This window comes from Lissotriton helveticus, chromosome 9 (assembly GCF_964261635.1).
Source record: "Lissotriton helveticus chromosome 9, aLisHel1.1, whole genome shotgun sequence".
NCBI lineage: Eukaryota > Metazoa > Chordata > Amphibia > Caudata > Salamandridae > Lissotriton > Lissotriton helveticus.
Window position 1 is genome coordinate 1,270,368,890 of NC_136070.1, and position 463,456 is coordinate 1,270,832,345.

The 463,456-nt window shown below is 48.4% G+C and overlaps 1 protein-coding gene across 2 annotated transcripts; it reads right to left on the bottom strand.

Annotated features, from left to right (window-relative positions):
• Positions 1-7,528: 7,528 nt before the first annotated feature.
• Positions 7,529-352,591, bottom strand: LOC144782458 (NUAK family SNF1-like kinase 1). 2 transcript variants are annotated; one of them, XM_078661834.1, is made up of 7 exons: positions 174,534-175,605; positions 103,580-103,700; positions 101,939-102,090; positions 80,220-80,285; positions 28,070-28,189; positions 24,254-24,386; positions 7,529-9,257 (listed from the first exon to the last, which is right to left on the bottom strand). In XM_078661834.1, the coding sequence occupies exons 1-7, from the start codon at positions 174,822-174,824 to the stop codon at positions 8,173-8,175; spliced, it is 1,968 nt and encodes a 655-aa protein (XP_078517960.1). In that variant the 5' UTR covers positions 174,825-175,605; the 3' UTR covers positions 7,529-8,172. The 2 variants fall into 2 exon arrangements, with proteins under 2 accessions (XP_078517960.1, XP_078517961.1); XM_078661835.1 differs by lacking the exon at positions 174,534-175,605 and adding an exon at positions 352,304-352,591 and having other exon boundaries at positions 8,034-9,257.
• Positions 352,592-463,456: the final 110,865 nt, after the last annotated feature.

A 463,456-nucleotide genomic window follows, 5' to 3' on the forward strand; every position in this document is an offset into this window, starting at 1 on the left:
GCAGGATGTTGAAGCAAGACGAGGAGACGGCGTTTACTTGTCTGGTCATGGAGAGGGAGGAGTCCAGGATGAAGCCAAGGTTGCGTGCGTGGTCCGTCGGTTTGGGTGCGGTGCCCAGGGCGGGGGGCCACCAGGAGTCGTCCCAGGCGGAGGGCGCGGAGCCCAGGATGAGGACCTCCGTCTTGTCCGAGTTCAGTTTCAGGCGGCTGGTCGTCATCCATTCGGCTACCTCTCTCATCCCTTTGTGCAGGTTGGCTCTGGCGGTGGCGGGGTCGTTGGTCAGGGAGAGGATCAGCTGGGTGTCGTCGGCGTAGGAGATTATGTTGAGGTTGTGTTGGCGTGCGATGGCCGCGAGGGGGCTCATGTAGACGTTGAAGAGGGTGGGGCTCAGTGAGGATCCTTGAGGGACGCCGCAGATGACTTTGGTGGCCTCTGACTTGAACGGTGGTAGGCGGACTCTTTGTGTTCTTCCGGTGAGAAAGGAGACGATCCATTCCAGTGCCTTGTCCTGGATTCCGATGTTGCCGAGGCGCTGTATTAGAGTGCGGTGGCAGACAGTGTCGAAAGCCGCGGAGAGGTCCAGGAGGATGAGGGCCGCTGTCTCTCCGTTGTCCATCAGAGTTCGTATGTCATCGGTGGCAGCGATGAGGGCGGTCTCGGTGCTGTGGTTCGCTCGGAAGCCAGACTGTGAGGGGTCGAGGGATCCGTTCGTCTCGAGGAAGGCGGCCAGCTGTTTGTTGACGGTCTTCTCGATGACTTTGGCCGGGAACGGGAGGAGCGAGATGGGACGGTAGTTCTTGAGGTCGGTGGGGTCTGCTGTGGGTTTCTTGAGAAGAGCGCTGAGTTCGGCGTGCTTCCAGCTCTCAGGGAAGGTGGCGGTGTCGAAGGAGGTGTTGATGATGTCCCGCAGGTGGGGTGCGATGACAGCGTCGGCCTTGTTGAAGACGTGGTGAGGGCAGGGGTCAGTCGGAGATCCGGAATGGATGGAGTTCATTGTGCGGATGGTGTCTTCGGTGCTGATTGGAGTCCAGGTGCGGAGGGTGGTGGTGGGTGGCGTTGTTGCGGTTGTGGCTTGCGTTGGTTGGTTGCTGAAGCTGTTGTGTATGTCCGCGATCTTGTTGTGGAAGTAGGATGCGAGGGAGTTGCAGAGGTCCTGCGACGGGGTGATGTCATTGTTTCCGGCGTTGGGGTTGGAGAGCTCCTTCACGATGTTGAAGAGTTCCTTGCTGTCGTGTGCGTTGTTGTCCAGCCGGTCCTTGTATGTATTTTTCTTGGTGGCGCGGATCAGTTGGTGGTGTTTCCGGGTGGCGAGCTTGAGGGTGGTCATGTTGTCCGTCGTTGGTTCCCTTCTCCAGACTTTCTCGAGGGCTCGACAGTTCTTCTTGGAGCTCTTGAGTTCGTCGGTGAACCATGGTGTTTTTCTGCTGCAGGGTCTGCTGGGCGGGGTTCTCAGAGGGGCGAGTTCGTCCGCGCCGTTGTTGATCCACTTCGTGAGGTTGTCGGCGGCCTGGCTGGGGTTCGCTGAGCTGGCGGGGGGGTGCTGGCTCAAGGAAGCGGTGAGCTGGTCGGCTGTGATCTTGTTCCAGCTTCTTCGGGCAACCTGTTGCTGGTGGTGGTGGATCGTCGTTCTTTTGAAGCTGAAGTGGACGCAGCTGTGGTCCGTCCAGTGGAGTCCTGTTGCGTGGCTGAAGGTGACGTCTTTGCTGGATGAGAAGACACACATTACACACATTCTATTTCATACCCGGACAACGTCGAGACGGGCTGCTAGTTACCAATATTCTGGTAATGGTAGCTTTAAGATTGCTGAATTACCTCTTGTAGAAGATGGCTCTCTATACGGTGCACTAAAATAAATTAAACACAAGGAGATGATGGACGGAGCGCTGACACTTTTCAGACACTCACCCCCAGTCACAGATATGGGTTGAATCTATCATCTTTCTTTAGCTCACTCTGCCACCCCAGTTCAGACCCAGCAATATGCAAATCAGTCTTGACCCTGTGCCTCATGGGAACAGTCCAGCCTGAACTACCAAGCCAGGTCTTCCCTGAACCGGAAACAAGCATCCTGAGACCGGTTACTGGGTAACACACTTCATCAGCCAGGCTAGCTTGAATCCAGTGGCAAAGTGAGCAAGGGTCCCACGTCTGGGCATACCCTACCAAATTAGGGTGAATAAAGTAAACACAAAGAGATGATGGACGGAGCACTGAAACTTTTCAGGCACTCAACCCCAGTCACAGATCTGGGTTGAATCCATCATCATTCTTTAGCTCACATTGCCACCTCAGTTCAGACCCAGCTATATGCAAATCAGTCTTGACTCTGTGCCTCGTGGGAACAGTCCAGTAGGGAACTGCCAAGCCAGGTCTTGCCTGACCCGTAAACAAGCATCCTGGGACCAGTTTCTGGGTAACACCATTCCTCAGCCAAGCTGGATTGAATCCAGTGGCAAGTGTGCAAGAGACCCACGTCTGGCATACCCTGCCAACTTAGGACGAACAAAGCAAAAACAAGGAGGTAATGGACAGAGCGTTGAAACTTTTCAGACACTCACCCCAAGTCACAGATCTGGGTTGAATCCATCATCATTCTTTAGCTCACTTCCCCATCCCAGTTCAGACCCAGCCATATGCAAACAAGTCTTGACCCTCTGCCTCATGAGAACAGGCCAGCCCAAACTGCCAAGCCAGGTCTTCCCTGAACCAGAAACAAGCATTCTGGGACCGGTTTCTGGGTAACATCCTTCATCAGCCAGGCTAACTTGAATCCAGTGGCAGGGAAGACCTGGCTTGGTGGTTCGGGCTGGACTGTTCCCATGAGGCACAGGGTCAACCTCCCACGTCTCCTGCAACATGACAATGACGTAACTTTTGATAAATGATAGCCAATCAGGCAAACATAGTTTAGAGCGGAGCCAGCATTAAGGTTAGCAACCCTAGAAGGGCTGGACAAAGACTGCTCAGGGGCCGCGACAACTGGTAGCCATTCAACATCTTCTAGACTTTTGAGTACTTCAACCCCGTTTGCGTGGGTGCATTTTCCAGGAGGGAAAACCTGAAAAGAATTGTGGTACTACAGGCTTGTAAAAGTAGCCAAGGTGTAGCAACACAATCTGGGGGTTGGTGTGCTGTGGCAATTCTTTCTGTTTCAGAATGTTGCATACAAGCAATGCGTAACCTAAAGTTTACCACTATACAATTGCCTGGAATGTCCTCACGCCCCCAGCCCACCCGTCCTATCCTCCGCACCATAATAATTTCCTCTGCATTCCTGGTATCAAAGTACTTATGTCGATTTAGCCAGTGAATAGTTTTGTTCTTTAGTTGCGCCCTGGATTCGACTGAGACTATCTTCAAAGGAGGAACACCTGGAAGTACCAGCACAAATGGGCACGCTGCGGGTGGCAAATTCAATATGTCTTTACAGGAGACAGTGGACTCCAAAGCTCCTCTAGAAGAACCAATGTGACTACTCATCACGGTGTCCATGTCCTCAGTTGGGTGTTAATGCCTATAGCGGCACCCTCTGTGGCAGTGACCATGCTTGGCTGGGTCCTAACAACTTGTATAGAGCTTCCCTGAAACGTATCTGTTATGGCAGGGGTGCTGTCCACCCTTATTTGATGATGACTAAGTTGGGCCGGCAATGTGGAACAAGAGGTATTTCCAATATTAGGGTCCATGGCTGACTCCGAGAGAACAGTTCGTAGCCTTTCAATAAGATCCAAGCGTGCAATAATGGGGCTCAGGTTTTGATCCAGAATTGCACTGAATTGAGTAATCAGAGTATTAGTGTTTGACAATTAATGGGCCTGTTCTTCTTCAAATGAAAGCTTCGATGTCTGTGATGCTCAAGTCTCACAGTGAGGCTTAACCCAGGATAAAAGTGGGCTCTACCCGGAACTTCATGGAGGCTCATGTTTAGTTGTAGATGCTGCAGTGAGTGCTCTATGCACCCCTCCTGGTTTCCTCTTTTTAGGCTCAAGCTGGATCACGCATTTAGGTGAGCTCGACTGTATAGAAACATTGGTTGGCGCAACAGCTGACGCCCCGATGTCATCCAGGGAAATAGAGGAAAAACTGGTAACAGGAAGGGCTGAACTGGTTGTAACACCAACAGAGGGGTGTGACTGACCAACCTCATCTTCTTGTTACCTTAGGAGGTGACCCAAGTCCGGGGAGAGTCTACGCTCGGCCAACACAATTTCATTTGAAATTACCCCAGCAGCTCTTGCCAGCATGCTGTCGATTGTTACAGTGGAATGGGGGGATGTAGACATCCCCGCAACCATGAACATCCCCATAGTATAACAGAATAATAATACCTTTGGCTCACCTGGACAGGAGTATGGCAACAAAGCGAGTCCTACTGAGCCGCAAAAAAAGTGGGCTCAGCCCATCCTTTTCCAGGGGCCTTTTGGCCTGGTTTACGCCTGGACCATGCTCGGGAATGACCCACGCAGCATGCACCGGTGGCTGGACTTAAGCCCCTCCTGAAGCGAAGGAACGACAGCGGCCCTCCTCTTGCTGCTGGCCTGCTGGGGGATGTAGTCCTCAGGCCCCACAGCCTCCGAATAGTAAGTAAACTGGAAAATGGTAACTGGTGGCAAATAGGAAGTAAACTGGAGAATGGATGGTGATTGGCAAGTAAACTTGGGAAGGAAGGTGCATAGCAAGTAAACTGGAGAATGGATGGTGATTGGCAAGTAAACTGGTGAATGGAAGGTGCATAGCAAGTAAACTGGAGAATGGATGGTGATTGGCAAGTAAACTTGGGAAGGAAGGTGCATAGCAAGTAAACTGGAGAATGGATGGTGATTGGCAAATGGACTGGAGAATGGTAAATGGTGGCAAATAGGAAGTAAACTGGAGAATAGATGGTGATTGGCAAGTAAACTGGAGAATGGATGGTGATTGGCAAGTAAACTGGTGAATGGTAAATGGTGGCAAATAGGAAGTAAACTGGAGAATGGATGGTGATTGGCAAGTAAACTGGAGAATGGATGGTGACTGGCAAGTAAACTGGTGAATGGAAGGTGCATAGCAAATAAACTGGAGAATGGATGGTGATTGGCAAATAGACTGGAGAATGGTTGGTGATTGGCAAATATACTGGAGAATGGATGGTGATTGGCAAATGGACTGGAGAATGGATGGTGATTGGCTATTAGACTGGAGAATGAATGGTGACTGGCAAATAGACTGGAGAATGGTTGGTGATTGGCAAATATACTGGAGAATAGATGGTGATTGGCAAATGGACTGGAGAATGGATGGTGATTGGCAAATAGACTGGAGAGTGGTTGGTGATTGGCAAATATACTGTAAAATGGATGATGATTGGCAAATGGACTGGAGAATGGATGGTGATTGGCAAATAGACTGGAGAATGGTTGGTGACTGGCAAATAGACTGGAGAATGAATGGTGATTGGCAAATAGACTGGAGAATGGATGGTGATTGGCAAATAGACAAGAGAAGGGATGGTGATTGGCAAATGGACTGGAGAATGGATAGTGATTGGCAAATCGACTGGAGAAGGGATGGTGATTGGCAAATAGACTGGAGAATGGATATTGATTGGCAAATAAGCTGGAGAATGGATATTGATTGGTAAATAAGCTGGAGAATGGATGGTGCATAGCAAGTAAACTAGAGAATGTATGGCGAATTATGAACTGATAGTGATTGGACAGTGAATAAACGGAGAACATCTGATTAATGGAATGAGTGGTGAATGAATGTTGGTAGAGGATGAATGGTGAATAGAGGGAAAATGTTGAATGATGACCTTATTCTGAATGGATGGTGAACTGCAGGGTGGTGAATTGATAGTGTATTGTCACTTAATTGTGACTGCGTGGTGGCTGGCTGGTGATTGTGAATGATGAATGAATGGTCGATGTATGATAGATGAATCCTGGATGGTGAATTCATGATGCATGGTAGGGGTATCCAAAGGAGCGAATGTGTTTGCTTTTTTACCTTCAAGATGTATGGAAAACTTAGCAGCTTTGCAAAGTTTGTAAAGGCTTTTTTTGTCAAATCAGTGTCAGAATTGTGACCTTTGTAGCAATCTAGCTGCACACAAGTGCCACCAGCTACTAGGGCTTCAAAGAAAGCTGAGGCACGTGACACAATGGGGGGTGTACCCACCATACCTACTCCATCCGGTGACGCCATGCAAGGCAATGAAAGTGAACTGTGGTAGGACATTCACTTTCCTTCCCCCCTGCTCCTCTACTTCAAACATCACTGGAGGCACAGCGCCCTCTGCTGGCTGCACCACCTCATCCACTAGGCATGCATGGAGATGATACAAACTAATACTTTCTTGTGATTCCTGCAACGCCTTCTGTCTGATTCACGTAGATTTAAGTGTAAACTTTAAGAACACTGTTCACCTCTTTTACAAAGGTCCATTCACTGACTTTCCCTCCGGGCCACAAAATCTAGGCTCCATAATTGCTAAAACTCTTTGGGGCTTATTTATGACCCGCCGGTGCGTTACTTTTTGTGACGCACCAGGAGGGTAAAAAATGTGCCATGTTGCATCATATTTACAAAGTGACGCATCTAGGTAGATGCGTCACTTTGTAACCCCCTGTGCCACATTATACCTGCGCCAGGTATAATGTATGCAGGGTCGGCATTCTGACGCAAGTAAGCTTCATAGAAGTGACGCAGTGAAATCTATGAGATTTCACTGCCCGACTTCTAGGACACAAATGCATCAATATTTAACGCCTTCCTCACAGCAGGCGTAAGACTGACGCAGTCCCTTTCACATGGGGCTTGCCCCAAGTGAAAGAACACATTGCTGGAGTTGCATCACTTTCGTGAGACATTCCAGCATTGTGTCATTTCTGCGCCTACAGATACGTCAGAAATACTGACGTATCTGTAACTCCTTGCGCCATGATGCGTCATACTGTAAATATAACGCATCCAGCATGTCAAAAGGAGGGCACAATGAAAAGTGACGCATCTCTGTTTTCACGCAGCGTTGCGTCACTTTTCATAAATGAGGCCCTTTGTTTCAGTGTGACTTCTGTCTCTTTGAATCAGCATTGGGTTCTGAGGGCTAAAAGTTCCACGTTTTCTTCGTGGGAAACGATCTGTGATTTAACTACAGTAAATGCGCTTTCATGACCGCCCTCCCTGGGCATTGCTGGCCCTGACCCATGCTCAGGGTCAAAGGGACATGCTGGGATGTCCATAGTAATGAGAAAATGTTTTATTGTTTCTGTCGATTAAGCACACAACATGATCTCCGGATCTCACAAACAAAAATCGCAAACTGAAAATGCAAACCTGGCTGATCACTACAGTTTCGTTGTGCACTTTACCGCTTGTGTTGTGAGAAAATAATTGTGGAATTTGTGGAAACTCAAAGTACAAAAGGAATTGTTATTTCTGCTCTTATATCCAAATTATTTTATTTTGCTGACCAGCTTTCCTTGGCTCAGAAACAAATATACGCCACCCTGGTATCGAAATTTTCTTGCAAAATAACTCGTAATGACTGGAAAATATTTTATTTATTTTCTTAAATAATTAGCATTTTCAAGTACTGCACTTCACATTCTTTACTGCCTGTAAACCTTGTTTTCCCAGCAATGTACATTCCATGCATACAGTGGTATATGGCAGTTTTCTAGCTCAGCAGCCTGTCCTATCTACGTGTACCGATGCACAGTGTTTATATGTGTAACTATGTAACTTTTAGCAAAAACCCAATTCCATGCTAGAAGACGCAAATCCGTGTTGTGGAATGTTTGTGGCGCAGAGACAAGTATGTTTTGTCTCAATGACTATTGCATAGAACAAAATGGCATATTATCAAGAATGGAGTTAAAATCATCGCCGCTTTAGCGGCAGGAAACTGTTGCTAAAGCGGCGACAATAAGCTTGTTAAAATGCCCTTGTGAATTCCTATAGAAGCCCATGTTCTGGTGTGAACATGGACTTCTATGGGAATTCACAAGGGCATATTATCAAGCCCATTATCACCGCTTTAGCGGCAGTTTCTTGCTGCTAAAGCAGCGATAATTTTAACTCCGTTCTTGATAATTTGGCCCATAGTCTTGTATTTCAGTTCAATTCGAAGGCTGCCGCTGATAGGTCTTCTGAGGCTACGTGTTGACATTCGTGCTTTTTGTCCTCTCACTCATTCATACAGTCACAAATCTTTCTGGCCTGCCTATACACAGCAGTAGCAACACTGTGTTCATCCTGGAAGAAACCTGGGTCCTGGAACTCAGGATTTGACTGGGCAGGTTCTCTTTGGGCATGTTCCCTGGACAAGCCTGTTCCCGCCTCATCCTCAGAAGCCGAGCTGTACGTGGCAGCCTGGTCGTGGCGGTGGGAAAAGAGCTGGTGGTTGAATTCACCAGTCATATCCAGAAGGTCGAAGGAATCGCTGGACAGGAAGCTGTCATCGCTGATGACGCTGGAGGGTCGACCGCTAAAGAGGATGAGGTCCTTCAACGAGTCCGACAACTTGAGCGTGGAGCAGTCAACGGGGATCTCCAGACTGGTGGAGAACTTCCCGTTGCGCTTCAAGATGCCTCTTCTGTTCGCCTGCCCCTTCTCGGACCTCACTCTGCGCTCCGTGCTGTGGTCAACAGTCGATGGACACATGGAAGATAGACCTCTCTCTGGAGACGACGAGTACCCGGACTCCCTTTCGTAGTGTTTTTTAAGGATCCCTTTTCTTGGCATGGTCATTGTAGGTTCCCTGCTAGAAATGGTCGCTTTGCCAAGGGAGTCTGTTGGTTGGATGGCGGGCGCCTGCCCCCCCGGCCCATCTGCGTCACATGCCAAAGGCACATTTTCTGAGAAGCTTAAGGAGGAAAAAAAGGCACTGTCGAAGCTACTCCTCTTCTTGAGGATTCCCTTGGGCTTCTTGCTGGTTGCCTTGGAGACGGTGTCCTGCTGGGGATGCTTGATGTCGTTCTCCTTCTTGGATTTCCTGAGGCCGGCCTCACACTCCTTTGTCTCCTCGGCTCGTAGGCTGGTGTCCTGGTGGGACCTCGCCTCCTCGCCGAAGCCTCTCGCGTCAAAGCTCAGCAGGTTCTGGCAGTCAATGTATCGAGCCAGAAGCGGGGAATGGCACTCCTGCGCCAAGTCACAGTCGCACACCACAGCGTCGAAGCCCCAGTTCACCCACCAGTGGTTGGCTACGTCTTCGATGGTTGCCCGGTACCGCGGATCCACGGTCAGTAGCCAGTCAATCAGCCCGCAAGCCCCTGTCAACACAAAAACACAAGATGGACTTTGGTTAGGAATCTGTACTTCCATTTCTGAAGTTCGATTTGCATGCAAGGAAAGTCTTAGTGATCAGGCATTTGCTTACGAAAGAGTTTTGCACTTGATTACATATGCGGAGCAAATTGAGGCAAAGACAGTCCCTTGGAGAACGAGTTTCCCCATTAGTAGAGGTGGGTGAAGTTTATATTTTGCATGCAGTTCATAAAAGCGTGCAAACTTTTTTGTGAAAGTTCTCCAACATAAAGTGAGTATTTGCTGAAACTTTTTTCCTGCAAAACCTCCAGTTGTTGATTTTATTCGTACAATTAAAAGAATGTGCAAACAAAACATGAATTATGTGGATGAAAAACGTTTCAGCTTTTACTACCCATGCCAGTGAATGGTTATTTCTCTTGCAAAATGGAAAAGTAATTAAAATCTGCCCCCTTCCCCGACAGGCATTGTAGCACAGTTAATGCCCGGTGTACGTTTATTGTTTGTTGTCATTCCTGTGTAAAGTGTTAATTATAATGTAGCACACGTTGCTAAATAAAGCTACATGACAATAGGTGAGCAGGCACTCTGCAAATCAAATTTACAACTCTAACCCCCAGATTCATCATTTTCCTGTTTTGCGAGTCCTTAATAGCGATTATTAAGGAATCGCTATTAAAGACTCGCAAAACGGGATTCATGTAGAAATCACAATATTATTTGCGATTTCTACAGCTTCCTTATTTGCGATTAGCAAATTGCTAATCCCAAATAAGGAATGACTCCCCATTCATTCCTACGGGCCTAAAGGCAAATAAGGATGCGATTTCAAGGGTGCCAGGGGTGTCCAAAGGACACCCTGTAGCACCCCTGAAATGTAAATGTAGACTGATGTTGCACACACACATGTCCAAAGGACATGTGTGTGTGAACCATACAACTTAGAAAAATGCACTATCGTGCATTTTTCTAAGTTTTCGTTATTTACCACGAAGTCAGACTTTGCGGTAAATAGCGGCCAAAAATAGCGATTTCGCAATTCTAAATTGGTTCATGAATTGCATTTAAGGAATCTCAAATAGAGATTCCTTAAATGCAATTCCTCGCAATTTAGCGATTTCGCAATTTGCGATTTTTGCATTTGGGATGATGAATCTCAAATGCAAAAATTGCGCTTGCAAAGGGCCAGATTCTCAGAATCCGGTCCTTTGCGAGCCGTTTTATGCTTGATGAATCTGGCTGCAAGAGTTCTCCTGGTAGGAGCATTTCCATTCCAAAAATGACTGAAATAATAACCATCAGAAAAAGCTCGGAAATCAGATTATGGACAAACAATACACAGTTAAGCTTGAAGGTTTCCCTTTTAAATATTTACTTATTTAAATATTTCATAAATATGGATCGCCTCAATGTGCCTCAAAGTGCAATATCGTGCTCTCATGCTAAATGATGCATTTTTGGAAAGATAAGAGCTGGCCCAGTAAATATCGCTACTACAGGCTAATATGCTCTCACCGGCCCTCGTTTATGGGATTTTGGCGCAGGGCAGGTCACTTTGCTGAGCTTCCCTTCGCCAAATTGAAAGGGCAGGAATGCACCGTATTTATGCAATATCTGTCCTTTCTCCAACTGTTTCGGTAGCCTAGCGCCAACGCAGGCACCCTTGCACCATGATGCAAGGGTGCCACCATTGCAGGTAGGAATGTTTTTATCCAGGAAGGTGCACCTTCCTGCACAGAAACAATCCAGTGAGGCACTTTTCCTCTTTCTATGTGTGTTGCAAAATGCAGCACACATGGAAAGAAGACAAAATTAGGAGAAATACAGATATTTCTCCTCGTTACGCCTCACCTCGGGAGACGTAAAGAATTGGCGCTTCGCCAGGTTGACATGCTCTTGTGAAGCTGGGGCAGCGTCAAAGTCTATGGGTGCTGCATGGGAACACCCACCACATGCCCATGGCACGCCTCCCAAGCGCAGAGTAAGGCGACGCAGCGATTTGGGCTGCATTGCCTTGCTGAAGACGTATGAGGCCACTCCAAGCCACGCAGGGTGGCTTTGCGTGGCTTCTTAAATCTGACTTAGAGCCTTGTGTCACTCACCCACCACTTTACGTGGTACAAAAGTGGCGCAAGGCTCTCATAAATATAACCCCTGTTTTGAGTTCTTGCGCCTCTAACCCTGGAATAACAGGTAATAACAGACCTCTTTCCATCCGCCCAATTACAAAGCAGAGACTACTGTGGCTTTTCACCGCACCCATTTTGCCCGGCATTACCTGGGGAAATTTGTGTTGTGGGGAAAAAACGGCAGCTGGGGATAATTTTGAACAGAATGTAATCCTGATATGCTGTTAAAGTATACAAACAAGTGATGGATGAAATGCTTGAATGAATCTCGGCCACTGGTAGTTACTTGGACAGCATCCCAATCCATTTTTGCACACCACGCTACCTCAGTTTGGACTCAGCTAAATACAAATCAGTCTTGACCATGCACCAGTCGGAACAGTCAAGTCCGAACTACCAAGCCAGGTCCTCCCTGAACTGGGACACAAGGACCGGGTTCACTCTAGCTATGGGCTTATCAGCCAGGTACAGCTTGGTTCCAGTGACAGTGTGCACAGGTCCCACGTCTAGACATAGCTGTCCCACCCAGGGGGACGGACTCCTGGTGGGCCTTTCTGGGGATTTACTTTCCCATGGGAACAGAGGATTATGTGTGACTCTGGCACCATTTTAACAAAGTTGCTAGGGAGATTAGTGGCAAAGCTGCACCCATTTTTTGCAAAATGTTGGACATTGTGTTTTTAAGGATATTGTACCAAACACCTCTACTGGGTGCTTTTGTAGCACACTCTGTGCAGGTGTAAAAACAGCACCTAGCGAATGTTTCATGGACATTCCTTACTTTGAAATGGACATTAGTTCCATGCATATAAAGAAACGCCTTTGCCTGTGTGCATGCGTCATATTGCAGATGCACAAACTTGAGACATATGACAATCGGTTCTGTGGGGTCAAAGCAATTTCTTTGTGGTTTTTAAGTACACAAAACAATTAACGTAATTGAAATTCAACATGCACTTGAACACAATAGAAACAAGCATTTACAATGCAATAGGTCTCGCAGCATTAAAGTTTGAGTTATTGGCATTGTGTATGACAATGCCAATAGTTTTTAACTTTTGCAAATGGGACACCTATAGCATTTCTATTGCAATTTGTGTTGTATTTACGTGACTTGGATGTATTGATATTACAAATAACAATGGCTTTTAATTTTATTAAATAATTAGTACTTAAATAAAAGTTATTGTAATTTATAATGGCAATAGCTTAAAATTTTGTAAATATCTTTTGTAAATTAGGTGCCATGCTTACCAGTAAAAGGCTGGCTCTAAGGGAGTCTGTTTTCGGTAAGAATGTCAACAGGCACCAAAGGCACGCAGCTGCCGAAGATAAAGTGCGGCGGCAGTTGTGCCAATTTTAATTTAAAAAATAAAATCATGATTCTGGGCAAATTAGTTGACCTCACTGTGCATAAAATTGTAAATATGTGTGGAATGTAACGCGATTGTAAATATATAAAATGTAATATCACAAATGTGCAAATCTCCTGGTCATGCTCTGTTACCAACCATGTGGGTTTTCTTCAGATCCATACAAACATACGTACATTATCTGGGGGTGGATGTGTGTGGTTGTGTGTGTGGTTGTGTGTGTGGGTGTGTGTGTGGGTGTGTGTGTGGGGATGTGTGTGGGGATGTGTGTGGGGGTGTGTGGGGGGTGTGTGGGGGGTGTGGGGTTGTGGGGTTGTGGGGGTGTGTGGGGTTGTGGGGGGGAGGGTTGTGTGTGTGGGGGGGGGGGTTTGTGTGTGTGAGAGGTTGTGTGTGTGGGTTGTGTGTGGGGTTGTGGGTGGTTTGGACTAGCTCACTGCGCTCACTCGCGTTACCGTGTCCCTGAATTTTTTTTCACGAAAAGGTGTGTCACCAACATGAAAAGTTTGGAAAGCTGTGGCCTACATGCTGAGCAACTAAAAAAAATAGCAAGGAGCTCAGGAGCACATGAACAGAGGTAAGGCCCCTGCAATTAGTACATTAATCAGCCCTCAAGGCCTCGGGAAAATGTCCTGGCAGGGGAGCACAAAACACAGCTTTCTGGGTCATCCAAGGTAGCCAGGTAGCCAGGGGGTAGGCTGAAGTGAAGCTGGTGCATGGGAAGTGCCTTCCCAGTGTGTTCTGGCAGTTTGAGTGTTTATCATTTACTGTAGTATTACCCTTGTACCTGTGTATGGTACCCTTTTGTACCCCACATCGTGCTGTAATGGCGCAACTTCACAGCTTCTGGTAAAGTGCAGGGCAATCCCACAGCATCCAGGAACGTGCATAGGAACTCTACTTCATTCAAGAAACCGCAGAGCAACCACACAACGCCCGGGAAAGCACAGAGCAACCTCACAGCATCCGGGAAAGCACAACGGCTGGAGAAGCGCAGAGAAAACCCACAGTGCCTGGGAAAGTGCAGAGCAACCTCACAACGCCTGGGAATACGCAGAGCAACCCTGCAGCACTCGGGAACACGCAGGGCAACCTGCAGCACCGGAGAACAAGAGAGCAACCCCGCAGCGTCCAGGAATGCACAGAGCAACCCCACAGCATCTGGGAACACGCAGTACAACCCGGCGGCATCTGGGAACGCGCAGAGCAACCCCGCAACATCCGAGAATGCACAGAGCAATACCGCAGCATAGCGCAAGCTCACAGTGTCTTGGAAAGCATGGCACAACCCTACATCATCAAGTAAACACCTGCCTAGCCCTACACCGTATTGTGAAGCGTGGCACAGTCCAAGAATGGTAAGTGAGGCGTGGGGTAACCCAACAGTGATAGTTGAACAGCGTCCGATGAAGCAAGACACAATGACACAGCAACCAGTGAAGTGAGGAACAATCTCACAGTATCCAGTGAAGCAATTACCTAACCCAACAACCTACGTTGAAGCGAGGCACAATCCCACGTCTTCCAGTGAAGCACTGTGCAACCCCACAGCATCTAGTGAGACGAGGCACTACTCCCCACAACTTCCAGTCAGAGAGAGCACCAGTGACATTCAGTATCACACACTGCCACATGAACTGAAGCGTACTTCTACAGCTTTCAGTGATCAGCAGGAGCATATCTCACTCCATACAGTTATCAGAAGTACACCCCGATTGAGTCCAATGAGAGTTAACAGTGTCCACTCTGGCTGTTAAGATAGTGGAAGTCAATCTTGCTTCTGGTGTGCCACATCGGAGCCCTAACGGTGTCAGGTGTTCCACAAGATACCTTCTCCAACACCCCTTCCTAACCTCCCTACATTTCATACATGGTTGTACCCTTCACTCGCGTCACTCCAACTCCACCCTTCTCCACTGCTCCTCACCCCACTCTGCCCCAGTGACCCCTCTACTCAGTTCTCATCTTAGCCCTCCACACTGCTTCGCTGGCGCCTCTCAGCAGTACCCAAACGAGGGGTCCCCATAGCCAGTTCCATAGAAAGGGAGCGGATGCAAATCCCCTAGCACCGTGAGTGAGACCTCTAATAGTTGCTGAACTCTGGGTCTTTGGCACTCCAGCGACTCAGCCCTTGACTCTGGAGTGGTGAATTCGTCCTGCACCAGGTCGCCCGCCATCTCGGGATCCCAGCCTATAGTCAGCAGGTTCTGCCGAAGAGCACCATCGCCTCGTGACCACAACAACTTCAAACCCTGCTCCGCCCATTGACGTCATTACACGGGACCGAGGGCGTCACCCGGAAGAGAATTCTCTGGCGTCTGCTTGTTTTTTTTTTTTTGTAAAGTAAACAATTCTTTATTCATGTTCGAATTCGATTGACATTTAATCATATGATCCGACTCAAAATGGTATGATTTAGGGGGCATAGCGGATAGCACGCATCACAAATATAAACCTATATATGGCAACATTAAAAAACAAGAGAGAAAAGAAATGCAGAAGTTGCACACAAATGTTTTAGTAGAGGAAAGTAGGAGTTAAAATAAAATGTGTTTAAACACAGCTATACAAACTCCTTCCGCGATGTGTCCGGAAGTCAGGCAAAGTCGCCTGTGACGGGGGCGGGGCTGCATCTGCACCGGAAAAGAAGGCAGGCGGAGTGAAAGCGTCTCGGGACGCCAGAAGGAGAGCGGAGTCCCTCTACATTGAACTGGTAAGTTGGGGGGGGGGCTCGGTGCACTCGTGTGTGTGTGTATGATGTGTGCGACGGCGTGTGTGTCTGTGTGTGTATGTGCATGCGTGTGTGTGGTGTTTTGAGCTTCCTAGGAGACAGCGCCTGGCCGCAGCGCTCGTTCACGTGCGCGTGGCAGTTTGGAATCGCCTCCAAGGCGATGCGCGCGGCCAGGATTGTCTCCTGGGAAGCTCACATGGCAACAATAGGGGCTCGGCGGAGACGCGCTTCGCGCGGCTAGCCGAGACCTAAAAAGGAAGGAATTAATCTAATTAGAAAAGGTGTTTTACTTCATATTTGCAAATTTGAAACTAAGACAAGAATTATCAAGACATAAAGGCTGTCAGATAACGCAATTAAAAAAACAGCGATTGTGAACGTGGCTATAGTGACAAAGTGAGTGAAGTGATAAAGTGACAAAATTTGTGTATTATATAAGAAGTTGAACAATTACTGTACAAATAATTTCGCAGGGAGATACTAAGAAACAAAGTCCAATTTTAATAAAGCAGGTCACCCTAGCTTAGTAAGTGATTTACACGAATTAATCCTTTAGGGGACCTAATGTATGGACAAAGGAGCTGTCGACGTTTCGACCCTGACAAACTGCATTGATTGAAGATGTCAACATGGGTCTTCTACAGGACAAATAAAAGGACAGCCGATAATCTTGCGATTTCTACAGTGTCGTTGATTCTTAACCCCAAAGCTTTGGGGAGAGTGATTCAAGGGTAAATTTCAATCACAAGTCACTGTGCAGCCTTGAGCTCCCTTTACAATGTACTCATTGTTACCGTGACTGTTTACTACGGATTTGGCTGAGAACTATTAATCAGCTTGGAGCCCCTCGGTCACTTATCATTCATCGACAGTGTACCAAGCCCTTCCCATTGGTTGAACTTTACCCTTGAATCACTAAATGAAATTCATCCATTTCTACACCTATTCCAAGAGCCCTATCACAAATTGCCCCAAACCACACACTGCTTTTTGTCCATCTCTAAACCACTAACCCTCTAACCTGAGACTGGCATCCCCTGTTGTCTGTCTTGAAGGGCAGGTCTGTTTGTATGCTAAGGTACCTGGACTGGTCCATCGTATTTGTTAGTGATTGGCACACCACTGGTGGATGCTGGGTGATGGTGTACTTTATCAGCATGCCAGAGAACAGTGACCTCTTCTAGACTTGGAAACAGACCTTGGTACATGAATTTATCATGAACCATGCTACTCTTGCAGCGGTCACCTGCAGGGAAGCAGCAGGTGACTACACTGAGGTATGACCTCTTGCAGACCTTGGCACATGGATCTATCCTGGTGCATGCTATGCTTGGACTAGTCACAGCAGGGAGGCAGGAGGTGACTGCTCTGAGGTGTGACCTGTGCTAGACATTGATCCATGGATTTATCATGACCCATGCTACTCTTGGTCTGGTCCCTGCAGGGAAGCAGGAGGTGAGTACACTGAGGTATGACATTTGCCAGACCTTGGTACATGGATTTATCATGGTGCCCACCACACTTGGACCGGCCCCCTACAGGGAAGCAGGAGGTGAGTACACTGAGGTATGACCTCTTGTAGACCTTGGTACATGGATCTATCCTGGTGCCCACCACGCTTGGACCGGCCCCCTGCAGGGAAGCAGGAGGTGAGTACACTGAGGTATGACCTCTTGTAGACCTTGGCACATGGATCTATCCTGGTGCATGCTATGCTTGGACTAGTTACAGGCAGGGAGGCAGGAGGTGACTGCTCTGAGGTGTGGCCTGTGCTAGACATTGATCCATGGATTTATCATGACCCATGCTACTCTTTGTCTGGTCACCTGCAGAGAAGCAGGAGGTGTCTACACTGAGGTATGACCTCTTGTAGACCGGCACATGGATCTATCCTGGTGCATGCTATGCTTGGACTAGTTACAGGCAGGGAGGCAGGAGGTGACTGCTCTGAGGTGTGGCCTGTGCTAGACATTGATCCATGGATTTATCATGACCCATGCTACTCTTGGTCTGGTCACCTGCAGGGAAGCAGGAGGTGTCTACACTGAGGTATGACATGTGCCAGACCTTGGTACATGGATTTATCATGACCCATGCTACTCTTGGTCTGGTCCCTGCAGGGAAGCAGGAGGTGAGTACACTGAGGTATGACCTCTTGTAGACCTTGGCACATGGATCTATCATGGTGCATGCTATGCTTGGCCTAGTTACAGGCAGAGAGGCAGGAGGTGACTGCTCTGAGGTGTGACCTGTGCTAGACATTGATCCATGGATTTATCATGACCCATGCTACTCTTGGTCTGGTCCCTGCAGGGAAGCAGGAGGTGTCTACACTGAGGTATGACCTCTTGTAGACCTTGGTACATGGATTTATCATGACCCATGCTACTCTTGGTCTGGTCCCTGCAGGGAAGCAGGAGGTGAGTACACTGAGGTATGACCTCTTGTAGACCTTGGCACATGGATCTATCATGGTGCATGCTACGCTTGGACTAGTCACAGGCAGAGAGACAGGAGGCGACTGCTCTGAGGCGTGACCTGTGCTAGACCTTGATCCATGGATTTATCATGACCCATGCTACTCTTGGTCTGGTCCCTGCAGGGAAGCAGGAGGTGAGTACACTGAGGTATGACCTCTTGTAGACCTTGGTACATGGATTTATCATGACCCATGCTACTCTTGGTCTGGTCCCTGCAGGGAAGCAGGAGGTGAGTACACTGAGGTATGACCTCTTGTAGACCTTGGTACATGGATTTATCATGGTGCATGCTGCACTTTGACTGGTCACCAGCATGGAAGCAGCAGGTGACTGAACTGAGGTATGATGGAATCGAAAGGCTTTGTGGGGCTAGTTTGCTGGGTGACCTGCATGAACCACAGATACCACAATAACATTCTTCACACAAGCGTCTTCTGGCACCCATTATTACCATTTTGAGGAGGTATATTCCCCTTCCTTGAGGGGCAAGTGCAAAGTGACAGAAGAGGAATGACTTTAGACTCAATCACAGGTTACATAGGACGGACTCCCCGGACACCCTTCAGATCAGGCACTAGGTGCATCGCATGATGTGGGGTGTCGGGATGGTAGGGTCCTCCCAAAAAATCCCAAGATGCCCTCTTAGAAATATGAGGCAGTGGAAATATCTGGCAGAATAAAGTCACAGGGTGCCCCTCATACCTTTCCTGCTTTCTTGAGTCGTGCAGCTTTCAAGTCATGCGCTCTAGGGAAATGCTGGTTGATAAACCTACTCAAAATTCAACTTACCATTTTGGGCCAGCGAACCCCGGCCCACTATGAGCCTGGGCACAAGGTAGTCTGACAAGCCCCTACCACCTCCGGTGCGTCACTTTTAACATGGGAAAAAGTGACATCCCAGCTGCACAAAATACCGTAAATTAGCCTTTCAATTTTTCTGATCGGGGAGCTGTATGAGCACCCATTTCCTTTTCCTTCTCACACCATTTCCATGGGTTGACCATTCTCTTTTGCTACATAGACTGGCTTTTGTGACGGGGCTCAAGAGAGGTGAAGTGATCTGGTTTCCATTGTTCCCCAAAATATGGGTAAAACAAAGCAGGAGGATTATGGAGGGTTCTCGCCCTTTGCTTCCTTGTTTTAAACATTCTCCCACTTGTTTCTAACATTAAGAGCTGGGGCTAAAATTACAAAACTATATTGATGATGACTTATGGATTTTGTCAGAATAAGAGGGATCCACAACTTCTGCAGAAGGGACAAGCAGGTTTGGAGGTGATCAAATCCTTCAGTTGGATAGCAATAAAACTGAATAGGTTTTACTGGGTCCTGAAAGTTAACTGATGACTCCATAAATCTCCCTTTCCACCAAGCCTTCCCTGAGAATGTACTTTAAGACCTTCTTAGATCTCAGTCAGTGCCTCATGTCTCTCTTGCTCTGATTTTCTCCTCCCTTGCTCCCTCTTGGCTTCTGGAGTCCTCCTTGAAGGAGGACCTTTCTCCTTCTTCCATCCCTTCTGGTTCTGCACCAGTCGGGTGCCTTGACTCCACATCGATGCCGTCCCCGGTTAAGTCTCCGCCTTCCTTTGGTTGAGGATCCTTGAACTTCTCCTTGCCCGCCTTTCCTTCTCGAGTCTCCCCCAAGACCTCCTTCTCCTCAGCACTCTCAACTGGCTCTGTGGCATCTCCTACTTCATAAAACACCTTTCAATGAATAAATAAATCCCTCCTGCAGGGTGAGGAGTCTTGGGGTTATTATAGGTGGAGCTTGCTCTGCAGCCACAGGTTAGTAAGGTGGCCAGCACCACACCTTTCTTCTGTCATCCACAGAAAGATAATTGTATCTGTAGTTACTCTTCTGAATCACAACATGCACATTGCAATGCCTTGAGAAATTTGGAGGCAAATGGTCGTACTCCCACCCGGGAACCGACCTTGCAAAGGTGGGCACCAATGCTTTGTGAATAATGTTGTGGTTTCAAAGCATAGACTGGTGGGAGTGCAAGGTGTCCAGATTTGATAGCGTACATTCTGCTTGTGCAGGATGGGAACATCGTGAGGAGGGGAGAGAAGTCCCAAGGACCTATGCAATCTCTTGTCCATGTTTGAATCGCGGTGTACCACTTGTTGTGACCCTGCTCCTTTAAGGGACATCCTGATTCTAATTTCCTGGATGTAGGTCTGGTGTCCTGTGCAGGTTTCCATCTCAGCATTTGTAAGTTTTCAATTGGAGTCTCAAGCCATTTCATGCCTCATTGATAGTCATGACCAGGAGTTTTGCGACTCTTAGTGGAAAGCCCCTTTGCAGCCAGATGATTGACCATCCCTGATACCACAGATGGAAAGACTGAGCAGGCGCAGGGCAAAGCAAATTTGCAGCTGCAACCAGCCTCTTCTGGGACTATGGACCCTGATTCCTCCACTACTAAGAGGCACAGTGTTGGGGCAGCAGTTAATGCATGTGTAGAATATGCCAATTCTTTATATCTAGAAATTATGAGAAATTAATTACTGAGAGTGCAGGGTACACACTGCACACGAATGAGGATGGCCATGGGCCTAAGAAAATAAGACCATATCTGCAGAGGCCACGAGGAAATTGCCTGAGTATGAGTTGAAGACTTGATTCACCAATGAATTCAGGGATGAGCTCCCTCTTCTTTAGAAAAATATTTCCCCTAAACCAGAAGGTTGTTGAGAAGTTTGGGTCAGGCTTTCCTGTGCCCAGCACTGTTCTTCCTCTAGGTGATAGTAGTCATTTCAGTCAGGGGGCTTTGTGGTGGGACACCCATCGGGTAGATCTTAGGTTGGAACCATTCTTTGATAATTTCAGAACTCCTTTTAAGGATAATTGTTTTCCTTAATTTTTCTGGATCAGAACAGATGGTAGCAAGGAATGAGCTGAACAGCGTCAAAATGTGCTTCATGTAGTGCTCTTTATAAGTGCTTCTACTCAATTAATCTTCAAGGAGATCTTCCTCCCTTTCAGGTCAGTCAATCAAGCAGGTGCTCCTCTTGATTTGAAAGTTTAAGGCATTGGTCTCAAAACCTAGGGTTTTCTATGAAAAATATTCATTTGCATTAGCTGCCAAAGAGCCAACCCTGCCACTGCCCCATTCCTCTGAGCCACTTTTTGCCACTGCCCATCCTCCGTGGACTCACAGGTCACCCAGGCCGCTCGGGGAATCCTAGGAGGCCACTAATCACGGTCACTGCTTCCACAGGAGCTCCGCCTGAGCTCGGTTACAACTCTGCTTGTGGTCCAGACGCAGATGCACAGTGGGACTTCAGACAGTTTTTCTAACCTCTGGGCCAGAAGGCACCATTTTATCTGCATGTCCCGCTGTGCCCTATTGAAGTCATCACATCCCGGGCGGTAAGGGCAACAAAGCACCACAAAGACCTCCAGGAAATGTTTCTCCTTGGTTTCCCTTCACAAGGCTGGCTGGTTTTGGCAGACGGCAGACATCCATTCCCCAGGATTACCCCAGATTTGAGATGCAGGGACCACTGCTAACTGGAATCACACGTCCGGTTGGTCATGTCTCCAGATAAGCCCACCAAGGGCGAATCCAGTTCTAAAATGATCACCAGTTTTCATTAAAACTAGGAAATCCTTCTGCCTATGATTTTCTTGTCCATTATCTCCTGAAGAGCTTATTGATTCATCTCAATATTAAATAAGTGGATAAGACATTTATTCAGAACAGATATCAAATGAAGTGTTGCAGCTTGTTTGTGGACTCTAAGACATCTCAACAAGGATTAACGTCTGCTGTTGCACTCAGCAGAGATTTGCATCAACCCAAGCACAAAGTACTCACATTCCCAGTTGGCATTCCTCCAACACAAGGGAGTCCACCACAAGGATGTGGTGTGTTAGAGCAAAGTGAAAAGAGTTTCTAGGATGGGTGTTTGCAGGGGAGTGCCAGGGGCCCTCTTAGACTTTCTCCTTTAGGATCTGAATGGGTCAGAAAGTGTCTCTGCTATTCTGGCATCATTGTTCTTTATAGAATTAATATGGGTGATGCATGGAAGGTGTTGACTCAGTAATTGTGGGCATAAACCTCTTTACCACTTGAGAACTCGCACATGAATGTAAGGACTTAGAAAATATTCCAGGGTAAGGGGTAATGATTTGTTTACTTTGCATTACTCCTAATCTTACTCTTCCTCGCTAGACTTTTAACCCCTTCGCAGCGGGGGTAATTTTCCGCTGTGCTGGGGGGTGGGAGGGTGCGCACAGCGCCCCGTTCTCATGACGAGCTCAGCTCATCACGCTGTACGGTGGCGCTGTGCTCATGACGAGCTGAACTCGTCATGACCGCGCGCGTTTTTAGGAACGTTCAGCACAACGGGGGAATTAGCCCCGCGAGCGTTGTGCGGCTCAATATGAGCTCAGCTCGTCATGAGCACACGATGAACAAAAAGGTAAAGCCTACGGAATTGTAATATATCCAACTGATTATAAGAATAGATACCATTAATTATCCATTCTTGGGTTTGTCATTTTAAACACAACTTAATTGGGAACAATTTTAAATATAGAGTTTCTCCAACTAGATCGCCAAAACAAAACAAATACAAATAATTATCATGTATATGGTTTAACTATTTCATTTAATTAAACCATGTTTCACCTTAAATACTGGTATCTCACATTTAACACAAATATACACAATTTATACATACATACAACAAGATTTATACATTTACACATGTATACAATTTTCTCAGAACCAAACTAGAGGTTCTTTTGCCCAACTTATTTTACAAAAGGATGTTTATCCACAGTTAATCAACATAACATTCCTTCTTTCCGGATCACCAAAACAAGACCATCACAGAAAGAGTGTCCAAGGTTAACAATTGTTAACCTATCTCCATCTAGCACTCTTTTTTAATTCTTATTTCATCATCACAGTCACACAGATTTTTTTGTATTGGTGTCTTCAAAAAAACTGTGTCGACGCGTTTCAGCCTCTTATCAATCCAGGCCTCATCAGGACTATGAGGGCAAATATAATTCAAACCTATAAAAATCAAATAACTAAATATATATTCTATATACATTATAAGGGATAACATTCTACACTCCTATGCACGTAAAAGCTGTGACACTATTTACATCATCAAGTATCTTATCTCGAAGTGAGTGGCATCAATAGCGTTTATTTTATATATCGTGAACACCTTATTTAGTGCACAAAAACTCCGGATCCGGAAAGAAGGAATGTTATGTTGATTAACTGTAGATAAACATCCTTTTGTAAAATAAGTTGGACAAAAGAACCTCTAGTTTGGTTCTGAGAAAATTGTACACATGTGTAAATGTATAAATCTTGTTGTATATATGAATACATTGGGCCCGATTCACAGAACTAACTTAAGACAAAATCCTAAACTTACTACTTTTGGTATTCACAGAAGTTAGGATTTTGTCTTAAGTTTGTCTTAAGACAGACTTAAGACAGACTTAAGACAGACTTAAGTTAGGATTTTGTCCTAAATCTGTCTTAAGTCTGTCTTAAGACAAACTTAAGACAAAATCCTAACTTCTGTGAATACCAAAAGTAGTAAGTTTAGGATTTTGTCTTAAGTTAGTTCTGTGAATCGGGCCCACTGTGTATATTTGTGTTAAATGTGAGATACCAGTATTTAAGGTGAAACATGGTTTAATTAAAAGAAATAGTTAAACCATATACATGATAAATATTTGTATTTGTTTTGTTTTGGTGATCTAGTTGGAGAAACTCTATATTTAAAATTGTACCCAATTAAGTTGTGTTTAAAATGACCAACCCAAGAATGGATAATTAATGGTATCTATTCTTATAATCAGTTGGATATATTAAAATTCCGTAGGCTTTACCTTTTTGTTCATTGTGTTTCATACCCAAAGGCCTATGGGTTAATTGGGTTACCCCTGTAGTATACTCGTCATAAGCACATGAGCACCGTGCCTCATGACGAGCTGTGCACTTCATGAGCACGGAAGAGGTTTAAACCTCTGGTGGACTTCAACCTATCATTTTCTAATCTGTTTACGTATTACCCAGGAGGTTTCTGGATCCTGGAGCCTTTCTTAGGTGGACAGAAGCAGGGATGAAATGTGCTGGATTTTAGAAAGACCTGCCTGGGTGTATTAATGCACTTTATGAAAGAAGGATTGTGTGGGAGAGAAATGCTAGGAGACAGGAGATCTCACAATGAGACAACCAGAGCTTTGCCAGTCCCTTCCTATGGTGTGTGCACTGCCAGGGCTGCTTACAAGAGGCACCATGTTCATACCTGACAGGTGTGGCGGCTTCCTGTATTCACCGGTGCTGACCTGCTCGGCCAGTGTTCGGAAGTTGCTGTTGTCAAAAGGCATGCTCCCATACACCAGCGCGTACAAAAGAACTCCCAGAGCCCAGCAGTCCACCTGGAAACCAGAAAAGAAGACTGTGAGATCATGACAACATATTGTAATGAGGAGTGTACAGGTATACAGAAAATAAAGCTACTTATCCATTCAATCATGAAGGGCAGGCGGCCACCATTATCAATTATACTGAAGAAGTTTCTCTGCTATTTCCCTTAGTTATTCTTTTCAGTGTGCATCTATCCAGACCTTTGTGATCCTACCAGATATTTATGGGACAGCGTTAGTATCAGCATGGCCTGAGTTTTAGGAAAAAGGCCCTTACTAGAACCTCAAAATGCTCCGCATTGATTTCAATAAAGGGAGATTTACAAACGTCATAATAAAGAGGTTTGGTTGAGTGATTAAGATTCCGTTTTGTCCTGAACTGATGTGCCAGGGTCTTCTCCAACTTTTATGTGCAATGACGACAGGTGAATAATTCCTGCTTGGATACACTGCCAGGGTGATTTAGGGCCAAATTATGAGTTTGGCGGTCCCTGGACTGCCAGACTGGTGGTCCACCCGCCGTATTACGACTATGGCAGTGGGACCATCACAGAACCACTGCTATTGCCAGGATCCTTGATCTGCCTGGAAGTGGAGCAGTGGTCAGAGGGTATAATATGCTGTTGGTGCAGTTGCTGCTCTGCCAAGCATATTAAGAGTTTCCTCACTGCCCTCCTTTTCATGGTGGTGAGCCCGCCATGAAGAGGGTGGTGGAAAGGAAACTAAGGTGAGATTACAGGGCCCCCTGGTGCCTCTGTACACGCGGGTGCCTACAGGGAGACACATGGCGCGCCCCCCTGTCTGTATGGACCCCCATGTTCCTGCATGGAATGAAATCCACAACATTGTGCATTGCTTTACCCTCAGGAATGTGCTTCGGGGTTCCCATTGTGGTGCCTTTCTAAGGCTCACTGCCTGGACCGGCAAAGCACCACCCACCGGACCAGGAGAGAGCTCCTAATCTTGTGGGTGGTCGCCTAATGGCTTTCGCAATGTGGCAGCGGGGTGCTGGCATGGCAGCCCGCTGCCACATCGCCAATGTCTCAATCAGGACCGCAGTCTCTCGCTTTCCAAGGAGACGCACTGATAGAGAGATTCATTCTCCCGCGCTTCTGCAGGGCGACCGAATGCTCGAGTCCCTCCTGTAAAGCTACATCTTTGGCTAACAGACTGCCACGGTTCAGTTAGGAACTGGCGGCATTCCCATACTCAATTGAAGCCTCTTCAAGCTGCCTACTCCAAAACCCAATTTTTTGGTCTCCCACTAAACACGTACAGGCCAGTGCTGATTCTTCATTTCGGAGATTCTTCTTCCAGTGAATTGGGTACAACCCAAACTCGATACGAGCACAAAATCGCACCTGGAGGCATAGTATCAAGAAAGGGCGATACATTATTGCCGCTTTTATCGGCGGGAAACTGCCGATAAAGCGGCGATAATGGGCTTGATAATATGCTCCATGGAATTCCAATCGAAGCCCATGTTAGATGTCTTCACAGGAGTTTTCACAGTGAAAGTGCAACCAAAACTTTCTAAAACTTTAGAAGAAACAAAAGCTTGGCAAGTGAACTGATTGTTCATGTTGCTAAAAAAACTAGAATAAAAGGGCTTGTGGCTAAGGCATAATGAAAGGGCCTTATAAACGCAGGGTTTTTTGTAAAAGGGAGTGATTTGAGATAGATGGAAATCTTTGAGTGCCTGTTTAATCCATTCTGTGTGTGCTGCAGTCCAGCGGAAAATAGCTTCCCCCTTGGGAGTTACAGTACCACAAATGTATGCGCCAATCAATACACTGCCCAATCAGACCTAATCAGCAGTATGTTCTATCTATTTATATATATCTCTTTGCCCTTAGTCCCACTGTAGTATAGAAAATACACTATGTCACAAAGAGAACATGTCCAGTTAAGGCTCTTCCATAGTTTTATTAATAAACATGCACTAACAAATGCAAATCAATTCATGCAGTAAAACACCTTAGAAACACTTTGCAATGTATTTCCATTACATCAAAATAAATATATATTGTGGGATAGAGTTTACACTGGAAGCCATTTTTCCGGGCTACTCAATTGTAAGGGACTCTGCTGAGGACAAAGGTCCCAGATGCAGGTAAGAGTCAGAAAGGTCCCTCGCTTGAGCCACACCCAAACAGCAGACCCTTAGGCCTTCCCATGTAATTATCACAGCCCTGGGGTCACTTAGGGGCATATTAACAAGATGGCGATAAATAAGTTATCGCCGCTTTAGCGTCTGTTTTCGGACGCTAAGCAGCGATAATTTTATCGCCGTATCAACAAGGCCACTTAGCGTTGGTTTTCAACGCTTAGCGACCGGATTTATTATTGCCTAGCCTTGCATCGCTAATGAGATGCAAGGTAGGCGTGTGGTAGGCGTGTCTGGGAATACTTCAGGGAAATCTATCGCTAACGGGGCTTCGCGATATTAACAACGAGGCCCCGTCAGCATTAACGTTGCGATTTATAGCGCTAACAGGGGCTTAACTCAGGAATTTAACATCTCCTAAATTCCTGATTTAGGCATACCTGTAATGAGGGGTGGATTAAGTGGCTGAAACCACAGGCCCTATCAACAAGGTTATCGCCATTTTCAATGGAATATCGTTGGAAAACCAGCGATATTCCATTGAAAACGGCAATAATCCCCGCTATCGCTGGGATTTTGATCTCCATGGCGTTAAGCGTTGTTAATACAATGCTAACATGGAGATTATCGCCGGCAATAGATTTCCTCACGCTAACAGCGGTCAGCGATAATTATCGCTGCCGCTTGTTAATATGCCCCAAAGACCTGTGAGTTTGTAGTGAAACGTGCGGCTGTTGTTGCACTTGCCCTCATGTGGGGCTGAGCACAATATGCCCTTCTGGCAGTTTTTGCACAAGCGGTTACTGAGCATAATTGCAGATGTCAAACAGTCTGCAAGGGAAAAAACAAATCAAAACGAGTGCATAAACCCAACTCCGCACCATCTTTCAAGGTCATTTATTGCAGTCTGGCAGTGGTACCTTAAGGCAGCTGCCCATGGTAACATTAAGCTAGCACCAGTCCTGTCCTTGGCACCAGAATAAGTGGAAAAGCACACCTGATACCCGGTGCAGATACATTGGGGCCGATTCACAGAACTAACTTAAGACAAATTCCTAAACTTACTACTTTTGCTATTCACAGAAGTTAGGATTTTGTCCTAAGTTTGTCTTGAGACAAATTTAAGACAGACTTAAGACAGACTTAAGTTAGGATTTTGTCTTAAGTCTGTCTTAAGACAAACTTAAGACTGACTTAAGACAGATTTAAGTTAGGATTTTGTCTTAAGTCTGTCTTAAGTCGGTCTTAAAACAAACTTAAGACAAAATCCTAACTTCTGTGAATACCAAAAGTAGTAAGTTTAGGATTTTGTCTTAAGTTAGTTCTTTGAACCGGGCCCATAATATGTACCCTACGGTCATAAATGACGCTGTTCATCTAATAAGCCATTGTAAAATCTGTACATACACGTGATTCCGGCAATCACTGCTTTGTAGGATTTAGTGATGTGCCTGGCCTGCACAGGTGAGAGTTTCTTCTCAAAAGGGTCAGAATGTATGCGGCCTGTATCAGTTGTGGTGTGTGACTGTTGAGTGTCTGTGTCCTCTGCATGTTTGGAACACCCAGCCTATCACAATGCACCACTCACCTCTGGTCCTTGGTAAGGTAGACCGTTCACGATCTCCGGAGACGCGTAGAGCGGGCTTCCGCAGAACGTCTCGAGGACTTGGTCGCGCTTATAGATGGTGGACAGCCCAAAATCTGCAAGCTGGAAGTGAGCCAAGAAAAACACAACATGTAACAAACACCCTTACAAACCGCTCACAAATCACAGACGTGGTCCTTCAAATACTTCCTGCTTACAAATGATTGGCCGTCTCACGGAACAACAAGAGCTTGTTCATTTATAGTTATTTGTTGAGTGCGAACCTTACTCCAAGAGGCCGGGGTGGTCTAAGTCCAGTTGAGAAATCAAGACCCCCTATACTATGGTAAGGAGAATGGTTGCAAACAGTTGGATCTAAGGGGGTTGGACTGGTGGACTGGGTGAACCTTATTACAACTGGGAGGGTGCAGGGAAATGTGACTGAGTCTTGAACTCATGCCTCAAGGTGAAGACAGGAAGCTTTAGGAAAGGGTGGCGGAGTGAGTGTGAAAGTCATGGTGCAAAGTCAGGCAGGTGTAGTGTCCAAGGGGCATGTATATATAAAAAAAAGTGTTTTACGATTCCTTAATAGTGAATTTTAGCGAATCGCTATTAAGGATTCGCAAAATGCAATGTATGTAGGTTTTGCAATAATAATTGCGATTTCTACATATTACGTAATTGCGAATCGCAAATTGCGATTCGCAATTAAGGAATACCTTCCCATTCATTCCTGTGGGCCTACAGGCCCATAGGAATGAATGGGAAGATAGTCACAATTTGTGAGTACCCATAAGGGACTTGCAAATTGAGAATGCAATTTCAAGGGTGCATGAGTGTCAAAAGGACACCCTGTTGCACCCCTGAAATATGCATGTGTGCACACGTGGCGCACATTCATGCCTTAAGGGCATGTATGTGCGCCACATGGCACTTTGAAAAATGCAAAAAAGTGATATTTTTTTAGGAAATAGCAAATTACCACCAACTTGAAGTTGGTGGTAATTTGCGATTCTTTAAGGGCAAGTCACTAATTTCAGGTGCTTCCAGAATAGCATTTAAGGAATCGCAATTTGCAATTCCTTAAATGCATTCGCAAATTAGGGAATCGCAAATGTCGAGATTCCCTATTTTGTGATGGCCATTTGGGATGATACATCCCAAAAGGCTTTTTCCCGTTCGCAAACGGGCTAATTCTGAGAATCGACCCGGTTTGAGAACTGGAATAAGGCTTGATACATATGCCCCCAAGTCTTTCAAGCGATGGTTTCCGCTACTTTTAAGTGATGAGAGTCTGGCGTGAGGTCTTACATGGTGAGTTCCTCTGGAAGGTGCAGTGAGTTCTCAGCTAACTATGCCAGGGCTTGCCCTTGTTGGTGTGCGTAGACTCGATGCTGATGCAAGTCTGGAAAGCGAGCTGATGGAGGGAGCTAGGGGTGAAGTGCCTGCATGTCCTGTTGTCGCGACATGAACGAGACATTGTACGGAAGTGAGAAAAGGCTGGGAGAATGTTGGGCAAGCCCTCCCCTAGGTGCCCGAACACACCCCCTGGCATGCACACACAACGCAAAAGAGCAAATACGCAATTTATTCACGACCTCTCGTAAATTTACAGGCCCAGAAAAGACTAAGTTAAGTATGACTGTAGTAAAAACACATGAGTGATGTCTGCAGGCCATGCATAGAGTAGTGGGAAGCGAGTAAAGTCTAAAAAGATGTGAATTTCAAGGGTGAACCCATAAGAAAAGAAGAGCATTGGCGGGGGAGGGGAGGTGGGCAGGCTGTGTAAACTTTGTGACCACCTTAAAAAGAAGACTTCAAGGGCATTCACAAAAGATGTTAAATGTATTTGTAACGGTTTGTGGCATAGCTAGCTCACACCTAAATAGACCCGGTGCATGTATTGTGAAATATGGGGTAAAATGCACCAATCAATTTGAATCTCAGACTGTAGGTGTAGAAAGAAGGGTCCAGTATTTGGGAAATATGGGAAAAAGTATGTAGTGAAGAAAAGCAAAAGACGTTTCAAGTTCCTCGCCCCACTATTGTGTAAATCAGGCCATGGGCAGCGTAAGCCCTGGTTGGGTTACAGAGGTTGGCATACGTCACTCTGTTTATCACTGCTAGCATGGTCCTGTGGGTACTTATACAGGGCATACACTGCTGACAATTAGATGAGGGGTCAAATGAAAATATGTGTAAATAAATAAAATGTTGGAATTAAGCAAACACTAATTGAGGGTGACAATCAGAAAGGTTTCCAAAAGAAAGTGAGAAATGTGCTCTTCTATTCAAAGCAGATTTATTACATTTGGGGAATTTGCAACAAATGTCAGGAACAACCACAGGAATATGGGACTTTCATTATCCCAACAGTATTCACGAATATTTGACATTACAACGCATGCAATTACAACACATGCTTTTACAATGCAGTCTTTACATCGCAACTACCATTACATTGCATGATTTTACAAAGCATGCCATTACAATGCATGTTTATAAACTACCATTACAACGCATTCCATTACAATGCATACCATTACAACGCATACTATTACAACGCATAATACTTTTAGGGCAACAGTAAGGTAAGTTTTGGATAGTGTAGGGGTAAAAATTACTGTTCCCACTCCAGTGAGTGCAACAGTAGGGAAATGTTGGATACTGTAGGGGTAAAAATTACCATTCCCATGTACCCCAAAACCCCTACCCACCCTAATACTAAAAAAATCTCCATTACTTACCTTATACTGCGTTGTAATAACATGCTTTGTAATGGTGTGCGTTGTTATGACATGCGTTGTAGTGACATGCGTTGTAATAGCATGCATTAGTAATGGCATGTGATGTAAAGGCAGTTGCGTTGTAACAATTGCATTGTAAAGGTAGGTTGTTGTAATGACTGCGTTGTAATGGATGTTTCCCGTATTCACATGTACAAGTATTTAATGCATGAGTGTTACTGCATAGGTAAAATCATTTTTCCTGTGGAGAAACCTTTTCCTAAACCAATCTTTAATATGTCAACAGTAAAATTCCACCTACTTGTAATGAAAAAATGTAACCGTTCCTGAATCATCGAAATAGGATTCGGATTGTGCTCTCACAAATAAAGTTTTGGTGTACCTTGAATTTTAGTATGCAAAGTATCTAAGAACAAGGCCAGATGTGAGTTATGACTTTTTGTGAATCGGAGCAGAGGTGATAAACAAAAAAAAAAAGTTGCCAGTGCCTGGTCCGCACATTATAGATTACTAGATTAAAAAATAAGGGGCATAATTATGAGCCTCTTTGCGTGGCTCTTGCACCATGCCACGTGGTGCCAGAGCGATGCAAATGAAAAACGAGATTTGTGAGACCACGCAAGGCCCCTGTGCGTGGCCCTGCGTGGCTTCCTGAATCTTGAGAAATGTAATACAGCGCAAATTGCTGCGTTGCATTACTCTGCGCCAGCGAGGCGTTTCCATGGGTGTTCCCACACAACATCCATAGATTTTAAGGCATTCGCAGATTTACAAGAACAGGTAAACCTGGGAATGCGCCAAAAAGATACGCCTCCTCAGGAGAGGCCTAACGAGGAGAAATATCTTTATTTGGCCACGTTTTTTCCTCTTTCTATGTCTGTTGCATTTTGCAGCAGACATAGAAAGAGGAAAAATCATCTCAGGGTTGTTTTTGTGCAGGAAGGTGCCCCTCCCTGCACAAAAACAATCCTGCATGCAATGCAGGCCCCTTCGCAGCATAGTTCAACGGTGCCTGCATTTGCGCTAGGCAGCCAAAACAGCGCCAGCGCAGGGAAAAGGACAGTGATGCATCTTCTTGCCTTAAATATGGCGCGTTCCTGCACTTTCCCAGTGATGCAGCGCAGCAAAGACTTGCTGCGTCGCGCCACTTTTTCATAACTATGGCCCTAGATGAGCAAACCTTCACCCAGAGCTTTACAGCTTGGCATGGCTGTAGATTTATTATTTTTGAAATACATAAAGTTTTTCTAGGCTATGCTTCGAAAACCTGCAGCAGTTCTAGAGTTCCAAGTGATGTGACATACGTTTGTGAATTCCATATTTACATGAGCAGCAATGCACGTGCATATCTTCTCTTGCAAAACAATCTTAGCTAGAGCAAAGGCACTTGCTTCTTCTTTATCTTTCATATTGGTGCCAGTGTTTCTCCCCTAGGAGGACTCTTTGCCCTTCATCCCAACAATGTTGGGTGGTTCCTTCCACTTCTTTGGAAGGACTCCAACCTATTTCTCTGTGGTTATGATTCAGAGAGGTGTTTGTAAATAGTCCTCAGGGCCCTGCCCTCAGCCGGTAAAAAAGGTTAAAAACCTTGGAATTAACCCCTACCGCGCTACCGCGTTTTCCCGCTGTGCGGTGAAAAAAAAATGGCTTGTTTATGACAAAGCCAGCTCGTCATCCGCGCAGCGCAGGTAACGCTGATGACGAGCTGGCTTTGTCATTAGCATCGAAGGGGTTAAGATAGATGACCATCTTTCATCATCAGACCAGGTCAACAGCATTACTTCCTCGTGCTTTCACACTTTAAAGACCCTTCGAAAGATTCTACCTTTCATCCCTATACCCCTCAGAAAAACAGTTATCGTTGCCTTGATTCTACCCAAAATTGACTACTGCAACGCACTCTATCTGGGAGCAAAGAAGAGTGCAATACGGAAGCTGCAGACTTTACAGAAAGCTGCTGCTCGTCTACTAATGAGATTCCAAAATTCTGCCCAATAAGTCAAGCCATTCAGGATCTGCACTGGCTACCTGTACAGGCAAAGATCCAATTAAAATCCATGTGTCTTGTGCATAAGACTTTGTATGGGGTTGGACCTGCCCACCTTAGTCACCATTAGTAGTAAAGGGGTGACCCTGTGTCCCTCAGAACCTGAGTATGTGCGATATAGGAGAAGTGGTTCTGTCGGGAAAGAGGCAATTTCTTTTCTACAAAGTATAAAATACAGTATGACTGTTCACTTTAGTAATAACCAATAATACAGACAAGTGATATACAGATTCAACAATATTTCTAAAGCACCTAGGCCCAGATGTAGGTAATAGCAAATTACCGAATGGTAAATACCGAATTTTACTGATTCGGTATTTACTATTCTGTAATTGCTATGTAGGTAAAGAATTCGGTAAAAATACCGAATCGGTAAGATTCGGTAATTACCGATTTGGTAATTACCGAATCAGTATTTGCTATGGAATCCTATGGGCCTTGAAGCCCATAGGATTCCATAGCAAATACCGAATCGGTAATTACCGAATCTGTAAATTTACTGATTTTACAAAGGGGACAGGGTGTCACTTTGACACCCTGTTGCACCCCTGATTCTGGCTTGTGTGCCATGTGACACACATACATGCCCTTAGGGCATGTCTGTGTGCCACATGGCACAGCTGTACATGCACAGATGTGCATGTAAACAGGAATTCGTTATTTACCATGTAATAGTATTACATGGTAAATACCGAATCCTGAATGGCCTGTAGCACTGTTCACAGTGCTACCTACATAGCAAATTACAGATTCGGTATTTTTACCGATCGGTATTTTACCGATTCGGTAAAATTACCAATTCGGTAAAATTACCAATTCGGTAAAATTACCGAATCTGTAGGTTTTTCAAACCCCTACAAACCAATGTCCAAATACTGGTCAGAAACGGCCAAAAATCTGTATTTTCGGCCGTTTCCGACCGGTATTTGGACACCTACATCTGGCCCTAAGTCGTAATACTTAGAACACACCACAAAGACCAGCGATTTATAGTCAAAAACTGAAAATTGTATTGTATGAATACATATTATTGCAAAAGGTTGACAATAAAACAATACAATACACAACAATAAGGTGATTGAAGTGCAAGAAAAAGTGACTTGTGGTGGTAGGTGAAAAAAGTGCTGTACATATATTACATGAAATGGATTACATAAAGAGGGGGTTATGTTGAACTGTCCATTGTTTTGAGCATTAATATATGTCCCCTGTATAATTTTTATGATTAAGTCAGGGAAGCTGCATGGACTAGTCTGGTAACAACGTCGACGTTTCGACCCTAGGTCAGAGCGCAACTAATTCTGCGTCACAAGCGGGACTTCATCAGGACAAGGAGTGTGGACAGACAAACGTAGACAGCCACAGGGATGAACAGGCCGTGAGGTCCTGTTGGGTGAATGGGAAAATCCAGTTATGGATAGTGGATCTACACTTGGTGGTTGTGGTCTGGGCAACAATTTGTATCTCTGGTGGGCTCCACCAGACGAGCTGCAATTTATTCAAATGCTGCCCTCAAGCGATCGTTACACTGAGAACCGAATGCAATCGCGTAAAAGGCTCCACCAGCCGGTTGGAGACAAAATGGAAAATATTTATATTAACGCCGCTCTCTAGCGATCGTTACAAGGGAGGGTGACGTGACCTATTCCGTCTGCTGCCGCTCTTTACTGTCACCATATCAAGCGCTACAAACCTCAAAGAAACCTTAGATCGTCATTGGCTTCTCTCCGGGTACTTCCCAGGGTAAAGACTATGAAATGGGGCGGTAGAAATTTCTGCTACCTGGTCCCTAAATTGTGGAATTAGTTGCCCAGCTGTCTTAGAAATCAAACCAATCTCCTGTTCAGGAAAGAATTGAAAAACATGGCTATTTGCCCCTAAACCGTAGCCTCTGCATTGACCTATGGCAGTTAGCGGTAAGACGCCACAGCAAACACGCGCTCTACAAAAAATTAGCGCTAAGACACCACAGCAAACACGCGCTCTACAAAAAGTTAGCGCTAAGACGCCACAGCAAACACGCGCTCTACAAAAAGTTAGCGCTAAGACACCACAGCAAACACGCGCTCTACAAAAAGTTAGCGCTAAGACACCACAGCAAACACGCGCTCTACAAAAAGTTAGCGCTAAGACACCACAGCAAACACGCGCTTTACAAAAAGTTAGCGCTAAGACGCCACAGCAAACATGCGCTCTACAAAAACCCTTATTTCAACTCATTTCATGCGTGTGTAAGTTTGTTGGTGCGCACAAACTTCCAGGCCATTCCTGCTCTGGACACCCACCCTCCACCGTGTAGAATATATTTATACACATATAAATAATACTGTCAGAATATTATTTCACACAGGTGAAGCAGCCTTTTGTGAATGTAAGTCAGACATTTGAATGGGAATAGTTTTGGGGCTCAAGCCCTAGAGGGTTTTTTAGATAAAAAGAGAGTATATACTTTTGTTTCCAAAAATCAGCTCTAAAAACTAAATAAAACTAACACTGAAAGTTCAACAAATTGCAGTGGCAGTGTCCACGTCTACACTGCCTGCGAGCATCACCGGTCCATGGTGCGTGAACGGGTTCATACAAGGTGATGTATGTTTGTGTGGCATGGCGATGAGGAATGTGATGTGTTGATGTCCCACTGAGGTTGTATAATGCCCCAGAATGGGGGTTCTAGTGGTGGGCCGTGGGTTCTGGCTGGATTTGCAGTTCTGGCTCCGTCTGGCTGCACAAATTAGAATGAATCTGATGGGCCGAATCTAATGAGCCCTGACTGATCCTGGCCTGACCTGCCAGAGGCTGAGGGAGAGGGCAGCATTGCCAACAGGGGCTCAGGGCAGCTGAACAAGGCTCACAAGGCCCTCTCAGCTTTGGACTCCATATACTATTGCTGGGGCAAAATGCGTTTTTAAACAACTGGTAACATTAGCTGTGCAAAACCCCTATAATAAGGGAAGAGGATGTAGTCTAACGACTAGATTGCTGACTTTGGAGCTGGGAAACCAAGGTTCGAGCCTCAGGGTCGCGTCCACATCCTGTGATTTTGGGCAAATCACTGTGGGCCATATTATCAAGAAAGGGCGATACATTATAGCCGCTTTTATCGGCAGGAAACTGCCGCAAAAACGGCGATAATGGGCTTGATAATATGCCCTTGTGAATTCCCATAGAAGCCCATGTTAACACCAGAACCTGGGCTTCTATGGGAATTCACAAGGGCCTATTATCAAGCCCATTATCGCCGCTTTAGCGGCAGTTTCCTGCCGATAAAAGCGGCGATAATGTATCGCCCTTTCTTGATAATATGGCCCTTAATCTCCCTGTGCCAACGAAAAATTAAAAGAACGTGTCATTGTGTAACGTAACCAGTGCTCATGTGAAGCGCTCCAATACCTTTGGGTCGAGTTTGCGCTATATAAATCTACAAAAACTTTTTTTTTTAATTTGCAGTAGTATAATTACAAGAAAATTCTGAAAAATTATGTGAAATTATGCATAACTACTCAAAATGCATCTTGCACTCAAAACATTGCCACTACGATCCATTTGGGCCAAAATTCAACATGAAAATGTAATTTCAGGTTGATTTTCAATCGCTCATGTTCAAAACACTGAACCTCACTTTTGGATTTGTAGTGCCGCTCTCAGATATTACCCGAGTTGTCCACTCGAGTGAAAAATCTACCTGAAATGTTTGTTGACCACCCACTTTAAAGTAATTGCCACTTGTGTTCAAAACACTGCTACTCACGCTCAAAAATTACCCAAACTTTACATCTTGTTTTATAATTTCTCCCTCAATAGAAGTCTCATTACTACGCACCATGGCATAATCTCAGTAATTTTGCCTACATTTCGTTACGCAAAACTACCAAAATTATGTAAATTATTCTGTCAATTTCACCCAGGCCTACGGTTAAGTAGGTTTATTAGCATAGGTAAAGGCTTCTATTGCCTCCATAGGCAATAGAAGGTCACCTCTCTCTCTTATTATAGTGATCAGCATATTAATATCGCTTTACCCCCTTCGGTGCTGATGACGGCTCCCGGCCGTCATGAGTTACGGTGGGCGTGTGCTGATGACGGCCGGGAGCCGTCATGACCACGCCCGGAATCGGAATGTGCCGCACAGGCGCAGAATTCTGGCCGGAAGGGGGTTAGCAAGTACACACAGAACATGCACTTTACTCATTGAAAATGTCCCTATTAAATGTCCCTGACAAGGTTATTTACCCTTTGCTTAAAATGTTGTCAACTTTAGCGGAATAGCTTAGTCAATAATATTAGGAGAGGTGTGAGACTGAAGTTTCCCAACAAGTGACGTAGAGTACCTGGCTAAAGAAGACAATCGGTGGTCTGGGGCATTGTTTGAGTTGAGGTGAGTGAGTGGAATTAGTTTGGCATTTGGGAAAGTAAGTAACATTCTTGTCAACACTAACAAATACATAGAACCATAAGCTGTAGAACCAACTTTGCCACCTGAATATGCTACAAAGACCAGTTGAATATTAAACGAATGCCAGACAATTGTATGAGCCAAGCGGATGAAACAGTGGCACTTTTACAAAGTTTGCAGGGTATGCACTGCCATGTGTACACGTGACACATTGTTATGTCCCACTCCTGAGCTGTCTTGTGTGCTTGGCCTGGGTGATTGAATGTAGGGTTTTTTAACTGTGTTCTGGATTTAAAAATGGACTTTGAAAGGTCAAGGGTCAAAAAACTGCAGGGCATTCATGTAGTCCAGATGTGTACTTAGCCAAACCTATAAAATGCAGCAACTATAATGGCACCTTATCTCTCATCCCCATACCCTGCTAGCATCATTGCATGTAGACAAGCTAGGTCTGATGCTAGGCGTTCGATCCTAACATTCACTGCAGAGGTATCTGCTGGTTGGAGAGTGGCCTCTTCTCTTGCCGAGACTCAATAGCAGTCTACGTCCAAGGTGCCAGTCTGACGATACGCGGGCCAGACTGAAATAGTCTGGATGGTGGATGACCTTGTCTACTCCATTCCAGTTCCTAAGCACAGAAGGGGCAGATTTACTTCTTCTGGCGCATCTCTGCTAATCAGCAGGGATGCGCCAGAAGAGTTGCGACGCATCTGTCCACCCGTGCGCCACCACCTACGCACCACATTTACAATGCGGTACATGGATGGGCAGATGCGTGTCGCATCCCCTGTCGGAAAGGCGGCGCATTGCTGGAGTTGCGTCGCAAGCACGTCGCAGCTCCAGCAATGCTTGGGGGGGGGCCTATCCCCAACATGCTGCGTCAATCCTTACGCCTGCTTCAAGCAGGCGCAGGGTTTTCACGCAGCATGGCCTTAAAAGTGACTGAGTGAAATCTTGTAGATTTCACTCAGCCACTTTTACGAGGCGTTCTTGCGCCGGAACCCCCCCACCCTCCCCCCGCGACGGAACGCCTACATATGGCGCAGGGCTTTACAACGTGATGCATCTCCCAGATGCGTCACGTTGTAAAATACCCTGCAGCATGGCGCTGGTTTTGCGCCGCCGCTGCGTCACAAAAGTGAAGCAACGGTGGCGTAAAAAAGAGCCGCAAGGGACTTGTAAATCTGCCCCAAAAGTGCGGAGCAACAACGACAAGCAGAGCAGATGCACCACCAGACTAGCCTCGCAACAGAAGACCAGGCTGTGCATAGGGCAACAGGAGTCGTCTTTTAGATAGCCCATGCCCGACAGCAGGCTAGGCCTAGGGGAGTTGGGGCACAGAAAAAGAGGTGCACATTTGTTGGTTATGGAGGCACACCGGCAGGGCGGTGTCTGGGAGGAGGGACACTCACTTGGGGATGCCTTACGGCAGGCTGAGTAAGCCGGAAAAAGGGGTAGCAAACGGAGACGCCACTCGAAGGCCAGACCCGCCAGATGGCAGGGCACAAAAGGGACAAACTAGGTACCGAGTTGGGGCCTAACTCCGGGGAGAGGTAACCGCTCTACACACAATCGGCGTGAAAACCAACAGAACAATTTATGAACCCAAAATCAGGAAGAAATTATTTATGACTACAAAAGGAGCGAAGTATCGAACTGTCATAGGATGATTTATGAACCTGTAAGATGAGCAAAATGATTTATGATGGCAATATGTGACATTCCGTGAAAATGATTTATGGCCGGGGTCATAGAGTTATGACCAGGGCACTCTATTGCAAGAGCTATTTTATACACGTCATGCAAATAAAACTGCGGCCAACATCGACCACAAGAGAACAACGCGTGTTAGCGGCTTCATTGTGTGTACATAGGTAAGGGTTTTCATGCCAGTTAGAGTTGGCACAGTGTGGTGTTATCATTTAAGAGCAAAAAGAGTGTTTGAACAGTGGGTGTTAAAGAGTTCCTGGACCAGGGAAGCTTGTCTTCCCCCCTTGAACCATCCCAGAGCCACTACAATATTGACTAACATGTCAGATTGTTAGAGTGTCACCTCCTCTGAGACTCACAGGTGTTCCTGTCGCCTCCTCTGAGACTCACAGGGGTTCCTGTCACCTCCTCTGGGACTCACAGGTGTTCCTGTCACCTCCTCTGAGACTCACAGGGGTTCCTGCCACCTCCTCTGAGACTCACAGGTGTTCCTGTCACCTCTTCTGAGACTCACAGGTGTTCCTGTCACCTCCTCTGAGACTCACAGGTGCTCCTGTCACCTCCTCTGAGACTCACAGGTGTTCCTGTCACCTCCTCTGAGACTCCCAGGTGTTCCTGTCACCTCCTCTGAGACTCACAGGTGCTCCATTCACCTCCTCTGAGACTCACAGGTGTTCCTGTCACCTCCTCTGAGACTCACAGGGGTTCCTGTCACCTCCTCTGAGACTAACAGGGGTTCCTGTCACCTCCTCTGAGACTCACATGTGTTCCTGTCACCTCCTCTGGGACTCACAGGTGTTCCTGTCACCTCCTGTGAGACTCACAGGTGTTCCTGTCACCTCCTCTGAGACTCACAGGTGTTACTGTCACCTCCTCTGAGACTCACAGGTGTTCCTGTCACCTCCTCTGAGACTCACAGGGGTTCCTGTCACCTCCTCTGAGACTCAAAGGTGTTCCTGTCACCTCCTCAGAGACTCACAGGTGTTCCTGTCCCCTCCTCAGAGACTCACAGGTGTTCCTGTCACCTCCTCTGAGTCTCACAGGGGTTCCTGTCACCTCCTCTGAGACTCACAGGGGTTCCTGTCACCTCCTCTGAGACTCACAGGTGTTCCTGTCACCTCTTCTGAGACTCACAGGGGTTCCTGTCACCTCCTCTGAGACTCACAGGGGTTCCTGTCACCTCCTCTGAGACTCACAGGGGTTCCTGTCACCTCCTCTGAGACTCACAGGTGTTCCTGTCACCTCCTCTGAGACTCACAGGTGTACCTCCTCTGAGACTCACAGGTGTTACTGTCACCTCCTCAGAGGCTCACAGGTGTTCCTGTCACCTCCTCTGAGACTCACAAGTGTTCCTGACACCTGCTCTGAGACTCACAGGTGTTCCTGTCACCTCCTCTGAGACTCACAGGTTTTCCTGTCACCTCCTCTGAGACTCACAGGTGTTCCTGTCACCTCCTCTGAGACTCACAGGTGTTCCTGTCACCTCCTCTGAGACTCCCAGGTGTTCCTGTCACCTCCTCTGAGACTCCCAGGTGTTCCTGTCACCTCCTCTGAGACTCACAGGTGTTCCTGTCACCTCTGGGACTCGCAGGGGTTCCTGTCACCTCCTCTGAGACACAGGTGTTCCTGTCACCTCCTCTGAGACTCACAGGTGTTCCTGTCACCTCCTCTGAGACTCCCAGGTGTTCCTGTCACCTCCTCTGAGACTCCCAGGTGTTCCTGTTACCTCCTCTGGGACTCACAGGTGTTCCTGTCACCTCCTCTGAGACTCACAGGTGTTCCTGTTACCTCCTCTGAGACTCACGGGTGTTCCTGTCACCTCCTCTGAGACGCACAGGGTTTCCTGTCACCTCCTCTGAGACTCCCAGGTGTTCCTGTCACCTCCTCTGAGACTCGCAGGTGTTCCTGTCACCTTTGGGCAGCCTTTGCAGGTAACCGAGCCCTTCAGCTGGAAGGCTGAGTGCAAGGTAGATCATGGGACTGAATTTCATGCGGCATCTTATACCAATTAGAAATGAAGGCAGTGCTTGAAAGCACCCACAGAAGTTTAGTCTGTGAGTCCGAGCACTGCTGGGTGAGAGGCGGTGCCGGGGGTCAGCGGCGTGTCCGTTCGTAGCGCCGAGATCTGATCACACCTGCACAGTGCACACCGGTGACAGCGTCATAGTCAGGTGCACAGGTAACTTGTACTTTACAGATCCGAGCTGTCTGTCACTGTGGGCGAGTTACCCGACTGACAATCAATTGGGGGGCTCCACCCCACCCCCGAAGATAAGCCCCTGGTCGTCAAGGCCTTTTAGAGTGTTTTATAAATAAGGTGGGGGCTTTGGTAAATAGGGTTGTTGTTGTTGCACAATTCCTTCCCTACATTCTACAGAATCGAGCTCATGCATCAACAAGCAAATCAGAAATAGATCCAGAAGCCAGTTGCAACTGGAGAATTGGAATTCACACCACAGGGGAGGTTCAAAGCTCCGCTGTTCTGAGTGGATCTGGATATAAAGCGCCCACCTTATAAAATGAAGGTCGTCTGTGTCACTGACATCAGTGGCACAGTCTGTGTACACTATGCACCGATGCTCAAAGGGCGGAAGTGCGTCATCCCACGAGGATCACACCGATGCTGCGGCCTCAGGCGCGCCAGGCATGCCAGCGCATCCGGTTCTTCACGGGGGTGCATGGGGGCTCGGATACGGGGGGCTCGGCTGGGAATGCAGACGCCCGGACACCGGGCAAGGACATTCCAGGCCTGCCTCGACCTGAGGGGCTCGCCTTACAAGGGCACGGAGCGGGGGCATCGTCCAATCCGCACCCAGGGTATTTTTAGAAGTTCTGTGAAATGCGGGCTATTTCTGTCCCGCTCGTCTCAGCTGGCGGGCGCCTGAGAAGCACCCCCCGGGGGCCTGTTTCTTCTCTGGTGGAGCTGTTCCCACAAGCTATCAACACAGCACGGCAAGTGCGTGCCCGGCTATCGGCTGGCACTGCCCGCTGCCAAGGCCTGCGCACTCCTGCCCCTCCGGGGGGCACAGCTGAGTGTGCATGGGTCAGGAGCAGCGTGCCATGGCCTGTGCACTGCTGCCCCTCCAGGGGGGCACCGCTGAGTGTGCATGTGGTCAGGACCAGCATGCCATGGCCTGTGCACTCCTGCCCCTCCAGGGGGCTCAGCTGAGTGTGCATGTGCTCAGGACCAGCGTGCCATGGCCTGTGCACTCCTGCCCCTCCAGGGGGCACAGCTGAGTGTGCATGTGGCCAGGACCAGCGTGCCATGGCCTGTGCACTCCTGCCCCTCCAGGGGGCACAGCTGAGTGTGCATGTGGCCAGGACCAGCGTGCCATGGCCTGTGCACTGCTGCCCCTCCGGGGGGTTGGAGGGGGGCACAGCTGAGTGTGCATGTGGTCAGGACCAGCGTGCCATTGCCTGGGCACTGCTGTCCCTCCAGGGGGCACAGCTAAGTGTGCATGAGTTCATGACCAGCGTGCCATGGCCTGTGCACCCCTGCCCCTCCAAGGGGGCACAGCTGAGTGTGCATGTGGGCTGGACCAGCGTGCCATGGCCTGTGCACTCCTGCCCCTCCAGGGGGGCACAGCTGAGTGTGCATGTGGTCAGGACCAGCGTGCCATGGCCTGTGCACTGCTGCCCCTCCAGGGGGCACAGCTGAGTGTGCATGTGCTCAGGACCAGCGTGCCATGGCCTGTGCACCCCTGCCCCTCCAGGAGGGGGCACAGCTGAGTGTGCATGGGTCAGGAGCAGCGTGCCATGGCCTGTGCACTCCTGCCCCTCCAGGGGGGCACAGCTGAGTGTGCATGTGACCAGGACCAGCGTGCCATGGCCTGTGCACCCCTGTCCCTCCAGGGGGGCACAGCTGAGTGTGCATGTGCTCAGGACCAGCGTGCCAAGGCCTGCGCACTCCTGCCCCTCCGGGGGGCACAGCTGAGTGTGCATGGGTCAGGAGCAGCGTGCCATGGCCTGTGCACTGCTGCCCCTCCAGGGGGGGCACAGCTGAGAGTGCATGGGTCAGAAGCAGCGTGCCATGGCCTGTGCACTCCTGCCCCTCCAGGGGGGCACAGCTGAGTGTGCATGTGGCCAGGACCAGCGTGCCATGGCCTGTGCACTGCTGCCCCTCCAGGGGGCACAGCTGAGTGTGCATGAGTTCACGACCAGCGTGCCATGGCCTGTGCACCCCTGCCCCTCCAGGGGGGCACAGCTGAGCGTGCATGTGATCAGGACCAGCGTGCCATGGCCTGTGCACTCCTGCCCCTCCAGGGTGGCACAGCTGAGCGTGCATGTGATCAGGACCAGCGTGCCATGACCTGTGTACTGCTGCCCCTCCAGGGGGCACAGCTGAGTGTGCATGTGGGCAGGACCAGTGTGCCATGGCCTGTGCACTGCTGCCCCTCCAGGGGGGCACAGCTGAGTGTGCACGAGTTCAGGACCAGCGTGCCATGGCCTGTGCACTCCTGCCCCTCCAGGGGGCACAGCTGAGTGTGCATGTGGCCAGGACCAGCGTTCCATGGCCTGTGCACTCCTGCCCCTCCAGGGGGGCACAGCTGAGTGTGCATGTGGCCAGGACCAGCGTGCCAAGGCCTGTGCACTCCGGCCCCCCACCCGAGTGTGCATGTGGCCAGGACCAGCGTGCCATGGCCTGTGCACTGCTGCCCCTCCAGCGGGGGAACAGCTGAGTGTGCATGAGTTCAGGACCAGCGTGCCATGACCTGTGCACTCCTGCCCCTCCAGGGGGGGCACAGCTGAGTGTGCATGTGCTCAGGACCAGCGTGCCATGGCCTGTGCACTGCTGCCCCTCCAGGGGGCACAGCTGAGTGTGCATGAGTTCACGACCAGCGTGCCATGGCCTGTGCACCCCTGCCCCTCCAGGGGGGCACAGCTGAGCGTGCATGTGATCAGGACCAGCGTGCCATGGCCTGTGCACTCCTGCCCCTCCAGGGGGGCACAGCTGAGCGTGCATGTGATCAGGACCAGCGTGCCATGACCTGTGTACTGCTGCCCCTCCAGGGGGCACAGCTGAGTGTGCATGTGGGCAGGACCAGCGTGCCATGGCCTGTGCACTGCTGCCCCTCCAGGGGGGCACAGCTGAGTGTGCACGAGTTCAGGACCAGCGTGCCATGGCCTGTGCACTCCTGCCCCTCCAGGGGGCACAGCTGAGTGTGCATGTGGCCAGGACCAGCGTGCCATGGCCTGTGCACTCCTGCCCCTCCAGGGGGGCACAGCTGAGTGTGCATGTGGCCAGGACCAGCGTGCCAAGGCCTGTGCACTCCGGCCCCCAACCCGAGTGTGCATGTGGCCAGGACCAGCGTGCCATGGCCTGTGGACTGCTGCCCCTCCAGCGGGGGAACAGCTGAGTGTGCACGAGTTCAGGACCAGCGTGCCATGACCTGTGCACTCCTGCCCTCCAGGGGGGGGCACAGCTGAGTGTGCATGTGCTCAGGACCAGCGTGCCATGGCCTGTGCACTCCTGCCCCTCCAGGGGGGCACAGCTGAGTGTGCATGTGGCCAGGACCAGCGTTCCATGGCCTGTGCACCCCTGCCCCTCCAGGAGGGGGCACAGCTGAGTGTGCATGTGCTCAGGACCAGCGTGCCATGGCCTGTGCACTCCTGCCCCTCCAGGGGGGAACAGCTGAGTGTGCATGTGGCCAGGACCAGCGTGCCATGACCTGTGCACTGCTGCCCCTCCAAGGGGGCACAGCTGAGCGTGCATGTGGCCAGGACCAGCGTGCCATGGCCTGTGCACTCCTGCCCCTCCAGGGGGGCACAGCTGAGTGTGCATGTGGCCAGGACCAGCGTGCCATGGCCTGTGCACTCCTGCCCCTCCAGGGGGGCACAGCTGAGTGTGCATGGGGTCAGTACCAGCGTGCCATGGCCTGTGCACTGCTGCCACTCCAGGGGGGGCACAGCTGAGCGTGCATGTGGTCAGGACCAGCGTGCCATGGCCTGTGCACTCCTGCCCCTCCAGGGGAGCACAGCTGAGTGTGCATATGGCCAGGACCAGCTTGCCATTGCCGGTGCACTCCTGCCCCTCCAGGGGGGCACAGCTGAGTGTGCATGTGGCCAGGACCAGCGTGCCATTTCCCTCCAATGGGGCACAGCTGAGTGTGTATGTGGCCATGACCAGCGTGCCATGGCCTGTGCACTGCTGCCCCTCCAGGGGGGGCACAGCTGAGCGTGCATGTGGCCAGGACCAGCGTGCCATGGCCTGTGCACTCCTGCCCCTCCAGGGGGGCACAGCTGAGTGTGCATGTGGCCATGACCAGCGTGCCATGGCCTGTGCACTGCTGCCCCTCCAGGGGGGGCACAGCTGAGTGTGCATGTGGCCATGACCAGCGTGCCATGGCCTGTGCACTGCTGCCCCTCCAGGGGGGGCACAGCTGAGTGGGCATGTGCTCAGGACCAGCGTGCCATGGCCTGTGCACTCCTGCCCCTCCAGGGGGGCACAGCTGAGTGTGCATGTGCTCAGGACCAGTGTGCCACGGCCTGTGCACTCCTGCCCCTCCAGGGGGGCACAGCTGAGTGTGCATGTGGCCAGGACCAGCGTGCCATGGCCTGTGCACTCCTGCCGCTCCAGGGGGGCACAGCTGAGTGTGCATGTGGCCAGGACCAGCGTGCCACGGCCTGTGCACTCCTGCCCCTCCAGGGGGGCACAGCTGAGTGTGCATATGGCCAGGACCAGTGTGCCACGGCCTGTGCACTCCTGCCCCTCCAGGGGGGCACAGCTGAGTGTGCATGTGCTCAGGACCAGCGTGCCATGGCCTGTGCACCCCTGTCCCTCCAGGGGGGCACAGCTGAGCGTGCATGTGCTCAGGACGAGCGTGCCAAGGCCTGTGCCCTGCTGCCCCTCCAGGGGGGCACAGCTGAGGGTGCATGAGTTCACGACCAGCGTGCCATGGCCTGTGCACTGCTGCCCCTCCAGGGTGCACAGCTGAGTGTGCATGTGGTCAGGACCAGCGTGCCATGGCCTGTGCACCCCTGCCCCTCCAGGGGGGCACAGCTGAGTGTGCATGTGCTCAGGACCAGCGTGCCATGGCCGGTGCACCCCTGCCCCTCCAGGGGGGCACAGCTGAGTGTGCATGTGCTCAGGACCAGCGTGCCAAGGCCTGTGCACTGCTGCCCCTCCAGGGGGGCACAGCTGAGGGTGCATGAGTTCACGACCAGCGTGCCATGGCCTGTGCACTCCTGCCCCTCCAGGGGGCACAGCTGAGTGTGCATGTGGGCAGGACCAGCGTGCCATGGCCTGTGCACTGGTGCCCCTCCAGGGGGGCACAGCTGAGTGTGCATGTGGCCAGGACCAGCGTGCCATGGCCTGTGCACTGCTGCCCCTCCAGGGGGGCACAGCTGAGTGTGCATGTGGGCAGGACCAGCGTGCCATGGCCCTAGTGCAAGGAAGGACATGGAACCACCCCGGCTGCTGTTCGAATTATAAAATACAGCCATAACCAGGGTTCAGTGGGCATGGGCGTGGCTTCTGGGGGGTGTTTGGGGTGTTATACCCCCCTAATAAATTGTATGGTACAGGTGCTTTCAGACTGCTATGGCGAGGTGCCCGTTGGATTTCACCTTGGACTTTTACACACTCAGGCAAAAGTACACACAGAAAAAAGTACTCACACACACAGGCAAAAGTACTCACAGACAAATGTACTTACATACAGACAAATGTACTCACACACAGACAAAAGTACTCACACACCAACAAAAGTACACCCCCTCCCCCCAGACACACGCACACACACAGTGTCCTCTATTTTGAAGATTTTAAAACATGTTGCTAATTTTACAAGATCACAAGTTTTAAGTACCCCTGACAATCCCCACTCTTCTCCCGTTCCAGAGCCCCTTAGGCCCCCCCATGCCCTGCTTCTCATAAACTTCGGGCCTCATTTATGAAAAGTGACGCATGGCTGCGTGAAAACAGCCATGCGTCACTTTTCACTGCGCCCTCCTTGCGAGACCAATGATCCGTCATATTTACTGTATGACGCATCATGTCGCAAGGAGTTACAGATGCGTCAGTATTTCTGACATATCTGTAGGTGCAAAAATGATGCATTGCTGGAGTGTGTCACAAAAGTGACGCAACTCCAGCAATGGGTCATTACACATGGGCAAGCCCCATGTGAAAGGGCCTGCGTCAGTCTTACGTCTGCTGTGAGGCAGGCGTAAGATATTGACGCATTTGCGTCCTAGAAGTGACGCAGTGAAATTTCATAGATTTAACTGAATCACTTCTAAGAGGCTTTCTTGCGTTAGAACGCCCCCCCCTGCATACATTATACCTGACGCAGGTATAATGTGGCGCAGGGGTTTACAAAGTGACAAATCTACCTAGATAAATCACTTTATAAATATTTTTACACCGCTGGTGTGTCACAAAAAGTGACGCACCGGCGGCGCAAAAGTGTTTCACAACCTCATAAATAAGACCCTTAGTTTTAACATGATATGCCAGCGTGATAGTTGTAAAATATAAAGCTCTATCTCCTCCAATGTTACCCTCCAAGGTCCGCCCCTGTCAGTGGCCCCTTCTGTGCCCTGGTGCCACTGCACCTGCTGCACAACTGAAAGACACCTCCTTGCATGCCAGGAAGCACGTGCTGTACAGTGTGGGATCAGCTAATGCACAATACATCTGCTGATTGCTGTGTTCCTGGCTCCTTATACCACAAGATAAAAAAATCCTCTAAATGTCTCGTTTAAAAGACATTTCTTCAAGTACTTTTCAGTGTAGCCAGTGTGTTAGATTTGGGGGTCTCTAGTTGGCACAGATAGGTACTTGTGACAAGCAGGGACCCTCTCCTCTAGTCAGGGAAAGGGGATTACACTTCTAAAATAACCCCTGCTCACCCTCAAGACTGCGTGGCGCAAGCAGTCAAGGCTTATTTCAGAGGGGTTGTAAGTTAAGCAGTTGTGACCACATCCAGTAACCCAGTGACAACACTACAAATGGACACCACACAGGTTTTATATAAAAAATAAGTAGACTTTATATAGAGTTACCACAAGAACATAAACGACAAAAATACACACTATGATTACTTTTAGATGGTAGATTTAAGGTTAGTTCAGTTCAGTTCTTAGATGCGACACTCTGCGTCAGCGTACATTAAATTGCGTTGCGCTTCCACGACAAGCAATGTCGCAGCGAGGGGAAATGCGGCAAAGTTCAGATACAAAGAAATAAAGATGTGAAGATCTTCCAGATGCGGCACGCTTCTCGGGGATGCGAGAAACTCTCAGTTCGATGCGTGGACTGCATCGGCGACACCCTTAATATGCGACGGCAACAGCTCCAGTGACGATGATCTTCTCCACGATGCGTGAAGCTTCCGCTCGATGCGACAACTACAGCGGTAACATTCAAGATGCGACGGCAGCAGCTCCGACGGCGGCGCGCTTCTCGGGGATGCGAGGTGCTCTTGGTCGATGCGGTGCAATGCGACAGTTCCAGCGGCGACACCCTCCTTCTTCGGAGTTGCGACGGCAGGCACATCGACGGCAACACGCTCTGACCTCGTAGCGAGATTCTTCTCCTGATGCGGTGCAGTGCGACAACCACAGCGGCAACACCCTCCTTCGGAGTTGCGACGGCAGCAGCAGCGACAAGCTTCCTCTTCGTTGCGGCACGCTTCTCTCCGATGCGGTGCAGTGCGACAGTTCCAGCGGCGACACCCTCCTTTCTCCAGAGTTGCGACGGCAGGCTCAGCGACGGCGACACGCTTCTTCTCGTTGAGTCGCGGTTCCAGCTTCTTGCAACACGCAGTTCCTCAGAAGGCCCAAAACAGCAGCAGGCACTTCCACAAGAACTCTGGGGAGCTGGGGGGGTGAAGTCTGTTGTCCCTGAGACTTCAGCAGGAGGCAAGCTCTTTTCCAAGCCCTTGGAGATCCTTCACAAGTTAAAAGCAAAGATACAAAGTTCCTTTCTCCTTCCTTTGGCAGTAAGGCAACCACTGCAGGCCAATCCCCCAAGCAGCACTTCAGCTTGGGAATAGTCTCTCCTCAGTTTCTTCAGGTTCCTCTCCTCAGTAAAGGTTTCTTCTTGTTGTTCAGAGTGATCTAATTTCATGGGATCAGGGTCCCAATGTTTATTTAAAACAAAAGGGAGGAGTATCACCACAGGACCGGGAGGTGGCCCTACTGGAGATGGGGAAATTTATGAAGACTCAAGGAAAATTGTTCCTTGTTTTTAGAAACCCCTCACTCAACAACCTCGTTGGTGACATGCTTCATCATCGGGGCCCACCCGGATTGCCGAGTGCCGTCCGGGTGTGCTGCGACACAGTGGAGCTGTTTTTTTGTGTGTGGGGGGAGTTTAAAGAAACATAAAAAAAGTGATTAAAAAATTGGTATACCTTCAATAAAACTTTAATCTGAAGGTACTGGACAATAATAAAAACAAAGTGTAAGATATTAAAGAGGGTTACAACGGCCGACTATATCTATGTGAAAAAAAGGGGGTCTACATGTTTCAACCTCTGAGCGGGATTGCCAGGTTTTCGTCAGGACCATAAACAGCCTGGGCGGTCTGCGCACGCTAAGGCACATCCAACCCTAGGCTAAGTGAAAAGAAAAATTATTTGAATGTAAAATAGCAATCAAATATGGGCTGACTCACAAAAAAAATGTTGGGTCAGAAAAAACACTCGAAGTCGAGTGAGCAATGAATCATAGGAGATCGGGGACAGGTTTCGTTCCAGAGTCTGTTGCGACCTGGTTAGAAAAAGGGAGTTGTGCTTAGACCCGCCCGCCGGCTCCTCGGCAGGTGGGACCCTTTCCTGCGTCAGAACGCCCCCTGCATATTTTATACCTGGTGCAGGTATAATGTGGCCCAGGGGTTTACAAAGTGACGCATCTACCTAGATGCGTCACTTTGTAAATATGGTGCAACAAGGCACATTTCTACGCCACTGGTGCGTCACAAAAAGTGACGCACCAGCGGCGTAAAAGTGATGCACGGCCTCATAAATAAGGCCCTTAGTTCTAATATGATAAGCCAGCGTGATAGTTGTAAAATATGAAGCTCAATCTCCTCCAATGTTACCCTCCAAGGTCCGCCCCGGTCAGTGGCCCCATCTGGGCCCTGGTGCCACTGCACCTGCTGCACAACTGAAAGACACCCCCTTGCGTGCTGTACAGTGTGGGGTCAGCTAATGCACAATACATCTGCTGATTGCTGTGTTCCCGGCTCCTTATATCACGAGATAAAAACAATCCTCAAAATGCCTCGTTTAAAAGACATTTATTCAAGTACTTTCCAGTGTAGCCAGTGCTTAATTTGAGCTGGTGGTTGCCGGTGGTGGCCACCAACACTTATTTTCTTACCAAGAGCAATAGAGGGAAATACACACAAATCAGAAAGACGGAGGAAGAGAAAGATGAAAAAAACGTCACAAATGGAGAAAGCAGGAACCTCAGCGTGAGATAAATGGCCAGGGGGTGCCTGGTCGCGATTTAAAGAGGCATGAGGTGGATTCAAGACTATGCAGCCTTGGTGTTAGGTGCGCCTATGAGTAAATGCACTGGACGCAGGGCTCTGAGCAGAGCTTCGGTCCCCAGCACTCTTTCTTTTAGAAACCAAGCTCTGGTGGACCTGCCCTCAAAACAATGGCAATTTCGGGCTATCAAGGCTGGACTAACCGAACACAGACTTCCTCAACTGCTCGATCAGTTCTCTGCAGGCACATACATGCAGTCAGACAATGATGGACAGCCAAACACTTGCCTATGGTCACCCAGTTAGGTCAAGTGGAGTAGCCAGGATCCTGTGTTTCCCATTCACACGGCCTGCTGTTTCTGGAATATCTCCTCTCCTCTACAGTTTTACACAAAAGAACAAAGTGTTGTTGTTAGTTTTCTCGCAAGAGCTAAACCAGTGCACCGTTTGATGAAGACGGCCTCTAAGATGCAAGTATGGCCATCTATTTCCATTTCACGTCTTTTAAGAAATCATTTCTGGATGCAAGTTCTGCAAACAAACAGCGATCTAGGGCTTCATTATGATGGTGGGCGGAAAGCCATCCGACAGCTGCAGGTGAAATATCCTTATTACAAAGTTCCAACTATGGAGAAAGGCACTTAATTTTGAACAAAATCACAAGCAATTAAAGGTGGTGAGACATGGTAGAGGCTGACTCAGCTTGTCAGAAGGTTCTTGTAAGAGCCGTCTGTGATCCTTCCTGCCCTCACAGCCTCACCGAGCCTTAGCAAGGCGTGGCTGTTGACCTGCCAGATTCTACTCTTAGAAATAGGGCACCCAGTTTTCAGTTTTTCCTGATTTTTACAGATAAATACAGACAGAAAATTATTTATTTTCCTGTCCCTATTTATTTTTAAATACAGAAAAATACGGAAAATAGGTCTTCTTTGAATTTTTTTTTGTCAGCCATTTTTTTTTTCAAAATCTTTATATTAACTTTGCCAAAAAGACATAGTTTACATGAATCACTTGTGTTTGTACATGGTGAGGTTTCAACATTACAGCAATAACATGCGAAAGAGGTAAGAGGCTGTAAATCGCCAGTGGCTCCCAGGGCGTACATTTACAACAGGACATATTCCCCAACAATATGCAGAAGTTCGGTTTATCCATCCCATTCACCGCTCCACCCTGGCGCAGTCTACTGTCAGTCATGAGTGTCAGGTCAGCAGGTGCACAGATTGAGAAGTAGGAGAGATGAAAAAAGACATCAGATTTCCTAATTAAGCTTAAGTAAGTGCAGAACTGCAGTTATTTCTGCTATTCTACAATTCAAGTGTTTTCAGATAATGCTATTGCACTGTATACTGCTGAAACCTTTTGGACATTTAAATGTGAGTATACATTTATCAGTTAAATAAATGTGGAAAAATACCCATTGCAGCTTCATTTATGCAGAAAACACAAAATAAAAATGGATAAACACAGAAAACATGAGCAAAAAATAAATATGGATAAATACAGATGGAAATATTGAAAAAATAAATACCATAAAACAAGGAACCCTACTTATAAATGACATATGAGCTACTTAAGTGCTGCCTGGAGACTGAGGCTCAAGCACAATACGTGTCCCATGGCCAATTTCGGGTGTGCAGGAGGCAGCCTTCCTTTTCTTGAGATTCCCAAAAGTTGTGGGCCACTTGGCAGACATGACGGAGGGGTTTCGCTATCATCGGACTTCAGGTGGGTCAGGGTACGCCCACATCTCTCCCTGCATCGAGGCAGGTTCTGCATTCTGCAGCCCACTCTCATGGACCTCTCAGGAGAGGCTGTACTTGCATCAAAGCTGCCCAGGTGCACTCATCCTCCTAGGTGAATATACGTCATGTCCATGCCAGGCACCGGTGCAGCACCATTGCAATCTAGAGTAGAGGTCCCACATCCACAGGCACCATTTATCACTTACAATCAATCATCTCAGGTGGCCTGACCCTTGCTAGGACCGCCATCAGCCTACCAAGGTTTTCCAGTTTGGCATCAATGCACCTCACGATACAGAAGCGTACTACGTACTATATATACATTTTTAGATAAAGAAATGCACATTAGTTTACAAATATAAGAAAATGAGTCAAACTGAAATACTGTAGCCCAGGTGGTAGACATTACTATGCGGGTGGACCTTTTCCCTCTGCTGTCGGGACGGACGAGGACTGCACAAACCTGCAATGGACAGCGCAGAGGTCATGTTTCTCTAAATGAGAGCTTTTCAAGCCAACAATTCGTATAACTTGGGAATTTATTGTTGTGACCCACTCTAAGATCTAGGGGAAAATGTGCAACTTTCCAAATAATGCTTAGAGGCATATTTACAAGCCCCTTGCACCACCGGTGCGTCATTTTTTGTGACGCACCGGCAGGACATTTTGCTGCCTCATATTTACGAGGACACATAAAGCTACCATGCCTGGCTTTTCCTGTCTGTAAATAGGTTCCCTTTTCATGCAGCACTTTGCGTGAAAGGGGTGTGCCATGGGTGTTGCTGTCGGTGTTCCCCGCAACACCCATGAATTCTGACGCATTCCCAGATTTGCAAGTTTTTGTAAACCTAGGAATACGTCAAAATCCTACGCTTCCCCATGGGAGGCGTAAGGAGGCACAGCGAGAGGAAATAAGCGAGGAGAAATACTTTTGTTTCCCCTTGTTTTTTCCTCTTTCTGTGCATGCTGTATTATGCAGCACATACAGGGGCCGATTCACAGAACTAACTTAAAACAAAATCCTAAACTTACTACTTTTGGTATTCACAGAAGTTAGGATTTTGTCTTAAGTTTGTCTTAAGACAGACTTAAGACAGACTTGAGACAGACTTGAGACAGACTTAAGACAAAATCCTAACTTCTGTGAATACCAAAGTAGTAAGTTTAGGATTTTGTCTTAAGTTAGTTCTGTGAATCGGACCCATAGAAAGAGGAAAACACTTCTCGTGATTGTTTTTGTGTAGGAAGGTATACCTTCCTGCATAAAAAAAGGGGGCAAGGGTGCCTGAGTTGATGCATGGCAGCCAATTGTGCACCAGCGCAGAGGAGAGCAGAGGGATCTATCATATTGTTGTAAATATAATGCATCCCTTAATGGCAAATGGCTTGCGGCACCGAGCTGCGTTACTTTCTCGTAAATAAGGCCCTCCGTGTTTTGCTTTTCCACTTCCACATGAATTTATGACTTTTTAAATAATTTATGAAGCAGATGTCCATATTTAACACTAACACAATGGTTCTGCACATAGCACACTGCACAGAACACAGGTGTGGCTCTGGAACTGATCTAAGACATAAACCTGACTTGTCTGCTGAAAAGACTCAAAATGCATCTGTTCAGAAGCCACATTTGTGCCTCACCAGGTCCCACACCTGTTGAAAATTAGAACGTTTTGGTGAACATTATCTGCGCCATCTTGCCTCTTCCCCTGATGCCACACTTTTGTCGTGCGCGCCCGCCATTTTTTTAAGATGCCCCGATCAGAACGAACCCCTTTTGCATGCCGCTGGCCCCTGACATAGCCCTTCGCCTTCACTAAGCCTGCACGCTGACCACCCCCTGCTTGCACCTGCCTTGAGTCATAAACCCCTCTTCGGCGCTGCTCTGCCCCAAGCCCTCATCCTGTTCCCAGCGCGACACCCCCCTGCCTCCCTTTCATGATCTCCGGCCCTTAGATGCAAACCCCCTTCTTCCCCGTGTGCCCGTTTTGTCTTCCCCGTTCCCAGGCCGACACCCAGCTCTGCCGATACCATTCCTTGCCCCTCCCCGTACAATAGAAAGCTCCCCCCATCAAAGGATCCCCGGGTTGATCAAAGATCCGATCAAACCCCCCACATTCCGTGAATCGGCGGAATATCCAGCTGCGTGACACTCATCACCTGTTATGACTAGGGTGGGGACCTCAACTGTAAATGTGTGTGGGAACGGGCTCAAAGGGGAGTTCCGGGAATGTCTTTCCGTATATCAAAGCTTTGTCATATGTATGTAAACTGTAATAAAAACCACAGACACTGTATATAAGGGGCCAGGCCTCAAACGTAAGTTAGAGCACCTCAGAACGATACCTTCTGTCCGTTTCGTTGTGTTCTCCTCCGGAGAGAATAAAAACCTTGTTTCCTGCTTTCCAGTCTCCAGCGCCTGCCTCTTCATTGATTAAATAACTAGAGGGTCACAGAGGCAATACCGCCGGGCAAATATCGATTGTCCCCGACCCGCCTCAGGTTTTAACAATTGGCGTCCCAAGCGTGGGGCCCATCAGCGACTCGTGGATCCAGTGGGAGAGGTCCCGACGACAGAGTGAACGACTGCAACGATCGGGAGAGCTCTTGCCCAATAGACCCTCGTCTGGCAGCCGATCATCCGAACTTCACTAGTTCCGAACAGACCTCTCTCGAGTGATCTACGGTCCTGACTGGGGACCATCAGGAGTGCCGTGAGAAATACGAGAAAAAGAGGACGATCGGGCACTGGATTCGGAAGACAAGAAACTGTCCATATGGTCCGGGTAAGGTCGTGTAATCACGACAAGTTGCGAAATAATTGCTTGATTGTTTGATTGCTTAAAAAATACTAGTATTGCTCTTTATTTATTTGGAGATTCACTGTCTACAAACGGAGAAACAACGGGCTCTCTCTTTGCAAGCAGTGGAGGATAGGTAGGGCAGCAGCCGTGCTTATTTTTTCTCCCCCACTCAATAATTACTTGAAACTGAACTGTTGTTCGCAAAACTATTGTTTCCTGGAGATTCCCTGTCTGCAAACAGGGAAGAGACCACCCTTTTTGCAGATAGTGAAAAGGGTAGGTAACGCAGATCTTTGCGGACCTACTCATTCTCCCCATTGTTATTTATTGGTCTTTTTGTTATTTTTGATCCATGAGGTATTCACTGCCTGCAAACAACGGTGAATAGAAATATTCTGTCCAGTCTTTGCACCTAGTGATAAGATAGGCAGTGCTGACTTTTTAGTCCCTCGTTACGAGCCGTCATGTCTGTCTTCTCCCCACTGATTAATAGCCTGTTTAGCCCGGACCGTGTATTAGAGGTGGACCATATAGCTCCACTAGAAGGCACCCCTAATAAGGACATGTTCATAAACTATGGATTAGTCACCATAGCCTATAATAAATTGTGGCACAGGTATACCGAAGAGAGTCAAGACAAACAGTGGCCACTGGCAGGATCCTTTGACCTTGATAAAATAGAAACGTTAGAAATAGCCCTTCGAAATAATAAGACAACGCCAATTATGCTCGACAGTCTCGGTATGTGGCGTAGAGAGGCTATGCAACGACAGAGAAAAGACGAGGACAAACCAAGTAGAGAAATATACCGACAGGACAACCCCAGGACATCGCTACCCACAACTTATCCCCCGACACTATGCAAAAGACGACCAGACTTAGGGCCAGACCAATGCGCTTTTTGTAGGTATGTCGGACACTGGAAAGCCCAATGCCCGACTCTACTGAGCGTGAGTAAAGGCAAAGGGCCGACAGGAACGACAGACCGGCAGTACGAGAAAAAGCGCGAGACAAAGAAGAACCCGACTTACATAGACAGACCAGACAGAACCACCACGTTTGATTATGCCCGATGGCACAGATTTCGCCAGGACAATTTCAGCGGCATGCTCAAGTTCTCCTAGGTCGGGCAACGTCAAGACGGGAACCCAGCCTCGTTTCAAATTCGCAGACGGAAAGAGATAATTATGACCAATAACTGTTTTATATTCGTCTTGGGTCTTTGTATGTCGTACTTGTACTGTCCCCCGTCTGAGTTTGTGTGTATGTAATGTACAAATCTGCGTCATCCCTCTACACGTGTTTCCGTGTTACTCAACCTCTGTTAGCAGAAACTTAGCATAGAAGCAAACCTGGAAAGAAAGAAATGGTAAAACAAAATCCGTAGACCATTAATGAACTTGAACTTTTAATTTAGCACAACAAACAAGGAATAATAACGGTAAACTGTAGAAAATGAAAATCAAACAGAACATTCGCCCCCCCCCCATTCTGGAACCTTCCAAAGTAGGGCAGGGTTACGGCTACGCCCAACCAACGGCAACCCATATAAGGCGGGCCCGGCCGCCAACTCTTGGTCAGGAAATCTTAACGTATGGGGGAGCCGGAGGAGAGGCAGGAGCCAGCAGCCGGGGCAGTTGTAGGTAGTCCCGCCACATGTCTCTTCAGCCAGCCGCAACGGGCCTGGATAGACTTAAGTAGTCCCGCCACATGTCCAGAGAAGAACGAGGCACCTCTTCCTTTTCTCTTCCGTAACAGCCGCAGCAGCTCTGGACGGCGGGATGTCCTGCACGTACCTCCACAACAATTTGTCCAAATTGGGCTGGGAGGGAGAGGCGACGCGGACGAGCCTCTCCCACCTCCACCGATAGGAGGTCTCCCAGCCCCCGGCCCGACGCCGAACACCCCCCAGTCAGGCGATGGTGCCAATACTTCCACAGCACCGAACACACCATGGTGGCGCCCCAGTACTTGCGCAGCACCGAACGTGCAATGGTTGCCATATTTTCGGAACGCCGAACCTGCAATGACTGCACTGATACTCGTGCCGCGCCGAATGCGCGCCACAGGTGGCCATACTCCCACAGCACTGAGCACAGGACTTGGGGAACACCGGATGTGGAGAGACCTTCATGCGGGGCGATGAAAAAGAACAGCATGGAGTGCACCGGGAGAAGGAGACGGCGCGAACGAGTCTCCCTCGCCCCCCCAGGTGGGGGCATCACAGCTGCACCCCAGCTGAACGTCCCGCTTTCACACAACAGGGACCTCTTCCTTTCACTCCGAAGGATCTCTCCCACTCTTGCAAACTCGACGAGAGTGGCCCCTGTAGGGCCTCAAAATGGCGTCTGGGTCCGCTGGAAGGCGGGCCCCGGCCACTAGAGTAACTTTGACCAGCAATATAACTCGAACATTTGCCCCCTGGAGCACGAGCCCTCCATCTCCGACAGCATCTCCGCAGCCTTGAAGATCCTACAAAAGTCCCCGGCGGAACCTTCGGCCTCTGCAGGTTTCCGGTAAGGGACGGCTGCCTTGATCGCCAACGAAACAAACATGACATTGCCACTCCTTCTGTTAGCATGAATTCTAGAACTGCCGAAAAGGACTCTGGTCCAAACTGCCAGTAATAGGAAACATTTCCCCCTGATGCTGCTTCCGGACTGAGCCGGCCCCGCCCAAAATGGCGCTGGTATCAATCGGAACTTACGAACACCTCGTGGTGTTCCTTCGCACTAATATAAACTTGATGTTCTGAGATTTTATATGATCCTTTGTACACTTGGCTAGAAAAGACAAGGAGAACTCACTCGACGAACAGTATGAAAGGATCCCCGTTACAAATGTTGATTACAAATGTACAATGTATTATATTTTTATAACTGATGTAAACCTCATTTACGACGCCCACGTACGGTATGCATATAGGAAATCTGATTCCCCCGAACCCCCAGCCAATTAATAGACGTTTTAGTTTCTTACAAATGAATGAGTAGAACTTTCCGATGTTTTTTATTGCTGCGAACGATACCCCCCACTGTACGCACTTTAGCCATTGCCACGACTGGCCAAATACGACCGCACCCTCATAATCCACATGCTGAAATGATTTTGCAAAATAAAGTTTTTGAAACTATGAACGGGTATTGCATGCTTTATTTTTTAAAATGTGGGATCGGTGGGAAAGTTCTTTTCTGTGCACCCTACTCTGCTCTCTCTTTAAGGTTAAAAGAAGATGGTTGCCCAGCCCTGGAGGACGGATCGGATCGACAACACGACACTCCGCCTTCAAAGTACGCGACTGACCCATGAACTCTCGCGCAGAGGAAGACCTTGACTTCCAAGGATGGGTAAAACGAACGGTGTAAATGAGGGAATGTAAAAGGAGGGTGAAAGGAAATAATGTAAATGTTATAAAGTACAACGCTCCAAAGTATCAGGGAACGGAGCTGACCCAAGAACCGAAGAACCTTAGAACGCCACAGAGTTGAAAGAGGTTTGAGGATCCCGATAGTGAGATACATCCTTTGACTAGATACCTCGCACTAGACACCTCTGGTTTCCTTTTTACGTTTCCCCGCACACGACCTATATGGACACACTACCCCCCTCGACTCCAGAAACCACGTCCTCGGGGACCCTGCCCCGAGGAGGAAAGACGAGTAAGAGGTAAGTAAAGGACTTATGAATCCATGTATTTGAATATGCGCGAATGCTGTCTCCCCCACCCCCCCCCCTTTTTCCTCCCTCTGCAGGTTACATCAGAGATTACAGCCGAAGTGTGGCGAAGATCTGAAGCCTTGCCATGTCTAATACACGAAGCGGACTAGCGCCGCAAGGTGGTGTCTAAGCACGCCTGCAAACTACTCACGTATCGAACAAACCCGGAAAATTAGCACAACCTGATAAAAGTGATCACCCTTAAACCAGACCGGACGAATGAACCCATGTCACGTATGATGCGAAACTGTGAGGGAATGCGTGTGTGTGACTGAGGCGTTGACCCAACTGGTCGAAGGACCGAGAATGCGAGAAAGTGCGACAAAATGGTACCTCCTTTCTTCTTTCCTTTTTCTCAAGGCACGTCCCCTCTACCTTGTCTAATGCTCAAACTGCATGATTACAAGATTCTAACGCAGACCCGTGAATGCCCTTTACTGTGTAATGCACTAAATAGCCTTTCTTGAATACACTGCCACCCTCTCTGTTGCACGTGTACTATTTAGCCTGCCGTTGCGCTCTCTCTCTCTCTCTCTCTCTCTCTCTCTCTCTCTCTCTCTCTCTCTCTCTCTCTCTCTCTCTCTCTCTCTCTCTCTCTCTCTCTCTCTCTCCCTCTATTTTTGCACTCCCACTCTTCCGAGTGATTAACCCCGAAATTGGCAGACTGCCACCCCTAGCACTCCACCTAATTGGCTTCAAATACCGTCAGTATTTGCACAAAAACTTGTCTTTAATACAATCACCCTGAGGCCGCGTCATTACCTCTCCTTTTCCGCTAGAAGTCAATGAACCGAGGTTGGGCCGTAAGGGAAAGGACAGGTAAGACGACAGAGGTTCCCTAATCTGGCCCGAAATAAGGGAACTACATGTCAACGGCTCCTATGGTATAAAATAAAGACCTCAGAATACGCGACCCTCCCCGCCCCGAATTGTCACAATACCCAAACCGGAAAAATGATCACCCCTGTTACCTCCCCTGTATCAGCCGCCCAAAAACTGGAATTATGAAACTACCCCTCATTTCCGGTTGTGAGAGATGGGTCGATTTATGCCCTTACCACAAGTTTCCTATGTCCCTGGTTGTTTCCCATAAAACCCCTGTCCTTCCTAATTAAGTAATCGGGCTGTAAAAGGTTACGTAGGATCCAGAATGATGTTTTACAAGGTTAACAGACTAGTCCAAGGTAAAGAAATCATCGAAATAAACCCCGTAGTAGTTGAAAGGCAGGATGCATCGATAAAAAGGAAATGTTTAGCCATGATCGTCTCTCAGCAAAATACCTGTGTAGTACCATGTTGACGACTCACAGTACCCTTTTTAAATGTAAAACTCTAGAGAACAGCATATCTTTGCCAGGTTCGTCTCACGAAGGTGGGTCACCATCAGATGAACTATCGTGACTGTAAATAAATAATTGTAAAGGAAAGTCATAGTAAATCCAACAGGCCCGTCACCGGTCATTCATATGCCAGTTGTGAACACTAATATAACGGGCATTTTTTCATTCTTTGCCTGGAGCTGGGAGAGAAATAGACTTTTTGATTATCTTCATCTGCAAATTCTCTAAAGACTGTCTTTTCAAACTTGTTTAAGGGTACTGCTGTTGGAGGAGAGAAGGACCGGATGTGGGAGCACGAGGCCTGACTGCAGACTAAGGAACACCTGCGACATTAGCCAAGGCGAGACCACGACAGAAAAGAGCTGCAGGACGAGGCACTGTTTTCGACAACATGAGAAGAAAGGGTCGACCTGATGCCCCTGCTCGATGTCCAGTGTCTGTCGACAAGTCCCCGCTCTCTGAATTCGGTCACACGCCCGCCTATTTGAAGTCTCTCGTTCCCCTAGTTTGTTCCTAATTTGGCCTTGCTCCATCCCCCTTTTTCCTCTGACCTACCCTATGGACTGTTTTGTGCGCTCTTCTTCCATCTGAACTTTCTGACAATCACCTCAAAGGACACAGGGCGAAAAGGACCTTTCCGACCAGAAACGCGAGGAAAGGGTCGTGCCCTGCAACGCAGAACTTAGAACAGAGCTGGACTTGTAGCTCCACCGCCGGTGCTCAACAGCGCCAACGAAAGGCAACAAAGAATGATGAGAACTCGTTAAACTTCGAACATTTGACATCCCCAATCGCCGTTTCTGCTCGACCTCATTTCTCTCCCAGCCGCCATTGTATTGATCATGCTCCAATCCGAACCTGATATATATGTAATCACCTGCCAGTATGAAATCGCTACAGAATCGTTTTTGTATTACATTCCTATGACTTTCCTGCTAAACAAATTGATCAAAGTTTATCAAATAGGCCCACCTCCTTAAAACTAGAAATGTTAAAATGTATTGTTTACAACTCTTTTCATCTAGGGTTCCTACCGTTTTCTTTCTCATGCCCACCACAATAGAACCGAGTAGAAAATGAACCAGCAAGATGTCTTGAATATGTTAAAGGGAGGACTGTTGAAAATTAGTACGTTTTGGTGAACATTATCTGCGCCATCTTGCCTCTTCCCCTGATGCCACACTTTTGTCGTGCGCGCCCGCCATTTTTTTAAGATGCCCCGATCAGAACGAACCCCTTTTGCATGCCGCTGGCCCCTGACATAGCCCTTCGCCTTCACTAAGCCTGCACGCTGACCACCCCCTGCTTGCACCTGCCTTGAGTCATAAACCCCTCTTCGGCGCTGCTCTGCCCCAAGCCCTCATCCTGTTCCCAGCGCGACACCCCCCTGCCTCCCTTTCATGATCTCCGGCCCTTAGATGCAAACCCCCTTCTTCCCCGTGTGCCCGTTTTGTCTTCCCCGTTCCCAGGCCGACACCCAGCTCTGCCGATACCATTCCTTGCCCCTCCCCGTACAATAGAAAGCTCCCCCCATCAAAGGATCCCCGGGTTGATCAAAGATCCGATCAAACCCCCCACATTCCGTGAATCGGCGGAATATCCAGCTGCGTGACACTCATCACCTGTTATGACTAGGGTGGGGACCTCAACTGTAAATGTGTGTGGGAACGGGCTCAAAGGGGAGTTCCGGGAATGTCTTTCCGTATATCAAAGCTTTGTCATATGTATGTAAACTGTAATAAAAACCACAGACACTGTATATAAGGGGCCAGGCCTCAAACGTAAGTTAGAGCACCTCAGAACGATACCTTCTGTCCGTTTCGTTGTGTTCTCCTCCGGAGAGAATAAAAACCTTGTTTCCTGCTTTCCAGTCTCCAGCGCCTGCCTCTTCATTGATTAAATAACTAGAGGGTCACAGAGGCAATACCGCCGGGCAAATATCGATTGTCCCCGACCCGCCTCAGGTTTTAACACACCCTCTTCAAGCTGCTCCTCTGGGCGGATTGTTCCAGTTTCACGAGTCCCTGCTGCTAAATCCTTGCTAAATTAGAAAATTAAATCATTCAATGCATTAGGAGTTTTATTTGTTGAAGGGTATTACTAGGCTCTTGGGTGGGACTGGATTAAATGTTTCAAATTGAGTATCATAGGCAGTGCTAAATGTTCCTGTGGGTGTCACCCTTCTACCCACTCAAGTTTCAATAATCCAGGATTTGTGTGGAGAGATGAACATCGAATCTGGAGAATATGCGTGACACAGCCTCAGATGTATGATCCTTGCGTGTGTCTCACGCACAGCGAGTAAGGAGTGACAGCTATGGTGGACATTCAGCTCCTGCTCAGGAAGGAGCCACTCCACCTCCCTGCCACACCTCACTCAAACATTCATCAATGTAGGAGCCTTCCAGTCCTAAAGGGCAGAACCCACTCAACTTTCTGCACACGACGAGTGAAGGACTCATTTTATAAGTGTTTCCAAGTCCTAAGAACCAGATAGTATACAGAGTGTACTTTGTTAACATCCAAATCATTTCAGTCAGACCTGCAGTGGGGGTGATGAGGGTAGGGTGGATAAAGGTGGATTAAACGATTACAAAGAGACCGAACATTAATCAGAACAGATGAGGATACGGTTAACATTGAAGACGGCCATCAGATAACCAGACACACACCAACTAAATTACATATTTACTTGGAGATTGGGTTGTGTAAGGTGACCATCATTCTTTACTTTCTAGCTGCTGGGAGTGACTTCTGAGGGATGTTTGCTTCTAGGAGTGACTTGTGAGGGCTGTTTGCTGCTGGGAATGACTTGTGAGGGCTGTTTGCTGCTAGGAATGACCTGTGAAGGCTGTTTGGTTGCTGCTGAGAATAGATTCTGAGAGATGTTTGCTGCTGTGAATTATTTGTGAAGGCTGTTTGCTGCTGAGAATTACTTTTGAGGGCTGTTTTCTGCTACGAATGACTTGCAAGGGCTGTTTGCTGCTAGGAATGACTTGTGAGGGCTGTTTGCTGCTGTGAATGACTTGTGAGAGCTGGTTTAAGGTTCAGGAGTGAGTTGCACTCTCTGATGCCAAGTGGAAGTACAGGGAAACTAGGGAGTAAAGCGAGTGGAACTTAGATACAAGTGTGGGGGGGGTTGTTGACCTTGCCGAGGAGGTACCTTACCAGTCCTGTCCCGCTGCAGAGCCTCCACTCATGTGTGTTGGTGCCAGGTGAGGAAAGCAGGCGGTTTAATTGAAGAATCCTTTCTAAATCCTTGTGGTGGCGCTACATGGAGGCCAACTAAGGCGCCTTTTAAGGCCGATCTTATCTCTGGGAAGTTACCTGTTCTGTACTTCGGCTACGCGGGTCTCAAGGATTGTTGGGCACTTGGTGGCACCTCAAACTTCCGGAATACCTTCAGATCTAGGCCCAGCTATGCTCGTTCTCCCTGCTCTCCCACACATACCCCAGTGCCTTGAGACCCCCATGGGTGAGTAGCGTGCTCACAAATCCCTGATTGATTGATACATCTTCATGTTCCACTTGAGAAGTCGGCTCTGGACTTACGAGAGCTCTGGAGTTTAAGTGCCAGAACCTGGGGCATGCGCGTCACTCTTTTGGACACTCCATGGAAAGTCGACGCAGCCCAGGGGGACACTCATTGATCCTCTCCTACGCCCACCACCCAAAAGCCAATGCACCTTCTGCTGCCTACTCTAGCCGAGGCGCAGTCATCTTCAAACCACCACCCCTCGCTAAATGACATTTTGTCAATCAGATGCCCCCTTTCTCAAAGCAATAAGGTCTATTGATACTCCTTGTAATGTAATCTGTTCCCTTTGTGGTGACAGTATATGGCAGTTGCTCACCAGTTGTAGTGTAGTTCCTATTATCCCAATATGCTCTGCGCATTGGAATAATATCTTCAATAGTATAGACCTAGGGCAGAGGTTAACTAGGTCTTCTACTGACGATATTAGACTTAAAGTTTTTGGTTTTGCCAGCTAGCTCAGAGTTCACTAGAAACTTTCTCGAATAGGCAAGGAGGAGTTTAACCTCCCTGGATAGACAAGAAGGGATTTAGTTTATGACAACCATAGAACATGACAACTTTGCTCTCCCCTAATCAAGAGTGTATCTCTAGAGTCGTGTGAAAACAAAAGACAACTTATTTTACTCAGTCAGTACGTGCATTCTTAGTTTCACCAGATTGTAGAGAAAAGGAAGAGACGGGCGTGTTCAATAAAAGATGGTATTTATTGATCAGTCTCTTTTCTCGTACAAGAGAAATGAATCGATATTATTGCGATACTTATGGTTAAGTAAAGTGCATACAATAAAAGCAGGAGTATAAAATAATACTGCAGAAGCATTGATATGGTTTCTAAGCCATATGATATTTAAAACTGATAAAATAGATACATACATATATACATTGACTACTCGTACTCAACTGGTGCTTCTAACCACACCTACCCCAGTGTACCTGACCTAAGCCTTATACGTGGGCGGGAGTAGATAAGTAGCAGTTTAAGTTAAGTTTGTTTTGCCAAGGGACTGACTCAAGAATTCTCTGCAAGGGGTTATTCAGTTCTGTACCTGAGATCTAGAATGGTTGAGGGCTGGTATCTCTCGTCTCTGGTCTTGATATTCCAGCTGCCTGCGAGGGCTGCTTGGAAGCGCCGGAGCTGGATTTCTCGGCAGGAGAAAAGCAGCGTCTCGTTCTCAGCGTGTCAGGAAGGCGGGGCAGCGCGTGTGGGCTTCACTCTCTGCTGGGCTCCTCGGGCTCCTCAGCGCGTCTCGCTGCTCCGATCTCGTCACCACCGCGTGTGTTTGCTTAAAGCAATGTCGGTAATATTTATACCTGTAAGGTGCCGAGATTGACGTAAGGATGGACATGGATACGTCAATAAGGATGTCATACGAACGGGCTTGTTCGCACATTCTTTTGCTGAAGTTCTCGGTGAAATCAAAACAATGGTCGCAGGGATTTTCCCAGGTTGTCATAGGTTTGATTTGTTTTGAGAACTCCGTATGCCTTATCAGGGGCTGGAGGAATAGTGCTTGTCTAATTAGATGGCATGCGTTATGACCTAATCAGATAACACGTTTCTGTGCCGTGGTGTGGCTTAATCAGATAACGGTTTTTGCACCATGGGTTGGCTGCTAGTTAATTATTAACCAGAACAGGGTCAGGAATAGGGGGATCGATACAGAACCTATAGGAATACATCACACCCACTCCACGCAGACTATGTCCATATTTACAAGATCTAGGCATAGTAAATATACTAGTAGAGTATGTGTATACCGTACCACCCCAAAATACATCCATATGCATTTTGAAAACATGAAATATACGAAAAGATATATATATGCATTATATGCACTCAAGCAGTATAATAATGCTAAATAAATCACGCATATTCATACATCATTATTAATAAAATATGAAAATTACACATGAAATGGCTCTTAAGACAGAAGAAAAAAAATGCGAGACCATTTCATCACAAAATAAAATATATTTGAACATGCCAGAGGGCAGCTAATGTCTCTAAAGTTCCTAAAATAGAAATTTAGTTCCCTAAGAATAGTTTCTACTTTAAGCAGAAGATAAGTGTCCCGAAAAACTGCAAAATATTTTTGGGGCCGCTGAAAAAATTATGTTCCGCTGTCCGTAAACTGGAAAAAATTGTTCATGATACTTTATTATCAAAGTTGAAGGCCAAATTCAGGGTGTTGGGAACGCCGTGTGCTAGTCTGCTCAAAAGTTATTATTTCTGCTCTGGTGAGAACATCATATCATTTAGACTCTCGAAAAAACTGTCAACAGCTTCCTGCGAAAGTTCCATTAACTCGGAAAAAGATGTTACCATGCATTCATGAGCATGATTGCCTTCATTGATGTTTTGATCAGCATAGCTGACAGAAGGTTGTACCTGATCGATGCTGCTTTCATCTTGAACCTCACTACCCCTCAATCGTAGTGGTGAAGTCTCCACGAATGCCGTTATCAGGATTGGTAGCCGCAGGGGACAGCACAATGCATGAGCCGTGACCGGACCCAACAAAGTTTCTGCATCCATTGGCGCATCCGATTGTAGCGTCAGACAGGTGTCCAACACGCATTCTTCTCCGCATAGCAAGCACCTTAATACAGGTAAAACACAGCTTTGCCACATTGGTCTAAATGAAAGAAACCAAGTCATGTTTAGGTCTCTAAGCCGGGACATTCCTAGGATTTTAGATATCCGGTCCCGGTATCCAATGGCTAGGATTGTTTCTTCCCTTGTCGCAGGTGTTTTGTCTGTGACATGGTTTGCCATAGCGAAATAACAGAATCAAAAATAGGATTCCTGCCACTAGTCCCAAAAGGAGAGGAAGTCCACCAAAGATGGAATGGACAAAGTCCGGAAAAATACCCAGAATGGCTTTAAATAGTGTTAAAGCCCCCGAAAACACTGTCTTAAATACATTTGAGACTCCACTGGTATCAGAAATATTTAAGATTTCGTTCAGGATTTCTGCGAAATGTATGGGGGAATTAGTTGATAACAATGAATGAATCTCTGCCGTTGTCCTTGCAACTTGGAGATCATACGTTTCTTTTGATGACGTGAGCCTGGTCGGCGTCTGAAGGAGCACTGTTTTCATTCTGCTTAAAGTATCAACTCGAATGGAAGCAATTTTCAAATTCGGCCATAACCTTGCCTCCCTGTCTGGCATTGCGCTGGGGAACAATACTCGTTCACAGCACATAACCTTCGCAGTCGTAGTTATGAGATAAGCTATTCCGGGCCCCAAGCTACAACATCTGCGGTCTACGATTATAATGTAACTCCCGTTCGATAGTCTCCTAAAGAATGGTTCTATTTGTGTCGCAGGTGTGCCTAGCTGGTGACATGAAAGGTTATTTGAGGACCCTTCACAGGCTCCGTGTAAACTAATACCATTACACAGAAGTGTACCGCTTAGTGACATGGCACAATTATCGCCACTAAGAAACACTTTCCGGCCTTTATTACTGACACAAGCATGTGAATAGGGCAAGTTCCATGTTGACTTAATGTACCCTTTACCCAATTTTTCGTACATGCCAGCCTGTATATATTTTTGGCAATATTGAAACCTGAAAGTAGATATTGGAATATTAATTATTCCATGTATTATCCATTCACTGACAGGTCGTTCTGACATTGTCAATGGTAATCTCTCGAGTTTCTCAATGCTCAGGATTGTATAATCAGCACCCTTCTGTGCCATACTGATTTGTTTATCAGTAAGGTTAAAGATATTGAACAGTGACGTTGTGTTGATTAAACGCCAAGGCACATAGCCTGAACGCAGATTTTGTAACGTCCAGCCAAGTTGTACAATAGAACGCAATTGAGACTGACCGTGTTGTAACAACAGTAAGTCTTGCGATATTATGTCGATTGCTGAAGACACAATGCTGTCCAAAGAGTATATTCTGGAGGACAGAGTCATTAACCCATTGTCCACTACAGAAAGTGATTTTTCCAAATTAATACGGTCAATTTCCCGTATTCTCTCTGATGTTTCAATTTGAGTTATTTTCCAGGCTTCGTTATAAGCTGCATATACAGAGGCTGCTATGAAGCGTTTTTGATGCTGTTTGCGCGGTCCCATAATGAAGTCACGCAAGTCAGCACCATCAGTAAGTAAAGTCAGGTGTTGCTTAATTTCTGCCAGTGTGGATGTTTGTAGCCATTGAAGGCAGAGCTTGCCCACACTGTATGTGGTTATTATCCCTGGGTGTTGTCTTTGGGAATATCTAGGGTCTGGCCTGGTCAATGTGAACCCTTGGATTTTGTTCAGGAATCTGTCTTGACAGTTATTTGTATCTGTGGGCCAGATCAACCACTTTTTCCAATCAGGATGTGTTCTGTTTTGGCTTAATATATGGTTTACGTCTATCTCAACATCTATAGAGCTATTACTGTTCATTGATGGCTTTGGAATAGACGGTTTGTTTAAGTCTTTGATTTTGGCTAGGCCAAGACAGGTAGTTTGTTGAACAGTGTCATTCAAAAATATAATTTGTTCTGGGATCATGCAGGCTCTAAACAATGATTCTATACCTTGTACTTGCCATTCCTTTGTACCCCAAACACTTTTTACTTCAACATTTTTGTCCCAGTATTCAAAACCAAATGTACTCATTTGCTCAAAAAATGAGTCTGAATATATCAATTTAGTGTTTGTAAGCATGGTCTTTGTACCTGTCTTATTTGATAATTTGAAATAAAATGTTTCTGCATTGCTTGTGTTGAACCCTGAAAAATATGAATATTTGTCATAAAAAGTTCTTGAGCTACCTTTTGGAGGGGTTGCACAGTGTTCCCATTGATTATAATTCAAAACATTTCTAGGTTGTGCAGATTTATGCAGATAATGATTACTATAGTGATTATAGCAGAACATTTTATCATAATTAGATGAACCCTGCAAATAATCATGTTTTGTAAATTTAGCAGACATCACTAGGTCAGACATCATATTATTAATGCTTTCAACGTCCCAATCATCATCAACTGAGCTTGGTTTTACAAAGTCACTCAATGAGATCTTGATTTGATGTGGATACTTCAGGATTTCAACCGGACCATAGATTTCATAATCAGTATTGCCCCATGCTACCCCACCGGGTATAGGATTGGCTGTGAAGTTGACTGAGGAAAGTTCTCTTTTCTCGACGTGTGAAGACGTGTGTGGTTTGAGGACCAGGTTGATTTTCTGGCTTGCTGTGTCCATTTTAGCATATTTTCCCTCAATGAAGTGTCCCAAACATAGTACCATGATGAGCCAAAGTATGAGGATAAGTGCACCTAAGGCCATCCAGAATTCTATCCACGGAGAAATCAGATAGGTTTCTTTCAGATGTTGAAATAGTTCCTTAGCTTTATCTTTAAAGGTTTTTGTTAATGTTTGTTCCTTTGATTCACTCAGGTCTTCAGATGAATCACTGAAGTTGATGAAGTAACCGGATGCCGTTCTGTCTATTGTTCCTATTGTTTCAGGATTGCTGTTTGCTTTATTAGTGTGTTTTGTTGCAGCAGCATAGTCATTTGTTACTTCATTGTAGATTGGTGTGTCTCTGCTAAATGTTTTTATTTGGGCTTTTAGAGGTTTAAGTTCCATAGCATTGTTGCATAGTCCTTGTTGTTGTTCTGTTGGCATTTCAAATGTGAGTAGCCTCTTAGATTGAACCTCTGTGTTTGTAGCAAACCTTGGTGTTCTGCTACTTATCGGGAGTCCACTTGGCCTACTGTTTGTTATCGGCCACATGACTGTGGTTTTATCAGGTCGATTGATACAACCCTGTTCTCCTTTTTACCAGCAAGGGGCGGTAGTACTACTGATCTTGTCCCGTTGATAGACAAGACAGGAACTGCTTTTCTGTAAGAAGGCCCAAATTCCTTCTTTACCGCGATCTTTTCTCTGACTAGATCCCCGACTTTTGGAATCCAGACAGGTCTTGCTGGGACAGGTGGTTTTTCTTCAGTGGTCGTTGGCTGTTGTTTCAACTTTATGTTGCTCAGGTCTTTCCTTGTTTCGTTTAAGTCCTGTAAAATAGCCAAACGATCTTTGATATCAAAGCTTTTTTCTTTAACCACTGAAGTCTGACTGTCAAGATCTAAGATCATCATTCTAGTTCCAAACAATAATTCGTACGGACTGAATCCCCTCAGAGAATTTCTTGGCAGGTTATTTAGACTACGTTGGACACTTATTAGATGTTTGACCCACCCAGCTCCCGAACCTAATACCTTCGCTGTTATAGATTGCTTTATGCCTTTGGTTTTTTCTTTACACCATCCCGTTCCCTCAGGTAGGAAGTGAGAAGAGTCCCGCTATGCTATGCTCATTTGGCCATGTTTTTTCATACGCTTTAGGGCAAGAAGAAAAAACATTCAGCCAGACGTAGCATGCCTCTAGCGTATATGCCGTTATAGACTCGCAAATCTTTTTATAACAGTCCAGACGTCAGCCGAGTGCTGGAGTCTTACTTCATAAGTGGAAATTAGTCTTTTTATGTTAATATAACGCTTTTTTCGTGATAGGTATATAATTATTGTTGTTGTTTTTCTGGAGCGATGTGCCATGGTAATAGTCCTCCTCGCTCGCCACTGCGATCTCTATTGCAGTCTGGGCAGTTTTTTACAAAAATCTGATGATGCAGGCTCATGCCTGGCCACCAGTACACTGATTGTAATTCTTCCAGAGAATCTTTTTGTTTAAGGTGTCTGAGACCTTCACCCATATGTGCGTCTGCTATTAACAAGCCTCTGCTGTCCGTGTTTGGAATCACTCTATCCCCCACTCCAGGGATTCGAGCAAAAGGGACTGAGTTTGCATCGATTATGTATGTATAATTGAGTGGATAGTTGATCGGTAGTGCTGAGCAGTCGCTTTTTGATGACGTTTTCACCGCCAGCATAGTTTCACCGTCAATGTGTTTTACTGCACGCTTTTCCTTGACTACGGAAGCCGATTTAGTTGCTGCCGTTGTGGCTTTCTCAGCCAATGAATTCCCTGCAACGTGAACGCCATCACGTTGATGACTCAGTGTATGTATCACGTGAGTCTTTGGTAGTTCTTTTTGCAAATGAACTACTTGTTCCCAAAGCACTTTTTGCTTTATTGTTGCACCTGTGTCATCTTTGTAACCGTTTTGAATCCATTTCTGTAAATCGTTATTGTATGATTTGACGCAGTAATACGAATCGCACACAATAAGTGCCGGGAATTCGCGATCGGCATTATCTAGCGCCATTTTTAACGCTATTATTTCAGTTTGTTGTTCTGAATTATTTTCTACAGAGTGTGTTTTTGTAAGTAGAGGTCTTAATTTACCTCCGCGCCACACTTCTTTCACGATTTCGCATGTGGCCTTGTAAGCCAGCTCTCCCCAAACTGAGGGTTGAGCATGCCCGTCTGTATGTATTACACAGGCGTACTGTCGTAAAGGCAGAATGTCGATTGCCAGAGGGTATGTCATTTCATATTCTAGATATCTTAATTCCTTTAATTCTGGATCAAAGTAGTATTTTACCCTGTCCGTTGTAATTGAATTCACCCATTGTATCCATTCTGGATTCAACGCTGTTGTTGGTAAATTACATGGGGTTGTTAATGCCTCAAAGGCTGACTCCGCTGTTCTGACTGTGATAAGTCTACCGTCAGCGTTGTCTTTTTCTTTTGCTATAGCCGTTTGAACTGCATGAACAATGTTGTCTTTAATACTGAACTTCTTTTCAGCTTCTGTGTACAAGTGTGATTTGTATGCAATTGGTACCTTTTCTCCCTCATTAGAGGTCAGGTATGTGAATCCGCATCTTCCTGGGATGACTCGAATCACAAGATTGCGTGTGTTGTCACGTGTTTCTAATTTTGTTTTAATTAACATGTCTGTTTGTAAAGATCTCAAAATTTCTGTGTGTTTTTGAGTCCAATTGATTCTTTTAAAATCTGGTTTTATTAGATCATAAAGGGGTTTAACCCTTTCTGCGTAATTTGCAATGTATGTTCTTCCGAAGTTTAGGAAGCCTAGAATTGATTGTAAATTTTTTAGTGTTCTAGGAGCTTGGAGTACAGCACATTTCTCTAGGAAATTGTCAGCCAGGGTTTTGCCTTCACTTGATAATTCATATCCTAAAAACAGGACTGTTACATGGGCAATTCTTGATTTTTTAAAGTTGAATTTATAACCCTCTGCTGCGAACCCAAGTATTATGGTGTTCACTCTCTTCAAGTGAGTATCCAAGTCATCATCTGTTAGGTAAATGTCGTCGACATATGATAATGCCTCGTCATCGTATGTTTGTAGTAATTCTGTTACTCTTTTTGAGAATAATCCTGGGCTGTTCTTGTGCCCCTGGGGTAAACGGCAGAAACTTTTTTGCGAGCCATTTACCGAGAACGCAGTCAAATATCTGCTCTCTGGTGCTATATTTTGACAAAAGAATCCATTAGAGATGTCTAATGTTGTTTTGTATTTTTTGCGCACTATGTTATTCATTAGTGCAGCACTATGCGAGTTTTGTACTGCAAAGGTTTTGCAACATGAGTTAAGGTGTCTGTAATCCAAAACTAGACGATATGAGTTGTCTGGTTTGGAGACAGGAAACAAAGGATTTTTAATTTGTGAGGTGCAAGTTTCAATCACCCCCTGGTATTCAAGTTGATCTAGGATCTCTTTTACCTGTTTTTTAGCTTCTTGCTTAATTGGGTACTGCCTCTGTGCAGTAGGTTGTGATTTTAACTGGATTTTGTGAGGAGGAGAGTCCTCATCCCATCCCACATGATTTTTATATAAAGCAGGAGCTTGAGCTACTGCCCACTTTCTAGCAAGTGTATATTTTTTATGAATTGGAATATGATTTGAGAAGGCAGGCATAATTATTTCTTCGCCATGAGGACACTCCCTGACAAACTCTGGTGGCCAGTCTTTCTCAGCTAGAAGGATGTCATAGCCCTGGGAGAGATTATCCCAAAATAGTCCCCTTAGTTTTTCTAGTCTTATCCCCTTCTATACGTAATGTAATTTCATATATTTTATGAGGTTTGCTAACTCTGGTATCTGCAGTTTCCACCTGAATGTATTCATTCGTGTCCACTGTCTCCAGATGATTCATAAGGACTTTGCGAGCTATGCTCACTTCTGCTGCGCTGTCTAGCATTGTCTGAGCCCATTCTCCGTTTTTCAGCTGTGTTCTCAGTATTCTCGGCATCTTTGATTACTTTAATACTGGCTACCTTCTTTTTTGGAAATTGTAACTTTTTATTTGGATGAGCAGGTTCCTTGTCTTTGGACTTGACGTGCTCTTCCCTGTATTCTGATCGTCCTCTTCTTTCCGATTTCTGCGAGGAAGTCTGAAAAGATTGAGAGGGACGTGTATCATTATCTTGATATCTATCAGGTTTCTTCAGATTATCCCTATTTCTAAGGTTGTATTTTTCCCAGAGGGCTCACTTTGGGGAGACCTGCGTCCTTGGTTCGGAGATCTTTCTCTCCGCCGAGGAGACCTTCCTCTGGACTGGAATCTTTTTTCTTCAGGATTGGATTGTTTGTTTCCATTCCAGCTCTTTTTTTGAGTGTTTAAATTATTTTTAATAAATGCCTTTTCAGGACTTTCAATTAGTTGAGGTTTTACCGGTATTCCACCCAGACTATCCCTTCCTAGTTCTTCATAGGATTTCTCTATGATTCTGGCAATTTCAGTTGGTTGGTCTGCTATGTCTGTCTCTTTTAACCTTTGGCGGATCGCCACGTTTGCTGCTTCTCCCTTTATGTTGGCTAATAATATAGCCGAGACCTGCTTGAAGTCTTTCAGTAATTTCATACCAAGAGTGAAGCGGGTTCTGGACCATATTCATCTTGAATCTGTTTTAGCACATCTGGTATTACTGACATGGATGGTACACCATGTGTTTTTGTGTATATGGAAGCAAAGACTGTACCCCAAGTGTCACAGTCCTCCACGTGTGGTGCGATTCCCATTGGAAGACAGATAGTCAGAATCCTGTGTTTTTCTACCGGGGTGGTGTCTGGAAACACCGCCTCTATTTGAGTGATTTTTTGTGCTAGCCAGAAGGGTATTTGTTCCCGTTTTGCGGGTACTTTACCCAGACAGGACTGTATGTTCTGTGGTGTAATTTTATTTGTGTTACCCTGATGAGGGTTCAGCTGTGGAATTTTACTTGCTGGTTGGACTGTTGAAGTCCGCATTACATATTGGACTAATTGTCTATGTATTTTGATTAGTTGTTTTAGCTGTATTAAAAGCTCTGCTGCAGGCATTTCTTCAATGTCTGGATGTGGTGTATATCCAGCTAGGACCGGCCACGTTGCTCCTGGTCTACCTAGTGGACCGAGCCTGGTGATGTGATTATTATGTTTTAGGGCGCCATTAAACAAGAGCAGGTGCTCTTGGAATTTGAGTGGTACTTCCACCTCCTCGAAAGGAGTGTAGGTAATCCGGTGGTTCCTCTATTTTATAATAGTGGAACTCTTTTGTTACAGCGTTTGCTGCTGGAAAGTTTATCCATGAATAGAATACCTCTGTCTGCCGATATTCGTGTGCCTCAATTACGAATATGACTGTACCACCTCTCGATGTCAGTCCATTTTCTATAAGTTTTAAGGTTATAGATTTCCTTATGTTGACCGGGATGAGTATTGCATTTGGGTCATTTTCCAGCAGAGTATTGTCTGCTACTAGGAGTTCAGCTGCTATTCTAGCTGTCTCCCTTTCTTCATCACTGTCTATCATTTTACCGACAGGAATGTTATTCTGTTTGTTTGCAGATCAGGTTTCTATGGAAACAAAGATTAGATGCACAATATTTTGGAACAGTGTATCCTTCAACGTTGACTAAACCAAGAACCATACATAGGAGTCTCCTCCTGCGAGGTTTGGCGGATATGACCTTTCACCCACTCCAGACGTCTTTGGAGTATTATGGGAAAAAAGGGGTTCTGTGTGAAAAAGCACGACTGAGTTACTCTAATGTCTTGCGTTAGTTTTATCGCCTATCCAAACGTTTGGGCGCCATGTAGTGTAGTTCCTATTATCCCAATAGGCTCTGCGCATTGGAATAATATCTTCAATAGTATAGACCTAGGGCAGAGGTTAACTAGGTCTTCTACTGACGATATTAGACTTAAAGTTTTTGGTTTTGCCAGCTTGCTCAGAGTTCACTAGAAACTTTCTCGAATAGGCAAGGAGGAGTTTAACCTCCCTGGATAGACAAGAAGGGATTTAGTTTATGACAACCATAGAACATGACAACTTTGCTCTCCCCTAATCAAGAGTGTATCTCTAGAGTCGTGTGAAAACAAAAGACAACTTATTTTACTCAGTCAGTACGTGCATTCTTAGTTTCACCAGATTGTAGAGAAAAGGAAGAGACGGGCGTGTTCAATAAAAGATGGTATTTATTGATCAGTCTCTTTTCTCGTACAAGAGAAATGAATCGATATTATTGCGATACTTATGGTTAAGTAAAGTGCATACAATAAAAGCAGGAGTATAAAATAATACTGCAGAAGCATTGATATGGTTTCTAAGCCATATGATATTTAAAACTGATAAAATAGATACATACATATATACATTGACTAATCGTACTCAACTGGTGCTTCTAACCACGCCTACCCCAGTGTACCTGACCTAAGCCTAATACGTGGGCGGGAGTAGATAAGTAGCAGTTTAAGTTAAGTTTGTTTTGCCAAGGGACTGACTCAAGAATTCTCTGCAAGGGGTTATTCAGTTCTGTACCTGAGATCTAGAATGGTTGAGGGCTGGTATCTCTCGTCTCTGGTCTTGATATTCCAGCTGCCTGCGAGGGCTGCTTGGAAGCGCCGGAGCTGGATTTCTCGGCAGGAGAAAAGCAGCGTCTCGTTCTCAGCGCGTCAGGAAGGCGGGGCAGCGCGTGTGGGCTTCGCTCTCTGCTGGGCTCCTCAGCGCGTCTCGCTGCTCCGATCTCGTCACCACCGCGTGTGTTTGCTTAAAGCAATGTCGGTAATATTTATACCTGTAAGGTGCCGAGATTGACGTAAGGATGGACATGGATACGTCAATAAGGATGTCATACGAACGGGCTTGTTCGCACATTCTTTTGCTGAAGTTCTCGGTGAAATCAAAACAATGGCCGCAGGGATTTTCCCAGGTTGTCATAGGTTTGATTTGTTTTGAGAACTCCGTATGCCTTATCAGGGGCTGGAGGAATAGTGCTTGTCTAATTAGATGGCATGCGTTATGACCTAATCAGATAACACGTTTCTGTGCCGTGGTGTGGCTTAATCAGATAACGGTTTTTGCACCGTGGGTTGGCTGCTAGTTAATTATTAACCAGAACAGGGTCAGGAATAGGGGGATCGATACAGAACCTATAGGAATACATCACACAGTGTTTAATTTTAGCCGGTGGTCAGCCGTGGCAATTAATTGACAGAACTGGCACTAGTGTCAGTCCACCACATGGTGGTGCTGTCTGTTTAATTTTGAAAAGAGCACAACAACCATCTTTAAAAAGTCAATTTGCATTGATAGTGAATAATACCAGCCTCTTGCACTATTATTATAGCTTTTTGGGACCTGAAATAGTCTGACTTGTTGTACTAGTAGGAGTGCGATGGATAGGTGCTGTGTTGGTACTGTCACTAGCAGCATTGGCAGAGGCAATGGGTAGTGCAGGCCGCAGTGGCCTTCAGAGAAGGGTCCTGGGCTCAGATAAACGACCCGTTTTTGCATGCGCTAATGGGTTAGCGACACGTTTGCGCATGCAAAAATACCAATGGGCCATGTACAAACCCTATTAAGTGAGTCGCAAGGTATTTGCGACTTACTAAATAGGATTTGTGACTCGCAACTGTTTTATGATTGATGCATGGAATAATGATCAATGTTTCCCCTACACTGATAAGTTACCGGTCTGCAAATTACGAAATGAGGTTCGGAGGGTAAGAATTGGGGTAAACCCTTGTTATATGAACAATTCTGTAAAGAGGGCTAGGATCAATGGGGAGGGAAGCTGCTTTTGCTCTTTGGGGTCCAAATGTGATATGCTGCACATCTTATTTGATTGTCTGAAATTTTTGGACTAACGTATTACATTTTTAAAACCAATTTTTATGAAATATGAGATTAAAACTAGGACCCAGGCTGTGACACTGATGACAGAAATGGCCCACTTAGATATTGCTGTGGCTATGGGGAAATATATGCAAACAGTTTTATATCTTTTTAATGAGTTTTAACAAATAGCTATTTTTAGATCAGATAATTGTGGGTTTTTAGATTAAATATGTTTTAGGAGGTTTTATGTGTGTTAATGAAATGCTTTGTTTAACTTGTTGGATGAACTTTTTATCGACATGTATTGTTTGTGGACCAATGGTCCGAATAAACGTGAAATAAACTTGAACTTGACTCGCAATTAGGAAGGGGCGTTCCAAGGGCGTCACTTCCTAATTGCGACTCGCTATCCTAGGTAAGAATGTTTTGCGACTGCAATTTCGGTTGCAAAACACTCGCAATTTACAGCGCTTTTCAAGAGGGTGGTAATGCACTCACAAATGGTAACGGGTCCTCAGGGGACCCCTTTCCCTTTGCAAATGCAGGTGGAAATATTTTTTAGGGGCAGGCAGTGGTCCCAGGGACCACTACATACCCTTAAAAAATGAAACGAAAATGTTTCATTTTTAAAAAACAAATGCATCCCGTTTTCCTTTAAGGTAAAAGGGCTGCATTTTTTTTTTTAAACTCCTTAATTTACAAGCAGTCCCAGACATGGAGGTCTGCTGAGCCCAGCAGGCCACCATACTTGCGAGGGCCAGCCATTCTCAGTAGGGTCGCAAATTGTGAGAGGCTCAATAATATTCATGAGGCATACAATTTGCTAACCCATTGGAAATCGCAAACAGTGTCTCTTACACTGTTTTACATGGCATTGCGACTCGCAATTTAGTGCAATTTGCAAGTCTCTAAATGTCCCGGTCGTACAACTGGCTCTTAGTTTTCTATAAATTGAGCACTGCTGCTCGTAGTGGCCTTAATGTACCACCAGCCCTAACTGAATTGCTCTCTCTGGGGCCGATTCACAGAACTAACTTAAGACAAAATCCTAAACGTACTACTTTTGGTATTCACAGAAGTTAGGATTTTGTCCTAAGTTTGTCTTAAGACCAATTTAAGACAAAATCCTAACTTCTGTGAATACCAAAAGTAGTAAGTTCAGGATTTTGTCTTAAGTTAGTTCTGTGAATCGGGCCCTCCGATTTTCATTCAGGTTGCAAAAATGTAAGGGAGATACCCTAGTACTTAGAAAAGGGATGGGGTATGTAACATCAAACAAAGAGAGAAATCCCTTTCTGAAAGACTAAATAATGGACAAGGTGAGTATAACTGCAAACTACAATTCGAATCATATGCTATAGGTAGTTATAATCAGGGAATATAATCAAGGTGAGTTATCATAATTTCAAGAGCGCTTTTGCCTTTATCTATTGCTGCAATGTATTACAAGAAAACCACAAAACTAAATCACATAAGAAACTATAAATTGTTTTATTAATTTTTTTGTTGGTTATAGTTAAAATATTAAAAACAGTTGATGTTGACGGACAGAGAACCACAAACAATCTCTTTGTCACAAAACATCAATTTCATTACCACTTTTAAGCATACTTTTCTTTATCCAATATCAAGAAAACCAGTAGAAAATACAATTTTAAAAACACACAATTATTAAAATAACAAAGAAAAAGAAAAACTGTCAGTTTTTCTTTTTCTTTGTTATTTTAATAGTTTTGTGCTTTTGTGCCCATTATTTTATCTTTCAGAAAGGGAATTGTCTCTCTGTTTGATGTTTCAATCAGGTTGCAGACTGTCTATTTCGAACTGTCATCGATTTACGATCACCATACAGCAGATTTTCTTTTTAGTGCTCTCTGCTACCGAATCCCTGCTGAGGCCAAAATGTATCCCCAACGCCAGGTAGACTGATGCCCCTGCCCTGCCCTGTGACTGCAGTCAGGGCCAGTGCAGCCTTCATTCAGCAACACCAATCCTGGAACAGGAATGCATGCCTTACAAACGCGCTCTGCAGTGCAAGCAGGTAAAATATGTTGAGAGGGTGGCTTTGGGCGGTGCTGGCTGCAGGGACTGGTGATAGAAGTGAAGGTGCTGTACCCAGGGTATGCGGGGCACAGGTCTGGGGTGGCACTGCAGGGCTTAATTTGTGCCAGGGCCCTCGCCAGGAGGCCTCAGCAGCTTGCACCGCCCATTGCCCCTGCCAGCGCTGCCAACAACACAACCAACACAACTACTAACCAGCACACTGCCACATGTATGACAATTCAGACTAATCCAGGCACATAAAAGGTATAAAAATAGCTTGGATGGCCGATATTAGTTGTTTTTAATGTATACTGAATTAATAAAAAATTTCTGTTCTGCTCATCTCTAAATTATGCAAACAGTGCCACCATGTGGCAGCTGACCTAAGTGCCGGTGTTGCCAATAAAGTGCCAGTGACGAGTACTGGAAACCACCAGCTGAAATTAAGCACAGAGTTGGTCAACTGTGTTGGTCGAAAAAGGCATCCAGTGCCAGACCAGGCAGTAATGCAGGTTATGCCAGACAAGTTCTGAATAAATAAATCATGGTCCACCATTGGTCATAGAATTAAAATACATTTCATTTTTATTGTGGATGGTGTATAACTATCCATTAACACACAATAAAAATGTAAATTATTTTTTATGTATAACCAAAGGTGGCCCATATTTTACTTATTTTGAACTTATTTGGCAAAACCACCATTACTGGATTAAATCAGGCACACACCCGATACTCATATGAAGTACATAGTAAGGTTGCATCGCATCACCTCTAGGCACTTTACTGGTTTCAGTAGAGAAATCGATGATGCGGGTAATTCTAACATCATTGTTCCCTCCTGGTTCACTAAGCTTGAATGAGATTGGATGAGCTTGAATGTTGATGTTTGAAATGTTTTCAGCAGGATTCTCAGTGAAGGGAGGTTTGGGAAGGCCATACTTTGAGAGAGAGGGACTTCCACTGAATACCGCAGACCAGACTATTGAGGACTGAATGCTGTCTGACAAAAATATTGTGTAATCAATTTTGTTCATCAAGCCGTTGCTCCATTGGAATTAATAATAGGAAATCTCTGCCCAATAAAATGATTAATTGTAAACAATATTTTTGTCACAGTGTGTAAGTTCTGTATTTTTATCAATGATATTCTGATATATCCCCTTGTTTATTGGTGTACATTGGAAGTATGTATATGCAATAAATTGAATAAGGGGCCGATTCACAGAACTAACTTAAGACAAAATCCTAACTTAAGTCTGTCTTAAGTCTGTTTTAAGACAAACTTAAGACAAAATCCTAACTTCTGTGAATACCAAAAGTAGTACGTTTAGGATTTTGTCTTAAGTTAGTTCTGTGAATCGGGCCCCCAGTGTTCACGGAAGTTTCCCAGATCCTATTCCATCTCACAAGCAATGTATTTAGACAGTAAAAATAAATGCATTTAGAATGTTTTCACATCATATATTTTCACACTCCATGAAGGAGTAGAGCTCAGCCTGGCGCCGTACACCCCCTCCAAGTCCTTCCAAGCGCTGCCTGATTCGTAAACATTGACTTGAAGAGGACACTCACCTTCACCTGCAGGTTTTCATCCAACAGAATGTTTTCCAGCTTCAGGTCTCTGTGCACCACTCCCTTCTGTGAACAAGAAAAGGATTGTTATAGTTTAGTGAATCCCCTTGCTAAAAAAAACTCAAAAATTATATTTTACCTTTTTGAAGCTGGTGGCAGATATTGAGAAAAAGTGAGCCTGGGCAGAGTTACCTGAGCGCGGAACTCCACAAAATGACATAAAAACTAGGGGTGAGAGTAGTGGGTGTAGCGGGGCTACGTGGAGTGCCACAGAGACAGAACCAATTTCCGCACACTCCAAGTAGCTCCACTACGCGCCACCTGCCTCCCGCCCGCACAATTAAAACATTATAAATAAGAATTTAAAACATCTTACCTTATCGGCAGCGTCCCCGGGCTTCCCTCCTCCATTGCGGATTCTTCTGGAAAACTACACATGCGCAAGCGCCCACGCATCCGCATTCCTCGTGAGACTTGAGGTGGGCGGGAGGCCAACTCCACTCCACCCCGAGTGTGCGGAGATTTGCCTGTTCCGCCTACTTTGCGGAACACGGATCAGGCAAAATTCCGCTCATTCCGTAGGGTGGAACGGAGTTGTCCGCCCACCTCTAATAAAAACTGTGCTGTGTTACGCAGAGATCCGGGAGAGCGGAGTGCACTAGGGTCCTGTTGTTCGTGCTGATTTTGAGCACTGGGTTGTTTGTCCCGCACTGTCAAATCATCGCAAACAGCACCATGAGCAGCGCAAGAGCTTCCTTTCTGCTGCTCGAGTATATTTTCTCCTCGAGCAGCAGCTTTCTCAGCGCGAACGTAAGCTTTCTCAAGGTGAGTAGTCGTGACCTGCCGCGACCACTCGCATTGAGAAATCCAACAGTCCACGTTGAGAAATCTTGCCGGAAAATTGCAATTAGACCTTGCTGAGCACAAGCGAGGAAAAATCTTGCCGGGAGGTGGATTTTCCTCGCTTGCGTTTGCCAACTTGACATTGAAGAGCACGATCGAGAAAAAAAACTCAGCGGAGCAGAGTTTTTGGGAACTCCTCACGCCCCACAGAGTGCAAAAAACTCTGCTAAAGGAACGGAGTTCACTTCCCAGGGTTAAGAAAATAGGGATCTCTTGAGTTCTGTGTTACTGCATCCTGTACACAGTGTGATCCAAATGCGGGTTCCGCCACAGTGTGCGTTGAAAGAAACTATTTACCTGGCTCTGTTAGATGCCCACTGTAGCATAGTTTAGGGTGCTGAATTGTATGAATCAAACATGTTCTGTCTGCAGAGGCCAGCTGCTCTCTCCTCAAAGAGCCCACAGGCAGCAGGCAGTGGAAATGATGGTAAACAGCAGAAATGTGTATTATGTGAACAAGTGGGGGCCTCAGCCTTACTTTTACTTCCTAAATGTCCTAATGAGGCACACAGACCAAGGGGTATATTATCAAGAAACAGCGTTAAAATTATTGCCGCTTTAGCGGCAGAAAACTGCCGCTAAAGTGCCGATAATGGGTTTGCTAATATGCCCTTGAGATTTGCAATAGAAGTCCATGTTCTGGTGTCAACATGGGCTTCTATTGGAATTCCCAGTGTACCCCAAATTCATCGAGCTCAGAGACGGCATTGTTAAAGCAGGAAACCCCCAGGCTGCTCTATATTCTGCAACTAGACACAATGCTAGAAACGGGCAATTGAAGAATGAACTTTGACCTTAGAAGAGAATACGTAATTTAGGGCGCTGTATGTGACTCACAGTGTATTTGGGATGTCGTGTGCCTTGCTGCTTTTTTCTACCCAGCCCGCAGTCAAGGGGTGGGTGATGTCACTTACCTTATTGGTGAAATCTTCACACCAACAAATAGTGTCTGGCTCACCATTATTGTCTAACCGCATGTGATGTCACTTCTTGCACTGCTGTCATAGTTCAATTGGTGTACAACGTCATTTCCTCAATTTCTATTAAATTAGTGGAATTTTAAAGTTGATGAAGTACATATGGTTGGTTAAGGAAAAATACATTGGCTTTTTATCTCGGTCAGAGGTAATGTACACTACTTCATTGGATGCAGTGAATGTAAGGGCATGTGATGTAATTTCCTCTGCCCTCATAAATTTGCTTATACTTAGAAACTGACATATTGCATGGCGATTGTTTAAACAAAAGCTCAATGGCTTGTTATCACTGTCATGTGACATCACTTCCTGCACTGTACGTCACATCCTGTAAACATGCGAATTGGCGAAATGCGAACAATGATAAATCTAATGTCACACTTCTACTCGCATTTGTATGGCGAAATCTTGAACCTTCTTCAACTGCACAGACTGTGATGCAGTAAAGGGCGAGTGAGTGTGTGATGTACACTCCCTGCAGGCATTTAGTGAAATTAGAGACATAGGGCCATATGTATCAAGCTATTTAGCATTCGCAAAGGCCGAAATTCGCAATGCTAATTTGCTAAATGGTATGTATGTAACATTTTTGCTGCAAAATAAGGAATCGCAAAATTTGCTATTCCTTATTTTGCGATTGCACTTAAGGAATCGCAAATTTTGCGATTCCTTAAATGCAATGTATCAAAGAAAAAATACTACAAAAAATGCCCATAAGGTTTCGCAAATTACCACCAACTTCTAGTTGGTGGTAAGTTGCGAATTCTTTTAAAAAAGCAATTTTCAAAAAAACCAAAGGTGCCATATGACGCTCGTACATGCCCATAGGGCATGTATGTGCGCCATATGCCCCCACATGTCATTTTCAGGGGTGCAGCAGGGTGTTCTTGAGACACCCCTGCACCCTTGAAATTATTCCTAATTTGCGATTAGCAAATTGCTAATCGCAAATTTCCCCTTCATTCCTATGGGCCTCCTGGCCCATAGAAATGAATGGGTAATTTGCGATTAGCAATTTGCTAATCGCAAATTAGGAATGTTAAGGAATTGCTAAAAAGAAGCGATTTTTAACATACATACCGTTTTGGGAATTCTAAATAGCGATTCCTTAAAATTCGCTATTTAGAATTCGCAAAACGGAACTATGATACATATGGCCCATACATTTGACAAATTGTGATCCGGTCACAAGTCAGCGGGTATGCGATGTCATGAACCGTTGCATATGGCGAAATCTCAGACTCTCACAAGTCGCATAAATAAAAGAGTACCTGCTTGTTTCTGAGAAGTGCTGGCACTCTCCAATTAAAAGCATAACCTTTCTCTTGAAAAGTGCCGGTACTCTTCCTCTCAAAATTAAAAAGTGCTGGTACTCAGTACCGGGCAGTACCGGGCCATTTAAAGCACTGAATTGTTGATGCAATGACGGGTCATTGTGTGCATGAGGTCACATAAAGCAGTACAGATTTGTTGAGACCTCAGTACCACCAAATGGCATCATTTCTTTTGATAGGTTTCAGTCGGTGTATTTGCCGGGGGGGAGGGGGGAGAGTTGTGTGGTTTTATCTTAAGAAGGGTTCTTGGGCTTGTGCAAGCCCCACATGAACCATTTCCCACAATAATGAGGTTATGTGCCCACTTACCCTGGGAGTGCCCAGGAGATTAGGAGGAGATGACCCTCTTGGTGTGGGTATGGATGCGGTGCTTGTATCCCATGAACCTGCCTCGCAGCGCTGTACAGACTCAAGTCACCAAGTGGTTGGAGCGCTAGCGGGGCTGTGGGAGCAGAAATGTACCCTCAACTCCACTGTGAGGTCAGACATCAGCTGGAGCGGGGTTGGGGCGGGGCTGGTGGATTCAGGGACCTTGTTCTGCATCCTGGCTGCTTGAAAGTTTGTGTGATTGACTTACATCTCCTGTGCAGCGCTACAGTCTTCACCAGGGCTGCTATCACTACTGACCTCTGCGTAGCGCAAGCTGCTCCGAGTGATTGTGAGCCGCCAGGGATCTGGAAAGGTCCATTGTTTGCAGCTGTTTGTAGCCGGTCATGTGACAGACATTCATCAGGGCGTCAGGGCAGGCCCGGCTCTAGGCAGAGGCGTAATGAAACTTGAGGGGACCCCCCTGCAAAGTACATGGAGGGGGGCCCCCATTCACCGTGTCAGTCAAGAGCTCTCAGGCCTGCGACCCGCCATACTGCAGGGGCTCACCCCAGCCATAAAAAAGGATTTGTGTTCCTCCATTGGTCACATAGGCCCTTTCATCGGGCGATTTACATATATCAATAAATACTGCTGCTACGCCCTCCAGCAAAGTTACATAACACTGCCTCCTGCCGGCCCACCAAACACATCCTCCTGCTTGATGACCCACCTTTAGGCGAAGCCTGCTCAGTTGACCACCTCTAAACACAGACCACTGCCTTCGTGCCTGCTACTAACGCATCCATTAACTCTACTCTCACCCCTACGTAACCCGCAGTTATGCTTTTCCACCCGCCTTTAAAACCACCCCTCGGACGTCACTGCAAACCTGTGGCCACCGCCCACTGCTCCCCTGTCCACCACAGACAGAAAGACTGATGTCTGGTCCCCATCTAACCACTGCCTACCAGCAGAGACAGAGCCTTTCAGCTGCTGCCCTCCCCAATGTCACTGTGGTAGTTTAAAACATGTTAAACAATTTCTTCAACTGACCACCCCAAACAGTTCTTGCTGCTAGCCTCTACGGCATCAAAGCCGTTCCTGCTACTTTTCATCCTCTGCATGATGCACACAATAATATTAAATGTACAAAGGGTCCTATTTTTGTTTCCTCACACCAACATTAATTTATACTATGTACCCCACTAAACCATACCTCTCTAGGGTGTTGTGATCGGTCCAACTGCACCGGGTGCTGACTTTGGAGGGACGCAGTGTTTTCAAGTACGATATGGTTTTGAAAGCACTTGCTGCAGCGTTCCTTACCTCCAGCAATTTTCAAGCAGCAATAAAAATGTCAATCTATTATTATTATTATTAAGTGCCATTTGTAAAGCGCTCTGACGCCGAAGCTTCCTGGCGCTGCTAGACAGGTGAGAGAGAAACAGAGATACGCAAAACCTAACATAAGGATGGGAAAAGATGGGTCTTTAAGAGTTTCCTGAAGGAGAGAAGAGAGAGGGAGGATTTGATGGATAGGGGGAGGGAATTCCAGAGAGTGGGAGCTAAGTGAGAGAAACGGCGGCCGCCAAATTTCTTGGTTTTTAGGGCGAGGCCTCCGCCCACTGAAAGTGGGAGGAGTTTCGAGATCCTAATGTTAAAGGAAAAAAAAAGTATCTCCTAGGGCTTTGGAGAGACACATTCCACACATTCCTTAGTCTGGTATCTCATCTGGCCAGTGATTCGTCTTCGTTGTGGTGTCGTTTTAATAGGCTTGAAGTGATAGGGTAAATGTAGTTTTCGGACGCCATGTTGGGCATTTTTCGTGCGTGCTCGCGCAAAGAAGTACATTAATTATAATTAGGAGCTGTCAGGGTGCCTCCGTAAGTGAATCCAGATGGCCGGGCGCGTTCACCATTCAGCAGCGCTCAGCGCGCAGCTGCTCCATGCCAGGCCGGGAAAGGGCTTCATTAGTTCAAGAATTCTAAAAGCAAGCATCTATCGGAAGTGGGAGATAGGAACCTTTTGACTGGTTTCATATAGTTCAGAGATTCACTTTCATTCCTCTTTAAATATCACTCTTTAGGTGTTCAAGGTTTGTGTATATTTTTTTTACATATCTTAAGACAATCCAAAAGTATTTTTTCAAGATGAAATGCCAAAGCAGCACAATGCAGAGCAATGACATACTACAAGTGGCATACTATAATATTTTTTTAATAAGGGGCAAGACGTTGAAAGCCTAATAGCATTCTCAAAGTTTATGTGTAGTGTTCATAAAAGCAGCAAATGTGGGATAAGCTGGGGGGAACTGTCTTTCGCTCTAAAGGCTGTCTGTCAACAGGTTTCCCCTTTCAGAAGTCTAACTGGAATTCTTCAGGACTGTTTATATGGAGTAGTTGCACTATTCTAGCAGACAGTAAAGCATCTGATTACAGTGGTCTTGGGGGCAGAAAACATGACCGCCTTGCTCCTGTCACACTCACATACGTGTATATGACAATTGTGAGAGTGCAGTTTGAGAGTTGAGAGTGCAGATTGAGAGTTGAGAGTGCAGTTTGAGAGTGCAGTTTGAGAGTGCAGTTTGAGAGTGCAGTTTGAGAGTGCAGTTTGAGAGTGCAGTTTGAGAGTGCAGTATGAGAGTGCAGTATGAGAGTGCAGATTGAGAGTGGTGTTTGAGAGTGCAGAGTGGAGATTGAGAGTTGAGAGTGCAGTTTGAGAGTGCAGTTTGAGAGTGCAGAGTGGCGGTGCAGAGTGCAGAGTGGCGGTGCAGAGTGGCGGTGCAGAGTGCGGAGTGGCGGTGCGGAGTGGCGGTGCAGAGTGGCGGTGCAGAGTGGCGGTGCAGAGTGGCGGTGCAGAGTGGGGGTGCAGAGTGGGGGTGCAGAGTGGCGGTGCAGAGTGCAGAGTGGCGGTGCAGAGTGGTGGTGCAGAGTGGCGGTGCAGAGTGGCGGTGCAGAGTGGCGGTGCAGAGTGGGGGTGCAGAGTGGGGGTGCAGAGTGGCGGTGCAGAGTGGCGGTGCAGAGTGCAGAGTGGCGGTGCAGAGTGGCGGTGCAGAGTGGCGGTGCAGAGTGGCGGTGCAGAGTGGCGGTGCAGAGTGCAGAGTGGCGGTGCAGAGTGGCGGTGCAGAGTGCAGAGTGGCGGTGCAGAGTGGCGGTGCAGAGTGGGGGTGCAGAGTGGGGGTGCAGAGTGCAGAGTGGCGGTGCAGAGTGGCGGTGCAGAGTGGCGGTGCAGAGTGGCGGTGCAGAGTGGCGGTGCAGAGTGGAGGTGCAGAGTGGCATTGTGGCGGTGCAGAGTGGGGGTGCAGAGTGGCGGTGCAGAGTGCAGAGTGGCGGTGCAGAGTGGCGGTGCAGAGTGGCGGTGCAGAGTGGCGGTGCAGAGTGCAGAGTGGCGGTGCAGAGTGGCGGTGCAGAGTGCAGAGTGGCGGTGCAGAGTGGCGGTGCAGAGTGGCGGTGCAGAGTGCAGAGTGGCGGTGCAGAGTGGCGGTGCAGAGTGGCGGTGCGGCGGTGCGGCGGTGCAGAGTGGCGGTGCGGCGGTGCAGAGTGGCGGTGCAGAGTGCAGAGTGGCGGTGCAGAGTGGCGGTGCAGAGTGCAGAGTGGCGGTGCAGAGTGGCGGTGCAGAGTGGCGGTGCAGAGTGGCGGTGCAGAGTGCAGAGTGGCGGTGCAGAGTGGCGGTGCAGAGTGGCGGTGCAGAGTGGCGGTGCAGAGTGGCGGTGCAGAGTGGCGGTGCAGAGTGCAGAGTGGCGGTGCAGAGTGGGGCTGCAGAGTGGCGGTGCAGAGTGCAGAGTGGGGGTGCAGAGTGGGGGTGCAGAGTGGGGGTGCAGAGTGGGGGTGCAGAGTGGGGGTGCAGAGTGGGGGTGCAGAGTGCAGAGTGGCGGTGCAGAGTGGCGGTGCAGAGTGGCGGTGCAGAGTGGCGGTGCAGAGTGCAGAGTGGCGGTGCAGAGTGCAGAGTGGCGGTGCAGAGTGGCGGTGCAGAGTGCAGAGTGGCGGTGCAGAGTGGCGGTGCAGAGTGGCGGTGCAGAGTGGCGGTGCAGAGTGGCGGTGCAGAGTGGCGGTGCAGAGTGGCGGTGCAGAGTGCAGAGTGGCGGTGCAGAGTGGCGGTGCAGAGTGCAGAGTGGCGGTGCAGAGTGGCGGTGCAGAGTGGGGGTGCAGAGTGGGGGTGCAGAGTGCAGAGTGGCGGTGCAGAGTGGCGGTGCAGAGTGGCGGTGCAGAGTGGCATTGCGGCGGTGCAGAGTGGGGGTGCAGAGTGGCGGTGCAGAGTGCAGAGTGGCGGTGCAGAGTGGCGGTGCAGAGTGGCGGTGCAGAGTGGCGGTGCAGAGTGGCGGTGCAGAGTGCAGAGTGGCGGTGCAGAGTGGCGGTGCAGAGTGCAGAGTGGCGGTGCAGAGTGGCGGTGCAGAGTGCAGAGTGGCGGTGCAGAGTGGCGGTGCAGAGTGGCGGTGCAGAGTGGCGGTGCAGAGTGGCGGTGCGGCGGTGTGGCGGTGCAGAGTGGCGGTGCGGCGGTGCGGCGGTGCAGAGTGGCGGTGCAGAGTGCAGAGTGGCGGTGCAGAGTGGCGGTGCAGAGTGGCGGTGCAGAGTGGCGGTGCAGAGTGCAGAGTGGCGGTGCAGAGTGGCGGTGCAGAGTGGCGGTGCAGAGTGGCGGTGCAGAGTGGCGGTGCAGAGTGGCGGTGCAGAGTGGCGGTGCAGAGTGCAGAGTGGCGGTGCAGAGTGGGGCTGCAGAGTGGCGGTGCAGAGTGCAGAGTGGGGGTGCAGAGTGGGGGTGCAGAGTGGGGGTGCAGAGTGGGGGTGCAGAGTGGGGGTGCAGAGTGGGGGTGCAGAGTGCAGAGTGGCGGTGCAGAGTGGCGGTGCAGAGTGGCGGTGCAGAGTGGCGGTGCAGAGTGGCGGTGCAGAGTGCAGAGTGGCGGTGCAGAGTGCAGAGTGGCGGTGCAGAGTGGCGGTGCAGAGTGGCGGTGCAGAGTGGCGGTGCAGAGTGGCGGTGCAGAGTGGCGGTGCAGAGTGGCGGCGCAGAGTGGCGGTGCAGAGTGGCGGTGCAGAGTAGCGGTGCGGCGGCGCAGAGTGGCGGCGCAGAGTGGCGGCGCAGAGTGGCGGCGCAGAGTGGCGGTGCAGAGTGCAGAGTGGCGGCGCAGAGTGGCGGTGCAGAGTGCAGAGTGGCGGTGCAGAGTGGCGGTGCAGAGTGCAGAGTGGCGGTGCAGAGTGGCGGTGCAAAGTGGCGGTGCAGAGTGGCGGTGCAGAGTGCAGAGTGGCGGTGCAGAGTGGCGGTGCAAAGTGGCGGTGCAGAGTGGCGGTGCAGAGTGCAGAGTGGCGGTGCAGAGTGGCGGTGCAAAGTGGCGGTGCAGAGTGGCGGTGCAGAGTGGCGGTGCAGAGTGGCGGTGCAGAGTGCAGAGTGGCGGTGCAGAGTGGCGGTGCAGAGTGGCGGTGCAGAGTGGCGGTGCAGAGTGGCGGTGCAGAGTGCAGAGTGGCGGTGCAGAGTGGCGGTGCAGAGTGCAGAGTGGCGGTGCAGAGTGGCGGTGCAAAGTGGCGGTGCAGAGTGGCGGTGCAGAGTGCAGAGTGGCGGTGCAGAGTGCAGAGTGGCGGTGCAGAGTGGCGGTGCAGAGTGGCGGTGCAGAGTGGCGGTGCAGAGTGGCGGTGCAGAGTGCAGAGTGGCGGTGCAGAGTGCAGAGTGGGGCTGCAGAGTGGCGGTGCAGAGTGCAGAGTGGGGGTGCAGAGTGCAGAGTGGGGGTGCAGAGTGGGGGTGCAGAGTGGGGGTGCAGAGTGGGGGTGCAGAGTGGGGGTGCAGAGTGGGGGTGCCGAGTGGGGGTGCCGAGTGGGGGTGCAGAGTGGGGGTGCAGAGTGGGGGTGCAGAGTGGGGGTGCGGCGGTGCAGAGTGGCGGTGCAGAGTGGCGGTGCAGAGTGCAGAGTGGCGGTGCAGAGTGGCGGTGCAGTGGTGCAGAGTGGCGGTGCAGAGTGGCGGTGCAGAGTGGCGGTGCAGTGCAATGTTGGTGCAGTGGTGCAGAGTGGCGGTGCAGAGTGGCGGTGCAGTGCAATGTTGGTGCAGTGGTGCAGAGTGGCGGTGCAGAGTGGCGGTGCAGAGTGGCGGTGCAGAGTGGCGGTGCGGCGGTGCAGAGTGGCGGTGCAGAGTGGCAGTGCAGAGTGCAGAGTGGCGGTGCAGAGTGGCGGTGCCGTGGCGGTGCAGAGTGCAGAGTGGTGTTGCAGAGTTGCGGTGCAGAGTGGCGGTGCAGAGTGCAGAGTGGCGTTGCAGAGTGGCGGTGCAGAGTGGCGGTGCAGAGTGGCGGTGCAGAGTGCAGAGTGGCGTTGCAGAGTGGCGTTGCAGAGTGGCGTTGCAGAGTGGCGTTGCAGAGTGGCGTTGCAGAGTGGCGGTGCAGAGTGGCGGTGCAGAGTGGCGGTGCAGAGTGGCGGTGCAGAGTGGGTGTGCAGAGTGGGTGTGCAGAGTGGGTGTGCAGAGTGGGTGTGCAGAGTGGGTGTGCAGAGTGGGGGTGCAGAGTGACAGTGGGTGCAGAGTGACAGTGAGTGCAGAGTGACAGTGAGTGCAGAGTGACAGTGAGTGCAGAGTGACAGTGAGTGCAGAGTGACAGTGAGTGCAGAGTGAGTGCAGAGTGAGTGCAGAGTGACAGTGAGTGCAGAGTGACAGCAGAGTGCAGAGTGACAGCAGAGTGACAGTGAGTGCAGAGTGACAGCAGAGTGACAGTGAGTGCAGAGTGACAGTGAGTGCAGAGTGACAGCAGAGTGACAGTGAGTGCAGAGTGACAGCAGAGTGACAGTGAGTGCAGAGTGACAGCAGAGTGACAGTGAGTGCAGAGTGACAGCAGAGTGACAGTGAGTGCAGAGTGACAGCAGAGTGACAGTGAGTGCAGAGTGACAGTGAGTGCAGAGTGACAATGAGTGACAGTGAGTGCAGAGTGACAGTGAGTGCAGAGTGAGTGCAGAGTGACAGTGAGTGCAGAGTGACAGTGAGTGCAGAGTGACAGTGAGTGCAGAGTGACAGTGAGTGCAGAGTGAGTGCAGAGTGACAGTGAGTGCAGAGTGAGTGCAGAGTGACAGTGAGTGCAGAGTGACAGCAGAGTGCAGAGTGACAGTGAGTGCAGAGTGACAGTGAGTGCAGAGTGACAGCAGAGTGCAGAGTGACAGTGAGTGCAGAGTGACAGCAGAGTGACAGTGAGTGCAGAGTGACAGTGAGTGCAGAGTGACAGCAGAGTGACAGTGAGTGCAGAGTGACAGCAGAGTGACAGTGAGTGCAGAGTGACAATGAGTGACAGTGAGTGCAGAGTGACAGCAGAGTGACAGTGAGTGCAGAGTGACAGCAGAGTGACAGTGAGTGCAGAGTGACAGCAGAGTGACAGTGAGTGCAGAGTGACTGCAGAGTGACAGTGAGTGCAGAGTGACTGCAGAGTGACAGTGACTGCAGAGTGACAGTGAGTGCAGAGTGACAGTGAGTGCAGAGTGACAGTGAGTGCAGAGTGACAGTGAGTGCAGAGTGACAGTGAGTGCAGAGTGACGGTGAGTGCAGAGTGACTGCAGAGACAGTGTGTCAGGGTGCACATTGTGTGAGTGTGCAGAATGAGTGTGCAGGGTAAACAGTGTGTGACTATGCAGGGTGACATTGGGAGTGTGCGGGTGAGCAGTGTGTGAATGTTACGGGGCAGTGTGTGAGTGTGCAGAAAACACCACACACACATACACCACACACACATACACCACACACACATAACGCACACACAAACCACACACCTCAGTCTCTCAACACCACACACTTGTCACCACTCAACACAACACACTCACCACCACACTCACTCCCCAGGCTCACCCCCACAGACTCACCAGCACACACTCACCAGCACACAGAAAACAACACACACAACAACACACCCCCAGCCGTCAATGAATGCTTTCACCATGCACAAACACCAACAACCATCATCCATCTGTGCACGCTTTTACCAAGCACACACCCACCAGCCGTCAGTGCACCCTTCCACCAGGCACACACACCTCCAGCCGGCAGTGCACTTTTCCACCAAGCAATCGCAGTATGGTACACTTTACTTTTAAACATATTCATATAAAGCACAGCATGCCACCATTGGTAAAATTACAATTCAACCAACATACTTCCACTACACACCACATGCACACACTCCATAACACATGGCAAAAAGACATTGGCATTTACAATGCCATTAGCTCAAACTCAAATAAATCCGAGCCCGATTGCATTTCTAATGCTTGTATTTTTTGGGGTAATTAATAGGTCATTACAGGCAGAACGGAGATTACGTGTGGGGCGGTAGGGTCGGATGAGGGAGTTGAGGAACCCAGGACTAGGACAGTGGAGACATTTGAAAGTGAGGCAGGACACCTTGAAGGCGACCCTTTGGTTCATAGGGAGCCAGTGAAGGCTATGAAGCAAAGGTTTAGCGGATTGCCAACGAGGTAGTCCGTGGATCAGGCGAGCTGCCTGGTTTTGGACGACCTGGAGGCGATTTAGCAGATAAAGTGGGAGGCCGTGATAAATAGAGTTAGAGAAATCAAGACGTGAAAGTACCAGAGAAGTGACAGATTGGGTGAGTGCCGCAGGGGGGAGGAGGTGACGAACTTTGCGAATCCTCCGAAGCTGGAGCATGCATGATGAAATTACCGCTCCAACTTGGGCTTCGAGGGTAAGTTCGGCGTCAATAATTACGCCCAGACTTTTTATTGTTTTAGCTGGGGTGGGGGGGGAACCAAGCTCCGACAGCCAGAACTGAGGGCCCCAATGGATATGGCTGAGACCGGGAAGAAGAAGCTCAGTTTTTCCTGGGTTGAGTTTTAATTGGTTCTGGTCCATCCAGAGTTGTATGTGGGTCATTACAGCGTGGAACGTATTGATAGCCAGTGGGGAGTTGAGTGAAAAAACAAGCTGCAAATCATCAGCATAATTGAAGGTTGTGATGTCCCATTTGAGAAGGGATTGGATCAGTGGCCGGAGGTACAAATTAAATAGAAGCGGGGAGAGAGAGGAGCCCTGGGGGACTCCGCAGAGCGTGGGAGATTTTTTTGCCGTGAAAGGACCCAAGCGAACTGCCTGTGTTCTTCCCGTGAGGAAGGATCTAACCCAATCGAGGGCCAGGCCTCGGATGCCGGCCTGTTCGACACGGTGGAGAAGAATGTTATGATCCACCGTGTCGAACGCGGCGGACAGATCCAAAAGGACGAGGGCTTGGGGGTTCCCGATATCAGCGTTATCCCTGAGTATATCGAGAACTGCTAAAATGACCGCCTCGGTCGAGTGGGCGGGTCGGAAGCCCGCCTGGTTAGGCTCGAGGTACTGGGAGGATTCGACGAAGTTTGATAAACTGCGGGTGACATGAGCCTCCAGGATTTTAGAGAAGTAGGGAAGGAGGGAGATGGGACGGTAGTTTGATGGCTCAATAGGGTCTGCATCAGGCTTCTTAAGGAGGGGCACCAAGATGGCCTCCTTGAAAGAGGTGGGGACACTGCCACTGGTGAGTGAGCTATTGAGCAGGTGTAGAATGTTATCTGGTAGATTGAGGCAGATACTGCGCAGGACAGAGGGAGGGCAGCAGTCATTAGGGGAGCCTGATTTCACACGGGTGGCAAGTTCCACTAAAGAAGTCGTGTCAATAACAGGAAAAGTAGTGAAAGTCGACGTATTATCAAGGGAGGGATCAGGAGGGGGAAGCTGGACGGGGGAAGGGATGGAATTTTTAATTTTGATGACTTTTTCCAGGAAAAAGGAGTTCAAAGTATCACAAGTGGCCTGGGTAGGAGTCTGAGCTGGGAGTGATCTATCATCAGTGGTTAGCTCGTTTAAAACTCTAAACACTTCCTTGGATTTATTAGTGGCTAACGCGATCCTGCTGGAGAAGTGTTCCATTTTTGCTGACCTAATAGCGGATTTGTAATTATTACGGGTGGTCAGGTAGACCTGTCTGGCTGAGTCAGAGTAGTCGTGCCTCCAAGTACGTTCTGATTGACGTGTTTTTAGTTTCAAAGTCTTGAGATCGTCGGAGAACCACCTGTGGGCGTACCGGTGCCTAGTACGAGGGAAGGAAACCAGGGGGGCAAACTGGTCGCTGGCCGACTCCAGCCAGGAATCGATTTCTTGTTCCAGGTGATCGATATTGCTGGACGGAAGAGGGTCGGGGCAGGATTCGGCAAGGGCAGAAAGAAAGCCCTGGGCATCGTAGGTATTCCATTTCCGTGATTGTCCCCCGGCCATTAGAGGAGTGGAAGTTTGGCCGCTAACTGTAATGGTAGTATCCACCAAGTAGTGGTCAGACCAGGTGCAAGGGAGGGTGATTGGTGAAGACAGGGCCAGATTACAGGACCAAATCTGGTCTAAAATATGGCCCTTATTGTGGGTGGGGTGAGAGACATGCTGGGTGAGGTTCAGATTCTCAAGAGTCTCAAATAGCTCGGTGGCGTGAGGGCCGGCATTGGGGTTGTTAAACCAATAATTTAAGTCGCCGAAAATGGCGAAGTCAGAGTGTACTGTTAATAACGCGGAGAGTTGTTCACTCAGGATGGAAGAGAAGTGGGGCATGGAGTGAGGAGGCCGATATAGTAGGAGAAAGGTAAGGGCACCAGTGTTAGTTTGTACACTGAAGAGTAAATTCTCGACCCCCGGTAAGAGAAGGGGGTTAGAGGAAACAGAGGTAAGGCGTTTTGATACAATGGCTGCCACCCCTCCCCCGTGCCGATCGTCAGGGCGGTCGGTATGGAGAATGTAGTAGTCAGGGGGGAGGGCGGCCAGAATATCGGGGAGAGACTCGGATGTCAACCAGGTCTCCGTAAGCAGAAGCAGATCGGGGTTGGAATTTGAAAGGAGGACAAAGATGTCCTCTGAGTGTTTTAATAACGAGCGAGTGTTTAAATAAAGTACCCTGATCGAAGTAGAGCTTTTGCTAGGCGTGCTTGGTGGTAGAGATCTGTCTGAGCGAGATTGTATGTGGCGCGAGATGCCAAGGGCGGTGGTGCGGCGGATGGCGGCGGGGGAAGCAGAAAAAGCGGGATATTGAAGATCCCTGAGGGCATGGGCTGAGTAGGTAATAGGCAGAACGGAGTGCCATGTCCCATGGCCCGGTCTGGCGCGGACGGGCGCAGACGGGCTTGCCTTAGGCGCGCCATCGGCGCGCAAACGGCGCTCCCGCTGCGCTCGTCCGCTGCGCTTCCGGTGTGTGCACATATTTATGTTAGGTGGAAGAGTTCTGTGGGCGTGGCCTAAAAAGGGGCATGGCCTGTCTCGTGGCCGGGAATGGTGGTTCTGTGGGGCAGCGCGTCAGCGCTACAATCCGCTGAGCACGTTAGCAAGTTTGACCAATGCTTCACACAGAGTAAGAGGTAAGAACACAACACAAATTAAAGTGACACTCAAAGTTTTAAAAACAGGTGTGTGCAGAATGCGGCTCCCGGCTTTCCGCCTCAGGAGAGAAATTGTCTAGCAACCACGCTCGTGATCAGCGGGTGCTTTTAGGCGCGGCGGGTAGGCGTGGCCTAAAAAGGGGCGTGGCCTGTCTCGTGGCCGGGAATGGCGGTTCTGTGGGGCAGCGCGTCAGCGCTACAATCCGCTGAGCGCGTTAGCAAGTTTGACCAATGCTTCACACAGAGTAAGAGGTAAGAACACAACACAAATTAAAGTGACACTCAAAGTTTTAAAAACAGGTGTGTGCAGAATGCGGCTCCCGGCTTTCCGCCTCAGGAGAGAAATTGTCTAGCAACCACACTCGTGATCAGCGGGTGCTTTTAAGCGCGGCGGGTGGGCGTGGCCTAAAAAGGGGCGTGGCCTGTCTCGTGGCCGGGAATGGCGGTTCTGTGGGGCAGCGCGTCAGCGCTACAATCCGCTGAGCGCGTTAGCAAGTTTGACCAATGCTTCACACAGAGTAAGAGGTAAGAACACAACACAAATTAAAGTGACACTCAAAGTTTTAAAAACAGGTGTGTGCAGAATGCGGCTCCCGGCTTTCCGCCTCAGGAGAGAAATTGTCTAGCATCATCTAACAGGTGATTGATGGAACTGCTGCAGAGAGGTCCGAGTTTGGTCTAGTGAAAGTTTTGCCTCCTCATAAAGTAGCGCCAGAGGTTAAAATTCTTGCTGCCAGGCACTTGTACCATGCAAATCACAAAGTGCATACAATGAAAATAGTTCAGTGGGTTACCGATTCTGTCAGAGATGCCTTTTGTTACTTGCAGTTTATAAGTTTTAAATTCTAATATGGCACAGTGACCAATAAACTGTCAGTAAAGAGCTGCATGCAAACTGCAAGGTACAGATTAGAGTGGTATGATTTTTTCCTCCAAACTTTCAATATCCTAATGTTGCAAAAAGGGTTCACTTGGTTAGAAATCAATTCTTTTTAGTAAAGCCGACCCCCAGCCATGGTGTTACGTTTTAAATTCTGAGGGGCAGATTTACAAGTCCCCTGCAACTCCAGAACGTCACTTTTCGTGACGTACGGGTGGCACAGGGGGCTCCTCCATATTTACAAGGACAGGAAATGCCACCCCGCGTGACTTTTCCTCTCCTTGTAAATACGGCCCCTTCACACTCAGCAGTTTGCGTTGAAGGGGCGTTCCATGGGTGTTGCTGTGGGTGTTTCCACGCACCACCCATGGAACAAGACTCATCTCCAGATTTACGAGAAATTGTAAATCTGGAGATGCGTCTGAATCCTACGCCACCCTAGAGGTGGCGTAGCGAGGCGCAACGAGGAGAAATGTTTTCATTTCTCCTAGTTTTTTCCTCTTTCAAAGCGTGCTGCACTCTACAGCACGCATTGAAAGAGGAAAAAGCTTTTAGTGATTGTTTTTGTGCAGGAAGGGGCCACCCTCCTGCACAAAAACAATCTCCCCACGACGCAGGCATCCTTGCACCATGGTGCAAGGGTGCCTGCGCCGGCGCTTGGCAGCTGTTTGTGCTCCAGCGCAGGGGAGAGCACAGGAATGCGACATATTGTTGTAAGTATGTCGAATTCCTGTACTCTGAAAGTGCCGCAGCGTGGCACAGCGAAAGGGCTTGCGCTGCTACGCTGCGGCACTTTCTTGTAGATCTGCCCCTGAATTTGTGCTTCTCCAGACCAAGCACTCTTAAACTATACTGTCTACCAGTATGGATGACAGGCGACTCCTACACCTTGTAGTCAGTCCTCTGTCCGATGTAACATTTTCTATACTCTGATTAACACACTTATGCTTGATTATCTCTGTGTAATAATGTGAATGTGATGTAAAGTGCTGTGACACCCTTACACTGGTATGAGTGGCGCTATAAAACAGAGAGAGAGAGAGAGAGAGAGAGAGAGAGAGAGAGAGAGAGAGTGGATGGGGGCTTGAGGGGCACTGGTGGAGAGTGGTGGTGAGGGAATCCGTGGAGAAGGGGGTCATTGGGAGGGGCACCAACAAACATTGTTGCACCGGGCGCCAACAGTGCTAAAGCCGTCAGGGAGGATGTCCCGTGCATGATGTCTCTATGGCGACTGTGTCAACAATAAACACAGGCATACTGGGGCTTGTATTTATACACGGACACCCTGGCGATGCGTGTGGCGGATGCAGAGCAAGAAGGAACTAGGAACACAAGTCTATTTCAAGAGGGGGACAGTTCACTTACAAGGGCACATTGCACAACGCCATATATGTTGTAAGGTTCGGTGCTCGATGAGGAAACCTTGCACATTAAAATATGGGCCCTGAGCAGCTTGATTCATTATTAATGGACCTTTCAGGGCCTCATTTATGAAAAGTGACACATCGATGCGAGAAAACAACAAAGCGTCACTTTTCAATGCGCCCTCCTTGCGACACGAATGATGCGTCATATTTACAATATGATGCATCGTGTCACAAGGAATTACAGATATATCAGTATTTCTGATGTACCTGTAGGTGCAAAAGTGACGCATTGCTGGAGTGTGTCACGAAAGTGGCGCAACTCCAGCAATGGGTCATTACACATGGGTAAGCCCCAAGTTAAATGTGCCTGCATAGGTCTTACGCCTGCCATGAGGCATGCGTAAGATATTGACGCATTTGCATCCTAGAAGTGGCGCAGTGAAATGCTATAGATTTCACTGTGTCACTTCTACGACCCTTTCTTGTATCGGACTGCCCCCCTGCATACATTATCCCTGGCAGAGGTATAATGTGGTGCAGGGGTTTACAAAATGATGCATACCTAGATGTGTCACGTTGTAATTTTGGTGCAAAAAGGTGCATTTTTATGCCGCTGGTGCGTCACAAAAAGTGACGCACTTGCGGTTCACAAGTGACGCAAGGGGCTTGTAAATCTGTCCCAAAATATTTAGTGGCGCTTCGGGGGCAATTTTATTAAGCTGCCTAATGCAGTGTAATCATCGTGCTGCCTGCAAGGGTTACTTTTTTGGGTTTGGCAGGTGTCACAAAGCTGTGTGCTGCAAAAGTCTTCCTCACTTCAGTAAGCAGTAAGCATTCACCGTGTTACGGTCAAAAAGAGGTTTAGCAGCTTGGCATCAGACTGTTCTGGGACATCCAATATTTGAAGTGCAAATGCTTTTTCATTATTCACGTGCCCTTGATTGAATGGGGAGATGGGACGACGGTCCTAATGGGCACCCCATTTTAAGGTTGGAAAACCGAGTGGTATTAAATAGTACATTAGTAAGCCCATTGTTTATTGTGCATGGAGTGGCAGAAGGGTGGTACAAAGGCCTATAGAAAAGAGACAGGTTATTGTTATTCATAGTCAGCAAGACACAGAAACCTGCAAGACATGGGAAGACTTCTATATGAAGGAAGCGGGCGCAGAGCCAGGAGATTTATAGAGATTGAGAACAGTCCATGTATAATAATCATATCAGAGAGCCCCTGCTCTAAATTAACTTTATAAACACAACCCAAAGCCAGTGGGCTGCTTGAAAGGATTAATATTCACTTCCAGGCACCTGGATTCTGGACAGGAAGGGCTTCTACCACCCAAGCACAAAGAGCACAGAAATATTCATAACATCTTTGTTTTATTAAATCCACCTCTTTAACCTAGAAGTTAGAACACATGTTTCAAAGGTATTGATTACAAACAAAATAAACAGCCCGTCCATCGATAACATTCCTTCTGCGGTGAACTGTACAAACCTGAGGCTTGGGGCAGATTTAGAAAGCTACATGGAATTAGGGCCAAGAGGCGCTCTTTGAAGTGCATCTGATGGAAGCATGGGCTTTGACCAACCTCTGAACACCTGCTTTTCATAGCAGCATAATGTGAGAGTGGGCAACATGTGAAAGTAAAGTGTGTTTCCCAGAATGTGTTCAGTTCAGTAAAGTATGTTAAAACTTCGATAACATGAAACCCTAAAAGGTGCTCGGTGTCACAGTTCAGCCTGGCGCAACAAATAGTTCCAGAGAAAGATGTCCCATGTTCCACCAGTCAAGCATGTGCAGCAATCTAATAACTACAATTATCTTTGTGTTTATTACAGGGATGCGCAGAGTCTCTACGTCGAAATTGGGAAACTTCACCCTTCGCAAAGTTTCACGACTTCACTCAACTTCAATGAGACAAAGATTACGGGGCAGATTCACAGAACTAAACTGAGACAAAATCCTAAACTTACTACTTTTGGTATTCACAGAAGACATTTAGTAGTAGTAAAGTTAGGATTTTGTCTTAAGACCAAAACTTAAGACAAACTTAAGTTTAATTTAAGACAAAATCCTAATTTAAGACAAAGTCCTAATTTAAAACAAAATTCTAACTTAAAACAAAATCCTAACTTAAAACAAAATCCTAACTTAAAACAAAATCCTAACTTAAGACAAAATTCTAATTTAAGACAAAATCCTAATTTAAGACAAAATCCTAACTCGTAGTGAGATCTCCGCAATGAGAACTGTAGTGCAGAGCCTTCGCGATGACTGCGGAACCTCCACCACAGCTGCAGAGATTTCATCACAACTACAGAGCCTCTGCCACAAATGTGAAGCCTCCGCCATGACTATGGAGCCTCCGCCACAGATGTGAAGCCTCTGCCATGACTGCTGAGCCTCCACCACAGCTGCAGAGGCTTCGCCACGACTACCGAGCCTCCACCATGACTGCTGAGCCTCCACTACACCTACAGAGCCTCTGCCACAAATGTAAAGCCTCTACCATGACTGCGGAGCCTCTGCCACGAATATGAAGCCTCTGCCACGAATGCGGAGCCTCTGCTATGAGTATGGAGCCTCCGCCACGACTGCAGAGCCTCCACCCTGAGTGCGGATCCCCCGCCACGAATGTGGAGTCTCTGCTATGAGTATGGAGCCTCTGCCACGACTGCATAGCCTCCACCCTGAGTGCGGAGCCTCCGCCACGACTGCAGAGGCTCTTTGTGAACCAATTCCCTTGGATTTTTGTTGTGCAAAACTTGCTTCAGGGGAAGGGAGGACTGTGCTAAGGTCTCGGAGGAAGTGAGGAGTCGATGGAAGGTGAACCGAAAAGCTCACAAATGATGGTGCTTGAATGAACAAGGAGCGCTTTACCACAAGAGCCCTATACTGGACATTGTACGCAGACTAAGTACCTTTGAAAACTGAAACCAAAACCTCCTCGGATGGAACTGAGAGAACAGCTAGATTTCTAATGGCGGATCCTTGGCTCCTTCTTCTATGAGCATCTTATGACCTCAAGGTCCGTCTGCCACAGGAATGCCAGGGTCATGTGTCAGAAGGCCCGCCCTCTGTAGGTGGGTCCTTCCAAAGCATGTCATCCGTGGTACCCTATATTGGCGACGAGGATGGAGTCCTGGCTGTGAGGCAAACGAGAACCAGGCTAGAAAAAGGATGAATAACCCCAATACGCAGAGAGAAATCCCTTTGCCTGTCAGGGCCATCGATTGGTTTGTATTTCAGAAAGGACAAGCTGCTTCGGGGGTTTGCTTATGAAATACAAAAGTAAAATGTTGGCCAGCCTCCAGGACATGGTGGCCGCATTACAGTTTTGATGAAAGTGTTGCAGCTTTGTCAACGGAAGCACTTTCACCGAAGCAAATTTTGCTAGGCTGGTGGGGGTTTCTGGACTTGGCGGGTGGTCTTACCCTGGTGGGAGATGTTGGGGACTTCCTGGGAATGTGAAAGCTGGTGGCGTGCCTGACGAATGCACAATGCTCCCTGCATGCCATCTTCAGCATAGTAATGCTGTCAAAGTGCAGAACTGAAATATAAACCTACAGTGTATTTGCTTTGTATGCACTATAGGGCAGATTTACAAGCCCACTGGGCCACCAGTACGTCACTTTTCGTGACATCCTGGTGCGCAGGGGGCTCCTCCATATTTACAAGGAGAGGAAAAGCCACCCTGCATGACTTTTCCTCTCCTTGTAAATACGGCCCCTTCACACGCAGCACTTTGCGTTGAAGGGGCGTTCCATGGGGGTTGCTGTGGGTGTTCCCACGCAACACCCATGAAACGAGACACATTTCTAGATTTACGAGTAATCGTAAATCTGGAGATGCGTGTGAATGCTACGCCACCCTGGAGGTGGCGTGGCGAGGCGCAATGAGGAGAAATGTTTTCATTTCTCCTCTTTCAATGTGTGCTGCATTCTACAGCACGCATTGAAGATGGAAAATAAAATGCCTGTAGTGATTGTTTTTGTGCAGGAAGGTGCCCCTTCCTGCACAAAAACAATCTCCCTACGACGCAGGCGTCCTTGCACCATGGTGCAAGGGTGCCTGCGCCAGCGCATGGCTGCAGTTTGTGCGCCAGCGCAGGGGGAAGCACAGAGATGCAAAATATTCTTGTAAATATGTTGCATCCCTTTGCTTCGGAAGTGCCGTAGCGTGGCGCAGCCAATGGGCTTGTGGTGCCACACTGCAGCACTTACTCATAGATCTGCTCCAATGTTTATAAGTAAACCAGTGTGTTTATTTAAAATTTTAAGATGCAGTCTGCATCATTTACCCTCACCGTGGTTTCTGTGCTTGGCATTGAGGGCGCCATCTTGGAGAAGGTAATCAAGTGTGCCTGCTGTTCTCACCCTGTGTTGGCCCCACCTTTCTGAGACTAATGTGGTGTATTGCAACACCCTAATAACAACACAAACTAATTGATTACAAAGGTAGAAGTAACCGAAAGACCGACCATTATGATAGCTTTTCTGAAAATTGATGATCTATAATCAATATTTTTTCAAAAAACTACACAACCCCAGCCCAAACCAACAGTTGGGTTTCCCTAGTCTGTTCCATCTTCTTACCTTGTGGCAGTAGTGCACTGCGGAGACGATCTGTCGGAAGAAGCCCCGCGCCTCGTTCTCCGAGATCAGATGCCGGTTGTTGACGTAGTCGTAGAGCTCTCCGTTGCTGGCGTACTCCATGACGATTATGATTTTGTCTTTGCTCTCGAACACTGTGGAGGAGCAGAGAAGAAGGTGTGAGTGACCAGAGCGAAGGATGGTCAAGGCTGAGATACAACAAGCACCAGTACTGAAGATGCCATTTCTTTGAGGACCTTCACCATGGGTGATGACGAGACATCTTGAGATGCCACCTGGTGCAGAGACACATGCAACCTCTTCAGCAAGAGCACTCCATGGTGGAGCTTCAGGACTCCGCTGTTCACGATGGTCTGCTGCGTACAGAGCAAAGACCACCACCATGGTACATGGAATATGGGAAGGGTAAGGACAGCTTTCCAAGTGTTAACATAATCAAGATTGGTTTCACAACAAAGAGCACAAAGGACAGCAACAGGAAACAATATCGAGAACAAAATATCGACAAAAAACGTAATGAAGTCTAGATTTTCAATACCTAACTCCAGATATATGGACATACCCGGTACATATAACTTTAAGGTACAAAGGGCCATATGTATCACGCCCAAATGCGTTCGCGAACGCATTTTCGCAAAATGCTATGTATCACAGAAATCTGCATGCAAAATAAGGAATCGCAAAATTTGCGATTCTTTATTTTGCGATTGCATTTAAGGAATCGCAAATTTTGAGATTCCTTAAATGCAATGTAAGAAGCCAAAAAAAATTGCTAAATGGCATTAAGGGATCGCAAATTACCACCAACTTCTAGTTGGTGGTAAGTTGCGAATTCCTTAAAAATGCAAATTTTTGCATTTTTCAAAGTGGCATATGATGCACATACATGCCCTTAGGGCATGTATGTGCGCCACATGTGCACCCATGCATATTTCAGGGGTGCAACAGGGTGTCCTTTGGACCCCCCTGCACCCTTGAAATTATTCTCAATTTGCGATTAGCAAATTGCGAATCACAAATTGAGAATAACTTCTCATTCATTCCTATGGGCCTCCTGGCCCATAGAAATGAATGGAAAAGTATTCCTTAATTGCGGTTCGCAAATTGCTAATCACAAAGAAGGAATTTTAAGAAATCGCAAAAAAATGCGATTTTGCACATACATACCTATTTGCGATTCTCAAATAGCGACTTCTTAAAAATCGCTATTTGAGAATCGCAAAACTGGATGATGATACATATGGCCCAAAGATGCTTAGCTAGGAATAATAAATCTAAACTTCCCTATATGCACTTTCCTTTCAATGTTTTGTCTCTCAATATTCTGTCCTCCATATTCTTGTACTAGAAGCTCTGGGAATAGATACTTAGTAGTACAATCCCCACAAGCACTTTCTTATTATTTGATTAATACATTTGTAAATTCCACCATCATGTCTGACTATCAGTATTAGTATTAGGCATCCCAGTTGTGGGGGCAAAATTCTGCCATTCCTGTTCTTATGAATACACATTTGCACATTGCCCTCGCCTTAGGAAGGTGAGATTTCTTGTTATCGACAGCTCGTCATGTTTGTGAGTTTGATGTCTAGCAGTATTTGAACCTTCCTTCATCATCCTTACCTTCATAGACCTGGACAATATGTTCATGCTTGAGCAGCGCTGTTATTTCAATCTCACGCTGAAGGTGCACTTTATCCAGCTCGTCTGTGATCTTGTTTTTGCCGATGGATTTGACGGCCACCTGTGAGAGAAGGTGCAACAATGAGGATCCAAAACACACATAATTCATATGAGAAACATGCAACTCCTACGGAGAAGCTACAACACCACACATAATTCATATGGCAACCAACCAACTCTGAAGGAGAAGATACAACACCACACATAATTCATATGGCAATCACCCAACTCCTATGGAGAAGAAACAACACCACGCATAATTCATATGGAAAAGACCCAGCTCCTAAGAAGAAGATACAACACCACACATAATTCATATGGCAATCACCCAAATCCTATGGAGAAGATACAACACCACACATAATTCATATGGCAAACAACCAACTCTGAAGGAGAAGATACAGCACCACGCATAATTCATATGGCAAAGACCCAGCTCCTAAGAAGAAGATACAACACCAGACATAATTCATATGGCAATCACCCAACTCCTATGGAGAAGAAACAACACCACACATAATTCATAAGGCAAACAACCAACTCTGAAGGAGAAGATACAACACCACATATAATTCAGATGGCAAGCACCCAACTCCTATGGAGAAGAAACAACACCACACATAATTCATAAGACAAACAACCAACTCTGAATGAGAAGATAAAACACCACACATAATTCAGATGACAAAGACCCAACTCCTATGGAGAAGAAACAACAGCCCACATAATTCATAAGGCAAACAACCAACTCTGAAGGAGAAGATACAACACCACACATAATTCAGATGGCAAAGACCCAACTCCTAAGGAGAAGAAACAACACCCCACATAATTCATTTAGCAAACAACCAACCCCTAAGGAGAAGATACAACGCCACACATATTTCATATGGCAAGCACTCAAAGAAGATACAGCTGCACACATAATTCATATGGCAACTAATCAACTCTGAAGGAGAAGATACAACACCACGCATAATTCATATGGCAAAGACCCAGCTCCTAAGAAGAAGATACATCACCACACATAAATCATATGGCAATCACCCAACTCCTATGGAGAAGAAACAACACCACACATAATTCATAAGGCAAACAACCAACTCTGAATGAGAAGATACAACACCACACATAATTCATATGGCAATCACCCAACTCCTAAGGAGAAGATACAACACCACACATAATTCATACTGCAACCAACCAACTCCTATGGAGAAGAAACAACACCACACATAGGGGCACATTATGATGGCGGACGGACCTGAGTCCGTCCACCACCAGAGAGTAGGAGGGAACCTCCGCATGGCCTGCGGAGGTCCCTCCAGTGCAATTAGGATGTGACCGCCACCCTGGCGGTCACATCCTCTATTTTTAGCATTGCGGCGGGTGCGGCTTCAAGCTGCACCCGCAGCAATGTTAAAAATGCACGCATTGCATTTGTATGTAGGAAGTGGCAGGCACCGCGCGGTGCACCCCCCACCCCCCTTCACCTAGGGGGCCCGCAACGGGCCCCCGCAGTGAAGTTACACATGCTTTTCCACGGCGGAAAAGCCGCCGCGGAAAAGCATGTTTCAGAGCCCATCCTAATCTGGCTGACGGTGTCTGAGAGACACCGTCACCATATTAGTGCTTTTCCGCCGTGGTTGTGAGCCAACCGCGGCGGAAAAGCTGCGGACGGAAACCGGGACCCACCAGCCATCCTAATGTGGCGGTGGGTCTTTGGTGGGTCCGCAGAGGATTTTCCGCATCCCCTGGGCCGGCGGTGCCTTCCGCCGGCCCGGAGGATGCGGAAAATCCTCCATCCTAATGAGGCCCATAATTCATATGGCAAATAACCAACTCTGAAGGAGAACATACAACACCACACATAATTCATATGGCAAGCACCCAACTCCTATGGAGAAGAAACAACACCACACATAATTCATATGGCAAAGACCCAACTCCTGCGGAGAAAAAACAACACCCCACATAATTCATAAGGCAAACAACCAACTCTGAAGGAGAAGATACAACACCACACATAATTCAGATGACAAAGACCCAACTCCTCAGGAGAAGATACAACACCACACATAATTCATATTGCAACCAACCAACTCCTATGGAGAAGAAACAACACCACACATAATTCATATGACAAACAATCAACTCCTGCAGAGAAGAAACAACACCCCACATAGTTCATTTAGCAAACAACCAACCCCTAAGGAGAAGATACAGCACCACACATATTTCATATGGCAATCACTCAGCGAAGATACAGCTGCACACATAATTCATAAGGCAACCAACCAACACCGAAGGAGAAGATACAACACCACGCATAATTCATATGGCAAAGACCCAGTTCCTAAGAAGAAGATACAACACCACACATAATTCATATGGCAAGCACCCAACTCCTATGGAGAAGAAACAACACCACACATAATTCATATGGCAAACAACCAACTCTGAAGGAGAACATACAACACCACACATAATTCATATGGCAAGCACCCAACTCCTATGGAGAAGAAACAACACCACACATAATTCATATGGCAAAGACCCAACTCCTGCAGAGAAAAAACAACACCCCACATAATTCATAAGGCAAACAACCAACTCTGAAAGAGAAGATACAACATCACACATAATTCATATGGCAAACAACCAACTCCTGCGGAGAAGAAACAACACCCCACATAGTTCATTTAGCAAACAACCAACCCCTAAGGAGAAGATACCGCACCACACATATTTCATATGGCAAGCACTCAGAGAAGATACAGCTGCACACATAATTCATATGGCAACCAACCAACTCCGAAAGAGAAGATACAACACCACGCATAATTCATATGGCAAATACCCAGTTCCTAAGAAGAAGATACAACACCACACATAATTCATATTGCAACCAACCAAATCCTATGGAGAAGAAACAACACCACACATAATTCATAAGGCAAACAACCAACTCTGAATGAGAAGATACAACACCACACATAATTCAGATGGCAAAGACCCAACTCCTAAGGAGAAGATACAACACCACACATAATTCGTGTTGCAACCAACCAAATCCTATGGAGAAGAAACAACACCACACATAATTCATATGGCAAACAACCAGGTCCTGTGGAGAAGAAACAACACCCCACATAATTCATTTAGCAAACAACCAACCCCTAAGGAGAAGATACAACACCACACATATTTCATATGGCAAGCACTCAGAGAAGATACAGCTGCACACCTAATTCATATGACAAACAACCTACTCAGAAGTAGAAGATACAACACCACACATAATTCATATGGCAAACCCCAACTCCTAAGAAGACACACCACCACACATAATTCAAATGGTAAACAACCAACTCCTATAGAGAAGATACAACACCACAGATAATTCAAGTGGCAAACACCCAACTCCTAGGGAGAAGACACAACACCACACATAATTCATATGGCAAACACCCAACTCCTAAGAAGATACAACACCACATATAATTCAAATGGCAAACAACCAACTACTATGGAGACGATACAACACCACAAATAATTTGAGTGGCAAACACCCAACTCCTAGGGAGAATATACAACCCCACAAATAATTCATATGACAAACAACCAACTCCTAAGGAGAAGATACAACACCACACATAATTCAAATGGCAAACAACCAACTCCTAATAAGAAGATACAACACCACACGTAATTCATATGGCAACACCCAACTCCTACGGTGAAGATACAACAACATCTGTCTCTAGGGTGAAGAGTTAAGAGGTCTCAGGTCCCGACCCACAAGCACAAAATCACCCTCACAAATTGTTTGAAACTAATTGACAGAGTTAATTGTCATACTCTGTGCTATATACACGTATTATACTTCCACTTTTACCATATCTTGGAAAGGGGCACATCAGGATAGCATTGTTAGCAGAATATGTCCCATTCAATGCCCATTCTTATGCGATGTTGCAGATGTGCACATATGCTTTCTTCAATGCATCTGCATAAATATAGCAACTCCTTTTCACATCTGTTTACTCAACCTACGCATCTTCTCAGTTGCCTAACAATTCCCTAATTTTAACAAAGTAACATTTGGTAGACAAGTTATGGTTAGGTGCTAAGACTTAATATATGTTTAAATAAATTGCATACATTCACTGAAAAAAACAGAAGTCAAGTGTTGTAATAGCACAGGCTAAAGTTTTTTTAAAAAACAGTGAGATACGCCAGGAATAGTTAAGTCAACTACCTGCACCCCTTCGTGCACAGTTTAGGACGTCACATATCACATCACTCAGGATTGCATTAAACAAAGCTCTGTGTTACACTGTTAAGGAGCCTGAAGGAGCCACTCTATTATGCAAAACAGTGCATTACGACAAGCTCTCGGAAAGGTATACTGATGTGCAAGGAATACGTTTAGGACTAATGCAAGGACTTTCAGAACTCTGGCAAATTAGGTTTTTGATCTTGGAGGGATCCCTGTACTTTTTTCCCAAGCACTGGCAAAGCCAATAGGGCTGACTTTCATGTAATAAACAGCATTTGTGCATGCAAAACATGCAAACAGCAATTTGATTGCCTGTGCTCAACTGCTTTGCCACATTAAAACCAAACCTAAAGGCTTTGTCCATGATTGTTTCATTTTTTTCTTGCTCATAGGAGCAGAGTACACAAGAGTTTTTAAATTCGGATCCGTGGCAAGCTAACCTCATCCTGCTTGAAATGAATGGTGTGTGGGCTTTGGCTGCACCCGCTTTGAAGGCCCAGCATTGCGTGTGCAGCGCACACCTGTTTCATTTTACTTTTAATCATTGTGCGTTTCCCAGTTTTTTCACCATGTGGGTTTTATTTCTTTCTTCCTCCTTTATTCAACAATGTACAGCCCCTGTATTTTATCTCAAAGGCCTCAAAGCAGCATGGTAGATCTGTAGTCAGATTACTGAATACCACCAGGGAGATAAAACAAGTCCAAGAAAAATGGAATTAAACTGGAAGTGAAAAGGAAGGACAGATTACAGCCCCACCGCTGGCATCCTTTCTTATCACGACAGGTCAGTTTGTAGCAGCAAGCTGTGGGTGGGACTGCAGGCTCTGAAGTGTGCAGATTTAAAGGTGAAGTCTGAGCTGTAGGGTGAGACTGCATGCAATGAAGTGTGCAGATTCAAAAGTGCTGTCTGAGCTGTTGGCTGTGAAGTGTGCAGATTCAAAGGTGCTGTCTGAGCTGTGCGGTGGGACTGCAGGCTGTGAAGTGTGCAGATTCAAAAGTGCTGTCTGAGCTGTGGGATGTGAAGTGTGCAGATTCAAAGGTGCTGTCTGAGCTGTAGGGTGTGAAGTGTGGAGATTCAAAGGTGCTCTCTGAGCTGTGGAGTGTGAAGTGTGCAGATTCAGAGGTGCTGTCTGAGCTGTAGGATGTGAAGTGTGCAGATTCAGAGGTGCTGTCTGAGCTGTGGGTGTGAAGTGTGCAGATTCAAAGGTGCTGTCTGAGCTGTGGGGTGTGAAGTGTGCAGATTCAAAGGTGCAGTCTGAGCTGCGGGGTGTGAAGTGTGCAGATTTGAAGGCTCTGCCTAAGCTTTGGGTGGGACTGCAGGCTGTGAAGTGTGCAGATTCAAAGGTGCAGTCTGAGCTGCGGGGTGTGAAGTGTGCAGATTCAAAGGTGCTGTCTGAGCTGTGGGTGTGAAGTGTGCAGATTCAAAGGTGCTGTCTGAGCTGTGGGTGTGAAGTGTGCAGATTCAAAGGCGCTGTCTGAGATGTAGGGTGTGAAATGTGCAGATTAAAAGGTGCTGTCTGAGCTATGGGGTGTGAAGTGTGCAGATTTAAAGGTGCTGTCTGAGCTGTGGGGTGTGAAATGTGCAGATTCAAGGGTGCTGTCTGAGCTGTGGGGTGTGAAGTGTGCAGATTTAAAGGTGTTGTCTGAGCTGTGGGGTGTGAAGTGTGCAGATTCAAAGGTGCTGTCTGATCTGTGGGGTGTGAAGTGTGCAGATTCAAAGGTGCTGTATGAGCTGTGGGGTGTGAAGTGTGCAGATTTAAAGGTGGTGTCTGAGTTGTGGGGTGGGACTGCAGGCTATGAAGTGTACAGATTTAAAGGTGGTGTCTGAGCTGTGGGGTGGGACTGCAGGCTGTGAAGTGTGCAGATTCAAAGGTGCTGTCTGAGCTGTGGGTGTGAAGTGTGCAGATTCAAAGGCGCTGTCTGAGCTGTAGGGTGTGAAATGTGCAGATTCAAAGGTGCTGTCTGAGCTATGGTGTGTGAAGTGTGCAGATTTAAAGGTGCTGTCTGAGCTGTGGGGTGTGAAATGTGCAGATTCAAGGGTGCTGTCTGAGCTGTGGGCTGTGAAGTGTGCAGATTCAGAGGTGCTGTCTGAGCTGTGGGGTGGGAGGTGTGCAGATTCAAAAGTGCTGTCTGAGCTGTGGGGTGTGAAGTGTGCAGATTTAAAGGTGTTGTCTGAGCTGTGGGGTGTGAAGTGTGCAGATTCAAAGGTGCTGTCTGAGCTGTGGGGTGTGAAGTGTGCAGATTCAAAGGTGCTGTCTGAGCTATGGGGTGTGAAGTGTGCAGATTTAAAGGTGCTGTCTGAGCTGTGGGGTGTGAAATGTGCAGATTCAAGGGTGCTGTCTGAGCTGTGGGGTGTGAAGTGTGCAGATTTAAAGGTGTTGTCTGAGCTGTGGGGTGTGAAGTGTGCAGATTCAAAGGTGCTGTCTGAGCTGTGGGGTGTGAAGTGTGCAGATTCAAAGGTGCTGTATGAGCTGTGGGGTGTGAAGTGTGCAGATTTAAAGGTGGTGTCTGAGTTGTGGGGTGGGACTGCAGGCTGTGAAGTGTGCAGATTTAAAGGTGGTGTCTGAGCTGTGGGGTGGGACTGCAGGCTATGAAGTGTACAGATTTAAAGGTGGTGTCTGAGCTGTGGGGTGGGACTGCAGGCTGTGAAGTGTGCAGATTCAAAGGTGCTGTCTGAGCTGTGGGTGTGAAGTGTGCAGATTCAAAGGCGCTGTCTGAGCTGTAGGGTGTGAAATGTGCAGATTCAAAGGTGCTGTCTGAGCTATGGGGTGTGAAGTGTGCAGATTTAAAGGTGCTGTCTGAGCTGTGGGGTGTGAAATGTGCAGATTCAAGGGTGCTGTCTGAGCTGTGGGCTGTGAAGTGTGCAGATTCAGAGGTGCTGTCTGAGCTGTGGGGTGGGAGGTGTGCAGATTCAAAAGTGCTGTCTGAGCTGTGGGGTGTGAAGTGTGCAGATTTAAAGGTGGTGTCTGAGTTGTGGGGTGGGACTGCAGGCTGTGAAGTGTGCAGATTTAAAGGTGGTGTCTGAGCTGTGGGGTGGGACTGCAGGCTGTGAAGTGTGCAGATTTAAAGGTGGTGTCTGAGCTGTGGGGTGGGACTGCAGGCTGTGAAGTGTGCAGATTCAAAGGTGGTGTCTGAGCTGTGGGGTGGGACTGCAGGCTGTGAAGTGTGCAGATTTAAAGGTGGTGTCTGAGCTGTGGGGTGGGACTGCAGGCTGTGAAGTGTGCAGATTCAAAGGTGCTGTATGAGCTGTGGGGTGTGAAGTGTGCAGATTTAAAGGTGGTGTCTGAGTTGTGGGGTGGGACTGCAGGCTGTGAAGTGTGCAGATTTAAAGGTGGTGTCTGAGCTGTGGGGTGGGACTGCAGGCTGTGAAGTGTACAGATTTAAAGGTGGTGTCTGAGCTGTGGGGTGGGACTGCAGGCTGTGAAGTGTGCAGATTCAAAGGTGCTGTCTGAGCTGTGGGTGTGAAGTGTGCAGATTCAAAGGTGCTGTCTGAGCTGTGGGGTGTGAAGTGTGCAGATTCAAAGGTGCAGTCTGAGCTGCGGGGTGTGAAGTGTGCAGATTTGAAGGCTCTGCCTAAGCTTTGGGTGGGACTGCAGGCTGTGAAGTGTGCAGATTCAAAGGTGCTGTCTGAGCTGTGGGTGTGAAGTGTGCAGATTCAAAGGCGCTGTCTGAGATGTAGGGTGTGAAATGTGCAGATTAAAAGGTGCTGTCTGAGCTATGGGGTGTGAAGTGTGCAGATTTAAAGGTGCTGTCTGAGCTGTGGGGTGTGAAATGTGCAGATTCAAGGGTGCTGTCTGAGCTGTGGGGTGTGAAGTGTGCAGATTTAAAGGTGTTGTCTGAGCTGTGGGGTGTGAAGTGTGCAGATTCAAAGGTGCTGTCTGAGCTGTGGGGTGTGAAGTGTGCAGATTCAAAGGTGCTGTCTGAGCTGTGGGGTGTGAAGTGTGCAGATTTAAAGGTGTTGTCTGAGCTGTGGGGTGTGAAGTGTGGAGATTCAAAGGTGCTGTCTGAGCTGTGGGGTGTGAAGTGTGCAGATTCAAAGGTGCTGTATGAGCTGTGGGGTGTGAAGTGTGCAGATTTAAAGGTGGTGTCTGAGTTGTGGGGTGGGACTGCAGGCTGTGAAGTGTGCAGATTTAAAGGTGGTGTCTGAGCTGTGGGGTGGGACTGCAGGCTATGAAGTGTACAGATTTAAAGGTGGTGTCTGAGCTGTGGGGTGGGACTGCAGGCTGTGAAGTGTGCAGATTCAAAGGTGCTGTCTGAGCTGTGGGTGTGAAGTGTGCAGATTCAAAGGCGCTGTCTGAGCTGTAGGGTGTGAAATGTGCAGATTCAAAGGTGCTGTCTGAGCTATGGGGTGTGAAGTGTGCAGATTTAAAGGTGCTGTCTGAGCTGTGGGGTGGGAGGTGTGCAGATTCAAAAGTGCTGTCTGAGCTGTGGGGTGTGAAGTGTGCAGATATAAAGGTGGTGTCTGAGTTGTGGGGTGGGACTGCAGGCTGTGAAGTGTGCAGATTTAAAGGTGGTGTCTGAGCTGTGGGGTGGGACTGCAGGCTGTGAAGTGTGCAGATTTAAAGGTGCTGTCTGAGCTGTGGGGTGTGAAATGTGCAGATTCAAGGGTGCTGTCTGAGCTGTGGGGTGTGAAGTGTGCAGATTTAAAGGTGCTGTCTGAGCTGTGGGGTGGGAGGTGTGCAGATTCAAAAGTGCTGTCTGAGCTGTGGGGTGTGAAGTGTGCAGATTTAAAGGTGGTGTCTGAGTTGTGGGGTGGGACTGCAGGCTGTGAAGTGTGCAGATTTAAAGGTGGTGTCTGAGCTGTGGGGTGGGACTGCAGGCTGTGAAGTGTGCAGATTTAAAGGTGGTGTCTGAGCTGTGGGGTGGGACTGCAGGCTGTGAAGTGTGCAGATTCAAAGGTGCTGTATGAGCTGTGGGGTGTGAAGTGTGCAGATTTAAAGGTGGTGTCTGAGTTGTGGGGTGGGACTGCAGGCTGTGAAGTGTGCAGATTTAAAGGTGGTGTCTGAGCTGTGGGGTGGGACTGCAGGCTGTGAAGTGTGCAGATTCAAAGGCGCTGTCTGAGCTGTAGGGTGTGAAATGTGCAGATTCAAAGGTGCTGTCTGAGCTATGGGGTGTGAAGTGTGCAGATTTAAAGGTGCTGTCTGAGCTGTGGGGTGTGAAATGTGCAGATTCAAGGGTGCTGTCTGAGCTGTGGGGTGTGAAGTGTGCAGATTCAAAGGCGCTGTCTGAGCTGTAGGGTGTGAAATGTGCAGATTCAAAGGTGCTGTCTGAGCTGTGGGGTGTGAAATGTGCAGATTCAAGGGTGCTGTCTGAGCTGTGGGGTGTGAAGTGTGCAGATTCAAAGGTGCTGTCTGAGCTGTGGGTGTGAAGTGTGCAGATTCAAAGGCGCTGTCTGAGCTGTAGGTTGTGAAATGTGCAGATTCAAAGGTGCTGTCTGAGCTATGGGGTGTGAAGTGTGCAGATTTAAAGGTGCTGTCTGAGCTATGGGGTGTGAAGTGTGCAGATTTAAAGGTGCTGTCTGAGCTGTGGGGTGTGAAATGTGCAGATTCAAGGGTGCTGTCTGAGCTGTGGGGTGTGAAGTGTGCAGATTCAAAGGTGCTGTCTGAGCTGTGGGTGTGAAGTGTGCAGATTCAAAGGCGCTGTCTGAGCTGTAGGGTGTGAAATGTGCAGATTCAAAGGTGCTGTCTGAGCTATGGGGTGTGAAGTGTGCAGATTTAAAGGTGCTGTCTGAGCTGTGGGGTGGGAGGTGTGCAGATTCAAAGGTGCTGTCTGAGCTGTGGGGTGTGAAATGTGCAGATTCAAGGGTGCTGTCTGAGCTGTGGGGTGTGAAATGTGCAGATTCAAGGGTGCTGTCTGAGCTGTGGGGTGTGAAGTGTGCAGATTTAAAGGTGCTGTCTGAGCTGTGGGGTGGGAGGTGTGCAGATTCAAAGGTGCTGTCTGAGCTGTGGGGTGTGAAGTGTGCAGATTTAAAGGTGGTGTCTGAGTTGTGGGGTGGGACTGCAGGCTGTGAAGTGTGCAGATTTAAAGGTGGTGTCTGAGCTGTGGGGTGGGACTGCAGGCTGTGAAGTGTGCAGATTTAAAGGTGGTGTCTGAGCTGTGGGGTGGGACTGCAGGCTGTGAAGTGTGCAGATTCAAAGGTGCTGTATGAGCTGTGGGGTGTGAAGTGTGCAGATTTAAAGGTGGTGTCTGAGCTGTGGGGTGGGACTGCAGGCTGTGAAGTGTGCAGATTTAAAGGTGGTGTCTGAGCTGTGGGGTGGGACTGCAGGCTGTGAAGTGTGCATATTCAAAGGTGCTGTCTGAGCTGTGCAGTGTGAAGTGTGCAGATTCAAGGGTGCTGTCTGAGCTGTGGGATGTGAAGTGTGCAGATTCAAAGGTGCTGTCTGAGCTGTGGGGTGTGACTGCGGCAGTGAAGTGTGCAGATTTAAAGGTGCTGTCTGAGCTGTGGGGTGGGACTGCAGGCTGTGAAAGGTGCAGATTCAAAGGTGCTGTCTGAGCTGTTGGCTGTGAAGTGTGCAGATTCAAAGGTGCTGTCTGAGCTGAGATGTGTGAAGTGTGCAGATTCAAAGGTGCTGTCTGAGCTGTAGGGTGTGAAGTGTGCAGATTCAGAGATGTTCTCTGAGCTGTGGGATGTGAAGTGTGCCGATTCAAAGTTGCTCTCTGAGCTGTGATGTGTGAAGTGTGCAGATTTAAAGGTGCTGTCTGAGCTGTGGGGTGTGAAGTGTGCAGATTTAAAGGTGCTGTCTGAGCTGCAGGCTGTTAAGTGTGCAGATTCAAAGGTGCTGTCTGAGCTGCAGGCTGTTAAGTGTGCAGATTCAAAGGTGCTGTCTGAGCTGTGGGGTGTGAAGTGTGCAGATTCAAAGGTGCTCTCTGAGCTGTGGAGTGTGAAGTGTGCAGGATCAGAGGTGCTGTCTGAGCTGTGGGATGTGAAGTGTGCAGATTCAGAGGTGCTGTCTGAGCTGTGGGTGGGACTGCAGGCTGAGAATTGTGCAGACTCAAAGGTGCTGTCTGAGCTGTGGGTGTGAAGTGTGCAGATTCAAAGGTGCTGTCTGAGCTGTGAGGTGTGAAGTGTGCAGATTCAAAGGTGCAGTCTGAGCTGCGGGGTGTGAAGTGTGCAGATTTGAAGGCTCTGCCTGAGCTTTGGGTGGGACTGCAGGCTGTGAAGTGTGCAGATTTAAAGGTGCTGTCTGAGTTGCAGGCTGTTAAGTGTGCAGATTCAAAAGTGCTGTCTGAGCTGTGGAGTGTGAAGTGTGCAGATTCAAAGGTGCTGTCTGAGCTGTGGAAAGTGAAGTGTGCAGATTCAAGGGTGCTGTCTGAGCTGTGGGATGTGAAGTGTGCAGATTTAAAGGTGCTGTCTGAGCTGTGGGGTGTGAAGTGTGCAGATTTAAAGGTGCTGTCTGAGTTGCAGGCTCTTAAGTGTGCAGATTCAAAAGTGCTGTCTGAGCTGTGGCGTGCGAAGTGTGCAGATTCAAAGGTGCTGTCGGAGCTGGGCGGTGGTAATAGAAACTTTGGCAAAGGTTCTTTGGTAACTTCAGGATAGCACAAACCCCTCAACACATGAGCAGTTGGGCTGCATTATAATTTTAATATTACATGTTTGGAGACTATTATTGCACTAAAATCAGTTGTTTCAAAACCCATATTTCACGGTTGTGACGTCATAGCTGGGACTTGCACTGATAATGTGCTTAAATTGCATGTTCATGGGGATTGTAGATTTCGTGCAATGATGCTCCATCCTACTTCCATCTAACAGTTTTGAGCCATATTTCTTGGGAGATTTGGCAGACGGGATACTCCATCACAGACCTGGCGGGACGTCCACAGTATTGAACAAGTGCATACGTCGATCCTCCCTGACACCTAGTTCCCGTGCCACCTTATGCACCTCCTCTGGAGCTTCGACCCTTCTTAACACTCCTAGGTAGACACCCTGAAAGTCAATAGCCTCTTAAAGACAAATCAACTCACATCTCCTAAATTCTGGAGGTAGTCAATGCATGGATGGGGGATGTAGCCTCACAGTGATAATGCCATGAGGCTGATCCCCCCTCTTGGCTCTTAAGGCATACATCACTCCTGCTCTTAAGACTGCGTGCTTGGTCCTCCAGTTCTTCAGTCACCTTCATGATTTCAGTCAAAAACATTGTGTGTTCCTGGGCCCTGGTATCAACATATCATGCACATGAATGGCTTTATCAAATGCAGTGATAGAATGGGGAACAGGCCTCCTCAATGTCTACTCGTTGCAGGTTCCTGTAGGGGGTATTCTAGCTGGTTCCACTCGCGATAAGGTGTCTGCCCTTCAAACTGACCTGCTCGACTGCCAGCTCGTTCAACTACAGAGTGTTCAGGGTTTGTCTGCCCAGCTTGTTACTAGCCAACAGATGCATTTGTCCCTGTCCTACATTAACTTACCTGGCTCACTGCTTGTCTCACCATTAAAGGTAAAAACCTCTGCCTACCGTACAAGTTCCTGTTTACGAAAACACCAGTCCACCCTGACTCCATCCAATGAGAATCACCGAAGTGTATGGAAGAAAGCAGCCAGACTCGAAAAAGCCATGCAAGGCCATACAAATGAAAACAATGTGCTATGCAGATGCTGGTAACACAAAATAACACAACTACCCATTCTGTCCGGTTCCCTCTGATCTGCGGGTCACACACTCTATTCACACCAGGCACGCAACACCCATTGGACTCAGAGGGTTTCAGCCCGTCGACCCATCGTGTGTGTCAGCCCGGGATGAGACAGCTACCCGGGCACACACACAGCCGCACCGGAGCACTTCACAGGTCTTTAAAAGACCATTTACATGTCAAAGAGGCTTCGTTGTTGTTTCACCCCTTCTAAGAGCCCCTGCAGCTCCACTCAGCCTATTGCTCAAAGTTTCAGCCCCCCTCCGAATTTTTTTCTTAGCGCCCCCCCCTCACCCCCCGAAATTTGGCTCTAGTTGCACCTCTGACTCACACTCCCTCCAAACACAGAAAAAGAGAAGGCACACAGTACTCTTTATAAGCCCTCAAACTCTGGAAGGGCCTCCACCCTAATGTGTCACCTTTAAATGAGCCTGCAGGACAAATGTCTAGGTAAAGGAGGCAATGAGTCTGGCTAATTGAGCTCCAAGGACCAGGGATTTGCAAGAAAACATACATGCAGAGACTGGTGCTGGTGAATGCAGAGGTGTTAGACCTGTCAGCCCTGGGGTGGTCTTTCCCTATCTTTTTCGCCCTTGCCTCATTTTTCCCACCTTCTTTTTCGTTGGCCCTTAGGTCTCTGGGCACCTTTCCATGGCCAATCCATGTTAAGGTGCAGGTGCTCTCTATCCCAAACATGGCTGCCACTGACCCCTGCTACTGCAGTGTGGTCTTTTTAGGCGCACTCTAGTAGCCAGGAGCTGGCTGGAACCCTTAAACAATGTAGCAATGCCAGCCTGCCAGCCTGCCCATAGCTAGAATGAGGGAAGCTCCTGGAACCTTCTAGAATAGGGGAGGTGACACCAACTGCCACTGCCTTCTGCCAACTGTCGCTATATAAGGAAAGGGAGGGAAACTTCTAGTCAGTTGGGGCATCACTGGCCTGGGGGACCCACGCAGGAGATTTAGGCGGGAGGGCCTAGTCAGGCACTTATGCCACTGGGAGTGACAGGATTTAGGTACTGCCTCTTAAGCTGAGTGAGGTACCCTAGACTAGCCCCCCTGATCTGGCCCAGCGGTAGGGAAACCCAGGGACCATCTTCAGTGACCTGAGAGAACTGGACCAACCTCCAACTCAAGACCCCCCCCCCACTTACAGGAATCACCTCACAAGGGCGCAGAGCCATCCAAGCGCCAAGAGGACTACTTGTCCTACAACCAGAGACTGCTGGGGGATCAACCAGGTACTGGTGCTGACTCCCTTCGGTGCCCCCAGCGCTGTCCTGACTGAATTATTGGTATTCCTGACTGGAAACGCCTTGAAAGCGCTGTAATTTGCCCCCCTGTCAAGCGCTGGATCATAGACTGCCTGCCTTGTCAAGCGCTTCTACCCCGGGCCCTTCTGAGCCTCCTGAACGGCCTGAGGCGCTTTGCTAATTGCCCCACTGAAGCGCTGCCAATCGCGCCTACTGCCTGACCCCCAGCGCTGTGAAACCCCCGCCAGCGCTCACCTGCCTCATCTCCTGAGGAGCGCTGTGTGCCCCAGGCAGCCCCTGGTGCCAGGAGAGGGTGCCGCACTGTCCGCAGGAGTGGGCGGAGAAGACGCCGCGTCCAGCGTACTCAGGGGCCGAAATCACCGCCGCAGCCCGGCCCGAGTGTGGAGACCTCCCGTGGCAGCCCCGGAGCCTGAGGTAGGCCGCTGCGTTGAAGTAGTAGGCCGCGCAAGGCCCTGAGGCTGTAGACTCGCCTCACGTGACGAGGGAAGCCCGGCAGCGTCATTGGCCCCGCCCCCGCCACTAGCACCTGTGATAGGGAGGGGAGGCTGGCTCGCCCGGCGAGCCGCGCTGCCATTGGCGGCCGCGGGCGCGCCTCCCCTCTGCCTTTTGCCATTGGTTCTTGAGCTGAGGAAGGCCGCCAGCATCGCGCCCCCACCTGAGCCGAGCAACCATCGGCTGGAAGCACCTGGGGAGAGCCGAGACTCGTCGCGGAGGGGGCCGGGAAGCAGAGAAGCCCCCTCCGATTTGCCCCGCCAAGTAAATTAAGCTGAATTCACTCGACCCCGGCGCCGGTTCCCCGCATCTGCTCCATGCACCGCGCCGGGCCGAGTGAGGCCCCCGGGAGGGCCGAAGCCACACCGCCTGCCCCTGAACCATCGCAAGGGCCCCGGTGGGCCGAAGTCACAGGTAACCCCAGGGGAGGAGGGCGGAAGGCCGGGGAAGGCCCCGTGTTCGCCCCTCCCCCGGGGAAAGTGAGACTGGGCCCTGTTGGTTCCAAAGTGCCTCCAGTGACGACGAGGCCCCTAGTTAACTGTTTAGGCCTGAGGACAGGCTTGCCACTTATTAACTGCCTACGCCTGAGAGCAGGCTTTCTAGTTATTACCTGTTTAGGCCCTGAAATTCGCCTGAAGTGGCTCAGCCCTGCACAAGGGAGTTGTTTGCTTTATTGACATGCTTTATTGAAGTTATTTATTAAGATGCTTTCATGAAGCTATTTATTGAAATGGGTTATTGAGATGCTTTATTGAAGCTATTTATTGAAATGCTTTATTGACATGCTTTATTGAAGCTATTTATTGAAATGCTTTATTGACATGCTTTATTGAAGCTATTTATTGAAATGCTTTATTGACATGCTTTATTGAAGTTATTTATTGAAGTACTTTATTGAAATGCATAATGGAATGCTTTAAGTAATGCGGATGAATTAATTGCCCTGATCTCAATTCTATATAAAGTCTATCGATTTTAATCAAAAGTATTGGTGTGGTCTCCATTATTGCGCCCACTTCTTGACTCAGTGGATGAGTGTGTTGAGTAGCTACTTTACACGTAAGCCCCTGGTTGCCTACCTGCTCGAGCCAAGCTACCCCCCGGAGAACTGGTGGCCCCAGTTCGACAAGAGGGTGCAGAAAAGAGAGTCAAGATTCCACCTCATGTCTCTTTCCTCCAGAATCCTACTCTTCCTGTGTTTTTATCTCATGAATACCAAGGCTACCAGTCTTGATTCCATCCCATTCCTCTTTCTCTCTATTTATCTCATGAATCCCAAAGCTTCATAGTCTTAAGTGCACCTCATGGTTGTTTCTCCTTCACCCCACACATCCTGTCTCGTTAATTCACCCTTGTAGGTTGTGGTTCCTTTTCATCCCTGAGTTCACCCTTTGTCACTGTTTTCCTGTTATCTTCCTGCTTCTGTTACCCTTTCTCTCTCTTGCTCTGAGTCAAAATACAAAGTTAAAAGAATAAACCCCAAAAATAGGTGCCAGGGACCTATGCTGTTTTTGTTTAAGAGTCTGAAATTGTAATTTGATGGAAAGGTCGCTTATCACCGAGCATAACCACCTATATACGAGTGTAAATAACTATAAGGGTATGTTGTTGTTTCTCTGTATTTTAACATTCCCACATTCAAATTATAGACATTAATTGCTCACCTACACATTCTAAGCAATAACCAAACAATTATTTTACTCCCAAATTTGAAGAGATCTGTCATTTTGTGCAGATCTTTTGATAGAAGCATTTCCACTCCTTTTATAGAAAAGCAAAGGACTTGTGCGAACGATGTGGTGCTGACTGCTGCGGTAAACCACACCATTTACAATTCAAATATATTGCTTAAGAAACATTTATCAAGTGAAAATTAAATGACGTAAGTACAGGTTTGTGTAGTTGTGCATTTACGGTGGGAAGGTTCACTAAACATATCGGGCCGATTCACAAAAATAATCTGAGACAAAATCCTAACTTTACGACTTTCGGTATTCACAAAAGGCATTTAGGAGTACTAAAGTTAGGATTTTGTCTCAGTTAAACTTAAGTTTTGGTCTTAAGTTAAACTTAAGACAAACTTAAGTTTAACTGATACAAAATCCTAGTTGTAAAGTAAGGATTTTGTCTCCGTTAAACTTAAGTTTGTCTTAAATTTAACTTAAGACCAAAATTTAAGATTAACTGAGACAAAATCCTAACTTGAGTATTCCTAAATGCCTTCTGTGAATACAGAAAGTCGTAAAGTTAGGAGTTTGTCTCAGATTACTTTTGTGAATCGGGCCCATTCTTATTATCAGAGGGTGTAGGGTATGAGGGGGAATGTCCGCATGTGGGAACATGTGTTCCTCTGGGAACCAAACAGGAAAAAGCTGAATAAATACATATATTCTCTAATATAAAGACGGTGGATTGGTTCTCTGTGGATACAGAAGGGGAGGGGATACGGCCATCAATGGAGAACCTATGATTTTGATGATGTGAAGAGTAAAACATGTGAATATCTTGAAATCAAAGAAGTGTACCCCTTTAAGACTTTCTTGATAATTTGGCTTTAACAAACTCCTGACACATCTGCTCCGACAAAAAGACCGATTTGTATATTTCCTCATTTACTGAAATATTTATAGCTGCGCATTAGTTTTTCTTTTATGAGATAAAATCTCCTTATCTTTAAAAAGAAAGCAAACTACGCGCTATAATGTTCTTCGAAGAATTCTCTAACAAAATTAGAATGGTAATGAAAAGTATCAGATTATGTGTTCCTTGCAATTATGGGTGAGGGTCACCAGCAAGTATGAGGGGTCAACTTGGTGTGAGGGGTCTACTTTGGATGTGAGGGGTCTACTTTAGATGTGAGGGGTCTACTTTGGGTGTGAGTGATCTACTTTGAGTGTGAGGGGGTTACTTTGGATGTGAGGGGTCTAATTTGGGTGTGAGTGATCTACTTTGAGTGTGAGTGATCTAATTTGATGTATGTGAGGGGTCTACTTTGGATGTGAGGGGTCTACTTTGGGTGCGAGTGATCTACTTTGGGTGTGAGTGGTCTACTTTGAGTGTGAGGGGTCTACTTTGAGTGTGAGTGATCTACTTTGAGTGTGCGGGATCTACTTTGGGTGTGAGGGGTCTACTTTGAGTGTGAGGGGTCTTCTTTGAGTGTGAGTGGCTACTTTGGGTGAGAGTGATCTACTTTGGGTGTGAGCAATCTACTTTGAGTGTTCGTTACCAGCATTTGTGCAGCGCACTTCTGTGTGAACTATCATGTTTTGGGTGATGAGCGGATTTCGACTTTGAATTGTCCTTGCCAGTCTGTAGTTTAATGTACAATAAGTGCAAAGGCCCAAAGTTTTTCTTAAGAGCCTGCCGCCGGCGCTGCTGAACACCCAGGCTGCCTTGTCTTTATTCCAGCTCATGGATCTTCCCCACCCTACACTTCATGTCTCTTCATCTCACGAACACAGAGACTTGTCTGGAGTTGATTCCACCTCATGCCACTTTCTTCCACCGCCCTAAATGTTGTCTCTCTTTTTCTCATGAATACAAGGGTTACCTAGTCTTGGTTCTACTTCATGCCTCTTTCCTACAGTTCGGTCTCGTTAGGGGATGAATATCAGGGCTGTCTATCATTGGTTCCACCTCATGCCTCTTCCAGCACCCCACACTTCAGTTATCTTTATCTCATGACACAGAAGCTTATCTAGAGTTGATTCCATCTCATGCCCCTTTCTTCCACCACCCTACACTTCAGGTATCTTCTTTATGTCAAGAACATAGAGGTTTGTCTAGAGTTGATTCCATCTCATGTCGCTTTCTATCATCGCCCTACAATGCTTGTCTCTTTATCTCATGAATTGCTGCTTACTAGTGAGTCCACTTCATGGATCATCTTCTTCCACCTCTCTACACTTCAGGTATCTTTATCTCATGAATACGGAGGCTTTTCTAGGGTTGATTCCATCTCATGTCACTTTCTTCCATCGCCACATAATGCTTGTCTCTTTATCTCATGAATAGACGCGTATGTGTGATTCCACCTCATACCCCTTCTTCTTCCACCACCATACACTTGAGGTATCTTTATCTCATGAATACGGAGGCTTGTCTAGAGTTGATTTCATCTCATGCCTCTTTCTTCCACCACCCCACAACTCAGGTATCTTTATTTATTTTTTTTTTTATTTTTTTTTTTTTAAATATATTTTTTATTGCAGAATTATAAACAGCAGGTAAAGGAAACAGCCAGTGCACTTGCGGGCCCCCCCTTCCAATAACAGTTCACGGTTGTACACAGCCATTCAGCCCGCATCCCGGAGGCCGGGCGGCACATCAGTTCGCTCCGGAGGAGCACAGCATAGTGTACGTCCAATTGGGACCCCGGCGGAAGGCCGATTTACGTATCTGCATTTACCCCCCCACCCACAACAACATTTCCGTCAGCCATCCCCATGGTATCAACGTAGTTGCCCCCATCGGGGCCTGCCCAAGGCTATATGGGCCTTCATCAGGCCGTCCCACCCAGTCAGGCCTCCCGCCACTCAATACCCCCTGTCCCAGTAGTTCCAGGCCCCCACCAACAACCCTTCAATGGCTTCCGGCCCCCCCCAATCCCCTCTACAACTAATCCCCCCAACGCCCCCCCCCCCCTTGGCAACTGCAAAGGTGTGCGCTTCGCTCCACCGAATTGGATGGTTCCACTACAGTGCTGAATGACATACTGCTGTGTTCGCCCTGCGGTGTCCAGCGGCTTAGTTCTCGCCGTCCACGTCCACAACCAAAGCATCACGCAGTGCCTGCACCACTAACTCCCACGCACGGGCCGCATCCAGAGCCTTCTCATTCCCCAACTTCACCGCTTGCTTCATCCGGAGCACGCTCTCGCAGTCAGACCATCTCAGCAACTCATTCTTCCATCTACGCAGTGAGGGACCCCCCCTGGCCTTCCAGTGCCACGATATTTCCCTTTGAGCCAATATCAGACCCAGATCTATGAATTTACTGGTCACCTTGGTGTGCTTAGTATGCGGGAACCAGAGCAAGAGACACGTCGCCATGTCGAAGTCTACCTCCCTGTCAGTCACTTCATTCAGGAGTTCCCCTACCTCAGCCCAATAAGTTCCCAGTTGTGGACACCCCCAAAACAAGTGGTCCATGTCCGCCCCAAGGGACGAGCACCGGGGGCAACAGGCATCCGGCACCCGAAAGTGCCGCTGTAGTTTCTCCGGAGTTAGATAGGCCCTATGGAGCACATAAAAATGAACCTGCTGAAAGCGCGCGTTCCTGGTGCCCTTCCACGTGCGTCGCAGGATATGGCCCCATGCCGTATCCGGTATGGGCCGGCCAATGCTCCCCTCCCATTTAGCTTTGAGCCCATGGAGTGGTTCCAGCCCGTCGTGCAGCATCCTATTATGGAGGCACGTCACAGCTTTGAAGGTACCAGCCGCCATCACCACATATTGGCACGCCATAGTCGTCGTAGGTTCCAGGAGCCCCTCCTTCCAGTGCTTTTGCATGGCAGACACTACAGCCGCGTGTAGCAGGAAGCCCCCTTCAGGCAGTCCGAACTGGTCCCGGAGCACGTCGAACGGTGCCAATGCCCCATCTACATACAAGTCACCCACCACCTGTAGCCCCGCGGCCTCCCACTCCATCAACGGGGACCAGTCCCCTCCGTGCGGCAGAGCTGTCAACATCCCAATTGGGATCTCCGGGGCATAAGGCCGCGAGGCCCTCGCCCTCCGGAGGCTCCTCTGCCAGCACAGCCGAAGCGTCCGCTCCTCCATGGTGAGGGCCCGTAATTCGAGCCGTTGCTGCATAATAATGTACGACAGCACATGGCGCCGTATCCCCCGACCCCGGTCCTCCTCCGGCCCCCGGAACACCCTGGCCACGTTCTGCGTAAGGACCTGCAACTGCGCTGCTAAATAATACAGCTCAAGATCGGGTACGGCCATGCCCCCCTCCAGCTTGGGGCGAAGTAGCGTGCTCAAGGCTATCCTGCGTCGGCCATGCCCCCATAGAAAGCCAATAATCATTGACCGCAGTTCCCTAAACACCCCCTGGGGAATCCAGACAGGTAGCGTTCGGAAATAATAAAGGAAGCGGGGGAGCGCCACCATTTTCAACAATGCTATCCTGCCCAGGACTGTCAGCGGGAGGGTCGACCAGAAAGACAAGCTGCCCCGTAGTGACCGGACACAACGGCCAATGTTACCCTCCAACAGGTCAGCAGCCGAGTGGTAAATACGGACACCCAAGTAGGTGATGCAAGAGGGTTCCCACGCCACACCCAGGTCGCTACTAGGGGCCGGAGATCCCGCTCTCAGTGGAAACACGCAGGTCTTTGCCCAATTGACCTTAAGGCCTGACAATCGGCCGAACTCGGACAGCAGATCCATCGCTCCAACCAGTGCCCCCGAAGTGTCAGCTAGGTACAGGAGCAGGTCATCCGCATAGAGCGATATGTGATGCCACCGCCCGTCACTCACTATTCCCGCATATCGATCGCCTGACCTCGCATGGACCGCTAAGGGTTCCATCGCCAGGGCAAACAACAGAGGGGAGAGAGAGCACCCCTGTCGTGTTCCCCTGCCAACCGGATACGCGGCAGACACCAAACCGCCCAATCGAACTCTCGCCGTCGCCGAATTATACAAGACTCTCGTCCACCTCCGAAATCCATCGCCCATGCCAAACCGCTCCAGCACTCCATCCAAGAAAGGCCATTCCAGACTATCGAAGGCCTTCTCAATATCCACGGACAGAACCGCCGGCGATCCCTCCCCATCCAAGATGGCGTCCAGTATTCCCACCAGGCGGCGGATATTCATCGCCGTGCTCCTTGTGGGTATAAACCCGGCCTGATCCCTGTGCACCAGGCCCGTCATGTGCGGGGCCAGTCTAGTAGCTAGGATGCGACTCAGGATCTTATAGTCCACCGTCAGCATGGACAGCGGGCGATAAGACCTCACGTCCGTGGCATCCCGGCCAGGCTTAAGGAGTGGCACTATCAAGGCCTCCCGCATGGAGGCAGGCAATGCCCCCTTCTCGAAGGCCTCCGCATACACCACCAGCAGCCTGGGCGCCAGAGCGTCTACATATTGCTGGTAGAACTCGATTGGGAGTCCGTCCACCCCGGGCGTCTTGTTACGGGCCATGTGTTTGATAGCCACTCGAATTTCCGTTAGCGTGATCGGGCTACCCAGGTCCCCCGCGTCGTCGTCGTCCAAGACCGGGAGCGGCCTCTCCCCCAGGTATTCCACAATGTCCTGAACCCCCACTCCCAGCTGACTCCGGTACAATTCCTCATAGTAACCCCGAAAGCGGTCCAATACAGCTGCCTGGGAGTACACTATCCCTCCCTGCGCGTCAATAATGCTGAGGACCGGGCAACCCCTAAGTTCCGGGTTAGCTAATCTGGCCAAGAGGGTACCCACCTTGTCCCTTTCTGCGTGTGCCCTGACAATGTACTGCTTATAATCATAGCAGCGCAAACGTTCCGTCTCCGCGGCTACTGCTTCCTTCGCTTCCAATAACTGGGCCCGTATACCCGGCCTAGTTGGCCTGCGGCGCTCCAGGTCCCTCAAAGCGTCTTCCGCTTTCATTAAATCATTCAGCACAGACAGTCGAGCATTCGAGAACCTGCCCAAGCACACCCCTCTCACCACCACTTTCAGTGCATCCCATTCAACAGACCTGCTTGTCGCTGTTCCTTCATTCACACCGAAATAACTATCAATGCCCTGCCGAACCGCATCGGCGAACACAGAATCCTCTAGCGTCTCCGGCCGAAGCCGCCATGTTGGTATTACGGAGCGCTCCCTCTGCCATTGAAAATGTACCAATAGGGGGTTATGATCGGACATCGTCCTAGCAAGGTACTCAGCATGGGTAATCAATGGGGCAAGGGAGCTCCCGCAAAGCACCGAATCAATCCTGACATGTAAATCATGTAGAGCGGAATAAAAGGAGTAATCCCTGGTTCCCCTGTGCCTCTCCCTCCAGACATCCAGCAACCCCCACCGGTCTTGCCAGTCCTTCCTGTGCGCGGCCAGCCTGCGCACAGGAGAGTCTACTAAGGGGGGATGGGACCTATCCAGAGCCACATCCGTAATCGAATTAAAGTCCCCCCCTAGCACTATCGGACCCGCCAGGAAAGAGGCCAAGGACCCCGAGAGGTTATCAAAGTATCGGCCTTGGTCCGTATTCGGTGCATAAACACAACATAAAACCACATCCTGTCCGTATAATCTCCCCTCCACCGCTACAAACCTGCCATCCGGATCCATTACCTGATTCAACACCTGAAAGGGTATCCCCGCCCTCACCCAGATCAAGACCCCCCTGGCATACGCTGAATAAGTGGTGCCAAAAACCTGGCCCCGCCATCTTTTCTGCAAGGCAGCGCACTCTTTTTTGGTGAGGTGAGTCTCCTGGAGCATAGCTATCTGAACCCCCCTGCGTACCAGGTATGCATGTACTTTGTGACGCTTCACCATAGTCCGCAGCCCCCGGACATTCCACGTTAGGCATTTCAAATTAGGTAATGTCCCCATACCAAGTCCGTACAATCCGAATTAAACTCCAACGGTCCATGACCCCCCCAATGCAGTTGCCCCCCCCCAAACAACCCCAAAACTGAAACATACCCCAAACCCCACTCCCCAGGACAGAGCACACGAACCCAATGGCCGCCCCCATCCAAACCTTGATCCAACTTCTCGCACACTTATCCTGTGGTCTCCACCACAGTCGACCTTAAGGGCCTAGGGGGGGTGAGTCGCCGCCGACCCCAGCTAGCGGAGCCCGCGTCCCGCCCTTCATCCCCACCAATACACTCAGCTCCCCCACCCGGCGACCCTGCCTCCAGCAACAGGATATCACCCTACCATGAAGTCCCGATCTAGGCCAAAGTCTATCTTAGCCGCAGAAAATTTCATCCGAGGTCTGTGGGGTCACTGTCGGCCCCTTCTGGCTCTCTGCTTCCGAAAGATCCTCTCCTGTTCTGCCGCCTTCTCCTCCCGAGTCCGTTTCGGCCCTTTCACTGTTCTGTTGTGACCCTGTAATGGCCGCCGTCGCCGCGAGTGCATCCCTCTTCTCCGCCGCCATTTGAGCCTCCCGCTTCTCCCGCTGGCGCCTGTTACGGGACCTGATTCGTTGTGACTGCCGCACCCGGGTCTGCTTGGGTTGGTCTCGCCTACTTTGGTGCGGTCTGTCCGTCCCTGCTCTGTACGACTCAAGCCATTGCCAAGCTTCATCCGGAGTCTGGAAAAAGTGTGTGGTGCCATCCATGATAATCCGCAGCTTGGCCGGGTAAAGCAAGGAGTACTGAATGCCTTCCTCCCTGAGCTCCTTCTTCACAGCAAGGAACGATGCCCTGGCCTTCTGGACCGCCTGCGTATAGTCCGGAAAGATCGTCACTTTGCTGTTCTCCACCCCATAAGGGCCCGACAACCTGGCCCGCTGGATGAGGAGGTCCCGGTCTTTGTAGTGGAGGAGCCGCACCACCATTGGTCGGGGGGGGCGGCCAAGTCCCAGCGGGCGAGCGGGCACCCGGTGAGCTCGCTCCAGAGTGAAAAATGGAGTAAGCCCCTCCGGCGCCACCACAGTGCGGAACCAGTTCTCCATGTAGGCCACCGCATCTTCCCCCTCAATCCGTTCCGGCAGGCCCACGACCCGCACGTTGTTCCGCCTATTGCGGCCTTCGGCATCCTCCGCCCTCCGCTCTAGAGTGTCCAGTCGGGCCAAAATGTCTGTAATCCTGCGCTCCGCGGTCACCACCGAGGGCTTCAGGTCCAGCAACAGTTGGTCATGCTCCTTGACCCGATCCGCCAGCTTTGCGTGGTCCGCGCGTAGCAGCCCCAGGCCCGTGGCCACCTGGGCAATGTCGTTGTGCAACGCCTCCTTGGTGGAGGTGATCGCCTCAAGGATGGCATCCAAGCGCCGGTTCAGCCGCTGTTCCTGGTCAAGCTCCGGGGAGGGACTCTCACTCAGCCGGGCCGATGTCGCCGAGTCCCCCTCATGGCTCCCGGGCATCGGCCCTCCGGTCGCCGCCATTTTAGGGTGCTGCGTCACAAGTTCGGCCACCCGTACTGCGGGCGCTCTCGTGGGTCCGTGCTGATTACCGGGCACCGGGCAATGCAATGCCACCGCCAATGGTCTCAAAAAACAATGACCAGTCGGATGAGCCCCGGTCTGTCACCCCCACCGGTCCCGTGGGGGGAGGATGAGTCGTGGGACGGCGGCCGACGAGAACCCCCGATCTCCTGGGTAAGTCGGGCAGCGTCCCCCGGTCTCAAGACGTCGCGCCGCCAATCCCAGTGCTGCGAGCAGCCGGGTGCAGGGTCCTTCTCTGCTTGGCGACAGCCGGACTCAGGGCCGAAGCTCGGGACCGTCCGACCACCTCGCCGCCATTTTCTTCACACCCCGGGCTACACCTCGGCCGCCTCTTCCTCGATCTCCCCGGGGCCAGCAGTCCCCCAGCGAATCACCGATTACGGCCAGCAGTCCCCTCACCCTTCAGAGGGCAGGAACGTCGTCTCCGGGTCGCCTAGGGTCCCGAAAAACAGGAGAATTAGCGGGATTCCGCGCGGAGCAGCGAGCTCACGCCGCCATCCCGATCGGCGTCCAAGCCACGCCCCCAACTCAGGTATCTTTATCTCATGAATACAGAGGCTTGTCTAGAGTTGATTCCATCTCATGCCTCTTTCTTCCCCCACCCTACACTTCAGATATCTTCTTTATCTCATGAACACAGAGGTTTGTCTAGAGTTGATTCCATCTCATGTTGCTTTCTATCATCGCCCTACAATGCTTGTCTCTTTATCTCATGAATAGCTGCCTATTAGTGATTCCACTGCATGGATCATCTTCTTCCACCTCTCTACACTTCAGGTATCTTTATCTCATGAATACGGAGGCTTTTCTCGGGTTGATTCCATCTCATGTCACTTTCTTCCATCGCCACTTAATGCTTTTCTCTTTATCTCATGAATAGCTGCCTATTAGTGATTCCACTGCATGCATCTTCTTCTTGCACCACCCTACACTTCAAGTATCTTTATCTCATGAATACAGAGGCTTGTCTAGAGTTGATTCCATCTCATGCCTCTTTCTTCCACCGTTCCACATTTCCAGTCACTTTGTCGCATAAATACTGAAGTTGTCTATGATTGTTTCCAACTCATACCTTCCTTCCCCCAACACTTTCTGTCTCTTAACATCTCTCTTGCAGGTTCTTTGACACCTCTGTTTTCTCCAATGTCTGCCTCTCCCCTGTTCTGGATGAAAGTCTGGTGATGAAAAGGATGTGCTGGTCCCCAAAGATGATTGCTGGCGCCCATCATCTGCCCCCCTTGCACACATTGGGCACACCCCTTCATTGGAGTCAGGATGGCTTGCTGTCATTCTCTTTGGTTAGAAAAGATCTGTCCTGTATATTTTGTAGGCGTGGGTTGTCATGGATAAGGGTTCAAATAGAATGTGTCTGAGCCTGTGAGAGTCATATCAACAGAATCAATCAATCAATCACGAAATTTGTATAGCGCGCTACTCACCCGGAGGGTCTCAAGGTGCTTGGGGGAAGGGGGTCCGCTACTGCTCGAACAGCCAGGTCTTGAGTTGCTTCCTGAAGGAGAGGTGGTCCTGGGTCAGGCGGAGGTGGATGGGGAGGGAGTTCCAAGTCTTGGCTGCCAGGTAGGAGAACGATCTTCCTCCCATGGTGGCTCTTCGGATGCGTGGAACAGCGGCGAGGGCGTGGCTGGTCGATCGTAGCTGGCGGGTGGGAATGTAGAAGGTCAGGCGGTTGTTGAGGTATCTTGGGCCCAGGTCGTGGAGGGCCTTGTGTGCGTGGGTGAGGAGTCGGAACGTGATTCTCTTGCTGACGGGGAGCCAGTGCAGGTCTCTCAGGTGTCCGGAGATGTGGCTGTGTCGCGGGATGTCCAGGATGAGTCGTGCGGAGGCGTTCTGGATTCGTTGGAGTCTTTTCTGAAGTTTGGCTGTGGTTCCGGTGTAGAGGGTGTTCCCGTAGTCCAGTCGGCTGGTGACGAGTGCCTGGGTGACCGTCTTTCTGGTTTCGGTGGGGATCCATCGGAAGACCTTTCGGAGCATGCGTAGGATGTTAAAGCAGGATGATGAGACAGGGTTGACTTGTCTGGTCATCGAAAGGGAGGAGTCCAGGAGGAAGCCCAAGTTGCATGCGTGGTCCGTTGGTTTGGGTGCGCTGCCCAGGGCGGGGGGCCACCTGGAGTCGTCCCAGGCAGAGGGTGAAGATCCCAGGATGAGGACTTCCGTCTTGTCTGAGTTGAGTTTCAGGCGGCTGTTCATCATCCATTCGGCTACGTCTTTCATCCCTTCGTGAAGGTTGGTTCTGGTGGTGGTTGGGTCCTTGGTGAGGGAGAGGATCAGCTGGGTGTCGTCGGCATAGGAGATGATGTTGAGGTTGTGTTGGCATGCGATGGCTGCGAGGGGGCTCATGTAAACTTTGAAGAGGGTGGGGCTGAGTGATGATCCTTGTGGTACGCCGCAGATGACCTCGGTGGCTTCGGATCGGAACGGGGGGAGGCGGACTCTCTGGGTTCTTCCGGCGAGGAATGAGATGATCCACTCTAGTGCCTTCTCTTGGATTCCGATGTTCCTTAGGCGCTGTACTAGGGTGCGGTGGCAGACAGTGTCGAACGCTGCGGAGAGGTCCAGGTCCGCTGTTTCCCCGTTGTCGAGCAGGGGACGGATGTCGTCAGTGGCTGCGATGAGGGCGGTCTCGGTGCTGTGGTTGGCCCGGAAGCCGGACTGAGAGTGGTCGAGGGATCCGTTTGTCTCGAGGAAGGCGGCAAGCTGTCTGTTTATGCTCTTCTCGATGACTTTGGCAGGAAAAGGGAGGAGCGAGATGGGGCGGTAGTTTTTGAGGTCAGTGGGGTCTGCTGAAGGTTTCTTCAGGAAGGCGCTGAGTTCGGCGTGGTTCCAGCTCTCCGGGAAGGTGGCGATGTCGAAGGAGCAGTTGATGATGTCCCGGAGTTGGGGTGCAATGACGGAGTCGGCCTTGTTGAAGACGTGGTGGGGGCATAGGTCGGTTGGAGATCCGGAGTGGATGGTGTTCATCGTGTTGATGGTCTCTTCGGTGCTGATCGGGGTCAAGGCGCGGAGGGTGGTGGTGGGGGGCGTTGGTTCGGTGGTTGGGTGCGTGGTCTGTGCGCCGAAGCTGTTGTGTATGTCGGCGATCTTGCTGTGGAAGAACGAGGCGAGAGAGTCGCAGAGGTCTTGTGATGGGGTGATGTCGTTGTATCCGGCGCTGGGATTGGAGAGCTCTTTGACGATGCTGAAGAGTTCCTTGCTGTTGTGTGCGTTGTTGTCTAGTCGTTCCTTGAATGCTGTCTTCTTGGTGGTGCGGATCAGCTGGTGGTGTTTGCGGGAGGCGTGCTTGAGGGTGGTCATGTTGTCTGTAGTCGGGTCTTTGCGCCAGGCTTTCTCGAGGATGCAGCAGTTCTTCTTGGAGGTCTTGAGGTCGGCGTTGAACCCGGAGGCTTTCTTGCTGCCGGGCCTGCTGGGATGGTTTTTCAGAGGTGCGAGGTCGTCGGCGCAGTTGGTGATCCATTGTGTCAGGTTGTTGGCTGCTTGGTTGGGGTCCGTTGAGCTGGCCGGAGGATTCTGGCTCAGGGATGTGGTGAGCTGGTCGGTGGTGATCTTGTTCCAGCTCCTGCGGGGAGCCTAATGCGGGTGGCGGTGGGTCGTGTTTCTTCTGAAGCTGAAGTGGACGCAGCTGTGGTCTGTCCAGTGGAGTCCGGTGGAGTGGCTGAAAGAGATGTACTTGCTGGAGGAGAAGACTGGGTCCAGCGTGTGTCTGGCGCAGTGGGTGGCGGTGTTCACTAGTTGCTTGAGTCCTAGGTTGGCGAGGTTGTCCAGCAGGGCGGTGGTGTTGTTGTCGCTCTTGTTCTCCAGGTGGAAGTTGAGGTCCCCTAGGAGGATGTAGTCAGCGGAGGCGAGGGCGTGTGGGCTGTGTGGGCGGTACAGAAGTACCAAGACCACGTCACCAGGTCAGCCCTGAAATGTACATGTATTGGGGTCAAAGAGGATGGACTAAAGCAAAGAAGAGCACACAGTAGATCCTTGTATGTCAGTGCTGCGCTGGGCATCAGGGCGGGTGCCAGCCGGACGGACAGACGCAGCTGGAAAGCTCATCTGCTCTTTATCTCCACAGGGGTCATCTGCTGCACTCAGATGTCAGGAGAACGTCACCCATCAGCCGTATCCTGGCAGACACTGATAGCAGAGCTGCTGGCAGAATACCAGCTGCCTCTGAGGGTTAACACTCCGTGCCCTGCAACTGCCAGACCTGGTACTGAGTCCCAAGGGACTGCAGGGGGCGCTGCTGCAGAATACCAGCCTCCTCTGAGGGCAAGCAGGCAGTGCCCTGTCACTGTCAGAGCTGGCACTGAGTCACATGAGCTGCAGGGGGCGCTGCTGCAGAATACCAGCCTCCTCTGAGGGCAAGCAGGCAGTGCCCTGTCACTGTCAGAGCTGGCACTGAGTCACATGAGCTGCAGGGGGCGCTGCTGCAGAATACCAGCCTCCTCTGAGGGCAAGCAGGCAGTGCCCTGTCACTGTCAGAGCTGGCACTGAGTCACATGAGCTGCAGGGGGCGCTGCTGCAGAATACCAGCCTCCTCTGAGGGCGAGCAGGCAGTGCCCTGCCACTGTCAGAGCTAGCACTGAGTCACATGTCTCGGAAAGCTCCTCCTTCCTTCTTCTTCTGGACCTGGCGGCACCTTTTGATACAGTACATCACCGTCAGCTTCTAGACACACTAAAAGAACAGATGGGCATTGACAGTGTCGTCCTAAAATGGTTCAAATCCTTCCTCATGGGCAGGTCACAGAGGATCTTACCGAAGGCTGTCGATTAAGGAGTACCACAGGGTTCTATCCTTGCTCCTACCCTGTTCAACCTTTATCTTTAACCTCTGAGAGTCCTATAAGAAAAGCCGGGATCCCCCACCATCAGTATGCAGATGACACCCAGCTCTACCTAAAGGTCTCAAAACACAAATTACATCTCCCACCTTGAGCTCACCTTGAACTCAGTTCAAGACTGGATGACTTCTCACAACCTAAGACTGAACCCATCCAAAACCAGATTCCTCCTCATTTCCTCTTCGAATTCACCACCGCCAGCACAATCTTGGATGGATACAATCAACATCCTCAACAGCAAGCCCGTCATTGTTGACAGTGCCAAATCTCTGGGAGTCCCTCTGGATAAAAGACTCAGGGGCCAGATTTAGAACTCGGCTGACGGGTTCCTCTGTCACAACGGTGATGGACATCCCATCCGCCGAAATATAAATCCCATTAGATCCTATGGTATTTATATTTTGGCGGATGGGATGTCCGTCACCATTGTGATGGAGTAACCCGTCCGCCGAGATATCAATCAGGCCCTCAACCCTCAAACCCACACCAGCACCATTGCCAGGAATGCACAATATCATCTACGCTATCTTTGGGGAATTTGCCGCTACATTTCTGCACAAGAACTAAACTCTCTTGCTCAATCACTGGCTCTCTCCAGATTTGACCATGTAATTCTCTTTTGACAGGTCTCCCGAAGACCCACCTCTCCCCTCTCAAATCACTTCCACATTCAGCAGCACGTTTCATCTATGGGGCGAAAAGAAATAACCATATAGCACCAATGCTTGTCACTCTTCACCAGCTCCCCAAAGAAGCCAGGGCAATGTATAAGACTGCCTGTATCACTCTCAAGGCCTTGCACACATCCACTTCTTGCTACCTAGCAACACAAACTGGAGCTTTTGGGAGGCATTAGACCATCGGGAAATACAGAAGCTATGCTGTTAGAGCCTCAGTGGCTATGCTGTTAGAGCCTCAGTGGCGGCTCCTCCACTGAGGCGGAGGAGCCTTGCCCCACTGCTTTTGTATTTTGATACACCGTGGTAACAGTCAGAGGCTTACACTTTTTCATGTAATTGCGCCACAATCCTTACACCAAATTCCATTGTATTCACAGTTACGGCCCTATCCAGTCTGTGTCCTGAAGAGAACCCAAAATCCTTCTGTGGTTCGAAACGCGTTTACCCCGAGCCTGTGGCAAAGAAGAAGGGTGCAACTAGGGTTCAAAACAATACCATTCTTCCTACCCCTAGCAGCGCAATCCTAAAAGCAACTTATCACAGGCTCAGTAAGATGGGCAGGCAGTATTTTTAAAATCTGTTGTCCGCCCATTTTCTGATATTTAATTTGAAGGACTGGTGCCTTTCCTACATTGTTATGTATCGTATTGATTATGTTGTGTTAATGTCTCTTTGGTGTTTTTGAAATTCAAGTATTGATATTGTACATACTGAACACTTGTTCATATTGCGCACATTGTTTTCTGAATGTTTCTTTGATTGTCTGATAATTGTGTTTTTTATGACATACGAAGATTTAAATGGAAAAATCATATAAATTGAAAAAATTAAAACTTAAATAAAAAAAGTTGATCGTCCAGTACATTTAGGCTGGGTGTAATCCAAAAGAAAAAAGTCAAACCTGACTGGCTATCTGTTCTGTTTTGGTAGATGTAGTGGTCCAAGCCGGTCAGAGACAGGACCCAAACCTTTCTTGTTTCCTGCCCCACTGCTTTCAGCAGTGGAAATAAAGGAAAAATAAAATGATAATAACTTGTTGTTATCATTTTATTTGCTCCTGCTGCAGCAGCTTTGCATGGCGGTGGGGGGCTGCTCTGTTCTCAGAGCAGGGGGAGGAGTGACAAACACTCTGTAAGTGCCACGAGTTATGCCGACCGCCACTGACTGTTTGTAACTTTCTATCTCTTTGTAATGAAACCTGTTTTATTGTAAAGCTCTCTGACACCTTGGGGTAATTTCCGCACTATATAAAAATGTGTAAAAAACATATTAATTAATTAATTCAATGGATTGGAAGGCTTTTGTGTGCCTGTTGTGACCCGCTTTATGTCTCAGTTCCTATTACTCACTTGGTGCACACTGAAAGAGATTCTTTCCAGCTGTGGTTCTATTCTCTTTCAGCATCAAAGACTTGTCCTGGGGCTGCCCATCTGTACCCCAGGTGCCAGGCACCAGGTCTTTGTGATCTAAGACAGAGCCGTGCCCCCGTGTGCCCCTGGCGGACTCACTTCAATGTGGAATAAAACAACACAAGAACACTGCTCCTACCTGTGGACAAGATGGCGCTGACAACAGCTGATAATATTCTCTTTTATGTAATTGTTCCTTCTGTGGGTAGCTTCTTTTTCTGTTGGTAGCGCTTTGACGCCTTAGGGCATAGTGTGCTTTATAAATCTAATCTAATCTAAACTATCTGCTGGGCACAGTTTTATTCTTACTGTGGGACAGGAATTTTTTAAGGGTGGTCGTAGTTGGCGGAGTACTGGTACGCGAAGTTGATGTTAGACTCCCAATTAATAAAACATAGACCTCATATGCTTTTGATAAAAAAACAAGTATCTCATTCTTTACATGTGAAAATGCATATAGTCATTTCACAAAAGTAAAAGTGAAAATGAAAATTTAGCAAGCAGGGAGAGAGGTGATGATTTTGGGGTCCGCCCTAACCTAGGGAGAGAACCAAGCAGATGCCTTGAACACAAAGAGCATATCATGCTCAACGATTGTGGTGGTCCCATCCTCTTAGGACCACCCCAAGCACAGTTATGGGCAAAAATATGTTCCGGCCATATGGTGCATGCTTGTGAGAGGGCGGGGGAGTGTGGTCGTGGCGTGAAAAGGTGAAGTTAAAAAAGGTAGGTCAGTCCACAACCTATTTTATTCTTGTGGTAGACTTCCTTGTTTAAAAGGGGTGGGAGGGGAGCTAAATGCCCTGGAGCTATCCTAGCACGTTAGCTACTACCCTCTTGTTTGGTCGACATGTTTCTTGCCATGATGGCAATTCTTCAGGGCCTCAGTGTATTGTACCACACAGTGAAAAAATAGAAATAAGTAAAAAAAGTGATAAATAGAAACTTGCAATCTGGTATACAACCTTTTATGGTCGGTAATACCGAAGTGCAGGCCGATTGGTCCTGCTGAAGTTTTATGACCTGTAAAAAATGAAATAAACACAATTCACAGATGGCAGCTTCAGTGCAATGTTCCTATGTGAAGGATTTGCACAAGTTCAATCCATGCACACACACACATAAACAGACCAAAGTGAAGGATTAAAACCAAGCATATAGCATAGTGAGTTGGTGATTGTGCAATAACATATAACATTGATATATGAAGAAGTCAAAACTGCTGGTTAATGGAAGAAGACTGGGTTAATCATGCTCACCCCAAAGGATTCCCTGAGGTACTTCGCAGTCTGCTTCCGGCGGACCGGTTGGAAAAGGTATGGTACCTAATGGGGGAAACTATTGGCATGATAAGCTGTGATAACATTATCACAGCAGGGACAAGGGTGGGAGTGTGGAGGACCCCACCTAGGACGAACAACAGGAGGTAGACAGACACCTCGCATCTTGAGCTTCGGTGTGTCCCGGCAGAGCCACTGCTCCGTGGCTCAATACGGACTGATCACCGGTGGAAAGCCTGGGGCGCAGACAACGCTACAAGGCGCCTGCAACAACCGCGTCGCGTCTCCGCTGGAGGACAGCAGAGAACTGCACCGCGGCGGAGCAAGGAAGCCCGGCAACACGCGAACACCCCGGCAGTCCACCAGCCCCACAGACGGCATCGCGGGCAGGCAACAATTGGCTACCTGGAACCCAAAACTCAGGGGTAGTCGAGAGTTTCTACCGCCCCACTCGCTGGTGACGGTGTATCACACGCTGGTTGGAGCAGATCGAAGTTAAAAATAAAATTTAATTTAATTAAAAACCTCACCTACGGCGGCACACGGTCCAAGCCGATGCACCTACCCCCCGGACAGCGTCTCGATCGAGGCGCACAGCAGCTGGTAGCGGAGCATGGGGGCGCGCCATTATTTATGTAGCTAGCCTCAATCAGCCCGGTCAACTACGCTGCTAGAGTGACGCCCCCCTCCACAACCGCGCATGTGCGGTAGCTACGGTGGCCCGAAGCATAGGGCTGTGAGATGAAGGTGGCGGCCATCTTAGAAGGGAGTTTAGCGCATTGTTTGGGCGAAGCAAATAAGGAGAACCCACTTAGTGTAGAGTTTCATATCTAGACCTCCCCGGCAGGTAGAGAGCCACCCTATGTTTTGTAGTAGTAGAATGTACAGGGGGACAGTGGGGGGGTTTTGGGTACAGAACGAGTGTAATCCCACTAGTTGTAAAAATAGGAAACAAGTGATGCAAGGCACACAGTTTGCTAATTAATGAGACGGTGACTCTAACTACACAAGGATGCCCACGGGACAGAATCGTTTAACCCCAGTGAGTCCAATTGCAGCCGATGGACCCATCTCTGCTCAATCTTGAACAGTGCTTGTTTGGAAATGGCTGGGTGGGATTCCAGAACTAACCATTTGAGGCTGTCAGCTGGATGGTTATTTTGGGAATAATGCTCGTATAGTTTGGTGTGTGTTTTCAAGCACCTAATGTTGCTCTTGTGCTCCATAATCCTCACTTTGATTTGTCTCATCGTCATCCCTATGTAGTTTTTCCCACAGGGGCAAGTGGTCATGTCGATGCATTTGATGCTATTGCAATTTGTGTGCTTGTGAAGCTGCCACAGAAAGGTGTCTGTGATTCTCACCTCCTTAACTTGTAATGTCTGTGGACATACCGCACAACCGCCACAAGGAAAGTGGCCAACCACTGGGGGGAGTCTCCACAATGTGCTTTGGTTGTCAGTGGTGTTTTCTTTGGGCGTGTATGGATGAGGGCATCTTTAAGGTTAGAGGTTCTTTTAAAAGCGAACCTGGGGCGTGGGATTTCTAGGCCACCTGTATTCACTATGGACCAGTGTTTATTTATGGTTTTCTTCAGAAATGATGAGTTTGGAGTGAAACAGGTAACACATGCTATCTGATCCTCTCTGGTTTTGGGATACAACTCTAGTAAGCTCTCTCTAGGGTTGTTCAATGCTCTTTTGCGAGACTTGTTGAGTAGTCTGGTAGGGTATCCTCTTTCCTGTAGCTTGTGTTGCAAGAGCGTGGCTTCTTTTTGGAAATCTGTTTTAGCTGTACAGTTTCTCCGGACCATGAGGAATTGCCAAAAGGGGAGGTTAACCCTCAGGGCACGGGGTGGTAGCTTTGGTACAGAAGGAGACTGTTTCTGTCAGTGCTTTTATGGTGAAGAGTCGTGCTTAGGCCAGTGGGATTGAGGTTGATATATAGATCCAGAAAGGGGATGCTATCTGCTGAAATGTTACCAGTGAATTTTAGATAGGGGTTCTGAAGATTGATCCAAGAACAGAAAGCTTCGCAGGTTGCACGATCGCCCTTCCACAGAATAAGAATGTCGTCAATATACCTGCGCCACAAGGTAATGTTACCAAGGTAGGGGTTAAGTGCAGACCTGATAATGCTTTCTTCAAAGGTTGCCATGTAAATACATGCCAAGCTCGGAGCAAATGTAGAACCCATTGAGGTCCCCTGGATCTGATGGTACAGTTGTGTGCCATATTGAAAAAAGTTTTCTGTCAATGCCAGAGAAGCACACGCCATGATGAATGCCACTGGTGTGGGAGAGGACCATTCCTCTAGCAGAAGGGTCGACTCAACTGCTTCCAGTGTGGCTTGCTGGGGGATGTTGGTATACAACGCCTCGACATCCATAGTGAGGAGGAGGTCAACGTCATCCCTCCCCTCAATGGATTCGACGAGGCGGAGAACATCTCTTGTGTCTTGTAAGAAAGACGGAATTTTCCTGACCACTGGTTGAAGGAAAGAGTCACAAAATTTTGATAATGGCTCCAGTAGTGAGCCAATACCGGAAACAATCGGCCTCCCAGGTACTGGTGACACCCCTTTATGAATCTTTGGGAGGGTGTAAAAATATGGGATAACCGGGTCTGTAGTAATCAAGAAAGCTGCCTCATTCTTGAGAAAGGGTTAGGTTTTGTTCCTACTCCGACCCCTGATAGCTTCACTGAAATGTGTGAAGTAAAACAATTTTTTAGGAAGGTACGCCTACGTTCCTTTTTTGCTGATAAACAAGACCAAGACAAAACTGATACTGGGTTACGAAAACCTTCCACCTTTACCCCTACTGACTCAATGGTTCCTCCTGAGATACTAGCCTTCGAACGGGCGGTACTTAGAAGTCTGGACAACAGACCCAATACCTCCTCTCATAAAATTTGAGCACGAATGAAAAACAAGCTGTCTTAGCTCTGGGGAATGACACTAGCATAGTTATTAAACAGGCAGACAAGGGTGGGGCCACTGCTATCCAAAACAGTTGTGACTACGACATTGAATGTAAACGCCAACTTTCCAATGTCAAGCACTACAGACCACTCACGACAGACCCCACAAAGAGACTGGCTACTACGATCACTAGTCTAGTTTTGGAGGGTGAAACGAATGAGTGGATCTCTAAGAATGAGGCAGCTTTCTTGATTACTACAGACCCGGTTATCCCATATTTTTACACCCTCCCAAAGATTCATAAAGGGGTGTCACCAGTACCTGGGAGGCCGATTGTTTCCGGTATTGGCTCACTACTGGAGCCATTATCAAAATTTTGTGACTCTTTCCTTCAACCAGTGGTCAGGAAAATTCCGTCTTTCTTACAAGACACAAGAGATGTTCTCCGCCTCGTCGAATCCATTGAGGGGAGGGATGACGTTGACCTCCTCCTCACTATGGATGTCGAGGCGTTGTATACCAACATCCCCCAGCAAGCCACACTGGAAGCAGTTGAGTCGACCCTTCTGCTAGAGGAATGGTCCTCTCCCACACCAGTGGCATTCATCATGGCGTGTGCTTCTCTGGCATTGACAGAAAACTTTTTTCAATATGGCACACAACTGTACCATCAGATCCAGGGGACCTCAATGGGTTCTACATTTGCTCCGAGCTTGGCATGTATTTACATGGCAACCTTTGAAGAAAGCATTATCAGGTCTGCACTTAACCCCTACCTTGGTAACATTACCTTGTGGCGCAGGTATATTGACGACATTCTTATTCTGTGGAAGGGCGATCGTGCAACCTGCGAAGCTTTCTGTTCTTGGATCAATCTTCAGAACCCCTATCTAAAATTCACTGGTAACATTTCAGCAGATAGCATCCCCTTTCTGGATCTATATATCAACCTCAATCCCACTGGCCTAAGCACGACTCTTCACCATAAAAGCACTGACAGAAACAGTCTCCTTCTGTACCAAAGCTACCACCCCGTGCCCTGAGGGTTAACCTCCCCTTTTGGCAATTCCTCATGGTCCGGAGAAACTGTACAGCTAAAACAGATTTCCAAAAAGAAGCCACGCTCTTGCAACACAAGCTACAGGAAAGAGGATACCCTACCAGACTACTCAACAAGTCTCGCAAAAGAGCATTGAACAACCCTAGAGAGAGCTTACTAGAGTTGTATCCCAAAACGAGAGAGGATCAGATAGCATGTGTTACCTGTTTCACTCCAAACTCATCATTTCTGAAGAAAACCATAAATAAACACTGGTCCATAGTGAATACAGGTGGCCTAGAAATCCCACGCCCCCAGTGGCGTCACTGGGGTTGGTGTCACCCGGTGCGGGTAACTCATGGTGTCACCCCCTCATGACTTACCGCATGGACCACCTCTGTCGGAAATGTACGGTGCTAGGTACTGTCTTACTCCCTCTAGCTCCCTCTGTCTCCCTCTCTCTCTGTCTTACTCCCTCTAGCTCCCTCTCTCTCTGTCTTACTCCCTCTAGCTCCCTCTCTCCCTCGCTTACTCCTTCTAGCTCCCTCTCTCTCTGTCTTACTCCCTCTTGCTCCCTCTCTCTCTGTCTTACTCCCTCTAGCTCCCTCTCTCTGTCTTACTCTCTCTAGCTCCCACTCTCTCTCTTACTCCCTCTAGCTCCCGCTCTCTCTCTTACTCCCTCTAGCTCCCTCTCTCTCTCTTACTCCCTCTAGCTCCCTCTCTCTGTCTTACTCCCTGTAGCTTCCTCTCTCTCTGTCTTACTCCCTCTAGCCCCCTCTCTCTTACTCCCTCTAGCTCCCTCTCTCTCTCTTACTCCCTCTAGCCCCCTATCTCTCTGTCTTGCTCCCTCTAGCTCTCTCTGTCTTACTCCCTCTAGCTCCCTCTCACTCTGTCTTGCTCCCTCTAGCTCCCTCTCTCTCTTACTCCCTCTAGCTCCCTCTCTCTGTCAATAGCCCTCTAGCTCACTCTCTCTCTGTCTTACTCCCTCTCTCTGTCTAGCTCCCTCTCTCTCTGTCTTACTCCCTCTAGCTCCCTCTCTCTCTGTCTTACTCCCTCTAGCTCCCTCTCTCTGTCTAGCTCCCTCTAGCTCCCTCTCTCTCTCTTACTCCCTCTAGCTCCCTCTCCCTCTGTCTTGCTCCCTCTCTCTATCTTAATCCCTCTAGCTCCCTCTCTCTGTCTAGCTCCCTCTCTCTGTCTTGCTCCCTCTAGCGCCTTCTCTCTTTCTTACTCCCTCTAGCTCCCTCTCTCTCTGTCTTGCTCGCTCTAGCTCCCTGTAGCTCCCTCTCTCTCTATCTTACTCCCTCTAGCTCCCTCTCTCTGTCTAGCTCCCTCTCTCGCTGTCTTACTCTCTCTAGCTCCCTCTCTCTCTGTCTTGCTCCCTCTAGCTCCCTCTCTCTTGCTCCCTCTAGCTCCCTCTGTCTCCCTATCTCTCGGTCTTACTCCCTCTAGCTCCCTCTCTCTCTCTGTCTTACTCCCTCTAACTCCCTCTCTCTCTGTCGTACTCCCTCTAGCTCCTCTCTCTGTCTTCCTCCCTCTAGCTCCCTCTCTCTCTCTTACTCCGTCTAGCTCCCTCTCTCTCTGTCTTACTCCCTTTAGCTCCCTCTCTCTCTATCTTACTCCCTCTAGCTCCCTCTCTCTGCCTAGCTCCCTCTCTCTCTGTCTTGCTCCCTCTAGCTCCCTCTGACTCCCTTTCTCTCTGTCTTACTCCCTCTAGCTCCCTCTCTCTGTCTAGCTCCCTCTAGCTCCCTCTCTCACTGTCTTACTCCCTCTAGCTCCCTCTCTCTGTCTAGCTCCCTCGAGCTCCCTCTCTCTCTGTCTTACTCCCTCTAGCTCCCTCTGTCTCCCTCTCTCTCTGTCTTACTCCCTCTAGCTCCCTCTCTCTCTGTCTTACTCCCTCTAGCTCCCTCTCTCTGTCTAGCTCCCTCTCTCTGTCTTACTCTCTCTAGCTCCCACTCTCTCTCTTACTCCCTCTAGCTCCCGCTCTCTCTCTCTTACTCCCTCTAGCTCCCTCTCTCTCTCTTACTCCCTCGAGCTCCCTCTCTCTGTCTTACTCCCCCTAGCCCCCTCTCTCTCACTCCCTCTAGCTCCCTCTCTCTCTCTTACTCCCTCTAGCCCCCTATCTCTCTGTCTTGCTCCCTCTAGCACTCTCTGTCTTACTCCCTCTAGCTCCCTCTCACTCTGTCTTGCTCCCTCTAGCTCCCTCTCTCTCTTACTCCCTCTAGCTCCCTCTCTCTGTCAAGAGCCCTCTAGCTCACTCTCTCTCTGCCTTACTCCCTCTCTCTGTCTAGCTCCCTCTCTCTCTGTCTTGCTCCCTCTGGCTCCCTCTGTCTCCCTCTCTCTGTCTTACTCCCTCTAGCTCCCTCTCTCTGTCTAGCTCCCTCTAGCTCCCTCTCTCTCTCTTACTCCCTCTAGCTCCCTCTCCCTCTGTCTTGCTCCCTATCTCTCTATCTTAATCCCTCTAGCTCCCTCTCGCTGTCTAGCTCCCTCTCTCTGTCTTGCTCCCTCTAGCGCCTTCTCTCTCTCTTACTCCCTCTAGCTCCCTCTCTCTCTGTCTTGCTCGCTCTAGCTCCCTGTAGCTCCCTCTCTCTCTATCTTACTCCCTCTAGCTCCCTCTCTCTGTCTAGCTCCCTCTCTCGCTGTCTTACTCTCTCTAGCTCCCTCTCTCTCTGTCTTGCTCCCTCTAGCTCCCTCTCTCTTGCTCCCTCTAGCTCCCTCTGTCTCCCTATCTCTCGGTCTTACTCCCTCTAGCTCCCTCTCTCTCTCTGTCTTACTCCCTCTAACTCCCTCTCTCTCTGTCGTACTCCCTCTAGCTCCTCTCTCTGTCTTCCTCCCTCTAACTCCCTCTCTCTCTCTTACTCCCTCTAGATCCCTCTCTCTCTGTCTTGCTCCCTCTAGCTCCCTCTGACTCCCTCTCTCTCTGTCTTACTCCCTCTAGCTCCCTCTCTCTGTCTAGCTCCCTCTAGCTCCCTCTCTCACTGTCTTACTCCCTCTAGCTCCCTCTCTCTGTCTAGCTCCCTCGAGCTCCCTCTCTCTCTGTCTTACTCCCTCTAGATCCCTCTGTCTCTGTCTAGCTCCCTCTCTCTCTCTGTCTTACTCCCTCTAGCTCCCTCTGTCTCCCTCTCTCTCTGTCTTACTCCCTCTAGCTCCCTCTCTCTCTGTCTTACTCCCTCTAGCTCCCTCTCTCTGTCTAGCTCCCTCTCTCGCTGTCTTACTCTCTCTAGCTCCCTCTCTCTCTGTCTTACTCCCTCTAGCGCCCTCTCTCTCTGTCTTGCTCCCTCTAGCTCCCTCTCTCTTATTCCCTCTAGCTCCCTCTCTCTCTGTCTTGCTCCCTCTCTCTCTGTCTTGCTCCCTCTAGCTCCCTCTCTCTCTATCGTACTCCCTCTAGCTCCCTCTCTCTGTCTAGCTCCCTCGAGCTCCCTCTCTCTCTGTCTTACTCCCTCTAGCTCCCTCTGTCTCTGTCTAGCTCCCTCTCTCTCACTGTCTTACTCCCTCTAGCTCCCTCTGTCTCCCTCTCTCTCTGTCTTACCCCCTCTAGCTCCCCCTCTCTCTGTCTTACTCCCTCTAGCGCCCTCTCGCTCTGTCTTACTCCCTCTAGCGCCCTCTCTCTCTGTCTTGCTCCCTCTAGCTCCCTCTCTCTTATTCCCTCTAGCTCCCTCTCTCTCTGTCTTGCTCCCTCTCTCTCTGTCTTGCTCCCTCTAGCTCCCTCTCTCTCTATCGTACTCCCTCTAGCTCCCTCTCTCTGTCTTACTCCCTCTAGCTCCCTCTGTCTCTGTCTAGCTCCCTCTCTCTCTCTGTCTTACTCCCTCTAGCTCCCTCTGTCTCCCTATCTCTCGGTCTTACTCCCTCTAGCTCCCTCTCTCTCTCTGTCTTACTCCCTCTAACTCCCTCTCTCTCTGTCGTACTCCCTCTAGCTCCTCTCTCTGTCTTCCTCCCTCTAGCTCCCTCTCTCTCTCTTACTCCCTCTAGATCCCTCTCTCTCTGTCTTACTCCCTTTAGCTCCCTCTCTCTCTATCTTACTCCCTCTAGCTCCCTCTAGCTCCCTCTCTCTGCCTAGCTCCCTCTCTCTCTGTCTTGCTCCCTCTAGCTCCCTCTGACTCCCTCTCTCTCTGTCTTACTCCCTCTAGCTCCCTCTCTCTGTCTAGCTCCCTCTAGCTCCTTCTCTCACTGTCTTACTCCCTCTAGCTCCCTCTCTCTGTCTAGCTCCCTCGAGCTCCCTCTCTCTCTGTCTTACTCCCTCTAGATCCCTCTGTCTCTGTCTAGCTCCCTCTCTCTATCTGTCTTACTCCCTCTAGCTCCCTCTGTCTCCCTCTCTCTCTGTCTTACTCCCTCTAGCTCCCTCTCTCTCTGTCTTACTCCCTCTAGCTCCCTCTCTCTGTCTAGCTCCCTCTCTCGCTGTCTTACTCTCTCTAGCTCCCTCTCTCTCTGTCTTACACCCTCTAGCGCCCTCTCTCTCTGTCTTGCTCCCTCTAGCTCCCTCTCTCTTATTCCCTCTAGCTCCCTCTCTCTCTGTCTTGCTCCCTCTCTCTCTGTCTTGCTCCCTCTAGCTCCCTCTCTCTCTATCGTACTCCCTCTAGCTCCCTCTCTCTGTCTAGCTCCCTCGAGCTCCCTCTCTCTCTGTCTTACTCCCTCTAGCTCCCTCTGTCTCTGTCTAGCTCCCTCTCTCTCTCTGTCTTACTCCCTCTAGCTCCCTCTGTCTCCCTCTCTCTCTGTCTTACTCCCTCTAGCTCCCTCTCTCTCTGTCTTACTCCCTCTAGCGCCCTCTCTCTCTGTCTTACTCCCTCTAGCTCCCTCTCTCTCTGTCTTGCTCCCTCTAGCTCCCTCTCTCTCTATCGTACTCCCTCTAGCTCCCTCTCTCTGCCTAGCTCTCTCTCTCTCTCTCTCTGTCTTACTTTACACTCTCTGCCGCTTTCATGTGGTTTCTCTTTTAAAGCTTTTCAAGATGCAAAAAGAAATCTGTGTACAAGGCACCAGCGAGTTTGTAGACGTGAGAATTTTACAGCTAAAGTAAAAGCTAATTTCCAAGCGGCTAATACCCCCCCCCCTCTTTAGCACTGTGTCTTTTTCCATATAAATGGTGGGGGCCCCTCATTACTACACTTTTCAAACTTTAACTAATGAGAACATTTTAATTCGAATATGTGAGAAAATATCTCGGTTCGCTGTTGTTTTTAAAGCGGATCGAGTCTCTCCGAGGCCTTCGGGTGCGGTGCAGGGGGTGACATGTACAGAGGCCTGCTGGGGGGGCGCAACCAGATGGTGTCACCCCCATGTGAGGGTGTCACCCGGTGCGGTCCGCACCGCCCGCACCCCTCTAGTGACGCCACTGCACGCCCCAGGTTCGCTTTTAAAAGAACCTCTAACCTTAAAGATGCCCTCATCCATACACGCCCAAAGAAAACACCACTGACAACCAAAGCACATTGTGGAGACTCCCCCCAGTGGTTGGCCACTTTCCTTGTGGCGGTTGTGCGGTATGTCCACAGACATTACAAGTTAAGGAGGTGAGAATCACAGACACCTTTTTGTGGCAGCTTCACAAGCACACAAATTGCAATAGCATCAAATGCATCTACATGATCACTTGCCCCTGTGGGAAAAACTACATAGGGATGACGATGAGACAAATCAAAGTGAGGATTATGGAGCACAAGAGCAACATTAGGTGCTTGAAAACACACACCAAACTATACGAGCATTATTCCCAAAATAACCATCCAGCTGACAGCCTCAAATGGTTAGTTCTGGAATCCCACCCAGCCATTTCCAAACAAGCACTGTTCAAGATTGAGCAGAGATGGGTCCATCGGCTGCAATTGGACTCACTGGGGTTAAACAATTCTGTCCCGTGGGCATCCTTGTGTAGTTAGAGTCACCATCTCATTAATTAGCAAACTGTGTGCCTTGCATCACTTGCTTCCAATTTTTTTAACTAGTGCGATTACACTCGTACTGTTCCCCCAAAAAAAACACTGTCCCCCTGTACATTCTACTACTACAAAACATAGGGTGGCTCTCTACCTGCCGGGGAGGTCTAGATATGAAACTCTACACTAAGTGGGTTCTCCTCATTTGCTTCGCCCAAACAATGCGCTAAACTCCCTTCTAAGATGGCCGCCACCTTCATCTCACAGCCCTGTGCTTCGGGCCACCGTAGCTACCGCACATGCGCGGTTGTGGAGGGGGACGTCACTCTAGCAGCGTAGTTGACCGGGCTGATTGAGGCTAGCTACATAAATAATGGCGCGCCCCCATGCTCCGCTACCAGCTGCTGTGCGCCTCGATCGAGACGCTGTCCGGGGGTAGGTGCATCGGCTTGGACCGTGTGCCGCCGTAGGTGAGGTTTTTAATTAAATTTATTTTTATTTTTAACTTCGATCTGCTCCAACCAGCGTGTGATACACTGTCACCAGCGAGTGAGGCAGTAGAAACTCTCGACTACCCCTGAGTTTTGGGTTCCAGGTAGCCAATTGTTGCCTGGCCGCGATGCCGTCTGTGGGGCTGGTGGACTACCGGGGTGTTCGCGTGTTGCCGGGCTTCCTTGCTCCGCCGCGGTGCAGTTCTCTGCTGTCCTCCAGCGGAGACGCGACGCGGTTGTTGCAGGCGCCTTGTAGCGTTGTCTGCGCCCCAGGCTTTCCACCGGTGATCAGTCCGTATTGAGCCACGGAGCAGTGGCTCTGCCGGGACACACCGAAGCTCAAGATGCGAGGTGTCTGTCTACCTCCTGTTGTTCGTCCTAGGTGGGGTCCTCCACACTCCCACCCTTGTCCCTGCTGTGATAATGTTATCACAGCTTATCATGCCAATAATTTCCCCCATTAGGTACCATACCTTTTCCAACCGGTCCGCCGGAAGCAGACTGCGAAGTACCTCAGGGAATCCTTTGGAGTGAGCATGATTAACCCAGTCTTCTTCCATTAACCAGCAGTTTTGACTTCTTCATATATCACTGTTATATGTTATTGCACAAACCAACTGGTTGTGTGATACAATCACCAACTCACTATGCTATATGCTTGGTTTTATTCCTTCACTTTGGTTTGTTTATATGTGTGTGTGCATGGATTGAACTTGTGCAAATCCTTCATATAGGAACATTGCACTGAAGCTGCCATCTGTGAACTGTGTTTATTTCATTTTTTACAGGTCATAAAACTTCAGCAGGACCAATCGGCCTACACTTCGGTATTACCGACCATAAAAGGTTGTATACCAGATTGCAAGTTTCTATTTATCACTTTTTTACTTATTTCTATTTTTTCACTGTGTGGTACAATACAATGAGGTCCTGAAGAATTGCCGTCATGGCAAGAAACATGTCGACCAAACAAGAGGGTAGTAGCTAACGTGCTAGGATCGCTCCAGGGCATTTAGCTCCCCTCCCACCCCTTTTAAACAAGGAAGTCTACCACAAGAATAAAATAGGTTGTGGACTGACCTACCTTTTTTAACTTCACCTTCTCACGCCACGACCACACTCCCCCGCCCTCTCACACGCATGCACCATATGGCCGGAACAAAAGATCTCCAATAAAGAGCCCCGGTTTCGGGAGCCCGTCAGACATTGCAGCGCCAGTCTGACGAGGAGCAGAACCCATATGATGAAGCATGACACCTAGCTTGCTGGGTGTGTGAGGGTTTTAGTTCCAACAATGGGATTCCCCCCTCTTTCTAGCACACACACCTCTACTCCTTCACTCTTCTCGGGGAACTTTGTACCCTCTTTGTGTTACTATGCATTTTCCTTTCTCTATGTGTGCAGCAAACATGGAAAGAGGAAAAAACATGGAGAAATGTACGTATTTCCCTTAACGTATCTCTCCTCGTTACACCTCACCTCGGGAGGTGTATAGATTTGGGGCTTCCTCAGGTTTACTTTATTTATTTTTTACATGCCCATGGAGCGCCTCCTGGTGGCACAGTAAGGCGATGCAATGATTTGTGCTGCGTCGCCTTACTCAAGATTTGAGGCCACTCAAACCATGCAGGGTGACTTTATGTGGCTTCATCAATTCAAATGAGAGCCCGGCGTCATGCAGGGCTCTCATAAATAAGCCCCTCTGTGTTTATCCTCAGGATCCGGCCTCGGTCCAGTTCTTCAGGACTTGGTGGACAGCCTTGGATGACATCATGACACAACAAAAACTGCTTAAACAGCAGACTACAACTTTGAAAGGTCTGTTCTAGGATGTGCAGAGTTATAGGCATCTCTGCTTGTACATGTTGTGTAAATGTATCCTTCTAGAAAAGTGCACAGTGCAGTTGAGAGTGGCTACAATAATATATATACAACTTTCCCATCAATGATCCTATTCCCATTTGGTCTCCTAGTGATTCACTAAATTGTCACTTATTTACGGAATGTGATACAATAAGATGCATATTCAGTATCTCTGAGTAACACAGTGGAAGAGGCTTCCTTTGCTGTTACGAGCGCCAGACATTACACAATGGAGTAACCTGTCATCTGTATTCTTAGTGAATTACTGGGCGGTGACACATTGTGTTGTACGGTAAGTACGGAATGTCCAGCACAAAAGATTCTTCAATGCAGCCACACACTCCAAGAGTCACAACAGTCCCTGCAGAGGAGGAGGGTGACTCACATATAGTCTGGTCACCATCATTGTACAATGGCTGGTTCACCCGCCCGCCAGGACAAAGCCGGGGACAATGATACACTGGGGCCCTCGTTTATGTGATCTTGGCATAGGGCAGTTCCGCGAGGCACCTTGGTATGCTGCCCTACACCAAAGTGAAAGGGCAGGAAAGTACCAGAATTATGCAATACAGTGTATTGCAGTCCTTTTTGCCTGCACTGGCGCAGTTTCGGCAGCCCAGCACCAATGTAGACGCCCTTCTGCCATGGTGCAAGGGTGCCTCCGTTGCATGCTGGAATGTTCTTCCTGCATGAAACAGTTCTAAGAGGTGTTTTCCTCTTACATATAAACAGGGTTTTTCTCCTGGTTACGCATCACCACAGGAGGTGTACGGATTTGGTGCTTCTCTAGGTTTACATGATTTTGTAAATCTGTGGTAGCGTCTAAATCCATGGGCGTTGTGTTGGACAACCCACCACAACGCCCAAGGAATGCCTCAGGTGCAGAGTACGGTGACACAGCATTTTGCATTGAGCTTAAGATTTATGAGGCTACTCAAAGCTACTCAGGGTGGCTTTGTGTGGCTTCCTAAATCGAATTGAGAGACCTGAGTCACGCAGGCACCACTATACAATGGTGCAAAAGTGATGCATGAGACTCATAAACAAGCCCCCCAGGTGCCAGCTCATGCCCGGCGCTCTCAAAGGGCAAGAAGAGGCATTTGGCTGTAGTGTAGATACAGCTGCATGCCCAAAAACTAGGGCATGTCGCAGGAATAACATGGACTGCCGGCTGCCAAGCCAGGAAACCAGGGCGTAAACACGGACAACATTGATGACAGGGTCGCCCAGGATTAAGACGATCTTAAAATGATCCTTCCGGGTTTAAGACAGGTGTTAAGACTGCGAGCTATGATGGACCTGGGTCTTCTCCTCCCTTAAGGTGGTCTTAAAACCATCTTTCCTTGGCTTCAGTCTCCCGCGCTTGATTTGCAAAGCTTTTCCTCTGACTTAGTCAGTTTTTACTAAGGGAAAACATTTGTAAATCAGGCCTATTGTTCGTGGTTTAAGACAGTCTTAAAACAGGTTCAAGCTAGGGAACCCCCCTTTGTAAATAGTGTTCTATGAACAATTTGTTGGACGTTTGGATGAAATAACAGACTGGAAGGTGATTTGAGAACAGGCTCCATAGAACTTCAGATATCTATAGGGCAGGGGTGGGTTGACTGATAGTGTATTGATTCTGCATCTAAAGGGCCACCCTTGCTTTTACACTTTCCATGTGAATAGTGCACACAGTCTCCACTACTTTTACTAAATCTATTGATTTAATGAATCTTGTTGATCACAAATGGTACAGTGGTCACTCAGCCGGCCTCTCAGCCACCTCCATACGCTTGACAACTGGGCTCAAGGGGTGACCCTGGGGGTTGTCTTCAGAAAAGTAGAAACACAACAGCAGGGCTAATCAGATGGTAACAGGGACTTGTCCTGTTCTCCATCCATCTCCAAATATTGGCAACTCCAGGAAGCTCTCCCCTCAGCCTCTCTCTTTCCCTCCCCTCCCAGGAAAGGAAGCACAAGAAACCTTCTATTAGTACTCAGAAGTACTGACTTACTGCTAGAGCTCAGGAGTAAGCCAGGAGTACTCTTGAAATTCAGGGGACAGGCGGGGGTGCTACACAGGTAAGGCACACATATTCATAGTAAACTCTTCCCATAGAAACATCTAAAATTTTACTAGTGGCATAGACATAAAAAAATTAAAAAGTCTACCACCTGCCTTGAAATAGAAAATGAAAAATTGTATTACCAGCATTGACAAACATTTTTTTTTAAATCTACTACTGGCCTTGATATAGATATATCAAACATTTTAATACTAACCTTGACGTAGAAAAATAACAAAAATCTACTGCCTGCCTTGACATAGAAAAAAACAAAAAAAACTTGACACATCCTAAACATTATGTGGCCGGTTTTGTCACGGAAAACATAAAAGTGCTGTCACTAGGGGCCATATGTATCAAGAAGTCATTTTGCGATTCTCAAATAGCGATTTTATTGCGAATCGCTATTTGAGAATCGCAAAATGCTAAGTATGTAGGATTTGCAATAAATTTTGCGAATCCTACATATTCCTTAATTGCGAATCGCAAATTGCGATTCACAATTAAGTAATACCTCCATATTCATTCCTATGGGCCTAGAGGGCCATAGGAATGACTGGGAAGACATTCTCAATTTGCGATTAGCAATTAGCGAATCGCAAATTGAGAATGCAATTTCAAGGGTGCAGGGGTATCAAAAGGACACCCTGTTGCACCCCTGAAATAAGCATGGGTGCACATGTGGCACACATACATGCCGTAAGGGCATGTATGTGCTTCACATTGCTCCTTGAAAAATGCAAAAAAGTGCATTTTTCAAAGAAATCACAAATTACCATCAACTTGAAGTTGGTGGTAATTTGCGATTCCTTAAGGCCAAATTGCACTTTTTTGGTACTTTTTACATTGCAAAATTTGCGATTCCTTAAATGCAATCGCAAAATAAGGAATTGCAAATATTGTGATTCCTTATTTTGCCTTAATACATACCATTTGGCAAAATTGCATTCGCAAACGCCAAAATTCTGCGAATTTCGGCATTTGCGAATGCAATTTTGCTTGATACATATGGCCCTAGGCTTGGCACAAATGTGCATTTCAGGTTGACTTGAGCAAAACTACCTGAAGTGTAGAATGAATCCGACTCCCCCTTCTCCACGGGGATCCTCCCGCCCTGCTTATACTCAGTCACCCCACCAACGGAGAGACGTCACCAGTCCCTGGAATTACTTTTGGTATTGTGCTGAACTACAGAATGATGAAATACTTTTTTTTTAATTGACTCATATATAATGAATCCATGACCATTTACTTTCAAAGCACCTCTACGTGATAACTGAATACATAATTTACTAATAGTGAATTTTAAAAACACGAATATTATAAATAGAGGCGGGAAACTCTGCACCACCTTGTTTTCTATTATTCTGAACTCAAGTTACAGTAACAAGGTAACCCCGTGTGCCCCGTTTTCGTTTTTATTTTATTGCATATTTTCATATAAAGCAGGATATTTTAAAGTAAAATTATTGTAAGTATTTTTAGATTGATTTTAAGTATTTTTAGATTCTGATCAGCGACATTAAGAATTCTACATTTCTGATCTGCTGTCATGCGAAACAATGTAAAACTATATTTCCGCTACTTATATTTATGAAACTGAACTTTTTGGAATTCCAGTGTCCATGAAGCTTGCGTTTGCATCCCCAGTGGCTGCAGCAGTGTGTCGTAAATCTGCAAAATGGACCATCTCTGTGGTGTGAATTGTGCCGGTGGGAGATGAGAGAACTGAGACCTCGCCAGGAGGAGTTTGATGCCCCCGGAAAGGATCGGTTACATACACCTCATCAGACGGTGGTGAGATTGCAGCGACCATTGAGCGTGAAAGGCCCCCTCTCCGAGGCAGGGACCCTCTCTGCAAATGTACCATTATAGGGGCAGGCCTGCAGGTTCCAGGTTGCAGATTAGTGGCATTTATGGCCAGGGTTGGTAAAGACGATACACCTGACTTGTGGGGCTGGTTGGCAGCTAAGATGACGCACCCTGTAGAGAGTGAACTGGGTGTAATTAGACCTCATGCGCCTAGAGTATATTACATAGCCATCTAAGAGTGTGTAAGACTCAGCAGCTTTTTGAATGCCTGGGTTCCTGTGTGATGACGCAGCAGTCGTGTTATCTTTGGGAAGTTCAGTATATGGTCATGTGTTTAATCTTTTGCCACCCAAAGAACCATGGCTGTCGCCCCTGGCATTCACAGTTCAGCGCACCAGCCTCAGGCCAGCAGAAGGCATTCCCCTTCCCTGCCCCCCCCCCCCCCCGCCCCACCCCCAGGGAGCACCTGGTCAATTGAGACACCTGGCGGTTTAGCCAAAAGCACTTTGCAAGCAAGAATAATTCAGACCACCAATGCTAGCCATGAACCTACACGTCCCAGAATGCGACATGTTTTTTTTTTCCTCAAAAAATAAGTACTGGCTCAAAGTTAGGCTTTCCGTCCACGTCCATATCGGGACTTCATTTTTTCCAGTTCTGCGACATTGTGTTGCAAAAAGTTGTTTTAGATGTGACAATCCAATTAGTTTAATGGAAGCAAATCATAACTACATCTCCCAGAATACATTAGGCGGTCAAATGGAAGCAGTGTCTTGACGACCTGAGACTAGGTGGCCATCCTACTCAAGGTGTCTTACAGGGCACGTGGCCACCTGGCAGCTTCAAATGCAAACACGAGGAAAGCACAGTGGACGTCAGTGTCCATATAATGTGCACTGTTCCTGAATCTGTGTGATCAGTGTCCTTGCAACGTGCACTGTTACTTTATCTATGTGATCAGTGCCCTTGTAACTTTCACTCTCACATATACATACAGACAAGCGCACACACTAACACTCACAAGCACACACAAGCGCACATACTAACACTCACAAGCACACACAAGCGCACACACTAACACTCACAAGCACACACAAGCGCACATACTAACACTTACAAGCACACACAAGCGCACATACAAACACTCACAAGCACACACAAGCACACACACTAACACTCACAAGCACACACAAGCGCACATACTAACACTTACAAGCACACACAAGCGCACATACAAACACTCACAAGCACACACAAGCGCACATACTAACACTCACAAGCACACACAAGCGCACATACTAACACTCACAAGCGCACACACTAACACTCACAAGCACACACAAGCGCACACACTAACACTCACAAGCACACACAAACGCACATACAAACACTCACAAGCACACACAAGCGCACACACTAACACTCACAAGCACACACAAGCGCACATACTAACACTCACAAGCACACACAAACGCACACACTAACACTCACAAGCGCACACACTAACAGTCACAAGCACACACAAGCGCACACACTAACACTCACAAGCACACACAAGCACACGTACTAACACTCACAAGCACACACAAGCGCACACACTAACACTTACAAGCACACACAAGCGCACATACAAACACTCACAAGCACACACACTAACACTCACAAGCACACACAAGCGCACATACTAACACTTACAAGCACACACAAGCGCACATACAAACACTCACAAGCACACACAAGCGCACATACTAACACTCACAAGCACACACAAGCGCACATACTAACACTCACAAGCGCACACACTAACACTCACAAGCACACACAAGCGCACACACTAACACTCACAAGCACACACAAGCGCACATACAAACACTCACAAGCACACACAAGCGCACACACTAACACTCACAAGCACACACAAGCGCACATACTAACACTCACAAGCACACACAAACGCACACACTAACACTCACAAGCGCACACACTAACACTCACAAGCACACACAAGCGCACACACTAACACTCACAAGCACACACAAGCACACGTACTAACACTCACAAGCACACACAAGCGCACACACTAACACTCACAAGCACACACGCTAACACTCACAAGCACACACAGGCGCACACACTAACACTCACAAGCACACACAAGCGCACATACAAACACTCACAAGCACACACAAGCACACACACTAACACTCACAAGCACACACATGCACACACAGTAACACTCACAAGCACACACAAGCGCACACACTAACACTCACAAGTACACGCAAGCGCACATACTAACACTCACAAGCACACACAAGCACACACACTAACACTCACAAGCACACACAAGCGCACACACTAACACTCACAAGCACACACAAGCACACACAGTAACACTCACAAGCACACACAAGCGCACACACTAACACTCACAAGCACACACAAGCGCACACACTAACACTCACAAGCACACACACGTGCACATACAAACACTCACAAGCACACACAAGCACACACACTAACACTCACAAGCACACACATGCACACACAGTAACACTCACAAGCACACACAAGCGCACACACTAACACTCACAAGCACACACAAGCACACACAGTAACACTCACAAGCACACACAAGCGCACACACTAACACTCACAAGCACACACAAGCGCACACACTAACACTCACAAGCACACACAAGCGCACACACTAAAACTCACAAGCACACACAAGCGCACATACAAACACTCACAAGCACACACAAGCGCACACACTAACACTCACGAGCACACACAAGTGCACATACAAACACTCACAAGCACACACAAGCACACACACTAACACTCACAAGCACACACAAGCACACAGTAACACTCACAAGCACACACACTAACACTCACAAGCACACACAAGTGCACATACTAACGCTCACAAGCACACTCACAAACGCACAAAAGCACACACAAACACTTCCAAGCACACACACACACACACCGCTCACTGCATTCTTTTCACTGCATCGAATCAGCACAATGTGGTCGAATACTACTCATGCGCCACCTACCCCAGCGAACCTATCTTACATAACAGACAAATAACTACAACTTCCTGTTATGTAACCGAACCACCAACTCCTGCTTAAATGTGGGATGTCCAACATCCGGTTCTCCTACCGTGTTCAAGGCATCCAGAGCAGCAGTTTCCTTGTGGTCTCACACCCATGTCATGGGGCTCACACAGAGCCAGGCTCACCCTACATAATCTCCCAGCTGAAGCCATGAACTGTGGAGAGGAAGACATGTATTACCCATTCACTTCCTGTCTGAGGCCCCATGCTGCATGCAAGCGCACACAGCCTATTCACCAGCTACCCTTGACATCCAGCTGAGCAGCTCTGTAACACCCTGTAGCCAATCCCTAATGTGCTTCACGAGGATCTGTGCTTGACCCACTTGGCTCAAGCTCTACCTTGAACCGCGAGCTCTCTGATAGAACCCTGCCACTTCCTACCACCATATGCCGACTACATACAGCTTTTTTGTAAAGTTTCTTCCTCTTCTGAGTGGCATATCTAATTTGACTAGACCTCTCCTCAAAATTCAACCCCAGATGATCCCACACCATTGCAAGTTTTACGAGCCCCGCTTAGCACGCGGAGTACCCAAAAACTCTGCTCCGTGTCGAGTCAACCTCAAGTTGGCGAGCACGAATAAGGAAAATCCACCCCCGGCGAGACTTTTCATTGCTCGTTCTCGCCAATGTCTAATTGGTGAGTGTGAGCGAGGAAAATGAACCTCCTGGCAAGATTTCTGAATGCGGGTGTTTGGATTTCTCAATGCGAGTGGTCGCAGCAGGTCACGACCACTCGCGTTCAGAAACATTCCGTTCACGTTGAGGAAGCTGCTGCTCGAGTAGAAAATCTATTCTAGAAGCAGAAAGGAAGCTGTACCTTCTTGCGCTGCGCATGGTGCCGTTCGCAATGATTTTACAGTGTGGGACAAACACCCGGTGCTAAAAATCACTGCTAACAGCATTACTATAACACACTCTGCCACTCGCGGAACTCCGCGAAGCGTGGCAGAGTTTTTTGGTCACTTCACGGAGTTCCGCTAGCGGAACTCCGTGAACTCCGCCCAGGCTTACACACAATGAGAGACACACAGGCAGCTCCAGTCATCTCTAAAGAGAAGTGTCTATTAAATACACACCACCCACGCGTAGCACGAATACCCCTATGTCGTAGGACCCAACACTCCTTCCAGATGCATGATTCAAGCGGCACTCTTTCACCCCTGTCGAGCTCACTAACCATTGATATTGGCCCACCACCCCCACTAGTTATTTTGTTCATAAGGTATGGTTACGTTCATACCCTACATGTCCAATTTGTCAGGTGCATCCAGACAAATGCTCTCAGCAAATAGGATTCTCTGGAAGCACATGAGACCACTTTAGCGTCTCAGACACTCAGAGGCATATTATCAAGGCGGACGATGTGAAATTATCGCCAATTTTGCGGCCGTTTTCGGCCAAAAAGCGGCGATAATTTCATCGCCCTATTAGCAAGCTGTCGCTAACATCAGTTAGAGACAGCTATTAGGCGATAGCGAGTGGTTTGGGGCCTGCTTTGCATGTCAGCGATATTTATCGCTAATGACATGCAAAGTGGGCGTACCCAAACTGTTAACGACTGAAAGCAGTCGCTAACATCGCTATCGCCTATTAGCAAGGCAGGCGTAGCGATAAAAAAAATTGCGCTAAGAGTGAATATCGCTGAAAACTAACACCTGCTTAGACCACTTCGTAACCTGGATATCCAATGGGAGTTGGATATTCAGGTTAAGACCCTATTGGCGTTAATGCCTGAATATCGCCGGATATTTTATTGCATTTGTGATAAACTTTGCTAATAGCCCGTTATCTCTGCGATAAAATCCGGCGATGCACGGCGATAGAAAAAATTTCGCTAAGCTCATTTAGCGATAAATATCGCTAGTTGTTGATAATATGCCCCACAATTCGGCATTCAAAATTAAACGTAAATGAGGATTGGACCGGGAAATAGATTTTCTCCACTTGTAACATTCATCGTGAGGAGAAGACCCTTCCATGGTCTGCATTTTCGGTAGTGAATTCCCACAAACCCCCTCATGAGTAGCCAATGTGTCTTGTGTGAGCCGGGCCTCCTGCCAGTCAAGCCTTAGCCTTTCACTGCCAGTCTGCTGTGGGCTTCAGAGACAGGGGGCGCACCAGCAGCAGCTGAGCCTTCCTGCAATGACGTCAGATAAGTGGGCCCTGCTGCTGCCAGCTAATTGCTATGAGGGCAGCAGCATCTGTGTCTCACTCAGGCATGGGTGACAAGGGAGCTGAGGGGTCAGAGGGCACTAGGGTGGGCGGAAGGAATCAGGCGGATGGATGGATGATTGACATGGGGTTATACTTTGCCACCCTGCGATAACTCACTCTGTCTGTAACAAAAGCTTGAAACATTGCCTGCGATGTGCCCATCAACAAGCATGAGACAAAACCAGCGCTCACATGAGTCCCCAGTTCTGTCTTTGTTCTCTCTTGATGATAATGTATATGTAAATAAAACAAGAAGCAGATAATAAACACAAAGATATACATAATGGCGACCCAGGTCCCGTCAGTTAACCCCTTCGCCGTAGGACTAATTCCCCTGCGGCACTGGGGGGAGGGGGAGCGTGCGCAGCGCCACGGTGCTTGTGACGAGCTCGGCTCGTCACGCTGCACGGTGGCGCTGTGCTCATGACGAGCTGAATAGAACGCTCACCACAGCAGGGGAATTATCCCCGCGTGTGAGCGGCGCCCGGGTCATGACAACCTCAGATCGTCAGGAGCACAGTGCCATCGCACCTCATGATGAGTGAGCTCGTCATGAGCACAGAAGGAGTTAACAAAGTTGGTATTGTAAAGCATACAATCACCCGAGGCGGAACTCCCAGAACCCAGCATCATTGGGTCATGGGCCGAGTACAGATCGAAGCATCATGCGGTAATGAGCCAAGCACAGATCCCTGCATCATGGGGTCATAGGTCGAGCACAGATCCCTGCATCCTGGGGTCATGGGTCGAGCACAGATCCCTACATCATGAGGTCATGGGTCGAGAACAGATCCCTGCATCATGAGGTCATGGGTCGAGCACAGATTCCTGCATCATGGGGTCATGGGTCGAGCACAGATCCCAGCATCATGGGGTCATGTGTCGAGCACAGATCCCTGCTCCATGGGGTCATGTGTCGAGCTCAGATCCCTGCATCATGGGGTCATGGGTCGAGCATGGATCCATCCATCATGGGGTCATGGATCAAGCACAGATCCCAGCATCATGGGGTCATGTGTCGAGCATGGATCCCTGTATCATGGGGTCATGGGTCGAGCACAGATCCCAGCATCATGGGGTCATGGGACGAGACAGATCCCTGCACCATGGGGTCATGGGTCAAGCACAGATCCCTGCATCATGGGGTCATGGGTTGAGCACAGATCCCTGCATCATGGGGTCATGGGTCGAGCACAGATCCCTGCATCATGGGGTCATGGGTCGAGCACAGATCCCTGCATCATGGGGTCATGGGTCGAACACAGATCCCTGCTTAATGGGGTCATGGGTGGAGCACAGATCCCTGCATCATGGGGTCATGGGCGGAGCACAGATCCCTGCATCATGGGGTCATGGGTGGAGGACAGATCCCTGCATCATGGGGTCATGGGTGGAGGACAGATCCCTGCATCATGGGGTAATGAGCTGAGCACAGATCCCTGCATCATGTGTCGAGTACAGATTCCTGCATCATGGACCGAGCACAGATCCCTGCATCATGGGGTCATGGGTCGAGCACAGATCCCTGCATCATGGGGTCATGGGTCGCGCACAGATCCCTGCATCATGCGGTAATGAGCCGAGCACAGATCCCTGCATCATGGGGTCATGGGTCGAGTACAGATTCCTGCATCATGGGGTAATGAGCCAAGCACAGATCCCTGCATCATGGGGTAATGAGCCTAGCACAGATCCCTGCATCATGGGGTAATGAGCCTAGCACAGATCCCTGCATCCTGGGGTCATGGATTGAGACAAATCCCTATACCATGGGGTCATATGTTGAGCACAGATCCCTGCATCATGGGGTCATGTGTCGAGCACAGATCCCTGCATCATGGGTCGAGTACAGATTCCTGCATCAAGGACCAAGCACAGATCCCTGCATCAATGGGTAATAGGCCTAGCACAGACCCCTGCATCATGCAGTAATGAGCCGAGCACAGATCCCTGCATCATGGGGTCATGGGTCGAGCACAGATCCCTGCATCATGGACCGAGCACAGATCCCTGCATTATGGGGTAATGAGCCGAGCAGAGATCCCTACATCATGCGGTAATGAGCTGAGCACAGATCCCTGCATCATGGGGGTCATGGGTCGAGCACAGATCCCTGCATCATGGGTCGCGTACAGATTCCTGCATCATGGACCGAGCACAGATCCCTGCATTATGGGGTAATGAGCCGAGCAGAGATCCCTACATCATGCGGTAATGAGCTGAGCACAGATCCCTGCATCATGGGGGTCATGGGTCGAGCACAGATCCCTGCATCATGGGTCGAGTACAGATTCCTGCATCATGGACCGAGCACAGATCCCTGCATCATGGGGTAATGGGTCAAGCACAGATCCCTGTATCATGGGTCGAGTACAGATTCCTGCATCATGGGGTCATGGGTCGAGCACCGATCCCCGCATCATGGGGTAATGAGCCAAGCACAGATCCCTGCATCATGGGGTCATGGGTCGAGCACAGATCCATGCATCATGGGTCGAGTACAGATTCCTGCATCATGGACCGAGCACAGATCCCTGCATCATGGGGTAATGGGTCGAGCACAGATCCCTGCATCATGGGTCGAGTACAGATTCCTGCATCATGGGGTCATGGGTCCAGCACAGATCCCCGCATCATGGGGTAATGAGCCAAGCACAGATCCCTGCATCATGGGGTCATGGGTCGAGCACAGATCCCTGCATCATGGACCGAGCACAGATCCCTTCATCATGGGGTCATGGGTCGAGCACAGATCCGCGCATCATGGGGTAATGAGCTGAGCACAGATCCCTGCATCATGGGGTCATGTGTCGAGCACAGATCCCTGCATCATGGGTCGAGTACAGATTCCTGCATCATGGATCAAGCACAGATCCCTGAATCATGGTGTAATGAGCCTAGCACAGATCCCTGCATCATGCGGTAATGAGCCGAGCACAGATCCCTGCATCATGGGGTCATGGATTGAGACAAATCCCTATGCCATGGGGTCATATGTTGAGCACAGATCCCAGCATCATTTGGTCATGGGTAGAGCTTTGATCCGTGCATCATGGGGTCATGGGTTGAGCACAGATCTGCGCATTATGGAGTCATGGGTCCAGCACAGATCCCTGCATCATGGGCCAAGCCCAGATCTTTGCATCATGGGGTCATGGGTCGAGCACAGATCCAAGCATCATGGGGTCATGGGTCGAGCACAGATCCCTGCATCATGGGTCGAGTACAGATTCCTGCATCATGGGGTCATGGGTCGAGCACCGATCCCTGCATCATGGGGTAATGAGCTGAGCACAGATCCAGGCATCATGGGGCCATGGGTCGAGCACAGATCCCTGCATCATGGGTCGAGTACAGATTCCTGCATCATGGACCGAGCACAGATCCCTGCATCATGGGGTAATGAGCCGAGCACAGATCCCTGCGTCATGGGGTCATGGGTCGAGCACAGATCCCTGCATTATGGGGTCATGGGTCGAGCACAGATCCCTGCATTATGGTGTCATGGGTCGAGCACAGATCCCTGCATCATGGGTCGAGTACAGATTCCTGCATCATGGACTGAGGACAGACCCCTGCATCATGGGGTAATAAGCCTAGCAAACATCCCTGCATCATGCGGTAATGAGCCGAGCACAGATCCCTGCATCATGGGGTCATGGGTGGAGGACAGATCCCTGCATCATGGGGTCATGGGTGGAGGACAGATCCCTGCATCATGGGGTCATGGGTGGAGGACAGATCCCTGCATCATGGGGTAATGAGCTGAGCACAGATCCTTGCATCATGGGTCGAGTACAGATTCCTGCATCATGGACCGAGCACAGATCCCTGCATCATGGGGTCATGGGTCGAGCACAGATCCCTGCATCATGGGGTCATGGGTCGAGCACAGATCCCTGCATCATGCGGTAATGAGCCGAGCACAGATCCCTGCATCATGGGGTCATAGGTCGAGTACAGATTCCTGCATCATGGGGTAATGAGCCAAGCACAGATCCCTGCATCATGGGGTAATGAGCCTAGCACAGATCCCTGCATCATTGGGTAATGAGCCCAGCACAGATCCCTGCATCCTGGGGTCATGGATTGAGACAAATCCCTATACCATGGGGTCATATGTTGAGCACAGATCCCTGCATCATGGGGTCATGTGTCGAGCACAGATCCCTGCATCATGGGTCGAGTACAGATTCCTGCATCATGGACCAAGCACAGATCCCTGCATTATGGGGTAATGAGCCAAGCAGATATCCCTGCATCATGCGGTAATGAGCTGAGCACAGATCCCTGCATCATGGGGGTCATTGGTCGAGCACAGATCCCTGCATCATGGGTCGAGTACAGATTCCTGCATCATGGACCGAGCACAGATCCCTGAATCATGGGGTAATGGGTCGAGCACAGATCCCTGTATCATGGGTCGAGTACAGATACCTGCATCATGGGGTCATGGGTCGAGCACTGATCCCCGCCTCATGGGGTAATGAGCCAAGCACAGATCCCTGCATCATGGGGTCATGGGTCGAGTACTGATCCCTGCATCATGGGTCGAGTACAGATTCCTGCATCATGGACCGAGCACAGATCCCTGCATCATGGGGTAATGGGTTGAGCACAGATCCCTGCATCATGGGTCGAGTACAGATTCCTGCATCATGGGGTCATGGGTCGAGCACAGATCCCCGCATCATGGGGTAATGAGCCAAGCACAGATCCCTGCATCATGGGGTCATGGGTCGAGCACAGATCCCTGCATCATGGACCGAGCACAGATCCCTTCATCATGGGGTCATGGGTCGAGCACAGATCCGCGCATCATAGGTAATGAGCTGAGCACAGATCCCTGCATCATGGGGTCATGTGTCGAGCACAGATCCCTGCATCATGGGTCGAGTACAGATTCCTGCATCATGGATCAAGCACAGATCCCTGCATCATGGTGTAATGAGCCGAGCACAGATCCCTGCATCATGGGGTCATGGATTGAGACAAATCCCTATGCCATGGGGTCATATGTTGAGCACAGATCCCAGCATCATTTGGTCAAGGGTAGAGCTTTGATCCGTGCATCATGGGGTCATGGGTTGAGCACAGATCTGCGCATTATGGAGTCATGGGTCCAGCACAGATCCCTGCATCATGGGCCAAGCCCAGATCTTTGCATCATGGGGTCGAGCACAGATCCAAGCATCATCGGGTCATGGGTCGAGCACAGATCCCTGCATCATGGGTCGAGTACAGATTCCTGCATCATGGGTCATGGGTCGAGCACCGATCCCTGTATCATGGGGTAATGAGCTGAGCACAGATCCAGGCATCATGGGGCCATGGGTGGAGCACAGATCCCTGCATTATGGGGTAATGAGCCGAGCACAGATCCCTGCATCATGGGGTCATGGGTCGAGCAAAGATCCCTGCATTATGGGGTCATGGGTCGAGCACAGATCCCTGCATTATGGTGTCATGGGTCGAGCACAGATCCCTGCATCATGGGTCGAGTACAGATTCCTGCATCATGGACCGAGCACAGACCCCTGCATCATGGGGTAATAAGCCTAGCAAACATCCCTGCATCATGCGGTAATGAGCCGAGCACAGATCCCTGCATCATGGGGTCATGTGTGGAGGACAGATCCCTGCATCATGGGGTCATGGGTGGAGGACAGATCCCTGCATCATGGGGTAATGAGCTGAGCACTGATCCCTGCATCATGGGTCGAGTACAGATCCCTGCATCATGGGGTAATGAGCCTAGCACAGATCCCTGTATCATGCGGTAATGAGCCGAGCACAGATCCCTGCATCATGGGTCGAGCACAGATCCCTGTATCATGCAGTAATGAGCCGAGCACAGATCCCTGCATCATGGGGTGATGGATTGAGACAAATCCCTATGCCATGGCGTCATATGTTGAGCACAGATCCCAGCATCATTTGGTCATGGGTACAGCTTTGTTCCGTGCATCATGGGGTCATGGGTTGAGCACAGATCAACGCATTATAGAGTCATGGGTCCAGCACAGATACCTGCATGGTGGGGTCATGGGCCGAGCCCAGATCCCTGCATCATGGGCCGAGCAATGTACCCCAGTAAAGGCCTGGGTTGTCACCTAAGCTTTCACCTACATTAACCCTGCCATTGTACTACATAACGGGTTTTGTGTTGACCTTTTACCTAGTTGGATGCTGCATAAATGTCATGTGGTTTTCTCCGAAACCGAGCCTCATTTATTATGCATGAGGATTCTCAGAATCACAGCAGGACTACCATCTTCTGCAAATTCTGCATAGTAACTATGTATAAGGGTCATCCCTATCCTCATCCTCGGCCAACATGAAACAGCAAGGTAGAACCCCTGCGGGTACCTTTTGGGTATATAAGCATCATATCTTTGCTGGGGCAGGCAGAGGAGAAAGACTTCCATGCTGACACGCTGACACGAGACACTGAGGACCCTGCACGCAGTTACTCCAGCTCACCGTGGTCTGACATTCCTTGCTGGGGTGTCCAACTCGAGACCAAGATGGGGTCCTTCGTTCTCTCACATCAGGTAATGGGATTGGTTTTATCCTAGGGTGATTCTTGGCTATACACCTAAATACATGCTAGGTACGTTTAGGTACATCTAACAAGGGTTAGCACTGCAGGAGTACGTATTTCTACTGTCACGTATCTATATACCTGCGTATATCCATCGTTTTAGCAATATGGTACAATTCTACCATCTATTTACTCTGTTGGTGCTTATAACCATATATATCTGTTTCTGTCTTATAGTTGTTGCAGCACACATATTTTACACTAGAATGACGCTGGTTCAATAAATGCTTATTGAAAACTTCCTCATCCTTTATTTTGCGTATCTCCCTGGGACAAAGTGAGCACGAGTGACTGAGAGAAAAGTACTGTACTGTTTCCACGATCCCTGAGGGGACGGGGCTGTCATGTTTGATAGTTGCCAGAAACTATTTTCTCCTTGGTAAGAGGGGTTAGTAGTAGCACTGTGAGCTAGCTGGTCTACCGGCGAACATATCCGGTGGGGGTGTCTGGAATCAGTCGGGACACCAACCCAACAGTTTATTTTGTCTAAACGCGCAGATCCTGTATAGATTTATAGGAACTAAGGGGCAATTTATCAAGGGCATTATCGCCGCTTTAGCAGGACTTTTTCCCGCTAAAGCGGCGATAATTTTGTCGCCCTATTAGCAAGCTGCCACTAACAGCAGTTAGCGACAGCTTGTAGGCGATAGCGACCGCTGTGGGGCCCGTTTTGCATGTCAGCGATATTTATCGCTAATGACATGCAAGTGGGCGTACCCAACCTGTTAGCGACTGAAAGCAGTCGCTAACATCGCTATCGCCTATTATCAACGCAGGCGAAGCGATATAAAAATTTGCGCTAAGCGTGAATATCGCCAAAACCTAATGCCTGCTCAGACCACTTCTTAACCTGTATATCCAATGGGAGGTAGATACTCAGGTTAAGACCCTATTGGCGATGATGCCTGAATATCGCTGGATTTCCAGCGATATTCACGCATTGAGCTGCTATTGCCGGAGATTTTATCGCATTTGAGATAAACGTTTCTAATAGCACGTTATCTCTGTGATAAAATCCGGCGATGCGCGGCGATAAAAAAAAATGCTAAGCTCATTTAGTAATAGTTATCGCTATTTGTTGCTAATATGCCCCTAAATGACATGGGTGAACGTGCACTTTAAAATACACGTTATGTTACACAGCTTATCACTTGACAAGTACTTAAGAGAAACTATGACTTGGAAGTCGGTATTTGACGCTGTTCAACCTTCTATGTAAGAGATGAACTGTGAAGTAGCCAGACATGAGCAATTGCACAAATAATGATTTTAAAACACCTACTATTTTTGTATTTAATTCTTTCGTAACACTACTCATCACAGTGTAGGCTGAAACCGCGCTTTACATCACACAAAGGCGGCACATTAAACCGTACAAGTGTGTGAATCAATGTCCAGGAAATGTAATATATGACAATGAGGGTTATAAGATGCACGAATCACGTATCATCTATACCTGTAGACATTATAGAGTCAACCGTCAGAGGAAAAACACCAAAGGGCCGATTACGATGCGGCCTGTGCGGCTGGCAGAATGCAACAAATATAGAAAAAGGAAAAACAGGGAGAAACAAAGATATTTCTCCTTATTGTGCCTCCCTGGAGGCGTATATTTTGGCACTACCTCATATTTACAATTTCTCATAAATCTAGGGCAGTGCCAAAAATCCATGGATGTTGCTGGGAACGCCCCCAGCAACACCCATTGCACGCCCTTTTAATGCAGAAAACGGTGTTAAAGGGAATATTTACGAGACAGCTTTAAACCAAAAAAAGTGGCTTAATGCTCCCTCGTAAATATGGAGCAGGCGCCTGCGCCACCGATGCCACAAAAAGTGACGTTCCGGCAGCGCGAGGGGCCTCATAAATTAGGCCCTTTATTTCTTCCCAAACAAAGACTTCTTTCCAATCTTAGAATAACAACAGACTGAGAAAAGAAACAATAACCCTCTATAACCATGACTCACAGTTTGCTCGAAGCTCCTTGATGCCAGGAAATTGATCTCTGCGCTATATTAGAAGTGTTGCAACTTACATACTGGAAGTAACAAAATGACCTGAGGGCCAGAAGCAGCAGCCCTTTTAACTCTCTACATAAAATACCAATCTGTGATCTCCATGTTACACAAAGTGCTTTGAAGCAGGCATATTAACCCTCCAAGCTGCTTTATGAGTCAAAACTGTAATTAGACAAAACACTTAACTCTCCAAGAGCTGTGTTAATCCCTAAAGTTGTTTTACCACAATTATAATCGGTGCACAGAGTTCTCTGCAGCAGGTGTTTTAGCCCTGAGGGATATTTGAAAATGCAGCCTCTTTGCGCCCAATTAAATAATCAAGAACAGATTTACTGTCTCATATGTCCTTCTGCCAATGTCAATGCAGCAGGTTTTAAACAAAAAAAATCTAAGTATAGTTTATAATAATAACTTGTTTTTATGTAGTGTTTTATACCACGCATTGGCCCATTCTAAGAGCAGTAAAAACGGGTGTTACTAATATCTAATTTATTGAAAATATTTACTGACCTCGGAAGGATGGAACTCTGAGTTGGCCTTACCGGCATTTATAATTACGGCCTGCAGAGTGCGGCATGTTTCAGCAGGCAGCGCTTAGCTCACTGAGCCATCATACTGGCTATGATAGAAAAAAAACACTACTGCCAACTCTGACAGGTCATTGGCTGAGAGACACAACTGGTGGAGGGGGTGTCGGGCTCTGGGGTTACCAAAGGTCCTGGATAAACGAGCCCCCTTTACATCATTGGGCCTCTCTCAACCCCCAAGTGTAATGAGGCCTCTGTGCAACTGAAGAGACCTGTCACTCAACATTAGCATCACTGCATGGGTCACTGGTAACCATGGATACGCACCACGCACGCTTCCGGGGCATTGATTTGTGACCAGCAGGGTGACTGGGGCAAGGGATGGAGGAAACATCACTTTAGCTCGCTAGATTTTAAATGGTAAATCGTGTATTTATGAGAGAAATATGTGGGTTAGTTGTTGGAGCGCTGGAGCAGCGCCTATTCGCGACTGACAGCCGCTCAGGGCGCTTAGAGCTGGTTATAATAACACGAGAGTAAGTTTAGGAACAATTTATAAACTAAACATCCTGCATAAAAGCCTGCCACTGTCCAATAGCATATGATCTCTCACTGCTTACAGTGTGTGTGTGGGGGGGGGGGGGGAGGGGGGGGGCTCGGTGTTCAAGCACTGGTATCCCATGGGGGGGGGCGTATGGTGTTCAAGCACAGCAGGGGGTGCATGGTGTGCACGCATTGGTACCCCCGGGGGACATGTCGGCATCATCACACCTTGAGATCAAGGCTTGCTCGGGTGATGACGCTGTGCGGAGCCAGACGTGCACAGCTGGCCTGGTGCAGACACGGCCTCTGAAACGGCCTGGGTCGTACTCCGGGCTAAACCCGGGCACTCAAACATCTCGGAAGCTGAGAGTGACACATAGATGATGCAAAACAGAGAGAGGCCCTGGGAGCAAGGACCTATTTTAGGACAGAGAGCGCATCGGATGGAATGCTGAAACCCACAGCGAGTCTCTCGGGGGTGGTGCTGGGTGTGTATGTGTGTGTGTGTTAGGTGGGGGGGGGGGGAAATCCAGCACTCCGTGATGTGCCTCGAAGTAACAACATACTCCATTCGAAGGCTGTAGGCATGTACCCGGCACTGTACTACCTGTGTGCATTCAAGCGCACGTGGGCCAGAATGAAAAGAACTTCCTACATGCATTTTAATCCTAGCAGGCTATAATTAAGGCTACTGAAATATGCGATTTTGCAGCAGTGATGTCTTATGCTTAGTTATGAATCTGCTACATTTGCCACATAGTTCATCACCTGCTGCATAATCTACAGACCTTAAGAAAAAGTAAAAGGGCCCGATTCACAGAATAAATTTAAGACTCAATCCTAAAGTTACTACTATTTTGGTATTCACAGAATTAACTTACTACTTTTGGTATTCACAGAAACTAGGATTTCTCGCGGCGGGATGCCTGGCTTTCACCTTGCGGATACCCTGCCGGGGTTATCTCACAGGGGAATACCAGGACGGGTTCCCTAAGCAAGCGCTTAGAAACCGCTTGGTGATTTGCGCTATATAAATTCCTGTACATTTACATTTACATTTTGTCTTAAGTTTGACTTAAGACAAACTTAAGACAGACTTAAGACAGACTTAAGACAGAATTAAGACAGACTTAAGACAAAATCCTAGCTTAAGTCTGTCTTAAGTCTGTCTTAAGTTTGTCTTAAGTCTGTCTTAAGTTTGTCTTAAGTCAAATTTAAGACAAAATCCTAACTTCTGTGAATACCAAAAGTAGTAAGTGCATTCTGTGAATGCCAAAAGTAGTAAGTGCATTCTGTGAATACCAAAATAGTAGTAAGTTCAGGATTGAGTCTTACGTTCATTCTGTGAATCGGGCTCAAAATGTTCTAGCTCATATGGGTCAAAAGTTACTGAACACGTATTACCGAGCAGTAAACGGCCATTCACGAAGGCTGACTGGTCACCTTTCTGTTGCATTTTGCTGAACTGCTTTCAATGAGGTGAAACCTTTGCTCAGACAAGTGTTAACATGTAACAAGGAAAATACTATTACAAAACTTGCTACATTACGCCATATAATTTGCTTTTAGCTGCCTCATCATTTAGCTAAAAGCTCAGCATAATTTGGGCGTCCGTGCTGCATAATTCCAGTGGCCCTGAGTATAAATTTGCCCGGCTGTGAGAGAGGCACACAATGTCTGTGAATCCAAACCTCTTTGAAAGCTTAGAGAGGTCTCGCCTATATGCAACTGATTCTGCCCGGCCCTTTATGTCTTCAGGGCCACCCAGATCAGTTGACTGGGGGTGAGTGCTTGATTTGCTCAAACGCTCCGTCCATCATCCCCTTTGGTATAGCTTTGTTCGCCCTAAATTGGCAGGTTATGCCCAGACGTGGGTCCCTTGCTCACTTTGCCACTGGATTCAAGCTAGCCTGGCTGATGACGGCTGATTAGCCAGAAACTGGTCCCAGTATGCTTGTTTCCGGTCCAGGGAAGACATGGCTTGCCAGTTCGGGCTGGACTGTTCTCATGAGGCACAGGGTCAGACTGATTTGCATATGGCCATGTCTGAACTGGGGTGGCAGAGTGGGCTAAAGAACGGTGATGGATTAAACCCAGATCTCTTGACTGGGTGTGAGTGTTTGATTGGTTCAGATGCTCCGTCCATCACCACCCCCTTTTGTACCGCTTTTGGCCACCATAAGTGTGGCAGGGTATGCTCAGACGTGAGTCCCTTGCTCACTTTGCCAATGGATTCAAGCAAGCTGGGCTGAAGACGGCTGAAATGCCAGAAACCGGTCCTCGGAAGCTTGTTTCCGGTCCAGGGAAGGCATGACTTGGCAGTTCGGGCTGGACTGTTCTCATGAGGCACAGGGTCAGACTGATTTGCATATGGCCATGTCTGAACTGGGGTGGCGGAGTGAGCTAAAGAATGATGATGGATTAAACCCAGTACAGTTGACTCGGGTGAGTGTTTGATTTGCTCAAACGCTCAAAATGTCTGTGAAACCAAACCTCTTTGAAAGCTTAGAGAGGTCTCGCCTGCATGTGACTGATTCTGTCCGGCCCTTCATGTCTTCAGGGCCCCCTGGGTCAGACTCTCAATGGCCAGGTTCACCTGCATCCCTCTGGCATGGCGGGCAATGAGAGGGTGATGCTCAGCAAACATTTCTCTCTTCCTTTCGAAGTACTTGTTACCATACATGAAAATAATGCAGCTGATCTCACCGCCCACGTGCCTGAATTTACTGCGCGTGCCAAGTTATAATCCGATGATATACAATAGGTGCAACGTGCCCGCGTGTTATTATGCACCACATGTTCACTCCATTTTAGCCACCCTCGCATTGCATGCTGGGAATGAGAATGGGAAAAGTGAAACCACAAGTCCCAGATTAGAAAGTGCTTCATATCCCCAATCCCGACAGGCAAGACATTCTGTAACAGAGGTTGCTCACAGATTGGCCTCGACCCCATTCCTTGTCACTAGACACCGCAGACGCGGCTCACAGGTTACTGGCTTGCCGTCCCTGATATACAGTTTTAGAATTTAGAATTAAGAACATTTAGTTTATGAGTCAATTTAAACCATAAACAAAATCACTCGGTTAAAAGTACATAACGAATAAAAAGGTAAATAGATTTAAAAAAAAGGTGTCATACAACTAATACAGCCTCAACTCTTCACGCTACATACCCTTTGCTTTCTTAACTTTCCTTCCTAGAGATTTTAAACGGGATACCAAACACTAATCTATGTTAGATAAAAAGTGACTAAACAGGAATCGTTTGCTACCTTGATGTCTAAAAAAGCAAGCTTTCCGCACAGCTAACTAAAAAGTCCCTTAAGTAAATTAATATATATAGTTAAAAAGGCCTATAAGCGGGACTAAGAGAAGTATGAATATTGTGCCAGATGGACTGTGAGACCCACTATTAAAAGCACTTTTGCAAGGAATTCACATCATTAAAAATACAGAAACAGGTAAAGTAATGATCTGAGTCTAACGGGATAGGGAACTACTAGTTTCAGTCCCTAGCAGCTCGTCCTTCACAGTTACTGGGCTTGCTCGGTTAAGATTAAAAGTTTCCGAGTTATTACAATTTACAGGAGTCCACTGCAATAGGGCACTCTGATTTCGAGACCGCTTTGAAAGGCGCGAATATTTCAAATGCCTCCTTTAAGCTGTTACAGCCTTTCTTAGGTCGACTCTGACCCAGCATCCAACGGCACAGACCACAGCCGCGGCAGTCTGATCCTTTACTCTCCTTGTACTTGGCCTGGACTTCTACTCGGTCTTCGCCTGAAACAAACCTCCTCCAAGTCACTCTGACCTGGATCTAGGCAAAATGTATACAGGCATACCATTGATAATGTCCTGATGATGATCCTATATCTTTTGTAAGGATCGAAACGTCGTCGACTTGTTGTACACCATATACACCTCATTATTTAATACATATTATGTGTAATGGTGTCTCCACCATGATTATATAATAATATAAGCCACGGGGCAGGTATTCACTATTCTGCAAGGGGTGGGGCAGGTACTCACCACTCTACCAGCCTCGAGGCAGGTACTCACCATTTTTCCAGTCACGGGCAGGCACTCATCACTCTACCAGTCACAGGGCAGGCACTCGCCATTCTTCCAGTCATGGGGCAGGTAGGTACTTATCACTCTGCCAGGGGTGGGGCAGGTACTCACCACTCTACCAGTCACGGAGCAGGTACTCACCATTCTTCCAATCACGGGGCAGGAACTCGCCACATTACCAGTCACAAGACAGGTACTCCCCATTCTTCCAGTCACAAGACAGTTACTCACCATTCTTCCAGTCATGGGGCAGGTACTCACCAATCTGCCTGGGATGAGGCAGGTACTCATCACTCTGCCAGTCACGGGACAGGTACTCACCATTCTACCAGTCATGGGGCAGGCACTCACCATTCTACCAGTCACGGGGCAGGTAGGTACTCACCACTCTTCCAGGGATGGGGCAGGCACTCACCACTCTACCAGTCACGGCGCAGGCAGGTACTCACCACTCGGCCAGTCACGGGGCAGGTAGGTACCCACCACTCTGCCACCCTCGAGGTAGGTACTCACCACTCTGCCAGGGGTGGGGCAGGTACTCACAGCTCTACCAGTCATGGAGCAGGCACTCACCATTCTACCACTCACGGGGGCAGGTAGGTACTCACCACTCTGCCAGGGATGGGGCAGGCACTCACCACTCTACCAGTCAAGGGGCAAGTACTCACCATTCTACCAGTCACTGGGCAGGCTTTCACCATTCTTCCAGTCACGGGGCAGGTACTCACTATTCTACCAGTCACTGGGCAGGCACTCACCAGTCTACCAGTCAAGGGGCAGGTACTCACCATTCTACCAGTCACTGGGCAGGCATTCACCATTCTACCAGTCAAGGGGAAGGTACTCACCACTCTGACAGGGATGGCACAGGCACTCACCACTCTTCCAGTGACGGCGCAGGTAGGTACTCACCACTCTGACAGGGATGGGACAGGTACTCACCACTCTACCAGTCACGGCGCAGGTAGGTACTCACCACTCTGACAGGAATGGGACAGGCACTCACCACTCTTCCAGTGACGGCGCAGGTAGGTACTCACCACTCTGACAGGGATGGGACAGGCACTCACCACTCTTCCAGTGACGGCACAGGTAGGTACTCACCACTCTGACAGGGATGGGACAGACACTCACCACTCTTCCAGTGACGGCGCAGGTAGGTACTCACCACTCTGACAGGGATGGGACAGGTACTCACCACTCTACCAGTCATGAGGCAGGCACTCACCACTCTACCAGTCACGGCGCAGGTAGGTACTCACCACTCTGACAGGGATGGGACAGGTACTCACCACTCTACCAGTCACAGCGCAGGTAGGTACTCACCACTCTGACAGGGATGGGACAGGTACTCACCACTCTACCAGTCACGGCGCAGGTAGGTACTCGCCACTCTGACAGGGATGGAACAGGTACTCACCACTCTACCAGTCACGGCGCAGGTAGGTACTCACCACTCTGACAGGAATGGGACAGGCACTTACCACTCTTCCAGTGACGGCGCAGGTAGGTACTCACCACTCTGACAGGGATGGGACAGGCACTCACCACTCTTCCAGTGACGGCACAGGTAGGTACTCACCACTCTGACAGGGATGGGACAGACACTCACCACTCTTCCAGTGACGGCGCAGGTAGGTACTCACCACTCTGACAGGGATGGGACAGGTACTCACCACTCTACCAGTCATGAGGCAGGCACTCACCACTCTACCAGTCACGGCGCAGGTAGGTACTCACCACTCTGACAGGGATGGGACAGGTACTCACCACTCTACCAGTCACAGCGCAGGTAGGTACTCACCACTCTGACAGGGATGGGACAGGTACTCACCACTCTACCAGTCACGGCGCAGGTAGGTACTCGCCACTCTGACAGGGATGGGACAGGTACTCACCACTCTACCAGTCACGGCGCAGGTAGGTACTCACCACTCTGACAGGAATGGGACAGGCACTCACCACTCTTCCAGTGACGGCGCAGGTAGGTACTCACCACTCTGACAGGGATGGGACAGGTACTCACCACTCTACCAGTCATGAGGCAGGCACTCACCACTCTACCAGTCACGGCGCAGGTAGGTACACACCACTCTGACAGGGATGGGACAGGTACTCACCCCTCTACCAGTCACAGCGCAGGTAGGTACTCACCACTCTAACAGGGATGGGACAGGTACTCACCACTCTACCAGTCACGGCGCAGGTAGGTACTCGCCACTCTGACAGGGATGGGACAGGTACTCACCACTCTACCAGTCTCGGCGCAGGTAGGTACTCACCACTCTGACAGGGATGGAAAGGCACTCACCACTCTTCCAGTGACGGCGCAGGTAGGTACTCACCACTCTGACAGGGATGGGACAGACACTCACCACTCTTCCAGTGACGGCGCAGGTAGGTACTCACCACTCTGACAGGGATGGGACAGGTACTCACCACTCTACCAGTCACGGCGCAGGTAGGTACTCACCACTCTGACAGGGATGGAAAGGCACTCACCACTCTTCCAGTGACGGCGCAGGTAGGTACTCACCACTCTGACAGGGATGGGACAGACACTCACCACTCTTCCAGTGACGGCGCAGGTAGGTACTCACCACTCTGACAGAGATGGGACAGGTACTCACCACTCTACCAGTCACGAGGCAGGCACTCACCACTCTACCAGTCACGAGGCAGGTACTCACCACTCTGCCAGTCAGGGCGCAGGTAGGTACTCACCACTCTGCCCGTCGACCTCTCCACCGCCTTCTTGACCTTGCCGTAGGTGCCCCGCCCCAGGGTCTCCTGCACCGCGTACCTGCTCTTCACGCTGTGCTTGTGGTGGTGCTTCTTGACTCTTGCGGGGGCCGGACCCCCGCTGCTGGGGTCACGGGGCCCCCCTCCTGCACCCCTCTCCGGCCCCCGGTGCTTTCCGCTGAGGCTGGTCACCAGCTGACCCCCGGCCAGACCCCCCTCCATGGTGACCGCTCCCCGGTCTGTGTCCCGACTCAAGGGGGTGACCCCGGTCATGAGTGCGGCCTGTGGGGGGCGCACGGGGGTCCTCGGTTAGGGGGGGGCCGGGACTAGAGGGTTCTCCTCAGCAGCATCTCTCGCAGCAGCATCTCTCTCAGCAGGGAGTCTCCCTGTTCATCGCCTGGTGCACACCACACTGTGCTTCCGGGTGGATGGCTGCGCCGGGACTTCTAGAAAGACACTGACTCCTCTCCTCCTTTAGTTGGTGCCTAGCTCCCCTTTCGTCTTGGAAGTTCCTCGAGGGGGCTCGGTTTGCTGCGAGGAGTTATACAAGGATCTGCATTCATTCATTCATTAAGCCTTCTTCCTGTAAAAGCCCCCCAGCTCCCAGTCCCGGGAGTGTTTACGAGGGGCAGCGCCCCCTCTCCGTCTCAGGGGTGGGCAGCAGACTCCTCGCTGTGACTTGGCTCAGGGTGGCACGGGCTCCCCTGCACGTCTGCGCGGTCAGCCTCCGGGAGTGCCCCCTGCACCCGGACTGGCAGCACCGCTCATCCTGCTGAGGTCTGCCCTCTCCCTGCGGGGGCGGCTGTGCCACAGCTTCCCTGGGCTGTGCTGCGGGGTCTCTGCGGGGGTGTCCTTGTGGGCAGTGATGACCCTTGCCTCCTCTGCGGGGGGCGGGGGTGGCAGCAGCCCTCCCTATGGGCTCCACCCTGCACTCACCACCTGCGCCTGGGCACACTGCCAGCAGCTTCTGCCACCTTGACCTGCCAGCGCAGAGTGTCTTGAGTGCCAGTGGGGTCTCCGTGTGGGCACTGGTGCCCCCTCGTCTCCTCTGTGAGGGGTGAGGAGTGACAGCAGCCCCCCCTCTCCGTCAGCAGCGCGGGTCTGCCCCCTGCACACAGCGCCTGTGTGTAGACACAGTGCCTGCAGGCGCTGCCTCTTTCCGGGCACTGCTGGCAGAGTGTCTCAGCGCCTCTTCTGAGCCCCCCCCCCCCCCCCCCCCCCTCACGGCGATGTCAGAGCCCCCCCCCCTCCTCCCCCTTATCTCCAGCAGCAGCCCCGCTCTGGCTCAGCCTCCCCACACGCACCCTGTGAGTCTGTGCAGTCACTGCCTGCAGCCAGCCTGGGCTCTGCCTGCTCCCGGGCACAGCTGGCAGAGTGTCTCAGCCCCCCCCCCCTCTCACGGCGTGTCAGAAGCCCCCCTTATCTCCAGCAGCAGCCCCGCTCTGCCTGTCCACACACACCCTGTGCAGTCACTGCCTGCAGCCAGCCTGGGCTCTGCCTGCTCTGGGAGAGGGGAGGAGAGGCCGAGGGGGGTGGGGTCGGAGATGCCCCCTGAGAACATGTGGGTAGGGATCTTTCTACCTGCCACCCGTGCACCCTGCTAGGGGGCACATGGCACAAGCACCCCAGGCACCAGCTGCCGAAGAAGCGCCGATGGGAGCTGAATTAAAACAAGCATTGGCAAAGGTCCCTCCTATGCAAGAGCATCTGGCGTAAAGTGTTTTATTCACGTTGTACATCGGTGCAGCTGATGTACAGCACGGCTAAAAGTTAGTGGCATAGAGGAGAGTGGCATGGAGTGGAATGTCATAGAATGAAGTGGAGTAGATGGTCGTAGAGTCGAGCAGAGCGCTGTGGAGTGTTGTAGAGTGGAGTAAAGTAGAGTGGATTCGAGTGTCATGGAGTCTCATGGAATAGAGTGGAGTGGAGTAGAGTGTCGTAGAGTGAAGTGGCATAGAGGGGTGTAGAATGGGGTGGTGTACAGTGGAGTAGTGGAGTAGAGTGGAGTAGAGTGCCGTACAGTGGAATGGCATAGAGTGAAGTAGAGTGTTGGAGCATGGAGTGTCATAGAGTGGAGTATCACGGAATGCAGTAAAATGGAGTGGCGTAGAGTGGAGCAGGGTGCCAGAGTAGAGTATCGTAGAGTGCAGGGTCACAGAGGGGTGGATCATAAAATGGTGTAGATGGTGTAGAGTGGAGTGGCATAGAGCCGAGTAGAGAATCATAGAGTGAAGGATCATAGAGCGGAGGAAGGTGCCTCAGAGTAAAGTGACGTGGCATGGCGTAAACTGGAGTGGACTAGAGTGGAGTAAAGTGGAGTGGCGTGGAGTAAAGTGACGTGGCATGGTGTAAAGTGGAGTGGCGTGGAGTAAAGTGACGTGGCATGGTGTAAAGTGGAGTGGACTAGATTGGAGTGGCATGGAGTGACGTAGAGTGGCCTAGAGTGGAGTAAAGGGGAGTAAAGTGGAGTGAAGTGGAATGGAGTGGCGTAGAGTGACATAGAGTAAAGCATCCTAGAGCGGAGTGGCTTAGAGGGTCATAGAATGGCATAGAGTAGAGTAGGGTGTCAGAGTGGAGTTGATTAGAGTAGAGTGTCATAACGTGGAGTGGGGTAGAGAGGAGGGCGTAGAGTAGAGTGTTGCTGAGTGGCATAGCATTGAGTGGAGTAAAGTGCCCCAGAGTGGAGGAGAGTGGAGTTGCGTGAAGTGGAGTAGTGCAGAGTGGAGTAAAGTGTCTTATAGTGGAGTAGCATAGAGTGGAGTAAAGTGGCATTGAAAAGTCATAGGGTGGAGTGTCATGGATTGTCTTAGAGTGGAGTGGCGCAGAGTAGAGTAGTGATGTAAAGTGGAGTAGAGTGGAGTGGAGTGATGTAGAGTGGAGTATCCATGATGTGGTAGCGCACTGCCATTACAGACAGAATATTTTCTATTAAAATGATCATTACATTTGTGCATACAGTTTTCCTGATAAATCTATACAGCACAAAACAATGTGTGTAAATGGCATTACCCAGGGGTCGATTCCGATTTGGGAAACAAATCCGTACGACGATTCGTATTCGTAGCCGTTTCCGTACAAATCGTACAAATCCGTCTGAATCGCGTAGTACGATCCGTAGGTCAATAATACGTCCGAATCCGTGCGAACCGTACGAAAAACAAGGCTAAATCCGTACGACAAAGACTCTCACAGTGAACCGTACGATTCGTAAACATGCCGTACGACCAGCCAACTACGATCCGGACCGGGTAATGAGTACGCAATTCGTACGGAACACATAGCGTATAGGCAATTCGTACGGAGAGCCACACATTCACATACGCACTGAACCCCTAAACTCAAGGGGTGTATGCACGGGGTGTACCCACCGTACACCTACGGCCTTGGGGGGTACGAACTGTACCCCTACGCACCGTACGCCAACATTCATGGGGTGTACGCACGGGGACATACGCACCGCACCCCTGATATCCAGGGGTGTACAAACTGTACACCGACACACCGTACCCCTGCAATCATGGGGTGTACGCACCGTACCCGTGGGGTCCGTTCTGTACGCATTACGAGGCGAAATCTGCTTTTCCAGACGTTTTCAGCTCCCGTAACAAAAGAGTCATACGGAGTGTTGTCGATACGAATCGTACTTGCTGGGTCGTACAAAGCTGCTTCGATCCGTATGGACATCGCGTACTGCATGTTCCAAGTTCAAACCATACGGATTATTGAGTCGTACGGTCCTTGGTACGATTCGTACGGAGAACAGAATTGGGTGCACATCGTACTACATCGTACGTACGGGGACGATTCGGGATACGATTCGAATGGGAAAAATGATCCGTACGGCGATTTGGACTGGATTTACCCGAATCGGAATCGACCCCCTAGTGTATTGATTGGCTTTGATCATATTAAAATATTTGTTTCCACCACACTTCAGAATCACAAAACATATGCTTGATTTGTGCTTTCCTAATTGTGATACATTCTGAAATATTTGCACAGTTGGTTTACAGACATTTACATTTTGTTGTGTGCTAGAAAATAGCCTCTCCTTTCCTGTATTCAGCAAGAGTCTCTCACTTTGAAGTCAGAGATAGAAAAGTCAACACAAAGCTTCCTGGAAGACAGATCCTGACATTTGTCTTCTGTCTTTAACTGCACAGCAAATGTGACAAGATACAAACAAAATGTGTAAGCGTTTTTACAGAAAGCAAACACTCGTGGCAGAATACAGTAAACAGGCAATGCTCCACTGGACGGGCTAACTTAAGCTGGACCGCCTAGAACAAATGAAGTAACAAATAGAAAGCAAATGTGAGTTACAAACCCCCAAAACAATGGTAAATGGTGTATGGAATGCATTTCCAGGGAAACCTTCAGAATGTCCACAAGAAGCCTTTTCACAATGGTAGGCTTTAATCTAAAAGGAGAACTATGATTAACTCATGACGTGCTGTTATGATTTGTCCATGTCAGTTCTTCCAGTTCATTGTCCCTGCATTGTGCCCATGAAGCGCCATTTAAATTACACAAACAGAGTAGCTGTTTACTCAACAACAAGGGGAGAAGAGTTGGCCTAACGGCTAGGGCGCTCGACTTTGGACCTGGGGAACTGGGTTGGAGTCTCGGTAACGACGCCAAACATCCTGTGAATCTGGGCAAATCACTTCATCTCCCCCTGCCTAACAAAAATGAATGTGTGCCCTCATGTAACGTAACTTGGTTTTGATATTGAATGAGCCACACACTTTGAGAGGCCTAAATCACTTTCCTGTTTTTTTTTTATTAAGAGTTTTATATAGCGCAACCTTGAACCGATTCCTCATCAATAGTGGCTATGTCCCCCCCGCCACGCCGTCCCTAGAGCGTTCAGCGTGGTGGTGCTACGTGTGATCAGGGATTGATAGATTTGTGCTATCTTCTGTGTGCCCAAGTCACCCATTAAGAGTTTGCCCTCTAGCGTGTTGAACTCCGGGAGGTCGTGAAGGTCTCACAGATAGGGGGAGGTGGCATGACGCAACTGTAGGTATCGACAGAACTGGCAATGGTGTGGGTGGTAGTCATTCTGTAGCTCTTGACACCATTCCAATATCATGCCCCGCATAACGGGCATGATTCGCAAAGGTAAACTTAGACCTGAAGTCTAAGTTTAGACTGGAAGTCCAATTTTAACTTCAGGTCTAAAGTTAAATTTCAGGTCTAAAGTTAGACTTTAGGTCTAAAGTTAGATCTCAGGGATAAACTTAGACTTCAGTTCTAAAAGTCTAACTTTACAACTTTCGGTTTTCTCAAAGGGCATTTACTACTCGTAAATACCCTTTGTGTATACCGAAAGTCGTAAAGTTCAACTTTTGGTATTAACAAAGGGCATTTACGAGTAGTAAATGCCCTTTGTGTATACCGAAAGTCGTAAAGTTCAACTTTTGGTATTAACAAAGGGCATTTACGAGTAGTAAATGCCCTTTATGAATACCGAAAGTCGTAAAGTTCAACATTTGGTATTAACAAAGGGCATTTACGAGAAGTAAATGCCCTTTGTGTATACCGAAAGTCGTAAAGTTCAACTTTTGGTATTAACAAAGGGCATTTACGAGTAGTAAATGCCCTTTGTGAATACCGAAAGTCGTAAAGTTCAACTTTTGGTATTAACAAAGGGCATTTATGAGTAGTAAATGCCCTTTGTGAATACCAAAAGTCGTAAAGTTCAACATTTGGTATTAACAAAGGGCATTAACGAGTAGTAAATGCCCTTTGTGAATACCGAAAGTCGTAAAGTTCAACTTTTGGTATTAACAAAGGGCATTAACGAGTAGTAAATGCCCTTTGTGAATATCGAAAGTCGTAAAGTTAGACTTTCATCTCATTTTACCTTTGTGAATCGGGCCCTTAGTCTCCCAGCGTGGATATTCCTAGCATCCCATTTTTGAAACCCGCTCAACGAGGCCACCTGTCGAAGAAGCTACACTCCTAAAAAGGGTGTCTCTAAGTCATTCTTCCCCACCACCCCATCCGCCGGATGGGAAGGCTCCATGTAAATATAACGACGTGGCTCGCTGGGGGAAGGGAGCCGCACCCCCCCCCATGAAAGTTACTCCCCATGAAAATATGGAGGTGCTTTCCCCACCCTGACTACTCGCATCTAGGTAGATGCATCACTTTGTAAACCCCTGCGACCCTACTCTATGTCACTGTACTCTATGCCACTCCACTCTATGCTATTCTACTCTGCGCCTCTGTACTCTATACACTCCTCTCTATGCCACTCCACTCTGAGCCACTCGACACCACACCTTTGTATTCCACTGTATGCTAATCTACTCCACTCTACACCAGTCTGCACAACTCTACTCCACTCTGCCTCATTCTACACCACTGCACTCTACACCACTCCACTCTACTCTATGGCACTCTACTCCACTCCACTCCAGGTCACTCCAGTCCACTCTACACCACTCCACGCTACTTCACTCTACTCTATGCCCCTCTCTACTCCACACAATGTCACTCTATGCCACTCCACTCTACATCACTCTACTCTACTCCAATCCACGCCACTCACTTGGCCACTGGATTCAAGATAGCCTGGCTGATGAGGATTATGAATCCGAAACCGGTCCCAGGATGCTTGCTTCCGGTCCAGGGAAGACATGGCTTGGCAGTTCGGGATGGACTGTTCCCATGAGGCACAGGGTCAGACTGATTTGCATATGGCCATGTCTGAACTGGGGTGGCTGAGTGAACTAAAGAATGGTGATGGATTAAACCCAGATCAGTTGACTGGGGGTGAGTGTTTGATTTGCTCAAACGCTCCGTCCATCATCCCCTTTTGTATCACTCCACTTTACTAATCACAATGCCACTCTAAGTCACTCTATGCCACCATACTCTACAACACTCTACTCTACGCCACTTCACTGTACTCTATGCCACACCACTGTACTCTACTCCACTCTGTAGCACTCCACTCCAGTCCACACCACTCTGCTCCATGCCACTCAACTCCACTCCACCCCACCCCACTCTGTTACTCTACTCTAAGGTGCTCTGTGCCACTCTACTTTACTCCACTCTATGTCACTCCACTCTTTGACACTCTACTCCACTCTAGGCCACTCTACAACACTCCATTCTATGCCACCCCACTCTATACCACTATACTCCACTCCACTCTATGCCACTCTATTTTACACCGCTCCCCACCACTCCACTCTACACAATACCACTCTATGGCACTCAACGCCACTTCACTCTTTGCCACACCACTCTACACCACTCCCCTCCACTCCACTTTGCTCTACTCCACTCCATGCCTCTCTTCGCCACTCTGTGTCATGCCACTCTATGCCACAGTACTCTAGGCCTCTCTACTCGATGCCACTCTACTCTACAGCGCTCACCTCTACTCTATACCACTTTATGCCACTCTATTCTATAGTACTCTACTATATTTGACTCTACACCACTCTACTCTATGCCACTCTAATCTTCAACATTCTGAGCCACTCTACACCAGTCTACTCCATGCGACATATTTGCCACTGGATGGACTGTATTCACTTGAAACTGAACCCAGAAAAGACCGAATTGGTTCTGACGAGCGGTAGCAAGAATCCTTGGGGCCCACACTACTGGCCAAATGAACTGGGCCCCTCTCCTATCCACCCCTCTTCGCCAAGAGCCTTGGGGTCACTATATCCCATGATCAATCCTTGAAAACACAGGTAGGCTCTGTGATCTCCTCCTGCTTCTTCCAGCTACGCAGGATCAGAAAATTAAGTAGGCTACTCACCCGAGCAGCTCTAATACAAGTTGTTATAGCCATGGTCCTCTCCCGCATTGACTACTCCAATGCAATTTGCCTTGGACTCCCTCTCAGTCTTTCAAAGCGTCTGCAGATGGTTCGAAACCAGGCAGCTAGATTGATCCACCATCAACCTAGGTGGCACCAGGCCTCCCCTCTCCTAAAGAAGTTGCATTGGCTTCTCATCCCTCAATGCTGTGCCTTTAAAGTAGGTTGTCTACTGTTCAAATCTCTCCACGGCCATGGCTCACGTTTCATAAACAGCCTTATATCACGCTACTCCCCATCACACAACCTTCGCTCAGCCCATCTCCAACTCCTGACAATCCCCACCTTTAAGCTGCAGCGATAAGGGGGCAGTAGGTTTGCTACCTTGGCCCGAAGATTCTGGAATTCCATTCCCTTGGAAATCAGGTCTAGCACTAATTTACTGAAATTCAGAAAATCTCTTAAAACTTGGCTTTATACTAAGGCCCTCGAATAAACTGTGACCGACACAGCAACAACCCCTCCTAGAATCAGCGCCATGAAGCCAACTGGTGTATGAGCGCTTTAGAAAACTCTTTTAACATTAACATTAACATTAACATTACTCCACTTTACCCCACTCTACTCTATGACACTCCATACCGCACAGTGCCAATCTACTATAATCCACTTCACTCCACTCCACTCTATGACACTCTTCTACACATCACTCCACTCTGTGCCTCTCCACTCCACACAATGGCACTCTGCAGCACTCTAAGCCACTCCAATCTATGCCACTGTACTCTTTTCCACTTCACGCCACTATACATTATACACTACTCCAGTCTTTTCCACTCTACTCTATGCCACTCACTTCTACTCTATGCAACTCTACTCCACTCTGTTCTGTGCCACTCTCCCTTAAGCCACTCTACACCACTCCTCTTGATAACTCTTCATGCCATTCTACTTGGCACCACTCCATGCTTCTCTTTGCCAGTCTAGTCCACTTTACATCATTCTATGCCAGTCCACGCCACTCTACTCTACAACACTTCATATCACACAATGCCACTCTACTCTACACCACTCTATGCCATTCCCTTCCACTCTCCGCCACTGTTCGTCACACTCCTCCACTCTACAACACTCCACTTTACTCTATGCCACTCCACTCTACCTATGCCACTCTACTCCAAGACACTTTACGCCACTCTGTGACACTCCAATCTGCTCTACTCCACTGTAGGCCACTATATTCTGAGTCACTCCATTCTGCAATATGTCACTCTATGCTGCTCTACATCCCTCTACTCTACGCCTCTCCAGTTTATACTACTCTACTCTACTCCACTCTCATCTACTCTATGCCATTCTATTCTATGACACTCTACTCTATGCCTATGTTTTGTACACCACCCTACTGTATGCCATACCACAGTACACCACTCCCCTCCACTCTACTCCACAGTACATCACTCCACTCTACTCTAGGCCACTGTACCCTTTGCTACTCCACTCCACCCTATGCCACTTTACTCTTTGCCACTCCCTTTTGTGCCACTCTACTCCACTGTACTCAATTCCTCTCTACGCCACGTCCCTAAATGTAGCAATTCTGGGCTGCAGCTACTGTGCTGTGTAACATGGCTAAAAACCTCAGCAAAGCCAACATCTCTCAAATAGGCAAGACACATTTTCATCCTGCCCATGCTAAATAGATTCACAGTCATACACTGTGGCTGTGAATATATCTTTAAAGGCCAGGTTGAAAAAATACAAGTTAGACTGGTTTCACAATCTCATGTAATTGTGTGACTTACTTTAGGTGTGTGTTTTAGTTTTTATCGGTGTAAAGGGTAGGAAGTAATTTATTTTTAATTGATTAATTAATAAATGGTTGTTAATTAATTTAAATTAATTAATTGGTAATTAATTATGGTAATTGTTTAATTAATTTTAGGTGGGTGTTGTGGTTTTTATAGGAGTAAAGGGTGGGAAGTAATTTGTCTTTAATGAATATATAGTTGTTAATTAATGTTAATTATTTGTTATTTATTTTGGGTAGTTGTTTATTTTTGTGTGTTGTTTTACTTTCAAATGGGTAAAGGGTGAGTATCAAATACATTTTAATTATAGTTGTTAATAGTAATAGTGTGTAATTTTAAAATCATTCAATCAATCAAGGAGTTTTAAGGATGCTACTCACCTGTGGAGTTCTAAAGGCACTTGGCGGGGGGGAGGGGAGAGCGGCTCTGGTCAGATAAAGAGCTAGGTCTTGAGGGTCTTCCTGAAGGTGTGCAGCGATCGGGCCGCGTCTGATGTCGATTGGGAGCTCGTTCCAGGTCTTGGCTGCGGAGTAGGAGAAGATTTTTCCACCTGTATGTGCTCTGTCGATGTGCGGGGGTTCTGCAAGGGCGAGGTCGGCGTAAGTTTTAATTGTGTTTTATTATTTTATAGTTTAATTTAGGTGTGTTTTGTGGATATTATAGTGTTAAAGTGTGTGTAGTTAATTAATGTTTATTAGTTTTTTTAATAATAATATTTTTTAATGGATTATTAGGTATGTTAATTATGTAAGTCATTTGAATTGAACATGTTTAAGTGTTTTGTTATTGGTGTGGTGTTATAGGGTAGAAAATAAAATAAATACATTTGTTTTTTAATTAATATTTTTGTTTGTAAATATTTTGTTGTTTAAAAAAATTATTTTTATGTAAATGTATTTATTATTTTATTTGATATAAAATGTGTTGGTTTTTGTTATATGTAATTTAGCTTATAATATATGTTAATTGTATATGTTTAATAGTTGTTATTTTTATTTCTTAAATATTGTTTAAATATTTTTATTATTTTCTTTAATTTTTAATATTTTTTTGTAAGTGTTTGAGTATGAATAGTAATATTTTTTATACACTATCCAACACTTTCCTTACTGTTGCATTCACTGGAGTGGGAATACTAATTTTAACCCTCTGCTATCCAACACTTTCCCTACTATTGCACTCACTGCAGTGGAATAGTAATTTTTTACCAATCCGCTATCCAGCACTTTCCCTACTGTTGCACTCACTGGAGTGGGAATAGTAATTTTTACCTCTCTGCTATCCAACACTTATCCTACAGTTTCACTCAGTGGAGTGGTAATAGTAATTTTTACCCCTCCGCTATCCAAACCTTTTCCTACTGTTGTACTCACTGGAGTGGGAATAGTAATTTTTTACTCTCTGCTATCCAGTATTTTCCCTACTGTTTTTCTCAGTGGGGCGGTAATAGTAATTTTTACCACTCCGCTATCCAACACTTTCCCTACTGTTGCACTCTTTGGGGTGGGAATACCAATTTTTACCCCTCTGCTATCCAACACTTTCCCTACTGTTGCACTCTTTGAAGTGGGAATAGTAATTTTTAACCTTACGCTATCCAACACTTTCCCTACTGTTGCACTCACAGGAGTAAATTTAATTATTTTGTTATCCAACATTTTCCCGACTGTTACATGTATTACATTGGGCAATTTGAGTTTAAATATTTTTTATAGTGTAATGTTTTAATTTATTCTAGAATGTTTTTTTTAAATATTTTAATATATATATATATATATATATATATATATATATTTTTTTAATTTTATTAAAAATAATAGTTTATTAATTATTTCAAAAAAAATATATGTATACATTGTTATGTTTGTGTGTTTCCTTTTTTAATGTAGTTCATTTTGTAAAAATGTATATTACAGTTTATTTATTTTGTTAAAATTAATATTTAATGTATTATATATATTATTATATATATATATATATATATATATATATATATATATATATATATATATATATATATATATATATATATATATATAAATCGATATTTTTTACATCTATATTTTAATTCGATATTTTTGTTTTTACCTTTTTATAGGTATTGGAGTCAATATTTTTGTTGTCTATATTTTTTTGTCAATGTTTTTTACATCGATATTTTGTGCATTGATGTTTTGTCAGTGATCCCGTGTGGGACTTCATCAGGGCCTAAAATTTAAAACATACATATCACCAATCATGTTTTTTTACATACAAATGGTAGTATACTACCCACTCACCTGATAACCGCTTTCCCACTAAAAACATTGAAACCTACCTAAATACATACTAATATTAGTCCTGAATAACTTTTATTTGTCACATCGTGACTACTTGATCTATTGCTGGAGAATTGTTTAACCATCTGTTGATTTTGCAACAGATAATCCTGTATAGAATTGAACGCTCCTTTTCATTTGTTATTTCTTGACCTTGTGTTAGGGTGGCCTCTTGGTAATGGGGTCACAAAAGTAGAACGCTGGACCAAACAGAATTGGTATTAATTACACACCAGTACGCCGTTTCGAGCCCACATTGCCAGTGTGCTCTTTTCTAGAAGTTAAAATAATGGTATGTTTAGATTATAGTTCTTTACCTATCTACAAAGCTCATATAAATGAATTCCATGTGAAACATTGTTTTGAGTATATAGTGAATGCCCAAGCTCTACTGGAATAAGGGCTGCTCCTGTCATATACACTGAGCCACCATAATGCCAGTTATGATCACCTTAACCTCTTCCATGCTCATGAAGGCCCGTCATGAGTCACGGTGGGCACGTGCGCACGATGGCAGGGGGCCACACCCAAGATTGGAATGCCCCAGCACTGTGGCGGAATTCGTGCCGCAGTAAAGAGGTTAAGGGGTGGTTAAGGGGTGGAGTATGCCAAGGATCCCCACAGAGTGCCATCCAGTTGCCCATCGTATGCCCTAACATGACCCCTCAAAGACAGACATGCATACGTTCACAGGTGCAGCACACAGCGATAGATTTGTTTCCACATACAGACACTCTTTGTCTCTACCTCTCCCTACATCACAATACTCCCTATGTCACATTCCCTGTCTCTGCTTATGTATCAACCTCATGTCTCTTTTCCCACCCCACCCCTCTCTCTCTACTTCATCTTTCCCTCCACACCATATCTCTTGTTTTACCCTAACCCAATTCTCTCTCAACCTTTCTCTCACACTTCCTCTTGACCTGACCTCTCTTTCCAGGCCTCCTCCTATTTTCCCATTCTTTCCCCATTTTGCCACTTTCTTTGTAGCTCACTATTCTCTTTCTACCTTTGATCTTTCCATACTTCTGTCAGTCCCTCACCTCTCTACCAGTCTACCCTACTTCTTTCTACTGCTACCTCATTTCTACTTTTACCAAACTTATCTCTCTATCTCACCCTTCAGTGTACCCCACCCCTCTCCATCTCTCTATATCTATTTTTCCCTATCGGTTGCACGCTCTAACTCACTGTTACGTTATGTGGAATTATAGAGCAAGATATCACCCTGGAGAGTAACATGGAGCTGATTAGATGAGAGTCTAGCCTGCTGCTGTTCGAAGAGCCAGGGCTTCAGCTTCTTGAAGAACTCAAGGAGTGAGAAGGAGGCGCTGATGTGTAGTGGTAGGTCATTCAGTGCTTTAGGAGCGATGTAGGAGAAGGTCCGACCTCCGGATCTGGTTCTGCATATGCATGGGATATGTTCAAGAAGGAGTCCAGCCCAAGTGGATGTGTCTGAATGGATTGTGAAAGGAGATGTGACTACTGAGGTGGACTTGGTCAGTGTTGTGTAGTGCTTTGAAGGTGGTTTCAACTTCCACGTACCCAAAATAAACCTCCGATCTTCCAACCTCACACTGGCCGAAACCCCGCGCATCCACAGAGCTAGATCAGGCAGAAGATCCTTCTCTCACATTGCAGCCAAGACCTGGAACTTGCTACCGGCAGACATCATACGTGCCCCCTCCCTGAACACCTTCAGGAAGACCCTCAAGACATGGCTCTTCGGCTAAACATTTCTGCGGACCCCCCCTCCCCCCCAGCGCCTTTTGACCCTCACGGGTGAGTAGCACGCTTACAATTCTCTGATTGATTGATTGGTTGATTGAGTGAGGAGTTTGAACTGTGCACACTTCTGTATCAGGAGCCATCGGCTCTCCTTGTGGTACGATGTGTTATGAGAGCCGAGTGAGAGGTTGATTTTGATTATGGTTGCCAATTTCTGAATTGTTTGTCATCTTCTGGTGCATTTTGGCTGATTGCAGAGTCAAGGGAAGTGACGAGGAGATGTGTGATGGATTTTGTGGGTACTTCTCAGCAGCCATTTGAAGATTTTCCTCAACATCTCCGGGTGTGGAAGCTGGACATTTGGACGGCATTAGCTCGGGTGGTCATGTGAAGTTCACAGTTGATGGCTTTCCTGAGGTTCTTGGCATTGATGCTGGGGGTAGGTTGTAGTTCAAGTGGACTCTATGGTGTGTTGTTCTTTCTGAAGATCAGGACTTCTGTCTTGTCAGTGTTGAGTCCGAGAGGGAGAGCACGAGTTGGGTGTCTCTGCTTCACTCTAAACCTTAAGTATCACTACACTCCTGTTCCATTACAAACCCTTTTTTTAACCTCTCTGTATTTTTCTTTCTATCTTTCCTCTCATCCTCATATCTCTACCTTCCTCCCTATACCTATGTTGTCGTGTTCCCTGGACCCACAGAACACACGCCAGACGTCGTGGTGTTACCAGGTAATCTTTATTGCATTTCAATCATGGTCATCGTGCAGCGCCCCATGTCCTGCAACCTCTCGCCCTGAGGTCCGGTCCTCATGTTTCCCCTGATCCCTCCCCTGACCGGATGTGGCGTCCGGTGTCCCTTGTCCCTGACCCTCGCCTTGCAGGGTCCTAGTGCCACCTGGGCACGACATCTCCCCCTTTCTTGTAAACAACTTTGATTGTCCTTTGATCCGTGTCCCGTGACAGAGAGAGAGAGAGAGAGAGAGAGAGAGAGAGAGAGAGAGAGAGCTCTCGCACGTCCGTTCCTGCATCTCCGCCTCCTTACATCTCTTCAATCACTCTTTTTGTCTTTTTGCATTTTCTTTTTGGTTGCTGGTCTCTGGCGTGCGTTGGTCGCTCCGCCTGCGTCGCGTCCCCTGTCTGCTCTTGCTTTGGCCCGTCTTCTTCTTTGGTTCTCAATTCTTTGAAGTGAGAGCTGTTCTGTGTAACATGGTGCTGACCTGCTGATGCGGTGATCATGGGTCCTGTTATTTTTGTTACATGTAGCGGGTCTTTGGAGAAAGCGCTGTCTGGCATCCTTGTTTGCCGCTGCCTCACGAGCACCATGTCTCCTTCCTCTATTTTGCCAGCTGCCGCGTGCCTTCTTTGATCGGCATATCTCTTCATCTTCTCTTTCTGTTCCTGGTCTCTTCTGGCAATGTCTTTATGTTCTGCCTTCTCTCTTTCTTTGATTTGCGGCAGTCTTGTTCTACTTATTCGCCCTAGCACCAGCTCAGCGGGACACCTTCCCGTGGAGCTGTGCGGGGTATTTCGATAGTCTCTTAGTACTTGACATAGGGCCTGGCCAATCGATATATGTGTCAATTTTGCCCTTTGTACTGTCTTTGTGATGGTCCCCATGAACCGCTCTGCCATCCCGTTTGCTTGCGGCCACAGTGGTGTTATTCGCCGGTGGTTTATTCCCAGGTATGCCATACATTTCTTGAACTCTTCCCCTGAGAATGGTGGACCATTGTCTGTTTTAAGTGTTTGGGGTGAGCCCCATGCTGCAAGAACATCGTCTAGCACTGGTAGTGTCGCGCTCGCTGAGGTTGATGATACGGGTCTCACTATGGGGAACCTTGAATACTCATCTATGATCACCAGCAGGTAGCTTCCTGTCTCCAGGGGGCCGTAGAAATCTGCTGCTATCTCCGTCCACACCGCTGTCGGTAGCGGGGACATTTGCAGCGGTTCTGGTTTGGAAGTCGGCCCGTTATTTGGCAGACGTGACAGTGTGTCATTGTCTCCTCCACCATGCTGTCTAGTCCTGGGAACCATACTTTTTCCCGCAGCATCTTTTTTGTTGCTACCATGCCCCGGTGTGATTCGTGTGCTAGCTCCACCGTTCTTCATTTCAGGGTCCTGGGCATTACGATCCTTGTGCCCCTCATTATTATCCCTTTTTCACTTTCAGATAATTCTTCGTTGACTCTTTTGAAGGCCAGCAGCTCCTCTTTGTCTACTCCTCTTTCCACGCTGGTGTTGGCGTTTATGTGTCTCCAGCGTTGTGTTTGGGTGATCTTCATGATCTCCTGCATGGTGTCGTCTTTTTTTGTTTCGTGTTCTAGCTCCTCTAGTGTTATTGTTGCAGGCGTGCTTAGCTTCAGTGCGAAATGTAGGTATTCTTCCGCCATTGTTGTTGATTCCGATTTCTTTGGTAAGGGGTGCCGTGACACATAGTCAGCTGGATTTTGCTCCTTTCCGGGCTTGTGGATTATCTTGAAGTTGTAATCCATTAACCTGATCCCCCATCTTTCTATCCTTGGCGGTATTTTTGCATTCGGGTTACCGTATATCGTTATCAGCGCCTGGTGATCCGTTATTATTGTGAAGGGCTTCCCGTAGATGAACATGTGGTAGTGTTCGCAGGCCCATACCACTGCCAAACTCTCCTTCTCGGGCTGGGAATATCCCTTCTCAATGTCTGACAGGCTCTTGCTCCCATAGGCCACTATGTTTCTTGGGGAGTCTTTTCCTGGTTGATGCTGTGCCAAGATTGCCCCTAGTCCGACTGGACTTGCATCCACAGTTAGTTCTGTGCACAGTTTGGGGTCAAAGTATGCTAGGTGATCCACCGCCGTCACAGCTTTCCTTATTTCTTCGAACCCTTTGTCACACTCGTTTGTCCACACAAAGCTCTGTCCTTGCTTTGTCCGCTCTCGTAGTGGGGCGCTTACAGTGGCAAAGTCTTTGATGTAGCGCGCGCAGTAGCTTACTAGCCCTAGGAACGACCTTACTTCCGCCACATCGGTGGGCTTCCTCACCTTTTCTAAGGTCTCCACCTTGCTGTGATCCGGCCTCATTCCTCTTTTGGAAAAGATGTGGCCGAAAAATACGAGTTCGCTTCGCCCCAGTTCGCATTTTTCTTCGTTGAGTGTCAGACCCTCATTCTCTAGTTGCGAGCACACTTCTCTGAGTGCTTGGTCATGCTCCTCGTCTGACTTTCTGAACACCAGGATATCGTCGCTGTAATTTAGGCTGTTCTTGACCGGTCTTATTATTTGCCGTATTGTCTCTTGAAAGATTTCTGCTGCGCATGAGATCCCGAAGCTCAGACGCTTGTACCTGAACAGGCCTAGATGAGTGGAGAACGTCGTGATGTATCGCGACTGAGGGTCTATTTCCAGTTGGTGGTACCCTTTGCATAGATCTAGTTTCGAGAATCTTGTTGTGCCTGTGAGACAGCTAATCATGTCGTCCAAATGTGGTCCAGGATGACGCTCTCGCTCGATTGCTTTATTTGGGATTCTCATGTCCACACAGATTCTTATTTTTGATTTGTCTTTCTTTGGGACAGCTACTATTGGCGATACCCATGGTGTCGGACCATCTGCGGGCTCTATTATGTCCTGTTTTAGGAGCTCTTCCAGTTCTTCGGCCACTTGTGGCTGCAGGTGTATGGGCACTCTCCTGTGGTGTTGTGCAACTGGCCTGATCGTCTCATCAATGTGCAGTGTTATCTGCCGTCCCTTTAGTTTTCCTAGTCCTTTTAGCAGTTTTGGGTATTCTTTCAGAATGTTTCCCTGCTCGACATGTTGTATGTCATCTCCATCAGCCCCATTACTTGGGCCGTGACGTTGCTCAAGAGACATGGTGCAGGAATGTCCCCTTTGAGCACATATATTTCTTCTCTCAGCCTTTGATCCTTGTATTGTAGTTCTTCTTTGAACTTTCCCAAATTGATTACTGGTGTCTTCGCCCCCCACGTGAATACTTGTACTCTCGATGGCTTCAGGGTTGGTTGTACCTTCATTCTTTTGTACTCGGAGACGCACATGATGTTGCACGTCGCTCCGCTGTCCAAGACGAACTTCGTTTCGTGTGGCCCTACATTGATTGTTACCGATTCAGTCTTTTTTAATTTCTTTTTGTCCACCAGACATATTCTCTCTTCACTTTCTTCTTCTTCTTCTTCTGATTCTGTGGTGACATTTGTCATGAGGTACAGCCGTTCTGTTCTATCTTCCTCACTTTCTTCCCCTGACTCTGCAGACGAGCTTCTCACTCCCGCTTCCACATGCCTGATGTGTCTGCTAGTTGGCATCCGTGCTCTTCCAGGTCTTCCCCGGTCGTTTCTAAATTGTGTCCCTTGGCACACGCTGGCGTAACGATTTCGCCCGTTGCATTTGCGGCATGTCTGTCCGAATGCTGGGCACTGCCCTCTGTGTGGAAACTCCAGTCCACATCTGTAGCAGGTTCCCTCTGGTTGCTTCTTCACTGCCTGGTCTCCTCTGTCTTTCCTCCAGTTTCCTGGCCGATTGTTAGTGGTTATTCGTTGTATCTGTTCTCGTCCTCTTGTCTTGCCTCGTTCCATCTCTTTTGCGTGGGCAGTCGCTCTTGCTTCTGCCCTTCCTAGTGCAATGATGTTTTCTAGGGAGATTGGTTCTTTTAGTACCCTTGCTCTAAATTCTGTGTCGCGGCATCCCTCAATAATGCGCAGTCTTATTGCCTGCTCATTGTCGAACTTGTCGAATTCGCAGTGGGTGACCAGCTTCCGCAGCCTCATTGCGAATTCATCCAGGGACTCCTCCGCCTGTTGGAACGCGATCATGAAACTATACCTCTCAAAGTCCACGTTTCTTTGTGGGTCGAATTTGGCCGTTAGACACCTCTTTAGCTTGTCATATGTGTCAATGTCATCTTTTGGCAGGGTCACTAGCATATCCTCGATTTCGTCTCCAACTAAATTTATGAAAAGTCCTCGCTTCTTGGCCGCTGTCACATCAGTGGCATCGATGTAGTTTTCAAAACGTCTCACCCATTTCTCCCATCTGATCCCAGTCTGTGGTTCAGCTAAGCTAAAAGTAGTGGCCTCCTATATTGAGCACTTGGTTTTGGGTCTGCCATTTGCACTCCCTCTTTTGTTCTTTTGTCTTGTCTCTTTTCTTTGTAGGTGGTGCTCTCTATTGTTTCACCCTTCCTTCTCTCTTTATTGTTCTTTATTTCCTCTTTATTTCCTTATTTTCTTTTAAAACATTCTTTCCACCCACTTTCGTTGTGTTTGCCAGTGCTTTTCCACAATTTTATGGCAAATTTCTTCTTCTTCGCGCTTTGCCTGGCCTCAAAATGGCCGCCGCGCTCGTTCTTGGTTCCTATTGGCTTAGCCAGCCTGACTCTAAGATGGCCGCCGTCTTCTCGCGGGACTTCGCGGCCAATCGCAATGCAGCCTGACTTTAAAATGCCCGCCACGCTGATCCTTTGTTCCTATTGGCCCTCGCGCCTGGCCCCAATATGGCCGCCGAGACTCTCGCGAGAGCTCGCGCTAGCTTTTTTTAAATCTTCGAAGCTCGCGCTCTTTGGCTGGCGCTTACCAGATTCGTTGCTTCTTCGTCTCGGCGGTCGGGGTGGGCTACCACGTCGCTGCTGACTTTTCGATGGCGCTTCACTCTTCCCTCTTCCTCTTGACCACGACGCGATCCAGGGTGGGCTCCTGGTTTTCAAATCGCGATTTCTGCACACTGGAATCGGATCCCGCATTCGTCGCCAGATGTCGTGTTCCCTGGACCCACAGAACACACGCCAGACGTTGTGGTGTTACCAGGTAATCTTTATTGCATTTCAATCATGGTCATCGTGCAGCGCCCCATGCCCTGCGACCTCTCGCCCTGAGGTCCGGTCCTCGTGTGTCCCCTGATCCCTCCCTGACCGGATGTGGTGTCCGGTGTCCCTTGTCCCTGACCCTCGCCTTGCAGGGTCCTAGTGCCACCTGGGCACGACATATGTCTTTACCTCTTCTTTACTCCTAGTTCCTTTCTCCGTCTTCTTTACCTCACCTGTTATTCTGTTCTCTTTACTTTTTTTCCATCCTCTCACCCATTCCCATGTATCTTACTTGGCTTTGGAGGCTTCAGTTTAGCTGAAGAAGTGATCACATAGAGAGGAGGACTATGGTGGGGATGAGAACGAAGGAGAAAATGATCAGATTTCCTCTGATGAAATGCTGAAAATCCTTGGTGTAGTGCTTGTTTTGATTTTTATTGCTGCAGCAAGCCTCCACATTGTGAAGGTGATTTGTTTTTGATCACGAATATCCTACAACTAAATCTACAATTTCAAGTGCTGTCTCTGTCGTAGTATGCACTAGGCATCCACAAACACCCCTAAGTAACCCTTAAAGCCTTTTAACTACAGAAGGAGGAAAAGGCGTGTTTGGTACTGACTTCCACAAAAAATTCTAAATCGTAGGTCAAAAACAAATTACTTTATAAATGCCTGGAGACGCCGAGTCAGTCAAGTTTCAAGCTGCTTTTGCATGACCCTGTTTCTAAAAGTGTAATTAATGTATAATTCGATATCATTTGGCACCATACGGCTTGATCTACACACAAACAGGTAATCATTTCAAAGTTGTTCTGAGGGGTTATTCCCCCCAAATATGACTTATATGGGGGCTCCATACATCCTTAAGATGGTGCTGAATTTAGACTATATTAAGAAATGAAAAACAGGCAGTATTGCAACATTCTGTGTACTGTAAGTGAATAATTGTACAGATGAGGGCGATGTGTGCTCCGCCCTAAAATCTTCTGCTTGGGGCGTTGGCAGGGGGTTGGGGCAGCCACAGAACAGACCCCAGGAGCTGCACGGTGCTGCCTCGCGCTTGTTCTTGCTCCAGACAGTAATGAGGCAGAAGTGGCGAGGCTGGGCATGCATAATTGAAGTGTTACCAGTAAAGGGCGCGTGCAGAGTGGAGCAATGCACAGAGCAGGAGGCGCTCCAGCAAAAGGTCAAACCAGATCATATCCGTACATCAGAGAGCATGGCCCCTGCAGTGTGCCAAGTGTGCTTGTAGCTGAGTACACAGGATACTCTGTTCTCCACCCTGCTCGAAGTAACTCCCATTAAAGAGACTACTGCAGAGTTCTCTGGCTCAGGGCGCAGCAGGCACAGCCCCCCCCTGGTTATATAATAATAATATATTAATAGTGAGCCCAACCCCTTCAGCAGGGAGTGAGAGAAAGGTGCTCCCACAGAACTTTTTTGCAAAAATTGGACCCATGGTTGGATTACAGCACCATAGTCCTAGCGGTGTGGGTAAACTATACTATGACCAAACATGGTGATCACGTGTTAATAAAAATGGCACTTTTCCTAACTTAGAATGGCAAGAATTAAGGGGCATATTATCAAGAAACAGCGTTAACATTATCGCCGCTTTAGCGGAAGAAAACTGCCGCTAAAGCGGCCATAATGGGCTTGATAATATGCCCTTGTGAATTCCCATAGAAGCCCAGGTTCTGGTGTCAACATGGGCTTCTATGGGAATTCTCTACGGGTTATTATCAAGCACATTATCGCCGCTTTAGCAGCAGTATTCTGCCGCTAAAGCGGCGATAATGTTAACGCCGGGCTTGATAATATGCCCCATAAGACGGATCTGATGAGGTTGGCCTGAATCGTTTCTCTGCAGCTCTTAAACTTTAGTGTGCCTATCACGTACATTTTATGCAACATGGAAACCCTGGATCCATGTCAAGAAAAAGTATAGCAACTCCCAGGCAACACGAGAAAAACTGTCACTCGTGCCCTCTTCACCTGCAACTCACTAGAAGACTACAAACCATCCCAAACTAGGCAGCCAGACTCGTCCTCAACCTCCCACACAGAACTCACATCACACCACACCGCAGGGAACTTCACTGGCTCCCGATAGACAAATACACTCATTTCAAACTCCTTACAGCAGTCAAGACACTACACAACTCAGGCCCCATCTACCTGAACGGTAATATCTCCTTCCACAACCACCCAGACACCTCCGCTCTGCAGGACTCCTCCTAACACACATCCAACGCATACACAGAACAAGATCGCTCCTAAAGCATGTAATGGCCTCGCACTAAAATCACAACTAAGGTGCTGATTAAGCCCCGGGAAATGGGACCGCCCGCAATGCATGCGGCGGTCCTGCACATACAATTAGGATGCGCCCGCCCGCCGCAATGCCAAAAATGCAAGTTGTGCATTTGAAGGTACAACGTGACAGGCACCGTGCGGTGCCTGCCAAATTGTACATGCAAATGCCCCCCATGATCACCCCCACCCCCCAAAATACCTGGGGGCCTGCTACTTGCCCCCAATGTCTAGGACCGCATGCCTTTCCGTGGCGGAATTGACGCCACGGAAAGGCAAAATCCCGCATGTATCTTAATATGGATGGTAAAGTCTACCAGACACCGCCACCATATTAAAATCTTTTCCGCCCGATCGACTCATCGACCGGGCGGACAAGTGGCGGAAGGTCTTTCCGGCCGCTGGGGTCCCCCTACCATAGTAATATGGTGGGGGGAATTGGGTGGCGGGCGGTGGTTTTTATGGAGGGCAGATTGCCGCCGGCATGTGGGCGGTGGCGATCTGCCCTCCATTGTAATTACCCCCTAAGCCTGTGTGGAGTTCCGCTTGTGCAAAAGAAAATCTGCCTCGCTACGTGGAGCTCCGCAAGAGGCGGATTGCGTTAGATAAATGCCGTTTGCCGGGATTTTCAGTGGTTGGTGCTTGTACGCACTGTGCAATCATCGCGAATGGCACCATGCACAGTACAAGCAGGCACTGCTTCCTTTCTGCCGCTCGAGTAGATTTTTACTCGAGCGGCAGCTTTCTCAACGCAAACGGTCGGTTTCTCAACACGAGCGGTCATGAGCATACGCGACCACTCGCAATGAGAAATCTGTCCGCCCGCGAATGAGGAAAAATCTTGCCGGGAGGTGGATTTTCCTCACTCGGGCACACCAACTTGACGAACACGAGCGAGGGAAAAAACTGCACTGCGGAACTCCGAGAGCTCCGCGTAACGAGGAGTGCAGAAAACTCCGCAAATTCCACGAGCGGAGCGGAGTTTACCGCCCAGACTTAATCAGAATCTCCTCCTCTCTTTTTCAGCAGGAAGCTGAAAACCTGGCTTTTCAATTAACCAGCCTACACTAGGCGGGGCTAGGCATACACACCGGCTCAGCACCAGGATACACTTAAGGGTGATCGTGCGGTTTACAATAATATAACATAGCATAACAGAACATAACACCATGACTATAATATCTGGCTAAACATGGCTTTCATGGATAAGATGTTAGGGTTCAAAATACCACATGGAATACTATCCTGAGTGAAAGGGTTACATCAGAAACACTCTGCATTTACTAAAAATATTTCCCAATCTAACACTGTGCAATGCAATAATGTCCTTCAGAATATTATGCCATGAAACATGGTTCGGCAAGATATCTGGCGCAAACTGAGCTAAAAAATGAGTGGGGACCAGAATACAGCCATAGAATATTGCACAACAGAATGAAGTCCTCATGAAAGTTATCTGCTGACAGTTTCTCTTTAGTATGTGCAACATTTAACCCATTCCTATTACCTAAAAGCACTTACACTAGTAGTGAAGAGGGTCATCATCTGTGAGGATGTCCAACTACTGCAGCTCCTCTCGCACCCCCACTTAAAGGGCTAAGGCCGACCCCTAGCAATGATGCATGGAGTGCTCTCACTGCAATTTGAAAACAATAAGGAACACTAACACACGTTATGGAACCGTTTCCAAATACTTTGGGTGAAAAGCCATATATTTTATGGACAGTATAGAAGGGGCACTCATGAAAAATCCCAGCAATTTCATGGTGTACCTAGTAGGCCAGACTCTCTCCAAAAGTGTGGGGGGATTGGACAGCCCCAAGAATATATGAATAATTTCTGCACATACATATGTGGTTTGACCTGATCTCGCATGCTCCTTGACCAGGGCCACACTGTGGCCCTCATTCTGCTAGACCTCTCAGAAGCCATCTCGCATCGTACTCTCGCAGCCAGGCTCCACTCCGCCGGCATACGGGGAACCACCCTTGACTGGATCGGCGCCTTTCTCACTGGCAGAACCCAAAAGATAAGACTCCCACCCTTTCTCTCTGATCCCACAGAAATCAACTGCGGAGAACCCTAAGGATCATCGCTCAGCCCCACGCTCTTCAACATCTATAAGGCCCCCCTCGCCGCCATCGCCAGACAGCACGGACTCAGCATAGTATCCTACACTGACGACACCCGGCTCATCCTCTCTCTCACGAAGAACCCCCGAAGACACCAGACTCAGCTAACAGGAAGGAATGAAAGACATTGCAGCATGGATGAGCAGTAGCTGCCTAAAGCTGAACTCGGAGAAGACGGAGGTCCTCAACCTAGGACCCTCACCCACTGCATGGGACCACACCTGGTTGCCCCCTGCCCTTGGAAACCCACCCACCCCTCGGACCACGCCCAGAACCTAGGCATCATCCTCGACTCTTCTTTCACCATGACTTGTCAGATCAATGCCGTCACCTGCACCTGCTTCAACTCCCTCCGCATCCTCCACAAGACCTTCAAATGGATCCCACCCGAAGCAAGAAAGACCATCACCCACGCATACAGAACCAGCAGACTCGACTGCGGAAACACCCTCTATGCTGGAATCAAAAAATCTCTGCTACACATACTCCAGACCATCCAGAACAGCGCAGCCAGACTCGTCTTCGGCACCCCACAACATGAGCACATGACCTAACACCTGTGAGGCCTCCACTGGTTCCCCGTCGAGAAAAGAGTAACCTTCAAACTACTCATCCACTCCTACAAATTACTCCACAACATTGGACCCAAATATTTCAATAAAATAGTATTTTTCCACATACCCAAAAGAAACCTCCACCCAGCCTACTTCACCCTAGCAGAAACCCCACGCATCCGCAGAACTAGAGCAGGTGGAAGAGTTTCTCCTACATCGCTTCATTTCTACTTCCTTCATGTCCATATCTTACCTATAGCATAACTAAGAATCCACTTAGAAGGGGCAAATAAGAAGTTACACAGCTCTCACAATCTCAGGTCATAGACAGCAGAGCTATGCAGAGGAACTGACGATGTGCTCCCTCCTGCTTTGTTTTGTGGTGGCCATATTGGTTTCTTTCTCTGACCTTACTGGCTCAACCCTAGCCTGCATCCTTAATATGGCCATATCTATGTTGTTTTCTATTCTGACCTTACCGGCTCAACCCTAAACTTCATTCTTTACTTGGCCATATCTATATGGGTTTCTGTCTCCGACTCTACCGGCTCACCCCTAATTTACATTCTTAACATGGCCTCAACTGTAATGGTTTCTGTCTCCGAGCCTAACGACTCAAGCTTAACCTGCATTCGTAACATGACTATATCTATACAGGTTTCTGTCTCCAAACCTACCCAATCAACCCCAACCTGCATTTTTACCAACTCATTATATTTCTAATATTGGAAAAACCGACACCCCCCTCTTCTCCATTGTACTCCATCTCCTCCTCGCCGGGTCTTTCTTCACCCTTATGGTTGGAACAGTTTTTCTAATGGTCACAATGTTCTGTGTAAGCTGGGACAGTCCTAGAGTAATAACCATAACATAGTGCCTCAAACCAACCATGCAATCGGTGACTTCAATTTCATAAACGTTAATTTTTTTCCATTTTGTATGCCCCCCACTTTTAATGTCACCCTAGGAATTGTCTCGCTTTCTCATCTGTAAATGTCCCTGGGGCTTCAGTTTCATTTTATTTTATGGTCCATACAATTTCAAGGTTGAATTAAGGACCAAGTTGCCAGATATTAAATCCTCTGCTATTGGTAATCAATGAGGCTGAGGAGCTCAGAGTTTCCAGAAGTATCCGCCTGAATCCTGGTTAATTTACCAGATGAGAGCATTAACTCAACGTGACGTCATTTCTTATTGACCTCAAAGGGGATTTCCCACCCAACAGGCATCGGCCTTACAGTAGCCGTGACTCATTTACTGAGTGATAAAGAACATATTTTAATTCTACTTTATGCAGAGCTGATAAGAAAAACCCTCACAGTGACTCACTTGCTAAAGTATTTATGAAGCAGCAGCATATTACCCATCCATCTGTAGGTCTTTTAAGCACACAATGAATGTGAAAGCGTTTTTAGTTCTTATCTGTACATTGCTTTTATCTTTCTTACTCAATTTATGATAGAAAGAGGTCTTGGTTGCCTGGAGTTGAACGTTTTGGGGGGTTTTACCTGGTGACAGGTAACCTAGTAGGGACAGAGCCCTATGGGGTGCCCTGGTGTATGTGGAACTGTGGGTATTGCCCATCCCTCTGAGTGCTGGAGGGGAAGTTGCCACTAAGTTATGCCCGGGATGCCTATGGTTGAGGACGTGGGTGTTGGATATGGAAAAGGGGTCTGCTGGCACTTTTGCATTCCAAGTGATGTGCTGTAATAGGCGGAGACCACTATTTCATTGCTTGCACAATCTTTGAGCTGGTTTGCTGATCTTACGTCCTGTATTTTCATACCAATGTCTTCGGCTGATCTTCGGGTTGTGGACTCGTAACAATAATGTATGCTTAACTATGCTTATTATTCCTTACTGATGCAATGTGACTATCCCCCAGATGCATCAACAACCCATTTTGCGATTCCTTAATAGCGAAAAATACCGATTCGCTATTAAGGAATAGCAAAATGGAATGCATCAAGAAATCACTAAAAAAATAGCGATTTCTTAGAATTCTTTAATTGCGACTCGCAAATTGCGACTCGCAATTAAGGAATACCTCCCCATTCATTCCTATGGGCCTAGAGACCCATAGGAATGAATGGGAAGACAATCTCAATTTACGAATTGCAATTAGCGAATCGCAAATTGAGATTGCAATTTCAAGGGTGCAGGGGTGTCCAAAGGACACCCCTTAGGGCATGTGTGTGCGGAACATGAAACTTTGAAAAATGCACTTTAGTGCATTTTTCAAAGTTTTTGCAAATTACCATGAAGTTGGACTTCTTGGTAATTGGCGTGCCCTATAAGCGAATTCGCTATTTTTAAAACTTTCATGCATTGCATTTAAGGAATCTCAATTTGAGATTCCTTAAAAGCAAATAATCGCAATTTAGTGATTTCTCAATTTGCGATTTTTGCGTTTGGGATGATGCATCCCAAATGCAAAAATACCGGTCGCAAAGGGGCAGATTCTGAGAATCTGCCCCTTTGCGAGCGGATTTTTGTTTGATGCATCTAGCTGTATGTGAATAAAAGGCTATGCCCTTGGTTAAACCTCAGCATTTGTCTATCTCTTAAGGGTCTTTTCAGAGGGGTAGTGAGTACACGTGTGAGCACACTATACCAACCCCCTATCTGTCCACTGGCTCCCCAGTAACACCAGACCCACCCTTGTCCCTAATATAAATTAAATTAGAGGCCTCGGCCGTTCTCTGGAAATCACTGTTATTGGAGGTGTAGCAACTTACACTGCGTGATTAGAAGCAAAACGCCATAGTTTGATAAACTGCGGAGAAACACTCAAACCACTCATGTAAAATGGAAGTTTATGAGAACAGTGTCAAAAGTTCAACCTTTGTTAATGATGATATAAGTCCTGGCTGCCAGATGAGTTCCCTTTTACTATGAAGTAATTTGGGGTTTTCACTATTGCATAAACCTGAGTGTTGTGACAGCGCCTGCAGCCCAGATCGGCTGCTGTCCCTGGAGTGAGTCTGGGTGGATTTATTCATTCTCTTGGCTACAGCCAGGCGTGGCTCGTGGCTTGGAGCAGACCCAAAAGAAGAGGGAAAGGGAAGGGCCTGCTGTGCTTAGCTGTCATGGCGCCTTCTGCACAGTGCACAGATCAGCGGTAAGAAGCCCTGGGAGTGCTGCCTGCCACTTGCCCATGGGCGGGGGGGGCCTCCTCCCCAGAGAGGTCTCTCTACATACATTTGTAACTGGATCTCCCTGCCGATGCCTCAGGGGCAGAAAACACCATCTGCCTGAGAGGGGAAGCACGACCCGGAACCGGAAGCCTGCAGCAGTGTGGGCTGCTGGTGGACTGAGGTACCTGACTTTGCTCTGAATAAGATTTCATGGAGAGGGAGGTCTCACGGTGTCCTGACCGTGGGGTGAAGGCGCTTCCAAGGAGGGCAACGAAGTAAGGGTGCCCTGTGCACTACAGCGAGCAAGGAGAATAACCACTGTAGTGTCCTGCTGGACACGTTCTAGTCTTTAACAATCTGTAACCCACACTGATACACCCACCCACCACCAGCATCACGAGTCAGGTGACCTGGTTAATAAAGGGGGCCGAGCGCTCGTGCTCGGGGCCAGTTTACTAACCTACTACCCGGTGTCTGCATCTCCATGATCACCGTAATGTGGGCCTAGTGCCCAACACTACATTGGCGACGAGGGTGGCTGTACCCCGGCGTGCTACAGCCCAAGAAAAGGGGGATAGAATACTGCCCGCGCAGAAGGCACCTCCCGCACGGAGGCGCGACGCGCCGAGAAGCCTGCGGGCAGGACGGAGCCCCGTAGCGCGACCGGAGGTGACCGGGAGCCTACCCCGCACCTCCCATGCCCAGCGTGAGCTGCCCCCCTGCGTGGGGTGAAAAGCGGACCGACCGGAGCCCACCCGGGTCGGCCGCGACAGCCTGACCCCCACCGTGTGGAGGCCGAGCGGAGCCCACCCGCATCGGCCGCTACAAGGCCGCAAATGGTGACCCCCACCGCAAAGTGACCACGCAGAGCCCACCCGCGTGGCAACAGTGTCCCGGTGGCCGAAGGTGAGCCTCTGCGCAAAGCTGCGGACAGAAACCAAAAGCGGAGCCCACCCGCGCCGGTCACAGCAGAGAAAATGGCGGTCACCAGCTAGCCCCGCCAAATAAAGTACAAGCGGAGCCCACCCGCATAGTCATGGCGCCTTGCCGGGCCCGGTGCGGCTGAAAGTGAACGTATAGCGAAGCAAGGCAATCGGAGCCCACCCGTGGCCCGCCTGCAGCGTCCCCCGCCGCGCAGCGTATGTGAAGTGAGGCTGCGGTGGCGGGGTGAATAAACTTTAAAGGGAGTGATCCAGACCGCCGAAGGCCAGTGGGAGCCCAACCCACATCTGCTGCGACAGGCGAACGCTAGCCCGCGGTAAGGCTGCCGTGTGCCCGGACCGTAGCTCCCACCCCGCGCGGCGTGCAGACTGAGTGAGACCGCTGGGGTGAGGAGCGGGAGCCGAAGAAGGAAAGCGTGCCGCCCGTGAACAAGAGGAGCGGAGCCGCCACCCTCCCTGCGCAGCCCGGGGGGGGGTAAAGATGCCTGCAGCGAGAGACTTGACACTCACCGGAGCAGATCTGGAGCAGCATGAGGGCCGAGAGGCTGCGGCGGCCAAGCGGTGAAGGTAGGCCGGCGCCAGAGCGGAATCAAGGACAGAGTGCTTGCCATCCCGTGAGAGGCCAGCAGCAGCGTGCCCGAGAGAGAAGAGCCCCCCCCACATTAAATGTACATTGAGCCCCCGCACATCCTGGGGTAACGTGGCAACTTAAAAGACTCACCGCAGACTGGGGTGAATCCTGCAGAGGGGCGGCCATCGGGGGTTGCGCCAGCACAAAAGGAAGATCGCCTGCCTGCCGCATCAGGTTCAAAGCTAAGGGTGAGACCTGTACTACAGATCGCCACGGACGAAAGAAAATGGCAACAGCGAGCGCATGAAGAGTGCGCATGAACACTGCCAAGCCCGAATGGCGCCAAGTTGCCATCCAGCCCTTAAGGACAAAGAGGGACGGTGCACGAACCCGCCAGAAACACGAGGAACGCGCCAGGAGTGAAGCAACTGCCCACAGAACACTTAAGAGGACGCGCAGCAAGTGCGCCCAAGAAAAGCAAAAAGCACAGCCATCAGTACACGAAAAGAAAAGGTCAACGGAGCGGTGTCGCAACCCTCCTGAAGCACTACACCGACACTAAAGCCGGTACCCCACACGGGAACGCTAGCGAAAGTCACTGGAGCGGTGGCGCAACCCTCCGGACACAGTGAAGCACCCGAAGAGCGCAGATAAAAGCGCACCAAAGCAACAGCACCGCAAGCAGCAACGTGCAAGAACCACACACACACATCAGGACAGTGCAGCACTGCACAGAAATGCACCAGGAGTGAAAGAACTCCATGCACAAGGACGTGCAATGAAAGAGTGATGCAAGTTCACTACACAACCAAAGAAGGCGAAGCAACGACACACGTTTAACGCCCCAAGAAGCACAAAAGCCTCACCGTCAGCGCGCAAGAGAGCGTGCCCAGCGAGGAGAGGGTCCAAGGAGCGGTGACGTAACCCTCCGCACCCAATGAAGCACATGAAGAGCGCTGACAAAAGCGCGCCAATGCAAAAGCATTGCAACGGAAAAAGAACAGTGATCGCACAGATCACAGGACAGCATGAAGACTCATGAAGAGGAAAGAAAGCCGGCCACCCAGCCTGGTCGCAAAGAGAAGAAAGCCGGCCACCCAGCCTGGTCGCAAGGAGGAGAAAGCCTTCCACCCAGCCTGGTTGCAAGGAGAAGAAGGCCAGCCACCCAGCCTGGTCGCAAGGAGAAGAAAGCCGGCCACCCAGTCTGGTCGCAAGAAGGTAAAGCCGACCACCCAGTCTGGTCGCAAGGAAGGTAAAACATACCACCCAGTCTGGTTGCAAGGAGAACAAAGTCGCAAAGGAGAAGAGAAAGCCGACCCCTGACTGCTCGCCAACGAAGATGAAGTCGCAAGGGAAAAGGGTGACCACCCAGCCTGGTCACAAGGAAGACGAAGCCAGAGAATCGACTAGAAAGAAAAGTGGAACGACCAGTCAGATGGTCGCCAGCGCAGAGAGACCTGGCAGGAGGTCTGCTCCGAAGACAGAAGATGTCCGTGAATCAAATGCCCAAGAGAGTGTCCGGAAGAGGACCCGAAGAGACGGACGCAACACCTACAAGAACCAGAAGTAACAGGAAGCAAGAAAGATCGCAACGACCGGTCCAGTCACAGAAGAGAAGAAGACAGTGTCCGAAAGCCAGGACAAAACCAGAGGGAAACAGGCATAGTGCACACTGCCTGGAGAAGCCTAGTCAGGAAGACAAGGACAGTGAGATGACCAGACCGTTTTGCGAAAAGGAAAACGGAGAAGAAGGGCACGACGCCATGAAGGAAGGAGAAGAAGAAAGGAGTCATGTGGCATGTCGCAAACAAGAACTACAACATCCAGAAAGGTGAGGAGAGGTGTGACAAGTCTACACACCCACCAGAAGAAGAGGTGACATGCACCACAACACTGCGTACAGTGACTCACATGTCCAGGAGAACATTGATGGCACTGGGAACAGAACAGGCATCTACTTACAAGTTCCCCGATGACTGGTCAACTACAGGAGAGTACAGGCTGGACCATTGGTGACACCTACCTTTGGGATTGAGCGGAAGATTGGATGCGGAGAGCGCTCAGACGTCCGGCAGAAGGAGAACTGACCACTCCACACCAGCCCGTGGATATCCAAGGGGGAAAGGCCTCAGGGACACCGGTGGCAGAGGGTCCCGACAAGAGAGATGGATCCACCGCCGTCTATCCTGCACGTCCTGGGAAGAAGAGGAACTTGTTCGCAAAGGCAAGAGTCAACAGCCACCCTCCAGGTGGAGCCACGGACTGCGGGGTAGTAATCTCATCGCCTCCTCCATTCACACCCAGACTGTGGAGTTGGAGCAACGGTGCAGAGAACACCCAGCCCAGCGGAAACCTGAAGACGAGGGCCTCCGGGACATCTCGTGGCAGGAGAACACCCGCGAGAGGGGCGTCCCAGTGAGAGGGATGTCCTTCATCCACTCCCTCCTTTGCAATGTGAAGCCAAGCTGCCTACAGTGAAGAAACCCGACGGACTAGTAGAAGACAACCTCCATCAAGTCTACCATCTGTCATCCTGTTCGGCGTCACCCCAAAATCAAGATCTCAATGGACTGAAGAACACGCTGCCATGGCGCAAGTCCAGAGAGCACGCCCACCGAGAACCAGGACGCCGAGCCCAAGAGAACGAACGTTTCAGCTGAAAGTTTCCACCGTCGTCATCTAGCAAGCAGCTGAAGAGACTCCTTCTAAAGTTAGGAGATTGCATATTTTTATGTTTTTCCTCCCACAAGTTCGAACTTTTGTTTTATCTCAACTTTTATTAAAGTTTGGGAGGAATGTAATGTCCTGCTGGACACGTTCTAGTCTTTAACAATCTGTAACCCACGCTGATGCACCCACCCACCACCAGCGTCACGAGTCAGGTGACCTGGTTTATAAAGGGGGCCGAGCACTGGTGCTCGGGGCCAGTTTACTAACCCACTACCCGGTGTCTGCGTCTCCATGATCACCGTAATGCGGGCCTAGTGCTCAACACTACAACCACTACCCAAGTATGTTAGTAAAAAGACTTACAGAGCCCCCCCATGACCCTGGGGCACCGGTTTCACTGCATCTGCTGCATTATTGACACCTTATTTATGCCCCTGTAGAAGGGTGATGTTCTTCAAATGAGGGTGAGTTGACTGGTGTGCATCGCTGATGCTTCAGTGACTCGTTGTCATGTCATTCAGCAGCCAAACCCGCCTCCACAGTCGCTGCAAAGGAGGTGGACCTCTGCAGGGGATCCTGGACCGGCAGCCCCCCATACCACAAACCCCAGCAGCATGCCGAACCCCACTGTCATCGAAACCGACGTACACAAGGTTGATTGAAGTGAAGACACCACTGTGGCCCTGGATGGAAAGAACCCCAAGGGGAATGGGTGAAGTGGCATATGTAAGTACTAGGAAGTAATAAAAATTGTCCGGGGAAGGCTAGAAAAAGTACATTATTCTCCTGCAGGATAAGATTGGCAAGGTGGGCATCAGCCATTGCCTAACAGTTCAATGGGCACGGCCAACTCTGGTCCCTTTTTAGGTCAACACCTACCGCACAGTGCACCTACCTGTCTGGTTTGCTAACAACATCGTGCGGGTATTCTGAAAGCTGACCTAGGAATGCATTCTGCTCGTTGCTTACCATTGGCTTTGTGGTCTGTAGCTCATAGTTATTAGCTTTCTATTTTCTGGCTTTATTTGTTTTAAGCTGTCCAGCTTGAGGTTGTCCCTCCCTTGTAGCATTGCCTGTTTACTGTATTCTTCCAAATGCTCACTTTCTGTAAACAGGTCTTTAAATCTGGCATGTGACTTTGATTTTGATGGGATGCATTGTCCTACTCGATGACTTTGAGTGTGAACAACTGCCCTGATAAAGTAAGTCCCATGTATTTTGAGCCTTTATAGGTCGAGGCCCACCAGACAGTGATGCTCTCTGGATACTAAAGACTTCTTGGGGACATTCCGAAAGCTTCCATGGAAATACATTCAGCCCACTGCTTACAATTGGCTTTCTGGTTTGTAGCTGAGAGTTGTTTGCTCTCTATTTGCTGTTTTTCTTTTTTTGGGCTGTCCAGGTTGGGTTTGTCCCTCCTGTGTATCATCGCCAGTTTACTGTATTCTTCCAAGTGCTCGCTTTCTGTAAAAAGGCCTTTAAAGATTGTTCTTATCTTGTCACATTTACTGTTCATTTAAAGACAGAGGCCAAATGTCAGGCTCTGTTTTCCGAGGTAGCTTGGTGTTTACTTTTCTTTTTCTGAATTCAAAGTGAGAGAATTTATGTGACAATCTTGCTGTGAAAGAAAAGGCTTTCTTCTAACACAGGACAAAAATTAAATGTCCTTAAATGAAATGTGCTGATATTTAAAAATATGTGAGAATTAGGAAAGTACAAATGAAACACATTTCTTGTAATTCCAAAGTGAAGTGGAAACAAATATTTGAATACAATCAAAACACATCAATGCACTAGGCGATGACATTTCAACACTTTATTGTTGTGTGCAATAAAACTGTTTGTTTGTGAAAATGTAATGGTCATTTGAATTGAAAATGTGTTGTCTGTAATGGCAGTGCACTACCACACCATGCACACTCTACATCATGCCACCCTACTCTACACTACTTCACTCTACAATACTCGACTCCACTCTATGCCCATCCACTCTTTGCCACGCCATGCCACTCCTTCTACGATACTCCCCTCCACTGTACGACCCTCCATGTCACGCCATGCTACTCCACTCTACAACATACCACTGCATAATGTTCTACGACATGCCACTTCCCTCTACCACACACAACTTCACTCTTCGCCACTCCATGTGCGAGAGAAACGTGGAGCTGGGGGAGAAGCACATGGGCAAAAAAGCAACACCTATGATAGAAGCACACAAGAGCGAGTGCATCACTGAAGGGGTGAGGGAGAAGCACACGCGGTGAGAGAGAAACATGGAGCATGTCAGAGGGAGAAAGAGAAGTACATGAGGGGGACAGCTGGGAAACACATGCACTCTCAAGGAGTGTGTGAAAAGAAAGCAAGAAAAGGCAAGTAAAGAGGTGTTGATGCATGGGAGAGACAAGCACAAGGAAAGGAAAGAAGCTCACACAAGCTAAAAAAAAAGTGCAATCTAATGAGAGTGACAATAAAACCAACCAGTGGTGAGCAATGGGCGGGCTCAGAGTCCACTGCAAGCTGGCTATAGGTCTTTGTGAGAACAGACAGCTTGAGCTGAGCTCTTTGGTAGGCAGGATGTACAAATGTCCCATTGTTTATTCAGGTCTCTGGACTCTGGGGGGCCGATTCACAGAACTAACTTAAGACAAAATCCTAAACTTACTACTTTTGGTATTCACAGAAGTTAGGATTTTGTCTTAGGTTTGTCTTAAGTTTGTCTTAAGACAAACTTAAGACAAAATCCTAACTTCTGTGAATACCAAAAGTAGTAAGTTTAGGATTTTGTCTTAAGTTAGTTCTGTGAATCGGGCCCTGGGATTGTGGCTTTGGAGACTGCTGTACCATGTCTAGCACATTAAAGCCCATGCTCACAAACCCTGCACACAGCAGTGACGAGCACGAGGACGCGAGAGAAAGGTCAGGCATCTGTGAGAAAGCTGGCGGCGCACTGACCTCTCCCACGGAGGTTAAAGGTCAGAGGCTGGTACCATGTGGAGACCTCTTTGTGCACTGGCATTGCATTTCGTGTGTCAAGAATGGTCCATTTTTCAAACAGGGAACCCTCCGTGAGAGCCTCACTTGAAAGAGAGGCGCAGTCCACAGACCAGTGTTAATTATTGACCACAGGTGGCGGTAAGTTGTCGGTAATAGCGCCAGTTGTTTATTATTTTTTTTGTGACCTAAAAATGAATGCTAAATAATTCTAGTTAAGATTCCATTGGTATTTAGGGCGTGAGGGTCTTACGTGCACGTGCCTGGAAAGTAGCTGAATATCCTGTGTGACGCCTTTCACCTGCTTGCCATTTTTGAGCCAACAGCGCTTTGCATTCTGGGACTCGCAGTTCTGTTTTGGTTTCCCTTGGAAACACGAGTTTATACATCCAGCATGCCAAGTGCTCTGGCTTTAAACATCTAGGGCGGGCTAGGGGCTCACCTGTGTCACGAGGTCACCCCCCACCTTGATACAGATAACCTTTGTGCAGCTTGTTTGCCTCTTTTATAAGCTCAAGGCTAATATTGTTTGCAAATTGTATCTATGTCTATTTTCCCAAAGTGCACCAGGGCATGCAACGTGACGTAATCACTCAGACACGGGGCTGGACACAGTTACCCCTCATTTTGTAACAGGCACTGGTGAGTGAACGGGCATAAGTGTGGCGCGCTCCCATTTTAATACTAGTGAATGGGTCTAAATGACTCCACATACATTAGAATTAAAGGGCCCGCAACACATGGTTGTAGCAGCCCAGTGCATTATTGGAATTGTAGTGGCAGATGTACAAGCCCTGTACGCAACATTTGTGCCGCCGTTGCATCACTTTTGCGACACAGCAGCGGTGTAAAGCCAGCGCCATGCTGCGTGGTTTTTACAACGTGACGCATCTTAGGAGATGCGTCACGTTGTAAAGCCCTGCGCCACATGTGGGCGTTCCGGCACAGGGGGGGTAAAGGGGGGGGTGGGCGTTCCGGTGCAGGAACACCTCCTAAAAGTGGCTGAGTGAAATCTACAAGATTTCACTCAGTCACTTTTACGGCCATGCTGCGTCAAAACCCTGCGCCTGCTTGAAGATTGACGCAGCATGTTAGGCATAGGGTCACCCTGAGCCTTGCTGGAGCTGCGTCACGCTTGCGACGCAACTCCAGCAATGCGTCACCATTCCGGGATCAGATGCGTCACGCATCTGTCTATTCTTGCCCCATGGTGCGCCGCATTGTAAATGCGGCGCATCCATGGCGGCGCAAGAGGTGTCTGCCGTGACGCACAATAACTGGCGCATCCCTGCTGATATGCAGGGATGCGGCATTTATTGTAAATCTGCCCCGTAGTCTCCCTGAGCAGCGCAAACGACAGACGGCACCTACCGACAGAAGCTAAGAGGCGCCAAGCATCCTTTGCCTTGTCGCAAAGAAGGACGGGAATGAATGTATTAATAAGGGTTGGAATCCCAGCCAGATAGGTGGACGGCGTGGTTTACAAAAGAAAGGATGGGCGAGAAAGCACGGTTCATGAAATACTACGGCAGGTGAAAGAGACAAGCAGATGGGTACAAAGTTAAAAAGAAATGTGCCAAAAAGAACAAAAATGCACACATTATCAAATTTAGGTTGAAAGAGCTCTGAGAAAAAGAACTAAAAGAAAAAGCGAAAAGAAAAATACGTTGAACTGTTCTGTGTAGTGATAAGAAAAAATGGCAGCTCATGGCTTATGCTTATGATGTTACATCAAATTACCCCTTTGCTCACATTTTAATTCCACAGAGAGGGCAATTCTCCGAATTATGGGGCATATTACCAAGGGTGGCCATAGGCAATTATCGCCGATTTAGCGGCCGTTTGCGGCCGTTAAGCAGCGATAATTCTATGACCCTATTAGCAAGCTGTCGCTAACTGATGTTAGCGACAGCTTTTAGGCGATAGCGAGCGGTCTGGGGCCTGCTTTGCATGTCAGTGATATTTATCGCTAATGACATGCAAAGTGGGCGTACCCAACCTGTTAGCGACTGAAAGCAGTCGCTAACGTCGCTATCGCCTATTAGCAAGGCAGGCGTAGCGATGGAAATATTCCCGCTATTGCCAAAAACTAACGCCTGCTCAGACCAGTTCTTAGCCATGTTATCCAATGGGAGGTGGATAACATGGCTAAGAGCATTTCGTCGCTAATGCGTGAATATCGCTGTATTCTCAGCGATATTCACGCATTTTGCCGCTATCGCTGGACATTTTAGCACATTGGAGAAAAACGTTGCTAATAGCATGTTTTCTCCGCTAACATATCCAGCGATAGGCAGCGATAAAAAAAATGCGCTAAGCGCATTTTGAGATAATTATCGATATTCCTTGGTAATATGCCCCTATGTGTTGATTTTAATTTCTGTAAGTATTAACGCAAGTAAAAAACGGGCAAATAAAAAAGCGGAGCAGATGCAGAAAGAAGCCGGACAGCTGGTCAAGGCTTCCACACCCTTGCAGCCCTCAGAGAATCTCATCCATTAAGAGTCTTGTGGGGCCCTAATTGGCCAGGCACAGATGTGTCCAGCCCACTGGAAGAGCTCACTTCCTGGGCTCTGTTCTTGTATTTCATGTATGATTCTGGAAATATAGGTTCAGTTACAGCCGCTTTTGTCCAGGAATACAATGACCACAGGGAAGAGACACATCAAACCACAGCTCTCTGTGGCTCGTATGGGAGTGAGGGCGGGGGTGGGTGTAGCTCACCACTGCAAGCGCACTTTTCAAGGAGCTACCTCTTGAAACGAGCGGGGGAAGGAACTCGGGGTGTGGGAGGTGCCACTGCACCCCCAGTAAACTCCAAGGAGCTCGTTTAGCAATAAAAGAGGCCATCGCATGTTTGTCCTGCAGCATATAATGCTTTTTCAAAGACAGTCTGTGAAATTTCAGATGCTGTCAAAACTTTTGACAAAGTGTTTGCTTTTCCTTTTTTTTTTGCTCAAAAGTGAGGGCATTTTGTGACTGACCCCTAGTGACACACACAGATGGGCACACTGGAGACTGTGACATGAAAGGGAAGGCCACAGGGTATAAATGTGTTATTGGACATATGCAAACAAAAATATAGCTATAATACGTGCTTCCTCATTTCTAGCTGCAAAACTCTTTGGGGCAGATTTACAATAAGTGGCGCATCCCTGCATATCTGCAGGGACGCGCCACTTATTGTGCGCCATGCCTCCGCCCCCATGGATGCGCCGCATTTACAATGCGGCGCACCATGGGGCAAAAACGGCACAGATGCGTCACACATCTGTGCCGTAAAAGTGGCGTATTCCTGGAGTTGTGTCGCAAGCGCGACGCAGCTCCAGCAATGCTCTGGAGGGCCCTATTCTAACAATGCTGCGTCAATCCTTACGCCTGCTTCAAGCAGGCGCAGGGTTTTGACGCAGCATGGGCCCCAAAGTGACTGAGTGAAATCTTGTAGATTTCACTCAGCCACTTTTGGGAGGCGTTCCTGCACCGGGACGCCCCCACCCCCTGTGTAGGAACGCCTACGTTGTAAATACCCCACAAAATGGTGCATCTTTTGCGCTACCGCTGTCCCAGAATATTGTAGTTTTTCCTACTGCAAATTCTGTCTGTTTCTTCGGACATATTTTGCACTGACATGAAAAAGTGCAAAATTAGAATTTGTGATCCACGCACACATTTTCTCATAGATGTGGCGCGTTCCTGCCCCCTCCCTTTGATGCAGCGCAGTGCTGCAATGTGTCTTGCTGCGTTGCGTGAAATAATGATAAATATGGCTCCAGATTTGAGTCTCGGCATCAGCTCAACATCCTGTGATTCTTGGCAAATCACTCAGGGCCTAATTTAGATCTCGGCGGACGGGTTACTCCATCACAACGGTGACAGATATCCCGCCGACCAAAATATAACTCCTGTTATATTCTGTGGGATTTAAATTTCGGCAGACGGGCTATCCCTCACCTTTGAAGATGGAGGAACCCTACTGCCGAGATCTAATCAGGCCTTTAATCTAGGCGTGGCAATGGAACCAATTATGACGTTCCTGGTAAGTTAATGGTATTTCTAAATCTTCTTAGGGCCTATGAGCAGCTGGAACTTCTGTATGCTTCGTGGGCGTCAACCACAAAGGTAACTTCCCCACCATCACTGGCGAGCCCATGTTCGGTGGAACAGTTACAGCTTGTCTGCAATTAATGGATATAACTTCTGGTTGCAGCATATTTAACCCCTCCCATGCTCATGACGAGCTCAGCTCGTCATGAGCCACGGCGCTCCGGTGCGGGGAGAATTCCCCTGCTGTGCTGAGCGTTCCACGGGAGCCGGTGCACCTGTGACGAGCTGAGCTCGTCATGAGCACATGAGCGCCGTGCCTCATGACGAGCTGAGCTCGTCGTGAGCATGGGGGCGCTGTGCGCGCCCCCCATCACAGCGGGGGAATTACCCCCCGCAGCGAAGGGGTTAATGAATAGAAATCACTGAAAGGAAAACACCGTAGGGGAAGAAATCATTTGAAACCAATTAAGCTTGTTTAACCCCACCCGCGCTAAGCGTTTTCCCGCTGTGCGCTAAAGATTCGCAAATCCCGCGTATCATGACGAGCTCAGCTCGTCATGAGCGTAAGACAGGCGTACCTCATGACGAGCTAAGCTCGTCATGAGCGTGGAAGGGGATAACCTCCAGACATCTATAGGTATTTCCTGTTCATTCTACTCTTTCTTCCTATGAAGCCGGAGGACGTCTCCGTATAGAGGTATCATGGAGCCTTAGGCACACGCGAGTAAAGTACTCCGGAGACCCATTAAATAGGAACCAAACTGGACCGCTGTTGGTGCCATTTAACTGTTACTCAGGTAAAGCGCTCCAAAACCTTCAGGTCCAGTTCGTGCAGCATAAAACTGCAAAAAAAAAAAAAAAAAAAACCTTGAACAAAAAGTGAATGATTTGTGAGGTGTGTGTCACTAGGCTTGTCTTTCACTAGAGTGCACCACTTAGCCCATGCTTTAAAACGTCTCTGCAAATGTGCTGCATTTAAACATGTTCACTGTGGGGCAGATTTACAAGAAAGTGACGCATCTATAGAGGTGCGCCACTTTCCTTGCGCCACCCTAAAAAATGCTTGCGCCACCATGGATGCGCCGTATTTATAATATGGCGCACCATGGTGGAAGGTTTGACAGATGCGTCGGAAATTCTGACACATCTGTTGGGGCAAAACTCACGCATTGCTGGAGTCGCGTTGCAAGCACAACGCAACTCCAGCAATGCATTTTGTGACCTTTTCCCACTACACTGGGTCACCCCTTACGCCTGCTTCAAGCTGGCGTAAGGTTTTGACCCAGTGGCATCCTAAAAGTCACGCAGTGAAATCTTGTACATTTCACTGCATCACATTTACGAGGCTTTCCTCTGTAGGAACGCCTCTCTGCATACATTATACCTGACGCAGGTATAATGTGGCTTTACAAGGTGACTCATCTCCCTAGATGCGTCACGTTGTAAATAGGGCGCATTTTTTGCCCCGCCGTTGTGTCAAAAATAGTGATGCAATGGCGGCGCAAGGGGCTTGTAAATCTGCCCCTGAATGCGTATCAGTTGTTCTGTGTTGAAGGTGATGGCACTTTTTTTTAATACCATCTGCCATGCTAGAGCTAATGGAACATAATGATCCTCACACTATAGAATTGGGGTCTGAAAAAAAAATGGTTATAATAAGTTGTACAGTTTTTATAGCGCTTCAATGTAGTGCGACTATTTCTCTTTTCTCTCGTTTCCCCCGTAAAAAAAACACACACTATTCAAACTTGAATAAGATACTTGCTCTTTGTGCCTCACAGAGCTCCATCATAAAATTCTTAAAAATATAAAAATAGACGACAATATATTAATGGCCGAGAGATAAGGCAGAAGACGTCACAAGGCGCGATAGAAGACCGAGTTGGTCACATAACAAGTACCGTCCTTTCACTTTCCCTTGCATTTCCTCTTCAATTCATGAGGGATATTATAGTTTTAGAACCTAGCGAGTTTCAAAAACAGTTCAGCACTGCCATCTGCTGGTATTTTCATAGATGATTTTAGCATCATATTTCTGAACGTGACTGTCTCTGGAACAACATTGTGGGAGATGAAAACGTTTTTCAACTACCACCACTTCAGGAGAATGATGACATCGGTCCATACGTATCAAGTAAAATTGCGAACGCAAATGTCGGAATTCGCTGAATTTCGGCGTTTGCGATCGCAATTTGGCTTAGGGGTATGTATTAAGGCAAAACTGCGTGCAAAATAAGGAATCGCAAAATTTGCTTAAATGCAATGTAAGAAGTACCGAAAAGTGCAATTTGGCCTTAAAGAATCGCTAATTACCAGCAACTACAGGGTGGTGGTAATTTGCGATTTCTTTAAAAAATGCAAATTTTTGCATTTTTCGAAGTGGCTTGTGGCGCACACACATGCCCTTAGGGCATGCATGTGCGCCACATTTGCACCAATGCTCATTTCAGGGGTGCAACAGGGGGTCCTTTGGACACCCTTGCACACTTGAAATTGCATTCTCAATTTGCGATTCTCTAATTGAGAATCGCAAATTGAGAATGTCTTCCCATTCATTCCTATGGGCCTCTAGGCCCATAGGAATGAATGGGGAGGTATTCCTTAATTGCAAATTGCAATTTGCGATTCGCAATTAAGGAATATGTAGGATTCGCAAAATGTATTGCAAATCCTACATACATAGCGTTATGCGATTCTCAAATAGTGATTCTCAAAAATTCGCCATTTGAGAATGGCAAAACCCAACATTGTTACATATGGCCCATTGTGTATGACTATTGCAGGATGAAATATGTCTTTTAATGAATTTGATGATGTTCTTAATGTACCATTGCTTTGATGTCGGAGTTAATGTTGCATAAAGAGAGGTGTGGCTCACTGGTTAGAGGCGGCAGACCTGCAAGCAGAGAACGGACCGGGACCAGGGTTCAATTCCCGACGCGGCAGGATCTTGGACCAGGGTCAACGGACTCGATAATTCTCGCCTCAGTGCCTACTCTAACCAGGGAACACACTCGGCAACTCTGGGCATTAAGCTTGCCTCATCTCTACAGCGGCCCCCCACAGACGCCGGGGATGCCTAGTTTCACCCTGGAGATACCCAGAAAGGGACCATCTCACAGGGAAAACCAGGACGGGTTCCCCAGCGGTCTACAGCGCCAGGACACTCAGGTAGAGTAACAGTGCGCTTTACAAGTTTCCCACATTTACATAAAGATTAGATTATGGGCCAGCTGCATAAAGGCAAAAACCGGTCACAAACGGGAAGATTCGCAGAATCTGCCCCTTTGCGACTGGTATTTTTTGCATTTGGGATCCATTATCCCAAATGCAAAAATCGCAATGTAAGTGATCACAAAAATTTCAATTACATAAATTGCAATTGCATAAAAGCAATGCATGAAGCAAATTGAAATAGCGATTTTGCTATTAGGGGGTCGCAAATTACCGTCAAATGAAACTGGACTGTAAATTGAGAATACTTTGAAAAATGGACTAAAGTGCATTTTTCAAAGTTACATGTTACACACACACATGCCCTTGGGGCATGTGTGTGTGCAACATGTGGTCACATGGCAATTTCAGGGGCGCAACAGGGTGTCCTTTTGGCACCATTGCACCCTTGAAATGACATGCGCAATTTGCGAGTACCTATTTGGTACTTGCAAATTGAGCATACAATTTCCATTGATTCCTATGGTCCTCTAGGCCCTTAGGAATGAATGGGTAGCAATTCCTTAATTGCGAGTCGCAATTAAGGAATGTTTAGGAATCGCAACATTTTTTGAGATTCCTACATGCATCAGCAATTGCGATTCTTTAATTGCGATTCTTTGAAAATCGCAGTTAAAGAATCATAATTGCCTATTTTGATACATGTGCACCTATTGCATTATTATTATGTTATGTAAAGTTATGTTATTAAGCGGTAATGATGCGTTAGATTATATTATGCTAAGTTATTTTTTCTGATGTTATCGGATACCTCTGTTATATAACAGATGTTATTCCATGTGGTGTTTTGTTAATAGACACCTCTGTTATATAACAGATTTTATTCAATGTAGTGCTATGTTATTAGACATCTCTGTTATATAACAGATATTATTCCATGTTATATTCTGTTATTAGACACCTCTGTTATATAACTGATCTTATTCCATGTTGGGCTGTGCTATTAGAGACCTATGTTATATACCAGATCTTATTCCATGTTGTGGAGAAGTGTGGCTCACTGGTTAGAGGAGGCAGACCTGGAAGCAGAGGTCAGCCGGGGACCAGGGTTCAATTCCCGGCTCGGCGGGGTCTTGAGTCCTAAAATGTCCATGGACTCGACAATTCTCGCTCCGGTGCCTACTCGATTCACGGGTTCACACTCTGCGACTCTGGGCAGTAGCTTGCTTAATCTCCACAACGGCCCCTCGCGGCGGGATGCCTGGCTTTCACCTTGCGGATACCCTGCCGGGGTTATCTCACAGGGGAATACCAGGACGGGTTCCCTAAGCAAGCGCTTAGAAACCGCTTGGTGATTTGCGCTATATAAATTCCTGTACATTTACATTTACATTTACATGTGTTATGTTATTAGACACCTCTGTTATATAACGGATCTTATTCCATGTTGCGATGCGTTATTATACACCTCTGTTATATAACTGATCTTATTCCATGCTGTGTTTTGTTTTTAGACACCTGTGTTATATAACATATGTTATTCCATGTTGTGTTGTGCTATTAGACACCTCTGTTATACAACATATCTTATTCCATGTTGTGTTGTTATTATACACCTCTGTTATACAACAGATCTTATTCCATGTTGTGTTATGTTATTAGACAACTCTGTTATGTAACAGAGCATATTCCAGGTTGTGTAATGTTATTAGACACCTTTGTTATATAACAGATTTTATTCCATGTTGTGTTATGTTATTATACTAACAAAAAATAACTGTGGGTCTAGGAGGACTACTAACTCTGTGTTCAAATGTGTCTAGTCTGCAAAAAGTATAACCCTGTGGAAACAGTGAAATGCATGGGGACTGATCACAGTGTGATTATGTTCCCATCAGTTACAAGCTCTGAACCGCCCTGGTCATCATTTGGGCCATTACACAGAGTGGTTTGTCCACCCTGCAGGTATAAGTGTTCTAGATAGTAGTAACTGAAAGCAGTGCTAAACATAAATGGTGAGTGAAAGTGCTAATTATTAAAATTGGAGAGTGGATGCAAAAAACCTTTTTATTTAGAAAGCAAACCACTTCCAAAATTAAAAACATCAAGTGCAAAGTAAAAGTAGTTCAAAACAAATATCTACTGCGTGTGTATTAAGGTCGACATGTTTCTGCAGTTTATAGATCCTACCGGTATCTCCTGCTTCTTCAGGACCGATATTCTACCTTGCTACTGCTTCATAAACGAGTGAGTGCATAAAAAATCAAAAAGGTTTCACCTGATACGGTCCTCACACCTCTTTTTGGGATGAAAACATGTATCCGCACACAAGATGTATCATGCAGAAAGCACACAATATGGGAAAAAGAAACAAAGAACACAGAGAAAGTGAGATAACACATTGTTTAAGAGAGTTATCTGTCACGTACGCTACATAAATACATATTAGCCCGTGACAGGTATGTTGAAAAAACATTACCCAACCCATTCTTTTATTGGATTCCCTCTCACTCACCTAGAGTATGGAGGATAAGCGCCGCTCCTCACCCGGCTACAGCTCAGGAAGATGGCGCATCGCTCTAATAAAAAAACCATAGTGTCGATAGTGAGAAGCTCCCACCACTGCTGCTGAACATACACTCTGCCAATAATTCGTGCCCATTATGGTAATCCAGTCTCTCTGCAGAGCGACTAGGGGATCATGCTGACTATACTTCTAATGACAGTCCGTCTACACACCCGCTCAATAAGGTTGCGAGGCTTAGTGTGGAAAGTTTGGGCCATTTATAAGACTATAAGTCTTTAAAATACGAGGAGTCTTACTTTTCCTATTTAAAACGAGTAAATGTATCTATAGGCACAGCGCACTCGCATCCAGCACTCGAACTGGTCAAAACAGACGGAGGTATGCATGTGTTTCTACCTGTCCGTCGATATGCCTGGCAGGCATCCGCGCTGTTTGGGGAGGTGCCGCAATGCCTTAACATGCCATATTTAAAGATGTTCACCAAGTTTGATTGCTTTCACCTCACTCTGCGTTCCCAATGCGCAGGTTTGTGATGCGTTAAAGTGTATCGTTCACCCATTAGCCAATCCTTGCGTGTCATAGACATGCGCCCAATAGACTCCTGGGAAACGTAGTTTATCGTTCTGGAAGCAGTGCACTTCGTAAGTAAATGAACACGTTTTCGCACTTCATAAGTGTGTATATTATTTGAAATGTTAATCTAGCGTATGACTATGGACTACTATCCAGTATCTGATTAGACGCCTCAAAATAAACTAGATGTTCTGTTTACATGAAGCGCATTTCGAATGCGGTACACTGATTGCTAGAAAAACTCTACGTCAGTGCTATAGTGAACCTGTAGACAAAAGGTTCAAATGTGATCTAGTATACAGAATCATTGCTCTATCAGTGGGCAATGTGCAGGTCATAACTATCAGCGTGATTCCTGTTGTCGAAACAAGTATTAATAATTAGTGCTGATGTGATCTAATACGGATATCACTTGAACCGCAGTCACGATAAACCCAGATAGTAAATTACTGAAAGCTTAAAAAAGTATATTTTGAATATATGTTATGTTTTAAAGAGTATCTACCGACCAATCATAACTGAAGACACCATGCACTGGAGGTCAGCCTTATCATTAAGTTCACTTAGTATATTACAGTGTCATCCAAGGGATGTCTTCGTTTAGGCCGTTTTTATCTGTATTCAACCGGTACACCCATTTCTGCTCTAATTTAAACAGATGTTTCGCGATGTCGGTGGCATGAGGAGGGATATGTGATTGTTCCAACACAGTCCAGGCAAAGTCAGTTGGTTTATGACCTACCTCCAAAAAGTTATTCGTAAGGCGGGTAGCCTGTTTCTTGCACCTAATCGTGCTCTTATGTTCTGAAATCCTCGTCTTAATTTTCCTCGTCGTCATCCCGACGTATTTCAATTGGCAAGCGCATGTGATCAAATAAATGAGATTGGTACTGTTACAGTTTGTGAAACGTTTTTGTTCCCACCGTCGTGATGTACCTATGTCAATGCTGGTAGAGTGAGTGGTTTGTGGACATGCTGCACAGTTCCCGCAGGGATGATGCCCCTCGACAGGTGGCAAATCCCACAGCGTGCCCACTTGGTGGATCTTCTTTACTCTTGGTCTGGTATGTATTAGACGATCTCTCATACTCGTGCCTCTTTTGTAGGCAAAAAGAGGCTCCGGCAGTGTATCAGGACCGGTGTTCAGGATCTTCCAATGTTTTCTCACGATCTTTTGTATGGCATTCGACCTTGTGTTGAAGGTATTAACAAATGTTATCCTTTCATTCTTCGGTTTGGGAGGAGTTAGTTCCAAGAGTGACTCACGGTTATTGTTTGAGGCTCTTTTTTTGGACTTCCGAATCAGCTTCTTTGGATATTTCTTCTCCACGAGCCAATCCTCAAGGGTTCCTGCATGCTCCTGAAAGCTCTCTTTGGTAGAGCAGTTTCGCTGATTGCGTAAAAACTGCCCAAAGGGCAGATTGTCCCGTAGCGCCTTTGGATGACAGCTGTCTTATTGAAGTAGGGAATTTCGAGCCATTGGCTTCTTATACAACTCGGACACCAAACCTGTAGGGGTCACGATGATTAAAAGGTCCAGAAACGCCAGGCTTGATTTGGAGTGTTCAACAGTAAAACGCAAGAACCTGTTCTGTTCATTCAACCACAGGTGGAATGTCTCAAGTTCAGATTCGGTTCCACGCCACACAACAAGGATATCATCTATGTAGCGCTTCCAAACCTTCACAGATGATAGATGAGGGTTGGTAGATGAAAGTACACAGTCTTGTTTGAACTTGTGGACATTCAAATTTGCCAAACTTGGGGCAAAAACGCTGCCCATGCTGGCCCCTGATGTCTGGAGGAACACAGTCTCTTCAAACCGAAAGAAGTTCTCTTTCATTGCCACTGTCGCCAGCTCCATGATAAAGGATACAGGTGAGATGGAGTCCCATTCTTGTTCTCGTAGTAGCATCTCGATAACATCTAGAGTCTCATTTTGTGGTATCGAGGTATAGAGGTACTCTACATCAAATGACACCAATATGTCGTTATTGCACACTCAAAAAGCTCCACCTTCTTCCAACGAAGGGGTCTTGGCATTGAATCAGCACTCACTAAAACTACAGGGCATGCATAGAGTTGTTCAGATCAGGGGCCCACTTCACAGAAACAACAGTTTTTAAAAAGGTTATGTGTAATCATTTCAGATTCATTAACTACTTTGATATCTGATCTTGGGAGATTGATATTGTTGTAATTAAGTCTCCTAAACGTTTTTTTCTGTTTGATATTCCATGAATTTTAAGCATTTTATTTAAATCCATAATAATTTTGTTTTTTTCCCCGTTGATGACACTGTGACTTTTGTTTTAACTTTTTATTTATCGGGGCAAACCTCGTGATCCCCTTAGTCAGGCCTGTTGTGACAGCGTTGCTTCCCATTCCTTATGGTATCAACAGAAAAATCACTTTCAGAAACACTGCCATGATAGGGCCTTTGTCCCCACTCACATGTGTATTGACTGGAGTACAGATTTTGATTCAACAGGAGGTGCGTGCTTCTGCAGAAAAACTGCTGGTATTGCACTTTTTTGCCTTCTGGGACAGTTTATGCTCAGTACAGGAGGGCTGACTTGGTTGTATTGTTAATCAATTAAGCAGGACTTATAAAGGGTGGCTAATCACCAGTGAGGGTACCTAGACCCTGAGAACCTGCTGCTTAGGAAAGTCTCAGTTGAACAGCCAGGTCTTGAGTCCCTTCCTGGATCCATCAGTGAGGATGAGGTCCGAAGGCTATGGGGAAGGTTTCTTCCAGGACTTCGCAGCAAGGCAAGAGAAGGAGCGTCCTCCACTGTTGCTTCTGCGGATATGGGGGTGTGGACGAGGGAGAGGGAGGCGAGTCACAAGTGTCTGAAGGGTTGGTGGAAGTTCAGGCAGTAATTGATGTATGTTGACCCTTGGTTGTGTAGGGCTTTGAAGGTTTGGATCAACATTTTGAATTGACATCTCTTTTGAATTGGGAGCCACTGGAGCGTCTTGAGGAGGTTCTGATGCAGGTCAACTTTGGGAGGTCGAGGATGAATCTGGCCGCTGAGTTCAGTATCTTCAGGAGCTGGTGCCAAGGGCTTGAGAGACAGTTTATCTGGTGTTGACAGCTAGTCATTTGAAGATCTTGCGCAGCATGCGGAGAGTGAGGCAGCAGGTGGAGGAGACTGCGTTGCTCTGAGTTTTCATGGTAGGCTTGCTGTCCAGGGCATGGTATTTCAGAGTGGGTGAGGGTCCTAGTTCAGAGGGCTGCCAGGAGTCATTCCATGGGCAGGTGTTGTACCTGAAGACCAGAGCTTCTATTTTGTCTGTATTGAGTTTTAAGCAGTTGTCTTTCATCGAGTCAACAACACTCGTCATGCATCTGTGGAAGTTGACCATTACTTCTGATAGCGAGAGGATGAGCTCGGTGTCATCGGCTTAGGATATGATGTGTTGTCCATAGGTTCTGACTATTTTGACCAAGGGGTAAAGTAGGTGTTGAACAGTGTAGGGCTGAGGGACGAGGATTTAGGGCAACCACAGATAATGTTCTTGGGTTCCAAGGTGAAAGGTGTTAGGCACATTTTTTGGCTTCTTCCGATGAGGAAGGAGGCGCTCCATTTGAGGGTGTCTCCTTGGATTCCCTTTTGGTGAAGCCTGTTGATAAGGGTGTGGTGGAATAAAGTGTTGAACGCTGCTGAGAGGTCACAGGAGATCAGGGCTACCGCTTCTCTGTGGTAGAGGAAGGTTCTGATGTCGTTTGTGGCAGTGATCAGGGCAGTTTCAGTGCAGTGGTTGGTGTGGAATCCAGATTGAGAGGATTCCAGTAGATTGTTGTTCTCTAGGTTTTCCAGGAACCAGTGGTTGATGTCCTTTTCGAGGACTTTGGCTGGAACGGGGAGCAGAGTGATGGAACAGTAGTTCTTGAGTTAGCTGGGGTTGGCGGACGGGTTCTTGAGGAGGGGTTTGACTTCACCGTGTTTCCATTCTTCAGGGAAGGTGGCTAAGGTGATGGATGCGGATGATGAACAGCCGCCTGAAACTGAACTCGGACAAGACGGAAGTCCTCATCCTGGGATCTTCACCCTCCGCTTGGGACAACTCCTGGTGGCCCCCCGCCCTAGGCAGCGCACCCAAACCAACGGACCACGCACGCAACCTAGGCTTCATCCTGGACTCCTCCCTCTCCATGACCAGACAAGTCAACGGCGTCTCCTCGTCGTGCTTCAACATCCTACGCATGCTACGTAAGATCTTCCGGTGGATCCCCACCGAGACCAGGAAGACGGTCACCCAGGCCCTCGTCACCAGCCGTCTGGACTTCGAGGTTGGTTGCCGTGTCTGGGTGGGAGGTGTTGTGGGCATTGGTCCACTGGATCTCTGACACTTTCCTCCAATTGCTGTGTGAGGTGCTGGGCAGCTTGGTGCTGATGCCGGGGATCCTGTCCTGTCCTGTGTGGTCTGTCCTGGTGATCTTGGTGACGTGGCTCTACTTGACTCTATTGCTGGCAGTGAAGATGGAGTTGAGTGTGTGTCCTTCAATGTGTTTAGGGTTGGTGACTAGTTGGGTGAGGCAGTTGTTGTTAATGCTTTTGAGAATGTTGATGGTGTTGGTGTCATTAAGGTCATCAAGGTGAAATTGGGGTCTCTGAGGAAGATTTAGGGCCTAATTATGAGTTGGGACCACCAAACCCATGGTGGCGTCTGACCGCTGTATTCCCAGTTGGTCAGATGGACCACCATTGGACCGATGCTACTGCCAGTGATCCCCAATTCCTGGTGTTCTTGCCGTGGTCTGAGGCCCGCAATATACTGGCGGTGCCACTACGGCACAGCCAAGCATATTATGAGCATCCTCACCACCGCAGTTTTCATGGTGGTAAGCCCACCATGAATAGTGTGGCTGTGAGTAAACTGTAGTACCACCTTGTCCGCATGCATCCCCAGTTCCTGCACAGCATGGACGTCATAGTCCATGGCGTGCAGGAACGCGCTTTGGCGGTCCCAAAGCAATGCCTTGCTACGACTCACATATGAGCTTTAGCCCAACCTAGATTCCAGTCCTAATCCGATGGGGGGTCTCAGTTCAAGTTTGACAGTGTGCCAGCGGGTCGATGGCATGGCGTCCCACTGCCACATCACCAAACTTGTAATCAGGCCCGTAGTTTGGTCAGTGGTAAAGGCCTGATATATTTATTATGAAGCATATTTGAAAGCCAGTAGGCATTCAACAGTGGCTTACCCTGTGTTAAAAGCTTTATAGAGGTGTTTTGTTTAATGGAACCTCACACAACACTGCAGTAAGCAAGGGCTTTGGTGTGTGAGACCTCTGCGGCCAAACTATGGGGATTGAAGATTTGCACTAGGACATCCCTATTTCCAAGGGATTGTATATTGTTTTGCAAAATGTAATTGTGTATACAGTCGTAATTTTAAGGACTGTTCGCCTGATGGTTGCCATTTAGGAAAGCTTAGGTTAAGTGTAATAACCCGAGGTTGGTAATAACGATGACCAATGATGAAGGACCTAGGTCTGATTGGTTCACAAGCATTTGTTAAAACCAGTTGCGTTAATGGCTGTAGACAGGTATTTTGCTACATTTAATCTCGGGGATTACCATAATAGATAAGGGTTTTGAAGTTGATCACTCCTCTGACAAACCCTGGGGATAGAAGATTTGCGCCAGATCCTTGTTAGGTCATCGTCCAATGGAATGCATATTGTTTTGCGAACTGTAATGTTGTGAATATTTGTAATTTTATGACAGATTGTCCGATGGTTACCAGTTTATGCGCAACACGGTGGACCACAGCTGATTCTAGAGACAAGCCAATGACTAAGGTTATATTCATGTTTTATTGGTAAGAGTGATGACAAAGCCCATAGGTTTGACCTGTTTATTATGAAAAGTTACAAAAAGGCAGTAGGCCTGACATATTTATTTTGAAGCATGGTAAAGCCAATAGGTCTTTAAGGGGTAGGTTGTTATTACACTGTATTAAAGCCTGTAGACGGGTCCTTTATTACAAGGCACCACAGAGTCTCTCTTAGTAGGCGAGGGCTGTGGAAATGATGACCCCACATTAACAAACTGTGGGGTATATTCTTATTCACAAGGACGTAACTCCGATTTATCCCCACCGTACCGCATCAAAAGCGGAGATATATTTAACACCCCTTTCACAAGCTTGTGCAAGCTGCGGACATCACCAGTATTCCTGCGATAACTGCCCCGAAATATACCTCCGCGGTGGACACCACCAACCAACCCTAATGAAATGCAGAGTCGGTGATCCCGTGCAAAAACACAAAAAAAAAACACAACACCACTTTCACAATGAAATGCCAGATCCGCGAAGCGCAGCAAAATGAGGCGATAAGCTGCCGTAGCAGCAGGGATTTAACATCTTTTGTGGAGCAGGGGGCACGAGAAAGCGGAGTGAAGGTTGCTCATTTATATGTGTAAAGCAATATTCTGCTGCCTATTCCTTTGGTGTCTGCTCCGAATTGAGAGGTGATCAGGAAGGCTCTTTTGCTTATTGGGAGTTAATATCTCCACAGTTAAATCGAGCAACAATCATTTTAGTCGCAGCACCTCTTATGGCTGAAAGTCTAGACCAGTGGACAGTATCTTGAAAACTCTCACTAAAGCAAACTATTAATTACTAAATTCTCCGAGTGTAACAGATGTTTTAGTCGTAACATTTTCCCTAAAAAGTCAGACTGGAGAAAGAGTCTTTTCATCTATTTTATGCATGACATTATCATTCTCTTGCTTCATTAAAGAGAATTCAACTTTATAATTATCTAGTTTGTAACTTGAAAGAAGTTCTAGTGCTTATATCCATGCAGGAGGAGGGCGTTACTCTAAGGCACACTGTTCTCCACCTACTTCAGATTCCTGGCCCAATGACCTGCTGGACCTTGGTCCACGTCTCCTGCTGGAAAGGCTACCGTGATTTCTTGCCCCCTCCTCTCCTCTGCCTTTCACAATGCTTGCATCTCAGTCGGAGGTGGAGTAGGGATGAAAGGTCCTTTGTCTGCACTATCAGGCGGTAGCACATCTGCAGTTCCGAGCAGGAACTTGTATGTGGCCAGCACCCCCTAACAGATACAATAGCATTTGCTTGTGGCTCCCACACTACTCACTTCCCGACGTGGGGTCACTGTGTACACATACCACATGCTGGAGTCCTCGGTGGTAGTTAGCGTGCATGAAATATCCTTCACAGGTACCCGACCCCACCCCAGAATTGCACCAGTTGCACGCAGACACTGCTCATTGCACCGAGCTGTGCCATTCCATCCACAGGTCTGGCGCAGGGCAAGCCAGTGCCTCTTCAAGCAGAGCCACTGACGCAATGGCAGACCATCCCGGACACATGCCCGACTCCAGTCACGTGGAGCTGTACCGTGCACGTCTGCTGCATGTCCTGGGGGCACTGCCGTTGGCAGTGCTGCGGATAAGTTACAGGCTGAGCTTCCACCTTGCAGTAGTCACCGGCGTTCAGCCTGTGTTGCATTGTTGCTCGTGCATATTTGAGTGGTCCATGGATGTCTGCCTCTCCAACGTCATGGTGGCGGACCTGGATTTCGACCTGGGTGTGTGCACCCCCTGTTAGCCCACGACCAGGAGTGTCACTGTGATGCCCTTTTATGGCATGCATGGATGTTTGGCACGCAGGCTGGGAAGTGGGCCTGGGAGCTTGCCCAAGTTGTTGTGTGCAGTGAGCACATTGAGCCACTACCCGATTGAGCTTTGGTGCGCATTGGCTCGAGTGGTTGGTGTCAGCACATCTGTCCGGGTCAGCTGATGGATTACGTAGATGACATGTCGGATGTGTTGGACGACGATGGCTCATTGGAGCGGTTGGCCTATGCTACTGCACTCGCGTTCATGGACGACTGACAAGGTACTTGCAGCCATGACTGGATGTGACCCATTGCACGTGTCCCGACCCCTGTTTGCAGGTGGTGAATCTGGTTACATGTCCCGAGATGACAGTGGATATAGCTGCATTGTTCTGGACACTTGATCCCAGCGCGGACAACCAACGCAGCTTGGCACTGACTTGAATTGGTGATGGACTCCCTCGAGGCGAACATGGGCACGTTCCTCATTCAGGCATCCTGCTGCATTGGTCTGCATAGCGTGGCAATTTTCTTGGCCGTACTGACATACAGTTGTTGATAAAGTATGAGCACTTTCACTTGTCTCCGACTGTGTTGTGTCTTGATTTGTATGCCAATATGTGTGTCACAGACTCTCTGGCTCCCTGCCATACGAGCATTGCTACCCCATCAGGACTGTGGGTTTGTACTTATGCATTCTTGTGTCCTTGTTTCGTGCTTTGCCGGGTGCGTATGGCCGTTTGCCAGCCACAGGTGGGTGCACTTGTGTCCTGTGTTTGATTGTGCTAATGTTGGTGTTTGTGCCACATTGTGTTCGATGTTGGGGTGCTCTGCTTCCTATGTGTGTGTTCTGCATTGTGTGTGGGTTGTCCCATCAGCTCTGATTTGGCTCTCCCTTTTCCTTTCGGGCAGTGTGGTTTTCACTTCTGTGTGTGTCGCAGGCCTGACGGTGCTTATCCCTGCTTTCCTCATTGCGGATGGGCTCATCGCATGTTTTTTCATGTTCGGGCTTGTGTTTTTATCTCGGTCGTGGTGGTTGTATCAAGGATATTAGCTGCACTTTCAGAGAACTATTGCAAGGTACCACAGTGTTGTGAATTCCACATTAACATGGGGTTATTTTCCTGTGATGGACTGCGATGTGTAAAGGTGCGTTAGCATTTTTTGGTGATGTTTAGCACACGTTCTTGTGAAGATACCCCTGTGTGGGTAGAATATCTGCATTATAATAATCCTTACAAGACCCACGTAGGAAGGACAGGTAGATGTGGGTGGTTGCCGGCCTCTTTTAATCAAAACAATGATTAAAAGTTCATTTATATTAGGCACATACATGTGCATACATAGAGATGCTGTGAGTCTGCCCTCTTCAGCCACTGGTCTGTTTGAATGTTGTTTACTCTCTGCTTCCGTCCATCTCAGCAAAGAGCCTGGGGCAGTAGATCTGCCTACTTAAGCCTTTGGTCCTGTTGTGAGTGACAGAATGTTCGCCTGATCACGTGTGCACATCTACGTCAGTGCACGGGTTGGTGGGCCAGTCCTTTAGTTTTCCCTTTTCTCCTTGCAGAGGTCACCTTTCATTTCTGTCTTCTCCTGTTTTAAAGATCATTCTGCAGCTTCTCAGTCAGTGCCACCGGCCACGCGCATTCCTCTCCTTTCACCAGCAGTGTGGTGCCTCCCGCGCGGGCGCCGCTTTTAAACCAGGCCATCATATTAGACTGGTATGTTGCATACTGTTTCATTGTTTTACCATTGCATGGCCAAGATCTTGCTTCTGAAAGTGGTGATCATGTCGGAACCTCAAAAAAACAGATACTATGTACATTTCCATTGCAAGAGAGCCATTCGCTGTTATGTTTATTTACATTTTTTATTTTGCAAACATACATTCCCCAAATTATTGCAATGGTATGCTTTATTTTTTTCTACTTCTCTTCTTTTAAGTTAGGCTTGTTGAGTTTGTGTGAGCAGTCTTTTATGGATTGGTACTTACATACACCGGTGTTCCCTACAGTAAGTTCCTCGTTGGGGGCTGCAGGTGAAGGCCAAGGGCCCCCATAACCCGCCTGCTTTCCCGCTTGCACCCATTTCTTCACTTTTTTTCCCTGCCGAGATCAAGGGCAGGGAAAAGCTTTGGGCCCGATTCACAGAACTAACTTAATACAAAATCCTAAACTTACTACTTTTGGTATTCACAGAAGTTAGGATTTTGTCTTAAGTTTGTCTTAAGACAGACTTAAGTTAGGATTTTGTCTTAAGTTTGTCTTAAGTCTGTCTTAAGTTTGTCTTAAGACAAACTTAAGACAAAATCCTAACTTCTGTGAATACCAAAAGTGGTAAGTTTAGGATTTTGTCTTAAGTTAGTTCTGTGAATCGGCCCCATAGTTCTTCCACCTGGCAGGAGCTGCTTTAGGCCTGTGCACTCGGGCATGAAAAGATGGTGTGCTGGGTACCCAGGCACACGATAGCTGAGCTGTGGCACACCTCCACATTTTTAAAGTTGTGGTCCTGGGGATGGGGTCCATGGGGCCTCTTCAGGCTTGGTGAGGGGGGCCATGTGGCCATCCCCCCTTTACAGTGGTAGTGCGTCCATTAGGGCGCCGGGGTGTTGACCTACTTGTAATTTCTGGACCCTTTACTGATTATTACCTTCTTTAGTTCTTTTACCTGGCTTTTATTAATCCCGGGCCGCGCCCCTGAGTCCTGGGGCATACAGGCTGTCAGCTCAGCGCACCGGCTCTGTCTGAAGGCGAGGCAGCCAGCAGGTTGACTCCGCCGTCGTCATGCTGACTGACATGTCATGTCATCATTGTCAGCAGGGGGTGGTCGACGAGCCGGGTTGCACAGCTGCACAAGTGCGCATGTTGGGTTTGGGTCGGAGAATTTCCCCGACCCCAACCCAACATGAGCACTGGTAGTCTTTGGTGTGGCTGGTGGCTGCACATTAGGAGAGCGAAGGTTGATCAACGCCCCAGCCCTCGGTCTCCTAATGAACGGCAAGTATCCCTGCTAAGCCAATCCTGGCACTGCTGGAGCAGTGTCTGTATTGGCTGAGAGGGGTTGCCACACTGCGTCTTGTATCAAATTCATGACCTCTAGGCCACACGCATCAGCAGTGTTCAATCTTTGCATCAGAACAAAAAACCCCGGCCGTGAGCAATCATTCAAATCAGGTCAATAGTCAAACAGTGTTTAAGTGCTTCAAGCTCCACAAAATGGATGCTGCCACCGAGACACAAGTCTGCCCTCCTGCTGCTGGGAGTCCTTCCAGCAACGGAGGCCTGGACAAAGGGTTTCCTGCCAGGGGCGGTGCTAGCACCATCCCAGACAGGATTTTGTGTATCCCAGGTAGGCAGGGCTGAAAGGAAGGTGACTGCAAGTGGCACCCCGGTGCTCACTGTGCATAGTCCGGCTCAAACCAGTTCCAGGGGCACCCCAGCCCCTGAGCTGGGGAGAGACTGGACAAAGGAGAGGGGTGTAACCACCCCCCTCCTGGTCCCACCCATAGGGCAGGACCTAGTCGTGTGCCAGCCCCTTTTCTTAGAATAAAGGTAGGAGTGGGCCCCCTTCCCAAATTAGATAATTCTGAATCTTGATTACTTTCCACGAAAGAACTCTTGACTTCTTCTGAAGACGCTCCCTTGTGGCTAAGGAGTAGCCACCCTGCACCCGCAGGCACCATCGAAGCTCTTGCGGTTTGCTGTAAGTCTATCCTCCGGATCATGACTGCCCAGCTCAACGAGACCCGGTCTTCCCGCCATCTCTGACCTCTACCTACATCATCCAGCCCAGCTGAGATTCGTGGGTGTGACGAGACCCGTGGGACCGGCCATCTTCAAGACCTGCGCGACGCTTCACCAGCACGACTTCCGAGAGACCCTCGAGTGAGTGCTTTGGGGTTTGAGAAGCCCTAACCCTGACTGAGCAGCTCCAGCACCGAAGTCCAGCCCCCCAGCATCCACGAGATCTGCGTGGGGCCCTTCTGCTCTTTGCTGCTCACCGCGTTGTCTGGCTACTTGCCTGCTGGCTTGTGGCCCTCCTGATGACGAACCACGACACTTTTATCGCTGGTCTGGTTGCTCCAGACTGGCCCTTGCTCCCCTCCAACAGAGGAGCACCCCGGACCCTCCTGGTCCACTCCAGACGCCATCTTGAGTCCACCGCGTGGGCTTGACTTTGCCAAGGCTTGTTGCTCCAATCCTGGTTTCAGCAGCGCCGACAGCAGACACCTTCGTGGGACAGCTCGCACCTCCTTCCTGGTCACCGACAACGCCTCCTGGTCCGAGAGACTGCAGAGCCCAGCGTCGCCCACTCACCTGGTCGAGGTGACTTCATCCGGTGCCATCCTGGTGCCCATCTGATCACTGGCTAGTGATCAAGAACTGAGTCCCCGCTGCTTTCAGGTCATCTTCAACTCCGATCCAGGCTTGGATCCCATCGAACTTCATCACTGGTCGCCTGCTAGCAACTTCTTCTTTCAGGCTCCATAGACTGTAACAAGGATTCCCGACGTCTTTTGAACCCTATGCAGCCGCAGCCCCTGGGCTAGGTAACTTGAGCATTTCGGTGCTCCAATGTAGGTTCACTATCTAAGTGTCCAGATCCTTTTTCGTTTTCAGCCTACCTAGTCGGATTCGTCCGATAACACTAACTTTACGAAATCTAGCATCCATAGACTTCTTCCCGCATCCCGCGTGAGAGTGCACACTCTGCACCTGATCTCCCTAGGCCTCCTGCTCCTAACTTTAGGGTTCAGTAGTGAAGTCCTAGCGATCCTGAAGCCTCTGGATCTTGTTACTTCCCTGCTAGTATTTCGCATTCCACTTTTGTAGTATATGGTTTTTCGTGCCCCTCGGGCATTGGTGTAAATTGTGCAACTTAAAGTATTTTCGTAAGAGTTTTGTATTGTGCTTAGCTCCCTGACTCATAAAGAGTTCAGGGTAGACTTGTTATAAATATATATCCTTTATTTTCATAACAACTTGTGTGGTGTCCTTTCACTTGGTGTTCAAGGGGTATATGTGATGGTAAAACAGCTGGCTTAACACGCCCTCTAGAGTTTAGCCTAAAGACTGCTCTTGTCCACGCTACTAGGATAGCTGGTCTAATAAGGTTGACTTACAACCAATCATCAATAAGGGTCGTTTGGAATGATACACAGTGATCACTAGAATAGTGAGCACTACATATCAGGCCAACTTCTCACATTGGTGTGCAGCGGTTGGGATTTGAGCTTGCTGTTGTTTTACCTCGCACGTATCCTAAGAATATCATTTGAAAGATCACATAAGTACCCAGGTACATATAACTTAACTTAGAATACTCTGAGTTCTACTGAACCAGCTGTTGTAGTGTAACAGGGCCCAGCACACCCTGACTACAACTCTTAGCAAGGGATCAGTAGGTAAACCCATAGTGTAGGTAGGTGCATCACTTACACCACACTAGAAGCATGTCTACCCATGGAGAGTCTTCAGAGACTCCCCTTGTGGTTGTTGACCCTCCACAGGTCACTTCCAGATATGCAGCCCTTAGCTTCCAGGAGATGAGACAGTTGTGTACCTCCAGGAAACTAAAACAGGGTTCTAACCCTACCACTCCCTTTCTGTTAGGTCTCTTAGAGACATATGATGCCAGAAGGGCTGCTCAGACAGATGGACGCATGCCAGCCTTAGAAGGTACCCTTGGTGATCCTGACCTCACTGAATCAGTTGATGAAGAAGAGGAGGAGGAAGAAGAGGAGGTCTCTGGGGATGAGGCAGACAAAGGTCCTGAGCTAGTCAGCAGACTTACTAGGGCCAACTTAGACCTGCATGGGAAAGGATCTGGGGGACCCCCAGTACTGACCCTGATCAGGCCTAACCTTGGAGTTAGAAGAGATAGGTCTCGTTCTAGGGACTCCAATAGATCTGTGCACTCTAATGCCTCTTCTCAGAGGAGAAGGATTTCACCCCAGAGGGGAATGACTTCCCCTCAGAGAATAGAACATGAAGCAAGGATGAAACAAGCTAATCTGAGGATCCAGAGGGAAGAACTTGCCCTTGCCAAGGAGAAGCTTGCCTTTGCTAGAGAGCAACAGTTGAGTGGGACAGTTCCCACTGGTGGCAGCAATATCCCTCCCAAGGATAAAGACAGGAGTTTTGATACTAGACACCTGAGTAAAATAGTGCCCCCCTTTAAACAAGGGGATGACATCCACAAGTGGATGACTGCTTTGGAGAGGGCCTGCACTGTCCAGTGCATCCCCCCAAACCAGTGGGCAGCTATATTGTGGCTCTCCTTTGAAGGCAAAGGTAGAGATAAGCTCCTCACTACTAGAGCTGAGGATGCTAACAATTACCAAGTCCTGAAGAATACACTGATTGATGGGTTTGGCTTAACAACTGAGCAGTACAGGTTGCTGTTCAGAGACACCCAGAAAACTCAGTCTCAGGATTGGGCTGATTTCGTAGATTGTGCCACTAAGGCTTTTGAAGGCTGGTTACTGGGAAGTAAAGTTACTGATTTCACAGGATTGTATAATCTAATTATGAGAGAACAAATCTTAAGTAATTGTCAGAATCAGTTGTTGCATCAGCACCTTATTGACTCAGATCTGACCTCTCCCCAAGAATTGGGAAAGAAGGCAGACAGATGGGTCAGGACAAGAGTCAAGCAGCAGAACCAGAATCAGGGTGGTGGCCAAAAGAAAGCAGATGCCAAGGGTAATGAGAATAAGCAAAATGACCAGAAGTCTTCAACAGGGCCCCAACAATCCAAAGAGGGTGGGACCCAGAATTCCCAGAATTCCCAAAAGAGGAAGAACAATGGTCAGAAGAAACCATGGTGCCAATACTGTAAAAGTAATACTCACTGGTTTAGTGAGTGCACCAAGAAAGGCCCAACTCCTACCACTACTGCCCCTAAGGCACCTGCGCCCCCTAGTACAGTTAGTAGTGGTAGTAATCCTCCTAAGGCTATAGTGGGGTTAACCCTGGGAACTGAGGCGGGCTCTGACTTAGTCAGAACACCTTCTCAGGCTGTTCTTGTTTGTACTGGGGACATGGATATGACCCCTACACTAAGTCCCAGTACTCTGGGCAAGTACAGGCAGACGCCTTTGATTAATGGAAAAATGGCTCAGGCCTACAGGCACACTTGTGCCAGTGTCACCATGGTGACACCTAACTTTGTGGACCCTGACCAGGTAATTCTGGGAGCAGACTACCTGGTGACCAATGCTAGCAATGCCACTACCTCCCATAGTATGGCACTTGTTAACTTCTCCTGGGGAGGGGTAAATGGCCTCAAAAGGGTTGTTGTTAGTTCAGACCTCCCTGTGGACTGTCTTTTGGGCAATGATTTGGAATCCTCCTTATGGTCAGATGTGGAGTATAGGACTCATGTGGAAATGTTAGGTTTGTCAGCACATGTCCTTGCTGTGACTAGGTCACAGGCCAAGAAATGCCCAGTTGAACTAGTGCTGGATCCTGGAACAATGGACCAGACACTACCCAAGAGAAAGAGCGGTAGGGGTAAGATTGACTCTTCCCCCCTGCCTCAGGAACAGGATCAGCTCTCTCAGGAGACTGACCCCAAGACCCCAGAAGGAACTGTCCTAGAAGAGCTTGAGCCTGAACAGGTTGAGTTTCTTGGGACAGGGGGCCCTTCCAGGGCAGACTTGAGGCAGGCACAGTTAGACTGTTCCTCTCTTGAACCCCTCAGACAGCAGGCTGCTGCTGAGGCTGCAGGGAATGCCACAGGTGCCCATAAAGTGTACTGGGACGATGGACTCCTTTACTCTGAGGCAAGAGACCCCAAGCCTGGCGCTACCAGGAGGCTGGTCATGCCTTTGTCTCTGAGAGGTTTCCTTCTCACCTTGGCCCATAAAATTCCCCTTGCAGGTCACTTAGGCCAGAATAAGACTTGGGACAGGCTTGCCCCACACTTTCACTGGCCTCACATGTCTGAGGACACTAAGGAATTTTGTCATTCATGTGTCACCTGCCAAGCCAGTGGCAAATCAGGTGGCACCACAAAGGCCCCCCTTATACCACTACCTGTGGTGGGGGTTCCCTTTGAGAGAGTGGGGATTGACACTGTTGGACCAATGGACCCCCCAACCGCATCTGGGCACAGATTTATACTGGTGGTAGTGGATCATGCCACCAGGTATCCAGAAGCTATTCCCCTTAGAACCACTACAGCTCCTGTTGTGGCAAGGGCCCTGGTTGGAGTTTTCTCCAGAGTGGGGTTCCCTAAGGAGGTGATCTCTGACAGAGGTGCAAACTTCATGTCAGGATACTTGACTGCTATGTGGAAGGAATGTGGTGTCAATTACAAATTCACCACACCCTATCTCCCACAATGCAATGGGCTTGTTGAAAGATTCAACAAGACCCTCAAAGGGATGATAAAAGGGTTACCTGAAAAGCTTAGGCGAAGATGGGACATCCTTTTACCCTGTCTTCTGTTTGCTTACAGAGAGGTCCCACAGAAGGGGGTTGGTTACAGCCCTTTTGAGATTTTGTTTGGACATCCTGTAAGAGGACCCCTATGTCTTGTGAAGAAAGGATGGGAGTTACCTCTCAAAAAGCCTAAACTTGACATAGTGGACTATGTACTTGGGGGCAGATTTATGAAGGCCTTGCGCCGCCGGTGCGTCACTTTGTCCCATGTTAAAAATGACGCACCGGCGGCGCAAGGCCTTCGTAAATCTGCCCCTTGGTCTCCGCTCCAGGATGGCAGAGTACATGGAGAAGGCATCTAAAAACCTTGAGGCCAGCCAGGAACTTCAAAAAGCTTGGCATGACCAAAAGGCTGTCCTAACTGTATACCATGCAGGACAGAAGGTGTGGATGTTGGAGCCAGTGGCCCCAGCAGCTCTCCAAGACAAATGGTCTGGACCCCACATCATCATTGAGCAAAAGGGAGAAGTCACCTACTTGGTTATGTTATGTTATGTTATGTTACAGCTGCTTATATAGCGCAACGGCTGCCCCAGCGAAGGGGCGTCCCGGCGCTGGACCAGACAGGAGAGAGCGCAACATACCACAAGCTTTAGGGTCAGCTTAGCAGAACAAGTGGGTCTTAATTGCCTTTCTAAAGGATAAAAGGTCATTTATGCTTCGAATCCACAGTGGTAGTGCGTTCCATAGTTTAGCAGCCATATATTGGAAGGAACGTCCGCCCGTACGGGCGAGTCTTACACGAGGAATCGTGGCCAAGTTTTGTCCTTCTGATCTGAGGGGTCTATTGGGAGTGTAATGTGTTATAAGATGACATAACATGGGGGGTGAAGATTTTTTAGGATCTTAAAGGCCAAGCACAGGGCCTTGAAATTGATTCTTTTTTCCACCGGTAGCCAGTGCAATTTTACCAGAGTGTTGGTTACGGACTCAAACCGGGGAAGCCCTGTTAGGGCCCGTGCTGCTGCGTTTTGGACATGCTGCAGGCGTTTTTTTTCCGCTTGATTAGCTCCCAAGAGTAAGGAATTGGCATAATCTATGCGAGAAAGGATTGTGGCTTGGATAATCAACTGACGTGTGGAGGGGTCAACATTTTTTAGTATAGGTCGCAGGTTACGCAGGATACCAAAACTAGTGGCAGCAATTTTTTTGGTGTGGCCGACAAAGCTCAAGGCTGAGTCGAACCACACCCCCATGGAACATGGGAACTCCCAGGAGCCCTCACAGAGTACTTCATGTGAATAGGCTCAAAGCATTTGTCGACAGGAAGGACATGGGCTTGCTCATGGCCACAGATGAGGGACAGGAGGAAGAGAGTGACCCTCTCCTAGACCTGCTCACTCAGAACCCTGATGATGGGTCAGTAGATGGTGTAGTCTTTTCTGACAGCCTCTCTGAGCATCAACAACAGGATTGTAGGCAAGTCCTTCAATCCTTCAGACAAATGTTTTCTCTGACCCCCAGTCAGACAAACTGGTGCACACATGAGGTGGACACTGGAGACAGTCTGCCTATAAAGAGTAAAATCTACAGGCAACCTGACCGCGTCAGGGACTACATAAAAACTGAAGTACAAAAGATGTTGGAATTGGGAGTCATTGAACCCTCAGAGAGCCCTTGGGCTAGTCCTGTAGTTCTAGTGCCTAAACCTCACACCCAGGATGGTAAGAGAGAGATGAGGTTTTGCGTAGACTACAGGGGTCTCAATGCTGTCACTAAGACAGATGCCCATCCAATACCCAGGGCAGATGAACTGATAGACAAGTTGGCTTCTGCAACTTTCTTAAGTACATTTGACCTGACAGCTGGTTATTGGCAAATCAGGTTAGCTGAGGATGCCAAGGCCAAGACAGCATTTTCTACCCCAGGAGGTCATTACCAATTTGTGGTGATGCCCTTTGGTTTGAAAAATGCACCTGCCACTTTTCAAAGGTTGGTGAACTAAGTCCTCACTGGGTTGGATGACTTTTGTGCAGCATATCTTGATGATATTGCTGTCTTTAGCTCCACCTAGGAGGATCACCTGATCCACCTAAGGAAAGTTTTAGAGGCCCTGCAAAAGGCAGGCCTCACTATCAAGGCTACTAAGTGCCAGATAGGGCAGAGTCAAGTTGTATACTTGGGCCACCTTGTAGGTGGAGGCCAAGTTCAACCTTTGGAGAGCAAGATACAGGCCATAAAGGACTGTGCTCCTCCAACCACCCAGACACAGGTCAGAGCTTCCTTGGGCCTGTCTGGTTATTACAGGAAATTTGTCAGAAATTATGGGTCCATTGTGACACCACTAAATGACCTGACAAGTAAGAAAATGCCAAAGAAAGTGGTGTGGACAGTTAGCTGTCAGAAGGCATTCGATGACCTAAAGCAGGCCATGTGCACTGCACATATTCTCAAGAGTCCAGACTACTCCAAAATCTTCATTGTCCAAACAGATGCTTCTGAGTTGGGTGTGGGAGCTGTTCTATCTCAGCTGAATATTGATGGTCATGACCAGCCCATTGCTTTTATAAGCAGAAGGCTGACCCCTAGAGAGAAACGTTGGTCAGCTATTGAGAGGGAGGCCTTTGCTGTGGTTTGGGCCCTGGAGAAGTTGAGGCCATACTTGCTTGGTACTCACTTCAAGATTCAGACCGACCATAAGCCCCTCTTATGGCTAAATCAAATGAAGGGTGAAAATCCCAAACTTCTTAGGTGGTCCATTTCCCTACAGGGGATGGGCTTTACAGTGGGGCACCGCCCAGGGACTGACCATGGTAATGCAGATGGTCTCTCCAGGTACTTACACTTAGAGCAAGAAGACTCACCTGGTCAAGGTTAGTTTAATGTCCCTAAGTTTGGGGGGGGGGGGGGGGGTTGTGTAGGAGAGTGAGGTTAGCAATCCCATGGCCACCCCAGATTTTTGCTTTTTGCTTCACTGATTTATGACTTTCCCTGGCTGTGGGCCTGCTAATCAGACCCACAGCCTAGCTGTTATCTCTCTAAATTACAAACATGTACCTTAGGTGCATCTTACCAATTGGTACTGGGCCACCTTATCGGACCCTGTACAGCATACCTTAGGTATCCAGGGCATGGGTGTACCCAGGGCCTACCAGGGGCTGAAGCATGTATTATGCCACCTCTGGCTGGCCATCTAAACAGACACAACTGGCTGCACGACAGCTGGGGCAAGGTGGTGTAATCACCCTTTGCTTTAGATATAGTATACCTATATCTAACCCTAAAATGGACACATAGATTCCTATCAGTCACTCCTATGGCAGGCCTTATCAATCCTGAAGGCAGAGTGCTTGGAATTATGTGAGATGGTGCTCGGGCATGAGCTGAGCCCGTTTGCAGCTTGTGGAACCAAGTCCAAATAGCTGTTCCATGATAACGCTATACCATATACTCTTAAGTGCATTATAATCCTCGCGGTTAAATGCTAACTTTGGCATAGCATTATCAAAACATGTCGAGTAAGGTGTCATACGAATTGGAATACTAACCCCTCGCCAATTCTGGCGACGGGGTTAGCATTCCACCCTTCTAGAGGGACACGACATGTATGTAACTGTGAACCCCAGTTAAAGTCTGACATAGCCTCAGCTCCACAAAATGGATGCTGCCACCGAGACACAAGTCTGCCCTCCTGCTGCTGGGAGTCCTTCCAGCAACGGAGGCCTGGACAAAGGGTTTCCTGCCAGGGGCGGTGCTAGCACCATCCCAGATAGGATTTTGTGTATCCCAGGTAGGCAGGGCTGAAAGGAAGGTGACTGCAAGTGGCACCCCGGTGCTCACTGTGCATAGCCCGGCTCAAACCAGTTCCAGGGGCACCCCAGCCCCTGAGCTGGGGAGAGACTGGACAAAGGAGAGGGGTGTAACCACCCCCCTCCTGGTCCCACCCATAGGGCAGGACCTAGTCGTGTGCCAGCCCCTTTTCTTAGAATAAAGGTAGGAGTGGGCCCCCTTCCCAAATTAGATAATTCTGAATCTTGATTACTTTCTACGAAAGAACTCTTGACTTCTTCTGAAGACTCTCCCTTGTGGCTAAGGAGTAGCCACCCTTCACCCGCAGGCACTATCGAAGCTCTTGCGGTTTGCTGTAAGTCCATCCTCCGGATCAAGACTGCCCATCTCGACGAGACCCGGTCTTCCCGCCATCTCTGACCTCTACCTACATCATCCAGCCCAGCTGAGATTCGTGGGTGTGACGAGACCCGTGGTACCGGCCATCTTCAAGACCTGCACGACGCTTCACCAGCACGACTTCCGAGAGACCCTCGAGTGAGTGCTTTGGGGTTTGAGAAGCCCTAACCCTGAGCAGCTCCAGCACCGAAGTCCATCCCCCCAGCATCCACGAGATCTGCGTGGGGGCCCTTCTGCTCTTTGCTGCTCACCGCGTTGTCCGGCTACTTGCCTGCTGGCTTGTGGCCCTCCTGACGACGAACCACGACACTTTCATCGCTGGTCTGGTTGCTCCAGACTGGCCCTTGCTCCCCTCCAACAGAGGAGCACCCCGGACCCTCCTGGTCCACTCCAGACGCCATCTTGAGTCTACAGCGTGGGCTTCACTTTGCCATGGCTTGTTGCTCCAATCCTGGTTTCAGCAGCGCCGACAGCAGACACCTTCGTGGGACAGCTCGCACCTCCATCCTGGTCGCCGACAACGCCTCCTGGTCCGAGAGACTGCAGAGCCCAGCGTCGCCCACTCACCTGGTCGAGGTGACTTCATCCGGTGCCATCCTGGTGCCCATCTGATCACTGGCTAGTGATCAAGAACTGAGTCCCCGATTCCGCTTTGAAATCCTGATATTTTTCCTGGTTGCATCCAGCGGCGGAATGCGTCTGAGGATGTGCTGAGCGCACCGATCCCTTTTTTGACCTTCTAGCGCGCTCGGGTGCTGGGGAAACTTGCGGTGCGACTCCCGCCCCGGACCCTCGCTTCAATGGCCGCTCGTCGTCGGCTCCTGGAGGCTCGGAGATGATCCGCTCAACTGGATAGCGCGGATGACTCAGTGGCGGCGCCTTTCCATCTACAGCTGTCACCACCGCACTGACGCTGATGTCTGCTGCAGACTCCGCTTGTACTGTGACTGCCGACTTGGGCAACTCGTGGATGGTGTTTTTGCTCCGAAGGGGAGATGGGCGACACATGGTGCCGGGCGACCTAGCTTAGCGCAACCGATTGACCCTTCCTCCGTTGCCCGGCCCGATCCGAGACGGCTTGCGGGAGGTGTGCCTGATTTGCTCTCGGCGCTGGTGTCTCGAGGACATGCTCGCCCATTCTGCGCCCTCCCCAGATCCACTATCGTGTGACCGCGCCATGGCTCCCTTTGTTCTGCCGCGGCTGAGGAGGAATCCCTCATTCCTGTCTGTGGACAACCTTACCCTGCCTGTGCGGTACATCGACTTGCGAGCACCGGCGCTGGAGCCTACCTCGAGGGTCCTGTTACCTTCACTGTCCCGTGGGTCTATCCTGGCCGCCCTTCGTGATCTCCGCTCGGAGATGATTGATGGCTTCCAGGCGCTGTGTGCTCGCCTGGATGCCATGAGGTTTGCCGAGGCTCGTGATCGCAGCGCCTGCCTTCAGCCAAGTGTGAGTCTGCTTTTGCCAACCCACGGTGCTACACTGTTTTCCTTTGCCTGTGCTGCTACTAAACTTGCGGATTCCTCGCCCGGGGCCGACGGCTGGCGGCCCTCTGATCCTGAGACTGCTACATTGTTTCCCCTTTCCCCCTGGCTTGACTTCTCGATGTCTGCACCACCGAGTTTACTTGGGGACACGACTGAGCGACTTTTACCCTGCGTGTCGACTATTGTCTGTTGGCCTTCTTCCCTCTCCCCGTGGAACTTTTGCCCTTCGGATGCTCTTATTGAACTGAGTTTGGCGGACAAAAGACCTTGTACAGATGGCCGGTGGCCATTTTGTGATCCTGCTTCGTCTTCTTCTTTTAGGCAGCCATGTTATCCTGATGTGCGCGGGGGGAGGGGCTCTCCTGTTGTACTCTGCATTAAGCTACATCCACGATCGGGCCAGGGTTAAGCTGCTTTCTCACTGCTGACTGCTTTTGTTAACTGAAGGGGATGGGGTTGGCCCTGGCTAAATGTGTGTACTGGGCTTATGTCGCATGATGTTTTTATACAACTGCATTGTATGCTCACTTGACTCTGTATCGATGCTTGCCTTCTCTCTTTGTTTTATCTGGGGCGGTGTCTAATCCGGGTTAGAGTTTTGGGATGCGCTTGAGATCAGGCCGGGGATGTGATTGACCTCCTTTGTGTTGCTTCTGCTGGGAGATGGGTGGGGGCCCGGGAGGGGTCGCTTCCACGACGCGTTATGAAACGATTTTTGTGTCTCTCCCCACCTTTTTGTGCCTTTTTCTGTTTTGATGCTCTGATTTGTTATCGTGGGTGGTGGGGAGTTTTCATGGCCGGGAGCTCGGGTGATTTCGGAGATATAAGATGGCCCTCCTTCAATATTAGGGGATTCTTTTCCATTTCTTTCTTTCTTCTCTATATTTCGGGTTTTCATTGGGCGACAGACACGCTGGCGGGGGGGGTAGGCCGTGGCCTCCGCATTGTTGTAGGGTGGGGGGAGGGATTATTGTTTCATTCCTTCTTTCTATGGCCTTCTATTTTCTGCGCTTTTCTCTCCCTTTTTCTGTCCTGGGTCCGGTGCGCCGGTTAGTGGGAGTGGGTAGCTCTGCGCGTGGCGTGTATTTCACATTTGATGCTCCTATTGTTTTGTCTTGATCCGCCATGTTGTTTTCTAGACTGACTTTTGGGGTTAATATCGTACTATGCTGTTACCTGCTCCTGATGCGAAGTGATGATTCGGACTCAGTGCTCCTTGATCTTTATTCTTCACTGTTTATGTTTACGTTATAGCATTTAAAATTAACCTTCGCTGCTCCGGTTAGCCGAGCGGCGCGTATCGTTTTTGGCGTTGCTCCTTGATTATTACTGTTTCTTCTGGTGCCGCTGGGGCTTTGTATTGTTCGCTATGGTGCTGAAAGTATTGTGGCCGGCCTGATGGTTGTGGGCCCGTATTTGTTCTCTTTTTTTGCACCAATAAAGGTTTTTAAAAAAAAAAAAAAAAAAAAAAAAAAAAAGAACTGAGTCCCCTCTGCTTTCAGGTCATCTTCAACTCCGATCCAGGCTTGGATCCCATCGAACTTCATCACTGGTCGCCTGCCAGCAACTTCTTCTTTCAGGCTCCATAGACTGTAACGAGGATTCCTGACGTCTTTTGAACCCTATGCAGCCGCAGCCCCTGGGCTAGGTAACTTGAGCATTTCGGTGCTCCAATGTAGGTTCACTATCTAAGTGTCCAGATCCTTTTTCGTTTTCAGCCTACCTAGTCGGATTCGTCCAATAACACTAACTTTACTAAATCTAGCATCCATAGACTTCTTCCCGCATCCCGCGTGAGAGTGCACACTCTGCACCCGATCTCCCTAGGCCTCCTGCTCCTAACTTTAGGGTTCAGTAGTGAAGTCCTAGCGATCCTGAAGCCTCTGGATCTTGTTACTTACCTGCTAGTATTTCGCATTCCACTTTTGTAGTATATGGTTTTTCGTGCCCCTCGGACATTGGTGTAAATTGTGCAACTTAAAGTATTTTCGTAAGAGTTTTGTATTGTGCTTAGCTTCCTGACTCATAAAGAGTTCAGGGTAGACTTGTTATAAATAAATATCCTTTATTTTCATAACAACTTGTGTGGTGTCCTTTCACTTGGTGTTCAAGGGGTATATGTGATGGTAAAACAGCTGGCTTAACACGCCCACTAGAGTTTAGCCTAAAGACTGCTCTTGTCCACGCTACTAGGATAGCTGGTCTAATAAGGTTGACTTACAACCAATCATCAATAAGGGTCGTTTGGAATGATACACAGTGATCACTAGAATAGTGAGCACTACATATCAGTCCAACTTCTCACATGGCCGACACCAGACAAACACATTGCCTGTAACCTGAAGATACCCTGAGAGCCTGCTGGCGCTGCCGTGGCCCACCTTTGCTGTACTATCTTAAGAGCCTGCTGGCGCTGCTGCGGCTGAACCATCTTGAGAGCCTGCTGGCGCTGCCGCGGCTGAACCATCCTGAGAGCCTGCTGGCGCTGCCGCGGCTGAACCATCCTGAGAGCCTGCTGGCGCTGCCGCGGCCCTTCCTCGCCGAAACCACCTCGAGACCTGCTGGCGCTGCCGCGGCCTCCTCTCCGTTAAGACCACCCGTCGAGTCCTGCTGGCGCTGCCGCGGCTCGACCTCTCGGAACCCCCGGCTCGAGGATTGAGAGCTGTGCGCAGGGTATCCCTTCCTGCACCCATATTGAGACTGTCCCGCTACCCTGTCCCTTTTACGAGACTCTACAGATCCCTCGATCTGCCTGTATATACCGCTGAGAACCAGCAACCTTTATTCCTGATAAAGCCTAGGAACTTAGGGCCCGATTCACAGAACTAACTTAAGACAAAATCCTAAATTTAATACTTTTGGTATTCACAGAAGTTAGGATTTTGTCTTAAGTTTGTCTTAAGACAGACTTAAGACAAACTTAAGACAAAATCCTAACTTAAGACTGTCTTAAGTCTATTTTAAGACAAACTTAAGACAAAATCCTAACTTCTGTGAATACCAAAAGTAGTAAGTTTAGGATTTTGTCTTAAGTTAGTTCTGTGAATCGGGCCCTTAAACTCTTGTGTGGTGTCCGTTTGTAGTGTTGTGGTTACTCTGCTGTACGATCCTAGGAGAGGACCCTCACCCAGGAGGCCTCTCGATAATGCTCGGCTACTTCTCAACGGAGGGGTGGACCTAGGGGTGGTCAGTCAGACATCTTCTGCCTCCCCCGGGATCGCCTTTCTAACAGTGGTGGCAAGCGACGGGATCCGAGCTGACGCAGATCGTAGAGAGAGGAATTCACTCACTACCGAGAAAAACACACTGCGACCATGACTACGCAAGAAACGAGACCGACTACCGAGTTCCAGAAAGAAAAAATGGAAGATTACAGTCACAAAGAATTAAAACAATTCTGCAAAGACCTGGGCATCGCTACCACTGGACTAAGCACCAAGGAAGACTTTAAATCAGCCCTACAAGCATGGGTGGACGCCGATGACGCGCCTCCCCAGAATGAAGACAACCCGGGCCCGAGCGGACGCCCTGAGACCGACACGACCCCAGCGGGGGAGAGACCCGCCAATCCAGGCACGAGCCCCCACGAAGACGCCCAAGAGCGAGAGAGGAACCGGCTCCACAAATTGGAGCTCGCCCGACTCCGGCTGGATGGAGAACTGCAGCTGGCGGAAAGGAAAATCGCCCTCGAGCAACTACGGCTAGAAGGAGACCTGGAGGAGAAGCGAAGACAAAGAGACCTCGAGGAAAAGAGACTCATGCTCGAGCATGAGCGCGGCCTAAAAGAACTAGAACTCAAGCCCAAAACGAATGATGCCAACGCATCCGGGGGCAAGACCTCGCCTCCGCCCTTGGACACAAAGGTGCACATACCCAAGGATGTCGTCAAAGAATACTACAAGAACGACGACATCCAACAGTGGTTCAAAGCCTACGAGGTCGCCATGACCGCCCATCGAGTACCCCTCAAGGACTGGGGCACCGGCCTGTGGGGGAAGTTCGTCAACGAAGGGAGAGATGCCCTGCTAGAGCTCCCCGATGCCGAAGTGACTTCGTACGAGCACATGAAAACCGCTCTCCTCACTCACTACGGACTCACCCCCGAGATGTACCGGCAACGATTCCGAGACTGTAAAAAAATCCTCGGTACCACTTGGGTGGAGTACGTGAACTTTTACAGCAGAGCCTTCGAGGGGTGGGTCAAAGGCAGCAAGGTCACCACCTACCAGCAGTTGGTCGACCTCATTATATGGGAACATCTTTCCAACAACTGCTTCGTCGAACTCCGGCAGCACCTCCTCGACAGCAAACTGACTGAGCCCCGAAAACTCGCTGTTGAGGCGGATAGATGGGTGAGCACCCGAGTTCCCCGGAGTCCGATGGGTGACTACGGCCGGGGATCCCCGGGGAACCACCGACCACGAGGCGGTGGAGGAGGCCAGAGCAGGGGACGAGACACCCCCACGGGGTCCTCCCCTACCGCCACTTCACCAGCCCTGGGCCGAAGGGGGGTCCCCCAGCAAGACCGGGGCCCCGCCCGAATGTGACGTGCCACAGATGCCAGCGACAGGGTCACTACGCGAATGACCCCCTCTGCCCGATGAACCAGCGACCCGGCACCACCGGTCCTCCAAACCGCCAGATCGCGGCCACCGCCCTGGGTGAAGAAAGAGGCGAGGAAGACGACAACGACCCGAACAGGCCGAATGGGAGCCCGCCGCCATGATCTTGGCATGCCTGGGTGATCGAGACATGGTCCCCCGAGACCCGATCCCAGGCAACACACAGAAATATCGCCAATGGGTCACCATCAATGGCCGCCGGGCCGAAGCCCTCCGTGACACTGGAGCCAGCGTGACAGCGGTCCGCTGCCACTTGGTGACCCCAGAGCAAATTCTCCCCAATGTCATGTGCCCGGTGCGGACGGCGGACAACTCAGAGAGTTTGTGCCAGATGGCCCGCATCCCCTTCGAATGGGGAGGGGTGTCGGGTATGCTGAAGGTGACCGTCCGGGACGATGCCCCCGTGGACTGCCTCCTCGGGAACGACCTGGAAAGTTCCCCCTGGGCCAGCGTCGAGCGGAGAGAGCATCTGGGGATGCTAGGCCTTCCAGAGTGGGTCTGTGCGACCACCCGCTCCATGTCCGCCCGAGCCTCCGCCCCACCGGAGGATGCCCCAACCGAGTAACCAGAGTGGCCCGCACCGCCACCGCCCGCCGTCCCCGAGGACGCCGACCCTGAACCCGGCCCCCAGGGGCCCAGCCATGAAGACCTAACCGAGCTCGGCCACCTTCCAGAACTAGCTCAATGGCGCCAAGAAGGTGCCCCACCCTCGCACAATTCCGGCAGGAACAGAAAACCTGTCCCTCCCTCGAGGGAATCCGACAACAAGCCGCCACTCAAGCCGCTGGAGGCCCCTCGGGGTCCCACTGGGTTTATTGGGACCACGACCTTCTATACAGCGAGCAGAAATTTGCCGAACTAGGGGCCAGCCGAGTGCTGGTCGTTCCCCTCCGTTTCAGAGACTTCCTTTTGAACTTGGCACACGACGTGCCCCTCGCCGGGCACCTGGGGCAGGACAAAACTTACAGCCGCCTGGTGACCCATTTCTACTGGCCGAAGATGCGCAACGATGTGCACAACCACTGCCGATCCTGTCCGACGTGTCAAGCCAGCGGGAAGAGCGGGGGAAAAGTCAAGGCTCCACTCCAGCCCTTTCCTGTGGTCACCACCCCCTTCGAGAGAGTGGGGATCGACATTGTGGGACCCTTGGACCCCCGCACCTCTCAGGGGCACCGCTTCATCCTCGTTCTGGTGGACCATGCCACCCGCTATCCTGAGGCCATCCCCCTCCGAACCATCACGGCCCCAGTAGTAGGCCGAGCCCTAATGGGGATCTTCTCCAGAGTCGGCTTCCCCCGAGAAGTCGTGAGTGATCGGGGCACCAACTTTATCTCCAAGTATATGCGGTCCTTGTGGCAACAGTGCGGGGTCACATATAAGTTCACCACCCCGTATCACCCACAAGGAAATGGACTTGTAGAACGGTTTAACCGAACACTGAAGGGGATGATCAAGGGCTTAGAAGACCCACTACGACGCAGATGGGACGTCCTGCTGCCCTGCCTCCTGTTTGCATATCGAGAGGTACCCCAGAAGTCCCTGGGGTTCAGCCCCTTCGAACTATTGTATGGGCACCCGGTCCGAGGCCCCCTCAGCCTGGTCAAAGAAGGCTGGGAGACGGCTGTCCGAGGTGCTCCACCAGATGTCTACCAGTACCTCCTGACCCTCCGCAACCAAACTCGGAAGTTCCGGGAACTTGCCGAGGCCAACCTGGAGGCTAGTGAGGAGGAGATGAAACGCTGGTATGACCAGAACGCCTCGTGCATCGAATTCGAGCCGGGCCAGCAGGTTTGGGTCATGTCCCCGGTTGAACCTTGCGCCCTCCAGGACAAATGGACGGGGCCCTTCAAAGTGGTGGAGCGCAAGAGCCCCGTCACTTACTTGGTGGACATGGAATCCCCCCGGAACCCCCTCCGGGTTCTGCACGCTAACCGGCTCAAGCCGCACTTTGCCCGCACTGAACTAAGTCTGCTGCTAGCGACCGATGACGGAGCTGAAGATGACTCCGAACCTTTACCAGATCTCATGAGCATCACCGAGAAAGACGACTCCATCGAAGGGGTCACGCTCTCCTCTACCCTGACCCCAGAACAGCACCAAGACTGCCGGAAGCTGCTGGGACAATTTGCAGACCTATTTTCCCTCACCCCTGGAGTCACCCGGTGGTGTGTCCACGATGTGGACACCGGAGACAGCCCGCCTATAAGACACCGAGCTTTCCGAGTGCCCGACCGGGTTCGGGCCTGCATTCAATCCGAAGTGGCCAAGATGCTAGCTCTGGGGGTAGTCGAACCCTCCGACAGTCCCTGGGCCAGTCCTGTTGTCCTGGTCCCTAAAGCCGCCGCCCCCCGGCACACCCCCGGAGCTCCGGTTCTGTGTTGACTACCGGGAGCTGAATGCAGTCACCAGGACCGACGCCCATCCCATCCCCCGGGCGGATGAACTGATCGATCGCCTGGGGGCCGCCAAATATCTCAGCATCTTCGACCTCACGGCTGGGTATTGGCAGACCGGCCTCACCCCTGGAGCACAAGAGCGATCGGCCTTCTCGACCCCTGATGGCCACTACCACTTCAAAGTGATGCCCTTCGGCATGAAAAACGCCCCGGCCACCTTCCAGAGACTCGTGAATAGGGTGCTGGCCGGGCTAGAAGAATTCAGTGCCGCCTATCTTGATGACATTGCGGTGTACAGCCGCCACTGGGATGAGCACCTGACCCACCTCTGGGAGGTCCTGTCGGCCCTCCGACGGGCTGGACTAACAATAAAGGCCAGCAAGTGCCAGATCGGCCAAGGGTCCGTGACGTATCTGGGACACCAAGTGGGGAGCGGCCAGGTGGCTCCCCTCCAGCCAAAGATTGACGCCATCCGGGCCTGGGAGCCCCCGATCACCCAAACAGCAGTCCGAGCCTTCCTGGGGCTCACAGGATATTATCGGCACTTCATAAAAGACTATGGAAGCATTGTGGGGCCCCTCACAGAACTGACCTCCAAGAGGCTACCCCAGAGTGCCAAGTAGCCTTCGAGACTCTAAAGACTGCCATGTGCACCGCCCCTGTGCTCCAAGCCCCCGACTACAGCCGAGAGTTTGTGGTCCAAACCGACGCCTCGGAGCACGGCATTGGGGCGGTCCTCTCACAAGTGAACCCTGAGGGAATCGACCTTCCCGTTGCCTTCATCAGCCGGCGGCTGCTGGCCAGAGAACAGCGCTGGAGCACCATCGAGAGGGAAGCCTTCGCCGTCGTGTGGGCACTAAAGAAGCTCCGGCCCTACCTCTTCGGCACCCACTTCCGGGTCCAGACCGACCACCGGCCCCTGCGGTGGTTGATGCAGATGCGGGGAGAAAACCCGAAACTGTTGCGATGGTCCATCTCCCTGCAGGGGATGGACTTCACTGTGGAGCATCGCCCCGGCAACGACCACGCCAATGCTGACGGCCTGTCCCGATTCTTCCGCCTCGGCGAGGAGAACCCCCAAGAAGATGGGTGACTCTCCCCTGCCTTCAGCTGGGGGGGACGCGTGTTGGACCCGGCCTCATGGCGTGGTCCTACCCCTCCCGCATGGCGGGCCCAGAACAACATCAGCCCTCCACCCAGCTTCGGGCAGCCCTGTTGCCCGACACTGCACGCCCCAACATTGCTGGTCCGGTCACCATCCCGGACCCCCACTACCGGCCTGGCTCCATCGTGGGCCCATCACGACCTAAGCACGAGGCCGCGCCCGACTCCATCTTGGGCCCACCACGTCACGAACACGTGGTCTCGGCCCCGGCCCAAGCCCCAGCGAAGCCCCGACATCGAGGCACCAAGATCCACCCAGGTGGTCGAGTGGCCACTCGACAGATCCCGGAGGAAGGGGAGTTTCGATGGGCCTACAGCCGTCCCCGGACGCCTGGTATCGATCGCTCTCCGGCCTCCCTGGGCGCTGGCTCCACCCCCCTGCTGGGTGTCTGGACACCATCATCCCGGCCCCTCTGGCCCCCAGGGGCGAGGGTCCGGACATCAAAGGACCCCAGTCCTATATCTGGGCCAGCCCCGGAGTAGGACGCCAGTTGTATCCTGGACTGGAAGCCCTGCTGACGCTGTCACGGCCGACACCAGACAAACTCATTGCCTGTAACCTGAAGATACCCTGAGAGCCTGCTGGCGCTGCCGCGGCCCACCTTTGCTGTACTATCTTAAGAGCCTGCTGGCGCTGCCGCGGCTGAACCATCTTGAGAGCCTGCTGGCGCTGCCGCGGCTGAACCATCCTGATAGCCTGCTGGCGCTGCCGCGGCTGAACCATCCTGAGAGCCTGCTGGCGCTGCCGCGGCCCTTCCTCGCCGAACCACCTCGAGACCTGCTGGCGCTGCTGCGGCCTCCTCTCCGTTAAGACCACCCGTCGAGTCCTGCTGGCGCTGCCGCGACTCGACCTCTCTGAACCCCCGGCTCGAGGATTGAGGCATTCGACCTTTGGGCCCCAGTGTGTACGCAGGAAAATAGAGAGGACCTTGCCAACGTCCATGAACAATTAATAAAAACACTTGAGGCAGACCTCTTCAGCAGCAGACCACCTAGGACCCATGGATCACATAAAGGCACCTGGTATAATACCTCATGCCGAAATGCCAAACGTGACCTTCTATTTACCATTAAAGCTGGAGGTCCAAGGGAGGAGATCCGCATTAGAAGGAGGGCGTATAAAACCCTTGTGGCTAATGCTAAGATTGAGTGGGATCTCCAACATTGGGAGAATCTCTCGGAGTTATTAGTAACAAGAGACTCCCGTAAATTCTGGCGAGTAGTCAATCATGGTTCTGAAGACCTCCCCTCGGCAACCGAACCAAACATCGCCCCTAGTGTCTGGCAAAATCATTACCAGACACTATATGCCTCGGAGCCTGGAGGGATAGAACCTCCGCCTCCCACCATCCGAGACAATCAGGCCTTGGATCCTTTCACTGAGAAAGAGATTAGGATGGCGATAGCAGGGTTATCCTCAGGAAAGGCACCTGGCCTGGACGGGGTGCCGGGCGACCTATTCAAACAGGAGCCAGGAATATGGGCACCCTATCTGCTAGTGTTATTCAATGCAGTGCTTGGGGGGATGGAAATACCTGATACTTGGCTGGGGGCGGAGGTGGTCCAGATTTTTAAAAAGGGCTCACCTCTGCTCCCAGTCAATTATCGCCCAATAAGCCTCATTGATGTCTCCCAGAAGTTATTTGGTAGATTAATACTTAACAGGTTACAATCTTGGATGGAGGAGAACGATATCCTAAGTCCCCTGCAGGTGGGATTCAGAAAAGGAGTTTCTACAGTTGATCAAATTCTCCGTTTGAATATCATTTATTGGAAGACAGTACTGATCGAAGGCGGTACATTATACGCGGTCTTTGTGGACCTCCGTGCTGCCTTTTATCTGGTCCCACGGGCAAAACTGTGGGAGGTACTGACTGAGCTGGATGTCCCAGGAGATATCCTCCACATCTTAATTAGATTGCACACAGACAATTATGCCCAAGTTAGATGCGGGAAAGGTGGTAGGTTGACGGAAAGGTTCCCCGTTCGCAGAGGGGTAAGGCAGGGCTGCGTGTTGGCCCCGACACTGTTTTGCCTCTTTGTGAACGGGGTCATAGAGCATCTGAGCAGGATTCCCAATATTGATGCGCCACAATTGAACGGCAGCAGGGTGCCCGCGATTATGTTTGCGGATGACACCCTGCTGCTGTCCAAATCGCCAATGGGGTTACAGAGGATCTTGAATGGGTTCTTGGGTTTCTGTAATGAAAGGGGCCTTGAAATAAACCCTTCAAAAACAAAATTTATGATCCTTAACACCAAGCCCAAAAATTGCCCAAATCCCTGTCTAGGTTCCACATTTCTGGAAAGGGTCCACACAATAGAATATCTCGGAATAACCATACACCAGAATTTAACATGGCTGGCACATAAAGCAAAAGCAACCACAAAATTAGCACAGAGGGTGGGAGGCATTACAAGAATTGCAAAGAAATCTCCTCTTCGCCCGCTGGCACCTGCTATTCACATTTATAAAGCTCAAGCTCGGGGGGCATCATCTATGGGGGCGAGCTTTGGGGTCATACTCCGCTACACACCATACAGGTTGCAGAAAATAATTTTATTAGACAACTGGCTGCACTCCCCCCAACCACCCCGCTTCTGCCTCTAAGACTGGACTTGGCACTGCGACCAATCACTGAGGAATTGGGCCTTAAACCGCTGACCTACTGGCGTCACCTGTGGAGCAGTCAGGACCTTGTAAACTATAGAAATGAGTTGCAGGAATTTCTTAGGTTAACCAATGCCACCAAAATTCCATGGTTAAAGTATATCAGGGATATGTGCACGACTCTTGGAGTGCCAGAGCTATGGACAGAGCCGGAAAGTGCGTGCACGAGGATCTCTAGAAAAGCACTTTCAAATCTATTCTACACCTTTATGCTCCAAAAAACACTGAATTCCACCCGGGAAGGGTCTTTAACCGACACCTTCATCAAAACAAAAGACTTATATTGCCACGAATACGTACTAGATGGCATGACACCAGTATTTGCACGGAAGATCTATATGCAATGGAGGTATGGATCTCTCCCTTTAAGGTCCTTCACAAAATCCTGGGTTGGCAGTTTGGAGTCAGGGGTCTGTCCGGCCTGTGCATACAAACTGGAAAGCGATCTACATGTGGTTTTGTTCTGTAGAGCGTATAGTAGAATTAGGAGCTACTGGTTGGTTCCACACTTAAAAAACCTGGGCTTCAGAACATACGCTCCGGCCTACAGAGTTTTAAAGACAGATCTATCTGCACCAACAGTGTTTGCCATGGCAAAATTCCTGACCGCAATGTGGCGAGTGCGTGCAAGAATAATCAAGGATACCATAACTGTGATCATATATATAAAGAAATGTTTGCTGGACGTAGAATAAAAAACATTTCAAAATAAATTCAATTGAGCATAACTTACAAGTGTGCACATCTGTTTTTTTCCTCCATTAAATATTTAACACACTTTTAAAACTCACAGGGTAGATTTGTAATCGTTCTCACGTTTCCCGTGATACTGTGTATGTTGTCTTTACCTATTTAAATAGGGGGAAAAAAACACGCACGCAACGTACCTATGCTCTGAACTAATAATATTTGTACATTTTTTCACCTACCCCATCGGAGCTCTACTTATCGACCGTAGAAGGATGAAAGCTTGAGTGATCTTTCTCTCAATTCCAACCAGTGACTTGAAGGTTACAGGCGTATCTCTGATTAAGGCTCTCAACCCTCCGTGTTAACCCACCAGACACCCCTCGTTGGATTTTCCTTGTTCGTTGGCCCTTTCCTAGATTTCCTTGTTAATTCAGACTTTAATTCTTACATTTCATTTGCAGCAACTGTTCTGCCCCTACCTGTCCCCTGTTAATTATAATTGGTGGTTAAAAAACTGTTTCTTTGACTATAGAGGCTTCAACTCTACAGATTTTTCTACTCTTAAAAAGTCAACTTCAAACTTGTGATGGGCACGCAAGTCCATACGGTTAGTTTAGCTTCAGTGGCCAAACCCTTTGAGCTGCCTTCAGTAACCTTTCCTTGTTCCACTGTGTACTTGCAAGTGAGGTAAAGCCAAGGGCACATCACCCAAAAGTTACCCCCAAAGGGGTAGTCTGGCAGACTCCCCCCGGGGTATCCAGCCATGTCCCAGGCAATGATGCCAGACTTTCAGGACACCCATATGGGACATATTTACTTTAAATTTATCTAGTTTTAAATTGTTTAGGAAGTGGTTATCCTGAGAATCTGTCACAGATGCCAGGGAAGGGGATGAGCGGTACAAAAGGGGGGTGGCCACTGGATTCAAGCAACCAGGGCTGAAGACGGCTGGAATGCCAGAAACCGGTCCCCGGAAGCTTGTTTCCGGTCCAGGGAAGGCATGGCTTGGCAGTTCGGGCTGGACTGTTCCCATGAGGCACAGGGTCAGACTGATTTGCATATAGCCATGTCTGAACTGGGGTGGCAGAGTGGGTTAAAGAACGGTGATGGATTAAACCCAGATCTTTTGACTGGGTGTGAGTGTTTGATTGATTCAGATGCTCCGTCCATCACCACCCCCTTTTGTACCGCTTTGTTCGCCATAAGTTGGCAGGGTATGCTCAGACGTGAGTCCCTTGCTCACTTTGCCACTGGATTCAAGCAAGCCTGGCTGAAGACGGCTGTAATGCCAGAAACTGGTCCTAGGAAGCTTGTTTCCGGTCGAGGGAAGGCATCGCTTGGCAGTTCGGGCTGGACTGTTCCCATGAGGCACAGGGTTAGACTGATTTGCATATGGCCATGTCTGAACTGGGGTGGCATAGTGGGCTAAAGAACGGTGATGGATTAAACCCAGATCTGTTGACTGGGTGTGAGTGTTTGATTGGCTCAGATGCTCCGTCCATCACCACCCCCTTTTGTACCGCTTTGTTCGCCATAAGTTGGCAGGGTATGCTCAGACGTGAGTCCCTTGCTCACTTTGCAACTGGATTCAAGCAAGCCTGGCTGAAGACGGCTGTAATGCCAGAAACTGGTCCTAGGAAGCTTGTTTCCGGTCCAGGGAAGGCATGGCTTGGCAGTTCGGGCTGGACTGTTCCCATGAGGCACAGGGTCAGACTGATTTGCATATGGCCATGTCTGAACTGGGGTGGCATAGTGGGCTAAAGAACGGTGATGGATTAAACCCAGATCTGTTGACTGGGTGTGAGTGTTTAATTGGTTCAGATGCTCCGTCCATCACCACCCCCTTTTGTACCGAAATCTATTGTGGGCAGTGTTTCTTCTGCCTTCAATATGCTAACTCTGTTTCCATGCAGTGGCACATTAAACTCGGATCTATTGGCTTTGCCAGTGTTTGTTTTTATAGTAATGGTACTTTTACAATTATTTATCATAAAGCAAGATCATGATTGAAAAAATTGACCGATTTAAGCAACAGACAACGCTTTTAAAGCAACCCTGCTAACTGCTGATTTTTTTTACCCCTATTTTACAGCTTTGTGCTGCACCCCGGAAATTATTTCTAACCGCACGGTGCAGCTTTCAAGAAATGTTTAAACTATGTTGCTCTCCTGATCCAGCTAATTATCAGATTCCTGTCAACAACAAAGGCTCTTTTTCTTAGTCCGCTTTTCACACATTACTCACTCTCAACGGAGTCATGCAGTTTTTGAGTGCTGGGGTCATGCGGCTTTGAGGGCTGGGGTCATGAGGCTTTGAGTGCTCGGGTCATGAGGCTTTGAGTGCTGGGGTCATGCGGCTTTGAGTGCTCGGGTCATGAGGCTTTGAGTGCTCGGGTCATGAGGCTTTGAGTGCTGGGGTCATGCGGCTTTGAATGCTGGGGTCATGCGGCTTTGAGTGCTCGGATCATGAGGCTTTGAGTGCTCGGGTCATGAGGCTTTGAGTGCTGGGGTCATGCAGCTTTGAGTGCTCGGGTCATGAGGCTTTGAGTGCTGGGGTCATGCGGCTTTGAATGCTCGGATCATGAGGCTTTGAGTGCTGGGGTCATGCGGCTTTGAGTGCTCGGGTCATGAGGCTTTGAGTGCTGGGGTCATGCAGCTTTGAGTGCTCGGGTCATGAGGCTTTGAGTGCTGGGGTCATGCGGCTTTGAGTGCTCGGGTAATGAGGCTTTGAGTGCTGGGTTCATGCGGCTTTGAGTGCTCAGGTTATGAGGCTTTGAGGGCTGGGTCATGAGGCTTTGAGTGCTGGGGTCATGCGGCTTTGAGTGCTCGGGTCATGAGGCTTTGAGTGCTCGGGTCATGAGGCTTTGAGTGCTCGGGTCATGAGGCTTTGAGTGCTCGGGTTATGAGGCTTTGAGGGCTGGGTCATGAGGCTTTGAGTGCTGGGGTCATGAGGCTTTGAGGGCTGGGTCATGAGGCTTTGAGGGCTGGGTCATGAGGCTTTGAGGGCTGGGTCATGCAGCTTTGAGTGCTGGAGTCATGCGGCTTTGAGTGCTCGGGTCATGCGGCTTTGAGTGCTCGGGTCATGAGGCTTTGAGGGCTGGGTCATGAGGCTTTGAGGGCTGGGGTGATGCGGCTTTGAGTGCTCGGGTCATGAGGCTTTGAGGGCTGGGTCATGAGGCTTTGAGGGCTGGGGTCATGCGGCTTTGAGTGCTCGGGTCATGAGGCTTTGAGGGCTGGGTCATGAGGGTTTGAGGGCTGGGGTCATGCAGCTTTGAGTGCTGGGGTCATGCGGCTTTGAATGCTCGGGAATCGCACATGGGTTTAAGAAATGTCTTAATCCCTCGTAGTGCTAGGCTGAGAGGAAAAGAGTGTTGCACCACAGCAACAGACAAGCTAGTCACTACTGCACACCCAGGCCATCTCTGCATGGCCACTGTCTGGATATGGGAGGAGCACCCCCCCCCCGCCCACCCACCAGTCCAGAGTGTAAATGCACTCCTCGATTTCTCAAGCATCAGGGTATGGCACGAAACTGTAAATCTGCAAAAACGAGCACAAAAGATTAGAAAATCTGTTTCCACGTTTGATATCAAAGCAATATGTTTTCACGCATTAGGCTGTCTCGTGTAAAAGGCTACACATCCCACAATGCAGCACTGTGGCCATAAGGACCACGTTCACCAAATTGTAGGAGGGGGACCAGTTTCACGACCCAATTTTGAAGATAAATTGGAAAGAATTACAAATAGCATATCTTATCCGCTTGAGAAAAGGTAACAATGGTGACCATTTGAAGAGTGGGCAATGCTGTTAATTTAATTTCAAAATTTCTGCTCCTGCCCACTTTGCATGCAAACTGCCCCTCTGCTCTTACACTGTCCTGTCTGCTCCCCAATACTTCTGGTCACCAGTGTAGCTCGTGGCATATGAAACTGGCGGGAAGCAACACTACCTTGTATTCCAGCAAGCAAAGGGAAGAGATATTGTTAGGAGGCTTTGAGGATTGATAGGATTTCTTCCTCCTGGACATTTTGAAGAAGGGGGTTGGGGTGTTGGGGCAAACAGTGTATTTCAAGCACAATTTTGACATCCCAGATCCAGGCGGCATCTCCTCCCGGATGGTGGGCTGTCTCTTTTTACTGGGTTGGTTATGTTCTCTCTCTACCTTTGACATGCTTCTGGTGCAGTGGGGCAGGGGCCCAATAGGGAGCATTGGGGAACATTTCTTTGAGGGGTCTCCCAAACAGCAAACTCCCTGTTAGCGCATTGAGTTAGGAAGAGAAGAGTGTTGTACACGGTGAGGAAGTTGTGTACGGAGGACCACTCCATATCCTCTTGGTGTATTATGTTCTGTATATTTGTAAAGCGCACTATCACCAGCTAGGGTATCTTGGCGCTGAGCGGGTGTGTGTGGCTAGCCCTGCTTATGGTACGTTGGTTGATGTAAAAGCCAGGTCTTCAGCTTCTGGCAGAATTCAAGGAGAGAGGAGGAGGCTCTGATGTGGAGAGGAAGGCCGTTCCATGCTTTAGGAGCGATGTAAGAGGATGTCCATCCTCCTGATCTGTTTCTGTGCATGCGTGGGATGAGTTTGAGGTGGAGTCCTGTAGAGCAAAGGTATCGGGGTGGTTGGTGGAAGGAGATGCAATTGTTCAGGTAGGCAGGGACCTAAGTTGTTTAGCGCCTTTTGTGTGTGTGGGGAGACATCCATTACAACGCGCTATTTACACCGCGATACATTTACAACGTGGTCATTACAAAGCAAGTCGTTCCAACGACTTGCGCTGGATGGCGCTCTACACTAAGGAATAGTATGATTTACTATTCCAACACCTTCCCTACTGTTGCACACGCTGGAGTTGGAATAGTAAATCATACTATTCCTAAGTCCAGCACCTCTAGCGCATGTCGTTGTAACTACTTGCTTTGTAATGACGGCGTTGTAAACGTATTGCGGTGTAAAGACCGCGTTGTAACTTCATACATTCGTGTGTGTGTGTTCGTGCATGCGTGTGGGTGTAGTTTGGAATGAGAGCTTTTGTTTAACAAGAGCAAAGTGGGCGCCCTGAGGTGTGTTGTGATGGTTGAGGAGGAGTGTGGCTGCTGAGTTCTGAGTGATTTGTAGCCTTGTGGTGAGTTTCTTGGTCATTCTGGCATAGAAGGGGCTTCCGTAACCCAACTTGCTGTTGAATAGGTCATGAGTGATGGTTTTTCTAGTGTGCATAAATGCCATTTGAAGATCATCTTCAGGATCTTCAGGGTGTGGAACCAGTGGAGAAGTGTGGCTCACTGGTTAGAAGCTCACTGGTTAGAAGCGGCAGACCCTGAAGCAGAGGTCGGCCCGGGACCAGGGTTCAATTCCCGACGCGGCAGGGTCTTGGGTCAATGCCTGCGGACTCGATAATTCTCGCCTAGGTGCCTACGCTAACCATGGGTCCCACTCTGCAACTCTGGGCAATAGCTTGCTTAATCTCCACAACGGCCCTAGCAGCGCAGGGGAGGCCTGTCTTCACCTTGGGGTGCCCTCTCACAGTGAAAGCCAGGACGGGTTCCCCAGCGGTATACAGTGCCAGGACACCACATAACGAGGTAACAGTGCGCTTTACAAGTATACATACATACATACATGTAGTGACGCCTCTGATTGTGCGGTCATGTTCAGTTTCCTTTCGATGATGATTCCAGTGTTCCTGATGTGGGCGCTGGGTCTGCGTCCAAGTTTGGCTGGCTGGCCACCTCTGTTCAACCTTTTTGTGCCGGGCCTTGTTTACAGCTCTCATGAACCTCTCCACTTCCCCGTTCACTTGATGCCAGCAGGAGGTAATCTTCCAATGGATTGCATAGACACTAAAGGTAATTCTGGAACTTGCTACATTGGAACAGCACCACGTTGTTTATTTTGGCTTCAACTGGTGTGCTGAAAATCATGATGATCTTCTCCAGCTTGGTCTTTATGTACTCAAAAGCCTTGGATGGAACAATCTCTGTGACCTAGTTCAGGAGTTGATCAAGATTAGTAGTTGGCTCCCATCCAGTAGTATGCAGAAATCAGCATCAACTTTGCACCAGAGATGCTTGCATCAATCGCCCATGATCACGGTCAGGCATTCTGCTTCACCAGGAGTTGTCAGAGGTGGTATTCCTGGAAAAGGGTCTGGACCAGGCTTTCCACATTTTGAAAACAGTTTTTCTCATAACCTTGCTGCGATGTGGGCTGTCCCTTGGTGTGTCCCTTGGTGTCCTTGGAGAGTTTTGAGTCCTCTTAATACCTGTCCATCATGCTTCATGCACAATTTGGATCTTAAATGCCTTAGCATTGTGAAGCTACTTTAGCTTAGAGTTGTCTGGAACAACTTTGACAACTTTCAGTATTTTTCTGAGTACCTTTTGTAGACTCTCATTATTGCCGCTGATGCCTTCAATTTTCATTGCCAAAGGGCATTCGAAGTGGACTACGAGTTGTAGGTGTTCTTCCGTGCTGTGGTTATGTCACAGAGCATTCACATTGTGAACTGCAGGGCACCTGCAGAGGTAGTCGGTTGGCTGTGAAAAATCTGGACGGTAGGCAAATGTGATATGATCCTTTTGGAGTTTCACCACCCATTTATCAGTAGGCTGAAGGGGATGTTGCAATGACCCGATAACAGTGCTTAACTTTGGCCAGTGGTTTCTGGTGCTCGGCCCCGGCACTTAATTATCAACACAGGCACTAGTTATAGGCCACCACATAGTGGAGCTGTTTGTCTAATTTCGAATTGAATAGTAATACCTGCCACCCAGGCCATTCTTATAGCTTTGGGTGCCTGCCTGGAATAGTCTGAATTGTTACACTTCAGGGAGTGTGATGGTCAAGAGTTGTGTAGCTCACGTCATTGGAAATGCTGGCAAGGGTGTAGCTGCAGTGGCCTTCTGACAAGGGCCCAACTCTTATTTGTTTACAAACTAAGCACTGCCCTACAAATAATGTGGACAAGGGTTTTGTGATCTGTGATCAGTGGCTATAGAGATATAAACAAAGAGGGTGTAACTCCACAGAATTGTGAGGGCTTCTCTCTGTGATTGGAAGCAGTGGGTTTTGGTGTTTGAGATGGTTCGGCCAGCCATTAGAGCAGTGTGGCGGTGCCAGAAGTGCTGGTCTGACAGGTCAGTGTCTTGGCTGTTTTTTGGCAGTGAGTGGTGGTCCTGTTTTATGTTCTGCTGGGCTGGATTTTACTCTTGATGCCTATGATATCATTACAAAAATCGCCTGCAGTAAGCACTAATGTATAAAGTCTCTCGCATCTTGCAAAACACCTACACCTTGTGAATTTGGATGTTCAACACTTCCCAATTTGCAAATGTGGGTGTGATGGGGCTACTGGAGTGAGAGTAACGGAGTCAGAGACTTTGATAAGTGATTTTAAAGAGGGCTTTATTTTCATATATGCTCTCCTCCTCCTGCTTGTGAGTCTCTCTCTTGCGAACTCTGCCGGGTCCGTCTTCCGACTGCCAAGGGACTCCAGAGTGAGGAAGGTGGTAGGTCCGCTCCGTTAGAATGAAAGAGAAGAACACAGAAATAGAGGGGATTTAGTTTCGTGTCTGGGACTTGTTTTATGGGACCGGGAGTGAGGGAAACCACGTGCTCTAGTGTATTTACAATAAGACTGGAGTGCTCTAGTGCTTGTGATGGGTAGAGGTCAGGATACTGTACAAATATCTACAAACACTATCTCTAGTCTTTAGGTAGTACACGACGACCCACCCAACCCGCTAACTTGCCCCGTACCTCTGATAGCCACGCTCCTCCCGCAGGAGCGTGGCGGGGCGATGCGTGGGAACGTTGGCCTCCTGGCTGGTTGTTTTCGCCTGGGCTCGTCTCCTCGTCTTCTCTTACTCCGTCCGACTTCCGCTGTAAGCACCTTCTCTCCTCGCCTGTAACTCCGTCCTCCAGAGAAATGCTGTCCGTCTTGTTCCGGGTTTCTCCCTCTTTTGACCCGGATGCTTCGCTGACGTTGAGGGGAGGAGTCTCGTCGCCTCGGGAGGATGATTTAACCCCAATGGTATTCGTCTTCTTCGTATTTCCACTCTTCCTGTAGGTGCGGGGAGACGGGCTGCTGAGAGGAGAGACAAACTGGTGATAAGGGGACAGCAGACCACCAGTCCCGGACATCGTCCGCACCGGCCCCGTCACACTCCTCCGCCCTGGAGTCTCCCGATCGGGGAGAGCAAAGACCCTCGAAAGATAGTCCGCATTCCCATTGTCCTTGCCTTTCCTGTGCTGCACTGTAAAAGAGTATGGCTGTAGGGACAGAAACTACCTGAGTACTCGGGGGTTGTGAATCTGATTTTGGTACATCCCTTTCAATGGAGCATGATCTGTATGTAGAATGAATGGCTTCCCCTCCAGATAATACTGCAGTTTGTCCACAGCCCACTTGATCACTAAGCATTCCCTTTCTACTGTGGAATATTTACATTCACGGGGAAATAACTTTCTGCTAGTGTACAGAATGGGGTGTTCTAGCCCATCGTTCCCAACCTGGGACAATACCGCCCGATCCCTACGTCAGAAGCATCTGTGGCGAGTATGAATATTTTGCTGAAATCGGGGGATTCTAGAACAGGAGATGTAGTCATGATTCGTTTGAGGTTTTCAAAGCATTCTTTGCTGCCCGTGATGGATTCTGGATCTCTCGAGGACGTACGTCCTTGCGTAGCAGGTCAGTAAGGGGGGCGGCTACATCGGCAAAATTAGGGATAAATCTCCTATAATAGCCGATGAGGCCTAAGAAGGCTCTCAATTCCTTTTTATTGGTTGGGAAAGTTGTGTTCTGAATGGCTTTCACCTTCTCTTTTTGTGGGGCAATGGCACCGTCTCCTAATACATAACCCAAATAGTTGACCCTTTTGTAGGCTACGCGGGACTTCTTAGAGTTGATGTGGAGCCCTGCTTTTATCAGGGCGGTTAGAATGATACATATGTGTCTGAGGTGTTCCTTCCAAGTGCGGCTGTATATCACGATATCGTCCAGATAAGCTGAACTAAACAGGCGATATGGTTCCAGGACCTGATTCATTAGCCGCTGAAAGGTGGCAGGTGCCCCATGCAATCCGAACGGCAGCACGGTGAATTCGAACAGACCCTCTTCCGTGATAAAGGCGGTCTTCTTCCGTTCTTCTTCACAGAGGGGCACCTGCCAATATCCTTTGGTCAGGTCCAGGGTGGTTATATACACCGCGTCTCCCAGCTTCTTTACCAACTCATCCACCCGAGGGATAGGGTACGCATCAAATGTAGAAATGGCGTTAAGCGCCCTGAAGTCCATGCAGAACCTCTTGGACCCATCAGGTTTCGGCACCATCACAATCAGGGAGGACCAGCTACTCTTCGAAGGGCAGATCACCCCGAGCTTTAGCTTCTCCTGGACTTCTTTTCTCACCGCTTCTCGCCTGGCTGCAGGGATTCTGTAAGGTCATTGTTTCACCATCTTCCCTGGAGGCGTCTCAATATGGTGTTCCACCAGAGTTGTCTTCCCAGGGAGATCGGAAAAAAATTCCGAAAAGGGTAGCAGGGTGTCGTGCAAGTCCTTTTTCTTCTGTTCCGGGAGTTCGTTGTTTATAACCAGGTCCTCTATTGTGGATCACTTTTCTGGGATCGTGGGGAGAACAAGGTGAGTACTTCGCGGAGCAGGGCCGATCCATTTTTTCAACCGATTAATGTGATATTATTGGCTTTTTGATGGAGACAGCTGTAAACGGTACGTCGTCTCTCCTATCGTCATTATCACCTTATAGGGTCCAGTCCATTCTGTCTTGCCTTTACTGGCGTGGTTTGGGAGGAGGACCAGCGCCCAATCGCCAGTGTGGAGTCTCCGAAGCTTCTTCCCGCGATCATAGTATTTTTTCTGGGTCATCTTGTGTCGTTCCAGATTGGCGTCTGCAAGACTCCGTAGTTTTACTAGTTTGGACCTTAGTTGAAGCGTATATTCCAGGAGAGTCTTCTTTTCTTGTTTTTCTTCCGACCCCCTAATCATCTTTCGTCATCTCTAACAATGAGCGTGGATGGTGCCCATAAAGAAGCTCGAAAGCCGAACAGCCTAGGCTGCTCTGTTTTTGGGCGCGTATGACGTACGAGGCCAGAGGGAGTAGGGGATCCCAGTCGGGTCCTTCGGTGGTTAGCATCTTCCTCGGGGTGTACTTCAAGATTTGATTGTAACGTTCCACCAGACTATCGGTCTGGGGGTGATAAACGGACGTGCGAATATGCCGAACGTCAAAAGATTTACAAACCTCCTTCATCAGTCGAGAAGTGAACGGGGTACCCTGGTCGGTTAGGATCTCTTTCGGGAAACCCACCCTAGCGAACAACTCCACAAACTTTTCAGCGATGTTGGAAGTGTTGGGGGTATTTAAGGGAAATGCTTCTATGAACCTTGTCACATAGTCGACTATGAAGAGGACATATAAGTGACCTCTTGATGATTTCGGTAGAGGTCCAATAAGGTTCATAGCCACCCTCTCAAAAGGTACGCCAACAATGGGCAATGGTTGCAGCGGGGTGGCTGGGGGTCTTTGGATGTTTTTCGGCTGACAGATTTCACACTTCGAACAGTACTCTTGTACGTCCTTGTAAATCCCGGGCCAATAAAAGTGCCGGAGGATACTGTCTGTGGTCTTTTCCTTCCCGGCGTGTCCAGCAGTGAGGTGTGCATGGGCGAAGAACAGGACCTGTTCGCGGAAAGACACAGGCACTAGGACCTGGGCTTGTTCCCCTTTTGCGGCCTCTCTATATATAGTAAGTCGTTGTTTATGAAAAATCGGGGATAAGTACAAGTGTGTGTGTCCTGTGTCCTATGTGCATTCTCCCAGGCATGGTACAGTGTTCTGTCTTCTGCTTGTGCGAACCGAAAACTGCGGTCTATGACCCAGGGCACTGGTGATATGAGGGCTGCTCAGGGCCCGCCTCCCGCTGGGGTTTGTTCACTAACGTTTTTTTTAAACAGGGCAAGGAACTCAGGGTTCTCTACCCCTAAAATCACGTCTTCGGGTAGAGAGTCCACCACTCCCACCCTGACAGCGTATGCCTCCCTATCTTTGGGTCTTATGAGTATCTGTGCTAGATGGTAAGGCTTCACATCCCCATGGACGCAGCGTATGTGCACTATTGTCTCGGGAATGTATTGACTAGGTAGGACTAACCACTTTTGAACCACAGACTGTCTACAGCCAGAATCTAAGAGGGCTTTTACCATGCAGCCATTCATTCTCATACTCACATAGAGGGAGCTCCCCATTTCTGCAGAGTAAAGAACTATTTTGGGGAGATACCCCACCTCCATGGGTTCTTCGGGAGGTTGTTTCCGGGGACATAGACGAGCAATGTGCCCCCACTCCTCTCCACAGTCGAAGCACTGGGGCCCCCGCAGGAGAGGGGATTCCATTCGAGTTGGTCGAGGTCTTATCGGTTCCGTTATCGCTTTTGATTTCCTTTCCGCCTTAGCCAGTACAGGGTTCCTACTGGTCTTCTCTGGTTCCCAACCTGATACACGGGGTAGGGCTCTCGCATAGTGGGCTGCCATCTCTATGGCCTATTCAATGGTCAGCCCTGGGTGTTACTTTAGCCACCTTTGTGATCCATATGGAAGGGCCTCCATAAATTGTTCAAGATAAATCTTATTCATGACTTCTTCCTTAGTGCAGGAGTCGGGTCTCAGCCATTTATCGGCTGCCATTTTGAGGCTAAAAAACAGAGTCTTGGGATTTTCGCCAGGGGCCCCCTTCTCCTTCCTGAAGCGGACTCTATAAGCTTCTGCATCGAGTCCTAAATGGTCCAGAATCACGTTCTTGATCACGTTGTACGGTGTGTTGCCCACAGGGTTGGCCACCTGGTAGGCGAACTGTGCCTTGCCCGTCAACAATGGGGCCACTTTTCCTCCGGCCAACCCAGGGCTCGGGCTGCTCATTCAAAATTAAGTAGAAATGCATCAGGGTCTTCCCCCTGTACGTACTTCTGTAATGCTATCCCAGAGGGGTTTGGGACATGTACTCGGCCTTCGGTATTCACTACTGGGTTTGGAGGCGGTACCGTTTTCTGGAGGCTTTCTAACTGGGCCGAGATTGTAGTCCTAAACAAGTCGCGGTCAGCCTGTGCTGATGAAAGCTGCTGCTCGACGGCCCACTCCAGTTTTTCCTGCCCCTTAATTATATGTTGAATCAGGGTGTCCATCTCGGTATCACAGATAGGCTTAGGTGGAAATCCCACTTCTGACACCAGTTGTGATGGGGCTACTGGAGTGAGAGGAACGGAGTCAGAGACTTTGATAAGTGATTTTAAAGAGGGCTTTATTTTCATATATGCTCTCCTCCTCCTGCTTGTGAGTCTCCCTCTTGCGAACTCTGACGGGTCCGTCTTCCGACTGCCAAGGGACTCCAGAGTGAGGAAGGTGGTAGGTCCGCTCCGTTAGAATGAAAGAGAAGAACACAGAAATAGAGGGGACTTAGTTTCGTGTCTGGGACTTGTTTTACGGGACCGGGAGTGAGGGAAACCACGTGCTCTTGTGTATTTACAATAAGACTGGAGTGCTCTAGTGCTCGTGATGGGTAGAGGTCAGGACACTCTACAAATATCTACAAACACTATCTCTAGTCTTTAGGTGGTACACGACGACCCACTCAACTCGCTAACTTGCCCCGTACCTCTGATAGCCACGCTCCTCCCGCGGGAGCGTGGCGGGGCGATGCGTGGGAACGTTGGCCTCCTGGCTGGTTGTTTTCGCCTGGGCTCGTCTCCTCGTCTTCTCTTACTCCGTCCGACTTCCGCTGTAAGCACCTTCTCTCCTCGCCTGTAACTCCGTCCTCCAGGGAAACGCTGTCCGTCTTGTTCCGGGTTTCTCCCTCTTTTGACCCGGCTGCTTCGTTGACGTAGATGGGAGGAGTCTCGTCGCCTCGGGAGGATGATTTAAAGGAGCCGCGTCCGTCGTGGCTATAACCCCAATGGTATTCGTCTTCTTCGTATTTCCACTCTTCCTGTAGGTGCGGGGAGACTAGCTGCTGAGAGGAGAGCCAAACTGGTGATAAGGGGACAGCAGACCACCAGTCCCGGACATCGTCCGCACCGTCCCCGTCACAGTGGGCCACGTTTTTAGCTATCGAATTCAGTAATGGGGGGGGGGGTCACTTTTATTTTGTCTCCCATTCCTATTTTCTGTCTCAATCTGACCCCGGCTTATGCAAGGCTTGTGAAATAAGCTTGTTTTGGTTTATGGACATTATTTATTTACCCGCAGTTCGGCAAGCAAAGTGTGGCTAGATGGTGGTACGATGTTCACTGCTGGCTGTTGTAGTCGCCCTATGAGAAGGCGTAGATTTTGCCTGTTTCTGTCATCCAGAACCTGTCCAATTTCCTGCCTAAAATCTTTCTCTGCAGGACGGGCGAAAGATGTTGAGTGAAGAATGTCAAAAAGTATAACCTAGTCCCTCAACCCCCACCGTATTATTCTCCATATCAAAGGCCGCAATTCATCAATCGTTTTCTTTGAGGGAAACGCTTGATTTTCGTAGTTTAAATGCAGTCTGATAAACAATCACGTGGTGGCAGCAACGCTTCAACTCAAGACAGACCAGACTGTGTTCGTCTGGTGTTAGCCTACACCTTCAAATGTTACTGGGGATATTAGACAAGGTACGTGGTTTTATAATTCATTTATATATTAATGTAAGCATTTAGGGAGGGCGGGAGGGAGGCGGGTGGCGCGTAGTGGGGCTACGCAAAGTGCGTGGGTGGGCGTAGTTTTTTGCCCACTTCGCGTAGCTTCGTGAAGCCCCACTACGCCCACTACGCCCAGGGTTAGACTTCCACCCCATGCATCTCTTAGCAAGATACGCCTAGGCTATCATGCTGGCAAGATATGTGTTTTGGTTTGTCTCACCTCGGTGAATTGTCTTCGGAGTCCAGGGCTTACCACCCCAGCTCCGACACACTAACAGGAACTACCTTACATGCCACAGGCGAGACATATTCCCTGAGCTACTGGTCAAGAGCTGGAGTGCCGGAAAAGGAAATCACATTTTGAACATTCTGACAAGTGTGTATTCTCAACCCTGCATAGAGAGTCTACGAGTTTTGTTTTAACCTTCCGGCAAACCATCACTTCTGCTTGGCATTTGAAAGCACAGAAGGTTCTAGCCATGATTAATATGTTGTCAAGCTTTCTTCGCTTCTGTAGTAGTTTCTATCTAAAAACTGCTGACTCACAGCCGGCTATGATTTGAGACAGTAGTGCTTGCTCACTGTTGTAACTATCAAACTCACAGTGCTTCACACATTTTTCAGTCCTGCCACCAATGCATCAACCGTTTCTCAAGACTTCTGTACTGCCTAATGAAACAGATACCTTTCAAAATCAAATTACTCTTCGGAAGACAGTAAGCTACCAACTAGAGCCCGTTATGTAAATCATACAGGTTAGGTTAGGTTAGGTTGCTTTATAAAGGCCAGCAGCTGCCCCAGCAAAAGGGCGTCCCGGAGCTAAGAGCAAAGAAGGCAACTAACAGCAAAAGGTCCATCAAAACATGCGGAAAGAAAGGCCTGAGAAACTACCACACCTAGAGGGCTGGAAAATGATGAATTTTCAGGGCCTTCCGGAATATGAGGTCATTTTCCATACTCCGGATGTAAACAGGCAGGGCATTTCACAGCTTATCTGCTAGGATGCGAAAAGAGCGTCCATCGGCGCGGGCCCTCCTAACCTGGGAAACAACTGCAAGGTGTTGACCTGCTGAACGTAGGTGACACAAGGGGGCATAGGGGAGAGCAGGTCAGCCAGAATGCCAGGAGCTGGGAAATTCAAGATCCTAAACGCAAAACAGAGAGACTTAAACTCCACCCGTTTTGCCACTGGCAGCCAGTGAAGCTGACGAATGGCAGTGGAGGTGGAACAGCGGCGAGGCAGGCCTAGAAGAGTTCTGGCGGCCACATTTTGGAATCTCTGCAGCCTCACAATCTCCGTCTTGTTGGCCCCCAAATATAGCGAGCTGGCATAGTCCAGTCTCGACAGCACAGATGCCTGGACAATCAACTGTCGGATGGAAGGGTCAAAGAAACCCAGCAGGGGTTTAAGCCCGCCGATAATGACCAAGCATGTCGCCGCTACCTTCTTAGTCTGGGTTTCAAATCTTAAGGCAAAGTCCACCCAGACCCCAAGGTTCTTCACCACCTGTTTAGGGGTGGGTGCGGGTCCCAGGGTGGTGGGCCACCACTGTTCACTCCACAGATCCCGGTCTTTCCCAACCAGCAGGACCTCAGACTTGCTGGCATTCAAAAGAAAAGTTTGGGCTTGGCAAAAGGTTGAAATGGCAGGTTAAACTGCACACACAGGCTTTGCAACAGCAGGCCTGAGACATATTTAAAGGGCTACTTAAGTAGGGTGGCAGAATCAGTGCTGCAGGTACACTAGTAGAATTTAATTTACAGGCCCAGGGCACATGTAGTGCTACTTTGCTAGGGACTTACAAGTAAACTAAATGTGCCAGTGGGGTATAAGCCAATGTTACCATGTTTTCAGGAGAGGGCACAATCACTTTGGGCATTACCATTGCTAAACAGAGCTAGAGTCTCAAAGCCAACAAAATTAAATTCAGCAAACATAGGAGGAGAAAGGCAAAACGTTTGGAGATGATCCTGCAGAGCGCCCTTTCCATCAGTATCTATAGGTCTTTCCTTATGTTAAGGTTTTGTTTTTACCTCTTTGTGCATTCTTCTGCTGTTTTTAAAATATAGTGCAAACTCAAACTGAAGGTATTGGAGCGCTTTACACAAGTTACATCACACATGGCCAATGCATTGTGTATAGGCAAGGGGAGATTAGGTGATTTGCCCAGAATCACATGATGTTGAGCTGACTCACACCTAGTTCCCGAGTTCCGTAGTAAGCAGTTCTGGCCATAACACCACATACGAGTGGAGGAGGCAGAAGCCACACGAAAGCTCATCTTGTTTTGGGCTCAAGGTTTCAACAGGGCTCTGAGTTGAGCCACAGCCAGGCTTCAGCCTCCAGCTTTCAGTGGCTTGCCCACCTCTAGCCCTGCCATGTATCACGCATCAGGGGTTAGACTAGCATCACCACACTAAAATGCATTAGTCACGCATAAATCTCCTCATGGATCATGTGGCGCTGTGCTCTATGAAAGCAGCCCATGCATATGGCTTGCTGTGCACTACCGCAGTGCTTATCCTGCCCAGGCAATGTAATAGTTAACGTTCTACTGCTGCAGGCCTGAGGCTCACATGAGACTCGTGAGTCATTGCTGTGGTGAGCCGGTAGTCCTAAATTGTAGTTGGATACATTAATTTCCACTTAGGAAATATAAAAATAGAAACGCCAGGTCCAGCATGACCTACGGAGATCCGCGTCTTCTGATGTGTTCCAGGACTCACTTGCACTGCGGAGGATTGGTCTTGCTGAGCAGCACTGTGCATTAGTGGGATTGTTTTACCTCTTTTCTGCAGGCTGCCCAAACAAGAGGTACTGGGTGACGCGAACAACCCATAAGTGGTGGAAACAGGCCTGGAAGGGTGATGGCAGTGGTCAGACCAGGTAGCGACAACGGGCCATAGAATGATATTTACTGCAACCGGGAGAGCCATGTGATTGAACTTTACATGACCAGCCCACCCAGCACCCTGATTGCACTGGAGAGATTGATGTTTTTAATAATTATCATATTACATCTGCCCCTTATGTGTCAGACTGGGCGGGGAGTAATTCTTCCAGTCAAGCTCACTTGAACGAATGTATGGTCCAGCGCCGTTGGACAGCCAGACATACTTTCCTAAGTGAGGAGGAGAGAAGTGTGACTAATCGTCTGCACTATGTGACGCTCTTGAAGTGCCTGCTGCGGAAGCCTGTGGCCATGCTGCTCAGGCTGGCTGCATCACAGAGTGTTTAAAGTAATACATGATGTCAGTGGTTTCGTTTCTGTGTATATTTCACATTTTCCTTCTTCTGTATTTTTTTTCGGGTAGTATTTTACACTTGAATAGCGAGTGCATACTTCATACTATTCACCTCCAGATGTTTATAATGAGGCCACAATCAAGAACCCTAGAGTGGAAGATGAAGGCAGTGAGAGTCCCTTATAGCGCTTGTCAGTGGGTTAAAAAGTGTTCGCAATACATGGCCATCCAACAGTGGCAGCTGCTAGAGTCCAGACGTGGTGGTAGCGGGTTGGGAGAAGGGTCTGAAAATAAAATATGAAAGGTCTCTTACCTGTGTACCACAGCCACTTCTCCTCGGTTTTCTTCTGTTCCTGACTCCCGGCAGCACATAGGCTCCCAGAATCCCCTAAGCCAATCACAATGCTGCTATTATTATTATTATCAGAATGACGGCAGCAATGTGATTGGTCTGAGCAACCTGGTTTGCCACTCAGACAGTGCCTGGGAGCCTGAGAATGTTCTCTACCCAGCTGTGCAACATAGCTGGGTGGAGAAATGCTAAGTACGCATGACAGTTTGCCCGTCCTAAGACAGCAGGCCAAACCGCCATGCGCACTTATGGTGCTCGCCACTCCTCCTCCCTGCTGGCGGCTGCTGTCCATCAGGATAACACAGCCCTGTCCCACCCTGGCTCAGTACTGAAAAATCTAATGATAACATCATTGTGATATTATCATTTTATTTTTCCTGTTTGCACTGCTCAAAGAGCAGTGGGGCGACGCTGCTCCGCCTTAACCGAGGAGCCGGAATTGCCATCCAATCCTTGGCCTATTTGCCGAGTGAGCAAACACATAAATGGTCATGTATTCCAGTTTCATCTGTGTTTCTATGTAAAGGAGGGACACAGTTGTCAAAAAATGTACAAGGCAAAAGTGAAAGAAACTGCAGAGCTTATAGGAGTGTTGTGTGTTTTGGACAGTGGAGTGAAGGGGTTGTGAGGAAGTGCATTCAAGTGACAGGTCAAAAGAGGGCGTGAAGAGGAAAGTGGTGAGGTATAAGATATGCAGATGTGGAGAGAAAAAGAATGCAAAGGGCGTAAGTGACTAACATAGGCTGAACTTAACAGGAGTGATTGAGACGCCCCGAAGACCACTACCATTTTCACAGACATCAGCATTGCTTAATTCAAAGCCTCTCTGTTTCATAATTGAAATATTTTGAGTATTATTTACAAAAAAATCATTGTTTTTACTCATTTATCTTAAACTGCTACCAACTATTGACAAAGCAATCGTCCAGGCTGGTTTTAGAGATATGTCAGTTGCCGAGTGCAGAAAGGAACCAAAATACTGGTCAGACGGCACACTAAGGAAATCACAGAAATTCAGTTTATGTGGTTAACACTACCAAAGAAAACAGTGTCCCTATCGTTTAAATGTCAGAAGAGGAATTATCTCACCATGGACGAAGTGTCTATATTATTATCCTATTTATTCTAAACAGTGTTATAGCCTGGTCTGTGGGTGAGGACAAAGTACACAATAACAAATAATGATAAAAATATCTCAAGACAATTTATTAACAATAAGCATATATTAAAAACATACAATCTAAGCTATGTATAGCCTTGATGGACACCATAGCATTCCTCCTGTTTAGGGTTACAATCTAAAAAATAAATCACATGAATCAGTTAAAAACATTTGTTAAAAAACAGTCGACGCAGCATTTCGGTGACTCCTTGATGTTGGCACCTTCTTCAGGACTTACAAAGTTTTTATAAAAATCGGCATGGCAAAAGAATGCTTAATTTTAGATGGTGTATTTAAAAGTCAATTGCTCATCTTTACAGTACAGTTATTACTAAAGACTCACCCTCATATAAATACATTATCTCCTAGTTCAGGCACTTTTTCAAGATAGACAATAAACAGTACTAACTATTTGATTAACAACGCATTTTTGGGCACTTGGTCCCCGTCATCCCATTGAAAAAACTGGGGCTATTGTTTTACATTACAATTTCCTTCAAACGTGATCAGTAATGTTATGACTACTAAAATTGATTGTTTGTCATAAGTAGTTTATAGATAGTTGATAATGTTCTGTTTACTACAGGTTCATCATGCGTGTTTATTTACGTCTTGCCGTTTGCATTAATAAAACCTAATTGGCTCACTAGCTGAACTGCTGAGTTGGTTTTGTTAACATTGCCCCGCAATGACCCAGAGTCATCGGGAAATTTGGAAAAGAAAAGGGAGCTAAAAGACAAACTAAATACACTTCTGCAGGAGAGATTGAGTAAACGATGGCAGGTCAGCAAGCTCTTCCACTTTGAATACGGCGAATCGGCAGGGAAGCTCCTGGCTTGGAAAATAAAAACCGACCAGGCTAGGAACCATATAAAAGAAGTAAGGTTAGTGGGGGAAGTCGACAGTAGGAAGACAGATCTCGAAATAGGAGAAGCCTTCACCATCTTTTTTCAAGATATATACACAGATGCGACTAATGTTAATATCGGGAAAAGAACGGAGTGGTTGGATAAGGGGAATCTTCCTAAGCTGTCGATGGCACAGAGGGAAAACCTAGAGAAAGAAAATACCGAGGCTGAGGTTGAAAAAGTCATTAAACATCTAAAATTGGGAAAGGCTGCAGGACCTGATGGTATCCCGGGGGAGCTATATCGAGTGCTTAACCCAATTCTCACCCCGATCCTAACGAACCTTTTCAACAATATCCTAATTAGAGGGGAAGCACCACCCAGCTCTTGGGGAGAGGCAAATATCACCTTAATTTTAAAAACAGGCAAAGATCCTGCGGACTGTGGATCAGTCCAATCTTGCCGTCCAATCTTGCTTCTCAACAACGATTATAAGATCTTCTCATCAGTTTTGGCTGCACGTTTGGGAAGCGAGATTGGTACAATTATCCATCATGACCAAAAGGGGTTTATTAGAGGCCGACAACTGGCTGACTTAACCTTGATCTAATCGGCGCAATAGATATCGCGTCAACCTTTGCCTTGCCTCTCGCCATAATGACACTGGATGCAACAAAAGCATTTGATAGGGTCAACTGGTCCTATCTAACTGCTGTTATGGAGAAGTTTCAACTTGGTCCTAAATTCTGCAGAGCGGTAGGGCTACTATATAAAAACCAGAGAGCCAGCCTATTAATTAATGGCATGCGTACAAACTCATTTGAAATAAGTAGAGGGACAAGACAGGGGTGCCCTCTCTCCCCTCTTCTATTCAACATTTATGTTGAACCATTTGCCCAGACTATTAGAGAGGACACTAACATTCTGCCTTTTGTCTTTTCCGGATGGGAGAAGAAAGTCGGATTATATGCCGATGATATTCTCATCTATACAACAGACCCGGTCCAGGCATTCCCTATAGTAATTAAAAGAGCAGAGGAATTCGGAAAATTTTCTGGTATGAAATAAACGCCGGAAAAACAAATATAATGGCTTGGAACATCATGAATCTTCAACTTCCGGTCAGGCCCTCAATCCGCTATCTGGGTATCAAAATCACAAATGATCTAAATTTTTTGATCCAGTCTAACCTGGACAGGATATCCCGCGAAGCTAAAGCTCTTATGAAGTCTTGGTCTTTTCTCCCCCTCACCATCTATGGGAGAACTAGCCTGGTGAAAATGTTCATCCTCCCCAAATATACATTTATTTTTAACTGTATTCCATTAACATTCGATACTAAGTCACTCTTCAAATGTCAACAATATATCAATTCATTTATCTGGTGCTTCAAGTCAACTAGGCTGGCTTGGAAGAAGCTGAGAAGGAGGAGAGAAAAAGGAGGGCTTGCCCTGCCAGACCTTGAATACTATGCATGAGCGTTCCATCTGACCCATTCTAGAATGTTATTAAAGACCCCGCTAGACAATTCAAATGGCTGTGTGTTCAAAGCAATGATCCTGGGCTCCATTCTCCCATTGGACGGATTTCTATTTAAGTTTGGACATCAGAGATTTTTCAAAAAAGTTAGGCTAAAGACTCTATATAGTTCTCTTAAAGAATGGACTCTAATTAAATCTAAGCTAGGGATAGCATACTTCTCCAACTACGCACCGATCTGGGACCTTTCAGGACTCTCCTTGCAATATATTGACACTGTCAAAACCGCTTTGCGGGAAGCAGGAATAACACATTGTGGAGATTTAGTCGTAGAAGGGTCCTTATTGAATTGGGAACTATTTTCAGACAAGGTAACCTCACCATCATCCTGGTATATATACCTACAATTGTCCAGCTGGCTGCAAATTCAAATAAAGGAAAAGGCTAAATTTGGTGGAGTTAGTATTATGGAAAAAATCTAGTTGAGAAACCTTATGGAGGGAAAGAAGTAACTTTTTATTACTGGAATATTATTGAAGAAGTAGATGGCGAATTTGATCTTCCGGTAAAACTTTGGGGTGGAGAGGGAGAACTCCAGGCAGAAGAGAAATGGATAGAATCTTTTAGTCTTCTCTATAAAATCATTAAACCTGCCTGGTTGAGGCGCAATCAACTATTTACACTACATCGAGCGCACTATTCCCCCAAAAAGCTCTCCAAGTTTCAACCAGGGAAGTGCTGTAGTAAATGCTCCCTCCCAGCTGCCTCAGACCTACATATGTTTTGGGAATGTCCGAATATTAAGACATTCTGGCAAGATGTTAAGGTATCACTAGAATCAATTCTTCGAATCCCTATTCCTATCTCATGGTCTTTAGTCATATTTGGGATAAATAATAACATTAAGGGGCTAGAAAGAGAATTTCTATATTACGCTATCCTAATAGCAAGAAGAGAACTATGCAAAAACTGGGTTAATGTCAACTCTCCGACCCATACAGAGTGGTTGTCTTCACTTTATGAAGTATCGAAGGTAGATCTGGCCAGAGCCTGTAGCGCTCGATCTCTGAGATTCTGGAACTTTTTAGTTGATTGGAGACGGGATAACTAATGAGCCCGGGGTTTTTTTTTTTTTTGGTTTTTTTTTTTTCCCGGGTCCGAAGATTAAGCCTAAGTCTCCATGTCCAATGGGAGGCACCCCACGCCACAATGTTATTGGACTATAGGCCGACAACGGGCTTGAATGGAGTTGGTTCGTGCGGGGCTCTTCCTCATTAAGACATCAGGTCCACTCTGTGGGAGGTCTTGAAGCCAATCCCCGGCTTCGCGATGGCACAGAAACGACTGTCTTCCTGCAGCTAGAGTTTTCCCTGTTGCGACAAAGTGGCCTATGAGGACAAAAAAAAAAAAACATTGCCCCGCAATTAGTCACGGTCTATATGTAAATATGCCACACCTTATTTCATAATGATGTTCTGATGTCATCACCTATGGGGAATTTATGTCTACCTAAAGGCCACAGGCTAGCCTATTAGTAACTAAACATAGGGTTCCTTATTATTTCAAGTTCTCCTATTTACAACATCGCTTATCTTTTATTATTATTTTCAAACAATTTCGTACCTTTGGATCTAAATTGATTATCCATGTTTTTTATCCGTTAGAACCACCGTGCGATCTCAATGTTTGAGGTAATCGTGAGATATGGTTTTAAAATGCAGCCAATATTTAATTTTCTAAAGACAGGAAGAAAAACACAGAGAACACAAAATCACTTAATTTCTCCTATTTCTCCCTCTGTTTGTAATGCTTTTATAATTGCATCGGGTACTGTACTCTTGCAAGAAAAGTATATTATATTAATGCTTACCCTTTTAAAATCAAGAGGTGAACCGTTTTATGTGGATCACGTTGTTTTCCGTTGACTTGGCAGCAGTGCTTTTAAATTGGTGACTTGGTGCTCACGGTCTGGGGCGTTTTCCATGAGCTCACATTTATACAATCTGTAAATGTGTATAAATACTTAAATCAGCTACCATATTTTGTTATCTACCTCGAGAAATTTTTCACATAGCCGTATATTGCATGTGCGCTTCTTTTTATATATTCATCCCTTATTTTATATTTAGGTCTACGTTTATCATTACCATTTGCCATCTGTGCTTAAATTATTTAGTAAATAAGGACAATCATATGCCGCAAAAGTGCTTGTTGTTATATGTGTTTTCCCTGACTTTATCTAGGGAAACACAACAGTATATTTAGTATATTCTTTAGATAACGCTCAACTGGCATATATGATACGCCATGTCTGTCGTCGTCAGTTTTGCAAAAATAGTCCCTATCCAACTCCTACTCACAACGTTCTTGTTTAATAGATCACTGGGGTTTTCTTGCTGTAGGACTTAGACTAAATTAAAAATAAAAATAAAAATAAAATAGTGCAAATGATACGAGTCCTCAGAGTTATCTTGGTGGACTCCTACTACCCTGTGGTTATCCAGCGCACTTATTCAATGAACCGCTATGGCTTCCATGCATAGGACTAAAAAAGTGAGGATAAAAGATGATGCAGGTATTAACACAGTCCTGATACGACTCCTCAGAATTATATTAATGGACTCCTATTGCCGTGTGATCGTGCTCTTATCGCATGCAAAAGCTACAGTAATTAGACGATACTGGCCGCTTGCTAGACAGCTCTCAGATATATATTTAGAGTTCTATTCTTACAACTTTAGACAAACAGACGCTCAAGATTTGCGCTTGTAACTTACCAGTTTATTATCTCGCGGCCTCCCTGTTCTAACGGACTTCCGGGTTGTTCCATGTAATGAACTTTCGAGGTCTTGGTCTATTTATATTATTCAAGACCGCCTTTATGGGCGGGGTCTTTACTTCTGTTTAGTCATAATCAAGTAAAAGATTTATATTTTTAATCTTAAATCTAATGTTGATATTACTGCGAAACCTTCTCATGTTATACGTTCGGGAAGGTATTACATTATGTTATGAACAAGGTCCATATTGGTTGTCCAAGTTCTTTATTTGGTGTTTACCAGTGCAGCGACCATTTTAGAGTGTTGTACTAACCATCGTAACCACAGCTTAGACCTAACACGGAATCAAAGTTTATGATGAACACAATTTTAAATCTAATAATAATATCAATCAGTCTGAGCAACTTGTCTCTTGTTTGTTATTGAAGCATATCTTGTTAGGTTGAAGTTTTTCAGACAGGTTACAACCTTACTACGGCGGCATGGTTCCCGACGCGCCGTGTTATTTTAAATTAAAAAATGTTAAATGCCTCAATATGTTTCAGAATATATGTGTGCAGCATAGATCCTATATTTGTCAAGGGTAATATTATCAGGTCCATACGTCATCTTTAAAATATTGGAGTTCATAATATTAATATTATCAAGTTCATTAGCATAGTGAAGTTATAAAAATTCATGATATTTTTCTACTCAACCCATGTCCTTTTATAAAGATTCCCAAATAGTGACAGTGAAAGGGAATTGGTCAATTTGTATTTTATTAGACCTGGATTTACATTATTCGTCAAGTATACACAGTTACGCGTTCTATTTTCTGGTGCTCGAGGTAATTAGATCAATCTCTCCCATTCCTCTTTATTATTGAGACCACTTTTGTATGTGTTGAAACAGGACATATAGAATTGTTCTTGTTTTTTAAACATGCATGATGAACCTGTAGTAAATAGAACATTATCAACTATGTATAAATTACTTATCACAAACAATCAATTTTAGTAGTCATAACATTACTGATCATGTTTGAAGGAAATTGTGATGTAAAACAATAGCCACAGTTTTTTCAATAGGATAACGGGGACCAAGTGTCAAAAAATGCGACGTTATTCAAATAGTTAGTACGGGTTTTGGCCTATCTTGAAAAACTGCCTGAACCAGGAGATAATGTACTTAAATGAGGGTGAGTCTTTAGTAATAAATGTACTGAAAAAATGAGCAATTGACTTATAAATACACCATCTAAAATTAAGTATTCTTTTGCCATGCAGATTTTTATAAAAACTTTGTAAGTCCTGAAGAAGGTGCCAACATCAAGGAGTCACCGAAACGCGTCGGCTGTTTTTGAACAAATGTTTTTAACTGATTCATGTGATATATTTTTTAGATTGTAACCCTAAACAGGAGGAATGCTATGGTGTCCATCAAGGCTAGAAATAGCTTAGATTGTATGTTTTGAATATATGCCTATTGTTAATAAATTGTCTTGAGATATTTTTATAATTATTTGTTATTCTTTACTTAGTCCTCACCCACAGACCAGGCTATAACACAGTTTAGAATAAATAGGATATTATTATAGACACTTGGTCCATGGTGGGATAATTCCTCTTCTGACATTTAAACGATAGGGACACTGTTTTGTTTGGTAGTGTTGTATTTACCCCGTCCCTTTCCTTTGAATTGGGGTAACAACCTTTTCTTTGTAAGTGTATGTGGTTAAGCCATACGCTTAATTAAATAGGTCATGTATGCCCCTTTTAGAGACCACCCACTTTTTTCATCCCACTTAAAGCCGTGATTTCAAGATTTAAGGTGGTGTAGTTGTGCTGTCAGACTAGCGAGCATGGTCATGCATGTCCCTTGACCCCACAGGAAGGACAGCACAGCAACATAGATCAATTGTGGCCCACACGCACTCCCATCTATGACAAATATTTTCCTGGCAGCGTTACTTGCTGCGCCGGCCCGCTATTCTGTGTTTTCCGGCCTGGTTTTCCCCCACGCACGTCCCACGGTGCGCGCGCACCATCATTGCCAGCAGAGGTGCCGCGTGGACGCATATCCGCGGCGCCTGCAGCCTGCCTTGCTCCTCGCATGAGAAAACCGATTAGCACTGCTGTGTCCAGTGCATGTTTTCAGTGGATCCGCGGTGCCTGCGGCCTGCCTTGCTCCTGCCATTGTTGTAAACGTATCTAGGACCCTATTTAAATATTCCCGATTCATGCCCTTATGCGGTTATAACAAATAATATCCTTATAAAGACATAAGAATCATATCCATATTTAGTTATAGCCAATGCAGTCCAAATACGGCAAGGCTACTCCCATAGACTCCTAGAAAGTACAACGCGTTCTTTAAACAAACCAAGCCTCTAGCAGCCCGGGAATTCCCCCTGCTTTTGTTTTGATTTGTCCAAGAAATCCTGGAGTCCAGAAAGAACTGTAAGTTCTTAGTGACGTCTTATGTCCAACCTTATGTCAAACTCGGCACCTTCCAGGTATAAACATACCAGCGTTGCCTTAAGCAAACACACGGTGGTTTGGACCAGAGCGGCTATCTACTTGCCCGACGCCCAGCTGATGCGAGTGCTGAAGGAAGCCGACCATCCCATTGACACACTGAGAGAGACGCTGTCTTTTCTCCTGCCGAGAAATCCAGCTCCAGTGTTTCCAGTCACCCTTGCGGGTTGCTGGGAGATCGAGTCCTGAGAAAGAGATACAAGACCTCCCTCATTCTAAAACCAAGGTACGGAGCTGATTAGATCCTTAGAGAATTCTTGATTCAGATTCTTGGCAAAAACTAACTTAACTTAACTTAAACTGCAGCTCACTTACTCCTTCCCACATACTAGGCTTAGGTTAGGTACACCGGGGTAGGCGTATCTTAGAAGCACCAGTTGAGTATGTTTAGTCAATGATTTTATGTATGTATATATTTAATCCGTTTTAAGTATCCTATGGCTCAGAAACCATATCAATGCTTTTACAGTGATATTTCATAATACTCCTTTTACTGTACGCACTTTACTTTATAACAAGTATTGCAATTGTGGCAATTCACTTCTCTTGCATGAGAAAGAGGACTGCTCAATAAATAACAACTTTTATTGAAAACACCCGTCTCTCTATTTCTCTGCACTCTGGTGAAACTAAGCATGCACGATTGACTGAGTGAAATAGCTGTCTATTGTTTTCACACGACTCTGGAGATATACTCCTTATTCTGGAGGGAGCAAAGTTGTCATGTTTATGCCGTTGTCAGAAACTAATCCCTTCTTGTCTATTCAGGAAAGTTAACTCCTTCCTGTTCACTCGATAAAGTTTCTAGTGACCTCTGAGCTAGCTGGCATTCATAATTAAGTCTAACATATTCAATAGAGACCTAGTCGACCTCAGTCCTACGTCTAAACTATCGTTTATGTTATTCCAATGCGCAGAGCCTATCAGGAATATAAGAACTACACTACATGGCGCCCAACGTTTGGTAAGGCGATAATGTAACGCAAGATACTAGAGTAACTCAGTCGTGCTTTTCACACAGACCCCTTTTCCCGTAAAAACTCCAATAGACGTCTGGAGTGGGTAAAGGGTTAATATCCGCCGGAACTTAGTAGGAAGAGATTCTTATGTATTAGTTTTTGGTTTAGTCAACGTTGAAGGATACAGTGTTCCAAAATATTGTGCACCTAATCTTTGTTTCCGTGAAACTTGCTCTGCAACAAAAAACTTTCTGTCAGTAAAATGGGGGGAAGTGAAGATGAAAGGGAGAGAGCTCAAATAGCAGCTCAACTTTTAGCGGATGACACAAGTCTCCAAAATGAAGACCCGAATGTTATAATCATTCCGGTAATTGTAAGAAAAACTATAACTATGAAACTTATAGAAAATGGAGTATCATCAAGAGGTGGTACAGTCATATTTGTGGTAGAGGCCCATGAATACTGGCAGACAGAGGTATTCTATTCATGGATACATTTTCCTGAAGCAAATCCAATAAACACAAGATTTCCACTATTACAAAATAGAGGAATCTCCAGAGGAATACGCCCCCTTCGAGGACGTTGAAATTCCACTAACATACCAAGAGCACCTGCTCTGGTTTAATGGCGCCCTAAAACATCAAAATCACATCACCAGGCTCGGTACACTAGGTAGGCCAGGAGCCACATGGCCGGTTCTAGCCAGCTACACACCACATCCTGACATTGAAAGAATGTTAGACCGAGAACTTTTAGCTCAGCTAAAACAACTAATTAAAATACATAGACAATTGGTCCAATATGTCATGCGGACTTCAACAGTCCAACCAGCAATAAGAATTCCACAACACACCCCTCACCAGGGGAACACAAATAAAATCACACCACAGAATATACAATCAGCCATTGGCAAAATACCTGCAAAACGGGAACAAATTCCATTCTGGTTAGCTCAAAAAATTACTCAAATAGAGGCAGTATTTCCTGATACTACACCTCATGACAAACACAGAATTCTGACTATCTGTCTTCCAATGGGGATCGCGCCACATGTGGTGGACTGTGACACTTGGGGCACAGTCTTTGCTTCCATTTACACAAAACACACATGGTGTTCCGTCTATGGCGGTTATACCAGATGTACTAAGACAGATTCAAAATGAATACGGTCCAGAACCTGCTTTAACTTTAGGTATGAAACTACTGAAAGACTTTAAGCAAGTCTCGGCTATACTATTAGCCAACATAAAAGGAGAATTGCAAAAAACACAAGTTGATGGACAGAATGTAGAACAATGCCATACATTCACCGCAGTACAAGGACCTGGGCCTAAATCCATTGTTTTTTTGCACTCCACACCACCCTGGGTTAAACACTGGCTATATGCAAATCAGCTCTGACCCTGTGCCTCATGGGAACAGTCCAGTCCAAACTACCAAGCCATGTCTTTCCCAGACTGGAATCAAGCATCCAAGGACCGGTTTCTTGCTATCAGCCTTCATCCGCCTGGATAGCTTGACTCCAGTGGTGTGGAGAGCCTGAGACTCACGTCTGAGCATACCCAGCCCACTCGGGGTGATAATTGCGAAAAACACTAGTTGATGGACAGAATGTAGAACAATGTCATACATTCACCCCAGTACAAGGATCTGGGCCTAAATCCATCGTTTTTTTGCACTCCACACCACCCTGGGTTAAACACTGGCTATATGCAAATCAGCTCTGACCCTGTGCCTCATGGGAACAGTCCAGTCCGAACTACCAAGCCTTGTCTTTCCCAGACCGGAATCAAGCATCCAAGGACCGGTTTCTGGCTATCAGCCTTCATCAGCCTGGATAGCTTGACTCCAGTGGTGTGGAGAGCCTGGGACTCACGTCTGAGCATACCTTGCCCACTCGGGGTGATAATTGCAAAAAACACTAGTTGATGGACAGATGTAGAACAATGTCATACATTCACCCCAGTACAAGGATCTGGGCCTAAATCCATCGTTTTTTTGCACTCCACACCACCCTGGGTTAAACACTGGCTATATGCAAATCAGCTCTGACCCTGTGCCTCATGGGAACAGTCCAGTCCGAACTACCAAGCCATGTCTTTCCCAGACCGGAATCAAGCTCCAAGGACCGGTTTCTGGCTATCAGCCTTCATCAGCCTGGATAGCTTGACTCCAGTGGTGTGGAGAGCCTGGGACTCACGTCTGAGCATACCCAGCCCACTCGGGGTGATAATTGCAAAAAACACAGTTGATGGACAGAATGTAGAACAATGTCATACATTCACCCCAGTACAAGGATCTGGGCCTAAATCCATCGTTTTTTTGCACTCCACACCACCCTGGGTTAAACACTGGCTATATGCAAATCAGCTCTGACCCTGTGCCTCATGGGAACAGTCCAATCCGAACTACCAAGCCATGTCTTTCCCAGACCGGAATCAAGCATCCAAGAACCGGTTTCTGGCTATCAGCCTTCATCAGCCTGCATAGCTTGACTCCAGTGGTGTGGAGAGCCTATGACTCACGTCTGAGCATATCCAGCCCACTCGGGGTGATAATTGCAAAAAAAAAAGAATGGTGATGGATTAAACCCAGATCAGTTGACTGGGGGTGAGTGTTTGAATTGCGCAAACGCTCCGTCCATCATCCCCTTTTGTATCGCTTTGTTCGCCCTAAGTGTGGCAGGGTATGCTCAGACGTGAGTCTCTTGCTCACTTGGCCACTGGATTCAAGATAGCCTGGCTGATGAGGATTATGAATCCGAAACCGGTCCCAGGATGCTTGTTTCCGGTCCATGGAAGACATTGCTTGGCAGTTCGGGCTGGACTGTTCCCACAAGGCACAGGGTCAGACTGATTTGCATATAGCCATGTCCTAAATGGGGTGGCTGAGTGGGCTAAAGAATGATGATGGATTAAACCCAGATCAGTTGACTGGGGGTGAGTGTTTGATTTGCTCAAACGCTCCGTCCATCATCCCCTTTTGTATCGCTTTGTTCGCCCTAAGTGTGGGAGGGTATGCTCAGACGTGAGTCCCTTGCTCACTTGGCCACTGGATTCAGGATAGCCTGGCTAATGAGGATTATGAATCCGAAACCGGTCCCAGGATGCTTGTTTCCGGTCCATGGAAGACATGGCTTGGCAGTTCGGGCTGGACTGTTCCCACAAGGCACAGGGTCAGACTGATTTGCATATAGCCATGTCTGAAATGGGGTGGCTGAGTGGGCTAAAGAATGGTGATGGATTAAACCCAGATCAGTTGACTGGGGGTGAGTGTTTGAATTGCTCAAACGCTCCGTCCATCATCCCCTTTTGTATCGCTTTGTTCGCCCTAAGTGTGGCAGGGTATGCTCAGACGTGAGTCCCTTGCTCACTTGGCCACTGGATTTAAGATAGCCTGGCTGATGAGGCTTATGAATCTGAAACCGGTCCCAGGATGCTTGTTTCCGGTCCATGGAAGACATGGCTTGGCAGTTCGGGCTGGACTGTTCCCACAAGGCACAGGGTCAGAATGATTTGCATATAGCCATGTCTGAAATGGGGTGGCTGAGTGGGCTAAAGAATGGTGATGGATTAAACCCAGATCAGTTGACTGCGGATGAGTGTTTGATTTGCTCAAACGCTCCGTCCATCCTCCCCTTTTGTATCGCTTTGTTCGCCCTAAGTGTGGCAGGGTATGCTCAGACGTGAGTCCCTTGCTCACTTGGCCACTGGATTCAAGATAGCCTGGCTGATGAGGATTATGAATCCGAAACCGGTCCGAGGATGCTTGTTTCCGGTCTATGGAAGACATGGCTTGGCCGTTCGGGCTGGACTGTTCCCACAAGGCACAGGGTCAGACTGATTTGCATATAGCCATGTCTGAAATGGGGTGGCTGAGTGGGCTAAAGAATGGTGATGGATTAAACGCAGATCAGTTGACTGGGGGTGAGTGTTTGATTTGCTCAAACACTCCGTCCATCATCCCCTTTTGTATCACTTTGTTCGCCCTAAGTGTGGCAGGGTATGCTCAGACGTGAGTCCCTTGCTCACTTGGCCACTGGATTCAAGATAGCCTGGCTGATGAGGATTATGAATCCGAAACCGGTCCCAGGATGCTTGTTTCCGGTCCATGGAAGACATGGCTTGGCAGTTCGGGCTGGACTGTTCCCACAAGGCACAGGGTCAGACTGATTTGCATATAGCCATGTCTGAAATGGGGTGGCTGAGTGGGCTAAAGAATGGTGATGGATTAAACCCAGATCAGTTGACTGGGGGTGAATGTTTGATTTGCTCAATCGCTCCGTCCATCATCCCCTTTTGTATAACATAAAAGGAGAAGCAGCATTTGTGGCGATCCGCCAGAAATTGAAAGAAACAGATATAGCAGAACAACCTTTTTGTCATGCCCCGAGATCCACAAGACGCTGTCCCTTTAAGAGAAAGTCCTACAAAAGCTTACAGAGCCCTGGGAGCGACGCTTTACGTTCTTGCGTCAAGCTCCCGTTGTTGCTGTTCCGTTTTGATTCCCGTGTTTGTTCCTGATTTCCTGTTGGTCGTCGTGAGGACGGGTTCATCGCCGTCCTACTTCTCTGAGGCTTGTCTCTTGCTAAACCCCCGTTGTTCCGCTTCTTGGAACTCACAGTATCTTGCTTTGTTTCTTCTGCTCTGCCCGACGGCCGGGCTTTGCTCCGCCGTCTGGCCGGGCAGCAAGTCAGAGTTCCCAGTCCCTTCCTGCTCCGTCCCACGGCTGGGTTGTGCTCCGCCGTCTGGCCGGACTCCATAGCTGACTTTCCTTTTCCCCATCGGCTCCGCCCGACGGCCGGGTTTGTACTCCGCCGTCCGGCCGGGCTGCCTTTTCAGCTATTAGCCCTATCCCTTACCTGCTTATCTAGCCGGCCGGGCTTGGTCTCCGCCGATTTGCTGGAATCATCCCTTAGGTATTTAGTTTGATTTACCCTTATCCTCCACCAGGTGGCCGGGCTTGTTCTCCGCCATCCGGTGGGTTCTCCTCATCTCTTTGGTTTTCCCGGTTGTTTGCCTTGTGGCCGTGATCAATCACCATCACTTCTGTGTTCCTGGCCAACTCTTACGTGAGTGTTTGGGGGCACTTGCGTGGACTAGCGAAGGGCGCAGATAGTTTCCACACCACCCAGAATCACGGTAAAAGCGCTGTGCGCTACACTTATATTATTGACATATTTTCTCTATGTTGTTGTACTCATAGATGTCTATTTTGTATCCTTTACGTTTGATTATACAGGGATGTTATCTTCTGATTCGGGCCAATCCACTTCAACATAGATGTTTATTTAGGACCTTTCTACAAGTCTTCAAGTAAGGGCTCAATGACTCAGATTAGGTTTATGCAGGCTTATTGTAACAAGAAGAATCACTAATGTTTTGTGTTCTCTCACATTAGCTCAAGCTGAACCCTGCAACCACAATACATTTATTCCACAGCAAAGATATAAATATATCTGGTATGTAATATTCATGTACAGCAATTGTTACATATCCATATACGTGAATAGTGGTTAGAAGTTTGTGTTTTATTTCAGCTCCTCATCCACCAGAAGTCCAGGCCCAGTGGATGCCCTTTCACGCAGAAGATTACAGCCACGCTTATATTCCTTCCCCACCTTTCCTTGTTTTGTCTCCCTGTTTTCCCCTGGCGAGCCTCTCGGTACTCTAGTGTTTGATAGAGTCGGGAGGCCGTAGGGGAAGGCTGCGGATTATTCTTCGTATCCTTGGCGCTCCTGCGGAAGCTGCCTGGACATCATTACACTTTTGACCTTGCCAGAATCATAGAAAAATCCTATGAAGAACTAGGTAGCGATAGTTTGGGTGGAAAACCACTAAAACCACAACTAACTAAAAATCCTGAAAAAACCTTTATTAAAAATAATCTCAATACTCCACAAAAGAGTTGGCAGGGTAATAAACAAACCACTCCCAGAGAAAAACGTTTTCAGTCCAGAGGAAGGTCTCCTCAACGGAGAGATAGATCTCCAGTAGGAGGAGGCAAGTCTCCCCACAGAGAGCCCTCTGAAAAAAGATACAACCTTAGAAATAGGGACAATTTGAGAAAACCTGATAGATATCAAGATATTGATACACGTCCCTCTCGATCTTTTCAGACTTCCTCACAGAAATCGGAAAGAAGAGGACAGTCAGAACACAAAGAGGAGCACGACAAGTCCAAAGACAAGGACCCTGCTCATCAAAGTAAGAAATTACAATATCCAAAAAAGAAGGTAGCTAGTATTAAAATAAAACATGCCGAGGATTCTGAGGACACAACTGAAAAATGGAGAATGGGCCCAGACAATGCTAGACAGCGCAACAGAAGTGACCATAGCTCGCAAGATCCTGATGAATCTTCTGGAGACAGTGGACACAAATGAATACATTCTAGTGGAAACTACAGACACCAGAGTTAGCGGGCCCCACAAATTATATTTGGGAGAACCTATCAAAAGGCTATGATATCCTTCTAGCAGAAAAAGACTGGCCACCAGAGTTTGTCAGGGAGTGCCCACATGGCGAAGAAATGATTATGCCTGCCTTCTCAAATCACATTCCAATTCATAAAAAATACACATTTGCTAGAAAATGGGCAGTGGCCCAAGCCCCTGCATTATATAACAAGCATTTGCAATGCAATAGGTCTCCCATTAGGAAAGTTTGAGCTATTGGTATTGTAAATGACAAATTTTGTATTTATGTGTTGGTTTTGAAAATAGCTAAATTAATAGCTTTGTCATTTACAATGCCAATAGTTTTAACTTTCGCAAATGTGACACCGATAGCATTCGTAATGCAATATGTGTTTTATTTATGTGACTTAGATGTATTGATATTACAAATAACAATGGCTTTTTTTTAAATAATTAATACGTAAATAAAAGTTATTGTAATTTATAATGGCAATAGCTTAAACTTTGGTAAATAACTTTTGTGAAGATTATGTTCAGTGTATTTTTTGTGACGAAAATCCAGGAACAGAAGTGAAATATTAACACCTTTTTGTGACATTTTGTAATAAAGCTTGAAACATTGAGAGAACATATTTGAACCAGTTGTTGTTGAATGGTTGCACAGATTGATGCTGTGGTGGCGCTGAGTGATGTTGTGGTGCCCCCAAGTGATGCTGTGGTGGTGCTGAATGATGCTGTGGTGATGCGACAGATAGAAAGAGCGAGTGCGATATATAGATAAAGTGAGGGTGATAGATAGATAGAGGGAGGGCGATAGATAGATAGAGGGATTGGTTCTTGTGGGCGCGGATGGTTGTGTGAGTGACCTAAAGGGATCAGTGGGATGCGATGAGAGTTAAGAGGACAGTTACCTAAGAGAGGAGCGAACAACGAGGAAGAAAGTTAGAGAGGAATTAACTTGTGAGTAAATCTAAAGAGGGTTAAAGGTGGTTTAGTTCCCTTTGTAAGTTTCACTCAGGACTCTGTTGTTCCACTTGTGTGCTCAATAACAAAATCAAAATGGCATGTAAAGATTTTCCGCATATACAATCAAGACTTCCCATTGAACTTGTGTTATGAGAAAAGTGAACAAAAATGCACTTCTTTACCCTAGAGCAGTTTCGGCCTACTTAGGCCTCATCAGTGATGTGCAACCCAAGGTAAACATTGAAGGTCTCCCACTGAGGAAAACAAAAAAGTGCTGGGAGGAAGGCTTGAAATACTGGGTGACAGAATATGTTGCCTGCTCTGATTAATAGCGGCTGTAAATTGAAGATTCTGTAATGAATGACATTCCATACCTTTACAGGCATTCCTGGCTTGCCTACGGATTCTGAACAGTCTCAGCCTCTTGCGGATTTCTCCTGCTGTTTCCTTCCTCTTCTGTTCCCTACCCCCACCCTCAGTGGTTTGAGGCATATAATAGTGGTGTGGGCGCTCTACAAAAACATAACTACACAAGTATACGGTGACACCAATCAGACATAGACATCCCAAAAGCCGCGTGGAAAACTTCACGGTGCTCAGATAGAACAGGAAGTCTGCACTGCATCTTCAAGAGCAGCCGGCCCCACCCTGATAAGATTATTGCAGTTGCCAACAAGGTGCAACGCAGAAACACATTACGCAACTACAACAGGATGAAAACACAAGTATAGAAAATAGCACATTCAGTGTTCACTTCAACATCCCTGGCACAAATTTCAGTTTACCCATTATTACTGTTTTTAATCCAACTGCTGCAATAGGGCTGTTTTCGACATTAAAGTAAAAGTAACCAGCAAAAATTATGAAATGTTACTAGCCAAATGAAAATATTTATTGAAACCAGGAGACATAATTTGACACCAATTAAGGACATCTAATGGCATTTCGAAAACTAGCGCTCCAAGATGCAAAAGGAATACCCCACGGAGACTGAAAGAATACATGTGCTTTTCAATGATCTTGAATCGTGAGGAGTGTTTGTCCATGCCTTGTCCACTCCAGGAGGACGTTCAGGGCGAATTGCTATCACTGGCAGACAGAGGGACAGCAGTTTACTGATAATCCCTCGATATACCCGAATGGAATGGGTTGGGCTCAAATGAGATTTAGGGAATGGAGAAATTTTTCAAAAATAATAAGTCCAGTGATGGATCAGTTTTCCCCTTCCACTGCGCATTTGCCAAGACTGCCCTATGTCCTTTTGTGAGGACTCTGCGCTGCCCCCTCACCCCACTTGGCTGTGGTTACCGCTCATTTCACCCTCATGCTTGTCTACTGTATGCCTCTGACCTTTTATGCTTGTTTTATTTGTCTTCTCTCGTTTGCGGTGCGCTGCGCATAGAACCTGGACCCCGGGCGCTTGTTACGCATTACAAGCCCTAAACAATCATGTGAATTTTTTAAGACTGCCGGGACGCCACAGGTGCCCTGTGCAGTCGAGGATGCTCGGTGCTCCCGCACAGGAAACAGACGTGCACTACTAGAAATTGTAGTGCACGTCGCTGTTACGGTTTCTGTCAACACAGCCAGGTCAACAAGGCTGCGAGACACCTGTTTCGGCACAGACACTCAACGCCTGCCCCTTGCCGTGGGTGTACTTTAAGGACCCGTGGGGGTGCCGGACATGCCGACAGGTCCGCACTGAGATAAAGTCCGCCCGGCTCTTCACTTGTTCGAGCCTCTACCTTCGCTTTCTGCTGCTCGGGCACCTCCAGACGGAAGCCCTTCACCCCTCGAGTACTCAGCAGGCGCCCCGGTGCCTGCAGCGGTAAAAGTGCAGCAGAGAGGCGCGCCAGTCCTGCGTTTGAACCAGACGCCCCTCCGCCCCGTGTACTCACCGACGTGCGCAATGGCATCCTGGGGGTCCCTCTCCTGGCCCCGGCCGTGCCACCTCGCCCCCACACGGCCTATGCGGGGGTTAGAGGGGCCCTTCGGCTCGGCAGCAGCAGTGGCTTGGCGAGCTGCATCGGTGCGGTGCGTCTCCCATCACGCTCCAGACTGCACGTCACCGGGAGGAGGCGCGCGTGCCGGGAGACACACTTTCCGCACACTTTGCCGCGGCGGCTGCACCACACATCGCATGCACATGGGAGAGCGGCGGCTCCCCAGTAAGGGTGAAATCAAGGGCGAACCGGGGAAGCAAGGACGAGGGGACATGCAAACCTCCAAGGAATGCAACAAGTTGGTGTTTCAATCTCCCAGGTCAGCCGTACAACGCCAGGACCACAGGAGGCAGCCGCTAGCTGGATTTGCAGACACTGTCACCGCAGACACACATGAATCAACACAACTCCGCGTGCCCTCTAGCGCCTCTAATTGGCCGTTAGGAAGGGTCAGTTCGCTGCATGATGTCACCATACAGATCAAAACCCGAACACACGTTAAAGTGAAAGCATGGGGGAGCGCGAGAACAGACGCTGCTGACGCCGCCGTACACGCTCACAGCTCATGCCAGCAGCAAACGCGCGCTCACGAGCCAAATCCGAGACGGAAAATGCGTGCGTCCGACTTGTGTCCACATATTCAGTAACCAAATAGGTATACTAAAGTATACAAGAGGTCGCTTCGCTACGCTCGACCTAAAAATCATGTAGGATAGGATGAGTATTCTCCTGATCACAAAATCCAGTTAAAAAATCAACCCACTGCACAGAGGCAGTATCCTGTTAAGCAAGAAGCTAAAAAGCAAGTCAGGGAGATCTTAGATCAACTTGAATACCAGGGAGTAATTGAAACATGCACCTCACAAATGAACAATCCTTTGTTTCCTGTCTCCAAGCCAGACGATTCATATAATCTAGTTTTGGACTACAGACACCTAAACTCCTGCTGCAAAACATTTGCAGTATAAAACTCACATAGTGCAGCACTAATGAATATCATTGTGCGCAAAAAATATAAAATGACATTAGATATTTCAAATGGTTTCTTTTGTCAAAACATTGCACCTGAAAGCAGGTATTTGACCGCTTTCTCAACAATGGGGTCGCAAAAACAATTTTGCCGTCTCCCACAGGGATTCAAGAATAGCCCAGCATTGGGGGGCGTGGCCAGCACTATGACGTGCTCTACTGCAGCTCCGGTCGAGCTGCGCTGAATCCGACTCAAAACTAATGCCCTGACACCCCGCTTCGACTCTACGGCAATTATATAGGTGCTGTGTCTCCCTGGGCGCAATAACCGCTAGCTTTGGCAGCGCAATCACCCAGAAAACAGCAAAGCGGAGACTGACCTGGTCCGGACGTGAACACCAAGATGGCGGCGACGTGAACCAGGAGAGAACAGCCCGGATACGCGAGAGCCGCTGGGACCCCCCGACACGAGAAGGGACAATTGCCGAGTGCCTGCGGCGGACTGGGGGGCCCCCGATGAGGTGTATGAGCGGCCTGGGTCTCGTAGCGAGGAGCTCTTGAGGTAGGAGGAGTCCTGTCACGGGCACTGACAAGGGGCCCGGGATTCCCGGGGGCACAGTGAGGCTCACGGACAGAAGCGGCTTGCACCGGGACAGCGGACCGGGCGGCAAGACCGCCCGCTGGAATACGCCGGAGGCGCCTGGGGCTGTGACCCCCAGGCGGGACTGCATTACCGGCAGCTGTACAGAGAGAGGGATCAGCAGCCCCGTGCATTGAGAGCGCCTGGACCGCTTCTGCTTGTCGGGCGCGAGAGAGGCCTCCCCCCGGGATCGCGCTCTGTGGCATGCCCCCCCCCCCCCGGCCCTCGCCCTGCCCTGAGAGCTAACACTGGGGCCCGGGGGTGAATGAGATCACCCCCTGGGACGACGCTGCACCTGCTGAAGGCCTGGACACACCGATAGCCGGTCTCGCCCTAGGCGCACGATTACCTGCAGGCAGATCCAGGAGAGGAGAGAAGGGAGGCCTAGACGCCTGGCCGGACTCACGGATCACACTCCCTGCCTCATACTCCAGGGCCGGTAAGGGGCGGCGGATAGGAGAAGGCCGGAAGTATATTTTATCAAGCGCTGGACCTGCTCGTGTTGTTGCCTGTGGAGATGGGTGGGGCCCTGGAAAGGCTGAGAAACACTGCATTCTAACGGACACGCCACTTGGCCCTGAAGGATCCGGGGAGTGGAGGGAGGCTGCAGACACGAGGCACTGGGACCCGAGGCCACAGACATTCAGTGAAGGTGGTGGGGGGTGTCAGCTCCACGTGGGACTCGCCATTCACAGCCGACAGCCATGGGGAAGAGAGAGACGGTTGCCAAACCGCCCAAACAGGGCCCAATGGACAATTTTGCAGCGCCAAGGCAACCCACTGTGACTGCGCCTGAGGAGCCCGGCGTGCGCTCGGATACGGACATGTTGATGGCGGCCATCCAGGCATCAAGGGAGGATATTCAGGAATCGCGGGCGGCCCTAGAGGTAAAAATCGGTGAAGTTGGGTCAGAAGTAACGCTACTGCGGCAGGATTTTCGGAAGTTGAACGAAAGGGTGACTACGGCAGAGACGCGAATAGGAGAGGCGGAAGACTCGATCACCACCCTGTTGTATAGCTCCTATATATCCTTATATCGTGTTAAGTTAGCATAGGTACATTTGAGATTTAAACGCCATTTTTCCTTTCTTGCAACTTCTGCACACGACCCTTAATTGTTGACTTAGCTTTCAACCTAGTGGTTTGCCGTGGTGTATGTGAGAATAATATGTTATTGCTCTGATATCAGTTTTGTTTAATAAACCATGTCTGCATGGAGAGTGCTGAAGTTTCAGGAGCAACACGATATGGAATTGTTATGAGGTCTGATCTCCACGCCTTCATAGTCATAACACAAGTGCAGCCTTTGCCAACTTGGGCTTGAGGCGGGATTGATATTGCTTTGCAGGAGAATAGTTAACACACTTGATGCGGTGCACATGCAGAGAGAGCTGGTGTATGCTGATGTGATTCCTTCATGCTAGGACACTAAGGTATGGGCCCGCCCTAAAACAACCCAAAGAGACCTTCTTAGCTAATAATATAATATATGTGTTAGGGAGGGTGAGATATAAGTGTTGTTAACTCTTATTCATTACAGCATGTTAACATGCTGTCACCATTCGCTTTTTATGTCTTAGTAACTATGCTGATAATTTTGCTACTGATAATAAGTATACTTGTATTATCTAAGATACTGCGCCTGAGAAGACGGCATTAGTAAATAAACATTTCAAATGCACATGTGTCTTCTTTACTCCATGTTCTGGTTTGTAATGATAATATAACGAAAGAGTGTTCATGAGTCCCACGTACCCTGAGGTACTGTAAGTTCATGTTCTGGTTTGTCTAAACATTGGGAGTTAGATATGTCCAATGAGACACTGTAGCTAGCTCGGTAAGGGGTGAGTTGGTTGCTAAGGTAAGTTTTGGGACACCCTAATTTGCCGAGGTTCCACTCCTCTGTGCACAGTTCTGTGTGAGTACAGAAACCCTGCAACATGGCACCCAACGGTTTCGGTGGTCTTATATCATGACACTCGAGTAGTTTATCGTTCATGCCTTAACCCCTTCACATCCGTTTCCGGAAAACGGGGTGTCGGTGAAACCTACCTATTTTTTGAAATAGGTCTTTATTCAAGCTTGATTCTTTCTTAAACGGTTTCTTTGAATTACTACCCAGTTGTGCTACAAAGTATTCTTTGTGTGTTCTTGTTTCCAGTGTTGTCATGGCGGCGGTGGCTATTGCGCAGCATAGTCGCGTAGCGGTACGCAACCATCTTCAGACGTACCAGGTCCCAGTAGATGGGATGGCTGTGATTTTCGTGGTATGTGCAGATCCGGCGTTTCCTTACGAGTTGTTTTACTCTTGGGTTACGTTTCCGGCTGTGGACGCTAATTCTGGTTTGTTCCACTCCTACACCGCCTCGGATGTCCCAGCTGAATATACGCCGTACAGGGCATTGGAAATACCTATTGATTATTGGCAGCATCGAGTTTGGTTTGATGGCGCCCTTCCCCACTCTTTGTCCGCTGCGAGGTTAGGTCCACTCTCAATTCCAGGTACAAATTGGCCTGCGTTGGGTGGCTTTACCCCGCACCCGAATCACGGGGCTTGTACCCTGGCAGAAATTCGCAGGCTACATGTAGTTTCCATATCCGTGATTCGTGCTTTAGTGCAATACATCGGTCGACATCTTCCTGGTGGTCCCCAGGGGGGTGCGGCCGCTCCCATGGAACGAGGCGGAATGCGTCTCAATCCAGTGATGGTTAATTCGGTTTTTGGTGCGCGTCCTGTTGACAACGATGACTTCCCATTCTGGCTAGCAGAGAAGTTTGATCAACTGGAGGCGGTTTTTCCGAATTCTACTCCTGCTGATAAACATAGAATGTTAACGATTACTCTACCGAAGGATATTACTCCTGAACTTGCTGACTGTGAAAGCTGGGGAAAAACATTTGCGGCAGTTTATACGAGGTGCTTCGGCACCCCGTCTATGAATGCTCTGCCTGAAATCATTAGACGTGTTCAGAATGATCACGGTCCAGAGGCAGCGGTTGAATTGGGTATGCGCCTGTGTGGTTCTTTTGAGATTGTAAGTGATCTCATTCTCTCCAATGTTAAAGGAGATGCAGTTAACTTTCAGGTGTCGAATGCTTTGGCTGCTCTGCCCGATGCCGACAAACCCCGCCAGTTAGCAAAGATTGTGGTGGCCGCTTATAAGACAATTGGCCGCACAAGTAGAGGTCTGAAATATTTTCCAGTGAAGGATAAAAAACAACCTCAGGGACAATCTGCAGTGACAGATGTCCAGCCCAAGTCCAAAAAACAGAATTGGCCTAAGAAACAGACACAGGGGAAGCAGACTAGGCAAACTCAGGATTCTGTTCCTGCAATACAAGCTCCTGCGCCGGCAGACAAAGTTTATGATTTGCGCGATCGCGCGATGATTAAATCACCTGATCGTTTTCAGGGTTCTGATCAACGCTCTCCTCGTTCCTTTCAGGAAACATCGGCCCAGAAGACCGGTGGTGGAGGAGGGGGTGGACGTGGACGTGGTGGCCAGCAAGGACGTGGTCAGTCCCGCCAGACAGACGGCGCAGTGAAGCAGGAGGATTCTACGCCTAAGCGTCCGCAGTTTGCGAAGAAGAAAGTCGCGGCCTTAACAGCGCATAGATATGCCACAGATAGTGAGAACGCGGCTTCGGAATCTGACGTGGGCTCTGACCTTGCTGGACAGCGCGGCGGAGATTACCATAGTCAGAGAGGCGCTCCGTCCACTACTGAGGGTGACAGCGACTGAAGTTTTTGTTGTTATAGAAACAGCCGATACGAGATTGGCTCCCCCTGAAAGACTTTTTGAAATTGTCCTGTTAATTGAAGGTGACATACAGCGTACTGTCAGAGGGGTATTTTGGGAGAACCTTTCGTCTACGTACGACATTTTGCTTTCCGAGGCTGACTGGCCCCCACCTTTTGTGCTCGCAGCGCCGCGAGGGGAGGAGGTAATCCTTCCCAGTTTCGCGCACACTGTCTCAACTGAGCATGCGCAGCATTTTGCAGAAGAGTGGGCTCGTGCTCTTGCACCGGCTCTCTACCGCAACCAATGTGGTTGGGACAAATTGTCCCCATGCCACGAAATTCCTTTGCGGTCTGAGCCGCAGCCTCAGCCTCAATATCCCATACGGCGTGACGCTAAAGCGGCCGTCGCAGAAATCCTTGAACAATTGGAATATCAGGGAGTTATTGAAACGTGTGTGTCACCAATGAATAATCCCCTTTTTACTGTGACCAAACCTGACGGATCATATCGTTTGGTATTGGATTACCGGCATTCGAACTCGCATTGCCGTAACTGTGCAGTACAGAATACTCACGGCTCTGCCCTAGTGGATAGTCTAGTGCGTAAGCGTTTCAAGACAACGCTTGACATTTCCAATGGTTTTTATGCCCACAGACTGGATGGCTTTAGCTCCCAATGGACAAGTTTTACGTCCGCTGGTGTGCAAAAATGCTTCCGGCGACTCCCAATGGGCTACAAAAATAGTCCTGGGGTCTTCACCTCCAGAATAGTCACACTATTGGAGGGAATCGATCCGGATGCATGTTCTTATGTGGATGATATTTATCTCACAGACGACGAAATTTGGATGCATCTGTGTCGAGTGAATTCCATAATTTGTACCTTTGCAGACATGGGTTACAAATTTAATTTTGCAAAATCGCACATTGCAGAACACACAGTGTTGTTTTTGGGCTATGAGCTCAACAATGAAGGTAGAGGTTTGGCTCCTCACTTCTTAGAGAAGTGCGCACAATTGCGCGCTCCAACAACACTGAAAAAATTACAATCTTTACTGGGCTTTTTGAATTTCGGCAGAACTTACATTCCGGATTATGCCCAGCGTATCAAGCCTTTGTATGCTTTGATACAACCAACTTTCTCAAAATCATGCTGGCTGCCTGAGCATTCAGCCATTTTGCAATCCTTGCAGGCTGATCTGCTCGCTTCTAAATATTTACTGACTCGTGATAACCACACCAACCTGGTAATAAGAATAATTCCTGGGACGGTGGGTTTCACATGCCTCACTTTTAATGAAGGTGACACAGTACCTATTGCTTACAAGTCACACTTGTACACTTCGGCTGAGATGCGGTTTCCCACAGTGGAAAAGGTTTTAACTGCTGTCCAGATGGCTATTCTAAAGGAACGAGCACTGTCTCAGGGGAAACGCATGCTAGTGGTAACACCCTGTCCTCACTTGGAGGCAGTCACGAAAGCCAGTGTACCGAATTCAAAGGCTTTGCACCCTCGGTGGATTCAGTGGGCAGCGTCATTGTCATCCACGGATGTCATGTTTATTTTTGACGCTTCCTTACGGTCGCAGGAGTACTTGCAGTATGAATTCGTTCATCCTGCTCCTCTGGCTATGCGACCTTTGGAGGACTTCCATTGCATCATTTACACTGATGGGTCGGCGCAGGTTGCGCATGGCTCTAAACATGCCTACGTTTCCGCATGCGCCATTGTGGTCGGTGCTATGTTGAATGATGAGTTCGTTTCCAGGGAAGTGCACACGTTGCCCCTGGGCGATTGCACCGCACAATTGGCAGAGCTTCGTGCTCTCTTACTAGCTTTGGAGTACGCAGATCCAAGTGTTACTACTCTAATTGTAAGTGATTCTTACTACTGTGTCCAGTCTTACAATGAAAACTTGTTCTTTTGGATTCAAAATGATTTTCATGATTCCAAGGGTAGCACAATAAAACATAAAATGATCTGGGTTCGAGTGGCAGAGCTTAAGGCTATGTTGCCACTCGTTTATGTGATTCATACTCTCGGTCATCAGCGCGTAGGAGTTCACGCTGTTGGCAACTCGCTTGCTGATGAAGCAGCGAAATAGTATAGCTCCTATATATCCTTATATCGTGTTAAGTTAGCATAGGTACATTTGAGATTTAAACGCCATTTTTCCTTTCTTGCAACTTCTGCACACGACCCTTAATTGTTGACTTAGCTTTCAACCTAGTGGTTTGCCGTGGTGTATGTGAGAATAATATGTTATTGCTCTGATATCAGTTTTGTTTAATAAACCATGTCTGCACGGAGAGTGCTGAAGTTTCAGGAGCAACACGATATGGAATTGTTATGAGGTCTGATCTCCACGCCTTCATAGTCATAACACAAGTGCAGCCTTTGCCAACTTGGGCTTGAGGCGGGATTGATATTGCTTTGCAGGAGAATAGTTAACACACTTGATGCGGTGCACATGCAGAGAGAGCTGGTGTATGCTGATGTGATTCCTTCATGGTAGGACACTAAGGTATGGGCCCGCCCTAAAACAACCCAAAGAGACCTTCTTAGCTAATAATATAATATATGTGTTAGGGAGGGTGAGATATAAGTGTTGTTAACTCTTATTCATTACAGCATGTTAACACGCTGTCACCATTCGCTTTTTATGTCTTAGTAACTATGCTGATAATTTTGCTACTGATAATAAGTATACTTGTATTATCTAAGATACTGCGCCTGAGAAGACGGCATTAGTAAATAAACATTTCAAATGCACATGTGTCTTCTTTACTCCATGTTCTGGTTTGTAATGATAATATAACGAAAGAGTGTTCATGAGTCCCACGTACCCTGAGGTACTGTAAGTTCATGTTCTGGTTTGTCTAAACATTGGGAGTTAGATATGTCCAATGAGACACTGTAGCTAGCTCGGTAAGGGGTGAGTTGGTTGCTAAGGTAAGTTTTGGGACACCCTAATTTGCCGAGGTTCCACTCCTCTGTGCACAGTTCTGTGTGAGTACAGAAACCCTGCAACAACAATTTTGTACTCGAAGGCCTTCCTAGATCAATTAGTTACTGGGGGCTATGAGTTATGGAAGGAAACAATAGACCTTAAATCAGTTTGGGGTTCAAGGGCCTGGCAGGTACGAGGCACTGAGGCTTTGCACCGTGCATGTCTCATCCCGAATCATATGTTGTTTTTAAATGAAACCATTTCCCAGACCACATGCTTTGGATTGGCTACATCTAAAAGGTTAAACACCCCGTCTTTCCCGGAGTTGGAGGAATATGAGAATTGGAGTAATTTTACTCAATTGTCCATTAAAGATATACAGGCTCTGCTTCTTAATTCCTCCTTTAACATTTCCAGTATGAATCCCAAGGGTTGGCTGCTTTGGCACCGTAGTGCTGATTCTTGCCAAAAAAGATTTTTAAATATAACTGACGGTTTTAAGACTGTTAGATCTGATCCCCGGTTTGATTTGAGTCATACTGTCACCTCTTACTCTGTGGGCAAGTTGTGTCAAGCTTGGCTGAAACATTCAACTTTACCTGCGGTTAAGTATCACCTTTCCAAACTGAATGCAGACGTGGATTTGAATGATTTCATTAAAGGCCCAGCTAGTGGCAGGTCGAAAGGGTGGTTATATGGGGTTTACAATGAAATTTGGAAACTCTCACAGATTGAGGCTGCTTCACGCCTTAGGGCTATTGATCAGGCGAATCTTGAGAAAGTGCTTGCAGTTGTTGACAATAGCATTAACGTGCTTTCCTCTAGAATTTACACATTAGATAATATTGTGTCGTCTGTTGTTGATATTGTGCATGATGAAGTGTCAGTATTATACCATGGTCAAAATCAATTACGGTCAATCATGCAGTTTGCATGGACACTTCAGACTCTGAAAATGGGTAAAGTTCCCTGGGGATACATGAACGTTTCCTCTTTATTTTCACCGTTTAATTTGACAGACAAACAACGCTTGCTTTCAATGCGTGATGCTTCCTTTTCTATGCTCCATATTGAAAGGTTGGAATCTTTACCTTTTTCTGTGGCAGAAGCCACTACTGCTACGTGGCTTATCCACGGTTTAATAACACTGCCTTTTGCTTTATATAAGTTTTCAAATTGTATGAAATATGTGCCAATAGGTCGTTTTGAACCCTTAGGTAGCGGTTTTCTTCATGAGGTCTGGTCACTCCCATACACATACAGATGTTTCAAGGATGAACAAGAAGTTTATCTAACAGGGGATGAGTGTACTGAGACGCCAGATCATTCTTTAATGTGCAGACACATACAGTTACACGGTTCATGTAACAAGGACCGACCGAATATGGCTTGCGTTTTACAGGGCACGCCAGTTCCTGCTATCATCCCCACGTTTAAATTGTTAGAGAATGGTAGTTATTTAATGCTCAATAATGAAAACTGTTGTGGTTTAATTAAGGGTATAGCTTTCATAGTAACAGTTAGTGAGCGAGTTATTTGCTGCAGAAATGTTCTTTATCCTCCCACACGTGAACATAGGGAGTCTTCCATTTGGCCACAGATACCGACCTTGGGAGCAGAATTCAGCGGCATGGCTAGAATAAGAGCTCTATTGTCCCAGAAAGAGGTGGCCTTGAGCTCGGCCCGTGAAACTTTCGTGCTTCACATTGCTAACACCCGTACGGAGGTTCAGGCTCTTTTAAATACTGATTTGCCTTTGCATTTCGGAGCCATGGTCCGTTCTATCTTTAACGCATCCTCCACAACGGGCCTAGCACATTTTTTTAAAGTTGTTAGCGGTGGTCTCGTGACTTCCTTTGAGAAGATTTTTGGAGTCATCCCTGCCTTCTTCCATTCTATTTTTTCATCCTTATTTGGAGGGTTCCCGTTTTTACTTGCATTAGCGGCTGGCGCATTGGTGGTTTTCTGCCTTTTTAAATATGGATGCCCTTCCTGTGCAAGACCACGCTCAGCTGCTACTGACGCGGTTTCGCAACCGCATGCTTGATTATTATGGCACACTGCCGTTGGCGACTCTAAGCACGGCTTTTGGATTATCTTTTCGGTTCTCCTATTTCACCTGTGTCCAGCCTGTATTTCGCTGCCTGACCTGTGATTTCCTTTGGGCCATTGATTTGTGTCTCTGCGGACCGATATCTTCTGACGTCGATTTTGATCAACTGATGAGTCCTATCATTGCTCACGAGTTGGTTTGTTCTGACGAAAGGATTATGGCCTTGGCGGTGGCACATGGACTAATGGGTCCCTGGGATGTGTTGTCGGCAGCGCAAAATTTCTTGGAACGAAGTTTTCTTGAGAACCCACCGAGCTGTCCTCTGATGGTTATAGAGGATCCGGTGCTGGGAGATCACGTATGTTCCTTTCATCTTTTAAATTGGATGGCTGAACTGTTTTCGGATGAGGACAGTGACTTCCTCCTGGAGGCTGTTGCAGCTTACTTTTCATATACAGTCTTATCATAAACAATGCCTCGAATTGACATGCTGATTAATAGCATTTCCTTGATTTTATTGACTTTTGGTCAAGACATTTTATTTTTTGCTTGCCTATTGGCTTGAGCCACATTATACTTGTGGGCTATTTTTTAGCATTAGTTTTTATAATTGAATTTTTATTCATGCTCGTTTATAATTGGATTCTGCTCTCATGTGATGGCACTTCTGTTATCTTATTTAGTCCGTTCTCGGATCATGGGGGGGTGTTGTATAGCTCCTATATATCCTTATATCGTGTTAAGTTAGCATAGGTACATTTGAGATTTAAACGCCATTTTTCCTTTCTTGCAACTTCTGCACACGACCCTTAATTGTTGACTTAGCTTTCAACCTAGTGGTTTGCCGTGGTGTATGTGAGAATAATATGTTATTGCTCTGATATCAGTTTTGTTTAATAAACCATGTCTGCACGGAGAGTGCTGAAGTTTCAGGAGCAACACGATATGGAATTGTTATGAGGTCTGATCTCCACGCCTTCATAGTCATAACACAAGTGCAGCCTTTGCCAACTTGGGCTTGAGGCGGGATTGATATTGCTTTGCAGGAGAATAGTTAACACACTTGATGCGGTGCACATGCAGAGAGAGCTGGTGTATGCTGATGTGATTCCTTCATGCTAGGACACTAAGGTATGGGCCCGCCCTAAAACAACCCAAAGAGACCTTCTTAGCTAATAATATAATATATGTGTTAGGGAGGGTGAGATATAAGTGTTGTTAACTCTTATTCATTACAGCATGTTAACATGCTGTCACCATTCGCTTTTTATGTCTTAGTAACTATGCTGATAATTTTGCTACTGATAATAAGTATACTTGTATTATCTAAGATACTGCGCCTGAGAAGACGGCATTAGTAAATAAACATTTCAAATGCACATGTGTCTTCTTTACTCCATGTTCTGGTTTGTAATGATAATATAACGAAAGAGTGTTCATGAGTCCCACGTACCCTGAGGTACTGTAAGTTCATGTTCTGGTTTGTCTAAACATTGGGAGTTAGATATGTCCAATGAGACACTGTAGCTAGCTCGGTAAGGGGTGAGTTGGTTGCTAAGGTAAGTTTTGGGACACCCTAATTTGCCGAGGTTCCACTCCTCTGTGCACAGTTCTGTGTGACTACAGAAACCCTGCAACAACCCTGAGGAGAGACATGGCGGAACTCCAGGCTTCGCACCGCCAGCTACTGTGGAAGGTGGATGATGCAGAAAACAGGGCACAACGCAATAACCTACGCTTTGTTGGTTTTAGAGAGGGAATTGAGGGGGCAGACATGGCAGCTTTTCTCCGCTCCTGGATCACAACAACCTTCCCGGCGGCGCAGTTCTCGACGTGCTTCATCATTGAAAGGGCGCGTAGGGCCCTCTTGGCAAGACCACCGGAGGGTGCCAGACCCCGGCCTGGCATCGCCCGCTTTCTCAACTTCGCGGACCGGGATCTGATCTCACGAGAATCTAGAAAGCTGGGAGAGATACGCGTTGAGAACACAAACATTATGATTTTCCCGGACTAAAGCCAGGTAATGCAGAAGCAACGCCGCTCCTTTGACGCGGTCAAAGCAAAACTGAGAGACATGAACATTACCTATATGCTGCTCTTCCCGGCAAAATTAAAAGTAATCTATAAGGACAAAGCACCCTTCTTTAATCACCCGGAAGATGCTTGGCAGTGGCTGGAGGAGCGACCCATATTCCATAGGCAGGAGAACAACACCAGGAGAGAAGGACCAGGCAGGCCGACTACAAGCGGTACACAGTGGGAACGGCCGAGACCCCCACGACAGAGGGCCCAAAGAAATAAGAGGCGGACACCACTGATGCCCTACCCGGGAGGAGGCCTGACTGACGGACGACGAGGGCAATCGGCCTCACCCGGCAGGAGCGGCGCAACGGGATCCAGGTTCAGATGCCTGGACAACACTGCCAGATCAGAAGGAGATGAACGAGAAGACTCAGAAGTGCATTCATCGGAAGGAGAGGAGGGAGGAGCGCGCTCCGTCCACCCTCTGGAGAAAGCGATCCGGGAGATGGAGCAGGATGCATCGGGGCACTCTCGGTCCTAAACAGGGGACTACAGGGCAGCAGAGATTGCAGCTCGACGCGGCGGAGACACGCAAGTTGATGCACCCTCCTTACACCTATTATTTGTATTGGTTACTGACTTTCCTGTGCACTCATTCCTTAACTTTGACTCATGTAATTGCTACGTTGGGAAAGTATTCCATGTTTTGTATTGACCTGGTTGACGTGGGTTGACAGGGAGGGGGACCTCTGGGAGGGCGACAGACCCTCTCCTACTGACAGTTCCGCCTCAGTGAGGGATGGGACTGAAAGGGGAGGTAGGTTGGGTGGGGGGTGGGGGGGAGTTTGGTTTGGTTGGCACTGATCAGTTGGGTTTGTTGGGGTGGGAACTGGGAGGGGTTGACGGGAGGGGGCGGGAGGATGGGGAGGAGAAGGGGGATCGGCAGTATAAGTAATATAGCCACATGTCAGGCAGGCACGCACGCTCACCAACATACACCACCAGCAACTTTCCTTTACCACTTGGAATTCCTTGGCACACGGGATAGGCAGCACTTCTACACCTCAAGGCCTCTACTGGTGTGATACGCCAGGGGACCAATACGGAGAAGGTACCAAGACAGCTATGGGGACCCCGGATAGACAAAGGCCTCATGGGGATGCCCTTAAGGTGATGACCTGGAATGTTAATGGCCTTGGCTGTAGGATTAAGAGAGGTCTGGTTAACAATTACATAAAACGCTCTTGGGCGGATGTGGTACTCCTACAGGAGACACACCTGTAGGGCACGAAGTGTGCGTTCTTGGTGAGGGGACAGTACACAGTCCTGGCACACGCTGGGTTTACCTCCGGCTCAAGAGGGGTTGCGATACTGATAAAGAAGTGTCCACCAATGAAAGTAGCGAAAGTCTGGACCGATCCAAATGGCACATATGTAGGGGTACGGAGGGAATACACACTTATCTCAACTTACGCGCCACCCAAATTACAGGCAGTTACGCTTCGGGGTATAACAGACATAATACTTAACACATCGGACACGGTACACATCGTTGGCGGGGACTTTAACGATGCCATGAGCCCGTCATTGGACAGAACCGGGGATCGCGACCGCCCCGTGACCCTGACTCCGTTGGCCAGAACAATGACTACCTTGGGCCTTCTAGACGTATGGAGGTGCTTACACCCGATGGCGCAGACGTTCTCCTGCTTCTCGGGAGCTCATAAAGTCTATTCACGACTTGATTATATCTTCATGCCGAGACAGATGCTTCAGACGTCAGATTCGGCGGAATACTGTGCTAGAGGGGTGTCTGACCACTCGCCACTGGTGCTGGCTCTGGGCAGGAGGAGGAGGACCGGGCCCCACATTCCTCGGCTTTCGAGCTGGGATCTGCAGAACCCAGAGCTCCTAAGGGGATTACGAGCCGATCTTAAGGTGTATCTGGCAGGCAATGTCGGAACTATGGACTCCAGGGTGGTCCTGTGGGAAGCACTCAAAGTGGTGCTCCGTGATAGGGCACACTGTCGGCTGGCGGATGCCAGAAGAAAGGAACAGGTGGAGATCCTGGCGCTGGAAACGCAAATAGTGCAAGTGGAGACGGAGCATCTCCGGACTAATGACCCGGGGACCTTAAGACGCCTGGTGGACGCTCAGGCCCAATACCGTCAGGCTGTAACCGGGGAGGCGAAGACGCAGGCACTGGCTACCCTACATAGAATTTATGACGTGGGAGATAAGTCTGGAAAGCTCCTGGCGTGGCTGAGTAGAAAAGAGAAGGACGAGAGATGGGTTGAGAGAGTCAGGACGGGCCCGATGGCGTGGGCATGCACCGATGACGAGATAGCGGATGCCTTTGCTGACTATTATGGGGCCTTCTATGAAGCACGCGACCTAGGGACCAAGGAGGATGCGCTGTCCTATATGACAGGTATTGAGATCCCGAAGCTTGAGGACGCAGACCGCGAGGACCTAGAAGAAGACATCACATTAGAAGAGGTTAGAATAGCACTTACGAAACTCCGAGCAGGTAAGGCCCCGGGACCCAACGGCTTCCCCGCGGAGTTCTTTAAGAAAGCGGCAGACCTCTTGAACAAACACCTTCTGGGACTATTTGAGGATACTGAAAAGGAGGGCCATTTTCCTCTAGACCTCAGACAGGCCACAATTGTCCCAATCCACAAAGCAGGAAAGCCTCCAGATGACTGTGCGTCCTACCGCCCCATCTCCCTCCTGAATGTGGAGGCCAAGTTATATGCCACGATCTTGGCTCTGCGCCTACGACGAGTTATACCACAACCGGTCCACATGGACCAGACAGGTTTAATTCCGGAGAGGGCGACCAGATACAATCTGCGTAGGACGCATAATTGGTTGTGTGAAGTGGAGGAGAGGACGGAACCTCACTGGTTCCTGTCCCTGGACGCAGAGAAGGCGTTCGATGCAGTGCATTGGCCCTTCTTGGAGGGAGTCTTAGAATATCTAGGGTTTGGGCCCAAGTTCAGAAGTAGGGTGCGACTCCTTTACTCGGGCCCTGTTGTACATGTGAGGGTCAACGGGGCGATGTTCAAGGCCTTTCCCATACAGAGGGGAACCCGACAGGGATGCCCCCTGTCTCCCCTTCTGTTTGCCCTGACTATTGAGGTCGTGGCATGCGCGATTAGGCAAAACCCCGAGGTGTCGGGCTTCCGGCTGGGTCAGGAAGGAGGGCAGGAGGAAAAACTGTCCCTCTATGCAGACGATGTGCTGCTCTATGTGACGACGCCGGAGACTACCATTCCGGCGCTCTTTCGGGAGCTGGACCAGTATGGGGCCAGATCGGGATACAGAGTTAACTGGCATAAGTCAACGCTCTATGACCCTAGGGGACGGGCGGAATGGCCTGACCTACCGGACAGACTGCAGGCGACTACTGTTGGTTTCACATACCTAGGGGTATTCATAACAACAGACAAGACAGGGGGCGGAGCTTGCTAGCGTAGATGGCGGACGCCTGAGGGCAGAGCTCCGCCACTTCACCTAACAAAATCCGGCATTAATCCTTTCAGCGACGGCGATAAAAGACGACTGAGGGCAGCACATAGCTCCTGGACACTACTTACACCCTCGACGCCGGAAAAGAGAGAAACCCGATACTGCTGAGCGGAGAAACGGCACTCCGACGCAGCGAGGGAGCAGGCCCCCGGAGCCGCGTCCTTGCGTGGTGCTGCCCCCGGGTTGCGTCAGGCGACGTGCGGAGGGCGCTAGACGGTGCGGCCGGAGACCACGGAAGTGAACCATCCGGACTTTGTATTGGCGAGCTGGGCAGCGGACAAGTATAGCGGTGAGCCCCGGACCCCGGCGCCAGCCTCGGGTGGAGAGAGGTGACGGCTGCAACGGGTGCTGCGGCCCCAGAACGCGCCGGAGAGAGATCGACCCACACGGCTCCCGAGATCGTGCAGGTGGGACACGGTCGTACACGCGAGAGGCGCGACATACCAAGACCACGCGGACCTTGCCTGTGGCCAGCTGGGGCCCCCACTGATCCTGCTAGAGAGATTTATTCTCGCCTGGAGTGGCCCCCTCAAGACGCTGGGCCTGCTTGGCGCCATTTTTATCAGGAGCTGCTTCGGGCGGTGAGTGCGCGGTGGCGGAGGGGGGGGCGCATTGGGGAGGCAGCAGGTGTCTGACAGCATATCGGGGCCGGTGGGGCCTCCCTGCAGTTGACCAAGAAGACTCGCCAAAACCACCTCTTTCATTGATACTGGGGTGGACGCCCAGCTGGAGGCTGCCTAGCACTGCACCATAAGAGGCCTCCTGTGGTAGATTGGCTGATTGCCAGCTGCTCCTGCCCTGCGGCTCCCTCCGTGTAACGGCCCGGTCGCCCCTCCCCCGTTTGCTGGACTTAGATGGTTGCTTGGCGGGGAGGCCTATTGGGGACCCCGAGAGCCCCGGTAACTACAGCGACGCGACGTTCCTTGAGGCGTCCCCTCCCCTGCAGCTGATCCACGTGAAGCAGACCTTCGAAGAAGAGGCGCAACACGATGGGGAAAGGCGATAAGACGCAATCTAAACTGCCATTTGAACAGAGGCGAAATAAGGATATGAGCGCCAAAGAGCCGGAAACTGGCCAACTTCCCGCATCGCAGGACAACTCGTTTTATGCAGACATTAAGGAGCTGCTAGTTAGCATGGAAAAGGGCCTGCAAGACAGCATGGCATCCATAGGGACGAAGATTGATGTCTGAAAGGGTCGACAAGCACTCGGAACGTCTCGACGTGGCTGAGCGACGCATCACCGAAGTGAAGGAGGGTCAAATGGAACTTGATAAAGATCGCAAACACATAGCCAAGATATTGCAGGTGATTCAGGACAAATCGGAGGATTTGGAAGCCCGCTCCAGGAGATCCAATATGCGAATCACGGGAGTTCCGGAAACGACCCAAACGGGCAAGATGGAGCTGTTTGTCGAGAAGCTACTGACTGCTCTGCTGGGAGAGGACGTCTTTTTGCCTATGTTTATAGTTGAAAGAGCGCACCGCACACTGGGTCCGATACCGCGCCCGGGAGCCCTCCCGAGACCTATAATAGCTAAACTCCTAAACTACAGGGACAGGGACTCGGCGCCACGTGCGGCAAGGGAGAAGGGTCAACTGCAATTCGAGGGCTCCAACATCTCCATATACCCGGACTTCACTGCTAAGGTGCAGGAGGAGCGGCGTCACTTTGCCCCGTACAAGCGACAACTCAGGGACCTTGGCCTGGACTATGCCATGCTGTATCCAGCGAAGCTAAGAATTAACCGACAAGGACACTCCCATTTCTTCACTGACCCGAAGGATTTGCAGAAGGCGCTCAAGACCTGGTCCAAAGAGCAACGGAACAGCCCTAGGGGACGCTCGGATGAGCAGGACCACCACAGTGGCTTGGATGAGCAGGAATGATTGTATTGTGCCTCTGCACTACTTGGTCCTCTGCCGCTCTGCTGGCGCGACACCAAAGAAGAGCGTCAAATGTTGATATCCAGGTTATTGCCGGACGCGCCGAGGGCGGACCCTGAAGAGACTTTACCGAGGCCTGAGGCTATGCGACATGGTGAGACTGTTCCATGATGCAGTTATTATGTTTTTCTTTTCTCTCTGACTTTGCTTCCTTTACCACTACTGCCTGGGGGCTTTGGGCGGCCGCCCCTCATATAGACTGGCTGTTCTGGGGGTGGATGATTATTGTGGGGCGTACGACTAAGCCCTGAAGGTGTTTGCCTGCCTACCTACGTAGACAATTGGATACGGTCAGTTGTTAATAGACACTTAACGGGTGAAGGTGTGGAGTGTCGGATGGCGGAAACTGTTTTTCTTTTTCAAATGTTACCTGTTACCAATTTGGCAACCTTTGCCCCAGAGCTGTTAGCATCATGGATTCTGGTTGGGATCTATGTGGGTGAATTGGGAATCATGGGTGGGAGTTGTACATTCAAGCAGGGCCAAGTTGGGGTAGGACTGCTGTGGGAGGGGGGGGTCTTGTTTAACGGGGAGGGAATTAGGCCAGTCCTGGACAGCATCAGTCTAGATATCTCACCGTATACACTACTTAATACTTCCAGCACAGCACGAGATGTAGCGTTTCCAGAGTGCGGCGTCGCACTGCAAGTTGATGACACTGATGGCGCACACCCAGCTCGCGCGCTTACTGCACATCTGACAAAATGGCAACCGCCGTGACTAAAGCACGTCCTGACTCAATCAGGTCGCTTACTTGGAATGTGCGTGGTCTCAATGATCACAGAAAAGTGCGGAAGGTGCTTAGCTACTTGCAGCGACACAGTATAGACGTGGCCCTGCTGCAGGAGACACACCTACCTACGGACAGCGGACTATTACATCTCAGGGGGCTGGGGGGTAATATAGCGACCTCAGGCTTCACCACACACGCCAGGGGGGTGATAACATGGGTGAATCCCAGATCCCGACTCACGCAACAGACGCTAGACACTGATCCAGAGGGTCGCTATGTCATATCTAGGTGCACGGGTCGGGGAACGTCACTGGTAGCTGTCAATACATACGGCCCTAATTTCGACTCCCCCGATTTTTACAAGGCACTGGCAAACACACTAGAACGATATCACCCTGACGACCTCTTTTGGGGGGGGGACATGAACCTGACTCTGGACCCTACACTGGACAGGTCCGCTGGCCCGTACCGCAAACCAGCTGCGGCTGCGGTGGAACTGAAGGGGGTTATGACACGTTTTGGACTTTGCGATGCCTGGCGCTCATTGAACCCGACGCAGGGAGGTATACCCATTACTCAGCCTACCACAATATCCATACAAGAATTGACTACTGGTTGATCCCTGAAGCTAGAGTTGGAATGATCAAGAGTTGCGAAGTCCTTCCTAGAACCCTTTCAGATCACTCCCCTGTCGTTCTAGAGCTGGTTAACCAGCGTGCATCCATCCCACCCTTCACGTGGAGGTTCCCACCTTACTCACTGTTGGACCCGGTTTTTAGAGGGGAGATGGCGGAGGCCATCGACCTGTTTTTCGAGACCAATGTCGGTTCTGTTGACAGTTTCCAGACTGTATGGGAGACATTTAAAGTTTATATCAGAGGGGTTGCAATCTCCAAACACTCGGGAGTCCTTAATGCGATCCGTGAGCGGCTGGTAACCTTAGAGAAACAACTAGGCGACTTGGAAGAACGGCAGAGACTCAGCACAGACTGTGACTTGAGCACCGAAATTAAACAGTTGCTGGAAGAATATCACAAGGAAGCAGACAGGGAGGTGCAACACTTGGGAAAATACGCTAGCTACTGCAAGGACGTACGGTGAACGAGACAGACCGGGCACACTTTTAGCCACACTGGTTGGGGGAGGGAGGAAACGCCAAGTCATAACTGCAATTCAATCACCTACGGGGGACTCCCTGACTGATCCTACAGACATAGCTCATGCTTTTCAAACCTACTATACTACACTATACACAGCTCAGGGAGGGTGTCTTGAGGAGGAAATAGAGGACTATTTGGGACACATAGACCTCCCCTGTTTGCCTGACTCAGCTAGGGAGTTCCTAATGCAACCGATTGACAAAGATGAAATCACTGATGCCCTACAGAGCATGAGATCTGGTAGTGCGCCTGGCTCGGATGGTCTCACGCCAGGCTTTTATAAAGCCTTCACGGAGCAATTAATCCCACACTTGTCGACTCTGTTTGGCGAAATTTGTCTGGAGGGCAAGATGACTGACTCGATGAGAGAGGCGCAAATAGTCACCATTCTGAAACCCGGGAAGCCGAGTGATGTGTGCAGCTCGTATCGCCCTCTGTCCCTCCTCAATGTGGATGCTAAACTCTACGCTAAGGTCCTGGCGACTAGATTAGCCCTACTAGCCCCTCAGCTGGTTGCCCCAGAGCAAGCAGGCTTTATTCCCAGTAGGAACCTAACATATAACATTCGCACTGTCTTAGGCACGTTCCAACATACCCGACAGGACAGATCTGCGCTTGCGGTCTTCCTTGACATGGAGAAAGCTTTTGACTCCGTGGAGTGGCCTTTCATGAGGCGGGTGCTGCAGCGCCTGGGCCTCGGTAAACCTTTTTTACAAATGATCGGCGCGTTGTACCACGGCCCGCGAGCCCGGGTACGGATTAACCACCTAGTGACAGACTCATTCCCTATCACTAGAGGCACGAGACAGGGGTGCCCACTCTCTCCCCTGCTATACGCGCTGGTGGCAGAACCATTGGCGTGTGCCCTTCGGGAATACCACGCCAATGAAGGCATCTGCTTCCCCAACTATAAGATCATAGTCTCGATGTATGCAGATGACACCCTGCTCTATGTTCGAGACCCGGAACACAACTTAACGTCTGTATTACGTGAGGTGGTGCGATATGGGGCGCTCTCGGGCCTCAGAGTCAACTGGACGAAGTCATTGGCTTTCCCGTTGACTCCAGTGACGCGGCCGACGGCCATGGAATTCCCGCTCACCTGGACCACTGACACAGTCAGGTACCTCGGGATCCACCTCCACATGGACTCTGAGACACTATTTCGAGCGAATTATGGCACAGCTTTTAGCAGGCTGGAAGATGACGTGACTGCATGGTGCAAACTCCCCCTCTCCCTCATCGGGCGAATAGCTATCATGAAAATGGTAGTGCTCCCCAGATTTCTTTTCTTATTCTCTGCCATACCGATGGTGCTCCCTAAGACGTTCTTTCAGAGGCTGCAACAGGAGCTCACAAGGCTGGCTTGGGCGGGCAGACAACCACGTGCGAAGTGGTCGATCCTTACATTGCCGTACAGCATGGGGGGTCTCGGAGCTCCGGATCTGGAATTATACTATAGAGTTGCACAGGCGGCGCATCTGCACACCTGGGTCCACGGGCACAAAGACATACCTCACCTGAAGATGGAGGCCTTATTTGCTCTCCCGCTATCCCTCCCACACATGATTTTTGAACCTGTAGATCGACGCACAGGAATACTCGACTCACTGACGGCTACGACGCACTCGTGGCATTGCCTCCTGCAGAGACAGGGAGGTGTGCTGCTTTACACACCCAGCATGCCAATTGATTGGGTGCGCTGGCTACCCCCTCTGCGCGAGAAGGGGGCTTTGGACGCGATGCGACAACTGGGGATTAAGACTGCAGGGGACTTATTTAGTGCCGGGGTGGTAAAAACTTGGGACCAGGCGCGGGCCTCCCGGGAGGACCCCACCCCTCTGATGAGATTTCATTTCTACAGAGTGAGGCATGCTTGCACGGAACTTTTTGGGGGGGATATGGCGGAACCGCCGGAGGTTAAGGAACTCACGTACATCATAAAGGTCACTACTCCCCAAAAATTACTCACTCGTCTGTATGCCTTAGCAGTCTCGCATAGGGAAAACACATACACGAAAGCGAGGCTGGCCTGGCAGGCAGATTTACATATCACGCTGAGTGACGACATTTGGAAATACTGCTGCACTAACACACGTGGTATATCTCTGAATGGCCGGCACAGGCTTGTACACTTTAAGTTCCTTAACAGGGTATACTACACTCCATCTAGACTCCACAGGTATGGTCTCAGACCCACGGCAGAGTGTGATAGATGCCATTTTCCAGACGCAGACTTTCTCCACCTGGCATGGGATTGCCCACGCATTCGTGACTTCTGGGTAACAATCTTTGCAGAACTCAGCTCCATCACCGAAGTGGATGTTCCCCCGGACCCGGCGATGGCCCTGATAGGGTTCACTAAAAACTTACAGAGGGCAATCCGCAAGTTAGTGGATATGGGACTTTTATTAGCGCGCAGGGTTGTTGCATGCTGCTGGATGAGGGGCCCCGTCCCCACTGTTAAACGATGGTCGCATGACATGCTTTATGCGTGTACACAATCTGAGCTATATAGCGAACTGCTGCCCCCTACCAGCAGACCGAGAAATTTTTGGGGTTTGTACCATGCATATTTAACAACTTGCGCGGCCTCAGCTCTGGAGGAGGGGACGTAGGACACCCTCGGGACAATAGATAGTGAGAGGGTTGCAGCAGCAGCTGGCTCGTGGGTCTGTTTACTGCATTTGGGAGATGTGGAAACCGGTTAAAGTTGCAATGCAAGCTTCTGCTATGCGTGTATCAGTGTCACGGTGCCCTCAAAACGCCGCCTGCCCTACTCATGGGGTTGTTGGCTGAACGGCTGTGTACTTATCGGAGATAGGGGTGGAAGAATTATCTACATGACGCTGCACTTATGGCCTACGGGAGGGTGTTGGAGTGTAAGAGGGACCTATATACTTGTTGTAACTTGAATAACTAAACTGCTACAAATAAAATAATAAAAAAAATAAAAATAAAAAAACAACAGAGCGCAATATTCTCCGTGTGCTTAATAACTTTAAGTTGGACGCGGGCAGATGGCAGTTGCTCCCCCTGACACTTCTTGGACGGGCAGCCATGTTCAAGATGGTCTCCCTGCCGAGATTCCTCTATGCATTCCAAAACGAGTATCTCCCGTTGCCACGCAGGTTTTTCTTAGAGGTGCATGCGGAACTAAGGTCCTTCCTATGGTTAGGGAAGCACCCCAGGGTGGCATTGGCGACCCTACAGAGGCACCAATATGATGGGGGAATTTCTCTACCCGATCTAGAGGCCTACTACTGGGCGGAACATCTAGCCCCATCAATGACTGTCCACGCACCGGCTGAGCATCCCTCCTACGCACTAGAAAGACACAATATGGACGCACATAGCTGCATACACTACATCTACGAGGGGAGGGGACGAAACAACCTGCTACCGGCTACCAGACTCGCACTGGGGGCCTGGCAGAAGGCCACGAAAGCTGTAGGGTGGACTCATAGGCCCTCGAGACAGACCCCGATCTGGGACTGTGCATGGCTAAAGGAACTCAGTAAGGTAAAAGGCTTCCGTGGATGGGATGATATTGGCATCTCCTCCCTGGGAGATGTGATTAAAAGCAGGACCTTAAAGTCATTCCAGTCCCTGCAAATGGAATTTGGATTGCACCGCTCCCAATTTTTCAAATATATACAATTCAGACATGCCTGGCGGGCGGAGAGGGCATTGCAGGAAGCGCTTCCTGAATATGCCCCCCTGGAGGGCCGCTTATTGCAGGAAAAGATCCCTGAAAAGGCTGTCTTCCTGACATACAAAACGATCATGAATAATAAGCCAGATAGGTTGATTGGACTCCGCACCACCTGGGAGAAAGAGTTGGGAGCTTTGGACGACGTAGACGGGGGGTAGTGCTGATGCACCCTAGAGAGGTAGCCATCAAATCAAGACTCCGCCTGATACAATTCAAAATCTTACACAGGGCATACTTTGACAGGCAGAGGCTCTATAAGATGGGGGGAGTGACTGACCCTAGTTGTCTGCGCTGTGGGATGACACCCGGGGATTTCTTACATATACTGTGGTCGTGCCCTCATATACAAACCTACTGGGGGAAGGTCACTGCTGAACTGGGGGAGGTACTGGAATTGGAGATCCCGATGGACCCGAAGCTTATACTCCTAGGGATGTCAAATGACGTGGACCTGACCCGCCCCCTGCTGATTTTTTTAGCCCTAGCGCTAGTAGTAACCAAGAGAGGCATAGCTAGGGACTGGGAGCGCGAGTACCCCTCGACTGGGAGAATGGAGGAGGGGAATGGATCTGTACATGGCGGCCGAGAGGGTTACGTATAAGACGACGGGGTGCCCGAAGAAATTCAGAAGAATATGGGGCAAGTGGAGGCACTACCATGGTTTGGATGGAGGACTATAGGGTCTGCCGGTTCTGTATAGCCAAGCTGTATACATTAGGCGGAGCTCCCTGAGCTCGAGAGACAATGCACTGTGAGGGTATTGGCCAACGAGTCTTACATGTACATTTGACTATCGATGAGAAGCTCCTAACCATTGCTGGGTTGTGTGGGAGGGGGGGTGTTGTGGGCAGTGGGGCCTTTTGCTTGACAAAGATATGACGGTCTTATACTTGTTCTTAGGTGTTAAAATGATAAAAATGCAAACTGTAGGCTTGTATATCGGGGGTGGGAAGGGAGGGGGGAAATAGTTAAAAAAAAAAAAAAAGAAAAGCAGATGAGCGAGACTTTCACTAGATGCCCACATTTGTTGCTGAGTTTGTATTTCCTGTGCTTCCACGATATTTGCCGCCCGACCCCCGGGTTGTGGGCTAAATAGCTGTGTGTTGCTTTACAGACTCTATTGTGCACTACAATCGGGGAATAGCTGGAATGCTGCTTATTTGGCGATAATTTCCTGTGTATCTGCAATAAAAAATATTTTTAAAAAAGAATAGCCCAGCATTATTCTCAGCCAGGGTAACAGAGTTACTACAAATGTACGATGATGTGGCATTATCTTATGTCGATGACATCTATCTTACAGACGATGACCTGGAGACACTTGAAAAGAGTGAACATCATAATACTTGGGTTCGCAGCTGAAGGGTACAAATTCAACTTTAAAAAGTCACGAATTGCCCACCTAACTGTCCTGTTTTTAGGATATGAATTATCAAGTGAAGACAAAAGCCTAGCAGACAACTTCTTAGAGAAGTGTGAAGTACTCCAAGCTCCAAAAATGCTGAAGAACTTACAATCAATACTAGGTTTCCTGAATTTCAGAAGAACATACATTCTAAATTATGCAGAGAGGGTTAAACCTCTCTACGAATTAATAAAACCTGATTTCAAACCAATAAATTGGACTCAGAAACACACAGAAATTTTAAGATCATTACAAAACAGACATGTTAACAAAAACAAAACTGCAAACACGCGTAAACGTACGCAACCTTGTAATCCGAGTCATCCCAGGAAGATGCAGATTCACATTCCTGACCTCTAATGAGAGAGAAACGGTACCAATAGCTTACAAATCACACTTGTACACACAAGCTGAAATGAAATTCAGTTCTACTGAAACAATTCTGACTGCGGCTCAAACTGCTGTAGCAAAAGAAAGAGCCCTGGCCCAAGGAAAGAGCATATCTGTTTTAACAGCAGTATCAGCCCTTGAAGCAGTAACAAGACCACGCATTCCAAATGCTGTGGCATTAGATCCAAAATGGATACAATGGGAAAATTCTCTTGCTGCAGAAGACGTGAAACACGCTTTTGATCCGAACATGAAAAAACTAGAAGATCTAGAATACGAACATGAATATCCTCTACCGATCGAAATTCTGCCTCTAGAACAATACGGATCACTGAAAGAATATCGACTACCAAAATATCGACTACCCAAAATATCGAGGAAAAAATATCTACAGCAAAAATATCGAGTTTGTATGTACAAACAGGTAAGTACAAAAATATCGAGTACAAAATATCGTTTACAAAAATATAGTTGTAAAAAATATCGTATTTACTAAAAACAGTGTTAAATTAAATTAATATTAATAATTAATTACTAAAATATACTTAAAATTACTTAAATTAACTTATAATAATTAAATAATTAATGAAAGTTAAATAAATATTTTTTTATTTCATATTTATTAAACATATATATATAGTAATAAAATATAATAAAATAATACCCAATAACTGAAAACTGACCCTGAACCCTAAAAATACCCCTTTACCCAAAAACTGAAAACTGACCCTGAACCCTAAAAATACCCCTTTACCCAAAAACTGAAAACTGACCCTGAACCCTAAAAATACCCCTTTACCCAAAAACTGAAAACTGACCCTGAACCCTAAAACTACCCCTTTACCCAAAAACTGAAAACTGACCCTAAACCCTAAAAATACCCCTTTACCCAAAAACTGAAAACTGACCCTGAACCCTTAAAATACCCCTTTACCCAAAAACCCAAAACTGACCCTGAACCCTAAAAATACCCCTTTACCCAAAAACCCAAAACTGACCCTGAACCCTAAAAATAAAAACGATATTACTTCACTTACCTTAAAAACGATATTACTTCACTTACCTTAAAAACGATATTTTGGCTGTCGATATTCTGTCCTGTCGATATTTTCTCCAAACGATATTTTGGAGTCGATATTATGTCCAAACGATATTTTGGAGTCGATATTATGTCTGTGTACCACACAATACACCTGTGTAATCTACACAGACAGATTTGCACAACACTACGTTGTGGGAAAACAAACGTACAATACAGCGTGCGCGATTGTCAAAGGTCGCTGACACTTAGGTAAATTCAGACCGATAATAACAAAAACTGAATCACTTAGAAACTGTACAGCTCAGCGAGCTGAAATAAGATCTTTGAAGATGGCGCTTGAAAATGCAGATCGCGATTTCCCCACACTAATAGTGTGCAATTCGCATTATTGCCTCCAGTCTTACAATAATGACATGCAGACATGGATCAAAAACGGTTACAAAGATGAGACTGGTGGCACAATAAAGCATAAAAAACTTTGGGAACAGGTAGTTCTTTTGCAGAAATAACTACGAAAGACTCACGTGATACATACACTGAGTAATCAACGTGATGGCGTTCACGTTGCGGGGAATTCATTGGCTAACAGAGCCACAGCGGCAGCTGTTCAATCGGCTTCCGTAGCTACAAAAAAAGCCTACTAGAAAACAAATAGACGGTGAAACGCTACTAGCAGTAAATGCATCAATGAAAGGCAACTATGCGCCGTTACCTCTAAATTATCCACTCGGAAATAAATATATAATTGATGCGAACTCCGTTCCTTTTGCTCAAATCCCTGAAGTGGGGGATAGAGTAATTCCAAACACAAACCGGAGAGCTTACTTGATTCAAGAAGCACACATGGGAATGGGTCTGAGGCACCAAGAGAAAATCTCTAATAGAATTACAATCACAATACTGGGTGCCGGGGATGAATGTGCAAATTTATAACTTTGCAATGGATTGTCAAAACTACAATAAGAATCGCAGTTGTGAACCGGACCAGACAATTGCCAGGACACCTTTATTAGAAAGCATTAGGCTATCTATACGCAGAAATCCAGACGGAGAAATGCGATCCCATAATTATTAAGACGAGATTCATTTAGATGTGGCCCCCAGCGCTCGGCTGACGCCAGAACTGTTATAAAAGATTTGCGAGTCTTTATCGGAACATACGCAATTGGCATACTACATTCTGACCAGGGTCCTGCGTTTAGCTCTCGAGCTTACAAAGAGGCCATGACCAGCATGGGCATTGCATTGCGGTATTCTAGTCCATTCCATCCCGAGGGAAATGCGGTAGTGGAGAAAAAAAAAACGCGACATAAAGCAATCTATAACAGCGAGGGTATTAGGTTCGGGTGACGGGTGGGTCAAACATCTAATAAGTGTCCAACGTAGTCTTAATAAACTGCCAAGAAATTCTCTAGGAGGTATCACTCCGTACGAACTTTTGTTTGGTACTAGAATGATCATCCAGGACCTAGATTGTCAGACTTCAGTGGTGAAACAAAAAACCTTTGATATCAAAGATCGTTTGGCTGTCTTACAGGACTTAAATGAAACAAGAAGAAGTCTAAGTAACATAAAGCTAAAGCCAACGACCACTGAAGAAAAACCACCTGTCCCAGCAAGACCTATCTGGATTCCAAAGATTGGGGATCTGGTCAGAGAAAAGATCGCGGTGAAGAAGGAATTTGGGACTTCTTACAGAAAAGCAGTACCTGTCTGAGCTGTCAGCGGAACAAGATCAGTAGTACTACCACCCCTTGCTGGTAAAAAGGAGAACAGAGTTGTATCAATCGACCTGGTAAAAACACAATCATGTGGCCAATAATAAGTAGTAGGCCCAGTGGACTCCCAAGAAATAGCAGAAGACCAAATCTTGCTACAATCCAAGAGGTTCAAACTGAGAGACTAATCACATTTGATAAACCTACAGTGAATAAAAAAGGACTATGCAACAAAGCCATGGAACTTGTGCCTCTTGAAACCCAAATTGCAACAGTTCGTTAAGAAACACCTGTCTACAATGATGTAGCCTCAAACTATGCTAATGAAACAAAGAAAGATCCAAAGACTAATGAAAATCCGGAAGCTATTCCAACAATTGACAGAACTGCATCTGGCTACTTCATCAATTTCGATGACTTTTCTGATGATCCAAGTGAACATAAAGAAACGCCAGCAACAAAATCTTTCAAAGAAAAAATGACTGAACTATTTCGTCAACTAAAAGAAACATATCTGATTTCACCATGGTTTGAATTATGGATTGTGTTAGGTGTACTTTTACTCCTTCTATGGCTCATCTTGATTTTATGTTTGGGTAGATTTATTAATGGAAAACATAGTACAATGGACACAGCAAGTCAGAACATCAACTTGGTCATAAAGCCTCACAGATCTTCTCACATCGAAAAAAGAGAACTGTCATCAGTGAACATCACAGCCAATCCTATACCTGGGGGTGTAGCATGGGACAAAACTGATTACGCAAATCTATAGCCCGATTGAGCTCTTGAAATATCTACACCAGTTCAAGGTTTCCTTAAGTGACTTTGTGACACCAAGTACTTTCTCTGATGATTGGGACTTTGAAAATATTAATAATATGATGTCAGATTTACCAATGTCAGCAAAATTCACAGAACATGATTATTTACAGGGTTCATCAAATTATGAAGAAATGTATTGCTATAATCATTATGGGCATCACTATTTGCATAAATCTGCTAATCCTAGAAATATTTTTACTTATAACCAATGGGAACATTGTCCGACACCGCCAAAAGGCAGCTCGAAAACATTTTATGAGAAATTCCCATACTTCTCAGGTTTTAATAACAGTGACCCAGAAACGTTTTATTTTAAAATGTTAAATAAGACAGGAATGAAAAACATGTTGACAAATACTAAATTGATTTATTCTGAAAAATGTTATGAAAACAATGTCTACATTTGGTTTTGAATTTTGGAAAAACAACATTGAGACAAAAACCATCTGGGGTGCAAAAGACTGGCAGGTACAAGGTTTAGAATCATTATTTAGAGCATGCATGATCCCAGAACAGATAATATTCCTGAATGACACCATTCAACAAACAACCTGTCTTGGCTTAGCCAAGATAAAAGACTTAAACAAACCGTCTATTCCAAAGCCCATACCTGATAGTAATAGCACTACAGATGTGGAGATAGACGTATCCCATATTTTACACCAAAACAGAACAAATCCTGATTGGAAAAAATTGTTGATCTGGCCCACAGACACTAATAACTGTCAAGATAGATTCCTGAACAAAACACAGGGGTTCAAACAGAACAGGCCAGACCCTAGATATTCCCAGAGACAACATCCAGGGATAATAACAACATATAGTGTAGGAAAACTATGCCTTGAGTGGCTACAGAAATCCACACTGCCTGAAATTAAGCAACACTTGACATTACTTAAAGAAGGTGCTGACTTGCGAGATTTCATACTGGGTCCTCGCAAACAGCGTCAAAAACGTTTCATATACGCTGGTATATACGCTGCTTACAACGAAGCTTGGAAAGTGACGCAAATTGAAACTGCTGAAAAAATATGAGAAATTGATTGTATTCATTTGGAAAAATCACTGTCTGTAGTGGACAATGGGTTAACGACTCTGTCCTCCAGAATTTATTCACTGGACAGCATTGTATCATCTGCTATTGATATAATATAGCAGGACTTGCTAATGTTACAACATGGTCAGTCCCAATTACGTTCTATTGTACAGCTAGGCTGGACTTTGCAAAAACCTGCGTTCAGGCTATGTGCCATGGCGTCTAATCAACATAACGTCATTATTTTCTATCTTTAACCTTACTGATAAACAAATCAGTTTGGCACAAAAAGGAGCAGACTATACGATACTGAGCATTGAAAAACTTGAGAGATTACCATTGACAATGTCAGAGAGACCTGTCATTGAATGGATAATACATAGTACAATTACAATTCCGATAACAACTTTTCAGTTTCAGTATTGCAAAAAGTATATACCAGCAGGGCTGTATGAAAGGTTGGGTAAAGGATACATCAAGTCAACCTGGAATTTACCGTATACACATAGATGCTATAGTGAAGGGAAAAAAGAGGTATTCCTTAGTGGTAACAACTGTAAAAATTCACTAAGCGGTACACTCCTGTGTCAAGGTATTAACCTGCATGGAGCCTGCGAAGGTTCATCTAATAACCTTTCATGTCACCTGCACGTTACCCCTGCAACACAGATAGAGCCTTTTTTCAGACAGCTTTCCAACAGAAGCTACGTTCTAATAAGTGACCACAGCTGTTGTGACATGGTGCCAGGAATAGCCTATCTCGTGAGCGTTACTTTCAGGGTAATTTGCTGTATGCAAGTATTGTATCCAAACAGCAAACCAGACAAGGAGGCAGCAATATGGCCTTCTCTGAATATCTCTTCTATTAGAATTGAAACTTTAAGCAGAATGAAGTCTATTCTTTTACAGACAACTGTGCCTTTAACCTCGTCCAAAGAGACGTATGATCTGCAAGTTGCAAGGACAGCGGCAGAGATACATACCCTATTATCGTCAAATTGCCCCGTGCATTTCGTAGAAATTTTAATGAATGAATGAATGAATACATTCTTCTATAGCGCATGTCTACCCTAAGGCATCCCAGCGCTGTGTGACCTGAGAGCTGGTGGAATCTCTATGGAACAAGAATGTCTTCAATCGCTTCCTGAAGGCCAGATGGTTGGTCTCAAGCCTGATGTTATCTGGGAGAAGGTTAAGCCAAATCTTAAACATGTCTGATACCAGTGGCATCGCACATGTATTTAAGACAATTTTTTGGGACTGTTAGCACCCTTTGAAACAGTTCTGGGCATCTTTCCGAATTTTGTGCATTCTGTATTCGGCGGCCTGCCTCTTCTTTTGGGACTCTTAGCAGGAATCTTATTTTTGTTCCTTCTGCTCCGATATGGCAAGCCAAGCCACACACAAAACTCAGGCTACAATGGAAGAAACGATCCTGGCTATCCGATACCGAGAACGGATCACTAAAGATCAGAGTACTACTTGGTTTCTTTCATTCAGACCAATCTTGCAAGATTGCATCTTACCTCGCTTCGATGTCTGCTATGCGGAGAAGAATGCGTGTTGGACGTCTGTCTTACACTACCATCAGCAGTACCAATGGATATCGATACTTTGCTTGGTTCGGTGACGGCTCATGCAACGTGTCCCCAGCGGCTACCTATTCTGATGACGGCATTCATTGAGACTTCACCATTACGATTAGGTGGCGGTGAAGTACGAGATGAAAGCAGCGGATCACTGAAAGAATATCGACTACCAAAATATCGACTACCCAAAATATCGAGGAAAAAATATCTACAGCAAAAATATCGAGTTTGTATGTACAAACAGGTAAGTACAAAAATATCGAGTACAAAATATCGTTAAAAAAAATATAGTTGTAAAAAATATCGTATTTACTAAAAACAGTGTTAAATTAAATTAATATTAATAATTAATTACTAAAATATACTTAAAATTACTTAAATTAACTTATAATAATTAAATAATTAATGAAAGTTAAATAAATATTTTTTATTTCATATTTATTAAACATATATATATAGTAATAAAATATAATAAAATAATACCCGAAAACTGAAAACTGACCCTGAACCCTAAAAATACCCCTTTACCCAAAAACTGAAAACTGACCCTGAACCCTAAAAATACCCCTTTACCCAAAAACTGAAAACTGACCCTGAACCCTAAAAATACCCCTTTGCCCAAAAACTGAAAACTGACCCTGAACCCTAAAAATACCCCTTTACCCAAAAACTGAAAACTGACCCTGAACCCTAAAAATACCCCTTTACCCAAAAACCCAAAACTGACCCTGAACCCTAAAAATACCCCTTTACCCAAAAACCCAAAACTGACCCTGAACCCTAAAAATAAAAACGATATTACTTCACTTACCTTAAAAACGATATTACTTCACTTACCTTAAAAACGATATTTTGGCTGTCGATATTCTGTCCTGTCGATATTTTCTCCAAACGATATTTTGGCGTCGATATTATGTCCAAACGATATTTTGGAGTCGATATTATGTCTGTGCACCGAAAGCAGCACCACACAGGTACAACCTTCTGTGAGCATTGCTGATGTAGAAATCGATGATGGCACTGATTCTCACATATGCACTATTTCAGCTTTTTCCAACTTGGTCCAACTTTCACCTACTGTTGTAGACCAATTTTTTGCAAGCCTGTCTGATTTGATTTTCTCTCCTAACAACGAGAATAACTTTTTTATAAAAAGCGAGCACACAGCGTTCCCTGAACTCTGAATTCGGCCTTCAGTTTTTGATAAACAACACTACTGAAAACATTTGAACTATTTTTTCCCCTGAAAGCGAAATTATTTTTCCATTTCCAAAATATTTACCTTTTTTTGGCACATGGTACTCTGCTTAAAGTAGAACTATTCTTAGAGAACAGAACTTCTATTTTTAGAGACTCTAGAGACAATTATTTTGACTTAGCCTCTAGCACATGTACAGTATTGTATAAATATGTGATGAAATGGTCTCGACCTTCTCTTCTGTATTAAGAGCCATTTCATGAATGTAATTTTCGCAATTCATTCAGCCGCTATTCATATATGCATTATCTGAATGATACCACTGCTTAAATAACGTACAGTATAATTCTCATTTTTCGTGTATCTATTTAATTTTTAATTTAATTTAATTTCGGGTTTATATAGCGCTAGGAATCGACTCCCGGAGGAGTATCTCCACGCTTCGACCGCTGGGGAACCCGTCCTGGCTCACCCTGAGAGATGGTCCCTAATGGGTATCTCTAAGGTGCGACCAAGCATCCCCGGCGGTCTGGGAGGGCCGTTGTGAAGATGAGGCAAGCTGATGCCCAGAGTTGCCGAGTGTTGTTTCTGACTAGAGTAGGCACCGAGGCGAGAATTATCGAGTCCGCTGACCCTGGTCCACGACCCTGCCGCGTCGGGAATCGAACCCTGGTCCCGGGCCGTTCTTTGCTTACGGGTCTGCTGCCTCTAACCAGTGAGCCACACTATACCATTTCAAATGCATTTGATGTATTTTGGGGTGGGCTGGAAAACACATGCATACTTATATGTTTATATATTGCTTAGTATTTAGTAATGATGGACATTATACGTGGAGTGGGTGTTGTAAACGTATCTAGGACCCTATTTAAATACTCCCAATTCATGCCCTTATGTGGTTATAACAAAAAATATCCTTATAAAGGCATAAGAATCATATCCATATTTAGTCATAGCCAATGCAGTCCAAATACGGCAAGGCTACTTCCATAGACTCCTAGAAAGTACAACGCGTTCTTTAAACAAACCAAGCCTCCAGCAGCCTGGGAATTCCCTCTGCTTTTGTTTTGATTTGTCCAAGAACTCCTGGAGTCCAGAAAGAACTGTAAGTTCTTAGTGACGTGTTATGTCCAACCTTACGTCAAACTCGGCACCTTCCAGGTATAAATATACCAGTGTTGCCTTAAGCAAACACACGGTGGTTTGGAGCAGAGCGGCTATCTACTTGCCCGACGCCCAGCTGATGCGAGTGCTGAAGGAAGCCGACCCTCCCATTGACGCACTGAGAGAGACGCTGTCTTTTCTCCTACCGAGAAATCCAGCTCCAGTGTTTCCAGTCACCCTTGCTATCTTGTAGTCTCTGGAAAATGCTCCGATGACGGTCCATGTGTTCCTCCAGGGTGTGCGCGTGTACCAAAATGTCATCGCTGACATTTATGACCCCTCTTAGGCCAGGCAGTACTCCTCTGATGGTGTCTTGAAAAACTTCTGCCGCACTGGACACCCCAAAACTGATGTTTTTATATCTGCGTAGGCCCATGTGGGTGGAGAATGTCGTTAGGGCTCTTGACTCGGGATCTAGCAGGAGTTGATGATAGCCCGCCCGTAGATCCATCTTTGAAAACCAATGTGAACCACTGACTTCTGTAACGATATCGTCGACCGTGGGCGTTAGATGACGTTCCCTTTTTATGGCATGATTCGGCAGGCGCATGTCGATACAGATCCTGACCTCGCTGGTTGTTTTGGCTTTCGAGCTATCACGATGGGAGATACCCAGGGAGTTGGACCATCCACGCGCTCGATGATGTCAGCTGCTTCCAGCTTCCTCCGCTCTTCCTCGACTTTTGACCTAAAATGAAATGCCACTCTTCGATGTTCAAGAGCAACTGGCTGTACTGACTGATCCACATGGAGCCGTACCATATGGTTCTTGAGGCATCCTATGCCGTCAAATAAGGATTTGAACTCTTCCACCAGGGACTCACATCTTCTAGGTGTACAGCAAACCAGAAAGCCACCAGCTGTAGATATTCGGCTGTACGGCAGCTCAGAAGCATCTTCGAACCTTCCTGGGTGACGTAGACCTTGGTGCGGATGGATCGTGATTCATGGGAAATGTCGGTGGTGAAAACGCCGACCACTGTAAGAGGCGTTGTGGAACCATAAGCAAACACTTGTATGGGCGTTGGCCGCAGGGTCGGCTGTGCTGGAATTGCCTTTAGCATGGATTGAGCCATTATGTTTATAGAAGCCCCCGTGTCTATGAGCGCCTGTGTTGGGTTCCCCGCAACACTGATGTTGCACTTCGAGACTCTCCGCCTCGGACACCCGTTGGGCTGCAGAGCATGAATGACATGGACCGCACCTTCCACGTCATCATCATCCATATCATCTTCCGCCTCCTCCATCTGTGGGGAGTTCACAGCGTTGATCTGTCGATTGCGTAATCGCTGTCGCCCAGCCGAGCGGCACACCTTTGCAAGACCGAGTTGTCGGTGATGGCTTGCTGCGTTCTCGTTTCCTTGCAGCAGTTTTCGTTGGAGACTCGGCTATCACTGCATTTACCGGTTCAGTCTTAACTTGTCGTTGGAGGGCTGCCTCCATGTGCACAGCGTGCACCTTAGACAGCTCCTTGGATCGGCCAATGGTTAGAATGTCAGCCATGAAAATTCCTGGCGTTTGAAATATGTTCTCTCGTAATTTGACGTACTAACACCCCTGAATGAATTGCGCCCTTATTTAGTCATCCGCGTCAGGCAACATACATGTGCTCGCCAATTCCTTCAAACAAGCATAGAATGTATCGACCGATTCCTCCGGCAGTTGTCGAGCTTGGCATAGAAGAAAACGTTCATAGTCTGGGTTGGCCAGAGGTTCAAAATGCACGGTCAAGGCAGCTTTGAGCGTGGCGTAGGTGTGTGGTGGAGCGGCTTCCACCACAGACTTTCTCAGTTTGTGTATCGCGGGACCGCCCAGATGTAGGAGCATGGGCTGATGACGTTCCGGCTTCAGGCCCACTGCCGCAAAATATTTTTCCAAACGTTCCAACCAGTCCTTCCACTTGGCCACCTATGCAGATGGCGGACCATCCACCACAAAAGCCTCAACTGAGGGCACCGTCACCATCCCTCATAACGGCAGATAGAGCAGAGTAGGACACAAACTCACAGGTGCACCAGACTGTGGATATCCTGTGGAGGTGCCAGCACGTGTGATTCTGTAGTAGTGTGGGGGGCTGACGTAATACCCCAAAGGAAGAGAACAGCGCTTGGCAGCAGGTAACACATGCACTGGACACTGCAGTGCCAACAGGTGTGCTCTAGGTATGGTGTAGTGTGGTTCCTATATTCCCAATAGGCTCTGCGCATTGGAATAACATAAACGATAGTTTAGACGTAGGACTGAGGTCGACTAGGTCTCTATTGAATATGTTAGATTTAATTATGAATGCCAGCTAGCTCAGAGGTCACTAGAAACTTTCTCTAGTGAACAGGAACGAGTTAACTTTCCTGAATAGACAAGAAGGGATTAGTTTCTGACAACCGCATAAACATGACAACTTTGCTCCCTCCAGAATAAGGAGTATATCTCCAGAGTCGTGTGAAAACAATAGACAGCTATTTCACTCAGTCAATCGTGCATGCTTAGTTTCACCAGAGTGCAGAGAAATAGAGAGACAGGCGTTTTCAATAAAAGGTGTAATTTATTGAGCAGTCTTCTTTCTCCTGCAAGAGAAATGAATTGCCACAATTGCAATACTCATAGTAAAGTAAAGTGCGTACAGTAAAAGGAGGATTATAAAATAATACTGTAAAAGCATTGATAAGGTTTCTGAGCCATATGATACTTAAAACGGATAAAATATTTACATACATAAAATCATTGACTAAACATACTCAACTGGTGCTTCTAAGATACGCCTACCCCGGTGTACCTAACCTAAGCCTAATACGTGGAAAGGAGTAAGTAAGTAGCAGTTTAAGTTAAGTTGGTTTCGCCAAGAATCTGACTCAAGAATTCTCTTTAAGGGTTTAGTCAGCTCCGTACCTGGGTAATTGTGAGAAGTTGGCCTGATGTGCAGTGCTCACTATTCTAGTGATCACTATATATCAGTCCAAACAACCCTTATTGATGATTGGTTGTAAGTCAACCTTATAGACCAGCTATCCTAGTAGCATGGATACGAGCAGTCTAAGGCTAAGACTCTAGAGGGCGTGTTAAGCCAGCTGTTTTACCATCACATTACCCCTTGAACACCCAGTGAAAGGACACCACACAAGTGTTATGAAAATAAACAATGTATTTATTAGAATCACAACAACCCTGTACTCTTTATGAGGACAGGGTGCTAGGCACACAACAAAACTCTTACGAAAATACTTAAGTTAGCACGGTATACACAAATGCCCGAGGGGCACGAAAAACCATATATATACCATAAAAGTGGAATGCAAATTACTAGCAGGTAAGTAACAGTACTAATAGGCTTTGGAATCGCTAGGACTGGACTAGGGAATCGTTAGATTACTACTAGGAGGCCCAGGGGACTCGGGTGCAGAGTGTGCACTCTCACGCGGGATGCGGGACAAAGTCTATGGGAGCTAGAATTCACAAAGTTAGTGTTCACGGGCGAACCCGACCTGGTAGGGAGAAAACGACAGTGGATCCTGACCCTTGGATAGTGAGGCTATGCTGGGACACCGAAGTGCCGAAGTTACCTAGCCCAGGGGCTGCAGCTGCATAGGTCTCAAAAGACGTCGGGAATCCTCGTTGCCGGACCAGGAGCCTGGAAGAAAGGAGTTGCTGGCAGGCGACCAGTGAAGATTGTTCGAGTGATCCAAGCCTGGATCGAAGAGGGATGACACCTGAAAGCAGAGGGGACCAAGTTCGTGACTACTAGCCAGTAGTCAGTGGGCACCAGGAGGGCACCGGATGGTAGTCACCTCGACTAGGTGAGTGGGCGACGCTGTGCTCTGCAGATCTCACGGACCAGGAGGCGTTGTCGGCGACCAGGATGGAGGGGCGAGCTGCCCCACGATGGTTGAAGCTGTCGGCGTCGAAGTCACCCAGGATTGGGCAACAAGCCTTGGCTAATTTAAGCCCACGCGGTGGACTCAAAATGGCGTCTTGAGTGGACCAGGAGGGTCCGGGGTGCTCCTCTTTTGGAAGGGAGCAAGGGCCAGCCTGGAGCAACCAGACCAGCAGCAGAAATGTCGTCGGGCGTCGTTCAGAAGGCCACAAGCCAGCGGGCTAGTAGCCAAACAACGCGGTGAGCAGCAAAAAGCAGAAGGGCCCCACGCAGATCGTGGAGATGCTGGGAGGCTGCACTTCGGTGCTGGAGCTGCTCAGGGTCGGGGCTTCTCGGACCCCAAAGCACTCACCAGGAAATTACTCGGCGGGCTTGCTGGAAAGAAGTCGTGCAGTCTTGCAGATAGCTGGTCCCTCGAGGTCTCGTCGCACCCACGGTTCTCAGCTGGGCTGTAGAGGTGGGTAGAGGTCAGAGGTGCCAGGGAAGCCGGTTCTCGTCGAGCTGGGCAGTCGGATTCCGGAGGAAGGACGTGCAGCAGACCGCAGTGTTCTTAGATGGTGCCTGCGGATGCAGGGTGACTACTCCTTAGCCACAAGGGAGAAATCTTAGGAAGAAGTCTTGAGTTCCTTTCGTAGAAAGTAGTTTCAGGATTCAAAGATGATCTGATTTGGGAGGGGGCCAGTCCCTACCTTTATCTGGGAAAAGGGGGCTGGCACGCGACTAGGTCCTGCCCTATGGGTGGGACCAGGAGGGGGGTGGTTACACCCACTTCCTTGGCGGGCTTTTCCCCAGCACAGGGTCTGGAGTGTCCCTGGAACTGGTTTGCACAGTGAGCACCGGGGTGCCACGTGCAGTCACCTTCCTCTGTAGCCCTGCCTACCTACAATACACAAAACCCTGTCTGGGACGGTGCGGGCACCGCCCCTGGCAGGAAACCCTTTGTCCTTATCTCCTGCTCTGGGAGGACTCCCAGCAGCAGGAGGGCAGACTTGTGTCTCGGTGGCAGCATCCATTTTGTGGAGCTGAGGCTCTGTTTGACTTTAACCGGGGTTATAGGTTACAGGCATGTCGTGTCCCTCTAGAAGGGTGGAATGCTAACCCCGTCGCCAGAATTGGCGAGGGGTTAGTATTCCAATTCGTATGACACCTTACTCGACATGTTTTGATAAAGCGATACCAGAGTTGGCATATAACCGCGAGGATTATAATGCACTTAAGAGTATATGGTATGCGATATCATGGAAACGGCTAAGGGATGGATCCCGAAAGCCGCAGACAGGCTCAGCTCATGCCAGAGCACCATCTCACACGATTCCAAGCACTCTGCCTCCAGGATTGTTAAGGCCTGCCATAGGAGTGACTGATAGGAGATCTGTGTGTCCATTTTAGGGTTAGATATAGGTATACTATATCTAAAGCAAAGGGTGAGTACACCACCTTGCCCCAGCTGTCGTGCAGCCAGTTGTGTCAGATTTAGTTAGTCAGCCCAGGGGTGGCATAATACATGCTGCAGCCCCTGGGAGACTTCTGGGTGCACCTCAGCCCTGGGTACAGGGACTTGGAGAGGGCCCAGTGCCAATTGGATATGTACCTAGGGTACATGGAATCCATTTTAACAGAGAGCAGTGGGCCTGGGGTCCTGATTAGCAGGGCCCCAGGTCAACTAAGTCAGAAAACCAGCAAAACACCAGGCAAAAAGTTGGGGGCAACCATAGTCAGGGATCTACCTTCCTAAATAACCCCCCCCCAAACGAAAGGAGATAAGGCTAGCCTTGCCAGGTAAGCCTATATTGCCTGAGTGGCCATATAAGGAAGTACCAGCACTGGCATGGTTACCCCCTATCTCATGGTCCACTAAGCAATCCCTCACCCTAAGGGTGTCTGAGGGTCTCCACCATAGGGAATCTCTACCTGTGGTGTGTTTTGGCAAAGTAAAAGGCTGGTGCTGAAATGGAGTACTGAAGTGAGGCTCCACTAATTTTGGGCTCAGCTTCCTCCAATCATTATCCACCATAGAGGCCTTTTTTTCCAAGACTGAGTTGTTTTGGGCTCTCAGGGTCAACCTCTGGCTACCTACAGCTGGAGGTTGGGTCCCTCTGTTTGGCTTACTGGAGGGACAGGTCAGGTCTGGGGCCCTCAGGTCCCAAGTTTGGCTGTGCCCAACAGTGTCCATCTGTGGGAGGTCCCTAACTAATTTTAAGGGGGATCCCTCAGGAGTGTGTTTTATTTTCACTTGGCTAGGTCTGCTAGCTTCAGTGCCCTTAATCTGCTGATTGGCGAATTCTTTTGGACAGGGGGCCCTTTGGGGTCCAACACTGGCCTCCCTGACCTCTACAGCCCTGGGCTGACTGAGGCAGGGTAGAGAGGGGCAGGTTACCTGCTCCAGACTGGGTCCCACCTTGGAAGGGTCCACTGACATCAGGGGTTCTGCCAGGCTAGGCCTGACTACCTCTGTGGCAGTTTCTTCACAAGGGGTCAGATCAGTTCCCTGAGGAGGCTGATCCTTTCCTAAAGTCTGGTGGGAGGGAGATTTCTCTTCCTCCTCAATGCTCTCTGTCTGAGTGGAGTGATCCATAGTTTCAGGCTTCACAACACTGTTATCTGTCTGAGTTTGACCTGTGGCCATCACAACTCTCCCAACCTTTTCAGGAGGGGGCTCAGTTTGGGTGTGGGCTGTTACCATTACAGCCTTGACAACCTGTTCTGGGAAGGAAGTTGTCTGAGATGGGGTTGTGACTGGCACAACCCTCCTGACCTGTTCAGGGAGGACATCTTGGACTGGGGCTGTGGCTATCACTGCCCCACTAACCTTACCATGGGTGTTTACCATTTTAGAATGGGTTTCTTGCTCAACTTCAGCCCAGGCTGAGAGCTCTAAATCATTCCCCAGTAGGCAATCTACAGGCAAGTTTGGTGACACTGCCACTCTCTTGTGGCCAGTGACACCTCCCCAGCTGAGATTGACCACTGCCATGGGATGATCTCTCTGTACTCCATCAATATTGGTCACCTGGTATGTGGCACCAGGTAAAAGTTGCCTTGAGGGGACTAGACTCTCAGTCACCATAGTGATGCTAGCCCCTGTATCTCTATAGGCCTCAACTTTTATACCATTGATGAGGGGCTCCTGTCTGTACTTGCCCAAAGTGTTGGGACAAGTTGTGAAGTTGGCAAACCCCATGCCAGTCTCACAGACAAGAGTATCTAAGTCAGGGGACCTGGTTAGGCCAGAGTCCCCAGGAACTCCCAAAGTAAATGCACCCAAATTCTTGGGGGCACTCCCACCACCTGGGGGATTACTACTAGTAGTAACAGGGGGTTTGGGACTGTTACTTGGGGGTATGTTTTCCTTATTGTTATTCTTTGGGCAACTGCTGTCAGTTTTTAAATGACCCACCTGTTTACAGGGATAACAATAAGGTTTCTTCTGGTTATTGGAAGGATTCTGGGACCCACCCCCCTCAGAGGATTTTTGGGGCCCTGATGTGGTTTGATCTGGATATTTATTCCCACCCTTCTCTTGAGGCTTGGTTGATTCCTTTTTCTGGTCACCACCTTGGTTCTTGGGCCTAATCCTGGTTCTGACCCATTTGTCTGCCCTCTTACCCAATTCTTGTGGAGAGGTCAGATCAGAGTCTACCAGGTGCTGGTGTAATAACTGGTTCTGACAATTATTTAAGGCTTGCTCTCTCATAATAAGATTATACAATCCTGTGTAATCTGTAACCTTGCTACCCAGCAACCAGCCCTCCAAAGCCTTAGTGGCACAATCCACAAAGTCAGACCAGTCCTGAGACTGAGTTTTCTGGGTGTCTCTGAACAGCAACCTGTACTGCTCAGTGGTTAAACCAAACCCATCAACCAGTGTATTCTTCAGGACCTGGTAATTGTTAGCATCCTCTACTCTTGTAGTGAGGAGCTTATCTCTACCTTTACCATCAAAGGAGAGCCACAGTATAGCTGCCCACTGACTCTGGGGAATGCACTGCACAGTGCAGGCCCTCTCCAGAGCAGCCATCCATTTCTGGATATCATCCCCTTGCTTAAAGGGGGGCACTATCTTAGTCAGGTGTTTAGTATCTAAACCCTTCTCTCTATCTCTTGGGAGATTGCTGCCACCAGTGGGAGCTAGCCCACTCATCTGCTGCTCTCTAGCAAAGGCAAGCTTCTCTTTGGCCAGGGCAAGTTCTTCCCTTTCAATCCTCAGTTCAGCTTGTCTCATCCTAGCTTCATGCTCCATTCTCTGAGGGGAAGTAAATCTCCTCTGTGGAGGATTCCTTCTCCTCTGGGAAGAGGCATTAGAGTGCAGAGATCTATTGGAGTCCCTAGAAAGAGATCTATCTCTCCTAACTCCAAGGTTAGGCCCACTTCGGGTTAGTACTGGGGGTCCCCCAGATCCTAGCCCAAGTAAGTCTAAGTTGGCCCTGGTTAGCCTTCTGACTACCTCAAGACCTTTGTCTACCTCATCCCCAGAGAGTTCCTCTTGATCCTCCTCCTCAACTGCAGTAGCAGTGTTGGGGAGGTCTGGATCCCCAGAGGTTCCCTCTAAGGCTGGCATATTCTCATGTAACTGAGAAATCTTTCTGGCATCATATGTCTCTAAGAGACCTATCAGAAAGGGAATGGTGGGGTTAGACCCCTGCTTCAGTTTCCTGGAGACACAGATCTGTCTCATCTCCTGGAAACTGAGAGCTGCATATCTTGAAGTGACCTGTGGAGGGTCAACACTGACCAGGGGAGTCTCAGTAGATTCTCCCTGGGTAGACATGCTTTTCTAGTGAGGTGTAAGTGGTGCACTTACCTACACTATGTGTTTGCCTACTGATCCCTTGCTAGAGTTGTAGTTTAGGGTGTGCTAGGCCCTAGGAGCTACAACAGCTGGTTCAGTAGAACTCAGAGTATTCTAAGCTAAGTTATATGTACCTCTAGTACTTATGTGATCTTTCACAAGATATTCTTAGGGCATGTGTGGTAAAACAACAGCAAGCTCAAATCCCAACCGCTGCTCACCAATGTGAGAAGTTGGCCTGATGTGCAGTGCTCACTATTCTAGTGATCACTATATATCAGTCCAAACAACCCTTATTGATGATTGGTTGTAAGTCAACCTTATAGACCAGCTATCCTAGTAGCATGGATACGAGCAGTCTATGGCTAAGACTCTAGAGGGCGTGTTAAGCCAGCTGTTTTACCATCACATTACCCCTTGAACACCCAGTGAAAGGACACCACACAAGTGTTATGAAAATAAACAATGTATTTATTAGAATCACAACAACCCTGTACTCTTTATGAGGACAGGGTGCTAGGCACACAACAAAACTCTTACGAAAATACTTAAGTTAGCACGGTATACACAAATGCCCGAGGGGCACGAAAAACCATATACTCTAAAAGTGGAATGCGAATTACTAGCAGGTAAGTAACAGTACTAATAGGCTTTGGAATCGCTAGGACTGGACTAGGGAATCGTTAGATTACTACTAGGAGTCCCAGGGGACTCGGGTGCAGAGTGTGCACTCTCACGCGGGATGCGGGACAAAGTCTATGGGAGCTAGAATTCACAAAGTTAGTGTTCACGGGCGAACCCGACCTGGTAGGGAGAAAACGACAGTGGATCCTGACCCTTGGATAGTGAGGCTATGCTGGGACACCGAAGTGCCGAAGTTACCTAGCCCAGGGGCTGCAGCTGCATAGGTCTCAAAAGACGTCGGGAATCCTCGTTGCCGGACCAGGAGCCTGGAAGAAAGGAGTTGCTGGCAGGCGACCAGTGAAGATTGTTCGAGTGATCCAAGCCTGACACCTGAAAGCAGAGGGGACCAAGTTCGTGACTACTAGCCAGTAGTCAGTGGGCACCAGGAGGGCACCGGATGGTAGTCACCTCGACTAGGTGAGTGGGCGACGCTGTGCTCTGCAGATCTCACGGACCAGGAGGCGTTGTCGGCGACCAGGATGGAGGGGCGAGCTGCCCCACGATGGTTGAAGCTGTCGGCGTCGAAGTCACCCAGGATTGGGCAACAAGCCTTGGCTAATTCAAGCCCACGCGGTGGACTCATAATGGCGTCTTGAGTGGACCAGGAGGGTCCGGGGTGCTCCTCTTTTGGAAGGGAGCAAGGGCCAGCCTGGAGCAACCAGACCAGCAGCAGAAATGTCGTCGGGCGTCGTTCAGAAGGCCACAAGCCAGCGGGCTAGTAGCCAAACAACGCGGTGAGCAGCAAAAAGCAGAAGGGCCCCACGCAGATCGTGGAGATGCTGGGAGGCTGCACTTCGGTGCTGGAGCTGCTCAGGGTCGGGGCTTCTCGGACCCCAAAGCACTCACCAGGAAATTACCCGGCGGGCTTGCTGGAAAGAAGTCGTGCAGTCTTGCAGATAGCCGGTCCCTCGAGGTCTCGTCGCACCCACGGTTCTCAGCTGGGCTGTAGAGGTGGGTAGAGGTCAGAGGTGCCAGGGAAGCCGGTTCTCGTCGAGCTGGGCAGTCGGATTCCGGAGGAAGGACGTGCAGCAGACCGCAGTGTTCTTAGATGGTGCCTGCGGATGCAGGGTGACTACTCCTTAGCCACAAGGGAGAAATCTTAGGAAGAAGTCTTGAGTTCCTTTCGTAGAAAGTAGTTTCAGGATTCAAAGATGATCTGATTTGGGAGGGGGCAGTCCCTACCTTTATCTGGGAAAAGGGGGCTGGCACGCGACTAGGTCCTGCCCTATGGGTGGGACCAGGAGGGGGGTGGTTACACCCACTTCCTTGGCGGGCTTTTCCCCAGCACAGGGTCTGGAGTGTCCCTGGAACTGGTTCAAGCCGGCCTATGCACAGTGAGCACCGGGGTGCCACGTGCAGTCACCTTCCTCTGTAGCCCTGCCTACCTACAATACACAAAACCCTGTCTGGGACGGTGCGGGCACCGCCCCTGGCAGGAAACCCTTTGTCCTTATCTCCTGCTCTGGGAGGACTCCCAGCAGCAGGAGGGCAGACTTGTGTCTCGGTGGCAGCATCCATTTTGTGGAGCTGAGGCTCTGTTTGACTTTAACCGGGGTTATAGGTTACAGGCATGTCGTGTCCCTCTAGAAGGGTGGAATGCTAACCCCGTCGCCAGAATTGGCGAGGGGTTAGTATTCCAATTCGTATGACACCTTACTCGACATGTTTTGATAAAGCGATACCAGAGTTGGCATATAACCGCGAGGATTATAATGCACTTAAGAGTATATGGTATGCGATATCATGGAAACGGCTAAGGGATGGATCCCGAAAGCCGCAGACAGGCTCAGCTCATGCCAGAGCACCATCTCACACGATTCCAAGCACTCTGCCTCCAGGATTGTTAAGGCCTGCCATAGGAGTGACTGATAGGAGATCTGTGTGTCCATTTTAGGGTTAGATATAGGTATACTATATCTAAAGCAAAGGGTGAGTACACCACCTTGCCCCAGCTGTCGTGCAGCCAGTTGTGTCAGATTTAGTTAGTCAGCCCAGGGGTGGCATAATACATGCTGCAGCCCCTGGGAGACTTCTGGGTGCACCTCAGCCCTGGGTACAGGGACTTGGAGAGGGCCCAGTGCCAATTGGATATGTACCTAGGGTACATGGAATCCATTTTAACAGAGAGAGCAGTGGGCCTGGGGTCCTGATTAGCAGGGCCCCAGGTCAACTAAGTCAGAAAACCAGCAAAACACCAGGCAAAAAGTTGGGGGCAACCATAGTCAGGGATCTACCTTCCTACAGTAATAGAAAGCAGGAGGTCTGGTATCTCTCTCTCAGGACTCGATATCCCAGTAACCCGCGAGGGTATCTGGAAACACCGGAGCTGGATTTCTCGGCAGGAAAAAAGACAGCGTCTCTCTCAGTGCGTCAAAAGGGAGGGGCGGCGCCTGTGGGCTCTCGCATCAGCTGGGCTCTCGGGCAAGTAGATAGCCGCTCGGCTCCAAAACCACTGTGTGTTTGCTTAAGGCAACGTTGGTATATTTATACCTGAAAGGTGCCGGGTTTGACGTAAGGTTGGACATAAGACATCAATAAAAATGTCACTAAGAACTGGCCGTTCTTACAGTGCTCACAGGAGTTCTAGGACTAATCAAAACAAAAGCATGGGGGATTTCCCAGGTTGCTGGAGGTTTGGTTTGTTTAGAGAGCTCGTTGTGCTTTCTAGGAGTCCGGGGAAGTAGCCTTGCTTAATGTGGACTGCATGGGATACGACTTAATATGGATATGATTCTTATGCCTTTGTAAGGATATTATTTATTATAACCGTACAAGGGCATAAAATAGAAATATTGAATTAGGGTCCTAGATAGAAACACAATAAACCAAGCTGGACGAGTGCTGCGAGGTGGCAGTTTTGGCTGTAGCATAGGAAAGGTGGCATCTCATTCTTGAGAACCTGGCATGCAGAACTGAAGAGGCACAAACGGCGCTCAAGGCTCTGCACAACGTCCGCTCGGAGTTGGCTGTGTCTCCGGAAGGGTGTTTGTTGGGAAGTAGTCGTCTAGTCATTCCCAGGTTACTGCAACAGCGAGTGGTGGATTTAGCTCACGTCGCTCACCAAGGAGAAGTGAAAACCAAATCACGTCTGCGCAGCAAGGTATGGTTTCCTGATTTGGACAATATCGTAGAGCGGACTGTCCGCTCATGCTCCGTCTGTCAAGCTGTTGGTCCAGCTGAACCGCCTGCACCGATTGTGATGGAAGACATACCTCCCCACCTCTGGCTCAGGGCGAGTGCTGATTTTGGCAGCCTACCTGATGGCAGACACATGCTTGTCGTCACTGATGATTTTTCCAAATATCCCGAAGTGGCGGTACTAGACTCAACCATGGCAAGCAACACCATACTTCAGATGGAAAAGATAATGGCCACTTATGGGCTCATCAGGGAGCTGCGCACAGACAATGGACCACCATTCTCTAGCCACAAATTCACTGAATACCTGCAGTACTGAGGTGTTTGACACCAGAAAATCATACCCCGGTGGCCCCAGGCCAATGGGGAAGCAGAACGTTCATGCGCACTCTGAACAAAGTCCTGAGAATAGCTGTCGCCCGAGAACAAAACATGGAATGCGCCTTGTACACTTTTCTGAAAGAGTACAGACTAACACCTCACTCTACGACCATAGTCAGCCCTGGGTCGCTGTGCAACTAATGGGTACTGGAAGATGTTTTCCCTCATGTGACACCATCCTCTGACTTACGTGATCAAGTTGCTGAATGACTGCGGAAGCGGCGTGCCAAGAATGATCACATGTCCAAACGGCGACATGCCAAGAGTCGATCGTTGATAGCAGATGACATGGTGGTGGTGAAAAATCGACATCCATGAGGAAAGTTCTCACTTCCATTCGAGCTTGACCCCTGGGTCGTCCAGGCAGTAAAAGGGACAATGGTCACCGCGCAGAAAGGCAGTGAGACAATCACAAGAAACATTTTGCACTTCAAGAAGTATCAAAGTCCTGTGCCTCCGAGTGTGGTGACGTCAGATGCCGATGGTGGCGAGTCTACCTGCGAATCCCACACCGAGAACGACCGGCCACAAGCTGGCCTAGAGGGATCTCTACCCAGTGCGCCCTGTGACATCTATCCGGGGACACCCAGAGCTGAAGTCTGCCTAGATGGGGATGAACGTCGAGGAGGACGCAGATATCATCTCCGGGCCAATCCTTCGGTGTCGTCTCGACTGAGAGCTTTTGTCATGGACTAAGTGTTATTTTCTCTCTCTCTCTCTCTTTCTTTTCTTAGCCCAGTCAGTCGTTTTTTTTTTTTTTTTAAAACCTTTATTGAACAATGAGAGCTCACAAATACGGGCCTACAACCCCACGGGCTGGCCACAACAGAATGGTCAAAAAACCGCAGCACACGAGAAGAAGATCTGCACAGGATATGACATCAGGAGCACCGGTGAAGCAATAAAAGCCATCGAGCGTTCAGCAAGAACAGGATAATAAAGGTTAATTTTCTAATACGGGGAGGGGAACAAAGGAATAACGGGCCGTATATGAGACCACAAGGGAGGGACCGCGGCAAGCCGCCATTTTATAATCACAGCGTAAGAAAATGAAGCCATATAATCAAAGCAAGCAAAGGACAAAAACAGAATCAGACCATCAAGTAGCGTCAGTGGCATCAGTCAACCGCGCCCACTCACCACCGCCCCCACCCGAACAGAGAAGACGTGGTCAAAAAGCCCCATCACTAAAACATACAATATGCACCCCAACGGAAAAAAGGGACCTCCATAAAGGAGGAAGGGGAAGAGGGAGAAAGGAACGACAAAAGGGACACCCGCCAGATCATGCACCCCCAGGGGAAAAACAGGACAAAAAACCGGCGTGCAATGTAACAGAAACACGATACCAAAATAAGCAGCGAACCACAATCAGTCACACACCGGAAGAAAAACAGAAAACCCCCGGGGGAGATACGAGGTGACAGAGTCCCGAAAAAGTGAATACACAAGAGCCATAGAACAAAAAAAGGAAAATAAGGGGGGAAAAAGACCCCCCGACACAGACAGATCCCCCCCACCCTCCCCTAAGCCCACCCTGCACCCCTGCAGAAGGCTACGGCCTACCCCCCGCAGCGTGCCTGTCGCCCTAATTAGAACCCGAAATATAGTGGAGCCAGAAAAGTCGGAATTAAAAGACCAAAAAGGGGGAAGGAAGGGAAAGAAGGAAGGGATTAAAGACATACATACACACACACGGGGGAGGGCCGGAGACAGGAGTAAACGCACCCATCCACCCGCCTGGGTTAAAGGTCCAAGTCCTCGGGAAGCCATAGAGTGTCAGGCCAAAGTCCAGGAGAACGAACCAGTTACACAGAACCATATCAGGACACAAAGATCATCCAAACCATGCATGAACTACCGCATAGAAAAGTCAGTGTTTATCAGCCCTGTCCCTTTTTATCCAGAGCAGAAAAGGTCCGATCCGACGAGGACCCAGCCACAAAGAACAGAAGGCAGACAGCAGGAAAGTCCAACGGCAGTCCAAAAAAGTCACAAGAAGTAAAGCACGGAAGATCCAGGAAAGTCTCAGAATGTAGCAAACGATGCAGGCACAGTTCCGAGGATATATCCAAAGAAACCGACCCATCCGGGCCAGCACAGGAGACATCACCGGGCAGTGGTGATTGAGAGGGACCAGGAGAATCATGAAGGTCCGGCAAAACAAAATCCAGCTCCCGGGCCAGGGGCAGAGGAGGCAGCACAGAAGGAGAAGGTGCCATCAGGTTGCGCACCTCCGGGGCTGCAGCCGGGGCCGAGTCCGCCAGGAGAGTTCCAGCCACACCCCGCGACATCAATACTTCCTCCGGCCGTGGGGGCCCGGGAGGCCCGCAGTGAGGAACCATCTCCAAAGCCATGAGAGGCGTGGCCACCGAGAGCCGCCAGGAGAATAGGAAGTTTAAGATCCCCTTAAGTGCAGGAAAACCTTTACAGTATCCAACACCCGGGCCTTGCGGCGGGCCCCCAGCGCTCGTCCAGGCACGGCCCAAACAAATGGGGTCGGCCGCCATCTTGATAGCCCGAACAGGCCGCGCGGCCAACAACCTCCGCCGGGGCGGCAGTCAAGCAAATGAAGTCCCGCCGACAGGCAGTAGAACACCCCGGCCAGGAAGGGGGGCCACCAGAAGAAGGGGATTCGCCGGCCCCCCAAATTCGCCGGTCCCGTTCTCCGAGTCCGGGCGGCAAAAACAAAATGGCCGGACCGGGGAACAAAGGGGGAGCAAGCCGGACATACGAGGAACCCCCACAATGAAAGGCAGCGCCACCATCCAAGGCCGCCGCCACACAGGAGTCTTCCAGCCAGGAACCTCCGGCTCACACGAACAGCGGTCCTCCGATCACCTCCAGCGCGCCCCGAAGGGCAAGCCCGCAGGCTGCATCCGGCCCAGGAGCCGGGAAGAAGAACCAGGCCAGTCCGATCTCGAGTCCCCGGAATGATCGGGGGGCACTGCACCGGATCCACGGCAGTCAGGACAACCGGAACAAGTGGTAAGTGCCTGCAGTGCGTCGTAATAGCACCACACAGCAAGGGGGCCTTCCCGGGGCAGGATAAATGCAGGATAAATGTGAAAAACACAGGCGGGCGAACGGAGCCGAGCTAAAGCGCGGCCATCCCGGTCGCGAGCTAGGCTCCTCGTCCAGTCAGTCGTTTTTGACGTTGCTGTTTTTCTTTTGCATATTCATGACAAAGGAGGATTGTTAGGTTGTGTGGGCAACCCCATGTTGCTGTTTCACGGAGGGGGTCCCAAACTGTAACCCTGTGTGTGCCGTGTACTGTCCTACTTTGGTGGCCCAAATCTGGCCTAATTGGGCTCACGCTCTTGCGCGGGGGTAGGACGTGCAGGAGCAAGGAGGACACACCGACATCAGTGTCTTGGTCGGAAGTGACGTGCACGAGCGCGCGTCCTTCTTTTATTTCACGCCGCAGGCCACGACTGGCCTGCGGATGTAGGGGTGCGTGGGCGTGCGTAAGCTAGACCGCTTACAGTCATTACATCCCTATCAAACTATACAATTTTTTTTTAAACAGATGAGAAACAAAATCAGTCTTATAACATTTTAAATGCCTGGGTACTTGTGTGTCCCTTGTTGACAGATTCAGGGCCTCAGCAGGCAGGCATAGTCTTTCAATTTCTGGCTCGGTTGTGGATTGGGCCTCAGATTATATCTTCGGGCATTGCCCCTGCCACCTTCAATATTCTGATGAGTGTCCCGGGTTACAGCCGCCGGGGTTTGGGACAATACAGTGGATTCATGCTCCTCCGCTTGACATTCTGGGGGGTTGGTGTTGCCTTCACCAGAAGTCGCCGCCCCGTTTGGCCGTCTATCCTCTTCTGCTGTTTCCGATCGTGGTCTAGACTTAGGCTGGAGGGCCTTGAACCACGAGGTGTTTCGTGATACTTCCTCTTCTCCTTTTTGGGCCATGACCATGGTGCCTTTTGTTGATGTCACTGTCCACGGGCCCGGTTCATATCGGGTTTGGAACTTCCCCCCGGGACGTCTGTTGCGGATGATTACTCGGGTGCCCGGGCTTAAGCTCCTTGGATTGCCTCTTCTGTGCGTGCTGATACGCTGGTTCCCTTGTCGTCTCTGTGCCTGGGTTTCTTCTGCGTCGGGCGGGGGTGGTGTCCAGCCCGGGGCAGTAGGGAGGAGGTCTCTCCGTGGTCCTTGGAACATCAGGGTCCATGGGCTTATTTGTGTTGCGCAGTGGGGAGTGCCCCGATACTCCCGTAAGAATTCGTGCAGTCTTTGTTCGGGATCGGCTTGTTCCACCAAGGCGATTCGGAACACTTTATGAAGAGTCCGCATAAACCTCTCCACGTCTCCGTTTGCCTGGGGCCACTGAGGGGTGATACGGCGGTGTTGAATTCCTCTTGTCCTGAGGAACGTGGTAAACTCAGCCCCTTGGAAAGGCGGCCCATTGTCACTCCGGATCTCCGATGGGTAACCAAACATGGAGAAGATCTTTTCCAACGCCGGTCCTACATGTGCAAACGCTAACTTTGGTCCAGGGGGATGTACAGGCGTCTTCCGTAATTATTGGCACGGGTCTCTCCGGGTCACTCGTCAATTGGCAAGCCATGCAGTTTTTCAAGTATTCTTCCACCCTGATTTCCAGATCCGGAAACCATACTTTCTCCGTCATGCGCGCCTTCATTTTTGTCGTGCCTTGATGCCCTCCATGGGCGAGTTGTACCGCCCGGTGTCTCAGGCTTTGGGGTATGACCAGCCATGATCCCCTTAACAGCACTCCATCGTCCGTGGCGCTCAACTCGTGCCGTATTCGCCAAAATTTCATGAGTGATTCTTTGTCTTCTGCGGCCCAGGATGTGGGTGGGCGTAGGTATTCAGCCCATGATCCGTCTTGGACTGCCTGAAGTGATCTCCGGTAAACATTGTCGGTGGCTGCTGCTTCCTTTATGTCTTCCATTGTCATACTGTTCGGGCATGAGGTGAGGGCCACCCACTGAGCGTACTCCTCACAGTCGTCATCCGCTGGTTCAGGTTCTTGTTGTGAGGGATGGCGTGACAAGTAGTCCGCAGGATTTTTAGCCCCTGGGCAGTAGGTGACTTCCATCTCATACGATTGTAGTTGGATCACCCATCGTTCAATGCGAGGTGGCGGGTGAGGGGCAGTACCCTTGAAGAGGGACACTAGCGGTTGGTGGTCAGTAACCATTACAAACGGGTGGCCTTGTAGGTATAAGTGAAAATGGCTGCAGGCCCACTTAATAGCGAGAGCCTCCCTCTCGATTTGGGCATACCTGGTCTCAGTCGGGGTTAAAGCCTTGCTGGCAAAAGCTAATGCCGTCCACTGGCCGGGTTCATGTTCTTGGGTCAGGACAGCGCCGAGACCCACCGGGCTGGCATCCACGATCACCTCCGTACGTTTCGTAGGGTTGAAGTAGGAGAGTGTGGCCTTCTCCAGGAGCGCATCCTTGATCCCCTGGAATGCTTCGTCTTCTCTCAAGCCCCACTGCCATGGGGTATCTGTTTTGGTCAGCGCTCGTAGCGGCTCACTCCGGGTGGCCAGGCCCGGTATGAAACGGCCACAGTAAGTGGCCATACCGAGGAAACTTCTCACTTCTGTCGGGGACTTCGGCGCTAGAGCGTCTTTGATGGCCTTAGACTTCCTCGGATCAATCTGGATGCCTTCCTGGTTAAAGACATAACCAAAGAATTCTATTGAGGGCGGGAAGAACTGACATTTCTCTTTGTGGAGTGTTGCTCCGTGTGTACTCAGTCTCTTTAGGACATCCCTCAGGTGCTTGTGGTGCTCTGATGCGGTGGCGAAGTGTATCAGGATGTCATCGCTGACATTTATGACCCCTGGCAGTCCCGAGAGGAGTTCTCGGATGGTGTTCTGGAACAACTCCGCCGCCGATGAGATGCCGAAGTTCAGCCGTTTGTAGCGTCGGAGCCCCAGGTGGGTGCTAAAGGTGGTAATAAAGCGACTTTCCTCCGCTAGGGGCAACTGATGGTATCCGGCGTTTAGGTCTATCTTCGAGAACCACTTCGACCCATTTACATCAGCGACGATGTCATCCATGGTAGGGGTCAGATGTCTCTCCCTCCGGATCGCGGTGTTTGGTAGCCGCATGTCGATACACAAACGGATTGCGCCTGGTTGCTTGGGCTTCTCTACAATGACCATGGGCGACACCCATGGCGTGGGTCCCGTGACCTTCTCGATGACGCCCAGGGTTTCTAGTTTTTCTAGTTCCTTCTCCACCAGTGGGCGTAGGTGAAAGGGTATCCGCCGGTGGCGCAATGCGGTGGGAGTGACCGATCTATCGATATGCAGCTTGAAGGGCTCACATTTGATGCAGCCCAGGCCTTTGAATAGTTCGGGGAAACGTGCCAAAAGTTCATCTATTTGATGCGCCCTTATGCGATTTGCAAAGGCTATAAGTTTCAAGTCTTCTACTGTGTTACTGCTTATCAAGGTGTCGGCCTCCCGGTTAATGATGTGGATCGTTGCCATTACCCGTGACTCGTCGGCCTGGATTGGTATTGTGATTTTCCCCTTGAGGGGCAGTGGGGTGTCCGCCCCGTAGGCAAAGATTCTTGTCTTGGATGGCATTACATCAGGCCGTGGGCGTAGTTTAGTGAACTGTTGCAGGCCCATCACATTGACGGTGGCGCCAGTATCAATTATGGCCTTGACCTAATTTCCCGCCATCTGCACGATGCACGTGGGCTGTGGCCGTCGTCGTTGTTTAAGCTCTTGTGCGAACGAGACGATGTATGCCTCTTCATCCTCTGACTCCGAGTCGTCGTACACTGTGGGTAGGTTTTTCTCTGCTCTCGCTGGCGGTGTGTCGGTCAGTGACAGTTGGCGGACGGCCTTTGTGGGCATCCGTGACTTCCTGAATGTCTTTGACGTATTTCTTTTGCGGCACACCGATGCAAAATGGTTTGGTATTCCACAGTTTGCGCATGTCTTCCCTTGAGCCGGGCAGTCCTTGGCCGCGTGGGGCTCATGCCCACAGTATCCACATCGTGCTCGAGGTGTATCCCTCCGATATTCCTTTTGTGGTGGTCCACGTGGTTGGAACCGTACTGCATCCGCCCGTTCTACTTTGATGGTCTCTGTCTTGACTTGTGGTTTGTGTAGTGCCTGTTCCATGGCGGTGGCTCTGACGCTTGAGAGCTCGTGAGATCTGGCGAGAATTAAGATATCTTCCAGCGATATGCCCGGTTTGCGCAGGATCGCCCCTCTCAGCGTCTTGTCTCGACATCCTTGAATGATCTGCCTTCTAATGGCTTTTGGTTGATCTTCATCGGTGGAGCTAGCCAGCTCCCTGACACGGGTATGGAATTGGTCCATCGTCTCACCTTTCCTCTGACGTGCTTGTCCTAATTTGAAGACCTCGAAGTCTACATTCAGTTGGGGATCAAAATGGCCGTTCAGAGCAGTGACCGTTGCGTCATAATCATCCGTTGGCCCTGTGTTGGGCAGGTGCTTGAATAGTCTAAATATTTCATCGCCCGCGTAGTGTTTCACTGCTTTGTCCGTCTCTCTTGTCACCACAAAATAGTTTTCCAATCTTTCAAGCCATATCTTCCATCTTGGGGAGGCTGTAGATGGGTCTACCGCTTCACTGAACGGTGATAGCACCCCTGTGGCGGCGTGTTGGAATGGGATGGTGATGGTCGGCGCAGGCGTGTCTTCGTCCCCCATGGCGATGGGACGTCTGGGTGGTGTCTGGGGGTCCCTCCTGACTATTTCCCCTCCCGCGCTGGTTCTGCGATGCCACGTAGCAGTTGTGTGGCTCACCTCAGTTCCGTCGCGACATCAGCAGGCCTCAGGGACGCCTCGTGGTAGTTGCGTTGCAGGTCGTGCACCTTCCCGGGTGACGTCAGTCACTGGCGGCGTGGGGCGTTGCGAGCCGGCCTGGAGGTTTCCCCACCTCTGGAGAGTGGTAGAGGGCACTCAAAGGCGTAGTGGGCACACCCCCAGTGAATTCCACAGTTCACCCTTAATGCGTGGGCCTTTTCAAGGCGTTTTTCCAAGCCTCACGCGGAATGCGTGAGCAAAAATAGGTCGTCGCGCCGATCCGCGACTCACGCGAGATGCGTGAGAAACGGCAAGGTGTCGCAGAAGTCGAGCCGGCTTCGCGCACTTTGGTGCCGCTGACCCCGCTCCGCTCCAGCTGCTTCATGGGTGTTGCTGTGGCCCCGGTGTGAGGGCAAAAGCAGGCATGCAGGTCCCAGAGTGCCAGGGCGATGCCAGTTGGCAGACACGCGGTAGGCACCGCGGACGGAGCAGGACGCTCCGAAAGTGCACAGGTGTGCGGGCGAGGGTTGGGCCCCCTCCGCTCGTCGCCAATGTACTGTCCTACTTTGGTGGCCCAAATCTGGCCTAATTGGGCTCACGCTCTTGCGCGGGGGTAGGACGTGCAGGAGCAAGGAGGACACACCGACATCAGTGTCTGGGTCGGAAGTGACGTGCACGAGCGCGCGTCCTTCTTTTATTTCACGCCGAAGGCCACGCCTGGCCTGCGGATGTAGGGGTGCGTGGGCGTGCCAGTTGGCAGACACGCGGTAGGCACCGCGGACGGAGCAGGACGCTCCGAAAGTGCACAGGTGTGCGGGCGAGGGTTGGGCCCCCTCCGCTCGTCGCCAATGTACTGTCCTACTTTGGTGGCCCAAATCTGGCCTAATTGGGCTCACGCTCTTGCGCGGGGGTAGGACGTGCAGGAGCAAGGAGGACACACCGACATCAGTGTCTGGGTCGGAAGTGACGTGCACGAGCGCGCGTCCTTCTTTTATTTCACGCCGAAGGCCACGCCTGGCCTGCGGATGTAGGGGTGCGTGGGCGTGCGTAAGCTAGACCGCTTAGAGTCATTACATGCCGCACCGGAAGGGGAGAGAGAATAAAACTGGTCTGCACCTTAAGATCCGGGTCAGAGACCAAGACAGCAACCAGCGTGTGAGTGTGATCATTTATCCACTTCTTTACTGCCCTCGCACACTGGTCCTGCAATTACGGGGAAAGAACCCCTACCACTCACCGTACAACCAAACATTCCTAACAACCTGTTTGGTACAGTTGGGTCCCTCATTGCCCTTCTATTTCGTGTGCTTTGCAGGAGTTTCAGGATCTTCTTTTCACTTTTTTACTCAAATGGGTATCATTTCTTATATTTACATGTTTTCCTCGTTTTCATTACTTGATTGCACTCGCGAGAAAGTGTCACTCAAAGTCGTTGAAAGCCACCCATAATTCCACTGAAATTATGAAAATGCCACACATGAGCAATCTGAAACCTTGGCCGTTTATGCACATCTACATATCAGTAAACTGTATTTTCCCGTTGTAGTAGGCTAAACATAGTAGTTCTTGCTGCTCAGCCAGAGTGGTATGAGTGGAATGTTGGTGCGCGTGTGAATGGAGTGTTGGAATGCTAGGTATGAATGTGAGGATCAGTTAGAGTCGGGCTGAGCAGCAAGTGGGCTGCTCCTGGTGGGGTCCTCCCTTGATACTTACCATCCCACCACACACAACACTTCTAACCTAGCACAGCACCAGGCAGCTGCTACACACTCTGCATTCAGTGACACACCTACCACCCCAGACCTCTCAGCTCCCACCCATAACACCTCTCTCCCAGTTCAGCACCAGGTAACAATCACTCACGCCTCAAACACAGACACAGTTCCTTCCAACTCTCACAACACTCGCACCCCCACCCCTCCTTCCGGACCTCGGACCTCCACACATACCATTAACACGCCTCTCTCCCAGAACATCACAGCCAACATTTCGCACCAAAATGACACGCACAAAGACAAATCCCACCCTCTATCCCCCCATACTCAGCCCCACCCCCCTCTAACTAACTACGCAGAACACACCTCTTCTCTTATTCTAACTCCCCCCCTCACAACAGGACCATCCCCAATACCATTTCCCCACCCACTCTCAGCCCCCATTATCCTTCCTGCATCCCCAGCTCCACTAACATACACCCATCCTCCACTTTGATCTCTCCGCCTACCAACAACGCCCACACTCACGACCACACTCATACCACCAACCTCCTACCCACCTCATCCACACCCAACACGCCCATACACTCTCCCCCTCCTAATACCATCTTGTACACTAACATAACGGAGTCCTGCACCAACATCAGCCCACTACACCGCCTGCCCGACAACTCCTTGGTCAGTCAGCCACCCTCGACCTCCACCCCCACCTCCATCTCTCACCCCACATTGGACTTGATTAGGGCCACCCTCATCCAGATCAAAGGAGACATACACAGCATCAAAGATCTACTCTCCACACACCCCATACACCCCCCACTCACCTCCACCTCCACCCCAAAGATGTCCCCTACCCTACCGGCTGACACTCTCACTCAGCACTCCACACACCGGACCTCAATGCCTGTTCATAATCGCTACAACCGCCCCGTCGCCCCTGCAACCCTTCACCCACCTCCACCTCCCCTCCCAACGAGTCCCCCACCTCTTCGGGTAACTCTCTCACTCGACACTCCTCACACTGGACTTCAATCCCTGCCAGCAATCGCAACAACCGCCCTCGTCGCCCCTGCAACGCTCTTTCGGACCTTGACACACTCACTCTCCTACGTGAGTATGACCCAACCCCCCAAAATAACACATCCACCACACATCTCTCCATTCCTACGATACACTCAAATGCCCTTAGACCCCCCTCACTAAACAGCAGAACCTCCAAACCCAATAACCTTAGAAAAGTCCCTCTCTCTCTTGAACCCTCTCTTGAACCCTCTACCGCCCCCAACACACCCGGTCTCAAATGCACTCTCCTTAACTGCAGATCGGCCTCGAAACATTCCGCCGCCATCGCTGATCTCCTCTTATCGCTGGACCTTGACCTAATCATTCTGACTGAAACATGGCTAACTGAAGCCTCATCACCTATAATGGACATTCTGGTTCCACCTAATTACCACATAATTAGACTTGACAGGCCAGGCAAAATAGGTGGTGGAATCGCATGCATCCACAGGAACAACCTCTCCGTTCTGAAAGGCAAATCCACCCCTATAACATCCCCAACATTCTTTGAATACATTTGCCTAGACATTATCAGTGGGGACAAACCGATATGCTCTCTACACTGCATTTACCACCCACCCAGAGACAACCTTACCTTTTCTCAACAAATCATGGATATGATCTCAACCAACTCCGGACGGCAGCTCACCCAAATATACCTTGGCGACTTCAACCTCCACTGGAACGATCACAATGACGCGGTGGTAAATAGTCTTAAAAGTTTCCTCAATGCCCTTGACCTCACCCAAATATGCAACAGCCTGACCCAAGAGAAAGGCCCCACCCTCGACCTTATCATCTCCAAAGAGGACTCTATCCAACTAGAGTCTATCCAACCTTGTGACTGGTCAGATCACCATATTGTCACATTCTTCATCAATGTGAAAGGTAAATCCAACCCGGCTCAATCCGCCAAGCCCAAAGTCTGGAAAAGAGACCTGAAAAATCTCAACCCAAGCTCTCTGTCTCCTAACAGCTGCAATCTCCTACTACCACCGCCCGGCGTTGAGGACGTTCAATCATTGACTGACCACTACCTCAATGCTATGTCCACAATAATAAATGAGGCGGCACCTATGCAGTTAAAAAGAGTCTCAACTAAAATGTCCAACCCATGGTATGACGGAAGTCTCAATGAGGACAGACGAGACATGCGAATGGCAGAAGGAGATCAGCTCCCTCTGCACTGCACCTAAAAACTCTGAAGAAAAAGAGAAACGCCTACTTCAGGAAAATAAAACGCTCAAAACTAGACTTCTTCAGCCTCCAGCTTGACCAAGCAAAAAAACGTCCGAGAAAACTGTTTGAGCTAATCAAAACACAATCCAAGGAACAACCCCAACCACTCAGCACTGTGCGCGAAGCTCCTTCCTGTGAAGACTTCTCCGCTTTCTTTATCCAAAAAACTGACAACATAAAGAGCGATCTCCTCGCGGACGCAAGCCTCTATTCCAAACCTCACTGCATAGCACCCATTGAACCAAAAAACAATGCTACATGGTCATCCTTTGGCACATACTCTGAAGAGGAAATTGGCAAACTGCTCAGCACCTTGAAACCATCCAATCACCTAACAGATCCCCTTCCTGCTAACGCTGTAAAAGACTTTGCCCCTTTGCTTCTCCCACTCTGGACTAGAATTATCAACGGCTCACTTCAACAAGGAACCATACCCGACTCCCTCAAAGTTGGACAAGTCACACCCTTACTAAAGAAACCTACAGCAGACCCCTCTGATCTGAACAATTATCGTCCCATCACTAATATCCCCACTCTCGCCAAACTGCTTGAAAAATGCGTACAACTACAATTGACTAAACACATTGAACAATTTGATCTCCTCAATCCTCATCAATCAGGTTTCCGAGCAGGACACAGTACAGAAACTGCTATGACTCACATAATTGACGACGCACTTCAAATGCTAGACCAAAACAACACCTGCCTCCTCATCCTTCTTAATCTCTCTTCAGCATTCGACACCGTTAAACATGAGAACTTACTCGAACTATTAAGCACTAGAATGGGATTATCTGGAACTGTTCTCAAGTGGTTCACTTCCTTTCTTCACAACAGATCGCAGAAGTTCAAGAGCAACAATTTGATGTCATCGCCAATACCGGTAACGCTGGGCGTCCCCCAAGGATCCTCACTATCCCCAACTTTGTTCAACTTAGTGATGGAACCTCTCACCACCTTGCTACAAGCATCCAACTTACACTTTCACATGTACGCCGATGACACCCAACTATATCTCAAATTACAATCCCCCAAAGACATTCTGCTCCTGAACTCAACGATCAGAAGCACCCAATCCTGGCTGGCCGATAACCATCTCAAACTCAATGCTCTGAAAACAGAGTTCCTTCTGATATCACCTCCAGCGAAGATCTCCACCACTCAAAGTTGGCTTAAACACCTTACTGCACTCAATGTCCAACCCACCATCGTGGATTCAGCAAAATCTCTAGGCATAACCCTCGACACCAATCTCAACATGCAGCAACACATCAACAATCTTTCGTTGAGCCAGGGAGTGGTCCCGTCGGCCTGGAAGCAGGCGATGGTGATTCCGCTGCTTAAGAAACCAGGCCTGGACCCGAAGGCCCCTGTCAGCTATAGGCCTATTTCTTTGCTGCCGGCTCTCACGAAGATTCTGGAAAAGCACGTTCAGGTGGTGCTTTCCAACTTTCTTGAGACCAATGAGAACCTGCATGCCACCCAGTCGGGCTTTCGTCCCCATCTCAGCACAGAGACTGCGCTCCTTGAGGTTTCAGAGACTGTTAAAGGTGTTCTGGACTCGGGGGCAAAGCCATGCTGGTGATGTTGGACTTGTCGGCGGCTTTCGACACCGTCCCCCATGACGGCCTTCTCGTGAGACTCTATGAGATAGGTTTGCGGGGGACGGTGTTCGGCTGGTTTTCCTCCTTTCTAGCTGGCCGCCGGCAAACGGTCTGGGCCTCGCCAGATTCCGCCGCAATGCCGCCTTTGGGAGTCGGGGTCCCTCAGGGCTCGATTCTGAGCCCGACCCTATTTAATATCTTTATGACTCCTTTGGCGGCGTTGGCGGAGTCATTTGGGGCCCAGATCGTATGCTACGCGGACGACACCCAGCTCCTTTTCTCATGTAAGAGAGGAGGAGATTTTGACGGGGAGAGTATCCGGGATTGCCTTGGGGCTGTTTTCCATTGGTTCCAACTGAACAGCCTCAAGTGCAATTCCGAGAAATCTGAAGTACTCTTCTTTGGGTGTGATACCGAGCCAAACTGGCAGGCCTGGTGGCCCATCGACATGTTTCCTCCGTCTTGTTCTTCCAAAATGGCTAAGAACTTGGGGCTCAAGTAGGACAATGGGCTTACCTTAAAATCCCAGATTCTCGAGGTGTCGGGCACCTGTTTTGGCCTCCTCAGGATGCTGCGGAGGTTCCTTCCCCTGTTGTCTGAGGAGCACAGGAAGCTGACGGTACAGGCTCTTATTGGGTCCAGGTTAGATTATTCTAACATCCTCTACTTGGGCCTGCCAGAGTATCTGCTGCAGCGGCTCCAAGTGGTGCAGAACGCTGCCGCAAGAGCCATTTTTGGCTTAAATAGACGGGCTAGTGCAACGGGTCTGTTGAAGACCTTGCACTGGCTTCCAGTCCGGAAACGGATTGCCTTTAAGGCTCTGACCCTGGCTTATAAGGCCCTCCATGCGGTGGGAGCAAAGTATCTCCAAAGGAGACTGACTTTCTATCATCCGACTCGCTCTTTGAGGTCGGAGTCCCTGTTCCTGGCGGTTGTCCCGCGAGTGAAGAGAGCCCGCTTGGGTGGCCGCTCTTTTGGTTTACTTGCACCGCAGTTGTGGAACTCCCTGCCGCTCTCTTTGCGGGGAGCAACCAGCTTACTTGCCTTCAGAAATGGCCTTAAAATGTGGCTGTTTACTCAGTAGACCTTACTCTGTATGCCTTTCTGGTTTTCTTTGCTTTTTCCCCTTCTTTTAATCGTGTTATGTTATTATGATGCAGCTCTCCTTTACTAAAAGCGCCGGGATACTCTTTTTGAGTCGCCGTGCGCTATACAAAAGATTAAATAACATAACATAACATAACATAACATAACATAACATAACAAGGCTACTAAGGGAGCGAATTTCCAAATCAATACCCTGAGGAAACTTAAAGCATTCCTCCCAGCCAATGACTTCCAAACCGCAGTACAAGCACTAGTCATCCCTCGAATAGAATATGGCAGCGTCGCCCTCTGCGGACTCCCGCTAACTACTACCGCACCTCTAAGAGCTTCTCTAAACGCTGCAGCAAGGCTCATAACTGGGTCAAAAAAGCACTCTCATATTACCCCTGACTTGAAATCCCTGAACTGGCTGCCTTTTGAAGCCAGAATACATCTGAAAATCGCCTGCATGACACACAAGGCGATACACCTGAACTCTCCTGGCTACCTCACTCAGAAGTTGACAATTTCTGGCGGCGCTAGAAAAACTAGAGGCACAAACAATCTTCTGCTGAAACCTCGTAGATTCCGGAAGGAAAAAACATATAAACGCTCCTTCTCAGGAATGGCACCCAGAATCTGGAACTCATTCCCCCCGAAACTAGGCTCATCTCGTCCACTACACTGTTTAAGAAAGAAGTAAAAGCTATCCTCATGGCAAAATACACCTGAACTGTTAAGTAGGTCACCTTAAGAAAAGGCACCGATCTGTATTATTTTTCTGACCCCGTTGCACATTTGCATTATTTGTATTAGTGATTCACTGATTTACATGTTTGGCTGTGCCCTCATTTATTTGTATTGTATGCTCCCCTGACTTAATTGTTTTGACTATGTTCCCTCATGTACCCTTTCTGTGTAAAGCGCTCTGATATCTGCAAAGATCTTGTCCGCGCTATATAAAACTTTCAAAATAAAAAAATAAAAAAATAAAAAAAATCTGATGAATAAAGCATCCTACTAATGCTACACCTCGTCTTCCTATTCATCATTTCATCTTATTACATTTGGCGACGTTACTGAAGAACCTGCCGGTGCTGCCTTATGGAAACTGAAATCTACAATGGACTAAGGTAAAGCACCTTTCTTTAAGCAGTAGCCTGCATATTTAAGAGCCTGACACCAGGGACCCCACCAGTGACAAACATCTGTCGCCCGCTGTAGTGTGTCAGGACGTGAGGCTTTCTATGCGAACTTTATTTGCCAGCTGGTTCCTGCCTGTTAAGTTACTATTCCTACTAGCCGATATCCTATCTGACACCTGTATCTACATGACATCAGTACCAAGATAGATAGCATTCTGCGGGCATCTCGCCGCATGTCACAACTGTTGGTGAATGAAAACTGATCCAATTACAAGTTCGGATGACAGGGAGCTGATCGAGAGCCTCGTAACCGAGCTGAAGGGCAATTTATCGGTGGTGTGATTTCTTTCACTTTACAAACGTGTGCGAATGGATACTTGCTGCCACCTAATGGATAAATATTTAACTTTTACATGACGTGCAACATCATTCAGTGCTGCGCGAATTTCGCTGCAGTGCTGAAGGGTCATAAATCATATTGGCTCATGACGGAAATGTTCCGTCATCAGCACCGGAGCACCGACGCTGATGACGGAACCGTTCCGTCATGAGCATGGAAGGGGTTAAATGTATTCAACAATTGAGCTGGAAGAGAATCGTTTTGCGACAACTCATTTCTTACGTAAAATTGGGCTCTTCATTTCCGTGTTACCGGGCGAGACATTTGTGACACATTATTTTTAATGGCATATATCGGCAATTATTTGTATTCTTGGGTGCATACAGACTGTGGTGACAGTTCAACTGACTTTCTGCTGTTTAAAGGAGAGCGCGCGCAGCTTACCTGATCTTGCTGTAACGTTCTTTCCACCGTCACCGCATTTACACAAGAATCTCTGGAGCGATCGTCTGCTTTGAGCCATGCGGGGCGGCGTCGCTGTACGTAACGCCATTTTGTTTTGCACATCATCTCAATTGCACCTCAAGTACAAGTCATCATTGCCGATCTCGTGTCACTTTCATCAAAGTTTGATTAAAAGACTTCACTCCGTCCTTTTATCGGCACTCTTGTGAAATCTTCACTGCTTGGAAAATTGATGCTGGCAAGATTCTTTGAATTACAACCTACTTGACGCTGGTACTTTAGTGACATGGATATCCGGAAAACAATATTGTCATGTTCATGTCTCCATGTTTTTGTGAAATATACATAAGCTTCGTCAAAGTACTTTCTAAATTAATGAAATAGAAGTCACCTGTGTTACTCATTTGGTATTGGCAGAGATCGGATTATTTTTTAACAGCTTTGCCTTTCAAATGTATTTTATGTAATTCACATAAAGAAGGCATGACTTGTTTAGGCTAATGTCCATTGAAAATTTAAATTAGTGACTTGCATTTATACTTGCAAATGTTTAATGGTAATTCATGTTAGTATAACATGGAGTTTTTAAAACAGAAATTTTTGCAGTTTTTATTTTTATCTGTTTAGTGCATTGGGTAAATATTTTACATGCTATTACATACTTACCTGGTGAAATTGCTCATGTTGCAACCACATAGCGAAATCTTCATTTATTTGTTTAGGTTCCCGTTCCTGGGGGTTCTAGGCATTATTTGGTTCATTTAGGATAAATATATTTTTTTTGTGTTGGAGCCGGTCTCTTCACATTCTGGTAATCTACAGTGTGGGTAGTGCACACCCTATACACTGATTCTACCCTTCTTGGTTTATTTTATGCCTAGCATTAACATCTTAGTCTTACTTTGTTTAGCTATATGGATGGTGGTTTGCTCGTAGTTGAATTTCACAATGAATAGCGTTATAATGGATTTGACGCAGTGACCTCATTTTTAATAAGTTAAGAGGCCTGTGTATCCATACTTTTTGAGAAATGCACAATGGTATGTAGTCCATCTTTATTTTTAAATTACAAATTGGTTAATGCACAATGGGCTGCGTTTTGGTTTTAAGTACAAAAGATTTAATGGACAATAGGACGATTTCACATTCTTTAATTGGTCATGTGCAATATAAAATGTATACTAGTTTTATTGCACATAGGGCAGTGTACCCACATTTGTTTTTAGAAATGTGCAATAGGCTGAGTACCCATCATTTTGGACAGTGTACCCACATTTGTTTTTAGAAATGTGCAATAGGCTGAGTACCCATCATTTTGGACAGTGTACCCATATTTGTTTTAAGAGATGCACAATGGGCTGAGTACCCATCATTTTGGACAGTGTACCCATATTTGTTTTAAGAGATGCACAATGGGCTGAGTACCCATCATTTTGGACAGTGTACCCATATTTGTTTTAAGAGATGCACAATAGGCTGAGTACCCATCATTTTGGACAGTGTACCCATATTTGTTTTAAGAGATGCACAATGGGCTGAGTACCCATCTGAAGTTTTAATGGGAAAGTACCCATCTTTAGTGTAATGTGCTTGGGACACTACAACCTTCATATTTGGGAACTCTATTCACTCAATTCTTTTTCAGGTTATGACTGAAATAGGCTTCGGCCATGGGTCTTCCATCGGCAAGTGGATTTCTCATCTATTGATGTGTATGGTTCATAGTTTTTTTTAAGGAAAAAAATAACTTGTTTAGTTATGGGGGTTGTTTTATGACGATGTTCACATTTGCGTGGACAGATATAAACTTTGTGATATACACTGGGTTATGCAGATATCACTTGTTAGATTTCTACTTTCTAATTTACTTTACTGGATATTTTATTCACGGTGTAGAATCTACAGCTTCTGTAATTTTGTGGCAGGGTGTGTTTCCATTTTTATTGATTCTAATTCTTGATTCCACATCTGTTTCTGTCACGTTGGACTTATTTTAGAGTTCAACAGGGTGCAATTTTCCCCTTTCTTAATTTATATTTTACAGTCTTTCCTTATATCATTACGAATTGCTTCTTCTGTCCTGCTATTTTTCTAACTTTTGCTTTTCTTTCCTTCATTTGCTCTGTTAATGGGGATGAGACATGCTATGAGACATGCTATGTATTTTATTTTATGAATTATTACTTGTCTTTTTCCTTCTTATGCAATGATAACATTTTTTTTTTCCTTGGTTGATTCATATTATTGTACTTGCATAATTCTTTTGTTTCTGTTCAAAAGGGGGAAGGTGATGTAGTAGGCTAAACATAGTAGTTCTTGCTGCTCAGCCAGAGTGGTATGAGTGGAATGTTGGTGCACGTGTGAATGGAGTGTTGGAATGCTTGTGTATGAATGTGAGGATCAGTTAGAGTCGGGCTGAGCAGCAAGTGGGCTGCTCCTGGTGGGGTCCTCCCTTGATACTTACCATCTGATGAATAAAGCATCCTACTAATGCTACACCTCGTCTTCCTATTCATCATTTCATCTTATTACACCCGTCTAGCGCTCTGATGTTTATAAATCGACTCACAGCGCTTGGGAGAATTAAATGATAAAAAAATAACACTATTTAACTATCAGTACATTGTTTGTAAACTTGATAACAGTTGCTGAAGGGTTGAGGGAAGCCGGCCGCCGCGCAAGGCCTGGGCTGAGGAGGAGGGCCGCAGCCTGGAAGGAGGAGCCGCCGCCGCCGCGCAGGGCCGGTGTTCTAACTAGCTGATCTTCCCCATCGGTTTGATCTCCCCCCCTACGTCAGAGGGGAGATTAGAAATACAGCACGAAGCTAACTAGCTGAGCTTCCCCGTCGGTTTGATCTTCCCTTGCTATAATGTGCTTTGCTGTATTTGCGCTCCTCCTACGGGGCTTATTAATTCAGCTAAAACCTGGTTTATTTGTTGCCAGGCTTTTGTCTATGCCTCCCGTAAAGCGCTGCTGCTATTTCTACATGTGCCTTATTTTATTTATTTATTTTATTTTATTTACGCTATTTTATATAGCGCGAACTTTACCCGAGGGTGTCAGAGCGCTTTACATAAGAACCAGTTGAATAACATAAGGACTTAGGGGTCCATTAGGATGACGGGCGGACTTTGCCCGCCCGTCATCCTATCGTAAATCGAGACTTATGGCGGGGGTCCCGGGGGTGCCATTAGGATGTGCCCGCCACAGTGGCTGGCACATCCTGTATTTTCAGCATTGTGGCAGGCGGTGCTCTCTGCACCGCCCGCCACATTGCTGAAAATGCACTTTCACATTTTCATTTGCAAAGCGGCAGGCACCGCGCGGTGCCTGCCGCTTTGCAAATGACAATGCAGGGGGGTACCACAGGTACCCCCCATGTGCACCCCCCCACCTGTACTTCACTCTGGGGGCCCGCAGGGGCCCCCAGAGTGAAGACCGCATGCCTTTCAGTGGCGGCATTGCCGCCACGGAAAGGCATTGAAAAATGCCAATTGTAATATGGCTGGCGGTGTCTGATAGACACCGCCACCATGTTATCCCTTTTCCGCCCCGGCCGCAAGGCGACCAGGGCGGAAAACAGGCGGGCGGTGTTTCCCACCGCTGCGGTCCCCTCCGCCATCGTAATATGGCGGGGGGAATGCAGGGAAGGATGTCGGGCGGATTGCCTCCGCCAGGGTGGCGGTGGCCACCGCTACCCTGGCGGAGGCAATCCGCCCGACATCCTAATGGACCCCTTAGTATTACATGCGTTACATAAAGGATACAAACATAAAAAAAATTGCAAATGTACAAGATGTAAAGACACACAAGGAGGAGATACAAATGGATATACTCTAAGAGTCACATAGGAATGTTAAATAGTACAAATGTCTACTGCATATACTAGTGATTAGAGTTATCTCTATATACATAGGGAAGGGATACACATGGATATACTCTAAGAGTCACAAAGGAATGTTAGAGAGCACAGCGGACTACTGCATATACTAGTGATTAGATTTATCTCTATATACAGAAAAGCAGAGTTTCATTAAGTGTGGTTGGAGGGGGAATGCAGTCGGAGGGGGGATGCAGTCACAGTACCAGGGGAGGGACAGAGAAGGGCATGAAAGTGAGACAAACGAGAGAGGGAAGCAGTTAGTAACGATTAAGACAGCGAGGAGTGTGTTAGAGGCAACAGGAGAGACAATAGAAAGGTCTCTAGGACAGAGAGGGGAGAGGTCAGAGAACGCTAAAATGGCGGAGGAGAGAGGTAGCAGAAGAAGCGAGTCATGAAAAGAAAGGAAAATGGCGGGGAGTGCAAAGGTCCAAGTCCGAAAGTCTAGGAAGAGGGCTGCTATAGCCAGGAAGTCCGGGGGAGAAAGGCAGTCCGCAGCAAAGTCACAGCCTCATCGTCCATGAGGAGCTGGGGCTGAGGATTTCGATTTGGAGACCAGGGATCAGGGAAGGAAGACCTCAGGCGCCAAGGCAGCTGATCGTAGAACGGGAGGCAACAAAGTCAGAAAAAGAAAGTTAAACAAGGGGGACGACCCCGTGCTCACTCTTGTTTTTCGGCACCTTTCTTCCCTTGTTTTGTAACATCAGACGGGCCTGGTGATCACCGGGGTAGAATGGCATTTTTCTACAGCGCTCTCTACAGCGCAGCCAGGGCTCACCTTTCTCGGCAGGGGCTGCATGGTGACCTCCTCAATGTTGCCTCCATACTGAGCACGGTAGGAGCCGTCACCTCTGCACCTGTCTCTGATGTGCTCACTGTCCACGAGCGCATCCGTGGGGGGGGGGGGGCACTGCCTCTCCTGCAGCTGGCTGCTCATGGTGCTCTGTCTCCGAAGCGCTTGCCGCGCGGGATCGCAGTGCAGCCCGCACCAGCTCCCGCTCTTCCCCTCCGGTGTGACTGCTGGGGGGGTGTCTTTGGGCTTATTTCAGGGCTTGCGGTTGGCAAAGGAAGCGGGGACTACCACCGCTTTGATCTGTCCCGGCTCCGTCCCGGCCATCATCCCAGCCCTGTTGCTCCACCCTGGGCGCCGCCATCTTTGCTCACCTCGCGGCTGCGATCGGCTCCCCGAACTTTGCCGATTTCAGCCTCTCATCCGGGATTTCTAAGTCTGCGTGGTACAGCACTACCTAGTGCAGCTGCGAGGGTGCACTGTAGGATCCCCGGATTTGCTCAGGGCGTCCGGATGACCTCGGATGGCAGCCGACCGACTGGAGCTCGTAAGCTTGCTGCTGTAATTCATGCCAGTAGGGCGAGCCGGGGCCGTGTCCATCATCCCCTACTCCTCCCCGAGTCTTCCTAACTCTGCGTTAAAACAGCGGCCGTGCTCGGCGTCTCTGTCCCGAGTGGATCCCGCCGGCTCGATGCGCTCCGCCATAGAGGGCACGTCAAGGATGGACCGAGCGAGGAGCTCGGCCTCGACTGACAGAAACTCTTATGGCCTGTGTAAACTTTGCAAATATTTACAGTTTTAATCATTAATTGTTAATTTATTTTCGTATATAGCATATGGATACAGTAAAGGGAAAAAAAATGTCACCAAGTTTTTTGTTTCTAAATCATTTTTTTTTTTTTACAAAAGAAGTATTTTTTGTTGTAATAATGCCACAATATTTTATATAAACAATTAATATATTTATACCTACAAATATATTTCTAAATATTGATCCATATTACAATACTTATAACAATGAGAAAGATGAATCCAGCAAATTATAATCAATATGGTTTTTGTTCTTTAATCGAGTACTTCTAGGTTTGTGCCGACTGCCTTAAACCTATGCGCTCCAACAACTAAGGTGGCGCTTTCAAAATGTGCAACTGGATGTCTTAATCATGGTAGCATCTTCTGTTTTTTTTACTTTAACGCTCCCTTACATTTTCTCCAGAAGCCATTATATTTAAAAAGGTGCTTCAGTCCATCTTGTGAGGCATATGGTCTCTGTTTTAATTTTTTACTTTTTTACTTCCCCATGTATTCAAGTGCTTGCTTGTTCTGTTAAATATGTGAGATTCCTTGACAGTCTGCTTTTAACCTCTCTTGTCCGCACCCTATCAGCCCACCACCCGAATGAACTCATCACCGACTTTATTTGCACTTTTCCATAGCGTCTCTGTACTAAATTATTTTATTCTGGGTTTGTTTACCAGTCTCAAGATTACAAAAGTAGTAACTACAATACTTCCTTGTTACTAATATGTTTATGAATTAAAATATTGTTTTTTTTCTCTGTATATGCTTTCTAACAGTGTAACGGCGCTATGATTGCATGTTATTGCATTAGTTTTAATTAACTGTGCTAATGTAATAAATTAGAGTGCCATTAATTTGATTAATTGATTTTCTTTAAAGCACTTTATAAGTCTATTGGGAAGCACTATGTAAATATTGTAGCAGTTGTATTTTAACCCCTTTTTCTGCTAGGGCTATCCCCCCCACTATTTCCACCCCCTTTCCTCATCCTTATTTTGTTTATTTGTGGTAGTTTGTATTTTGGCCATTGTAAGTTTTTGTCCACCTATGTTTTAATGTAAACTTTCTGCCCTTATTCCCAACACACAGATGATTTTAAAGGTACCCAGTGGTATTGTTTTCCCCTTCAAAATACCCATAAATATTTAAAAATACTTTTATAAAAATTCATTTTTCTAAAAATGTTTGCTCTAAATTGCTTCAGTGGAGTCTTGTTTTTTTTTTGTAAACTGCATCAGTATTTGTGGTGATTACATTACCATCATCTCACAGTTCTTGTGCAACTTGACTTTTGACAGTAAAACAAATATTTCATTCAAGTTATTATTTTTCACTGTGACATAGTATTATGTTTCTGTTTTTTTTATTTCAACCTCCGCTGATGGGGTTCCTGTGGATCTTTTTAAGTATAACACAGATCTTTGGGCCCCAATATTGACTAGGGTCTGCATGGCAGTAACAGAGGAGGGTTTGTTGGATTCTTGGACCAAGTCCATCATGGTTCCAATATTTAAAAAAGGAGATCGACAAGACGTATCCTGTTACCGTCCTATCTCACTGCTGGACTGGCTGGGTAAGGTAGTGGGCAGAGTTCTCCTCCAGCGACTCCAGCAGTGGGCCGAGGTTGGGGGGGTCCTTTCCGACCGCCAATTCGGTTTTCGGGAGGGCTTCTGTACAATAGAACAGGCCCTGAATCTATCGATGATCCTGGGGAAATACACCCATGCAAAACAGGGCAAGCTATATATGGTGTATGTAGACTTGTCCGCTGCTTTTGATTGTGTCTGCCACGCAAAGCTTTGAGCTGTCTTGTCACAAATGGGAGTAGACGACCCTCTCATAGCTTTTTTGAGGGAGCTATACTCCAAGACCTCTGCAAAGGTACGCTTCGGTACAAAGGGCGAACTATCTGCGTCATTTGGAGTAGAGCGTGGAGTTCGGCAAGGTTGTGTCCTGGCCCCCTTTCTGTTCCCACTGTATACAAACGGTTTGGAGGCGGAGATGTTGAGAGGGGGCCAGGATCTTCCCCAAGCACGAAAGCATCCGATCCCCGCTCTGCTCTATGCAGACGACGCCGTGATACGGGCTCGTACCCCACGCAAATTGCAGAAGGCTTTGGATAGGTACGCAGACTTCATGGGGAGCCTTGATTTACATATAAACATAAAGAAGACGTATGTAATGGTAGCAGGCACAGTGAAAAAACGGGTCAAAGATATATTCCTTAGTAACCAAAAACTTGAAGTCACGGCCCATTATCCCTACCTGGGTATCATAATAGATGAGAAACTGAATTGGAAAGCTGCAGTTGAGGCAAGAAAACATTTCCTCATGAGAGCTATTGCCGCCCTTATAAACTTTTCACAAAGATTGGGCAAAAGGTCCCCCGTAGAACTCCTGAAAATGTATACTGCTAAATGTCAGGCTATAGCCTTGTACGGGGCTGGAGTGTGGGGGCATGTAAACATCACTGCCCTGCAGGTGGCAGAAAACACCTTTTTAAGATTCCTTCTAGCGGCACCCAAACGAATTTCCACATTCGCGTGTCATATGGAATTGGGGATCCCATATTTAGAGGATCTGGCAAAAATCCAACCACTTTTACTTTGGCGACGTATGTGGATTTCCGAAAATAATTTATTTACTAAGGAAATCATGGCAGATTGTATGGCATTAAATTATTCACTGAAAATTAGTTGGCTCCTCAATGTGAGAAAATTCCTAACTGATTTAGGTCTAGAGTCTTCTTACACAAAACCTGAGAAGATCTGTGAGATTTCGAGGAAGGATCTGAAAGCAAGGGCACTGAGCCACTTAGAAGGCCTAAGGCTTACTAGTGAAGCCACAAAAGTGTCTGCCCTACATGCAATTGCTGTTCAGACCACCCTGCAAATCCAGCCCTATTTAACACACGATCTAAAAGTTTTCGAACGACTTCTTCTGACGAGGTTCAGACTAAATCTCTTCCATCGATTAGTAGCATTCCCAATGAGAAATAGCTGGGAGCCAAGTCTTTTGCCTTGCCCCTGTGATGAAATATCAGAGCAGACGACCATACACACTGTCCTGTTCTGTAAATTTTATCATGATCATCGAAAACTTTGGCTGCTACCTTTGTTAAAATTGTGGGGTATTAGGCAATGTCGTCCAGCTATGTTGCGACTGCAGTTCTTAGAGTCTGAATGCATTTGCTATCATGTCGTCAATTTTTTAAAATGTATTTTTAAACATAGAACAAACTTGTAAAGAATCTTTTTATTGTTATGAATTGGATAATCTTTTATTTATTGCCTAGACAGTAATAGACAATGCCAGTGTGGAAAGCTTAGTTTTAAACTGTAATGATTGTGTATTACGTGACAATATGTTTTTCTGTCTGTAATGCTGCTTTTATGGTTTTCTATTCTGTGAAACCGAATAAAGAAAGATATATCCAACTGAAGAATATTGAACTTTAATGTTTTCCTTCTTATCAAATTATTTATCTTATTTTATATGATATAATATGGTTTGTTTATTTTACATCTCTGTTATTCCTTTTTTTATAATGGTAATTATTTACTTAATTAAAATGTATAAAAAACAAATTCAATAACCCATTAATCTTCCTTTGCCGAAGCATTTATGGTTTTATTTAAATAAATGCAATTTCGGAATCAAGCAATTAAAATATAATATATTAAAAATATAACTAATAATTGTTGCTTCTATAACTCACTGTCTTTTCGGATTTAAGCTTATGGAGCAGCATATAGTTTGCTGGTGTATAGACATTGACGGAAATTAATGAATTATAAATAATTTTAAAATTTTGCTTTTTATTACTTCTTTATTTGAGAAATAAGTCAGTAAATTATATAATACAATTTTGGCACTAATGGCCTCATTAGGTTTGCCTTCTCATAATAACCCAGATTGGCATGGTAGCAGGACAAGACCACCTTGAAGAGCCACGGCATAACTATTGTTTTAATTATTTTTATTCTGCATTCCAAATCCGAACGCGGCGGTACGTTCATAGCCATTAACATTGCGGCGGATGTTTCTGCAAGCAGCAACGTTGCAATGTCAAAAGGACCATGTCCTGCATTTCCCTGCACTGTGTTGCAGGCACTGTACAGGCCCTGCCACCTGTTACCCACACCCCTCCAACAAATCACTGCCAGAATTTTTCGTACTAAATGTCGACCTACAGAAAAATCGCCGCAGGAATATCTAAGTTAACAAGATTGACAACCTATCTACAACATGTTGAGTACAAAAATATTGAAAAGATAATAACCATGTTAAAAATATATTTTTCTTTTTTAATTAAAAAAAAGTGTTAAATACATCAAATAATATTTATAAACCATAATAACATACTTAAAAATATTTGATAATATTTTAAATTAACAATTTATACATATACCATAATGTATCATTAAATATATACATAACATATTTAATATTTACTTATTTGATAATAACTTTTACAACTTATTTTAATAACCCTTACATTAGTAAAAAATATTAAAAATTACATATACATCTAAACATAAAACGATAACAAATAAAAAGTACTTAATTTGATTTAATACATGTAAATAATAAAATTTACTTTCAATAATTTCAACTTTAGTATTATACTAAATTATCAAAAATATTAATACAAATTTGAAATAGCTAAATAATTTGAAAAACTATTCAATCTCCCCCCCAAAATACTGTAATTATAACATTTGGTGCTACAGTAGGTAAAGCGTTCGATAGCGTAGGGGTAATATTTACTACTCCAACTCCAGAGGTGGCAGCATTAGATAAAGTGTTGGGATTTGTTGTGGGTAAAACGTAATAGTCCAAATCCAGAGGGTGGAACAGTAGGGAAAGCGTTGGTTAACGTAGGGGTAAAAATTACTATTCTAACTCCAAAGGTTTGAACAGTAGGGAAAGCGTTGGATAGCGTAGGCTTTACAAACTATTATTCCAACTCCATATTGTATAACAGTAGGGAACGCTTCGGATAGCGTAGGGGTAGAAATTACTATTCCAACTCCAGATGGGTCAGCGGTATTGACAGCGTTTTATAGCGTAGGGGTAAAAATTACTGTTCCAACTCCAGAGGGTGGGACAGTAGGGAAAGATTAGGATAGCGTAGGGGTAAAAAATGTTATTCCTAATCCAGAGGGTGCAACAGTAGGGAAATAGTTGGTTAACGTAGGAGTAAAAATTACTATTCTAACTCCAAAGAGTTCTACAGTAGGGCAAGCGTTGGACAGCATAGAGGTGCAAATTACTATTCCAACTCCAGAGGGTGCAACTGTAGGTAAAACTTTGAAAATCGTAAGGTTTAAAATTACTATTCCAACTCCAGGTACTGAAACAGTAAGGTAACGTTGGACAGCTTAGAATTTAAATATCACATACTTATAAATCAATGTTATATTTAAAATAAAGAATTATTACATTTTTAAGTACTTCAACATCATTTACAAACAATTAATAATTATGAAAAGCCATTACAATTGAAAAATTAATTGACAATAAATTAACAATAAACACAAATTAATATTAATTAACAAATATTTTTCAACAAATCTTAAATCTTAAACATTAAAATATTTTTCATTGCAAAAAAAATATTATTTAAAATTAAATCACAATAATTTTTTTTTAAACAATAACATTTATTATCATACCCAAAAATACTTTTATGACACTTTAATTACCAAATAATTAAAAATTCTTTCCAAATCATAAAAATGAATTACCAATTAAAATATTAATTCCCTATCATCTATATTATCTACCAATTTAAAATTTAATTACCAAATTAAAAATTGTAAATTACCAATTGAAAACATTAATTACCTATTACAACATTTAAAAACCTTATTTACCGATTAAAAAAAATTAATTAAGAATTGAAATAATGAATTGCCAATTAATATTTAATTATACATTACATCATTATCCATACTAATAAATACATTTAAATCATTAATTAATTACAATTAAATTACTTCCCACCCAATTCTCCTATAAACCCACAACCCGCTACAGAAATAGCAACAAACATTAAGTACAATTAATTTATAATTTCTAAAAATTAATAATTAATTTAGTACATTTAAATTACTTCCCACCCTATTACCCTATAAACCCACAAACCCGCTCCGGTACTAAAACAAAAAATGTAATTCTAAATCACATTATTAAAGAATATAGAAATATTGTACTTATAAATAAACACATTTAAAAAAATTAACCAAAACTTAATACAGATACATAGTAAAATACATTACAATAATATAAATATCTATATTATTAACTTTGATATTACTTACATGGATATTAAAACATTCGATATTACTTACCTTAGGGTCAATATTTTGTCCAATGATATGTTTGTCCTCAATATTCGATATCTTTTTATATTTCCAACTCAATAGTTTTTGTAGGTGGATATATAAAATTCGATATTTACACTGTGCACCCCTCCAACATATTGGTGGCCCGCAATGTGCCCTCTGGACCAGTCTCTGCAAGCCTTTCAATGGGGGTTCCAATGAAGATGAAATGCGCGCGTACTCTGGCATCATAATTTTTGTAGTCATACGCTGCTCCATTACCGTCTCTTTTTTTTGTTGTCCAGCACTACCACTTGTTAAGTCTGAGGACTTTTACAGGTGGAAAAATTGTGTTTGTGATTTACCACTGCTGCGGTTATCACAGCAATGACAATGTGACTGGCAGGTTTCCATTGCTCATTTGCAGACTGATGTCAGTTGCAGGTCCGGTGTATCCCACCAACAGCCTGCGGCAGACATCCTTCCGACATGATATGATATGATTATTTATGTTTTTTAACATTGTTTTTATTGCAGAACCAAATCTTACATATACCATACATTTATGAGCACTTCACAATACCAGCAACAGTACTAATTATTTGCTCTGGCGATTCGTCTACACAGCCTGTGAGCCGACAACCCGGAGGTCGGGCGGCGTCAGTCGATTGTGCACCCTTTTCGGCAGCCCCTGAGCTCTTTTAATCCTTGTGCCAGTATATCTGCAGTCTGCTTTTATATTTTTTTCCACCCCTCCCCCTCCCTAAACTTCTCTTCTGCCCCAGTTCCCCAACTCACCACCCCCCCTCCACCCTTCTCCCAATGCCTGTGCCTGCGCCTGGATTTGCAATTAGTGTATGTGTATGGTCACTGCCAGGAGGAATGTACTATTCACAAAGAGTGTGTACCTGGTGTGCCAGTGGGATCTTCAGTTTCCGAGTCAGTGTGCCCCTCTTCCTCCTCCCCATACCATCTCGGAGCGCTTGCACTTGTGCCTCCCATGCTGTCGCCCTTTCTAGAGCCCTTTCGTCTGCATTGCGTCGGGCTAGTTGATACCTCAGGGTGCTTTCTCTCGCCGCCCATTTAAGACATTCATTATACCACCGCTTGTATGTGGGTCCTTTTTTTGATTTCCAATTTCTAGTAATTTCTCTTTTGACTAGTATTAGTCCCATGTCTATAAACTTACTAGTTATCTTATTCTTGGGTGTGTGCGGAAACCAGTGTAGCACTCCTACCGCTTTAGTGTAGTGTAGCTCCCTATCCGTAGCGTTATTCAATGCCTCTCCAATCTCCTGCCATTAGTCTCGTAAATGTGGACAATCCCATAACATATGCCCCAAATCCGCCTCTGCTGCATTACATCTGGGGCAAGCTGCATTTTCCACCCCAAAGTATTTCCCAATTTTTCCCGGTGTGAGGTAAGCCCTATGGAGGATATAGAAATGTATCAATTGAAATCGTGCATTTCTCGTGCTCTTCCTTGCTCCCTTTAGTAGTTGCGCCCAAGTAGTGTCAGGAATCTCCACCTGGAGATCCAGTTCCCACTTGGCCTTCAGTGGTATTAGTGGTTTTAACGTTTCTCGTAGCATTCGAGAGTAAAGGCAGGTCACTGTCTTATAGGTGCCAGCTCCCATCATCGTGTACTGGCAGGCCATGGATGTAGCGGGTTCCTGCAACCCCTCCCCCCAGTGCACCTGCATGGCTCTAGTCACAGCAGCATGCATCAGATAGTCTCCTCTCGGCACATCGAAGCGTTCCTGCAGGGTCTGGTACGGGAGTAATACCTTGTCCTCGTATAGATCACCTAGCATTTGTAGCCCCGCATCTTCCCACCCCTGCAGTCGCGACCAGTCGCCACCGTGGGGGAGTGCTGTCACCATTCCCAACGGTATCTCCGGTGCATACAGCCGGCGTACCCCTGCTCTCCGCAGCGCTCGATTCCAACATAGCCGAAATGTCTGCTCCTCCAGTGAGAGGTCTCCGATGAGTAGCCTCTGCTGCAGGGTGATGTTGGCAAGCACATGCCGGGGAGTGCCCCCGTCTCTTTCTAGTTCCGGGCCTCGATACACCCTCGCTACCTCCTGTGTGAAGATCTGCAACTGAGCCGCCATGTAGTAGTACTCAAAATCTGGCACTGCCATGCCCCCCTCATCTTTGGGTCGAAGCAACATGTCAAACGCTATTCTGCGTCTGCCTGTTCCCCATAGAAAGGATATCAGCATTGATCTCAGCTGTCGAAAAATAGAGCTCGGTATCCACACCAGCAATGTGCGGAAGTAGTAAAGGAGACGCGGTAGTGCTATCATTTTCAGTAAGGAGATACGGCCTGTCACAGAGAGCGGAAGAGTGGCCCAGAAGGTCATGCTTCCCTTCAATGCACTGATACAACAGCCCACATTCCCCTCTAACATATCTGCCGCCGAATGGTATACATGTACTCCCAGGTATTTTAAACAACTAGGCTCCCATTTGAGTATCTGGAGATTAGCAGGTCGCTCCTCCCTCCGTCGTAGCGGAAATAAACAGGATTTGGCCCAGTTAACCTTTAAGCCTGATAGCTTTCCAAAAAGTTCGAGAAGTCTTTTTGCTCCCTCCAGTTCCTCATCCGCGTTTTCCAAAAATAGCAAAAGGTCATCCGCATACAGTGAGATAGCCTGCGGTATTCCCCTGCAAACTAAGCCCTTGTAATAACGCCCCGTCCCTGCTTCCGCCATAAAAGGCTCCATCGCCAATGCAAACAGCAGAGGAGACAGCGAGCACCCCTGCCTAATTCCACGGCCCACGTGATATTGGCTCGAAATCAGGGAGCCTATCCGGACCCGTGCCTTCGCCGCCGTGTACAACACTTTGGTCCAACCGATATAATTATCTCCCAGGCTGAAACGCTCCATTACCCTATAAAGATATTCCCACTCCAAGCTATCAAACGCCTTCTCGATGTTAATTGATAATACCAAAGGCATGCTCGTCTCTGACATCGGGTCTCCAAAAAGCCGTATCAGTCGGCGTATATTGTTGGTGGTGTTCCGCGCGGGAATGAATCCTGATTGGTCCCTGTGGATCAGCTCCGTCATATGGCCCAACAGTCTATTGGCCAGTATTTTGCTCAGGATTTTATAGTCTGTCGTCAACATGGACAGCGGACGATAGGAGGAGAGTTTACTACTCTCCCTCCCCGGCTTCAGCAACGGGATCATTAGAGCTTCGCACATGGACTGAGGCAGCCTCCCTCTCGACTTAGCTTTGTTGTATACCGCTTGTAGTCGCGGAGCTAGGAACACCAGGTATCTACTGTAAAACTCTACGGGCAAGCCATCCAGTCCCGGTGTTTTGTTTCAAGCCATCTGCTTCACTGCACTCCCTATTTCCCCCAGTGTAATGGCCCTACCCAGATCGTCTGACTGTTCTTGTTCTAGCCGCGGCAATTGCAGTCCCTCCAAAAAGGTGTCAATCTCAGACTCTTGGCCATCTGTTCCGCTCTCGTATAGCCTTTCATAATATGCTCGGAACCTGTCCAAAATCTCTGCTTGGGTATTGTAGGTGTTTCCTCCGTCTTCCTCAATGGCCAGGATCGGAGGGCTGCGTCTAGTTGGGTTAGCCAGCCAGGCAAGCATCGTTCCCGCCTTGTCTCCCTCGGCGTGCGCCCTCGTCAGGTAGACCTTATGATCAAAGCTTCGTTACCGTTCCATTTCCACCGCCACTGCCTCCTTGGCCTTGCTAACTGCTTCCTGGAGCTCGGGGTGATTAGGGCGCTCCAACTCGACTTTCCGCAGCTCTCTCTCAGCCCTATCGAGGTCGTCCAAGAGTGTCTTATGGGCTCCCACATATGCCCCTATACAATGACCTCGGAGGACAACCTTGAAGGCATTCCACTCCATCGCCCTGGAGGTCGTGGTGCCACTATTTACCTCAAAATATTGAGTGAGTCTCTCGCCTAGTGCTTCCCTGAACAGCAAGTCGTCTAGAGTATCTGGTCGCAGTTGCCAGGTCGGGACTCGCGAGATCTCGGTCATGCAGTTTAGTGTCAGCAATAGGGGATTGTGGTCAGATAACGTGCGGGTCAAGTACTCCGCGTTTGCCACAGTAGAAATTACGAGCGAGGAGCACAGAAACACATCCAGCCGGACGTGAAGATCGTGTAGACTAGAGTGATTATATCTTGCTTTTATTGACCTCCGAACGGCCTTCGATTTGGTCCCCAGAAATAACTTATGGAAGGTTCTTAATGACCTTGGCCTGCCACCCTACCTGCTTCATCTGATCATGAAGTTTCATGAAAATAACTATGCCCAAATCCGCTGGGGTCCTAATGGTCAAAAGTCTCGAAGAATAGATGTGAACAGAGGAGTGCGGCAAGGGTGTGTTCTTGCCCCAACACTCTTTTCGCTCTATGTCAACGGGGTGGTGGACCACCTGTCAAGGATACCAGCAGATGCCCCTCGCCTGGCAGGTCGTTCTATTCCCACCCTGCTTTTTGCGGACGATACTTTGCTCTTGTCAAAATCGCCAATGGGCCTACAAAAGCTTCTTTCGGGCTTTGACGATTTTTGTAAACAAAGAGGACTCTGTATAAATACAGATAAAACAAAGTATCTCATTTTGAACCCTCCGCAAAAGCTTGGCCCTCCGCCAACATTGGGCTCTGTGGCACTGGACAGGACTAAGACCTTCGATTATTTGGGTGTCAGACTAATGGATACTATGAAATGGGACCAGCATTTGACTAAAATGCTGTTAAACCTAAAAAGAGTAACCGGGACCTTGCTGAAAGAGCAGAGAGCAGCTTCAACCAAACCCATAGCTGCAGTTATGGACATCTATGTGGCTAGAGGAGTAAGTGCCGCTTTGTACGGGGCGGAACTATGGGGAATGTCGAACTTGAAAGACCTCACTCGAGCTGAGAACATCTTCTTGAGAAGCCTGATGTCCCTTGGCCCCTCTGTCCCCATCTTGCCACTGCAATTGGATATGGGCTGTCGGGCGATTGAAGATCTAGCAAAATTACGCCCTTTGCTTCTGTGGGCCCGCATCTGGAGAGTCCCCGAACTCTCAAGTTATGCGGATGGACTGCGGGAGATATTAAGATCGACAGGTTGGGCGAAAATAAAGTGGCTAACGGACATTAAAGCACTACTCACCAACCTGGGGCTGGAAGAAGCATGGTTCCAACAGACAGCCCCGCCCAAATCAATAATAAAACAACTTTATTGGAACTGGGTGACAAATAGAAGGAATTCTTCCACCTCGATTTGCAAGTCGACCAGAAATTTCATGGAGTCTAAAGATACTCCTTTTAGAGAACTGTATTTGGACATAATCTCAGCACCTTGGGATAGGTCCCTGTATTTTAAATTTAGAATTGGCCTCCTCCCCGTAATGGAATTTACTAGTCATTGGAAAATCCCATACCAGACTGCTCCGTGGTGTCCTTTCTGCCCACAGCGCCAAGAATCCGTCCCCCACCTTTTATTTGAGTGTCCTGCATACAAAGTCCCACGGTCAAAATGGTTAAAACCCATGTGTCGCACATTGGGTACTAGGCATTGTAACGTGGCCTTAAGGATTCTTCTTTCAGACACTCGTACCTTTTACGCATGTGCCACCTCGAAGTACCTTGGGTGGGCATGGCGAATTCGGTCAAAAAGACTCAGACAAATTGTTTAATTATGTTTTTTATCAGGGTGTATCTAAATCTGCGGTTTTTATCTCTAAATGCATTGAAATGAATTTTATTGTATGTATGCTTTTTAAGATATTTTCATATGTCGAAATAAAGCCTTTTTGACTTGACTTGACTTGATATGAATAATCTCTCACGGTAGGGTGCAGTGCCCTCCAAGCGTCTATCAGTTCCCATCTCTCCTGCCATTTTAGCCTGCGCTTCGCTAGCCTATGCACTGGTGATGCTCTTAATTGTGGGTGAGATCTGTCTAATGTAGTGTCTGCCACAGAATTAAAATCCCCTCCCATGACTATAGGACCTGCTAAGTAGCTCGCCAGCGTGCCTGATAGCTTCGTCAAAAAGGCAGACTGATCAATATTGGGCGCGTACACACTGCATCGTATTATGTCCCGACCTCTAAGTTTCCCCTCTACGGCCACAAATCTGCCCTCTGGGTCAATCATTTGCTTAGTCACTTGGAAGGGAACCCCCGCCCGAATCCATATCAGTGCCCCCCATGCGAATGCAGAGTATGTAGTGTTGAACAGTTGCCCTCGCCACCGTCGCTGTAGCGCTATGCCCTCTTGTTTTGTCAGGTGTGTCTCCTGTAATAGTGCAATCTGAACTCCTCTACGGACTAGATAAGCATGCACCTTGTGCCTTCTCGCCATAGTATGCAGACCCCGCACATTCCAGGTCACACATTTCAGTGCTCCAGAGCTAGCCATTGTCCCTTGCAAACCAGTTCACAGTATCAACAGTCAGATCCCAGGCGCATATGGCGGCTTCCCCCTGATCCCTCCTCCCCCACCGTGCAACGGTTCCCCAGATCCCACACCCCTCGCCTCGAGCCCCCCAACTACTCTTGGCACCCTCCCCCCCAGAACAGGACCCACCTTTACTAAAGCAGCTCCCATCCAAACTTTAACAAAAGGGTCAACTACCCCAATCGCTATCCCTGTATTCCGCAGTCTCCACTACGGTGACCTTAGGGGCCAGCAGGGCGTGACGCGGCTCCGAGGGTGGCTATCACACTACCGTCCCCCCCGCCCCACAATCCCCCCATATTCACTCACGAGTTTCCACATTCTACACCACAGTCTTTTGCATCGAAGGGTCTCGTCCCCCCAGGTTCATTGTATAAAACAGCACTTTATACTTTCCCTCTCAAGCTTCTATGATTTCTTCCGACGTTTGTGGCGTCACAACTGGCCCCTTGGCACCACCAAGTTCTGAGATGTCCGTTTCCGAGCCTGTGGCCTGGCCTTCAGAGTCCGAACCCATGCATGATTGGCTGTGCACCGTTCCCGACAAGTCCACCACCGCTTGAAGTGCCGCCTTCCTCTCCTCTTCCGTTTGCGATGCCGTTGGCTTCTTAGTCCTTTGTCGGCGCTTCCGAAGTCGCTGTCATTTTCTGGTCGGTTGTCTCCGCTGTTCCTCCTCAGCTCTAACTCGAGCTCCGTCCGTTCCAGCCTTATAAGTATCCCACCACGCCCAGGCATCCGCTGATGTGGGGAAGAAGAGTGTTTTGTCATCCACCACGACTCTGAGCTTTGCCGGGAAGAGGAGAGAATACTTTATGCCCTCTACACGCAGCTCCCGTTTGATCGACAAGAAGGAGGCCTGCAGTTTCTGTGTTTCAAATGTGAAGTCTGGGAACATTGTCACATTGTTATTGTCCACCTGAAAGGGGCCCGCTTCTCTGGAACTTTGCAACAGCCAGTCCCTGTCCTTATAATGCCACAGTTTGATCACCACCGGATAGGGCGGCTGGCCCGGGGCAGGCGGCCTGGCCGGGACCCTGTGCGCCCGCTCCAGCGTGAAGAAAGGTGAAAGCCCTTCTGGCGCCACTATAGTCCGCAACCAGTTATCAAGAAATCCCACCATGTCGGCCCCCTCCTTTTTCTCTGGAAGTCCGACCAAGCGTACGTTATTGCGCCTACTGCGATTTTCCGCGTCCTCCGCTCGCCGTTCCAATGCTAGTATTCGGTCTAGGGCATCCCCCAACCGTCCTTCCATAGATTTATGCTCCGGGACCATCTCTTGCAGGGTGACCTGCGTGCTCTTGACCCTGTCCTTTAATTTATTGTTGTCTGCGCATAGGAGCCCCAATCCTGTTGCTACTTGAGCGATATCGTGTGGTAAAGCTTCTTTCGTGGCCCTGATAGCTTCCAATATACGATCTTGCATTTGTTGTAGTTCCGTATGGCCCTGCTCCGTTCCTTCTGTCGTCTCAGAGCTAGTAGCTCCATCCCCTTTCCCTTTTGGTTTCCCCATCTCGATTTGTTCGCCCGACGGCGGTTTCTCTCCTTGGAATCCCAAAAATTAGGGGTGGGGGGCCTCTCACTGCTTCGGGGCGAAGGTTTGACCGCCCTTACGTGGACCTCCTGTGGCTCCACTGGCTCCAGGTAGCAAGTTTTCGGCCAGCTCTCGGTGTCTCCTCTTCCGGACAGCTCCCTTTACACCTGAGTAACCAGTTCAAGGGTGGTCTCTCGCTACAGCGCGCTGTCCGTCTCGGGCTAGTCAGCCATGGTGTCTCAGGTCTCCCTTCAGCTGCTGCAAGGCCTATGCTCCACCAGGGAATAGGGGTCCCCCTATCTCTACCAGTGCGCTGCCCTGCTTCTCTCCAGCGCTCGTCGAAGCCTCGGATTAGATATGGCCGTTCCTGTCGTCGTCCGCTGCACAGCCCTCCTGGCCTGCCAACTCCACCGGTGCTGTCGCAGCCAAGCTCTAATGGTCGTCTCCAAGGAAGCTCCCCTTCTCAGGTCGGGGGTCCCCCACGTATCCCCAGCCGCCACCAAGTTCTCTCTCAGGGTGCGTGGGTCTGCTCGTAGGCTTCGTTCCACTCGTGCCTCCCCGGGTCAAGCCCCTGCCGTCTGTGTCTTCCACTGTGCCGCGGGAGTACCAGTCTTTCTCCGATCTTTCCCCAAGGCTCCGTATGCCCCCAGCCCTATTAGAGCGTTTACCTTATTCAGGTCTCTGCAGTTAGACGCGCGTGGTGCCGCTCCCCCTGGGTCTGGGCTTCTCGCGATCGTCGTCACTCTTCCGGATCTGGGCTGCGTTCTGGCTGTAAGGCTCTGGGCAGGTCGCTCCTCTTTGTAATCAGGGGGAACCCTTCCCTCGCCAGCGGGCTCCGTACAGCGTGATCCCCGTTCCCGTCTCCTCAGCCCCTTCACTTTGCAGGGTCTTCAGCCCTCGTCTCCCGGGACCGCCGCCATCTTGAGTGTGCCGCGGGGGTAGTCCGATAGTCGCCGACCGCCGTCTCCTCGTGGGTGGTAGGAGATGTTATTTACGATTCTCACCGTTGCGGTCGCACAGTAGATTCTCCGGCGGCGCCCCTTATTCATCCGGCGTCTCTGGAGAGGAGATCGCTGACCTCCTTCGGCTTGCAGTTACGCCGGCTCGATCCTCAATCCGCCATCTTGGGTCGAAGCGTCTCGCTCCCCGAGCGGTTCGCCGAGTCGGGTTTCTGTGCCAATTAGCGGCAATTAGCTTCAGCCTTGGGGTTCCGTCACCCCACCGATGCCTTCTGCCAACAGGACGGTCTTTATCTGCCGGATTTCGTGCAGTTTAACAGGATTTTAGCCGCGATCGGGCGCGGAGCTCCGGGCTCAGGCTGCCTAACTCCTCGGCATTCAAGCCACGCCATGATATGATATGATGATAAAGACATTTGTACAGCGCACGTTCACCAACGGCTTCATGGCGCTTTGGACAGGCAAAGAGAAAAGACTACAGGCAGGGAAAATCAATCAAACAGAGATCAGTCAAAAGCTTGGGTAAACAACCAGGTCTTCAAGGCCCTTTTGAATGAGTGATAAGAAGGGATAAGACGAAGATCGGGAGGCAGGGAATTCCAAAGGTGGGGAGCTTGGAAGGCGAATCTTAGTCCTCCAAGCCTTTTCCGTTTGAACGAACAAACGGACAGCAAATTGGAGCTGGAAGAACGGAGAGCTCGGACGGGAGTATAGCGATGAAGGCGAGAGGAAATGAAGGACAGAAATTGATGAGTCAAGGCCTGGTAAGTCAAGCAGCCCAACTTGAAGAGGCTGTGCTGGACCACAGGGAGCCAATGCAGGCTCCTCAGAAGAGGTTTGGCAGAACTGGTCCTGGGCTGACAAAAGACCAGTCTAGCCGCTTGATTTTGAATCAACTGAAGTTGATGAGACTGGTAGAGGGGAATTCCGATGTACAGTGAGTTCCCATAGTCAATACGGGAGATAACCAAACCCAGCGTAACTTGAACTAGGGCCTCATGCGTGAGGAATCTGCTAATCTTTCTGATGCGGCGAAGATGAAAAAAGCATGTCGACATCACAGATTTAATTTGGGATTTCATGGTCAGATCCTCACTGATGGTAATGCCAAGGCTCTTGACCGAGCTCACCGGGCAGGGGGCACTTCCGAGGGAATGTGGCCAGAAGCTGGAAATCCAGGGGTTACCAGGAGGTCCAGTGAGTACGAGCTCGGTCTTTCCAGGATTGAGTTTGAGCTGGTTTGTACTCATCCAGTTGCTAATGAATGACATAGTTGACTGGAAATTCTCAACTGAGGCAGGGGAGGAATGGATGTTAAAAATAAGTTGGAGGACATCCTACTAGGCCCCCACGTTATAGCTGACTGGTTACTGTTGTGCAGCTGTATGTGATGTGGATTAAAATATTTCTTATTAAATAATTATTATTTGTTGTTTATTAATATTAATTGGAGAATTACGTTTATTGTGTAATACTTAAAGTTATTTCTGCTGAGTTAGCGATTTCGATTTTAAAAACATGTCAATTGCTGTCTTTTTAAAACTTAAATAGAATGTTAATCTATAATGCATAATGAAATATTAAACATTAAAGCTTTATATGTACTGCAGATAATGTTTGTTTGATATCATTAGCGTGACTTTTGTTATATATAAATATGAACACATGAAAGTAAGATAATTTTTCACATTGTAAGTGATATACTTTATTAATTTTACATATTTTTCAACTTACATATTTTAAAATATCACAGATTATTATTTTAATCATATATATATTAAAATTTGGTATCATTTCTTATTCTATTTCTTTTTTATATGTATTTCAATAATTACAAATAGAATGTTAAATTATTATTTTGGTATTCACTTTTTATTTATATTCATTTATAAAACATGTACTAATTATCTTATTTTAATACTTTAGTAAAGGTATTTGTACTCGAATATCTGTTACTAAAGCGTATTCATTTTTTGATGTAATAATACATTTATTAATAGTCTTTTTAACTTATCCAATTTTCTTATGTTATGGTAAAGACTTTTTTCCTTTTGTTTTTTTTTTTAATGTAACTAACATTAGCACGGATAACATTATTTAGGATAATGATTGCATTTGGAAGACTGTTTTAACGCCATTGCTGCGAGAATGTAATCGACTCACAATTAGTCAGTACTCCCACCCACCTATTTTGTGAACCGACTGCCTTTGAGTCATGTGCAAACCTCTCTATTTTATAAACACTTGTGTTGCAGCCTGGAAAAGGTCCGCATCACAAGCTTTAATATGTACAGGTTTGTTTTAAAACATCCCTACAGCCCATGCTGGTCACAGCATGCAAGTATGTCCATGTGGTACACCAATTGAGGATTCCACCATTGAGTATGTATATGTTTGTTAGAAACTCTGATCGTGACCCGAACAAACAAAATTACTACCAGCTTTATAAATGTAGAAAAAGCTGTATGAAATGCATGGCTGAACGTTGCATCGTAAGCCATTGTGGTTGAATGCAAAACGATCTGCAACCGTGGTCCTTACGGATATTGAAATCTGTTGCTCGTTTGATGCTTTTTCCTATCCCATCTCACCCAATGCAGCCTGATGTGGATCTGTCTGACTGCTTCGACACATCTCTGTACTAAATTCACCCACGGTACTAAAGATATTTCTATTGGCCCCTTTGTATTCAAAGTTAAAAAAATGATGTCAATGCTGGTTTTTAAATGTTATTATTTCTGATATTAACACTTTAAATATTTTTTCTTCACATTATATTTTAATTATTTAGTCTCAATGTATGTATTTATAAACACATTTTTAGTGATGTTTAGAATTTTTTAAGTGTTTTATTTTCTTTAAATTATAATCCAATGTTTGTAATGTTCCACTTAATGTAATATTAAGCAATAAACGTTAACCTTATGCAAAACAATTACTTCACTGTTCTTGCACTTATTACTGTTGCAACACTACATTTTACCTCTACATCAAATAACACTTTTTATAATGTTTACGCTGCTTGGAATTGGAAAACATAATTTCACCCATCCACAATCCTACTTTCCCACTAACGTACTATTGTCTGTATGGTTTATCCTATAATTTACATGTTTCAGTTTTCAAATTTTGCTCTCAATAATATTGTATTTATCCCGATTATACCATGTAAAATTAAAAATGTTTATACTATATAATCGAAATCCTTTTAGGTACATGATTATGTTTCTTATTACAGACAACTTGCAAATATAGAAGTTTTAAAATGTTTTTTTTGATAAAAAAATTCTTACCATGTTTTGTAGGATTTAATAAAAAAATTTAATAACAAAAAACACATCTTTCATTTTTATAATTTTTAGAATATTGGAGATTTATGTGGGACAGTCGGAGCATGTCAATGGATAACATTTTCCCCATTGTATTTACCTTAATAACTATATTTCTGCTTTGCTTTCTCTAACTAAATAACAAAATATATGTATATAAATATATATATAGACATACATGTATATCTATATATATATATATTCATATACAGGTACATTTATATGAAGCCAAATTTGCTTTATTCGAGGTAAAAACTCATAAAAGCATAATACATTTAAAAACCATTTTGGTCCATAATAAAATGGTTTTACAGAAAAAAGAAAAAGTCATTTACACAAAAAAGTTTTAAAAGAATAAAGCGTCATGGCTTCACAAATATTAAAATCAGTAATAAAAACATACAGAGTTATAATTATAAAACCAGTAAATACCCAGAGTAGGTGGTCAAAGCATTCCACTTGGCTAGGGGGGAAGATGCCAAGCTTGATCTCAGCAGACCTACATTTACAATAAGAATTTCTTTCTGATGGACCATGACCACCCCAAGAATTTGGCAACCGCCACAGAAATAACAGGCAAAGTGCTGGTGCAGATTATTCTTAAAGCCACCTTGCTCTCTCTCGTACCAAGCTGTTTGCACATCGCCCTTAGACAAACGCATCGAGGGATTGAATAGGCCCCCCAAACAAAAAGAAGATGGGCAATAGACTCGACTTCACTATTACAAGCTGAGCAAACATTGGAATTAGCTTCTGCCCATCTTGCCGTCAGCGATCTAATTGGGAGCGACTCCACTCTAAGCTGGAAATAAAGTTTCCTGTCCTCAGACTTAGTTATTATGTCCCAATAGGGCTCCAGGGATGGGGAAACTTTTACTTCCAAGAAACGGCCTTCCATGGAGGAGGGGTCTGCATCATTCCAATTCCGGTGGGCTACCATTTCCCAGTACTTTGCTTTTAGAATGTCTTTTGACGGGAACTGGGCTAGCTCTGGGTTCTCCCACAACCCCTTCATGTCCATTTTCTCCAGTGTTCTGCACAATTCCTTTAGCCAGCCTATCAGATGGAATTTATCAGTTTTAACTACATCCAAAAAAAACCGCGCATAATTGAGAAAGTTCAGGAGTGACCCAAATACGACGCCAATATAAAATGGGTCGTAGTCTAGCCAGGTCTGATATGGCTTTCCTACCTAGTTCATAGCGCAATGGCTTCATGGGTGTGCTTTTAGGGAGGCCAGTAAGATTACGCAGCAATTTGTTTTCAGCAAGTGTTAACGGGGCTAAATTGTCATAACCCCAAAGCTCGGCACCGTAAAGTGCCGAGCTGAGTGCTTTAGCCTCGTACACTTGAAGTGCTGGCAGGATCGGTTTAGTCAAAGATTTTTTATGCTCAGCACTTATAGCACCTGCATTTTGACGGAGTTTGAGGGCCGCCATTTCTGTGTGCTTCCCCCACTTTACGCCCTTTGCTATGTGGATACCCAGGTAGACGAAGTCTGAGACCATTTCCACCTTTTGGCCATCCATATAAAAATTCCCTTTGAAGCTGGCATGTGGGTTAAATACCATAAGCTTTGTTTTGGTTACGTTGACTTCTAGCCCACGATCAACACAAAAGCCCTCAAAAATCCTCAGGGCACGCTGTAGTCCACTAGGGGTTTTGGACATAATGAGCGTGTAGTCTGCAAATAATAGAATTGGTGTTTTCGCTACATCCAAAGTGGGAGCATCTACGGCTCCAGACAACATACGCTCCACTACACCGTTAATATATAATGAGAAGAGCGTGGGGGCCATGGCACAGCCTTGGCGTACCACCTGCTGTACCGGAAACTCAGCGGTGACTTGCCCATGCCTCCCCCACTGAATTTGTGCATAGTTTGACTCATGCAGTCTCATCGCTAATGACAGAATTTCCAGCGGCATACCCATCTCGGCTAACACTTTCCACAGCTGTGACCGAGGAACTATGTCGAAGGCTGCTCGAAGGTCGATAAAAGCAGCATAGAGGCTACCCTTCCCTAGCTGCACTGTCTTCCAGTGGAGTAGCGTGAACCTGAATATTTGTTATATGGTGCTAGTAAGCTTACGAAAGCCTGCTTGGTAGGATGACAAAACATTGTTTTCTTCTGCCCAAACCATCATTTTTGCTAGGGTCATTTTACCTATCACCTTTTGTACCGTATCTATTAGGCTAATGGGCCTGTAATTCCCAGGGAGTGTTTTGTCTCCTTTCTTATACACAGGGATTATTACAGCCCCTTGCAAAGACTACCCTTCCCTAGCTGCACTGTCTTCCAGTGGAGTAGCGTGAACCTGAATATTTGTTATATAGTGCTAGTAAGCTTACGAAAGCCTGCTTGGTAGGATGACAAAACATTGTTTTCTTCTGCCCAAACCATCATTTTTGCTAGGGTCATTTGACCTATCACCTTTTGTACCGTATCTATTAGGCTAATGGGCCTGTAATTCCCAGGGAGTGTTTTGTCTCCTTTCTTATACACAGGGATTATTACAGCCCCTTGCAAAGACTTTGGTACTGGTGCCCCAAGCACCACCGCATTGGCCAGCTCCAATATGTACCTGCCCCATCGCGTTTTATCATACAGAAAAACATCAGCAGGAACCCCATCAGGTCCGGGAGCCTTCCCCCTTGGGACTGAATCCAGAGCTACTGCTACATCTGTGTTATTGAAAGGAGGGACTAAAAATATAGCAGTATCTACAATTTCCCTAGTCTTATCCTCAGGGTGGCATGAATATTGAGGTCCAAAGTATTCTAACCAACTGCTCTGCGAAACATGATTAGTCGGTGGTTCGGGGAGACCTCCTTTCCCCCATTTAACGATACTCCAAAATAATCTGGAGTCCTTGGCAATGCTGGCAGCTTTGAGGTCTTGCCAGCGCTGGTCGTCCCATTGCTTCTTGGCCATATGTATGCTGGCCTTGTACTTCTTTCTTACTTCCCTAATGACCATTGGGTCTCTATTTTTAATTGCTGTTCCCAGAGAAGATCTTGCCATCCTACAAGCCTCGTTATACCACCCCGTTATATTTGGGCGATTATTCTTGCCTTATAAAAATGTCCCTTTCTAGATTCAAAAAAAGTCACAGTGTAGATCAATATTTTTTTCCAGTTCATTTCCACTCTCAGTTCCTATCCTCAATATGGTTTCCATAGCAGAAGTAGTTTTATCCAGGTCTTCACTAATGCTCTCTAGCACCTCGCTCTTCGTCATAATTTGGGGCCACTTAACCCGCCTCATGTCATTCGTTGGAACGATCTCTGCTAGAACCTCTTCGACGATTCCTTGTCCCTCCAGGTACCCCCCCCCCTCATATGAGGTGAGTAATACACAAGGGGTTGTGATCGCTCTCCTGTCTACTAACCACCTTCATGTCGCTCATCAGGTGCCAAATTGCCAGGTTGCAGATAGCATAATCAATCCTGCTTTGCGAGTGGCCATTGTCGAAGGTGTTCTTACCCTGGCCGTCACTCGCTGTTCTTCCATTCAGTGCTCTGAGCCCCCTTTCGCTACATATAGCGTTCATCTGGATTATGCTTTATGTCCATCTGCCTACCGATTTTAAGTCCAGTTTGGGGATCCCCCCCCTCGGAATCCACATCTTCCCCAGAGTACCTGTCACCTACTGAGAGGGGTTCAAAGGTCATATTCAAGTCCCCTGCAATTAGTATGTTGCTCTCACTTGGTTGAGCGCCAATCAGATGGTCTAGGGCTGCAAAAACCTGGGATTTCCCACCACCCGACCCTCTTACGTACAAATTTAAGATGTCTAATGTATACCCCAAACCATGTTTAGCCCGATCAACTGGATGTCATTATTGCCAGTAGGGAGCTCTATTCCTCTATCAAAGAGTGCCTGTCGGGCCCAGATGGTTAAACCCCCTTTCGGCCGGCCCTTGGGGCCCTTTAGCGCTGGCACGAAAAAGTTTTTAAAAAAAACCCAAAAGGAGCAAGGGCTCGCAGGCCCACGTTTCTTGAAAAATGCAAACATCGAAACCATTTATAAAGGAAACCCAGTCGGTGGAATGCATTCTAGAGCCCAATCCCGCTATATTCCAGGATACTATTTTGCCCCCAGCCCTACTAGATTCGCACCACAGCGCTGGGGGGGCTAGAGTCTGGACATTTGGGCCATGTACACTTAGGGAATTCTGACCTCCGGCTGCCCCTGGGTTAGAGACACCATGTCCCATCCCTCCAACATCACTGGGTACTTCAACCTTTGCTGCTGAAGATCCTGTCAAACCCACATAATCAGTCTCTTTTACTATAATGCAATTTGCTTGGTGCTCCCTATCTCTGTGCCCCTGGTGTTCGTTGGTCATTTCGTCCGTCCTCCTTTTGGGTAGTCAATCAATGGAATTGAGCCTAGTTCTATTAGACCCATGCCTATTATCCTTGACTAAGGGAGGCGAGAATGGAAAAGGGAGCATCTTTCTCAGCTGTATACTCAAATGTATAGGAGGGCTTGATCTGAATTCTAGCATGAACAGATTCTCAGCTAGGTTATCGGAAGACAAAGTTAGTTCAACAACATCATGAGTGGCCCCAGGATGGCTGAATCTCCTAGCTTTGACTATGTCGTCCCTAATAACCGATCGACACCCTCTGACATTCCGCAGCCAGTGAATGGCCTTGTTAGTCAGGGAGTCTACTCCTTCCCTTGGGCAATCAGGTCTCTCTTTGCACTTGGGCACATTTGTCATGAATATTGTATTTGTGGCATAATTACCCTTTACATGTGTTTGGACCCTAGTGGGCTCTGAGCTGTAATTTGGCGGCCCTTTGTTTAAATTTATTGGGAAACCATGATGCTGTGCCCCTGCCATCATTCTTGGCTCCTTTGATAGTATAGGCCCTGTCGATCCTTGCCCCCCATTGGAGCCCCTCTGTGTCCTCTGGACGCTGGCGCTAGGCTTATTTACTGCCTTGGTTTGGATCGTGGAGTGGTCTGCCCTATTGTTGGTAGGAATAGGGGTATTACATATACTTGTCACTTCCCCCTCTGCATAATCAGCCCTATGCATTTTGCTACTTGTGGGAACGCTTTTCCCTACTAATGGGAGGGAACCTTGAGAAAGTTTTGTTGGATAGGCAGTAGCTGTCTTATGAGAAACCTCTGGTTAAAACCTAGGGTCACCTAGATAGTTTTTTGTAGTTACAGCTAAATTAATTATTAATTTTTTCATGCCCTCAATCTCGTCCCTAAGTAGTGAGACTAGATTAACTAAATCACTAATAGTTCCTAGGCTGTCTCTTGGGGTTATGTGGCCACAAGCATCATTTATGACTACTATAGGGGAGGTGTTCTTTCCACTACTAGGGGTATCTTTTTCTATCTCCTGTTGAATCTCTGCCAGTACTGTGAACCTGTTTGAGCATTGCGTTGGAATAATATCAATCACAGGTAAAACCTGGACATTTTCCTCGCTTTCACCAGTAGGGAGAACCTTTACCCTTTCCCCCTTTGTGTAACCTTTTTACCCTTGTTGTTTCAGAGCAGTCATACTCGATTTAGCACTGGCTCTGAACATTTCAGGCATAGTAATAGTAGGGCCTTCAACCTCTGATGGATTAGGCTTTGGACACCCTGAATCCTTAGCCGGCTCTACGACCTCTAGGAATCCTAAATCAGAAGATAGGATTTCCTGGCAATCATCAATAATATTGTTAATATTGTCCATAATGCAGTTCATCACAGCATGCTTAGGTGTTCCCTTTACTTTCTTCTTTTTGCTCCGTTTCTGACGTTTGGCTGCCTCCATAACCCCCCCTCCCCTCCTTCCATGGATTTCCGCTTAGCCATCCTCAGTCACAGCGGAGTATAAATTTTGCGTACCTATGACTTGCCCAGTTACCTTGAGGAAGAGGGATCGTAGAGTGCGTTAGAGGTGTGGCCCGGCCCGTCCTCTGTCGTCACCGGACGGCCACAGACGGCCCGCCCTTTGTCCGGGCTTCGTCCCGCGCTGCGGAAAACGGATACTGACGTAAATGACGGTGGGCGTGCCTCCGCACAGGTGGGATCACGCACGGGCTCCTGGACAATGGAGTCCCGTGCGGCGTGCAGGATGAGCCCTCCTCAGCAGTTTGGCAGGCGCTGGATGCAGAGCCCCTCCGGGGGCGGCGGCAGTTTAAGTGCTGGTGATACTTTCCACACGAAGCTACTAGATATTTAGAAGGATTTGTGTGTGTGTTTTAATTTTTGGAAGAAATTATAATTTTTTGAAATCTAAAAAAAGCATTTTGCAATTTGCTGTGTTACTACAATTGTGTTATCATTTGACTTATTTAAATGTTACTGTTGATCATTTTCATTTTACAAAATTTTTGAATAAATACTTTTGGTAAAAACATAAAATGACTTCAAACATTCCTTAATGTATATCACTAGTATATCTTTATTAAGTTTAACGTATTCTTTCTTAATATTGTAAGATGACGATATTTTGCGGTTTAACATTTCTTATGTAAACTCTACCTTACCAAGCTGTCTCACTGACACCCAAAAGCAGTCAATGTGGAAATGTGTGCCATGGATCCATAAGGTCAAAGTGTACTCTTTGGTCCCCATTAGGATGCCGGGCGGGCTTTGTCCGCCCAACACCCTTACGGAAGACGGGACAGCCCGCCTTAAGGGTGGGTGTCCCGAAGTCTGCATTAGGATGCGCCCACCACAGTGGCGGGCGCATCCCCCATTTTTAGGTCTCGGCTAAGCGTGCGGAAGCGCGTTCTCGCCGAGAACCTATTGTCGGCGTGTGTGCTTCCCAGGAGACAATCCTGGCCGCGTGCATCGCCTTGGAGGCGATTTCAAACTGACACGCGCACAAGTACGAGCGCTGTTGCCAGTTTCTTGCAATGCGCGCAGCTCCAATACAACACACGCATGCGCATAAACACACACACACAAGGGCACACGCACGCACATACATACAGAGACACACCCCCCCACACATACACACACGCCCACATACATACACACACGAGCATACACACACACGCACACACACACACACACACACACACGAGTGCTCCAAGCCCCCCCAGCCCTTTGGAACTTACCGGGCCAATGTCGTGCAACCTCCTGCTGGCGGCTCTGGGGCTCTCCACCGCTCACAGGAGCCCCGGGACGCGAGACACATTGACTGCGCCTGCCTCCTCTTCCGGTCCGGACCAGGCCCCGCCCCCGTCACAGGCGACCTTGCCTGACTTCCGGTGCAGCTGCGGCGGGATTCCGGGGGCATTTTCTGCACAAACCTTGTTTAATAATTGCAATTGTACTTGCGATTGACGAAGCCATTTTAATTTTGTGAGGAATATAAAATCTCTGATACCCTTACGCAAGGCATTGTACCAGCAGCTAGTCGGGAAACAGCATCTAAAGACCTGAAGCGCCTAGAAAGCAGAATCGTAACTTCAAGGCGCCCCACGTGTTGCTTCAATCAGTGTGCAGTGTCGCTCATCTCAGCCACAAATAACTTAAGGAGTTTCTGAAACGTGCAGGTGAGGGTCTTAAAATCTCCATTACACCCACGTTTTCAATGAAGGGGTGTCTGATATATTTGCCTATTGGCATGCACGGCGCTTGTAAACCCCATCGACAATTTTGGTAAGAACCGAACGTCTCCATCTAAAAAGGAAGATGGCGTATGTGCTGCGACGTCCTCTTCGAGCGCTGCCAGAGTTCACCCAGCACCCCCACTTCCCGGTCCCGCTCTCCCCCGCAGCCCCGCAACCAACCACCCACCCCCCCACCGCGGCAGCAGACAGTCATGTGTTTTCTTTTTTCGGGCTGTTTTATATAGCGCAAATACGACCCGAAGGTATCAGAGCGCTTTACATGAGCACCCTGTTGCATTACATCCACGTTTTCAATGAAGGGGCGTCTGATATATTTGCCCGTTGGCATGCACGGCACTTGTAAACAGCATTGACAATTTGGGTAAAAACAGAATTTCTCCATCTAAAAAGGAAGGTGGCGTATGTGCTGCGATGTCCTCTTCTCTTTGAGCGATGCCCGAGCAGAATCTGGGGTCTGCGCTGCGGAGCTGACCGCGGGGGCGGACCTCCATAGCACCCACTCACCGGGGCATTGCGGCTCTCCAGGACCCCCAGCCTCCGCCACAGGTGAGAGGGGGTGTCACAGTAATGCTGCCGGTGATCACAGACAGACCTTCTCTGGGGAGCGGGGGTGAGGCTTGTGGATTGATTCGAACAACAAGTGGGTTAACAACTTTCAAAGGTTAGGGGACATCGGTGGGCATTCAAGGTCTGCTCACAGCACAAGTGCGTTCATTTACTGAGCCGGCTCTCTCGGTAAAAGCACTACTTTTAATATGAATTGTATCTGAAGCTTTAGTAAGATTCCTCACCTACATGTTACTAATTTCAGCAGTCGTGCAGTGGATGAAAGGCTGAGTGAATTTGGATAGGAGACTCCGACCCTATACCGCGCCTACAAAACGTTCTGCAGACATTGCTTTAAACCAGCGAGCGAGTTCCCCTATCATTCCCACTCGAAGGACACGCGAGTTCCCACGACTTAAAGCTGTATTAAACAATTGTTCTTTGAAGAAATACATGAATTTACGGGACGTAATCTTTCCCATCAGTTCTCTATGAAAAATCACTATGGGGTGGAGGAGCTCATCCATCTATTGAAGAATTAGACATTTGAACTTAAAACTTGACTTCCGGAGCCTTTGAATCTACTTTTTTATTTTAATACAATTGCACACACTGCCATCTCTGGGTGCTCAGTAAATTGGTGCAGTTATTAAATATGTTTATTTTATCGACCTCCAAGGGATACAAAGCTGGGTTAATGCACCGCAAAGTAAAACTTAATTGACAAATCGTATTTTAAAACGACACCATTTCAATGTGGAATTATAAACTGTAGCCAAAGGACCTCTGGCGCTGGTGCCGATGAAGAAGGACCCCACCACCCCTCAGCCCCACCCCAACCCCACGCTCTGCAGTGTGACCAGTGGCACCCATTCACAACAAGGTGACCTGTTTGCCAATAATTTCAGCTTCTATCTCTTTTGATGCTACTTTCCATTTCCAATTCAAAACTGTGTTTAGTATCTCATGATGATACTGATATTCAATCACAAACAAGTACACTGATATGTGGATGCAGTAATAGTAACAACTGATCACATAACTTGGGCAGGCGTGTGCGTGGCTCTGTCTGTGTGCGCGTGGGTGGCTCTGTGTGCGCGTGGGTGGCTTTGTCTGTGTAGGTGGCTCTATGTGAATTGCTCTCTGTGGGCGGCTCTGTATGTGTGTGTGGGTGGATTTGTGTGTGTGCAAATGCAATAGGTCTCGCATTTGCGAGCTATTAAGCTATTGGCATTGTAAATGACAATGTCATTTATTTATGTTTTCAAAACAAAAACATAAATAAAAATAATGTCATGAACAATGCCAATGGCTCTAACTTTAACAATGCCGAGACCATTGCATTGTAAATGCTTGTTAACATTGTGGTGGGCGGTGCTCACTTCACCGCCCGCCACAATGTTAAAAATGAGTGCACGCATTTGCATAAACAAAGTGGCATGCACCGCGCGGTGCCTCTTGCTTTGTTTAGGCAAATGCTGGGGGGGTACCACAGGTACCCCGTGTGCACACCCCACCCCTCCCTCACTCTGGGGGCCTGCAGTGGGCCCCCCCGAGTGAACACCACATGCCTTTCCGTGCCGGCAACGCCGCCACGGAAAGGCATCAATTTTTGCACATTGTAATATGGCAAGGCGACCGGGGCAGAAAAGCGGCGGACGGTTTTTCCGTCCGCCGCAGTCCCCCCCCCGCCATACTAATATGGCGGGGGTGGATTTGGGAATGGCTGTTGAAAGGATTACCTCCACCAGACCGGCGGCGGCTACCGCAGCTTGGCGGAGGAAATACGCCCGACATCGTAATGGGCCCCCAAGGTTTTCGTATGCGATCCATACAGATTTGCAGATACATTTTACAACTCATCCATTCAGATTTTGTATTCTGACATCCTTACTTACTTGGTATGTCCACCACCTAAAAATGTTTTTTGACACTTCATGGGCTCTGTTAAGTCCACTCTACATGTTGTCAATTTGTCAAAAGTGAGATTTACCCACTATAGGCATTTGTGTTGTTGTTGTTGTTGTTGCAAACACAGGCTCCCATCATACTGAATGGCATTCCTCCTGAACATTTTTTGGAAGCATAGTATTCAGGCAGATTCAACTGTCGAACTCTAGTTTGTAAAATACCAAATAAAAAATGTTTTGGGCCGCAATATTGCTGACTGATATTTTAATGATCTCATTGTTGTTTTGGCTAATAGGTCTTTCGAAGAAAAAAAATTAAAATACATTTTGATTTAAAGATGTCAAAATACTTAGGGTGGCGGGCGGACAAAGTCTGCCCGCCATCCTAATGAGGCCCTATCGGTATGCTGGACCGCCCGCCATAAGGGCGGGGGTTCCGTTGGGGGAATTAGGACATGCCCGCCACAGTGGCGGGCACATCCTTCATTGTTAGCATTGTGGCGGGCGGTGCACTCTGCACCGCCCGCCACAATGCTAAAAATGCTTTCTCGCATTTGCATATACAAAGCGGCAGGCACCGCGCGGTGCCTGCTGCTTTGTACATGCAAATAAAGGGGGGTACTTTAGGTACCCCCCTGTGCACCCCCACTTCGTCCTTCACCAGGGGGGCCCGCAGGGGCCCCACAAAGCGAAGACCGCCTGCCTTTCCGTGGCGGCATCGCCGCCGCGGAAAGGCACCTTTTCACACAAATCCAAATATGGCTGGCGGTGTCTGATAGACACCGCCACCATATGAATCCTTTTCCGCCCCAGGCGCAAGGCGACCGGGGCGGAAAAGTGGCGGGCGGTGTTTGCCTCCGCTGCGGTCCCCCCCCCCACCATCGTAACATGTCGGGGGGGAAAGGGTGGCGGGCGGGCATTTATGTCGGGCGGATCGCCACCGCCACCATGGCGTTGGCGTTCGGCCCGACATCGTAATGGACCCCTTAGTGTCAATTTTTTTAAATTTCTTTTATTATTTATGGAACATAGATATAAATAATAAATTTTTGATATTCTAATTTAGACATTGCAAACAACTTAAACTGAACAATTAGTGTTTTTGTTCAAATGTTTAAAAAAACATGTTTAAAAAAACTCGCTTTCCATCAGGCTTACCATGTCAGAAAGACTGTGGGAAACCAAGCATCCTAATCCTAAAGGTGGAAACACCTTCCTATGGGACTACAGGCCAGTCTCTGAATGGCTTATGGGCTCCTGGAGCCAGTCGCAATCCAGCTGTAATGACAGGCCAGTTCAATTCTGACCGGCTGTATGGTAATCAGCTGGTCAGAAATGAAATGGGCTACCTCGGTTGTAAAGCCTCTGACCTAAGGTCGGAGGGTTTACAATAGAGATTGTCATAGGCCGCTCCGTCCACAGACACGCCGTTCAACTCTGGAACCTCCTCGACACCACATCTCCAGACGTCGCCTTCCTCATGGAAACCTGGATGAATGCCTCCTCAGCGCCCGACATCGCCATCGCCATCCCAGACGGATACAAGATCACCCGGAGGGACCGCGTCAACCAGACGGGAGGAGGCATCGCCATCATCCACAGGAACACCATCCGCATCACGACCAACACCGACGACACCCTGACAACCGCCGAACACCTGCACTTCCAGATCCACACCGACCCCAAGACCACCCTCAGAGGCACCCTGATCTACCGTCCCCCGGGACCCCGCACACAATTCAGCGAAGACATCGCCGACTTCATCAGCCCGCACGCCCTCCCCTCCACTGACTACATCCTCCTCGGGGACCTCAACTTCCACCTGGAGAACAACAATGATCGCAATACCACCACCCTGCTTGACAACCTCGCCAACCTCGGACTCAAGCAGCTGGTGACCACCCCCACCCACCTCGCCGGACACACACTCGATGCCATCTTCTCATCCAGCAAAGACATCACCTTCAGCCACGCCACCGGACTCCACTGGACGGACCACAGCTGCGTCCACTTCAGCTTCAGAAGGACCACGATCCACCACCACCAGCAACAGGTTGCACGAAGAAGCTGGAACAAGATCACGGCCGACCAGCTCACCGCAGCCCTGAACCAGCATCCTCCCGCCAGCTCCGCGAACCCCAGCCAGGCCGCCGACAACCTCAAGAAGTGGATCAGCAACTGCGCAGACGACCTCGCCCCACTGAGGACCCCGCCCAGCAGACCCGGCAGCAAGAAAGCATCCTGGTTCACCGACGAACTCAAAAGCTCCAAGAAGAACTGCCGAGCTCTCGAGAAAGCATGGAGAAGAGACCCAACACCGGACAACATGACCACTCTCAAGCTCGCCACTCGAAAACACCATCAACTGATTCGCGCCACCAAGAAAACAGCATTCAAGGAAAGACTGGACAACAACGCACACAACAGCAAGGAACTCTTCAACATCGTGAAAGAGCTCTCCAACCCCAACACCGGAATCAACGACATCACCCCATCACAAGACCTCTGCAACTCCCTCGCCTCCTACTTCCACAACAAGATCGCTGACATACACAACAGCTTCAGCACACAACCAACGCTCCCCACGACCGCACCAACGCCCCCCACCACCACCCTCAGCGCCTGGACCCCTATCAACACCAAAGACACCATCCGCACAATGAACTCCATCCACTCCGGATCTCCAACTGACCCCTGCCCTCACCACGTCTTCAACAAAGCCGATGCCGCCATCGCACAATATACTGAGCAGGGACTGGCAAAGTCCCGAGCAGCATACTTTGAGTTCTTCCACCACCAGCAATTTCATGGCAGAGCCCCACCATGAATAAGCTGGCGCTGCAAGAACTACAGGGCCCCCATGCCCTGGGAATACATTCAGGGTGGCACAACATGTCCCCCCCCCATGAATATATTTCCCCCAGTTAAAGCACAGCATGGAAGTCACACTCCATGCCATGCTGGAACTTTTTGCCAGTTCCCACTGCAGTGCACCACCATGGGAATGGCCAAAGAACTGCCAACCATATTACAAGCTGCACATTTCCAACTCGTAATACAGTCGGCGGTGCTTGCGCAGCAAAGGCTGCATTGTGCCGTTGTTGCAGCGCTAAAGTCGTAATCAGGCCCTTAGTCATGTTTAGGAGGTTTTTATAAAATGCCTGTATGAAAGTGCCCCTTTTGTACATAGTTAGCCCCATGATTTGCCTGATAGCTAATGCAACTTTGAAGAGCACTGGGTTCCTGCTAACCAGGTTGCCAGTGCCAGTATTATTTCACAAAAATTATGTAAATGCCTAATTGTTCCACAATTGGCAAGGCCCTTTGCACCGCTGTAAGTCCCTAGTAAGGGGTACCTTTTGGTATGTAGGGCATGGGTCCTGAGGAGGGCCCCTTAGAGAGGCAGCATGTATTGTCCTGCTATAAGGTTACTAGGTCTCTGAATGTACGCATTAAATTACTTGCTAAAGTCACGCATGTGCACAGCACAGCAGTCAGCATTCCAGTCCACTGTACAGAACAGCTCTCCATAGCGGCTGCTGGTACTGAGTACTGAATTACATGCCTAAATGCGCTTGTGTACCGGATAGTAGTTAGCATTCTAGTCACGGGCTGCTTTCCAGGGTTTCTGGACTAGACTGTCATTACAAACCACTTCCAGGTTTCTCGACCAGCACGTCACACTCGAACTAAAGAGACACTCTGGCGGGAACTTATGCCCGACTGAGTTTCTCATCAAGTACGCTTTTCCTCCCTTCTCCGCCCCTGTCCCCGCAAAGCCCAGATATGTATTGCATGGATACCTTTTTTTCAACATTTTTATTGCCATTTATTTTAATATACATCCATAATAATATAGTTCAGCAATTAGTGCTATATCACAATACAGCACTTCTTTGGCATATATAAAATTGTCCTGTACTAACTTTAGTTACAATTCGAAGAAGCCATAGAGAAGGTTATCCATAAAAGTACTTACACATAAAAACAGTCTCATACGTTCAAGTCTTATTTCACCTGTACATTTTAGGAAAAGGTTATTTTGGTAAATGTATACAGTCACATATTATTTGTCAGTCTGTAAATATCCGACATTTAATAAAAGAAAGCAATACAACTGGTGAATCATACTATGTAATTATCTAACAGCAGTGGACCTAAGGGTTTTGAATTTGCTAATACGTTAAGCAGGGTGTGTGGGGCGTGTGCATGAGATACGTGGGGCCGGGTGGGCGCTAGACCACCAGTGGGTCATTATACAAACATCTGGCCGTAGGTTCGCAGTGTCCCCAAGTTTTATGTATGAGCTGGGCAGTTTGTGCATTCCCTATCTGGCCATTGTCGTGTGGTATATCAGGGTCTGTTTGCAGTAGCGTTTTTATGAAGGTCAACTCAGTGTTTTTATTTAGGCGTCATGTCTTTTGTCATCTTCGCCGCTTGATTTTGTTCCTCCTTCGCTCGCCCCCTCGGTCGCTCCTGTCTCGGTCTGTGTTTTCACATGCCTCCAGTATATGTTACTGGAGGTCAGCAAGGGTGCATTGCCTCAATCCAAGCGCCTCTTCCCTCGTCAGTACTCTGACTTCTGCCCCCTATGCCCAATGGGTTACATTCCGTTTCCCGGCTTCCATTGCTGGTCCGTGTACGAATTTCCAGGCCAGTGCTATTCTTCTCCAGGCTAAGACCAGGGCTACATCTAGGAATCTGTTTACTGATTTCCTTTTAGAAGAACAGGGAAAGAGCCCAAACAGCCACGCTCCCATTGTTGGTTCTAGTATGCACCCCACAGCTGCACACATGAGTTGTATCGTTTCCTCCCAGAACTTACGTAGTTGGGCACAATCCTAAGTTATGTGTATGAACTCTGAGTCTACACGGTCGCATATTTGGCATTTGTATCCAGTGTCTCCAAAGTCAAGCTGAAGTTCATCAGGTGTCATGTGCATGTAATTAAACTGTGTGTACTTCAATCTAGTATTGCGTGAGACTTTTAGGGTATGCCAACATTTTGGCCCATTCCAGTCCACTGTACAGAACGGCTCTCCATAGCGGCTGCTGGTACTGCGTACTGAATTACATGCCTAAATGCGCTTGTGTACCGGATAGTAGTTAGCATTCTAGTCACGGGCTGCTTTCCAGGGTTTCTGGACTAGACTGTCAATACAAACCACTTCCAGGTTACTTGACCAGCATGTCACACCTGAACTAAAGAGACACTCTGGCGGGAACTTATGCCCGACTGAGTTTCTCATCAAGTACGCTTTTCCTCCCTTCTCCGCCCCTGTCCCCGCAAAGCCCAGATATGTATTGCATGGATACCTTTTTTTCAACATTTTTATTGCCATTTATTTTAATATACATCCATAATAATATAGTTCAGCAATTAGTGATATATCACAATACAGCACTCTTTGGCATATATAAAATTGTCCTGTACTAACTTTAGTTACAATTCGAAGAAGCCATAGAGAAGGTTATCCATAAAAGTACTTACACATAAAAACAGCCTCATACGTTCAAGTCTTATTTCACCTGTAAGTTTTAGGAAAAGGTTATTTTGGTAAATGTATACAGTCACATATTATTTGTCAGTCTGTAAATATCCGACATTTAATAAAAGAAAGCAATACAACTGGTGAATCATACTATGTAATTATCTAACAGCAGTGGACCTAAGGGTTTTGAATTTGCTAATACGTTAAGCAGACTGTGTGGGGCGTGTGCATGAGATACGTGGGGCCGGGTGGGCGCTAGACCACCAGTGGGTCATTATACACACATCTGGCCGTAGGTTCGCAGTGTCCCCAAGTTTTATGTGTGAGCTGGGCAGTTTGTGCATTCCCTATCTGGCCATTGTCGTGTGGTATATCAGGGTCTGTTTGCAGTAGCGTTTTTATGAAGGTCAACTCAGTGTTTTTATTTAGGCGTCATATCTTTTGTCATCTTCGCCACTTGTTTTTGTTCCTCCTTCGCTCGCCCCCTCGGTCGCTCCTGTCTCGGTCTGTGTTTTCACATGCCTCCAGTATATGGTACTGGAGGTCAGCAAGGGTGCATTGCCTCAATCCAAGCGCCTCTTCCCTCGTCAGTACTCTGACTTCTGCCCCCTATGCCCAATGGGTTACATTCCGTTTCCCGGCTTCCATTGCTGGTCCGTGTACGAATTTCCAGGCCAGTGCTATTCTTCTCCAGGCTAAGACCAGGGCTACATCTAGGAATCTGTTTACTGATTTCCTTTTAGAAGAACAGGGAAAGAGCCCAAACAGCCACGCTCCCATCGTTGGTTCTAGTATGCACCCCACAGCTGCACACATGAGTTGTATCGTTTCCTCCCAGAACTTACGTAGTTGGGCACAATCCCAAGTTATGTGTATGAACTCTGAGTCTACACGGTTGCATATTTGGCATTTGTATCCAGTGTCTCCAAAGTCAAGCTGAAGTTCATCAGGTGTCATGTGCATGTAATTAAACTGTGTGTACTTCAATCTAGTATTGCGTGAGACTTTTAGGGTATGCCAACATTTTGGCCCATTCTGGGTCTGTGATGGGTTTACCCAGAGCACTCTTAACAGGTGCGCAGTTTTGTTAGGGTTGTGCAGACCATCTCCAGTTGCGATGTATAGAACCATTTTAGCTGGTGTCTTGCAGTGCCTAATGTAAGGACAGAGTGTAAAATAGAGTGTGATTTAGGATCCTGTTGTCTCACCCGCCCCAATAGCCCTCTAAAGGTGCGCAGTATTATCTGATAGGTTAAGAATTGGCCACGTTGTATGTCGTAGCTCTCAAGTAGGTCTTCAAATTGAGCCAGGGTTGCTTGCTGGTAGCAATCCTCAACATTTTCCAGTCTGGCCTCGGTCCAGGTCTTCAAGAATGTTGGGGTTAATATCTTCCTGGCGTTCCCGTGGGGGAGGCCCACCAGGGGCAGGGCCGGGGCATATAGGAGAGATTTCCCTTCTTTAAAGAGACAGCATTTGCAACAGTGTAGAGCAGTAGTCTGCAGCAGGGATAGAGGAGATGGCAATGTTCTAGCATCTTTGCCAGCATCAGATCCGTACGGATCCCTGGGTCAGTGCCTATTGGGCCACTATCTGCCAACCACTGGAGTTCAAAAGCTAAAAAGTATAGCTCGAAGTTAGGCACTACAAGTCCTCTTTCCGCGGATGGGCTTTGTAGGATCAGCAGGGCTACTTGCCTCCTCCCTTTTTACCATATCTAATCTCGCAGTAGAGCATCTAGTTGTCAAAACCACGAAGCAGGAATGGTACGACTAGCAGGGCCCCCTTCATCCGGAAGCCTCCATTTGGGGGCAGAGAGGGTATCTAAGGGACCACCCTGTAAAATGTTTCACTGTGTCACAGGCACAATGGGGCGACAGAGTGCAGAGATTTTCACACACCTCCATTTTCCCCAAAGGAGCCTGTGTTGTCAGGCGGAACACAGGCTCCCATAGGAGCCAATGGAAATCCGACCGAACCGGGTCCCGATTTCGAGATGGTCCCACCATACATCGGATTGAGGCCTTGGTGCACTCCGTGAACACACCCTGGCTTTTCATCAACTTACACCCCTCAAATTAAAATCACACCTCCGGATTCATCCACTTTCAACGGAAGAGATTACAAGACACCAGCTCACTCGCTGCATGGTTCTCGAGTAAGTTCCCTGCAATTATATTTTTTTGAAAAATAAGTTCTAACCAACCTATGATGTTTTGATTCACTGGGACCAAAAACCAAAGAAATACAAATTATAGCGACGGATTAGGATGGTGGGCAGGCATTATCCTTCAACAGGACCTCCCAAAAGGCTGTCAGTGGTGCCAACAGGCATTTTGATGTGACTTCCACCACGGCGGACCTACAGCCCCTTAAAGTCTCTTTCTGCCTGCCTTTTCATGGCGGGTTACCCACCATGAAAATGCGGACAGTGAGGCACATTGTAATCCCTATGACGGTACCTGGTAAGCACCACCACCACGGTAGGGAATACAACCCCATCCGCTGCATAGGGGAGGTGTCGAATTTACTATTCCCACTCCAGTCTGCAACATTAGAGTCGTTCAGTTCCAGTACAAATATTTGAACTACATTAAACCAATAAAAATTTAAAATATATGATTGACATTAAAAAAAATGACATTAAAATGTTTATTATTTACGAAAACAAAAATTCGAATCCCACGTTATATTCAAATTAATAAAAACATAACAAAAATAATTATTTTTTTAACAAGAGCTATTTTTACATTACTTAAATAAGTACCTAGCCAATAACTCTAAGTAAACAAACACCTAAAATATATCTTTAAACTTTACAAATATTCAATTAAAAAATAGTTAAGCGATAAAAATATAAATTAAACAATGAACAATTACCTAATAATAAATAAATTATACTAAATGAACTTCCCACTCTTTACCCCTAAAAACACAACCTGCATTACATAGATGACTTTACAAATTTGCTAATTTCACAATCACAAATAATCAATTAAATAATTCATAACAATTAACATCACAATTAAATTCCTTGGCAAGCTTTAGCCCCACAAAAAACACAAACCACATTAAAAATAAAAAAAAATTACTGACAAAATGTGCACAAATAAATCATTTAAATAACTCAAAATAATTAAAACTCTGTAAATACTTATAATAAAAATACTTCCAAACTTATACCCCAACCAACACCACAACCTGCACCTATGGTGCACCCCTGTTAATCCCTCCACCATGTGGCAAGCACCCTGAGGTGCCGGTAACGCATTGCAGTGATTAATGGGGGGCACCATTGGTGCCCCTTCCACCCCTAGCCGTAGGCTGCGAAGGCAAGGGGGCCCTTCTAGGGGCCCCTAAACTCACTTTCTGACAGGCTTCCATGACAGAAAGCCCTGAGTGGAAATTCGGTCGGAAACCAAGCATAGTTATCCCTATGGGAGAGACGCCGTCCATAGGGATTACGGGCTGGTCGACAAATGGCCGGCCTCCTTAAGCCCACCTGAATCAAGCTGGAATGACCGGCCAGTTTCAATTCAGACAGGCTTGATTGTAATTCGGAGGCTGGAATTGAAATCGCAATCAGGGTCAGAAAATCTCCGACTTGCCGACAGAGGCTTTCCAGGCCTCATCGTAATAAGGCCCCAAGTGTGCTGCAATTGTTACGCAAATATGAATAAAAAAATGATAATGAAAACAGAACTGTGAACATCAAATATTTCTCTTTATGATAATAGCTCCTAAATATCATTACAATATTCACTATGGCAAGAGCATAATGTTGTTATCCCTCTGCCTTATGTGCCTGTTTAGCAAGATCCCCATACCTTTGCACAGCCGACCATGATTTCTTCAACTACGGAAGCTTCTATAAGTGCCCTTGTTCTCGGATTTAAAATATGCACACTTTTTTTGTGTAAAGTTATGCTTGGATTCCTTCAGGAGATTGCTTTCAGGCCTGCAGAGGTAGGTAGGTCATCCACTGGATCATTGTGTGTGTAATGATTGATTCGGGACAAAGGACTATGGGCAAACCACTTGCTGAGAATATGATTTTTAAATAGTTTACCAGCTCCATCGTGTGTGTCCAAAGATCCGAGTGGATCTCCCCCCCATTTTGGGTTCCAAGACCATAAACACCCTGAATTCTTCGTCATACTGTGTCCAGGCGTAATCCCCATATATGAGGTGTGCTTTCATAAGACATCTGTGAGAAAGTGGATCTTTTGACATAGTTTGCCTCCCACGTTTTGCAAGGAAAATGGTGTGTTTTCAAACATAATGCACAGGGTCCAGGTCTACCAGGTCCCCTATGCCAGTGCTTCTTCCCTAAAACTTTTCCACAATTGGCCCTTCCGGCGCCCTTCAAGTCCCTAGTAACTGGTACAAGGGGACCAAGGGCATTAGGACTGAAGAAGGTCCCCTAGTTACCCCTCACCTGGGCCATGCAGATTGCCACTGTAGCATTCATGGCCTGGAGTAGACAAAAATGACAGTCGACATGGCGCACTGCCTGTGTGCCATGCCAACCAGCACTGTCCAAGGTATAGGTAAGTCACCTCTCTCGGAAGCCTTAAAGCCCTAAAGCAGGGTGCATTATTTCATTGGTTTGGACATATTTGCATGAGCATATAATCCCCTATAATATACACAGAGTTCATAATGGTGATTGTGGATTAACTTGTCAGGGTCCCCTATAATATACAAGTCTATTCTTAGATAGTGTAAGTGCCAGGTACGCAAAAGAGAGTACATGGGCTGGAAACTATGCAACTCCAGTTCCCCAGCACATAATGGCTTCTCTGAACGCAGGAGTGTTTGGTACCAAATTACTCCTTAATAAACACACACTGAGGCCAATGTGTCATTTATTAAAACATCTATTCAGAGGGCACCTCAGAGGTGCCCACTGAAATTCCACTAAAGCTGGTGTGGTCGCAGATTGGCTTTAGTCATCCTGCCACCACCAGAAATCTTTCTGGACCACTGGATTGAGAGCCCCCCTCTCTGGGACCAGAAACAAAGCACGTCCTGTGCAGAGGTTTCACACCTACTCCCCCAGGATGGGCACAGTGCGAGAGATGGAAGCTTCAAAGGTCTTCCCCCATTGTAATGACACCCCTAACCTCTGATGGCAACCCGTTTACACCTCTACTTTTGGCCGGAAAACCTGCAGCAAAAACTAGGAACAATAGGTTGTGCCCCACCTCTGCCAACTCCACCCCTAAGGTGAAGGAAGCGAGGTGAAGCATATCTTTCAGTCTCTGCCATATGGAAGAGGGAGGGGGGGGTTTCCTCCAGGCTACGACTATGCCTCCACCCACAGTAGGTGGCATAATGGAGGGTGTAGACAGTCCAGGTAAAGTGCCCATTGGTCCCACCTGTTAATCCCCTAAGATGACCCTAAAACACAAGTTACTTACCTTTGGTAACAATATATCTGTAAGAAACATTAGTACCGATAGATTCCGTACCTTAGAATTACCCCAGCCGTCGTCATGCGGCTCCGCGTGAGTCATTGGCATAGTTGTCGCCGAGTTGACGTTGCTGGAGTTACTTGGACAAACCCACGCACACTGACATTTCTGTACTTCGCTTCCCACGCCAGGAAAGCAGAGCCATGCAAGAAACTGACAACTGGTGCCTTGAAACTAGGGCCCTGAAAAGGAATAACCTTAACCATAGGAATCAGTTAGCAGAACGGGGAGGATGGGTGGGGCTGTAAGCAATCTATCCCTACTACTGTTTCTTACAGATATATAGTTACCGAAGGTAAGTAACAGTGCGTCTGAAAAAAACATGTAGGGACAGATTCCTTACCTTAGAATAGATACCCCAGCAATACCAACCCCGGTGGTGGGTCTGCAAACCAAAAGTCCGGTAGAACAGAACGGCAAAGAAGCCATCTCTCCAGACTTGGCTGTCCAGGTAGAAATGCTTGGTAAATGTGTGCAGTGAGGTCCACATAGCTGCCTGGCAGATGTCATGCAAGGGAACTCCCCGTCCCAAAGCAGTAGAGTCTGCCGTCGCCCTTGTCAAATGGGCACGTAGCCCCACTGGAGGCTTCTTTTTAGCCAAAGAATAACAAGCCTTTATGCACAGAACGACCCACCGAGAGATGGTCCGCATCTGCACGGCCCGACCTTTATTGGCGCCCACGTAGCCAACAAAAAGCTGGCAATCCACCCAGAACTGTTGTGTGCGTTTCAGGTAGAAGGAGAGTGCTCTTTTGGGTCCAGACGGTGGAGCCTCTCTTCCTCTTTTGAGGGAGGCGGAAAGAAGACAAAGTGATGGTCTGCCCTATGTGAAAGGCAGTGACAACCTTTGGCAGAAAAGAAGGACAAGTCCTTAGTACAACTTTGTCCGGATGGACAGAGAGAAAAGGAGGTTTAGAAGAAAGGGCCTGGAGCTCACTCACTCTTCTGTTAGAGGTGATTCGCCATAGGGAAAGCGGTCTTTAAAGTAAGAAGACGAAGAGGACAGTTGGGAAGTGGCTCAAAGGGAGCACACATCAGCTATGCGAGAACCAGATTCAAGTCCCACTGTGGCATTATGAAAGGAACATGAGGGAAAAGATGAGTAATGCCTTTTAAGAATCTATTTACAACAGGGGACTTGAAAAGGGAAGGCTGATGTGGAAGCTGTAAAAAGGTTGAAATAGCCGAGAGATAGTCCTTGATAGTGCACAGAGCAGAGCCCTGCTGGGCAAAAAAAAAGGAGAAAGAGAAGGTCCTCTGAAATCAGGGCAGAGAGGGTATCCACAACCTTTGCTGTGCACCATGCCACAAATGTATTCCACCTGCAGGCGTATACAGTTTTAGTGGAGGGCCGTCTGGCCGCCAGCATTACATCACATACTTCTGGAGGCAGGTCAAAAGACGTCAACTGCCGCTGCTCAATCTCCAAGCAAGGAGGTGGACAGGTTCTAGTGGAAGACCGTCCCTTACTGCTGCGACAGAAGATCCTCCCGAAGAGTCAGTCGGATCAGGGGATCGATAGCCATGCTGAGTAGCTCAGGACACCATACTCTTCAAGCCCTGTCTGGAGCCACAAGAATGACTAGGGCCTGGTCACGCTTGATCTTTTTCAGCACTCTGAGTAGAAGTGGTATAGGCAGAAAGGTGTATAGTAGACGCAACTCCAGTCACAATGAAAAGAGTCACCTAGCGAGTGCCACCATGGAAATTCTAATGCGCAGAACTGAAGAAAGAATCTGAAGATGGCGCCCAAGGGTGGTAGCTTCCGCAAGAAGCACGCCGACGTCACCAAAGGTACACCAAATGGGGGGACGTCGACACCCACCTGGGCTACGACAAAAAAAAAAAAAAATGAGAAAAAAGACTACGATTCCGGACCCAACCACCAGAGACCCAACCACCAGATTGCGGAATTTGCACAGCAAAGTGAATCCAGAAAGATTCACGCTGCAAAACTGAGTGTTCCGGTTGGGGAAGGGAGAGGGATCTGCCATTGACCCAATCGCAATTTGTGTGCCACCACTGCAATTGTTGCACAGTGCCCTCCGAGATCTGGACGTGGTCGGACAGGTTGCCCTGATATTGTGCCCACTGGAACTTCAGGTCCCACTGCGAGTCCGCATATGCCATCTGGCATGATCCACTAATAGGATGCAGGAGGCCATCAGACCCAGTAGACGGAGGGTCATTCTCACCGAAAACCCAGGATAGAGGCTGAAAGATCAGAATCATAGCCTGAATATCCCAGACTTACTGCTCGGTAAGATAAACCCGAAACTGCGCTGAGTCAAGAACTGATCCGATTAAGATTAGCGCTTGAGAGGGAATCAGGTGCGACTTTGGCACGTTGATGGAGAACCTCAGCAAATGTAGGAGGTTGGCCGTAGTCTGGAGGTGGGAGACGACTACCTGGGGTGAGCCCGCCTTCAACAACAAGTTGTCGAGATAGGGGAAGACTGGAACCCCTGATCTGCGCAGATGAGCTGCGACCACCGCCATCACCTTCATGAACACCTTAGGGGTGCTGGTAAGGCCGATGGGGAGCACAGTAAACTGAAAGTACTCATGGCCTACCGTGAATCGCAGGTAACGCCGGTAGGCCAGCAGGACGGGGATGTGGAAATATGCGTGCTGCAAGTACAACACTACCATCTAGTCGCCAAGGTCGAGGGCAGACTACACCAGAGCTAGCATCAACATCTTGAACTTCTCCTTCCGGAGGAAGCGGTTAACATTCATGAGGTCCAAGATAGGACGCCGACACTTGTCCTTGTTGGGGACCAGAAAGTAGTGGGAACCACAACCTACTTTTGGGACAGGAACGCGCTCGATGGCCCCCTTGGCCAAGAAGGCCGCGACATACTGCTGAAGAAGCGCAAGATGGTCCCCCGACATGCATTGGCACTGAGGTGGCATGGCTGGAGGGGTAGTCTCGAAGGGGAGGGAGTAGCCCCTTCGCACAATTTGCAGCACCCACTTGCCCGATGTGATGTTGTGCCAGTGGGGGAGTTGAAGGCGAATTCTGCCCCCCCACTGGCGTTCGATGGGCCTTAAAGTTCGGACTAGGAAGGCTTTGTAGTGGATGCTGCTGGGTGGAGGTGGACTAACCCACCCGCTGGCCCCCAGAACAGCCTTGGCGGTTCCCCGCGGTGTCCCAAGTCCGTTTGCAAGCTGGGTCTTTTCAGGCTGTTGGTGGGGCGTGGCTAGCAGGAAGAGCGGCCAGGTGGCAAGCGGCTCGGGTTACCAGGACTCCTGGGATATGGAGTCCGGGTCCCACGCTCGCAGCCCTGCGCACGCACACACACCCACAGGTACAATCCCAGGCTCAAGGAGGGCTGTCACGGCGCTGCGGGACCCGCGAAGCGGGTTCCGCGAGCAGTGGAGGTGAGCGCTAGGTACGCCAGCAACAGGAACCGCAACAAAATCCAACAAACAAACAGTTGTGTAGATTTGCGGAAGGGTTTTGTCTTTTGTAAATAGAATTTGAGACAGCGTTGGACATCCAGCAAGTGGAGAGCTCTTTCCGCTGCGGTTGTTGGTTGAGGAAAGAACCGTTTGAGCATTAGTGGCTCATTTAAATGAAAGTCAATTGGAACTTTTGGAATACATTTTGGATTAGTCCCGAGTATCATTCTATCCTCTTGAAATTGTAAGAAAGGGTCTTGAATCGTGAGAGCCTGTAATTCCCCCACTCTCCTGGCTATAGTGAGCGCTATGAGAAGCAGAACTTTCCATGATAGAAATTTAAGATCTGCCCTGTGTATTGGCTTGAAGGGCTGTTTCATTACTTGAGAAAGAATAATGTTCAACTGCCAGAGAGGTGGTGGAGGCTTTACTGGAGGAAAAACCCGGAATATTCCTTTCATGAATTGTTGGATGACTCTTCCAGACCACATAGTTGGTCCTGAGGAAGTCCTCCTGTAGAGTGATATTGCAGCTAAATGTTCCTTTTATCGATGCATGAGCCAAAAGTAAAATGTATGGAATAATCTCATGCGCTTCCGAATTCAGAGGATGAATGTTACATCTTTGGCACCACAGACGGAATCTTTCCCATTTCATTCTGTGGGTCTTGTTCGTACTCTCCGCTCTGGCTTTTGATAGGATGTCTTTGCATTCCTCTGAGATCTTTAGATGGGGAAACTTACAGTGCTCAGGAGCCAGGCCGCTAAGTGCAATCATTTCGGATCTGGATGTAGCACTTGTCCCTGGGACAAAGTCAGAAGCCCCTGTATTGGCCAGAAGCGAATTGGATGGACCTCCGACAGTAGAGGAAGCTCTGTGAACCAGTGCTGCCTGGGCCACCATGGGGCTATCAGGATCACCCGGCACGGCTCCTTCTTGATCTTCATAAGAAGTCGTGGCAGGAGGGGAATTGTAAGAAAGGCGTAAGCAAAGACACCTGACCATGCCATCAAAAACGCATTCCCGCAGGATCCCCGTTGGGGAAGCCAGCTTGCAAAGAACCAGCATTTCCCGTTCTCTGCTGTTGCGAAGAGGTCTACTGTTGGTTCCCCCCCCATCTTTGGAAGATGTTGTCTAGAACCCCTTGGTCGATCTCACATTCGTGGCAGGTAGATTTGAGCCTGCGGAGTGTATCTGCTTGGACGTTCTGGTCCCCTGGGAGATGTTCCACTGTTCTGGATATCTCGTGTTGCAGTGCCCATTCCCATATTCTATGGGCCTTTTGCGACAGGGAGAGTGATCTTGTTCCTCCTTGTTTGTTAAAGTAATGCATAGCTGTTGTGTCGTCCGTTCTTACTAACACAGTTGATCTTATTTTTGGTAGGAACGCCAGCAATGCCAAGTGGACGGCTCTGAGTTCCAATAAGTTGATATGCATCTTCTGCTCGTGCAACTTCCAGCTGCTGCTGACTTTAAGGTCCTGAATGAAGGCTCCCCATCCTTCTAGGGACGCATGTGTAGTAATTATCAGTGGGGCTGGCTCAGTGAGGAATGAAAGGCCCCGCGAGATGTTCCGCTCTTGGGGCCACCATTTCACCGCTTGAACCATGTTCGGCGTTACCTTGACTATGTCTTCGAAGGATCCCTATGCTTGAAGCCATTGTATATCTAGCTGCTCTCGCAACGGACGCATCCTTAACCTGCAGCAAGGTATGAGGGGAATGCAAGATGACATCGTTCCCAGCAATGACTTGTACTTGCATACTGAAAGGCACTTTCTTTTTGTGAAGTCTTTGAAAAGAGATGTAATTCTCAGTTGCCTTTCTTTGGAGGGGAAATGCCTTGTGTCCAGTATCGCTCCCAAGAAGGTGATGTTTCTTGTCGGTTGAAGGGATGATTTTTCCTCGTTTAAAGTCAGACCTAACCTGGCAAACAAAATCCACGCAAGCCGCTGTTGGCAATCGGGCGGATGCTGCTGATGGTGCCTTAACCAACAAGTCAGCGAGGTAAGGAAATACTTAGTGTTTGTTTCCTTAGAACAACCGCCATTGGAGCCAGGCATTTCATGAATATTCTTGGGGCTGATTTCAGGCCGAACTGCAGTACCTTGAATTGGTAATGTTCTCCGGCAACCATGAACCAAAGGTACTGCCTGTGGGAAGGATGGATGGGGATGTGAAAGTACGCATCCTGTAGGTCTGTGGTTATATGATCTCCTGGGTCTAAAAGCAGAAGGATGTCCTGAAGAGACACCATTGTGAAAGATTGCTTTTTGAGATAGGTGTTTAGGGATCGGAGGTCTCGAATAGGACGCCATTGGAGAGTGTTTTTCTTGACTAGGAAAAATCGTGGAGATGCCCTAGCAAAATGTGCGTTAGAAAATCTGAGGGGCAAAAGGTTCTCTCAAAAATGTGTTCTAGAGGGTGAGGAGTTTCTTATTGGTTCAGGGACAAGTTCGGTCTATTTTACATAACGAAGGTTATGGGTTGCAAAAGGGAAATGGGCCTAGGCCTCTTTTCAGTTTGCTATACTACTGGGCATTGTTTTTTTATGTAACGGAGACTCCCGTCTCGACGACGGAGAATGATTCAGGCATGTGAAACTATGAAAGCTCCAATAGTGGAGTAAATAGAGCACTTTGGGTTTGCATTGAGCCCTGAACACTTCTGGGGGAATCTCTGGACTCTGTGCATGGTATAAACTCCAAGTGGTATACCATATACAGAGCCAGCTTCCTACAACATCCAACTATTTAAACAGGGCCACACTCTGCTCTGGATCCTTTCGAAATATACATTATCGAAAAGCGAAAATGCTGCTGTTCAGTTTTATATTGTTATGGAAACCCTAGGTCGTTTGAACAGGTCGTATTCTTCCTCCTTAGACCTCTCTTTAGCTTCCAGCTCACTATGCAACAGTGAAAACATTCCGACATATAATTCCTGCCATTTCTTTTCTGTGGTGTGCACCCAGTGGCTTTGTCACATGTATGACAACTTTTTTCAACTCCTTTCTTTCTTTGAAATCCCCTATTTTGACCGTACATTTCTACCTCCCATCACAATCTGTTCCACAGCATCAGTTCTCATGTTCTAAGCCATGTTCCCTTGTTGTTCTCGTGCTTACTTACCGGTTTGTGTACAAGATGCTCCGTCCCTTTTATGCAGACACTTTTTGTGTACCCTTTTGTAGCGGACCCGTTTTCCTCCGTGCCAAACAGTGTCCTTAACTTAACAGTACATCTGCTGGTAGGCTCCCGGCTCCGCGAGCCTTCCACTCCTGCATCGACATCCTGCTATTTATCCTGTGCCTATGTTGCGGTGTAACGGCGATTTAAACGCGCTGTTTCCGATCGCGTTCTTCCAAGGTCTCTGCCTGCTGGTCTGACGGAGAACTCGATGCGTTGGCTGTCCTCCATGGCTGCCCCTGGACCCTGTGCCGACCGCCGACGCTGGGCGCTGCTGTAACGGTGTCGGTGGGACGATCTGGGGAGGTGCTGACGCTTGAGGTGGTGCTGCTGACTGCAGAGGGAGATGGTGTATACCCTTTCCGATGTGGCAAGATTCCCTACGTGGCTGAGGTGTGTACTGGCGAGGCGGGATCCCTTCTCGCATCGCTTCTCTTTGTTCCGCTGCTGACGGGCTGAGCTGACTCCATCTTGGAGCGCCTTCTCTGCCGTGGGTCGCCCTTATCGACTGGAGGCGCAGGGGCTCTCCCTGTGCGCCGCTCTGGATTACGAGCCGTGCTCCTACCGGCGACCCGGCCTGATGTTTCCCAGTATCGATGTCGCCCCCCTCCCTCCATTGTGGTCTCATTGACGGGGTGGTGATGGCGCCGGTCTTCCAGGACGAGGAGATGGATGCCTCCTTGTTCCCTGGGCGTGCTATCCTGCCTGGCCTTGAGCAATATGACGGCCCGACGGCGTCCACTCAAAGCGCGGACCGGTTAGAACTGCAGCGGGTCCTGACTTGCGGCGACATCCTGGCAGCTCTTACCGACTTAAGGGTTACGTGGCTGCGATACACCCGAGAGCTGGGTCGGAAGATTGAAGATGCTACATCTGAACTGGGGCGACCGAGGCGCTCCAGCTCCCTGCTGCCTCCAACTACGCCTGGAATGGATACTATGTTTCAGCATGCGTGTACAATGAAGCGGACTGTCCCTGGCAATAATGGGTCGTGTCCATCTATCGACGAAGCTGCTGCTACACTGTCTCCCCCCGCTCCGAGAACTGAGGCTCTGCCGATGCAATCGCTACTATTGCTTCATTTGCCGCCTTCCCGGTTGCTGGCCCTCCTGGCTGCCTTTGCCTCCGGAGCCTTTTTACTACGACGGTGGAGTGTGTTTCATCCTGTGCTCGAGGGGACGCTCGTCTTTTGGGACACTGGACTTATTGGTAACTGGAGACATTCATCTCATCTTTTTCTGCTTCTTCTTTGTTGGGGGCGGCCATCTTGTCTCTTTGTTCTGCCCTCGGTGGGCTCCCAGCAGTGGCTATGTTTGGTGGGCTTTCAACGTTCGGGCCAGGGCTGATGGTGTTCTTTTCGCTGATTTTGTTTGCTTGACTGGCGGAGACCCGGACTGGAACGCTTCCTGATACATTTGAATGCGCTGTTTGTAATGTTTTTTCCCCACTTAAGGTTGCAATTGATATGTCCTGTTGTTGATCCTTGTTGGTGGGGTAGAGGTTCTGTGCGGGCTGTGGAGTCCGGGATTAATTGGTTCTGGCCCTCCTCCGGTCTTCTGTGTTCTATGGGAGTTTTAGATTAGGATGCTCTTTTCTTACTCTCATATTTTAGGTATTATACTAATTCTTTCTCTTTTTTCTTCTTCTCTCCTTGTTCTATATTTCGGGTTTATTGGGCGACAGACACACTGCTGGGGGGGGGGTAGGCCGTAGCCTCTGCATGCGTGTAGGGTGGGGGGTTGGGGGAGGGGTTTTTAGTTTCTTGGTTTTAGTTTCTATGGTGCCTTGTTTTTTCTTCGTTTTGTTTCTTCTTCTTTATTCTCTTTGGGTCCGTGTTTTGGTTTGCTAGCGGGCGGGTGGCGGTGGACATTGGCTAGGTTGTTGGTTAAGATACCCCCGCTGCACACACTTTGAGCCGCCATGCCGCCTGGGGGGACTTGACTTTTGGGTTGTTGAACTATATGGTGGATTTGTCACTCATGTTCTGTTACACCAGCACGGACTCTGCTTTCTTAGTTTATAGTTTATATTTTCACTTTGAAAACCGAAATGTCGACCTTAATAGTTGCAACGAAAAAACATTTAAAATTAACCTTCATCGCTCCTACGACATGGTATCATGATGATCTACGGTGTAACTATTCAATGCTCGCTTATGGTAGTAATGTGTTACTGTGTCGCCATATTGCATGCGCTGGTGCTTTAACAGTTTCCGTGGCCGGCCTGATGGTTGTGGGCCCGTAATTGTCCTTTTATTAATGCACAATAAAGGTTTTCAAACAAAAAAAAACAACAAAAAAACAGTACATCTGCAGACATGTAGTTTACTCCTTTCCATTCCCAGCCTCCACCCCAATTGACAACATAACCAGGGCAGACAAAGTCGCCCTTACCTGGCATTAAAGTCAGTGCCCGCTCCGTAGTCTGCTGCCTTGCTTCTGCTGCCTTAACAGTAGAAATCACCTGCCCGTCGACCTGGTGTCAGTGGATTTGTGTCTTAAGCCTTTAAAACACTAAGTGGACACTGATTAACAAACCCACCCACCACCACCCATGGACCCTCCGGCCCCTTTTTGCCACCTCCCCTGCTACGCCTTATCAATCACCTCACTGCCCAAGACCTAGTCCTCCTCCCAGCTATCCTCCTCATAGTCAAAGTCCAGACAACCCACCAATTCATCTGCCCCTGCCCACTGAGAGAGTAGTGGTGGTACCACCAGCAGATATTGCACATTATACACCATCTCTGGCCTACCCGTCCCCAAGTCACCTCCACTGGCCATTGTACATGCAGACCTTGCAGCACCCTTTCCAGCTATTCTTGCATCTTCAGATGTAACCTCCAACCACTGCTCTTCACCTCCTACTTTCCCTTTTCAGATATCCCAATCCTCTTGGGAAGACACTACCTCACATCTCTCATATAACATCGCTACACCCGGTGCCTAAAACAGGGATCACTCGTTCCACTCCTCTGGCTTGCTTCTGAATCACTATAAATGAAAGGAGGGACAAGGAAGATATATATTAGGTCCAGCATCAGACCTCGGAAATGACAACCTAGCACAAAAGGACGTTGCAGTTCATGATAGGGTGGGAGGGATGATAAGGATGTCAGAAGTAACTGGCTGGTAGACCTAAGGGATCCTGGGGGAGATGAGGGGGGTTGGAGAGTGATCAGATCTGAATGCTATCACACACCCAGAAGGATGTCATGCTTCATCATTGGTCTGCTCCTCGTCGGGCCGATGTTGCAATGCTGGACAGTTCCCTCAGTGGGGGATCTTTAGCTTGGATCTTTTGATTTTAGCCATATTGATGAATGCAAGTGAGGGGGTGTAAGTGTAGGGTAGTGTGTAGAGGACTACAAGTCTAAAATATTTCATCAATATTTGGTAGACATAGGTTTAGCCTCTCCTGAGGAGTTAGTGGAAGAAGGAAACCCATTAAAACAAGATTAGGGGGTCCCCAAAGTCTTATGGTGGGGGTGAGCAAAGGAAAGTTTTTGCTATTCCCTCTACTGGGAGCATGTGGAACATTCTAAGAACAATAAAAAAAACAGACGTCTGAGGTACCACAAAAACCTGTCTTGGAGGGTGGGCCCAGAGGCAGTCCGCAACCCAAGGGTGGGTACTGGGGTAAGAAATGGGATTTCAAAAAGACTTTATGTTTCAAATGTAAGGCAAATGGACACCTAATTGGGGGCTTTCCTGGTCCCAAAAAGGCTTCTACTAGTACACCCCCAGTTACAACTGAAGTGGTGAGTTTACAGATGGGATTCTACCGTAATCTAAAAAGTGTGGGGTTGAAGCAACTGCTCTGGCTGTCTGGCTCCGTAACCTGGACAGCCACACATCAATGGGGTTAGAGTAGAAGCACTGAGAGATATAGGTGCAAGTGTAACCATGGCGACTAAAAAAAACTGGTATCCCTAGAGCAGTATTGCGCTGGACAAACTTAACTAGTCACCAATGGTGAGAATTATACTAAAGGTCATCTCATGGCTACTGTGCCCTTAAAGTGGGGAGGGTTTACTGGACAAAATTAAAAGGTGGTTGGGTCCTTTGCCATCCCATTACAGTGTCATCTAGGGAATGATCTGGAGCCCTCAGCACGGGCCGAGGTAGAGATAATAATTCCACACAACCATGCTGGGAATACCCAATTGGGCTGGTGTAAAAACAAGGAACACAAAGCAAAGCCCAGGGCAGAAAAGAAAAGGGGTATTGGGGCCTGGAATAATGCCCCAACACTGCAAGAGAAAAGGTAAGAAGTCTGGGAAACAAACTTCAGAGCAGCCACAAGTTTAGGTCTCCTCTCCTCTGGGAGAACACTGGTCAGACCTAGAGGAAACTGAGCCCTGGGTATCTGGGCACTCCTCTGTGGAAGAGCTGTGCAACAGACAAAGAACCCGAGACCGCAAGCTGCCTCACATGAAAATGGATATTATTTTATTTTATAGTTTCATAGAGTGCAAACCAGACCTGTGAGGGTATTCCAGAGATTTACAGTATTACGGGTGGTATACAAAGCGTACAGTAGGGAGGGACCGCTTGGGTAAAATAGGTGGATACATTATAAAAGAAAAAGGAAAAAAAGAGAAAAAAAAACACGCAGTCTAAGGCCACGGGTACTTCTGGGATAAAAATTAAAACAAGTAGATACATTATAAAAGAAGGAACGCAGTCTCAACTCTTGGGTGGGATGCCCAGGAGTGCAGGAATTGGTATCATCCGTAGGAGCAGTGGATAATGCAGAGCTGGAGGGTGGAACATGTCGCTGAGGTAATAGAAATGTTATCGTTAGATGATGTATTTGCCCATTAAGAAGGATTTGGTCTCCTTTTTAAAGTGCGCCAAGGACGGAAGTCTTCTGATGGCGGGTGGGAGAGAGTTCGAAATTCTTTGAGCGGGCTCAGAGAAGGCCCGATTGTAGGTTTTTTCTTCCGGAAGCGTGCTGGTTGCAACAGGTCTTTGGCAGATCGGGAGTTTCTGGCTTCTCCGGATATCACAAGTTTTTGGGTGAGAAATGCAGGGGAATTGGAGTAAAGAGATTTGTGAGTAATGCAGGCCAGTTTAAGTTGGATTCTGGCCTCTAGGAGAAGCCAGTTCAGAACTTTGAGGTGGAGAGAGATGTGGTTGAATTTCTTTGAGCCAGTTAGGAGTCTAGCGGCGGCGTTGAGGCAGTCTTTCAAAGGGGACAGAGAGTTCTTGGGTAGCCCTGTGAGAGTAGAGCATCCATATTTAAGTCTGGAAATGACTAGTGCCTGGATTGCAGTTTGAAAGTAGAAACATCGAGGAAGGGTTTTAGGTTTCTGAGGTAACTCAGGTGGAATCTGGCAGTTTGGGCCATAGAGTTCATATGGCCACGCATGTTCAGGGTGCCGTCCAGGGTTATTCCAAGGGATTTCACAGAGTCAACAATGGTAGAAGGGCAGTTTAGTGCTGTGTTGGTCTGGATTCATTCCTGGATATCTGAATTGGTTGTGGGTGGGGAGATTAGAATAAATTCAGTTTTATTCGCGTTTAAGCTGGTTGGCGGTGAGCCAATGGACTGTCGGCTTCAGGGCCTCATTCTGGGTAAAAATGTCCCCAGGGGAAGAGATTTTGATGTAGATCTGTGTATCGTCGGCGTACATAAGGTAGGAGATATTGGCAGCACCTCAGTGAGTGGTTCAAGGTAAAGGTTGACGAGGGTAGGGTAGAGGGTTGATCCTTGGCGGACTCTAACCGGAGAGGGAGCGAATAGATTACCGTTGATGAGGACTCTGAGCGATTTTGGAGGAAGGATCTAAACCATTCAAGGACTGTGCCATCCAAACCCATCCTGAGTTTGAGGCGTTCAAGGAGAAATTCGTGGTTAACCGTATCAAAGGCAGAAGATAGGTCTAGGAGGATTAGCAAACCGGTTTTGGCTTTGGGGGGTGGGGGGCGTCATCCACAATGTGGGAAGGATGGTTTCCATGCTGTGTCCAGGTCTGAAGATTAGAAGTAATCTAGAAGGTGGTAGTGGTTGATGTGTAGGCTCAGCTGCTGTTGCACACATTTTTCCAGAACTTTGGCTAGGAGTGGGATGTTGTATTTGGGTCTACAGTGGTCAGCGGAAGCAGGATCCAACGTAGGTTTTTTTAGCATGGGGACAACTTGGCCAGCCTTGAGAGAATCAGGAATGGAGCCCTGTAGGAGGGAGGCGTTGATTTTTGAGGTCCAGGAAGGGATGGTAGCCTGAGAGGCGGCAGCTAGGCAGTTAGAAGGGAGAGGATCATTGAAGTGATTGTTCAGGTTTAAAGAGGCAAGATTTCGAGCGGAGTGTTAGTCATCAAATAATCAATACAATTGTAAAGCGCACTAATTACCCATGAGGGTCTCAAGGCGCAGAAGGGGGGGGGGAATGCTGCTACTACTCAAAAAGCCAGGTCTTGAGGAGTCTTCTGAAGGTTAGGAGGTCCTAGGTCTGCCGTAGGGGGGGGGATGGGGAGGGTGTTCCATGGTCTTGCTCTTGAAGGCAAGGTGGGAGAAAGATTTGCCGCTGGAGGTTTCTCTTCGGATGCGGGGGACTGTGGCAAGGGCAAGGTCTGCAGAGCGGAGCTGGCAATTGGGGTATAGAAGCTGAGTCATCTGTTGAGGTATGCTGGTCCAATGTGTAGTGCTTTGTGTGCATGGGTGAGGAGCTTGAAGGTGATCCTCTTGTTGATGGGGAGCCAGAGCAGGTCTCTCAGGTGGGGTATGATGTGGCTGCGGCGAGGGATGTCTAGGATCAGGTGTGCGGAGGAGTTTGGAATGCGTTGGAGTCCTTTCAGGAGTTTGGCCGAGGCTCCTGCGTAGAGGGCGTTTCCGTAGTCCAACCTGCTGCTGACGAGGGCCTGTGTGACCGTTCTTCTAGTTTCTGTGGGGATCCACCTGTAGATCTTGTGGAGCATGCAGAGGGTGTTGAAGCAGGAGGATGAGACGGCGTTGACCTGTTTTGTCATGGAGAGACTATAGTATGAACCCTAGGTTGAGTGCATGGTCGGTGGATGTTGGAGCTGTTCCCAGTGTGGTCGGCCAACAGGAGTCGTCCCAGGCCTAGGAGGTGGAGCAGAGGATGAGGATTTCCGTCTTGTCAGAGTTTAGCTTCAGTCTGCTGTTCTTCATCCACTTGGCAACGGCTTTCATTCCTTCGTAGAGGTTGATTTTGGCAGTGAGGGAGTTCTTGGTGAGGGAGAGGATCAGCAGGGTGTCGTCGGCATTGGAGATGATGTTGAGGTAGTGCAGTCTGGTGATGTGGGCAAGCGGCGCCATGTAGATGTTGAACAATGTTGGGCTGAGGAATGAGCCCTGGGGTACGCCACAGATCTCGGTGGCTATCGGTTCTTCCGGAAAGGAAAGAGGTAGTCCAGTCCAGAGCCTTGTCTTGGATTCCAGCGTCATGGAGGCGTGCGTAGGGTGCGGTGGCAGACACTGTCGAAGGCGGCTGACAGGTCCAGGAGGATGAGGGCCGCGGTTTCTCCGTAATCCAGCAGGGCTCGGATGTCATTGGTGGCTGCGATGAGGGCAGTTTTGGTGCAGTGGTTGCTGCGGAACCCGGACTGGGACGGGTCCAGGGTGCTGTTCTCCTCGAGGTAGCGGGTCAGTTGTCTGTTGACAGTCTTAATTGATGACCTTTGCTGGGAGCAGGGCGATGGGGCGGAAGTTCTTGGGGTCAGCCTTTGATTTTTGAGTAAAGCATTGATCTCTGCGTGCTTCCAGCTCTCCGGGAAGGTTGCTGTCTCGAAGGAGGTGTTGATGGTCTTTCGGAGATGGGGTGCGATGGTGGTGCTGGCTTTGTGGAAGATGTGGTGTGGGCATGGGTCTGACGGAGATCCGGAGGGGATGGTGTTCATGATTTTGATGGTGTCATTGTAGTTTATGTTGGTCCAGGAGCGCAGGGGGTCGGTGCGGATGGTGGACGTGCGGACGGAGGTCTCAGTGGTTGTCGTGGCGGTTAGACCTTGATGCGGTCGTGGATGTCTGCGATCTTGCGATGGAAGGTGGCAAGGGAGTTGCACAGGTTTTTTTTTTTTTTTGAGTTTTCTATAACACTGGCCAGACCCGATGGCATTGGAACGCTTCACAACCAGATGTGTAGGTCAATATAGCGAATAAAATACACAGAAGGCTAAGCGAACAACAAGTCCAACACGTATAAGTCATATTATGAATCGAAAGCGCACAGAGTGAGCGTACAGCAGGACCACAAATAGAATACGCATACCATTAAGAGATTCAACTGCCCTGAGGCAGTGAGGACAAAGTCATATCCGTAGCGAGGCCGACCCCAGGAAAAGGGGAGGGAGAGGTCAGTTGCAGGAACGTGCGATCTGGAGGCAACAAAAGTTCGGATTAGAGCGTTATGTAATTGGATTCGGGAAGGCACGTTTGAGGTAGAGGTCTTTTAGTTGGGGTTTAAACTTTAGAAAGGAGGAAACAGTTCTGATGTCGACCAGGATGGCGCTCCAGATTTTCGGAGCAATCCCAGCAAAGGAGCGGTTTGCAGTTTTCTGTGTCCGAATTCTTAGGGGGATGAGCAGGAGGAAGTTTGAGCTTCTGAGTGTTCTTGCTTGACCGTCTTTCTTGAGTTTCGAGGCAAGGTATTCTGGTTTCCCTGTGCAAGGCTTTGTGAGTCAGGCAGGCTGTTCTGAAGCTGGCCCGCATTTCCACTGGGAGCCATTTTAGATCTCTGAGTGCGGGAGAAATGTGGTCAAATTTTTTCACTCCCGAGACCATTCTGGCCGGTGCATTGAAGGTGGTTTTTAGAGGAACTAGGTGGGAGAGGGGGGTACCAGAGAGGGTTGTGTTCCCGTAGTCCAGTCTGGATAACTCAAGAGATTGGGTGGCTTGTTTGAGATCCGCAGGTGGAATGTAGGGTTGGACTTCGTTGAGTAGTTTCATATTGAAGAAGGAGCTCTTGGCAGTTTCGAATGTGGTTCGCCATGGATAATTTGTGGTCTAGGATGATTCCTAGTGATTTTACAGAATTATTCAGAGTGGGCATCACGTTGAGAGTGTCAATAGCTTTTAGCCACTCGGAAACTTGCGGGTCTTCTTGCTTGTTGGAGATCAGTAGGATTTCTGTTTTACCTTGATTGAGTTTCAGGTGGTTTGAGGATAGCCATTCTTGGACTTCTTTGAGAGTATTCTTGAGCCTTAGGATGTCATTGATGGAGGAGGATTCCAGGTAAATCTGGGTGTCATCTGCATATAAGTGGAAGGGGATGTTGGCTTTATTCAGAATGGAAGCGAGGGGTAACGAATAGTTTCTTACCTGTCGGTGTAGTTTTGCAGCTTGAAGATCTTTCTGGATTCACTATGCTGTGCATATTCCGCAATCTGCTGGTTGGGTCCGGAATCGTAGTCTTTTTTTTTTCCGTAGCCCAGGTGGGCGTCGACGTCCCATCATTTGGTGTACCTTCGGTGACGTCGGCATGCTTCCGGCGGAAGCTCCCACCCTTGGGCGCCATCTTCGGATTCTTTTTTCTTTTCTGTGCTTGTAGTGAATCCATGGCTATGTTTGTTAATCCTTTTTTCAACGTAATTCTTTTCATGTATCTTGTAAGCTTCAACTTGCTTTCTTTTCTATGTGTTTCCACCTTCTTCTCCAGCCTCATCTTTGTGGCGGAGGCGGGTGGGTTCGCTAGTGAATCCAGAAAGATCTTCAAGCTGCAAAACTACACCGACAGGTAAGAAACTATTCGTTTTGCAGCGTGAATCTTTCTGGATTCACTATGCTGTGCATAGATTTTGTAGCGGTTTTGTTACTTTTGTGGCAGCTGGGTGGAAGATGAGCGTTGGTTGTTGAATATATGTTGAAGCACTCTTTGTCCTACTTGTGCTTCCTTGTTCATCTGTACATCCACGCAATAGTGCTTAGTGAACGTGTGCACTGAAGCCCATGTTGCCGCCAGGCATATGTCCTGAATTGGTGTGTTGGCCAGAAAGGCAATTGTTGCTCCTTTCTTCCTGGTCAAGTGGGCCTGTGCCCCTCCTATTAGCTCCTGCCCGCTTGCTTGTGGCAGAATTGTATCGTTTGTGCGATCCATCGAGCTATAGTGTTCTTAGTCACTGGTCTACCCATGTAACTGTTTGCGAAGGATACGAAGAACTGTTTTGTCTTCCTGTGTTCCTTCGCCCTTTCAATGTAGTGCATCACTGCCCTTCTTGCGTTTAGAGTGTGGAGCGCCCTCTCAGCGCTTGTCGTGGGGTTCTGGAAGAAGCTAGGAATCTGAATACTCCGATTCATGTGGAACCTTGACACCACCGTTGGCATGAAGTGCGGGTCTGTTCTCATCACGACCCTGTCACTGTGTATCTGGATGTAGGGTTCCTGCAGTGTTCGTGCCTGTAGTTCGCTCACCCTACGTAGCGAGGTGATTGCTACCAGAAAGGCCGCTTTCATTGTCCGCATTTGCAGTGATGCCTTGTGGATGGGTTCCAAAGGTGCTTTCATGAGCTCGGTCAGTACCACATTCAGGTTCCAAGCCGGCGGCGGATCCTTTTTGGTGGCGCTATTCTCTTAGCCCCTACCAGGAATCTTTTTACTACTTGAGATGTAAAGAAGCGAGGATGAGCTTAGCTTGGCTCTTATTAGGTGCGTGAGGTATCTTAGCACCGTTGATACCTTGGTTAGCTTTCTCTGGAGTTTTTTCTTGCAGCACCATTGAGTGAATCTTTTCCATTTTTCCCCATAGCACTTGCGTATGCTGGGCCTCCTTGCCTCTCCCAGCACCCGTAGGGTGCTCTCTGGTAATTTCAGATGTGCAAACTCCAAGTCCTCAGGAGCCAAGCTGATAGGCTGAGGCCCTTCGGCTCTGGGTGTAGAACTTCTCCCTTTTCCATGGAGAGTAGGTCTTTTATTTTTGGGAACTTGTGGGGTGGACAGCCAGGTCTGCCTGGCCCATTGTGGTGCCACCAGGATGAGCGTCATGTTGCTCTTCATGCATTTTTTGAGAACCCTGGGAATCAATGGTATCGGGGGGAAAAGCGTAGGCAAATGTATTTGGCCAGCTTATCCATAGGGCATTCCCTTGGGATAGTGCCTCTGGTTGTCTGGATGCAAAGTACTGGAATTTTGCATTCTGGCGTGTTGCAAACAGGTCTATTGTCGGAATGCCCCACCTCCTGAATAGTCTCTCTGTTTCCTGTATGTTGAGTTGCCACTCGTCGGATGCTGAAGTTTACCTGCTGAGCTAATCTGCTTCTACATTGTCCTTCCCTGGCATGTGTATGGCTAGCAGGTCTATTTTGAGTGGTATTGCCCATCTCCAGATCTCCTGTGCCAAGCTTGATGGAGGGAATGATTGTGTTCCCCCCTGCTAGTTGATGTAAAACATTGTTGTGGTGTTGTCTGTCTGTATCAGCACCTTCTGGTTGTACAGTTGTTTCTGAAAGGCCTTGAGGACAAGCACTGTTTTCAGCTCCAGGAAATTGATGTGTTTGACCGCATCCCCTCGGCTCCATAGACCCCTCACTCTGAGCTTGTTCATGTGTGCGCCCCATCCCTTCTGGGATGCGTCTGTGGTGATGGTCACTGTTGGGTCCGGTGGCGTTAGAGGCTTTCCTATTGTTCTCCTTTCTTTGGTCCACACTTTATTTCTTCCTGCACTTTGTGCGTTACAACCACTAGATCCTCCCAACTTCCTGTAGCTTGTGACCATTGCTGTTGCAGCCACTCTTGGAGTGGTCTCATCTGCAGACGTACATTGGGGACCAGGTGTATGCATGACGCCATCATTCCCAAGATCTTGCTCACTGTCCTCGCTGTCAGAGCTCGCCCCCTCTGGTAGTGACGTTTCTCCCTCAGTAGGCTGAGTGTCTCTTGTCGCTGGTTAACACCCTGCATTGGACGGTGTTGATTTGAGCTCCCAGGAAGATCTTCACTTGCTCCGATTCCATCGAGCATTTTCCCCAGTCTATGGAGAATCCCAGGCTTGCTAGCGTTCTTGTGACCTGTTCTGCATGATCTTTGCATGTCTTGTAAGAGCTTGCCTTTACGAGCCAGTCGTTGAGGTAGGGGTACACGTGTATCCCCTCTCTTCACAGATGTGCGGCCACTGCTGCAAGGCATTTGGTGAATACCCTTGGTGCGGACTTTAGACCGAATGCCAGGGTTCTGAATTGGTAGTGATCCTAATTTACTGTGAATCTTAGCATGTGCTTGTGCTTCCTGTTCATGGTTCATGGGGATGTGCAGGTACGCATCTTTGAGGTCTATGGTGGAGAAGAAGTCCCCGACCTTTATCTGTGGGATGACCTCTTGTAGGGACGTCATCTTGAATTTTTGAGTCTTTACATATTTGTTTAGAAACCGTAGATCCAGGATGGGTCTTAGGCTTTCGTCCACTTTTGGCAACAGGAAGTAGTTTGAGTACACTCCCCTGTTCCGCTCTTTGAAAGGAACCCGTTCGAAGGCCTCTTTGAGGAGGAGTTCTTAAGCTTCCTCTTGGAGCAAATGCAGCTCCCTTCCCGAGTGCTCTCTTTTCTTTGGCTTTCTGTTTGGTGGTCTCTTTTCCAACTCTATGCCATATCCGAACTGTATGATGTTGAGTATACACTTGTCTGTGGTTATTTTCCTTCACTCGGAGGAAAAATCTCAGCCTGCCTCCTACTGGTGTTACATGTTCTTTTGTGTCATCTCCGTGTAGCCCTCTCCTCTTTGCTTTTCCGTGCTCTTCCCTCGGAGGGTTTGAGTGGGTGGGCACCTTTTCCTGTGTGAAGTCACTTAGAGGGGGGTTGTTCACCGCCTCTCCTTCTCTGGCCACGTCCGTTTCCTCTCCCGCGAAAGGACTGGCCCCTGTTCTGGTAGTTCCAATTTTGCTTCTGCTGGCCCTGGTGGCCTTGGTTGTCACTTTGTTGACCCTGGTGGAACGCCTGGTGTGGTTGTCCTTGCTGGTTTCCACCCCTTCTGTTCAGCCTCCGCGTAGGAGTGCCTCTTCTCATCCCCCTGAGTTGCAGGGCCCCCATGGACCTTGCCGTCTCGTTGTCTTTCTTCAGTTGTGTGAGTTTCTCATCAACTGGGGCTCCGAACAGTGTTTCTCCATTGAAAGGGGTGTTCAGGATGTTGTTTTGAACCTCTGTCTTGAAGCCTGAGATTCTGAGCCAGGCTTGCCTTTTCTCTGTGATTCCTATAGCCATCAGCCTGCTGGATGTTTCTGCCCCGTCCAAGGCGATCTTCAGGCACGAGTTTGCGATGCTTTTCCACTCTTCCACGAGGTGAGCGGCTCTCTGCTGGTGTTCCTCTAGGATGTGTTTGAGCAATTGGTTCATCTCGTCCCAATGCTGGTACTGGTGCCTGTTGAGAAGGGCGTTGGAGTTTGCCATCCTCCAGTGAATTGCTGCGTTTCTCTCAATTTTTCTGCCTGTTAGGTCCATCCTTCCGCTTTCCTTGTCAGATGGTGGCCCAGATGTTGTTGGGACGTTGGCCCTTCTTCTGGCCGTTGCGGCTATAATTGAGTCTGCTGAAACTGACCCCTGGATGCAAGGGGGGTCCTGGGAAGAGAACTTGTACTTCTTCTCCGTCCTTGGCGTGACTGACCTGCAGGTAGCTGGTTCTCTGAACGCCTCTTTGCCCTGTGCCATAATACTCTTGAGCATGGTGGAAGTGGCAGGAAGGCAGGAAGTGGCTTTTTGTCTGTGCGGGGAGCAGGAAATCTGCCTTAGCCTTCTCCTCCTCCAATTTGGCTTCATAAGCTGCTGCAGCCTTCTTGACGACCTCATAGTAGGCCCCAATGTCATCTGGTGGCGAAGGCCTCGAGGGGTATGTCTCCACAGCCTCCTCCGGGTTTTCGGCCTCGATGTCCTGCCAATCCTGGTCCTGAGCCGTCAAGGATCCAGAGTCGTAGCTCGAACACGGGTCCCCATAATCACCCTCTGTGTAATAGAGTTCCTCCTCTTCTCCCTGCTCCGAGGGCTCCGGAGTTTTCGGCGGTTCTTCGGCGTCGAACTCCTCGTGTTCTTCTACCTCTTCGAGGACCGTCGTGGGCTTCGAGGGGAACCTGAAGCTTTTCATTTTGTCTTCTAAGTCCTTCTTCCTCTGGATGATGTTTTCAATCTCGGCCTTGAGCCTTCTTTTCTTTCTCTCCATCTGTTTGGCCTGCTCGGCGTTGAGCGTTTCGGTCGCCCTCTTAGACGGCCCCGTCGACGTCGGAGCGGCTCTCGGCTCCTTCGAAGTCGAGGATCCCTTTTCGGGAGCTTCCTTCGACAACCCTTGTTTTTCGCTGGTCTTTGCCGCCTGGGAGTCCTTCTCGAAGGATCCGCTGGGCTGTTTTTCGGGGACCGCAGCTTCGGTCATCGAATATTGACACGCCAGTGCTCCCTTCGAGGCTCTAGACTCTGAATTTCGAGAGTCAGCCTCAGGTTTTCGAGGCCCTGTCGAGGGTTTCGGAGTCGTAGACTCTCCTACCTTGTCTGACGATTTCTTATCGGTCTCTGCTACCGTGGAGACATCTGGACTTTCGGCGATGTTGTCTTCGTCGTCGGTGGAGAGGTCCAGGTCGTACAGCGATGTGGCCTTGCCCTTGCCCTGCATCGTGTGAGCGGTTTTTCCCGAATCCTCAGCGTCTTCGGCGTGAAGACTGAGCAGGCGTTGCAGTCCTTGCTCCCGTGGTCGATAGGCAGAAAGAGGTTGCAGACCGGGTGCTGGTCTCTCTGCACGTACTTGTGGTGGCAATTACGGCAGATTTTAAATGGTGTGTTGTCCATTACTGCGCTCAGGGGGTCCCCTGTGTGTGCATTCTCCGTCGGACGTCGAAGATCGAGGTTCCTCTCCTTCGTCGTCATCCCGGCTCTGATGATCTTCTCCTGGTCTTCTCGAATTTTTTTCCTGAAGAAATTCACTTATTTTTCTCCTCCAAAACTTCTGGAGCTTCACGCGACGATCCAGACCCAACGGCGGAAAAAAGAATCTGAAGATGGGGCCCAAGGGTGGGAGCTTCCGACGTCACCGAAGGTACACCAAATGGTGGGACGTCGACGCCCACCTGGGCTACGAAAAAAAAAAAAAAAGACTACGATTCCGGACCCAACCACCAGATTGCGGAATATGCACAGCATAGTGAATCCAGAAAGATTCACGCTGCAAAACATGTAGATATTGAACAGTTGCAGAGAGAACTTTGGGGGATGCCTCTTCATGGGGAGAAGGTCGGAGGTGTATGACTTGATTTTGACTCTCTGGGAACGATTCTGGAAGAAGGATGAGAACCATTGTAGAACCTGGTCTTCAGCCCCAACTCTCTCCTTGAGGGCCTTGATGAGAAGATTATGATCCACTGTGTCGAATGCTGCTGACAGACCGAGGAGGATGAGTAGACAGCAGTGGTCTGAGTCAAGGGAGTGACTGATGTTGTCGACAATGTTAAGGATTGCAGTTTTGGTGCTATAGCCTTTTCTGAAACATGATTGATGTTGATCTAGCAGGTTGATGATGTCAATCTGTTTATTCAGTTGGTGGAGCACGCATTTTTCCAGAAATTTTGGCCAATAAGGGGAGATTGGAGACCGGTCTAAAGTTGTTCAAGTCTTTTTAGTCAAGGCCTGTTTTTTTTAGGAGAGGGGTAACTTGTCCGATCTTGAGGCATTCGGGTATGGTACCGTTTTTCAAGGAACTGTTTATGTTTTCGCACCAGATAGGAGCGAGGGCGAATTTCAGATCTTTGACCAATTGGGAGGGTAGAGGGTCCATATTGTGGGATGAGGCCTTCGATGAGGCGATTAATTTGAGAATCTCAGTTTCCGAGACGGGATCGAAGGCGGACCAGGTACGTGCGGGAAGCCTACTGGAGGAGTATTCGATAGTTATAAGGCTGTTGCCTGGAGGAGGTAGGTTAATGTCAAGGAAAAGTTCGATCTTGTCGATTGTCGTTGAAAAAGTTGATGAAGTTGTCACATAAGGCTTTAGAGGGATGGACGAGTGAATTAGACGGTTTGGAGGTTTGCTTTTTAATGATGTCAAATAGTTTCTTGGTCTGTTTTTTGCCTTGTCGAGCGCATTGAAAAAGAAGTTGGTTTTTTCTTTAGTGATGTGGTTTTTGTACTCTCTTCTTGCTGATTTGAGCTTTTCACAGTGGGTGGAGGAGGGGTTCTTTCTCCAGAGTCGTTTCTTAGGTTCCGAGTTTCCTTCTTTCATCTTTAATGTCCTTGTTAAACCATGTTCTTGAAGGGATGTTCCTGTTTTTTTATTTCATGGGGGCGAGTTGATCTAAGATGGAGGGCACTGTTGTGTTGTAATGTGCTGTGAGTTCAGCGGTAGAGAGGCTGTCCGGGGAGATGGGAAGGAGGGAGATTTTTTCTTCTAGATCAGTAGTGCAGATCCGCGACAGATTCCTGGATCACTTGGGGGCCTCTAATGGGGGGCTGGTGAGCGAGCGAATGTGGGATGTCGTTATTGTTGGAGCTGGGGTTGGAGAGTTCCTTCACGATGTTGAAGAGCTCTTTGCTGTTGTGTGCGTTGTTGTCTAGGCGGTCTTTGAAGGAGGCTCTTTTGGCGGATCTGATGAGTTGGTGGGTGTCTGCAGGTGGCGTTCTTGTGGGCTGTGTTGCTGTCCGGGGTCTGTTCAGGGAGCAATTTCTTCTCTTAGTTTCGGAAGGTTTGCTTGGAGGCCTTGAGGGAACCAGCTGGCTTTCTTGTTGGTGTGTGTTTGTTGGAGGGTTTCTTGATCGGGGAGAGGGTGTTGACGCAGGCGATCCATTGTCTAAGGTTGCGGGCAGCGGTGTCGGGGGCGGGGTCGGTGGGCTCCGGGCGAGGGTGGTGGTTAGCTAGTCTTTGGTGACTTTGCTCTAGCAGCAGCGGGGGATCTGTTGGGTGCGGTGGGTTTCCAGAAGGTGAAGTGGATGCAGCGATGGTCGGTCCAGTGGAGTTCAGTCGTGTGGTTGAAGGAGAAGTGGGCACTTGCGGAGAAGATGGGGTCAAGCATGTGGCCAGCGGACCGGGTAGGTGTTGTGACGAGTTGTTAGAGTCCGAGGTTGTCGATCACGGTGGTGGAATTGCAGTCGTCTTTGTTCGAGGTGGAAGTTCAGGTACCCGAGAAGGATTTAGTCTAGAGGTGAGAGTGTGTGTACTGACTAGGTTGGCAATGGAGTCGCTGAACTGTGGTCGAGGTCGGAGGGCTCTGTAGACTAGGGTTCCTCTGAGGGTGTTGGGAATCGGTGTGGATCTGTAAGTGCAGGTGTTCGGCAGTGCTGAGGGTGTCGTCTGTGTTGATCAAGAGAGTGTTCCTGTGGACGATGGCGATTCCTCCTCCTGCTCCGTTGGTGCGGTCCCTGCGGGTTATCATGTAGCCGTCCGGGATGGCTATGGCGATGTTGGGTGCCGAGGCGGGGTTCAGCCAGGTCTCCGTTAGGAAGGCGACATCTGGGGAGGTTGAGTCAAGTAGCCCCCAGAGTTCAACAGAGTGTTTGCGGGTGTTGAGGAGATTGCATCTGAGGTAGTGGAGTTCTTTCCTGGTGGGTGGATTAGCGGATCGGATGCTGGTGAAGCTGCAGTTCTGGCAGGAGAAGGGCATTTGGTGCGCTTCGGGCGTCTAGGAAGCAGGTGTGTGATCGTCTGATGTTGAGTGCGTGGAGGGGTTCTGCTATCGTAGCAGCATCTGGTGTAGTGGCGTTCGTGGGGGCCAGGGATTCTGTAGCTGGGTGCGGTCCAGGCGCCGACGGGCTTGCCTTAGGCACGCCCGCCATAAGAGGGGGGAGGTGGGTGGGAGGAGCAGCTGGGAGCAGACAATGAGAGCGGGGCGGGAAACTGGAGTGAGGAACAAGGAGGGGTACAGAAAGCAAAAGAGGTCACATGGCACAGAATAGCACAAGAGGGGAAAAAGGAGGAATGAAACGAAGACAAAATAAACAATGACAACAAAAAGCAATACAGTAACAGTGAGCAACCTAGGGCCTACCACTGGCCACCAGGGATGAGGCGCAGGTTGTAGCCTGCAGGTGGAGGAGGGCTTCCAACTTCCTCCAGCAGCAGCGGCAGCTGGGCTAAGGCAACAGGCACACAGGTGGTTAGATTTTAAAGTTGGACCAGTGCGCTTGGTTTTTGTGTGAGGTATGGGAAGACATCGCGGAGATAAGAGGTAGAGCCGGCAGATTTTGATGGTTAGCTAGGGATTTAAGTTCATTTCCTAGGACAGAGATTTTGTTGCAGAAGAAGGATGAAAATTCCTCGCTTGATATTAGGGGTTTGTTTGGAGGTGTTCGCTAGTTTGTTGGATTGGTGTTTGACCAAGTTAAACAGCTTGCGAGGTCGATTTTTGGCGGTCAAGCTCTGTTCAGAAGAATTCTTATTTTAGAGTTGAGGATTTTGCTTATTGTCGGAATTCCTGGTCTGGCGGAGAAGTTTTAGATGGGTTGCTGATGGGTGTTTCAAGTTTTGTTCAGTCTGGCGAAGGGATCTCCTCTCCTTGTTGAGGGATCCGTTGAACCAGGTCATCAAGAATATCAGATATAGAGGGAGGAGCTACGCGGGCATCCAAGATGGTCGCGTGAGCACAGAGCTCCCCGGACCCGTGCCGCCCCTCGTGATTATCCTGGCTCCATCCTGATTTCATCGACGGGCTTTTGTTCGCTAATCCTTGCTGATCATCGGACTCTTTGAAAAATCGAAATTGGACTTCGGGGTCCACTTTTACGCCGTTTCTACATTCTGAGGCCCACCCCGAGGCGGACCGGGGGTTCGGATTTGGAACGGGCCGTGGAGCAGTTGATCAACAACGGCCACAAGGGTCCCCGCAGGGTCGGCCCCTCCTGAGTTTCGGTTTCGGTTTCCTGGCTAGACTGGCAGGGGCGCGGCTTCTTATTCACGACTGGCCCATTGCTCTCTCTCCTGTGTGGGGATCCCTGGCCGCCTGCTCACGGCTCTGTCTACTTTTGTCTGCAAAAGTCTGGACTTGGCCTTCTTGATTCTTCGGACATTTCCACCCGGCCATTTTCACCAGGTCGCAGGGACCCCTTCGGGGTCCCTTTTCCAAGATGGCCACTGGCCTGCCTCTCGAGAAGCGGAAAACTAAGGCGCCTCTACGGGGCGGTCAGCAGCAGACCAACACGATGGATCACTACGCACATGCCAAGGGATCGCCCGGCGCTGTGAGCCGTGTCTCGGACACTTCTAAGACCCTCTTTCCAGAGGCCTCGGACCCGTCCTTGAAGGATGTTATGGGAGCCATTGCCGCCATGCAGGCCTCTATGGGACAACAATATGAGGCCTTGGCGACTAAGATCGACACGGTGGCCATCGATATTACGCTGATTAGAGAGGATCTTTCGAAAACTAACGAAAGAGTGGAATCGTTGAGCCTGAAGACCTCTAGTCTGGTCACCGATGTCTCGGATGCCCAAGCGGAACTTGGTAACCTTCGGTCCTCGCACGACCTCATGGCTCGCCGTCTTCAGGATTACGAAAATAGGGCCTGCCGCAACAATGTACGCCTTATTGGTGTTCCGGAGGATTCTGAGACCGAAGGGGTTGATCTCCTGGTTGAAGACCTGATATCCAACCACTTGGCCCCCGCAGGACTTAGTAAATTCATTGCGGTGGAACGTGCTCATCGTGTTCCCGGTGGGAAGGCTAAGCTGGGTGCCCCTCCGAGGCCCATCATCGCGAGGCTGTTCCATTTCCGTGATCGGGACGCAGTGCTGCAATCTTCCCGGGACAAAGGACCGGTGAAATTTGAGAATGCCTCCATTTCTTTTTACCCCGACTATTCGCCTCTTGTTCAGAAGCAGAGACTTGGATTTCAAGGTGTCAAGAGGCGGTTGCGAGACTTGGGCTTGAAATACTCCTTACTGTTTCCCACCAGGCTGAGGATTGTGTATCGGGAACGTACTTTCTTTTTTGACCGCCCTGGTGATGTCAGTGACTGGCTTGATACGCTGCCTGAGGGTCAGGATCGCTCCGGACACCCTGGCGGCGCTGATGGAGGTGCGGCCGAGTGATGACCTCGTCGGTGGACCCCGTCATCTGGACTTTTTTCTGCTGTATCAGCTGAGTTTGTCCTTGGAACTTATTGGACATTGATCGGCCCGGGGGTGGCGGGGGGTGAACGGGGACTCTTCCTCCTCCTGGGTTCTTAGCGTAGTTTAGTTTAACTATGGGGCGACAGGCACACTGCAAGTTGGGGTGGCTTCTTAGTCTTATGCAGGGGTGCAGGGTGGGGGGGTTGTCATGGGTGAGTTTGGGGGTGGGGGGGTGTTTGTGCGTTTTTGTTTCTTTGCAAGGCATCGTATTGATTGTTGTGTTCTATGTGGGTCTTGCTCCTTTCACGCATTGGGGATGGGGGGCGGCGAGTTGAGACTTTTATCCTGGAACGTCAATGGTTTGGGAGATAGGATTAAACGGGGTATTGTTTTGAGGTACCTTAAGCGGCATTCCCCCGATATAGTCCTCTTGCAAGAGACCCATTTAATAGGTAACGCTTGTCAGGCTATTAACCGAGGTGGTTATCGCCTAGTGGCCCACGCGGGGTTTACTTCTGGGTCTAGGGGGGCGGGCATCCTTCTTCGGTCCTCCCTCCCTTTTGCTGTTGACGAGATCAAGCTTGATGACAGGGGGCGCTACGCCGTACTCACTGGGAGGTGGGAGGGGAAGACCGTGTCCATACTTTCGGTCTATGTTCCCCCTGGCCTGCAGACCTTAACCTTCGCTGACTTGTGTGGTGTCCTCTTGGGTCTTCCTGAAGGGCTTTTGATCATGGGGGGGGACTTTAATTCTGTTGTCTCTGGAGCTTTGGACCGACATCCACCTAGAGACCTGCCCAGGGCGCACATGTGGCTTAAGTTCAAGTTCAAGTTCAGGCATTTATAAAGCGCACTACTCACCCAGAGGGTCTCAAGGCGCTAGAGGGAGGGGTTCATTGTTTATCGAATAGCCAAGTTTTCAGTTCTTTTCTGAAGGAGATGTGATTCTGAGTAAGGCGGAGGTGGGTGGGGAGTGAGTTCCAGGTCTTGGCAGCCAGGAAGGAGAAGGATCTGCCACCCATGGTGGTTTTTCGGATGCGCGGGACTGCGGCGAGGGCTTGAATGGATGATCTTAGTTGGCGGGTGGGATAGTAGAAGGACAGTCGGGAGTTGAGGCATTCTGGTCCTAGATTATAAAGGGCCTTGTGTGCGTGGGTAAGAAGGCGGAAAGTAATTCTTTTGTTGACGGGAAGCCAGTGGAGGTTTTTTAAGTGACCGGTGATGTGCTCTTGGCGCGGGATGTCTAATATGAGTCTCGCTGATGCGTTTTGGATGCGCTGGAGCTTTTTCTGCAATTTTGTTGTAATTCCGGCGTAGAGAGTGTTGCCATAGTCCAGTCGACTCGTGACCAGTGCATGGGTGACAGTCTTTCTTGTTTCGAGGGGGATCCAGCGGAAGATCTTTTTGAGAATGCGAAGGACGTTGAAGCAGGAGGACGATACGGCGTTGACTTGTCTGGACATTGAAAGAGAGGAGTCTAGAATGAAGCCAAGGTTACGTGCATGGTCAGTGGGTGTGGGCGCTGATCCTAAAGCGGAAGGCCACCAAGAGTCGTCCCAAGCTGAGGGGGAGGATCCAAGGATGAGCACCTCAGTTTTGTCTGAGTTGAGTTTTAAGCGGCTCTGTTTCATCCATTCGGCTACTTCTTTCATACCTTCGTGAAGGTTGTCCTTGGCGGTGTTGGGGTCTTTGGTGAGGGAAAGTATCAGCTGGGTGTCGTCGGCGTAGGAGATGATGTTGAGGTTGTGTCTACGTGCGATGGAGGCGAGGGGACTCATGTAGACGTTGAAGAGGGTGGGACTGAGTGAGGAGCCTTGAGGTACGCCGCAGATGACTTCGGTGGGTTCTGAGTAGAAAGGGGGGAGTCGGACTCTCTGTGTTCTCCCGGCTAGGAACGAGATGATCCAGTCCAAGGCTTTTCCTTGTATGCCGATGTTGTTGAGGCGTTGTATGAGGGTGTTGTGACAGACAGTGTCGAAGGCGGCGGAGAGGTCGAGAAGAATGAGGGCCACTGTTTCACCGTTGTCCAGGAGTGCTCGGAGGCTTAGCGACTTGTTAGAGACCTTTGGGCTTGTTGATGCTTGGAGGTTGCTGCACCCCACGCAGTTACAATGCACTTTCCACTCTGGGGCCCATGGCAGCTTGTCCAGGCTTGACTATTTTTTATTGCCCGCAGTTCAGTCCACCGCTATCAGGGAACTTCGCCTGCTTCCTAGGGGAATCTCGGATCACTCCCCATTGTGGCTCCGCTTTGAGGTTGGTGTGGGGATTGAGGGTAGAGTGGCTTCGATTAACCCGTGGTACCTTCATGACCCCCTGATTCGTTCCAGCCTTGTTAAAGCTATTGAGAATTACTTTGACGAAAATGTGGGGTCTGTCTCATCGTCTGTCTCGTTGTGGGAGGCCTTTAAAACTGTGATACGTGGGCAGTCCTTATCCCTGATTGCTGCTGCGAAGAAGACTGCTACTGAGGAGGTGGTGCGGGTGGAATCTGATATTGCTACCTTGGAGAATGATCTCAGTCTTGGTGTTACTAGCGTAAAGCTGCACTCCCTTGCTTTGAAACAGGCGGACTACAAGGCTCTTGTTACGGATGCAGCGAAAGTGATGTACAGGGAGCAGCAGGGGCGATTGTAAGACGTTGGTGATAAAGCGGGCAAGTTGTTGGCTTGGTTGGATAAGAAGGAGAGAGTGAATCATGTTGTGCCAGTGTTGGAGAGGCTTGATGGTGAGTGTGTCACGGACCCTGTTGGGATCGTTCAGTGCTTCGCGGACCACTTTGAGACTGTGTACACCTCAGTCTGTGATCGAGACGAGGAAGACTCATTTATTGTTGCGGGATATCGCTTTGCCTCGCCTTTCTGATTTAGATAGGGACCTCTTGGATTCCCCGTTCACTGTGGATGAAATCGCAGTGGCGATCCGTTCACTTCGTTCGGGTAAGGCACTAGGCCCCAATAGTTTGCCTATCGAGCTATACAAGCTACGGCCCGACAAAATGGCGCCTTATTTAAGGGACATGTTTCTAGAGGCCCGGGAGTCGGGCTCCCTTCCTTTGGACCAACGGCTTGCCACCATCGTTGTTATTCCTAAAGAGGGTAAGCCTCGGGACCGCTGTACATCCTACAGGCCTATTTCTTTGCTCAACGCCGAACCCAAGATATTGGCAAAGACACTGGCTAACAGATTGGTCACTGTGATCGGAGACCTGATCCATTCGGATCAGTCCGGCTTTATCCCGCACCGCAACACTGCATTAAACCTGCGTAGACTCCACGGAGTTCTCGCGAGAGTTGGGGCGCTTACGGAACCAGCCATTTTGGTCTCTCTCGACGCTACCATGGCCTTCGACACGATCGAGTGGCCCTACCTGTGGGTGGCCCTCTCGAAATTCGGGTTTGGGCCGGGCTTCATAGCCTGGGTGAAGCTCCTTTATGAGACTCCCCTAGCCCAGGTAGTGGTTAACGGACGAGTCTCTAGCGTCTTTGAGCTTGGACGGGGTACCCGGCAGGGCTGTCTGTTGTCTCCATTGCTCTTTGCTCTCGCTCTTGAACCGTTGGCGGAATGGCTCCGTTGGGAACCGTCCATGCGGGGCATTCGATGGTCCCCTGATTTCGAGGATCGTGTCTCCCTGTACGCAGACGATATCCTCCTATATCTTACGTCGCCGCGGAAATCCCTCAACGTGCTTTCCGACGTGCTTGCTTCCTTCGGCAAGAACGCCGGTCTCGTTATCAATTGGGCTAAATCCTGCGTCTACGTTTTGGCAGGAGATCTTCCTCCGTTGCCGCGTAGATTTCCGATCCAGGTGGCGAAGACCGGTTTTAAGTACTTGGGGATTTATATTTCCTTGGATCCCGTTATGCGCTATGATCTTAATCTGTTGCCCCCTCTTCAGCGGCTTAAACTTGATGTGGCTCGCTGGCGTAGGTTGCCACTGTCGCCCCTTGGCAGAGCGGCGCTCTTTAAAATGATGTCTTTGCCCCGTTTCTTGTACGTGCTACAGAACTCCTTCGATCCTATTCCCTCCAGCTATTTCCGTGAAGCGGAAAATCTGCACAGGCAACTTGTCTGGGATGGACGTGCTCGTATCGCCCTCTTCAAGCTCACGCTTCCATGGTTTGATGGCGGCATAGCCCTCCCAGATATCAGACGTTATTACTGGGCGTTCCAGCTCAGCGCAATCAACCATGCGACCTACGCTCCGGGCCCTGCCCCAGCTTTTTCCATGGATAGGCTTATCCTTCCGGGAGGGTCTTTCAGTAGAGCACTGTACTCTGGTGTTCGCCGTGGAGCACTGACCGGTCCCACTAAGATTGCTGTGAGAGTGTGGCGCGATGCGACTGCGGCCTTAGGCTGGAATGGTAGATTTACTCGAGCCACCCCCCTGTACGACTCGGAATGCTTGGGTTCTCTGTGGCAGACAAAAGGGTTTGATAAATGGGACATGATTGGCATAAGCAAGGTTGGTGACTTGTGGTCGAAGGGGACGGTCAAGTCCTTCGACGCGCTGCGTCTGGAGTATGACCTGGGCGGCACTGAATTCTTCCGATACGCTCAGGTCCGTCATGCTTTGTTGTCGGCGTTCCCAGTGGGCACCGATATTCCTGAATCCTCCCCGTTGGAAGACCCCATCCTGGATGGACATGTACCCGACAGTACGATCTCCTTAATTTATAAAAAGCTTATTAATAACAGAGCAGACCTACTGATTCGCCTTAGAGATGCATGGTGCTCTGACGGCTTGGAGTTAGATGATGAGGACTGGCAGTCGGCTTTGTCTTCGCCTAAAGAGGTCGCTATCCCTGCCCGACTGCGATTTGTCCAATTGATGATACTGCACAGAGTGTATGTCACGGGGCCTTGTTTGGTTCGTATGGGATTTTCTGTGGATGGGTTGTGCAAGCGTGGCTGTGGTATGACTGGCACCTTTCTCCACATATTGTGGGAATGCCCGGAGATGGTGCGATTCTGGGCCAGAGTGCATGATGTCATGAGGAATGTTACGGGTGTGTCCCTGCTGCCCGAAGCCAGGCGTTGTCTGCTCAATGTTTGGGAGCCTAATGACTACAATTCCGCACAAACTAGGTGGGCGGCCCTTGGTAACATGGTGGCCAAAAGGGACATTGCTCAGCTTTGGGGTTCACATAGACCACCTACCCTGTCCGCGTGGAAGGAGAACATGGATTGGTGCATGTTTCGAGAGAAGACTGTATACCTATCCCGGGGACGTCCCAAGCAATGGGGTCGTATCTGGTCCCAATGGAATGCATATCAGGGTAATATCTGTACTCCCCCTCACGATTTGTCTACCGAAGTGTCTTTGTCCCCCTAACCTGACGTTCACTTGTTATCTCCGATACATTTGCTGTTTGTCCCCTCGCCTGCCCCTACTCCTATTTTCATCGATGTCGTATGTTGATTTGTTTTGAGCTCCGCCCACATGGACCCATGATGATGTGCTATATATATTTTTTTGCCTTGTGAAGTTTTGTTGTTATTGTATGTCTGTTACTTTCAATAAAACATTTAAAAATCTTTTTTTTAAAAAAAAGAATATCAGATATAGTGGAGGAAGTCTCACAATGTGCTGCCACTTTCCCGTGATCAATGTTCTTGGTGTCTCTAACCCATCATTTGGTAATCACAGGTTGTGCTGTTCATGTCTCGTGGGTGCTAGGCATGCGGAAGGTGATGGCGTGGTGGTCAAACCAATCACAAGGGTCAATAGAGAGAAGTTTGACCTAAGCAATGATATGTCAGAGGCTCCCACAAAACATTGGGAGGAGGGATGGCGCCACAGCAATACAGAGTTCTCACTCTCATTGGCCCATTACATCCCCTTAGCTGGGCATATTGGCCAGGCAAAGACTTGGAGTAGGAAAGTTGTCCACTTCTACTGCCCAAACATGTACCAGAAAGTGAAGGAGTTTTGCAACACCTGTGTTACCTGCCAAGCCAATGGCAAAACGGGTACCAACCCTAAGCCCTATTTTGTTACATCCAAATTAAGATTTTGGCATTTCACAAACATAATTCTAAAAGAATACATAAAAATGCATTAGAGATATAGACATAGTAGATACATTATCATCCATATAGTTACACATTCAGCTCATGATGCATCTGCCACCAGCTGCACATCTTATACTTGTGGCCTAACTGGACCTCATCGATCGGATTCTCATGGCTGGCTCACCAGTCCACCCCCCTCCACCCTTACAATAAGGCGCGATTCCGGCAACTTCCAGTTACGGACGATATCTTGTTTGCCCAACAATGTGGCCATCCCAATAACGTTTCTCTCCAGTCTCAGTCATCTAACTTCCTCCAAGAGGCACAAAAGGGCTGTCCTCAGGCAGCCCCGTTCTGTCTCTTGGAGGAAGATCACAATGACATACAAAAAGCGTGGGATGCACATCCTCTTAAATAAGGCTACCCGTCCTATAGCGATTAGAGGCAGGAGGCCCCATTTCCACAGGACCTAGTCAGGGTGATCATAAGGGGCTGAAAACTAAGAGTCCAGGCCAGGGCTTGGCAGCGGAGAATATCTAGAGATCTAAATATTTGAAGGAGACAACATATCGAGATCGCAGGGTGCCAAGAATGTCCTCTTGTGTCTTCAACTGGTACCAACAGCGACTTGTTCATATTTTTCTGCAGACCACATGCTTCACAATATGGGTTGAGGCGTCTGGTGCTGAAAGACTGCAGGTCAGCCAGAAATAATAGGATGTTATCCGCTTACAGAGCTTTGCGCTTTTCAGGATCCTCCTCTTAAAGCCAACCCAAATGTGGGTGTTGCATCTGATAATACGTGCAAAGAGTTATATTACTAGGGTAAGTAATGGAGACAGAAGACAGCCCTGGTTGGAGCCCCAGACTACTGAAAAGGGCGGGGGATAGGGCTCAGTTTACCTGAACTTGGGATGCAGGGGAATTGTATGGTAGGCTGATGAGTCTGAGGAAGTAGGTTCCAAAACATGCATGCTTCAGCACAGCTTCCAAGGTCCACGCCCCAGTGTAAAGGGCCTTTTCAAAGTCAATTTGGACTAAGACCAGGGAGCTGCTCAAACGGGACAGCTGGGACAGGGAGAGTTGTACCCTCCGTGCACAACAGCAGGGGATCCTGCCAGGCATGAGCCAACATTTGTTCTGGGTGGACTAGGTAACTCAGTGTCTGACTTAATGTAATCACTTGGACTTCCGCAAACACTTTGATGTTTGTTTTTTTGAGAGAGATGGGCATATACGAGGTGCAATATTCTGCCGGTTGGTTGGCCTTGAAAAATCACAACAATAATGGCAGTGCCCAGGTTTGGGGGTGAAAGATCCATGCTCTGCCACCTCAGTTTAGAGGGCCAGTAGGTGAGGGAACAAACGGGTCAGGTTGCTTTAAAGGAATTTCACGGAGAACCAGTCTGTGCCAGGGGTCTCGCCCGAATTATGATCTGAAATAGCTATGTTTATGTCCACAGTTGTGAGCGGTTGGTCAAGTTCTCGGGCCAGAGACAGCAGGGTATCAAGTGTAGTGGGAATGTCCTTTAGCAGTGGAAATGCAGCTCCTGTGGGGGTAGAGGGGTTGCCACTTAGAAGTCTTGATACACCGCGAGGACCTGAGCTACCTCAGGCATACTTTCATGAAGCGTTCCATGAGAATTACGAATGGCCGGTACGGTTCTAGTCAAGGCCGCATAAGCTGCCGGACAATATAAGAGCTTGCTAGATTGGTCTGTACGTTCGGAGACCAGCTGGGTCAACGCTCTCCCGCACTGCCTAGCATCCTCTATGAAGATCTGCTTCAGGGTGGCCAGAACAGATTCTCTCTATGGACTGGTGGTCCTGCGACTGTCGCTCAATGTCACAGAGGCCCAGCCACAAGTCCACCACTCCAGAGAGGATCTGGGCTTCAAAATCCCTTACCTGTAGCAGTTGGCGTATCTCCTTTCCACTTACATGTCCCTTGGTCAGACCCCCTTGAGGTGGGTTTGCTGGACACCCATAGGGGTTCCTGCAGAGGGCTCAGTATTACAGTTTAGCTTAAATAAGATCTGGAGTTCCCCCGCTATAAAGTCAATACAGTCGTGGTCTACTAGATGCCAGGCGTTGAGCGCCACATAGCTCATAAGTAGCCCGAAGAGTTTCCATTACAGAGATGAAGGGTGTGTGATCCGAGATGGCTCAGGGCAGGAAGTCATTGGATGGGAGCAAAATCTGACCGATTCAATGAATCAGGATTTGTAGAACACAGCAGCTTTACCAGTGAGGGTCTCTAGGTCTGGAACCCAGTTTATGCTCTGTTGACACATAAGTGTACAAGCATTGTGAGGGGTTCCATAATGTCCAAGCATCGCATAGGACAATTGAGTAGGTCTACAATGTAAGTTGGGATGAGAGTGCAATTCGGCCCAGCCAAAGGGCCTCGGAAATATCCAGAAAGGGGTCTGAGACAGCGTTAAAAAAACACACCACATCCCCCAATCTGATAGTCCATGGGGCGGGGGCACCACAAGGTCCTGGGGTGCCTGCAGTGTCCAGTGCAACATCTGTTGGGGAACGTAGGCAGCTATGAAGTTCTGGTGTCTAGTCTCTAGAGCGCCCTCCATTTCTATGTACCTCCTCTGCAGGTCAATGTAGGAGGAGGACAATGCCATTGGGAAGGCCTTGTGCAGCAGGATCGCAACCCCTCATGAACCTCTGAAGAAAAAAGCATGAAAAACATAAGTCCCAGCCAAACCTGATGAGCAAGGGACAGTGGGCCCCTAAAAGATGTGTTTCGTGGAGCATGACCACATCCTAGCGAAACCGCTTTATATAACAAAGTACAGGCAATCTCTTATCGATAAAGAACAGTTTACATTCTAGGAAATTACCGTAACCATGTGTGGCAGGGGTGGAAAGTGTTGTACTGGCCACTCTCCTGATGAGGCCTCCCAGTCCAAATAGGGATAGACTCAGTGGAGCCATAGACCATGTTGTATGTGAGTGGCCCCAGTGGATGTAGTTTGTTGTAGGTGCCTGCAAAAGAAAGTCAGAACAATAAAGGAAAACAGAACATTAACCATCCCCCTCAACACATACTCCTAACTATGAAGCATCTGTCTCCAAACATTCAAACAAAGAAACTAGTAGGGTGTGTCAGGATTCCATCCAAGGCTCCCTGTTGCCAAATAGAAGGATCACGCTAGCTGACAGCAATTTCTGATTATCACAATAAAACAACAAAAGAGCGTAACACCACCGGAAACGCTCCCTCCAACCCATGTCCAAAAAGATTATATGTAATACAGCAGTATTTCACAGCTTATGTAGCAATGGTTGGCTATCCATGACCGGGTCATTCTGCACATCTCGATCTGCGGGGGTTCAAGTGAGTGGCTCATGATCGCCATCTTGAGTCTGAAAGATTGTGGGGGGTGCCCGAGATCGACACCTCTGGGTCAAGAGCTTCTGGTTCACGCCCAGTAGGAGAAGAGCTCATAGGTCTCGAAAAAAATCTGAAAAATTGTACTAGTCCTGCAGGTCTAATACCTTGAAAAATCACCTTGACCAAACTGCACCCTACTTGACCTCCGTCTCTGAAAGTGGAGGAAATGTGACAAGATTTAAAGGCATCTTTATTGCTCATTCGCTTGGTGAGCAATAAAAATGCCTTCAAATGTTGTCACATTTGCTCCGTTTTCAAAGACAGAGGACAAAAGTTAGTTTGTTTTCCTACTCGCCAGAAAGGGCGAGTAGGACCTAAAAATAGCTCGTCCTCCTTAATTCTACCTCGCAAATGCGAGCGGATTTGTCAAGCCGTGGCTCAGTAACCCTTGTCTCCTGTGCTGGTTCGGTCGGCCCTGCTTGAGTGGGTTGTCTTTCCCCCCTGGGTACCCGAGAGAGCTCACGGGGGACCCAACTGTCATACAGTTTGTGCATCTTCAATTCTGGTGAGTCGGAGTAACTGTTGCTCCATTGCCCACTTCCATGCTTGTTGGGGAATGTCAAAGAAATAGGTGGAAGAGTTGAAAATTACTTTCAGGCTGTCCAAGAACAGGAGCATATATTGGATATGATGGGCCAGGAGTTTCTGTTGAACACCTCAAACAAGCATCTGCGCTGCAGGACCGCCCTGGTGTAGTCTGTGAACACCATGAGCTTGGTGTTGAAGCGCAGATCTTGGTGATTTGATACTCCTTGAAGATGACATTCCAAGAGTGGTGGTTGAAGATGCAGCCTATCATGGGGTGAGAAACAATTGCAGGCGGGCTGTTAGCCATGACCCGATACTCCCTCTCATCCACAAAACCAAGAGACAGCTTATCCAATGGGACACAAGAACGGAACCATTGCTCCAGAAAGCAGTCTGTCCCGAAGGTCTCAACCCCCTCCGGGAACCCAATGAGGCACAGGTTGTTTCTCAGGGATTGGTTTGGGCACCCTCTCCTCGTTCTTCCAGTGTATCCATTGTGGAGAGCAACTAGAGACGTGCAGTTTAAGGGTTGTCACTTTATCTTCAACCACTGAGACCCTGGCTTTAGCCACCCTGCCTACTATTTTGTGAGTATCTTAGTGCAGAATGAATACATCCAACAAGAGCTTATCTACTTTTGTCTGTACTGCTTCCCTGGAGCCTTTAATTGCTTTGAGGATGATGGGCATGTCGGTTTATTGTTATTGATGGGAGAGTTGGTTTGCGGTCTACCCGGTATGGACAGTGGGTGCAATATACTGGTATTTTTGTGTGGCCAGTTTGAGTTGCGAGGGCTTGTCAAACCCCATCTCCAACCGCAGAGCCGCATTCGCCATGGGAGGGTATCGGCACAACCCAAGTGACCCACTTGCTACAGGGCAGCATGAGGAGCCATAAAAGGCAGACATGAGGTGGATCACAGAGAATCATCGCTGCAGTGCAATGCCCCATTTAAGTACAGTGCAGGATTCAGACTTCAGCAGTTCCCCACACTTATCCAGGCACCACAGAGCCATTGAGGAGACAGTCTATGACATCTTAATCAATGACGGATTTATAAAAGCATGGCATATCACCTGTGAGGGTCTCAAGGCACTGGAGCAGCTTAACTGCTTTGTGGTGATTTGTTGATTCGAACAGCCAGGACTTGAGTAATTTCCTGAATTGCCGGGATGATTGGGGTAGTCAGGGGGTGCAGGGGAAGGTTGTTCCAAGCTACGGGGCACCAGGTGTGAGGAGTGCCCTCGGCTATTAACTTGGCGGATCAGAGAGGTTGTCTGCGAGAAAGAGGGAAGATCGCAGGTGTCTGGTCAGTTAGTGGAAAGTTATGCTTTTGTTGATTTATGTTGGTCCTTCACTGTGCAGGACTTTGTATGAGTAGATCAGAATCTTGAACTGGAATCTCTTATGGATCTGGAGCCAGTGTAGCTTCTGGAGGTGGGGTGTGATGCTGGTCCGTCTGGGGAGATCGAGGAGTCTTGCAGCTGAATTTTGTATGGACTGTAGTCTCTTCAGGAGATGTGCGGTGAGTCCTATGTAGAGTGTGTTCCCGCCGTCCAGCCAGCTGGTGACAAGGGTCTGCATAACAGTCCTTCCAGTGTTAAGTGGGAGACAACTGAAGACCTTGCCAAGCATGTGTGGGGTGTGGAAGCAGGCAGATGAGAATGCGTTTACCTGCTTATTCAGATATAGCTTGCTGTTCTAGATGACGCAGAGGTTGTATACGTGGTCTGTCAGGCGGGGGAATCGGCCAAGTTAAGCAGGCCATCGTGCATTGCTCCATGATGAGATGTTGTTCCCAAAGATCAAGACTTCTGTCTTGTCCATGCCGAGCTTGGGATAGTTGTCCTTCTTCCAGTCAGCAGCGTTTATCATACATCTGTGGAAGTTGCTTCTGGTGGTGGAGGGGTCTTCAGACAGCGAGAGGATTATGTGGGTGTCAAGTGAATAGGAGATGATGCTGAGTCTGAGCGATCTGACTGTTGGCCACAGGATCATATGCATGTTGAAGATGGAGGGGCTGATGGATGATCCATGTGGGATGGAGATCGTTTGAGGTTCTGAAGTGAATGGTGGGAGATGGATTCTCTGAGTTCTTCCGTGTGAGGTGACCCACTTGAGGGCGTCTCACTGGATTCTCGTGTGAAGTCTGTTGATCAAGAGGTGATGGGAGACTGTTGAAGAAGGCTGATCGGTCCAGGAGGATGAGGGCTGCCATTTTGCAGAAGTCCAGGAGGGCTCGGATGTCGTTGGTGGGTTTGATGAGGGCTGTCTTGGTGCTGTGATTGGTTCAGCATCCAGATTCAAAGTAGTCCAGGAGACTGTTGTGTTCAAGATGTTTGGCGAGTTGCTGGTTGAATGTCTTTGAGAACATTTGGTGGGAATGGGCCGTTAGATCTTCAGTTCCACTGGGTCGGCAGTTGATTTCTTCAGAGGGGGGGTCTGCAATTCAGCGTGTTTCAAGTCTTCAGGGAAGGATGCAGTGGTAATGAAGGTGTTCAAGACTTTCTTGAGCTCATCGTCAATAGTCCTGCTCCCGAGGTTGAAGGTGGGGTGGTGACAGTGGTCTGTGTGTGAACCGGAGTACACAGAGTTCATAATGGTGATTGTGGATTAACTTGGCAGGGTCCCAATTGGTGATCAGGTTTTGGGGGTGCCGTTTGCGGATGTGAGCAGGTTGATGCGGTCGGCGTCATGGGGTTATGGTTTTGATGTGTTCGTAGTTGACAGATCTTGTCATGGAAGAAGTTAGTCAGGGTGTCACATTTCTAGGGAAGGGATGGTGTGGTTCTCGTGGCTGCAGGGTTGGAGATCTCATTCATGATGATGAACAGCTCCTTGCTGCGGTTGTGCTGGCTTCTATGCAGTCTGCTTAAGCGTACGTTTTTTCTTTCAGGGTGGGGTGCAAGTGATTTAGAGATGTCTTGAAGCTGGTATGGTTGCCTGTCTCTTTGCTCGTGCGCCACTTCCTTTCAACTTGCCTGCAGTTGCATTTGGTAGATTTCAACTCAGCAATGAACCAGCTGGTTCTTCAGAAAAGTCATCTGGATCTGGCTGGCTTGGCAGTGGTAATTATGTCAACTCATTCTATGATCCACTGGGAGTAGTTCTTTGCAGCCTTTTCTGTGTCTGGGAGGTGAGCGTTGAGTATTGTCCCACTGTTTTTCTGATATATTTTTCCAGTTTCTGTGCATGGAGTTGGGGAGCATGGTGCCAGTGTTGGTAAGTCTTGAGATGGTAAAGTGGATGCGGTAGTGGTTGGCAAGGTGAGCTGTTAGACCAGGTTGAACTTGACTAGGCCTTTAGATGTGAAAACAGGGTAGAGCTTTGTAGGTAGGGTAAGTGACAAGTTGTTTGAGGCTAATTCGGGGGTAGATGGGGGATGGGGGGGGAATAAAGCACAATGAGGGAATACAATGTACCAGATTTTTAACAATCAATCAGTCAAACAATAAGTGAAGTGACCACATCCTAATGAAAGGGTCGACAACAGTATCATCGTCCGGTCAGTAGGAAGAACAGAGCAGACTAGGAGATCTAATAATCAGGCACAATAGAAAACAGCACACTTGAGAGATAACAGCAGTATAGGAAACAGGCAGAGGAGAGAGTGAGGCTTAATGAGGATAGGCGGCAGCAGGAGCACAAGCGAGGAGGTGCAGCAGGCTAGTAGTAAGGGGAACTGGTATTAAAGCCCAGAATAACCCAGAGAGGGGAGAAGAGTTCAGGAGAACAGGGCTGGACGCACCACAGGGCCAGCAAGCTGACAAGAAAAGGGTCCCAGGTCTTACAGGGCCTCTCTGGACCAGAGGCAGAGGTCACTCAACGTAGCCTCAGTGGAGCATGAAATTAACAGCAACCGCCTGCACGTCCGCACTGTGTCTCTGTGCGAAGGTGTGCCACTATAGGGGCCTGCAGGGGCCCACCAGGCATTAACTGTTGCATCCGAATGCTGCACCCATACAAGTCATGCCAGGTATAGGCCTGTGACTGCTTGGCTGTCAATAGTGGCCATCCACCAGTCGAACCACAATGCGAGCCTTGCCAAAGTGCAAAAGGCTGCTTGGGCTCCAGGCCCAGTGCACATCTGCGAGGCTGCATACACCTGGTGATATTGCTATATGGCAATCAGGGATTGTTTAAGCATGTTATTCACGCATGAGGGTTTCAAGGCACGGGGCAGCTCCGGTCAGTCGAAGAGCCAGGTCTTGAGGTTCTTCCTGAAGATGTGTAGGGTGGGGACACGTCTAATGTCGATCAGGAGCTCGTTTCATGTCTTGGCTGTGATATAGAAGGTTCTCCCACCCATTCTTGCTCTGCGGATGCAAAGGGGTTCGGCGAGGGCAAGGACGGCGGTTCGTCTTGGGTACATGGAAGGAGATTCTGTCGTTGAGATATTGGGGTCCGGTGTTGGAGGCATTTGTAGCCGTGGGTGACTATCTTGAAAGTTAGTCTCTTCTCATCGCGGAGCCAGTGGAGCTCAAGCAGGTGTTGGGTGATGTGTCCATGTCGAGGGACGGCGAGGACAAGTCTGGTTTCCGGTGATCTGGATTTTGAGGAGCAGAGACTTGTTGATAGTGGCGTAGAGGGCGTTTCGTTAGTCCAGTCTGATGATTATGAGTGCTTGGGTGATGGTCTTTCTTGATTCGGGTGTTGTGGGGCGGGGGAAAAGAGTCCATTTGAAGGTCTTTCGGGGATGCGGAGGCTGCTGAAACTGGTGGAGGCGACAGCGTGGACCTGTCGGGTCTTGGAGAAGGAAGAGTAGAGTACGATGCGGAGGTTCCAGGCGTGGTCAGTGGGGGATTGGGGCAGCCGAGGGCAGTCTGCCACTAGATGTGTGTACCAAGCCAAGGGGGGTGGGGTCTGAGGACCTATGTCTTCTCCAAGTTGAGCTGCGGCAGCTGCAGCTCATCCAGGATGCGAATTCCTTCCTGAAAGTGGAGTCTGCTGGTGAAGGGGTCCTTGGTAAGGGAGAGGATGAGCTGGGCGTCAGTGGCGTAGGATCCTATGCGGAGTCCATGCGGTCCAATGATGGCAGCAAGGGGGGCCATGTAGATGTTGAAGAGCGAGGGGCTGAGAGACGATCCTTGGGGTATTCCGCAGTTGATTTCCGTGGGTTCGGAGAGGAAGGGTAGTAGTCTGATTGTTTGGGTTCTGCCAGTGAGGAAGGAGTGGAGCTGGTTGAGGGCCGTTCCCTGTATGCCGTCGGACTCTGGCGGTGAGTGTGTGGTGGGAAACAGTGTTGAAGGCTGCAGAAAGGTCGAGTAGGATCAAGACTTCAGTGTGTCCTTGCTCGAGGAGAGTGCGGATGTCGTCTGTGGATGCGAGGAGAGCGATCTCGATGCTGTTGCTGCCGAATCCGGATTGGGGGGTAGGAGGGGGAGATGTAGTTCTCTTCGATTAATTTCGTTAGTTGGACATTGCCAGTCTTCTCAGTGACCTTAGCCATAAAAGGGAGGAGAGAGAGGTCTTAGTTCTTGAGTTCCGTGGTGTCTGCTGAGTGTTTCTTTAATAGGAGTCAGACTTCTGCGCGTTTCCAGTCCTCAGGAAAGATGCTGGTTTTGAAGGTGGCTTGGATGGTGAGTTGTAGTTCGGGAGTGATGATGGCTCTGTGGAAGATGCGCGGGGGTCCGGGGTCTGTGGGGCTCCAGAGGATGCTTTTCAGGTCGATGCGGTGTATTTGATGGTGACCGGGGTCCAGGAGGAGATGGTGGGCTGGCTGGCACTGCTGGAGGAGCGGGTGGTTTCGGAGTCAGGTGTCCGATCGTTGATTCCCTTGATTTTCAGCTGAAAGTAGGAGCAGGTTGTAGAGGTCCTGGGAGGTGGTGATGTCCGTGGTTTCGCTGGTGAATTCCTGGATGATGCTGAAGAGTTCCTTAGGAGTTGCTTGAGTTGGCGAGGATCTTGTTCTGGATGAAGGTCCTCTTGGTAGATGTGATGTGTTGATGGTATTCCGTCATGGCGTTCTTTAAGGTGGTAGTCTTCCGTAGATTTGCTGTTTCTCCAGTTCTTCGAGACGTCTGCAGGCGAGTCTGGTTTCTTGGAGGTTGATGGTGACCCAGGTGGCCTTACTGGGGCGCTGACTGTCGGCAATACATAGGGGTGCAAGCTCGTCTGCGCAGTTGGTGATCAATTTGAGGAGTTCTTTTGCTGAGATGTTGGGTTTGGTCCTGGTGAGGGTGCAGTTGAGCTGCTCCTTTGTGACCATGCTCCAGTTTCATCGTGGGCGGCGTGGGTTTATTGACAAGGAAGTGTACGCAGTGGTGGTCCATCCATGGTGGTTGTGTGGTGTGGCTGAAACGGATGTCGTTCCCACCTGTCAAGATGGGGGTTGAGGCTGTGTCATGCCTTGTGGGCTGGCGTGGTGACAAGCTGTTTCAGTACGATGTTGGCTAGGTTGTCCAGGAGAATAGTGGATGGGGGGGGTCGCTTGGGTTGTCGAGGTGGAACATCAGGTCTGTGAGGAGTATGTAGTTCGTGGAGGCGAAGCCGTGGGGTGCAATGAGGTCAGCGATGGTGGTGGCGAATGAAGTCTGGAGCCCAGGAGGGTGCCACGAAGTGTGGTTCTAGGGCTGGTCTGGATGGCACTTTACTCATGCATGCCCAAGTCCAGACGGTGACCACCTGTAAGTGCTGAGCACCACGAGCAGACCACAAGACGCTGTCATAGGGGGTGGGGCGGGGGCGGGAGGGAGCGACCAAAAACATCCCAGAAGGAGTGCGCTATTAGTGATGGGTGTACAGAGGCAGAATGCTAGGTCTCTGGCCGCCAGACAGCCTCCCTTCAATAGAGGCATGAAAGAGGGTTGATCACACCACGAAGCCAGTGCCACCGTACGCAACTCAAAAGGACACCTCATTGGGAGGCAGTCACAGGTAGATAGCCGCAAGCGTCATACATGTGGCAACCATTCAAAACAGCCACCTGCGCGGACCAGGATAGAAGTTTTGCAGTCTTGGTGCCAGAAATGCCAGCCGTCAGAGGCTTAACAAGGTGCACGCAGCGCCAGGGGAAAAAAATCAAAGGGTGAAACAGCCATTATGCAGCTGCTTCGTTCACTGGTGTGAAGGCGGCAGCCATATTGTATTTGGTCCTTCCCTGTCAATGACCAAGTTAACAGGAAATTATATTGCTGTGTCTACAATAATTATGCAGCTTAAAAAGAACAAATTAATGTTAATTAATGTTTTTTTCCCCAAAGCTATAGATGCCCTGATCTAAAGGGAAATCATACCGGTCTCCTGGTAGGACGCAAGTCTGGGGAACAGTCAGTCACACAATAACAAATAACATCAAATGTAAATGTAATAGCACAAGACCCTTCTAGGAAACCCATTTGACTGCAGGCTACCTGGCATTTAAAACGTACTCCATCAACAATTCTGTTTTTGCTCCTCCATAAATAAAAGATCACCTGTCTTTCAACTAGTTGTCCTTGGATCCTAAAACTAATAACCAAACTTAAGCAGATTGGACAAAGAAAAGAAAAAAAATTGTGAGAATGCCAAAAATGTCTGTGATAGTGATTGAATAGTGATTATTATTTGGCATTCATGGAATTCAGAGACATCGAACAGGGGGGGGGGGGTTAATGGAGCAGTAACCTAGGCCTTAAGGCAAGCAAATGAAATAGGTCACCATGCACTGGTTGGATAGCAAAAGACTTTATTCAGTAAACTGGGCTATATAGTACTCATGGTCCACTGTACCATTCCAACAGCTGCCCTCTGCGTGCCACGCTCGGACCTCACACTATAAGAAACAAAGCAGCAACACAATGTAAAACAGGCAAGAGACAAATCATCAACTCAATGTAAATGGACAAGAGAAAATGTGACGTAAAAAGTTAAAAATACGCATGTTTAAGAAATCAAGGTGGATGAATTTTGAAGATACATCATCTGTCATGTGGATTTTGGCCCTCACGCTCAACCCTAAAAAAGGTGCAACAGTTAATATATAACGGGTGGGGGGAAATCAAAGGAGAGCAAAATCTGTCGCATGTTAAAGAAATGCAGAGAGAAATAACAAAACACGAAAATATTTGCCAAACTCACTGTGGACACAAAGCAGCAAGAAATGTGGTTATGTAAATTTTGAAAAGACTTCACCTGCTTAGCGTGGCTTCTTCCTGCCACACAAACTTCACAAAGCAGAACCCTCAGTGTTTACTGGGAGGAGGGAAAACCGGATGTCCAAAAGGTAAATATAATAGACGTTTCAACCTCATGTTTTAGTAAACATTAACGCTGAAATACATGTTTAAAGCTCAAAGAAACATCCTTCAATGTGAAACCTGGGTACTGGACTGAGGCCAACTGTAAGGCTGCTGGAAATGATGGCCTCCAAAACATCAAGTGGCAAATGTGGGCTATGGAAAAAGATCTGAAGTCTTTGTGGGCCCAACATCAAGGGGACATCTCAAACTAAATTGATATTTTGGAAGAGACTGCAAAACTTCTGCTGTGGTTCTTACTGAACTGCGATAGTCAGCAGCAGCGCCTTCTTCTCTTCCCTATACAGACCCGACAGTGAGCAATGCGTTGCTTCTGGGTTGGGGTGTCCATCTGTGAGAGGTGGAGATAAGTGGCCTCTGGCCGAGTTCAAGCCCCACATCAACCTAAAGGAATGAAGGGCCAATAAATTAATCAGAGCTGGTAAAGCACAACTACTCACCGGAAGGGTATCAAGGCGATTGAGGTGGGAATGGGCAGCTCCTGGATGTTCTCTCCGATTCGAAGAGCCAGGTCATGAGGTCATTCATGAACCATGGAGAGTGTTGGTGTCTGTCGGAGGTGGAGGGAGGATGTTCCATGCACTGGCGGCGAGGAAGGAGAAGGAAATGTCTCCTGTTCTGGTCTTGATGCACGACACTGCAGCCAGGGAAAGCTGAGCTGTGCAATCTTTGGGGTGCGTGGAACGAGTCGGGGGTTCAGGTAGGTAGGCCCGTTGTTGTGGAGGCTTATGTGGGCGTGGGTGAGAAGCATGAAGAAGATTCTCTTCTCAGCGGGGAAACAATGTAGTGTCCGCAGATGTTGGGTGATGTGGCAGTGGCGAGGTAGGTTTTGGACTAGTCTGGTGGAGGTGTTGTGGATGTTCAAGTTTGTGGGTGAGGTTTTGGTTGATCCAGTCGTAGAGTGCGTTGCTGTAGTCTTGTCTGCTGTTGGTGAGGGCATGGGTGACAGTTTCCTGTGCTAGAGAGGAATCCAGTTGAAAGTCTTTCCTAGTAGACGGAGGGTGTGGGAGCAGGAGGAGGAGACTGCATTGATTTGGCAGTTAATTTTGAGTTCAAAGTAGAGGATGATTCGGAGATTGCACACGTGGTCAATGGGGGGCGGGGGTCCCAAGGGCAGGAGGCCACCAGGTGTCAATCCAGGGGTGTGGGCCCATGATGAGTACTTCAGTTTTGTCCATTGAGATGTAGGCAGCTGTTCATCAACCTGACGACAGCTGCCATTCATTCTTGGAAGTTGTGTTTGGAGATATTGGGTTTGTTGGATAGGGAGAGGATGAGTTGGGTGTCGTATGCATAGGATACAATGTTGAGTTTGTGGGATCTGACAATAGGTGCAAGCAGGCCATGCAGACGTTGCCAGGGCGGGGTTGATGGAGGATCCTTGGGAACTCCGCAGGCAGTCAGTGTGGGATCCAAGAGAAATCGTGGGAGTGTGACCTGCTGCGTTCTGCAGGATAGGAATGAGCTGATCCAGTCGAGGACCTTGTTCCTAATTCCTGCGTCTTGTAGTCTGTGGGCCAGGGTGCAGTGAGATACAATGTCAAAGGCTGCAGAGAGGTCCAGGAGGATGAGGGTCACAGTTTCTCCTCTGTCCGGAGGAGGGAGCGGATGTCATCTGTCACAGTAAGAAGGGTGGTTGCAATGCTGTGGTTTTACCCGAATCCGAATTGGGAGGAGTTGAAGATGTTTTCTTCTATGAAGGAGGCAAGCTGCCCGATTAAGCTTTTTGATGGCTTTCGCCGGGTAAGGAAGTAAGGAGATTGGTCTGACGTTTTTGAGGTTGGGTGGGGCTCTGCCAAGGGTGGTTTCAGGAGAGGTTTGATCTCGGCGTGTTTCCAGTCATTGGGGAAGGAAGCGGTCTTGAAGGATACGTTGATAATTCATTTAAGCTCTGGAGGAGATTTCCTCCATGTGTATGTGGAGGGAACAGATACTGAGGAGGATGCATTGCAGGGTTTGGGGTGCAGTGGAATTGTGGCAGCGAGTTGAGGTGGGTCCCGGGTCTCTGCGACGGCGTGGCGACTGCGGCAGCAGGTAAAAGGTCCGTGGGTGTGAATAGATGAAGAACCCTTGCAGTTGTCCTGGCCTGTGTTGAGTGCCTATAGGGCAGAAGAGCTGTTGCACTGGCGGGCCGGAGGGCCAAGGTCCCTGGGATGGCCGCGGTTGTGACGCGCATATATGGCACAAAGTATTATTAAGTAGAGGGTTAGTAGGGAGAGGGCGTGACCATGCTGGAGGAGCCGCAGCGGCGAAAAACATGGGGAAGAGGCGAGAAATATGAAAGGAACAGAAAAAAAGACAAAAAGGAACAGGAAAAGGCAAGGAAATTGGAAGCAAAAAACGAAAACTTGAAAAGGCAAGCATAAGGAGGAAAGAATTAGGCACAGAAGGGGAGACAAGCAGGAGGAGGCACAGAAGCCTCGAACACCAACCTTGCAGCGATGGGGGCAGGCACTTAACGGTGGAGCTGCCTGAGGGGGAAGAGCAGTAGTCTGACCAAAAGGTCAGAGGCCTAGGCGGATTCATTCAGCATTCAGCGCCAAGGGGATCAAGAGTGGCAATAACACATGGAGCCAGGACAGGTTCTCTTCCACAAATGGGGATAACCATTGCTCTGTTTGCCACCGTAAAATACAAGCAATGTCAGCACATCTGCAGACTGGTGTTTCAAAGGCATCTTTTACTCAGACATGCGTTCCGCTTTAGTTGGTGGGTTTGGGGGACTAATGTATGCCTTCTTGAGGATAACACTCCTATCTCACTGTCTCACGTTCTCAAGAATATTAGGACCAACTGGGTCCAAATTATCCAAGAGGACCCAAATTGGGCACGGAAGGTAATTCCTGTGCTCGAGTATCTGTCCTCTGATGAGGCTATGTCCACGGGAGGACCTGCTATTGCAGTAGCAGGGCTGGGTTCTCAGCCCAGGCATTCGCAAAATCCATGTCCATGCATGGAGAATGAGCGGCGACATCTGAACACGTTTGATCTTACTCCAGAGGTGATTGACATTCTCTTGGCAGCCAAGCATCCCTCAACAATAACTAAACTATATATGTCTGTTGTTGGGACCAATGTGTTGCCTGGTTCAGTACTTGGAGCCCAAGAGTGTGGATCCTCGATACAGATCCAAACAATAATGGACACATTCCAAGGCTTTATAACACACAGACAGAAAGACAAGTCAATTGATGCAAGTCAACCGCTCAAAAATTCTGTGTGCAACTGAAATAATTGTGTATTGTACAGCCTATGGAAAAAAACTATGAAAAACATTCCAATGGCAGAGAAGTCATATCTCTCCTCCCCCAGGCCTCTATTCACCAGGCACCCTTCTCCAGAGTTTTCCATTTAAAACAATGCATGCACCATCCGTTTACCAGATGGCCACGGTCCCGAAACCCAATAAATTCAGACCACGCAAGTTTCTGTTTATGGAAGAATTGAGGCCGCAGTTTATTAGGCATTTCCAACTTACAAGCGATCCTTTACACACCATTATTTTTGTCTGGCGAGCCTGTGTCCTTACACCATCCGCTCCGCACTGTGCCTTACATTCAGTGCGGCTATCTTTGCCAAGGTGACCTATCACCGTCCTTAACCACATTTGCTCTGCACTGTGCCCTACATTCAGTGCAGCTATCTTTCCCAAGGTGAACTATCACCGTCCTTAACCACATTTGCTCTGCACTGTGCCCTACATTCAGTGCAGCTATCTTTGCCCAGGTAACCCATCATCTGTGGACGCACCCTTTCCTTTCACTCCGGGCAAGCTTCTGCTTCCAGCCCGACCGTGTAACCTTTTACCTCCGGTTCCCACGCACTACTTGGGTAAGCGTCTGCTTTAACCCAACCGGATGGCCCTTTTGCTTCCGGTGTCCACTCACTCCCGGGTAACCATCGGGTTCCCACCCGGCCGGGTGACCTTTCACTTCCGGTGTCCACACATTTCCTTCCGGGTAAGCACCTGTTCCCACCCCAGCCCGGGGCCTCTTCCCTTCCGGTGCGGGTTCCATGATGAAATATCGATTACTAAAACATCGACCTACAAAAATATCGCCACAAATTCATCGTCTACAAAAATATCGTCACCATATACTTAAACAAGGATTTACACAAATATCGATATTTTTTTATCGACTACTCTAATATCGTTAACAATTATATAGACTACATAAATATCGACTACTACATTATCGACAATCTTTAAAAAAACATTACCTTCTACACTAATATCGACAACACTAATATCGACTACCTTTCTACTTATATTAATATACAAAAAATATCGTCATTTTCTTTACAACCTGAAAACTGACCCTGAACCCTAAAAATACCCCTTTACCCAAAAACTGAAAACTGACCCTGAACCCTAAAAATACCCCTTTACCCAAAAACTGAAAACTGACCCTGAACCCTAAAAATACCCCTTTACCCAAAAACTGAAAACTGACCCTGAACCCTAAAAATACCCCTTTTCCCAAAAACACAAAACTGACCCTGAACCCTAAAAATACCCCTTTACCCAAAATCCCAAAACTGACCCTGAACCCTAAAAATACCCCTTAAAAAAAAACATATTACATTTTTACCATTCTATACATATTATTTACACTACTTTTTTAAATTACTACCCACCCTTATCCCCTATAATACCAATAACCCGCTCCTAAAATATTTACTAATATTTTTTTTTTTTACATTTTGATCCCTATAATAATAAAAATAGTCATTTCATTAATAATATTTAAACATAAAACACATTTTTCCACACTTATATAACACATTCAATTATTTTCTCGATATTATATTCAACGATATTTCTCTAAACGATATTCTATACAACGATATTTTATTTTGACAATATTTTTGTCATTATACAAAATCGATATTTACAACAACGATATTTACTTCAACGATATTTTTCAAAGTCGATATTCTTACCTCGATATTTATGCTAGTCGATATTATCCCGTCGATATTCCTGCTTTATACCCCGGTGCGTACCCTCTTGTTACCTGGGCAAGCCGATGTGCATCCTGCCCGCCAAACCTGGTTGGCTGTTCCCCCACCCATCTCTGCGAGGTGCCCCGGTACCCGGTACCCCAACTTCCTCTATGTCACAGGCTCTGCCCTCTGTTGTGTAATTGTTTACTTCCGGTTCACCTGAACACAGAGAGCTCAGGGAGCTTGCCAGTGACCCCCTGGGTCATGACTGCCCGTTTGCGGTCTGTGCCTGCTTCGCAACCTGCTTTTTGTACTATTCTTGAATTGCTTTGTAAGTACCGCCTGCTGTCCCTTCTTCCAAACCAAAGGACCTCTTGCAAGTCCCCTATGCCTCTGCAACAAATCTCACCTCCTTTTCCAGGCTCCCCCCCCCCCCCCCCCCCCTGAAATCTTGTTCCTCAGCGGGTGGGTCTTCTCCTGACAAAATTCCCTGGAGAAAGAGGGCCTTGTGCCCGGTGCCCACCTTTAAATACCCCTATCTCCCTCCCACATTCCTAACCCTAGATTTACGACTACGCTGGCCCAGCCCTATTATCTGGTGGGCCCGCTCTTTCTCCTTCCTTGTCTCCCTTCCCTTATCTCCCGCCAATCCTCTCCATTGGTGTTCGGGCTCTGCTTCCTGGGGGTGGCCTCCACTGAGACCCCCGGTCCAGCCACTATCCCCCTCCCTCTGGGGAGTGGGGGGCCGAACCAAGGGGCACAGCAGAGTCACCCCCCACATGGTCGCACCACCCGAAACCCAATAAATTCAGACCACACAAGTTTCTGTTTATGGAAGAATTGAGGCCGCAGTTTATTAGGCATTTCCAACTTACAAGCGATCCTTTACACACCATTATTTTTGTCTGGCGAGCCTGTGTCCTTACACCATCTGCTCCGCACTGTGCCTTACATTCAGTGCGGCTATCTTTGCCAAGGTGACCTATCACCGTCCTTAACCACATTTGCTCTGCACTGTGCCCTACATTCAGTGCAGCTACCTTTCCCAAGGTGACCTATCACCGTCCTTAACCACATTTGCTCTGCACTGTGCCCTACATTCAGTGCAGCTATCTTTGCCCAGGTAACCCATCACCTGTGGACGCACACTTTCCTTTCACTCCGGGCAAGCTTCTGCTTCCAGCCCGACCGTGTAACCTTTTACCTCCAGTTCCCACGCACTACTTGGGTAAGCATCTGCTTTAACCCAACCGGATGGCCCTTTTGCTTCCGGTGTCCACTCACTCCTGGGTAACCATCGGGTTCCCACCCGGCCGGGTGACCTTTCACTTCCGGTGTCCACACATTTCCTTCCGGGTAAGCGTCTGTTCCCACCCCAGCCCGGGGCCTCTTCCCTTCCGGTGCGTACCCTCTTGTTACCTGGGCAAGCCGATGTGCATCCTGCCCGCCAAACCTGGTTGGCTGTTCCCCCACCCATCTCTGCGAGGTGATCCGGTACCCAGTACCCCAACTTCCTCTATGTCACAGGCTCTGCCCTCTGTTGTGTAATTGTTTACTTCCGGTTCACCTGAACACAGAGAGCTCAGGGAGCTTGCCAGTGACCCCCTGGGTCATGACTGCCCGTTTGCGGTCTGTGCCCGCTTCGCAACCTGCTTTTTGTACTATTCTTGGATCGCTTTGTAGGTACCGCCATGCCTCGCTGGAAGCTTTCGCTGCCCGCGAGGCCCCCCCATGCCATTACAGCGGCCCCAATCTTACGAACTACCAACAGCCCCTTGCATTCAATGCTGCTAGCATATTCCGTAGCCGGAAATCTGTTCCTGTGTCCGATAGGTACACACCATCTGCTCTGTAATAGTGCGGCTGCCGCAAGTTAATCATGGTGTGCCTGATGCTACCTAAAGCTACCCCTTTTAAAATTGCCTTTATAAGGAGAAAATAGTTGCCCCTACCTATAGATGGGAAGTTATTTCCCACAGATTTCAATAATCACAACATTAGCATTTGTTGACTAGTTGCGGCATTATTTAATCTTTAAGCAGTGCACCCTTGACTGTTGAAAAGCAATGTTGAATTCCGGCTTTATTGCCGCCAGCTCTGTCTGTAGCCCTGGAAAGGTCACAGTACGTGATCGCCCAACACCGCTCTGCACTCTGTGAAGTAGAACAAACACAGCAATGGTTACTCAAATTTCTTAGGAATGACTTTCATATAACGCTTAAGCATTACATTTTTTTTTTTTATTTTTTTTTTTTTTTTTTTTTACTTCTTGCACCCATTTCCACACCATATTTCCCTTTTTCCAGCATCCCATATTTCTGAGTTAGGATGTATTCTAGTAAAGGACTCCCACCTGTTATTACCTGTACCCAGCCAGGAGCCCAACTGGGCAATGCCGGCCATCCACCTGTATGTTATATACAGTTATTCAGTGTCACCTGCTAAGTTGATCTGTTTTATATGGCTTAATGAAAAGGCTATGCTGTGTCGTCCGGATTAGCTACTTTCATACCAATTAATTCATACTTCAGCTGTTCACACTTTTCACCGGGCAGAAGCCAATTGCCTCCGGGCTGCATGCCCTTTCTTTCCTTACAAACTATAGGCTAAATTGTTATTTAACTTGTCAAACATGTGAACATTGACGAACCTGTAGAGAAAACTCTTTCTGCTTAACTTTTACTCAGCTATCGTATTTGCTGTTTGATAACCACATTGTCAACTCGACACTCCATCCATGTGAAACTTCCTTCTGTTGTATAAACCTGGAACCTTTTACGCCTTCCCATATACCTTCTATAGTATTATGTGCAAATTATACCTTTCTCCCGTCCCTGTGTCTTACTTTTGCATAATTATCTATTTATACTCTCTCCTGCATCGTAGTTAGCCTCAAACGTTGTACTGGCAAGCTCGACTAAACTTATCACATTGGTGACCTTTTTTTTTTTTTTTTTTATTGGGAAGCACAAGCATTTATCCATACCATTGACATTTTTTACTTCTTATCTTTCCTTTTTTTTCCCAACCAAAACACCTTCTAACCAGCTCAGCTCCCTCCACCTGCCGTGTGCCCCCACTGTGCGTTTGCGTCGTAGTAGGTCCATACCTACACTTACCAATTATTCTCCTTTTCAGGACATGTGTGCCTGCGAGCCACCAAAGACTCACTCCAACTACCTAGATCCTATCCACTGCGGTGTGTCCTTACTGCATATTCGCATCTGTTATGGTGAATTGGCGCTAGCACGGCAACTGTGACCCGGCAAGTGCTCCCCCTGGTCTGGACAAAGGGGGCACTATCTTGGTAGCACCTTGCCGCAAACAATCCGACCCAATGACCAGCCAACTCTGACCTGGAAAGCATGTTCCCCTGTTGCCAAAGTCGGCCAACCTGCAACATATGCATTACCCTGTCTGTTAACTTACCATCTACTGCCCATGGTAGCTCTTAAAACCCCACTTATGGCAATGAGCCTGGCAGCAGTGGTGCATACCCTTGCTACTGTACCCCACAGCGCTGTCTTGGCGGTGTTCTTTATACTTTCAAGCCAGCTGCCCATCCATTTTTTTTTCTCCAGTCTGTGACCTCCATTACTACTGCCCCTTTCTCCGTCCGAATGCACTGCTCCTTACTTATACTCCAAATTAAAAGCAACATATTAGCCCTCTTACTCAAACCACCTGTGCCCAGACTTTGTCGCACACGCCCTTGTTAACCGCACTGGCACTTCTTTTACAGGCACCCACTAGTGTTGAGCCCCAGGCGTGTCTATTGATGGTAGCATAACTCCCACTGTAATATACCACCAGTACCTAATTTCTTATTCACAACCCTTGTGCGCCGTACATTCCCTATGTTGTTACCCCAAACACATGTGGACTACTTCTCAGCGTGTGACCTACCAAGAACGCTCTATCCTCTTCACTGACCCTTTACCAAATTCATGCCATCCTTGTACTCCCCCCCCACCCCCCTCCCATCCGGCATTGATGGAGGCGTGCTGGGGAAGGGGGCAGAGGGTGTTAGGAGCTCATCATTCTCCCAACACCCCCCACCCCAAACCCCCGGCATGAGCATTGCCCCTCTCCCCAAGGCCGGTTGTGAATTTGCATTCCCATTTCGCCACAGCTAGTAATCCACCACCACCACCTGTCATGCAATCCATGCACCCAAGCTTGAAAATAACTACCCTTGAGGCTATGAAAACAAACCACTAAACATATTTTGTCAGGGATGGTAACCCTTAGCGAATTCCTATTTTCTTAAATCAGAGGCTCTTTTCGTATTATGTTATGTTTGAATACTACCATTTCTATTACTACGTATCCAAAGCGATCAATGTATAATTTTATTATAAGCAATTCGCATAATTTTTCAACCCTGCCACATACTTTAGCTCAAGCCTTGGTTGCTGCTTATTTATCTTCTGCAATTAACCACCATTGACAAAGCCCATAGACCCGACTTCTTGTCAGTATGCTGCTATTTCTTGTGAAATATATATAGTGCAATGACAGACACAAAAATGCAAGTCATGCACCACCCAAAGCTAAGCACCCTTTTTTATTTTATTTATTTATTTATTTTTTACGTAATTTCAGCCACTCCCTCTATTATAATAACAATGCAGCTCGCGTTATCCTTGTAATCCACTTTTTGCATGCTAAGCAATTTTATTTCTCCCCAACACAAAGTCCTTTATTGTTAATACCCAGGTTGCGAGGGACCCTGTGTTACCCCTTTGACTTTAATGCTATCCTCCAAATGGCCTTCTATTTTGAATAATTATAACTGGCAATGTTCAACTCTGCAAATGAGTCTCGAAAGAATATTGTTGGACCGCCTTTGTATATATCCACCGGGGGGGGGGCGGGTGCCGGGTCATGCGTTGGTGGCGATCCCCTGGGACAACTAGGCTGCGGTTGGGTGGTATAGAGTGGGACTCATAGGATGCTCTTTCTGTCACTTTTTTTTTTTTTTTTTTGGGAGCATGTGTCACTTTCTGTCCCCGAGACCCTTAGCAGGGGCTCGTGCTCACGGGCTGCCTTGCCCTCCTCCCCACTGAAATGGAAGTAGTACTAAGAGTCTTTATTTATATAATGCCTCCTGTGGTCTACATGAGTACTCATGTAGGGTGCAAATACAAATGCGTCGCCACAACGGAGTAGAGCATATCTCACCCTCTTTGAGACCCTACATGTTCTGGTGAAACCCGTTCTTCTGAAGAGGACCCCCTCCTTTGCTTGTTTATGGGCCTAGGAGTAGAGAGGTCACAAGTGCCTTCAGAACTGTCAGATGGGGTGGACGTGCTGGTGAAGCGTTGAGACATGAGTAAAGAAGTTCAGTGACGAAACATACTTGACAATAACTACTGTATACGTGCGGCAATGAATATTTCAGCTTGCCGGCGCAGTCACTGATCTAACCTGGACTAGCAGATCTCAGCCTTAGCAGGCAGCCATTACTTGAGCTGTGTACCCCCCCCCCCCTTCCCAGAGAGCAGCAGGGCTTACACCACGTCAGTGCCGGACAGATAAGGCTACCGCTGGGGGCGATGTTTGAACATGGGTGTTAGGGGGATAGGAGTTGGATACTCCGAGAAGAGAAGGAGAAAACATATACACAACTGAAAGAAGAACAGGGGAAAGGACATTGCCTAACTGGTGTTGTATACCTTTCTTTACCTTCCAACACTCCGCACCACATCTCGGTGCACCCGTCAATCCTGACGGCCCAGCCGCAAGCCCCTGCCGGACCAGAATTATCCTTCTACCTGTCTGTGGTACTCTTTTGTAACATGCACACGTCTCTTTTCTCTTGTAACACCTGTTTGCTATGTCTTACATGTTATTTCCTTTCGATATTTGTACACGTGCCACCATTGCCTACGTAACTTTTGTTGTTGTGTTGGAGTGTCTGCCATTTATAGCAGTATTATACCTCTACTAGTTCTTTGTAACCTCCACACGTTACTTTTCCTCCTGTAATGTACCCATTGTTACCTTTTGTATCTTTAGTTGGACTAGGGGGCGGGGCTTGGGGGGGGCCTTTGGGCAGTGAAAGGGATCCGGCCAGGGGCCCACGTTTAATGTCATTGAAATTGAATTGGTGTTCAAATGTGCATACTTATACTAAAGTATTTAGAAGTGCCGGTACTCTGCACCGGTGAGTTCCGGCCCACGCAAAGCACTATTTATTCCATATAACTTAACCTTTTTCTTTTGTAATTTGTTCACTTATAATGTTCTCATATATCCGTTCTTGTCCCTATTGTGAAGCCCTCTGACGCCTTCGGGTAAAGTCCGCGCGAGAGAAAAACGCATAGATAAAGAAATAGCCCGCTTCATGGCAGCCCTTCCGTGAGCGCCCCCCCTTCCTCCTGCGAATAGGCTGTCAGATATCTGGGAATGTGAGACCCTTACCTGTACTTGACTAATGGACTAAGAAAAGACTGACGGCAGAGAACAAACGTTTCAGGTCACCTGCTGTGAATGTGCGGATTTTCTTTTTTTTTTTTGAGTAACCAATTTACTGTTGTTACATTTGACTGGCACTTCATTTGCCCAGTCCTTGTATTATCCTTCTGACCCTCAATGGAAGGTGTCCGAGAACTGGGTGCTAATTAGTTGCTAGGTGTCATTAGTTGAATTTTTCCTACGTGCGCGGGGTGACTGAAACGTGCGTCCTCATTCGCCAGTTCTCAAGTGGAGAATTTCAAACCTACTTTTTAGGCAGGGACTAGGATGGGCGAAGAATCGTGGGAGCACGTAGATCTTCTTGTAGTGGGGGTGCCGCAAATTAAGGAGAGGCAAAACGAAATAAAGGGGAGAGGACGGTAACTTTGAAATAATCTGACCGGCGATATTAGGGAGACCAGCATCCGTCGGGGGACGCGCCGACCTACGCCCCCATCGGGAAAACAATTTACGTAAACCAATAAACTTTGAGCCATACTTACTAAGTTGCATTTAGTTATCGGATAGTCAACTCCGACTGCGGGACAAAACTAGCCCGGCGTGCTCCAACACTGCTCACCCCATCCCTATGCACCCTCATCCCCGCGTGAAGCCTGCCCCTGCCCGCATGCCCTGCCGTTCGGAGTCTGGCACCTTATTTCAGGGCTCCCCCCGCCCTTTCCACTACTGCCAATTCGCCCTCTCCACTGGCAGCCGTTGCGAACGCGACCCCCCCCCTCTCAGGATGCGCACCCCTCCACCCATCTCCTGCCCGCTCTCCGACATATTGCCGTGCATCTAGTGGTGTACCGCGCAACACATCACCGGCCATCCCACGCAATGAAGCACTTCCTACTATTCCCTATGACGCTCAGCCATGTGCCGAAGCATTACCTAAGGCAGGCTCAGGCTAGGCGGCTCATTGCCCTTCTCATTTGACGGCTAGTAGGGAAGGAGGAAAAGGTGGGATGAGCGGGAGTGAAGATCTTTGCCCAAAAAGCACGACAGAAGAGGGGGGTGGGGGCTCGACACTCTGCTTTCTCCTGACTTTCCTACTGTTGTCTTCCTTGGCGCACTTCTGCAGAGACGTCCTCATCCAAAGACGCCACAAGCCACACTATTCACCTTATCTGTGAAGCATTCAGCCCTTCAGGTAAAGTCTGCGCTATATAAAACGCGCCAATCACATAAATAAAATTGCACGTCCCTTCGCCCTGAAACTCCGCCCCTCACTCCTTTTTTTTTTTTGCACACACCTCGTGCTCCTGACCCTTTTATTGTTGTGTACTTTTTCAGCTCCTCTGTAACTTGCACACATGCCACCTTACCTCCCGTAATGTATTTTTGTTCGTTCCCCATTGACACTTTTGTCTCATGTAATCTAACGTTTATTCGAGAAATGTATTCCATCTTTCCGCCCCAATCTGCCCTGGAAGGATGAAGGGCCCGTGCACGACCCCCATCCCTCACGCACCCGTCCCCCCCTCAACCACTGCTCCTGGGCACAGTAGACTCGGCACCCCGTTGGCAGCTCCACTCACAGATCCGCCCTACTGCCCCTATTTACCTTTCCTAGACACCCTAGCAGCCCTGATCCTTTCATGAGCCCTCCTTCGGCATCATCCCATACTAGCTCTGACTGGACCCCAGTTTAGACCTCCGAGGCCCCTGTTGTGTTCATGGTTATTGTACGCTCCTGACGCTCCCGGCGTCTGACCTTAGGTCATGTGACCTCCTATAATAAACAGGGGCACGCACGCACGTTCATTCGGGTGCGGAGCGGAGAACCAGCAACAGCTCATTCAGTGTCCGCCTCTGTTATTTCTAGGCCACGTGTTAGGCCTGTAATTCATATAGGTGCCCCCGAGTGTAGGGTCCCAGCAGCTGCCCCTAGGGTTATCCGATCGGCCCCCATAAAACACAACAATTGGCGACGAGGGTGGTTGATCGAGCCTTCGCCACGTGTGGGTGGTGCCAGCCCTCCTGTGCGGCGGCCGCGAGCGTGTGTCCCTGCTCGCGGTGCTCGTGCCACACGACCGCCTACACGCTGTGCGTGCACCAGGACACGGAGCCTCGCCAGTCGGGCGCGCAGGTGAGCTGGATCGCCGCCCCTGTCTCAGGCCCGCTGTGCCCCCGCTCCGTCTCAGAGCCCTGCGAGGCGCGCACCTTCTGCTCCCACGGTCTGCAGGCTTCTGGTGGGCCACAGTACTCCCGGATCGGCGCTGCACTCGGCCTCCCTGCCGGTGCGTGAAGCGCGCTCTCCTCTGGCCCGGACGACGCTCCACCATTGAGCCGCGCCCCGCATTCTCCCATGCATCACGCGGACGAGGCCGGTGGCGTCTGGTGGCCGCCCCACCCATTGCGGAGGGTGCCATCGTTCACCAGTCACGATATGGCCACCATTCCGCCTATCGAACCGTTTGTGGTGGAGGGATCGCCGTCATCATTGGCCCCTAAGTGGAAGGAATGGGTGGATAGACTATTGGTATTCTTCGAAGCCACGAAAGTCCACAAAGAGCAGAAGCGGGCCATGGTGCTTCATCTAGGTGGCAAGGACGTGCATTCCATTGCCAGGACACTAGTAGAGGCCACTCCCAAAACTCACCACACACTTATCAATGCCCTGAACGCTCATTTTGAACCTATGGCTAATCAAGACTACGAACGATTTGTGTTCAGGCAAGCGCGGCAACTGCCCGAGGAGTCGTTAGACACATACCACACCAGGCTTAAGAGACTGGCGCTGTCCTGTGGGTTCGCGGATACCACGGAGGAAATACGGGGTCAAATTATTCAAGGTTGTGCATCGGCCAAGTTGAGAGAAAGGATTCTGGAAGAGTCGGGCAAGCCGCTAGCTGATATCCTGACCCTTGCTCGCACCAAGGAACTGTCCAAAGCAAGAGCGGCCCACATGGAGGCAGCCCTACAAGCACCGGTCAAAGCTGAACCGGTCAACAAGCTGCAAGTGCGACCACCGGCCAAGTGGACCAAGAAACCTGCGAGAACACAGGCAGGTACGTCTAGCTTCCCGTGTGGGTACTGTGGAGGCCCAAATCATCCGGCGCCGGAATGTCCAGCTCGAGGGAAGCGTTGCTCAGGATGTGGCAAGCTCAATCACTTTGAAAAAGTATGCCGCTCGAAGAAGTTTCGCAAGCCCCGACAAGCCGTGAACGCAATACCGGAAGGTGATCAGAGTCAAAGTGACATGGACGATGATGAGGAGGAAGAAAGGACGGTGCACAAGGTTCACATGATAGGAACAGCTGCACGTCGGACCAGGACACTCCCACAATGCTCACTCAGAGTGGCGGAACAAGACATGATGGCTGTGGTAGACACAGGGGCCACCATCAATCTCATGAGTGCTGACCTTTACAGAACAATGAATCGCCCCCCACAGCTCAACCCATCACCCATCAGGGTTTTTGCATATGGTCAGGAAACGCCCCTCAGAATCAGGGGAAAGTTCCGGACATCCATTACTCATGGGGACAGAACTATCAATGCCAATGTATTCGTCTCGGAAGATGGGCAAGGCATGTTACTGGGATGTCGAGCGGCCGAAGACCTAGGCGTTGTTACCTTTGCATTTGGTGTCCATGAAGAATCGGTGCAGAAACTCATAATGGATTTCTCTGATATCTTCCAAGGCATAGGGCGGTTCACAGGTCGTGAAGTACACCTCCATGTGGATCCGACAGTGCAGCCAGTCGCATTGCGTCACCGTCGCATAGCATTCCATCTCAGGCCTCTGGTGGAAGAGGAACTCAGAAAACTGGAGGCAGCGGGCATCATTGAGAAAGTCACGGGCCCCACCCCCTGGGTATCGCCCATTGTGGTCACGAGGAAGCCAAAGCAACCAGGAGCTGTTCGGATCTGTGTAGACATGCGCATTCCGAATGCGGCCATCAAAGGGGAGCGCCACATCACGCCCACAATCGATGATCTCATTGGGGAAATGGCTGGAGCCTGTTGGTTCTCAAAACTGGACCTTCGGTCTGGGTACCATCAACTGGTGTTGGACCAGGAATCGAGGAACATCACGACATTCTCCACACACATAGGCCTCAGAAGATACACCAGACTCAGTTTTGGAATATCCAGTGCGGCTGAAGTGTTTCAAAATGTGATCCAGGAACTGATCGCAAATATACCTGGGGTAATCAATGTAAGTGATGACATCATGGTACATGCGTGAACCATTGGTGAGCACAACCAACGACTGGCACAAGTATTCCGGAGGCTAAGAGAGGCTGGACTAACCGTACATCGAGAAAAATGTGAGTTCCTAAAGAGGAAAATAGGGTTCTTTGGATACACCTTCTCGGCAGATGGAGTTCAACCTGACCCGGAGAAGGTCAAAGATGTGCAGGATGCTCAGCCACCCACCACAGTCACAGAAGTTCGCAGTTTCCTAGGGATGGTCAACTACTGCGGACGGTTCATTAGAGATCTTGCCAATCTGACACTGCCTCTGAGAGAACTCACAAAGGACTCCACTCCCTGGACATGGGGGCCGGAGCAAGAAAAGGCATTTGAGAACATCAAGGCAGCTCTATCGGACAACACCACGCTAGCCTTCTTTGACCCTCGAAATCTCACCCTGGTGGCCGGAGATGCTGGCCCTGCAGGGTTGGGCGCAGTGCTAATGCAGAAACAGCGGGATGAATTGGATTGGATGCCGGTGGCATTTGCGAGTCGTTCACTCACGGACACTGAGCAACGATATTCTCAAATTGAAAAGGAGGCCATAGCCATACATTGGGGCTGCAAACATTTTCATCTCTATCTGTACGGCAAACCGTTCACTGTCATCACAGATCACAAGCCACTGGTGGCCCTGTTCGCGGGGACCTCGACGAAACCACCACCCCGCATAGAAAAGTGGATGCTGGAACTACAAGAGTATAACTGCAACATTGAATATCAACCAGGAGCCAGGAATCCGGCTGACTATCTTTCACGACATCCCCGGCCTGCAACACCGGAAGAGATGGAAGAGGCTGAAGAAACTGAGGCCTATGTCAAATGCATCATGGCGAGGTCGTGTCCACGCTCCATCTCTGTAAGTGAAGTGGCAGAGGCCACTACCCAAGATGCCTGCCTCCAAAGGGCCAGGGAAGCAATCCAAAAGCGCAACTGGCACAGAGCCAAGGAGAGCTGGAAGACATTCACCCCAGAAGCTCAACGAACAATGGAAAGCTTATACCATGTGAAAGATGATCTAAATGAAGACATCACGGGTTGCCTACTGAGAGGACACCGGCTGGTAATACCCTCGGCCTTGACTGAACAGGTGGTTCAATTGGCTCATGTTGGTCACCAAGGAATAGTCAAGACCAAGGCACGTCTGAGAGCCAAGGTATGGTTCCCTCTTATGGATGAATTGGTGGAGAAGATGGTAAAATCATGCACTGCCTGCCAGGTCACGGGGGATGTCCCGAAGGAGGCACCAATCAGAGTAGAGCCCCGTCCGCAGAAACCATGGGAGCAGGTCAGTATGGACTTTGGCAGTCTCCCAGATGGACGACACACTATGGTGGTAATCGATGATCACTCAAAGTACCCGGAGGTTGAAATCATAAACAGCACTAGTGCGGCCGAAGTGATCCCCAAATTAGAAAAGATAATAGCAGCTCAAGGAGTAATGAGGGAACTACGCACTGACAACGGACCACCTTTTCAAGGCCAAGAACTAGCCACCTATCTGAGCTCGCTCGGAGTACGGCATCGCCGGATAACTCCTCGCTGGCCGCAGGCAAATGGAGAAGCAGAACGGTTCATGAGAACTCTAAACAAAGTAATAAGAATTGCACATGACAAAGGGCAGTCAGTGGAAATGGCTATATTTACGTTCCTTCGAAGCTACCGACAAACACCTCACACCACCACGGGGGTGGCTCCGGTTCACACCCTCATGGGACGAGTAACAATGGACTCCATACCCCATCACCCCAGCTGGATGCCGAAGACGACGGATGAAGACAAAAATGCAAACAGCAGGCGCAAAGCGTATGCCCAAGTCAGCCAAAGACGAAAAGCTACAGAAGTGAAATTCCACAGAGGTGATGTGGTGCTATTGAAAAACAGAGTGACCAGTGGCAAGTTCAGGTTAACTTATGAACGAGGTCCCTGGCGTGTGATCAGTGTGAAGGGTACCCGAATAACAGCTATGAGAGGACGAGAAGTCGTGACCAGGAATGTATCTCACTTCAAGCACTTTCACAAGGAACAGAGTCCAAGGGTACCTCCTCAAGAAATCACAACACAGAAGACGAATGACAGTGCAGTTGGTGATGATTCCAGGGCTAGTCTGGGCGACGTGCGGAGAAATGCCTCTTCTGATGAATCTGGCGGTGAAGTAGAAGAAAGGGCGAGTGAGGCCGGAAATCAGGAGGCGCTCGATGAAGCATCAAACAGTTCTCCATACACAGGTGGGACCAGTGAAGAAGTTGTCCCAGGGCGAGACAGATCGCAGTACAGCCTGAGAAGAAATCCAGAGCCCTCATGTCGGCTACGAAATTATTTCACGTAAGAACGTTCCTGTTTGTTATACTATCATTGTTGAGTTTGAAGCTGCTATACAGACACTGCCAAAGGTGCCATAATCATGGTGAACTGTTTGAACTGATTAAGCAACTGTTCTTTGTTTTTCATGTTTTAGGAGGAATGTTGTGTTCATGGTTATTGTACGCTCCTGGCGCTCCCGGCGTCTAACGTTAGGTCATGTGACCTCCTATAATAAACAGGGGCACGCACGCACGCACGTTCATTCGGGTGCGGAGCGGAGAACCAGCAACAGCTCATTCAGTGTCCGCCTCTGTTATTTCTAGGCCACGTGTTAGGCCTGTAATTCATATAGGTGCCCCCGAGTGTAGGGTCCCAGCAGCTGCCCCTAGGGTTATCCGATCGGCCCCCATAAAACACAACAGCCCCCATTCCCACCGTCATCCGTCTTTCACCTATTATACATTCTTGACTCCGTCGATGCCCCGAGTCTCGGCCTGAACCCACGTGCTGACCGCCGCCAGCTCCAGTCCATTCTTACGACCAGACCAGACAGCTCTTCCCCCCTGGGCCCCACCCCAGTCCTTACGTGTGAGGCGTTGAGGCCGCCAGCGCTGTGCCATGCTTGCCTCCCCTCTCTCTCCCCTTCTTGTGCTCACTTTAACTGCCGATCCGTGTGTCCCCGCCCCCGTGGGCACATTGCTCGTGCCATTGTCCTAAATGCCCCCCACACACGCTTCCTGTCAACAATTCTTCCTATTTTAACTTTCCCTTATTGCGCTCGCCCCGCCGATGCCAGGAGTGGGATCTTACCTCTACTTAGAGGCCGAGGTCTGTCACTAACAATTCCCACCTGAACCTCCTAACTACCCACTTGTTCTGTAGCCATAAGTATCCCTGTTGCGCCTACCCATGCCTCCTTATCTGACTACCAGGGGGGGTCCTCAACTCATTGCCGGCACTTTTCCAAGCTCTCTGCACCCTTCGCCCCCCCCTTATCTTCCGCTCCCTGCCATGCCTGGTGGATCAGGCTCCGCCCCCCCCCCAATTCGCCAGCCCTTAGTACCATCGGCGGCCCTCCCCGTTCTCCTCATCTTACAAATTCCTTTCCTTTTCTGACTCCCTCTTTCCTGTCACTAACCCCCTACGCTGTGTCTCTTTGGCTGCCTGCGTTGGTGCCCATTACGCCCCCCTACCTTTTGTCGCCCTTAACGTCTCCCGCCCCCCTGTTCGCTTTTTGCACCCTGCCACCCCCCTCCCGTCGCCCCCCCCCCCCAGCCCAAACCCACGTGACTTTCACCGGGACCGCGCCTGACATTCTAAGCATCCAACGTTTAATTTATTGTTATCCTTTCATGGCAAAAGTGAAACTTTTTCTTGTTCCTCTGCTAGGAGCCCCTTAATGGCCACCACGATCCATGTTTACACAATCTATGCCTAATTCTTGTAGTATACCTTTAGTGTCTATTCACCACGAGTGCCAAGCAAACGATATGCTGTTGCTACACATGTATAATTCTTCTTATTTCTGTTCTCTTTGCATCGGAGGTCTATTTTTCGAATGGCACCAAACTGTGACTCCCTATCCCGCGCCCATAACCTTATTACCCTACTTTCCTTCTCCTTGTAGGCCCCCTCCCCCCAACCAAATTCATCCCTCCTTTACCCTGCAACCCGACCCCTTATGCCTCTTCCAAGGCTACCTCGTTGGCGCCCTTTTTCGCTATCCTTGAATGTACGTTCTTGCGCATCCCATAGTCAATCCGCACCTTCCTTATCTACCTTACGGTGATTATCTTTAAGAGGTGACATCGCCCTCTTACTCGAATGACGTTTCCACTCCGTGGGGCCGCCACCAAGACCTCTGCCGGCAAATCTTGCATACCGATCCCGATCCCTTGAAACTGCACTTACAGTCTAGCCGTAGACCCTCCCGCCACCCCTGACTTTCGTCCACCGCTCCGTCCTTCCAACCCGCCCCCCAGCATTCCTTCCTTTGAACCCCCGCAGTCCGGGGTCCCACCGCCGCCCGCCCTGCGCCCATCCACCTTTTGTCTCCTACTGAGCCCTCCCTTCGAAGCAGAGCCTCCCCCCCCACCCCCCCAATTGGAGAGCTGCTCCCCGCAGACGGATGAGCACTTCTCAACACACCTCAGCAAACCTGACACCTTCAGTGTCTCACATGCCCAAGCAGCATTTACATTCGCACCACCTGGCCTGCATCCCCATCCATCTTGTCCTTGAGCCCCTGCCCCGGGCGCAACTTTACCCGCCCGACCCGTGGCAGAGCATCCCCCTACTCCTGGCCCCCCTGACATCGAACCCTCCGTGCCATTATTTATTTGCTTCCCCCTATTGTTGAGGCCACTGTCTGCGCGGCACCCCGCGCCATCACCCTCGTGTCTGCAGTTCTGCCCACAAGCCCTCCCCCGCCCCCCCCACTGAACACCCGTGCCCACTGTCCAGCCAAGCCACCTTTGTGCTCCCGACCCCAACTACGCATCCACGAACCTCCCCTGAGTCCCCCAACCATTTACAAGCAGGCACCCTTTCCCGAGCGCCCCTCCCTGGCACAAGTCCCGAGGGCCCGCCTATCCCACACTTCACACCTACTCTCATGTGCTCGGCCTCCCCCCCCTCTGCTGTTATTCTTGTTGCCTGAGCACCATGGCAACCCTGCCCCATTCCGACATGCGCCACTGCCCCGCCGGACACCGCTTCGACCTCCTCTGTGCGCGATGCCTTTGTCACCATTACTTTGAAACTCAGCGATGTCCTTGCACGCGCGCGGCACGAGCCCCTCAGACAACACCCCATTACAGCCGCAAAGAGCCTTGCATTCACCCGCCCAGAAACCAATCCCCAACATAGCCCAGACCTGACACCCCGCCGACCCGAGTCAGTAAAGTCAGCAAACCCATAACCCCCCGCTGGTGTTCCCCCCCCATCCTCTGCGCTGTCAATGGTCAGCTAATTTACGGGCAGTCTAACCGCTGTGCTCTACCTCCCGCCATAAATACTTGCTATCCCACCCACTCTTAGCCTTTCCTTGCATTGCACCATCTATCCCCTCTCCTTTCGCCTCTCTCCTCCGCACTCCCAGCCACCCACCGCCCCTGCTGCCCCGTGCCCTTCAACCACCCATTCTCTCCTATACCCACCATACTGCAGCCCCCCCCCACCTCACCTCGCACTTTGTCGACGCCGCACCTCTTCTCCTGACAAAATTCCCTGGAGAAAGAGGGCCTTGTGCCCGGTGCCCACGTTTAAATACCCCTATCTCCCTCCCACATTCCTAACCCTAGATTTACGACTACGCTGGCCCAGCCCTATTATCTGGTGGGCCCGCTCTTTCTCCTTCCTTGTCTCCCTTCCCTTATATCTGGTGGGCCTGCTCT

Bases quoted from the DNA above. Each gene is read 5' to 3' on its own strand.
- LOC144782458 (XM_078661834.1), bottom strand. From the start codon at position 174,824: ATGACCGGGGTCACCCCCTTGAGTCGGGACACAGACCGGGGAGCGGTC. The intron at 80,286-101,938 runs GTAAGAAGATGG...TCTTGTTCACAG, and splicing joins CAGTGCACTACTGCCACAAG to AAGGGAGTGGTGCACAGAGA. The intron at 9,258-24,253 runs GTATGAACATGG...TTGTGTTGACAG, and splicing joins GAAGCCGCCACACCTGTCAG to GGGCTTGCGGGCTGATTGAC.